Here is a 576,716-nt window from a genome sequence, read left to right on the forward strand (position 1 = left end):
TTAAGCTGACCACTAGGGCCCCTAGGCTCCTCAGCTTTTACAGTCTGAGGGCCCCCAGGCCCTTTGGCGTTTAAAGAGTGAGCTGACCACTAGGGCCCCCTAGGCCCCTGGGGCTTAAAGCGTGATCTGACCACTAGGGCCCCTGGGCCCCTCGGCACCTACAGTGTGAGAGGCCCTGGGCCCCTCCACGCTTAAAGCATGAGCTGACCACGAGGGCCCCCGGGCCCCGCAGCGCTTACAATGTGAGTCCCCTCGGTGCTTAAAGCATGAGGTGACCACTAGGACCCCTGGGTGCTTACAGTGTGAGTTGACCACTAGGGCCCCCAGGCCCCTCGGTGCATACATTGAGCATAACACCTGGGCCCCTTGGTACATACAGTGCATGCTTAAAACGAGAGCCTCTCGGAGAGTACAGTGTTTCTGTACAACTGAGCCACTGGTTGGCACGCTACAATATGCTGTGATACAATACAATATTCACCAACAAGTCAGTTCATTCTGCAGTTAAGGACCGTTTGAAAGGCGTCATATTATGGCAAGCCGTTCGTTACTTGACTTACCGAGACTAGCTATCCCTTTATTTTAGCTAGCTGCATCATTTTCCCTAGCTAGGTGCCCGTATGATTCAGCTTGTTAACAGAAATTAGTTAGCTAACTGCCATTTTTGCCAGCTAGCTTTCCTTACAACCAAATTAGCTGCATTAAAAAAGTCAGCTAGTTAGACCGAGGGCTCGTCGTTTGTTGAGAGCTTAGTTAGCCGTTGACAAGTCAATTATTAAAAATACACCGCGGTTTTGTGAAACATTACAAAATATGCCAAAAGATATATTTTTTCATACACTAACGCATATATGAGACCCAATCTAGACTTAAAGATTAAGGAAAACCCCATAAAAAAATTTCCATAGACCGTCTGTTTTTAAATCTACGGAAGTAGATAATGCTAACGTTGACATGCAAATTGTCAAGAGCTCTTACGTGGTCTTTTTTCCCCTCCCCATCGATGGGGTGTGGCCTATAGGGTGTGGCCCCTCCCCATCGATGGGGTGTGGCCTATGTGCATAGTGTCCACCAAGTAATTTCACTGACTTATCAGAAACCTTTCTAGGTTGTTCAGCCCAGGAAAAAAAAGTTATCTTTTGAATTTCAAGCAAAATAATTCTCTCTGTCAGGCAGGTATATAAGACATTTCTTTGTAAGAAAAGACACAGACAGATGCCTGTTTCCTTGCTTGGTACGCCACAACAAAATATTCAGACTATTTTCATCTTTTTCTAAAACAACAGCCTTTTTAAAGGCTATTTCAACAATCCCTCCTAATGGCTTTCTTCTTACAGCCTTTTTAAAGGGTTATGGGTATTTTATTTTATGTACTTTTCTATTTTTTTTCTTTTATCTACTCAAAGCTGCCTTTAGGTACAAGTAGGCTATAAAATACTACCACTCGATTTTATTTTCCAACAACAGTATATGAAGGGTGTTGTCATTTTTAATATATTAATTCAATTATTATTTGATAAGGATTGATATAAATAGCATACTCGTTCTGAAATATGGACCACAAACGTTGGAATAGTGGTGCTTCCCAAACAGAAAGACAAAAAAGGAGGCAAGAGAGGCAGTTTTGCTTCAAAGTGTTCCACTAATTGCCAACTTCTTTCAAAAACCCTCTGATAATAATGATGACAGCAGCACTATTGTCAGCTGTGAGGAAGGAACTAACCCTAGTTCAGTTTCCAGTAATGTTGTCACTCCCCCAGAGCCATTCTTTGAAGGCGAACTCTCAACAGCTAATGGTATACAAGAACCATCATTTCCACCTCAGGAGCAGTTGGGCAGTTCACAAGAATCAAATCAGCAACCAAGCCATTCCTGGTGCTGTGAGGTCACTGACCCTGCATTATGGCAAAGCATTTCCAGCGACATTGTTAAGTCAGTGCTTATTGAAAGAGGAGCAGCCCACTTCCAAAACCGGAGTGAAAAATGCCCAGCTTCAGTCCGAGATAGAGCGCTTGGTGAAAAGACGAGAAGTTTCAACAATGAACTTCTGAACTGAAAATTACCAAATGGGTAGGTTTCTAGACGGTGGCTACTGTACTCACCCTCAACAGGTTGTGTGTACTGTTTTGCAAGCACTGAAAGAATAGGGGAACACGAAAAGAGTGCATAACACAGATCATGCATGCTTGCCTTGCACCAGCGGACAAAGGGGCATTGCTAATGAAGCAGATTTCATGCAGCAACTTGATGGGGGAACGTAAATACTGGAGGGACATTTTGAAAAGAGTTGTAGCAGTGATCAAGTTCTTGGTTGAAAGAGGACTTGCGTTTAGGGGAGATGATGAATGGTTTGGGTCAACCCATAACGGCAATTTCCTTGGCATCCTAGAATTGCTATCACAATTTGACCCATTCTTCACTGAACATATTAAAAAAAGTTTGGCGGAGAAGGAAGAGGCACAGTGTCCTATTTGGCATCGACAATGTGTGAATAACTCATTGAGCTAATGGGTCAGAAAACTCGCCAAACAATAGCAGATGAATTTCGATTTAAAGCTTTCGTGACTGCAGGGATTCATCTTCTTGGTTCTTTCGGTAAATTCACGATGTCGTGAGAATTTTTATTTTATTATGTTTTATTTTTATTATTTTATTTCAATGCTACGTGACTTTACCGAAAGAACCAAGAAGATGAATAGCAGATGAGATTCGGGATGTCAAATATTTTTCAATAATTGTTGACTCCACCTCAGACCTGTCACATGTGGACCAATTGACGTTCATATTCCGGTTTGTTAACAGCAGCGGGAAGGTGGTGGAGCGATTCCTGGGCTTTGAGCCAATTACGAGCCACACTGATAAAAGTTTAGCAGACTGTGTGACTTTGATGGTGGAGTGCCTTGGGTTGGACCTCTGAAACTGTAGAGGTCAGTCTTATGACAATGTAAGCAACATGTTTCAGTCCCACCTAAAACAGAAAAAAAACCCTTTGATAAGTGTGTGCCTTGCGAAGCGCATTCACTTAACTTAGTTGGTGTTATCACCTTAGACGGCAGTAGTTTTTTAACATGTTGCAGTCACTGTACATATTTTGCTCTTCATCCACACACAGATGGGGGAAAGTCTTTCAGAAGACAGACGTCAGACTGACATTAAAATCGTTGTCCAGGACTCGGTGGAGCGCTCGGGCAGTCAACCAAGGCACTGTTGAGAAATTACACCCACATTAGAGAGGCCTTCGGTGGTGTGCAATGATGATAATGAGAAAATAGATACTCAAATTGAGGCCGCTGGATTATGTGCTAAATTGGACACCTTAGAGATGGTGTTCATGGCAAATTTCTGGGACGTCATACTTGACCGGTTCCACGCTATAAGCATGCACCTACAGAAAAGTGACATTGACATCTCTGTAGCAGCACAGCTTTTGTCTTCGTTGAGGGATTTTGTGGCGGGACAGCGAGACCAGTTTGAGGCTTTTTAAAGGGCAGCCTTAAATGTGCCTCTCAGTCATACAAGCACGATCTTCAGCGAAAGAGGAAACGCAAAACATTTGCAGATGAGAGCGCAGAGCCAGGTGTGACACTTGAGGGGATGGAGAAGTTCAAAATAGAAACATTTTATTTGGTCATTGATAAGCTAGTGGCATGCCTTGAACATCGCTTAGACGCTTACAAGCATTTGACAAGTCTCTTTGGGGTTCTGTTTATGCCAGATTAGGTGTCTAACAGTCATGTCATGGTGGAAAAGGTAAATGCACTCTCCGCTGCATATCCATCAGACCTGAATATGAACTTTGCGAACGAACTAAATCCCATTCAAGTCTATCATGTCTGACTCTGAGGTTGAGAAGTGTTCAAGTATATTGCTTGAGACGTTGCAGGCACTTAATCTGCAGTCAGTGTTCCCCAATGTTTTCTTGGCACTTCGGATTTTTCTAAATTTGCCAGTGACAAACTGCCAGGGTGAGCGGGCATTTTCCCTTTTAGGCAGAATAATAAATGAGCTGCAGAATAGCATGTGCCAAACACAAAGCTCATTGTCACTTATGCCAATAGTCAGACCTTGTTAGACAGCTCGATTTTGACTATCTAGTGGATGATTTTGCAAGGAGGGGGGGGGGGGGTGTCCTCTAAAAGACATGTGCCCAGGGGCCGCATGGGACCATGATGCAGCCCTGCAGTCAGCATCTAGCGTTCGATATATTTGAAATCTCTTGACCTTTTTCGGTAAAATCCTATTTTCCTGAAATTAAAAAGCGAGAACTGTGGTCTCATTCCATTCTACTTCACAGTGCAGGCTAACGCCTGCTTATCTTCTGAAATGTAATGATGTCGGGTGCAACTCTGTGTGTGTAATCTAATACGTATAAAATAAAGTGGTTTATTAAAATTATTATTTTATTGTTTCCCTTCTACGTGACTTTACCGAAAGAACCAAGAATATGAATCCCTGCAGTCACGAAAGCTTTAAATCAAAATTTGGTTTATTTAAGTTTAACATGTAGGCTTTTACGACCAATATCATCCATAATACAGGTTGTTTTGGGTTAGATCGCGTAAATATTAATGTGTCGTTAACCCCGCCACCACCCGACACAGACAATTAGTAAAGTTGGTCACGTAAGTAGAACATGCCAATTCGATACTAGTACAGCACACCGGTGTGTTGGGAGAGCAAATCCACAACATTTACAATCTGAGTGCGACGTTTCGCCAGTAATTTGTGGAGAAATCCTCCTGTTTCGTTCCTTAAACATAGGAGTGGATGTGACGACGTCACTTGTGAGCCCTTCACGTGCGAAGTCCAGAGGGGGGCGGGGGTATTTTAAAGAGAGTCATCTTGCAGGGGTCCAAGACCGAAAATGAAAAGTAGCACCCGCTGAAAGGAATAACCCGGAGCAACCATGTAGGATGAGACCACTACGTCACAGTGGCGAGATGTTATCTTCCTATGCTCAAACTTTAGCCTTAGAGGCCTTGAAGAAAGAAAGGTATTATGGGTATTTGGAAAGGAGATAACCACAAAGGTTAACGTTCACATGAGTCCCCGTTGATTTGGAATAAACACGTTACCAAACATCGCCTACACACATCCGCACGTGTTAAAAAAAAAAAGTAACGACAGAACACATGGGGAAAACAAACTTTTTTTCCCCACCACAGGAAACACCGAAATAAACAAGTTACCAAACATAGTCCACACACATCGCGCGAGTTAAAAAAAAAGTAACGACAGAACACATGGGGAAAACAAACTTTTTTTTTCCACCACAGGAAACACAGCTTGTCCATTGCTCCGGTCCCATTTTCCAGTGTCTGGATAAAAACGAACGTGAGCGCCCTCATCGTCTGCCACTGCAGCACATTCCATTGTCCAGGACACCCACCATGTTCTTGGGTCTTTAAAAAAATAAATATTTATATATTTACAACTCCCACCCCCCCCCCATATTTTGTTTTTATACTGGTGATTGCATTATCAGAACCATTTCACGAGATTGAGAATTTATTTGAGTCTCCAGCAAGAGCAGTTACGACCATTCATGGGAGAGAACCGACACAGAAGTGGATATCACAGAGCTACTGGAGAGAGTGGGATAATATAATCTATGCAAGATAACCACGCGCAAATAATGGGGCACTCGGTGAGGGCGGGCACATTGGTCAGCTGGACGGATTTGCGATATGCGACGTTGCACTGCATGCAACGAAGCGTACTTTGTATGAAATTTCAAGTGTTTTCCGAGTGTCACCTTTGAGCTTGCGGCATACCCAGTCGTTGAATAATACTCAAGAGCAGTTCGCCCTCTTTGGTTAGAAAAGCCACGGGGAAAAACTGAAATGAATTGAAATAAGTTTTTATTCTTTTGTATTTTCACATTACAGATTTTACAGAGAGAAAAAAAAACAATGACAGCTCATCCCCTTTTTGTTTATACACGTTTCAAAATATGTACAGTGTTTTAACTTAGTTACACTTGCGTTTCCTCCTTTTATGCAAGGAATCATACTTGTAAGGCGGTATATATTTTTTATACTTACAGAACATTTGCTTATTTTTTTAATTAAATTTTTTCGTTATGATAGACCTGCATTCCACTTACATGAGTTCACGACACAGACACGCTTATCAATAGGACACAACGCATGCCAAGGCCTTCAGTAGTGCAAATGAGGTCTGCTTCATCTAGCCTATCGAACACAACAGCATTTAAAAACCCCTCGGCGAGAATCTACAAGATAAAATTAATTAGTTTTTAAATAAAAAGGGAGAGAAAATATAACTACAAACTGACAGATATCTGAATAAAGCTGGCTACGTTATAATATATCTCTGTACATATTAGCAGTCAATAAGAGTTTTAGTTTTATTGGATGCTGCACTTTGCTTAGGATTTGTTAAGGTGTTCGCTGATTCGTTACATACAGAGTCATTGATGAAGTTAAATAATCCACTTTTGATTATAGATGTAGAATATTATATCAAGAAGAACTACTTTCAAAACATTTAAAACAAAATTGTGCATATGTTTTTATCCAGTGCAGAGCAACTTTGTTTTGCCTTCACAATGAACACAAAACTATACAGACCTGGATTCTCAGCTGATTGCATGATAGTATCAATTAATATTTGAAACTACTTGCTCACAATTATTTTGTTAGTAACTATTACATTCAATTGTCATTGGGCGGTACTATTGTAACGGTGTGGAGCTTTAAAATTCATTGGACAACTGATGCGTTTTTTTTACAGAAACATGGGCAACAGCAATGTGTAGTGTGCTTTTCAGTGGATATTATATGTCCTGTGACATCTATAAAACAGTAGATCATTATCCTCTCTAAAAGCACATATTTTACAGTGACTGCAAGTATTAAATTGAGAAACAAGGGATACAAATTGCTCCCTCATGCAACCTCCCTCTAGAGTTTTAAGCTAAACCGGCGTGAACAAATACTTGCAATATTGCTCATAAGTGGCACATACATATACATTAATGCAGTTAGTGTAGTTTATTATTAGAGAACACGATTCTCAATGATGTAAGCTCAAATCATGATTTTATGTAAGCTCAAATCATGATTTTATGTAAATTCAGCCACTTATCCATCTGGGGACGATGAAGTACCACTTTGCTATAACTCACCAATGATTGTTTCATGCAGAGACCGGTCCTCAACACGATGTGGAAATTCAACCACTCGCAGCACCGGCGCCAATGGATACGAGCACTACCAAGTGTTATTTGGACCACGGAGACCCTAATTGACAACTGTGAAAAAGAGCCATATAGGCTCATCGGATTCCTCCAGTATAAACACATATTCTGAATTGTCTTGATTGATTTGATCACTGTTATCGTTATTTAAAAGCAAAAACACACATTTTGGATGATCACAAGACACCAATGGCAAGCTCTGAGAATCCAGTTCTATAAGAAGTTAGCGTCCCAATAGTACATTCAGCAATGCTTTAAAAATGTTGGCCGCATGCATTTGCGGAGAGTCAAGAAACCACTGTATAACATAGTAGCATGGCGACCTAAACAATACAACTAAAAAAAACCCACACGCTTGAAAAATAAACATTGCAAAAAATATATAGCCTCTGTGGGCAGTCTTGTTTTGCCAAATCTACCACTGCCTTAAAAGCTATTCATAGCAATTTCATATATACTAGCTTCAACATAAATAATCCCTTTTTGCATTGATGAATCATATCACGATTGAACAGTGTAGAATAGCAATTGCAGTAGAAATGGTTTCCTAGGCATGCCTTCGCTAAATGTAATTATTTGCTCAATTTGAATTATAACTTCGCGTCCCAAATTCCATCAATTCGAGCTTTCTGAGCATAAACATGAAAAAGCGGGCCAGAGCAAAGGCGCTGGAGAAAAGAGTACACAATGTCTCAGCCTCAAATTCTGGCGCTGGCCGTGTGACCCGGCTTTTTAAAGAGTAAAATAATTGGCTTGTCTCTACGATGACTCGTAATGACGGAGTATTTAAACCTTCATCAATTGGGGGGACGCACTCGGCCTCCTTAACCCGACACGGCGCTAACGTCGCGGCAACCCTTAGCCCACAACCGCACACACACGCACGCAAGAACGCATGCATGCACATGCACGGATTAACGCACGCACGCACGCAAGCGCACAAACACATGCATACACATAAGCGTACACGTGCGTATACCAACACTACGCTCCGTAAAAGATAAGCAGTTTTTTTATGTATAGGGCACCCTGTAACCTGAAGACATTCTAAATATACAATACATCAAGACGTGATAGTACTTCCACTATTGTTTTGTGGCACGTATGCAGCTCACATGTGTATGCTTACACAACCTCATTTAGGCCTAAAACTATTCAAGACAGCAAGCACTAAATACAGAGTTGTTTTCCCAAATGTTTTTAAAGCACCAAATTTTGTGCGCAAGGAATTTATCGCCACAATGCCTCAAATACCTTAAGCATCAGTTAAGTGTAATTGTTTTATAGCCCTTATATATTACAGTGTGATAACAAGCAGCTCGTGATTTTTAGAGTAGTCTCGAAGATCATGCAAAAAAAGTCAAAACATTCCAATCATAACCACACTCTTTACCATGAATATTCTATGCTGTAAGGAATTGTTCTATAGGCATCGCCGACAACACATCAGCCTTCGAAACCATCGATTTCACAAGCAAGCCAACAGAAAACGATCAGGGAGCCACTTAAAGAGCTGCGACTCAAAAATAAAACAAATTCTTGCAACAACAAAAAGGCACACAACAAAGACCCCTGATCCCCCCCCCCCCCCTCCAAGATATTTTATATCAAAAAGCGTATTAATCATAATCTATTTTGATTTTCGAAAAAGTTAAATATGTATGGTGACTTGCGTATCGCGTTATGATTGGCATTTGTTTTGTGGTGGTGTGGAGGCAGGGGTGTCATGAAATAATAGTTCTGTGACCGCGATGAAGGTGGCGTTGAATCGTTTAAAAGCAGCGAGAGAGGGACGGCGTGTGAAATGCGGTTACATCGACACGCGGCGAGAGGAGGCGAAACGACTTGCGCAGAAATTGTGCTCTTTGTTTGACTGCACAACTGAATATTGGTGGGATGTGTTATCATTTTTTTTTTGGGGGGGGGGGGGGTAATTAAAGTACAGTGTATCCACTTTGGTGTCTCGTGGGATGCTGGGCAAAGGGGGGGTCCATTCTGTGCAATGTATTAGGCCCGAGTAATAGTTATATGCAAGTATATATACAAAAAACAATGTACTGTGCATACTCGAACATAGATACACGTATAAACACACGCACATATATACATGTATACATTTACACGCATTTAGTATCGTCTCAGTTGAAGCATCATCGCCGCTGAACTTTTGGTACAAATGCTGCGGTAGTGCGACCTGGAAAAGCATTCCGCATCTGGTCACCACAGTCATAAATGAAGCACTGCATGCAAGGGTTATACGACCACGGCTCTCGCCATCCTGGTGGTTCCGTCAATGCATCATTCACAATGAGCACGATGTGCGAGTAATTAACGCCTTGGGCACATGGGCAGTTTTGCACGGAAGAGTATAACAGAGGGTTAAGTTCAGTGATTACAAAACCACATCATCACTCGCAAGACCAAGAGGAAACGTTGCGCTTTAAATTCGTACAGTATTTGATTATAGCTCTTTTTTTGTGTATAGCTACAACACAACATATGCATATAATGTAACACGCGTGAGCATTTAGGTATATATATGTAGTCTACACTTGGGTGTACATATACAAGTATACATACATATATACATACTATCTATATATGCGTAGATGTGACAATTGGTGGTGGTGGTGGTGTGGTGGTTAACTGCACTACAATCCTGGTGACCTGCGTCCGATTCCCGGCCGTGTATAAGGGTCGCAAGTGCTATTCGAGTGGATCATGGACGTCTACCAGGTTGCCAAAGCCTTAAAAAGTAGCATCCAACGCAGTGTCTAAATATCAGCTGTGCGGTTGCTGGTCGCACCAGCCCGTGCGCAGTTGCCAGCCTTAGTAGGGGCCCCTGGTCTCCGTGCAGGATCTTGTTATTAACATTGTACATTTGTAAAGGACAAAACATTTCCGAGAACGTGAGCCAATCATTACTCTGCAGGCGGAATATTAATTTCGGTGAAGGATGACTTCCACCGTCGTTGCCCCTCACCCTCCTTTTTTTTTTAGATTCAGACGTAATTTTAAAAATGATCACTAATGAATTGAATCGTAAAAAAAAAAAAATACAAATTGGAATGAATCTATGCGTGGTGATCAGAGAACGAGGTGCTGTGGACTCAAAATAAAACAAGACGGCGTTTCCCCTTTAATGCTCTCCCACTGTGCATCAAGTGCTTGCTTGTGCCAACATGATGCTCAAGTTATAACAACACCACTAATACGAGTTGTTTTAATTATCTGCACTCCCACCTCTAAGCTGTATTACCGTAACTTTCATAACGTCTTTATGCTGCACACACACGAGTGCCAGTGTCAATGTGTGTCTGGAAACACCTAATTTGTTTGGTTGAATGAGAGTTCTAACTTGCTGACCCGCCCATACTGGACATCTGTGAAAAATAGCTTCATAGCTCATCGCATTCCTCCAGTTTAAATACAGCTTCCGATTCCATGATTAAAGAATAATTATTCAATTTCAGCAGGGTTTTCATGCAACGTGCCGTGCATGTGGTTTCCTGTAAATGTACCAACCTCACGCACATCCCTCCCCAAAAAAGCCACACCATAAAAAAGAGCAGAACTGCTTACGCAATGATGCACGTACACAAGTGCAGGTGTGAATATACACACGTGGGCAGTGATGGGAGAGTTACATGTGAAAATAAATCGGTGTCTAATTGAGCAATGTAATTAATGCAAACATGCGGTAAGTATATCTGTAATGTAATCTGAGAAGCCGATTACTTCCATGATTACTGTGGCTGAACGTACAGTAGGTTCATCGGACACTGAAGACGTTCATCTCGGTGGGCTCTGTGGTTGAAACGATTGACTCACAATTGGAAGGGTGCGAAGTTCAAATCTCGGTCAGGGGTTGAGTTAGCCCAATACCTCTCTGGGTCGATAAATACCGACCACCAAGAATTGGGAAGTCAACAGTGGTTTGTCCTATATCAAGACTGCCTCCCGTCATAGAAATGTGTAATTTCCACCAATGGCTGAAGGTCTCCAACAGTGATGAGCATTGCCCAATGCTCGTAGAGAGACTTCGTTCACCTCAGAAAGTGTGGCACTAAATCGCAAAAGAAAGCTCGTTGTGGTATAACCCACATAAATTGGCTTCTGCTGTCCTCCACATTATCCTCAAACTGCCGACAAATAATTTCCCCCTTTTTAGGGGATTTAGGCATTTTAAAATTCTCAAAAATGAAAGTAATCATAAAAGAAAGCAACTCGTACATGCTGAATAAAAAACTGAAAAGAGAGCAACAGCATTGGATTAGGACTGCAACAGAAGGTCGGGGGGAGGGATGGGCTATTTATCCTAGGCCTCACGAATAAGATGACCTCACAACGAACCTGAATTTTATGTCGCCAATGAATAAGGGTGCCCCCCCCCCCATGTCGCCTTCCAGCCTAGACCTCAAACCCTGGCAGCACCCAGCCACAGGATCAGAATGGCCTTGTTGGGAGTAACGAATTTACGTCAAACAACTAACGCGTTACTTCCCGCCGCAACACACGGGCCCGAAGCGCGAGATTCTCAGAAGCTGGTGCTCAGGATCTGCTTGTTTCCCGAGGGGCCAATGAGACAGCCAAGAGCCTGAGCTTGCCGGAGAGCCTGGCTCAGCTGCAAGTTGATGGCGGTGAGCTTGGTGCACGCCATCGTGAGGTCGTGGTTGGAGCCCACCACGGCGAGCGCCCCCGTCTGGCCAAGCGTCTGGTGCCGGAAGTAGATGTTGAGCAGCGTCCGCACCATGTCATCCTCCGAGCGGCCGAATATGTCATCGGGCCACGTAGACCTGTTGCAAGCACAGTGGGGGGGGGGAGGTGGAAATATGTTTTTGGTGCATTCAATTGCGTTTCTTACGCAATCGCTTAATAATTTAACAAATTCGTGAAATTAATTGGACAAGTATATCTACAGGGTGGCCCCGAAAGTCAGGGCCCACGGGGAATTAAAATGTTTAGTTTATTATTTAAGTTCAGATTGCATCTATCATCATGGTTAATATCGATTTGTCTTTGTCCCATGGGGTTATATCAAATCCGTTAAAGACGAAACTCGACCAAGAACCCTTAATGCATTGAGACGAAACACAATTGATCAATGGTTAAAACTTACATCTGGAGTCATAAAAAAAAACATTTCTACAGAAAATGCATGCATGCATTCATGTGAATGGAAGTCAATTTGTACATTTGTTAAAATAAATATAATAACCCTGTGTCCTGACTTTTGGGCCACTCTGTATATATGTATAAATACATCACGGTTCAGTGTCTCCACATACAACTGACATGTCTTTTGGTCTTGAAAGGCAATAGGCCAATAACTAACAAAAATGTGTTATTTGTAAGGGTATGTGCAGACAGAGAATGTAGGTCTGTTTACATAAATTGTTACCCGTAATTATATTTCCACAATGTTGTTAACTCTTCATAGATGTCTGGCCAGCGTGGAAAAGTAGGAAAAATTCTCTCAGCAGCAGTGTGTGACCCGTGACCTTTCATCTATAACGCTCCACAACAATGCATAATACACGTAGGCTTTCGCGACCAACATTATTCATAATAAATGTTTCTGAGTTAGATCGCGTTATTTATAAATGTGTCGTAGCCCTTCACTACCCAACACGGCCAATCAGTAAATAAGTGTCACGTTGACAAAAGACAAATAGTTCACTACTTTAGCCCACCGGTGTGTTGAAGAGTGAATCCACAACAGTTAATCACTACACCTGAATGGGTCAAATGATGACATAAGCCTGCTGCTCTATTAAGACCGGGAGCAAGTGAGGGTTTCACCATTCTGGCAAATTGCCCAATGATGCTGGATGTACAGTGAGGGGAAAAAAAGCATTTGATGCCCTGCTGATTTTGTGCGTTTGCCCACTGACAAAGAAATGATCAGTCTATAATTTTAATGGTAGGTTTATTTGAACAGTGAGAGACAGAATAACAACAAAATCCAGAAAAACGCATGTCAAAAATGTTATAAGGGTTTCACCATTCTGGCAAATTGCCCAATGATGCTGGATTTGCATTTTTAGGAGAGAAATAAGTATTTGACCCCTCTGCAAAACATGACTTAGTACTTGGTGGAAAAACCCTTGTTGGCAATCACAGAGGTCAGACGTTTCTTGTAGTTGGCCACCAGGTTTGCACACATCTCAGAAGAGATTTTGTCCCACTCCTCTTTGCAGATCTTCTCCAAGTTATTAAGGTTTCGAGGCTGATGTTTGGCAACTCGAACCTTCAGCTCCCTCCACAGATTTTCTATGGGATTAAGGTCTGGAGACTGGCTAGGCCACTCCAGGACCTTAATGTGCTTCTTCTTGAGCCACTCCTTTGTTGCCTTGGCCGTGTGTTTTGGGTCATTGTCATGCTGGAATACCCATCCACGACCCATTTTCAATGCTCTGGCTGAGGGAAAGAGGTTCTCACCCAAGATTTGACGGTACATGGCCCCGTCCATCGTCCCTTTGATGCGGTGAAGTTGTCCTGTCCCCTGAGCAGAAAAACACCCCAAAAGCATAATGTTTCCACCTCCATGTTTGACGGTGGGGATGGTGTTCTTGGGGTCAAAGGCAGCATTCCTCCTTCTCTAAACACGGCGAGTTGAGTTGATGCCAAAGAGCTCCATTTTGGTCTCATCTGACCACAACACTTTCACCCAGTTGTCCTCTGAATCATTCAGATGTTCATTGGCAAACTTCAGACGGGCATGTATATGTGCTTTCTTGAGCAGGGGGACCTTGCGGGCGCTGCAGGATTTCAGTCCTTCACGGCGTAGTGTGTTACCAATTGTTTTCTTGGTGACTATGGTCCAAGCTGCCTTGAGATCATTGACAAGATCCTCCTGTGTAGTTCTGGGCTGATTCCTCACCGTTCTCACGATCATTGCAACTCCACGAGGTGAGATCTTGCATGGAGCCCCAGGCCGAGGGAGATTGACAGTTCTTTTGTGTTTCTTCCATTTGCGAATAATCGCACCAACTGTTGTCACCTTCTCACCAAGCTGCTTGGCAATGGTCTTGTAGCCCATTCCAGCCTTGTGTAGGTCTACAATCTTGTCCCTGACATCCTTGGAGAGCTCTTTGGTCTTGGCCATGGTGGAGAGTTTGGACTCTGATTGATTGATTGCTTCTGTGGACAGGCGTCTTTTATTCAGGTAACAAGCTCAGATTAGGAGCACTCCCTTTAAAAGTGTGCTCCTAATCTCAGCTCATTACCTGTATAAAAGACACCTGGGAGCCAGAAATCTTTCTGAATGAGAGGGGGTCAAATACTTATTTCCCTCATTAAAATGCAAATCAATTTATAACATTTTTGACATGCGTTTTTCTGGATGTTTTTGTTGTTATTCTGTCTCTCACTGTTCAAATAAACCTACCATTAAAATGATAGACTCATCATTTCTTTTTCAATGGGCAAACGTACAAAATCAGCAGGGGATCAAATACTTTTTTCCCTCACTGTAATTACCAGCGAAACGTCGTACTCAAAAATTGAAAATGATGTTGAATCACTCTTCAACACACCGGTGGGCTAAAGTAGTGAACTCTTTGTTTTTTGTCAACGTGACACTTTTTTACTGATTGGCCGTGTCGGGTGGTGGAGAGCTACGACACATTTATACATAACACGATCTAACCCAAAAACGTTTATTATGAATGCATATTACGGTTGTAATTAATTAATCAATCATTGTGCTGAGCTAATTTATTTGGGTCTCTGATCAGAGTAGTACGTCCACATTCGATTTTTGAAGTCTTGCAACAGGAAATCTGTTGACTTCTACGAAATATGTTCTAGTTTGATTAACTTGTGTGGGCTGATGTGATTGTCAAATGTGTGCACATTGACTAAAATAGCCATCATTAAGTTACCATTTAGGCAAATACGTTTTAAGTTCACAACAATCGCTCTGCGGTTTTGATGAGCACTACTCTTGGGAAATCAACATGGATTGTCCTACAGAGAGATTGACCCCTACCAAAGATATGTGGACTTTCGATCTTGGGCTTATAGAGGCCACCTATAGAGTTATATTCCACACACAGCTATTTCAAGCAATTGACAAATACAATATCTCTGTTAGCAACGAATAACGACCACCTGAATCAATACTTTGCCATTTATCTTTCTGTTATAAAACAGCATAAAACACATTAACACAAGCCTAATTTCAATATATAATTGCAAGATGCGACAAATATATACAGAAGCCAACTTTTTTTAAGAACAAAAGAAGTCGATAACAATATCAATCCTTTCACACAAATGCCATTGTGTTTTTTTTGTCCTTTTTCCACCGGCATGAGAACAAGCGCACGCTGTGACAGATGCATTTTTCGAGTCACAAAACATTAAATTTTGATTTAAAGCTTTCGTGAATGCAGTAATTCATATTCTTAGTTTTTTTTTTTTTCGGTAAAGTCACGTTTTGTTGTTTCTCTTCAACGTGACTTTACCGAAAAAACTAAGAATATGAATATAATATCACAAAACATTGTGAAATTATTATTTGGGCTCTGAACAGTTACACACTCATTCAACATTCCTTCACCAAAATCCATTCCGCTGCTCCAAGCCAAAGTTAGCAGCAATACACATTTGATTAACGTCATAACCGAGAAGAGCAACATCACAAATATTTTTGTTTAAGTTATGAAGACGATGGTATATACGGTTGTGTACAGCCACTCTTGTCAATCGACTGGTGGATGAGGGCGTCCGTAAACTGTGTGGGCAGCGCGAGCTATTTGACCATACTTCACCAAGCTGAACAGTCCAGGTTGCTGAAGGTGGGGAGGATGGGGCACATAATTAGAGGACGATAATGGATTTTAATCTCGATTTGAAGTTTTCGTGACTGCAGGGATCCATACTCTTTGGTTCTTTCGGTAAAGTCACGTAGGTAGAAAATAAAACAAATAAAATCACGACGTTTTGGGGGCAACACAAGCGTCCATCATCGGGTGGGACGCTTGTGTTGCGGCCGAAACGTCGTGATTTAATTTGTTTTATTTTATACCTACGTGACTTTAACGAAAGAAACAAAGAGTAAGAATGGATTTTACTGCACTACGCTCCGTTACCCAGCTACCACAGTGGTCCATTTACACATCCAAGCACAATCCAGACTCACACCTTACACTTAGCTTCTGACATCCAACAAGGTCAGGTACATTGCAGGTGATTTGGTCAAAAGGCAACGGGCATTCATTCCATTTGAATGCCAGAAATGACGGGTTGCATCACCTGAAGGACTGAGTGAGGACCAGGGACCTTTTAAGTTCCCAGTTTTTCAGACACTCGATCAGGCACTGGATGGCCGCTTCGGGGCAGCTGCAGGATCCCTCCGGCTGCTGTGGAGCCTCGGCCCCCTGGCCTCCGCTCTCCGCTCGGCTCTCCCCGTCTGCCTCTCCCGTTTGGCTCACGGAGGCCGCCCGCAAGCCCACCCTCAGCTTCTCCATCTCCTCGGACATGTCCAGCAGCTGACAGGACAAACAACAGAAGTCAAAAAGGTCCCTCTGTTTAGCCCCAATGAACCCCTATTGAGGCCAGAATGACACAACTCAAAACATATCTCTGTATCGCTTGCATACAACAAGCAATTCACAGCAACAACTTGATCAATTTTCTTTTGTTAAACTGTGATGGTGCGTTTTGGGACAGATTCGTGCCAGAATGGTGTTAATGAAAAATAAATTGATTTGACTGAACAATGGTCTGCTCACCACGTAAACGTAGAAGACCATAACAAGTATGTTTTGCAGCCAATATTTTAAATGAGAATTGATCTTTTGGTCAGGCCACGAAATGCTCTGGCCATATCCGTTATATTAGAAACCTTGCAGCTCACCGCTGCGTTGAAAAACAATCCTCGCAACCAATTAGACAATGTGACGTTGCGCTAAAAACAACGTGACGCATCATCATGGCAAAAAATTCAGGCAGATTACAAATCCATGCAGATACTCTGACTGCTCACTCTGGCTTTCGCGAGTGTTACATGGACTTTTAGATGAGTTTGCGGGTCGCATCCATCCTTCTAGCGGCTTGTGGCTAACAATTGAACAAAGACGGTCACCGCATCGCGCGCTTTCAGATGCGCTTCTGCGGCCGTCTGTAACATTCGTCCCTTCCGATATTCGGAAGCCACTGGGAGCTATGCACTTTTAAATCTAGAGTGAAAACAATTTTTTTTTACAATAGCTTTTTGCATTTGGTTTGTTGTCCTTCCACCACACCTCCAATTAGCACGGTTGGCTATGTACGTTGCGAAAGAAGTTAAACGTGCACACATGCAAAAATCGGCACGACATTTGTTCCATTCGCTGGGAGCTTCTTCAGTTCCTGAGTGACATCTCGTGTACGTCGGCTTCCGAAGAAGCTTCCAGCACATGGAGCGAAACATCGGGACCGTCGTCCTGAATGGCACTAGGGTACGACCCAAAAAAAACACAAAAACAAAAACCCCCCAGTATAGCCTTAACAGACTGTTGGTGCAAGTTCTATTAGCGAGCACCTATGAAGGCACGAATGGCATACGAGGGAGGTGGGTGGCCAGCACCTTGCCCGGCTGTCTGTCTCCCTCGTGGAAATGTTTTTACACATCGCACTAGGTACTCATTTGAGGCTGAGTCGACCTAGGGCAGGCCCAGGACCGGTTCAGATAACCCCCATTGGGTGTTGGCCGTGAGCGGGAATTGAACCCGGGGTTGACCGATTCGTAGAGCAATACACATGCTAAGCGCTACACTACCGCGCCCCACAGCAACAACAAAAAAACCGCACACACACCAGAGAGGGCCGCGCCACATCGCCCAGTGGACGGCGCACGCTCCTCGGTGCTTCTAAAAACAAACCGAGCCGTCAGTCGCCGCGCGTTACCGTGGGGAACGACCGCACGGCTTCCACTTGGCTGATGAGCTTGCAGTAAGCCTGGAAGAGCAGCAGCAGCTGGAAGTGCAGCTTGTAGAGGCGGCGACAGAGCTCGAGGCGCTGGGCGTGCCCGGCCGTGGGCAACGGCGGCCGCGGAGCGAGCAGGGACGCACGGCGGTCGCGGGGGTCCAGGGGGGAGGGATGCCGGGACGGAGGCAAAGATGGCGAGACCGGGGGCCGGGAGTGAAGGGGCAGCGGGGTCCAGAGAGGCAGGCAGAGGCGACGATGGGAGCGGAGGATCGTAGCGGAGAGATGTTTATGGTTGTGTGTGGCGGCGAGGAGGAGTTGGATGAGGAGGGAGCAGGTAGGTGCCAAGTGAGAGGATAGTTAGGGTCATGGATAAAGAGAGAGAGAGAGAGAAAAGAACGGAGGAGAAAGTGTAACGTGGATAAGACAATGCGAGAAGATAGATTGAGATGGACGATTGCAATCGGAGGTGAATAAGACGAGAGAAAGATTCAATAACGGAAGAAATTGAATAAGGAAATTGGAGATTAATAAGAAAATGATAAAACACAGATAATTCAGAAGACAAAGAAAGACGAAACAATAGAAGAATAAAAATTATATGGATAAAGCAATAGAAGATTAATAATAAAATAGAAAAACAGATAAGCAATGGAGGTTTTCGAGTAGGAGATAGAGAGATGTAAGGAAGCAGGTTCAGGAATGGTGAGGAGTTGATGATGGAGTTGGAGTGAGCGATACAAACAGGTAGGGAGTTTGGTTTTTTGATGCACGATGGCAGGAGTAGGATGAGAGCAGAGGATTGTGGGAGAGATTCAGAGACAGGAAGGAGAGAGAAAACAATTTTATTATTGGTGAATCATTTACACAGCATTGCACACAAATTGAAATGTCAAGTGAAGTCATTGGAGGCCCTGAGCCAATCGTAAACATTCCACATTCCAAGGACCTGGGCCAGCCTCTCCATAGGACAACCACTGTTGACTTCCACGACTCATTGTATTAAGGCAGGAGGAACACTTTCCTGTGTCAACCCCCACCCCCGACTAGGATTTGAATACAACTATAATGCGTGAGCAACAGAACATAAATGCATAAGAGGAAGAAAAAGCAAAGTGAGACACAAAGACTGCGGCTGCTATTGACATACGCTCACGCTGGAATAGAGCGAGAATTCATGCACAAAATATTCCCATCCTATCCGAGAGCACACGCACGACAGGGTGCATGAGAACAAGTGTCATGTTGATTTGGACGATGAGCAAATGTGGACGCGTGTTTGGACTGCAGATCGAACGGAGGAGGTGTTATCATCAGCAACTTACTGCTAGTGTTTCCATTTGCTAAGCAGGCAGGAAAGTAGGAAAAAGGAAGAGGACACACGGAAAGAAATGCACACAGACACGTGAATGAGTAGTGGTTAGAGATGCAAAAACACCCACACACGCGTGTGTGTACACACAGTAATGACTTTCAGAAGGTTTAATTGTGTTGGACAGCATGCATGGGTGAGTTCATATTTAAGGTACATTTTGTACAAATGGATGCATTTAGCTTGGCAAGATTGTTTAATTATTTTAAACAAGCTTGCCAAGCTAAAAAAAAAACATTCAGTCCCCAGCCACGTTTTAATGAGAAGAAAGTTAATTTCATAAAAGGTACACTCAGCCCATTGATCAACACATACACAGCACTTGAATTTCGTTTTCAGGGTAAAGAGCGTGGAATAATTTCTGTTACAGAAATTGCTAAGATTGTGGAGCAATGGGAACTTACAATCCCATACTCGTGACAAATAAACATATGCGAAACCTTCCCACGATGTAAGAATAAGTTTACCTAATCCATTAAGGGCATGCATGTGAATATCCCATTGTCGGCTATACTGAACCTTTTTATTCAATGCAAAAGGTGGAATGGCGGTGCACAGTGGCTAACACACTCGACTAGAAGCCCGGTGACCAGTCAGTCAGATGCTGTGGGTTCACTGGTGAGTAAACGCGCAACATTTCACTCCCCAACACGCAACCGGTGTGCTGAAGTAGTAACTAATTGGCACGCTTTGTTTAAGTGACAAACCTTTTGTAATTGGCCGTGTCGGGTGGTGGTGGGTCAACAACACGTTTATATTCACACGATCCAACCCAAAATAACTTTTGTTACGAATAATATAGATCGCGAAAGCCTCGTGTTAAATACCCACAAGTCCACTGGTCCACAGCGGTTCCCAACCCGTGGTACGTGAGCCCCCCCAAGGGGGGATACAGGCGCCCGGGATGTTTCTCGGCGGCCACGCACCGGGGTTACTCGGCAGTGCCACTCCACGTGCGTGCACTCGCAAACCCTAATGTGTTGCGTGGGACGAGTTAATTGTTGTTCAGGTTTTTTTTTTATGTCGTACGTGTTAATTGAGTGTAGAATGTGTGGACGTGTCAATAATTTGCAGTATACAAATAATAAATAGAAAATAAGCCACTTGCTTTGTTTAAGTATGTATAGCGATATGCTGGCGGGGGTACACCGAGTGTTGAGAGGTCAGGTAGGGGATGCATAACAAGCAGAAAAGGTTGAGACTCACTACCCTGGTACTTGCATATCCTCATCTTCAACCGTTGCCTGAGAACATTTGTTTTTTTATAGCTTTATAATTTCATTATCACAATTGTACAATAAAAACAATTGTTGCCGCTGTGTGCCAAAGGGAATTGGGCAATTGCGTGCAATTATCCAATTTCGCCACAACCGCCTTACCTTTTCATCCAGGGAGCTCCTTTGGTGTTGCATCAACATCTCTGGGTGCATGGCCTCCTCTGAAGGGAATGCTCTCAGACACTCTTCCAGCCACTGCAAGAGACGGGGGAAAAAAAAAATTAGCAACAGGAGGCGTCCAATTAGAGATGGCAGTGTCTTCTTGGCACAGCGTGGAAACATCCAAGTCAAAATGTAGGCTTTCACTTATACTTTTGGATTTTGTTTCCCCCATGTATCTTTTTTTGGACCCATTGCAGATCCGACAGTTACAGGGGAGAGAACACTCAGCAGGGAAGGAGGAGGAGGGGGGGAAGTGTGGGGGCCATCTGAGGGTTGTGTCCTCTGGGCTAGCGACTCTCCCGACAGGGAATTTATTCACACGAGTGGGGCACATATTCTGGTTAAGTAGGGTGGGGAGCGGGGAGGAGGGTCGCCAATTGGAGAAAAAAACAAGACAAATATTCACCCACGCATTTTTTAAAGCGCTGGTTTGACCATGGGTACCATGGTGATAAGATCTCAATAACCTCGCCTGATAAGCCACTTTGTTGAGCTATCATTTGTGGCCAGGTCCCTTATGAAAAAAAAGCGTTATAGCTCAGTGGGCCTACCTAATAAAATAAAATAAAATTGTTTAGTTTTAATTAGATCGTGCCATTGTAAGAGATGCCGCTGGTGCAAGTGGGGCTTATAATGTACATAGCCCAGACGAAATTACTTCCCAGCACAATGTGCTCTGTGTGTTGTTATGCACTCATTTTTTCTTTGACACGTACACTTACATCCATACCAATCAACCGCATTGTGCCGAATCTCTGCATTGTACACCACCACCTGTGCTTTCCCGCATCAAATTGCCACTCTGGGCTGAACTATTTTTTGTTAACCATTAAATCCCAGCGAGTCGGGGTAGAGGGGGAGGGGAACGGCAGGATAGGGGCGTGAGGGCGGTGGGGAGGGTGGAAATGGAACGGCAAAGCACCGTCAGGGGTCTGGTGCGTGGCACGATGGGTTTTTAAAAGGCACCTCCCTCTGTGCACGCACCTGCTTGGTGGCGTCCCGCCGGTTGTTGTATGTGTCGAGGTGTTCCTGCAGCTCAAGAACACTGAACTTCAGCTTCTCCAGCAGATTACAGGACACCAGCTAAGAGGCAGACACAGCACGGAACATAACATCTCATTCACGTGTTTTTTATCCAAACGAACCAGAAAGTACCATCAAGGATCACAAAGTAGGAATCTGAATAAGGCCTAATTTTGCAGGAGGCATAAATGAGAAGTGTGTAATGGGAGAAGCTGTAAATGTTGGTGCCGGTATTAAAATAGTGAAATAAATAAGTGGCCACTGACTACACAAGCCAATGATAACTTGAAAGGAAAGGTGATTACATTGTCAAAGAAGCACTGTGGTGGGATTCTCTGTCTCTCAGTTGGCGGAAGTTAGACACAGGCAGAATGTCTAAGTTATTATGGTGGAGGTCAGTCTATTTGTACTCTTACCACAAAGTGGCACTATATTTATAAACTCTACAGGGATGATGATGGGCTACGTTCATATCCAAAGGGGGATCTGAACTCACAACCTTTACAAGCACTCTGCCAGTGCCATCCGGCCAGCTTAATGGCAACAGCAAACAATAATGGTGACATGAAATAGAATTGAATGTACAACCAAACCCTGATATGTGAACACACATTACTCACGTACTTGCATCCAAAATACCTACATATGATGTATATTTTCTAATAATCTGAGATTTATGTGAGATTCATTACCATCTTTCTGAGACCTGCAATCTTTAATTTTTAATCAGGTACAAACTAAAATAAAACGAAACTTTTTATTTTATCAGGTAAGGCCCACTAAGCTATATAGCTCTTTTTCAGAAGTGACCTGGCCACAAATGATAGCTAAACGGAGTGAAAAACCAGAGGACCAGAAAAAAAATCCAAGTGACCACAGAGGACATGCAAACTCCAAATACAAAGGCGTCTGGATCAGGATCGAACCCACAAACCCCTGTATGCCAAGCGAGGTAGTAGTTAACATCTCGCCACCGTGGTGCCCCACAGTAAAACAACAAGCCTGTGCGGCAAGAGAATCCTAGGACTCGGGAGGTACAGACGAATATGTGAAAAGGTTGGATGGGAGAACATCTGCAGAATATGACAGTCATAACGACTCGTAAATACTGGACTGGAGCATGGCAGTCATAACGACTCGATACATAGGTGGTAAGGATCAAAGTTACAAATCACATTTATAAATGTGTTTGTATCCAGCACTAATCTTCTGCTTCAGGATATATTTTGAAGGAAGATTTTTAAGAGCACCCCTTCCAAAACTGATAATAGACACACACACAGCAGGAGCAGACGTCAGCTGTGCGGGTGGATGGAGGGGGTAAAGACAAATATCCCCCATGTAGCCTTAACAGACTTTAGGAGCAAGTACTGTTCATGAGCACCTATGAAGGCTGATATGGCACACGAGGGGGTGGGTGGCCAACACCACGCCCGGCTACCTCTGTCTCCTGAGTGGCGATGTTTACTCACTGCACGAGGTACTAATTTGAGGTTGAGTCGACCTAGGGGAGGCCCATGACTGGTTCAGATAATCGTCACTGGTGTTGGCCGTGAGCGAGAATCAAACCCGGGTTTGCTGGGTTCGGAGCGCAACGCGCACTAACCGCGACACTGCCGCTCCCCCACAACGTACATACACGCACGCACACACGCAAGCATACACACCACCGCTCCCCACAGCCGAGCGGGTGGATGGACAGGGCAGCAGAGACAGACAGAGAGAGAGAGAGAGGAGAACGCACGCGAGGGCGGCCGCTGTCTCACCGTCTCGGCGTCGACAAACACCGTGGGACACTCGGCACAGGAGAGCAGAACTTCCAGGGAGCTCGTGAACTTCGAGCCGATCCCATGCAGCCCCTCACCCAGGAAACTGGCCACGTCGTTGGTGAGCAGGCAAAACTTGCTCTGAATGCTCTGCACACCACACAGAGAAAATGGAACGGGGTGGGGGGGGGGACGTTTCAATAATTGCAAAACTGTCCTTTTAAGGCAGTGGTTCTTAACCTATACTAGAGCCTGCACCCCTTTGGTTCTCAGCAATGGCATCTAGCACCCACCCCCCCCCCCCCCCAGGGGGTGCGTGCATGCACCCCAGGTTAAGAACCACTGCGCTTTAGGGGAAACCGAAAAATGTGCGTTGCGTTAAATGTCTCCAAAATGCCAGGATGATTACTGCGTGGAATAAGACTGCCACTATGTCACGATGTTTCTGCATTTAGATTATGTATAGGTTACAATTTACTCCAGAGTTGTAATAGTGTCATATGTTTTAACATAAAAGATGGCAATAGAATACAAATTTCATTGGGAAATTATCAGAAATGTTATAATTATGCATTGCCCTTTAAATCAACATGAAACTAAGACAAACGTAACAGCGCGTTGAAAGTTGTGCACAGGCACAGATAACCAACACATTAGTCATTCATATTTCATGTGTTTAGTTTTTTAATCATTACAGAACTGCGTCGGGAACACAATTATGGCATCCTAGATATGGTTGCCACTTGCCCTGATCTTCCCATTATCATCCCCTCTTTGAAGTCGCTGTTCTGGGATATGTGCAAGTGTTCCAAAGAAATTGGCCAACCCGTATTTTGTCAATTGCGTAACAGCACCACTGGAGACAATGCATGTTCATGCAATTATACCCTCTTCCGGTATTGTAAGATATTATTCTTTAAACAATATATGCGACAAGTCAATTTAACACAGAGACTTTCGCGACGAACATGTGACGGTTTTGTCACCTCGGAGGTGGCAACCCTAATCCTCCTCACGGCTTTGTGATGGCGGTGCTGATGGGGGCGGGGGGGGGGGTAGGATGGGGACGATGTGAACACCTGGAAGAGGGCCGAGAAGACGAGGAAAGTGTAGACGGCGCAGGAACCATCAGCATCGGCCATGAGCTGGGTCAGGTGGCGGCGCCACGTCCCCTCGGCGTCGTCGCACGGCGCCGGGCAAAACGCGGCAAGGATCGCCGAGAAGAACGGAGCAGGTGGCGGCGGTGAGGCTGTCTCGGGCTCACTGGTGGGGTGATCGCGACAGGTTTTAAGAGGAAGCAGGGAAGGCCAGGGGGGTGTGGGTGGGGGGAGAGCATACACACATCAAATCGGTTTCACGTCTAAACAATCTTCGCCGAAGCAACGTGACTCAAGCAAGGTTTATGTCAGACGGGGTGAGCCTGATAGTGGAAAATCGCGAATAACGAGCACATGTGGTTTAAAGAAAATAATCATAATGGAGAAGGAGACAAGAATTTGACGGTTACATAATGGTGGTGTGCGAATGCCACCTCTCACACTTCACATGTGTAACAGTACTCTTGGGTTCTTTCGGTAAAGTCACGTAGAAAGAAAATAAATTAAGTAATAGAACACTACGTTTCGATTGCAACACAAGCAACCATCATCAGGTAAGAATGAATGAGAAAACAAACATAGCAAACTCAGAAGTAAAGAGCAAAACAACACAGAGAGTCGGCTAACACAACAGTCACAACACCCTAACCTGGTTGATTACGTTCTTCCAAAGATTGCTAAATTTGAGAGAGAGACAAAACACAGACACGGAGACACATAGACATACATGTGTGTCTCTGTGTGCGTGTCTCTCTGTGTCTCTCTCTGCTTGTGTGTATGTCTACGTGTCTCTGTGTCTGTGTTTTGTCTCTCTCTCAAATTTAGCAATCTTTGGAAGAACGTAATCAACCAGGTAGGGTGTTGACTGTTGTGTTAGCCGACTCTCTGTGTTGCATTGCTTTATATTTCTAAGTTTACTATGATTGTTTTCTCATTCATTTGTACCTGATGACGGTTGCTTGTGTTGCAATCAAAACGTCGTATTCCATTATTATTTAATTTATTTTCTTTCTACGTGACTTTACCGAAAGAACCAAAGAGAAATTCCTGTGGTCACGAAAGCTTCGAATCTAGTATGAGTAACACTACTCGTAAAATAATTAGTTTAATAAAACAGAGAGAAGAAGTACCCTAATTATCAGCATATGTTTAAAGTGTTGGCCACTGCAAGTTGCCCAAGTCACATCAAACCACACTTTAAGATGAATACGATTTGGTGTAAACGCCAAATACTCCAATAGACAAAGTAATGTATCAACGCTCCTAATGTTAGCAGGAGAACCACCCCGAGCTGTCCTGGCCAGCTGCATCATTTACATTCATCACCAGCCATGGTCAATCCACTGCTGGTTGAAGGCCTCCTCAAGCAGCAGCCACCTGTCATCATCCAGCACATCAACTGATTTCATCACTTCATCTCCTAGGAGGATTGCCCCATTACATGGCTGTCACTCCGTTAGAACTCTTAGCTAGCAGCCACCATCCCTTCTAGCGACGCGTGCTGCCCAAGCCCTGGGTGTGCATAAGAGCCTTGCTGAAAGTGACTCATTGAGCAAATCCCAGATGTCTCTGGGTTTGACCGAGAGGTAGAAATTCCACATTGCCATGTGGTGGAGTCAACCACATGTAACCGCTGATTCATCACAAATTACAAATATTTTTGTTATAACATGAGATGGATGACAAGCCGAATTGACCCCATCCCTCTGGTTACAACTCGAGAGCTCTAACCACAGCTACACTTCATCACATTGGAATGCGTACGCAATTCAAAAATAAATGAAAGCACCTCCGATTAGCACGGTTGTCTACGTACAACATACATACATTGCTGCTTTGATTGCTATTAATAAGCGCGTGCATGCGCGTGCTCGTCTCTGGCACGAAGTCTGCATGACAGCCGCGTGCACTCACTTCCACTGCACCGACTGGCTGTCATCGTCGTCATCGCGGCCGTCGTCTGAGTGGGGGGAGGCGAGGAGGTTGTCGGTGATGTCGTCAGCGGGATCGCCGTCGCACAGGAAAAATACGGTGGGCTGGACGGTGAGGGACTCCTCGCTGTCCACGGCTTGCTCCTCCCGCTGCGCCCTATCGCAGGCGTCGTCGCCGGCCACCTGCGGTCAAGAGGTTCCGCGTTTAATTCATTCGTTCGATTCCGCACCCCCCCCCGCCGCACCTCCGATTAGCACGTACGGTGTGAAAGTAGTTCAATGTACGTACAAACATGACCAATGTCGCCATCCCTCTCCTGACTATCCGTTAATGCCAATCCAGTTGGAAAAAAAGGCAAACTGTCTCCCCGCTCTAATGAGAAAAAAGGGATTCACTCATCTTTGTTGGTCACAAAAAGGTGGCCAGTGGAAATTCTTTGAATCCTATAGCAGGGGCCCATCTCTCCAACACATGACCACTGTTGACTGTGCACAACATGGTGCTCGAGATCAGTTTATGCTTCTACGCCAAGTATTCCCTTTGAGAAAGATATCCCAGGGTGAGGTCGAGGAAATAAAATTGTCTTTCTGCCCAGATGAGCATGAGCTCGTGCTAATCACCATTGGTAGCCCTGAGCCAGTGGTGTAAATTCAAAATTATAGACTGAGCAATCATTGGAAAGATGTCATCAACCACTTTGAGTCATGACTTGATTTGTGTCTTCTTGTCAACCTCCACCGTCAGCAGTGTGGGTGTGTGGAGCGAGGTGCAATGCTTTGATTGGTGTAGACCCTACTGCCGGTGTCGGGGCCCTCTCCTACATTAACATTAGCTGCCCCGCCCCCATCTCTAAACCTTTATAAACAGCTCCTTGATTGGTGTAGACCTACTTCCGGGGTCGGGGCCCTCTCCTACATTAACATTAGCTGCCCCGCCCATCTCTAAACCTTTATAAACCGCTTGCCGCCCTCAGAGGCTAACCTCCCTGTTCCTAATGACGACCGCTTGTGTTGTGATCGAAACGTCGTGATATTTGTATTGACTTCATTTTTATTATTTTATTGCTATTATTTTTTCTATCTACGTGATTTTACCGAAAGAATCATAGAATATTAAAAGTTAATGTTTACTTCCCACAAATTGGCACTCATTTCATGAGCTTGGAGGGATGGACCAAGTATACGCCTGAGTAGGATTTGAACATGTAACCATACGATTGCTAGCGCATGTTTTTGAACAGTGAGCTACTGAAGATCCTCTTGATTAAAGAGGGCACACCCACACACTACACACAAAGGCTATGCCCCACACTTGCAATGTGTGCCATGCGTACAAACAAGCTTCGGAAACAAGAGCACCGCAATCGATGCACACATCTAGGCTCGCTTGCATTACTCACAAAGCAAAGAAACAGACATACACAAACACTCTATCTTTCATTAACCCAACTCGAATATCCGAACGTCAAAAACAGGCACTTCCTCATTTATCACACTGAAAGCTTTAAAGAAAGAGAATATTAAAATAAGTCTGTAAGCTCACATGCTATATTTCCATCAGATTTAGTCTATTTTGATATCAATCAATTACAATTAATTTGGCTGGGTGGCACTGTGGCAAATGTCCTTGATTCACAATTAGAAGATTGTGATTGTAAACCCGCAGTGGATCCGACCCATTCAAACTCTGGTGCTAATTATATGAGCACCATTTTGGTGGAAGCCAAATACAGGCAACCTATGAATAGACTGGCCCATGTCATGATGTGGAATTTCCACCACTTCCCAAGGGCTGCTGACAGAGAGGAACGTCAACCTATAGCTTGATAGGGCAGGAATAAATGTCGATTTTTTTTTCTTCCCCCATTTAGAATTTCTGGCACATGGTGACCTCATGGCGAATGACGTAGGCAGCTTCCGTAACGGAAGACTCCTGTGCTCATTCCTCCACAAATTGATGGGCAGTTGCAGAAATAAAAATAGCATATCCATGCAAACGGACTCAATTGGCTAGCATGTCACCTGCTAGGCCATTCAGCCACCCTATATTTGATAGTACGTCGCTGAATAAAACATGGCATTCCGATAGCACTTTAAAACTTCGACGTGTACAATGTGCCAATTTAAAAAGGGTAAATAAAAATATACAACAACCCAATCATTTCATGCCGAGGCATGCAAGTTCCCAGTTCGATTCCAATTTTGTTTGAGCATGCAACTCCGAAAAGGTACCGGGGCAGCACTAATAGAAGCAAAAATGATGTGGATTAAACGATACCAACCTTTACAGAGGGCTTCGTTGAAAGTTGCAGGTTTTGGAGAAAAATTCTGTAGCTTCAGGTGACTGTCTTCATTACGTCGATTAGAGGTTCATTTGCAAATGCAGCTGGCTAGCTTTTTTTGCACCAATCATGCAAGCTCAGAGTTATGCAAGATTTGAATCGATTACAAAGAACCACCACCCGAGGGAAAATCAAGAGGTAGGCAATAGCTTTTGATCGACCCTCATTTTAGGCACTTTATGCATGGGGTTTGCATGCATAAAAAAATATATCCCAGAGACCAAAGTCTGAAGATATGATTGGGTTATTTTTAAACAGTCGAGGATGAATTAAAGGCACATGGCTATATGTTTTGGTTCCATGGCATATTTGTTTAACACCTAATAACAGATATATTACTTAAAATTCAATTGGCAACATTAATTAAAAACATTGCTTTTGGCACAATGCAATGTAATGATTGCATTTACACTAAAATATGTTACATTTCAGTCAATTTGATACGTACATATTTTAACAAATTACGAATTTCATAATTGGAACAGCCTAAAGTACGCAAAAAAAAAGCTGTGCAGAATTCAAGTTTTTTCCAGCATGCAGGTTGAAGGAAATTTAAGGGACTCCCACGTCACACGTAATATTCACAGATTATATTGAAAAATGCATCCTAGATTATGCAAAAGAAAAGCAAATCAAGAGTTCATCTGCAAAGCTTCCCAAACACACAGCCCTGAACACCAAAGAGAAGCGTGTATATACACGGAAGAGAATTTACACAGACACAAACACAGATAGGAAGGGATAGGGTAATGAGTTTATAGAGGCCCAAGCAGAAAGCTATCCAACCCACTGATCGCCCACCTCATGCCCAAGCAGGCTAGCCACAAGATCGCTGCTCTGTGCATCTGTTTGCTGAGTATAAGAGATGTCCTCTCCGGGCAAGTCATGCGCCAACTGTGAAGCACAAAGCAGACATGACGGGTGAGTGCCGTGCAACCCGTGGGGGTAGGCGCTTCTTCACGGTGTGCGTGGCAGTGTCCACCGCTGGTGTATGTCTCACGTGGATCTATTTTGTGTTATATTAAATTTTTTAGAAATGTATTTTTTGGTTCCCAAATTATGTTATTGTATATCTTTTTTGTTACCAGGTCAAGCCCACTGAGCTGTACAGGCAGTCCCCGCGTTATGGAAGGGTTAGGTTCCTGGGAAATATCCATAACCCGAATTTTCCGTATGTCGGAAACGGAACAAATTTCCCCCAAAATCAACACTAAAATCCCATATTCGTAAATAGCTGTGCCTCCCCTACCCAATTACTGGTTCGTTTTATCTTAGCATTGTATCGCGCTTTCGTGTTTTCTATTGCTACCTGTATTATATTGCTGTACATACGTTCTGCATTTTTACTTTGATTATTTCATTTGATCGAATATTTACCCAAGCACTACCCAAAATTAAACTAATGGCACCATATGAACCTTATGGCGGAACCCCGGGGCCCCGAATAAACGTAAGTCAAAATCGTAATTAATTATATTTTTTGGCGACTGTCCCACAGCGCGCATGAACGCTGCGACGCACCAGAAATCAATCCTCTCGTTCTTCACCAAGCACCCGTCGTTACCAAAACTGCCGTAGTCATGAACAAAACTTTGATAACCGCATCGTGTACAGCTCGTCGAGAGGAACAGATTGCCGTATCGTTCGCCTTCAACAGACATAAAATGACGTCGCAACGCAGTTTATGCGAGAGCCGGGGACTTGTGGGACCCCGGGGTCCCGCCAAAAGGTTAATATTATACTGCACTGTGTCCAATTGTTTATAAATACTACGAAGCGTAGAAAACAATCAATTACATAATGCTACAAAAGGAAAAGAGACGATGTGGTGGGTACAGCATACTCAGGGTATCAATGTAACAGCGTGACTTCAAGCTTGCTATAAAACAGTACACCACCGCCTTGGGGAATATGCGGCCCTGCCTTACACCTCGCAACCGCTGGATTAAATCCGCAACCTCACCGCGCTGCACTATTTATGCCCGCGTAACTAATGCAGACATTTCCGCGTACTGGGAGCATTTCTGTAAAGTCGGGTCTCCCATAAAACGGAAACTGCCTGTACAGTTCTTTTTCAGAACCGACCTGGTCACAAGCGATAGCTCAATTAACTGGCTCATCATGTGGACATGTATAGCAGCCAAGTACTCTAAAACGCACGTTGTTTCTAATTGTGGGGGGCTGCGTGTGAGATGGGGGGAGATCGGCGGCAGGAGGAGAGAGGGGGGGCGGGGGACATCGATAACAAAGGAGGGCTTCGCGTCCGGTAAGGGGGAGAGAGAGAGGGGGTGGGGCATAGATAATCGGTGGCAGGGGGAGAGAAAAGCTGTGTTCGTGAATGCGACTCAAGAGTCGAGAGAAGCTGCTAACATAGGCGGGCAGGAAGGGGACATCACAGCCAGTTATGACCTAAACTGATTAATAACGTCCTTCCAATGATTGCTCAGTTTGTACCTATCTACTCGGTTGAAATTGTGTCTGTGCTTATATATCTGGATGGCTTCATGGACACATCTTTGATGGTAACCCGAAGGTTTGCAGAGTACCTTGGTCTCGAAAAAATCAATATCATGTGAGCCCACCGCGTTAAAACAGTGATCAGCCACGGCAGAGGTGTTGATTCTGCCGTGTTTCAAATCTGCCTTGTGTTCGCGAACACGGTCCGAGACATGTCATTTCGTTTCCCCAATGTAACTGCTGCCGCAGACACAACTTAGTTTGTAGACACCCGGGTATTGCATGTCAGGAATCACATCCTTCACAGATGGGATCAAATCACGGATTTTGTGTACTGTGTTGAATCGAACCTGGATCTTGTATTTGTTCAAGATTTTGGAAATCTTTTTGGTAACACCTGCTATGCATGGCAAGATGATGGTTTTGATTGGGTCCTCAGATGATTGTCTCCCCATGGTTGGGGATACAGCTTTGCGGATTGTGCGGTCTGAATATCCATTCATCTTGAGGGCTTTGTGTACGTGCTCAAGCTCACTGGCTAGGTGGTGCTGGTCGGAGATGCCTCAGCAGTCCGCCTACTGTATTGTTTCACCTGAGGACGATGGCTTGTGTTGCTACGTGACTTTACCGAAAGACCCAAAGAGTAAAGAGCCATGTTTAATTGTTCCAAGCACCAGACATTGTTCCTCCATACACTGCAAAAAAAAAGGTTTTCTACGGAATAACAATTTTGTTCCAAGTAGATAATAGCAGAAGTCAAAAGGTTCACATTGTCACAAGCACCACTTATTGGTCCGTCATCCACCTCGGGAAGAGTCCCCTGAAGCACCGGTGATTCGAGCGAAAGCGAGCGCAACAAAAACAACAAGGCCCTCTTCTCTGCGAGCGCTGCGCACCTGCGACTGGGTGAGGATCTGGCTGACGGTTAGTTGATCCTCCTCGCTCGACTCGTCCGTGTCGTCGGGGTTGAGGCGGTGCAGGCTGGGCGTGGAGCCCGCGAAGTTGGACTCCTGGGCGGCGGGCGGGCCGTCCTTGCCGATGCTGTCGAGCGAGCGACGCCGCACGCCCCAGTTGAAGTTGTCGACGCTCTCGCCCTGCGGCCGAGTCAAAGGGACGCCAAGGGCAGAAACGCGACGGTGAGAGGGCACTGGCGGCGGAGGGGTGGGGGGGCCTTCATTTCAAGTACAACAAAAACGACAACAAACTATTTACTTTGATAAAGCGGCAAAAATGCCACCTCAGATTATCACGGTTTGCTACGTATGGTGCGAAATAAGTTCACCATACACACGTACATTTTGGTCTTGCTACCCCGATGTCACCATGATACCACAACGACAGTCGATCAGTAGGCCACATGTGGTGGGATAAAGTGTGAGTACTCCCTCCTTCTCCAAGGCTTTTGCCTCGAGTGGATGAGTAGGCCAAAATACCCTGAGGCCCTTCCATTTCACAAAATGGTGGCTTCAGCAACATAATGCCAGGCTGCACCTTTACCTTTTACCACCATGCCATGACCTACTCCTTACCGTAGACTAATGGTGTGGTTAAGTAAATCAACATTCCTTGAACGCCTGACAGTGTAAAACCGATTCAATGGCAAGGATGCCACTCGCCAAACGCATGTGGCCGCGGACTGCATCTGATCAACGTGCGTGGTGATGTCACGAACCAACCTTGAAAGCGCAGAGGCAGTTAACATAACACGGGGGGCGGCGGGGGGCAGCGTGACAGATGCACTGACAAACGCAACTCGGCAGAAAGCATGCATCACTTGCGACGAAGACGGCTGACCGAAACGTGAGCTTACCTGTAGCTCCTGCAAGTCAGCGGGAGTGAGGAGAGAAGGGACCGCGTTATTACGGAAACGAGGAAGGTAAAACAAACGTCCCAAATCGAACCGAGCATCGACCACAACGAGGAAGTACGAAAGGCATCGAATTCTTTGGGAACCGAATCCCGCTCATGTCCCTCAACAAGTGTTCCCAAGGTCATCGTCATGATCGTCGTCGTCATCGTCATGCACCATTCCCTCTTGGATCAAATCTCCTATTATATTAGTGCAACTTTGTTGTTCAGTTGCAGCTGCAATTAAATGAATTCTGTCACCTGCCAAAATATAATTGTTCCAACATTTCTTTCAAAGCTCTGTCGGAGCGTGTATCTGCTGTAGCAGACATCCTGTGGCTAACTGTATCTATAATAATAAGAAGAGCCACTCATTTATGAAGCACCTTTCATGTAGAAGTATCTAAAAGTGCTGTGCATAAAAATAGGACTACACACACAAGTATAGATACAATTAAGTATCTAGAAGAGTACTTTTCGTTAAAGTCCATTTCACTGCCTTGAATTATAGGCTTCAAATAATGTTTGACTTCCCATATGAATTTCACTATAATTTGGTCCCTGCCATTAATACTCATAATCATCGATGACCACGCCTTCGGAATATGTAATTTCCATCATTGGCTAAAGGCCACCAATGGAAATGAACATTATTCAATGCTTATTCAAGCATGGAGACCATAGAATATTGGGAAATGTGGCTTTAAATAATCTATACTACTAGACAGGCTGTTTTTGGTTCAACAGGAAAATGACCGAACCAGGTTGGCAGCAACAGGCCAGCACGCCTTGTTAAAGAAATACCACGAGTGGAATCTGGTAGAAACCACCATCGTTGGATAAATCAAACCGAGTATGTAGCACACACGGGTGAGAGATTGCCGGGGCTATCCCAGTGCGTTTGCGGGTAAATAACGCTGCAAACACGCTTGCCTTCATATGCATCGTGAAGATGGTTTTAATCTGACAGCGAGTGTGGGTGGGAACGTCCTGTCGACTGTGAGAGTTGCATTTTATTTAGTCGTGGCCTTTTGTTTAGTCCCCCATCATTCTGACTTGCTCCATTCCTTGCTGTGGCTTTCAAGAATTCCTCCCGTGCAATGTATGTCTGACCGGCGCATAAGCCATGGTGGAATTTCTTTGCATTACAACCCAAGGCTGGCCAACTCGCATGGCGGTGTGCCGTGACCAGGCTTTCGGGACGGGCAGGATCGCCGCGGGGTCTGCGAGCGGGATTGCTCTGCGCCTCCAGCCGCCCCGCCCCACCCGTGCTATGGCATTCGTCTGTGAAAACTACTGGATATTTGTGCAAAAGAGCTTTATAGCTCATCGGATTCCTTCAGTATAAATACATATTCTAATCCATAACCTACTTCTATAATGTGGGCATCGAACGAAGCAAAAGTAAGCCAAAGTGTTTCCTTGCACAAACAGTGGGAGAGCGGTCGTCTTGATTCTTGATGCTCAGTCGTCAACATTCCACTTTCCCATGACAGGAGCCGGTGCATCCAAAGTATGATCACTGGCCGTGGTATGGGAATGTGAACCTCAAGAGTCACTGAAAAGCTGCCACATTGCAAGTTTGAGCATGAGACAATGGCTCAATTTTCACCCGCAAGGGAATGATAATCATATAATTACATCATCATTAGACCTCCTTTGCCAGTACCAATATATAATAATAATAATAGGGTTTTCCCCCTTTTTTTTGGCAACAAAACTGAAACCTTATTACAAGGATTCATGTTACTGCATTAACCACAATACTTGCAGTCATAATGCAAACAAAAAACATACTATGATAATATATGTGGCATTGTCCTTGAAACTGATTGGTCCACACCAAGGGACGGCTTTCTTTTGAGCCTCGACCCAATTGGTGCTCGACCAGATGACGCCAAAAGGCCTTTTGGCTGCAAGTATTGTGGTTAATGAAGACATGAATCATTGTGATATGGTTTCAGTTTTGTTGCCAGAAAAAAGGGGAAAAACCCTATTATTATAATTTCAATCAGATTTATAATGCACCGTAGTCAGAAAGACATCGAGATGCATAACATGAATGGCACTGAGAAAATGTAACTAAACATTTTGAGTCTGGTCTTAAAAGCACCAATTGTCACGGCTGAGCTGACTTAAGTTGGCACAGACTGTTCCAGACCATGGGGCTGCAGATACAAAACTTTAGTTCTGCTCTCCTAAGCTCAGTGGATTTCACACAGAGCAACCCTTCTCCATAGGAGATGAGTGTAGCTTTTGTGATGATACATATGGGTGGATGGCATTGCTCAGGTAGGTTGGTTGACCGGTTTCTCTTTGCTATGAAATCGAGTGCTTGCGGACCTTGAACTGGACTCTCTCGAGCACCGGTAACCAGTGCAGAGCGACTTCAAAGGGTTTGAAGAGCTCGCAAGACGTGGGGGCCAGGCAAACGGTTCTGATTAGGAGGGTGTTCTGGAGACGCTGGTGGCGTTTGCCAAGATGATTGTTGACTCCGTACAGCAGGAAGTTGAGATAATCAAGGAATGTGGAAACCTGACTACAAGCGACGGTACTGCGGCATCCTTGTCCGATGTCACGTGGCGCTCGGGTGTGGTGAGCGCATCACCGGATTAGCGCGCTGATGCGTGATTCAAAGGGCGAGACGTCTGTCGAGTGTAACACCCAGCAACTTGAGATTGATACGTGTTTCTACGGAGCTTGAGACAATGGAAACTGGCACATTCAGACGTCGTAACTTCTGATGAGAAGCAAGGATCTTGGCCTCGGACTTGCATCGCTCTGGGACGTTTTTTTTTTGCGTGTTCCGTCGCGGTGCTGTCCCGCACAATGCGAGACGCCTCACTCCACATGTTGGCAGTTCCTGAAGAAGCTCCCGGCACGTGGAGCCAAGCATCTGACATCGTGCCAAACAACATGCGGGTACGACCCGGAAACACATCATCGACGGAACTATCATGGGGAAAACGCGTTCAAACCTTCACATCAATAGACCAGACACCGACTTGACCCTTTCTCCTACAGGCACCACGAGCGCACGTGTCCCATGCGGACTCCACTGCAGCACGATGACCCCACCGGCACCGCACACCAGCCAAATGTGTTGCCGGCACCGCCGCTCGGCCAGACGCGCACAACGCAGCCCTCACCTCCACGTCCTCGAGCTCCACGTCCAAGAAGTCAAAGTCCTTGAAGACGCCAAACTGCTGCTCGCTAGTCGTGTCTTCCGTCGACTCAATGTCCTGGCTGCCGGCCTCCTCGCAGCTGCCGCCCAGCCCCGCCTGCTGCTCCAGCAGCTCGAGCTCCCCGTCGGACGAGAAGATCACCTGTAAGGTCACCCCACGCAGGCCCGAGCATGCACGTGTCAACGATGGGCCACGTGTTCATGCACATGAATGGGTTAGTGCTCATGTCAACGAATGGGCTTCTGGTCATGACAACGAATGGCCATGTGTTCATGTAAACGAATGGGAATTGTAGCTGTTAACTTTTACCACAGAGTTCACGGTCAAAGGTCAAACAAGTTCACCTTGAAGTGTATACCTTGTGATGCGGTCTCATACAGAGTCCAATTGTCTCCCTTCTCGAATGAGTTGGGCACGGCGCTCGTGTTCGTTGGGGGCCCTGAGTAAGTGGTTAAGAGTTGCACACAGCTACGATGGGCGTCAATCTAACCACATGATGGGTGCCTGTTGACTTGCCCACCGACCCAAAGATAATAAATCAGGGATCAAATCTACAACCCATGCAACTCGTGAATCAAGTTCTCTTATCAGCGCCACGTGGCCACATTAACGAATTGGAGCCACTACGATGGGTGCAAGGGCTCACTACTCACGGATGGGTTCTTCGTCAGGCCAACCTTTTCACCGCAAAGGGACAGTACGTTCACCAGTCGCTCTCGTACCCTCCGCTGTGAAACAAAGCCGGGCAAAACGCGCGAGGCCGGGGCTGTTAAGTCAACACTTTGACACAGCGCAGAAGTATCTCACTGAAACATTGAACTACACAACCCTGGCACTATATGTGTTCCTTTTAAATGCTTTGTATTTTCGTATCAACTTATTTTGCATTGTACGTAGCGAACCGTGCTGACCGGAGGTGAGGGGGAAGAACAAGGTTACGTTGTTTAAATTCATTGTATGTTTTTTTTTCTTCCCATGTGCCTGTTAATGCCCTCCCCCCCCCTCCGCCACCTCTGATTTCTGCACCTGATTGGGTATCGTGATTGGGTTCAGTTATTAAATAATACACATAACTAATTACTAATCTACAACTGATTACTAATCATAACAATGAACTGATTACTAATCTATTATATAATTACAATATCCCCCCCTCTCCGCCTCTGATCTCTGCACCTGATTGGGTTAAATGATGACGGCACCCTGCTGCTCTATTTAAGATCTGGAGCAAGTGAGGGCTTTACCATTCTGGCAAATTGCCCGATGATGCTGGATGTAATTACCAGCGAAATGTCGTACTCAAAAATTGTAAATGTTGTGGATTCACTCTTCAACACACCGGTGGGCTAAAGTAGTGAACTATTTGTCTTTTGTCAACATGACACATTTTTTACTGATTGGCCGTGTTGGGTGGTGGAGGGTTGCGACACATTTATAAATAACGCGATCTAACGAAAAAACCTTTATTATGAAGAGAGATGATTAGTGGGGAATAATAATAAGTGATCTGGCTTGGTGGCAATTTGATTCAAGTTTTTGACTCTCATTCTTACGCATCGATTGCCTTATGAAAAGAACTGGCCTCTATATTATTGGGTCTTTTGGTAAAGTCAAAGAAAATAACAGAAAAATAACTGGCCCCTGTCACAAAAACATGGACTTTCCATTAATGGGTTAAGTCTTCCAGAGGAAATAAGCACTACTCGCTATGACTTCTTTGAACGTGGGGACGAACTTGACCTGACCTGAATGATCACTCTATGCACGGTGGCGATAAACGTCCCCCACTAGGTGTTTCCTGCCAACCTGCGACAGATGGGGTCTCTTCCAACCGACGTGGAGCAACGTCCCGGTCCCAGTTCCGGATCCGGCTCCCGATCCGGACGAGGCGGAGGAGACGCTGCGACTGACCGCCATGCCGCGCAGGAGCCCGTCCGGCCCCAGTCGACCCAACCGATCGTCCCGCCGCTTCCCAACTATCGGGATCTGAGGTTCGCGAGCCACGACAAAGACCCCCGTGTAGCCTTAACAGACTGTTGGGGCAAGTGCTGTTAGCGAGCATCTATGAAGGCCAGGCACGGCACACAAAAGGGGTGGGTGGCCAGCACCACGCCCGGCCGCCTTTGTCTCCGGAGTGGCGATGTTTTTACACATCGTCCTCGGTATTCAATTGAGGCTGGGTCGACCTAGGGGAGGCCCAAAATCGGTTCAAATAATCAGTCACTGGCGTTGGCCATGAGCGGGAATCGAACTCGGGATGCTGGGTTCGTAGCGCAGCGTGCCGCACGCTACCGCTCTCCCCGTTGAGAGAAAAATGCACACGCGTGCGAATGAACATGCATGCATGCACACAAAAACATTCATACGTGGAGCCCCCATCGCCCAGAATGCTCCCAATCTCAGAAGATCCTGAAAGTGCTTGGATGGAAGACCACCCATGCATGACAGCTGTTAAAGGCGATAGATTGGTCGGCTGTATCGTCGGCAGCAGAGAGCTGAGTGGAAAAAGTATACTTCTATTGCATTTCTACGCAACGCAAAATCTTACTAACCAGCAACGGTGTGAAGTATGGTCAAATAACCCCCACGACCCAAATCGTGTGGTGGAGGCCCTCATCAACAGCGGACTAACAATGGCTGTACATTTACATGAGTACTTGTACTGATCAAGATCGCTTGAACCCACGTGTGAAGCACTACCACGTATTGGTGCCTCGCAGTACGGGGAGGCAATATATTATCTCGGCATACGACGATCTCGACATGGTGCGAAGACATCGTGAATGCACACTTACCTCTGTGATGTCAAACTGGAACTCCAGGGTTTTTCCAGGCAGACCCTTGTAGGCATTTCCCGCAACAGAGCTGGAGGCACCAAGGCTGGCTGATCGGCCAACCACAAGCTTTAGGATATTGAGTGCCTCTTTCCAGTGCGGGCTCTGGGGATAGTCAGAGTAATAATATACTTTATTTCTATGATGCTGCTATGGTGTAATGGTCACAGCAACCATTGGACTTTCAATCTAGATGTCACTGGTTCATTCTCCTGGCACAGCATTGGAAACAATGGGCATATTTCTTAAATCCTCCAGCCCCTGTTTACCCAGTACTGTAAATGGGTAAACCGTAGTTAATCAATCGGCAGGGGTTCCATGTGGTGGTGTAGTGTGGCAACTCCCACCCCCCCTCAAGTCATCTGGTCAGGGTGGAAGAGTAGGTCAAACGCTCTATGTAGCGTCTCTCGTGCCTACAAATCAGGGATCTTCACTCATTTTCAGAGGGAAGGGGACCGTTGTCACCGATAAGAGATCTTCAGTGGGAGGGCCGCCACACCGCCTGAAAAGGGGTGTTTTCACCATTTGTGTATTGTGTCGGGGGTCGCACATAAGGGGCCGCGCTGAAGGCCACCAGGGGCTCCAAGTGGCTCGAGAGCTTTGCACGAACGGAGGGACCTCTCGCCGGCATTGGCATCAGCAAGCGAGTGCAGGGCCGCACCTTTACCTCTGCTTAATTTCACTCGGTGTGAACTCGTAGGGATGACAAGTCTCTTTTGCAAGAGTGATCTGGATCAACGAGTAATGGACAGTGTTACGCATCTCAAGGACCATACACACACAGCGAGAGAACACGACAGCCTTAAACTGCCTGTTCACACGTGCAATAACAGATGACAAGGAGTTAAAGGCATTTTGGTAAAAATGTATTGTGCTAACAGCTGAAGATAAAAATACACTCAAAATTGGTGAGCGAGGTGGGTGGGGCCAGCTTCTACCAGCTACCAGCGTGGTCATGGGTGACCGACTGCACATTTCGAATTCAATATGAACGCCGGCCAACTCACAAAAAAATGCTGTCGTTTGCCGAAGAGAGTAAAGGTTTTAAAATGATAGTTTAGAGTATTTGGCTGCTATAAATGCCCACGTGATGAGCCACTTTCGTTGAGCTATCATTTGTGATAGGCAGGTCACTGATGAAAAAGAACCATATAGCTCAGTGGGCCTTACCTCGTAAAATTAAAAAAAAGTTAATAGTTTTATAGAAGTAAACAAAATAGGAGCACAACACAGACACATGGCTCATTACTGTGCATTCAAGAAATAAGTCACTGTGGGTGAGAGTAAGCATGAAAGATGTTGGTAATTTAGACAACAGCGAAATATCTTCGGTCTGCATGATCCTACATTTACTGCGAGACGAAGGAAACAACACAAAAGCCAACCACCGTTCCGAGTGCCCCTTGGAGATCTCCCTGCTGGCAGTACGCATACCTGGACATACTTGCTGACGACCTTCATGACTTCTAGGTTGAAGTGCTTGAGGGGAGCGGCCGTGAGCTCCACTTGGCTGAGGAGGCTGTGCATCGTGAGCAGGATGGAGCGCTGCATGCTGGCCAGACCCTTTTCCAGCAGCTGCCGGCACAAAGACAAAGATCCACCCCCCCCACCGTGTAGCCTTAACAGACTGTTGGGACAAGTGCTGCTAGGGAGCACCTCTGAAGACCGGCTGCGGGCACACGAGGGAAGGTGGGTGGACAACACGGAGCCTGGCTGCCTTTGTCTCCTGAGTGGCGATGCTTACACACCTCACCAAGTACTCATTTGAGGCCGAGTCGACCGAGGGGAGGCCCAGAACCGATTCAGATAATCGTCACTGGTGTTGGCTGTGAGTGGGAATGGAACCCGGATCACCGTGTTCATAGTGCGGCTTGCTAATCGCTACACCACCCGCTCCCCAATGCCTGTACACACACACACTAATAACGATCCATTTAGCCTCATGCATTCCAGGGGTAAGGGATGCCGCTGTGGTGTAATGCAGCATAATAGTTAGCGCACAACGAACTTGTCAAAGTAGGTCACCGGTTCGATTTCCCGGCACAGCGGTTGAAACGATGGTGCAGGTTTATTAAGTCCCCCGCCACGCACCTCTGTGCACCCAGAAGTATGAATGGGCGTTGCGATGTATGGGCATCACGTATTGAATGTATGTTGAACTTTTTTCGCACCGTACGAATCCAACCGTGCTAAAATCGGAGGTGCGGATATGTAAGGAAACAAGTGCAGACGCGTGCACGTACACATGGGGACCTTCAGTTTCTCCTTTTTGGCAGGTTGCCTGTTGTGGTGCTAAGCGTGGGTACTCTCACCTATTTCCAAAGCATCACGCTCCAGCGTGGAAGAGAGAAGGCCAAAATAAACCCCCCCCCCCCCCAGTCGTGGGCCCTTCCACCAGCAGTGGCACGAGCAAGCAATTGCAGGTGCCGCGCACCTTCGCTTTTGCCGTTACAGGAGGCACGGGTTTGTGAGCGAGCACCCAGGGTAGGCACGACCGATGGTAGGGGGTGGTGAAGGCCCATATTACAAGCGACCTTTGTATCTCTCCGGGGCCGTTGCCTTACGTTTTGCGCTGATTAGTTATTAAAGGGCCAGTTGACCTTGAGGTCCTGCACAGGTTTAGACACCACTTCCCATTGATGTTATCGTTGGCTGGAAACCGAGCCCAGTTTGCCAGGTTAGTAACGCGAACGAGCCTTTGTGCCACCCCTCCCACCGAAACACACGTACACATGCGCCGCACACTGGCACACGCACACACACACATCCTTTCATTCGTCTTGTGCAATTAATTTCACAATTAAACATCCATCCATTGAGTAAACCTGTAGCGCTCAATTATGCATTCCTGTGTTATGTTTTTTTTACCACTAGAGCAGAGTTCTGCCGAAATCACGGGGCCTTTTCTCAATATTCTCAAAGGGTCTTTTATGTATCAACTATGATGCAGTTGTTAGTTGTGCGTATACACGTTCATTGCTCATTCTATCTGAAAAATAAACCCTCGAAGCAGATCTTGGAAGAATTAAGCGTAACATTAAATGTTTATAGAGGGATTTCTATGCATTCATTGGTGATTAGACTTAAATATTAAAGCTGCATGCAAGAACATGACTTAGGCATGGGTGACTGCCTGATATTAATCCAGGATGACAGCAGGGCTACATTAGTCTTCTGCGAAGGACCCATGCTTAAATAATTTTGCCATAATAAAAAACTTAACTTCGAGGCACATTAATTGCAGTCTCATATTACAGTTTCCCAAGTCTCGCGAGAAAACATCTCACAAAGTGTAAAGCAAATACGCATATATAATAAGGCGTGAAACATATGAGCATATATAATATTGCCTGAGGGAGCTTGCACGGCATAGCGGTTTACACACTGGACTTGCAATCCCAAGCTTGCCGTTTCCATTAAATCGTCCGGCGGAACCAGTTAAAACAATGGGGTACGTTTCTCACATCACCCCCGCCTCTTTCTACTCCGCAGTACCACACGGGCACAGCAGAGTCGGTTGCTCCGCAGCTCCGCGTGTGGCGAGGTAGAGTGTGCTTATGCACCCCTCTTCCAACACATTTAGTCAATGTGGAAGAGTAGTCCAAACAACCTCAAATGTTCAGTTTAACACATAGGGGCTATCATGACCAATATCATCCAAAATGCAGGTTGTTTTGGGTTAGAGCGCGTAAATATGTCGGTAAATCTGGCTGTCGCCTGATGATGCTAGTTGTAAATTACTGGCGAAACGTCGAACTCAGATTGTAAATGTTTTGGATTTTCTCTCCAACACACCGGTTGTACTGTACTAGTAACGAATTGGTATGTTCCGTTTAAGTGACAAACCTTGCTGATTGGCGGCTGTGTTGGGTGGTGACGGGTTCAAAAACACATTTAAATTTACACGATATATCCCAAAAAAAACTCTGTTATGGACCCCTCAAGTTCACTCGAGCAGAGACCTTTTCACCAGCAGTGGCGTGAGCAAACAATCTCAGGACCACACCTCGACAATTCTATGTCTTAACCATTTCCCTTTCCGAGACGTCTCCAAGTTGCAGGGATGATCCTGTTCACCGCTGAATCTCGCAACGCGAATGCGGTTCGGCGTTAATTTTATTTAGAGAGGCGTAGCGCCATTGTTCTTAAAAACACTGTAGTCACCGTAGAGAACTGTAGCGACACGACTGCACTCTATATGATAGCTGGCGCCAAACTGTGCCACGCCCTCCCGCATGGCCTTGTTAGGTACCTCGTTACCGATTAGGTTATTTTGTTTGAGTTTTTCTTCCGATTCTGTTCCGATGACATACACGTATTTACAAATACGTCATCGGAACGTGTAAGTCACCGGAACAGAATCGGAAGACTGATGACGTACATGTCCGTCGTCGGAACGGGAAAGGGTTAATAAGGTCTTAAGCATATATATGGTGAGCATCCGTACGACAGTATTTCTGTGCTGGTATAGAGGAATGCTTCGTCACCTCTGCCAAGTAGCCCACGAGGTTGAGTGTGTAGTCGCCATAGGTGTCGTGGATGTAGCAGCACACCACGCTGATCCACACCGTGCAGTCGCGCGTGTACGTGCGGTTGCTGTACATTGACATCACGTGGGCTAGGTTGGGCAGTTTCGTCGTCTTCTCTTCCAGGCACACCTGCACCCACAAACGGCCAAAGGTATTTTGTTACCAGAGCTGGAATCTTGCCATCGTCAGAGGAAGACCAAAATGTAACGTAATGGGTTTTGTGCAATCATTGGTAACTGGACTGAGACCACTAAATCGCTACACTCGAGAACAAACTTTAATCACTGGCGGCTGTCGGGATTAAAATCCAGGATATCTCAACGGTTCCGGCTCATTACTTAACCCCTTGAGAGCCACCTGGCTCGGTCGGCACAGTCGTGAAAGGCAGACTTTACCTTCGCTATTTTGTCAGCGCACTCTTTGCAGAACGGTGTGGGGTTGTCAAAGTGCAGCACCAGGTGTGGCAGGAGGCACAGGACGTTAAGTGGGAAACCTGCGACGCGCACACACAATCGCACGAAAATCGCAAATGAGTGGAGAAAACGGCCGCAAACCCACTCGGTGACAACGGCACACGGGGTCGTCTTCCACGTTGATTTGACAAATGAGCAATGCAGGGAATACTTCTGATACTTCCTCGCAGGAGTTACTGGGCAATTACGATTAATAAAATAGTCCAATCTGTGATAACACATGGACTACACTAGCTGAAGGCAATGCACACCAGACATAATCACTACAAGTTGCGGATAGCCACTTGGGTTTGGCTGAGGGTGTTTCCTCATTATTTTAATAGACACTGGGGCTCATTATGCGTTGAGGCTTGGGGCTGGGGCTGCTGCTGCTGTATGCACTGCACGGCAGTCATGTTGTTCAAGGAGGGACGGTAATGAGAAGATCTCAACATGGAGTGACAATGCCAAGTCAACGAGAGGCACACTGGCAAAACCACCAATGCCTCTACCCACAGCATCGTGTCGCTATTGAACCATAAATGTGCATCATCAAAATGTTTAACTTTGTAAAAAACCTTCATCTCTAATCGCACAGCTTGGGTTATCTATCATAACAAGACAGGCCTTTTAATGAACTAGTTTATTTTTTCTTATCTTTTCCCTCCACATTATGGCGACCTATCTCGTTGCCTTCCTCATATTATTACGGGTGATAAGATCCAAACACCGCAGTGATGGTGGAGATCTATAAACCAAAAAGCATCGGAGCTTGTTCACACCTGATAATGATAGAATTTGTTTTAAAGTCAAATGCAATTGAGTTGGCCCTTCTACCCGGAAACGTATCATAAATGTCCCTATGTACAAAATAAATCAACGTGCGAGCGCTTGCGTTTCGTACATGTTGTCGAATAAAAAAACACATTGGCAGTTCACAGCTCTTTGTCAATCCACCACGCTGGTCGCTGTGGGCTGCTAACGGCTTGAGGGGGGGGGGGGGAGGAGCGATTCACTCAGTCATCACTCACCACTCATCTTAGCCACAGACAGGAATCGAACTCGGGTCACGGGATGCACAGCACAGTGCCGGAACCGCTGTGCCACTATTCCCCCCCATCGTTATACTGTAATTTTGCATAGTGTAGTAGCTCTGTGATAATAGAGTTTAACTCGCAAAGAATAAGCTCAAATCCACAGCGAGAGGTCAACTCAGCCCATCATGCCTTTGAAATGAATAACAACTTGATCAGGGGTCAGCCGCCAAAGTAACAAGAGCCACTTTTTGAGAATTCGGTAAAAAAAACCCTAAATATTTCAAGAGCGGCAATGCACTGTGGTGGTGAATACAAGACGGTGGTCACGAAGCAGCCCCCAAAGAGCCACATGCGGGTCCGGAGCTGCAGGTTGCCGATCCCTGAACTAGATTAAACCACAGCTTTCCAGAAGACCATGAAGTCTCCGGATTATAAGATGCACCTCACCCCCCCCCAACCTTTACCTTAAAATAAGGCGTGTTTTATAGCGTCAAGAATACGATATATTTTTGTTACAGTATGTGTAAATGTAGGGTAAAAGTATATTGTTTTAAAAGTGACCATGGACAAAGGTGAGGCACAGATTCGCAGCCCTCACCTGTTGCCTGGGAGGCGTCGATAACGGCGACACGGGAGACGGGGGTGAGGCGGCTGAGCAGGCGTGTCGTGAGCTCCACAGTGGCCTGGGACGTCAGCCCCTTGAGCAGCAGCAGCTGCAGGCCTGGGAATCCGGCCCACCGCAGCTGGGCCAGGGCCTTCTCCAGGCGCTCCCACACCTTGCTACTGGCTCCATCATCCAGAGGTAGCGCGTGGCCTGCGTCAGTGGTAGGAGCCCAATGAGGGGTGTAGGGACGGAAAAGTTATCTTTTTTTCACATGAACTTGATCTTACTTTTTTTGCGTACGGCATTTGAAAAGTGACCGACAAGTCCGCAAAAAAAAAATCCAATCCCGATGACGTACATGTACGGCATCAGAATGGAAAAGGGTTAACAAAAAACAGGATGACCAATGTCCTAGGAACATTAACAGATATACCAGGACAGCGATTTCAAATAGGGGATGTTCCTGGGAAGACAGGGCAAGTGGCAACCATGTGCAGAATTCCATTATTGTGTTCCCAACGGAGTTCTTAAAACTAAAAAAAAACTAAACTATTTTTATTTTACCAGGTAAGGCCCACTGAGCTATATAGGTATTTTTAAGAAGTGACCTGGCCACAAATGATAGCTCAACGAAGTTGCTTCTCACGTGGAAATTTATAGGAGCCAAATACTCTAAACGCATGTTTTTGAATGTGGAGGCAAAAACCGGAGAACTTGGAGAAAAATCCACAGGACCATGGGGAGAGAGACATGCAAACTTCAAATATACAGCAGGATTCAGGGTCAGGATCTAACCCACCTCCTCCATACCAGGTCGAGGTAGTTGACATCTCGCCACGGTAGTGTCCGATGCCAATTGATGGCATCAGGAGTTGCTAGATGTATAGCGTCCGTATCTCTTGTACATGCGGTGAATGGGCAGCGGTGTCAGATTGCACGTTGACCCCGATCATAACAGGGCGAGACTTTCATTTTTGAAGGAAATAGCAATTAAGCACAGCCTTGTTTGCCTTATATGCAGGCTGATGCCTGGCAATGAAATTATTGACGAAAATATTCATCAATAAAACTTTTATTTTAAATTTTAAATCAATGACATAGTGGGTGAACATCATCAAGCATGGCGATGATTACAACTACCCACCAGGGACTGAACGCCAATGAGACAAAGTTTATCCATCTTAATGAAGATAGTGTCGAAGATAGGCAAACTTAGCCAAATTATTAGAGACTACATTGCACTGAGGAAGACCAAAACATGGTAATTGTGTATTACAGTATATATGAAGATGAACCAAGTTCACCGATGGCTGACCTGAAACGCCAGATTATCAGCCATGGTGAGATGTTAACTACCGCGCCTTGTTTACAGGAGGTCGGAGGTTAGATCCCGACCCTGATGCCTGCTGTATATTTGGAGTTTGCGTGTCTTTATTTTTCTCTCCCCGTGGTCGCATGGAATTTTCTCCAGGTCCTCCGGATTTTCCCTCCACATTTAATTAGCTGCTGGCCCTCAGTCTGGTTACCAAGAATTGCATAAAAACCAAGCATATTAATTTTGGCTTTTCACTAAAATATGGCAAAATTCCAGCTCTCAGATTAGAAGACACAAATTCCACCGCAATGTGACAAACTTTGTACTAAACGTGAACTCGCACCGATTTCCACCAAAAATGTTTACTTTTTTTCGTTGACTGTCACTTAAACGAACATTTTTTTTCTCTGAAGCAGAGTACGTGGGGGGAAAGTGCTGCCACCCACATGTACATATTATGAAAAAGAGCTAATGCAAGAAATGTCATCTGTTATATATATCTTTCCTTTGAGGAAATGTTTTTTGATGAACGTGGGAAGGTTTTTTTTTTCAATTGTGCTTGTGAATCACTGCCAATGGAGCATCACCAATTATCGTCTTGGTTCTTTCGGTAAAGTCACGTAGAATGGAAGTAAAATAATAAAAATAAAACACAATAAAATAATTTTATTATGAATGATAAATAAAACATAATAAAATAATTTTACAATGTTTTATTTTTATCATTTTATTTATAGTTCATAATAAAATAAATGTATTATGAATTATAAATATATCGGTAAGAGAGGGGGGGAGGAGCAATAGCCTCTAGTTACAGGAGCCCTTTTGCCCACTATAGCAATTGTTTCTTGGTGTGGTTGTCCCCACCTGATGACGGACGCTTGTGTTGCGCCCGAAACGTCGTGATTTATTTTATTTTATACCTACGTGACTTTACCGAAAGAACCAAAGAGTATGGAATTCCTGCAGTCACGAAAACTTCAAATCTAGATTGTATTTGTAAGCTTCACGCTCAAATGACCATGAACAGCACTCATTTATTACGTATGTAAAATGCTGTACTGCCCTTGGTCAAGCTATTGCTGGAGGACTGCCCACGCCTTTTCGGTCACGGGAGACGTTTGACCATACTTCTCCATACCGTTCGATGCCGATGTTACCTGTGGCCGGGAATCAAATGCAGCTCACTCGGTTCAAGTCACAGTTTGCCAATAACTGCTCGAAAGCCATCATCGACCGTGACTTAATCGTTGTCAAAATAATTGCCACGCTGCTATGGTGATGACAGTCATGGCCCACGATTAATGCCCAAATTAGGTAATTATGGTATCGACCCTGGAATTGGGATGAAGGATTGGGTCAATCTTCCTGGAAACTTAAATTTGGTCGTCCATTAATTGAACAAAATATATTGGTTTGACTGCCTTGGGTCGAACATTACCCACATATTTACCACGTGGGACAATTCTGCACACTGATATGTCGATGAGAAGTTACTTCAAGGGCTCTCAAAGGTAGCTTCTGTATTATCTGCTTCTGTGGGCTGTTCCCTAACGTTAATGTTATTATTACAAAGCTTGTTTACCCAGGGACACGATGGGTTACAACTACTCTGGTGAGAAATTGGCTGGATTCTGCGTCTCGTGCTTGCCGAGCTGACTGCCCGAACTCACCCAGCAGCCTTTCGAGAAGGCGGAGTCCCATGAGATACTCGCTCTCGTAGTCCGATTCGAGCAGGGCACTTGCCCCCCAGAACATGACCGTGAGCAGAGCCAAGGGGTCCGATGGCGGCGTGCCTATCCCCGATCCCGCTCCCGACCCCGCCACGCCCCCCGCCGCTCCGCCATCACCGCTACCATCGGCAAGCGAGGTGAGGCTGCGGGCCTTGGCGAGGGGGCTGCTGCGACGGACGCGCTCGTACGGACGGTCCAGCGTGATGCTGCGCCACTCGGAGCCCCCATCCGCCAGCAGCGCGTGCTTCTGCGAGGCCGAGTTGCTGCGCTTGCGCCTGCCCATGCCGCTGATGATGTTGCTGATGATGATGTTGGGGCTGGCGCTGTGGCAACTCGACAGGCTACCAGTGCGGATGGGGCTCGAGCTGAGATGCAGCTGCCCCGTGCTGCAGCGGCTCGGTTCCATCTTGGTGGAGAGCGCCGGGTCCAGGGAGCTGAGCAACAGAGAGGCGATAAATGAATGTAATAAATCTCCGACGTGCGCTCAGGTCGTACCGTTCCTGCACGAGTAGTTAAAGAAGCTCGCAGCGTGTGGAGAAAACGTCGGATATCATGCAAACAACACGTGGTACAACCCAAACACGCATAGTAAAGAACTTTACAGTGCAACCATGAAAACTTACACAGTAGGAAATGTAATATACAATGGCTCAAGTATATACAGTAAAACCTTGGATTGCGAGTAACTTGGTCTGCGAGTGTTTTGCAAGACGAGCAAACATTTTAAATAAATATTAATTTGATAAACGAGCGAGGTTCTTGCAATACGAGTAGTAGTACGTATACGCTTTGTCTGCCGAGCGTCACGTGATCACAACTAATAAACGAGTGCTTTGATATACGAGTGCTTTGGATTACAAGCACGTTTCCGGAACGAATTATGCTCGCAATCCAAGGTTTTACTGTACTACATTTTCACAGGGAAGTCTCACCAAGTCTCAGTTTATTTTGTGAGCAGGTTTTCTGCATTGAAGAAGTTTGTGAAATTATTCTTCAAGGACATTTTTTTTTAAATATCACATTGCTCTGATAAGAAGAGACAGCACTCCAACAGCCAGATTCTCTCATTGATGAAAGTTCACCTTTGCCAGAATTTTTTTTTATAAACATTTGCTGATGTCCCGATTATGAATAGAAAAAAATAAATCAACATTACGCATGTATTGCCTTTCCTAAAATAAAAAAAACTTAGCCTGAAAGCCATACTGATGGGTTTCTAACCATTGGATGTTTTGCCATTGCCTGGCCACCTCGTGTCCTAGTGGGTTATGGGAGTTTCATCACACGTAATGAAATCTGAGACCTCTAGCAACCCTTCCTCCAAACGCACTGCATTACAAGCATGTTCAATAATTAATTACCAACACTGAATTACTTCTTTTTCTTAACAGTCTATCACACATCAAACTGCATACCCCACTTTACAGGATGCAGGCGTCCTACTGGGAAAGAATGAAAACTCCAATATAAATGCAAATTTGCATTGATTGGCTCAGGGCGAGGAACAGCGATGAGTGTCGCATGGGGGTGTTTTCATGCCCATTTGAGCATGGAGACATTTGGACCAGACCTGCCATCCCATTAGTAACATTTCCAATGTCATGGCAAAGCTTGAGGCATGTTCTAATTTTCTATTCCAGAAACTACGTACCGAAGCAGAACCATACACCACGGTTGGGGGAAAAACCTAGACGTTACATCACCATCTTTGGCCGAATGTCCTTTATGATGTGCCATTTTTTGCTTAGTGCTGCTTAATGCCACTCACCCAGAGAATGCAATGAGAAAGTTGTTTAGTTTGGAGCACTCCGCTATTGTATCCACGGCGGTTTCCAGAGTCAAAAGCACCTCCAGGACATTTCCCTGTCAAATAAAACAGACACCATTACTCACGGTGATACATTATTGATGACCTGTGGACAGTTACTTTATATTTATTTGTGTTATTGCATGTCAGCAATAAAGCAAATAAATTTAAAGTAACGCAACATACACATTGCTAAGTCAGAAAAAAAACATTTTGTTAGTAAACAAAAATTTACTTCATTTTCTGTTTAAAAAGTTTTATTTATAAACAAGACATGGAGTGGAAATCATCTCCATTGGCAGCCCGGAGCCAGTGGTGAAATTCCACATTTTTGTGGCCATTCAATATATGGGATGACTTCCCACAAAAGTGGTACTCATTTTATTGACATGATAGAGATGATGGGCCGAGTTGGGTTTGATCTCACAGCCTTCTGATTGTGAGCTAAGATCGTTGGTACAGATACACAGGGATGATCCATTTATCGATGCTCTCATAAAATAACGCACTGAAAATATTTATGTTCAAAGCCTCTACGTGTGTTTCACCAATGTCAATACAACCATCTAATCTTTCATAAGATATGGGAGCCATCGAAAGTAACGTTTCTATAAATTGCTCAATCAGTATTTTAATACATTTTACATTCGTGAAATAACATACACCAGCCACGCCTAAATAGATGTGAAGTAAAAATAGTGTTTGTACAATGCCTGGTGCACAGCAAAGCCCCAATGAGTGACAAAGACCCACTAACAGGATTCCTTGGGTGGACCTATATACACAGACTAGCCACTTCCCGGCGTTGCCCGGGCGAAAAAGACACACACATCGACTTACACATACACAGACATTGACCCACACACACACAAACACATCGACCCACACACAAAGACAAAAAAAGATCCCCCATATAACCTTAACAGACTGTAGGGGCAAGTGCTGTTAGCGAGCACCTATGAAGGCCGGAACGGTACACGAGGGGGTGGGTGGCCAGCACCACGCCCGACCGCCTTTGTCTCCCCAGTGGCGATGTTTACACACTGCACCAGGTACTCATTTGAGGCTGAGTCGACCTAGGGGAGGCTCAGGACCGGTTAAGATAATCGTCACTGGTGTTGACCGTGAGCGGGAATCGAACCTGGGTCGCCAGGTTCATAGCGCAGCGCGCTAACCGCTACACTACCGCTCCCACACACACATGGACTCGCACACACACATACATAGACTTTACACAGACATCGACCTAGACACACACATATGCACTTACACACACACACACACATATGCACTTACACACACACACACATATTTACGAACACACAACACACATGGACTTACACACACATGGACCCACGCACACACACAGACTTACACACACACACACACATCGACTCACACACGCACAAAGAGCCACACACACATCTGCTTACACGCAGACATATCGACGTACACACACAGTGACTCACACACACACACATCGACTGACACACAGACTTACACACACACATCGACCCACACTCACACACATCGACTTACACACACACGGACCTACACATAGAGAATTGGACTGACACTCACATGGACCCACGCACACACATCGACTGACACACACACACATATCGACTTATACACACACACGGACGTACACACACACACCGTCGCAGACACGCACATTAACTCACACGCACACAAGGACTTGGACACAAACATTATTATTTAAATATTTACAAACTTAATTTAGAAAAATTAGTTGTCTACACACAATAATTATTATTATTTAAATATTTGCAAACTTATTTTTTAAATATTAGTTTTCCATCTCACGTGAGTTTAGCAAAAGAAGCAAGAAAATATAACTTACTTAACTTTGCCGTGCAGAGCCCCCGGTCCCGCCTAGATTACCCAGCTGGCCAAGGTGGCACCTTGGCAGGCTGGGCCGCTACCCCCCCCCCACTATCCCCCCACCCGCCATTACAATAATACTATCTAAGCGCTATAATATTATTATCAACCGACCCTATAGTGGTAAGTGCACACATGGGGTGGGGGGGGAGAAGAGGACATGACACTTTGAAGAAATTACCTCAGCATTGTATTATTTTTGCATTTTTGAAGCGAAAAATAAATATGTCCCCCCCTCCCTTCGAAGGCATGTGCATTGCTATGGGCAATCCCCGTCAGCTTTATAGCGCATGCGCAAATGCATGCTGAGCGGCGCGAGGAAATAATTAAATAATATTGAATAGCACTGAATTGTTAATTTAACTACTTTAAAGTTGACAGATGGGAAAACGGAATAGCGCTGGTTCACCACGGGGCTGACGGCGTGGTACCTGGCTAATTTTTTTTGAAAGGAAACCCCACGGTTTGCGAGCCAAATCCTTCGCAAGTTGCATCCACAGACAGACGGACAGACAGACGGACTGACAGACGGACAGACAACAAATTACGTTTATAAAAAGATGAAAGGGGCATGAATCAAATGTGAACACGACCTTCTGCTACAAGAGTCCCCTGGATCCCTTGGTTTCACCCGATTCTCTCACAATTGTAAACTAAATCTCCCCTGTAAATTTTTGTCTCATAATCCAGCTGGATGGCGCAGTGATGTTGCACTCAACTCTCGATCGGGGGAGTTGCAGCTCTCGGATGTGCAGAAACACAATGCAATTGTGTCTCTGACTTTTTTCAAATAACTGGCCAGCACACATGAGGTGGGTGGTATTAACCGCTGACCTGAAGCTAAAGGTGCAGGCCTTGAAACTGCTTGCTCACACCACTGCTAGCGGAAAGGGGCTAATCGAGAGTTCTAGCAAGCCCCATATAGACGGTATTTGACCTACTCTTACACGTATGCCTGACAACTTGGAAGAAGTGGGAGTACCCACACTCTACCCCACCACAAGCAAGCTGTCAATCTATTTAAGATAAAGGAAGACTTCACAATTTTTGCAAATCATCTGAAGCTGGTGGTAATCACCAGCAAAAAGTCACTCAAACTGCAAATGTTGTCGGTTTACTCTCCAACACACCAGTAAGCTGAAGTAGTAAGTGATGGGCACCTTACTAATTGACTTTGTCGGGTGGTGGTGAGTTAATGACACATTTATATTTACGCAATCGAACACAAAAAGAAAAAACTTTATTAAGAATAAGATTGGTCCTCAACCTAGTGCTAATATACTTGTCAAAGACTGCAAACATCTAACAATTGTGTAAATGTGTGCTTACCCAGAATGACAAAGTAGTCGCACCCAACCCCGACAAGCTGACGCACGTGACGATGAACAATGACAATACCGATGACAGGACAAACAAAACTAAAATCGAGGAGAGCAACGGAAGAGCGTGCGGTGGTGCGGGGAGGTCGAGGGAATGGGGCGTCGCACCTGAGTCTCCTCCGCCGCGTCGCCCACCCTCTCGACGAGGCGCGACAGCAGCAGCGAGAGGCTGTGCATGCCCAGCGGCTGACGCAGGGCGCGCAGCATCTGAAAGGAGCGCCCGGCATAGTGGCGCGACGGGCACGCGAGCGCCAGGCGCAGCGCCATCTCGCCGAGTCGCTGCTCCAAGTTGGAGCCTGCGGGATCGACGTCACGGAACCAAGGCCGGGTGGGTTTTGGGGGTAGGGCGGGAGTAAAGAAAGCATCAAAAAGGTACGAGATTTATAGGGCGATTTGCTTAAAAGGCCCAGCGACTCAAAGCATCTCATCTCAATCATTCCACTGCCCTGCTGCAGTCTAGCCGAGGGGAACCCACCCACCCAGTACCCACCCACCTACCCAGAACCCACCCACCAAACCCCTCCGTGTGGCACAAGGTGTGCATAGCACTAGCCCGCAAATGGTCCTTCGTCAAGCTCGTGTCGTCTCTATACACCTCGCTTCAAGCTTCGACTGCTGCTACGTCAAGGAGAATGATAAATATATATGCTTTTAATATCATAGTCCAAGTCAAAGTTTCTGCGTGTTGAAATGAACATGGGGTGCTGTTTTTGCAGTTGGTGGTCCTAAGCTAGTTATGAAAATTCCACATTCCTGTGATGGACAGCCGGTCTCTGCCCAGGACAAGTAAAGAGTCCAAGTGTCTCCCTGCTCGAATGAGCGACAGGGGCAGTGCTCATTTCCATCGATAGTCCAGAGCCAGCCTACATCCCTATGGTGGGAATCAGTTCTTCCACAGGATATTCACTTTACTATTTGGTTATTTCGGTAAAGTCACGTAGATAGGTTATTAAGCTGGGTGAGTGCACTGGCAGTCTATAATGTAGACTTGTTCCTGGTTCTTAACCTCGGTGAACATACTGGCAGTCTTTCATGTAGACTGTAGCCGGGTTACAGGTCAAGTCATGACTTGATTCGTGTCGTTTTCTTGTTATCTTACCCCAGGGCACATATGCCCAGCCCACTCCGTTCTCACACCGAGAAGTTTTTTTGTGGCACTGCATGTTCCGTGTTTCACAGTGGTGTTCTCTGACCCCAGGGCACATATGTCCCGCCCACTTCGTTGTGCCACAGGAGCTCTTGTGTCACACCCATTTTTGAAACATTTATAAATGGTTTCCATCGGTGACTTTCCCCCTTGAAAACGATCGCTTTTGTTGTGATAGAAACGTCGTGGTTTTTGTTCTTAATTTGTATCTAATTTTTTGATTACCGAAAGAACAAAAAAAATCATTCTACATTATAGACTGCCAGTACACGCACTCAGTTTATTAACCATTGCTACGTCTTGATTTAAAGCTTTCGTGACTGCACGAATTCATACTCTTTGGGTCTTTCGGTAAAGTCATGTAGATAGAAAAATAATACATCACGACATTTCGATCGCAACACAGGCAATCGTCTTCAGGTGAGAGAGAGAAAGCTACTGAAACGAGGTCTTAGATAGGCCTGAGATGGGAGTCCCCTCAGGGTAAGAGGGCGATGATTTCCCTGAGGCTGTGGAAGTCGCCATTGTATTGTGAGAGATTAGCAAGCCAATGATGCATCGGTGGCAGATCGAGTAGGACATCCAGGATCTCAATACAAAGACATACAACCTAGTAATGCAACTTAAGAGAGTCAGCCAACATCGGCAGGAAGGATAGAAACATCACAGCAGGTTAAGACTTTACCCGGTTAATCACGTCCTTACAATGATTGCTCAATTTGTACCCATCTTCTCGAATGAGGTTGTGTCTGTGTTTGTATATCTGGATGGCTTCATAGACAAATCTTTGATGATAGCCAGTGGGTTTACGTAGTACCTTCGTCTTGGAAAAATCTATTTCATGTGAGCCCACAGCGTTAAAACAGTGATCAACCACAGCCGAGGCATTGGTCCTACCGTGTTTCAGATCTGCCTTGTGTTCACGAACACGGTCCGAGACATGTCGTCTAGTTTCCCCAATGTAACTACTGCCGCAGACACAGCTTAGTTTGTAGACACCGGGGCATGTCAGGGATCACATCCTTCACAGATGGGATCAGATCACGAATTGTATGTACTGTGTTGAATCAAACCTGGATCTTGTGTTTGTTCATGATTTTGGAAATATTTTTGGTAACCCCTGCTATGTATGACAAGGTGATGGTTTTGACTGGGTCCTCAGATGGTTCTCTCCCCAAGGTTGGGGTGACAGCTTTGCAGATTGTGCAGTCCGAATATCCATTCATCTTGAGGGCTTGGTGAACTTGCTCCAGTTCACTGGCTAGGTGGTGCTGGTCGGAGATGCAACAGGCCCTATGGCGTAGGGTTTTGATGAGGGAATTCTTCTGGGCTGGATGGTGGTGGGAGTCAGGTTTCAGATAGGCATTCGTGTGGGTGGCTTTTCCGTAGACAGTGTCCCAATGAGCCATCTGGTCTCTTTTCGATTAAAACATCCAAGAATGGTAACTTGCCTTCCTTTTCCAATTCCATGGTGAATTTCATGGCTGGGTGTATGAAATTGATGTAGTTGAGAAATTGGTTCAGTGCTAGTGGGCCATGTGGCCAGATGACGAACGTGTCATCCACGTATCTCTTCCACAAAATATTGGCTACCACTGGTGATAAGGGAGAACCCATTGGGGTACCTTCATCTTGTTTGCAGAATGTACCATTCCAGGTGAAGTAAGTGATGGTAAGGCAGTGTCTCACCAGGTTTGGAACATCAGCATTTAGTCCTTGTTGGAACCAAATCTTCAATGATTGCAATGGTGTCAGGAACAGCTTAAATACCAGGCTACAGTCTACATTATAGACTGCTAGTGCGCTCACCGAGGTTAAGAACCAGGCTACAGTCTACATTATAAACTGCCAGTACACTCACCAAACTTAATAACCAGGCTACAGCCTACACTATAGACTGCCAGTACACTCACTCTGATTAAGAACCAGGCTACAGTCTCCATTAATGGTTATTATTTTTCGTTCCTTTTTATTCTTTTATTTGTATTCACTTTATTTTGTATTATTTTTCTATCTACGTGACCAAAGAATATGAATTCCTGCAGTCACGAAAGTTTTAAGGACATTCACTGTTTAATCTGTGCATTATCATCTCGCATAATCACATATTAACCGTGCACTCGCATTCTAGCCAGCTGGCACTGAGGTTATCCTGCTGTTCCAGTACTATGATTGCAAGTTGCAGGAAATAAGTGTTGTGTTAACATCCTGGCTGGGGCATGATTAAGCTTCTTACTTTCATAGAAAGTTCACAGTGGTTATCCCACAGAGTTGGCCCATCTGCCTTGAGTATAAATACATGTTAATTTTTATTCATGTTGTTTTTTTCTGACTTTATGTGAATGAAAAGACACAAATTCGCCTGTTTTCTTTCAGTTCTGAGTCTGTGCCTGATGGACTTTTAGTTTTATTAGGCTCCGTTTACACACATTCAAATGCGCACACACACACTCAAAAAAGACAAAGATCCCCCATATAGCCTTGACAAATTGTTGGGGCAAGGGCTGTTAGTGAGCACCAATGAGCCGCCACAACAGATGAGAGGGTGGGTTGCCAGCACCACATCTGACTGCCTTTGTCTCCTGAGTGGCGATGTTTAGACAGCACACCAGGTACTCATTTAAGGTGGAGTCGACCTAGGGGATGCCCAGGACCAGTTTAGATAATCGTCACTGGTATCGGCCGTGAGCGGGAATTGTACCCAGGTCACCTGGTTCGTATAGCAGCGCACTTACTGCTGCACTACCGCTCACCATAACACACGTTCTGACACGCACAGAGACACACACACACCTGGCCTGCTGTCCTTGAAGATTGAAACAACATGCAAGAGGAACTTGCTAAGTTGCTCTGCACTCTGAATGTTTTGATTCTTGGTGGAGATGTCTTCGTAATTCCACAGGGGCCCATACTTTCTGCAGACACAGGAAGGGAAAATAAAGCAAGAAAATCATGCCTACTTCTGTGGATATATACTCTGTTATTAAACTAAACATATATTCGTTAATAAACAGGGTGTCCATAAAGGTATAATCATACATTGTTCAGAAATTATAATTAGACAGCGGTTTGAGTTAGGTTGATAAACTACACATACACTTGGTACTCATCATCATCATCAGGCATGGTCAATCCACTGCTGGAGTAAGATTTCCCCAAGCCTCCTCCATCTCTCACGTCACTTGGTAGTACGATGATTAATTCTATGGTGAGTTTGATCATGCTAACCCCTCACAGGTCTGCAATGGAACTGACGACACACATCCTCTGAATACTTCAGAGAGCCCTGGTCGTTCAGCAACATCTTGATGCGTGCGATCGTTTCGAACTGCTTCCATTTCCCGCTGCCGACGATGATCGATCGGTGAAACTGTTTTGTTTTGTTAGGCACACATTTCATCTTGTACATAACCCTCACAGTCAACCAGAATTATATATGTTTAACAAGTGTCTAAGCGCAACAGAAGCAGATGGCAGCCTCAGCCTTGAGCTTTCTCCGCCCAACATACTTCAGCTGTGGCTTCCACACATCAATAGCAGCACAGCCTTCACCACTGAGCTATATAGCTTATTTTCAGAAGAGACCTGGCCACAAATGATAGGCCAATGAAGTGGCTTATCCTGTGGAAATGTAAAACAGCCAAATTGTCTAAACACATGTTTCTAATTGTGGAGGGACAAACCATAGGACCCGGAGAAAAATCCACATAACCACGGAGAGAGAGACGTGCAAACTCCAAATATACAGGTGTCAGGGTCGGGATCGAACCCACAACCTACCTGTATACCAGGCGATTAATTTAACATCTCGCCACCGCGGCGCCCCACAGTGTTAAAGCGACGTCTCTAGGCAGTACCAGTGTGCAGTGCAGGAACCTAATAATCATACTGTGATGGAAGGCTGCGAAGTTGTTGTGTCCAGAAGCCAGAGTTGGAGGAGGGCCGTCTATGTCCACTGCTGTTGTGCTTAGAGGATTTTTGAATCTGTTCTTTGCAGCCAAGCTAAAATGTTTCCCAACAAGTTGGTAAAGTATTCATTTACCAAAGTGTTCGATGACATTATCTCAACTTAAATAACTTTATACTCAGGCAAGCTTGGGAAATGGCCACAGGGTCAAAATTGTGCTTGACCCTGAAAATTATGTAAATGAATAACAACTTTTTAATGAGCAAAAGCCCAAGAGAATCACGGTTACAATTAGCGCAAGAAATTTTACATTCACATATTGTCACACACAATCAGCTGTTCCGCACAATGATTAGAAGTATATGGACAATTAAACGAAATAGTACTGAATATGTGGCCAAATAGCATAATACCTCGGCAAAGGATCAGTTCACAAAGCAGGACAAGGACTTATTAAACCTGACAAACATTTATACGTCATATTTATAATAGTTACTGTACAATAAATGCCTCACATTAGTTATTGAAATAACTTAAATTTTGCATTTCTGAAAACTAGATCCTCGTCTTGCATTCGTCTAACTTACAATGTCAATAAAATACACACTTTTTAATTTGCTTAATGAACATGTCCAGTCGAACGACTTACAGATTAAGACACCACACCTGTGTTACAAACACTTCACATTGGCACTGATATAATATGGTTGCCTTTCAACTACCTACACACTCATTTCACGAGGCTTGAGCATCGCGGGGAACACAACACGGACGTTTCCCTCCGTAACACAACCGCTGCGAACATGTTGGCCCGACATCTAAAGTTTTTTTAAGAAGCGCTCGCACACAAAAACACACACACACACCCCGAAACAGCCAGCATGTGCCTCTTCCCAGAGGCATTAAAAAAACATGCATCATCCCTTCACACTGTTGCACGTGCTGCTGCTGATGTGTTACAGGAACATTATGACACTCATGTGCACCCCCCCCCCCCACCCCCACCTCTTTGGGGAACGTTCCTTCTGCTCGTACGCAGCGGAATGTCCCGCAGAGTAGTGCTCAACAACGAGCCACTGTGCTGTTTTACAGTTGTTTTTTTTAAGCGCAATTTTTTTTCTAACGTGAAATTATTCAAACTAGCCACTGGGGGGTGCGAGACAGAAATCACCGTTAATTGCAAATTGGCTAAGCATCTAGAAATAAGGAGAGGGAAAAAAAAACTAGCTTGTTGACGGCCGCCTGTGGAGATGAACAGCAGGCCACGCTTGATTGAGTGTGGCGGCACTGACTTCTCTGGGTGACCTTACCCCGGCTAGGGTTATTCTTATTACTCGTGAAAAATGTGGTAATAGGAACTGCTATTATAGTTGTCCAAGTCGATTTGTGTTGATGTCGAAGGTTTAAATGCGCGCGCCTAAATGACCCAAATTCTGTATCAAAGCCAGGCAAATATTTCTGGTAATTATATCAATGTCATCTGAAGCTGTATTGCTCCATATAAGTGGCTAAAAACGTCGCTTAATGTTTTTAATATATTTTTTTTGCCACCTATTCTCAAGGGAATATGACTGAGTGTAACTTTGGTTACATCAATTTAATTGCAAGTGCAAGGGTGGAGGGATCAACTCGGTCCAGCATTCTCCCATGGTCAAGGATTAGGAGCCACATTATCGAATACCTTGTGCAGGTAAATATAACCACAGTACATTCAAAACATGAATGCACTCTGGTCTATGGATTAAGTCAAGTTTGATGTCGGTCAGTCAATAGTTGCTGTAGTCAAGTGGATAGATACTACATTACAAGGTCTCGCGTAAAATGCAAAGAAAATGAATTTGTTTACTGGCCTGGAAATAATTTGTTATTTTAAATGGTTAACAACAATATTTCTGAAAAAACAAACATGCAAAAAAAATAGACAATTAATAAATACTCGTTAAACTTAATGAGTAAAGTGGTTAGCGGTGCTGCGCTATGAACCTGGCAAGCAGAGTTGGATTCCCGTCCACAGTTTATATCTATTGATGCCCCCAGAGTCTGGAATGCTATTGCCAATAAACTGCAACTTGAATCACTACCAATGAGATCTTCTCTCAAAACTGCTCTAGAGGAGTTGTACACCCCTAGCTGCCACTGCTATTCATTGGCGTAAAATAAAATAAAATGTTTCGCTCCGGATGACGCTACAAAGTATTATGTGTATTTTGATTTAGCGTGCTGATCTTAAAGGTGCATTGAAAAATTTGATACTCCGACCGATGCTTCTGTTGTTGTGGAGTAACTCATGCAGCCAGTTATGGCTCTAGGATTTGGTGCTACATGTTATTTATGTAGTTTATTGTAAAAATTCGGTCACAGTCCTTGTGATCACTGTTACGTTGCAATTATGGCTTTATTTTTTGGTGATTTGGAAAACGTTTTTTGGTTTGGACATGTTAGTTTTGTTGTAGTACGGAGTTAGACTGATGGCCTTAATCTAAGTTTTTGTGGTTGTTGTTGTTTAACTTGCATCCCACTGGGATTTTTTGCACACAGCGTTGGTGTACGGTGCTTTTTTCAGGAATATTTTTGCTGTTTTTTTTCCATGGATTTTCTGTTTGCACAGTCACAGTCACTTTAAGATGTTTTTCTTGTTCGTGTTTTTTTGTTTGTTGTGGTTGCACACGATTCAAGAGCCGAATGGCTCACAGGGCTATACCAAAATAAACTGAACTAAACTGAACTGAACAGTGGTGAGTGATAAGAGAACCAGTACTGTCCTCCTCCGCACCTTTACGAACACGCTGAGTAAAGTATGGTGTAGAAAACACCCTGGGAAGATAGACGTGAAATGGGGGAGGCCTTCACCCATTGTGAAATGAGAATTCACGTTTTTTTAAAATCTGTTACTCCACTCAATAAATATTACACTCAGTACACTTCACACGTGAATTTAATACAACACGCAACCCAAGGAGGAGGAAGAGCACACACTGGGCCCACACACACATTCGTTACTTCAACACTGTCAGAAAGCTCCCTCAGCTGGTAAAATCATAATCGGAATCTGCATTAATCTGCCAGGAAGCTCTTTTTCACAGATGTCCAGGAGGGGGCAGGTAGGAAAGTCGCAACAACAAAACAAAGAATACAGCAAACGACAGGAGTGAGACGTATATGAAAGGTAAGAAAATCACTACAAACAAATATACTCTTTGGTTCTTTCGGTAAAGTCACGTAGAAAGAAAAGAAAATAAATAATAGAATACGACATTTCGATTGCAACACAAGCAACCGTCATCAGGTGTGAATGCAAGCTCGGAGAGAGACACATATACAGAGAGATAGACAAACACAGACATGGACAGAGACACATACACATACACAGAGAGAGACACAGAGACAGAGAGAGACAAACACCCAGAGAGAGAGACACACGCAGAGAGAGAGACAACACCCACAGAGAGACACACACAACAAAAAAAACCTTCCAATTTCTCTCCCCCTGGCGCTCTCATTGACATGCTAATTTATCTGCCCCCCCCCCTCTCTATATATATAAAATGCCTCGTCACAGAGGCGTTGTTTCTCTGTGTCTCTGTGTGCGTCTCTCTCTGCGTGTGTCTCTCTATGTCTCTCCTCTATGTGTGTGTGTCTCTCTCTCTGTGTGTTTGTCTCTCTCACTGTGTCTTTCTCTCTCTCTCTGTGTCTCTCTCCGTGTCTGTGTCTCTCTCCGAGCTTGCATTCACACCTGATGGCGGTTGCTTGTGTTGCAATCGAAACGTCATATTCTGTTATTTCTTGTATTTTCTTTCTACGTGACTTTACCGAAAGAACCAAAAAGTAATTCCTGCAGTCACGAAAGCTTCAAATCAAGTTTAAAAATAAATATGTAAAACAGAAATAATATATATGTTCAAATTGCAAAAGTACACCAATTACCATTCTTGGGCAGAGTAGCAAAACAACAGCAAGAGAAGTCCAGACCACAACAAGACAACACACATTCCCCTCAATAAAATTGCACACGAACATTGAACAGATCTATACACGTGGGTAAGGATGAATGGTTGGTTGCTCCTTAACAACCCTGGGTTGCCCCTCAAAATTCCCCTCCCCCTAGTTCCCCCCTCCCCTTCCTCCCTCCCCCTGTCCCTTTCTTTATTCCAGTATGTTCGTTATCCTCCCCCTTACCACTCTCACCTCCCCATAAAAACCTTCATGTCTACGCATGTGGTCTGCACCTGGGTGGGGCAGTGAGCCCAATTTCCCCCCTTCATTGGGCCATGTCGCACCAAAGCCGGGCTGCTGTTTGCGGAGTGTCTGTTCCCCTTCTGTTCTGTGATCAGCGTTTTGTGGAAATACGTTAACTTCCCCGCCCGGTATACAGGAGGTCACGGATTCGATCACGACCCTGGCGTCTGCTGTATATTTGGAGTTTGCATGTTCTCCCCGTGGTCGCGTAGGATTTTTCTCCAGATCCTCCAGTTCTTTCATCCACATTTAGAATCAACACGCATTTAGAGTATTTGGATGCAAAAAAAAAAAGTCCAAATAAGCCAATTAATTGAGCTATCATTTGTGACCAGGTCCGCTTCTGAAAGAGTAACTAATAGCTCGGTGGGCATTCCCTGGTAAAATAATAAAAAAAGTAAATCGCTAATAAGAGTTGTGTGTAAAAAAAAAAAAACCCCCCCTCTGGGTCGCAGATGCGAGCGCGGCTCAACTAGAAAGCACGGGCGGGCGAACCTGGTGCTGATGAAATGGACGAGGGCGCGTGCCCTCTCCTCCACGTCGCACGAGGCGTCCCGCTCGCCGGGCGGCGCGACCGTGAGCGCCGCGTGGAGCGGCGCGGGCGCGTGAGCAGCCGCGTGCTCGCCCATGCTGCCCAGGCTCAGGCTGGAGCCCGTCGAGCTGGGGCTCAGGCCCGAGTCGGTGGCTGAGGGACTCTGCGAGATCTGACGCAGCTCGCTGGCTCCTGCAACATGGGACGTGGCACGCACAAAACGATGATGACAACAATAAAAAAAATAATATAAGCGGTACGTTTCAAATTGGGGCGGAGAGCTGTCGTGGTGCAACAGCACTCTGGACCCTGTGATCCGGAGGTCACCAGTTCAAATGCAGCCTTCTGGCACGCCAGTTCTAATATAATTGGCTAAGGCACCTGACAACAGTTTAAAAAAACACAGTCACAGAAAATAATAAGTTAGATGACAGGGAGCATGCATTGAGGAATGAGTGATAGAGGGATCACGACTGGGAAAGGGTGGAGGGACAAGGGGAGGGAAGATGAAGAGAATGGGCAATGGAGCAGAGGTACGCTTTAAATGAGGAAGGGAAGGAGATTAAGGAGGGGAACTGCTTAATGTTTGTCGAACTTCTTTCGCACCACACGTAGCCAACCGTTCTAATCGTAGGTAATGTACAGGGGAAGTTTATTCCCAATGGCGTGTATTTCACATATCCACCCCAGCCTCTTTTCACCCTCGCAGCTCCGTAGTGCTGGGCAGTCTCACCGAGGAATGCGCTGTGCTGGGCAGGCGATGCCTGCACGGCCAGGATCTTGCTGTGGTTGATGTCTCGGTTGGCGAGGAGGACCCGTGCCACCGAGCGGTGGACATCCAACCCCCCAACCTGCACCAGCAGCAGGTGCAGTAGCAGCTGCTTGCTGTGCTCGGGCACCTGCGGGTGCTGGTGGTCGAAGCCTGCGGACCGCGGTTTACCCCACACATTGGCATCGTCATCAGCATTATCACCACCGTCATCACTGTCATCGTCATCGCCATCATCGCCATCATCGCCGTCATCGTCGCCTTGAGCACCAATATTATCAGCTTTAGCATTTTATTGTAAAAAAAAAAGGTAACGGCGCAGCCCTGAAATGTCTTGCTCACGCCACTGCTGGTGGAATGGCCTCCACGATAGGGGAGCTCGAGAGCCCTCTGGAAGGTATTTGGCCAGAGATGTCTTGGAAGAGGTGGGAGTAAGTACACTCTAACCCACCACACGCAGACGTGCCGACTGACTGCGGTGAACCCATTCATACTGCTGCTGGGTGGATGGGGGATTTAGGAAAATGTTCCAATTGCCACGCTGGGAGATCAAAGTGGCAACCTCAGCATTGCCCAGTGTGCTAAACCTTTACATCGTGGCAGCATCCTGGACACCAAGTACGATATGCTCATTTTTAGCATCACCAGATGACGCTCTGGGTTCATGTGTTTAACTCACAATTTAAAAGTGCACGGTTCAGATACCAGCCAGGGGATGATGCAATGCACGATGCCTTAAAGGTTAATACAATGAGTCCCACGTTATTACAAGCCAACGGTTGTAGTCATGTGGCTAGAATGCACCCCAGTATATGAAGGAGGACCCTGGTTACAAAGTGTCTTGGTGAAGAAGAATTTGTGCTGGCACGTTGGTGAAACTAAAGTTTAGTAGAGAACTGAAGCCATTGAATCTACTTTGTATATTAGCCACTACAGTAAAAAAAAAACCTTGGATTGCGAGCATAATTCGTTCCGGAAACGTGTTTGTAATCCAAAGCACTCGTATATCAAAGCGAATTTCCCCATAAGAAATAATGGAAACTCAGATGATTCGTTCCACAACACCAAAAATATTCATGTAAAAATTATTAATACAAAATACTTTTTATATTTTTATTATTTAAATTTAATTAAAAAGTAATCAAATTGATTTACTAAATGTAATCGTGGCTGGTGTGAGGGAGACGAGAAGAGAGGAGGGGGCCATTGTTACAGTACAGTTACTAAAAAACTCACGACACTTGGACACAAAATAAAAAAATGCTTTACGCACACACACGTGGTCACAGCACTAAAGTAAACAGTATACGCTCGCACGGATGTTGACTATACGAGTGAGGCACGCCGACTGAGACTGAGCATGGGAGACGATTACCCACAATCCCGCAGCGAGTGAGAGTGAAGAACCATCGGCTCAGTTGTGATCACGTTACGCTCGGCAGACAAAGCGTATGCGTACTGCTCGTATTGCAAGACCTCGCTCGTTTATCAAGTTAAAATGTATTTAATTTTTTTGCTCGTCTTGCAAAACACTCGCAATCCAAGGTTTTACTGTACATCTCTCACGATCGCTTTCCATTGATGCACAAAGAGACTGTAATAGAGCTTTCATTGTGCTGCACACATTTTGATATTGCTTGCTCGCTCTCACTTACGATAAGGACCATCACACTCACGTCTATTGATACGAAGGTATTCAACCTTAAACGCACTGCGTCTTGTACATGGTGCGAAGTTTATGTCTGCAGAATTTATTTCGCACCATACATAGCCAACCATGCTAATCGGGAGGTGCGGGGGATGGACAAACAAATAGCATTTCGAAAGAATTTTTTTTTTTAATCTAGATTGAAAAGTACATAGCTCCAGTGGCTTCCTAACATCGGAAGGAAGAGCGTTCCAGATGGCCACAGAAGTGCATCTGAAAGCGCGCGATGCGGTGGCCCCCATCTTTGTTGGATGGCCAGCAGCCAAAAGCCGTCGCGAGCATGACTGGACGAGACCAGCGAGGTGCTCTGGTTCATTTGTGGCGAGCACTTTGTGTGTATAATAATAGTAGGGTTTTCCCCCTTTTTTCTGGCAACAAAACTGAAATCTTTTTTTTACGAGGAATCATGTGTGCATTCACCATAATACTTGTGGTCAAAATGCAAACGAAAAAAACACACTCTGAGAATATGAAGCATTGTCCTTGAAACTGATTGGTCCACACAGAGACGGCTTTCTTTTGAGCCTCGTCTCAATTGGTGCTAGACCAGAGGACGCCAAAAAGGCGTTCACAGCTCAAAGACAATGCACTATCAAAGTAATGAGGGCTCGGGGTAAGCATCTACATCATTAGACCTCCTTTGCCAATACCAAGAAATAATAATAATAGGGTTGTCCCCTTTTTTCCGGCAACAAAACTGAAACCTTTTTACAAGGAATCATGCGTGCGCTAACCACCGTACTTGTGGTCAAAATGCAAACGAGTGCGTGCTGAACAAACCCAGGAAGACGGCGTGCAGGAGCACAGGTAAATGAATGCTCCACTCCAAATGCACTCCATGGTCCACTACGAGTCCCGTCAGCAGAATCATCGCGATGCTGCACCTGTGTGAGAGCACACGCCGCCCGGTCAGTACAGAATTGGTACATGATACATTTTCTCTAGACCCCCCCCTCCACCCAACACTTTTTACTAATTTTTTTGATCATAGAAAACAAATATAAATCCACAATCGATACTTTAAGGTGACAGTGCAGAATTTTGCATGTTTGCATCAATTACAATGTTTCTCATCAGTGTCTCACACCCTGCATATATTTAATTCCACTTCGTATTTTATACGGTACTTTTGTGTTAATTAATTTTTAATACACTTGTTGAATGAGGAAAGTCTTACTGAATGTTATGGATTTTTTTCAGTCGAGCCCTGACAATATTTGCAGTAAGGGGCCATGAATGATATGTATATTCCCATTAAATAATTGAACTGGCACACAACAGGCCTACTCTTGCGAACAGTGTAATTGGATCTTTACACCATATAATCCCTGAAGAAGAGTCAATCATTCATGAGATCACCTGGATAACAACGACAATAATAATAATAGATTTCTCTCACTACTTCTCTCTGTATTCATGATTTGATTGCCTTGCTAATGGAACAGGGGCTGCGAAAGCATTTGTCCTGGGATCTGTTTTTAAGAATCTGGTGAGGAAAAATCAGAGCTTATGATTATTCATAACTTCATGGGGACATAAGACAAATGTGGTTATGGAGGACTGATGGTGATGTGATGGTCTATTCGTGAATTGTGTCCTGGTCCCTCATATATTTTTAATTTAACGGCTCAGGACTCAAACCATGTCTTGAAGATTCCTTTTCTACCTCTCTGCTGTGGCCTCTTCGGTATAGTGCAGGTTCTTCAGCCAGCAGTGGCCTGTGTGAACAGTTGGAGGGCTGTGCCTTTAACCTTCACACTCAAGTTTAAAAAATGTTGCCTTTGGGTTTGGTGCGTAGAGAATTCAGAAGCACAAAAAAAACCCGAATTAAATTAATTGCATCAAAACAAACGATAACAAAAGTACCGCAACCTGCGATTGGCACGGTTGGCTATGTATGGTGAAAACTTCAACAAGCATACCCCATGCCCTCTCACCTGTGGAGGGGAGGGGCCTGGCTGAAGGTCTCAGGCAGGTGATCTGTAAGACGAGCCCAGTAGCCTAAGGAGGCAGGCATGGGCAGGGGTTCCGGGCGTGTTGCCTCCGCCATCCGCACCCTCCAGCCCATGTATGCTGGCTCAGCTGTTAACAACGTCACAACCCCCCCCCCCCCATTGTGTTAACAGAGCACCCTTTGGCCATGTACGCCGGCTCAGCTGTTAACGCGTCGCACACCACCCCCTACCCCTACCCCATTGCGTTAACAGAGCGTATCGGGCATTGCATTAACGCTAATGGAGCAAGCTTCGAAGCGCTTCAACAAAACATTCCCGTCATCGTGTTAAGGAAGCACAAATAGCGACGCGTTAACAGAGCGGATGGCATTCCGCATCATGGACAGCATACATGGCAGTGGCACATGAAGCATGCAGGACATAGTGTTCATGGAAATGTGTTGTCCTAAGGATAACAGCATCGCTAGATTTCTTCGGTAATATTAACTCTGAAGGCTCCCTGAGTACCTTTTGCGGCATATAAACATCACCCACTAGGGAGACAAAGGAGGCCAGGGAGTGGTGTTGGCCGCCCACCCCTCGTGTGCCGTGCCGGCCTTCATAGGTGCTCTCGCTAACACCACCTGCACCAACAGTCTGGCTAAGGCTATACAGGGGGATCTGTGTTTGCACGCTGGGTTTCACTAACATCACTTACCCCAACAGGCTATACAGGGGATCTCTGTCTTTGTACACCAGGGCGAGCTAACAAGCACTTGCCCCAACAGTCTGCTAAGGTCACGTACTTTTGTCGTCCTCGCTGGAGCTGCCCGAGCCATTGCTGTAGCGCGACTCAAGCCGGGGGTGCGGCCTCATGATGCCGTAGTTCACCTCCTGGTGAGGGTGGCTGTCCCAGGCGATGAGAAACAACACACGTAGCAAACATTAAACTAAAGAATAAACAAAACTTTGTTTTTTTATCAGCTAAGGCCCACTGAGCTACAGAGACCTCTGTCAGAAGCCACCTGGCCACAAAAGATAGCTCAATGACGTGGCTTACCATGTGGAAATTTATAGCAGCCAAATACTCTAAACGCATGTTTCTAAATGAGGAGGGAAAAACCGGAAGACTAAGAGAAAAATCCACAAGACCACGGGGAGAACATGGAAACTCGAAATATATGTGCGCCAGGGTCCGGCTCGAACCCACAACCTCCTGTATACCAGGCGGGGTAGTCAACATCTTGCCACGGACATAAACGTTCATGCAGGCGATTCTTTATTTTTGTTGTGGTGGATTTTCTCGTCATGTACAGATTTTTATTATTGATTCCATGAGGCGAGTAAATAGCTCCCCGTCGTGTAGACATCACGTCTCTACACATAGGAGGTTTCCAGCGGAAGACTTGGCAGCATCGAGCATTGAAGATTACCGTAACGATGAGTTCTAATAAGCAAGAAACCGGTCTACAGTTGTCTGTCTCACTGCTGCCTGTTGGTTCGTCACATTTTCTTAAGTTTTTGATGGCGACCTAAGTCAAGATAACCACAATGCAGTAGTTCTTCAGGAAATGATGGGTTTGCACAAGGCTTAAAGGTCGAGAGTGTTTTGTACGAACAGTACATGTTTTTGTGTTGCTGTTGTTATTCTTGTTTTTGGAACTTTGCATTGCGGGGTTCATTTCTTAGGTCTAAAAAAGTTAAAACCACTTCGTGATAAGTCCACAGCAGTCATCCTATGGAGAAACCGGCCCCTGCCATGGGAACGTGAAATTTCTATCACTGGCTAAGGGCTGGCAGCAGAGACCGGCACTTCTCTACTGCTTGCACATGATGTTTACCTCTGGATTTGACTCCAGGTCTCTCATATATATAGAAAAGAAAGTACTGAACTCAACGGGCTCTCAAATAATGATAAACGATGATCAATGGCAGACTGATTAGCTAGATGTTCACCATTGCCAGCTATGCCTCCCCGTCACTATGAGGGCCACCGTTGGCAGTGGGCGACCAGGTCTCCGTGTGACTGAGTGCGCGCAGGGGGACACGCCGAGCGGTTGCGTTGAGGTGGCGCACCTCTCTTCAAAGCTCGCCCCGTTGACCATCTTGTTGTCGGGCCCTTGTGCACTCCCGGCAGCGCCACCGCTCCCTGCGAGCGTGTGGCTGCTGGAACTCGTGCCTGCATGCAAGGGGAAGGGGGCAGAAGGGAATTGCAGTGACACGGTGGCGAGAAGTGGTTCACGTGTGGCCGCACGAACCGGTAAGGGGGCACAATTCGCACGGTTGGCTAGGTACGTTTGCGAAAAAATAAATTCAAGATGCATACACACACGTACGTACGGTCTCAGAAAGAAATGAAGAAATTGACATTCAAACTGGTTTGCAATTACGTGTAAACACGTTATATTTGAGGTCATGAAACGAGAATAAAAATGAATCTTGACTTAAAGCTTTCGTGACTGCAGGGAACGAGAATAAAAATGGTCAGCTCTTAATTACTGACACACGTGCTTTTGAGCTTGTTGTCCTTTCCCCACACCTCCCATGAGCATGGTTGGCTACGTAAGTGCAAAAGAAGTTCAACGTAATGCATACATCAGCTAACGCCTACAGCAACTTAGTAGATTACTAAGCTTGTTAAAAAATATTCCTGGATAATGTAATGATCAATATCCTAGTTGACAGTTATAATGTCTCCAGGCTCAATCCAGCATGAGACAGTGCTTATCTTCAATGATATTCATGAGCCAGTATTGGAAATTCCACATTAAATGGTAGGGAGCCAGCCTATCTATACGAAAAAACATTTTTTTATAATTCCACAAAGTGCTCCTCATTTTTATCAGCCTCAAAAAGGACGATTACGCGAGTCAACCTCTGATCGGGATTTGAACTCACAAGCTCCTCATCCTAACCATCATCATCATCATCTTCATCGTAACATAAAATTATTACGATGAGGTAAAGGATGAAGAATTGAGCTGTGAGAAGGTGAGAGCAAGGACTGAGATGAGAGAGAGAGAGAGCAGTACCAGAGGCTGACGGGGAGGTCCGCTGGCCCGTGAGAAGCCTGTAGAACGGCGGGTTCTTGGTGCGGATGAGGATGGAGTTTACAGGCTCCATGCGCTCCAGCTCGGGCAGCAGCTCTTCCAGGGTCTCCACCGTCTTCTCCCGACAGATGAAGATCACCACCTTCTTGATCTGCTCGCAGGGCCAGGGAGCACGGCGTGACGATGGGAGGGGAAGCACGCATGAAGCAGAGGAGAAAAATCGACGAGCAGAGAGCAGGGAGAGGTAGGAGATGGCAAGAGAACAAAGCAAAGCAAAGTGTGGCGGCAGACGTCACGAGGAGCAATTAAAAGCACTGTTCCGCCGCGAGAGGCCGTAACACTATAAACTTGCATCAATAAATGCCAAGCCCTATGATCGGTGCTAATATCTCCTTAAATGAGCCCTGTACTCATAGCAATCATCTCGTCAAGGAGCATAAACCATCGCGCGAACTCCGGTTACTCCTCGCAGCAGCGGCTTTTGGCTAGCCATTAAACAAAGACGGTGGTCACCGCATCGCGCGCTTTACGGTACGCTGCTGCGGCGAACTGGAACACTCTTCCTTCAAATATATTAGGAAGCTACTGGAGCTAAGCCCCTTTAAATCTAGTTTGAAAACTAATTTCTTTAGAACTGTTTTTCTTTGTGCATACAGAGTGAGTTGTAAGCAGACGTTTCTTGCTTCTTGTCCATAGGTAAATAGGAACATACATTCGAAGCAATACCTAAGCTGTGATTTGGCCAAGGTTGCGAGGACTGTCAAGGGGCAATGGGTGTAACTATTACTGATACTCCTGCTGTTATGGAGTGACTCACGCAGTCAGCTATGGCTGCAAAGTTTGGTAGTACGTGTTATGCATATCGTTTATTGTAAAATTTCAATCGCAGTTCCTATGATCACCTTTACATTGCTTTTATAGCTTCATTTTTGGTGATTTCGAAAACATTTTGGTTTAGCCATATTTGTTTGTTGCAGTACAGAGTTAGACTGATAACTTAAATCTAAACTGTCTTATGGTTGTTATTGTTTGACTTGCATCCCACTGGGATTTTTGCACACAGCATTGATATACGGTGATTTTCTGGAAGATTTTGCTGTTTTTTCCTCGATTTTTCTCTTTGCACTTTAAGATGTTTCCTGTTCCTGTTTTTTGTTTGTTACGGTTGCACCCGATTCAAGAGCCGAATTGGCTCACGGGGCCATACCAAATGAAAAAAAAAAAAAAATGAAACTCACAGAGGGCAGCAGGTCGGGCTCACTGCGCACACCGCAGAGTGCGATAAGGAACTGCAGGATGACGCGCAGGTTCCCGGGCCAGCTGTCGGCCAGCGCCGTCCACACGCTCTCCAACTCCGCACTCGGGAAGCCCTCCCCGTACTGGCATGCGAGAGCGTTGGTTGCGGTGATTATTACTCGGGAAACAATCCGGCAAGAAACACGTTGCCACCGTGCATACGTGCGAGCCCCCCCGATTAGCACGGCTGGCTACTGCGTGTGGTGCGAAAGAAGTTCAACGTACATACATATATGCATGTGCACTGTTGACCCAGTTAAGATGAGCGGTACTGTGGTCACGGCACATGGATTGTAAACGTAAGGTGGGAGGGAGATTTTACTTGCAACCCCGAAAGGGATGATAAATTGAGTACCGCTTTGGAGAAAGTCAACAGTTGTTTTGATTTAAAGCTTTCGTGACTGCAGTAATTGATATTCTTAGTTTTTTCGGTAAAGTCACGTTGAAGGGAAACAACAAAATAATAATATATATAAAACAATTTTATTATTTTGTTGTTTCCTTTCAATGTGACTTTACCAAAAAAACTAAGAATATCAACAGTTGTTGTCATATGGGTAGACTTTCCACCGCCATAGTGATGTGGAATTTCTACCAGTCTCAGAGCTACCAAGGCAGACGAACACTGCCCACAACTTTTTTTTTAATCAGAGAAATATTTTTACGTTAGATTTGTATCAATATGAACAAAAACATCACCAAAGTTGTTGGAACACTGCTCTATAATGCCGCACTGCCAACTCTTGAGAACTCGCACCACATGCACAAAACCTGTGCACAGGTGCCCTGTGATCAAATGTTGACTTAAAACATTCGTGACTGCAGGTATTCATATTCTATGGTGCTTTCGGTAAAGTCACGTAGATAGAAAAAAATAGCAACAATAAAATAATTAAAGTAAAGTGAATACAAATCATAATAAAAATATAACGACGTTTCGATCGCAACACAAGCAATCCTCATCAGGATCAGGAAAGATAGGGTGACAGCTAGGGGAGGCGGCTCTCATCCAACAGTGGATCGATCACGGCTTGCGATGACGATGATGATGACGACCACGATGCCTCTGGGAGCTCGTACCTGAGCGGTCATGTGCAGGAGGTTGTTGAGCACCAGCGCGGTGGCGAGCGGCGACCCCCAGCCGGAGCCTTTGAGCCAGCGCCGTCCCTGCCCGGAGTCGCGCCTCGCCTCCGCATCTTCCTCCTCGTCCCAGCCGGCGCCTTCGACGGCGCTCCGCTCCGGCGTGCCGCCACCACCGCCGCCGCCGACACTCCCCGCATCGCCTGGGAGGCCCCAGGCGCCGCCGGCGCCACCCGCCACCAGCTGAATGTTGCTGAGCCACGGCTGGAGGTAGGAGAGCAGCACCTGGCGGCCTGGGGTTTGAGTGGTCTGGAAGCGCCGGCTCAGCTCTGTAAGGGTGGACGGGGGTCCAACGGTGGTGGGGAGGTGGGATCGAAGCATGAGCACGTGAAGTGGTCGACAGGTTTGAATCCTGCCACAGGTGCATTTAGTCAGGCTGTGAGACCTGCGCACTGCTGCTGCACTGTTGATTAATCTATCGTGCAACTTCAAATGTATGGATGTATGTATGTATGAACTTCTTTCGCACCGTACGTAGCCAACCATGCTAAGTGGAGGTGCGGGGGAAAGGCAACAAAGAGTTCGGAGGTGTGAAGACACAGAGCGGCTTTTGGCTGGCCATCAAACAACAACGGTCACCGCACCGCGCTTTCAGATGCGCTTTCTGCAGCTGTCTGGAGACACTTTTCCCTCTGATATCAGGAAGCCACTGGAGTTATGCACTTTGAAATCTCGATTGAAAACTAATTTCTTTTGAACGACTTTTTTTGTGTCTAGTTTATTGTCCCTCCCCCGTACCTCCGATTAGCACGGTTTGCTACGTCCACAGTGCGAAAGAAGTTCAACATGCATATTAGAGGATATTAGGCAGCCATAGCCACGCGCAAGTGATGGAGAAGTGGGGGTGCATTCTGTCCGCACCGGAGAAGAGTGGGAGGGTGAGCTCGGGGTAGAGGCGCGCGAGCTCTTCGGAGAGCGAGTACGCCGAGAGGGAGTAGAGCGGAGGCAGCGCCATAGGCGAGCTCAGCAGGCCGTCCACGTCTCCCGACTCGTCTCGCTCTGTGTACCCAAATAATTTCTCCTCCATCACCTGGTGGAAGGACACAGCGACAACCACGGTTAATACTGCGGGCGTCTGCTGGCGATTTGTAATTCACCCGTACTGGTGGTGTGGGTGTGCGCGTGTGTGCAGAAATGCACATTGTATCATCGTCATCTTATTAAGAGACACCAGTAACACGGACACAGTTTAATTCTGAGGAGATCCAAAAAACTAAAAGCAAAAGGAATAACGTATGTTCTTTTTCTAAATGCGCTTTCGACGTTGATAATCATATCGTGAGATTTCTCTTGTCATGGAATGCTGCTGCCGCAATGGTTCGGCACACACGGCGGCTTGCAATCCGGAGGTCGCCGGTTCGATTCAATCTTCTGGTGTGGCAGTTAAATCAATGGGGAACGTTTCTTAAATCCCGCCCCCCGCCCAGCAGTACACAGGTGTTCACTACAGTTAGCTGACTGACAGGTCACATGTGGAGCAGTAAAGTGTGGGTAACTCCCCCCTCTTGTAATATATCTGGCCAGTGTGTAACAGCAGGCCAAATACCCTCTACAGCTTCCTCTGGTGGAGACCCTTCAGCCTGCCAGCAGAGGGTGTCAGTAAGTAACTGCAAGGTCTGCACCCCGGCACCTGTCTGTCTATATCTGTTGTATACAACAGCATCGTATTTTTATCGGAGCAAAAGCCTCAGTCAATCTTCAGAGTGAATTTGAATGCACACCTGCATGAGCTGCAGTGCCATCTCGTAGATCTCCTGGGATGGGTCAGCCGCTTTAAACAGGATCAGGTTGAGCAAAGTGACCATGCCCATTGGCCAGTCCCTGTCGCACACACGGCAAACAGCACACAGGGGCCCATTATAGCCACCACATTAGCCATCAGCTGTTATTCACAAAGTATTGGACTCTACAAGAAGGCACACGTCTGATATTAGGGGTACTGCCACTAAAGGCTGCTATATACACTACAGCGGGGAAAAAAATTAACGAATAGATTTTAAAATCAAATTGCATTGCCAAATTGTGACAATTCACCAAACTGCGAGGGCGTGAATCATTACAGATATTTTTGACAGAGGAATGACACGCACACAAAGATCCTTCATAGAGCTACACGAGGGAGTGGATGGGCAGCGCCACAGCTGGCTGTCGTCAAGAGTGGTAGTGTTTATACACCGCAGATATTTGTCACTGGTGTTGGTGGCCACGAACGGGCATAAAACTCGGGTGCAGTGCACCAACCACTTTGCTACCGCTCCCCATAAAGACAAAAATCCCCACCCCCATAGCCTCAATAGACATTTGAGGCAAGTGCTGTTAGGGAGCACCTATGAAGGTGGGTGGCCAGCACCACGCTCGGATGCCTTTGTCTTCCCCAGTGGTGATGTTTACACACTGCACCAGGTACTCATTTGAGGCTGAGTCGACCTAGGGGAGGCCCAGGACCGATTCAATTAATCGTCACTGGTGGTGGCCGTGAGTGGCAATCGAACTCTGGTTGCTGTGCTTCGTAGTGCAGCGCGCCAACCGCTACACCACCGCTCCCCACCAGACACACACATACACACACGTGAGGTGCAATGAGCGCAGGGCATGTGGGTGAGCTCTGACCTGCTGGTGAAGGTGGTCGCGATGGCGGTGAAACAGCCAGCGGCCACTAGCGGCGAGCCTGTGTAGCAGCGGTCGACGGCCCACTGCAGCAGGTAGCTCAGCTCGGGGTTCAGCTCCAGCAGCAGCACCACCATCTCGCAGCCCAGCTGGTGCACCTAAATACACAAGTTAGGGCGCGTAGGGTTATTGCATTCATTTGAACAAATCGCATGGGATTATGCCATCATGGGACCTCCTTTGCCAATGCCAAAATATGAAAATAGGTTTTCCCCTTTTTTCTGGCAACAAAACAGGCGTTAAGATGTTAAAACACCAAACAGAAACCTTTTACAAGGAATCATGTCTGCATTAACCACATATACTAGTGGTCAGAATGCAAACAAAAAACACACTCTGATAGTATATGCATCGTCTTTGAAACTAATTGGTCCACACCAGGGATTATTTCATTTTTACTTCAAGCCGACTTCCGTTCACATTAATGTGCACATTAGTTCTCTTTTGAAATGGATTTGCCGTCTTTTTTAAAGATCACAGGTGTAATCTTTAACATTCGTCAACAGGATTTACGTATACACACATACAGAGCAATACCACTCACATGCGCATATTTGGTAAACAACGTTTCGGTATAACGAGCTTTTTTAACCGTTATTTTACACAGAAAGCAAAAAAAAATAAAACCAAAATAATATTTAAATGCACAGAAATAAATAATGCGTCGACCTCTGTTACTTTACAAATAAGAATAACATTACGTTTATTCCATGTTTATTTTATTTACATCGCTTTTTTATGTTAATACTGTCCGGTATAATATCCATACCTTGAATATAAGTCGTCTTTGTTTACAATTATTAACGTTTAAGTTATGAAGTCTTTGCAGTATGAAATGGTAAGTTACGAAGGCTTGGAACGGATCCTCGTAGTACTAATGTTATCAGTAATTCAATGTACAAAGCTCCAGGAACACATCTACTGTGTGTGTATATATAGGGTTATTTCATTTATTTTTACACTGGCATCAAAACGTTGTAATTGTTTATTCTTGAAGTTCTCTAAACAATTGCTTGATGTATTATCATTATTCGTATCACATTCTTCTTCTTCTTCCTATGGCTTCACCTCAAATCCGTGGTTTACAAAAGTCAACCCAGAACCGTGAATGACATTCAGACGAAACACAATATGATAAATGTCCCAAGACGAACACCTGTGACCTTAAAAAAAAAATCCTAATCAATTTCAAGAAGTCATGCATTCAAATAAATTAAATAATCCCACGTGATTTGTTAAAATATAACCCTATTTGCCCTGACTTTTTGCGCCACCCCTGCATATATTTCCTACGAACACATCAATGGAACGCACTCGATCACGTCACATGTTAGAAACTAAGTAGTGCTGAATCTGGAAAGTGCTCATGGCTTATCACCATTTCGCAGACAGTACAGGTGAATACAGTGCAACGTTGTATTGTAAAGTACTGTTCACCGACCTATATTGCCACCCTTCCAATGCCCCTTCCCCACCCTCGCCAACCCATACTGACCCGCATGGTTAACTGCGGTCAAATAACCGCCATGACCCATACGGCATGAAAAAAAAGGATTCGATACAAATACATGCACGCATGTACATTGCAGTCATAATAATTCATCCATCGAGTATGTACACACGTCCATAGTAATGTATATTTTGCATGCATGCATTAGCGTTGCAATGAATCGTCAACACAATGAAGACACTCCCCAAAGTATATTGCTCCATATTGAACAATTATTTCATTAATTTAATGGAAACACCGAATGAAACTGGTATTGGGGGAAAAACATGCCAATGCTGACAAAGCACCCTGCAATATCACTCCACTGGGATTGTACTCAACAGCCAGAACGCCCCCCCCACCCCCTCCCGCCCGCTTCTGCAAAAAACTGACAGGGCCCTCCTGAAGACGAGCCCTTGTGAATCAGTGAGAGCTCTGCTGGGATATAACAAGCAAAACAATAAAAACAATAACGTTCCTTCACCGACTTACCTGCGGATCCGGATGTCCCAGAATGCTGTCCAACCAGCGCTGCAGGTACCCGTCCATGGGGAGACCGACGCTCTCCAGCAGGGGACCGCAGCACAGCACGGCCGCCATAGCCTGGGAGCAACACGCAGCGTAAACAGAAAGCCTCCCTTGCACCACGCAGTGTTGTTGTGAAGGTTACCGTCAAACATTCGTTTCTGATAAAACGGTACCTTTAAAAGCAAGGTAACATACATCCATAGAATATCCTTTAAAAGTGACCCTCTACAGGTTCATCTATCGGAGGTCCTTCTGCCAGCAGAGGAGTGAGCAAACGATTTCAGGCCTGTGCCTTTATCTTAACTGGACTTTAAAGTCACAAATTGCCAATTTTGGAGTCGAGCACTTTAACCGCAGCACCACCTCTGTCATCGCAATAATGCTGCGACAGCAGTCATTGAATAATAAACTTAACATGACGCTGAATCCCAAACAGTGACCGACTCAAGTGCGGCTCCATGTTCACGCGGTTGTGAGAATGTGTTGCTTTTGCAAGGTGGAGTTTTTATTGACCGCATAAACCACCTTCAAAGAGAGGGCAACTTTAGTACAAAGAGATGGATGTTTTAGACGGGTAATGGCTGCACTGTGTGCATCAATCAGCTAGCTTTTAACACAATCGTCTACAAATACATTTCTGACCTTGAAATATAGATGCATGCAAAGCAACTAGAAAACAAGTTTTCGAATATGGATGAGAGGAATATTTGGAATTCCATGGCAAGGTAAGGTAAGCCACTTAAAAGTTCAGAATAGGGCACGGCAGAAAAGTATTGGAGAGTAATCAGGAAGAGGATTATGCAATGGGTGGATCATGTGTGCATGAGAGAGGGTGGCACATTATCATGACAGGCCCTCAAGAAAACCCACAGATCAGCAACCAATGGTAATACCTAAACCTAGATGGTGGGACACTGTAAGAGCTAGCTTTTGAAGGTGGCGTGGTGCCATTGGCCATTGTCACCTCTTGACCTTGGCAATAATCAGCTGAAGGTGCAAGTAGTCTGGAATCAGGGCACCATGGAGTTGAGCGACTGGGCGCATACCGCGGAAAACTAGAGCGGCGAGGTCACCTTGAGAGCGAGGAAGTTCTGGCGTGTGATGGGCTGACTCCTCTCCGTACTCCACTCGAGCTGCGTGGAGATGAGACGGAACGGCCCTGCCCACTGGCTGAGAAGGTGGAATAAACTGTGCCGTAAGCTCTGCTGGGGGAACAGCCAGCGTCGCTCCGATACTGCTCACAAGAAGTGAAAGGAAAGGCAACACAGAGCAGCAATGTCACTTCTAGGTGAAACGTGACCTATAAAGGAAACATGCAGCCACTGTTTTGGAGGGTCACATTATTCTGACTGGTCATCACCATATAAATATATATTTTCTCAGCAATGTCAGGACTTAAAGACTGCTCCACACCCATTTTCGCAGGGAAGCAATTACTGTTTAAACTGATACAAGCTTTCACGTGGTATATATTCCGTATTCCGTTGTCTGTCACAGAAAATCCCAATGAATGCCTGCCCCTGCTCAGGTATTACAACCAGGAACTCAAGAGTTGGCAACTCAGTAACTGAACTACCTCATTCCATTTCAGATGAAAAGTGACATAATCAGTGATAGGCCGAACCCATAGAAAGCACTGGGCTTGCTGTTCCACAGTGGATTTTGGCTGGCCATCAAACAACAAAGACAGTCACTGCATTGGGCACTTTCAGATGCGCTTCTGCGGCCATCTGGAATGCTCTTCATTCCGATATTAGGAAGCCACTGGATCTAAGCACTTTCAAGTCACCCAGATTCACTGCTTTACGTGTTTAGTTTGTTGTCCTTCCCCCGCACGTCCGATTAGCGCGGTTGGCTACGTACGGTGCAGAATAAGTTCAACACACAGGCGCACACACACAGTGCGAGTCCTCACTGGGAAGGTGCGAGATGAGGTTGGCGATGAGTGCACTGAAGTGCATCCTCGCGTCGCGCACGGAGTCCGAGTCCTTGTCATTCTCCACCTCCAGTAGCTGCCGGGTCTGGTCCACGTACTCCAGCAGCGAGCTGCTCAGAGTGTGCGTGCTTGCCTCGAGACCACCGCTACCCCTGTCCGGCACACCGACCAATCAACATCATCATCATCATCGTGGCAAGATGGTATCTGCCTCGCCTGGTAGACAGGAGGGCGTGGATTCGATCCCGAACCTGACACATGTATATTTGGAATTTGCACGTCTGTCTCCCTGTGGTTGCGTGGATTTTACTCCGAGTCCTCCGGTTTTTCCATCCACGTTTAGAAACATGCATTTAGATTATTTAGCTGCTATAAATTTCCACATGATAAGCCACTTCGTTGATCTATCATTTGTGGCCAGGTCGTTTTTGAAAAAGAGTGATCGTGAGAGATGTACAGTAAAACCTTGGATTGCGAGTAACTTGGTCTGCGAGTGTTTTGCAAGACGAACAAAATGTATAAATAAATATTAATTTGATAAACGAGCGAGGTCTTGCGCTTTGTCTGCCGAGCGTCACGTGATCACAACTGATATACGAGTGCTTTGGATTACAAACACGTTTCCAGAACGAATTATGCTCACAATCCAAGGTTTTACTGTAGTTCAGTGGGCTTCACCAGTAAAATAAAAATAAAAATTGTTTAGTTTTAGTAGGTTTAGTTTAATTGTCATTGCCAAGATGCCTATATTGGTCCCTGTCTGAGCATTTGAAAAGTTACCGATAATTGGCTCGGCATTTACCTGTGGCTGATGACCCCAGTGTCGGCAAGAAGCTCAAAGATTCGCACCAGCTGCACCCGCAGGATGTCTCGTTTCTTTCTCTTACGCACATTCTGTAAGGGAAAGGGCGACGATGAACGTAATGACATTCAATTCTGGATGGAAGGATTTGTAGAATCAGAATCTTTATTCATCATGGAGAAATCCGATGAGCTATGAAGCTCTTTTTCACAGATGTCCAGTTGGTGAAGGTCAGAAAGTTACAACAACAACAAATACACAGCTCATCATGCAGCAGATAACGCTTTGTAGAAAGCATTTTTTTTTCTCTGATGGATAGACTTGACGCTTCAGAAAAAAGTGGAATTTACATAGCTGGCCCAGTGCAGTTCACTCATCTGAGATGAGCACTATCCAACATTCATTGGTGCCTGAAGACAGTATTAATTTGCTTTTGTTTATAATTGCAGTATGGCCTTATGCACTTTCATTAACCAAACAATATTTCAAGTCACCAAATATATAAGATCATCACAACTATTTTGCATAATTATATGTGTTGTATAGTAAATGGGGTGTATTACATTTGCTATATGATATGGTTTTGTTGTATTTTAGCATTACATTTTGTGATCTATATCTAAACTGATGAATACATACGAAAATTATACACTTCAGTTTTTACAAAAATGAAAATAAATAATTTCCTAGATTCATGCACAACTGTATTTTGAAAAGGTTTTCAGGCGTCTTTGAAGGAAGGTCACATTATTCAACAAGAATGGACTGAACTCCTGAATAAAGGCAGTGATTGACAGCCTGATGGAGAATGGGATGTTGGAAGCTCCGAGTCTTGGTGTGAATTTAATAATGAATGGCATCAGTCCCAATCATCACGGCTCTACAGAGGTATTGTAGCCTGGATTTGAAAGCAAAGGAATTTATTAAATGCTCTTTAAGAAGCAGCTCTGTACATCACTGAAGCCGAGCCCTATTCTGCACACTGTAGATTGCAGATGCTCAATTAAAATTACGACATTAATATTACAATTAAATTACTGTACTTCTTTTTCCCAAACGTTCAAATGAGCATCGTGATGTGGCACTATCCGCTGGTAGGTAATCCTGAGCCAGTGGTGGAAATTCAACATGAATATGCCAGGGACCATTATATCCATAGGACAATGTTGTTGACTTCTCACTGTGGTGCTTGTTTTACCGACCCAGGAGAGATAATGGTCTCAGTTAACTTGTGGTGAGGACTAAACTCACGATGATAGAAAAGAGGAGCCTTGTTGTTACATTATAAGGTTGCACTCATAACACATAACGTGCTTGCCACAAATGAACCGCAATACATTGCTGATCTCGTTTAGGAGCATAAGTAACCATCACAAACTCCGGTCATCCTCGCAGCGGCTCTTGGCGAACCATCAAACAAAGATGGTCGCTGCATCGCGCACTTTCAGATGCACTTCTGCGGCTTGAAAGATATTTATGCTGATATTAGGAAGCCACTGGAGCTATGCACCTTTAAATCTATATTGAAAACTCACTTATTTAGAACTGCTTTGTGTTTAGTTTGTTGTCCTTGACCCATACTTACGATTAGCATGGTTGGCTATGTATGGTGCGAAAGGAGTTCAACATACATACATGCAAAATTATTTGTAAGCAGACGTTTTGAGTCAAAGAGGAGTCACGTTACCTCTTGCTTCTTATCCAGGACCTCTTTTATTATCGGGTTCAGCTCCTCCATCAGTTCACTGCAAGACAGAGCAACCTGTTAGGTTACAACACGGCATGCAAGGGGGTTGTGTGGCCAACACCAAGCCACTTCACTTTTGTCTCCCGAGTGCTACTGTGTATACACTTTACTGAGTTCTCATTTAAAGCTTGGTAAACTTATGGTAAAGGCCCAGGACAGACGCATAATACCACATGCCATGGATTTAATCTTTGAATGGGAATTGAACCCAGCTCACTTCGATCATAATGAGAGCACAAACCACTGTGCCACTGTCCCCCATATGTAAAGAAGGCAGATTCCTGTATAGACATGCAGACTGTTGGGGAAAGGGCTTTTCATGACCACCTATAAATAGGGCCAGCATGGCACACGACGGGGTAGGTTGCCAGCACCATGCCCAGCTGCCTTTCTCTCCCAAGTGGCGATGTTTGCACACTGCATCAGGTACTCATTTTGAAGCCGAGTTGACCGAGGAGAGGCCCAGGACCGATTCAGATAGTCACCACTGGTGTTGACGATGAGAGAGAATCCAACTCGGGTGGCCGGGTTTGTAGAGCAGTGCATTAAACACTCCTCCCCTAACATGCGCGCATGCACACACGCATGCACACATGCATGCACACATGCACACACGCATGCACACCGATCTAGGCAGTGCTTACCGGAAGGCGCCCGAGTTGGTGCACCCAAGACCCAGCACCAAGCACTCTGTGAGCTCCAGACTCTCACAGCGCATGAGCGGTACCACCAAGTGGAAGAGGGCAGCCGGGGATGAGCCCCCCACACTCTGCTCACACACAGCAGAGGCAGGGCGCACATGGCACCTGTGTCAGATACGCAACCAGCGACGAGCCTCGTGGCTAGTCATCCAAATCGGTTTTGATTTCTGAAAATTAGCTGCCAATGTTATATGACAGCTACTTATAAGCAAAATATAAACATTATTAACATCACAAATGAGACTGTATAAATGAGCCGGGAAATAATAATTGTATGAGAACACAATCCAGAATCACAAGAATTCACACCACAAACGTGTATGAACAAGTTGTACAATTCAGCGAGGTGGCAGCAGGGTTGGAGTGTTTTCCTCACAGGAGAAAGGATACGGGTTAAAACCGTGAGCCAATAAAAACGTTGAGGGCAAGTCAACAGTGGCCACTGTACAGAGAACCTGGCATCTACCATGAGAATGAGGAATGTTTTCGACTAGCTCTGGGCGACCGATGAATATACGCGCCACCCCGTCGCGCGTTTGAGCAGGGAAACAACTACATATCAGGTCGTCAAGCCAGACAACCCCATCAGGAGCAGTGGAGTGTATCGATGTCTCCTTCGTGTTTGTGCATCGGGCATTGCGTGTGATTCGAGTGCTGGGATTTTAATTCGAAGTTAAAATCCTGGTCGGGGTCATCATATTGAGAAACTGGCTCCCACTATGGGAATTTTACATTTTGACAGCTCGCTTGGGGCTGTCCATTGGTACATAACAGACATAAACTAAAACGAAACTATTGTTCTTTTACCAGGCGAGGACCATTGAGCTGCGTAGCTCTTTTTCAGAAGCGATCTGGCTGCAAATGACAGTTCAACCAAGTGGCTTATCACGTGAAAATCTATTGCAGCCAAATACTCTAAACGCACGTTAATTCTAAATATGGAGAGAAAAACCAAGAGGAAGGACCCTGAGAAAAATCTACTCGACCACGAAAAAAGCCACGCAAACTCCAATTATGCAGCAGGCGTCAGGGGTCGGGATCGAACCGGCGACCTCTTGCACACCAGGCGAGGCGGTTAACCACTCGCCACACACACCTTGCCGTCAAAACTGTAGGAGCTCTCCGGAGTGGAGGCCAGAGTCTCGGGGGAGCTGCCGCGGAGCTGGTGGCCGCCTCCGGCCGAGACGCCCGCGGGACTCAGGCTGCAGCACAGGACCAGGTAGTTCCGCCAGAGCCCCACGGGGGAGTCGGTGGTAGGGACGGCGCTGATCCGCTTGGCGTTCGCGGGGTTCCTGTGCCGGAACACGCGGTCAGCAGAGAGAGACGGGAACAGGAGTGTAACTTTCATGATAATGTCGCGCCGTGGTGGCGGCAGTGTCTGAATGTCGTGTGAGATGATGCTGCCTGATGAATATTGGGGTGAAATGACTTGTTTCACTGCTGGAAGGACCTCCACTAGAGTGCTCTCTACAGAGCCGAGGATAATTTAGGTTTTCCGAGCCAATAAGATCGACAATTGATTTTTAGGTTAGGCCACCATCATGATCTGGCCAATTTGTGTTAATAAGACATCGGCAAATAAATTAAATCCTCACGTTTACAAGTGTTTAACGCGCCAAACATTGTTTAAGCTTACCGGCAGACTGAAGATAAATTCTCGTAAGTGAATTTCGCAAGTAGATAACGTCACGTTTCGCTTGAAACTACGTCAAGCATCATCTGGACAAGCTCTTGGGAGTCAAGATTTTAGTCCGAGTTCCAATGATGTACTCAGCCTAAGCCAATAGCCTATCACCATGGACGCCATCGTTTTCACCGCGATGCGACGACGGGCCTCACCCCGGGTCGACGAGTGGCGTGAGCGCCGTGAGGCGCACCATGCCATACGACCAGGCCCACGCCTGCGCCAGCGGGCAGCTCCGCTGGAAGTGCTCGTGCCCGAGGAGGGAGGCGAGAGCCAGCAGCCAGGGGTCACGCGCCTGAGCGAAGAGCCACACGTGCGAGGCGCTGCGCGTGTCGAGCATGCTGCACTCGGGCACGCCTGTGCCCTCGCTCAGCCACTGCAGGTCCACAGCCGGAGGCAGCTGCAGCAGCGTGGTCTGGCCCAGGGAACACGAAACGCGTGCGGGGGGGGGGGAGGGGCAGCAGCGTTGGTCGTAATTATAACGCGAGATTTTATTCAACTGTTTTAATTATATTTCAATAGGAGTCCGGTACAGACCACAAACCGCGATGCAGGGAGGGGGTACAGAAACTCTGTGGAGATACTGTAGGTCCCGAACTGTGCTCCTGGCTTTAGAGGAGGAAGGAGATTGGGCTCGCTGGTCCACCGAGTGGGGACCGCGAGCCGTTTCTCTTTATTTTAATGTGGGGAAGGGAAAGTGAGGGAGGAAGAACTTAAGTAAGGGAGTAGAGGCAGTGGGGGGAATAACGCGAGCTTTGATCTTAACAAGTTACGCCGATAACATAACAAACGACCCAGTGCGCAGAAATGCACGTGAACATTTGCGAGGGAAAGAAAGGGACTGAGCGAAGGGAAGGAGAGAAAGGAAGTGATTGCAGGAGATCCGGAGGCAGAATCAGAATCTTTATTTATACTGGAAGAATCCGATGAGCTATAACGCTCTTTGTTCCACAGATGTACAGAAAGTTACAACAACAAACAATACCAAAACAAGATAGAAGTGCAAAGTATAGGAAAGGTAAATAAGTCGCAAAAACAACTATATATTTACTTTACCAGGTAAAGCTCACAGAGATATTAGCTTCTTTCTCAGAAGAGACCTGGCCACAAACGATAGCTCAACGAAGTGGCTTATTACATGGATATTTATAACAGCCAAATACTCTAAATAATCTAAACACAGTTTGAAGAGGAAGGTTTTTTCAAGAGACTGGAAAGTAGAGAGAGAGAGAGAGAAGGGGTCACAGATGAAGTTTCCTGGCTAGGGAGTTCCAGAGGGGAGGGCAGGAGTGGATACGAAAGTGGCCGCCAGTGGTAGAGCAGTAGATCATGGGAGCAAGGAAGAGGACAAAGTCCGTGGAGCAGAGGGACTGTGTATGTATGTTCAACTTCTTTCGGACCCTACGATGCCAATTCTTCCTTATGGGAGGTGTGGGGGAAGAACAACAAGCTAAACACAAAAATTCAGTAAAAAAGAAATTCATTTTCAACCTAGATTTGAAATTGCCTACAGTGGCTTTCTAATATCGAAAGGAAGAGCGTTCCAGACGGCCACAGAATCCAATCTAAAAGCATGCGATGCAGTTACTGTCTTTGTGCGAGGAATGGACTATTTCGGAGTGGACACTAATTTGTTGATACATAACACATTACATATGTACATGACGCAATACACATAACGGACGTAAACATCACACATTTTATATACGTATATCAAACACAATGCAGCATCTTCAATAATATCGTCTAGTCTAGTGCCATCCTCTTTCCTCATGGTTGGCACCACACACAGCATATGTTTCCATTTGTCTCTGTATTCCGCCAATCTCGTTGCATTGTTGACAAAGGTACCCGTCATTAATAGTCACGACGTCCTCAATTTCAGTATTTAATTTTAAAGGCCTAAAAACACCAACTTAAAAGTTAAGAAAATGCACTCATTTAGGCTAGAAAAGGCCTTTCCATTTCGCGAATCGAAATGCCCATGAATGTTTCTCGTAGGTATCACGGGTGGTGTGGGTGGACATTAACCGACCTGCTCAGCATTGGTCAAGTGGATGAAGCTCTCCAGGACAGAGGGACTCAGTTTTTCCAGGATGTCGATCACGAGCTCCTCGTCCACCTGAAGAGCAGATGACAGCACCTCCGATTAGCATGGTTGGCTACGTACAATGAAAAATAAGTTGAACGTACATACATACAGCACGGATGGATGCTATTTATTACTGAAGCCCCCCAGAGTCCTGTGTACATGGGGAAAAAAACCCTTCACGATTATATATATTTTTTTATTATAATTACACTCGTTCATTGCACTTGTTCATGAAGGCTGGCACATTACACCGAGGGGGTGGGTGGCTGGCTCCCCATTGGCGATGTTTATACAACAGCAGGTACTCATTTAAGATTGAGTAGACCTAGGAGAGGCCCAGGGCCGGTTCAGATAATCGCCACTGATGTTGGCCTTGAGCGGGAATCGCCGGGTTCGAAGTGCAGCGCGCTAACCGCTGCGCTCTCACTCCCCCCCACCCCGCACACCTACAGACATCCACGCATGCACACATATTCCTACACACATTCCCAAACACACATACATACATATCATTTGAGCACACCATACACCAATGAACGTTTGTGCACAGCAACGCTTGCAGCAACTTTCTCAGCAACGCTCAAGGTAACACTCGCTGAACAACGCTCAAAGCAACGCTCGCTGAACAACGCTCAAAGCAACGCTCACAGTCACGCACGCAGCAGGCATGCACGCAGCAGGCATGCACGCAGCAGCTTCGAGGGCAGCGACGCATGTGCGCACCTTGCAGTGGCCCAGGGTGGTCGCGAGGGCACGCGTCTCGCGCAGCAGCAGCACGGCGAGGCGCCGCGTGCCCACGGTTGTGTTGCACAGCATGACGAGCGCCAGGCCCTCCACGGCGTGCAGCACGGGCGAGTGGTGCAGCGGCCGCTCGCTAGCCGCCGCCACTGCCAATGCAGCAGCACACTCCGCCTGTCAGCGGCACAACAGGCACCCCCCCCGCCGTTGCGCATTCGTGACGAAGAATCTAAAGTACCTGGGTCGCCAACAGTGACATGAACTCGCAACTATCCATATGCGAGTTGGAGCATTCTGCCACGGTAATAATCCGTATTCTTCAGATGATCAGGCACACTTTTTCCCATTGATTGAGTAGGTGTATAACTTTACTGACCTGGACAAAAGTTTAGGTGCATCTCACTTTCCCGAGCATTCTTATAATCCGGAGAAATAAAGTAACAAACAAATAATTTGCCCGGTTGGGCAAAGTTCAAACCACAATACTACGGTCAAGATTCAGATCAAACCCACGACCCCCTGCATGCCGGGGCGAGGCAGTTAACACCTCTCCAACGCGGCCACCAAATCACTCGGCTGCCCTGCCGCTCACCCTGCCCTGCCGCTCATCCTGCACCTTGGCGGCCACGGCGGCCGTGGTCATGTTCGCGGCTGCGGTTGGCGCCGTCGTTGCCGCGGTCGCCTGCACAGCGAGGCGCCACTGCGTGAGCAGCTGCAGCAGCATGCGCAGGGCGTTGTCGAGCGCTGCCGCGTGGTGCTCGCCCACGTCGCGCGACACGAATGCCAGGAAGGTGATGAGTGCGTCCTCGCGCCACACCGGGAAGTCCAGCATGAGGCTCTGCAGCGACGCGCACGCCAAGCTGCGCAGCTCCTCGTCTGCGTGCGTTGTTAGCCTGGGAAGGGAGGGAAGTGCGGGTGGTTGAAGGGGGGGGGGAGAGATTGCTGAGCGCAATGTGCGGGGGGAGGGGCGACCGACGCTGTCTATAGCCAGAGGCTGCTTCAGCACGAGGTCGGAGATGGCAGACCCCAATGTACACTGTGATGTCAAAGGGCAAATCCCTTTGAGGTTCCCACTACTCCCACCAGCACCACCCAGACATCAAGAAGCTCACTGCAAGTAGTTGGCTACCTTCAAGTATATCCAAACTGGCAATAGAAAATAAATTTCACATGAGCTAACCCCAAAAAAAAATCTCTATTATGGATGATATTGGTCGCGAAAGCCTACGTGTTAAACTGAAAAATAAATGAATTGCCCAAGTGTGACCGCATCACGACAAAGAGAGGAAAGCATCGTGAAATGTTCACTATGAGTCTATGCGTCTCTGTGCGAGTATGAATCTCTGTGCGAGTCTATGGGTATCTGTGCCAGTCTATGGGTCTCTGTGCGAGTCTATGGGTGTGTAAACTCATTTCTACTGTGAGCATTGTGAGGGCCCAGGTGGGATTCACTTGTTGTGCCAGGAAACCAGCACCCGGATTTATCGACTGAAAGTTGCTACTAAATTCATATCCATACGAAAAGACTAGGGTAAATAAACGTAAAGACCTGCAATTGCTTACTCACCTCACTGCTGGTGGAAGGGCCTGCACTAGCAGGAGGTCTAGTTGCTCCTCCAGACAATATATTGGTATGCTCTTCCACCCTAATATCATCAAAGAGTGCTCATCGCATAGTAAAACCCAGCATTTTATGTTACATTATTTAAAAAACTCCAGTTAATCAGTCATAATTTTTTCAAGGATAACGTTCACAGCACAGCACGTTGCAGGGAAGGCACGTTGTTAACACCTCGACGTCTTGGAAGCAATGGGAGCACACACACTTTACCCCACCCCAACGAATTGACGACCGCCTACCCCGCGGTGCTTCCGGGATTACACTGCTGGATGGCCCGAGGTGGAGGGATTGGAAAAGAAAAAGAATAAAAAAAATCCACCGATTCAATTGCCACGATGGGATATCGACACTGGCTACCTCTAACGAGTTAACCGTGGACACCACGGCAACTCCCCATTGCCGGCGATAGCAAAAGGGGAGGTGGCCGAGTGGCGCAGGAGACTGATCCCCAGTGTTAAAGTAAGTAAACTGGCAGTGCTGAGATCCTCCGGTCCCCCACACCTCCGATTGGCACGGTTGGCTACGTACGGTGCGCAAAAAAGTTCAACATACATACATGCAGCTCTGGTCAACTACAGGGGAGCCACTGATAAATTAAACGGGGTGCCACGGTGGCGAGATGTTAACTTCCTCGCCTGGTATACAGGAGGTTGTGGGTTCGATCATGGCCCTGACACCTGTTGTATATTTCGAGTCTGTGTGTCTCTCTCCCCGTGGTCGCGTGGATTTTTCTCTGGGTTCTCCGTTTTTTTTCCCTCCACATTCAAAAATGTGCATTAGGAGTATTTGGTTCCTTTAAATTTTAACGTGAAAAGCCACTTCGTTGAGCTATCATTTGTGGCCAGGTCGCTACTGAAAAAGAGCTATATAGCTCAGTGGGGCTTACCTGGTAAAATAATAAACAGTTTAGTTTTCGATTTAAAGCTTTCGTGACTGCAGGGATTCATATTATTGGTTCTTTCGGTAAAGTCACGCAGAAGGGAAATAATAAAATAATAATAAAACAATAAAATTCTCACGACGTTTCGATTGTTTAGTTTCATAGTTTCTTAAGAGAAGCAAGTTTTACGGTCACAGATGACCGTAAGAGAAGTACGATAAAAATGAAAAGCTTTTCCACTTCATTCGGGTAAAATTCAAGCTCTAACATTTACATTTGTTTTTATTATGTTGACACGTGAGGAAAACCTTGAGAAGGAAATACAGAAGCTGTGCCCCTACTGTGGTTGCTTCTTCTTCTTCTTTCATACGGCCGATGTAGATGCAGAGTAACAACTTACAATTTCACATTCAGGTGGTGATCAAGCCAGATAACCGCGTCAGGAGCAGACTTGTGTATCGCTGTAATGTCTCCTTTGTATTTGCGCATTGGGCATTACGTCGTTATATCTCGTATGGTCTGTTCTGGATGACCACAATAGCACACTGAAGAGTTTTAAATGGTCCAACTGTGGCTAACAAAGACAAAGACCCCCCATATAGCCTTAACATACTGTTGGGGCAAGTGCTGTTTAGCGAGCACCTATGAAAACCAGAACAGCACACGAGTGGGTGGGTGACCAGCACCACGCCCGACCGCCTTTGTCTCCCGAGTGGCGATGTTTTTACGCATCGCACCAGGTACTCATTTGAGGTTGAATCGACCTGGGGGAGGTCCAGGACCGGTTCAGATAATCATCACTGATGTAGGCCGTGAGCGGGAATCGAACTCAGGCTGCCAGGTTTGTAGCGCAGAGCGCTAACCGCTACACTACCGCTTCCCCACAAGCCTAATTGCAGTGACATTCACTGCCAGAAGGTGGTGCAATTCTGGCTGCAAGAGATCCAAATGGAAATGTGCGTGTCTGATTCAAGCCAGCACGACACTAATAGCAACTGGAACACAATTTGGGAGAAGAAAGAAAAACGTATTTTGTAAGACTACCACTGACAACTTCCTCCAAAGTGGAACTCACTGAGGGATGAAGAGCTAAATTGAGAGCAAGCTATGAGTCAAGTGCTCGAAACAGAGTGCCGCCTGGCTGGATATTACTTCACACGGGCCAATGAATACATGCAAATAACAACGAGAGTTAGAGAAAATGTAGGGTTATGGCTTTAGCTTGAGGAGGTACCTCGCCAGCATCTCCAGCAGCTCCGAGTGACTCATCCCATCTGGCAGTAGCCGGGGTATGGCTGCCACGCACGTACGGAAGAGGTCGATCTTAGGTTTCCTCTCGCCCCTGCATAAGCAGACAAAAACACAAAGACAAATGTCCTACATTGTAGCAATAATAATAATAAAGTTCAACTTGTAGCATGGCACAAAGTATTCGTTCACTCGATGAGAGATAATGACTCGGGAGGAACCACAGACAAGTGGAAGGCAGCAGCCAGGCAATGAGCCGTTGCCACATTCCCCTCGAAGCTGCAGTCCTCTATATAAAGGTGTCATCAGCCGATTAATGAGTATTTACATGTGGGTGAAAACCGGAGCACCTGGAGAAAATCCACGCATGTGAGTGAGGATGCAACACTCGATTCCATACAGACAAAACAGGAAAACTCCACATTTACTTAACCTGCAAGCTAGGGTATGGGACCTCAATGGCCCACAGGAAAGGAGTTTTTTCAACATTTTTGTGATACACCAACCCCCGCCTCCAGTGTTGGATTACAAGCATGCGGCACCAACACCGCCCGGCATTATGCTTGTGGACCGTCAGGACAAGTGCTGTCAGCAAATATCTATGAAGGCCAGCACAGTGCATGAGGAGGTTGTGTGGCTAACACCATGCCTGGACACCTTTGTCTCCCCACTGCTGATGTTTAACGTCACACCAGCTACTCATTCAAGGGCGAGTTAACCATGCTGGGTGAGTTACCATGCTGCTGTGAACGTGTTGTCATAATCCTCCTAAATAATTTTGAAATAATAAAAACAATCACATATTTACACTAAAACGAAACGAAATTTGAGATTTGGGTGGCATTACATTACTTATAAAAACCTCAATTCGATGGCGATCAGCGTTTATCTTTAAAAAAAAGGTCACCCTCACAACAATCCGAGCGGCAAAGATGTCCCTCCTAGTAGTGTATGGAAAGCAGATATCCTAGCAGTGGAAGGACCATGGCTGGTGGTGATGATGATGACGACGATGATAACAGCTATCCTGTGAATCGAAAGCACCTTCCAATTTAGACACGGAATGACGACAATCATGGCAACGTCAGTGCCAGCCATAGAGACTGCTGATATGAGAGACCTCCAATGCATACCCACCGATCACTACTGAACATCTCCGAAAAAGAGCTTCACAGTTCATCGCATTCCTCCAGTATAGATACATTTTCTAAAACATATATATTCTGATTCTCTCAGTGGCGGAGCATAAGGAAGTTGGGGGGGGCTCACGTGATCTCAGTCTCCTTGGCGACGTTCTGCCCGCCGCCCAGGGTCATGCTTCGTCCCACCTCCTTGTCGAGCTGCCGTAGCATGAGATCAAGGATCTTGCGCACTTGCGGGTAGAACTGCGACATGCCTGGAAGGGTAGTGGCAGACGACAAGGAATAACGTCGACAACGGCAAAGGGACACGGCCTAGCGGTGATGGGATGAGGGCGCGAGTACGGGACTCGGGGAACTGTGAATTCAAATCCAACACCGGCCCCACGAAAATGCCACAGCAATGACGTCAGATAAGTCGAGTAACTGAGTGGTATAAACAAAGTGATTGAAGAAATATATGAGGTCAACAATTTAGTTTTTTGACGATGACAACAAAAAAATAAGTAATTTCCGCTCAAATCGATCGTGGAATGACACTCGTCTCTACCGGGTGTGAAATCTCACTTCCCGATCACCAGTTGAGAGCTCTAACCACAACGACACTTGGCCAAATAAGGACGGTGGTTATTAATCCTAATTGTAATAAATAGGATTTAGCCTTGAATGCAATTTTGGATGCAATTACTGTATGCAATTGCGAGATGGAATTAGCTTGAATTAAATTATTATTAATACATGATATCAACGATGTTTCAGTGCGGATTGATGAAAAGTGTGCGAGGAAGCATGGAGAGATGCATGCCTGGAATTACACTGAGAGATAGAAAGAGGAACATGTCATTAAGAGAACACAGCCCGCAAGTTAAAGACAGAACTCAAACTGTTAAGAAAAGTAAGTGCTCTTGGGCAGGACACGTAGTGAGAAGGGATGATTGCCGATGGATCAAGACGCATGATAAGTGGCAACCAAAATAATGGGAACGAGTCCGGGAGGACATACAACGGAGAGATGGAATCATGAAATCGGCTCGTGCGCAAGTGCTGGGTGGTTTGTCGCATCGATCGAAGATGGCGACGACTTTGGGGAGGCCGTCAAGCAGAGGAAGGACCGTGGCCGACGATGACTACGATGACGACGACGACAACGTGAACACATCGACAGCAATGACGACAAGTGCGGCAACGTCAGCGCCAGCCCAATGAGACCGCCGATAGGAGAGGATCGCCATCGCCTACCCACCGATCACTTTGGCCTCCTCTTCCGTGAGCGTCTTGTTGAGGAAGGTTTTCTTGACGCGCAGAGTGCTGCCCGATGGCAGCACCACGCTGGTGGTCGGCATGGGCGGCTCGCACTCCTTCTTCTGGAGGCTGTCGGCAATGACCAGGAAGGCCCGCAGGCCAATGTTCATGCGCTCCGGGTTGATGGCGAGCGTCTTGGGCATCTTGATGGCGACGCTGAGGAGGTCGAATATAATCTCGCGCATTGCGTAATCCAGCCGTTCCTGTCGAGGGAATTGGATCAGAGGCGGAAGGGAACATTTGCTTTGTTCAGAGGCTCACAAATACGCCGGTAGTATTCAACGCATTCAAAGTGTCCAGATGCTTCGAGCAAAGCCAATCATAATGAAAACGTCACACATTCGACAACAGCAATTTCCCTTGGCACAATTTGCAATTCTATTGTTATTAAGGGGAAACAAATATAAACGGGGGACGTTTTCGGCAAATGGCCCTACTTCATCGCACACAGAGGCGCCAAAGAGATGGAGTGAATAACAGTTGGGGACTGCACTATACACCACGAGGCCCTGATAAAAAAAAATCTATAGTTTATGAAATATAATCAAGAGATTGACGCACATATTAATTGTAGGCCCTAAACGAGTGAAACATATTTCATATTGCCATGGTGTAGGCCAGTCCATCCACAGGACTAAAACCATTCACTACCCACACGGTGGTATCTAATTTTAACAAACCCAGAAGGATTATGGACTAATTTTACCACGGACCGAATTTGCAAACTTCAAACTGCCCGTCAAGCACTCTTCCACCCACAAGAAATTCAACAATTTAATGGATTATTCAACAATTTCCATGAAGCTATCATCCTTTAAGCGGATGCAATGATGTATTTTAGCCTCATCCTCGTGTATCGAAAATCGATTTGGGGCCCAAATGACCGTACTGTGTAGCAACGCCGCAGACTCGGCAGCTCACCTGCGCAATGAACTGGATGATCTTGACGAAGATGTTGAGAGGGGTGTCCCTGGGAACGACGCTCCGCGAGCCCTTGGGGAAGAGCGCCGACACGATGCTTTGCAGCCGGCTGTACGGGAAGAGAGAGAGACGAGAGCTCTTCCGTCATCTGCGACTCTCGCGTTCGTGCACTCTCGCCGACCGTGGTCAAAATGTTGGCCGAAGTGTCTGCCCGCTCGAATGAGATTTGGATTGGTGCTCCATGGCATTTGTTAGCCCCCTAAGTCAGTGGTGGTGGTGGTGGTGATTCTACATTTAAACAAAAAAAAACGGCCACCAGTATCGCATGAGAACAGCCGCTGTTTAATTTTACTGCACAGGAGCACTGACTATTTTTCGGAACTGTGAGCTGTGAGCTGAGCCGACTCCGAACGAGATTCAACTGTTAGTTATCTGGCTAGATAACTAAATAAATGCAATTAAGTTAATGAAATATAGTATAAAACAAATCACAATCATAATGAAACCAGGGCGGTCATTGTCCTTATACCAATGCAATACAGCAGATGTTTCCGTAGATGGTGCTGTTCCAATGCTAGTCACGTGTGTCTGTGAACGCATGTTTTGCACACAGATCCAGGGCCTACCCTAGGTTTGACTCCGCCTTCAAAGAGTACCTGGTACGGCAGGTAAACATCACCACTGGGGAGACAAAGGCGGCCGGGCGTGGTGCTGACCACACCACCCTCTCGTGTGCCGTGTTGGCCTTCATAGGCGCTCGCTAAGGGCGCTTTTCCCAACAGCCTACGTACGGCTACAAGTTGGGATGGATCTTTGCTTTGTTGTGCCCACCTCTGCGTGGTGGTGTTGCTCTCGCCCTTGATGCGCACCATGTACACCCAGAGCAGGCGGTACAGTGACTCCAGGGCCACTCGCGACATCTTCGGATCCCGGTTCTAATGCAGCCACAGCAAAGCAGCACCCACGCTCGGTTTACACCTCCGGTAACCATGCGCAGTTAGGGGCCACACAACATCAGGGCAACGTGCCGCCTGCATTATATTTTAAATTCATTGCAATTTGGGGGTTTTTTTGGTTCATGTCAGGCACATTTTGCTTTCGGGATTTCATAAATTTTGCTAAGCAAGATAAATTATCGAAGTGTAGCCTGCATCTGCAATTGCAGCTAGCTAATAGCCCCGTGGATTGAGTGGTGGAGCAGTGGTTGGCACATTGCGCTATGAACTTGGCGATCTGGAATCAATTCTGGGCCACAGCTAAAATCAATGGCCAGTGATATACGAACAGGGCCTGGAATGCTCCTCATTCATCAACCTGCACTGATAAACATGGTAAAGTATGGTCAAACAATTCCCCATGGACTAACACGGTGTAGAGAGGCATTTATCAAGCAGTAGATTGAGAAAAAGCTGTATATTATTGTATTAACAGTCTCACGATGGGCTGCGCATGGTCCAATTGTCAATTTTCTCGAATGAAAAACAATACTTGAGAGAAAAGTGGAGTTTGTTGGTTATAAATAAATATCTTTAAAACGTGTTTCGATCTAATTTTAATGCACCATTTAAGTCCATTAAACAACACGCCTGAAGACAAATGGGGTTTCTGTAGCATTTGCTTAACACAAGGACAACCATGGAGACCGGCTGAGCATGGTTGGACTGTATTTGTATTTGAATGCTGTACTTCCTTTTAGATTGTAAATGCATTGGATAAATGTTGTTAAATGGCACTAAAAAAAGCTTGATTGTATTCCAGTACAGGCATTATTAGGCTTTAACCCTAACCTCTAATGAGCTGCACCTGGTAGTGCATTTCACAGTCTATTCTCCTGTCTCCGTGGTCCTCAGCATTGCACTGACTTTACTTTACTCTGGTAAGAAAACTCTGTGTTCAGATGCGAGTGCGAGTCAATGTGCGTATCCCAATGCTGTGTGTCCCCATTAAACAGAGGCACATCAATGTATTCTATCTGTCTTCAAGAACACGACGCTATTTATGGACCGCTTTGTGGTGAATACAAATACAATGCTTAGTTAAACACAATGGGAAATGTGATCAAGTAGATAGTGTAATCACAGCAGTTGGACCGTTATAAACACTACCGCTATGCGGTCAGAATTTTGCGACCATGAAACAGGTAGCGTTAAATCATCTGGGGCAGTGACATGGTTGAGCGGTAGTGCCCTTGCTGCCTCTTGCAGGGGTTTGGCCATCCTGCTTAATACTGCGGGTGGAATAACCGTGACATAAGAAGTGCCGTCTGATTCGTGATGAACACCAACGATGATGTGACGGTGCTGTGCACACCTCGTGCCACACAGGGACGGCTGCCACTGCGGGTTTCCCGAGGCTGAAAGCTACTCTCTCTGGACATCGGAATGATTTGGGATTAAATATCATGTGAGGCATGTTATACATGCAAATGATAATTGTGATTTGAGATCACAATAAAAGGAATTTAGTATTGTCAGGATCAGTGAAAAGTGAAATATAGTGATATAAAATGTACGCTCACTCCCAGAATGTATTCTACATGGGGCAAAAGCTAGTACTGGTTATTGCAATGTCAATATTGTAGATGTTTAACATGTTCTAGCCTAAAAATAATGAGGTCTTGTATACATTTTAATCTGACAAACTTCGTATTATAGCTGAAGAAACACAAATGTAAACTTGCATTCACCATGTGTTTTTTTGTGCATAAACAAAGTTTAAATGGCAATATTCCTTATGTATCACTGCGAAATGGTTGATGGAAAAATAACAACCAAAAAGCCATCCGTCTGCTTGTGAAAATAACACATTAATCCCTCAGCCCCAAGGCATTCTGGGCCATTGTTTTACAGCAGCATAAGCAGACGTCTAGACTTAAGGAAGCCTCAAGAACAAATGCTGCAGGACAGCCCTCGTTATTGGCTAGAGCCATTCATCCAAATGCTCCGTGGGTCCCCATTCAGTGCAAAACGTCAAAAATGTAAAAATCCCATGCAATGTGTGTTGCCCGCGAGAACAACAATAATTAATTAGCATACTAAATTAGCATAATGAATTAGCATAATGAATTAGCATAATGAATTAGCATACTGAATTAGCATAAATCACGCCTCTGCCAATAAGACTCGAAGACGAGTGAAAAGTTTTCAAGTTTATACAAATTCTCCCATTAAATGTTGGCTCAGATGGCTCATATGCTGAGTGACCAAACACGAAATTTCACATTTACATGGGTACAATATCTGTTTTTTTTTCTCTTTTGCAAAGACAGATCACAGATCATATGTGGATGGGTCCAGCCTACAGGATTTGCCCACCCATCTCGCATTTGTTCACCAGGTACGGTTGTTGCTGATCAAATTTGGCAAGTAGAAACCAGATCCGAGTTTGCCTGCTTACACACGTGCTCCTGTAATACATTGGCCCTGACAGGATTATTGACAATAATGTTACTTTATTACTGATATAGGTATGTCCGTAGTAATTTACATTGTTCTTTAAATAACTCCTCAAAGCAAATGTTCACCAAATATTGCCTTTGATTAGGTTGAATGCACTCTTTTCAAAATGTTGAGTTTGCAAAAATTAAACGACTGTTATTTATATAAAATTAGATGGACGACAATAAAATTGTATCGGTGTAGCATTCTATTCGCAGTCGGCCCTGCTAACAAACAAGAAAAGCGGCACACGTGATGTCGTGTGAAGAGCTTGCGCATTGTTAGAAAACAAACAAGGCATATTTAATCAAGAAAAAAAGCAGTCGATGGTTTTATTTTCAAACTTACCTGCAGTGAATCGATTGGCTTTCTGAGCGTGCTGGTGGATGGCATCTATATTTTAAGCGAGGCATAGCCAAAAGTAAAATAACAAACGTGGGAGGCATAAAGGAAAACAAACATAAAGCATGCGTATTAAGCACAACCAAAACAAAAAATGGCAAACACGGTATTTCTTTAATGCAAAAGCAAAAAAACACACATTTTAAAAGCGGACAAAAATACTGAAGCAAAGCAAAACCAGGTTAATGTGTTTCACACCTAAAGAAAACCGTTTTCTCAGCAAGTGTTGACATTAAGCAATTTCGAAATGGTATTAAGCAAATAGTTTGAAGATTACAGGAGTTAACTGAAAATAAACGTTTTAAGAAAATAAATACGGCCAAATATAAATAATATCAAGTAAGAAAATATATCAAAGTGTCTCTCTACCCAAACGTTCATCTTTGTTGGTGGCTCCAACCAGTGGTGGAAGTTCCACAGTCCTATGGCGGAGGGGCAGTCTTCCCAAAGGGCAACCACTGCTGACCTAGTTTATCAAACTCAGTGACATTATAGGTTGACCAGGCCCCTAAGCTGGGATTTCAACTGCCAATATTTTCTGATTGCGAGTTGAGAGCCTTCTCCACATTTTTACCCAGCCGGGATATAAATAACATTGCGTAATACGCGAGTGTACACTTTGAGACAACAATGTTAACAATTGCTGGAAAAGGCATCCTGTAAAGCAGACATTTCCAAACTCCATTCCCACACACCCCCATGGTGTTAGTATGTTGACCACCCTTTTCCCTTCAAATGCAAAGTCAAAATGCTGATGCAAGCTATGCATTCATCTTTAATTTTAAACAGTTTTGAGAGTGGACATTTACTTTTGATTACTTTGACTTCATGGGATGTCAGTGTTTAAAGGGTTGCTTTTAAAAACGAATCAGTCTGATTAATTACTTTCTGGTATCAGATACGAGGAAAACAAGAGAATGATGCTAGAACAATTAAATTCCACCCGGATAGATCATCAGCCTACTTGCTGTACTGTTGCTTACAGACATACCACTAACCCTAGAGATGGATGTCTCACACACAAGATTCTTATAATGAACCACCAAACCTGCATATAATTTGCTGGAATGTGGCTGTAGTTCTATTGTAATATATTTAAAAATAGCTTGCCACAAAGCGTATATTTATGCGAGGTAATTTACGACATATATAAAAAAAGCTCAAAGAGTAACTTAGTGCAGTATTCAAATCAACCTCAACACTAATTGATAATAATCGATCGGCTGGTCGCGTGTGGTGGGTTAAAGTGAGGGTACTTCCATTGCTTCCAAAATGCGTGGCCTGTGTGGAAGAGTAGGCCAAAATAACCTTCAGATAACCCCTCTCGAGCACCGTTCTAGTAGAGGCTGTTCTGACAGGAATTACCTTGATAGAAACTAGTACACATTTAATCAGAATAAATTACAGCACTTAATACCAAAGCAAATAAATAACACAGAGGCACCATCCCTGTTGGCAGGCCTGATTCAGTATGACAACTTCCACATTGCTATTGTGTGGAGACCAGTCTATCCAGGGAGTGGCCACTGTTGAATTCCTCCAAAAGTATTTTTCAACTGCACCGATGCCTGAACAACAACTCAAAAACCTTACAATTGCGGGTCGAGGAAAACTAAACAGGGGCCACCCTGCCAAAGAATCAACAGCTTACAGGTAAAAAAATTAAACCCTCAACGAAGGTAATCAATGACAAACATGCATTGCTATGAGGTAAACAACACATTGCAAATGTAGCAGGGGCAGATAACTACGGTTGCGCAAGCTACGTGCGGACACAATGGTGAATGCACGTCACGTGTGTAAAGCTGGTCACTTTACATTGCAGTGCCAAGGTCAAAGTGGCACGTGTGCTTGTAAACTCAGGGCAAAGGCCACCCCCTCCCCCAGTGCCCGCAAGAAAAAAAGCAATCCTAGGATTGATTAAGAACCACTATGTTCACCCACTGTAGAAACTTACAGCCGCCCATTTATAAAAGAAAAAATGCACTGGATAAACAATCATTTGATGCAGTTTCAATTTTGCAATCCTATGGAAACAGTTTTAATATTTTATGATCATCTGTCCAGCGAATACTTTCAAAATATATTCTATTAAAATGGGCTATTACCTGATATTTAAAGAACACGCCATGTTTACTATTCCCCGGCCAGGCCTCCTTCATAAAAGAGACGTCACATTAAACCTGCTTAAATGGATCACGTCCACTTGCCCAAGTCACTGCATAGGAACCCATCATTGGGAAGAACAAGGTGACACTGATAATATAATCACATTAGTGAAAACGTGCACTTCGCTCCGGGTGCAGTGTGTTTTCTGCACACGCTGTTCTGGGTTAAGAATCTGATAAAACACAAGTCGCTCTCCAATGGAGTGACTGGTTACTGTCACATTTATGAACAAAGTATAATGCTCACACAAGACGGACTACACACATCAGTGTCCATGTTTGAGCGAGAGGACAGTAACCACGAGCAACATTGTACTAGGTAAAGGTGCAGCCCTGCAATTACTTGCTCAAACAACCAATGGTAGAAGGGCCTCCAGTAGAGGGAGCTCTAGGAAGTCACTGTTAGAGAATATTTGGCCTACTCTTCCAGGCTGGTCAAATTGTTTTGGTAACGGTGGGAGTACCCACACTTTACCCCACCACGCACGACTTGCTGATCGATTCACTATGGTGAACCCATTTATACTGCTGGTTGGACAGAGGTGGTGGGAGGAAGTATCTAAGAAACTTGCCCATTGTCTTCAATGCCATGTTGAAGGATCAAACTGATTATCTCTGGAATGCAAGACCGGTGTGCTAGCCATTACACCACGAAGCGTGATTGTAAAACAACACAATTATCAAGGTAGTCTATCGCTTAAAAGCAAGTACTGAGTGGTGCTAATCTCATGTTAACAGTCAGGTGCCAGTGATGGAAATCAGATGTCCATATACCAAACAATGTTGATTACCCTCGCACTACAGCTCATGTTACCACACCTGGAGAGAAAAAAAATGCCGAATCAACCAATGGCTGAACCCAAACGTGCATCCTTCCATTTGTGAGCTACGGGACCGAACCACAGTGCCACACGGGTAGATATTCTAAACAGAGGAAGCCCTAAATTTTGATTTAAAGCTTTCGTGACTGCAGTAATTCATATTCTTAGTTTTTTCGGTAAAGTCACGTTGAAGAGAAACAACAAAATAATATATATTTTATTATTTTGTTGTTTCTCTTCAACGTGACTTTACCGAAAAAACTAAGAATAAGAGGAAGCCCTATTTTGAAGTCTAAATATGCCCAATGTTTTTCACCTCCTATCCTTAATGACACTGCAACGCTAGGAACATATCACGCTAGTTCATCCATGTGCCACCTGCCGCGCGTGATATGAACGCAAATGCTTCGTTGGTAAATTGCTCACCCTTAGGTCTCACCCCAGCGATAGGCCAAGTGTACAGGGAAAAGTGTTGCAAGAATAATGGAGCGTGATGTCATTCTTGTCACTTGCACTGCCAATGTTTCTAGGATCCTTGTGTGCTTGTCCCTGCTTAACACCACCATTCCCTATTGTCAATATAAATTCTGCTTACTTATTATTACACTTTTTTTACATCAAGTTCAAAGTGTCAAGTAAACACTGAAGAAGTGAGACTCTCCACCAGTAAGCCTGAGCCAGCAGTTGCTCTTGCCATGGTGGCGAGATGTTAACTCTCTTGCCTGGGATACAAAAGATCGTGGGTTCAATGCCAACCCTGACGCCTGTATATTTGGAGTTTGCATGTTCTCCCTGTGGTCGCGTGGATTTTTCTCTGTGTTCTCAGATTTTCCCCTCCACATTTAGAAACATTAGTTTAGAGCATTTCGCTGCTATAAATGTCCACATGATAAGCCACTTGTTTGAGTTATGAGTTGTGGTCAGGTCGCTTCTAAAACGGAGCTATACAGCTCAGTGGGCCTTACCTGGTAAAATAAAAAAAAATTGTTTAGTTTAGTTTTACCACATCCTGGGACAGGAGGCAAGCATCTCGATGGGGCAACCACCGTCAACTTCATATCATTGACACAAAGGCGGAGTGCGGGGCCGAGTTTCACCCGAACAGGGGACTGGAATCATGACCTGATTGCGAGCGAAATACTTTTAAACCACAGAGCGCAATGGCCAAACGGCAAATGTTTCTGCAGCACCCTAATTGTATTCTAATGCTGGAGCACTTTGTGTAAAAGCAATTTACAAATGAAGTGCCGGGTGTGCCAAGGGGGTGGGGGGCTGCTGGTCAATAATCGGCAATTAAGAAATTCCCATTGTCAGCACAGTTGGGGAGAGCACGAGAGTGAGGCTGGCTTCGCTAAATGTTTGTCCTCATAGAACCCCAAGATGTATCTGTTGATGTCGAACCTGCCTCCTCATTATCTCCAGAGGTAATTTTGGCCAAGTGAATAACTTGAGTATTTTAAAGGGTGGGCTTGTTAAGTCTGATGGCCAAAACCACTGGAAATAAACGATTTGGCTGCAGAGGGGCCAGTGTCTGATATCTCGATTTCTCATAGAGTGAATCCAGCCAGGTGGGATTTTAGTGAGAGCACTTGGCAAGATAACATCCCCAAGGACTATGCAGCCTAGAGTATCATGAGAAAGGAACAGTGGTTGTCCTCTAGATAGACCCGCTCCTGCCACTGGAATGTCGAATTTAGAACTACTATTTAAGGATCGCCAACAGAGAAGACACTGAGAAGTTTGACCAATAGCAAACCGCTCACTAATCTGTGCCAGTTGAAGAGTACATTCTTCAACTGCTCCTCACCATACTCTCTGCACTGACATCAGCAATAAACAAGTGAGGTACAATTTCTAGACATGTGCTTTAAAATCAATGTGCTGATCTGCAGCCCACTGCTGGGAACTCTGCAAAGGAGGTGCAAGAGACCAATGCAGAAGTGAGAAAGGGCAGCCCTTGAGATTCGGGCTTCAGGCTCCAATGTACTCTCAACGATTGACACGTGCATCTCTTTTTAATTGAAGCCCTTGAACCTTCACGCGCTCATGCACCAGGGCAGCGAAATAATATATTACGGACCGCTATAAATGTGCCTCTGGCACAGCCCCTCATCAGTCACATCTTATGGCCAGTAACCTCCTGCCCTCTAGCCATAATATACAATTATGGGAGACAGCACCAGTCTCGAGGTCCTGTTGCACAGCCTATCTATGTATGGTGAACTTATTTCACACAGTACGTAGCCAACCGTGCTAATGGGAGGTGTGGGGGGAAGGACAACAATCTAGAGTGGGTATCGTATAATACCCCATTCTCCAAAACAACTGCCACACACCCTTGCAATTCCACTTATTAACTAGCAAATGCAATTTCTCATGGCAGAGACACCTGACCACAAAGTTGTTAAAATCGTGGAAGACCATTTGTCGTGGGGTTTTTTTTAATCTCTCTTGAGTAAGGTTATAAAACAGTCTCCCTCAGCAGCAGACCATGCTTTCCCACCTGATGACGGACGCTTGGGTTGCGCCCGAAACGTCGTGATTTATTTGATTTTATACCTACGTGACTTTACTGAAAGAACCAAAGAGTTTGTAGGTAAGTGTTAAGGGTTGTCTTGCCAGAATGATTGAATCATAGGTCATTTACTTTGAATAGAAGATTAGCACATGGGTGCAAGCTAAACTGCATTTTCAGAATGTCATTGTTTTTTTTTGCCAATTGCGTGACTAGCAGAAATTATAGCGAAAATCTATATTCCATCTTCATAACTGCTTCCCAGATGGAAATTCACTGGCAAGGAATGGTCCTGGAATTAGGCTCTACAGGATATCCACAAATGCAATGTGCTTCCCTTAACGATTGCACTCTGTACAAGACGCTCTTAAAATGTGGAGGCAATAGTACTAGACATTGTCTACTGCCTTATTTCAGTCTCATGGATGGATACAGCCAAATCAAAGAAAAATAACATAACGACTGCCTGATGCCTTAAGTCAAAAACTCAGAATCTCAAAGTTAGTGGCCACTAAAACAAGGCTTGATTTAGACAGTCCTCCCTTGTTGTAGAATGTATTGACAAACAATGTATTTGTTTTCCACATTTAACGTTATAAAAGTGTCAAACGCACTGTGTGTCATTGTAAAATTATGTTTGTTTGCATTGGTGGTGAAGATATTACGCTTTAATGAGTACAAGCTGTAATCATTATGACGACTACAGTTAACTATATTTTCAATGCTTTCATGCTTCAATGCAATGTACCAAAGTGTCCAGTTAACTCGGCGGAGATGTATTTTCCATGTTGCGTATTTCGCACTGCTCACCTTGAGGTGGGATAGACAGTTGTTGAGAAAGATGTGCCAGTTGTTAAGAAAAAACTGCTTCTGACTGACGCAGAGTAGACACGTGGTCAACGGGAAGAGTGCCTGCGAACAACATTCCAAGGTGGTGATTTTCCAACTCAAACCGTCATGAAATAACAAAGAAAATCATCATAATATTTATTTAGCCAATAAATTCTCCCCGAATGTCAAAAATATTTCAGAGCAGGATTCTGCATAAGCATGTTTGGTTAATTCCAATTTAAAACAAGTTTTGCGATGATGTAATGTGATTTAATAAATCGCATTACATCAGCCATTAATACTAATGCAGCAAAAAATGTTAATTTCTAAATCTCAACTATATGATTTCTCACTTTAATGCACTGCAACGACCAAACCTTTTACATAATGCAACGCACCATGGCATCAATAGCCTCTTCATATGAAAAAGGCAGGTATAATGTAACCATTTTGACAAAAACAATGAAAGTGAATGAGACTAAAATTATTTATTTCAAAACGTTTTGTGAAACAAAATCGGGAATATATCTTTTCCTGTAATCATGGATACTGTAATAATGTTATTGGGAACAATACAGAACAGAAGCACTGTGGTTTTCAAGCCATAAGATAGGACTTTTACATTCATTTTTTGTTTACATTAATTTTCTCACAATCTTATCCCGATTGTGCTATCAGCATCAAGTGATGAGATGCAGTATCCATTCGGATCTCTCGTAGAGCATGTTAGAGAATGGTTCGCGGAAGTGGATATCACAGAGCTACTGCTGAAATACATGCAAGTGACCTCTGGTCCACACAGAAGGGGAGGTTTGGGCTACTTTAAAGGCAGACTGTGAAGTCGAGTGTCTAATCCACAATGTTTGCAAAATCTGGCAAAAAGGTAAGAAGCAATGGCAATGCTTTGTAGAACCGAAGGCATTGACCACGATGACTTCTTCATTGAAGAGAGCAGTGGGAATGCATGATGAGATGACTGTAGAGATAACCAGAGAAGCATGCAAAGAAAAACTATTATGAAACTAAACTTTTTTTTTTCCTAGGTTAGGCCAACTAAGTAACATAGCTATTTTTCAGAAGCGACCTTCGCCACAAACGATAGCTCAAGAAAGTGGCTTATCACGTAGACATTTATAGTAGCCAAAAACTCGAAACGCATGTTGATTCTAAATGTGGAGGGAAAAAACGGAGGACCCTGACAAAACTCTACGTGACCACGGGGAGAGAAAGAGCGAGAGAGACGCAAACCGCAAATATAACAGCATGCGTCACAGGGTAGGGATCGAACCCATGCCTCCTGTATACCAGGCAAGGTAGTTAACGTCTCCTAGCCACCGTGGCGCTCGAAGAGATGCGCGTCTCACCAGGGAGTGTTTTCTACGAGATGACAACTCAAAGGTGGTCTGGTAGAGTAGTTCCACAAAGGTACGCAGGCACGGGACGTTCACTTCGTTTTTAACCGTCTGGAAACAAAACAAAAACACACGAAACACAACGCAACATTAATTATATACGGCACCCACACACAGCTCTGTAATGGAACATGCGGGTAAACTGGCCGTTCCGTTTATGGATACCCCCCCGACTAAAATAATGGGGCGATATTTGGAGAAAGCAACATTTTAATTCAAAGCCTCGAAATGTCTCAAAACATGAACTAAGCGGTTTAACTCTCTGCTGATACACTTTGCCCAACATAGCCAGCGTGATTTGCGCCAATGATGTGCAAGCGGAGGTCAGTGACATCTTAGCGGGTTGGTGGAAATCCGTGGGATATCCATCAATGGATCACCATGTACATGAGCATCGTTGGGGCTGACGAGGTCGAGGGAGGTGTCAATGTATAGCAGATGTATTCTCCACTCTCGGCTACTGGGCAATTCGAATCTCATGGATCCCCCGTGAAGGCAAACGGCGAGCTACATAGCATCCCACTGAGTGGCACAGTCATAGGAGCAGGGATCAAGTCGGCCTATCATCCTTCCAGGGTTTACAAAATGAGTACCACTTGCAGGAATTCACCAGTGGCCACCCTATGAATCAGTGTTCTCCATTGCAATGCCCCTGATGTGCAGCCCCTGGCAATACACAAATGTGAAAATACCCCATCATGCCGTCCAACCCCAATGGTTTCAAAATGAGTGGCGGCCCTCACACTAACGTCGTACTAGCGAAAGTGGCCCACCTCTGAAAATGAGTGAAGAACACTGCTATAAATATACTGGTCCCTGCCACAGGACTGTGGAAATTCCACAAATACATAGGGCTGCCATTGGAAGTGCTGTCTTGATATATATTTTCATGCAGAGATACATTGACCCTTGGCTTATTGTCAAGTGTTAAATGTGGATATAACTAAATACATTTGTGAATACACAACGAGCAGTAAAATAAGTAGAAAAGCAATACAAATGTGGCTTGTTTTTTAGATTAGCTTAAATATTTAAAGAAAAGCTTTAACATGAGAAGTAAAAAAGATATTGTATGTTACTATAAACTTCGCATTACAAAAGGTGATGGCAAATATAAGCAGTAACATTAACATAATAAAATATTGCAATATTTAATTAAAATTAGGTTATTGTTCCATACCCTTGCGATAATAAATTGTGTGCCAGCCTGGTCCCTTATTGCGATAAATGTGCACACTTTAATTGAATTCCTTCCAGGCTATTCTCATCCCACTGTAATCTTCCCTTCACTTCCGTTCAGTACATGGACGCCACTATTTCTGTGCTCCCCCTAGAGCTACATGAAAGCCATTACTGGTAAGGCATGCTCTACTACACATTTATAGCATTTAAAAATTCAGCACCTTCGACTAAATCCTAGTGCTTTTATATCTAGCAAAACGCCACAAAATTGTCAGGCCACACTGATTAATTTCTGAGCTATCAGCAACTACAGAAATAATCTAAATTAGTGTTAAAGTGTTCGTGGTCATATACATAGCGTACATCAACAGATCTCCAAATTGCTGTGATGATGACTTGCTATTTAGCATACTGAATTGAACTCATTGTAATGCAAGAGTTTTCAACCGGCTGGGTGGTGCCTTGCAAATGACAGGTTAACAGTTGAAATCCCAGGGCTCGGCTTGACTCATCCATCTATTCCCCTAGGGTGTATAAAATAAGTACCATTTTGCAGGAAGTAAACAGAGGTTGTACATTTCCATAATTGGACCCTTTCACAGGAATGTGCCATTTATACCACTGACTTAGGGGCATGATAGAGATCAACACTGCCTCATGTTCTTTTGAGTAGGGATAAAATCCAATTTGAAAGTATGCCTAATACCTTACTTTGCTCTATATATATGATTACATCAGGCAGTTCTGTAGCCTACAGATTAAAGAAATAAATATAATGTTCAACTCCAGATCAGCACAAATGCATACGAGGTGACAGCTGAGAATAAAATTATTGTTATTTTAATCAAAAGGTTCAGCTGGATTCTAGTTGCGGCAGTAGAGCAGCAGGCTTCCAGTCAAGAGGACCTGAGTTCAAATCCTGACTCAGGTCATCTAACCTCAGCCCCATCATCATCAGTGTCTACACGGTCAGTAAAACGTATTTAGCAACACACCAAGGTGTGCTCACAACACTTAGTCTTGAAAAGTAATACAATCTTGATTTGAAGCTTTCGTGACTGCAGGAAACCATACTTCTTGGTTCTTTTGGTAAAGTCACGTAGGTATAAAATTAAATAAATCACGACGTTTCGGGCGCACAACCAAGCGTCCATCATCAGGTGGGAAAACGTGGTCTGCTGCTGAGGCAGCACCAGTCCGCCGCTTGTGTTGCGCCCGAAACGTCATGATTTATTTTATACCTACGTGACTTTACCGAAAGAACCAAAGAGTAAGTAACACAATGTTACGTGCCAGGTACAAATAATGAAAACAATGTCAAGCTATTGGATTACCATATCTGATAAGAGTAGTATGTCATAGAAATGTGGAATGTTCATGCAACACTGGCTCAGGACGTATTCAACACACCATTTTAAGCTCAGTGAGAACAGCAACATTTTTGAACCAGAAGACACCAACATCATTTTCCCATGCGCAGGAACACAACACAGGGGGACGTGGTGACATCTGTGTCTCTTAACACAGCCAGGCAACCAGAAATAGCTTAATTTATCAGCCCAATGTAATGGCAAGTCGTAGGTCCCGATGCGTAACCATGCGGTTCAGAGCACGTTCCACAGCTTGGCAAGAAGAATGATAGGGAATGGTTGTGAACGAGACGCCGGGGACATTCATCAACAGTGAAAGTACCACTGCAATTCACAGCTGTGCAGATGATGGAAAATGGCTAAAATGCAATGAACTGAATTCCATTCGTTTCTGTCAAATATGCAGCCATTTGAAAGATAGTTCGGTTTGATAGTCTTGTTTGACCCAAAAACTCATTAATGCAAAAGACACTGAACCATTTGTTACGTGCTCTGTTACTGAATTATAACTTTAAAAAGTATGACATTGCATGCAATGAGTGAGACTATCTATTTAAATAATGTGCGGTCAACAACATTTTTTATTAAAAATAAGTATATAATACGTAACAGTATTGTTTCCAATAAATGTAGTTTTATGCCATGTTGTATCACGTGATTTCTTGTTTTACCATTAAACATCGGCTTGCAGACACGTACGTGCAATTGAGCATTTGTAATGTGACTTACTGCTGCAACGGGAATTAGAATTTCCACAAAGAGGCCAGCCAGGGCGTGCTTGATGTCCTTATCCTTGACTTCCAGGAAGTATTTGGCACACTCCTGCACATACAAAGACAAAAAACACCCCAATATAGCCTTAACAGACGGTTGGGGCAAGCGCTGTTAGTGAGCACCTATAAAAGCTGGCACGGCACACGAGGGGGTGGTTGGCCAGCACCACGCCCATCCGACCTTTGTCTCCCTAAGTGGCGATGTTTGCACACAGCACCAGGTACTCATTTGAGGCCGAGTAGACCTAGGCCCAGGATCGGTTCAGATAATCGTCACTGGTGTTGACCGTGAGCGGGAATCGAACTCGGGTGGCTGGGTTCGAAGCGCGGCGTGCTAACCAACCGCTACACTGCTGTGCTTGATGTCCTTATCCTTGACTTCCAGGAAGTATTTGGCCCACTTCTGCATATACAAGTGTATACACACGGATAAACATCCCCTGCTATTAGCCAGCACCAATTAAGGTCAGCAGGACAAACAAGGGGGTGGTGGCAGAAACACACATTCCTGGACAATTTTTTTTGCACAGTACACGGATGCTGAACACAGCGCACCAGGTGCTCATTTTAAGCCAAATCAATGTAGGGCAGGGCCAGGTAAGCCTAATGGACCAAATCCCACGAGAAAGCACGTTCAGAAATTGACATCGAATTGCCAAGTATCATAGTGCACTGTGGTAATGACTGTGCCTCCATTATCAACACAATCTCATACAAACACTCCACATGCACATTAACATTTAACCATGGGAATTTGGGAGGCAAATGCTCATAAACATCATTATTCACGGGGACACAACTTGGCCTGGCTGATCATTATTATCGCACAGAGCCAGAGCGGACAGGATCCATCGTTGTTCGAATGTGCTGTGTGTGTGTATGAGGAGGCAAGAGCCTCCTCCTCACCCCCATGAATTGAAAGGAGTCTTCAAACTCTTCCACCGGGTACATCTTGACCCTGAAGAACTTTAGGCCAACGATCAGGCTGATGATGCTCTGAACGACCAGGGGACTCTGCTCTTTCTGCCGCAGCTCCTTCAGCTCCGTCATGAACTTCTTCCTCACCGCCTGGAACCTGAACGGATTTAGTGAACACGTGGCGGAGGGGGGGTTTCGTGAGCTCATCATTGAACCCTGAAGCTGCGAATGTTGCTCTCGAGCGAGCCAACTCAACTCGGTTCGTGTAAGCGGCTGTTACATTCTGCAGGAGTCACCACCACAACTTGTGCCATCAGCTACATTAACATGGACTTTAACAACCCCTTTTTCACAGTACAACCGAGCCGTACTGGATTCGTGCCAAGACAGGCCAGCTTGGCTCAGGAAGCGCTAGGTTGTTTTAGAAGCAGAGTCGTACCGGTGGATTCACACGCAATGGACACGTCAAGACGCACGTAGTTCATGGACTTACGTCACACGCAATGGATGTATTATCACCGCCGCTTGGCCCCAAGCAAGGTTCAGATGTTTTTGGAGGTCCAGCGTGGCATTGTTTGGTTCTGGCTCAACTTTGAAAAAAGGCAGTGGAAAACCACCCATTACTGTAAGGGGTCCTGCGTCGACTTGCAGCCAGTGATAAGGAGTCGAACACTCTTTAAGGAGTAAACAATTGTGTGGCAGTGCTATAGCACAAATCCCAAATCACGTGCAAGTGAAAAGTTAAATCTGTCCGGATGGTACGGTGGCAAGAGTGCTCAACTCACAATGAAAGGCTGGGAATTCAAACGTTGGTCAGCGGGTTAACTCAGCCTAGTATCCCACTGGACTCAATTCAAAAGTTAATATTACCGTGAGAAATCAGCAGTGAGTTATCCTATGGAGAGACTGGACTATCACAGGAATGTGACATTTTCTTCCCCGGGGCTCAGAGCTACTGACAGATGTGAGCTAAACCCGATTATTTGTAAAGCAGGGAGACACTCTGGCTGAATGCTGACTTTTTGTTGTTGCGTTATGCACACCTGACATATTACAGTATAAGATACATTGCAGTTTGAATGCCAGCGGAGTGTTCTGCAGGTGAGCGAGCGGAACTTACTTTGATTGTGCTAGAACGCCAATCACCTCCGCATAGAGGTCTGCGACAATGTGCAAATTCGCAGTGTTCGGTCCATTGTACCTGCAGCGGCAGCGGGGATGTCACCGTCAGCGGACAATTCATCCGAACATAAAAAACAATGAAACGCACCACCACCAGAAGAAAGTTTCTCCAAAATCCTATTCCCACGCGTTTCATTTCAACACCTTAAATACAACCGTGGCTCTTTCACTCCAGCGCTGTCCTACCAGACAGTCTCGTCCCTTCACCTGATGAAGGCCGCTTGTGTTGTGGCCGAAACGTCGTGAGAATATTATTGTGTTATTTTATTTTATCAATTTATTATTTTATTCTCATTCTACGTGACTTTACCGAAAGAACCAAAGAAGATACAACCGAAGTGTTTATTCACTGTGATTTCACACCTTTCACGTTGCAGTAATTTTATTGTGCAGTTTTTTTTAAGCTACAATTGAACTTGGGAGGAGTGTCAAGGTATTTTGTTTTACCCTTAGGCTTCACAAGCATTCCATATCCATGGTGGAATGTGCTTAAATCGACTTTGAATCACATAATATGGCCAGCTGCTTGCCAAGAACAATTATCCAAATATGGGCAAAATGTTACGTTATTAGTTGGATGTTAGTTTTATCATGTGTTCCTTACATTATTCAAATACTCTGCCCAACGACTCATATTGAACTAGCTATGCATGTATACTTGAGTTTACCATTATAAAACACCTATGAAAAAAATTCAGTAAAATTCTTCCTTATATGACATTTGTAGCCAAGTTAATCATAATTATACCCTAATAATAATCCTTTGCATGCATATGCCGCTTGCTTAACAGCCTCCGCACCTCAAAGCTCCTTGCGTCACATCCCATCTCAAACATTCGAAGGGGAGCCCCCATTTCCAGCTGTGCCTGTGCAGTACAAGTTGGCTCAGCACTGGCCTGCTGGTGGGAATTAGTCTGCCGGTAGGGGGCGATGATTGCCATGTGTAATCCCTATTGAGTAAGTTGTAGTGCGTATACCTATAGTGATATACATCTGATAAGTTGCAGATGCTTTAAGACAGCTGTCGTTCAAATAGCTACGCTGAACTAATGCAAGGTTCAATTTTGAAAACCAATTTTTACGTATTCATATTGTGTGATAATGCAACGACAGTCATGGTAAGTTTGCGATGTTGAAAATAAAGTGGAGCTCTTCGTATGGATTTGCCTGTACTATTATTTTCTCATCCTCCAAACTCGTCACACGCATAGTTCAATACAGCGAAGCAATAACAACTGCATGTGATTACCTGGGTGCGGTCTCAAATTTGGTGCACTGACTCAACCGATTTCGATCAAGCATTGACTAAAGCTCAAACATTGAGGCAAAACAACATTCTAAGGAGGTGCACGAACGTCAATATGCAAGCCCCCTTTGCTGACAGACACGCGATGTAACTGGTTGCAAAAATATAATTAATTACATGGTTACACTTGCTGTCAGGAAAATGTGCATGATGTCGGCAAGACTTACCCTTCTTTGGGTTTAAAGTGCTTAAAAGCTAAGTTCATCACATCTTGCAGCAACGAATCTGGAACAGGGTGGACAGGAATCTGCAAAGTAAACAAAGTGACATTACATTATAAACTGGAAATATTGCCAAATGCTCCAGGCACAGTTTATGCCTCGCCCCATCTGACCTTAAAAGAACATTTGCCGGCAGTATTCTCAAAGTAATTATGAGCCGTGTGCCTATTTTAAATAAGCGATTTGACTTTTAAAATGCAGTGAATTCAAAAGTCCCAAAAGAGGCCGAGGAAATCTGGAATGTAAAGGTAACCGTGAGTGAACCATCATGTTTAGAAAATGGAATGCCTGAAAGCTCTTTCGTAAGTATTATTCGAGTAATCACAATCACCACCACCATAAGTCATGATCTATCTACAGCTGAATAAAGTGCCTCTTAAGCCATTCCCATCTCTAAATGCTTCATATGTTTAACTTCTCTTGGGCTGTACATAGCCAACCTTGCTAATCGGAGGTGCTAATCGGAGGTGCTCCTTATTCGATCTCCCACTAAAATAAACCTCTATCGGTATACACCTCCGATTAGCACGGTTGGCTATGTACGGTGCGAAAGACCTTCAACACACCTAAATACATATTGTTAACACCACCGATAATGTGGTATGATCAGGTGTATCTGTAGTTAGAGTGCTTCACATAGCATCGGACGGTTGGGAGTTTAAATGCCAGTGAGGGGGTCACCTCAGGCCAACATTGCTTTGGTGGATGATAAAATAATAACCAACTCAGAGGAAGTCAACAGTGGTCATGAGCACTGCCCCAATCCTAGTTTTAGTGGAGACAGTTTGACTTTACTAGACATAAATGAGTTGTAATTTTTAAGTGGTTGGATTAGCTGAAAATTGTATTTTTTAAGCCACCAATGTCATTTTATACGGGGAATTGCCAAAGTCGTGATGCTAGCTGTAAAAATGTTGAGTGAAGCGCTCTGCTTAATTGCCACCCTTAAATTCCTCTTGACCACATGCAGTCACCAAGCGTGACATCCTCATCGGTGCCTTATTTTTTCCATAAATTCCCCACATCAAATGTAAAAGTTGTACTATTATCAACCTCAATTAGGACAAACTTCTGCAAGGTGAACGTTTACAAACGGATGAGATTACTGTTGCTCGTCACTGAGATATGTAAACGTCCATAAAAAGAAAATCAATAAGGACAATTTATGATGTCGGCCATACATCGTGGAAACTAATTAACCTCCAAATTTCCCAACACTTTGCCAAAGTGAATTATTTCAGATAAAAATGCTAGATCACAGCATTTAAAATTACCAATGCTCTTCGAGACAAAAACACCCCACCTCCTGGCTATGACATTACTCCTCAATGACACTAGCTGGGAACCATCAACCAAATCAAGAACATCAACAGGCCGATGCACACATCTCCTTCATGAATAGAAATTTAATGACAAGCCACAGTGCAATTGTGACTTGTGTCTCTATGGGTTTACTAAAAAGTTCAGAAAGATATATAGAGACACATAAAGACCACATCGAGATACACAGAGACCCATAGAGATATATTTAAGACCAGCCACAGTCGTGTGACTGTGGCCGTGCAACTCAAACTATGAACCATTGAGTAAACCAGTGTAGTTTTCACTCCTTCAACAGAGAAATTGCAAAACTACACAAACTCTCCGTCTCTCCTGAAGCCCTCTCGTGGCTATCAAACCTCGACATTGGCATTAGCTCCTGAACGTAATTCCATACACAAGTGTAAAAATGCTATTCATCATAATCTGGGTTTTCAAACAAAAATATTTAATACAAGGTCCAAAGTATGCAACACAATTAATCTCTTGTCCTCGCTGTATCTGTGGGGTTCTCAAGAAAAATATTATTTTTTTTACGATGCCCTGCCCCATCAATTGTTTTACGTGTGCATTTTAACACTTCCCCAACTATGGTTGAAAAGCTCCCCTCAATCGGCAGCGGGGGTTCATGATAATGCTCGTAAAAAAATATCCAATATAAGTAAAATCTTTTGTATAGATTTGTGCTATAAATTTATCAATGGGTTACTCGTAAGTAGGCAAAAAAAAACAAATCAGCCTTTTCGGCCACGTTGATGACGCCACGCTCTACGTGATGACGCCACACGCCAAGCAATAACATCACGCTCCACGGTGATGATGCTTCCTTGTTTACATCAGTCAAGAGAAAACTTTGGACTAGAAGCCGTCACTCTATGGTACGAATCGACCAAACTACCGTGTGTGCTAAACTACATCATGAATATGTGAATTATTCAGACGATGTATTCTGCCTGGAAATGTCTATTGGAAGAGATGGAAGAGTGGACCATGGGTTAATAATGGGAACACTAATATTTTTTAATGAAATAACTAGCTTTACTACCCGGCTTCGCCCGAGACTTGGATTCTTCTTCTTGGTTCTTTCGGTAAAGTCACGTAGAATGGAAATAAAATAATAAAAATAAAACTGCTTCTTAATACGTTTCACACGACAGTCTATGTTATGGTTTATAGCATGTTGTATAATAATAAATAGTATAACAATGTAATGTTTAACATAATTCATAAGGCAATATATAGTATTGTAATTGTATAGTGAATATACAGCAGTGTGCTATACAGTAGGGTTGGTAGAATAATACAGTGTAATATTACAAGTCTAATATTTTATAGTCTAAAGTATAGGGTAGTGTATAGTAACGCATTGTATAATTCAAGGGTGGGGTTTGTCTATGGCAGTGTATATTACGGTGTATAGTCGTGTAATGTAGAAAAAAACAGTTTAGTTGGAGACATATCAATATAATGCATAATGTTAGAGCTTACATTGGGCTGTGTATACGATATTATACAATGTATTTTGATTTAAAGCTTTCGTGACTGCAGTAATTCATATTCTTAGTTTTTTCGGTAAAGTCACGTTGAAGGGAAACAACAAAATAATAAAATATATATAAAACAATAAAAAAAATTCTCACGACGTTTCGACCATAACTCAAACGGTCGTCTTCAGGTGTGTTTAAAAATAAATTTATGCAAACCAACACACCTGAAGACGACCGTTTGAGTTATGGTCGAAACGTCGTGAGAATTTTTTTATTGTTTTATATATATTTTATTATTTTGTTGTTTCCCTTCAACGTGACTTTACCGAAAAAACTAAGAATATTATACAATGTAGTTTAGATTGGAAGGTATAACATTGCAATGTACAATAGTCTAGTTTATAACATAGTTGTAACGCAACACAGGACAGAGCAGCGCATGGTGGCTGTTTCTCCCCCCTCCTCAGTTCCGAGCATAGATGGACTCGTCCGTCTGAACAAAGCTCGTCGCTTTCCGTGGTGCTAACGTTGAAAAGAAAAAAACGCCACTTTTTTTGACGTAGAATTGTAATGTATAACGACTTATTGTTAGTAGCTCAGCTGATTGGAGAGTATATTGAGTTTATTGATAACATTGACGTAGTTTATATTTTAGTTTTTTTATTCATTATATAGTGTAGTGTATACCCAGCTACTTTATGTTAATAGCTCAACTTATTGAAGAATATATTGAGTACATTTATTATATTGATTAAGTTTATACTTGGTTCTTTCACATCGGCCTATTGTATGATAGTTGGGTAGTTGCAGTTCTTGAGCGTCAATATACTAAATGCCTCTGTTGATATGTAAACTCTGACTTTAACAGTTACATGCTAATTTCTGACTTTAACACCCTGCTAATCCAACACTTTAACACAGCTATTTCAATGCTAAATTCTCCTGTTTGATATGTAAACTCCTTTGTCAAGGCGCTCTGCTCCTCCCACCCAGCTTAAAAGACGCTGCCAAGCTTAGCAGTGTTCATTGGAGCGCTGTCTTCCCGACAGTTCTGTTCCTTCACCTGAAGACGGCTGCTTGTGTTGTGGCCGAAACGTTGTGATAATTTTATTTTATTATGCTTTATTTTTATTATCTTATTTCCATTCTACGTGACTTTACCGAAAGAACCAAGAAGATGAATCCCTGCAGTCACAAAAGCTTTAAATCGAAATTTCACTTGGATTCTTGTCTTGGATTAATACACGGCCTACGCGGAGGGTGGGGGGGGGGGGAATCCGTGACGTCAGCAGGCACACTGCGTAACGCTGCCGCATGCGGGTGACGTCACAGATGACGTCACAGATGTGACATCACCACTCACTTGTCGTGCAAAATATATACATTATTGCGCCCCCCCCGCCCCCCAAAATACAAAAGTCAATTTTTATACTTTTTGCATTGTGTACAGTCTGGAAGCTACCCAAATGCCAAATTTCAAGTTTGTTGCATATCGGGAAGTATGCTAAACATTTCGAACAGACACACAAATTCACAAATTTCCCTTTCATATATATAGAAGTTATATCTTTGCCATTTAAGTTTTAGTCAAACGCAAAATGAAAATATAAATGCTTTATATTGTGGCACGAGGCCAGCCTCTAATAACGAGCCTAATAGACTCTGGTGAGTCTAATAGACCCTGGTGTTTTGGAAAATTAATTTGCTTTGCTTATTTAAATTCTGGTTTATACTGTGTGCACTGACCTTGCCATAATAAGTACTGTATCCATCTGAAACATTACAGTCTTATCTTATCTTTTCTAGATTTGCACAGCGCCTTTTCCTAGGCACTTTAGAGCAATTATACAATTGTACACAAGATGATAATTATTTGAAATGAAAAATTGTGTTATTGAAAGTGGTGTAGTTCGAGTTACGGTAGAACAGGAGAGAGTGATATAAGGAGGGGTTTGGGATAGGCATGGCCGTATCTTGGGGTGGAGGCTGGGGGGCGACGGAAAGTTGGGGCGCAGAAAAGTAATGAGGCATTGCACTGGGAAGACAAAGGGGGTCGGGGCCAGGGATGGGAGCAGGGCCACTGCGAGTGGAGTACCCCGCCACTAATAGGTGACAAAGACTTTGCCGTTGCAGCACCAACGTTTTGGAACAACAACAACCTAACCTTGCTTCCTCCCTTAAAATCGTAAATTTTCCTTTAAAAAATATCCTGAAGCAGAAGATTAGTGCTAAGAGATACAGCACTCACATTTGCAAATGTGATTTGTAACTTTTATCCTTACCCGTGTATCGATAGTTCAATGTTAATGTGGCATTTTATTGAGGGACTACTGCTGTGCGGTGTTATCTCGGTGTAGTCTGGGACTGTTTCGTTGTTGTTTTGCTGCCTTGCCCAAGCTTGATCAATTGGACTTATAGGTTATGCAGTTATACTTAAGTGACTTGCTTAACTTGTTCTTTATTTTGAACTCCTATTGTGTTTTTGTATTGTTTGCTGTTGTAACTTGCTGACTTGCCCATAATGGACATCTGTCAAAAAAGAGCTTCATACCTCATCGGATTCCTCCTGCAGTCTAAATAAAGATGATGATTCTTAATTAAATATACACCTGTCAATGCTTAAACATGCAACAGTTGCCTACCGGCAAAAACAAGATTTGTACATTTTTGCAAGAATATATAATCTTGGGTCTTTCGGTAAAGTCACGGAGATAGGTTCAAATAAAATAACAAAAAAATAACAAAAAATTACGACATTTCGATCGCAACACAAGCGGTCGTCTTCAGGAAGAACCTATCGACGTGGCTTTACCGGAAGATCCAGGAATATGAATTCCTGCAGTCACGAAGGCTTTAAGTCAAGATTTTGGAAGAATGTTTGTGGAAATTAATCATTGCTTAAGGATCAGCTCATAATGCATACAAATAAAAGAGACTCATTAATTTCACATTTCCAAACCAAACATAGCGTGTTTATTATGAAAATAAGACTTTTTAAAATAAAATTTCCCAAAGAGAAAACGCATACAGAAGGGAATGCAATCAATCTGCCAATACATAATCATGACGGTTTTTTTACCTTAACAATATTTAGAATTCTCTCCATTTACAAAAAAAAAATATCCTTTCTTTATCCGGTAGAACTTCACCGAGTCCCTAGACTTTCAGGATGATCCTCCATTTGGTTGTTTAGCAAATCCGTTTTGTGGATTAATAAAGATGTTTTTCTTTTTCCCCAAAATGTATTCCAATCGCGCAACTGGCATCTAGTTTGGCAGCCTATCCTCTAACCGCCCCCCCCCCCCCCCCCGGCACTACCACCGCCATGTGTTTTAGAAATTCTCGCAGAAACATTTCATGAAACTACTTCTCACATCTGTTCAAAGCGCCCTTTTGTATCCGCACAATAGAAGGTGCATATCCTCAACCGCACACCATACGCACCGACCTTGAAACTTAAATGTTAATTCACGTGACGATAAAATGGAATTTTTTCAAAGCTTCAACTTTTCCAAATTAAGTAAAATGCTAAGATTAACGAGATGACATTTTGCGTGCAGTCAACGCTGACCAGGCTGCTTAGCCCACAACTCGCTACTCTTGAGAACCTGGATTAATCACAGGTGACTGCCCAGATTGAACCTCAGGGGGTCTCAGTGATCGCGATTAAACGCTCTGCCTTGAGTCACAAAGCCACATTTCCCTTCTTGAATATTCAGTGCATGGTAAGAAAGGTAGAGACAACCAGAGAATACGCGAACACGGGGGAATAGAACACAGCGGTACAGAACTGTACAGGATCTCGCAATGTGTCTGCATTTATATGCAACCGCATTGCGAGATGCTGTATGGAGATAGTTGATACGTTGAAGTTTCTAGAGTAAAAACAGACAGATGGAAAAAGAAAAGAACGATCTTGAGGCTGGATTTCAATGGAGTCATTAGAAAGGATGACTCATGAAAATGAGTTCCAGATTATTGGGGTCAACAGAGGAGAATGAGCAATATCCCACCGAGTGAAAGTTGACTGAGAGCTTTAGGATAAATGGCTGGTTGCTGGAGCAGAGTATATGGAAGGGAGTAGAGTAAGATGAGTGGGAAGAGGTAGGCAGGAGCAAGTCCATGGGGGATATTGAAGATGGTGAGAGGGATCTTAAATTTGATCTGGGATTGAATTGGGAGCCAGCGAAAAGACTGGAGCACTGGGGTGACATGGTCTTTTTATATCCTCCCTGTGCCCTATCACGATTCCATTCTTGTTCGCTTCTGGCTCCCTTTGTTGTTGTAACGTTCTGATCGTTGTTGTAACATTCTGATCGTTGTTGTAACATTCGGACCTCATGTCCTTACTGAACATCTGTGAAAAATAGCTTCATAGTTTATCGTATTCCTTCAGTATAAATAAATATTCTGATACTGGAACAAGCTGCCCTGACACGTCAATCAGACCTCAGTCTATTTTTCATTCTTTCCTTAAACTCTCACTTAATTTCCCTCCCTTCCCCATCATTAACACCATCATCATCCCCTTTACCAACTTCCCTACCCATTCATCATCACTCGCTCATCATTAACCATTCATTGTCACTTTCATCATCGTTCATTTCACACAGAATCCTATTCATGCAACTACCATCCTTCTCATCGACTCGTCTCATCTCATCACACACTTCTGCTCTAAAATAGCTGACTCTTTGTTCAGCGCCTTGGTTAAAGCGTCACATAAGTAAAAAAAATAAGATAGGATTTTCGATTCGAAAACACATGGTGCATTCATAACTCTAAATGGGGTGGAAAAGCGGACTGCACCTGCTTGAGGACTTCAATCAACACGAGGCAGAAGATGAAGTCGATCGCCAGCTCGCGTTTCTCCATCACGGGATCCCGCTCTCGTGAAGGCTCGTCCCTGCAAACAAAGTAACAAAGCAAGCACTGCAGGGCACGCTCGGATGTCAACACGGGGCTTAGCGTGCTCCGACAAGTGGCACACCAGCCGTGCCTTTGACAATTAACTTGACGCAGAGGCACTCGGAGGCACGTGCACACGCACGCACGCTCGCTCGCTCGCGTGTAAACACATACTGGCCTCCGCACAACACAAGCCATGGCGAAGATTGTCCGCATTCAGTCACGCAGACTGTTGGAGGGAGAGCCATTAGCGAGCGCCTATTAAGGCCAAAATATGCACTTTTAAATCTAGTTTAAAAACTCATTTCTATAGAACTGCTTTTCGTGTTTAGTTTGGTGTCCTTAACCCGCACCTCCGATGGTGCAAAATAAGTTCAGCATACGTACATACACAGAACATCATAGGAGGTGGTGTGACCGGAACCGTGCCTGGCCCCCTCTCTCTCTGCGGTACCGAGGTTGATAGGCCCAGGAGAGGCTTATGTCAAGTTCAGACATCAGTTGCTACTGGTCTTGTGCATGAATCAATACCAGTGTGTTGAGATTATAATGCGGTGCGAGCATCACAACCTCACGGTTTATACACACAGGCATGCAGGTGAATGTGAGTATTCTCACACGTATGCGTGTACACAGAATTACCTACTTGAATGCAGTATATGGTATTGTACGGCACTGAACAATATGAGGGCCTGCATAATGAAAGATATGTAATCATTTCTCTAATTTTGTACAATTCAATGTCAGGTGAGACAGCACACATTGGAATGAATGAGTTACTGTGTGTAAATGGAAATAATAAATATATTACCAATATGCTGTAGAACAATGTTTGCATCGTATACACATGTACAATACAAACAAGGCAATAATGAAACTTTTCACATCGAAGAATAAGATGCATCAACTGTTCCAATTTGAGCGTTAATTAAATCAGGGTCCATTCTCAAGATAATATAATCTGTGCTCATCTCTGTTGACAGCTAAGCCAGAGGGTTGAAACATTCACATTCCCATGGCAGAGACCAGTTTATTTTGAAGGAATTGGCAAAACCTATTTAACAAAAAATATTCCGGAGACTATGCTGTGTGTGCCGCATGTAGTAAATGTCTCAAAGGCAGGCAAGAATTCCCCATGAGCGGCATCAGAGCATCCCTGAGCTATTGATATTTTACGTCCAGTCGAGGCATTGGATGATGGCAGTCGGAGGGGTTGCGAAGAGAACTTTTACTTTCACCGTGTAAAGCATTGATTTTTCTGTCCTGAGACCTCAACCAAAACTGATGTGTGGAGGGGGGGGGGGCTGGTGGGGGTTAGCTGGAGGCATTCAGTAACCTCCCCTCACATTTGTATGTAGTCGAGCTGACCGCTCCACTGGATTTATGGCTCAACCACATTGCTCGCGAATGCACCAATGCAATCCTTGGCTGTCTCCGTCTTCCCGTTGCGAATGTTCATTGCTTGGTAAATATTTGCATGCCAAGCTGACGTATTGCGCGTAGCCTGGCATGCGGCACACCAAGCATGTGGCAATAACAGCCGCCATTCACTGTTAAGTGGCGAATGTGTCAGGCTAGGTGCGCACTTTGAAGCCACGCTGAGTTAACATTGGCCAGCACGAGGTTATCAGGAATCGAGTGTTACAGATGTAGTGTTGTTGGTGTGAGTACCGTTGTGTAGAGACAGTACCACCGTGTGGGTTGCTACTGTAGGGGCGGAGCCTCTCCCGGGACACCGGATGGGCATACCAGGGGAGGCTGGGTAAACAGGAAGGGGCACGTGACCAGAGGTGGTGGTGGACGGGGGTGCCAGGGTTGAGGAACACGTGAGGTTGGCCCTGAGCCCTCACGAAGGATCGGGGAAAAGAGGCGTGGCCAAAAGCGGGGCCTGGCCATGCAGTAAGGATAAAAGCCGAGCCCCGGGGGGGGAGGACTGGCGGGGGGGGGGACTAGGGGTCGATGCTGCTGGAAGAAACCATTGTCGGCGGTGGGTCTTCGGGTCTCCGGGCGTCACGCACGTGGACCAGGAGCGCGTTGGCTGACCCGGTCCGGTTTGTAGTTGCCCATCCAGAATGTAAATAGCCATCTACTCCAAGTGTATATAGCTAAGTGTAGGAACGGTGGGTTACCACCTTATGTTGTTATTCCGTTAAGGGTTATGTGATGTTAGTTAATAAACCGTGTTGCCTCCAAGTTCTAGTGTGCACCTGATTGGACCCACTACACAGGTTAAAACAGCTCGATTTTTTAGGAAAAGTCAAAATGGACCACAAACGTAGGTTTTCGTGGGTGCACTGTATAAGCTCTCTCCCGACGTGTTTCCGGGTAGTAATTCAGGTCCTCCTCATTCAGGAACTGAATCCAGTTTGAGCTCGCAGCAAAAATTCAATTCAAAGATTCAATTCTGAAATTAAATTCGTGTCCTTCTTCGGGATCTGAATTCAGTCGAAGCTCGCAGCAAAAATTGTATTCAATTAAAAATTTAAAATTCAAAAATGCAATTCGGGGGCCTCCTTCAGGAACTAAATTCAGTTGAAGCTTGCAGCAAAAAGAAGCTGCCAGCACACGGACAGCAAAAACGTCAGACACCGTATGCCAAGACAATAAAGGGGATTTACAACCTAAAAAACACAACGGAGCGCTCAAGTCAAAGTGTCTCCCTGCTCCATCAAGCAATGGCGTAAGCATTCATCTACAATGGCGGACCCTGGCTCAAGTGACCGACACTCCACATTCTGATGGCCGGGGCCAGCAGTGTCTCTATGGGACAAGCAGCATTGCCATTCCACATTGGGGGCACTTATTTTATCTGAACCTGGAAGGATTACAGATCGAGTCAACCACCAACTAGGATTTGAACTTGGAACCTGTAAGACTCATATCCCAAAGGCACACACTGAAACACACACAGACAATGAACTGATACACACACACACACACTGATGCACTGGCTTATGCATGTTGAACTTATTTCGTAGCGTACGTAGCCAACCGTGCTAATCGGAGGTGCGGGAGAAAGGTTAACAAACTAAAGCCAAAAAGTAGTTCTAAAGAAATTGAGTATAGTGGTGTAGTGTATACTAGTGTAGTGTATAATGTAGTGTATATTTAGGTGAATAATGTAGTGTATAGTAGTGTAGAGTGTAGTGTATAGTGAAGTTAATATGTATGTTGAACTTGAGAATAGGTTTTCCCCTTTTTTCTGTCAACAAAACAGGTGTTAAGATGTTAAAACACCAAACTGAAACCTTTTACAAGGAACCATGTCTGCATTAACTACAATACTTTTGGTCAGAATGCAAACAAAAAACATACTCTGATAATATATGCATTGTCTTTGAAACTGATTTTTTTTTGCATTCTGACCAAAAGTATTGTGGTTAATGCAGACATGATTCCTTGTAAAAAGTTTCAGTTTGGTGTTTAAACACCTTAACACAGCTGTTTTATTACTCTTCGGTTCTTTCGGTAAAGTCACGAAAGCTTCAAACCTGTTTTGTTGCCAGAAAAAAGGGGAAAACCTATTCTCATATTTTGGTACTGGCAAAGGAGGTCCCATATGTTGAACTTCTTTCGCACCGTACGTAGCCGACCGTGATAACCGGAGGCACGGGGGAAGGACAACAATCTAAACAAAAACAAAAAACTATTCTAAAGGAATGGACTGTCCATAATCCAGGTGTTAAACTGAAATGAGCTGTACATACTCCTCATTTCTCAGGACTCACCCTTTGGATTTTGTGCTGGAGCGTGGCCGATAGCTGTGTGCGCCATCCTCGCACGCTATCTGCCGCCGGTACCAGTCGAAGAGCGTGCGCAGCAGGGAGGGCAGGCAGTACTCGGCCACTGCGCTCAGCGAGCTTATGAGCTGCCGTCACAGTGAAACAACAACGACGACAAGCTGGTTAACACGTGCTCTCTGCATCATGCTACTATCTGTAAGAGAATTCGGTGAATGAGAGCACTTCCCTTACCGAAGCAATCGGATTACTGATGAAACAATAGTAAACAATAAGAAAAGGTAATAAAACAACAGGGATTAAGATCTTCCAACACCAAATTTTTTCAAATTTTCTTGCTGTGGTTTTCACACCTGATGAGGATTGCTTGTGTTGCAGTCGAAACGTCGTGAGAATTGTATTTTTCTATATATTTTATTTTATTGTTTCCCTTATACGTGACTTTACCGAAAGAACCAAAAATATGAATCCCTGCAGTCACGAAAGCTTTAAATTAAAAGCATAAACTATATCCGGTTATATTCACATATTTACATAAATGACAGTGTTTTCCTGCTCATGTCAATATAAGGTACGGCTAATCTCTGTTGATGGAAATTTCACATGCCCACGACAGGGCCTGTCTATTTTCTTTTTACTATTTTTATTTTACCGGGTAAGGCCCCACTAAGCTATATAGCTATTTTGAGAAGTGACCTGGTCACAAATGATAGCTCAACGAAGTGGCTTATTACGTGGAACATTATTACAGCCAAATACTCTAAAGGCACGTTTCTAAATGTGGAAGGAAAAAACGGAGAACCCGGAGAAAAATCCACGTGGCCCCATGGGGAGAGAGCCATGCAAACTCCAAATATACAGGCATCAGGGTCAAGATCGAACCCAGGAACTCCTGCATACCAAGCGAGGAAGTTCACATCTCACTACCACTCCCCATACAGTGATCATTGTTAACTTCTGACGTAAGCCTTATACTGACCCCAGAGCAGGGGCCTGCAAATAAAATAACAATAGCAGCAAATTTTCTTAGAATTCGGTAAAAAAAAAACCCTCAATATATCAAGAGCCGTAATGCATGCGAATAACGTCTCGAAGAAATCCTTAAAGAGCCGCATGCGGCTCTGGAGCCGCAGGTTTCCCACCCCGTGCCCCAGAGTGATGATGGAAGAACGTTATCCCCCCCCCCCCCCCCCCCCGTTTGGGACGTGAACTCGCAATCATCAACTTGTGAGACAACCGTTCCGGGCCACGGAGTGCCACGTAGGCGGCCGGATTTGCATACGTTGCCGCCTCGTTTGCGGATGGCAATATTTCCACCCCGGTGCTTTGTGGAATGTGGTCAAGTAAACAGAGCGTGGAAATACTGTGGCAGGTTTGCTCAGTAGGCTAATGTCTGCGTTAGCATTGAACCAGCGCAGCTGAGATCCTGGTGTGAGTGCGGGACAGCCGCCCGTGATGAAAACGAGGCTCTGATGGAAAGTGAGTTACCGGGTCTCAGCCCGGTCACCAATGATTCCAAAGACAAATACCACATCATACGCGAGTTTTGTTTTACTTTATTTGGTCTTGAACAGCACCAAGGGCCACTAATTATATTTTTATCATTCCACTTGTTTGCCCAGGAAAGCCTCACTGAGCCTCCAAAGTCTATTTCAGGAGGTTTCTGCCAAGTTTCTCGCAGTGCGGCTGCGATGTTGCTGTTGCTGTGTTTAATCCCAATTAAGAAAGTTGCAGGTAATTGTTCTGTCAAGACCAGTTCCATTGTTGTTTTCTATGTAAGGAAACCGAAGTACCCGGAAGAAACCCATGCAGAATAGGGGGAGAGAAAACGTACAAACTCAAGCGATGAAAAATCTGTAGAGACACAAAGACTGATTTCACAATTTTTTTCCCATTTTCTTTACTGCACATTCAAACTCTTCGTATGAAATTAGCACTCAGCCTGAGTTAATCCACTTGCCGGATGAAGGCCTCCCCAATCCGCCACCATCTCTCACAATCCTGAGAAAAAAGAATCCACCATGTGGCTGCACACAAAGCGGATTTCATTGCTCCACCTCCTGGGTGGATGTCCTCTCAGAAACATTCTGTTCTTTGGTTGACACTCCGTCAAATATTCTCCACTATCTGCCATTAGTCTTTCCTCCCTCCTTACCTCTTGGTGGACTTGTATATGTATTTCTACTGACCGTGTACCTCGTATTTTTCATTCTATCTATGCTGGTATGTGCAATCCAAAGGTTGAACACGAAATTTAACACTCTTCTGAAATTCGTGGTCCGCCAGGAAGTGTCTGTGTTGTTGGCCTGACTGGATGTGCTTCACATAATGTTTTTTCAGGTTTGTTGAATTCTCGTCTCTCATCTTTTTGTTATATTTACCTCCGTGATTTGTTCTTGACACCTGATGAAGATCGCTTGCGTTGTGATCGAAACGTCGTGATTGTTTTTTGTTTTAATATAATTTTATTGTATTTCTACATACGTGACTTTACCGAAAAAAACCAATGAGTACTGTTAAGATATCGGGGGAAAAAAGTTTCAGAGCTCAGGCTTTGTCGGTCCTTGTGCCCTCAAAATTTGGAACGCACTGCTTCAAGAACTGCACCTAACCGGCGAGATTCTCCCAATTATAAAGAAAATAAAACCTACTTATTTGCCATGATATGTTAGATACATTTGAGATGTTTTTGTTTGTTTTTACCATCTGGCACTCTGAGGCCCTTTGGTGGGGTCTGCTGCGCCTTATAAAAAAATTTTTGTTCATCTCAACAAAGATTTTCTGAGACACAACCTCACTCACTGGGGTGGAACACCAGGAGGACTTGTTTCAGAGCAATACCTGTCAAATTTATCTGGCATCGAAGCCCTATTTTGACATGACACTGACTCCTCAGACGGTAGCATGCACCAAACATTCCTGTGGGTGCACCAAGCTATGTTTTGTTTTAGCGCGTCCAAAGGTCTCAAGGTTTATTCAACAGGACATGTTTTTCATGTGAGTGTTGAAAGACCGCATTCATTGTTGAACATATCCTGTTATTTAGTTTTGCAATTTGGAACCAAACATGACTGAACACTACCTACTGTAATGCGCTAGCAAGCAAAATAATAGGAGGCATATGTATTGTACATTCAACAGAGCGAGATAGAAGAAGAAAACTGCCAATTTTCAAGCGTCGCTGCATGTGTACGTGAATACAAATACAAGAGATGTTCCCAGGTAAAAGATAAGGTGCCAAAGCCTACTGACGTCTACTTTATTGAGGACGATATTGGCACACAAAATAAAGATTGATTTATCGATTGAAGCCACTGCTGGCAGAAGAGCCTCCACGAGACGGAGCTACAGGGAACCCCACATGAGGGCATTTGGCCTCCTCTTCCACGTTGGCCAGACGTCTCGGAAGAGGTGGACGTACCCACACTTTACCCCAACTCACGCGACCTGCCGATTGATGGACTGCGGTACACCCATTCATACTGGCGGAGGCAGAGGTGGCGGGACTCAAGAAGGGCGGCCCATTGTTTCAACTGCTGGGACGGGAGATTGAAATGAACCGGCGACCTAAGGATCGCAAGCCTGGTACGCGAACCAATGCACCACCCACAGCATCCCTCAAGTGTTGAAATGTGACTTCAGGTGTTGCTGAATGGTGACCACTGGTAAATGATAGACTGACTGCCTGAACAAAATACGTTCACCTTATTCACTTGTCAATGATGTTGTACGGACATTCGAAAATCTGTATTGGTCACGTTAATTACACACTCTTTGGTTATTTCGGTAAAGTCACGTAGGTAGAAAATAAAACAAAAAAGAATATGTAATATTTCACGACGTTTCGATTGCAACACAAGCGGTACGTCCTCATAGACATGGCATTAACTTACTAATCCCCATAATCGCCCTGCCTAATCTCTCCCATCAACATAGTGCTAATCTCCCATTAACACTGCTGTTGTGCGCATATGCGGGGGCGATACTCTTATGCGGCGACGAAAGCACATTTCATGCTCATCTCTCTCCCTAATCTCTCTTCTCCCTAATCTCCCCTATTAACACAACTGACGTGCTTGCGTCCGGGGATGGAATTCGTTTCCAGCTCAGACCCCGCTTGCTTGCCCATCGCCACAGAAATAACCTCTTGTTGTAACAGCTATATCGCTGAATCAGCAGTTCCACTGCTGGATTATTATTTTCTGCCTGAGGACAACCGCTTGTGTTGCAATCGAAACGTCGTGATATATTATTTTTTGTTTATTTTATTTTCTACCTACGTGACGTTACCGAAATAACCAAAGAGTATGGATTTCTGCAGTCGCGAAAGCTTCAAATCAAGGTTAATTACATAGTTTAGTTATAGCATTCAACCTCTTTGGTTCTTTCGGTAAAGTCATGTAGGTAGAAAAATAATAGATCACGCTGTTTTGATCGCAACACAAGCAATCGTCATCAGGTGGGACAACCACAGCAAGAAAAAACTGCTGAAGTAGGCGAAAGAGCTGCCGTGGCACGAGGTGATATAGGCCTCGGCAGTAGGGGGGGGGAGAGAGGAGGTAGGGGGAGAGAGGGGGCGGAGCAGAAAGTGGACCCCGTGGCAGCACCCGGGTTACTGGAGTACTGGAAATAACAGCTGACATAGGCCTGGAGGATGGAAACATCACAGTCAGTTAAGGCTTTACCTGGTTAATAACGTCCTTCCAATGATTGCTCAGTTTGTATCCATCTTCTCGGTTGAAGTTGTGTCTGTGTTTATATATCTGGATGGCTTCATGAACAAATCTCTGAAGGTAGCCGGTAGGTTTGCAGAGTACCTCCGTCTTACAAAAATCTATTTAGTGTTAGCCCACTGCGTTAAGAAAATGATCAGCAACGGCAGAGGTATTGGTCCTACCGTGTTTCAGATCTGCCTTGTGTTTGCGAACGCAGTCCGAGACATGTCGTTTCATTTCCCCAATGTAACTGCTGCCGCAGCCACAACTCAGTTTGTAGACACTCTGGTATTGCATATCAGGAATCACATCCTTTACAGATGGGATCAAATCACGGATTTTGTGTACTGTGTTGAAATTAACCTGGATCTTGTGTTTGTTTAAGATTTTGGAAAATCTTTTTGGTAACCCCTGCTATGTATGGCAAAGTGATGGTATTGGTTGGATCCTCAGATGGTTGTCCCCCCATGGCTGGGGAGACAGCTTTGCGGATTGTACGGTCAGAATAACCGTTCGTCCTGAGGGCTTGGTGTATGTGCTACAGCTCACTGGCTAGGTGATGCTGGTCGGAGATGCAATGGGCCCTATGGTGTAGTGTTTTGATGAGGGAATTCTTCTGAGCTGGATGGTGGTGGGAGTCAGGCTTTAGATAGGCATCCGTGTGGGTGGCTTTCCTGTAGACCGAATGTCTCAACGAGCCATCAGGTCTGTTCTCAATCAAAACATCCAGGAATGGTAGCTTGCCATCCTTTTCCACTTCCATGGTGAATTTGATAGATGGGTGCATGGAATTGATGTGGTTGAGAAATTGGTTCAGTGCTGGCAGGCCATGTGGCCAGATGACGAACGTGTCATCTACGTATCTCTTCCACAAGGACGGACGTAGGGTGGATGTCTGGATGGCATCTGTCTCTAAATTTTCCATGAAAACATTCGCTACCACTGGCGATAAGGGAGATTCCTGCAATACCCGGGTATCTACAAACTGAGTTGTGGCTGCGGCAGAAGTTACATTGGGGAAACGAAACGCCATGTCTCTGACCGGGTTCGCAAACACAAGGCAGATCTGAAACACAGTAGGACCAATACCTCTGCCATTGCTGATCATTGTTTTAACGCAGTGGGCTCACACGAAATTGACTTTTCCAAGACGAAGGTACTTTGCAAACCCACCGGCTATTATTAGAGATTTGTTCATGAAGCCATCCAGATATATAAACACAGACACAACTTCAACCGAGAAGATGGGTACAAACTGAGCAATCATTGGAAGGACGTTATTAACCAGGTAAAGTCTTAAATGACTGTGATGTTTCCATCCTACCTGCCTATGTCAGCTGTTATTTCCGACTCTCTGTGTCTTTCTCTCTCTCTCTCTGTGCATCTCTCTCCGATCTTCCCTCCAGTAACCCGGGTGTTGCCGCGGGGTCCACTTTCTGCCTCGCCCCCCACCCCCTTCTCTCTCCCCCCCTGCAGCCGATCTCTCAAATCTCTCTAAGTGCTGCCGAGGGGTCCACTTTCTGCCCCGCCCCCTCTCTCCCCCCCTACTGCCGAGGCCTATATCACCTCGTGCCACAGCAGATATCTCGCCTACTTCAGCAGTTTTTTCTTGCTGTGGTCCCACTTGATGACGACTGTTTGTGTTGCGATCAATACGTCGTGATCTATTATTTTTCTACCTACGTGACTTTACCGAAAGAACCAAAGAGAATGGATTACTGCAGTCACGAAAGCTTCAAATCAAAATAGTATTTATGTTTTGCTATTTGCCTTTCCACAGTCATCATCTTGGCAAGATGGGCAGTTTTATTTTATGTTTAAATTTGAGACAGCAAATGAGGAATGACTGCATATCTGAGTGTCAAAACAATGAGTAATCTTGAAGCTCAATTATGCCCTGCACTTTGAGCCAGTGTTTTCAATAAGCCACCGTCTTTCTTATTTATAATTAAAAGGTGATGTCACTCTTACATAAAGGTCTAGCAGTCTTGCAGATGAATAACCCTACATAATAAAATCTCCCATAGGCATCATACTACATTGTGGGCATAATTAACACATCAGTCTTGCTGTCCTTGAGGCTAAACCTGGGAATTTTTGTGTGAACTTTATCTTTTCTCATCCATCTCAAACCTGGCATTGGCTTTGTGAGTCCTGATAGTACCGTGTGTGTGTCTCTGGCTCTCTGACTGCGATCGTTGTAATTCATGCCACCGGAAACAAATGTGCGCTTTAGAGCGGTCTGAGGCCGTGGCAGAGTGTTCCACGCACAATGGAAAGATTAAAAGTTTTACTATAAGTTGGACTCATCCGTCCAAGGTCATTTAAATGACTGTCACTTTGTGGGAAGTCAGCGATGGTCACCCCATGGAGAGAGTGACCGCACCGTGGAAGTGTGGCAGATCTCTACCATTGGCTCAGGACTACCCACAGAGGTGGACCAGACCTCCGCTTATTGAAGCCAACAAATTTTGACTTAACTATCACTTTTTCAAGTTAATGTTCAAATGTCGCAAAACGTCATATACAAGTGCCCAAAAGCTATTCACGCGTGTCTCAATAAATATCTTTGGTCATCGTCAACCAATGTGTTTCTCTGTGCATGTCTCGGCCTCGAAATTTCTAAAATCGCAAGCAAAAAAAGCTTTTTTATTTTGTCTTCATGAAATTAACTAAGGCTGTCAGCGTGTTGTATTAAAAGTGTTGTATTTTGCTGCGCCTCTCAGTTTCTAAAATTGAACTGCATTGATTACTCTGTGCGGTGTTGCATCATAGGATGGGAACGTAGGTTTTTGTTTATGAGCAGGTACAGGTTTTGAAATTCGAATAGGGTGCAGTGCCACGGAACAACAACAAAAAAAACGGCTTCAGGAAGCGATAAAAAAGAAGTGCTTTGCAGTGACCATAAATGGTAAATCGTTTTTTAAAATGACAATAATGGAACGCGAGTCAACAGCAATGGGGCATAACTGGGCGTAGTGTTTCTTCTAATCTGAACGAGTGTAATCTGCAGTTGATCTGCTCTAGATTTCCATTGCGTATCCATGAATGCCTCTTCATATGTTTACCTTACTGATGGTTTAACTTTGGTTTAACTTTTAAGACGCCCACAAATTCCACACTACAGCCAGCACAAAAGCCAGCCTTTGATACATATTCTTTTTATTATTATGATGCTTGTTACCAAGGAATATCTCACCGAGTCTCAAGACTCTTTTTCAGGAGGGGTCCTGTCAAGTTTCTCAAGTCGGGTGCGATGTCGCTTTGTGTAATGCCAATTGAGTGATTTGAAGGTAATTTATTTTAGCAATGGGATATTTTAGACGAAAACCGGTAACAATGTAAGTATTGTTTTGCAATGGGAAGAAACCGGAGGACCAAGAAGGATCCGGTGCAGAACAACAGGGGGAGAAAATACAAACGCCATGCAGAAAGGGGCCTGAGCCTTCTTGCTGTGAGACACAAATAATCTAAACATGCATTTAGATTATTATTATTATTATTTAAACATGCATTTAGATTATTTCGGCTATTTGGCTGCTATAAATTATCACATGTTAAGCCACGTCGTTGTGCTACCATTTGCAGCCAGATCACTTCTGAAAAATGAGCTAATAGCTCAGTGGGCTTTACCTGATCAAATAAAAAAAATAGCTTAGTTTTATTTGTAATTGTTAATGATTTGCTTACCTTTCCTATATTTTGCACTCATATTGTGTCATTGTATAGTTTGCTGTTGTAACGTTCTGACCCACCCTTACTGGACATCTGTGAAAACGAGCTTAATCGCACATCGGATTCCTCCAGTATGGTGTGCAACAAGTGGCACATTATGTTTACGTGAGTGCAAATTTAACTTTCAATAAGTGTAGTTAAACCAAACATTTACCAAAATCAAAATGTGTTCAATATTGTGAACATATTCTCCAGCGGGAATTTATAACGTGCTACATTAAAGATAATTAGTTAAAAGTCTTACAAAGCCTTTATTCAATAATGTTCAAAGTGTTTACATTCTCGAGCAAGGGGTGGGTGATCAACTCCATAAGAAGTCCCTGAGCCAATGGTGTAAATTCCACTCTCCTATGGTAGAGACCAGTCTATGCAAATGCCAATTAATAGACTGGTGGTTTAGCACGTAAGCTTTCGCGACCAATATTATCCATAAGATGTTTTTGGGTCAGATGACATAAATGTGTGTCGTCAAACCCGCCACCACCTGACACAACCAATTAGCAAGGTTTATCACGTAAACAAAACATGCCAATGCATTACTGGTGGTTACCCCATTGGTCAATCCACTGCTGCCATGGTGCCCCCTGTATCCATCCGGCAAGGTTAATAGACCGAGTCAACCCCTGAGCAGGATTTGAACTCGCAACCTTCAAGTGTGGGGCAAGCACTCTGCTGCAAAGTCACTCGTTCTCATTTCAAAAGCAATGTAAAGGGGCCTTGCCATGGAAGATCGGGAGACGTTGCTACAAACACTCGCACAGAATCCCCTCGGTGTGATCGTTGTGCGATTGTGATCAAGACGATCATCAACGTCAAAAGTATTGCCAGTGATGATCTCCTGACCTTGCTTTGCGAATATAGCCATTAACTCCGATCAGAACATAAAAATTAACCACCGTTAAATGCTGAACCGAGCGGCCTTCAAAAATTTGGGAAGGGATTTTATGCAGCAGGCGCTTCTGAGGCATTCACACTGGACAGACCACGCCGGTTCAACCCGGCTCACCCATAAACTTATGGGCAAGGCTGACAGTCACGTTAATTAATTTAATTTTTATGCTGTGATGCCACGCACATCACACATGATGAGTTGACGCTCGTGTGTCCGACCTCTCTTTCACATTAACGAGTGGCTTCAAATTGCTATAGAAACCTGGATTGCATTTTCCATTCAGTACTGCTATACCACCACCCCCCCCCCGCATTAATAGATTCGCAACATCACTCTCAATGCCTCAAACTCGAATGCATGAAAACCGACTAGGCCAGTGCTGTAGGCAAGCACGTATTAATACAAGTTCAGAATGCGACTTTTGACTGGATGTTGATGGGGCAAAGCATTTGGCTATCAAATGGAAGATTGCCAGTTCAATTCCCAATCAAGAGATGACTCAACTCATCTCCGCTCTCATCATCATTATGATCCATGCTCAATCTACTGCTGGATGAAGGCCGCTCTAAGCCGCCACCATTTCTCATAATCCTGCGATGCAATGTGTCATCCTAGATTAAATGAATGCTTCTTTATGTTAAGCCTGGGTATGGATCCTGAAAGTCAAGTACAGATGCACACACACACACACCCCATAGTAAAGCTGTTCATAATCCCTTGAGATCGATAGCAACTTGACATCAGATGAGCCCTTGTGCATACAGTTTGGAATGTCTGGGATCACTCACAATGTATAATAACTACATTACTCAGAAGATTAAGTATCTACGTTGCCAACAGCAGGTCGTGAGCATGAAAACCATCAACGTTTTTGCTTGTCATAACTACACATCTATGTGCTGAGTTTCCAAACACGGAATTTGCATGCCAAACTGCCTTAAGGCAACATTTGGCATGCTGATGATGGCAAACTAGAATTTCCAAACCATATCATAACTGAAGGACCTCTTTTGGTCACCTCCACAATCTTAATGAAACTGCCCCACTGCTAAGCCGTGCATGAACGGTGTCAGTCTGCCCTTGTGGGAAGTGGGTACCACTTTCAACAATATGGTCCTGATTGTATTGATGCTTTCAGGGATGAAGGGCCAAGTCAACCCCCCCAAACATGAATTTGAACTTGACTTCTGATGATATATATTTATTCAGCTGCTCTTCTATGCTACAGTACCGCCTGGCCGTTTAGGGTGGCCCAAAAATCAGGACACATTGGGTTATTTAATTTATTTTAACACTGGCACTAACATTTTTTATTGTTTATTCTTTAGGGTAATATTTTATTTATTATCATCATTAATATTTATTTTAATTATTTTTCTGGTGGGGTCACCTCAAATTCGTTTACAGAACTCGACCAAGAACCTAGAGTGAATTGAGACAAAAATGTACGAATATTCCTGAAATACAAGGCCAAAGACCCCCCCCTCCCATACAGACTGATAGGGGCAAGTGCTGTTAGCGAATAGCTCTTAAAGCCACCACAGCTCGTAAAGAGCCATCATGGTGCACGGGGGAATGGTGAGGCTCCATGACGCCCGACCGACTTTGCCTCTCCAGTTACATACGTCTATCTACACTGCACGAGGTACTCATTTGAGTTGCCAGCAAAATTGCCTCCCTTTTTCAGTCTGAGCCAACCCCAGAGTGACTCAGGAGCTTGCCACTGATGATATTCATGGCTGGAAATCAAGCCAAAGTCACCGCAATCAGAGCCCAGTGTGCTCAGCACTGTGGTACCACTCTACTATTGTTTTCTGTCTCTCTCACACATACACAATCCCAATGTGCATGTTCCACTCACAACAGACACACACAATATCTCAATGCCTACGTCTCCTCCCTGACAACACACACAATCTCAATGCGTGTGTGTCTTATTGACAACACACACACAATCTCAATGCGTATGTCTCCTCCTGACAACACACACATTCTCAATGTGTATGTGTCCTTCTGACAACTGCATGATGTCCAACCTCTCTACTCCTCACTGCTCAAAAGGCATTTTATCTTCATTCAAAGTTTGGCTTGCTGGCTCAAAACAAATGTATTGATTTAATTATTGTTCAACTGCACTGGTGGCAGTGCCTTTTGAGCTAAGGAATGACTCTCCTCTGCAAAAAAGCTTACCGCTGCCAACAAAGGCAATTGCACACTCATCAAGAGGGGGCCGGAGACAGGAAGACAGACTGCCACGACATGTAATGAACATAGCAGGTCATCAGTGAGCCCATTGAACAATGGTGAAATTAGAGAAGCCCTCAATTGTGTAAAGGGCGACGGCACTCAGCTTTGTACATCATCAAATGTCAGGTAATCACACGGCCATGACAGTGGTGGTGGAACAAATATGCAATACGATGTTTCTTAATTGATTATTTAAGGTTATATATATAATAAATACAGAATTAGAGGTCGTTTTACAGACCTTTGTCAATCCACTGCTCAATAAAGTTCTCCTCATGCCATGTCTCTCGTGGGGGTAGTTTAATTTGACCATACTTCACCATGCCGGTCAGTTTGGGTTTGGGAAGAGAGCAAGCCTGAGGACCAATTCAAATATCACTCGCCACTAAAGCTAACCATCACATGTAGTTGAACCCAAGTTAGCTGATCAATAGTGCAGCTATAGCTAACCACTTCGCCACCACTCCACCCGAAGGGGGAGAGGGGGTATTGTCTTTACCAATATACACAAACAGCAAGAACAAAAAGTAAAAAAAAAACATTTCCACCTGTAAAAGAAACAAGAGCAATGTTCATCTTGATTGTTAGCCCGAAGCCACACCGGTGAGAAATTTACATTGCAATAGCTGGGACCAGCTGTTGCTCAAGACTACTTCAATTCCAACGAAAAGGTCAATTGGCAATCACGATTTTAACGTATGACCTTTTGACTGTGAACGCAGCGCCACGTGGCAAAAAAAGCATTATATTAGGAAACTAATTGGAAAGCACCTTCTTGGGCAATACCATGCAATTCAGCTCAAAGGTAAAATGTTTCTTAAGAAACGTACTGTACATAATAAGGGATGAATTAGGCCACAGACACGAAACTTATTGCAACTTGGCCATGCTCAGCATTTATTGGACACTTGGTTTCCAGTCAAACCCTAAAGTTAGAACAGCTAATGCCTCATTTAGCCTTTATTGATTCAAGATGCCAGGTTTGTTGTGTGAGGGATTTAAGGCTCTACGCCTCATCTGGAAACCTCCTCCAAAATGAATGAAAAAAGATTGACAGCTAACTTAACCAATATTATTAAGTCGTGATGCTCAGGGACCTAATGACTGTATTGGAGCTGCGAGCATCCAATTATAAGGTCCTGGATTCGAATCCTATATTCAAAACTCATGATTACATTTCGAACCAAGATTAGTGAAATTATGGTTTTAACTTGGTCATCAATGGCTCTACAGAAATTAATTTGACAAATGTACCATTGTACTGAGCTCACCACCATTATTGGGTTCATGAAATGAGTACTGCTTAGTGGGAAATCAACAATGGTCTTCCCGTGGAGAGTGGTTACCACAATAGACAATGTGGAAATTCCACAGATGCTCAGTTTCCACCAACAGATAATCATGGCCTCACACTCACGCGGGTGGGGAGGCGATTTGAGTGACTTTGTTGATGTAAAAATTTTAAACTTGGATTTAAAAAGTCACCGTGGCAGAGCGATCTTACCAATGTTCAGTGTTACGGGATGCCTTAAATCAGCCAAGTAACGGGTGCCTCTGTGCAACGTTCCAGCCAAGTGTTATGATTTTCACTCGGTCAGAGCCATGCAACCGGATTGAGTTTCAAACTGCCGAGCCTCTAACTCGGACAGCAGAAATGTGTCCCCGAGCCAGTCATGAGCGCCTATAACACACTCCCGAGTGGGGCAATTGAGCTATCAAGGCCCTCTGAAGAACACGCTCAAGATATGACAGCATGGCGCTTCAGGAAGCAATGCTATTCGAGCTTCATCCCGTGTCTGTAATGCAACACCAAAGTGATTAGCGCACCACCCAAGGTTACCGAACCCAAGGTCTCCCAGGCCGGACTCATGAGGGCATGTCTCTCTTCTCGCCTGGTAAAAAGGGGGCTTGTGATGGACGCACAGCAAAGATAGCCATCACTTATGGCCAAAAGGGGTTTTCATTACAATGACATTACCATTTCTCTATGGCACTAGAGTGCGGTATTTGTGTTTTTTTAAATTCAGAGATAGAACCCAAAGTGCAGAAAGGGAGAAGGTGAATTTGGGGGATTGCGAACCATTACCAAATTCGCCATCAATGCGCAAGAGCTGATAAGAAAGCCGCCGTCTTCTCATTTAAGAGCTCCAGGCCACACGATACTCCCAAAGCCCCCTTTTTGCGTGGCAACGAGAGGCGGCGAAGGATGGCCTCGCGATGATCTTTTTTTGTGCTTGGCTAGCGCCTTTAAGTAGTGGGAAGTGTCCTTGTGTAAAGGCACTTGCCCCCCTCCTTGTAGGCAGCCAACAAGAGCCATCCCAACACAAAAAAAAATTAAGTTAAATATTGTATCCTCTATTGAAGCTGACAAACACCTGCCCTGACCCTTGTTCCTGCCAAACCCCGTTGAACAGCTGCTCCATTAAGACTTCTCTCTCAACACCCAATCAGTGAATTAACTTCACCTCCAGCTATGCGGGCAGGGCGGGTGTCACGCTCGACGAACAAACTGTGCACTTCATGTTGTTCATTATGCTTTCATAGTTCTGTAACTGCAACGTTTGTTTCCGTTTAACTTGTGCATCCGTAACAAACGATCGCACACACCGTACATCGCCTGACTTTTGCAGTGAAAATTCTCCTCATCAACATTGGTGTGTGTGGGCGGGGGACTCCATTGGTGGATACAATTTTCCGGTGCCAATCTGCGAAAATAATTCCATGCTTTTGCGTGGTTTCTCATGCATTAAGATGAACAATAGGATTAAATTTCCACCACTTCCAAGGGACTCTTATCCATGGGTAACTGCGGATAACATAATTCATTTGGCAACACTGCTGTGTGGCTCCTCTGACCCACATGTAACCACCAAAGGATTTACTAACATGTTTTAATTGACCAGGTAAGGCCCACTGAGCTATATAGCTCTATTTCAAAAGCAACCTGGTCACAAATGATAGCTCGACGAAGTGGCTTATCATGTGGAAAAGTATAGCACCAAAATACTCTAAATGCGTGTTGATTCTTAATGTGGACTGGAAATCCAGAAGACCCGAAAAATCCACGCAACCACGGGGAGAGAGACATGCAAACTCCAAATATACAGCAGGCGTCAGGGTCGGGATCGAACCCATGAAGCTCCTGTATACCAGGCGAGGTGGTTAAGACACACCACTAAGACTACAGGAGTTTCTCCAAATTACATGGAGGTATGGATATAAATAGCAGTGGAAAATATGGCCACAGATAAGAGGAGTTTCACTGTACTACAGTATATTCTGAAGTGAATAACCGATACATTAACAATCAACTGGTTATCAAAAACACTTTGGCCCTATGAATATATAGCACTGGAATTCTGCTTAGAAATTTAGAATTTTAATGAGTAGCCCAGGAAGGTCAGGCGATGATTGCCGTACAAAACTTGAGACAACATTGAGAAAAATTATTGCCTTATTTTATTAAATGTCTGGCAAAGGCTATTTGAGATTAGTCGAGTATCGCTGCAATAATAAAGGCACAGTGCCATTATTGATGTATGTTGGAGTAAGGCCAAATATCGCAAACAAGATTACAACTGCCACATCTCGCAGCTCTAACATGATTCACACAAATTGCTAACTGTCATTGAACTTATGATTAGATGTAAGTAAAATTCACGGAGACAGATGCTATCTATTACAAGTCGCATTAGGACATGCACAAATTCCACTTCAATCAAGGTTAAACTTAAATTAGGTTGTACATTTGTGCAATCTGTGCTCATAATGCTCCACTGCATCACCCGTTTGGACGATTTGCACATTATGACTTAGAGGATATTCTGGCCTATTCAAAATTAATTTCGAATTGATAAACAAAATATACCTTTAATGCCAGTTATTAGAATACATTGCTTTGACATTTGAACAATAAAACAGGTTTCACAAGGTGATTTTATATTGGTTGTTTAATGCTGGCCTACTTAGAATCCAGACATGCGCGGGTTAAATTTTACTTATTTTCATCGCACAAAGACGGATCCCTGCATTCTCACAGACTGCAGTAAGAAGAAGCACCCTTAGCGAGAACCAATTAAGGCTGGCACGGTGTACGAGGGCTTAATGTCACCAGCACCATGTCCAGCTGCCTTGGTCTCATCAAAGTTGATGTTTACACACTGCACCAGGTACTCATTTAAGGCTGAGGCGACCCAGGGGAGGTTCAAGACTACTTCAGATTTTCGCCACTGATGTAAGCCACAAACGAGAACCAATCTCGGCTTGCCGGGTTGGTAGCGCAGAGCCCTAACCACTACGAAGAAAAAGATCTCCTGTATAGCCTTAACAGGCTGTTGAGGCAAAAGCTGTTAGCATGCGCCTATGAAAGCTGGCACGGTACACGAAGGGGTGGGTGGCCAGCACCACGCCCGGCCGCCTTTGTCTCCTTAAGTGGCTATGTTTACACACTGCATCAAATACTCATTTGAGGCCGAGTCGACCTAGGGGTGGTCCAGGACCGGTTAAGATAATCGTCACTGGTGTTGACAGTAAGCGGCAATCGAACTCTGGTCACCGGCTTCGTAGCGCAGCGCGCTAACAGTTGCATTACCACTCCCCATCCTAACCACGACACTACCACACACACACACGCACCAAGCCACGTGATTATTGACTCAAAGACTCGGATGCATCATGGTGATGCTACGTAGCTCACCACTTGACACATAAAGCTCAAGTGGCGCTTTGCCCTGAAGCCGTCCACCTGGCCTAGGCTCGGAACGCCGCACTCACTCGCACCGCACATGAGCACCTGCACGGGGACAAGGACGCGTGACTTCGTCAGGCGCGAATCTGTGCAAGGCAGCCGCTCTTTTTCACGGTATATGATGTATGCCTGCACACGGGTATTCACTGCACACTACAAATGCTTGTTTGTAAGAAACGGCCGGTGATGCAATCACATCCGAATAAAGTTGAAATATGCATTTTAATCATGGCTGTGGAAACTACAAAAGTGTGTCTATAAGATGTCCGCTGGATTACACTCAATTGGCGACACTTTATGTAAACTTGACTTTTTTCAAGTAACTTTCCTTGAAATATACTATTGTTTATTTTAACTGCCATTTTTTGTTATACTGTACCAGGAAATGTGTGATGCGAAATGTTCTCACTGCATTATTGTTCTTATTATTTCACGCTCCCATTTATTTTGTGGGGTGTCCTAGCTGTTATATCTGGCTTTCTATTAAATAATGTGAGTTATTTGTGAACTACGCACACTGTGGATGATATGAGTCACAAATTGAACCACGATCTTAATTTAAAGGCGCTATGTAAACAGCACATTAGTGTCGAGATGATTGTGATGATGATGTGTAAGACAAGCCTGCAAAAAATGTTTCACAACGTGCACGCACACACCTCCATGAAACATGTACTTCTACATGTCATACATTTGCATAAGGCACATGTACTTGTGAAAAATAATAATTTACATTTCTAAAATACCTTTCAACCAGAGGTCAAGGTGCAGGACAAAAAGCACACACATGCAGGCTTACACCAATAAACTCTAACTCCAAAACAATCCAAATGTATGTGTGCGTGAGCTAGTTCTACTGATATTTCGGCCGTGGTTTAGTGGTAATGGCCTCAAGGTGCACATGGCCTGGCACAAGCGTCGTGGTGACATCACCGCCACTTGGTGGCGAATGGCGGTTGTTGTTATTCTACTGAACTTACCTGATCAAAATGTGGGTCTTCTCCTCTCTGTAATGACTTGGACAGAGGCTTTTCCTGCAGGCACAAACAAGATAATGCAAAAAGCCAAGTGAACATCACATCATGCCCTTGTCCCGTAGAGCACTGGGTCTACGAACGCCACATGCTGTGAGAGTTTAGAAACAATAACATTTACAATGCATGTGTTAGTGGCACGTCTTAATCGTATATATATATTTTTTTTAAATTGAGAATGTTTTTCATCAGAAGCAGGACACTTTGTTATTGCTAAATCTTTTTTTTTCATTTAAACACAAAAACGAGTTGACCTTTCATCGGCGTAAATGGCTCAGATTAAGCCTTACTGTGGTATGGCAAATGCATTCACGTTAACTTGACACGGCGTCTTGATAATACATTGAACAGTCAGTTGAAACTGCATCAATACATTTGTAAAGACAGTACGAAGGAATAGAGGGAGAGTATTGTTCCCCGGGACAACGGTTACTAATGATGGTGCTGCTAATGATGGTGCTATTGATGACTGACGGGACGGCAAGCGTTGACAGGGTCACGTGATGGGATCCAGGCAAAGTGTATTCAGGGCGGAAATTGACGGAGATTGACAGGGCCAGCGCGAACCGGAGCTGGTGGCTGTTGGTGGTGTGGGGAGTCGCCGTCGCCTCCATCGTCTTCAAGATGTCTTGGGACTAGAAGCTATGTTGTCTCAGAATAGAGTCGTCTAATTACCCAAGCGTGTGTAGTCACTCGCGGTTACTCGTTAAGTTGTCAGCGGACTTTATTCATAATAAATATACGTAAAGATGAGACGGTGTCTCTGAGGGATACATTACGCGTGTAGCACAATGGCTCAAGTATATACAGTAAGACCTTGGATTGCGAGTAACTTGGTCTGCAAGTGTTTTGCAAGACGAGCAAAAATTGTAAATAAATATTAATTTATATTCTTAGTTTTTTCGGTAAAGTCACGTTGAAGAGAAACAACAAAATAATAACAATAAAAATTCTCACGACGTTTCACGAAACGTCGTGAGAATTTTTATTGTTTTATATATATTATATTATTTTGTTGTTTCTCTTCAACGTGACTTTACAGAAAAAACTAAGAATATGAATTACTGCAGTCACGAAAGCTTTAAATCAAAAATATTAATTTGTTAAACGAACGAGGTCTTGCAATACGAGTAGTGTATGTATACGCTTTGTCTGCCGAGTGTCACGTGATCACAACTGATATACGAGTGCTTTGATATACGAGTGCTTTGTATTACAAACGAATTATGCTCGCAATCCAAGGTGTTAATGTTTTCTTCTTCGTGGACCAATCGGATGGTTCATCATCATTATGGAAAATCAAGAGTAAAATTAGATTTTTTTACCATTCTCATTTTACAATGTCATTCGTAACCATAATTTACAGCTCTGAATTCATCGCTTGACCTCCCCACATGCCATGTTGGTCAACGAAGCTCATCGGCCATACCTCACCACTCTGGTCAGTGGAGATTCATATAAAGGGGGATAAGTTCGACGCTAATGTTAGCGATGGCCGGGGTGAAACTCAAATCGCTGGGTTCCCAATGCAGTGGCACAAGCGAACGAAGCTACTCCTTTTACACCGGGTGCCTTTAAAGCCAGTCTTGACAATGCTGGGGTATTTTTTAAACATTGCAAAGCATTAAAATAAATATTAAGATGTTGGCTCGGGGGTAGCAAAAGCTAAACGCAACCATATACTAAACTTTATAAAACATGAAATAAATTCAAATGATTGCTTCTCTTTGGACATGGAGGGAAATGAGGGCATAGGCAATTCAGGAGAGAGGAGACAAGCCCACAATGCACTGCCACCACGATGCGTTGGGGACAAAGATCAAAGCCACATCGGGCCGTACCCAGGACAACAGCCCAGCCTGGCTCAGAATGAGTTTCCAATGGCTGGTGAAACGCAGCACAATTCTTCTGCAGAGGTTGAGTGAAGTCTTTGGCTTATGATACAAGTTCGGTAGGTGGGGGGGGGGGGGGGTAGGCTGGTTGGGCTAAACGTAGCCTTCATTAATGTTAAACAAAAGGACTGAGATGTTCCTTAAAATCTTCTGTGGACATCTGGAACGCTCTTACTTCTGATATTAGGAAGTCACTGGAGCTATGCACTTTTAAATCTAAATTGAAAGTTATTTATTTATAAATGTTTTTTGTGTTTAGTTTGTGTTGTCCTTCAGACCGCAGCACCTCCAACTAGCACGGTTGGCTACGTACGGTGTGAAAGAAGGTCTACACACATACACTTTATAAACATTTATACGGCAATAGATTTCCATAAAATGCACCTGTATTCAACTACTATGCATGCCAGTTGAATATCAAACGCCGGTATTTGACTGAGCTCTGATGACGGGGAACATGACGTGATGGGGGAATGTCGTGTGCGCAATCATGCAACAAACAAGCTGGCACCAAAATCGCCACAAATCATCGCCTTCGTCAAAGTCGCATTTATGCGATGCTTCGCTCGAAACCACACTTTCTCCCCACTGCGCAATCTATCAACGGCAGATGCTGCACCGCGGCAGGCATCAAGGATTCAAAAGATGCGAGCGAATGCTTCATACCAGCAGCCACGCAACAAGTCGTGACATAGTAATGACAGCGCTACACGCGTAGAGACAGCAGATTAACTGCGGGGGACATCTGATCCAGTCTTGTAAGCCCCTAGAAAAAAAAAGGAAAGGCCGCACCTTTGTGCAACAAGTGTCAGCCAAAATAAACCGCTCATGGTAAATAAGCAATTTTCTGAGCCAAAACAGACCCAGCTGCTTAAACATCAAGCTGCCAGCTAAAGCCTATTCCGATCCTTATAATGAAACGAGAGGCTCAGGGACACAAAGTGTCCTTCTTCTTACCAGAGACAAGAGAAAATCCCGGGCACATGGCAGCATTGCAGGATAAGTACAAAGCAAAAATGAGGAAGTAAAACAACACGCCTGCCTCTTTGTGTATTAAAATAAAACTGCGCTATGTAGACGTGCAAAGAAAGTCTGAGCTTGAAACTTTTTTTTTCAACAAAAGTGGCAATCAACTCCATTGAACATACGGCTAGCAATTTGGGAAGCATCACCACAAATACCCAATAAAGGACAAGGACATCAATGACGATTCTATTTTTTGTTAAATCATGTAAATACCACTTATTCATAATAAAGGTTTTTGGGTTAGATCGCGTTTATTTATAAATGTGTCGTAACCCTCCACCACCCGACACGGCCAAACTGTAAATGTGGATTAACTCTTCAACACACCGGTGGGCTGAAGTAGTGAATTATTTGTCTTTTGTCAACGTGACACTTTTTTTTTGCTGATTGGCCGTGTCGGGTGGTGGAGGGTTACGACACATTTATAAATAAACGCGATCTAACCCAAAAACCTTTATTATGAATAATATTGGTCGCGAAAGCCTACGTGTTAAACTAAATACCACTTATGTATGTTGAACTTCTTTCGCACCGTACGGAGCTAACCATGATAATCGACTTTGCTAATGTGTTCAAATAAATCATTTACAAAGAAGGACTTCTACAACATGCCAGTTAAGGTGAATCTAAATCACTCGTATTCCTGACATTTCATTGAAATTCTACATTACGAAGGAAATAAATGGTCCATCCACAGGACAAATACTGCCCACTTCCCACAAAGCAGTATTCATTTAATCAAAGTCATAAATGTGATGGATCAAGTGATGCACTGACTGGGGTTTGAACTTGCAACCTTCCCACTGTGCATCAAGCACTCTGCTCCAGCACCCTGCAATCAGATGAATACATGTCGTGCATAAAAGATAAAGGTGCAGCCCTGAAATAGCGTCATCACGCCACTTTTTGCAGGAGAGCCTCCATGAGAGAGAGCTCCTATTGACACTTCCAGGGTGAATAGGAGCTTCCAGGGTGAATTGGAGCTCTCTTAAATCCAAGTTGCAGGGTGTGGGTCCTGTTCACCGCTCAATCTCGGAACGCGCAAGTGGTTCAATTTTTAATTTTATTTAGAGAGGCATAGCGCCACTGTTTTAAGACTGCACGCACCGCACAGAACTGGAGCGACACGACCGCACCCTACGATAGCTGGCGTCAGACCGTGCCACACGCACTCCCACACGGTCTTTTACTTCCGATTCCGTTACAATGAGGTAAACGTATGCAAGAGGAATGGAGTCGGAAGAAAAACTGATGACGTACGTGTACATCATCATACTTACTTATTCCGCACTGGCCAGACGTCTTTGAAGGGGTACGAGTTACCCACACCCAAGGCCCGCCAATCGACTGTGTTGTACCCATTTATATTGCTAGATGGACATAAGCGGGGGGGAGGGGGGGGGGATTAAAGAAGGTTCAGTGTGTGAACCGTTGCACCACGGCAGCATCCCCGCATCTCCGATTAGCACGCTCGGCTATGTACGGTGCGAAGGAAGTTCTGCATACAATACGTACGTTGTGGTGTACCCAGAAATAATCATTCCTCCCAGTACACGGTGCTCGCATTCCTAAGCAGGAGCGCACACACAACCTCCACTTTCCCACCAAGTCGTCGGGAGCCCGCCCCGTAGGCCAACAAAACAAGCATTTCCTAGTAACTGGATATGGCTCCCACTGCGCTCACCCTCATGGGTTCACTGTGTCTCGGGTCGCAGCTCCCGGGGCTAAAAACGGAAGCGTTGCATCATGCCGCAAAAACGACCCCAGGCGTGCTAAGCAGCAGCAGCAACAAATCCCTGGTTGAGTCGGTGCATGCATAGAATCATGATGCGCGCACGGAAACGATTTTGTGTATTTGCATGGATGTAGATGTAGATCCCTTTTTAAAGTCCACTGCTGGATCAAGGCCTGTGTGCCGTATGAGTCACGGAGTGCGGTTTGGTGAAGGCGGACAGCATAGACGTGGCAGCACATCAGAAAAAGAATATTTATTTATACTGGAGGAATCCGATGAGCTATAAAACTCTTGTTCACAAATGTCCAGTAGTTTTTTTTTTACAGATGTCTAGTCCAGGCGATTTGGTCAGATGTAAATTGTATACTCCATACGGAACAGGTTCAATGTGGACACCTGCAGCCACTAGAGGCACAACATTTTCTACAACAGCAGCACATAAAACCCATTCTTTCAGGAAATTGTGACCCTCTATGATGACAATTCATTACATCGTGTCAGGGACGAATCATTATAATGCTAAATGTTTGATATTTGCCCTTGCCTTCCCTCATAATAAATCCCCCACAATCCACCATTATACTCCTGTTTCTAACCTTCAGGTGCAATCTGTCTGGGCGGCTCTGTGGTCAATGCACTTCGCTACCAATTACAAGGTTGAAAAATGATAGGGTAACTCAGCCCATGATTTCTCCATGTTTAAAACATAATTGTGGGAAATCAATAGCGTTTGGTCCAAAGGAGTAATCCACGTCATAGGAATGTGGAATTCTCCCTGCTGTAGCCATTAGGGCTACCAACAAAGAATAAGATATTCTAATCAGTGTATAGTACATTATCGGAAGCTGGACCGGTGGGCAATGATAATTACACAGTGCAAAAATACTAACATGGGTGTGGGCGGTTACTTGGTCAGAGTGGATATGGCACGGTCAGATACGTGACGCCATTTCTGAATTACAGTTTACCGGGCCACAGTGTGAATATTCGTGATATGCGTTCCGTGAAACCGCTCTGGGAAGATGCTACCTGCTGGCAATATCTACACCAATGCACAGAGGTCGGCTTTGGTGAATAAAATGTGTGCATTAGGTCACACACCACGTAACAATGTGTTTTCTAGACGTGTTTTATGACACTGTACACTGTATATATACGCACACATCACGTAGTCACGGATACATGGTTATGATGCGAGTGTGTAATGCAAGGGAGACGGAGGGAATGAGTGGGAGGGATAGAGGAAAGGGCAGACTTACATAATTGCTCTGTGATTCATTCCACAGACACTGAACAGGACATTATCTTGTACAATTTATCCATGAGCAACATATCTAAAGGGCAATCACATGACATTTCCAGCTAATAATAATAATAATAACAACAATGTCTATTTATTTATCTGGAAAAGCCTAGACTGAGTCTCGACTGTCTTTTTTTGGCAAAGTATTTTTGGGATGTTTGACCGATTCCATAATGCAGCATTCTGTGCCCCGGTGGACCGCTATCACAATGGTGGTGACGATGATGCTGATGGCAATGAAGATGACTGGACATACACTTATAAAGCCATGGATATAACGGCCACTTAGTTCACCCGCAGCTATTTTGCATGCTGAGTTGTATTCCACGAGTCTCTTTTCCAAATTGAGGATAACGATGGTTATATCTTCTTTGGTTATTTCGGTAAAGTCACGTAGAATGAGAATAAAATAATAAATTGATAAAATAAAATAACACAATAATATTATCACGACGTTTCGGCCACAACACAAGCGGCCTTCATCAGGTGAAGGGACGAGAGTGTCTGGTAGGACAGCGCTGGAGTGGAATTGTGTTATTTTATTTTATCAATTTATTATTTTATTCTCATTCTACGTGACTTTACCGAAAGAACCAAAGAAGATGAATCATTGCAGTCACGAAAGCTTTAAATCGAGATGGTTATATCATGCCCGTGATGACAGCGATTAGGATGAAAACAAATCGACGAACAACGAAATCCATGGAGTGATGGGGCATAACAAAAAGCATGTGTGCTGGTCATCAGCATTCATCACCCACAATCAGTCCCCTGCTGGTTGAAGGCCTCCCCCCAATCCGTCGCCATCTCTCACAGTCCTGCGACGTAGCAATCTACCGAGTTTCTACACCATGAGCCGGGTTTAACCCACCATCTCCTTGGTGCACAACATCCTTTCGGATGCATCCCTTTCATTGGCTGTCATTCCATCAGCATTCTTGACCATGGGCCATCATCCCTTCTAGCGATGCGTCCTACCAGGCTCACTGGTACGAGAGCTGCTACGTGTTGGCACCAGAGGTTTCCTGGACATCTGTGACAAAAAGGGCTTCACAGGCTCATACGATTCCTCCAGCTTAAATCAAGATCCTGATTCTCAAATTCCCCCCACCTCCCGAAAATATTTTTGCGTGCATATAATGCTCAACTGCAGAAATAAAGGTACCATTATAATTGCAGTTAGCTAATGAGTCTGTACAAATTTGTCCTCCACATCCATTAACTCTCACCATGTCAAATGAATTAAATGCATTCGACGTGAAAGATGACCCTTCAACCACCAGTAATCATCATCTTATGTATGGGTTATACACCACACATTGTTATACACCACACATTGTAAATGTCTTTTTTTTTACGTACAATGTATTTTTGGCACTAAATTGACGACAAGAAGAAGCTGAGCTGTGCCCCGCCATACTCTTAAAATTTTGAAATGTAGTGCAATTAGCGGCAACACCGTAACACCAGAGGCTTATGCGGGGACCAATGCAAACACGGGATGCTCCATGTTATAAAGTATACAGATAAATGGGAAGAGAGTAGGTTCAGTGGAAACTAATCCTCCAACACATGGGGTACGTAAATGGGTTGACATTTGGTTCTCCGTACAGTACTCAATGTTAAAATGTGTCTTCAATTACGGTGGACATTATTTACGTTGTGTTAATACGATTTTATTTTTTCAATAAAGTCACGTAGGTATAAAATAAAATAAATTAAATCACGGCAGCCCTTTTGCCCACTTCAGCAATTGTTTCTTGCTGTGGTTGTCCCACCTGATGACGGACGCTTGTGTTGGCGCCCGAAACGTCGTGACTTCATTTAATTTATTTTATACCTACGTGACTTTACTGAAAGAACCAAAGGGTATGGATCCCTGCAGTCACGAAAACTTTAAATCTAGTTATATTTTTTTTATCAGGTAAACACTGAAAAAAATAACTGTTTATTAACCGGTGAAGCATGGTTACCTTCTGATGCAACTGCCGATGCGGTCTAGCTCCGTCACATGGGTGCTGCAGACAAGTGATGGACTGGGACAAATAAAATCGGCCCAAACATTTGTAAACACACTGGCCCAAATTCGAGATTATGGGAAATTATTTTTTTAATGAACAAAAAATCGGCTGTGCGACAAAATGTATACACGTAGGTATATTTGTGATGTGACATATTAGCGTGATCTTGCCGTGCCATCTCATTGGCCCATTTGAGCTGGGTCCAAAATCAAATAGGCCGGATAGGAAAACTCTTTGGGGCTGCCGAATATGGGACTTGCCTACTAAGAGCCTAAATTAGCAATGCAGCGTGCAACTTAGAGGTGGTAAAATAGTTTAATAAAAAAAAATATATTCAAATGTTTTAGTCTGATCACATTTCCAGTTTCCCCACAAAGACCGGCCCCCAAAGGGCATTTGCCCTACGGACTGCTGCCCTCTGGCCAGTCTGGGCCGAGTTGCAGGGCAGTCGCGCTTCACAGTAAGATACCCTCGGGGTCAATTCCCAACTCCGCCTCCTTTCTGTGTGCGGAGTTTGTATTATCTCCTCCTGTTCTGCATGGGATTTTCCCTGGGTTCTCTGGTTGTGTTCCAAAGCAAAACCATCTAATTAATATATATGCCAAAGCATCCCAATGCTGAATTATTAAATGCAAATTTATTTGCATTACATACAGAAATATCACCCTCTACTAAGAAAACTTGACACTACTCGCCTGAAAGTGTCTTGAGACTCAGTGAGGCTTTCCTGGGTAAACAAGCATCATGATAAAACAAATAAATATTTATAAATCGGCTATGATTGCTTATTGTAATTAAACACCCACCAATTTTGCGCACTCCACCCACTTTAATAAACCTGCAATGCATGTCACTCACATTACCATTTTTTAACGCGCTTATAGAGAAACCTTTCTTCGAGAAGGGATCTGTCTCACCATAGGACAACCACTGTTGAATTTCCACAAATTGTTACACAATTTATCACCCCCAGATGGATGAAAGATTAACTGGTTACCACTTGAAATGTTAACTTTTAAGCCTTCTGTTACTTGTGCGCTCTACCCACGACACCACCAGGCAGGATATAATGAAGATTGCAGCAATAACAACGGAGTATATCCACACACGCCAGGTCGTGTCTTTACATGGTCATGGCGATACATTCGGTACGAGATAGCAGCATGGAATGCGTTGGTGCCAACTGAGCTAGCTGCGTTCCATTTTGACGTGCGCGATTAGCCTGGCGTGAGTGCACAATGCAAAGAATGTTATGACGAGAAAAAAAAGAAGAAACTTGGCTGAGAAAGTAAATGACATCTAAGCCATTATAATGCCTTAACTCTGCCATGCGAATGAGAGCATTAACCGTACTACTACGACTAATAATATCGGCATGTGCAGCATTCATTCAAAAAATCACATCGCACCATGAAGGGCATGCACACAACATGCGCGCGCACACACAGCGAGCCCTCTTGAAAAATGCAAATGATTTTCTACTTTGCGCGAGCAATGCCAGCTTGGTCTCAATTTGACGGTGCGTTGTGTTTTTGCAACAAGCTTTCTCATTCAAAATAACGTCAGCATACCCGCAAGGTTTTACATGCCCACATTCTATATCCAAAGCAAGGATAAGGGTGGCTTATAAGAGTCACAATGGGCCGATCGACGGTGAGTGTTATGTAAGAGAATTATGGATACAGTTAAGATTACAATTGTGTTTGCAGTTGGAGGATCCATTGATGTCCTTTTAGTTTGTGACATATATTAATAATAATGCATCATATAAATCAGGATAATTGGAGTGTTAGACGGTGTACTTATATTCGTTGGGTTCCTCAAACCAGCTTACACATTTCCACATTCTTATGACAGGGGCCAGACTATCCATAGGATAATCTCTGTGGGCTTGTAGTTTAAATCTGTAATTCAGCACTTCTGAGGTAGGGTTGGTGGATGATTCAGAGATCACCATGTGCTGAAAGATTCCCAAATTACTGAGCTACACAGTGGCTAAAAGATGTCAGCAGGGAAGGCAGAATCCTGACACGTCTGTGGGTATTTCAGATTATATTTTCTCCATATACATGCAAAACACTCTAGAAAAGAACTGCGTAAAAGCAGGATGCTAAATATACAGTTGGGGCGTGTGTGTGGCTTACCGATATTCAGAGTGGCTTCACGATATCAGGAAGCCACTGGAGCTATGCACCATACGTAGCCAACCGTGCTAATTGGAGGTATGGGGGAAGGAGAACGAACTAAACACAAAAATAAGTTCGATAGAAATGGATTTTCATTCTAGATTATTTAAAAGTGCATAGCTCCAGTGGCTTACGTAATATTGGAAGGCAGAGCACTCTAGACGGCCTCAGAAGCGCATTTGAAAGCGAGCGATGCGGTGACCGTCTTTGTTTGATGGCCAGCCAAAAACTGCTACGGGGATGACCGAGCTCGCACGATGGTTTGTGCTCCTTCACGTGATCAGGAAGGTATTGTGGTTCACTTGTGGCAAAGCACTTTGTGTGAAATTAATGAGACCTGCACAAAAAAAAAAAGTGGCCAGCCAAAAGCTGTGCGGATTTCACAGGATGCGACGGGCAGTTCCGCGGGCACGTTTGTGACTTGACGCGTGGCGGCCACCCTCCCCCTGCCCCCCCCCACCCACCCCACCCGCCCCCCGCCCCACTCACCAGCGACTCCACTAGCACCGAGTGCAGCTTAAGCTCGGCGTGCACCGTGAACTCGGCGATGAGGGAGCGCAGCACGAACTCGCCGGGCTTCACGTCCGGGTCCACGTGCGGCGACGACGACATGGCCCCCGCCGAGGAGGCCGGTGCGGCCGCGGCTGTGACGGCCGCCCCCCCGGCGCCCCCCCCCGAGCCCCCCCTGCGGCTGCGGCCCAGGGGCTCGAGAGACGACGGGTGGCCGCTCGACGGAAGAGGAGGCGCAGCGGGAGAGCGGTTCAGGCCGTTGGCCGACGGTGGCGACGCTGCTGGGGTGGACGAGGGGCGGGCGGGCGGGCGGGGGGGGGAAGCGCATGAATATTAAATGCCGCGTAAATGATTAAGCGATCGCGTTGCCGGTAGCGTACGAGTACAAATGAGAAACGCACGACCGCTATCGTCATTAATAGACCGTGTACAGTGCACTCAATTAGGTAAAACAAACATTTAACGTATTTGCAGCCGCTCTTTCAATCCACCAATTGATGGTCTCCCCCACCACACCATGTCACTTCACTGGGATTTGTTGGCCATACTTCACCATGCTGGTCGGTGTGTGTTGGTGAATGGGGGATGCGGAGGTACCCGGTTCTGATATCACTGGCCGATGATGTTGGTCGCGGCTGACAATCGTAGTCAGTTCACCTAGGTTCTTAGCGCAGCGCGCTAGCTAACGTACCAGACAACAACTCTCTTCAGAGATCCGAAGAAGCGCCATAGCCCACGACAATAACCTACTGAAATTAATTATGTTCTGAGCCAATGTTAAGCACAAAGGTGTTACACATATATTCACTGTCAGCGAACAAGAAAAGATGACAAAAGAAAAGGCAAGTCACCAAAAAAGCCAGAATAAGTACAATTTAGAGCAATTAATCTTAACTGCATATTGGGGGCGCTGGCACGGCCCAGGGGTAAGCGTATTTCGTCAATCGTTGCGGATGTTCGTAGTTCGAATCCAGCAGGTTTCCCTGGTGACTACTACCGCGGTGTGCATCACCCATGAAATTCTCACCATCTGGGTCACAGAGGACGTTAAAAATCCCGACGTCGTTAGAAACAAGTTGGCCAATGTGTGCGCACTGGTACAAACTTGGCAAATTTGAAGATTACCCCAAATCACTTAATTGGGATTACACAGAGAAGCAATCAACACCCCCTTACTGGCAGCCTAATGCCCGCTAGCAGGCCAGGGGCTGAGTTAGCTTGTGCCCACCAGGCCATTACTTAAACGTAAAAGGATTCTTATGGTCAATGTCATACCCGAGCCTTTTAGAGGCAGTATATAAAAGATTGTACCAGCCGCAAGCTCACATGCAGGGATATTTTTAAATCATCTGTTGTCCCATCAACTGTACTTTCAGCCAGACGGCTGCATTATAATGCGACAGTAAGTTGACACAAAGGTCGAGCCTTGAAAGTAATTTTTTTTTTAAAGTGACTTGCAATGGCTAACTTATTTAATTATACAGGGAAAAATGGCACCGCCCCTCCCCATTGCTCCGAGTGAAATTCTTAACAATATATTTTAACATATATGCACGCTTGCCCTGAGTCTACGCTTTATTTCAATCAATGCCTGGCTCCACAAATCCCCAGCAGACATTCACACAAAAGTGTTTTGTGGATAAGCTCTTCTACAAAGACAAACGTATTTTTTTCTGAACCGCACAGCTCACTACATGTGTGCTGTATATATGGATGTTTGTGTACAGTGTGTAAATATGGATTTTCGTGGGGAGCGGTGGTGGAGTGGTTAGCGCGCCGCACTATGAACCCAGTGACCTGAGGTCGTTTTCCCGCTCACGGCCAACACCAAGTACGATTATCTGAATAGGTCCTGGGCCTCCCCTAGGTCGCCTCAGCCTCCAATGAGTACCTGGTGCAGTGTGTAAACATCGCCACTGGGGAGACAAAAGCGGTGTGGCGTGGTGCTGGCCACCCATCCTCTTCGTGTACTATGCCGGCCTTCATAGGTGCTACTTGCTAACAGCACTTGCCCTAAACAGTCTGCTATAGGCTATATGGGGGATCTTTGTCTATGTACAGTGTGTATATGGTGCAGTGGCTACAGCTTAAATCAGTAGCAAGTGGTTTCTAAATCCTCCAATGGGTCTCCCCTCGGCTGACTGAAACAAGTACCTGGTGAGGTGTGCTGTGTTTGCTGGCTTTGTCTCTGGACTTTGGAAATTAAGCTCTATTAAGCCAATAAAGTCCAGCGGTTAGCACGAAGGTGATGCGCTCCCAGACAACCACGTTTCATAAGCAGAGGCAAGTGGTATCTGAACCTCACCAAAATTTCACAATCAAAACAGCCATCGTCATTGACAGAATTAATGGATTAAAACAAAACTCCTTAACATTCAACACGACCATACCAGCCGAATGAGCAATAATATAGGGTGAATCAAGCAATCACTGCACCCATTTAGTGACGCATTTCAGATATCCTGTAACGTAGGGCTCATATTTTTAAGCTATGGTTGGGGCAGAACTTATTGGTTTTAAGGTCACATCTGACAGGAGTGATGGTGTAATATCCTCCTGCCCATAGCTTCGGTTTAACCCAAAACAAATGAAGCACTGTGCTTGGCACACTCACACACCAGGCAAGGTGTACTTAACTTAAAATAATCTAAGCGTAAGAATATTTTCGCCCTTACACTTCAAATTTCTTCTAAAATAAAAACGAAGCTTCTTATTTTACCAGGTAAGGCCCACTGAGCTATATGGCACTTTTTTCTGAAGCAAACTGGCCACAAATTAAATCTCTACAAAGTGGCTTGTTCCGTGGAAATTTACAGCAGCCAAATATACTTTCAAACCATTATTGTATATTAACAAATGTGCCCAATCACAACCGGTAAAAAACCTGCTAAATATCCCATGAGAATTGCCAATGCAATACTGGCATGACTTTCTCAGCAATTAAGTCAATGCATTTCCCATGAGTTCAAATAATTATTGAATTGCGTGAGATTCAAAAAGTAGTTTTTGAAAAATGAACAAGTACAAAAGGTCCCCATTGGAAAGTTTTCCATAAAATTTCCTTTTTACCTCAGCACCGTGTATTGTGAATGTCACTCATTGAAATTCGCTTTTGATTTTCTACATCCTTGTTTTAACACCGAAGAAAGGACAAAAACAATCCCCTATACCGAAGTTCTCTTCAAACAATTCAATAGCAATCAACAGAAATACCACGTGCAAGTGCTGCGCACATAAAACTACAACACCGTGGATGCCACTACACTCGGCCTTTACCACAACACGCTCTGCGTCATCTTTAAATTGCATTTCTCGGGCCTATGCAACTTCAGTTTCCCACAAGCTGTATGTACAGCAACAGAAGATCAGGCTGTTCCCCCTTAATGAACGGCTCTCACCACAACAGCGTTGGTGCAGGGTATTTGTGTTGTTCCCCAGGGGAGCCCATTAATTTCGGCTGACGAGTGATGTTCCACCATTGCTGAACAGGACGCGAGTGTGGAAGCTTTTCTTAATTTGATCAAACCACTCAGAATGCACAAGATCCCATCAGGCCTGGGGAGAATCAGATTCAGAATCTTTACATATCCTGGAGAAAGCAAATGACCTATGAAGCTCTTTTTCACAGATGTCCAGTAGGGCCGGGTCAGAAAGTTACAACAAAAATCTACACAAAACAATCAAAAGGGTGCAGTGTATAGGTAAGATAAGCAAATCACTAAAAATAAATACGTAAAATAGATTAAATATATAAAGTTCAAATTTCATAAGTAAACCAATTCGAAAGCTTGAGCAAGGCAGCAAAACAACAGCAAGGACAGCCCCAGACCACAGCAAGAGACAACAAACACACAGTCTCTCTAAAATAAAATAACATTGTCATAAGCAGGGTCCAGCGTGGATATTGCTTGGATGGGTGTGCCCACAAATGACAACAGAACAAGTGTGGCAGGTGATGTGGGCAGTGCAACCAAAAAACAAATCCCTGTTGTTCTACACCCCCCCCACCCCCCAAACGTCACAAGCCCGCATTGACCAGCACGATGAAGTATGGTCAAATAACGGGCATTACATTGTGCTGCACAAGGAAGCCCTTTACCCGGCTGCTGGTGGATTGACAAACTGGCCGTACGTGTACATGCGAACATCACTCTGGACACATCATAGCAGATGCCGTGGTGATATTTAGAACTGTTAAATAAATATATATATTTTTCCCCACATTCATCGTAAACACTGCCTTATAACAGGAAATATATAGGTGATAGGCTGACATTGCGGGGCATTGCTCCTTCCGCGGAGTTTCACTTTCCTATCGCTCTAACCATTAGGCAATTATTATCTCTTTGTTGTTGTAACGTTCTGACACGCTCCTACTGGACATTTGTGAAAAGGAGATTTATCACTCATCAGATTCCTCCAGTATACACAAATATACCGATTCTGATATATGAATCTGTTATCAGGCACTGTTAATGATGAATGTGATCAGTTTATATATATGGCAAGAAGGGGTTAACACCTTAGCTTTGACTTTTCATCCAAGTACACATCGTGCCATCCAGCTACGTTTAAACTTAGAATCAAGTAGCGTCAGCATGACATAAATCTGAATTGCAGTGCACTTTAAAACAATTTCCAAGGCATTACTTTCACCACGGCAATAGGAAATGTATGAAAGGCGACTTGTGAAGAGCGGGAAGCCGCGAATGGATGACAAAAGATGAACGACATTAGACATAAATGGCGGCTCAGAAGGAACAGCAGCTGCAGGAGACGGCGCAGGAGAAGACGGAGCACTTATATTAAATTACAGCTGCAGCGGAGCAGATTGTGATATCGGATTTACTGTCACGAGGTGAAGAAATGTCTCTCTAGAACACCTTGCGTCAGCGGCGTATAAAGTCGTGGTCAGAATGGCCCTTGAGGATGAGAACTAAGAACTACTTCTGAAGTCATGACAAGAGGCCACGCTAATAATAGAACACTGGACAGCTCCCGGTCACACTCCGTACAATGTGGATTGCCGCATTTCAATGACCAATTCTGTTATTAAAGTTTAAACCTCAGAGCGACCCAAGGTCAAATGAAGTGAAAATTTACGTATAGTATGTACTATTTTTATATTATATATTCTTGGTTCTCTCGGTAAAGTCACCTGATGAAGACCGCTTGTGTTGCGATCGAAACGTCATGGTTTTTTTGCTTTTATTTTGAATTTATTTTTATATTTTAATTTAATTTTAATTTTCTATTTATGTGACTTTAACCGAAAGAACCAAGAATATGAATTCCTGCAGTCACGAAAGTTTTAAGTCAAAATCTATTTTAAGATCGGTTTTTTTCTCATCATGCAGCTTCGTAACTGGACTTAGGTCATCGACTCGCTTTACTTGAGAGCCAGGTTTAATCAGTGGGGTGTAATCGAATTTGGACCCAGGATCTCAAACAGAGTTGACTCATTTCTCTAACAATTGCATTATGAGCCTTATGAATCACCTCGAACCTCATGTTTGCACTTAGACTATATTTCCCACGTGCACTGGAACTCCCTGCTCCAAACCACACGCGGATGACATTGACGCATCGGCAATCAACGTCACATGGGCATGCAAATGCCGGAATTTGTCGATCCATACGTCATTTAGAAAATCTTTACACTGTGCGAAATGCATCATTTCAAAGGTTGAATGCATTGTTTTCTAAGTGCAATATGTCACGCCAAAATGCAGGCCACAGGGGTGTTTGTTGTGGTGAGAGCAATGTGACACGAGAAGAAGATTTCAAAGTTCAAATCCTAGTCAGCGAGGGGAGGGGGGGTAAACTCGGCATTTTTATCTCAGACATCAATAAAGATAAACAGTGGGCGTTCCGTTTGTCACGTAGGCTTTCGCGATCAATACTATTCATAAGAAATGCTTTTTTGGCTAGATGGTAAAAATCGCCCGATCATGCTCGATGTAATTACCAGCGATGCGTCACGGTACTGAAATTGTAAATGTTGTGGGTTTACTCTCCAACAAAACGTGGTCTGAAGTAGTAGCTAATTGGCATGTTTTGTTTACATTACAAACCTTACTGGTTGGCTGTATCGAGTGGTGGCCTAACGACACATTTATACAGTACTTACGGGATCAAACCCAATATAACCTTTGTTATGAAGTGGTCATTCTGCAAACGCTCTGGTCCCTCACGTTTATAAGAACGTGGCACTTTATGGTCCTCATTACCCGTTTGAGACTCGAGACTGTGCGACCTTCGACCACCACGTACATAGGTCCTCATCCACTGCTGGACGAAAGGCTTCCTCATGCTGCATCGGCCACTGGGGAAGTTACTTGACCAGCCTCTTCACAAGCTTGTCAGTAGTGCACGCTTGTGAAGAGGGTCGCCCCGGGTGTCGATTTAAGGGATTTGCCGATTGTTAGTATTAGCTAAGAGACGAGCGTGGATGAGAAATCAGATATCATTCATCACCAGCATTAGTCGCGATTAATGCTGGTGATGAATGGGTTCATAGCACAGTTCGCGAACTAGTGCACCATCACTCCCATATCATCATCACGATCCATGGGCAGATAGGCCGTAGGTGTCCACTGCACAGTTCGTCATTTCTTTCCACTTTCCTCTTGTCTCGTGCCAATATGCTCAAGCACTTGAGTACTTCCGTATAAAAAGACAAAAAGTGATTTTTTTTCTTTGTTAACACGAGAGCCATTCGTAGTCACGGTGTCTGACAGCACACCGGCAATGAGCTGTGGGCGGTAATCATCTCTGTTGGCGGTCCAGCACCAGTCATGTGGTCCAGGGGTCAATTCTCTCTCTGTAGGGTGAACAAAACCACTGCTTATGAACACCACAGCAACGCATTCAGTTTCTACACAAGCAAGTTCTTGCAAACAAAACAAATAATATTTTACGAAAGGCTCAAGGGCAGCATATTCAAAAGAGCGTACCATCATTGTATAATAGTATGCTCATGGCATTTATGCTGCACGTTTCATGAAATGACTGCATTTTACCATGGCATTGGCCGAGTGGTGACAATTAATTAATGAATCACACGTGTGGGAAATAGGTTTCCACGTCAGACGAAAGCCCTCATTATAACAATGCAAACACATTAATGCAGCAGGAATAAGTTACTGCAATGCAAGTTAACGGTGTACAATGTGGAGGTATGTGTGTGTGTATATATAAGCTTAGTGGTCAATGTGTTCACCACATAGCTATTTGAGGGCTAAAGTTGCCCAGTAGTACTGCAAGGCATTACCAAAATATAACACCCGTCTTTTACAGTGAAACATTATAGCGGCTGTTTGTATGCATATGTGGTGGAGTCACTTAAATCTTACATTTTTTTACTCGCTATTTAGACAGAAGACTAATAATAATTGTCTGTGGTAGTTCTGCTTTTGGCTCCATGACCCACTGGCGTTAGAATTCTCGTCATCTCAATACGGTTCTCTGAGATTCATTTTGACATTAACACTGAAAACTCAAAATCCTAATAAGTCTTTTCTCGGTACACATTTCCCATGTCTCTCAAGTAAAGCGTGTCATGATGGATTGTCATCTGAAGAAAAAATATATATATGAGACAAACTGAATTCAGAAATTAGCGGATAATAAATTGTCCAAAACTGTTAACAACCTTAAAATAATTAACGTTCTACCGTCATCCACCACAAGGGTTACATTGGTGACAAAGAAAATGCAGCTCCCATATTTAAAAAGGGCATGAGTAATGTCATATAAATCTTGAATAAAACAGCAATAGAGCATCCTAATCTTACGTGGTCCACGATCATTGCCATGTTGAACAATCATCAGACAACGACTGAGCTGATTGGCCCCATCAGTGACTGTGGCGGGCACCTTGCCTCGAACTAAATGCGACCCAGCAGCATTTGTCACAGGCCACATCCTGCCGATGAGACTCGCAGGAGGTACATTGGCTGATGGACTTAAACATTCACGGTTTTTTTTTTGCCAGTGAAAAGGTTCCTTGCCTGTGTGTATTTAGAAAGCGCATTATTTTGTTCCAGGCAATCGCATAATCATTTTATGTAATTCACCCAGCTTGTCACTCGAATATACTTGCAGCGAAAGTATAAAAATACCGGCAGTATATTAAACGTAGATTTTGTTTGTAGAGTTTAGAAGACTGGGCGGCTCGCTACACAGCACTTAGCAGCGAAGTCAATTCCACCCGTGAGCCCACGGGTGCGTGCGTACGTGCTCGGACATTCAATGGAGAGAACGCAGATTAAAAGAAGCTCGTCAGCTATGCCGATACGCTATCGCCACATCCCGAGCTAGCGCAGATGGCAGGTGGAACCTGGCTCCAGATTTTAACAGCTGTCAGATGGAAACAGCGTGCGCGGCCGCCTCCTCGAAGGTTGTTCAAGGTCAGCCTCCGCTTTCCTTGCTGTGCTCGCACGGTTAACCCAGGGCTGCCCGTACAATTAAGCGAAGGTATGCGTCGCACCATCGTGCCGCAGTGTCATCTCGTTTCCAAGGGGCAAGAAAGCCTTGCGTGTTGTTTTCGTATCAAGTGGATGAAACCGAGTGGGGCAGCGTGGTGCATGTGTAGAGGTGTTACGGCAGGGTGACACGCGGTTGTAGGGCGGTGGCCACAACCACGTCCGCTACGGCCACCACCCTGGTGGGGCCTTTGGGGGGACGCTGTGATCCCTCCCAGCCCCGCCCCACGGTGAGGGACTGTATAAAAGGTGGGACCCGGAGAGCTGAGAGGGCAGTTCGACTCAAGCAAGATGACGAGCCAGTGAAGAAAGAAGAGCGACTAGCTAGACCCTGGAACTCCTTTAGGCCCGCTGCCCTTCTGAGGGCCGGGCAAAGCAAGCCAGGGGGTGTGACACCAGAGCCGAGAGGCCCCATGTCCTTCTGAGGGCCGGACTCGTGTGGCTGGTGATCGGGACCTGCGCCGAAGCTGGGCCAGCTCAGATAGCCTCCTGAGAGAGGACCAGGATAGAGGGAACCATGGAGCTAGCGTGGGCTAAAGCTCGGGGAACGTTTCCCTCTGTAGAGTACGGGCGAAGAGGCCGTTACCTCTTCAAGTATCAGATTCGCCACTGTAATTGAAGTGTCCGTAATAAATACGTGTTGCCTCCAAAGAACAGTCTCCGACGTCAATAAGGCCACTACACATGTGCCGGCTCGAATCGGCAATGAGGCGGTGCCCATCTCTCTGCTGGGAGCCCCGAGCCACTTGCTCACGAATCCAGACTCTCTCTCTCTTTCATTAGGGGGGGGGAGGGGAGCAGAATTATCATTGCACAACCATCATTGACTCCGACAATTTTTTTTTATTTTATTCACCTCAGAAGAATTGTGAGCTGAGCTGACCCCCCCACACCCCCCCCCCCCCCATAACAGGATGAGAATAATTAATCAATTGATCGACGAAAAATTTGAAAAATACTATTTTTCTGTGCTCGATTACTCGGACAATTAACAACACGACAGCTGCCGCGTCCTCTCCCCCCATCCTACATCACGAATGCAGGAAACCGCTCCACTAAACCACACCCAGCATGACAATGGGGTCATGTTAATGATTCCACCCCCTCAAATCATTTTTTTTAAATCAAATTGGTGGGGTAAACCATAACTGATCCCCCTTAATATTTAATAAATTAGTTAAATAATCAGACATCCGCGTCTCAAAAACAGTAACGCCTTCTGATGCAAGAGCGGAAAAGAAATAGTTGAAGCGGTACGGCACCGGGACACGATGCGACCTCACTGGTCACACCAAAGCTATCCAATTTCCACGCTGGCAGCTCCAGGGGCAAAAAAAAAAAATGGGATCAGGCCGTTTTTGATAAAAGAAAATGCACGGCAGTGAGAAGGGCTATGCAAATCGGGGCCCAGAGAACAAAGATCCCCCTATTGCACACACCGGTCTGTTTCCTGGGCGATATCGTGCCCACTGCAGTCCAAACGCAAAACAGGACACAAAAACACAATGAGCAATGGGCATTGAACGTGACGCAGATTTACCTTAATGGGTTTTTGCGTAAGCAGCAAAACACTTTGCCCTTGGACAATATCTGAATGGATAACCTGTTTTCTTTGGGCACTCTGAATAAGTACGTTATGTTCCCTTGCAGTCGCCCCCTAAACAATAAGCACCATTTCAAGACACACTTGCATTTTCCTTTGGAAAAAAAAAAGTAAATTTGTTTGCAGTTCACGTGGCTGTGTTCGGTGTAGAAGAAGGCTCCGTGCTACGTGTACGTTGAATTTCTACCACTGGTTCGGGACCAAATATGTGAACCACCGCCCACTCACATGAATACGGGAGCCGCACTTGGACTTTAAACATTAGTCTGGGTTTTTTCTTCAAATATATACGGCATAAATGAAGCAAAACGACTGAAATAAGCGCCATATGAATGCTATTACTGTCTGGCCATTGGCTTAAATAAGTGACTGTACACGAATGCTCGTGACAAATAAATCACAGATGCCCTGTCATGTTATGTACACGAGGCATCATAACCCGACAGAAATTCCAACAGCTATCGGTGTTTGCCCTCTTTCCGCCGAGCCTTTAAAACGTGTCCAGGTCACTCTCCGAGGTGGGGCGACGACTCTCACGACTTTTCCCTTTTACTCTTACCCACCCCCACCCCCCCCGAGGGTGAGAGACACTTGAGTCAAGATTCCCCCCTGAAGGTCACTGGGTGAGTAAGAGCAGTTAAGGATAACTAAAGTAGTCACAAATACCCTTTTCCAGTGCCCTGCAGCATGAAGCCTCCTCATGCTGTATTAGCCATACTTCACCGTGCTAGTTAAATTGGTGAAAGAGGGGGGGGGGGGGGAGGTGGTTAGACCGGGTAAGATATCGCTTCGCCACTGATGTTAACTGTGGCTGGGAATCAAACTCAGATTGGCAGGTTCACAGCGCACTGTGCTAACACCACTGCACCACTGCTCCACTCACTGAATTAAATATGTAGTAATCGTCACAAATAGGTTAAGTGTAAATTCACAGATTTTAATGAGTCACATTTACCATGGTGTTGCAGAGGGCCTTTACCACTGAATATGATCATTATGGGAAATTGTATGATCTCTGTCCCATCGAGTTGTCAGTTCTGCAGACCAGCTGAACTTTGCTACAATCAATTGGATCATGATCAATATCGGGCAAATTAAATGCATTGGTTTATTTAGATCAATACTTTTGTTTATATGGATTTAATGTGCACAGAAATAGTTGACTTCGTTCAGAATCATATATTCGATGCGATTCAGTCCCCATGATGATATTAAAAGCATTAAACTGCGTCGATGTTGCGCTGCATTGGCGAGCGATCTATACCGTTGGCTACACACTATGCTATGAAGAAGTTCCGCATACACGCACACACGTGCCAGCATTCGCAATCATAGTGGTTGTGCAGTTCAGAGGTTTGTTGCAATGCTGAGATGCAATTCCTTCGATGTAGCCATAGCATATTCTTCTCGCAACACAACACGTGAATGAATGATCAATATTGATGCCGGGCCTTCGTTATTGACACAAAAGATCCCTATTGTGACCCTAGGTGACCTCTGTTTTGGCAAGGAACCCTCGGGGAGCAACAATCGTAAGCACACGAGGAAGCCAGCACATCTTAACGCAATAAGACGGACGGACGTGTTACAATTGTTATGACGGACTCATGCGCTGCGATCGTCCTTATCTTGACCGTCGACTGAACATGTCAACGCGTTGTTGATGACAATTTGTTGTTGTTCAAATTAACGTGCGCAATAATGCCATGCTTGGATTAACTGCAGCTGTCTGCAGTAACAAAATATGCTCTCGAATCTGTCAAACAGTCTCAACTGTATAAATCATAACACCTGTGCATACATGTAGTAGCCACAAGGAATGTAATTTAAACATTTTTAATTAAACTATCCTCGCCTCTAAGTACCCCATTCATCAAAACCATCTGTTCTGTTCGAACACATGTTTATGAGGACGGTCTGCTGCCAATTCTGAAAGCTGCACATTGGAGGACATATCTCCGTAACGGCATTTTACTCTCAAAATAAATGAGAGAATAAAGACAAATGAGGTCCTACTGGAAGAACGAGCTTCTGAGGCAATGATATTGGTTTGTCGATGCTAAACTGACAAAGTAGGAACATATTCTGTATACGAATGCTCGGGGATTAACCATCTGCAGGTATTGCCACAATCGTTTGTGCACAAATAATGTACATCAAATGGGAAAGTGCAGCCCTACAATGGCCTGCTCACGCCATGACCGATGGATAACCCTACTCTAGAGAAAGCTCTAGAGCCCCGGTGATTTGTTCCACTCTTCCATCTCGGAAGAATTCGGAGGACCCATATTTTGCCCCACCGCACACAACCTGGTGAGAGAGACGAACTTGCGCTGCGCCCATCTGCACTGCCGGGTGGACAGGGGCAAGGAATTGAAGAGGTGTTATTATTTTAACTGCCGCGCCAGGAGAATGAAATCGAACTGGCGATCTCTTGATTTGCTGTACTGCATTCGAAACTGTCCTGAAATGAGAGCACTTTCTTAAACACCAAATGCATTTCCCCGACATAGTTTATGGATTTAAAAAAATACGTCTCTTTGAATTATACTACAAACGATGTAGATATGCAAAACATAAAAATGAATATTTATATTCTTTGGGTCTTTCGGTAAAGCCATGTAGATAGAAAAATAATAAAATAAATAAAATAATAACAAGATCACGACGTTTCGATCGCAACACAAGCAATCGTCATCAGAGGTGCCGAGGCAGGAAAAATATATGGCGGGAGAGCTGCTAAGGCAGGGTGTTATAAAGGTTTGAGATGAATGTAGCCCAAGGGTCAGTAGGCGGGGCTAGAGATTAAAGTTGCATGTAAACATATATTGTTCAGTTTGTACGCATCTTCTCGGTTGAAATTGTGTCCGTGTTAAAATATCTAGATGGCTTCACGAACGAATCTTTGTTGATAGCCAGTGGGTTTGCAGAGTACCTTTGTCTTGGCGAAATAATTTTCGTGTGTGCCCACAGCGTTAAAACAATGATCAGCCATGGCCGAGGTATTGGTTCTACCGTGTTTCAGATCTGCCTTATGTTCACGAATCCGGTCCGAGACACGTCGCTTAGTTTCCCCAATGTAACTGCCGCCGCAGGCACAGCTTAATTTGTAGACACCGGGGTATTGCACGTCAGGGATCACATCCTTCGCAGATGGGATCAAATCACGAATTTTATGTACTGTGTTGAATTGGACCTGGATCTTGTGTTTGCTCATGATTTTGGAAACCTTTTTGGTGACCCCTACTATGTATGGCAAGGTAATGGTTTTTATACTGGTAGGAACGAAGTTGTAAACTGAGTGTACCAGCCTGCAATAGATTAATGTGTCCGTCCGTCCGTCCCCTTTCAATACTTTAACGAAGTGAAATCTCGTGCTGTTGGGGTGTAAAAATAAAATTGCGCAAAATTCCAATGTTCCTACCAGCCCACCCTGCAGGGACCTGTTTGGGTCCTCAGATGGTTCTTTCCCAACGGTTGGGGTAATAGCTTTACGGATTGTGTAGTCTGAATATCGGCATGATACACTGGTTGACCTGCCGACACGTGAACGGATGATATTGGGAGGGGGGCCACCAGTGGAAGGGGGCCGCTGGGCGGTCACGTGATATAAAGGAGCTCTCGGGGAGCCTTTGGGAAAGAGCTCGAGAGGTCTAAAAGGTGGGCGGGGCAAGGGGCGGAGCCAGCCCCAGCCCAGGCCGATATAACGGGGGCCCCGTGAGGGGCTCGGGGTTCTTCGTGTTGCTGGTGATGAAGATGCACGTCGGGTAAAAGAAGCCTCTAGTCACGTGGTCCGGGACCCAGCTTGTGGTCCGGGCCGGGATAGCGAACCGTGTCTAGTTCTGCCGTAGCGTGGCTAGATGGGCATTCAACACCCATGTGTAGGTTGTGTTATGCTATGTTGATTTATTGAATAAAGTGTTGCTCCCGAGACAACGTCTGCGACTCAGTTGGACTCACTACACATTCACTAACACAGCCACACCGTTGTTCGCTTTCGATGTGGTGGTGGCTCTTTCCGAGCTTTCTCCGATCCTACATTTACAAGCAAATTTCTTACACTGACATGCTAAGCTCTCACAATACAATGGCCACCCCCACAGCTTCGTTTGTCAAGATTACATTTACATGCAAATTTCATCTCTAGCCCCGCCCACTGACCCTTGGGCTACACCCATCTCAAACCTTTATAACTCCCTGCCTTAGCAGCTCTCCCGCTATATTTTTCACCTGATGACGATTGCTTGTGTTGCGATCAAAACGTCGTGATATTGTTATTATATTTATTTTATTATTTTTCTATCCACGTGGCTTTACGGAAAGACCCAAAGAATATGAATTCCTGCAGTCACGAAAGCTTTAAGTCAAGATATAAAAACGAATATACCGACTTGGAAAAGGATAAATGAGAATTTTCACTGCAATCGGAATGGCTGCAGATGATCAAGGTGAGCTACTCTAATAAGCAACCAATCTGGACCCTGGCTCAGCGCTCAACACTCTTCACGGTTTGACGTTTAAAGCACGGTCTGGCTTCACTGCACTTTATCGCCATTCAATTTTCCGTGACGATGGACGTCGTGAGAAATGATGAAAGAGGCGAGGCACTCAGCCGAAATGGGCTTACGGTGGAGTGAGACTCAATTGACTGACCATAAATTATAGGCGTTCTGCCCATTGCCAGGGTCTTCTTTTGCGTATGAATACAGAAATAGATTAACGTATGCAGCGTAGGTATGTACGGGCATCCATGAAAAAAAGCTTTATAGCTCATCGGATTCCTCCAGCATGAATACATATTCTGATTCTGACTGTGTACACACGTATGAACTTCTTTCGCACTGTCCATAGCCAATCGTGCTGATTGGAGATGCTGCCGCACACAGCTACCAGTGACTGAAAACCTTGTGGACTCTACTGTAGCCAGTGAGCCGGTTTGCACCGAGGCGACAGTTCAAATCCCACAACCTTACAGGTAATATTCGCAAGATGTTACCAGGAGGACGGGTGGGCATGCCATAGTGATTGTTCGATTGTACATTATGTGTTTGGAGTGGTGGTACAGTGGTTAGCGCACTGTGCTCTGAACCCAGCGACCAGAGTTTGACTTACATCTATGGAATTGATTCTTAGCCTGGGGTGCACGCACCCACTGGGGGTGTGAGATGCCCTTTCTGAGAACCAAAGGGGTGCAGGCTGCAGTAAAGGTTAAGAACCACTGATCTATGGCTATCCTCAAAGGCGAGTCATAGCAGAAAAAGTCCAAGGACCTCTTTAATCAACTCAGTGACCAGCGTGGTGAAGTATGGACAAACAATCCCTTTGTCATGGCATGGGGAAGCCTTCATCTTGCAGTGGACTGATGAAGGACTGTGAGTAATGATATTGTAATATCGGCAGACTATTGTGTACTGGAGTTAACGTCCAGATCTTATAATTGAAGGTAACATGCCACTACAATACTCCATATCAGAAAATAATGATTATTCATGAGTAATTAAAATGACAGAACATTCCAATGTAGAAGATGTTATGGGTTGTAATAGATGCTCATCTGAATAAATAAAAAACAATAATTGCACTGCAAATACCAATTGCATGCTAATATTCTCATTACTTAACAGGATTTTTTTTCATTAAAACATGCATAGACTCCCAGTGATCACAATGATGGGAGAAACGTGTAACCGATAATGAAACACTTCGCCCTGGCTAACGATCGATATACATTATGTTTTTTTTTGTTTTTCTGTATCTCACATTTGTAAAAATGTTCCATTTCCTGTATGTGCTGTTCGGCTGGTGGCAGAACACCTGTGTTGGGAAGAGGGCTCATATCAGGGCATGCGCGCACACTTTTACACACAGCATGAAGCACATGGCGCGTAACAGCAACTACTCCCAGCGTCAGGCAAACGCCAATGCTGGATGGGTGCCAAAGCAGTCCATATGGGTTGCATTTAAAGCAGCGATATATGACGACACGGCTGGGACTGCGGTGCAGTCGTTAGCGCGCTGAACGATGAATCGCTGGTGATGTGCATGCGATTCCTGGCCACGTTTTTTTATACCAGTGGTGAGGGATATCCGAAGAGGTTGTCGCCAGCCTCCCATTCAATTCAAAACTATAAACGATGACAAAAATACCCCATTGCATCTGGTTGGTTGGGTCACATTTTCTAAAAAATATTGTTTTGAGTTGGTGGTCTAAAAACGATATATAATTGTTATTACTACAGATATCACTTGCCAATGATGTTAGCCATGACCAGGAATTGGAAGTCAAACCATCAGATTCAAAGTGCAGAGTTGTTAAATGCCACGCTAACACTTCTACACAATCACAAATGACTTAATATATGAAGGTTTTTTTTATTTACCTTCATACACGTTCATCACGTTAATGGAACACAGTGTACCACATTACTCCGTACAATAATTTAGCCCACAATAGCAGTTGTGGAATCTTGTTTAAGCAATTTGCATGAGCAGATAAAAGGACCCACGGCAAAGCAAGCGACCTGACCAACGTGAGACACTCAACCACAAAGATCAAGGGGATGTAAACAGAAGATCAGCAAGGGGACTCAACACCAATTACACCGAATGTCCTTATCTCCTCAGACGTTCAGTGAGGGGAAAAAAGTATTTGATCCCCTGCTGATTTTGTATGTTTGCCCACTGACAAAGAAATGATCAGTCTATAATTTTCATGGTAGGTTTATTTGAACAGTGAGAGACAGAATAACAACAGAAAAATACGGAAAAAAGCATGTCAAAAATGTTATAAATTGATTTGCATTTTAATGAGGGAAATAAGTATTTGACTCCCTCTCAATCAGAAAGAGTTCTGGCTCCTAGGTGTCTTTTATACAGGTAACGAGCTGAGATTAGGAGCACACTTTTAAAGGGAGTGCTCCTAATCTCAGCTTGTTACCTGTATAAAAGACACCTATCCACAGAAGCAATCAATCAATCAGATTCCAAACTCTCCACCATGGCCAAGACCAAAGAGCTCTCCAAGGATGTCAGGGACAATATTGTAGACCTACACAAGGCTGGAATGGGCTACAAGACCATTGCCAAGCAGTTGGTGCGATTATTCGCAAATGGAAGAAACACAAAAGAACTGTCAATCTCCCTCGGCCTGGGGTTGCAATGATCATGAGAACGGTGAGGAATCAGCCCAGAACTACACGGGAGGATCTTGCCAATGATCTCAAGGCAGCTGGGACCATAGTTACCAAGAAAACAATTGGTAACACACTACGCCGTGAAGGACTGAAATCATGCAGCGCCCGCAAGGTCTCCCTGCTCAAGAAAGCACATATACATGCCCGTTTGAAGTTTGCCAATGAAGATATGAATGATTCAGAGGACAAGTGGGAGAAAGTGTTGTGGTCAGATGAGACCAAAATGGAGCTCTTTGGCATCAACTCAACTCGCTGTGTTTGGAGGAGGAACACCATCCCCACCGTCAAACATGGAGGTGGAAACATTATGCGTTGGGGGTGTTTTTCTGCTAAGGGGGCAGAACAACTTCACCGCATCAAAGGAACGATGGACGGGGCCATGTACCGTCAAATCTTGGGTGAGAACCTCCTTCCCTCAGCCAGGGCATTGAAAATGCGTCGTGGATGGGTATTCCAGCATGACAAGGACCCAAAACACACGGCCAAGGCAACAAAGGAGTGGCTCAAGAAGAAGCACATTAAGGTCTTGGAGTGGTCTAGCCAGTCTCCAGACCTTAATCCCATAGAAAATCTGTGGAGGAAGCTAAAGGTTCGAGTTGCCAAACGTCAGCCTCGAAACCTTAATGACTTGGAGATCTGCAAAGAGGAGTGGGACAAAATCCCTCCTGAGATGTGTGCAAACCTGGTGGCCAACTACAAGAAACGTCTGACCTCTGTGATTGCCAACAAGGGTTTTGCCACCAAGTACTAAGTCATGTTTTGCAGAGGGGTCAAATACTTATTTCCCTAATTAAAATGCAAATCAATTTATAACATTTTTGACATGCGTTTATCTGTATTTTTTGTTGTTATTCTCTTTCACTGTTTAAATAAACCTACCATTAAGATTATAGACTAATCATTTCTTTGTCAGTGGGCAAACGTACAAAATCAGCAGGGGATCAAATACTTTTTTCCCCTCACTGTAACCCAAAAACAACCACCCTGTCTGAATTACTGGGTTACGGTTGTTCGTGCAATTCTCTTGACGTTCTGGGTATTAACATGGACAACAAAACCGTAAAATATTTCCCGTAGGTGTTTGGACACCGTGCGTTGGGGGGACATTTTTTACATGCTTACAGAATCTTCTCTGGAACATGTCTACAGTTAATGGACGAGTGCTGTGTTTAGCATGTTATATTAAATAAAATCGTTCACATTGATCATTGTCCTGACATAACTGGAATGAAAGAATACTTAATCTCTCACACCTAAAATATGTGCAAAGGACACTTTGCAGATATCAACTTTAGACATGGACATTGCAACAGGGGGTAAATATTCAGTGGCATAAATTTGTATTTCACATATCAGAAACTAAACTACAGTAAAACCTTGGATTGCGAGTAACTTGATCTGCGAGTGTTTTGCAAGACGAGCAAAATTTTTAAATGAATATTAATTTGATAAACGAGCGAGGTCTTGCAATACGAGTTGTGTACGTATACGCTTTGTCTGCCTAGCGTCACGTGATCACAACTTATATACGAGTGCTATATACGAGTGCTTTGGATTACAAACACGTTTCCGGAACGAATTATACTCGCAATCCAAGGTTTTACTGTTTTTATATTTTACCAGGTAAGGCCCACTCAGCTATATAGCTCTTTTTCAGAAGCAACTTGGCCACAAATGAAAGCTCAACAAAAAGTGGCTTATGTGGAATTTTATACCAGCCAAATACTCTAAACGCATGTGGAGAGAAAAACTGGAAGACCCGGAGATAAAATCCACGTGTCCACAGGGAGAACACGCAAACTTCAAATATACAGATGTCGGGGTCGGGATTGAACCCATAACCTCCTGCATACCAGGCGAGGTAGTTAACATCTTTCCACCGTGACCCACAAGGTTGTGACATGACCAATATCAAGCATTGGTGGCTGCCTTTATCTCCTCGATGCTGAGGTCCATAAACCACAGCAAGTAATTATTTTCCGCTGAGTATACACACATTATCGAGGCAGTTTAAAGGCTTTTGAGAATTTTTGATGAAACGTAAGTTGCAATCGAATAACAAGATTGATGTTGTTGTTGTTGTCATTTATATAACACATCTTCTTTTTAATATAATGGTCCACTTTGAAGACACATCGTTTCATGAACCACAACGCAAACAGTATGTGCAGTTCTAGGTCATGCCGTGTGCAGTAACAGTGCAGGTTTGAACATGTTGAAGACCAAAGGCCTGGCATTACTTAGCTGGAAGATCAGCATTCACTTCAGTCATTAATAAAAATTGCAAAAAGAATCAACTCAGTCCTTCAATCCGCCAGTATCACGAGAAACTGAATACAAACATGTGAACAACACTCAGTGAGAAATTACATGGTTGTCTTATTGATAAACAGGTCCCTGCCATGAGAATGTGGAATTTGCACCACTGGCTTCTGACTTGTGGCCACCAAGAGATGAAGTCTGTTTTGAGCAATGGGTAGACTGAGGGTACGGTATAACTTGTGAAGAGTTCTTGAAAAAAGTTGGATAGTTATTTTTTGGGATCCCATTCTAAAAAACTATTTGACTGCCTTTTATATATACACACAGTGGTGTTGTGTTATATGCTCATAAAGCAGGCAGCGCTTATGGTGAATTACTGCACTGAAAAGGCATTAACCTTGGATGCCTGTTATCTTTTTATCTCTCTTCCACCACCATTCTATCTTTTAACGTGCCTTTACACTCTTATCGACGAGCAATAAACTGTTAAAGACTCTTGTAGAAGGCAACACATGATTAAGGGTCCGAGTGTGGTTTTTTTAATGCAGTGTTGAACACGTGGCAGTAGCAAGTACTTATAAATCACTCCGTGTCCACTTGGCATATGACTACCAGACTACAAGACGGGTTCTAAAACACGCCGATCATTATTTTTGCACGATCGGAAAGTCGGCTGAATTGGAGGGTCTTTCGCCACCAATGAGTGGGTTGGGGGGGAATGTAGTCAAAGGCCGCTGTCGTTTGTGTTTTCCGCATCATATCGAACGAGGAAATGTACAGAGACGGCACACTGTGCACGTGAGCACAATGAACAACTGCAGTCGTCGCATTATATTGAGAAGCTACAACCGCGTAGGATGTTAAAGAAAAAAAATTGCAAAGCTGCATCCCTGCAATCGCTTGCTCACGTCACTGCTGGTAGATTGTCCTTCACCTAGGAGGTGGTAAAATAAGTATGGCATACTTAAACTCCATATGTACAAGCCAAGACAGGGGGGTCTGAAGGCACATTTTACATTTCTATAGCCAGGGGGCACAAATTGACACTTATTTTTTTAATTATCCTGGAGTAATGATGGGCCAATCATATATTTGGGATGGTTAGCAAATTGGTGAGTGCGCAATGTGACTACAACACCATGATAGTCAGCAGCTGTACCAGGATTGGGCCTCCACTCGTCTAACATTCATTCATGCATGTAGGAGTATGGCCACCATCAGCATATAAAAAAAACAAAAATCCATGGCCAGGAACAGTGCCGGCCACTCCACCTCATGTGCCACACTGGCCTTAAACGGTGCTTGCCAACACAACAGCCCTTGCCGTGAATCTACACGGATACCCCTTGCAACTGTATGAACGGCACATCCAACCATCAACCGAGTTGATGGTTGGATTTCGACAGATACGGTGATACAAAATTTCCCAAAGCATGCTATCTGCCGCAAAGTGGGCTTAAAACACTCTGTGGTAACAAAGGCAACAGTCGACCATTGCCTGCTCGTAACAAAGCCCTAAGTCTCACGTAAGAAATACTACCAAAATCCATCCATGCACCTATGAACCCGGTGACCTAATTTGGATTCCCTGTCATGGCTAGAAGTGAGCACGCTGTGCTATGGAACAGCTCAGCTGGGATTCAATTACTGGCCATGGCTAGCATTAGTGGCGAGTGCTATCTGAACCAGTCCTAAGCCTCGCTTTTATCAACCCGCATTAACAAGTGTGGTGAAGTATGGTCAAACACCCCCCCCCCCCCCCTATGATCAACATGGCATATGAAGGAATCGCGAAGAGCTGCAAATTATTATTTTCAAGTCAAAGGATTTCTGCCGTTAGCTTTTGAAAATGAGCAAGTGTTTGATTAAAATAAATTGCCAAGCATGCCAAAACAAAAGTTGCTTTCGGTGGTGGTTGGTTTTCCCAGCTTGTTTAACTTAAACGGCGTCTCATATAAAACACGCTGATCTTGTGTGCAGTAAACAGCAAATATATCATTACATTAAAAAAAACATTGCTCCCCAAAAGTCTGGGACTAGAGCAAAATGTTCTATTGTAGCTGTCACCATGAATGTGCGGAAATAAAGTGTAACATGTCCCAGCCTCACAATTTATTTTCCCTGCTGAAAACCAAAGTTGAATGCCTCTGTCTGTACAATGGAAGTGGGGGCCACCATGACATTTGTGCTATTTTCACGGAAGAAAAATTACGGCCGGACAACACGCAAGGGCAAGTCTTATCAGCAACAGCACGACTGTGACCATCCAATGTTGTACGTGATCAAAACTGGCATCGGCCGCAAAACGTGTAGCATTTATCACCGCTGCACAGCTGCAAAGAACACAGCCAAACAACCACATGCAACAATCCCCCCCCCCCCCCCCACACAGGATCTTTAGAGTGCTGAGGGGCCAGGCGATGCTGGTGTGCACCTACCGATGCCAAATTGCAACACAAAAAGTGGACTGTTCACAGCCAGACCAAGTCTAATGGTGTAGTGGGGGTATAAAAAAATATATATAGCGCTGGTCACACGTCACCCTTAACCGAGTGGCTCGTGCCTGAGCACGCTCTGTCGAGTCTTCTGATGCTTTTAGATCAGGACATGTATAGCGTACACCTCCACCACACTGCTCAAGTGTGTCTGTGGTCAACGGTCAGCAACCTTTGAATCTTACTCTCAATTGCCACAAGAAACAAAGCACCACACGCCTCGTAGGACCGAGCCTTTGAGCTGCAGTGAACCAATGATGATGCCGATTAGATGTACTAATGTATGATATGGCTGTTGTTCACAATTGCGTCCATTAAAAAAAAGTCTTGCCCCATCTCAGTGCCGATGCTGCTGACCACAGAATGACTTACACATTTTAGACTGCATTGCAAATAGGAGACACTGGTCCGATTGAGATTAAAATCGACTTTGATGCGCGTTAACAGGAATTGACCCCAGGTGGTCAGGTTTCATAGTGCAGTAGACACACAAGTCAAACCAAAAAGCGACGGCATTCTCAAAACACAGCGAGTGGATGGAGCTCACCTCCATATGTAACCCTTATTATTGCTTACCTAGAAAAGGAACAATCGTTTTTAGTTTAGTAGTAGTGGTACTATTTAGTAGTTATTCAATCGTAGTAATTCTACTTTCCCATGGATCTGTCTTTCCATTCGACGATCACCGTTGACCCATCACAAAGTGATACTTAAGTTTACCAATTTGTAAGGAATGATGGGGGCGAGGCAAACCCCATCAGGATCATAACTGGTGACAATTTAATTTTGAGTTGACCTACCCAACTACAGCGCCACTTTGGATCACGATCCACTGCTGCACGAGGGTCTCCCCACGCAATGCCGGCAGTAGCGAGGGTTATTTGACCCGACTTCACCAGGCTGGATCAGGGGTTGAGTGAAAGTCTGCCAAGTGGAGCACAGTGAATCAGAATATTTCTGAATCAAAAGATGTATTTATACCCGATGAATCTGATGAGCTATAAAGCTCTTTCACAGATGTCCAGTGAACTTTTCCTCACTGCCCTCTACTGCCCACAATACCTACTGCACCTGTGTTGTTGTCAATCGTGGTCACCCATCCACGCCTGCTTGGCTTCTGAGGTGTCATGGGATTAGTTGCATTTCGGGTGATTGCTTATGTAACACTCGGTGCAGTTTTATACACCAAGACGAAACATAAAAGTGATACATGATAATCTAAATTTGAATTCTTCAACGTATCTGAAGACGGTAAACATCGCAATAATAGAACTGTTATTTAAGAAAATAACGCGAGGATAAATGATATGTTTAAAAAGTTTGGGTCGAATTAAGATTTAAGAAGGATATGACGCACACAATGGCCTAATGTTTCATGTTTGACAAAGCAGGCTACGACCCAAATGTGGAACACATTATACACGTCTAAGGGAAAGCAATATGCTCATACATTTTTTATAATTTGTTAGCTAATATGCTGAACGTCATGTATAAAAGATCACTGTATATTGGTTTTGACACAGTTCCAGCATGCAGAAGAGAAGTTGTAACCCAGTGGGCACTCATCTCGTGATGAAGTGACGAGTGATTGATGTGGCCACATATATATAAAAAAACACCAATGCCCTTTATTCAAATGAGACCCCAAAGAGATTAATAGCCTCCAATAAATGTGGCATGAGAAGTAATTTCTGCTCTCGGCCCTGAACAAGTGCACGGATAATTCCACATTACCACGCCGAGTGCCAGGCTATGAATAGGGCACCCCCTGTGTTGATTAACCCACAAAAGAGGTGCTTATTTGATGGATGCGTGAATGTGATGGACTGACCTCAAACAAGAATTTCAACTCGCAGTCCTTGCAAATGTGAAGCTTTCAGATTTGACATTCGGGTTGAGAAACAAGAACATTCTCCAACTCTTGTGGATGACATTTACGGTCTCGTCAAAATTAATTCCAGAACAATGCGCGTTGGTAATTTTCCACAGATAATAAATACTGGGCGGGGTCCCCTTAGGAAATCTAAATGTGGCATTTTTTGCGAACTGTTTCACTGGCGAATGCATTGACCACTGATCTATCCGGCACCCCACATAATGAGCACTGCATACGTAGGTTTTATATGCATCATACTCGACACCAAAATGAAGCATAAATACTTTTTGTGTAACGCACATGGTGCCGATCGCTGGACTGGTACACAGCCTTTAAGATCAGTTTTGCCGGTTTCGCGATATCAGCCCAGGACCGCTGGATTAATGTTGGAAGCCGGATAATCGCCCGACAGATAATCAATGATCAACTCAATGTCTATTCGTATATTAATAGACGTTGCATACGATGAAAAATGGGACTTCATCGGCGAAATCCGTATTTAGAACAATTACGTAAAGAGTGCACACCGGAGGTTTTTGCAGCGATGACGCGGTAAAAAAAAAACACCTTCAAGGTGGCCGTGAAGGACGATGCCGCGTCCACACGAGCGTTCTTCAGTGCCCCCCCCCCCAACCCCGCCGATGCTGACGTCACCACCCACAAAAACACTGGGAGGGGGTGCGCGCCTGGGCCTCGCAGGCATTGCCCCCCTCAAAATCCCGCACCCTTCCACCGTCACTCTCGGCTCAATCTCTATACTCACGGACTGTGCGTGCGTGCGTGCGTACGTCTGTCCGTCGGTCATTATTATTGCTAGGGCGATGATTAATGCCTGCTTTATTTTTATTATTTTATACAGAGCTCCAATGCTTTAGAAAAGCCGACCGATCAACCTTAATGCAATTCCGTACCGTACATCGGAGCAGCGGGATGCATTACTGGGGCACGTACAATTTTGATAATGGAATCCGGACACTGCAGATTAAGATCAGACGCATTACTCAGAGGCAGCGACAGGAAAATTGTCGCTAAAAATTGCAGGGAAATTTTATCAAAAAATTCCATCAGCATTTACTGGGCATGTGATGTTTCACGGTGACGTAAGATAAAGTTGGTTCATATGTAGCAACATAACATTTAAAATCAGTATTATTACTGCTGATGTAAGTGCCTGTAATGCAATATATTAATCATTTTTTGTGATAATCATTTATATAAACTGCTTGCTGTTGGGTAAATAGTTATTACCACAATCGTGCAAACAGCATAGCAAAATATATTAAAGAAGGCATTAAAACAGCATCACTGGTATTGAAAGAAACCATTAAAATAGTCAAGCAACAACACTGAAAATATAATAAATGACGATACAAGCTCTCGTCTCGATAGAGCTTTACAAAAATCCATTTAGCAGGCACGGCTGTTGCTGCGATGCACTTGGCAGCGTGACGACACTGCTACGCGCACCGGGCTGGCTTCGAAAGCCCTGCGGTGCATTTGTCATTCATGCAAATTCTCGGCGAGTGGCAACTCCATGAGCCGGGTGCGCAGGAACTTGCTGACCAAGCTGCAGTTCGAGTGAAGTTGCCTGGTCTCCAAAGACGTTGTCACCAAAAGGTAGCCCCATCTTAGTGTTGCGCAATAGATTAACTTTGAATTAAACTGGCAAGGGTACAGAGAGCCACAGGCATCGGAAGGGTCCAGTGATGCGGACAAGCAGATATAGACCGAACCCTGCAGGCAACGTTCCCACAATTGATCCAATTTATCAGGAAAATATCATGCTCTACCCCCAAGGACATAGTAGGGCATGAGTTAGTTACTGCTGCACTGGTTAATAACTAATAAATAACAATGACCTTAAATTTTGATTTAAAGCTTTCGTGACTGCAGTAATTCATATTCTTAGTTTTTTCGGTAAAGTCACGTTGAAGAGAAACAACAAAATAATAAAAAAACTAAGAATAACAATGACCTTCCTGGGTTTTATTTCTAATCTTATCATCGATGTATATAACACTTTAGTCCAAGGCGCGTTACAATAATTATAAATTTGTACATAACAAGATATTGATTTTATTAAAACTGCTGCACATTCAGCTGGCATGAGCTTTAGATCAAAAGGAAAGGAATTTATGATTTACAGATTTGAAGCAAAATTTCAGATATTTTTTTCGGATTTTCAGATAATTTACATCCTGTAAAAATGTAACATTTTCGGTAAAATAATATCATCCAATGGCACAAGAGCGGTGTAATAGTGGTGCAATAGTTAATAACATCTAAATGTGGTCTATTATCCACGCAAAAAAAGGCCTGGCATTCAACAGCCATCGTGGCCATATATACAATACCGCCGTCAAATATGGATTGCACAGCATCATGCACAGCAATCATGCATGCAAACGTGCAAAACCTTACATTGTGACTCACGGATGAAGCTGAATAGAAATACGTTTTGGGTACCTGCCTTGCACAGAGTTGCTGGTTAAATTGCCACAGCTGCGCGATAACTACTCCATTAAAGTAATGTCCCCCGTCACCGGCTATTCACTGAACTCTCAAGGTGCCTTGCTTCATGAATAAGTGAAGGCAAGTGTGTTGCAGTATCACAGTTTAAAACCGTGGTTTTAAATATATCTACAACACTATGGCTGTAAATTCACAACCTTCGCATGCATGGTAGGCAAGCGATTTAATAATACAAAATGATGATACATCTTACAGATACTGCTTATGTGGTGATCCCAGCAAGACATAGTAAAACAAAGTAATTCTCTGAAAGGGGGGGAAAAAAAAATCAACATTACTCTCTATGCAGTAAAATGTTTATATATGAGTACATAAATTATGTATTTCACACAGCAAGCACTAACCAAAGATATAACCCAATAAATTAAATGCTTTGGTAGATGGCCATTCAAACAATGCAGGACATGCGTACTCAGTGCCCATTAAAAATAATCGCTCGGGGAAAAGATTTTTCTGGGCCTTTTATAGACGTACTCAGAGACCGAAGGCGACTAGCTTCCTGCCACTAAGCTCTCTTACTGCTGATGCACTGCGGGTTTCAACAATGCCTGGCGCATCGATCTTCTCTGATCCTCTGCTTCGTCATTGCTTTAGGCTGTAAATTGTTGTGCACCTCACCTGCCCGCTTTGCCACGCAGGGTCTTTTCGTGGCCACGAAGTCGAGCCACGTACGTCAATTGCAACCCGCCCCCTTGAGCAACGTGCTGCAAATTGAAACCTTTCGGCGGGCCTCAGTCATAGTTTGAAATATGTCACACTTACTGATGCAGTTTAACGCGTAGGCTTTCGCCACCAAAATCCATAAAAGTTTTTTTTTTATTGTGTTAGATAGCGTAAATATAAATGTGTCGCTAAACCAGCCACCACCCAACACAGAAAATTAGTAAGGTTTGTCACGTAAATAAGACGTGCCAATAAATTACTACTTCAGCACACCGGTGCGTGGGAGAGTAAACCCACAAACAACATTTACAATTCGAGCACGACGTTTCGCTTGTGATAACAGCCAGCTTCGTCAGGCGATTGGCCAGAATTGTGAATAAATCAACCTGTTTTGGTCTTAGAGTAAAGGCGATGTCATCACTGTGAGCCTATCAGGTGCGAAGACCAGAGGGGGATTAATGTAGTCAAATAAATTACAATGAATCCTGTTAATCTGAGAACATGCAGTACCTATTGTTGGTTGAATTATTCACAGTTAATCAACATAGTGGAATTCTCTTATGTTTAGTTTTTTTGGTCATACATTTTGTTGATCAGAGAATATGCAGTACCTATTATCGGTTGCTCACAGTTAATCAACATATGGTGGAATGCTTTAGTGTTCAGTTTGTTTTGATTTAAAGCTTTCGTGACTGCAGGGATTCATATTCTTGGTTCTTTCGGTAAAGTCACGTAGAAGGGAAACAATAAAATCATTAAATATATATAACAATAAAATTCTCACGACGTTTCGACGGCTTGTGTTACAGTCGAAACGTCGTGAGAATTTATTGTTTTATATATATTTCTTTATTTCCCTTCTACGTGACTTTACCGAAAGTTCAGTTTGTTGTCGCTCTCGTGCTGATGTGAATCGGCATCGTCGCCGCAGGAAGATGCATCTAGCCCTCCCCTCTTGCGCTTTGCACAGGTCAGCTTGGAACTCCCATCCATCTCTTTCCACACCAATCATCTACAAGCCGACTCTCGATTTGATGAAGGCTGTGAACGATGATCACCTCTTACCATGGAGACACCCGCGGCCTCGTCTCGGAAATGTGGAATTTACAAAATCGCTTCGGGACACATCCCCAATTTTTCATTGCAGCAGGGAGGGATTTTTTTCAACCTCACTTTCCTTCGCTCTCCATTCCTTGTGGCGAGGACTGATAGAGGCCTCGTAGAGAATGTGATTTCAAACACCCGTTCACGTATCCTTTGCAATAGTGTTTTATTTCTGCCATTATCTTATTTTTCTGAAATGTTGCGTCGTACAGTACGTGGGAAACGGCGATGTGGTGGCAAGTGCACTGGGTTAAGATCTCAATAGCCCCCACCCCTTATCCTTGGTCTTCCCCTAGTATGTTGGTTCTCTCTCCCCTCTCATCTCCCCCCCCCCCCCCACCAAATCAATCTTTACCCCCCACCCCATGCAAGGTCCCCACTTGGCTCGCGTTTTTAAGTCGCCGATAACAAAAAAAAGACCGACAACCACAGATTGATTGCTGACCGTGGATGACAACTGTGATCTCAATGTAACATCATTCGGTATCGTAATGTGTGCACCTGCTCTGACCCACCCGCATAGATCAACTTAGCCTAAAATTCCTTTACCTGGTGCGGTGTGATGAACATTGTCAAACTCACACGAAAGCAACTATCCATGCATGGCATGGTGTTAACGCCAACAGGCTAAATAGGTGCTTGCAAAAAAAATACCTTTCTCACTAAAATTCAGTCCAGGGTTTACAAGTGCATTTATAATAAACGTCTACGTGGTTCTACATGTTGTACGTACTCCGCACAACGCGGGGGGGTTGATCATTTTGGGTATTTCTGGAAATGCAACATTGCCAAAGCGTGGCCAGTCAATTAATAGGCCATCATATAAATTAAAGTGCACGGCACAGCGTATATATCAACATATTTTCCTATATCACGTCGACGCTCATGTCAACATTTTTCAGAGTGTCATTCCCCTCGATGCTCGCTGTTGATATGCATAGCCTTTTCTACTGCAGAGGAATGGTCGTAGTTATGTTGCTGCGTAGCGCTCCGCTGTGTTTCAGGTCACGCCACAAGTTAATCGGCACGATGGTGTGTGTTAGTTTGTTGGCCTTCCCCTGCACCTCCAATTAAGCATGGTTGGCTACGTACGCTGCGAAAGAAGTTCAAAACACATACTGTACATAACTCCCCGTGCGCCGGGGGGCTTCTACAGGAACCGTGTTTTTGGAACGTATTGCAAATTAACTCCCAACATGTGGAGCGAAACGTCGGACATTGTGCCAAACATCGCGCAGTCCAACCCAAAAGCGGACTGGGGAAGAAGCAACCTTGGCTTCTGACAGGCACGCAAACATGCCGTCCAAACATCTTTCTACCGTATGCTTAAAATTCTCAAGAAAATGGAACAATAACCATTTCTTGAGACGTAAAATCCCTGCCAAAAACATCATTAGTGAGAATTGGCCCTGAGCATGCGCTTCCTTCTGGAAGAAAAAAAAACACAATGTAACACAGCAGTCTGGTGGCGTCTGTCCAGGAGACCTCTTCAGACAGAAGAGGCAACACGTGTTACCTGCAGCACTTCCGCAATTGTGCCACTCAGGTAATTTCCCACCAGCTTAGAACACATGGGGGGTTTGCACTGTTTGTCAAAAGGGGTTCACAGCTAATGGGGCCATTGGGGATAGAGCGGATACCGTATGCTTTTTTTTGCCAAAACCAAAAAAACATTAAAAAATAGAATTTGAGGTGGCTCTGGAAACTAATGCTCAATATTCCCAAGTCAGAGGACTGAGCCAACACCGCTGAGAACGTGGGTTAAAATCCCAGGCTCCGACAAGAAATGTAAATTTCATGGCCTCAACCTGCATCATCAATGAAATCAATAATTACTGCTTTTGAAAGGACTTTGATCAAGTACTAGCTCTCTAGGCTTACTTGACGGACAGTTTCAAAGTGAACAACTCACTCTATTCACCTGTAAACAGCAGAATTTGGTATTTAGTAAGAGGCCTGCACAGAAATTAAAATCTGACATGAATGTCGAGGTGGTTTAACATGGCACGGGAGAGAAGAGCGAAGCCTGCTTTCTGCTGAACACCACGAAACATCCAAGAGAGGATAGCTATTGATGAACTGCAGGCAAAACTCTAACACAAAGGGACATAACACCTGTTGGGATTACGTGGAAAGAGCTCCGCTGATGGTACAGAATCGTAGATGAGCGAGGGTGCTGGCTTGCCTGACGTGTCAGCAGCAAGGGACGCACCTAGAACCTGGGAGAGATGATGAGCCAAGTCGATGGCCGACTGAGCTGAATGTCAGTGGGATTTAAACTGTGCAACTCTTAGAAATGGGCTCAGTGGCTCTTTGACAAGGGCAATGAACCCTGGGCTAGCAAGTTAATGGGAACTGACGAAGCCCAAGTGCTGCTAAAACTATTCTGTTCTTAACGTAGAAGGAAATTATTCACTAAGCAAAGGTTTTCTGAGATGTTCAATGCAGTAGATATTTTGGGTGCTGGGTCTACAGCGAATAAAATAAAGTGGTTTCAGTATTTGTACCCCTTAATTGCAATTGTAATCTTGGTATAGTTATTTTTGTATTATTATTTTGTCTACAAAATATATTGTCCAGACACTGCTTATGTATATTCAGTAACAAGGATAACCAAAACACAAGTGTTCCAAATCACAACAAAGACGACCCCATATTAAAAAATTCCGCATAGTGTTTTGAATGTGGAAATCTGACGATATTTTTTGGGCCATTTAACAACATGTGTGTGCTTGTTCACACAAGTTATTTATTGACAGAGCTTTTGACCTGTCAAATGGAACTTTGAGTGTAAACAAACGATATTGTATACGGACAATGTATTACCTAAAATTAAAAAACACTAATTTGGGTGCAACAGGTCTTAAAGGTCGAGGTTGTTTAATGGCAATGACACAGAAAAACAGTAAAGACCAGAAACGGGAGAATAGCTGAACGACACTATCTCCCGAAGCCCTATTTGGCGAGCAGACCTCAACATGGGTAATCAGCACCTCAACATGTTGCCATCACGTGCAAGAATAGAATAATGAGTCGCTTACCCTTAAGGGGCACCACAGGGTAGTGAGATGTTAACTACCTGGTTGGAATACAGGAGGTCGTGAGTTCGTTCCTGACCCTGCCAATATCTGTATATTTGGAGTTTGTGTGTTCTCTCTCCCCGTGGATGTGTAGATTTTTCTCCGGGTCCTCTGGCCTTTCCCCTACACATTTAGAAACATGCGTTTAGAGTATTTGGCTGCTATAAGTTTCCACATGAGAAGGCATTTATTTTAGCTATCATTTGTGGCCAAGTCACTTCTGAAAAAAAGAGCTCATTGGGCCTTACCTGGTCAAATTAATAAATAGTTTACTTTTAATCGTTTATGCTGTAGTAGTTTATGCAGTTTGAGAAAATTAATTGCAGAATGCACGGTGGCTGCGGGGAATTTACCAAAGAAAGACTTGGGGAGCGTGCTGTTGGTGAGTACCATTAAGGGCTGCCGTGACACATAATAGGGTACCCAGAGTTTACCTCGGTTAGGCTAAGGCCACATTCAGATTCCAACTGATTCCGATCATGTGGACTGCCATACATTATACCACAGATAATGCGATCAAAGTATCACAGTTCACTCACCATTATAATTTTAAACAGATATATAGTGTGGTTGTCTTATGTCATAACTGGCTCGAGTGGTATTTAAACGGTGCAAATATTGTAAATGGGCCCATGGCTCCTTGGCAAGGTCAATGAACCAATGTGCTGTGACTGTGGTGATCCAGAACAGACCATACAATGTATAGCGACGCGATGCTTGAGGCACAAATACGGACGCATCACAGCACTCCGCTCCGCTACTCCTGATGCGGTTATCTGGCCTGACCGCCTGAATGTGAAAGTGTAGTTGTTGCTCTGCATCTACATCAGCCATATGAAGAAGAAGACTATCGTACAAATGCGGGATGCGTGCCGCCACGAACAGATATGAGCACAACCTCCTAAGCTCACTGAGACAACGCAACTGTTGTCTGCGCTTGAAAAGCAGGTTAAATTACTACTATTGGCTGTTTGCGGTTGTGGTGTGGTGTGTTTTTGGCTCGCAGCGCGGCGCCTTGCTAAGTGTGATATCCAACGTTATGCTCCACGTGCAAGGGAGTTGGTGGAGCTATGTCACGTGGACTCGTATAGGGTACCGTTCTATCACCCGGGTATGCACTGTGGGTGAGCTCTCTCGACTTTCTCGTCATAATAAAAAAAAACACATCGGCCGACATTAAACACTGGTAGCAGCCAGTAAACTTTATATAATCGAGGGAGAATGTGAGATACTCCTGTTAAATTCCTGAGAAGCTGCCAGCACATGGAGCGAAACGTCAGACATGCTCTCCGATTTGCACAGTTGGCTACGTATGGTGCAAAAGAAGTCCAACACACAGTACATACATGCATGCCCAACAACACGCAGTAGCCACATCAATAGAGAGCTAAGGTTAAATTATTTATTTTACGGCACTATTTTTCTCTGTAAAAGTGCAATGACTCCATATTAGACTCAATTGATAGGTAAATGGCATTGGAATTTCTCCAATCCCATACATAGACATACGTACAAACACATCACCCACTCTCGATTAGATTAGCACCACAGCGCCAATCCCTTCATGACCCATGAAGACACGATCACTGACAAACGCATCACATCATTCCTTCCCTCCACTCCGATGGATCAAAGACAAACAAACATAACCGGGGAATCTCAATCCAGCTGAAAAAATATTGCGCATTGCCAGCATTTTAAATGTCTATATGCATACAGAGTGGCCTTCATCCAGCAGTGGGTTGTACATTATTATTACTCCCACATGCGCTTACTATGATTACGACTGTTTGCCCAGGAAAGCCTCAGTGAGTATCAAGACTGTTTTTCAGCAAGGTCCTGCCAAGTGTTCAGTCGGGAGAGCGATGTCACTGTGTGCAATCCAAATTGTGTATTTTTCAGGTAAATTTTCACCATTTGGATGTTCGCTTTTTTACATATCCGCGTGCAAATATATACACGTGGTGACTTATTTCTTCGTCACACACGAGCAACGGACACGCCCCATTATTTAATACAAACACACAAAAGCAATGCAACGTAATCTAATGATGTCACTGTGAAGAACATGGACGAACATGTCTGAAAAAGCCTGCAGATAAATCGCTGGTAAATAAAAGTTCTTATCCCCGAGAGAACCAGCGTGGTTTGAGGGCATGTGCAGTCACCGTGTTATGGTATGCGATGTGCAACTACTAATACTGTATTCAGGCGGCAATAACAAGAACAAATAATTATTATTATTATGGTTCAGTTTAAGTGCCTGATGCCCATAGGGCCAGACTGACATTCTGAAGATTATTTGCATTCATTGTTAATTGTGTATGCTGCAGGAATCATCAACGCAGGCACAGCAAAGCTGCTAGATAGGCAGCTAATCACATAACTGTATTGTATTTGGATGAACTGCATTTTGTCAAGGTACCAAATAAAAGTGTGCAAAAATGTGTGGTGGAGGAAAACAGAATCCTATTGGATCACTCGGATCCCCTTATCATCTGCAGAGATGCAACATGACACTCTCCTGGTGGATTACTGCTATACAAGACACGGCGCCACTTCGGAGAGATGTTAACTACCTCTCCTTGCATACAGGAGGTTGTGGATTCGATCCCAACGCTGACGTCTGCTGTATATTTGGAGTTTGCATGTCCTCCCCATGGTCGCATGGATTTTTCTCAGCATCCTCCGGTTTTTCCTTCCACATTTCCACATAAGCCAGGTTAAGTCTGAAAAAGAGCTCTATAGCTCAGTGGGCCTTATTTGGTAAAATAAAAAAATAGTTTCGTTTAAAGTTTAGTTTAGACTACTTGGGACGAGTTTGGGATCAAAATATTTGATATTTTTTTAAGGCAAAAAAGTTGGATATTTTTTTCAAATTTTCGGATCATTTGCATCATGTAATGGTAATAATACTTAAACGCGTCTTCGTGCCAATTGGCGAAACATTACCTGAGGCCACGTGACAACCCTCTTGGGGTGACACGAACGGTCAGAACATCATTAGCAGTGACGTCATTCCTGGTGACGTCTTATGTTTTAATCTATCAAAAACAAAAAGGTTTTTGGATCATCCAAGATATTGCGTTATAAGGCCAGATTTTTGGGATTTTTCATGTTAATATGAAAATTGAGATCACAATTTTATGGGATTAACTCTGGGATGTGCCTGTTTCAAATGTTCTGGGCTCGGATTATCTGTATAACAGCAGCCTGTGCTGGGCAGAATGCTGCCCGAATGGGTAAGATGGGCGCGTAGAGATAATGTACAAAAGACCTTAACAGAATAAAAAATAAAATAGAGGCCTTCGTCTCGTCAGATTTTTTTCATAATTGTCTTCGTTAGCTCATCTAGACGACAAAACGTGTATGGTAATTGGATGACGGATGTACGTTATGTATGCTTTAAAGTGAGTTCAGTTCGTGTTTACAAAGCTGTCAACGCCATCACCGATTGCCTTCCCGTTGCTCGCACTTGATTCAAACACTGCCTCCACTGAAAGTCGGCCTTTTCGTGAATCTGCCACCAGCATTACTCAACACAGTCCAACGCACTCTCAAACGCAGCTCCTTCCCCCCCCCCCCCCCTTCAGCCACAATGCCCTGCGATGTTTACCACAAACGTGTCAGTGGCGTCTGTCAGAAGACTGCGACTTGAAATCCCTGTTAGGGAGATGGCTTGACCCTCGTAGAATGAGTGCCACATTGGGAGGCGTCAATAATGGAGCGGAATTTTTAACAGTGCAGCCCAGGGATCGCTCACTTACGCCACCTTCACAAGCGGGACTATAGAAAGCTCCTCTACAGGGTATTTGGCCTACTTTTCCCACACGAGCAGATGCGTTGGAAGAGGTGATAGTATCCACAATTTACCCCACCACACATAACCCTGCCGATTGACTAACCGTGGTGAACGCATACAGTGAGGGATAAAAGTATTTGATCCCCTGCTGATTTTGTACGTTTGCCCACTGACAAAGACATGTTCAGTCTATAATTTTAATGGTAGGTTTATTTGAACAGTGAGAGACAGAATAACAACAACAAAAATCCAGAAAAACGCATGTCAAAAATGTTATAAATTGATTTGCATTTTAATGAGGGAAATAAGTATTTGACCGCTCTGCAAAACATGCCTTAGTACTTGGTGGCAAAACCCTTGTTGGCAATCACAGAGGTCAGACGTTTCTTGTAGTTGGCCACCAGGTTTGCACACATCTCAGGAGGGATTTTGTCCCACTACTCTTTGCAGATCTTCTCCAAGTCATTAAGGTTTCGAGGCTGACGTTTGGCAACTCGAACCTTCAGCTCCCTCCACAGATTTTCTATGGGATTAAGGTCTGGAGACCGGCTAGGCCACTGCAGGACCTTAATGTGCTTCTTCTTGAGCCACTCCTTTGTTGCCTTGGCCGTGTGTTTTGGGTCATTGTCATGCTGGAATACCCATCCACGACCCATTTTCAATGCCCTGGCTGAGGGAAGGAGGTTCTCACCCAAGATTTGACGGTACATGGCTCCGTCCATCGTCCCTTTGATGCGGTGAAGTTGTCCTGTCCCCTTAGCAGAAACACACCCCCAAAGCATAATGTTTCCACCTTCATATTTGACGGTGGGGATGGTGTTCTTGGGGTCATAGGCAGCATTCCTCCTCCTCCAAACACGGCGAGTTGAGTTGATGCCAAAGAGCTCCATTTTGGTCTCATCTGACCACAACACTTTCACCCAGTTGTCCTCTGAATCATTCAGATGTTCATTGGCAAACTTCAGACGGGCATGTATATGTGCTTTCTTGAGCAGGGGGACCTTGCGGGCACTGCAGGATTTCAGTCCTTCACGGCGTAGTGTGTTACCAATTGTTTTCTTGGTGACTATGGTCCCAGCTGCCTTGAGATCATTGACAAGATCCTCCCGTGTCGTTCTGGGCTGATTCCTCACCGTTCTCATGATCATTGCAACTCCACGAGGTGAGATCTTGCATGGAGCCCCAGGCCGAGGGAGATTGACAGTTCTTTTGTGTTTCTTCCAATTGTGAATAATCGCACCAACTGTTGTCACCTTCTCACCAAGCTGCTTGGCAATGGTCTTGTAGCCCATTCCAGCCTTGTGTAGGTCTACAATCTTGTCCCTGACATCCTTGGAGAGCTCTTTGGTCTTGGCCATGGTGGAGAGTTTGGAATCTGATTGATTGCTTCTGTGGACAGGTGCCTTTTAAACAAGGTAACAAGCTAAGATTAGGAGCACTCCCTCTAAGAGTGTGCTCCTAATCTCAGCTCGTTACCTGTATAAAAGACACCTGGAAGCCAGAAATCTTTCTGATTGAGAGGGGGTCAAATACTTATTTCCCTCATCAAAATGCAAATCAATTTATAACATTTTTGACATGCGTTTTTCTGGATTTTTGTTGTTGTTATTCTGTCTCTCACTGTTCAAATACACCTACCATTAAAATTATAGACTGATCATTTCTTTGTCAGTGGGCAAACGTACAAAATCAGCAGGGGATCAAATACTATTTTCCCTCACTGTATATACTGCTGGAAGGACAGATACATAGCGAATGACAAGTCTGGTATTTTAACCATTGCAGCACAGCATTATCCAGTATAGTACTATCCATAAATAATATAAGCACATTTAAAAAAACACATACCACCGGTGTCATCACCAAACCACCACCATGATGAGCAAACCCTACCACATGAGAAAAGTTGCTAGTTCATGATGACAGCAGCACAGTATTGTCATCCTGTATAAGAGTACCTGTCTAGTCAGTGCAACTAGCAATCTGCAAAGCAAAATTGAGCACTCAGCGGTGAAAAAAAACCCCCATTGTGAGGTCTCTTGTTACATCCCATTGATTAAATTTCCACACCTCCGATGAGCACGGTTGGCTACGTGCAGTGCAAAAGAAGTTTAACATACATACGTACATTTATACCGATAATTCAATCGAAATTCACGGACAGACGCCATACCAACGAGGTGTGCTCACGAGGAAAGCCCGTTTGTCTCGTGCGCAGGGGTGCCCCAACCACTCTGGTGCAAAGGAAACGCAGCTCTCAAGCGAGTGATAACCGACCACGGGGACAGCATCACTCCCCGGTCAAACAGCCCATCATTTCTGCAATTACTGCCAAGGCCCGAGACAGAGCATTACAAAGCTGGATAATGCCACTGCAAAGACAAAGATCCACCGTATCGCCTTACAAGACTGTTGGGGCAAGTGCTGTTAGCGAGTAGCACCCATGGAAGGCCGGCACGGTGGGTGGCCAGCACCAGGCAAGACCGCCTTTGTCTCCCCGGTGGCGATGTTTACACACCGGCACCAGGTACTCATTTGAGACCGAGTCGACTTCGGTGAGGCCCAGGACCGGTTCAGGTAATCGTCACTGGTGTTGACCATGTCATCAGGTTCGTAAGGCAGTGTGCTGACCGTTGCGCTCGCGCTCCCCACAAACATCCACAAACGTGCGCACGTCCTCCTATGTGCTGGCACAGCAAACCAAGTCTATCGAACAATGCCAAACAACCAACATTGCTCACATTTTCTTGTATGAGCACTCGATAAAATAATTGTGTAAATAAAAATCCCAAATCACCATTATGAATGCACACTACACAGCATTACTACTATAATAGCCCAGAAATGTGTGTAACGCGCGTGACGTCACTCAACATGCCGAACCCATCCCATCCCCCCTATCATTAATAAGGAGATAATCATGAGCGGGTGGATTTTTACACTCACGCGGAAAAAGGTCGAGTGGAAAAGATTTTTTTTGGCAAAGTCGCTTCAAATATGACGTTTCTTTACAGAAAGTGACGGTCAAGAAAAAAATCTACGCAGCACAGTGCCACATCCGTACGTGACGTCGCTGCAAAAGAGGCCGTACCCCCGTCATTACTGTCATAATGCAAGACATTTTTTTACGCAAATTCAATTTAAATTTCGATTTAAAGCTTTCGTGACTGCAATGATTCATCTTCTTTGGTTCTTTCGGTAAAGTCACGTAGAATGAGAATAAAATAATAAATTGATAAAATAAAATAACACAATAATATTCTCACGACGTTTCGGCCACAACACAAGCGGCCTTCATCAGGTGAAGGGACGAGACTGTCTGGTAGGACAGCGCTGTCCTACCAGACAGTCTCGTCCCTTCACCTGATGAAGAAAAATTCAATTTAAATTTGACGTTTCTTTATTGAAAGTTACTAAAATGAACAAATCTACGCAGACGTTTCTTTACGTAAATATTATAGCTTCCGTCCTAAGACGGGCAAAAGGCTAGTTATATGACAATAGGGGAAAACAATGTCTTCTGTAATGTTTTGACTTGGATAAAATAATATATACTGTACTGATCTGTATACACCACATTGCAAATTTGATTCGTGTTAACCATTGCATTATCCCATCAGGTGGCACTGTCAGAGCTCTGGAGACCCTCTGTAGTGGATATTTTTTTTCCTTTGAAGAGGTCGTAGTATCCACACATTACCCCACCACACGTAGTAGCCCTGCCGATGGACTGTGTTGTGCCCATTGGGTTTTGCGAATCACACAAATGTAGCCGTTTACAGAAAGGGCTTCTGCGGATACTCCGGTTTCCTCACGTACGTATAAACGCTCATTAGTGGCGTTGGCCAAACATCAAAATATAGGACCACAGAGCTTGGGCAATTGTTGGCACCGCTTCTGGCTGCCTTCCCGTTTGTTTGCAGTTTCTCGCACCTCCATGCGAAAGCTGCGTGTGCTCCAAATTCTACAGCTTTTTGAAATGCAGTTCATGTGCATGACACGGCATAAATAAAACACGACTTTTAACACTGTTGATGTGTCCAGAATTATTATGAACCATCGAACCGAGACGATCACTGCATCGCGAGCTTTCAGATGTGCTTCTTTTTTTGTCGTCCCCCTACCTCGCCATTACATTCCCTACAATAACATCTACAGCCTGGAATTGAGCAGTCCTATTGTGACTTACAATTGCCTGTTGTGGCTTTGTTTTTCACGTACTGTGAGGCTACAGGCCAGGCCAGACCAGTGCATCACACAATCATCACAGCCCTTCTGATTACCATTCCCCGCACACAGGCTATCTGGCAATATCGAACGTGGCAGGCCTGCGTTACACATGAAGGCAGCGGTGTACAGTGCAAAGGGATGCTTTGTTGTTGACACCACTATGATCCCAGCTTGCCAGCCACCCTGCAGCACCACGCTGGGCAGCATACTGCACACGTATTGGTTGAGCCTGTGTTGCTTGCATCGCTGGCTCCTTGCGTAACATGCCCGCGACGTATTCAATGAGTAGCGTGAAACAGCTTGATGCTGCACTCTTGGTGGGTAAGCACAGTGCAGGCAGAATGCGCTTATAGGAGAAAACTGGCATCACGTCGCACGTGTATGCAGTATGTGTGCATAACGATGTTTAAAGGAGAAAACTGGCATCACGTCGCACGTGTATGCAGTATGTGTGCATATCATGCTCTTGAGCCAGCACGGGGCCACAGAGTTGCCTAGTAAGCACGGTTGCCTGATGCGGCAGCGTGAGAGTTCGCGTTGCCACGGCTTCTGGATATCCAACATTCACCACAGTGAGGACACATCCCAGTTGGCTACGAGGAGACATGGACGTAGGTCACGTATTGGGCCACATGCAAGGTGCCCACGGTCAGCCTGGCAGCGTCCCCTAAGAGGTGCCACGCTTCATAAAGTCGCGGCGTGGCAGGGTGTCATGACACGAAGTGACGCCAACACGCGGAGCCGTAGAAAGCAGGGGACTTTAACCCCGGGTGGTGTGTCGGTTTGTAAGCCGTAGCATGCTTTTTGGCGATGACCTACGGTACTCCTCCCCCACTTTTAGGACAGGGGAGGATGCGGAGCGCAGTAACGAGGGCCTGCTTTCCGGGTCACCGGTGAACTGCTCTCCACTGTGCCCGACAAACGGATTAGCACGGTTTGCTAACGTACGGTGCCAAAGAAGTTCAAAGCACGTGCGAGCGTACATACATAGCGAGGACCTCATCCGCCGATGCCGGCCGGAAACGTGGTTGCTGCCCGGCACCTACGCCACCACAGCCTCATTGGCCACCATTTTCGAGGTTCTTGGCAGGCTCTTGGCAGGCCTTCAGGGCCACTGGGGAACAAGCCCCACAGGACATCACGCTATCAAGCGGTGCCTTGCTTAGGCCGCTGTCCGCTGCCCACGGTGGGCACGCAACGATGGACTGTTGGATGTAGTTTAAGGTCATGCCCAGAATATCATTGCCCAGGATGATGGGTGTGTGCATGTGCGAATGAGAAACGTAAAAAGTACCTCACAAAGAACCTCCGATTAGCACGGTTGGCAACGTATGGCGCAAAATAAGTTCAATGTGCAAAGCGTGTAAGTATATGACAAGTAAATCAGCTATATTGATGCAGATGGATGTCAGTTTTTTAGAACACATACAATTTGTAATTAGAATGTAATTTTGCAAACAATTAATACCCATTAACTTGAAATTTTCTGCAGACTACCTGACTTCAAATTACAACACTTAATTTATTTCCAGTACTTTCAATATGGCTGTTTCCTTTAATAAATGTATACAACTGAGAGCATAACCGCAATATACTTTTGAAACCGATGGAAGTGTACATTATTTGTTGTGCAACTACGGATAAACGAGGCATAACAGATGTAGTAACAGTTTATAGATTGACAAAAAAGCGACTCAAAAGAGTGCATTAGCTATCAAGAGAAGCCACAGTGTCTTTCTGCTCTGATGTGTAATGGGGCAGCACTTCATCTCTCTCGGTGTCCCTGAGACAGTGATGCAAATTCCACATTCCTTGGCACTGGCCAGCATATCCATAGGAGCACTGCTGCAGTACTACTGTATTGACTTTCCTCTCAGTGGTTAAGTATACATTTGTTAACGCCGGAGGGATGAAGGTGTGAGTTGATTCCCGACCGGATTGTAAATTCATGACCTTCAGATTTTGAATTTCAGATGTTCATGCACTGCACCAATCTGCGCAGATGTTACACTTTTGCGTAATCTTTACAAAAAGAGACATATCACGCAAAATATTTGCATCACACAATTTTTAGGAACAGTGAAGAGATATGGGTAAACAATATGTACGTATATAAAGTAATTAAACACCAGGATACTCACAGCTCCATGACTTCAGCAGGGACTTGAGACTAATTTCAAAAAAGCCTGAATCATGGAGTCCAGCCATGTTTGGTACAGACTGTTCCAACTTCAAGTGGCTGGACTTTGACAGGGTGAGAGATGCGTTTGCTTCCTTGGAACGTCAATGTGCTCAACTCACTCGTGAAGAAGTCTCCTAAATATAGCCTCCCAAGAGCCGGCAGAAAAAGGGTCCTTGTTGTTGTTTTTTTTTAATGTTGATCAAAGACTCGAAAAATTGCATAAGTTAGAGGGCATTTGACCGTCGACTGTTCCTAAATGATATACGGATCGCTAATATTTATTTTCACCCCATTACAGTGGTCTACGTGAAGCCGATAGGATGTTTAAACATACACGGGATTTATTTATTTTCTTGATGGAAGGGTGGTGGGGGTATGCTGCTGAAATAACGAGCCTCAAACGTCATATGCCATCCTGCAAATTGCTAATGCTGGTTACTGGTTAAAGTTAAAACAAACGACAAAATGTTGACACAATGTCCGGCAGTTACGTCCTTCAAGTTGCCGTTAAAATAAATAACAGTAATAAATAATGAAGTTAGCAACGGCATTTAAAGTTAACAAAGGACCGGGTAAATTATTTTGCAGCGATGAAAAAAATGTGAACGGGAAAAAAAAACATCTGAGCAGTAACCGCAATAACAGCTGCAGCGCAATATCTACGGGATTCACACGCAAGCTCAGTCGACGTCAGGCGTAATAAAAACGGCGAGAAGCCGCAGACAAAAAATCTCCGGTAGCCTTGGCTCACGTAGGCAGCCGTGAGGTCGCCCCTCTGCCGGCCACACTCACACACGGTCTCTCTCTCTCTGCGTCAAAGCGAGGCCGAGCCACGGGCGAGTGAATATTTCCGGAATCCCTTTCCTCGGCGGCTTGCGACAGGTGAACGCAGCCAAAGGAGCGAGAGTCGCAGGGAGATATATATATGCGACTGCCGGCCTGTAATGCACAGAGGCGTTTCCACCGGAGGTTCCTGCCCAACGCGCAAGCTCGACCAAACCCGCGAAATGAATCCGGCACGGGACTCTGCCGAAACGCAGATCAGCAGGGCGCACCCTGACGAAACGTCGACCCGTCCCGGGCTGTCAGCGCTACAAATAAAAACGGTTTTTTTTTTTTAAATATATATATAAATTGTTATTATTGCACCGCTAGCTCCTGCCGCAGACCTTCTGGCCGCGCTGCTAAAGCCATTGCCGGCTTTCATCCGCCGGCGGGTGTCGGCAAGGCACGGGAATAAAGCCGGGGCCCACCGGCAAAGCGTCTGCCGTTATTTTAGTCGCTGGGCGAGTGACGCAAACGCTGCTCCCTGCTGCATAATCCCGCGGGGGAGAGAGAGAGAGAGAGAGCATGCGTGTGCGAGTGAGCGAGTGGCCGTGGGCAAGCTAATGGGAAGGGGTGAAAAGGGGAGGGGAAAACAGAGCGGAGGATGCGCGAGGTGGTAGAGCCCCACCATTGCGAACGCCTGCTGAGCATACTCTTAGTTTTTTCGGTAAAGTCACGTTGAAGAGAAACAACAAAATAACAAAATATATATAAAAACAATAAAAAATTCTCACGACGTTTCGACCATAACTCAAACGGTCATCATCAGGTGTGTCGGTTTGCATAATATATATTTTGTTATTTTGTTGTTTCTCTTCAACGTGACTTTACCGAAAAAACTAAGAGTATGAATTACTGCAGTCACGAAAGCTTTAAATCAAAATTTAGCCTGCTGAGCAATCGCATTTTGCTCATTCACAAACTATAACAAAAAGATGAGAAAAAAAATTCGCTCTCGTCTCCATGGAAAACAAAACGCGATATTCGGAGAAGGGCATCGTGACTTTGCGAAAAAAGGATGGTCGTAAGCGTGGTATAAAGCCTGCATAAATAATTAACACTTTTTTTGACCATATTTACAAATGCATTGAAAGTAAATCCTTCAGCTTGAACCATAACAGCAGTTCCATTTGCACGCATGTTGCTTTAGTTCAGTGTGCATCACAAAGAAACCCTTCAATGATTAATATTGTCATTGACTACATGTGAACAGCTTGAGTGCACAGCATGTGGAGAAAAGACCAACATTTTCAGAAGTGGTAATGTAGATACCGTTTCCGTACTACGCATAACACAGACCCAATGGAGATTGGTCCCTGCAACATGAATGAATGTAGAGCATCCAATGGCTGTCTCAGGTTGATCAAGAGGCGAGCACCATTTAATTCCTCTTTTGGACAGCAAAAAATGTAAGTACGTTCTTAAGATGTTAACTTTGCATCGCGTTAACTTGAGCAGCAGTGGTAACCTCATACCTGACGGCAATAAGGTCCTGGGATCAACTCTCGACTCGAGCATATTTCTGCGTGTGGAGTTTGTATGCTCTCACCCTGTTCTACATGGGTTCCCTCTGGGTTCTCCGAATTCCTCGCATAGATATAGAAAAAACAGTGTAATGGGTATTGGCCAAACATTGCAATGGTGGAAAAAAACAATACCTGCAAATTTACTCAATCGGGATTACCTCATGACAGCATCGCCCCAACTGCAAGTATGATTTGAAGCTTTCGTGACTGCAGGAATCCATACTCTTCGCTTATTTCGAAAAAGTCACGTACAGTGAGGGAAAAAAAGTATTTGATCCCCTGCTGATTTTGTACGTTTGCCCACTGACAAAGAAATGATCAGTCTATAATTTTAATGGTAGGTTTATTTGAACAGTGAGAGACAGAATAACAACAACAAAATCCAGAAAAACGCATGTCAAAAATGTTATAAATTGATATGCATTTCAATGAGGGAAATAAATATTTGACCCCCTCTATATCAGAAAGATTTCTGGCTCCCAGGTGTCTTTTATACAGGTAACGAGCTGAGATTAGGAGCACACTTTTAAAGGGAGTGCTCCTAATCTCAGCTCGTTACCTGTATAAAAGACGCCTGTCCACAGAAACAATCAATCAATCAGATTCCTAACTCTCCACCATGGCCAAGACCAAAGAGCTCTCTAAGGATGTCAGGGACAAGATTGTAGACCTACACAAGGCTGGAATGGGCTACAAGACCATTGCCAAGCAGCTTGGTGAGAAGGTGACAACAGTTGGTGCGATTATTCGGAAATGGAAGAAACACAAAAGAACTGTCAATCTCCCTCGGCCTGGGGCTCCATGCAAGATCTCACCTCGTGGAGGTGCAATGATCATGAGAACGGTGAGGAATCAGCCCAGAACTACACGGGATGATCTTGTCAATGATCTCAAGGCAGCTGGGACCATAGCACCAAGAAAACAATTGGTAACACACTACGTCCTGAAGGACTGAAATCCTGCAGCGCCCGCAAGGTCCCCCTGCTCAAGAAAGCACATATACATGCCCGTCTGAAGTTTGCCAATGAACATCTGAATGATTCGGAGGACAACTGGGTGAAAGTGTTGTGGTCAGATGAGACCAAAATGGAGCTCTTTGGCATCAACTCAACTCGCCGTGTTTGGAGGAGGAGGAATGCTGCCTATGACCCCAAGAACACCATCCCCACCGTCAAACATGGAGGTGGAAACATTATGCTTTGGGGGTGTCTTTCTGCTTAGGGGACAGGACAACTTCACCACATCAAAGGGACGATGGACGGAACCATGTACCGTCAAATTTTGGGTGAGAACCTCCTTCCCTCAGCCAGGGCATTGAAAATGGGTCGTGGATGGGTATTCCAGCATGACAATGACCCAAAACACACGGCCAAGGCAACAAAGGAGTGGCTCAAGAAGAAGCACATTAAGGTCCTGGAGTGGCCTAGCCAGTCTCCAGACCTTAATCCCATAGAAAGTCTGTGGAGGGAGCTGAAGGTTCGAGTTACCAAACGTCAGCCTCGAAACCTTAATGACTTGGAGAAGATCTGCCAAGAGGAGTGGGACAAAATCCCTCCTGCGATGTGTGCAAACCTGGTGGCCAACTACAAGAAACGTCTGACCTCTGTGATTGCCAACAAGGGTTTTGCCACCAAGTACTAAGTCATGTTTTGCAGAGGGGTCAATTACTTATTTCCCTCATTAAAATGCAAATCAATTCATAACATTTTTGACATGCGTTTTTCTGGATTTTTTTTGTTATTCTGTCTCTCACTGTTCAAATAAACCTACCATTAAAAGTATAGACTGATCATTTCTTTGTCAGTGGACAAACGTACAAAATCAGCAGGGGATCAAATACTTTTTTTCCCTCACTGTAGGTATAAAATAAAATAAATCCGTCATCAGGTGGGAAAGCTTGTGTTGCGCCCGAAATGTCGTGATATATTTTATTTTATACCTACGTAACTTTACCGAAAGAACCAAAGTGTATGTACGTATGCATGTTGAACTTTCTTTCGCACCGTAGTTTTCAACCTAGAATTAAAAGTGTATAGCCCCAGTGGCTTCAAAAATATCAGAAGGAAGAGTGTTCCAGACGGCCGCAGAAGCGCATATGAAAGCGCCACACGATGCGGTGACCATTTTTGATAGATGGCTAGCCAAAAGCCACTGCGAGGATGACCAGAGTTTGCTTGATGGTTTATGCTGCTTGACAAGATCAGCAAGGTATTGCGGTTCATTTGTGGCAAACACTTTGAGTGCAATGTCGGACTGATGGCTGTCCTGTAGCCCGAAAGATGCCGGGAATGCCCAGCCTCTGCTGCTTTGGGGCCCTCTCTTTATAACGCTATTCGTTATTATCAGAGATGCAAGCCACGCACTTCCTTGCCAAACGTGTGCTTTTCCCACACAAATCATTAGCCCAGCGATAAACTCACCTTTTATGCCATAAGCCACAAAACAGGTCCAGTATTTCTCTGACAGTCAAAATGTCTATAAATAATAATGATGAGTTCAATTCATTGTCCTAAAGTTAAGAAGCTGAGAACAAATTGATATGCGACCTATGTCTGGAAGGGACTTTAGTACAAGGTCGGGAATATTACTGTTATAGTTCTCAATTCGGTGCGATTAATTTTGCAATTGAAAAAAGAATTGATTTGGCAGCACAAAATATGACCCATTCTTGTGAATTATATTATAGGAATGTCAATGTGCAAGTTCCAGCACCATACTTCCTCCGCCGGCTGTCAGGATGGAAACGTCAACACAAATCATAAGAGTTGTGTGAACATTCGGCTTCGGATGAACTGTAATACAGGTCAAATTTGATGTGATTACCGTTGAGACTCGAAGATTTTATATTACATTATATAGGCCAGAAGTTTTCAGCCTTCGTTTCCGATTGCATTTTCCAAATTGGTTTGCTCGTGCACAAACCCGCCAACATTCCACCAAAAGGCAATGACTGAACATCCATCCGGATGATTGAACATCAATGACGGGACAGCGATCCGGATGGACAGTGCTGTGACAGTGCTTGCTACATCGCCATTGGCAGGACTTTAACAAGAACATTTCCCAGTGGTGAACAAAATTACCACTACATTGTGGGACGTCACAACATCAGTTGTCCTCGGGACAAGACTCTACCCACTCACAGAAATGTGTAATTCCCGTCATGAGCTCAGGGCCAGTAATGGAAATGAGTTCAAAGATATTTCTCATTTGAGCAGGGAGCCATTTCTCTGACTGAATTCACTGTTTCACCACTACACATTTTTGACCATCCTCCCGCACCTCCAATTAGCACGGTTAGCTACATATGATGTGAAAGCAATTCAACATACATACATACAAAATATTGCAGCAAATATACACAGAGTTGGTCTTGTGCACAAATTATTGAATAAATAAACCCAAAACCCTGGTCAAGGGGTCTATAATGCCATCGCTTGATTATATTACACAAATACAGCAATCAGCCAGAGAAGTGACCATCAGATAACAGCACATTAATGGGATAGTCTCGTGAGCAGTGCCAACGGATCTACGGAGATAAAAAAGATAAAGATAAACAAGACTAGCAGCAGTACTGCCTCGCTCACACAACCAACATCATCACCGCTCCATCAGCCATACTTCAGAACAGTAACCGAGTGTCATCGCATTCGTTTCATCCCGCAACTTAACACTACCCACCCATAACAAAATTGCAAAAAAGGCATTGTAAAACGAAGGCAACAACAACCACACGAACAAAATCATGCATATTACTTCACACTTAAGGAATCTCACCTACGCAGTCTCTCCAGTACAACCATTATTGCCACTGTCGTTGCATCTCTCTGAAGAAAAAAAAAAGCTTTGAATGCGCGCGAGATTCGCGATGACCGCTGCGAAAACGCTCCTGCAAAATAATTTCCAAACTGATTCAGGCCACCTTCTGCTGATGGCGCGAGCCGGGAGATGCCAATTTCGCTGCACAGTCGAGGGGGCGCACGCCAAGTCAAAACGGTGAATCACACGGGGAAAAGTATTCATCCGTAGGTCCCGAGATGCCGCTTGCGATAAACGAGAAAACGGATTATCAATATATGTGGATCAGAATCAGAATCTTGCTTCATACAAGAGGAATTCGATGAGCCACAAAAGCTCTTTTTCACAGACGCCCTACATAGAATTGATTAATTAGTGCAGATTAACCTCGATATGTAAATGCTTACCGACGTACCGTGTAATTCGGGATGCTGCTGCGGTATGTTGGTTAGCGCCCTGAACTCTCAATCCAGAGGTCGCCAGTTTGATTCGATTGCGCCAATTGAAAAGACGGACGAGTGTCTTAACTTCCTCCTGCCTCTCTCCACCAAGCAGTACAGTACAACTATAATGCACCCTCTTGACGGCTGAAGTACACTCCTTCATATAAAAAGTGAAATAATATCCATGCGCAAACAATCTTCGGATGGGCCTCATTTAAACTGGCAAACCAAAGATGGCAGTAGAAATTCCACATTCCTATGATGGGGACAAAGTGTAATCATAAGATCGAAATCAGAATATTTATATATATACTGGGGGGATCCGATGAGCTAAAAGCTCTTTTTCACAGATGTCCAGTAGGGGCGGGTCAGGACGTTACAACAACAGCCAAGCTTAGCAGTGTTCATTGGAGCGTTGTCTTCCCGACAATTCTGTTTCTTCACCTGAAGACGGCTGCTTGTGTTGTGGCCGAAAAGTCGTGATAATTTTATTTTATGTTTTATTTTTATTATTGTATTATTTCCCTTCGACGTAACTTTACCGAAAGAACCAACAAGAAGTGTTACAACAAAATTCAATGCAAAAACACGACAGGAGTGCAAAGTATAGGAAGGGTAAACAAATCACTTCAAAAATATATACAAATAAAACTAAACTAGTTTTTATCTTACTAGGATGATCATGGTTTAGCCGGGTGAATTCGAATTTACATTTTAGTTCGTATTATTTTATATTTTGTCGCTGCTGGCACTGTTTTCGGACCAAGGGGCATCTCTGGATGAGAATATTACTGGCGTGTAATCTTATGCTTTAAACATTTTAAGGATTAGGCAACAATTAGGCAGAATATTAGAGTACAGTCAGTTGCTTCAATTAGACATGACTGAGAAACTGTCCAAGTAGCGAGTGTATTAGGGTCGTTATTTGGCCATTACCCTATTCTGAACAACGCTCACATGGCTGACATGCATGGATTTCTAAAAATAGCAACGTGCATTTATGGAGTACAAGTGTTGTTAACGCCGTCATCATTTTCCCATGTCCCAGCGAAGGCACGTCTTACACGTTTGAGTAAATGGAAATATATATTGCAGTATTGATCCAAAAAAATTGTTCACCGTATCTTGTGTCCTTACAGCCTTCAATTTGGTCTTACAAAAGGAACACAAGGCCAACTCTCGGTACTCTGCTGATATAATTCTCGATATGCTGACGGGAAGGTGAGGAATCCACGGCCACGATAAGGAAAAGGCCACGAGAGAGGTAACCAAACAAAAGGTCATTCTAGACTGGGAGCAGAATAGGACGAGAAGTGACCATCGATCACGCAAGCCTTCATGGTATGATACCGTGTCCGTAGTACATGTTATCATTTCAAACAATTGTATCAGGTGTCAGCACCCAAGATTGGCTCACTGACTGAAAAGCATATACGTGAATATTGTAGACACTTATAATGCAGACAACCATCTCCTGACACAACACAAACAGGTCATGTACTTTACAAAGGAGAAATTTCGATTTAAAGCTTTCGTGACTGCAAGGATTCATATTCTTGGTCTTTTCGGTAAAGGACAAATTGTTTTATACAATTCGGATATATTGAGTGTAAACTTACGTGAATTATTATAAAGTTAACTTATTATGAGTAAGTGTGATGTAATCTCGTATAGGTTCATGTAAAGGGCCATAGCTGTGGATTTTTTAGTCCATCTCACGCTTTGAGTGGTTTAGATTTATAGAATGCACAAACCAGATCAATGCATCCATCAATAAAGAATACAGTAAAGGCATGTTTCTGGATAATTTGTTTGTGAATTATTTATATAAATCATATTTGGATAAAGGATAGTTAAAAACCGAATCAAACTAGATATGAGGTGACATGTCTTCTGTTTGCCATCCATTTTGGACCAAGCAACAAGGTTGGTAGAATTCCAATGTAATCGTCACGGAGAATGGCGTGTGGCGTTCGCTGAGAGCACAAAATGAGGTTACAGGCTGGATTTACGGCAGAGCAGCTACAACCGAATTCACCTTGCCTTCATGCCACACGTGATCTTCATTTAGATAACGCAACTTGCAGGAGCAAGTTTTTAATCGGACGCATTGTTGTTGCAAGAAAAATGTTTTTTTGCTGCTGAAAATAAATACCGCGTACCCACATTCTACATTGTTGACATTTCACAATTCCTGCAATTGTTGAGTAACGTAATTGGGGGGGGGGGACACGACACAACAAAAAATCGCAATCTATTTATTGGGTAACAGTGTCTTCAAACTCAGGTGGCTGGGACATGCGCTGAGAATTTAACCCGAGTCCATAGCGAAAACTGCCCTAGGGTGGAGACCACAAGGGAAAAGATCACGGACGGGGCAGGCCGAAGGCCATCTGGCGAAGGCACCATTCTAGACAAACTAAAGACCATGGGGTGAAGCAGAGAAAGCTGCTAAAGACCGTCTGGCATGGCGTGGGCTTGTTGCAGCCTTATGCTCCACAGCGAGTCTTCAAATTAAACAATTACATAGCTATTATGTCGGACCTTTTAGCCACGATCAAAATATGAAACAATAAGAATAGCTTTTACCCTTTCTGACGATAAAATAGCAGTTAAAATGTTCATACACCAAATAGAAACCTTTTTCAAGGAATCACGTCTGCATTAACCACACGGACTTACGGTGAACATGCAAAAAAAAAACATGCTCCAATTTTTTGCAAAAGATTTTTTTATATTTGGTGTATGAACATCTTAACACCTGTTTGATTTGCATCAAGGGTAAAACCTTTTTGTTGACATACAGATGCCCTTTATTCCGGAATATCTCAGAATGCTTTACACGCGACAGGTAACTGACATCAAATAGCAGTTTAACATTTGAGAGGGAACCCGCAGGGGTAAACTTGCCTTGTAGGCCCATGTCTTGCCCGTTGGGGGGGGGGGGAGCTACGATCGCTAAGTACAACCCCATTTAAATAATTTGAGTGTAATCTGACCGAATCTGGTAACTTTGGACCGTGACGCCGGCAACACTGTGACCCCACTCGTTTTCGATGATGTAAGGATATCTTTAAAGTCCCCTGTGAAGTCGACGGTGTGTATGTTACGGTTATTACACCTGCAGTAATAAACCAGGGCGGCCGGCCAGATTCTGCTGTGCCATGTCACCACCAGATGCCCGAGACATGCGTGCATTAGACAAGCCCTCTCTCTGGTCAAGCAGCACTCTGGCTAGAAGCACTTGATTCACCATCAGAGTGCAAGTGGGAAAACAAGGTCAAATGCTTTAAAGCAGCTCTGTGATTGATACAAAATGTACCGTATTGTTGAAAGAAAAAGTAAGTTATCGTCTAGAGAGACTGGCCACCACTGTTAGTAATGTTCATCTTTGGCTTCGTACCTGCCACCAACAAAGATGAGTCCCACCCCGTTGCTCACTGGAGGACAATACTTTGATTTTTGACTTGACAGTACATGCATGCATGCCACGCATGTAATTTATTTTTTACCAATGCCAGAGAGATAAAAGGTTTCAGCCACATAAGCGGAAGGCATTCATGGAATCCCAACCTCAACTGTTGAGAGCTACTTAAGCAGCCAAGGTCAACACGAACGTGCGTACCTTTTGGTTCTGACATTCGGATTTTGAGAAATGTTTACTCACGGTCCTAACGTGTAAGCTGCATTATTGGGAGGGAATTCCAAAGTTGAGCTTGTGTGAGAAAAGTCGCGGACACAGAAGCGCTGCGGCCTTGCAGTGTGCGGTGGGGGTTGAGCATGGGTGGTGTGGACGAGACGAAGCAAACGGCCTGGGAGACCGAAGTCCTCAACGAGGGTGGAAAGGAATCAAGGAGTGAAGTTCAAGTGAACAACAACAGACCTCATCGCCATAAAAAGAATAGTGACCTGAGCATTTCAGTCCCTCGGGACATTTTATTGGAAGGGTGGTGGCACTTGGGTGTGGTGTGTTCCAGCACTGTGTGGGAGTGGGGTCTGTGAACTGTTACAGCATTCATTCATGGTGTCGCATTTAACTCCCATCTGCAGGGGGACACAAGGTGGCCGGTTTACGATGGCAAAGCAAAAAAGCTGTGGATCAAAGGCGAATTGGTTTTTGAAACTTGCTGGACTGTTAAATTACTAAGCGAAAACAATCCTTTGGAATGTCCTTTCGCTGTTCTCGCCCTACGAAAATGAAAACAGCGTGAACAAGATTAGGGAACACGAGCAGATGGTTTTGTTTGAGTGCAGAACACATGTTCAGTGTGTCCAGAACCCATTATAGAGCTTGGTGGTTTGAAGGCTAATTGAGCGCACGCCGCCCAAAGGAAACCTCTGGATATCGCCGACTGTTTTGTACAAGTTGGTACAATTCTTGGATTATACTCGGGGCACCAAGGCAGTAATGTGCCAACGCTGACGAGAAAATTATATCCATATGACCAAAAACCTCCTAGACTGCGGTATTATCTAATCCTTAAAATGTACCACCATGGTTTTTTTCCCCTTCTCTAAGAACATCCATTATCTTCCGGCATTCGTGTAATTATTTTGAAAATGTCAATCGATTGTTTGAGACTGAAGACTAAATTTATCAAAATGAATGCATATTAAAGGTCCGATTGAAATACAGTTCTGTACACCACTGGATTTAAACTCTTTTTTGCACAGTAAACGTACACAATTTAAAATGACAGACACGATTCTTTCCTGTGCTAGGGTTTAAAATGTTTAAGGTTTTAAATTAATCGTTTTATCTTCACACACATGCTTTGCCTTCGATTGCGTGACACACGAGTGATGCGCGGCTTACTTTGTACAGCAATCGCTGATTGTGAGCTCTAATATCGATGCCTGTGGATTCACTTGACCAATGTTATCGCAGACCAAGAGCTGTGGAGGTCACTGAAAGAGGTTGACCAAAACGCGTGAACATCCAAATGGGAGTTTGATTACGGGAGACACCGATCGGTTAGTCCTGTTAAGTTATTGACAACTCACATTTGTCGAGCTGAACAAAAGTAACACTTTAGCTCGTGTGATAATAAAGACAATGCATCGTTCCAGCGCATTTAAATTCCCATGCAATACGTCGTTATTACATTGCATGTATCAAAATTGTCCGAAATAAATGCGTCCAATCTCGTCAGATATAGGACGTCACACGCAGGTTGGAGCATGGACAGTGTTTGCTTGCATGGGCAATCACCATGCTGCAGTGCTATATAATAAACGACGACAAGCAGCGGAAGACAGTGCAGCAAACAAAAAACTAGCAGTGGATAGGCACATTATTATTATTTTTAATGATTCCAGCGTGTGAAAATGGTAAAAATGGTGAATGCGCAACAAAATTCAAACTGATCAGATGACACATTTCGCAAAATTTCAGAACCTGTACGTGGCATTTAAAAAATTATGGGAAAATGTGGAAATCTGCTTGGTTCAGTCCAATGTCCTTGTATAGTCAGTCAAAACAGCACTGGATTAAGCCGCTGGGTTTAAATCGAGCAGTTTCGTGAATGTTTACTGTGTAAATAAAGTGTCATATACAATTTAATGACTTAATTACAAAAACATTTTCCATGCACATAAATAGCTCACGAGAAACTTGTCATCCGGTGCAAAGAACAGAATTTTACATTTTTGAACTGTAAATTAAAGAAAACATTCTCACTTGCCAAAGTAGACTCAACGAGAGCTAGAGAGATATATTTAGATGTATAAGTTGATATGGCTTTATGGGAATATGTAATAGTGCAAATTGTAGATTACATTTATAACTCGTACATATTAATGTATAACTGCAATATTGCTTACTTGCCAACAGTATCAACCGCAATGGCAGCTGCTTGACAATGCGAAATACTTTTACAGAATACCAATGTTTAAATCGGAACGTACCGCTTTGGATTTTTTTTACTACAGAAAAAGTAAAAAAAAATTTGGTTCGACAATCAGTAGACGACAAAAGGATTTACTGCTTGGCAGCCTCGCACTTAGAGCTAATATTGTACATCGTTAATCTTAAATTTTGATTTAAAGCTTTCGGGACTGCAGGGATTCATATTCTTGGTTCTTTCGGTAAAGTCACGTAGAAGGGAAACAATAAAATAATAAAAATACAAAACAATAAAATTCTCACGACGTTTCGACTGCAACAAAAGCAATCATCATCAGGTGTGAAAACCACAGCAAGAAAACATGAAAAAAGTGGCGGTTTTTTATAACGTTAGCACCACGGAGAGCGATTTGGCAGAAGTAAGGACAACCTGATTTCCAAATTCAACCTCCTCTCCAACAAAAGACTGGACCCACACACCAAAAAGCTAGACGTTAACAAAGTCGTAATTAATCGCAGTAACAGTTCTATTTCCGATGGTCTGAAATCCGTTTTAGCTAAAGGGCTAAACTTTGCAGTCACATCGAGACACATACTAGTTAATTATATCATTGTCCAAGTAGACGTGGCTCTCAAGGGCCTGGGTCACATCGCTGCAGACGTAGCAAGATCTGAAATCGCTGCAACCCTCAAAAATGCTAAGATGCCAGCTAGCAACCTCAGCAAAGATTAGCGTTTTGAATTATATAAATTAAAAAAGAGGGATGACATTGTCATCCTCTCAGCCGACAAGGGCAATGCCACTGTCATCATGGATACAATAGAATATAACAACATTCAAGAATTACTCAACGATGGCAGCTATACAAAAATAAAAAGAGATCCCACCAAGAGCCTCGTCATACAAACCAACAAAATCATTTCTGATTCAACCGCATTAATTGACCGAACCAAACAGTTCTCGTTGAAACCTTCTGCTGCCAGGCCACCAAGATTATATGGCTTACCAAACATACATAAAGAAGATACACCTCTTCGTCCCATCGTCTCTACTATCAACTCCCCCACCTACAAACTGGCTCGTTTTCTGTCTGAAATTCTGCAGCCTTTCACTGGAAAAACCACCACTGCGGTACAAAATTCTACTCACCTGGTATCGACAATCACGTGTATTTCCCTGTACCCAGACGACCTGCTTGTCAGTTTTGATGTAGTTTCCTTATTCACCAAAGTTCCTGTACCTGACACCATCGCAATCATTGAAGACTTGGTTTATCAAGGACTAAACACTGAGGTACCCCCCCTGGTGAGACACTGCTTAACCAATACATACTTCACTTGGAATGGAACTTTCTACAAACAAACTGAGGGCACCCCAATGGGCTCCCCCTATCTCTGGTTGTATCCAACATTTTCAAGGAGAAATTTGAGACTGACGCCATCCAGACTGCCACTCTGCGCCCAACCTTATGGAAGAAGTACGTGGATGACACTTTTGTCATCTGGCCACATGGCCGGCCTGCTCTAGACCAATTCCTCGACCACATTAATTCCATACACCCAGCCATCAGATTTACCATGGAAGTAGAAGAAGACGGCAAACTACCTTTTTTGGATGTCCTAATAAAAAAGAGACCTGATGGTTCCATGAGCCACTCTGTCTACAGGAAAGCTACCCATACAGATGCTTACCTGAAATATGATTCCCACCACCAACCATCCCAGAAGAATTCCCTCATCAAGACTCTGCACCATAGAGCCCAATGCATATCTGACCAGGAACACATAGCCACTGAACTCAAGCACCCACACCAAGCTCTTAAGGCTAATGGTTACTCCGACGACACAATCCGCAAAGCTATCACTCCAACCATGAAGAAGGACCCTCTTAAGGAGCCTTTCAAAACCATCACTTTACCCTACATAGCGGGGATCACAAAAAAGATCTCCAAAATCTTGAATAAACACAAGATCCAGGTCCGATTCAACACATTACAGCAGTCTGGTGGCGTCTGTCCAGGAGACCTCTTCAGACAGAAGAGGCAACACGTGTTACCTGCAGCACTTCCGCAATTGTGCCACTCAGGTAATTTCCCACCAGCTTAGAACACATGGGGGGTTTGCACTATTTGTCGAAAGGTGTTCACAGCCAATGGGGCCATTGGGGATAGAGCGGATACCGTATGCTTTTTTTTGCCAAAACCAAAAAAAAATAGAATTTGAGGTGGCTCTGGAAACTAATGCTCAATATTCCCAAGTCAGAGGACTGAGCCAACACCACTGAGAACGTGGGTCAAAATCCTAGGCTGCGACAAGAAATGTAAATTTCAACGAAATCAATAATTACTGCTTTTGAAAGGACTTTGATCAAGTACTAGCTCTCTAGGCGTACTTGACGGACAGTTTCAAAGTGAACAACTCACTCTATTCACCTGTAAACAGCAGAATTTGGTATTTAGTAAGAGGCCTGCACAGAAATTAAAATCTGACATGAATGTCGAGGTGGTTTAACATGGCACGGGAGAGAAGAGCGAAGCCTGCTTTCTGCTGAACACCGCGAAACATCCAAGAGAGGATAGCTATTGATGAGCTGCAGGCAAAACTCTAACACAAAGGGACATAACACCTGCTGGGATTACGTGGAAAGAGCTCCGCTGATGGTACAGAATCGTAGATGAGCGAGGGTGCTGGCTTGCCTGACGTGTCAGCAGCAAGGGACGGACCTAGAACCTGGGAGAGATGATGAGCCAAGTCGATGGCCGATTGAGCTGAACGGCCACATATACAACTGTGGGTTTAAATAAGTGCATTAGCTAGGCAGCAGTGGGATTTAAACTGTGCAACTCTTAGAAATGGGCTCAGTGGCTCTTTGACAAGGGCAATGAACCCTGGGCTAGCAAGTTAATGGGAATTGACGAAGCCCATCTGCTGCTAAAACTATTCTGTTCTTAACGTAGAAGGAAATTATTCACTAAGCAAAGGTTTTCTGAGATGTTCAATGCAGTAGATATTTTGGGTGCTGGGTCTACAGCGAATAAAATAAAGTGGTTTCAGTATTTGTACCCCTTAATTGCAATTGTAATCTTGGTATAGTTATTTTTGTATTATTGTCTACAAAATATATTGTCCAAACACTGCTTATGTATATTCAGTAACAATGATAACCAAAACACAAGTGTTCCAAATCACAACAAAGACGACCCCATATTAAAAAAAATTCTGCATAGTGTTTAGAATGTGGAAATCTGCCGATAATTTTTTGGGCCATTTAACAACATTTGTGTGTTTGTCCACACAAGTTATTTATTGACAGAGCTTTTGACCGATGAAATGGAACTTTGAGTGTAAACAAGTGATATTGTATACGGACAATTTATTACCTAAAATAAAAAAACACTAATTTGGGTGCAACAGGTCTTGAAGGTCGAGGTTTTTTAATGGCAATTACACAGAGAAACATTGAAGACCAGCAACGGGAGAATAGCTGAACGACACTATCTCCCGAAGCCCTATTTGGCGAGCAGACCTCAACATGTGTAATCAGCACCTCAACATATTGCCATCACGTGCAAGAATAGAATAATGAGTCGCTTACCCTTTGGGGCACCACAGGGTAGTGAGATGTTAACTACCTGGTTGGTATACAGGAGGTTGTGAGTTCGTTCCTGACCCTGCCAATATCTGTATATTTGGAGTTTGTGTGTTCTCTCTCCCCGTGGATATGTGGATTTTTCTCCAGGTCCTCTGGTCTTTCCCCTACACATTTAGAAACATGCGTTTAGAGTATTTGGCTGCTATAAGTTTCCACATGAGAAGCCATTACTTTTAGCTATCATTTGTGGCCAAGTTACTTCTGAAAAAAGCAGCTCAGTGGGCCTTACCTGATCAAATAAATAAATAGTTTACTTTTAGTCGTTTATACATAAAATCCGTGATCTGGTTCCGTGTGTAAAAGATGTGATTCCGGACATACAGTACCCTGGCGTCTACAAACTAAGTTGCCTCTGTGGTAGTAGTTACATTGGAGAAACCAAATGACATCTCTCGGACCGCATTCGTGAACACAAAGCAGACCTAAAACACGGTAGGACCAACACCTCGGCCGTGGCAGATCAATGTTATAATTCAGTCGGCTCACATGACATTGACTTCTCCAAGACAGAGGTTCTTTGCAAGCCATCTGGCTACCATGAGAGATTCGTTCATGAGGCTATCCACATATACAAACACAGAGACAATTTCAACCGAGAAGATGGATTCTGGCTTAGTAATTATTGGGAGGATTTGATAAACCATTTCGGGTCTTAATTGATTGTTCACGCTTACGGTGGCTTACAGTCCGCATCCATTATTTTCGTCTCCCCCCTCCTCTTTTCCGAACATAGATGGACTCGTCCATCTGAATAACTGCCAAATCGCTCTCCGTGGTGCTAACGTAAAAAAAAACGCCACTTTATTCAAATTTTCTTGCCGTGGTTTTCACACCTGATGATGATTGCTTATGTTGCAGTCGAAACGTCGTGAGAATTTTATTGTTTTATATTTTTATTATTTTATTGTTTGCCTTCTACGTGACTTTACCGAAAGAACCAAGAATATTGTTAATCTTGCCGAGTGGTGCAAATACAGTTAAAGCATGCGACTAAGAAATTACGTTTTTAGGCTACAGATGCCAGTACGAAGGGTCGGGGATGAAGAATATGCGTACCATATTGTTCGGATTTTGTCATTATATTGATATCCTGGCTCATGTCACAGGAATGTGGAATGTCTACCACTGGTTCAGGTCAACCAGCGGAGGAGAGCGCCGCTCAACCCTCATGTATACATCGAGACACTGTCTTTTTATGAAAAGGAACTGTGGTGAGGTGTAACGAAAATACAAGTGTATGTCTAATGACATAAAAAAAAACAAGCAGACCACTGACATCTCGGTTGAAAAAAAAAACAACTGCATATTTTTTACATCACACACGAAAACATTTCTGAAAACCAAAACCAAATTAACACGCAATATCGCGCACGCATAAGGGTTTTCTTCTTTCAAAATGGCAAAGGTCTCAAGAGCCCTCATTATATGAAGCCTGTACAGCGGCACAGTACAGTAAATAGTCACCAGGGCGTGCCCACTGAAGTCTCTCATTAGATCGACAAAAGGACCAGTGTAGAGGGGCTAAGCGCGCGAGCAAGCAGGGTGAACAGGCGTGTGCGCAGTATCACGCGCACACGCTCACTCACGCGCCAAATGCCAGCTCCAAATATAAGCAGGCCATGGGCGTAAGCAAGTTACACCCACGCCAGCGAACCCGCCGCCCCATCCACGGCCCGGCTATCCCCAAGTCACATTACGTCTGACGCGGGCACCGATGAGGCCATGGCAGCTTCCAGTAAAAACAGACCCACACCCTAAACGGCTCGGCGCAGGACACAGTCCCCTGTGTACCGCACCACACACACCGCACACACACACACACTGTGGGACAGCGGGCTGGCTGTTCAAATATGACCCCTCGCTACAAAGCTCTTCTGTTGTGGCCCCGCGAAATCTATTAGGGGATTATTCATTCTGTCAAAATGGAAAGGTTTGGGAGGGCTTTTTGATAATTATTACTATATTATATTTGTGTATTCGAGTTTGTTGGTTTACATCGTAATTTGTTCTTTATTTAAAATGTTTAACTGCTGTACAGTATGATGCAATTGAATGCCTTCTGTAATGGTGCGGTACCCAGTCGGAGGAATGCACACAGCAAATCAATTTGATGTAGCAGAACACGTGCTAAATTCAGAGCCATCATCATACGTGCCATGATGACGTTAGATTTTGCTGGAAGGTGAAGTGAGCGGTATGTTGCATCAAGCATGGACAATGAACTAAATCCGTGGGTTCCAGCATATATATAAATATCCACACGATACGCCACTTCGTTGAGCTATCATTTGTGGCCAGGTCGCTTCTGAAAAAAACTCTATATAGCTCAGCGGGACTTCCCTGGTAAAATGAAAAAAAATGTGTTTTAAACCCAGCGCCTCAATCAGGCCACTCAACAATCACATCACTCAAAAAATGTGGGCGACACAGATCACTTTCTGCTTAAATACATTAGAGCACTATATTAGGAATAACCATGATTAGATGTGGTTGGGTTATGAGGCATTGTTGACATCGCTTTGAATTCTGAGCTCCCACCCAAGTTAAAGGCAGAATTATGGGCAGTGGTAAACGAAAAACCAATGACTCAATCGGAAAGTTCATCCTCGAAAGACATCACTAAGTGGCCAATTATGTAAATATTCAGTGTTCCATAACACAATGAGTGACGTTGATGTCTGTTGGGAGGTCCCTAAATGGGAAACTCTCACTTTCTTTACTGAGATGAAGCTTTACAGGGATCCCCGAGACCGAAGGAAACAACTAAAAATTGTCATGATCACTTTCAACATTTTCATTGCAGGATTATATAAACGCTAACTGCAAGCGTGAATTCGATACACGTTACCTTCAATTCGCATTTACAGAAGTTTTGGATCACTAAATTATACATTTTTGATGGGGGGGGGGGGGGGTAGTTTAACATTGCACGATCTGTCGTTTGCCCTAGCGTGCATTTCAAAATGCTCCAGGTCTTTGCAGCACACTTTTCCATATTGTACTGGTTTCCCGCGACTTACTGTAAATGCTTTCCCATTGCTTGTTTTGAGTATTATTATTACATCATAAAAGTAAAAAATTTCCATGAAATAGATGTGCTAAAAAAAGGTTTGCTGCATTCTCAAGTGTGATTTTATTATGTCTTGGCGCGGATTTTTTTTTGTCCCTGCAGGAACGCATATTTCAATTATTGCAAGGAAGTCAGTGGGAAAACAGCTTACGATGTACACAATTTCACTTTAGGGACAACCTTTCAGGAACATACCTGTTCCGTATAACGAGTCTACAACAAGTAAGCACGCCTGTGCAGATGCCTCGAATGGGATTTTAATTTGAACCCTTCAACACCGAGGATGGAAAAACCTGGTAAATGAATATAAATACTGCATAGAGAGCACATTAAAGTTTTCTGAACGACGCAACACATTTGTCAGCAATTATCAGTCGTATGCAATTACTTTTTTTTAAGCTCGAGGCAAAAACCCGGTGAAAATGTTCACCATGATTCAGCGTGACCTTTCCAAGGGCAAGCAGAACACATCAACATTTGCAAATCACCTTTTGAGCTTCAAGGTACACATTTTTCTGCTATCCCGCAGTGTTATCAAATTCCAATGCATCAGGAATTCAGCCTCTACCTTTGAAAAGACACTCAAAATACAACAACAGTAATCTCAGCGAGCACGTTAAGCATATGAACATACAGCGTTTGGGGAGCGGCTGCATTCATGCCAATCGACACGCATGTGCCAAGGAGCTGACCTTCTTGTAGGCCCTCTCTTTATGTCAACAGCACGCTGAAAGCTCCGCGGGTAGGGAGAGATTTATACAAGAACGCTCGTGAATGTGACAATTGCCTCCAACCAGACACATCCTGTTCAATCGCTGGCAAAAGGTTGAGGATTTAAGATGCTAAAAAAAAAAAATGCTTTCCGTTAAAAACACCGGGCGGCCTTTTTCGAGCTCATTTGGTGGACTAAGCACAAAAGGGCACGAGATGTGAGAGCTCAGTGTGCGGAGCCGGGGCATTCATAACACCGGCAGCCAGGAGGGGCGAATTGAAGGCTTGAGAAGTCCAAGTGACTAAAAACAGTTGTTCTTCACTCACTTTCAGAGGCAGGCACTTTCGCTGATAAGACACCATCAGTGTGAGGGCCGCCGCACATTTTAAACCATTGCGGTTTGACAGCACGACGATGATGATGATGGGGGGTGTTGTCACATTTGCGTATCGTCAGGGGGCCGCACGTCAAGGACCGGACTAAAGGCCACCAGGGGCCGCCAGTAGCCCGCGGGCCTTGCAATGAAGAACACTGTGCCAAGAGCTGTCCTCGTTGAGAAAAGTTAAATCAAACAATCAGCTCTTCATATCAGCGGGTGAGAGTTCAAAGACTCCAGCATGGAATCCCAACAAAAGAGCTCGTAAAATATATAAGGTAAAAATTAAATTATCCAGAAAACAAAAGATACAAATAATAATGGAAAACACCAGCAACGTGAAATATAAAATTGTACAATATAAACAGTGGCTAAATATATTATGCAAGTGATATATTATTAGGTAAGGGTGGCAAAGATGCAGCCCTGCAATTGCTGCTGGGGTAAGGGCGTCTACCATGTGGAGCTTTGGTGAGCATTTGGCCTACTCTTCCATGCTCACCAGACATCTTGGAAGTGCTGGGACTACCCTCACTTTATCGCACCACAAGCGACATGGCGATTGACTAGATTGCAATAATAAATAACATTTAAAAATCACAGTTGAAATGTGGAAATGTTTTACAGCATTTGCATGTTTGTGTGGTAGTTCTACCGATTGAAGCACACGCAATGTCAATCATGGTGGAATGTGTGACCATACTTCATCATGCTGGTCAATGTGGGTTGGTGAAGGGGCCTCTAAGCACACATATCGCTTGTATGCATTTATGTTTAACTTGTTTCGGACCGCACGTAGCCAACCGCGCTAATCAGCAGTGTGGGAGAAGTACAACACTGATGGAATGGCCAGGAATCTAATATGATGCTGGTTCAGTGTGCTAACCACTGCACGACTACTCCACCCCGACAATCATTGGTGATTGCAATTTTATTGCTGGTCATACACTTTGGGAACAAATGCTATATATGTGCCAATGGACTTCACCAAGTCATAAAGAATGGGTAGATAATAATCTGCAAATATAAAATATGATCACAAGGTACGTTATTGTGCCAATAAAAAAGCTAAATGGAAAAAAGGCTGATATTGGCATTAGATTAACCAAATGGCTCAATTAAATAATTTAACGCTAAAACATCAAATCGTTAACATGACTTGCTCAAAACAGCTCCAATATTCTTGCATTCCTAAATTTCATAAGCAAGTCAGACAGTGATAATGTTTTAATTACACACACCAAATGTAACCTCAAACACCCAAAGTACAGTAGAATGTAAAATAAACTCTAATCATCGACTGTAGCAGGAGGCTTACAATATATAATTTAAAATAATAATAACTAGTATCATTATTCAAAGTCATTGTACACATGTGCTATTATACCAAAGTACTGTGCAATATCCGCTAAGACATATAACATGCAGTTCAGAAACAATATCGTTCACAAAATAATGACAAAAACACCTCTAAAGTATGTACAGAAGTATCGAGAGATTGGAATTTACAGGGAGACAAAACAAGAGTAACATACCGATTCGAGAACATGTATGGATGAATGCTGAACTTCTTTCGCACCATAGGTAGCCAACCGTGCTAATTATGTTAAAGGCATACTTCAACACATTCGAGAAAAGTAAGCAATTTTAGGCAGCACACGTCACCAGAAGGGGGGCGGATTAGCCCATGGTCCATGAATGCTTCGAGTGGCAGGTAGCTGAGAAATTGAATGCATATGCGAGGGAAATCCAACAGGGAGATGGAGCGATGGAATCATGTCGTGTGCATGTGTCAGGCGGATTGTTACATCGGACAACTGTGAGGGATGGCGACGGCTTGCGGAGGCCTTCGGCCCTGCAGTGGATTGACCACGGCTGATGACGATGGTGATGACTGCGAAGGGGCCAATGGAACTTTCCAATATGACCTAAGCGGAAACACGTGGCTCGGTGGAAACTTATTTTTGGTGTTGCCTTTTATCAATCTTCTCAACGCCCAACGTGCAAACAGCAACGTCTCTCCATGGGGTGTGTCAATCTGAGCTCGTAGTACACGGAACATCGATATCTGGCGTGGTTTGCTGCATGAATATAGCCTCTGGATTGTATGTCGATGAATAGTAATAGCATGTATCTGAAGTGTTTGCTCAAGATGGGGTCATTAACGTTGCTATTATTGGACACTAATAAAAGTGTGAATCACATTTCTCTGGCTTTCATTCAAATCATATTGGTGTATTCTGTTATGAGGTAGAGGACGCTTTATTATATATATTTTAACTAGTGATTAAGATGTATTATACTCTTTGGTTCTATTGGGTAAAGTCACGTAGGTAAAAAATAAAATAACAAAAATCACGACGTTTCGACCACAACACAAGTGGCCTTCATCAGGTGAAGGGGCCAACCTGTCCGGAGGACAGCGTTGGAGTGAAAAAAAGTCAAGCGCACGTCGCCTCCTTTAAGCTGTGAGTGGGTAAACAGAAAAGACGCCTTGACAAAGGAATTAGCATAAAATGTAAAGCTGTGCAAGCTCGCAAATAGAATCAAAGATACATTAGCACCACAGCTTTACATTTTATGCTAATTCCTTTGTCAAGGCGTCTTTTATCTTTGATTCTATTTTTACAACTCTCACGGTGGTGCTAATGTATCTTTGATTCTATTTGCGAGCTTGCACAGCTTTACATTTTATGCTAATTACTTTGTCAAGGCGTCTTTTCTGTTTACCCACTCACAGCCTAAAGGAGGCGACCTGCGCTTGACTTTTTTCACTCCAACGCTGTCCTCCGGACAGGTTGGTCCCTTCACCTGATGAAGGTCACTTGTGTTGTGGTCGAAACGTCGTGATTTTTGTTATTTTATTTTTTTACCTACGTGACTATACCCAATAGAACCAAAGAGTATGGATCCGTGCAGTCACGAAAGCTTTAAATCTAGAAAAGATGTATTATATCAGTTGCCAATTCCTCATGGAGAATGTGAAAAATAAAAATAAAAATTGTCGTCAAAATCCATCAACACCTTATCTACCCTTGTACAGAATCTGTAAAAGTTGAAATCGCTCCATCAGTGCACATCATCCACTGTGACGCATGCATCAGAGACAAATAACGTGGAAGAAATCCTGAAGAGTACACGCAGAAAACATGGAGAGATGTGTCAATTAACGAAAGCAAATTAAGAGACATCATAATGACTGTCGAGATAAGTAAGTGGGGTTTTGGGCAGGACACATCGTTAGAAGGGATTATGATTAATGAATTATTGGACGAGACTGGGGATGGAATGGCGGCCAAAGGATCAAAAACGCCCAAGAGGCCGACCACTGCGGAGATGAGATCGGCTATATCGCAGAAGAGAGATAAAATGTTGTAAGGGGAGGCTTTAATCCAGCAGTAGATAATTCATGATTAAAATTCACTTTAGGCAACCACTGCATACACAAAGTACAGAACTGCATTCATAATTACTTTATATTATTTATTCTCTCTTCAGCATGTAAACATACTACCAATATTTTTATATCCTCAAATAATCAGTATCTGATGACAGATTGATTTTCATTGGTTATATTCCCATGAATGTCAATAACGGCTCCCCGACTATGGACAAGCCTTCCGTTTAGCACGGTTTGCTATGTACGGTGCGAAAGAAGTTCAACATACGTACATACATTGACACACTGCAACGAGTATTTCTCCCCCGTGCTATAAGTGTCCAGGTGCATTTCTTCGCCGTCTAACACCTTGCCTGAGCCTGAGTAAAAAAGATAAAGGCGCAGCACTGCAATGTACTGAAGGGTGCCACCTTGGTGAGATGTTAACTACCTCGCTTGGTATACAGGAGGTCGTGGGCTCGATGCTGATCCTGACGCCTGTATACCTGGAGTTTGCGTGTTCTCCCTGTGGTCGCGCGGGTTTTTATCCGGGTCCGCCGGTTTTTCCCTCCACACTTAAAAAACATGTGTTTAGAGTAATTGACTGCAACAAATTTCCACATCATGAGCCACTTCGTTGACCTATCATTTGTGGCCAGGTGGCTTCTGAAAAAGAGCTATATAGCTCGGTGGGCCTTACCTGGTAACTAATAAAAGAGTTTTAATAGTTTTTAGTACTGTTTTGCTCACACCACTATTTCGTCGCAATTGTAAAATGAAGCATAACCCACTGGGACCACCCGCTCTGCGACAAACCACTGTCCACGCATGATAATAATTAAATGTTTGACATGCTTTGGTGGCGAGTGTTGATTGATGTAATGGGATTACAACAACGCTTGTGGTATGCATCGGCTCTTATCGATATTTGTCAAACATACCTAGGTCTGTAATAACAACTGCTGAGCAAAATACTACTGTGGGGTGATGTTAATGGAGCTGCGTGGAGCGATCGCAGCACTGTCAGAATCTTTCGCAAGTTCTAATACCGCTGGCAACATTTCTATTGCATTAACTAGCAACCTTACAGCTTTACCAATCGGTAAAATGATACTGCAGCTATGTATTCTGCAATTTGATAGAGGAAGGTTATTTGATTTGGAAAGCCTGACGAATGTGAAGGCACAGGGAATGGAATTACTGAACAGATTACCATATACTAAAAAAGAAAATACAGTGAATGTATTTACACATTTAGACTGCAAAGCGTTGTACCTGAATTGACCATATTATAGCATCAAACCAAAAAGTTAAAAAATTATTTGCACCTGGGAATTCAAGAACACACTCATTATTTATTAATGTGGACTGGAAATCGGAAATGTTCTCATGCAAAATTAAAAGAGATGGCCACTATGAACTGAATGTTTGATATCAGGCAGAGGTATATTAAAACAGGGCTGAATGCATACTGGGATCCAACATCCATACAGTTTGTCCCGAATGTTAATTAAAAGGCACAGGAATGCGTAGGACTAGGGGGCCCACGAGGTCATACACTCATTCCCGAGCAGGAATGTTGAACATTATTAATGGTACATTAGAAGAAAGTGTGCATCTGAACCTTCAGAAAATTCCTTTTTTTATATAAATTATGGCTGGATGGGAGGTTATTTTCACCAATGTTCACATCTGAGCTGAAAGAGAATTGGGAACAATTTAGTACATTTCTATGAAGACGAAGGAACCCATTAACTGAACAAAGCAGAGCAGTGTATTCTCATACAGGCTTAAATATAAAGTATTGTAAAAGCAGGTCTACCTGTCTTTCCATTATGATAAATGCAAACGTAAATCCTACATAAACAAAGTGAATGTGGAAACCTTGCAATTTATTCAGATAGTGTGATGACCTGGATCTGAACTTTAAAATAGTAACCATAGGTTAATTGATTCATTGATGTTGTGCCCATCATACCAACGTAACCATAGGTCAGGGAACCTAACTCATAATAATCAGAATGCCCGAGTTAAATTCCCAGATAGAGGCCGATTCACACCATGATCCCCCCCTCCCCCCCACCATGTAGTGTCCACAAAATGAGAAACACTTTGCGGGGAGTAAACAGTCGTTGTCCTTTTGAGAGTCTGGCCCCAGCCATAGGAATGTGGAATATCTGTGACTGGCTCAGGACTGCCACTTCAGTTAAAAATCAGACCATGCTTGTTTGAGAATGATGACACTCATGACTTGATAGAACACCTCAATTGGGCCATACACAGATTTAAGCATGGGTACAAATATGGTATTCAAAGAAACAGATCAATATATTTCCAATGTGGGGCATATGAATAGCAGGGGTTAATGCCTTATTAATGTTCTGCAATGACAGCCAAGCCACAACATTTACAATCTGAGTACGTTTCGCCAGTAATTACAACTAGCTTCATCAAGCGACAGCCAAAAAACACCTGTATTATGGATGATATTGGTCGCGAAAGCCTACGTGTTAAACCATTAATAGAACACACAAATCAACTCTGAAGATGCATACATAATGAAAAGAAAGGTGCCTACCCATATCAAATGACACAATTAAAGTACGTGACTATAATTGCATTTTAATAGATTATGTTTGTACATATGTAGTGATATCCGCCGGACGTCACTGGGTAATGCCGGCCCTCGAGAGGCATGACGTGCAGGGTATTGACATCGCAGACACCACAAGGATGTGGGTGCAGTACCGGCCCTAGAGTGGCTCGGTGAGCGCTGATCCATAGCGCTGGGTGGCAGCACCACGCTTGGCGTGCAGTGCCGTCGCTACAGGATAGGGTGTGGGAGTACCGGCTATGGGAATGGGGTCACTTAGGGCCGTGGCACTATGGATGACCCCAGAGGACACGCGACCGGTTAAGTCTACACAGGGGCCCCAAGTGGGGGCTTGGGGTGGCCACGTGGTAGTGGGTCGAGATCCTGCTCGAGGATTTTGGAAGGTGGTCGTGGCCAAGGGCGGAGCCAGCCACGCCACAGGGGATATAAGCCGGGTCCCCCAGAGGGGCCGGCGTTGTTGTTCATCCTGAAGAAACCTTCGTCTACGTCCTACCGAGTCTCCAACACGTGGACCTGGACCCGAGCTGTGGTCTGGTCCATAGTAGCTAGTTACGGTGCAGTTAGCCTGGTGGTCACCACCATAGGTTGTTATTCTGTTGCGGGGCAGTCACCCCGTGTGTTGGTGTTAATAAATGTGTTGCCTCCAAACAGTACGTCTGCGACTCAGTTGAACTCACTACACATTTAAATAATGACCATTCAGTAATTTTAACAATGATACCACATATTTTAATTCCCAGCATTACCACCACATTTGTGGGAATTATTACATTTAACGAACACATTTAAGTTAGATAACCACGTACATTATGTTTTGGAATTGTTGACATAAGCTCTACCCACTGGTTAGCGCTATCAAGAGCCCCTAGGGGCCCTGACATAGGAATGTTGACTTTACAAAGCTTCATGTCACCAACTAGCATTAGCCCCACCCCATGCTCACTGAGCAGACAAAACAATCAGATTAATTCATTAAATGCAAACAAATCGTTCACGCAAGTAAAGTAATAAAAGGTTGTATTCTGCATAAATAAATATTTTGTATGTATGTTGAACCGTACGTGGTCAGCCGTGCTAATTGAGCCACTGTGTTAACTCGTCAAATAATAGTTTTGATTGGTCCATCTAAATCAGCAGGTTAATTAAGCATTTCCTATTCACACTCAAGACCACTCCATACAATAATACAATCTTTTATTCCAGACGAGACGCACTGACAATATATATTTCATACTGACATGAGGAGAGTGACTATTGTGTTGTCATCTGGCTGGCTGTGGGTCGCAATGAAATAATGCATTGCAGGAAAAGAGTCAAGTCAAAAGTGATTTCCCGATTATGTGAGCATTGGGGCGGCGCTCATTGCATGTTCACAGCCCTGAACCAGTGGTGTTACCCGTGCATTCCCAGGGCAGGGACCATTCTCTCCATAGAACCGCGGTTGACTTCCCCATGGGCGTTACTCATTCTCTCGACCCTGCAGAGATGACGGGCTGAGTCAACCCCCAGCCAGGAGTTGAACTCGCGCATTTCCGAATGTGATGCTGCTCCCTCTACTGCTGAGCCACTTTGCGCGGCTGATTGCACGACACCTACAAAGAGTAGCTTACTCTCGTGAACATTTGTAAAGGTTTCCCTTTGATGCCAAACTTAAAAGAAAATGTCAAGTCTGCTCATTTCACGCACGAACCCCACAGGCGAACGGACGTTGACTCAGCAGCAAGTGCATTGGATATCGAAGTTATCCAGCCACATTTAAAGGCCAGAGTTAAATGCTTTCCAAAAAAACGTATATAAATAAATTAACCTCTTGTATGCTTTCAGTCATTGTCTACCAGCTCAAATCAGCATGAAGTAGTGCTGCTCACCTTTATTGGCCAGCCATACATGGGACATTACAAATAACCATGGAAGGGGGCTAACCTCAATCACTGTTGACTTCCCACAAATCAGAACTCAATTTTATTGAGCCAGGAGGAACATCTCGCTGAGTCGATCTCACAAAACCAGGATTTGTACTTTTGCAACCTTCCACGTGAAAGCTGGAAGCCTCCATTATTGTTCAACCGCCACGCAGAGTGTGGTGGAGTCACAACAACATAAACACCTTAATAGAACAATCGGCGCTCGCTTATTACTCACAGCAGTTTACAGGAGTCTCAATTGCAGTGTATTATTATTCTTTTATAAAAACGAATTGCCCAACACGCGAGCACAAAGTTTTGTCAACAGTGGCTTCAGTCAACTTAACACCAACCCAGTTTAAATAGAATGTTCAAAGGAAATGAAAAAAAATTGGCATTTGCCAAGGCAAGGGTGTGCACATTTGGTCAAATTACAAGGGAGGAGAGTTGCATGACCTGTCCCACCCAGCTACTAGCACTCACCACTTGAGCCATGACTGAAAGCTGGGGCACGGGGGGGGGGGGGTGGTGTTGCAATTTTATCAACATGAAAAAGCAAATCAGTACGAATTCCAGCCGATGTTGTTGAATCGTTCAAGACACAACAACAATGTTCACTGCCGTGCAGAGAGGGGTTTTAATGTAAATAAAACAATGTCACAGCCACGAATGAAATGCAGTCCTTCTGATACCAACACGTGTTATGGATAATAGGGTGGACCTGTGAAGATGCATTTACATTTCGATGTAAAGCTTTCGTGACTGCAAGGTTTCATCTTCTTTGGTTCTTTCGGTAAAGTCACGTAGAATGAGAATAAAATAATAAATTTTTAAAATAAAATAACACAATTTAATTTATTATTTTATTCTCATTCTACGTGACTTTACCGAAAGAACCAAAGAAGATGCATTTACATATTTTTGTGTGGCACCATTTAATCATAATATGATTACGATGCAGCCAGCCTCTAATGAAATATGGCCAAGGTGGCACAGTGGTCAGAGTGCTTGCATATCAAAATTGTGAGCTAAAGTTAAAGTCAGGAGTCAACTCGGACCACCATCCCTCTGGCATCGTATGCTTTTAGAACCCATCTCTTTGAAGTGGCCTTTCCCTCGAGTTTTGGACGGTGGCCCTGGTTCTGTTGTTGTTTCCTGCTTTTCATGCATTCCGCATTGGGATCCTAGGATTCAATGCCGCATTATACATTTGAATTCTTCTTCTTAAAACGCCTTCCCTATTTGTGGAAGCTCAACAGTGAACTTGCTATGAACAAACTTGTTCCTGTTATGAAATTGTAAAATTCCACCACTGCATCAGGACCCCTGAAGATGGTGAGTTAAGCACCAATGTTGTATTTAAATTTCTGTGAAATAAGGACTCGAGTATACATATGCATTAGGCGGCTTCTTCCTTTCAACACTATAATTCAGAAACCAGATTTTATTAGTTCCACAGGCTCCTATGGCGTTGGCAGGAAGGAACAAGTTCCATTTGCCAATTCAGCACAAAACAGCTCAAACAGTAGAACTGAACCTTCATGAACTTCGTGGCTAAGAACATACATTGTCCATCATAACAAGCCTGAGTAAAAAAAACTGATTATGAATCAGATTAGACAGAAGCATACATCAAAATCATATTTAAAGTTAAAAAAATGTACGTGCGTGTCTGTGGCCACCCGTTGGGGCCGCCAGTGTCTTAACTTTGGCAAACGCTTCAAAGGGTTGCAAATGAAAATGAGTAAAAATGCCTAGACTCAGCACAGCTGATATGGCCAAGGAATTTGCATGATGTGTGTGAATTCCCCCATGCTGATATGGACAATCAAGGTGATGAGCGAGATCATGGACACTACATGCCAGCACTTAAGAGTGGATCATTAATAAACTACAAGGTATAATAAAACATACATGACAAAATCTTATTTTGGTCCTTATTTGGGAGTCCTTAAGGTATATCTTTTAGAATTTGGAGACACTGGTTCCTGCCTCAGGAACATGAATTTAAACAACTGCTGTTTGCCATGTTCCAACCACTGGCTGTGCGCCAATGACCGGGCATTAGCCACACTTCGCACACAAATTTTGGATTCAAGGCCAGTGGCCGCCCCCTGCTTAATACTGTGGGTGCATTCATGACAGGTATACACCGGCTGCTACACAGCGCACGTTAAAAATCCTATGGCATATAACAAAAAATGGTAGGGCCAAGCATGCCGGTGTCACCATTCAAATTTGCCAATTTAAAACTTAGATGGGAATGACTTTATTGGGAAAAATCCACATTGCTACATCATTCCCGACTGCCAGACCACCCTCGACTGTGAAACGTAGCACCTTTGTGATAGCCTTGCATTGTAACAATGGCGTGAATAATAAACTTACGATTATATAAGAAGATGAGAAACAGCCATATGCTCATTTAAGCTGGAAGACACTTTGATTTGTTTTTTTATTAAACACACACACACTACCGTACGCATGCACTGCAGAACAGGGAAAGGGAAGCCGATGCAGATTTCAGAAACGCCCATTAACCCGTTCCGACGACGTACGAATGCGTGCGTGTACATCGTCAGTTTTTCTTCCAATTCCGTTTCCGAAAGGAACTGAAAGAAACATTTAAATAACGTTATCGGTACCAAGGCGATGCGGGAGGGGGCGTGTGGCACAGTTTGGCGCCAGCTATCACAGAGTGGTGGTCATGTCGCTACAGTTCTCTACGGTGAGTGCCACGTCTTTAAAGGCAGCGGCGCTATGCCTCTCCGAATCAAATTTATGCTAACCGCTTGCGCTTTTCAAGATCCTGAGGTGAATGGGAACCATCCTGCAACTTACAGATGTCTCGGAATGGGAAAGGGTTAAATCACTGCAGTGAGTGTGTTAGGGGTGGCGAACGAAGGCTGTAGACCAGCGATATTGCAGTGTAGTCTGCAGAGCTGAGTTTGCATGGGCACATTCCACCGACTAAATAAAGCGTGCACATGATAGATACAAACACCCGCTGGCAGGCACGGCCAAAGTAATGGGCTCCCAGGATTATTATTATTTTTGTTCTGTGAACTCCTGTGTTTTGCCTGCAGGTCCTTTGTCTCACTGAAACCTGTTGGCTGACACGCAAGACCTGGCTGCAGTGATAAATAACAGTGCTGAATATCTGTACGTGTGCACCGAATATCCGTATACAAGATGGTTTCACTTAGACGCATGCAGCTTTGTCGTCTTTCATTCCTTTTTAAGATGGCCGTGCCGTTTCATGGCACGAACTTTTACCGAAGGTGATGCATGCATTTGTGCGCTACACCACCCAACACAAGGGCCTGCTCTTGCGAAAGGTATTTTGCAGGATGCTTAATGTCTGCATTTTGACAGGACATCCAGATGAATGCCTCCTCGATATTGACAGAGCCCTTTTAACAATGCCATACCCAAGTCTGCTCACAATAAAGCGAGCACGTGGGGATCAAGTCCAGACCACCTTGGATCTAAAATTGGGAAGTCCTATGTCTGAGCACAGACACACACCTCCTTTGTGCTAATGAACAAAAGGCTGAATGAGGATGAAGTGGGAAAAGTCATGAAAACACACAACACAATGAGTGTCCCTTTCATCTCGGGGGGCGTTTTTCTCGACCACTAATGACCTGATACACAAACAGATACGGATTTGTTTTAAAATATAAATACGCAAGGGAAAACTACTGCATTCAGTTGAGCTTTAATACGCTATTTTCATTACGGTGGTGTCATCAGTAACGTCAGCATCATGAGCATCTATGTCAAAAATACATTAAAATGATAAAAATGTACAGCTTAATGTCGTCATCATGGTAATTTTATAAATATCTGTGGTCCCATATAATTATGATAAATGACTGGATTTACACACCGTAAATTCAACATTCATATGGTAGTGACCATTCTCTCCATAGGACAACCAATATGAACACTCCACAAAGTGGTACTTATGATGTTATTGACCCTGGTAGACATGCTTGAGTTCACCCCAGAGAGGGGATTTGAATCGTAAAAATAGATTGTGATAAGAATGTTCTGCCAGTGGCATCTGCATACAGTAGTTACACTGCATACACAACTATTAAAAAATATTTTTAGGAGAGTCCAGCTTGGGTAATTAAACAAATTTCCATTTGACGACTGCACCAAATTATTTATACGGGTGTAATTCATTTCAATCAGCTAACTTTCTGACAACTGAAATAGATGGATGGAAAATTACATCGAGGGGACACCGCATTCAGCTGAACGTGTGCTGTGTATGGAGAACATCATGCAGACAACAGGGGGTTCACCCAACACAACCATTGACAGGAACAGGTCCAATGCACATGTTTGTCATTTCACACGCCAGGAGCGTAGAGATGATATGTGGGGTCAATACGGTAATGTAACGCGATGGCATTCGCGATGGCATCATTGTCCGGGTGTTCTACGGCACCAACATGGCATGCGTACTGAAGACAATACCGGAGGAACGCGTTTGTGGCTCCTTGGTGTTAAGAGGGGTTTCTACAGGTGCTTTCTCAAATATAAATGTTGGCTGCCCCCCGCGGCTTACTTGCTTGCTCAGTCCACAGCGACGTTTGTATGGAAAACGTGGTGTATCTGTACTTTAGAAAACTGCACTCGCATCAATTGAGTTGCAAAATCATGAATTCTCTATGGATGCTCTGGTTACAGGGCTCGGCAATCTGCGGCTCTTTAACGACCGCCATCTTGTATTCACACGAATTGCAGCTCTTGTTGTTGTTGTTGTTTTGGTTGCCGAGCCCTGCTCTCGTGTAACAATAATCGCATTTGCTTGTTTTACATCATTATTCTGACAAATTATATTTCAATATGTGGAAGCGGTTTTTTTTATATATAATTGCATCGAACTTTCCAGAAGCACAAGTAAAGTGGGTGAACAGATTGTTTACGAAGCACCAATACATATGAAGAAAAAAACACGGAAAGCATTGTGAGTACGGTAATTATATGTATTACTATTAAATACAATTTTAATATAAAAGGCACGCCCAATGCACTTGCCGATCTAGATTGCTCGTCTCCATTGCTCGATTCGCTTGCATCCAAAAAAACAACTTAATTAAACTAGCCTGTATATAAGCAAAACCCTGACTGTAGGTGCAGATAAGTGCTTGGCCACATTCCTCCCATAACCTGTTTCATGGGAATGTTTAATGCAACATTGTCACTTCAACCTTTACAATTTCCACAATCCTTTAAGACCCAGCGTAGTGCTCTACCTGTTCAGGGGCGGAAGGCACTCCCCCTGGTCGGCTTGATATAGCCAAACTGAATAAGTAAATGAAACAACATATCCTCCACAAGTAGATTCTTTAAGTAGAATTTTACCTCTGGAGGCGTACGATGTCATCTTGAAGAGGTTACGTGGCGTTCACCATCTTAGGCTGGGAGACACGGCACCTTAGGGGGAAAGAGGCCAACCTGGACAGTTGTCAGGAGAACTCAGGAGACCGGCCTAGAGAAGCTGACAACTTCGGAGCTGTGGGTGAATCGCTTGACAGGGCTGATGATGCTGCTGCTGCTGCTCAACGACTAGTGGAGACTGTGAAGTAAAAGGCCTTGTGCTTCGTGGTCAGCCTCGTGTATGCATGCAACTGCCTGGCCAGAATCTACCGAGATTCACTTTGGCTACTCAAGAGTGTCCCCCCCACACCTCGTTCAAATACTTCTAGATGTAAAGCTTTCGTGACTGCAAGGATCCATACTCTTTGGTTCTATTGGGTAAAGTCACGTAGGTAAAAAATAAAATAACAAAAATCACGACGTTTCGGCCACAACACAAGCGGCCTTCATCAGGTGTGTGACTTCTTGTCCCATTGTCTGTTAAAAGCTCTAACAGATAGATGAAAGCCCTCCCCATAGAGGTTATCAATTCTAGATTTAAAGCTTTCGTGACTGCAAGGATCCATACTCTTTGGTTCATACTCTTTGGTTTTATTGACTTTACCCAATAGAACCAAAGAGTATGGATCCTTGCAGTCACGAAAGCTTTAAATCTAGAATTGATAACCTCTATGGGGAGGGCTTTCACCTATCTATTAGAGCTTTTAACAGACAACGGGACAAGAAGTCACACACCTGATGAAGGCCGCTTGTGTTGTGGCCAAAACGTCGTGATTTTTGTTATTTTATTTTTTACCTACGTGACTTTACCCAATAGAACCAAAGAGTATCTCGTTCGAATACCCAAACGCTGCCTTGCCAAGTACGGTGAACGCCATCTTGTTTCGTACAGAGTTGGTGCACAGAGTTTAACTGGACGGTTTTGGTGCCAGTGACTGCAAATACCTGAGCGTTGATCTCAGTACGGTGTTACAGTGTCGATGACTGGAGGTACATGAGCAGATCACAGTACAGTGAGCAAGTGGAGGCACCTGAGAGTCGATCTAAGTACAGTGTTAGCAGGGTCCATGAAATGGGAGATATCGGAGTGCAGATCTCAGGAGAGTGTTTACAGTGCCAGGAAGAAGAACTCACTTGGGAGAGGCTATGCCGGTTGCAACTCGGCTCTGCAACATCGCCACCACTGCAACGCTGCTCGGTCCGTGTCTGAGACCTCCAAGTATGGGGATCTGTTCAACTGTTCTCAGTCCGGGCCGAGACCTCCGGATCCTGCAACCTCTGCAGCCCTATGCAACCTGTGACAAGCTGCGAACGAACTCCAGCATGTGCATTGAAAGGCTGCTTGGTTTGTCTACGCACGCGGAACCCTTGCAAAGGAAGTTTTGGGACTTTTGGACTTTCTACAATTTTGCCTTTTAGAGGCGATAGCCACCAAGCTGACCCTCACACCCAGAAAACCCAAGCTTTACTTTAAAGATATACACATTTTCACCTCTGGTGGGCAAAAAAGCACATTTTAGAATTCCATGACGTCATGTAACTTATAAACCGACGGGACATTAATACCCATCAGCTCTGTACACCGACTCACCATTCAGTTTGCACACCGATAAAACAAATCTCGTCAGCATGGTGTTGTTAACTATACCAGCAGCATGTAATGGATGGAATGTGTATGTCCTCATGAGACCCAATGCAGCAGCGTTACGCATGAATTCCTGGCTAAGTGCAATAATGGGCCACAACTTACTGGATAAATGGTGGAAAATATTATAGACATTAACAATTATCCCATGCTATTCTTTCAAAATGCCTTTTTTAAACTTTATTTACAACGAGTAATGTTAACTTATTGTTTTATCTAAAATCCAATATTAATCTCAAAAAAGGTAAATGTGTCCTCCCCTGCTCTCCATGTTTATGCGGTGGGGCCCAGTTTGTCCACGGGATAACCACACATGCCTTACTAAGACGTGATACAGTACCTATGTTTTTGACCCTTGGGGAGAGGATGGGTTGAGCCCTTCCCCAGCTGGTATTAGAACTTACATCCTTCCCATTACAAATCAGGCACTCTTATAGCACCATCTTAATGAACAAGTGGTCTCTCTGCATGATTATACACTATGTATCTGGGGTGCGAGTGTTAATTTCTTTGGAAAGTAAAAAAATATATATGGCACTAAATACATTTACAGTGCCTCTGTTACAGAATATACAGGATGCTTTCATTTTTAAAATCTTTGCCATTTAGATAACATCTTTGTGTTTGGACACAATGTATAGAAAATTAGCTTTGGCAGTGCCTTTGGTGCCATCTCATTATTATGGCCATGTACGCAGGTTCATCCTTTCACCACCTTGGCTGCTCCATTTTAAAGTGGACTGATTGTTAAACATATTTTAATGCATAACTACAGGTAGTAAGTAATACGATGATGATGAAACAAACGTTGTTCAATAAACCCATACAGTAGTTGTATGATGACAATTAAACGCATAGCACAATTAAATAGGTGTCTAGAGTGAGCAATCACAGCCAACCAATCACTTCTCTAAACTGTTATGCCCACTGCTCCAGGTCCGGTCATGTCTTTAAACAAAACAATAATTTGCAAATTGGCTAGAGGGAGACTATAATTCAGGATGTTGGTGCAGTGCTCATTGTAGAAGTACTTTTTGTTCTTGAGTTATAAGTGGAATGACAAACATTTTTCGATCGATCAATTTTAGTTTGATGATTCACCATTTTTAAGATAATTGCATGGAGCAGATGCTCTCGCCTTACAACAAGAATCCTGCTGATAAATGGAAATGCTAATACTCACTAGTTGGCTGGATTTCCAGTTGGCTTTTCACTCGTATGACAGGAAAAAAAACTCCATTATGCCAGTGATTTCCTTTGTTTGAAAGTCAATGCAAAGCTGTTTGTGGTGTTAAATCTATAGCTGCAGACTCTCACTTTAGAATGATTTTTGGCAAAGCATTGTCAGTAGGGGCAATGAATGAACATCCATAATGTGTTAAATAAAAGTGTAATTGTGGTAGGCTTTAACAGTGACCATAAAAAACATATAACAAAAGCTCAAAGTGCTGCAGGCATACAGGCATTTGCATTTGGTTATAAAACAAATGTGTAAATAGTACCTGCAGGCTTTCACATGCAGTCATTCATGCATACCCAGAAAAACAGGTACACACGCACACCCCTCTATAAAGCAGTTTCTGTGTTTGCTTCTTTTATTGTCCGATGTGTCGTCTTTGGGTTGTACCACGTGTTGTTCGGCATGATTTCCCGACGTTCGCTGCACGTACCAGAACCTTCTTCAGCAAGCGAATAGAACCCGAAAAAATATCGGAGAGCCGCATAGTACTGTGAAATGCTATGTATTAGTACCATTCTTTTATCAATACTCATCATTACGCAAGTAATCAGAAGAATAAGTACCTTCAAAATACGTCTGACTGGCATCTCAGTGCCTAAATGGGAATTACTCGTAGATATAACTACCAATGGACGGTGCCATCAACTATGAAAACCACCGTGACACTCAAGCAGAGGAACTTTGACCCTTTATTTTTGCATAAACGCTGCAACAAAGTACTACCCCAAAGCTTCTGCGGCTGCCCGGAATACTCTTCCTTCTGATGTTAGGAAGCCAATTGAGCAATGCACTTTTAAATAATCTCGATTGAAAACTAATTTCTTTACAAATGGTTTTCGTGTTTAGTTTGTTGTCCTTCTCGCACCCCTCCGATTAGCACGGTTGGCTAGGTACGGTGACAAATAAGTTAAATTTACATACACATACCTGTCAACCCATACGGTTTACCCGTATTCTTGTGCAGGGAAATTGAGTTCAGGGGTCCATACAGCGTACAGCCGTTTCAATACGGGCAAAAACAATGTTATGTTTATTTGTTTGTGTTTCTCCCTTGTGATGGGACTTTTTAGGATGAACATTGAGATTTCTAAGGGCACGGGGTGATCAATAAGGTCTGAATTGGTCTTTAATAAGGTAGGCACTGACAACGGGTTGACAAGTATGCATGCAGTTACAAACATAAAGCAAAATAAACATATTTTCAAGGAAGTCATCCACACAACAGCGATTCCCTTTAAATCATGACATACAGCCAGAAGACTATGTCCATTCGTGCTGTGCAGGTTAGTGGTTACATTCCCATCGACTCTTCCAACACGTGCAACATAATTTTAGCCTTCAATCGTACTTGACGTCATTAGATTTGATTTTAAAAACTTAAATTAGGTAATCGTTATTGGCTAGGATGAGACCATTAACTACATAAGCAGATATACGTATAGCACTGTACTCTATTTTCAATGCTTCGCAATGTTAACTGAGATAAGATAATGTCAACGTGTGCATTATACTGTATACCATACTGCAATGTACATACACATAATAGACCTGGCCTGCGAATTCCATTCTGTAAAGTTAGGCCCATTGCATCACCAATACAGTATATTAATCTGAGTAGAAAGTCTTGTTTTTATCACGTGCAATGTTTGACGAGTACAAGCCAGTCATCATTCAGCAAGACGGGTGATGTAATACAGGAGATCGCACGTGTTCAGGCCGTTGTGTTTAGTCAATATAGGGGCAATGAGTTTATATAGTGGACGGCTGCCTTATGGGGACTCGAGCACAATATTTTGCTCCAGTCAACGCAGTGCTGTATACGGAGGCTTTGCAAAAACAATTTCTTGTTTTGTTACATGTATGTCATCAATTGTGAACTACAAAATGTCTAAATGGTATACGGTATAGCGTAATGTCGACCGGTATGTTCTGGCTGCGTGATGTTTTCGGTCAGCGTAGCTTGGTTCTATTCCTGTGCATGGAAAAATGTTCAGGCAGAGCAATGTGTTCATGGGAATGTGAATGAAAAGCGCTGTCAAGCACTTCATTTGATTAAAACACACTGGGTACTTTGACATTTTATTCGAGACACGATCTGTGCAATCATTATTTAGGGCTCTGGCTTAATAATTATGCGAGTAACACCGAGGACGTTGTACCCTGATTAAACAAGCATTGCCTCTAAAAGGTCAAAACACAAAGGATTATCCGCAAATTTACAATTATTTATTTACCGTAAGTAGCTTTACTAAAGCTAGGATGCCACTCTGGCGAGATGTTAATTACCTCGCGTGGTAGGCGTGAGGTCGTGGGTTCAATCCCAACCCTGATGCCTGCATGTTTATTTGTAGTTTGCATGTTCTCCCCGTGGTTGCGTAGACTTTTCTCCGGGTCCTCCAGTTTTTTCCCTCCACATTTAGAATCAACATCACGCGTTCAGAGTATTTGGTAGGCCATAAATGTCCACGTGATAAGCCACTTCGTTGAGCGTTCATTTCCAGCCAGGTTGCTTCTCAAAATGAGCTATACAGCTCAGTGGGCCTTATCTAGTCAAATAAAACAAAGTAGATTCGCTTAGGTTTTTTTGTAGTTTTTTATGCTGAAGTGGTGTTATGGTCAGTACGCTCGACTCGTAATCCAAAGGTCGCCAATTCGATCTCCCAGCGCTGCAGCTTAAACAATGGTGCAAGTTGTTTTTTTTCAACCCCCCCCCCCCCCAGCATTTAGTCTACCCAAGCGGTATAAAATGGATACAAGCACGGTTAGTCGATCGGCAGGTTTCTGGAGGTGGGGTAAAGTGGTAGGTATTCCCACCTCTGCCAAGACATAGGTACATATGGCCGGCGTGGAAGAGTAGAGTAGGCCAAAAGAGCCTCTGAGAGGAGGCCCTCCAGAGGTCCCTCGAGTGCAGGCCTTTCCGTCAGCAGTGGCGTGAGAAAGTAACTGCAGGGCTTCACCTGTACCTATTTGCCAAAGCTAAATTATTACATAAGCCCGTTTCGTTTTGCTGGCGAGTTACGGAGTTCGGGTGCAAACATAATTATGCGAGCTATTCCATATGCAGTACACAACCTAATGCACATCGCATGAACCCATGTACGTGGATTGCATATTGTTCTGGTTTCAAGGGCATGCATTCATTTGTCTGCGACCCATATAGGCGGTCATCATTGTTAAGATGGACTTTTCCACCCCGTGGCAATTAAAATGGAATGAGTAATGAGCGCAAGCTAGCTTCACACTTCTTCTTTGGTTCTTTCGGTAAAGTCACGTAGAATGAGAATAAAATAATAGCTTGATAAAATAAAATAACGCAATAAAATTCTCACGACGTTATTTTATTTTATCAATTTATTATTTTATTCTCATTCTACGTGACTTTACCGAAAGAACCAAAGAAGATGAATCCTTGCAGTCACGAAAGCTTTAAATCGAAATTTAACCTCACACTCTACAAAGCCAAAACATTTAAGTTGTTTGTTAATTGTTGTATATATTTTTTAAAACTTCAAAGCAAAAGTTTATTCCATACTCAGATGAGCAAGTTGCAATGCTCATCTAACCTTGGCATCCTTGACCAGTGAAGGAAAATATACATTCCTATGACGGGGCCAGTACCCCCACCAGAGAGCCAAACCAAGACTGTGGCAGTTGGAGGAGTCTAATCATTCACAGCTCTTGAGCCTTTCAAACTGTTGTCGAGCATACACGTATTTATTGCGTTTTATTTACGTGGGTACCTCAACCTGTCTGGCCAGAAAGAATAAGATAAATAAATGTGTCCTAGAAAAGGGAGAGGCCCACTGTGCCTGTTAGTGGCATGAGCACTGTGGTTACGGATAACCTTTATTATATAAAAACAGGTTACGTGACCCCAGAGCCAAGAAAGGGAGCAACATAACCCACACGTGCTATACAGTATTATTAAATCACCCACAAATAGTTAACTTGGCATTATCCGTACCAATGATGCCCCCCCCCCCACCAACCAACTGACAGGCGAATGCTTCGCCAGGTACCAGTAGGCACTGGGGGGGGGGGGGGTGCCCCCTTTAAAATGTGTTGAGATATAAAGATCTCTTGAGAGATGCCCCAGTGTAAAGGGGTGCTTGGAATGAAAGCAAAATATGACGTTAATTACGTGCACCACAATATTCAAGGAACAGTTTTTTTATACTCTTTGGTTCTTTTGGTAAAGTCACGTAGGTAAAAAAATAATAACAGATCACGACATTTCGATCGGCACACAAGCAACCGTCTTCAGGTGAGGGTGAGTTTTTTTATTAACTCTTAAAAAATAGTAAATAGCCGGAAGGTAAAATTTCTGCACCTCTAACAGACTTACATTTTTTTACATGCGCATACATTTCGTCAATACATAATTATTATTCAACAAGAGTGCACAACATTGCTAAACTATGCATCATCTACTTAGATGGAAAATTAAATACCTTGCAGCCAAAAAAAAGCTTCTGCAGTTTCAGCTCCTTCATGTCACATAGACCACAATTATTTCCCAATTTACTATGGCTCCACAATGTGTATCTGCTTTGCTATAATGCTTACTGGAGCCAAAAGGTGCATTATATAATGTGAATGAATACATTTAATTGTTCAACTGTAGTAAGTTCAAACTTGTTCACGCATTTGTATATGACACTACCAGACACATTTTATTCGTATATTTTTTCCACATGCCAATAACATTAGCAGCGGCATTAATTTCAAATAATTATCATTTGGATCTCTTAGCAAAGGCAGTGAATCACAAATTCCTCAAAGACAGCCTCGGAAAAAAAAACTACCCCTAAATGTCTTAAAATACCTCTAACCAGCCATGTGGTACCAGGCGGTGCCACTACTGACATGCCCTGCTATAGAAGTGTCCATCGCATGGCTGTCAAACTGCAAAATGTGCAGTGCAAAAAGCTCTAAATATGTTGAAAGAAGTGAACATCAATTATTGAATTTTGATTTAAAGCTTTCGTGACTGCAGTAATTCATATTCTTAGCTCTTTCGGTAAAGTCACGTTGAAGGGAAACAATAAAATAATAAAATATATAAAATAATAAAAATTCTCACGACGTTTCGACCATAACACAAACGGTCGTCATCAGGTGTGTCGGTTTGCATAAAATTATATGTTTTACGTGACTTTACCGAAAGAGCTAAGAATATCAATTATTGACTTACTATTTTATTTGCCAGGTAAAAACTCACCGATAGCTACGAGCTCGTTTTGAGAGGCGACCTGGCCACACAAAATAGATATGTCATCAAAATTGCCTTACATCACGCGTAGGAATGTATAGTGGCAATCAAATAATCTAAACGTGTGGTTCTAAATGTAGAGGGCAAAACCGAAGGAGCCGGAGAAGAAAATCCATGCAACCACGGGGAGAACATGTAAACTCCAAATATATAAGCATCAGGGGTCTGGCTCAAACCAAAGGCCTCCTGCATACCAGGGCCGTCTGGAACGCTTTTCCTTCCGAGCGAGCCAATGGAGCTATGCTCTTTTAAATCTATATTGAAAACTAATTTCTTAAGTACTGCTTTTTTGTTGTGTTTTTTGTCGTTTTTCCCTTCCTCCACACCTCCAATTAGCACGGTTAGCTACATACGGTGCAAAATAAGTTCAACATACATGGCAGGGGTGAGCACTAATTGGTGGCTGGGCCGAGATCACATAGAAGTCACTACAATTAACTTGGTTTAATCATAGGTGGCTGAAACCCAGATTCAAACTCAGGATCTGAGCAGCACACACAGCATGTATCTTTTTGAACCATATGAACCACATGGCCACCACTTTTTAAATGTATTTTCGCGTGAGATTATTGACAGCACAACAACCACATATATATGACCATCGCACATTCACCGTTGACCAATTAACCGCCGACACCAAGCGGTGTAACTGACATTTTCGATAGATGTTCACACATCCAACCTTTTCACATATCCCCCTATATACCCCAGTCCCCAGCAAGTTGGATGCGGGATATTATACTGTACGTTATTTCGTCACTGTCAGAGCAGAAGATATCTAATATAAAAACACTACGCGAACTTTGACCCACTTGAATTATCGATAAAAAAAAGTTTAAATGCGTGAAAGATGTCCAGCCCTTGATAACAACCCGGCATCACTGTCAGCACAGCACAGTCTGTGCAGTTTGTACTCTGTGACGGTATCAGTTTTCGCCAAAGTCTAGTCAAGTGCAAAACATCTTGATTAACCCTTTTTACGCAACGGATTTAGATGGCACTTTGCCATAGCTTTTAACAATACAGTACGTACATATGAAGTATTCTGTAGAAAGTGTACCAACACCAATATTTAAGTCATGCCTGTTAAGATACACAGGACTGCACTGAGTATGGAAAACACGACGTTGTCTAGCGTGCCGTATAGCCAGATAGAGTTGATAAAAAAAAACAGGTACACCACTTGGTCGGAAGCCATCAATGGTTGCCATTTTAAAACACTGGCTCCTGCCATACAAATGTGGAATTTCCAACGTTATCTCAGCATTCAGTGCTCATGTCAGCGTGAAGACGCTTTTAGATTGTTAAAACCATACATTAGTTGCCGCCACATGCCATCTTATTACAGCCATTGTCAACGCTACTTCAGCAACGTGTACGAACCTGACAGCACAGCCAGCGATCATAATAATAACAGCACGCTTTGGTTCTTTCGGTAATGTCACGGAGGAATAAATTGAATTTAAAAATAATAGAATACGACGTTTCGATTGCAACACAAGCAACCATCATTAGGTACAACTGAATGAGAAAACAAACATAGTAAAGTTGGAAATATCGTACAATACAACACAGAGTCGGCCAACAAAATAGTCAACACCCCACCTGGTTGATTACGTTCTTCCAAAGATTGCTCAATTTGAGAGAGGCAAAACATAGACACGGAGACACACACACAGACACACACGCAGAGAGAGACTCACACAGAGACAAACAGAGAGAGACACACGTATATGCACACAGAAAGACGACGTCTCTGTGTCGAGGCCTTAAATAGAGAGAGAGGGGGGGGGCTGATGGGGAGTTGTGTGGAATTCCTGCCCATAGGGGGACGGACGAGCTGGACACTGGACTTCTACACAAACAAGCGGGGAGCGTTGTGTGGAATTACTGCCCCCATAGCGGCCGGAGGAGAGAATGGACCCATACACAAGCACGGTAGAAGGCAAAGAACCAAAGAGGAATTCCTGCAGTCACGAAAGCTTCGAATCTCGTTTGAACCACCTCTACGCAGAGCGTTTTGCCGTGCTTGAATGTTTCACACTTAACTTCTAATTTAGCAATCTTTGGAAGGACGTAATCAACCAAGCTATGCGTTAACTGTGTGCTAACCGACTCTGTGTTGCATTGCATTACACTTCCTAATTTTACTAAATTTGCAAAGAGTAATTCCTGCAGTCACGAAAGGTTCGAATCTAATTTGAATAATAACAGTGTTTCATATTTCCATAGCGTCATTCGTGCAAATCGCACCTCGAAACGCTGGAGAATCTGTAACGTGTAGTTTTCGCATGGAGACACGTGGGAAACCCACCACAGACAAGCGGGACAGGCAGCCAGAACGAACGCCAACAATTGCCCAAGCTCTGGTCCTATGGCCAATGATATACACCAGAGAGATGAGCGATGGCAACAACTTATGCAGCAAAGACACAACCGCCTGCAGTGTAACAAATACCATGGGGGGAGGGGGGGGGCGAAACGTTAATATTAAGTACGCAATTAGAATTTGAAGACAGAGCGAAGCAGGTGGGATGTAGCAACGGTAAACAGCATCAATAAGATTGTTATTACACCCCTACCGTTAACGTGTACACCTCGTTGATGTGTTGTGATTTGCATCTCCCTATAAAACGACGTGATTCAGTCAGAATTCTATTCAAGGATCAATTCTGGTTGTGTCAATTGATGTATCTTATTTATCTTGCCCGATTCGTATGTTCTGTCTTGCTTCTACTGTATCATAAGTTCCATTTGCCTAAATGTATTTCAGTACCTGCATAAACTGTACTTTACATAAATATTCTATGAATAACAAATGTACACTATTAATTGGGGGGTAAAATACACTATAATACATTTTCAATACATTAATAGCTATCCGAAATAACTTCTGGGTAAACCACAAAGAAATGTGAAAATAGCGTATTTGTTTAATTACCTTATGCATTTTAGAATCGACAATAACAAGGAGTATGTTACTATTCTTCTTTTAATCACATTGATTTCCTCCTACACTCAAAAATTCTGAGAAAAATTATCATCACCCCACCATGCTGAAAGTCGAGGGATGCGTGGGGCTTTAAACTAAACTATTAACTATTTTTCATGTTACCAGGTAAAGGCCCACTGAGCTATGTAGCTATTTTTCAGAAGCAACCTAGCCACAAATGGTAGCTGAACAAAGTGGCTTATCATCATGTGGAAATTCATAGCAGCCAAATTCTCGAAACGCATGTTGATTCATGGAGGGGAAAACCAGAGGACCAGGAGAAAAATTCAGCCAGCCAAATGATATCATCAGTCTTGAAGCAATAGTACTGTAACAGAGGTATTGATTACTTCTGTACAGTACTACTCAGACACATCCTGCCGCCTCACCTTGCAATGAAAGTTCTTCAGACAATTCCAAGAAAACCAGTGCAGAGACAATGTTGTACATTGAATAGTTTGTGTTGTCTCGCCAATAATAGAAATGCAACAAAGCTGTGACCTTGCAAATGTTTCTGAGATGTGTTTCTTGTTAATGGAAAGTAATTGATATAATTATACCACGATATTTGAGAAGAATGTGTTAAGTTACTTCTGTACAGGAAATTAAAATGTATTTGAACAAGCAAATTAGGGGTACAGAGACAAGGCTCATATTGATCTCAGATAACAATCGATTAACTGACAAGACTAGGACCAGCACGCCATTGAAATTGAATTCACTGCATATTAATGCTTTCTGGTCAATTGATGCAACACTAGCAAGTGTTATATTGACCTGCAGGTGAATCCTGATGATAAAGTTCAATTGAGATTTTAGTATTAGGTTTTGAATGCAAGGTTGTCTTCATTTGCTAACACGGTAGCAGTATTGGATCGATGAGACGTAATTGATTACATTCTTGAATGAAAATATATTTTTCCGCCATTATTGCCAATGGAAGCGAATTATTTAATTACTCTTTATTTAAACAGGGCATAATTACCATATCGACCAATTAAAAAGCCAGCCAGGTGGCTCAGTGGCAGAGTGAGCAGCTCGCAATTGGAAGGTTGAGAGTTCAAAGCCTGGTTGGGGTTGACTCAGCCCATAAATAACATGAATACAACTTTGTGGGGAAGCCAACAATGGTTGTCTTTTGCATCGTACATTACATTTCCACGAAAGGCTCAGGGCTCTAAACAGGAGGAGTTACTGCTTCGATGCTCATTTGAGCAGGAAATCACTTTGAATTTTTTGTAATTGTTCACTGCAAAATGCTCATCATCCATAGCTGCAGCGAACCACTTCACAAGCCTAAAGGGCTCATTTCGATGGTTATTTTAAGATAGACCCTTGAAGAACTGCACACTGTGAAGTGGGTTTTTAATGATTTTACAATTGGCATGTGGCTCCGCTGACACAGGGGTTCCAGACTAGGATTCAGGTTATTGTCACCTTGCTTAAAACGCCCAGCTGGGATGTAATAATGTTATAACATCTGTAACACCACGACTGACCTTGCTGTGTATTTGACCTAAACTCTTTCACGCAGGTCAGTGCAATTGAAAGAAATAGCCGTTCCCGCACTGTACCCTCCCTGCCGCAGTTATCGCTTGGTGGCGAGCAATGCACAAGTAATAAAATTACCAAAGGTTTCATGAAGTGCCTCAGCCTGGGATTTAAGCAAGTCATCTTCCACCATGGTTGAGCAAGTGGCCGTCCCTGCACCACAGCAACTACATGGGCGTTGGGATGTATTTAGAACTTCTTTCGCACAGCACGTAGCCAACCGTGCTAATCGGAGGTGCGCGCGGAATACACATCGACAAAAAAACACTTATTATGTTAAGGTTATTTTAAAGGTCACTTCGTTAATCATTAAACGTATCAATTAACGACGTGCAGTGGAGGTGGCCTGGCTGGGCTGCCGTTTGAGTCGGAGTACAGAGTACACAGTGACCCAATGGGGTTCTGAAGAGGTCAAGTTTGATGGCCTCGATGCAGCTACCACTGATTTCACAGCAGACGCTAACATCTTCAAAGGTATTTGTTTTAAGTGACATTATTTTAAAGCCAATACAATGATGCTTAATTGGCAAGAATTGTTGGTAACTTTCCGATGGTTTTTTTTCAGCTTGTGCTGCGTGTTGTTTGGCGCGATGTCCAACGTTTCCTTTCACGAGCTGGGAGCTTCTTCAGGAACTCCCAGTACGTGACGGTCACGTACTGGGAGTTCCTGAAACGTCGTCTCGAATGCTCTTCCTTCCAAAATTGGGAAATCACTGGAGCTATGCACTTTTAAATAATCTAGTTTGAAACCTCATTTCTTGAAAACTGCTTTTGGAGTTTTGTTCATTGTCCTTCCCCCGCACCTCCAATTAGCAAGGTTGGCGACCTACGGTGCGAAAAATTTTCAACACTCTCTCCTCTTCATTAGCACAAATAACAATTGTGGTATGCAGTGTTAATGTAAACCAATATATTAATAAATGTACAATATAAATCGACATGATGGCATGTTGACAATAATATAATCTGTAGAAAGTAATAAACGTGGTTTTCTTTGACTTAAAACAAATGCCTCCGAGTCTACATTTTTTTCTTCTGTGGCTTAAGACCATTTATTTATTGATCGTAACCGTGAAACTTAAAACTTGACAGAGCCAGTAATGCGCCACGAGTCCTTTACACGAGTATGCGTTATTGTCCTCTTAAGCGCCCTCCGCGTGCAATGCCACCGACAACCTCTGCTGATGTCGATAAATATTTACCGTCCAATGCACCGACTACCGTTTACAAAAGGAATAATTTGTCAATCATGCAGAGGGGAAGCACCGGTGCTCCCCAAAACATAATGGCTTTCATATTCTTGGTTCTTTCGGTAAAGTCACGTAGAAGGGAAACAATAAAAAATATAAAGATATGAAACAATACAATTCTCACGACGTTTCGACTGCAACACACCTGATGATTGCTTGTGTTGCAGTTGCAGTCGAAACGTCGCGAGAATTTTATTGTTTTATATTTGTATTATTATTATTTTTTCCCTTCTACGTGGTGACTTTACCGAAAGAACCAAGAATATGAATCCCCGCAGTCACGAAAGCTTTAAATCAAAATATCGTAGTAGCATTGTTGATGTGTTCATGCCCGAACCTTGCCCTCGTGATTCAAGAGCAGGGAGATTTCAATCGAGTCCAACAATAACGTGCATTTGTTCAAGCACAATTCTTTAGAGTTGTGGCTTTATAGCCCTCGTTAGCGGAATGGGTGGCGAAAACATTACCGGCAGGATGTCAACAGCAGGAACTGTGCACTGTATAACGTCACAGGTTGCCAAATACACTGTACGCGCACGCTTAATTGCCACGGTGGGTCTATCTAATTTGGTTTTCATTGTCAACAAGGTCTCGGTACATTCTGGGATAAGTTGAAGTCACAAATGTATGTTGACGCGAATACGTCCGACTGCATATGACGGATTCATTTAAAAGGTATTACACGCATGATCATTGTTTTTTTTTACCCTTTTATCTGGCAACAAAACTGACACCTTTTTTTTTTACAAGGAGTCATGTTTACATTGACCACAATACCTGCGGTCGGAACGCAAACAAAAATCAACAACTCTGATAATGTATGTGGCACTGTCCTTGAAATTGATTGGTCCACACCCGAGACAGCTTTCTTTAGAGCCTCGTCTCACGTTGGTGTTGGACCAGAAGACGCCAAAAGGTATTACGCAATTACACATCTCAAAGTGCCGGTTACAATGGTTTTAATACACGTTTTTATCATTTACGCAATATTTTTGTTTTGCCAGCATTCGCCTTGCGATGTGACGGCCCTTTATTACTGTGGATCACAATGAAAACTTTTTTTGAGCCAAGTAATCTTTGATCTATCATGTACTAGAATATTCTTGATTCTTTCGGTAAAGTCACATAGAAGGGAAACAATAAAATAATAAAAATATAACAATAAAATTCTCACGTTTCGACTGCAACACAAGCAATCATCATCAGGTGTGGTTTTCACATGATGACTGCTTGCGTTGCAGTCGAAACGTCGTGGGAATTTTGTTTTATATTTTTATAATTTTATTGTTTCCCTTCTACGTGACTTTACCGAAAGAACCAAGAATATGAATCCCTGCAGTCGCCAAAGCTTTAAATCAAAATTTAATATACCATAATGTTTCAAGAAAAATAATTCAACCCAGACCAATTTTTGTAAAAATTTTGTTTTAGTAAATTATTTTGAGTGTTTTTATTCAAATGCAGCACACCATATATTACAATCAGTCACGTGTTAAATATGACAAATGAATTAAAATGTGGGTTAAGTTACTCATCCACAAAAATCCTTATTAAGTTCCTTCAGTCGCCGCCTATCTGCTCTGGGCGATGTGCCTGCCCAGATACATGCTCCGCATGAGATGGAATTCGAATGTATAATCTTCCATTAACCTTAATTGGGGGGGGGGGGAGCACCACAAATTAAATGGTGTTTTTGTTGTTGTTGTGCATCATCAGATCACTGCAACTGAGAGCCCAATTTACTCACGCATGGCTGCACAGACCAGAACCCAGGATTCTCTTGCAGGACCATCTCAATGTCAGCCAGTGTTTTGACATATTTATGAACTGCCACCTGGCCACCTCGAAAGAAAGCCCATTTGGGAACTATGACGACTTTCCCACAAAACGTCATTGAGTGGAAGCTTCCCACCTGTACAAACAAAACCAATTAGGGATCTGTTTGGCATTTTAATTGTATTTGCCACTGGAAGCAGCACCTAAATGTTACTTCAAACTAATAATCAAACAAACGGTCTCTGCTCAAACGATCAATGGGGAGGGGGGTAGTAGTTGGCTCATCTCCTTTGGCACCCCTGAAGCAACTTGATTTAGAGTGAAGTTTTACTGCTGCATAGGTTTTCGCGGTTGTGCTGCACAGCTCTCCGATGTGTGTGTGTGTGTTTTTAAGTTGTTGCCAGTATGTTGAACTTCTTTCGCACCGTACGCAGCCAACCGTGCTAATCGCCAGGCGCGGTGTCAACTCCTGAATAAGCGCCCCAAAAAATGTGGCGCGATACACGTCAGACATCCAACAAACGACACATGGGCCAAACAAAACGAAAAAGACGAATCGGTGAGTTCACCGTAAGTTTTACGAACTACTTTCCGACATCGCCAAGAGGAATGAAGGTTCTATTTAAACAAAGAACGGCCCACACTCGCTCGGCATGCCATGCCTGCCTCTCGCTAATATTCAATCTTAAGCGCACACATGGACAGTATTTTTGCTTGGCAGACGCACAAGTTTCAACTCGGCCTCAAGTATGCGTTCATTCAACGCAGCATTGTACCCCTAACAACGAAAGCAAATTGCTTTAACAACACAAAACCTTACCCAAGCAAAATTAACACATTCGCAAACGTTGCATACAGCCAAAGGGGGTTTGAGGCTTATTCACGTCCTGTACTGATGACGAATGCACACACTGCAGGTGTGGGAATGCAAGATTTGTTGCGGGTGCCATCAGACACGTGTGTCTATGAACAGACAAATGCTTTGATGTAGCTGAGATTATCAGTCCTATTTGCGGAGTGTCAATTGTAAAAGCAAAATATGTCCAAGACATTTTTTGAAATATGCTTTTGCTATGATTGCACCCCCAAAAAAGATCACGTACAACAGCACTATTACAGTTTTAAAATGATAGCCACTGCACTAAAATCCCTATGCAGTATTACATAGCGAGTTTGGAGTTTTTTGGATGTGTTGAAGTTGCATATCAACAACAGCCAGTAAGCGTATCAACAACAAAACAAAGACAACATACATATTGCACAGAACGAGTAACAGGGTCATTGGGGAATATTGCACAACAGATGAGGTGTGTTTCAGCAGTTGTAAACGAAACGCAGGCACATACACACACAAAAATGCAAATATGATAGCAAGAGGCGTCTGGGAAAAGTTGGTGACAATAATTTAGTGTCATCAACACACGCGAATGGAACAAGACGGTACAAACGTTTTGGGGAGAAAAAGGCATCGGGAACAAAACAAGGTAAGTTGGTGCAGGTTGCAAGTAAGCTGTGGTGATTTGGTTTAACAGGAAAACACAACGTGGATACAGCATAACTTTTAATATCACCATGCTGTGTAATATAGTAATCACTGAATGCCACATGGGGTTCAAACGCTGTCCTAGCAGCTCCCTAAAAGCTGTGAAGAAGAATAAACTGAGATTTTTTTTTGGTATTAGATGCATTGCCCTCCAATGCGTTTTCATTTCCTGGCCGAAGCGGCCCCTCCACCACCCCAAAAAGCCACGTGGAGCGAAACGTCCATCCCCGGCACACACAACCCGAACGTGCGTCGTCGGATTTCACCGCAACAACCACGAAGATTGAGACGCAGTAACGTTTGTATTTTAAGATATAAATGTTAAAAAAAAAACATAAAAATTAGATTTTCTTTATTACCAAATAAGGATGAAACAATACAAATATATATTATCAGAGTATGATTTTTGTTTGCATTCTGACCACAAGTATTGTGGTTAATGCAGACATGATTCCTTGTAAAAGGTTTCAGTTTGGTGTTTTAACATCTTAACACCTATTCTTATTCTTAGTTTTTTCGGTAAAGTCACGTTGAAGAGAAACAACAAAATAACAAAATATATATAAAACAATAAAAAATTCTCACGACGTTTCGACCATAACTCAAACGGTCATCAACACACCTGATGATGACCGTTTGAGTTATGGTCGAAACGTCGTGAGAATTTTTTATTGTTTTATATATATTTTGTTATTTTGTTGTTTCTCTTCAACGTGACTTTACCGAAAAAACTAAGAATATGAATTACTGCAGTCACGAAAGCTTTAAATCAAAATCTTAACACCTGTTTTGTTGCCAGATAAAAGGGGAAAAATCTATTCTCATATTTTTGTACTGGCAAAGGTGGTCCCATGATGATGAAACAATACAGTTACTGCATGTAAATTTTGTTTAAACACGACTCGGCATGCTTTGTGTTAGATGTTTGGGTCGTCCGTTTAAATCTAAAAGTTATTTCTATAATTGAATGCAACCAAACTACTTGTACTGGGTAGCATCGGCAGAAGTCACCTCTCAGCTGGTAAAGAAAGCCACTGTTGTGGTCACTGTTGTGGCTTTCTTTGCCAGCTTCAAGGTGGATAACACCAGCCGGTCCGCCTGTCCGTGAAACAATCTGCACGTACAAGACCGAGAGCCCTTTTGCCTCCTTAACCCTCTCCACAACAACACCCGCACCTGGAATCTCCCCCACAACAACACCTGGAATCTCCCCCACAACAACAACAACACCTGGAGGTCACCTAGAATCTCCCACACAACAACCACCGCACCTGGAATCTCCCACACAACACCTGGAATCTCCCCCACAACAACAACGCCTAGAATCTCCCACACAACAACAACCGCACCTGGAATCTCCCCCACAACAACACCTGGAATCTCCCCCACAACAACAACAACACCTGGAGGTCACCTAGAATCTCCCACACAACAACCACCGCACCTGGAATCTCCCACACAACACCTGGAATCTCCCCCACAACAACAACGCCTAGAATCTCCCACACAACAACAACCGCACCTGGAATCTCCCCCACAACAACACCTGGAATCTCCCCCACAACAACAACACCTGGAGGTCACCTAGAATCTCCCACACAACAATCACCGCACCTGGAATCTTCCACACAACACCTGGAATCTCCCACACAACAACAACCGCACCTGGAATCTCCCCCACAACAACAACACCTGGAGGTCACCTGGAATCTCCCACACAACAACCACCGCACCTGGAATCTCCCACACAACACCTGGAATCTCCCCCACAACAACAACGCCAAGAATATCCCACACAACAACAACCGCACCTGGAATCTGCCACACAACACCTGGAAACTCCCACACCACAACAACACCTGGAATCTCCCACACAACACCTGGAATCTCCCCCACAACAACAACACCTAGAATATCCCACACAACAACAACCGCACCTGGAATCTCTCACAACAACAACACCTGGAAACTCCCACAACAATACCTGGAAACTCCCACACCACAACAACACCTGGAATCTCCCACAACAACAACAACAGCACCTGGAATCCCCCACAACAACAACAACAGCCACCGCACCTGGAATCTCGGGTCTCTGCGAGCTCCGTCTGCCCGCGCGGGCCCTTCCCTGGAACACGTCCATAGCGGAGGGAGACGGCAGCATCCAAGAAGCTTTCCCGATCGGCGAATAAGTGGCTCCTGCCGATGATAACACCGGGGACATCGCATCCTCCTCCTCCTCGTCGTCCTCCTCCTGCTGCTGCTGCTGCCTCGGCTGCCGAATCATGGGAGGGAAGCTGCTTGCGCTCTTCAGAGGCGTCACGGGCTCGCGTCTGTCGCTCGGCAGCGACTCGGGTTGCTTCAGCAACCTGATGGGTTGCTCGTGGTTCTCGGCATCGATGAAGGACACCTTCTTAATGAAATAGTTCATGGCGTCTATCACGATGCTCTTACTCTCGCGTTGTTGCGGGCTAACGTCCACTAACTCTCGCAGTCGCTGGGTTTTTTTTTGTTTGTGCCGACGGTCCAAAGCCGCCCCCCCCGTTTTCTTTACGCTGCTGCCGCCGCCGCCAAGTTCTGCTTTGATTTTATATTATTTATTTCCACCACTCCTGTTGCTCTAATTTCCTTTCCCTTTCAAAAGCGTCGGCTTTCTCATACCACCGCCACCACCACCACCCACCCACGTTGTGCCGTGCGCCACAAACCTAGCTAGCGCCCCGTATCGCCAATTCACGGGCGACACGGTCTTCGGTGTCACTCAAGTTGCCAGCCGCGAACCAACAAAGAGTTCAGCGGCGGAGCTGTCCCAGCGTCGCACGTGTCAATTGTTTAACAAACAAAAAAAAGTTGACGCTTACGCCCCCTTCTCTCTCTCTCTTTCTCTCTTAACTCTTACACCACCACCACGCAAACACTCTCATGCCGTCTCAGCCTGCGCTCGTCAAGACTGGAGGAGCAGGTCTGACCAACTCCTCCTCCTCCTACTACCTCCTCCCTGTTCACCTGGGGCGACAGTATTTACATAATAACTACTAACACACGACCACACACCACCCCCTTTCCTCTCTCTCTCTCGCTCGCTCTGCCGGGCACGTTCATCGCAAAAGGGGACCGAACCATTTGTTTTAAACGGCAAAGCCAGAGGGGTGGTTGAGGTTCGGTGGATGGTGAAACAGGGGACGTGGGGTGGGGGAGGGAATCAGAAAAAAAGGGCCACAATGTTTCACGAACTCTCAAGATTCTTGATTCTTTCGGTAAAGTCACGCAGAAGGGAAACAATAAAATAATTAAAAAATATAAAACAATAAAATTGCTCGCGACGTTTCGACTGCAACACAAGCAATCATTATCAGGTGTGAAAACCACAGCAAAAAAAATTGAACTCTCAAGAGTTGTACTGTTTGGTTCTATTCGGTAAAAAAATAAAACAAAAAATCACGACGTTTCGGCCACAACACAAGTGGCCTTCTTCGAATAGAACCAAAGAGTATGGATCCTTGCAGTCACGAAAGCTTCAAATCTAGAATCTCAAGAGTTGATTTGACTGCAAGGAATCCATACTCTTTGGTTCTTTCGGTAGAGTCACGTAGGTATAAACTAAAACAAATCACGACGTTTCGGGCGCAACGCAAGCGCCCATCATCAGGTGGGAAAGCTTCACAGAAAATAACCAAAGAGTATGCACTCTCAAGAGGTGAACAAATGCGCCCAAAAGCAGTTCACTCGTTCGGATGTCCGTTCAAAATACGTGCGGCATATACGCTAGAAGAATCGCTTGAACAATTAACCGACCGCTACCCCTTAGTTTCGCTTTGGCTTCCTCCTTGCAAATTGAGGGATGAGAGTTGAGCTCTCAAGACATTCTCACCCGGCTATATTGTTTCAAACAAGATTTCAATTGATGCTGTGCAACAAACCAAGTGTGCGTGTATGTCCCTACAACTTTGGCAGTATATATGGCCGAATGAACTTTACAGCAAAACATGTCTTACGGCGAAATGTTCTTACAGCCGCAGTGTGCCAACATCACAATTTGCCCGACCATGCAAGCGCACGACCAATGCAAAACCTTGAATTGTGTAACCCGTATGTTAAACTATATTTATTTTACCAGGTGAGAACCACTGGGCCATATGGCTCTTTTTTTCCAGAAACGACCTGGCCACAAACGAAAGCTCAACGAAGTGGCGATGTTACAGCGGCCAAATACATCTAAACGCGTGTTTTTTTTTTAAATGCGAAGGAGTAAACCGGAGGACCCGGAGAAAAATCCACACGACCACGGGGTGGACCATGCAAACTCCAACCTCCTGTATACCAGACGAGGTAGTTAACACCTAGCTACTGTGCACGACAAAAATATACTGCTGGCTATGTATGTCATACTGCTCTGGTTTTTTTAAACGCAGGTACGGAAAAAATCGGGGAAAACATTTGCCAACTCCACGAGAGGAAGCCAAGCAAGCCTATACAGTACGTGCAAACATACAGAGTGCCTCAGGTCATCCACCCTTTGTGTTTAGAGCAGGCACAGCAGTATATACCTTCAACTGTTTAAACATAAACGGATGTAGAACACACAAATGAAAGTACCTCACCCAATTATGTTTTACCATATAAAGAATAGGGTACATACAAGACTGTGTGTGTACTTGTATATCCACAAACGGGCAGAATAATGCCACGGCATTTTCTTGCTTAAACCGGATTGTGCCACCCACCATTTTACTTAATTTCATCATACAAAGTGTCCACTTTAAAAAATAATCAACTAAGCAGTTGTGCAAATTCATTATTTACTGCCATTTCGGTTATATTATTTACCGACCCCTGCTGAGTGACTGGCTTCCCCCACACTAGATTATTGGCCATGAGGTTGTTTGACCATACTTCACCACACTGGTTCGTGTTTCTTTCAGATATCGCTCGACTTTTTGATGTTAACCTTGGATGGGAATTGAATGTAGGTCGCCAGGTTCATAGTGCTAAAAACTGCACCACTGCACCAACCACTGATTTAACAATATGGGGGTTTGCTTGTATACTCTACATATTTCTGAATTACATGCACTCTGCATGCATGCACAGCATTGCGTGCTGCATTGACATCCCAAAGCATATGCAAGTAGAGTACTGTATAGGCAATATGCTTGCCTACGCATCAGTGTCGCTATCCAATCAGTGACTCCATTGACAACAGGCATTTTCTGCAGTAGGTAAAAAAAAACACAATTTGGAAACATTCTCATGGGAATCCGAAAATGAAATACACAGTAGAATTTTAAACTTTGTTTTTTTTAAACTATTACAAGAGAAGTACTGGGTACATCTCTCCTTTCCTATTACTGTGCAGCTTAAGGAATCCATGTATGCAATACGGTTGTGCCCTTTGACCTCTTTAATAATAAAACCCTAACCCCTAGATTAATAGAGCTGTCTTGAACAATACAAAATGCCATCAATGGCAACATTTAATTTAAAAAATGAGTTCGAGACAATTGTTACCTGTCTATATCACTGCAAAATGAGTTGAAAACTAAATTAATTCTCAACACAATCTGTTTTGCCAATTATGTTTACTTATTTAAATAGAATATTGTTATTTTGACTGAAATGAAGTCTTAACCTGAGATAGAAAATCTTTCCATGAAATATTATCAGAACTGCTTTGTCAGAAACATTATCGCACAGTCTCTAATCTAGGGGCATACACAGCCAGTTGCCAAAAACATCAAGAACACATTTTCTCTGCAGTGGCTACGCATGTTTTGTTTGTAAGCTTTGCTTTAATTGTCATTTATTGAAATTAAAATAATGAACAAATGAAAAATCGGTTACTAAAACGCACATGAAGTGAGCACATTTCAGTGGAATAACATTAAAATATGGGTTGCACAACAATGCGGAATCAATAGTAAATTTGCCCCCCGCCCACACGTAACTGAACTGAATTTCATATAATATCTGTGAATTCCTGGCATGGTATTTCAGCATGAAACAAAAAACATGTCTCTGGACTTTGGGGGTGAGCCCTGTGTGTCGTAATTATCAGAGGGGAAAAAATGCACGGACAACAAGTTGCACAAAGTACGCCGCACACCAACGGCCCTATTGACTCAACCATTTCCACCAACAGATGTCCGCAAAAACGATTAGTAAAATACCTGGATAATGAGTGGCAGGATTTCCCAATGAAATATACTTCACTGCACTCATTATTATGCCCGAATACTACAAGTGTATACAGAGCTCTTTGTAGTCCATTCACAATTGGGGCATTAAACTGGCAAATTATAACCACATTCCTTGTAGTGAAGGTAAAGCAGTCACGTCGTGGTTAGTGTTGATGCACTATGACCCAAGTGAGCCGTTTCCACCCTAAGTCGCATCCACTGCACGAATCCAATGGCAGCAGATGCGGACACCTGATGGACACATGGAAAGTAAAAAACTCTCCAGTGTGCGACTGTGGTCATCCAGAACAGACCCTACAACACATACCGACGCAATGCCCCGATCCACAAATAATCGGAGACACCACAGCGACACACTCCGCTCCTCCTGACGCGGTTATCTGGCCTGACCACCTGAATACGAAATTGTACTTGTTGCTCTGCATCTACATCAGCCATACGAAAACAAAGTGAGCCGAGTTTGATTGCCAGCCACAGTTAACATCAGCATTGAGTGCAACTCAAGTTTTCAAGTTTCATTTATTTGGCACAGCCCTGTGAGCCATGCGGCTCTTGAGTCGGGTGCAACCGCAACAAACTAAATATGAACTGAAACTCCACCAACCCATACTGACCAGCGAGGTCAAGTATGGTCAAACAATGCCATGACTGGCATGCCATGGGATGTCTTCATCCAGCAGTGGATGTTAATTATTATGATCTTACCCTGCAATAATCAACTTACCTCCTAAAACAACTTCAGTAACCAAGAGGCTCGCAGGGGCTCATGCAATATATTTTGACAATTATAACATTCATCATCATTAGACCTTTTCCAGTACCAAAATGTAATAATAGGTTTTGATTTAAAGCTTTCGTGACTGCAGTGATTCATATTCTTGGTTCTTTCGGTAAAGTCACGTTGAAGGGAAGCAATAAAAGAATAAAATATATATGAAACAATAAAATTATCACGCCGTATTATATATTTAATTATTTTGTTTCCCTTCAACGTGACTTTACCGAAAGAACCAAGAATATGTAATAATAGGGTTTTCCCCCTTTTTTCTGGTAACAAAACTGAAACCTTTTGTACAAGGATTCATGTCTGCATTAACCACAATACCTGCAGTCAAAATACAAACACAAAAAATACTATGATAATATATGCATTGTCCTTGAAACTGATTGGTCCACACCAAGGGACGAATTTCTTTTGAGCCTCGACCCAATTAGTGCTCGACCAGATGGCCATGGCCGCCAAAAGGCGTCATCTGGTCGAGCACCAATTGGGTCGAGGCTCAAAAGAAAGCCGTCCCTTGGTGTGGACCAATCAGTTTCAAGGACAATGCATATATTATCATAGTATGTTTTTTGTTTGCATTTTGACTGCAGGTATTGTGGTTAATGCAGACATGAATCCTTGTAAAAAAAAAGTTACATTTTTGTTGCCAGAAAAAAGGGGAAAACCCTATTATTATAATTATAACATTATGCCACTTATTTTTAAGCTAGTTTAAGGGCCCGGGCCTCAACTTTTCACGTACAGTTATATCTTTAAAAAGGTGTTGGCATGTTAAATATTAGTCAAATGCTTTAATAAACACTTCTTGATGTCCATTGTCAAAGCATTCATACCAGGCACTATATATAGAAGAAAATATTTAAATTCTAAAATAAATGTTGACCTGTTCTGAATCACAGTCCCCCTCCTCCCAATAGAATGACCATGGCTGCTGATGACGAAAGTATAGTTGTGGTGGAAGTCGTGATGACAGACAATCACACATGTGAAATGGTATGCACATCACTGCATTATATGAATTCCATTCTATGCCAATTTGATTCTCGTCCGAGATGTGAATCGTGCTGCACGCAACTGTATGGGCATGACCACAGGTGCAATCACAGTTCGCGTCACTTTCAAATGATGATTATTATTGCAGCTGGTCATGCCAGTATGTGCTAGATTACAGCAACAATAAACACTCAAGTGGACTGGGGAGAATAATGGCGAATAACTGTGGCAGATGGATGATCAGTGTTTTAACAGCAATGTGAGCTGTAAGTTGAAATATTAAGGTACGTAAATATAATTTTATCATGATCCTGTCCTTTGCGTGTTTGGAATTGCATTCTGAGACAGAAAGCTAAAGCCTTGGATGAAAAAAAACGCAGGCTAAAGACGATGTTCATAAAAGTGGGTCTTGGGCTGGACATATCGATGAGAGGGTTATAGCTCATGGTCAATAATAGTGACAGAGTGGCAGCTAAGGAATGGAATGCATCCGAGAGGATGTGCAGTGAGGAGATGGAGCGATGACATAAGCTCGTGTGCAGGTTGTTAAATCATAGAATTTTAAGAGATCAGGATGGCTTGCGGAGGCCTTCATCCATTAATGTATTGATCATAGCTATGGTAATGATGTCTGTGACATTTAATGGAAATTAATTTTAAGTTTGTTAATTTTCAATGTTCCTCAATGAGAAAAGTGTTCTACTTAATTTGGAGTCATGGTAGGTGGTGAAACAATAACATTACGATTCGCGAAAGTTATTTTTTTGTAAGAGGATTTACAAAGAAAAACTCAAAGTAGTTTTTCAACATGGAAAAGACAAAAGTCTTGCCGATTGAAAGACAAGAGAAAGAATAACAAATTGAGGTGGAAGGAAAGGCCTAGTCACATAAAACAGATGCTGTGAAATTGACATCAAGAGCAGAGGTGCTTTAACCACAATAGCCTTGGGAAAGCTTGGCAATCATTGATATGGTCATGTAGATATGTTTATGCAAAGAAAAAATCAAGTTGTACGAAACTATAGTTGTGCTGATACGGATGTATAGCTCCGAATACTGGAGATTGACAAAACACGATGATGGTAAGAGCAGAAATGAGTTCTGCTGAGCAGAATCCTGACAGTGTCTAGACTAGCGAAATGATTACATGAAGCAATCAAGGGGCAACACTGAAAGGGAAGATACAAGAGAGACGACTGGTTTGAACATGTATCGATAATCGATACATGCAGAATTACCAAACATGGCTTTGCACGCTCAAGCACACGGAAGAAGAAATGGAGGAAGAACAATTTACACGCTTTGGTTGGCACAGGGAAGAACGATCTCGAACAGGGATGGCGACATGTATAAAGAAGCTGTGAAAGCTGATGCGAGATGGGAAGAGGTGGAATGAACTCATTTGGCCTCATCGTCTCAAAGAGGAGACAGAAGGGGAAGGGAACTACGTAAGAAGAACATTACACCACCCAACCAGCACTTTATAGCATCATCAATGACATAACAGTCATGCCAGATGTGAAAAAGGGCATCCTGTCAGTAAAAATAAACTTTTCTTGGTATTCGTTACAGTCAAGAAGAAATTATGTTTGATAATCCTGGAACTCGTTTCTAGGTAACAATGTTTTCCAGTTTCTGTGCTCATCCCTGCTTGCCTAATGGAATGGTCCAAGTACAATGCCAGATGAATGACGGTAATTCTTTAAGCTTATGGATATGGAAAAAGTGTCATTTTGAATGGGTTGACCATCGCATCCCTGTGTGCCATGTGAATGCGTCCCTAATCCCCACACAACTACAATGCTGAATACTTATCCATTTTTAACAGGGACATTGGACCCAGAACACAATTCGTGTTTTTTGTGTTGAGTACTAAAAATGGTGTATCCTAAAGCACACATCACAACACAGCATTACAATATCTATATAGCTAAATGAAGTGTTTTATCCAAAAGGGGTGTTTTCTTTACACTATATATACATTGAGAATAGGTTTTCCATTTTTTTCTGGCAACAAAACAGGTGTTAAGATGTTAAAACACCAAACTGAAACATTTTACAAGGAATCATGTCTGCATTAACCACAATACTTGTGGTCAGAATGCATACAAAAAACACTGATAATATATGCATTGTCTTTGAAACTGATTGGTCCACACCAGAGACAGCTTTCTTTTGAGCGTAGTCTCAAAACGGTGTTAGACCAGAGGACGTCTTTTGGTGTGGACCAATCAATTTCAAAGACAATGTATATATTATCAGAGTACGTTTTTTGTTTGCATTCTGACCACAAGAATTGTGGTTAATGCAGACATGATTCCTTGAAAAAGGTTTCAGTTTGGTGTTTTAACATCTTAACACCTGTTTTGTTGCCAGAAAAAAGGGGAAAACCTATTTTCATATTAATTATTAGAACCGTTAAGAAAATTGGAATAGCTACGCTGAAATTTCATAAATAATAGCATATGAAGGTGAATCAGAGAAAGAAAGATGGTCTCACCAAGGCTATTCACGGCAATATTCCAAGAGGACTTCAAAAAACTTTGGAGAAATAAAGGCATAAAAATAAAAGGAAAACACGAACGATACAGTCTCAGATACTCAGATGATGTAATCATTCTTCAGGAAACGACTGAGCAACTCAACAAAATGAGGGCTTAAAATAAAATAGAGCATTAATGAGCACATGTGGGCTCAAAATAAATGAGTAAAACGAACATCGCGTACAATACGTTGGGCACACAATTGTACACGTAAGTCAGGAGGGGACACAACTGGGACAGAACACGACAGAATATTCAATACTCGACAAATTTACAGAAATTTGAAGAATACGAACGTAAAAGTAATGGAGTCATGCATGAATGTCAAGCATCAATGCAAAACAGGAAAATGTTACCTTATAAAAAAAACACATTGAGTTATCAGTAATCAGCAACTGATTACTTTTTAAATGCAATTCTCCCAAGACTGCATATAAGCGGCCATGTCATAGATGCTCTCATAACTAAGCACACTACATTTATTTTATGCCTACAGTATGTCATGGTCGTGTAAACTTCTAGTCAGCAAGCCTGTCTTTGAGAGCGACTACTTAGCATCAACCGTCCAATTCCCACAGCCACTCACATAACCTCTGTGCTATATTAACAAGAACCTGCCAACGTGATTTCCTGCTGCTCAAATGAGCACTGAAGCGGTGGCTCGTCTCCTGTTTACAGTCCTTAGCTAGTCGTGGAAACACCACATTACTATGGTGGGAGTGAGTCTACCCCATAGGACAATCACCGTTGACTTCCCCACAAAGTGGTAATCATTTTATTGGCCCCCCTGAGGGATGATCGGCTGCGTCAACCAACAAAGCAGGATTTGAAATCGCAAGCCGCTCACTACTGACGAGCCACCGAGTCCAATGCATAAACAAATCCTGCCATGTGTTATGAAGTAGGCTATGAAATGGCCCGTGGAATGTTTTAACAATAGTATGCCAACGTTTTCTAGTATAAGTCAACAGGGCAGTGCTTATTGCTGTTCGTTGTAATGAACCAGTGGCATAAACGTTACATTCTCTTGGCAAAGGGGCCAGTCTTGCCATAGGACCGTCACGAACGATTTTCCTGGAGAGATGATATACGACTACACCCCTTATAGAATTTAGGTTGATGAACTTTCAATTGAGAACCAAATGCTTCAAAACCAAATGCAAAAAAACAATAATTAACCAGGCTTAATTACCATTGCACAGGTCACCTTTGCAAGAGGTATCACAAATCTCACGAAACCTTTCACCTCCTTAAATGACATTGACTGTGCACTCCACGCATGGCACAAACAGTAAAACAGCTCTTCTTGAAAACGAATGAGAGGCCAGCAAGTCCATGGTCAGATGACTGAGCCAGCACTGCTGAGGTGCTGACTTAAAGTATTGGCAGCGACACAAGACCAATCTTGCTGATCACTAATTACTGCACCAAAATTCGTCATGTTAACTTTGTTTTTTTTACTTAATTTGCCAAAAATGTCAGCTGTCAAAAATATATAAGAACTGTAGGAGCGTGTATAAAAGCATTCCCCCTGTTGTATGGATAACGCGTGTAAAATGAAGCGATCTAAGAAGCAGTTGCGTGACTTTTTATTAAAAAGGGCAGTTTTTCGAGCTACACAAGATTACACACGGCTCCGCGAAAAATTGCAAAAGGACACTTTGTCTCATGGCAGGACGCCGACGGTACAATTGAAATACACAGACTCCCGATTATCCGCGTGCGGTTTACCCGACTTGAAGATTAACCGTGCACCTGGGATGTTGACATAAATTAATAACGCATGCATTTTGCCTTAAGCCCAAAGTAATAATTTGAAAAAAAAGTAATAATTTGAAAAAAAAAAGTTATACATTGTTATACTTGGAAAAGTTTACGACAAGTCACGTGCTTAAACAGAAGAAATATGTGCTCCGGTTAATCCAAAATCCACGTGATCGCCTCTACAGTGCAGTAGTTGCATATCTTTACAAGTGGGTGGAGTTTGATTGGCGTGGCTCTGCTATCCACTTAGCGGGACAAGCCTTAGTGGGCAGAGTCGGTAAGTTTTTGTTTTGTTCATTAACAAACTCTATTTTCTTAACCGAAACATAATTTACACCTACATTATTGTTTTTTTGGCACAGAGATCCGCGGAAAATTGATATATTTAGATTACCCGCGATTACTGAATTATTCGCGGCCATCCTCCCGGTCATTAGTGCGGATAATCGAGAGAGTCTACTATATTGTGCGTCTCTGCACATATTCAAACCAACTCCACTACAGCATCGCCCACGGCTCACGGCGCAAAGGGAAGGGAGCCGCAAAAGCAAGAGCGGCGGCGGCGGCGGCACACGACCACTGCAGTTGAAGGGATATCAAAGCCACGACACGCAAATGGTCGTCGCAAAGGAAACACAGGTAGTCGTCTTAAAGGACTGCGGACAGCTGCCAGACTTTTCAACGATGCCGTTCGTGTGTTATCGCGCGGCACACCCTGCGGGACAAGGGGTGGTGATTGTTTTGTTGTGGAGTGCACTATTTCGCGCAAGAGGCTGCTTAGCCATCACGTGTACAGTACCAGTGTGTGTGTGTGAAAAAAAAACACCGAGCAAACACAACAGCGTCAAGCCGGGTGGCACTCTGGCCCAGAGCGGCTCAAATTACGATCGTGGAAAGGTGGCCCCGCGAGTTAAAATCATGGCCAGAAGAAATTGGTACCACATAAGGTCGCAAAAACATTTCGTTCCACCGATTTATTTATAGATGGATAATGAGATTAAATAGTTTAATAACCAACTCATTTCAAATGGTTATCGCAAAATTCACTATTATTGGCCAGAGCAAGACATTGGAACCACTGATGTTATGCCACCCCTGATGTTAGGAGAAAGTGAAATGTCAGGTCTGGGCTCATGGACTACTTTGGGGGTGCATAAAATAAATACCATTTTGTTGGAAGTCAACAGTGGTTCTTATGGAGAAATATAAATATGGAATTTCCACCATTGGCTCAAAACCATCAATGGAGATGGGCAACGCCAAATGCTTAGAATAGCGACACGTATCGACTCCATAACTCAATTATTCTTAGCATATGAGTATAAATAAATTTTAAAATGACAGTGTTATTGTAGGATGTCAATCAATAAAAGGATAACCATGTCATTTCCTTTGATTATATTATTAATGTACTACATTGAGGACAAAATGCAAGCTGAGAATACAGGAAACTCTGGGATCTGAGAAACTGTAACAAAGACAAAGAACGCCAGTGCAGCAGCACATACTGTTACTAACAGTGACATCCTATTAAGAGCCTCTGTGAAAAAGAGCTTCATAGCTAATCGGATTCCTCCGATCTAAACGATTCTGATTCTGAAGACTGCATGGCACATGGATGGGTGGTGTGGCCAGCAACATGCCTGGCTGCCACTATTTCCCCAGTGCTGATATTCACAACACATCATACATTCATTTAGACCCCAGTTTGACCTGGTTCGTGCCACTGAGGTTATGCATCAAACCCGGGCATCCGGGTTTATCGCGCGATGTACTTACCACGTGGCACCACCATTGCTCACGCGGACTGTGTGAGGAACGCTCTTGTAAATAAACTAGAATAATCTTGACTTAAAACGTCCGTGACTGCAGGAATTCATATTCTTTAGTTCTTTCGGTAAAGTCACGTAACTTTACCGAAAGAACGTTACTTTACCGAAAGAACCAAAGAATAGAATAATCTTGAATTAAAAACTTTTCAAGAACGGGGCAGTGTATTCATAATCCCCGACTTTTTAGAGACTCCACCTTGGAGTATAGCTTAGCTTAGCATAGCAAATGTTCCCAAGGCATTCAGGGCTCTATAGGTCATGACTTATAAACAAATAAACAACATAATCCATGCCATGACCTCTCAGCTCTTTCAAGTTCAAGGTCGAACAGGCAATTTTACCTCTTTAAAAAGACCTTACCAAAATGACGAAATCGCCTTTAAATTTTCGTCTGTATTAACCGTTTATCATAGAATGACGCCTACACTTGACTCACTTTGAAAACTGAAATACACAGTTGCACAGTGAATTAATTTTATACAAATAAACTACAGATTTTTTTTAACCTACATTTATGAAATCACAATTTCCAAGTAATACTATTATGTTATTGTGTTCCAATGTCAGTCCCAATCTCTAAACTATAATCGTATTTTAAAATAAAATGTATAAGAGTAGATGCAATAGTTCCTTTGTAATTATGGGTTTCAGGATCTCCAGAAGAAATCAATATCATTCAGCTGTTGCCTTGCTTATTAAGCATGCAGTACAACATCACATATCCGACTGTCACATATTTGTCCTGACCAATAAACCGCCCATTCCCAGTGCAGCATGTGTGCATGGTGTCACTGTCTATTCTCCAGATGTTCACAAACCGAAGCTTTTTTTACATATTCACATATACATCAGTCCCCAATGAGTCAAATGTACGACTCTGTAATGTACAGGGTGTTTAAAAAGATGGACCTAATTTCAAAGCAGTATATTTCACGATGGCAACATGTTACAATTATACACAAAAAGTTACAAACGGTTTAATGAGTTATCAAGTTTTACTAACCATTTTATAAATGCTCTATGTGCCGTCCACCTGCTGTATGGACAACATCGAGACGATAGTTGAATTCGTCCCAAACGCATCTCAAAGTGTCTTCTTCCAATGAAGTCACCACTGCAGTGATTCTGTTTTTGAGGTCATCCAGATTAGTCGCTAATGGTGGCACAAAAACACCACGGTCTTTTGTGCCACCATACTCTTTGACATTGGCGGATCAATGCCAAAACGCCGTTTAAACGCACGCTGCACTGCAATTACGGAATCAGTCTTGCTGAACTGCAGAATGCAAAACGCCTTGTGTTGCAGGGTCACCATCTTGCGAATGATTGAGGCTAGGGGCTGTTTGTGCGCTGGGAGAGGCATCTAGCGGTAATCATTTGAAACTCTATGCCCCGCCCTCCCGCCCTTTCAAGTGGTAAGAGTTTCATTCATGGGCGGTTCGTGGTTGCAGAGATATAGCGATTTCAAATCGGGTTCATCTTTTTGAGACACCCTGTGTTTTGATTGCATTCAAAGGACCGCGCTCTTTGCCCAGGTAAACTATGCAAAACATCCACCTGGCATGTTGCGTACAGTATCGACGACACGTGCACTCAAACGTGAAAACAAGTTCAGAACTCGCAATCAGAAGTGCGTAACATTTCCCCCCGGAACCTCCGATTTTATCCCGCACCTCCAATTAATACGGTTGCCTACCTACGGCGCGAAAGAAGTTCAACATACATACATAACGTGCACATCCTTGTCCACACATCAACTCATCATACATTGTGTTAAGACTGGGCCCCGCCATGAGAATGTGGATATTAAACCACTGGCTCAAGGTATCTGTTGCTCGTCAGCCACTTGGAAATGTGATTCAAATGACAAGTATTTTGTACTACACATATCAACCCACTAGGGGGTGCATGAGATATATAATTCACAGTTGGGTATATTACTGCATTGACTTTTTTATATATAGTAAATTGCTTCACCACCATTATCAATCCTGATCAATGCAATGCCGGATCAAGGCCTCCAAAGCCGCCACACCATCTCTCATGATCCTGCAACGTAATCACTCACGTGGCACCTGTACACGAGCTGATATCAATCGCTCCCATAACTCGCTCCCATAACTCGCTCCCAACACTGCTGCGTTTGTGCCACATTTTCACCCAGTGCAGTCACGCAACCACAAACATCCACAACATGAGCAAGGTTTCATCCCAGTGCCGTGATTACATCTGCACCTCTTGCCAGCCCTCTAGTACGGTGTTTTCTCAAACGTTTATTTGGCCCGTGACCACTCAAGCCGATCCAAACATTTCCGTGGACCACACAGCGCCCCACCCCTGGTGACTAAACGCATTCATTCACTTCTCTCCAAATACCACAAATATAAAATGATTCACATTACCGGAATAAATATATATAAATATATTTTCTTAAAACGCAGTTAGAAGGATTTTTTTAGGGGGAACGGACAATTGAGATCTTAGGGTTAGGGTAGTTTAACCATCCTAGTTTCCCCAACTTCATTTTTAAATTAAATATCACGAGTAAAATATTAACTCACGGCCGAAACCAAAGGTATCATAAACGATGTCATTATTGTCCGGATCAAGCTGCGTTTGCATCACAGCCGTCGCAGACCACCTGGTGGGTCAGAGGACCACACTCTGAGAGCCACTGCTCTAGGCGGTCCTCAGTTTTTGTATCCTTCATTAACCGGGAGATTAAATAAACCCGTTCTAACACACAAAACATCACTGGCTCTTGCAAGAGCGACATCGGTTTCTGATTAACAGCACTCTGAGTGAAGCAAGAAGACTGACGCTTCTTTATACATTCACCGATGACAAGAGGTTGAATATGTAGCCAAATCTACATGGAAAAACTTACAATTTGTCTCTGATTGTACCCTGTGACACAGGTAAAAGTTACTTTTGCAGCTGTGAAATGTCTCGCTCACGCCACTGCTGGTGGAAGAGCCGCCAATCGCGAAAGCTCAGGAGAGTGTCTGGGTCTGCTCTCCCACGCCGGCCAGACGTCTTGGAAGGTGGGAGTAACCCACACCTTACCCCACTGCACGTGAAACCTGCCGATCAACTGCGGTGTTACCCATGCCCGTCGAGTCGCTGGAAAAAAAAAGCCTCTGTTCAAGTCACTGCAGAGAGAAGACCCACATTTTCATCAGCTCGTAAGCTCACTGAGCACAGTGGCCAAGTACTGCTGCTTGCTTGCCTGCCCGCCCGCCCGCCCTCCACGCTCCAGCACAAAATCCAAAGGGTGAGTCCTGAGAACTGAGGAGTATGTACAGTTCATTTAGAATCGTTTTTTTGTTTTTAGTTTGTTGTCCTTCCCCCACACCTCCAGTTAGCATGTTTGGCTACGTAAGGTACGAAATAAGTTCAACATACACACATGCATAGATCATACATGCAGCTGGGTGGACAGAGGCAAAACTTTGTTTCAACTGCCGTGCCGGAAGATCCAACCAGCGACATCTGGGTTGCAAGTCGCAATGTGCCAACCATTGCATCATGGCAGCATCCGGGTCTATGATATAATAAAAATTAATCATTAATGTTATTAATTTACCCAGGAACAGGAAAGTGTAAAATGGATCTCAAATGGATCATTATGAGGGCCCTGTTGACCAAGCATTGTGAATAGGGGCGCTATATAAATCCTAAATAGAATAGGTTAACATATACTGTCACCCACACACATGAGTGGATAGCACTAACAAAAAGTACAATACAGACATGGGTCAGAAGTCGACTTGCCATATAACTGTCAACCCATACAGGTTACCTGTATTCTTGTACAGGGAAATTTAGTTTTTTAGGTCGATACGGCATACAGCCTTTTCAATACGGGCAAATACACGTTTTGTGTATTTGTTTTGTGTTTCTCCCGTGTAATGGGACTTTGTTGGATGAACGTTGAGATGAATAAGGGGTTGACAGGTATGGCTTGCTTGACTGTCTTCGACGTGAATTAATTGCGATGTTCGCATTAATTATTATTATTTTTTTATTTGCTGACCGAGTACCCGAACACTACGGCGTTTTACTGCCTTTGGACGAATGATCGATGACGAGGCCGAGTTGTTGAACTCCCTGGAGCGGGGATTGGCATCTCGCCACCTTTCTCATTCCGAGGCGATCGCTCTCACCACAGCGCCACCTGGCGGAAACATTCACCCCCCAGCAGCTTTTGAAAAGGCTTAAAAGGCAACAAAAACAGCCTTCGAAACCTGTCAACCCCTTATCAGTGCCCTCCCTACCTTATTAGATGAATTCAGACCTTATTGGTCACCCCGTGCCCTTATAAATCTCAACGTGAATCCTACAAAAGTCCCATCACAAGGAGAGAAACACAAATATGCATTATGTTGTTGCCAGTATTGAAACGGCTGTCCGCCGTATGGACCTGAAAAACTCGATTTATCTGTACAAGAATATGGGTAAACCGTATGGGTTGACACGTATGCCCCCTACTCTTAAATGGCTACACAAATAAATAATGACATGAAAAATGCTAATAGGTTTTACCCTTTATGGCAATAAAACATGTGTTAGGATGTTCAAACACCAAAGAGATAACATTGATTTGAAGCTTTCGTGACTGTAGGAATCCATACTCTTTGGTTCTTTCGGTAAAGTCACGTAGGTCGGTAAAGTCACGTAGGTAGAAATAAAAAATGTTATACCTACCTACGTGACTTTACCGAAAGAACCAAAGAGTACCAAAGAGATATACCTATTCTTACGTTTCATACTTTGACACTGGAAAAAAGGTATTTATTATATAGCTGCTCACCCCGAGCTATAAGTGCCGTGATACGTGTGGCAATGTCTTTGTACTGGTCGCCTTTTGGCGTGGTTCTCTGGTCTGACACTGGTGAGACGAGGCCATAAAAAAAGGTTGTCTCTGGTGTAGGCCAATAAGTTTCAAAGACAATGCAAGTATATTATCAGACCATGCTTTGCTTGCATGTTCACCACAAGTATTGCGTGGTTAATGCAGTACTTGATACCTTACAAAAGGTTTCCATTTGGCGTTTGAACATCTTAAAACCTCCTGTTTTATTTGCAGAAAGGGTAAACAAAACCCATACTTGTTTTTTTTCATATCTTGATACTGGCAAAAAGGCCCCATTATATAATTAATCAATTGTTCCATAGAAGACCAAAAAAAACTCCACGAGGGATCAGAAACAACTGGCTCACCGTGTTATTTAACGCCATCTTATAGCGGGGGGGAAAAGCACACACGGGTGGCGCCATGCAGTCGTGGGCCAATGGTTGAGACAATGATGGTCCTTACGTTCGGAAAGCGTTTATTGTAACGGTGGAAAATGCCCATGTTGGCTTAAATATAAATGTTTTTTTTATCGGTTTGTAAGAGACGGTGATGGGCTGATTTCGATCTGACCGTGTACACAACTGCCAATAAAGTCTCTAAAGAGTACGTTTTTTTTTAGCAATGTAGCGCTTGTTGTTAACCTAGCCGCATGCAAGTATACTGTCCATATACTTGGGAGGCTGCTTTGGTGTGATCGTCAGCACAATTCGACTTTATTGTTTTAATTCTACCAGGTAAGGCCCTCTGAGCTATATATCCCTTTTATCAGAAGCGACCTGGCCACAAATGATAGCTCAACAAAGTGGCTCATCATCATGTGGAATTTTAAAGCAGCCAAATACTCTAAACGCACGTTGATTCTAAAACCGGAGGACCTGGAGAAAAATCCACGCAACCATAGAGAGAGACATGCAAACTCCAAAAATACAGCAGGCGTCAGCGTCGGGATCGAACCCACAACCTCCTGCTTACCAGGCGAGGTAGTTAACATCTCGCCACCTCTGGACAAGCCAGAGAGGTCAACAGGTACGACCTCCTTGGCACGGCAGTTTGAAACAACGGTGCACCTTCCTTAAAATCCTCTCCACCGCCTCTGTTACACCCAGCGGTGTAACCATGAGTCGGTCAAAAACGCATGTCACATATGGTGGGGTAAAGTGTGAGTATCTGCACCACTTCCAAGATATCCAGCCAGTGTGGAAGAGTCGACCAAAAAAATACCCTCTAGTGGCGCACCCTTCCACCCAGCAGTGGTGTAAGCAAGTGATTTCAGGGCTGCTTCTTTATACAAGTTTTACATATACTGGTGTACAGCTCTGTACATTGCAGCATACCATTGTCCTTTCATTCCGTAGAGTTGGTATTGATGAAAAGTAGAATAACACTGGCCATAAGGGTGCATGCAAAGTTCTAAAACTTGATATACTTCGATTTTAAAGCTTTCGTGACTGCAGGGATTCATCTTCTGGATTCTTTCGGTAAAGTCACGTAGAATGGAGATAAAATATTAATAATAATAACAGCATAAAATTATCACGACGTTTCGGCCACAACACAAGTAGCCTTCCTCAGGTGAAGAAACAGGACTGTCCGGAAGACAGCGCTTGACCGGAAGACAGCGCTTGAGTGAACCCTGCCAAGATTAGCAGCGTTTTTTGAGCTTAAAAGACGCTGCTAATCTTGGCAGGGTTCACTCAAGCGCTGTCTTCCGGACAGTCCTGTTTCTTCACCTGAGGAAGGATAATTGTGTTGTGGCCGAAACGTCGTGAGAATTGTATTGTTATTATTTTTTCTTATTATTTTACCTCCATTCTACATGACTTTACCGAAATAACCCAGAAGAGGACTTGATATACTGTCCAATTCTAAGAACAACCCCTAATCGTGTACTCACGGGCAGGCCTGGATTATTTTCCTCGCACACGTTAGGATCGGGATATGGTATCGCTTCGAACGCACCCGGGCCAATGAACAGATCCGTTGCTTTGGTAACAGAATAACACTGCGTGGCACGCAATCATATATCCAGTTCACATTGTTAAGACTCTTCATCGTAAACACGTCCACAAAAAAAAACATGCACGTGCTACGCCTTATCTGTTTGAGTTCGCCTTGGGTGGCGCCGAGGCAAAAACGTATGCACACTACGTTGAACTTCCCTCGCACCGTACGTGGCCAACCGTGCTAATCGGAGGTGCGGGAAAACAAACAGAAAATGCTCGACTCACAATCGGTGATTAACTCAGCCCATAATCTCACCTGAGATTAATAATGCTAGTATAATAAAGTACTGCATTGTACTTTACTGCATTGTACTTCACAGGAAGTCAACAGCGACTGTCATAGCGATTGATTGGAACTGACCATATAAATGTGGAATGTCCAACAATAACTGGAGGGCGTTTATGAAGTTGAACACGACCTCACAGGTTATCTTGTCAATTCACTTCTTGATATGAGTCTCCTCTGCGCTTTGTGGGTTGTAGGGGTTATTGGATCACATGTAGGGGGTGACGAGATGTTAATTTCCTCGCCTGGTATACAGGAGGTCATGGGTTCAATCCTGACCCTGGCACCTGTATATTTGTAGTTTGCAGGTTCTCCCCGTGGTCGCATGGATTTTTATCCGGGTCCTCCGGTTCTTCCGTCCACATTTAGAAACATGCAGGTATTTGGCTGCTATAAATTTGCACGCAATAAGCCACTTCGTTGAACTATTATCTGTGGGCCAGGTCGTTTCTGAAAAAGAGCTGATTGTTAAGTGAGGCTTCCCTGGTAAAAAAACAATCGTAAAATAAAAAAAATCGTAAATCGTAGCATTTCACAACATAGGCCAGTGTGGGATAACAGAGAGAGTGAGTATAGATGTTGAATCGCGCGGTAGGGTACAATGAGGAATTGTTGCCATTGACAAAAGCAAACACCAGCGTTACTTTACAAACAATATGAATAGATGCAAAACCAGCCCTCCATTGACAACATCCCCCAAACAGGGGGACGAGGATGTATTTGAGACAATGAACCCCAGACCCCGAGGAAATATTTCCAGTCACCAAGCTACAAACATGCCACCAATTACACCCGAGAGCGAGTGCACACAGTACTGCAGTGTACTATTGAATTCAGACACGAATGGGATGGCTATTCATGCAACAATTATGATACTATATGCTAATACTCTATATTGTGCATGCTCTAGTGTATGAGCACTCGTGACAAACGGGCAGCTTACAATTTGTTTTAAGCAAGCACATTTCTGCTGTGGCTTTGACATTCTGGGCCTCATCATCATTCAGGCTTGTTAAGCCAATGATGCTGAATAGTCAGATGTTACTGGCACGACTGGTACAAGCCTTCTGTACAGAATACGAGGCCCCCGTTCAACGCAAACGGCAATGCCATACACAAACTCATTACGCGTTGCTGCGTATAAAATCGTAGTCTTTAGTCCATGGTAATATTGAGTCTGGAAAGCCAATATAGGCCAGTGTTCTTCACTCATTTTCAGAGAGGGGCCACTTTCACCGATAACACATCATCAGTGCGAGGGGCCGCCACACATTTGACACCATTGTTGGGTTTTACAGGGCCACGATTAAGTGGGGTGTTTTCACATTTATGCATTGTCAGGTGGCCGCATTTTAGGGGCTGCACTACAGGCCACCAGGGGCCGCCATTGGCCCGCGGGCCTTGTATTTGTAGTTGATTAAACTGAGTCGCAGACGTAATCTTTGGAGGCAACGTATATTTATTAACACCAACACATTAACACAAAAGGGGTTATTAGCCCTTTACCAGATAACATATGGTGGTGGACCACCAGGCTAACTATGCTAGTTATTGGGAGTAGCTACCACGGATAGGACCCTGTCTTGGGTCTTCAACAAGGTATTGGTGACTTCTTCTTGGACGTAGAACATAGATCGAAGATCTTCAGATGACAACAGCAACGCAGAACCCCGGTCCCTGTGGGGACCCGGTTTATATGCTCCCGAGTCGTGGCTGGTCCCGTCCTTGGCCACGACCACCTTCGAGAAACCTCTTGTCGTTTCTCGACCCTTCCTGTAGGATCTCACCCTGACACATGACCACCCCCCTAGCCCCCACCTGAGGCCCTTGTGTAGATCTTACTGGTCGCATGCCTTCCAGGGTCAACCAGAGTGCCATAGCCTCGGGTAACCTCATCCCATGGCTGACACTCTCACACTCCCTCATGTAGGAGTCAGCACTGCATGCCACGCGTGGTGCCACTGAGCGCTATCCCAGTGCTCACCGAGCCCCCTTTAGGGCTGGTACTACATCCCACCTACGGGGTTGTCCGTGATGACAATGCATCGCACGCCGTGCCTCGCTAGGGCCGGCACCACACAGTGACATCCGCGATGTCACTACATAATGAAGAACACTGGTATAAGCTGATGGACTAAAATATATTTAGTATGAATGTGGCAATACAGGATGGGGTTCTGCTTATATTTACTCTCACCCATGGTGCTCCATGGAAACACATGTTCGTGCATGAATACGTGTTTTATTTGTGGTCGTAATGCCCAAAGTGCATGTTTCTCCAAAGTGTAAAACAACATGGATCACACAGCTCTAGACACTAACTAGCAATGTGCATTCACCAAACAGTCACCACGTAATTTTATTCACGGTCTGTGTACTGCTCATATAAAAGACCCTGTCTGCATTTCGTACAGCTTCCAATGTGGTACATAATGGACGAATCAGTTAACACAGGTTGCATGGGGTCTCCAGAACGTGTATGTGTGTGCATGGGTGTGTTTGCAGTGCACAATATCTCTCTGGACACACACTAAAAAGACAGTGGAGCTCATGTTTCATTGCTCGGGAGAGTATTACGAAGGAACATAAACCTTTCGGTGCAATCGATGACTGCATGACATGGGCAAGTGAACCGCACCACTCGCTGCACTGGATGTGTGCTGAACTTCTTTCGTGCCGTACGTATGAATCCCAGGCTAGGATGGTGCCCTTTGACAGTGCACTCACTGTGTGTCTGCCTGTGTATGACATCTCGAGAACCCTAGGTTAGTTTACCCTTCCTCCTGTTTGGTAAATTATTCAGGCAGATACCTCAATAGAACACTGCATTAGTAAGTCGCCCATACACTACTAGCCCGTGGCTCATACAATAACCGCACTGCACTTATATAATATGGCTATACTTATGCACTGCTATACAGGAACATAGCCCTGCGTCAATGCAATACAGCATATTTATTTGCCATCTATATTCTAAGTTACCCTTCATTTCACTCTCAAGCTCACGTGTTATTGACTCACAAGATACCGGATGGGTGCTATTATGCGTCAAAATCGTATTGCTGTTAATTATAAATTGATCCATGCATCAAATTAAAAGGGTAAAGTTGCAGCCTTGCAGCTTTTAGCCCCACACCACTGCTGGTGGAAGGGCCGTCACAACAGGGAGCTCGTAAACAGCCTCTCTGGAGCGTATTTTACTACTCGTATACACTTGGCAATGAACTGTAGCACCTATCCAGAGGAGTACCAATCCACAGTATGAGCAGATACAAAACTGTAGGGAAAACAAAGCCACGTTGGCTTAGGGCTAGCACAGAAACCACTGCCTCCATGCGCAAAAGAACAGTGAGGAAGTGCTTAATTGCACTGGCAGCACTGAAGCGATGGTGGAAATTTCATATTCTTATGGTCAACACTTCCATAGGATAACCACTGATGCTCATGAGGATCTGCAAAAATCTTTACCAAACATATTGCTGGTCAAATTTTCCATTGAAATTTAAGCTTTTTTTTTGTTTAAACCGAGACATGGGACTGTTCCTGGCCCCCAAGCCCATTTACAGCATATTGACTTCATCTTCTACTACGTAAACATGCTGCTAATGTCTCTGTTTATATGGTTGGGTAGCCGAGTTATTAAAGCGCTAGCCACCCTTTGCAAAAGGCTCTAAAAGTACGAGGTTACCAAAAATTATGCAATAACCAATCTGCACGCGAGTGCAGCACTCTACGATGATCCCAAGTCCTTGCAACAAGCAGGTATTGAATCTTAATCGCATCTTGTCCGGTTAAACATTTCAAGATGTCATGGGCGGCGCTGCTGATGCCACTGCACCTCCCCAATGTTTCCTACCCTCCCTCCGTCAGATCCAGCAGCTGCCGCACAAGAGGCACGGCGACCAGCAAGATCTGCCCTAGTAAAAAAAATATGGGCATGCAATGCGGTACTACATATTTAAATAAAAACGACTACTCTATTATGTTTTGATTTAAAGCTTTCGTGACTGCAGTAATTCATATTCTTAGCTCTTTCGGTAAAGTCACGTTGAAGGGAAACAATGAAATAATAAAATATATATAGAACAATAAAAATATATATTTTATTGTTTCCCTTCAACGTGACTTCACCGAAAGAGCTAAGAATATGAATTACTCTATTATGGTCACCTTATGGATAAGCAAATCGCTGACATCGCAATGTGGAATGTCCACTTGTACTCACTCAAGACCACCAATGGAGAAGAACTCCACCCAAAAGTAGTTTGAGCACAGGAAGACTTATAATTAAAATATTAATACTGCGTATGTACCATATCTAGTTGATACAGCTTGCGACCGTCGGTGGTTAGTACGAAGCACAACACAGCACCACCGTACCTCTTGGAGCTTTAGAACACACCCGTGGCTCCATCTTGCACAAATGGCTCGCAGGACGTGGTATCTCATCCCACGTAGGGCTCACTTTACCGATTGGCGTGTGCATTTAAAGTACCCCCCCCCACCCCCTCGAATATGACTTTTGTCTCGCGGGTTCAGGTGACAGAGACGCACGGCCAGTGGGAAGGCCAGACTTGCACGCACGCCGGTCAAGATAATGCAAAATGCAGAGGTCGGGTTACTCCAGAAACACCATCCCATACCTCGGCGTCTGCGCTGTTTGTTTCGCCCACATTAATGGAGCGACGCTGCCGCCGCTGCCGCGTGCAGCAAATGGTAAATGCTGCACTCGGAATCAAATTGCAATGAAACTGAAGCCGAGTTTGCGATGGCACGTCAGAAACGCTGCCGCGGTGCCTCGTTCATGCCGGGCAATGTTGCGTGCACGTCGAGGAGCCGTGCACGCTGAGCATTCAAGTGGCAGGTATTTGCATATTGTTAAAATGCACCTTGCGTAAATTAAGAGCATCTCACTTTTCAACAGGCCCTGATTAGCGCTTTTATCTTTAGGCGGCGCTGGGCGGTGCCGAGAATTACATGATATGGAGGCCTGTCTATTCGTAGAACAGCTACTTCTGACTTCTCACCAAGTGGATGTTATGGATTTCTATCTCTCCCACACAGCATATATAGCACTGTATATATACACACATATGTTGAACTTCTTTCGCACCGGACGTAGCCAACCATGCTAATCGGAGGTATATAACAATGGTATACTCTGCAATGTATATCTACACCACCCTTATCAATGACAAATCTATCCGTAACACCTCCTATGATCCGCGTCACTTCCTCTTGTTTATCTGCAGGTAAAAGGAATTTGCTGGAAAGTGTCACAGAAAACAGTCAGAGTTGCTATTTACTTGGATTTATGACGGACTGATGATTATAATCATATTCCGTTGCTGTACAATCTCACGATTTTCAAGAGTGCTTCTGAAATCTCCCGCCGTACACTGACAAGAGGAATCGAGCAGCGAATTCCCGCTGACATCCACAATTATTTGCAGTTCTAAGTCACCTTGGAAACATTCCTCCTCATATCCACGGGGATTCCGCAGATATGAGGAATCGCCCACAAGCGGCAGAAAACTCCCCACATTTATTCCGAGGTGTTCCATGGGGATAAGCTACACATGGATAATAGGATCAACATAAACAATTCCACTGTACTGTATTACAATGTTAACATGACATGGTGATAATGTATGTAATGCAGTGTATACAATTATTGAACTATGTTAGATGTTTGGTTTGTTTAAGCTATGGTATGATAATGCATATGCTCTGTGTTAAAAAGTGACTAATATGCTCACAAAGCAATTTCTTTTTCTCATTCCTTAGATCTGCACATTGCTGGGGGATAGTTATGTTAAGTAGCACACACACACGCAGCCACCCGTGTCTCCACAGCACATACACACCGCACTTTAAGCACTAATTTTAGACCCAGTTTATCAAGAGGTCTGGTTCTGGTTCAGATAGCAGATATCGTTGTAATACCATGACCTGGCATTGAACCTCGGGTTTCTGAGAGCACAGTGCGCTAACCACTGAGCAACCACGACAAAAAAACCCATAAACAAGTAACATTTTAGAATACGTAAATGCTTTTTTTGTAATGGAACCCAACACACAGTGCGGCTACAACCATCGTAATACATATATTTTTTTGTTTGGGTCTATTCATTTATGTTTTTTAACCATCGCGTGCAGCAGCTCTAAGGGTTGCGACCTTGGAAGGTGGCACAAGCCAAACGGTTCTCTGGAGCGTGTGACGCGAGAGGCAGCCGCTTCAACGTCCATTCTACCGAATTCGCCGCCACCAAAAAAATGGGCCCGATTTTTCCTGAACGCTGCCAAGGAAAAAAAGAGACGCACAGAGAGACGGGGAGAGACGACGTGGACGCGACAGCTGTGGCGTGTCGACCAGATGCACGCGGGCCGGCAAACGTGCGGGCCCGAGAGTAACCCAAGCTGGCAGCTGAACTACTCGAGATCCAAAAATAGGGGGACTGCATACACTAATACCCGACTCCTGTTTTCATTCTCTCGCTTTTTTTTTGTCCAAGGGGCCAGGCATGCATCAACTGATGAACCCTCGTGCCATTAAGGCCATTTCTGAAAAACAATCGGGTGTTCTGAAAAACTCGACCCCCGTGCTCGCTTTTACACAAAAGGAAATACAACCACAGCTGCGTGTTTGCAAAAAAAAAAAGCTTGTGTTGTCCCCAATCGCTTCATTTCAGCACAAAGGGCCACACAGAAAGCCACAGCCATCGGCCACGCTATTCCTGTATTATAACCATCATTGGCAGCAGTAGCAGCAACCATGATCCATAAACTGCTGGATAAAGGCCTCCCTACAGTTCGGCAAAGTCACAATCCATCTTCCTCCTGCAAGTGAATGAACCCCATTGCCCCGTGTGTGCCTTGGAAATACTCTGAAATATCTTCCCTCCCCTGGCTGCCACTCCTGCTCCAGTCTCGTCCATCAGCCATCAACAAATTCCAGCGACGGGTCCCACTCAAGTCCTGCTTATTTTTCTTAACAGCCACTGCCGTGTCTCTGATATTTATTTGTTCCCAGATACATGCGTTTTTCTTAATGTAGAAGGGAATATTAAGTTTGCCAACAGGTCTTTCCGAAGTCTTTGGAGACCGGGCTGGAACCATCACTTATTACTCTCGAGAACCTGGTTTAATCACAGATGGATGCCTGGATTTGAAACTGGACCCCAAGCGCGATTGCCTGAGCGCTCCGATCCCTGAACCAGACAGTCCTCACTTCGTACTGTACTCTGGTGTGACTACTGTAGTACAGGCAATCCCCGAGATAAGAACGCCTGACTTATAAACATCCGCGCGTACGAATGAACCGCCATAACATGTTATTATTTTTAGCCATCCGACTTGCGAACGTTTGGTCGTACTTACGCACTGAACCGCTATTTTATTTAGTGGAGCGATCCTCCGCGAGATGTAATAAGCCCCAGCATCCCGTGTGATGCATAACGACAATGAACCAAGTCAACTCAAGGGTAAGTTAAAATTAAAGTTTTTTTTTCTTTTCATGTTATTTTATTTTATGTATTACAATATTACATGCGAAGTTCAACATACATACATACATGCAAGTGTACAATAATTCTTAGTTGCGAGTTTAACAATGCTCCCCTTCTTTGTTGAACCATTACACATTTTATAGCACTGACCCACGTACAAGTAAATGAGTTCCAAGATACGAACAAATCGACTTACGACCGTCTCTCAAGAACATAACTCGAAGACTGTCTGTACTGGATTGTTTTTTTTTCTCGAATATGCTTGTGATTTCTGGTGATTTCAGAGGTGTGTGTTTTTTTTTACCTTTCTTTTCATATTGACTTGATAACACGAATATATAATAGTAGCCACAGAACGAATATTGCAAGTTATAAGTGGATTAAATTTGGTAGTCACGGAAATAAACAGGGTTTGTAAAGAAAGTGGTTATACTGGGGCCTGAATTAGCCTGGTATATCGAGGACAGATTTTAAATATACAATTTTAAGTTGGTGTCCTTTAACAGTAAACTAAGGTGTAAACTACTGCAGCAAATACTAACAGATGCTAACCATGCAGCATGCAAACCGCTTGCAGGTGTTTTTTCAAGGTGTGTCAACAGAGCTGAATATAAACCACGTGTGGTGACACATGGTCAACGCTCCAGTGGCCAGCAGACAGGTGTGTTAGTGTGCTCTTGTGTGTGTTAGTGTGTGTGTGTGCTTGTGTGTGTGTTAGTGTGTGTGTTAGGCTCACGGCCAACACCAGTGACAATTATATGAACCGGTACTGGTCCTCCCCTCGGTAGCCTCAAATGAGTACCTGGTGCGGTGTGTTAACATCGCCACTGGGGATACAAAGGGGGTCATGCATGGTGCTGGCCACCCACCCCCTCGTGTACCGTTTCGGCCTTCATAGGTGCTCGCTAACAGTACTTGCCCCTACAGTCTGTTAAGGCTATACAGGGGATCTTTGTTAGGCTGGCCTGCCTACAATCCATCCTGGGTTTAACCAGGCTGGATTGTCTGAGCTCACAAATTCTAAAAAAATATGGACATTCCCATCAGTGAGCTTCTCTGGCAGGCAAGGCTGCATTGGCTGGGTCATGTAGCCCGCATGCCCAAGCAGCTTCTGTTTGGCCGTATAGAGAGGGCTAAACGGGCACGACATGGGCTGGAGAAGAGATGGACTGATGCGGTATAGAAGGATGTGGAGCTGAGTGGACTTGCCGAAGAGTGGTACCAGCTGTGTCAATTGGCCTCATGAAGGAGCCTCATGAAGGACGCTACTGGGCATTTGGAGGCAGTCGCCCTTCGACAACAACTGAGGGCAGAGGAACGACGCTCACAACAACGAGCAGAGCACCAGGTGGCTAAAATACAGCAAGTTGGCACAGAAGGGGTCACAGGTGGTGCATCAGCCAGTCATCTCAGGAAGTCGACCCATGGCACCTGGATATGTCCCGTGATCTCCTGCCGAATGGCAGTTGTTGTTTTTGTGTGTGTATTAGTGTGATAGTATGTGTTTTAGTGTGCTAGTGTGTTAGTGCGCTAGTGTGTATTAGTGTGCTTGCGTGTGTTAGCGTGCTAGCGTGCCAGTGTGCTAGTGTGTTAGTGTGCTAGTGTGCGAGTGTTCGTGTGTGCTCGTGTTTGTGTGTTAGTGTGCTAATTTGTGTGTGTGCATGTCGAGTGGGTATGTAAAAACAACTCACGTCACAATGTTGGTGGCAGACGGTAACCCCGTGTGGTGTGGGTTTGCGAGAAATGCCATTTGGGGAAAGGCTGATGATGTTGGTCAATTACGCTCGCAGAGGGCTCACATCCACCACAGTGGCAAATGGTGTCCCCTCTTGTCAAGTGTGAAGGGCTGGTAACCCGTCCACCTTAATTTGAATTACCAAAGGACTATGGAAATAAAATAAAGTAAGAATGTGATCAGAGTCATCGAAGAGACTGGCATCCCTGACAACCCCTGGCCAAACCCCATTAAGGAGAGCCAGGGGATTGAACCCCCTCTCGGTGAGCCTTCAGAAACAAAGAACAATTGCTACGGCTAGCTATTTGGAATGTCGGGATGCACATGTGGGGGGAGAGACTTCCAATCCTCTGTCAGGAGTTGAACTGGTAATGCAGAGGCCTCTGTGGGATACAGGTGGTCCAGTAAACTGGTTCCAGCTCCTGGCACGATGAGGGGTGGGCATATGTTTACTCAGGCCAGGATAATGTCACACAACAGGAGGGAGTGGTACTTCTTCTGACTACGTTAATAAAGGAGGTTAGAAAGAGTGGTGCTGGTGACCTATGACCCAATAGAAAATGTATATCCGTGGAAGCACATGGGTAAGGCTGATGAGTCAGATACATTTCATGACACTGGCGAAAGTTGCCCCTTAAGAAAGTTTCCTTTTTGGGTGAATTTAATGCTCAATGTATGCACTGTGCTGAACTTCTTTTGCACCGTATGTAGCCAACCATGCTAATCGGAGGTGCTCAAATTAGTGTTTGTAAGGCATCGGCCAGATTAGTTCAACATTATCTGCTAGAGACTGATAAATTAATATAAAGCCCTTGGGCATGTAATTACAGATACTGTTCCATCAGAGGTGCATTACATAATTTAATCGGATGCAATCAGGGTTCACGCAAGAACATCTGCTGGACTATGTTGTGATGGAAGAGAATATGAGGTCAACTCATTGATACCAGAACCTATAGCGGGACTGTTCTGTACACATCGACCATTGGCTTGTCATCTCTAAGATGCACCTACAATTCTTCCATTCCAGCTAGGAGCCAAATCATCCCTCAATAGCCTGGTCTCAGCCAGTTGTTGAAAGTTTCAAACGTGTGAGAAAGTAGTAATTGCTTGTATCTGGGGATAGCATTTTCCCCAATTCCTCCTGATATTGAAGAGATATGAATGAGGTTCAGATGTGTGACTTGTGCAGCTACGGTGGCTTGGGCACCCAAGATAAATAAATGAGCAAAACAAAAGTAACAAACAAGATGCTGGCTATCTGTCGTAATGATGCAACTGGAAAACAAGGCAGAACATTTATATCTAGGAGATTTATTGAAGGACGCTTGGGATCAAAATAATTCAATAAGGAAGTTGACAACAGTAACTTTTGAGTGCACGTGGAAAACTCGACTTGAAAATTAAAAGCAACGAAAAGGAATGTGCCCCGTGCATACTGCCTGTAATGACAGGAACACAAACTGAAAGGAGAGATGCATCATTTGGGAATGACATCGAGATGCAGAAGGAGAGAGACATGCTTGTAGTGGAGAACATGTGCAGGTTAAGGACCTGATTCAAACTGTAAAGAAAAGTAAGTGGCCTTTGAGAAGCGCACTTTAGCTAGGAGGGTTGATGGGCCGATGGTCAATAAAATGGCAATGCTAGTGGCAACCGAGGAACCGGAAGGTGTGTGAGAAGGAATCGCCACCGAGGAGATGGAGCGATGAAGCCGGCTCTTGTGCAAGAGATCAGCGCCGGGTGCATTGTTACATCACATTGCGATCGCGGGAGACGGCAGTGCCGGTAACTCTGTGTGCATTGCTCAACGGTCTTCACCCAGTGGTGTGGATGAAGGCAGCTGGCGATACTAACAGTAGATCACTGTCTGTAGTAATAGAGTAGTATGTATTTTAACAAGTGGAAAAGCTGAACAATGACAGACGAGAACACTGAACTAAACAAGCTGATTTATTATCATATAAAACAATACGTGCTGAAATGTCTACACACCGCATGTTCTTAACACTGGCTGAGTGAGATGACTCAAGAGCACTTGGCTCATAAACAGAAGGGGACAATTTCAAATCCCAGTCGGGAAACAACTCAACTCACCGTCTCTCCGGGTGTGAAAAAAAATGTTTACGACCAAGTTGTGGCAAGTAAAGAGGGGTTCATCCTGTAGAGAGACTGGCCTCACCATAGCACTGTGGAATCTCCACTCATGGCCCAAGACCACCAAATGAGATCAGTGCCATCCTAAAGCCATTTTTTTTGGAAGACTCATTAAAACATATATATATCGAAATCAGACAATTATTGTACTGCAGTAAAACTGAACGATATTTTAGTTTAGTGCCGACAATATTACCCCTTCAAAAAGTTTACTTTGACCTTGCCGTGAACGGAAATGGGTGACCGTTCGGCTGTGACAATGCGGCAATGTTCTCTTCTCTGTTACAAAGCGAGCTGTGAAAGAGGGTAGGGGGGTTTCCAAAGGAGGGGTACTCACAAATATAGAGGGAGACCGCTCCTCGCCTGAACAGCATGACGGCAGACGCTTCAGCCCTTCGCGACGGACGGTTTCCCAGCGTAATATTCCAGCCGTCAATTGCATCCAAAGGACATGTCAACGTTTGGCTCTCAAACTGTCTCGGCGCTCCCCCACTTCACCCAGATGTGCTTGGCACTCTCCCCAAACTGCGCCCCGAACACAGAAAGCCACAGAACATCCCACCCCCCCCCCTCTTCGTCGCTTGTGCTCTTCCGTCCACGTGTAAAACGACCCTCGGCTTTCCGTAAGAATTCAGAAATAACCGTTTAGAGATCGAACCGCGAGCGGGGATGTTTTCAGACACCCAGTGTGAAAGACTTTCAGAAATGCACCGAAGGGCTCAATTATAGCAACGTGGTTTTTTTTTTGCTCTCGGTGGGCAATTGTAGACACGTGATACCGCACAACACAGACGCGCGCTTCAAGTAAAACGTCTGCTTACGATCTTGTTAGCGCACACAATAGGGAACCACTTTTGCGAGAGCACGTGAACATCACTTGCAGCTATCTCCTCTCACTTGGTCCGTTTGGCAAATGACTGACACCTTCAGCTGCTGAAGTGTGTGCGTGTATGTCAGTGTGTGTGTGCGCGCGCGCGTGTATAAAAAGCACAAGATGGTCGGGCATCACAGGCAATATATAACCACAAATACATAAACGCGCCAGTAAAATGTTCGCAGTGAATCCAGTTATAACTGTGCAATTAAATACATTTTCATGAAATCTATTAACGGTGACATTCTTCTGCCTTTGAGATATGTCTTAAAAAGATGTTTTGTGTTTGGTCATGACTAGGCTACACAGTACAGTACTATTTATAGCACTGCGAGCAAAGTAAACAGATGGCAGGCAATGGAAAATGTGAATGGCTGGATTTAACAAACCTTACATGGAGAAAAAAAATCACGGGTAAAATTAAATTATATTCTTAGCTCTTTCGGTAAAGTCACGTTGAAGGGAAACAATAAAATAATAATATATATAAAACAATAAAAATTCTCACGACGTTTCGACCATAACATATATTTTATTGTTTCCCTTCAACGTGACATTACCGAAAGAGCTAAGAATATGAATTACTGCAGTCACGAAAGCTTTAAATCAAAACTAAATTAGTTTTTTTTTAATCTAGCGTTACTCCTATATTTTATGTTCCAGTATTTCACACTTTACAGTGTTACCATAAACTTTTACTTTTGAAAACTTTAAATTTCGAAACGTAGTTTTTTGTTATTTTCTTTCAACCTATCTACGTAACTTTACCGAAAGACCCAAGGAATAACAATAAAATGTTAATCTCCATAACTTAGCCTTGCTGCAGTTACATTAGGTGATACGTTATTTACCTTAAAGGGTAATCAAGTGAGCCTATATACCAACATTAATCAATAAAGTAACCCTAAAATAACAAAACTCAGATCAACTTTACACAGTGCATAACCACCATTGGGCGAGATGAAGCCGACGACATGTTTATGAAGCTTATATATATTTTAAAAAAAAAGCTTTCACCGATTGGAAATCAACCTAGAGGAGCATTTCGGGCTGTCGAAAATCATCAGAACGTGAGTCCGCTGTCTGCGTAGCGCAGGGCGTGCTCCAGCTGAAGTCCCAGAGCGCATTCGTGGTAGCACGGCGGGGTGAAAGAAAACGGACGTCTTCCGCAACATCCCCCCCCCCCCGAGATATTTTGTCCTCGTGCCGGTGCGTGGCTGAGCACTCGGCCGGGACTGTGGGCCCGTAATCGTGCGTGCCAGTAGCCACTGTGAATCCAGTAGGCCTCGTTCGCTTGGGCGTCCTGAAAATTGATGCGCATGGTCACCGGCCGGGCATCAAAGAATAATTTACTCTGGGGCAAGGTCAATTGGCATCACTTTCAATTGGACGAACCTTCATCCGCACGATAGACCCGGCGATATTCACTGCCTCACTTGCGAGGGATGTTTTTTTGGGGCTCCGTGCGTTTGCGCGCGTATTGTGCGCTGAACTTCTTTCGCACTGTATGTTGCGCCAACCGTGCTAATCGGAGGTGCGCGGAAATGATTGGTGGTCCTGAGCAGCAAATTGTGGAAGTTACATATTCCAATGGCAGTGATAAAGCCACACACAGGACGACCATCCATTTGTTTCCCTCAAAGGTGTACTTATTTATTTTATTACCCCCCCAAGAGGATTTTGAACGCGAAAATCTCTGGATGTAAAAATGGTCACTCCGTCACATCCATACGCAGCGAATAGTGTGCCAAGTGCTGTAGTATAGGCTTTCGTTGAAGGTTTTGCTGCTGTTTTCACACCAAGACCTTTCATCGCGAGTGCAAATGAGGGACGCTCACACACTTATGACGCAAACTGTGTCATTCGCAGAACAGATCTGGTTTTGAGATTTACAACAACATAAAATGGAATCCATTCGCTTCCTTGTGAAGCGACCTTCAAGTCAAATCAGTACCGATGTGTTTTCTTTCTTTGCTGCTCCAAGCAATGTTACCCTCCGACCCATAACGCAAGGGTCAGAGAAAAGACCGCACGATCAACAAATGCCGTGCCCTTCAATCGCAAAAGGCGCGGCCGCCCTCGTGCAGAGCGTTCATCTCGAACTCGCCATCAAACTTCGAGAAACGTCCATGCGGTCGTTTTGAGTTTCCTCAAATAGGCCATCAAAGATGCATTCCCTCTTTAAAAGTAACCCCCCTTTCAACACTGTTCACCTGCTCACACGACACACATTAATTCAGCACATTGCAAGCGGTGTCCCAGAAACCAAGTTCCTACGGTATTGTTTTTACTTTTATTTTTAAATACGTAGGGAGCCTTTTAACGTTCCACGCGAAGTATGTACCCATATGTACGTATGAACTTCTTTCACACTGTACGTAGCCAACCGTGCTAACCGGAGGTACGAAAGATCCTTTGTTCGGGGAATCAACTTCGAGATGATATTTTACCTCTAAGATTATGTTGCAAAGGAACAATAATGCATCTTTACCAGTATGTGTATACGGAATAAGCTTACCATACAAACTGAACGTCACATGCCTCTGTCAGTCACTAATAAGAATGCCAAGTGCTGCTCACCGATAGGTATTATTAAACTACAGTATTGTGTTTCCGTGTTCCCGGGATTATAAGATGCACTTGTTTTTCTCACCTGCGACTCAAAGAAAACATTAGGGTTGCATCTTAACATCCAGTCGGTGTGTGTGAGACCAGATTCCTACGCAATAACTTTAATGACACCAGGCACAGGTTTGGGGACGCATCTTACTTTCCGGACATCTGTGAAAAGAAGAGCTTCATAGTTCATCGGATTCCTCCAGTATAGTAATCCGGAGAATATGGTGACACTCATCCTTGAGGTAAAATATAACTTTAGCACAGCTTACCTTCCCACACCTTTATGGCTAATTGGGGGAGGAGTGACTTGAAAAGAAAGCCATCTGCTACTGCAAACACGGAAACAGCCATATGTTACTTAAATTGTTTTTTTTTCAAGACTGAGAACAAAGACAATGAAACTAGCATAAAAAATTATAGTGTGTTAGACGTAGTGGTGGATACAGTATATCTGTTGCAATGGGTAAATAATATAAAGTGATAAGTGAACGTACATTTATCTTGCCTATTGGCAAACGACCTGCAGTGATGTAACTGGACTTTGTACTTACTGTGTAAAAAACTAAAGGTAAATTAGCAGGTGTTGTATTTTCTCACGTGACATGCAACATATGTTACCGAATCATTAATAGGGGCAACTGTCAAATATCAGACAGGAGCTTATTCCCAGCCAATCTCGTCTGCAAATGGGGACTAAAATGAGCTGCCTAGACAAAGCAATTTCCACTTTTATTCGTGCGTATTTTTAGCCAGTTACAATACCGTAAGTTGCATGCATCTGTGTGGAATATAAACATATTCCCAACTGGATTTTCCCACAACAGCACAGCTACACATCTTGTTGAGGAGTGGCTCGTGATGTCAGCCTATTCCTTGTACTTGCTAACCACACTTACCCAAAGAACCAAGGCTATTCGGGGGGACCTTTGTCCTTGTCCAGGTATCACTCGCCACTGATGCAAGCAGATGAGCACTCCATACCCACACTGCCACCACATTAATCCGGGGAGACAGAGAGAGACGTGGAGAAACAAAGACACACAGAAACAGAGAGACACACACGGAGACAGAGACACACACAGAAACAGCGAGACACACAGAAACAGAGATACACACATGGAGACAGAGAGGCACCTGCCGCACGATTGCACCGGAACTATTCCTCTTACAATTATCGGCAATATTTTCATGGATAACTGGAAGTAAATTCATTCGATTATTATCCATGGCGAATCCACAGCTATTGTCTGGCTCTTTTTCCCAGCATTAACTTATATCCTAACTCCTATTATCCGTGCCTCTTGGGCAGATAAATGGAGTTCATAAACATATGCATCCTATTATCAGAGTGGAATCACTTTGGGGATAACCATGCAGATTATAGGATCCGTGACAGCTAACAGGAGTTCTGCTGTAAATGTCATCAGTGTAGCACTACTGCTCGGTAACCGTATGCCAACGCTGCATACGTTACGCTTTGCTGCTCCCATACAGTATGCAACACAATCCATTCACAGCCCCATTGCCAAGGTTTCATTGACGGCCGATGCCTCCTGTCAATGGCGCCATCAGAGCCGGGCGAATGCACGGATGTGTGCAAGCAAAGCAATGCGAGGAGGAGGCACGGTGAGACGTGTGTTCGTCGGAGACTGAAACACGCACAAGCACCCGCACACAGGCAAGGGTTGCCATGCGTACAGCATGCCGTGGCGAGCATCGGTAAAGGTAGAATGATGTGAAGCACCGTAGCCGCTTGTCCATGCCACTGTGGGAAGGAGGGGCGCCACGGTGGCGAGATGTTAACTACCTCGCCCGTATGCGGAAGGTCGTAGGATCAATCCCAACCCCGATGCCTGCTGTATATTTGGAGTTTGCATATTTTCTCTCTCTCTCTCCACGTGGTCGCATGGATTTTTCTCCGGGTCCTCTGGTTTTACCCTCCACATTAAGAAATATGCGTTTAGAGTATTTGGCTGCTATCAATTTCCAAATGATAAAGCACTTCATTTGGCTATCATTTGTGGCCAGTCGCTTCTGAAAAATAGCTATATCGCTCAGTGGGCCTTACCTGGTGAAATTAAAAAAGTTAAACTCAAGGAAGCTCCAAGGAGCCTCACCAAGAGGGTAGGATGAAGGCTACACACAGGATTTGAGAAGGGTCTCTGCAGCACTATTTGGACTCCAGCCGGGTGGGCTCAGCGGTGGAGCAAAAAGCTCGTAATCAGAAGGTTGGGAAATCAAATTCTGGTTGGTGCAGTAGTCGGTGATCGTCAGCAAGATCGTCAACTTTTGCTACACATAGGAACCCAGTTGAATCTTGTGTAGCATGCCAAGAATTGAAGCCAGCACCTCAGCAGTGCTAGCTCAGTCATCTGACCATGAACTTGCTGGCCTCTCATTCGTTTTCAAGAAGAGCTGTTTTACTGTTTGTGCCATGCGTGAAGGGCACAGTCAATGTTATATAATAAGGGGTTTTTTTTGTATAGCCCTGTGAGCCATTCGGCTCTTGAGGCGACAGGTTAGAGAGATTTCCGATATCTCTTTCATAAGTGACATGTGGAATAGTAATTAAGCCTGGTCAATTATTGTTTTTTTAGCATTTGGTTTTGGAGCATATGGCTCTCAATTGAAAGCGTATTACCTTAAATTATGTATGGTTGGAGTTACATTTATTCTCTCCAGGGAAATTGAGAATGTAGCTGTATGCCACTGGCTCATTACAATGAACAGGATGAGCACTACCCTGTTGATTGTTTGAGTAGGGAGATGCTTTGAACTTGTTGACTTATACGAGAAAACAATAGCATATTATTGTTTAACATTCCAGGGGCCATTCAAAGCCTACTTCATAACACATGGCAGAATTTATACTCTTTGGTTCTTTCGATAAAGTCACGTAGATGAAAAAAAAAATGAAAATAATAAAATTAAAATAACTAAATTAAATCACGACGTTTCGGGCGCAACACAAGCGTCCGACATCAGGTGGGAAAGCTTGTGTTGAGCCCGAAACGTCGTGATTTAATCTAGTTATTTTCATTTTATTATTATTTTTAATTCTTCATCTACGTGACTTTACCGAAATAACCAAAGAGTATGGATCCTTGCAGTCACGAAAACTTCAAATCTAGAATGGCAGGATTTGTTTACACTTTAGTCTCCGTGGCTCATCGCTAGATTGAGCGGCTGTAGTTGGAAGGTTGAAAATTCAAATCCTGCTTAATTGTGGGGTAGTCAACAGTGATTGTCCTATGGATAGACCCCCCCCCTACTCCGCCAAAGAAATTAGGAATTCCCACTACTGTCTCAAGGCTGTAAATGGGAGATGAGCACCACCTTCTATTATAGCGTGGTTGGCTATGTAAGGTGCGACATAAGCTCAACATACAAGGCTCATTTGGGCAGGAAATAACGTTTCACTTTTTTTTTACTCTTCAAATTAGCATTGTGTGACGTCACAACAGGAGAACCGACTATAATAGTGCTTTCCTAAGCGATGCCTGTTCATATTTTGCTTAATTCAAAGGTGTGCCAGGCGTGAAGCGCACGTACAAATGGTACCAGGCCCAGAGAGGTTCACGGGATTTTAAAACTCATCATGAAGTATCAGTAATCTGCCTTGCAACTCTAATTTCAGCTCTGTTTAGTCACGATGACATTTCCTGTTGTGGCTGTAAGTTAACATCTGTGTAAAGTATCGGTTCAGCCTTTTTCCGCTTTGTTAGGAATCATCAGCACGCCAGTGTTTGGATGTCCCCTAACTGCCACAGAATGCGCGTATGGGTTGCTTTATCGAAGGCTGTCAGCCAGCCCTGACAGCTACAGAACTATCACCGAGCGGGCATTGTTATCACATAGCAGTACTGTGATATAGACGCCAAAATCGCAGCAGTAAAGTATTGCACACGCGCTGCCCAGCAACACCAAATTATGGCAAAAGCGATCGCAAGTAGCAGTCCCTGGAGCAAAAAAAAAAATGTACAACGAAGCACTCGTACGCAAACAATAAAAGTAGAATGTACCTATTATTCACGATTCCTATTTCCGTGGGAGCTGTAGGGTCATAGAAACGCGCATTTTTCACGTCCCTATTCTCCCGATAAGCCGTGATTACCAGCAGTTGCTTTTCGCAGATGAGTAGCGGATAACAATGTGAATAGGCTCTGTGATGTTTGTCCCTCACGTCACGGTCTACAGTGTGTGCAAGGCGAACTTCACATTGTGGTACAGTATTTCCACAGTCAAACACACACACACATGGGTTCTGCAAAGTATGCCGTGGTAGGTCAAAAGTGCTGCAACAACAACTTTAACAACCCCCTAATAACCCAGCCACAAGAAGTTATCTTGCTGCCAAATGCTACATTCTCCAGACTATAAGATTCTCCAGAAAGCAAGACGCTCCCCAAAACATTGAAATAAAAGTATGCTTTTATCATCCTGGAGAATAAGGTACTAGTTGGACAGCAGTTTTCCAGAAGATGATGAACGTGCAGCTTTACTGTAGGGAGAGATGACTTCTGGAAGATGATTCTGACCGGATTGGTGGTGGTATTCAGTCCTCTGGGTGGTAATGTATGGATGTTGAACTTCTCTCGCAACGGATGTAGCCAACGGTGCTAATCGGGGAAATGTCTTCTGGGAGATGATTGTGAAAAGTTAGATTTTAAAAAACGCGTCTTCCGAAAGACAATGCATTCTCGAGATTACGACAGGTAGCTTCAACTTTTGTTTATCGAAAATGCAATTGGGTGGGTGGGGGGTGGGGAACAAGTGTGTGTCTAACAACTCTGAGAATGCTGCAATACATGATCACGATCTCGGATATGATAAATGTGTTTCACCTCACAAGGCTAACTTTAACAAGAATTTAGTTGGAATTTCCCCCAGTCCATTGCGAGCACATAAGCAAAAATTTACTTGTGTGTTAAAGTCCTCCCCCCCCCCCCCCCGCTCTCACAGCACGTGGACTCGGATGTGTCAACACTTACATGTATAGCCTAGCAGAGGCCGGCGATGCTGCACACAGAAGCATTGAAAGGCACACGAACGCAGCGATGTGTATGAGGATAAGCACACGTGCAGGTACAGGGAAGGAATGCAAACATAGCGGTGTGTGTGTGAAGATGAATGGAGATATGCACGCAATGGTACATCCAGGGATGTATGTACACACACGTACACCCTCTGAGCATGACCCGGTTGGGCTACCTGCATGAAATACAGAGTATTTTTTTATCATTACAGATTATCACAAAACTTCAATTACATACAACATAATGCATAATGCCCTGGAAGTGACGTAACGGCCAGATGGCCTTTGAAGGAGTCTGTATTACACAACGATTATTTTGCGTTATCTTTATTAACGGATGTGAAATGTTTACTGTGCTTATCTACTACTGTACTAGTGTCCTAATATCTCAGCCTGATCAAATTAACTTTTCAGCAGGTGAAATTCACTACAATACTACCGTATTACAGACTTGTCGCGGACCGAAAACTAATTTCTCTATAACTCCGATTAGCACAATTTGCTGCGTGCGGTGCAAAAGAAGTTCATAGCTGAGCTCACTATGTATCTAAATTGGGCTACCTGCGAAGTTTAGTTTATTTTACCAGGTAAGGCCCACTGAGCTATAAACCTCTTTTTTTTTAGAAATGACCTGGCCACAAATGATAGCACGACGAAGTGGCTTATCATGTGGACATTTACCATGTGTTTCTAAATGTGGAGTGAAAACCGGAGGACCCAGAGAAAAATCCCCAGACCACGGGGAGCACACGCAAACTCCTAATATACAGCAGCAGGCGTCAGGGTCGGGATCGAACCCACGACCTCCTGTATACCAGGCGAGGGAGTTCATATTTTGCCACTGTGGCATCCTTCATACCCTCAATTACCCGTCAACATAGAGTACGACAAACAGCACTGCATTCTTAATTCTGGATTTGGAGTGGTCTCCACGAATCCAACAACCGAGCAGAAGTCCTAAGGCCAGATGGTGTACGTCTTGTATGTCAGACTTATTTTGCACCGTACATAGTCAACCGTGCTGATCGTAGGTGCGGGGGAAGGACAACATAAAAAAAGCGGCTCTAAAGAAATGAAATGATGGGAGGCTGCTTGTGGCAGAGCGTTGGGGGTCGCGTGGGGTCCCCTCTGCAGCCCGCTCTGGGATCCGGCGGAGGGGAGAAAGCGTTGGCCGATGAGGTGGGGGTGGCATCAGCAGAATGGGCGTATTTATTTATTACTGGAGGAGGAATCAGATGAGCGATAAAGCTCTTTTTCACAAACGTCCAATAGAGGCACTGGGTCAGAACGTTACAAAAGCAAACAATACAAAAACACGATGGGAGTTAAAAGTATAGGAAAGGTAATCAACGACAACTGTGGTTGTAAAGGTAACTTCCTCTTCAGTCTTAATGGACACGTTGATCCTTCATTTAAAGTAATTTACGCCATCTAGCGGCTATGGCAAAATAACGCCCGTTGAAGACTCGAATTGATTGAATATTTAAAAAACCGCGTAAAACAGCATTGACCTGCAATGCAATACGGAATACACATTTGTTTTGTCTTTTTATATCTTCAAGAGTCCTCAAATCCACACGAGGGGGAAGCACTTTGCCGCCCACCCTGCTTACAGAGTAGTATAATGTGCATTGCGTGACAATCAAACAATATTATTTATTTACTTCTCACAGTGAGAATGTTGCCAAGTCAAGTGCAAGATGAAATTGAACAGGATGGGTTTGTTTCGTATTGCCATTCGTGACGGGGCTAAGACCATCAACTGAACTAAAGTACACCGGGTATAATCACGGAGCAGCTGTCAGGATTAAAACTCCAGAACAAAGCGGCAATAGCTTAGCACTTTATAGCATACTGTTTTTTTAATATATATGATAATACCTCAGTGGGCTTCGCCTGGTAAGATGGGGATGGTTTAGTTTCATTTGTATGTGTTTGGATGATTTGTTTACCTTTCTAGTACGTTGCACTCCTATCGTGCTTTTCTATCGTTTGTTGTTGTACCATTCTTACCCCGTGCCCCTACTGGACATCTGTGAAAAATAGTTTTATAGCTCATCGGATTCCTCCAGGATAACTACATATTCTGATCTGATATGCAAGGTCGCAATGTCCCCAAGCACAACCGAGCAATGGGCAGTATACAACCTTCGTTGGTAGCCCTCAGCCAACGTGAGAGAAACAAATCAACATTCCCATAGCACGGACAAACCTCCCGACGGGACAACCATTGTTGATGCCCTACACATTCTCACTCATTGCTTCAATCATTTCATTCAAACCCTGTGGACAAAAATGAGTCAACCACTTACAGAGATATCAACGCAAAGCCGTCCGATCGTGATTTGAGATACTTTAAAAAAAGAGTGCCACCCCAAAAAAGCGTATTGCAGAGTAAATATAAACTGCCTGACAACAAATACGAGAATATGAAAAAAATCAAATGTATTAAACCCCACTTACACGGGATAAGGATTCGTTATTTTGTTCCTATGCAAAAGCTCATAACCTAACGACCATACTCTGCAAAAATGTTAAAGTCTTGAAAAATTCATGGCTGCAACGTACACCAGGCCATATTCAGTAATATGACACTTCTGCCACCTCCTGACACATTCACTGGCGTGCACAGCAACACAATGGTGTAGACGTTTTAAATTCAGTTTGTCAAATCACATGGTTGCGTAACGGCCAAGTCAAGGGAAAAGTGCACTGGCGATTTCTTTCGTTTTCTGCCCCTAATAATAATTAAAAACATAAATTCCATAACATGTAGTAAACTTTAACCTTTCCACAAGTACATATGCTATTAAGTTGATTTTTGTATTACTGACGTACTTGAGGATTTGTATGTCATACATGCAAAGACACTCAATAAAAAAGAAATGGAACAATTTTGATTTAAAGCTTTCGTGACTGCAGGGGTTCATATTCTTGGTTCTTTCAGCAAAGTCACCACGTAGAAGGGAAACAATAAAATAATAAAAAATATAAAACAATAAAATTTTCACGATGTTTCAACTGCAACACAAGCAATCATCATCAGATGTGGTTTTCACACCTGATGATGATTGCTTGTGTTGCAGATGATGATCATCACCTGATGATAATTGCTTGTGTTGCAGTCGAAACGTCGTGACAATTTTATTGTTTTATATTTTTATTATTTTGCTTCCCTTCTACGTGACCTTACCGAAAGAACCAAGAAAATGGAACAATCTCATGCAGAAACAACCAAACTCACGAATTTAAAAAGTGCTGTACTTTATTGACAATTTGGAACTATATTTTTGACAGTATTACGGCTGTATACTGTACCGTATATCTACATCGTGCATATCAACCGGCTATAATGTAAGCAAACTTAAGAAACTAGCCGATTAAATATGCTCGAATTTCGATTTAAAGCTTTCGTGACTGCAAGGATTCATCCTCTTTGGTTCTTTCGGTAAAGTCACGTAGAATGAGAATAAAATAATAAATTAATAAAATAAACTACCACAATGAGAATTTTATTGTGTTATTTTATTTTATTATTTTATTCTCATTCTACGTGACTTTACCCAAAGAACCAAAGAAGATAAATGTGCTCGCTTCATAATTTATGGCACACACATTGCATTTTATCCTGCCAATGTTGATGGACTACTGTGCATTATTCCATTGTAGAATGCCATGAGACCAAAAAAGAGTGAATAGGCCCAGAGTTCATCTGGAGCTAACAAAGTAAATCTAAAGAGGAACAAAGTTACGAAAAATAAGAATACGTTTTACCCTTTCTGACAATAAATGAGGTGTTAAGATGTTCAAATGCCAAATGGATGCCTTTTGCTAGGCATCAAGTCTGCATTAACCACACGTACCTGTGGCAAAACAGGAAATCAAAACAAACTCTGAAAACATTAATTGTCTTTGACACTGGTTGGCATACACCAGTTGGCACCCGTTTTATTGCCAGAAAGGGCAAAACAAACTATCTATTCTTATTTTTCAGACTTTGATGCTAGCTAAAAGGTCCCATAGGGTAAAAAAGTTAGTTTAAAATTACCCCTTGGGTCCTGGCCATGAGCAAGCAGACAGGCTGATGATCCTAAACATTAACTTTGACCATCCACTGTTGGGTTCATGATCTCTCACATAGTTCATACACGGTCATGAACCAAACCAGCTGCCATAATGGTGCATGCATATGTACAGCATATAATTTTCCAGGCATGGTAAGCAGATTAAATGAGCGGTAGGTAACAGATATGCAGCGAAACAACACGTACTGTATTCGCTTTAATGTTGCAAATTCAGGCAATTGAATGCCTCACCTCGCTCACGACTGCAGCAAAAAAAAAACTACAGTAAAGATACTCTTTGGGTCTTTCGGTAAAGTTCACGTAGATAGAAAAATAATTTTAAAAAATCACGACGTTTCGAACACACAACACAAGCAATCGTCTTCAGGTGAAAAAAATACAGCAGGCAAACTGCCGAGGCAGGATAAATACATATATACACACAGTAAAGATAACGGTTGGTTTCTCATTTAATTTGGAGCACACTTGGCCTGAGGACAAAAAAAATATGCCTGAGTGTCATGCAACAAACACTCTTTGCAGGGATTATAAAAATGTGCACCACCTGTGGTGCACACAAAGCCTATTGAAGAGATGTCAGGAGTAGTTATTGTCACGTTTTCGAGAGGCCATTCTCTGAAACGTTGCGCAATACCAACTGTGACCATATTGAAATGTCTCATTGCATTACGGATTAATTGGCATAATTCGCTGCGCTGAATTTTACAGATTGTAGGACACGCTTTTCCCCCAACCTTTGCATTAAAGGTTGGGGGATTAAGTGTTTCAATGTGGTGTGTGTTTTTGTGTGGTGTGTGTGTGTGTTTTTATGTAGTGTGTGTGAGGGTTGTGGCCATGCCCGGCCGCCTTTGTCTTCCCAGCAGCAATGTTTACACACTGCACCAGGTACTAATTTGAGGTCGAGTCGATCTAGGGGAGGCCGAGGGCCGGTTCAGATAATCGTATGTACGTGTGTGGCCATGTTTGTTTCACTTTATTGATACTCGGTATAAGTTTAGATTACGTCCTGAGCATATGATAAGCCAGAGAATAAGGGAACTGAATTTTTTTGTAAAAAAATCAACGACCCATATTGACTTTCTATATGCACCACAATGGCGTGAGAGTGTACATGCACGAGTCATTATCGCATTGCAATGTATGCATGCTGAACTTCTTTCGCACCCTACGTAGGCCAAACGTGCTAATACGTGATACAATCTTAACTGCAGCAAAAAAAAAGCTGTTTACACAGCCAACAGCTGAGCCATCAGATGTGGTTTACTTTGAGGTTTTAAAACCGTGCACGTTACACGGAAACATAAATTTCGCCTTGTGCCCAGAATTACCATCTGTTCCATATTTTGTGGCCCGCTGGCTCATACAACGTCGGACTTGCACACTCACTACGGCAACTTCTCTCTTGGTATCAGCGGATGCGCCTGAAAAACCATAATTGGACCTTTCTGCCACTCGTACCCATCACATATTGACCCTTTGACGGTGTGACTCCGTTGCTGACCTCGTGCATAGGGGGTGGCATGAAACTCGTAAAAGTATGGGCCACCAAACGAAGGAGGAGAGCTAAACAGTACCATAAACCTACCAGTTCACTATCACGTGTGAAGGATGAGAAGCCGAAACAACTTCACCACTAAAGCACGGTGCTTGCTAGGATGACTTCTTCACAATTCTGGCAAATCGCAGGGATGAAGCTGCTTGTAATTACCAGCGAAACGCCGTACTCAAATTGTAAATCTTGTGAGTTTACTCTCCAACACTCACCCATGAGCTGAAGCAGTAACTAATCGGCGTGTTTTGTTTACGTGACAAACCTTACTAATTGGCTGCGTCGGGTGGAGGTGGGTTAACGACACATTTATATTCCCGCAATCTAACTCAAAATACTGTACCGTTATTATGAATAACATTGGTTGTGAAAGCCTAAGTGTTAAATTGACTGCGCTTGTTGTGAACATCGGGTCCGTGTTCGATCCCATTTAGGCTCACAGAATGTAATCATCCCTCCAGGGTAGGTAAAACTGAGGACAAGCTAGGGAAACTGCATCATTTTAGTGAACGTCAACTGTGCAGGTGTTCTGACTTGTGCCATGAAGCTCCCCGGTGTGTTTTGTGGTTGTACAAGTAAGTACTGTACTGACGTTATTAGGCATGACACCCGATGTCCCTCTCTACGCCCTGGGAGCATCTTCATTCCATTCCTTAAGAAGCTCCCAGCACATATAGCGAAACATCGGACATCATGCCGAACGACAACGCGCAACGACCTGAAAACAGGTCAGTTAACATAGATTGCTGCGCTGGATGTTAAAAAGGAGTGTTTGCCTCTTCACCGGACGTAGCAAACCATGATAATCAGAGGTGGTAGCTCATCTCCAGCAGTAGCGGACACTGCACCAGTGCTGCAAATTCCACATTTCCATGGAGTACGATAGTCTTCTTGAGCGCATTTTACTATACCGCAGTAGTTTAAATTAACACTTAGTTTTTTCGTGACCAATATTGCCAACAATCACGTTTTTGGGCCAGATCGCGTAAATGTACGAGTTTGCTCAATTGCATGCACTCTTCAAACGCTGCCAAGTGCAATGACACTGCCTTACAAAGGCTTAGTTGAATTATGTCACCGAGTCTTTAACACGCACTAAACACCAAATGATGTGCTTTGGCAATTCCCCAACCAAATTACCAGGAACTGAAGCACCGAAAATGCAAACCAAACAGGTGGCAAGAGTGGTAACAGGGTAACGGCCAGATTGTTGATTAAGATACTCAGTATAGTATACACAGAGTATCCCACAATGTACCCGCACGGCATGTGTATATAATGTATATATTTTTTGCGTAAATATGTACTTCATACGTAAACCTACCACCGCCTGGCACTGACAGTTATTTCCCTGCAACATGTGTGGCCTGAATCCTTTGCCATTTCACCTGAGAAGCTAGAAGTCATAAACACTCCTGTAACGTTTAAACATTGACAAAATGTACTTAAGGCATAGTACAAAAAGCACTCTTGTGAATACACTCACGATAAGCGAAATGGTCCAACAGCTAAAATAACTAATGGCTAGGCAAAATGGCGGCAAGTTGGTGGAGGTGATGGTGGTTAAGCGGTAGTGTAGCAGCTAACGCGCTGCGCTACGAACCCGGCGGCCCGAATTCGATTCTCGTTCATGGCCAATACCGGTGAGGATTGTCTGAACCGGTCCTGGGCTTCTGCTAGGTCGACTCAGCCTCACATGAGTCCTGTACCTGGTGCGATGTGTAAACATCGCCACTAGGGAGACAAAGCGGGCGTGGTGTTGGCCACCCACTCCTTCGTGTGCCACAGTGCTGGCCTTTATAGGTGCTCGCGAACAGCACTTGCCCCAACAGTCTGTTAGGCTACACGGGGAATATTTGTCTGTGTCTTTGGTGGTTAAACTTCCAAGTGGATTTATGTACGACTCATGGTAAATACAGAACTGTGTGTGCGTGTCCCAAATACAATTGACTGCCTCTATCCTTGGGAACAGGAAAACGTGACTACATAAAAGGGTGCTCATATTGGTCATGCACTTTACCTCCGTTACACATTAGCTCGTGGAGTACCAAGTCATCGCCACCGATGATGCACTGGGATTGAATGCTGAGCAGCCACCCGATATAACGCGGCAACATTCTCAAGGCCTGAGGTTGACAAGCGACTACCGGCCAAAGCAAAAGTAACCGTGTTTCGCTTGACTTAGTCTGAACTCACTTCTCATTACCCCCGATATATTATAATCTGCGTATCAGCTCGTGTGCAACAGGTCCCAGGTGGTTGATTACTTTCGTAGGCACATGAGATAGGGGGACGAATTGTGTGGGGTCTTTGATCCGGCAGTGGATTGATTGATCATGGTTGATGATGGTAATGATGAATTCTGGGAACCATTGTGAAACAAGACTCTCTCTGAACACGACATCTCAAACTAAACTTTGCATTTAAATCGCTAAATTTGATTGTGAGGGTTGTTTTTGAACTTCCTGGTGAGCTGACATAAACATTTTATCGTAGTTTGGCACATTGTTAAACGCTTGTACACGTGACAATGCATCTGTTTGGCTGTGTCTGGAGGTGTGGAAGGTTTCCACAGACGCAGCATCTGTTTGGCTGTGTCTGGATGTGTGGAAGGTTTCCAATGATGCAGCGTTGATGAGATCATTTATTCGGCCAAACCCATAAATGTATCATGACTCAAGGCTCCCTCCATCAATGGGCACTCACCCTGTAATGCATGAAAGAACCTACCCACTTATATTTCTATTCAAATTTGCATTTATTAGAATATCAGATCAGTGGTTCCTCAACCTTTTTTGGCTACTGTACCCTTTCTAGATTTAAAGCTTTCGTGACTGCTAGGATCCATACTCTTTGGTTCTACTGGGTAAAGTCACGTAGGTGAAAATAAAATAACAAAAAAATCACGACGTTTCGGCAACAACACAAGCGGCCTTCATCAGACTGTCCTCCAGACAGTCTCGTCCCTTCACCTGATGAAGGCCGCTTGTGTTGTGGCCGAAACGTCGTGATTTTTTGTTATTTTATTTTCACCTACGTGACTTTACCCAATAGAACCAAAGAGTATACTGTACCCTTTGTTAAATTTCGTTTCAACCGAGTGTATCCTCATTGCCTGAACCAACATGGTTCTGAGATATAAATGTGTGAATAATGAACATCAATATTGTTAACCAATTGTCCATTTAGTGTGTTATAACCTAACCCTTCTAGTAACTGCAAGCGAATAAAACATAAAATCAAGTCACACTTCTGCATGCAGGACGTAATGTGTTTGCGCTCGCTGGTTACTCTTGCAAACCGCATTGTTTAAGGTCAATGCGTTTAGAAGGGTCTTTTACATTGTTCTCGGTTACCATATGGATTTAAATGTTATCGCCACATTCATACATGATAATGATGAAGCCATTGGGGTGAGTGACCTCCAGTCCCCTCAACACGGATAACGGCCCCCCTCTGGTGGCTACACAGTGATATGACCCTCTGGCATTAACGAGTTCTCCTGTACATTTCACGAGATGTGCGTCTCCGCTAAACTAGAAACAGACACCTATTTGGACATTTCCTGTCCACAGGAAACTAACTCGTGACCTTATATATAGAATGTTACTGTAAAGTGATTGGAACTACTACACAGTTGTCGCATACTGTAATCTGACCGGGCACAACTGTAATGGCCGAATCTGTACATGCTGAGCTATATTTGGCAGGCAGAAATAAAACCACTTTACCCATCTGCACAGCTGACAATAACATATTCTAGCAATCGTGTAAGAATCATTATCAAACGATGGACTATGCACTCGATGTCATAAGCCGCTCTTAGGATTTTTCCAACTCTTCAAGTGCACAAACCCATGTTATATGATGGGAATAATAATATCTCGCAATTACCAGAAGGTATTTTTTCGTTAGCTCGTGTAAATATAAATGTGTCGTTAACCCACCACCACCCGACACAGCCAATTATTAAGGTTTGTCACGTGAACAAAACGTGCTCATAAGTTATTAGTTGAGCACACCGATGTCTTGGAGAGTAAACCCACAATATTTACAATTTGAGTACGACGTTTCGCTGGTGATTATAACCAGCTTCATCAGGTGATTTGCCAGAAAACCGTTATTTTGGTATAATATTAGTGGTGAAAAAGCCAACGTGTTAAACATTACCAGAAGGGTGCAAACCTAGACTACAGTCGCACGTACTAGATATGCACATGCATTTCCTTGAGTGGTATATTGTTATTCTTGGTTCTTTCGGCAAAGTCACGTAGAAAGGAAACAATAAAATAATAAAAAATATTGTTATGCAACTAACACCAGGACTTTTAACGTCTCTGGAAGGCGTATAAGTTTCCCAGGGTACTGTAGGTACCTCAAATAGAGGGCGATCCTGGAAAAACCAGGACAGGTCATAGGTAACCCCAGCTGGTGTTGATTTGTGACGGAAATCGCAGGACATAATTGAAATAAGAATTGTATGCATTCTAAGCTGTACCGGAGTGTATATTTGCGTGCATCAAACTGATGTTACCGTGCAATATCACTAGAGTTTAGCAGAGGTCAAACTTTATACCGTGACCACCGCTCTTTATTTTCTATTCAACTACTTATGCAAATTTTAAGCTAAGCAAGGTCACGCATTGGATAAGGCTTGAATGGCTTTACCACCGTGCTTGCCAGCTGTGGGGCTGCTGTCTGCAGCGGAGGAGAGTGCAGCAACATCCACTGTTGTGCTGTACTTATTTGCCACCACGGGTCCATGCTCCCCATCTTTGCAACCACTGCACGAGCCAGCCTGGCGTATTACTCAATGGTCAAAATAACCACCAGACAAAGAAGTGCATACGGTACAATATTTTACTGTCAATTTACACCGCATCATATTTTAAGTCACTGGAAAATGACCAAGTTGGGAAATAAAATCCCATAATCCTCTCTGCCCATGGATGTAGATTATGTTACGGGGCACAGTACTAAGTGCAAGATTACTTGCGATCAAATGGGGTTGGCATACAATTTACAGTTACCACTCCCCACTAATGCTAACAATTGTTCCTTTACATATATAAACAACAACTTTAGGACATCACAGTACTGTAATATAAATCGAACTATCTCTATGTAATGAGGTGGACGCCCACTGAAATCCATTAACCCCTGTGTCAGAAAACCCACACGGTCAATCGTATTGACGTAGGGACACGTGTTATTTGTAAGACGTTAACTTATTTTGTGGAGTAAATTAATATGTGTTTTGAGAATTGGACCGCATGATATCATGGCGTGCAATAGCCTACGCTTGCGAATTTCAGAGAAAATATGCATCACAACCTTGAAGTCCGATATAGTGCAGTGATGGAGTTTCATAAGTAGTCCATGTTCTGTCTTGTCAACAGTTCCGTGACGTGAAGGAGACGTGGATTCAAATGATCCCTCGCCGAGTTTAAAATTAATAACCAAAAGTATGAACACATCTCCCTTGCACTATTTAGCCTCTCTACATACAAGGGTCCAGCTATTACAAAAAAATGCATTTTCAAGTTGGCGCTGTACCATAAAAGGCAGAAGAGTGTTTCAATCCAGTTCCCTATACAGGTAGTGATAAATTGAACAATATCTGCAGACACACAGTGCTGATATAAACGCATATCGGCAGTGCCCATGTAGGTAAATAGCCCAAAAGACAGATTGCGTCCAATACAAAACCAATTACTATCACCGATTACTATCACCACAAGTACCTCTACCAATGCCTATGAATTTATAATTTAATCGTGGTTGTATAATAACACGTTAAAGTTAACAGCATACGTGCGCACAGATAAGTGCCAGTGTTGTCTAAGCTCTGTGATGCTGTTTGTGTGTGTGTACCAGTGCTGTCTAAGCTCTGTGATGCTGTTTGTGTTTGTACCAGTGTTGTCTAAGCTCTGTGATGCTGTTTGTGTGTGTACCAGTGTTGTATAAGTTCTGTGATGCTGTGTGTGTGTGTGTACCAGTGTTGTCTAAGCTCTGTGATGCTGTTTGTGTGTGGACCAGTGTTGTATAAGTTCTGTGTTGCTGTTTGTGTGTGTGTACCAGTGTTATATAAATTCTGTGTTGCTGTTTGTGTGTGTACCAGTGTTGCATAAGTTCTGTGATGCTGTTTGTGTGTGTACCAGTGTTGTATAAGTTGTGTGTTGCTGTTTGTGTGTGTACCAGTGTTGTATAAGTTATGTGATGCTGTATGTGTACCAGTGTTGTCTAAGGTCTGTGATGCTGTTTGTGTGTGTACCAGTGTTGTATAAGTTCTGTGATGCTGTTTGTGTGTGTACCAGTGTTGTATAAGTTCTGTGATGCTGTTTGTGTACCAGTGTTGTCTAAGGTCTGTGATGCTGTTTGTGTGTGTACCAGTGTTGTATAAGTTCTGTGATGCTGTTTGTGTGTGTACCAGTGTTGTATAAGTTGTGTGTTGCTGTTTGTGTGTGTACCAGTGTTGTATAGGTTCTGTGATGCTGTTTGTGTACCAGTGTTGTATAAGTTCTGTGATGCTGTTTGTGTGTGTACCGGTGTTGTATAAGTTATGTGATGCTGTATGTGTACCAGTGTTGTCTAAGGTCTGTGATGCTGTTTGTGTGTGTACCAGTGTTGTATAAGTTCTGTGATGCTGTTTGTGTGTGTACCAGTGTTGTATAAGTTCTGTGATGCTGTTTGTGTACCAGTGTTGTCTAAGGTCTGTGATGCTGTTTGTGTGTGTACCAGTGTTGTATAAGTTCTGTGATGCTGTTTGTGTGTGTACCAGTGTTGTATAAGTTGTGTGTTGCTGTTTGTGTGTGTACCAGTGTTGTATAGGTTCTGTGATGCTGTTTGTGTACCAGTGTTGTATAAGTTCTGTGATGCTGTTTGTGTGTGTACCGGTGTTGTATAAGTTCTGTGATGCTGTTTGTGTGTGTACATCAATGGTGGTAGTGTAGCGGTCCGTGCGTTGCGCCATGAACTCGGCCGCCCCAGTTCGATTCCCACTCACGGCTAACAACACTAGTCATGGATTATCTGAAGCGGGTCCTGGACCTTCACGAGGTCAACTCGGCCTCAAATGAGTACGTAAACATAGCTTCTGGGAAGGCAAAGGCGGCCGGGCATGGCCACGACCCTCGCGTGCCGTGCCGGCCTTCATAGGTGCTTGCTAACAGCACTTACCCCAACAGTCTGTTACAGGCTATACGGGGGGGATCTCTGTAGTGACATTGAATCCAATTGCTTGACAGCACCATCACGTGTGTTGAACACGAATCAAACGGTGGCTTTCTGTTTCGCATGCCAGTTTCAACCAACAAACAACAACTTCAAACAGTGATGTATCACTTGACCCAAAAGGAAATACATCAGTAAAACACGTCCAACATTTACACCTTACGTTTACACCTCAGACACAAGCATAAAAAGCCCCCCAGCAGCTGTCACATGTCACTGAACAACCGAGAAGTGGCATCTAATGAGAGTTCAGTACAATGGAGCCGACATTCACATTACAACATTGGCATGGCGAGCAAATGAAACGAATGCTCTGGCAAGTACACATGGCAGTGTCAAGGTAGTCTATATAGCTGTTAGAAGTGACAAACTCAACTATATTCTTTTTGTAACCAGCTAAGGTCACACCGAGCTAGAAAGCTCTTTTTTTCAGAAGCAACCCGACGACAAATGATAGCTCAACGAAGTGGCGTATCGTCATCACGTGGACATTTATAGCAGCCAAATGCTCTCAATGCATGTTGTTTCTAAATGTGGAGGGGACAAACCAAGCAACCACGGGAAGAGAGAGAAAGACACGCAAACTCCAAATATACAGCAGGGGTCAGGGTCAGGATCGAACCCACGACCTCCTGCATACCAGGCGAGCTAGTTAACATCTCATAGCCACCGTGATGATTATGATGAGAGAGAGACACGCAAACTCCAAATATACAGCAGGGGTCAGGGTCAGGATCGAACCCACGACCTCCTGCATACCAAGGCGAGGTAGTTAACATCTCATAGCCACCGTGATGATTATGATGAGAGAGACACGCAAACTCCAAATATACAGCAGGGGTCAGGGTCAGGATCGAACCCACGTCCTCCTGCGTACCAGGCGAGGTAGTTAACATCTCATAGCCACCGTGATGATTATGATGAGAGAGAGACATGCAAACTCCAAATATACAGCAGGGGTCAGGGTCAGGATCGAACCCACGACCTCCTGCATACCAGGCGAGGTAGTTAACATCTCATAGCCACCGTGATTATGATGAGAGAAAGACACGCAAACTCCAAATATACAGCAAGGGTCAGGGTCAAGATCGAACCCACGACCTCCTCCATACCAAGCGAGATAGTTAACGTCTCATAGCCACCGTGATGATTATGATGAGAGAGAGACACGCAAACTCCAAATACACAGCAGGGGTCAGGGTCAGGATCGAACCCACGACCTCCTGCATACCAGGCGAGGTAGTTAACATCTCGCACACCGCGACAAGCATCGCAGCTCACCTTGAGCGGGCGTTGGAATGCGAAGGTGACGGCTGTTCAGGTGTCCTGCTGATGGCCACGCAGCTGAGAATCCGGCATCATCACCGTCAGCACCGCCGCGGCCGCCACTGTCATCCCACGTTAAACCGGTTCTGTGGCAGAGGAACGAACCTTCAAACGACTCCCCCCCCCAGCCACCACCACCACCATCACCAACCCATGAAAACACCACGAGGCAATGATAAATGACCAAAGCTATGGCACGCCACTAAAGTCCCCGTCCAAAACGCACGCTGGCTTCCTCCACAAACTTAAACACAACAGCGCCGCACAACGAACTGCATCGCCCAACGAGCGGCTACCACCGACCATGCTTTTTCCCACCCACCCCAAATGACTTAAAGGAGCGAGCGGACACAACGAGACGCGAGTTTGAAGTCGGCAGAGGAGGAGGATGAGGAGGGAGGAGGAGGAAGAAGAAGAAGAAGGGGTTGGTGGTGGTGAACAAAGCGGCTCGCTCACAAAATAGCGTCGCCAATCTTGACCACTGATTCGCGTCGAAGGTTGGAACTCGGCAACGCGATAGTCGCTGCCGACTGCGGATATTTAAAAAAAAAAGTGTAACTGTTCGCAGTTTCCGCAACACTTGTCGCCAACGCGCGCCACCCCACCCACTGCTCCGTCATTCGCTCCCTCCAGCACCGCTGCCTCCTTCCCTTGCCAGATCAGAGGGGGGTTTTGTTGTCGTCGTCGTCGTTGTTGTCGTTGTTGTGTGTGTGTGTGGACACTGCGCTTCTGGAGGACGCGCGCACAGTCCCATCGACGCTACGCGCACATGGGTTGTGTGAGACGTGTGGGGGGGGGGGGTGTGACGTGGGGGGGTGGGGGGGGTGTGACGTGTGGGGGGGGGGTGTGAGACGTGTGTGGGGGGGGGGAGTGAGACGTGTGGGGGGGGGGGGGGTGTGAGACGTGTGGGGGGGGGGGTGAGACGTGGGGGGTGGGGGTGTGAGACGTGTGGGGGGGGTGTGAGACGGGGGGGGGGGTGTGAGACGTGGGGGTGGGGGTGTGAGACGTGTGGGGGGGGTGTGAGACGGGGGGGATGTGAGACGGGGGGGGTGTGAGACGTGGGGGGGGGGTGTGAGATGTGTGGGGGGGGGTGTGAGACGTGAGGGGGTTGTGAGACGTGTGGGGGTGGGGGGGTGAGACGTGGGGGGGGGGGGTGTGAGACGTGAGGGGGGGTGTGAGACGTGTGGGGGGGTGTGAGACGTGTGGGGGGGGAGTGTGAGACGGGGGGGGGGTGTGAGACGTGTGGGGGTGGGGGGGTGAGACGTGGGGGGGGGGGTGTGAGACGTGAGGGGGGGTGTGAGACGTGTGGGGGGGTGTGAGACGTGTGGGGGGGGAGTGTGAGACGGGGGGGGGGTGTGAGACGTGTGGGGGTGGGGGGGTGAGACGTGGGGGGGGGGGGTGTGAGACGTGAGGGGGGGTGTGAGACGTGTGGGGGGGTGTGAGACGTGTGGGGGGGGAGTGTGAGACGGGGGGGGGTGTGAGACGGGGGGGGGGTGTGAGACGTGGGGGGGGTGTGAGATGTGTGGGGGGGGGTGTGAGACGTGAGGGGGGATGTGAGACGTGTGGGGCGGGGGGGTGTGAGACGTGGGGGGGGTGTGAGACGTGTGGGGGGGGGGAGTGAGACGTGTGGGGGTGGGGGGGTGAGACGTGTGTGGGGGGTGTGAGACGTGTGGGGGGGGTGTGAGACGTGTGGGGGGGGTGTGAGATGTGGGGGGGGGTGTGAGACGTGGGGGGGGGTGTGAGACGTGGGGGGGGGAGGGGTGAGACGTGGGGGGGTGTGAGACGTGTGGGGGGGGGTGTGAGACGTGGGGGGGTGTGAGACGTGGGGGGGTGTGAGACGTGTGGGGGGGGGGTGTGAGACGTGGGGGGGGTGTGAGACGTGGGGGGGGGGAGGGGTGAGACGTGGGGGGGTGTGAGATGTGTGGGGGGGGGTGTGAGACGTGGGGGGGTGTGAGACGTGTGAAGGGGGGGGGGGGGGGAGTCTGCTAGTCGCGAGAGGGCTTCGGGAGAGAGTTCTCTTGGTGTTGCTTATTCATCACCTTCGTTGAAGGAGCGCAGGCTACAGTTGTTTTTACTATCACATGGCCACAAACGCACTGCTGTGGTTTGTCTTTAATGTATCGTGGGGGCCGACATCCACCTCCCCGCTCCCCGTGAGCGGGCGGGGCACGACGTCCACCCCCTCTGCTCCCCCCTCCTCCTCCTCGGCCGCTTCTCGCCGGGCCCCCGCCGATCGGGTGATCGCCCCCCCCCGCGCCAGCGCCCTCTCTGTGGGACACGGCGAAGTGGCTGGCTCACCACCGCCAGGAGTTATCCCACACACTCCCCACGTACACCACCACTGATGCGGAGGTGGCTGCGTGCACGCGCGTGGCCCTGCAGGCGCTCGTTGCACACAAAGGCTAGCGCTAAAAAGTAATATTTAAAAATACAGTTAAACCTTGGATTGCGAGTAACTTGGTCTGCGAGTGTTTTGCAAGACGAGAACATTTTTAAAATAAATTTTAACTTGATAAACGAGCAAGGTCTTGCAATACGAGTAGTACGTATACGCTCTGTCTGCCGAGCGTCACGTGATCACAACTGAGCCGATATGTCTTCTCTCTCGCTGCGGGATTGTGGGTAATCATCTCCCATACTTGGTCTCAGTCGGCGTGCCTCACTCGTACAGTCAACATCTGTGTGAGCGTATACTGTTTACTATAGTGTTGTGATCATGTGTGTGTGCGTAAAGCATTTTTTTTTTATTTTGTGTCCAAGTGTAGTGACTGTTCTTTAGAAAAGTACCACCCGAATAAGGCTGTAGCAGTGCAAGCAATGAACCTGTTTAACGACAATGCAATGTGATATTTCCGCGAAATCCTCAAAAGGAGGCAAAAGCAAGTGTCATTGGATAGGTTCCTTGTTAAAGTCGCACAAAAAGAAAAAGATTCCAGTGAGCCAACAGATAGCAGTGATTCCGTTAGTGACGGTGAAAGTCGCCCTACACAATAACCCTCCTCTCTCATCTCCCTTACACCAGACACGATAAAAATTAATTAATTAATTTGATTACGTTATATAAAATTTCAATTATTAAAATATAAAAAGGTATTTTGTATGAATCATTTTTACATATTTTTGGGTTGTGGAATGAATCTGAGTTTCCATTATTTCTTATGGGGAAATTCGCTTTGATATACGAGTGCTTTGAATTACAAACCCGTTTCCAGAATGAATTATGCTCGCAATCCAAGGTTTGACTGTACTTTAAAAAAACACGCTTTAATGAAATGTACCGTACTTGTAATGGCAGGACTCCACGACTCCAGGAAGTGGCTGCAAAGCTTGCCACAATATAAGGGGCCGTGGTGATTTACAGCTAACTTCAGTTGAGCGTGGACAATTAGACCCAAGCCGAAACATAACATATAAAAAAGAATGTTTAAAAATATATTTGTATGTTTTTTTAATAGAATGTAGTATTGTCATCAGTATGACATAAGTATACCAAGTTTGCAGTCGATACCACATTGGGAAGTGGGTTAAAATTGAGTTACAAGATTTGAGGATACGACAACAACAACAGACAGAGTGAGTTAATAGAAAGCGTGTAAAATAGCCGTATGAATATGCACACCCCTCCTGGTGATTAAGCCCTAATCTGCGTGCCCGCAATGTTAATACTAATGTAAACTGAAAAGAAACCGCGGCTGTATTAATATGCACACCTACCCGCCACGGTGGATAAGCCTTAATCTGCGGTGTATCACTACGAATGCTACGCGAAAAAGGGGATGACCTGCGGCAGGACCCTGGGTGCATGTCTAGCCGTTAAGGCTATTTTTACTATGTAAACGCGCTGTGTAAATGCGCGCAAACGCCAGCGAGTGAGTGGATCGCCCGCACCCTCCGTCCCAATTGCTAACGCGGCGCTGCAGACGCGCGTCTTACACACGCGAAACCGCGCGTAAACCGTAGCGGTCGTAGAGATGGTAATCTACGCCTAAAAGGCGGGGAGTGGATTTAGCGCACCCCAACCCCCACCTTAATCACTTATGCGGCACAGCAGGTGGCGCGTTTTCTACACGCGTGAACGAAAACCCGCGTAAACTATGATGGTCGTATAGATGGTAATCTACGCGCACCTCACACCCCAACCCCGCGCCGACACCCTGCAGCCCCGCGCTCGCTCTCACACTCCCCGCCCCCGCACGCAGTCGCTCCACTCAAGAATCACAGACACCACGCCGAAGTTCACCCACACACACTACACCGATCTTCTGAACTGAAGTTTATTAATGGCGTGTCTAAAGAAAAACCCTGTGTGGACCGGAGTAAATATTCTACGAGGAGCGCTGAACCTGTCCCTATTCAATCCCTGGGTGTACCCCCACTCTACTTCTCATCTCGCAGATACACTCACGGTGTCACATGGACACTGTGGGAGTCGGAGGGACAATGATCCGAGAGGTCTCTGCCTGGAGTCGAGTCGTAGCAGCACTTGCTAGTGTCTCTCGGACGCTACGAGCGGTTGGGAGTCGGACCGGGCGGTTGAACAGCTGGAGGAGAACCCCCTAACGTTTTTCCGCTCCCTCCTTTTATGCCCTCGGAATCCGATGATCCAGGGTCACGTGGTGTTCCCCTGCGCAGCCAATCGGGCGCCTACCTTTCGATTTTAAACCAATGCCCCGCCCCTACCTGGAGCGCTACTTTCCGTTACGCCTCAATCCATTGTCTATGCACCCGTCCTCCCCACCCCGGACTCAACCGGTTTGATCGGGGTGGCCATCCCGCGGAATACACATCTGCAGTGTGTCCAGGAATTTCCCTCCCACCTCCTCGCCTGCGCTGCCCACGTAATATTTCCCCCCCTGGCCACTCCCCCGTGCTGTGTCTCATTGCGGTTAGCTCGGTGAGCTTCTGTGCGCCCATACATTGTTTAGCCAATTTAAGGGGGGCTGCAATGTAATTTGGCCTGGGGGGGGTCGGCCAATCTCCTGGCACCGGGAAACCGTCGGATATCCCCGCTAGGGGCCCTTTGGGTGAAAACCCATGGTGCCAGGCAACCCCCCACCGGGGCCCTACGTGGGGGTGTGCGTGCGTTCGTGTGGAGGGGTGAGAGGTGATGGTGGCACCGATGGCGTTGCTCTGTTTCTGTGGCACCACAGTATCTCTATGCATACCTGTCAACCCGTACGTTTTACCCATATTCTTGTACAGAGAAATTGAGTTTTCAGGTCCATACGGCATACAGCTGTTTCGATACGGGCAACACATTTTGTTTGTCTATTTGTGTTTCTCTCTTTTGTGATGGGACTTTGTAGGATGAACATTGAGATTTATAAGGGCACGGGGTGACCAATACGGTCTGAATTGGCCTGTAATCACGTAGGCACTGATAAGGGGTTGACAGGTATGTATATGGGTTTATATGTCCATAATAGAGGTTTTTCAGTTAGATCGCGTAAATATATAAATGTGTCGTTTAAACCCGCCAACACCCGACACAGCCAACTAGTAAGGGTTGTCACGTAAACAGAATGTGCCAATTCGTCACTTTCACAACACACCGGTTTGTTGGAGAGCCAAGCCACAACATTTACCAGCTGAGTACGACGTTTCGCCAGTAGTTACAACTAGCTTCATCAGGCGACAGACATATTTGTGGATGAGTCTTACTGTTTCGTTCCTTATATAGAGGCATAGATGTGTTGACTACCCTTCTGCGCCCTTGTACAATGATAGGGGGGGGGTGGAATTACTGAGGCAACGTACATTATGCATGTGCTTTATGCAAGCCCTTTTAACTTGTCCTGCCTGTCTATTATGTTTATTAAAATAGCCCTACCAACGGTAATCCCTATTAAAGTACGCTGCCCTTTGTAGGCATGCATTTAAATAATGTATTATTTGAAGATTCCCTTCGACGCAGCACTAAGACGGTAGCTATCCGAACGGTTAAAGTTATTGTGTGCGGTGTAGCGACATCACAGATACCACAATGGTGTGGGTGTAATACCGGCCCTAGAGGGGCCCGGTGAGCGCTGAATAATAGTGCTAGATGGCACCACGCTTTACGTGCAGTGCTGACCCTACAGGACAGGGTGTGTGGGTGCCGGCCAAAGGATGAGGTTATGTTAGGCCATGGGACTCTGGTTGACCCGGGAGGACACGTGACCAGTTAAGTTGACAAAGGCGCCCCAAGAGGGGGCTAGGGGTGGTCATGTGATTGGGACCCAGATCCTTCCCAAGGATTCTGGAAGGTGGACGTGGCCAAGGGCGGAGCCGGCCACGCCACAGAGAATAAAAGCCGGGTCCCGAGAGGGACCAGGGTTGTTGTTCATCCTGGAAGAAACCCTTAATCTACGTTCTCTGTTCAACGAGTCAACACGTGGACCCGGGTCGAAGCTGTTGGTCCCGGCCCGTAGTAGCATTTACGTTGTAACGAGTGTAGTTAGCCTGGTGGTCACAACCAGAGGTTGTTATTCTGTTAAGGGGAAAGTTACTCAGTTGAACCCATTACACATACACCAAACAATACTGTACAACAAAACAGAATAAATTGGATGCAATAGCAGTGTTCTTCACTAATTTTCAGAGGGGGGGGGTGGGGTGGAGCACTTTCGCCGATAAGACATTACATGAAATCCGTGATCTGGTTCCGTCTGTAAAAGATGTGATTCCGGACATACAGTACCCTGGCGTCTACAAACTAAGTTGCCTCTGTGGTAGTAGTTACATTGGAGAAACCAAACGACATGTCTCGGACAGCATTCGTGAACACAAAGCAGACTTAAAACACGGTAGGACCAACACCTTGGCCGTGGCAGATCACTGTTATAATTCAGTAGGCTCACATGACATTGACTTCTCCAAGACAGAGGTTATTTGCAAGCCATCTGGCTACCATGAGAGATTCGTTCATGAGGCTATCCACACATACAAACACAGAGACAATTTCAACCGAGAAGATGGATTCTGGCTTAGCAATCATTGGAAGGATTTGATAAACCATTTCGGGTCTTGATTGTTCACGCTTACGGTGGCTTTCAGACCGCATCCATTATTTTCGTCTCCCCCCTCCTCTTTTCCGAACATAGATGGACTCGTCCATCTGAATAACTGCCAAATCGCTCTCCGTGGTGCTAACGTTAAAAAAACCGCCACTTTTTTCAAATTTTCTTGCTGTGGTTTTCACACCTGATGATGATTGCTTGTGTTGCAGTCGAAACGTCGTGAGAATTTTATTGCTTGATATTTGTATTATTTTATTGTTTCCCTTCTACGTGGTGACTTTACCGAAAGAACCAAGAACAAGACATCATCAGTCTGAGGGCCGCCACACTTTTGAAACCATTGGGGGTTAGACAGCAGCACAATGATGGGAGGTGTTTTTCACGTTGTGTATTGTCGGGAGCTGCACGTCAGAGACCACACTAAAGGCCGTCACGGGCCGCCAGTGGCCTGCGGGCATTGCAATGAAGAACACTGCAGTAGCACACCATTATTTTTCCTGCAATGACTGCGCAATATATATTTTTAAATACCAATAAGTGGGTTAGGGGTTTGTGTAATTGCCAAAAATGATCAATATTGAAATAAGCAGAGGGATGTGATACTCGTCACCAACCATCTGAAAAGAGGGTGACACTAGACCAGGGGTCGGCAACCTGTGGCTCCAGAGCCACATTCGGCTCTTTAAGGACTGCTTTGTGACAGTTATTTATTACAGCCTGTCTCGTACTCACAAGCATTGCGGCTCTTGGAATACACACAGTCCCCGACTTACGAGCGCATTCCGTTTATGTGACGGTTCATAAGTCGAACGGTTCGTAAGTCGAAGCACAATGATGTCCCGTACATTAATTGCACATCTGGTCAGTGTTATTAAATGTGTTAAAGTTCAGCAAAAAAAGGAAGCATTGTTAAACTCATAAACATGAAGGAATGTTGAACATTTGCATGCAACACCGTAATTAGTTACGTGGTTTGTGTCGCAAGTGCGAGTTCACGTTCACAAGTCGGATGGTTAAAGAAAATATATTTTATGTTAGCTCGTTCGTAAGTGTGAATGTTCATAAGTCGGGCGTAAGTATTGAGGGGTTTTTTTTTTATCAAATTCGAAAAAAATGGTTCTTGTTATTTTGGTTGCCAACCCACACGAGACAATCGTTTTGTGGTAGTGCACAATTTTTGTTAATTTCAAGACAGCATAGCCACGATCATTCAAACGACCAAGTTTGTATCATATTTTCTCTCATTGTTTTCAAATCCCCCCCCCCTCCCCCCAAATTATACACAAAAAATTATTTACTCGAAACGAGGCTGAACTGGGTTATCTTTTTAATGCCACTCTTGTGCAGTCAACAACAGCAATCGAGCTCTAAACGGATCCCAGATATAGATGTATCCCAGATACAAATGGCACCAACATTCAAGATGGGCGTGGTGGCAGCAAAACTCTCGTTTTATGTTTGTGATGCAGATGAAATTCTGCAAAATAAACATTTCCAAATGACCATCACCAATTTATGCCCCATGTTACAGCAGCGAACAATCCATGTTGCCATTGTATATTCCTACTTACTACTATGAGCCAAGAATGTCTGTGTCCCGTGCATGACGTCACTCCACGTCGGCCAGCCCCCCTCATTAATACTCATGAACAGGTGACGTCCTACACATTAACCCCTCCCCTCATTAATAATAATGAGCGGGTGACATCACTCCACATGTAGCACCCCCCCCTTCATTCATAAGCATGAGCAGGTGACGTCACTGCACATCGAACAGCCCCCCACATTCATAATCCTGAAGAGGTGACGTCTTCTAAATGGACACCCCCCACCTTTAATATTAATTAGTGGGTGACGTCACTCTACATGGGGGGGCGAGGTGCCTCCTCCCTCCTCCTCAGTGTCAACTCACAACCCTCACTACAAAGGCAGAACCCTCAGGTCACGTGATCTCCCTAACGCTATTGAGACATCAAAGTAAAAAGGACGTCATGATGAACAAGGGAGTATAACCTTTAAATGAAATAAGTCTTGTGTCACCGCGGCCTTACAAATTACACACGAATTGATGCAATTTATATCACGTCGCGGTCTGTTTTTCGCTTGCAAGTTTCAGATTTACTGAAATACACCCGTCCTTGGATGGGCAAAAGGCTAGTATTATATAGAACACATGTTCACACTTCAAATTATCTTTATTCCCGAACAGTTACCGGTATTGCAGCACATAAATGCTGGCAATCATGCACCTTGACACTTTAAACTTGAATAACAGACAACTGTAAACATTATACCATTAGCCATATTAATTAAACTGTGACCTAATGAAGGCATCTTATTTTGCGATATCTCATTTCAACTAATACATATGTAGCGTTCGACTTTACGCGGACAACTTCTGTCTTTCTTCGAACACCGCTTTATTTACAACATTCAACATGTCCTCCACACTCCACAGTATCCTGGTCACCACGGCTCCCTCGCCGTGCTCCGCTCGTCTCGCTCACCACCTTTGTCTCCCCACTATCACTTCACTTGCTTCGCACTCAGCGACTCCGCGTTCAGCAACTCCGCACACAGCGTCTTCCCACACAGCGACTTCGCACACTCCGCACACAGCGTCTTCAGCTACGCTCTCTCCACTGCTGGCTATTCTCCTCCACACACAGCGTCTTCGCACACTCCGCTATCGCTACGCTCTCTCCACTGCTGGCTACTTCGTCTTGCTCCACACTCTGTTCCAACTCCGTTTCCCACTCTCTCCAAACTCTGTTTCTACTCTGTTTCCAACTCCACGTCTTCCTCGTCCAGCTCCCAACTCCAACTCCCCGCTCTGTCTCCCCCAATTTATCCACATTCTCATTATCGCTAATTAATTGGCCCGCGTGCCTCCTGCACGCTTCGCGTCCTCAAACACCTGCCTTTCTCCAGACATCTCGACGCCTCCTCGCCCTTGACAACAGCCACAGCCAATCACCGCCGTTGCTGATCCTCTGGCTTAATTGGCCCAACCGTTACCTCATCATCCCAGCCTTTGCACCTGGCTGTCCTAACACGACCCACAATGTTTTCGCCTTCTCCACAGGCTGACCCCAGATAACCCACACTGTCCGTGTGATCATGCAATCGCGCAGTTTCCACAACACACCTTCATACTCCACTACACATACAGCAGTGACCCTAATGCTGCAATGCACAACTCCCCACAGAGCGAATATTACGGATATTCAATTTTCTCAGCCGTAACATTGTCCAGTGACCTATATGAGGATACATTTGTATGTTTAACTTTCTTATGCACCGTACGTAGCCAGACGTGGGGGGGGGGACGGACAACAAACTCAACACAAACAGCAGTTCTAGAGAAATCAGTTTTCAATCTAGATATAACGCTGCATAGCTCAAGTGTCTTCCTAATATCGGCAATGTGCTCCAGATGGCAGAAGCGCGCGATGCAGTCGCCGTCTTTGTTCAATGGGTAGCCAAAAAGCTGCTGCTAGGATGACCAGAGTTCTCGTGATGGTTCATGCTCCTTGACGGGATCAGCAAGGTATTGCGGTTCCTTTGTGGCAAGCACTTTGTGTTTAATGAGGGCGATCTTATGTCCCATAAAAAAGTTTTTTTTGGGTTAGATCGCATAAATTTTGTATTATGGATAACATTGATATTGGTCGCGAAAGCCTACGTGTTAAACTGATCTTATAATTTATTCATTCAGCAAGCCAATGCGGCTCAGCAAGCACCAGACGGACATGGTGGGATCTTGCAGTACCCGTCACGACACGTGCCAAAAAATATTGGACATGCTGCACATTGCTAACGTTTTTGCCAAAGGTTCCGTAGAGTAGTGGGTTGCAATAATCGAGCCTTGTCGATACGATGCTACACGCCGCCGTGTTGGCAAATCACATCGACTTTTAAAAGTAAAAATAATTTTCCTAACCTTACACGAATTCTAGATTTGAAGCTTTCGTGACTGCAAGGATTCATACTCTTTGGTTCTATTCGGTAAAGTCACGTAGGTAAAACTTACACGAATTTTCAGTGGAAAAAAACCCAGCAAAGATGGTATGGTGCCTTGTATTAAGCAAAACTCAAGTTACATTTTAAATTATAGCATTTTCTCCTACTTCACACACAGCACTAATTAATCAATGTTGCCAGCCGGTTTCTGCAGGAATAAGCCCATACATATATGCGATTCCAAAATATGTTGACTATCATCTTCATGTAAATTTAGTGGCGGGAAAAAAAACCTCCTCCCCTGCCCCCGCCTCTGATCTCTACACCTGATTGCGTTCAGTGATTGGGTTAAGTTATTCAGTAATACATATTACAATTCCTTATCGAGGAAACATACTAATTAACTGATTACTAATCTACTATATAACACTATGTAATACCATTTTTTGTTGCTGGGTAGTGTTATTTCGTAATTGCTTATGCCTGAAAAGTATAGAAAATGGCTATTATTCCACACAAACTTTTATTTTGTGACCAGGACAGTAGATTTTTAAAATGCACCTATGTTCAATGAGAAAACGGGCAAATGTGTCTTTTCGTTTACATAAATTCAGAAAAAACAACATATAAATCAAAATTAACATGCATTTATATTAAAGTAATACAAAAATGACTACAAAAGATTTAGGAGTAGTTTTTCGAGATTTACGATTATACTGTAAATCACTTTCACGAATCACCCCCAAATGTAGTCTCCCATGGTGTTCTCGTTGTACTGTCCTTGGTAGCGGCGTTCAAAGTCCAGTATATCCTGGTGGAAGCACTCGCCTTGCTCCTCCGAGTATGCTCCCATGTTCTTTTATTTACGAAGATGAGCAACAAGGATATGGACTTTGAGGGACATCCTACAGCCCATTGTGCCGTAGTTCTTCACCAGTCTCAACCAGCTCAACATAGTTTTCGACCTTGTGATTGCCTAGGAAGCAACGAACCACTACGACAAAGCTGTTCCAAGCCGCTTTCTCCTTACTCGTGAGCTTCTTGGATAATTTATTACACTCCAGGATCTTCTTTATCTGTGGTCCGATGAAGACACCGGCTTTGACCTTTGCCTCAGACAGCATAGGGAAGAAGTCTTGAAGGCTGCCGACTCCTTATCTACACAAATTGTTTCACAAGGCCCAATTTGATGTGCAGTGGTGGCATCAGCACCTCCCCACAGAGAACTCGGTCCGCTGTGGCCAGTCCCGCCTGTGGTAGTGCGCCTTGGTGTCCCTGCTGTCCCAAAGGCAAAGATAGCAGGGAAACTTGGTAAAACCGCCTTGGAGACCCATCAGGAATGCCAGCCATACTCATCATACTTCAAGGCAGCCACAGCAAGGTTTTCATGCTGTTGTAATCCTCTTTGAGGTGCACCGAGTGAGCCAGGGGAAGAGAAGTGTACTTATGGAGTAGCACGGCTTTGAGGCTCCTGGATGAGCTGTCAATGAAGATGCGCCACTCATTCTGGTTACAGGTGGTTCCGATTGCCTCGAACAGGCTGGTCACAGTGGCAGAAGCAGAGCCCATCTTGACGGGTGAAGCTGCAAAAAGGTTGGTGACGCTTCATCCGATTGCTCGCAGGTGAAATGAGGTGCCCAGGGTTTGTCTTAATCCCCGACAGGCATGCCGAAATATGCCTTGTAGGCCTCACACATCTTAGCAATTGCTTCCACAGAGTACTTTTTCGCTCGTGTTGATAAATTGGCCAAGGACATAGCAAAATGCGTCTGCTGGATGCTTGCAGCCTCTTGATGCCACCTCAGAAAAATGCAGATATGTATCCACTTAGGCAGCTGGAACTAAACTGAACTGACAAGCTTAAGACCCCTGTATTTATAGTATTCATATTACTAGAAAGTTCTACAATGTTAGAGAAGTTACTCCAAGTTTACTCAGCACTGAATATCTGGAATGTTCTGGAAAATATGTAAATTAAAATAATCACTGTCCTGGTCACAAAAGCAAACTTTGTGGGGAATAGCCATTTTCTGTACTTTTGAGGCATCAGCAATTACGAAATAACAATTACTACCCAAGAACAAAAAATGTATTAAAAAATTATTAGTGTAATTTCAATACCCCCCTCCTCTGCACCTGATTGGGTTCAGTGATGACGTAGTCCTGCTCTATTTAAGACCGGAAGCAGGTGGATGGCTTCACTCTTCTGGCAAATCACCCGATGCTGGATGTAATTACCAGCGAAACGTCGCACTCAGATTGTAAATGTTGTGGATTTACTCAACACACCGGTGGGCTGAAGTAGTAACTATTAGCTGTTTTGTTCACGTGACAAATCCGTTACCGATTGGATGTCGGGTGGTGGAGGGTTGACACATTTATACTTACGCGATCTAACCCAAAAAACCTCTTTTATTAATATTGGTCGCGAAAGCCTGCTGTGTTAAAAAAAAAAACTTCGTGCGATTGAAATATTCTAGTCAAGTTATATTGTGTTATCATTTGGTGTTCTTATGCTCACCAACAATGTAATAAGCAGACCCACCAATCACTTTAGCTTGAGCAAGAGGTAAAACGCGCACCTCGGCAAGCCAAGCGTGGGGGATATGAAATGTCATTTCCACGTGTTGCATATTCCACACGCAGAATACAAAGTACACAATACTTAGTCAATTCCCAATGGGTTTAATTGGTTTACAACTCACAAATTATTTGCAGCTCTGCTAACTCAACAAAATGTCATACCTAATGGTACGTAAGACATAATCGAACATTCCTTTGGCATGTAAAACATGTAATCATATATATTTTACAGCCATTGTACAACGTTATTTATAATTGTACATATTCAATATAGAAAATGCAAGGACGTGTGTATGGGTGCATATACAAAACACCTCAAATACACACGTGGCAAAACATTTCAAGAACCGAAATTTTTTTTTACAGGTAAGGCCCACTGAGCAAGATAGCTCTTTTCCAGAAGCGACTGGACCACAAATGAAAGCTCAACGAAGTGGCTTATCGTATAGAAAGTCATAACAGCTAAAATACTCTAAATGGATGTTTCTAAATGTGGAGGGGAAAAATGGAGGACCCGGAGAAAAGTCAACGTGACCACAGGGAGACCATGGAAACGCCAAATACAGGCGTCAGGATCGAACCCACGACCTCCTGTATACGAAGCAAGGTAGTTAACATCTCACCACTGTCACCCCTAATAACATACAAAAGTGCACACAAACCAATTTATAGAAGGCTCAATTCGACACAATGCCTCAATTGGCTTTACAGAAAGCAGTTCTTGAGGAAGGTGTACTTAAGTGGTCATCTGTGCTGTATATGTGATGCTGCATTTCACCAGCATGAGGAAGCAGAACAGCATCTCCAGTCCAAGACGATAGGTCTGCCTTATACGACTGCAATACTTTGGAGCAAAACGTGTAATTAGCCCACATGTCCGACTGATATCTCCCCATCAAGGGTGACATTGATGACACTCTATAACAAAAAAATTACTTTAAACTTTCGTGACTCAGGAATTCATATTCTTGGTTCTCTAGGTAAAGTCACGTAAATAGAAAACAAAAATACATTTAAAATAAAAGCAAAAAACCACAGTAAAAATTAAAATAGTAAAATAAAATTATAAACTGAAAATAAAAGCAAAAAACACACGACGTTTCGATCGCAACACAAGCGCCTGATGAAGACCGCTTGTGTTGGGATCGAAACGTTGTGGTTTTCTTGCTTTTATTAATAAAAATTAAATTTCTAATTTGATTTTACTATTTATATTGTAGTTTTTTTGCTATTAGTATTTTCTACGTATTATTTATTTTTAATTTATTTAATTTTCTATTTATGTGACTTTACCGATAGAACCAAGAATATATATATTTTTTTATCCTGGGTAGTGTTATTTTCCAATTGCTTATGCCTCAAAAGTACAGAAAATGGCTGTTATTCCCCACAAACTTTGCTTTTGTGACCAGGACAGTGATATTTTGAAATGTACCTATTTTCAATCAGAAAACGTGTGCATTTGTGTCATTCCTTCACATAAAGTCCTGGTCACAAAAGCAAAGTTTGGGGGGAATAATAGCCATTTTCTATACTTGTGAGGCATAAGCAATTAGAATATAACACAACCCAGGAATAAAAATCGTGTTACAGCGTTATGTTACCTTAAAAGATGGGCTATCCCACACCTAAATTGTACATCATACCAATCTGGTTATGTATTGTTGTCATCAATTAAGTAACGTATTAATTCCTGAAAAAGCAGGGGGATCGTGGATCCCATAACAGAATTTAGTGCAGCAAATAATGTAATTTTGATAAAACAATGGTACATGGGCTATAGCACCAGTATACAATAGCTTACTTTTGTGAATTATACGAGGTGTTTGTTGTAAAGTCCACATTGAAGATGGAAAGGTTTGACAAAAAACGTGTGGAGGCCACAACAAAATATTTACTAAAATGTAAAATAGTGTCGCTTTGGTGTGTATTATCTGTCCGGGAAGAATTTTGGCAGAATGCTCAATTCACAATCCTGATTGGGAGTCAACTCTGTTCTTTGTCGATAACATTAGGAAGGAAAATATGACTCTTGCTCAATGCTCATACTGGAGCCAGTCCGTGTATGAATGAATGTTGAACTTCTTTCGCACCATATGTAGCCAACTGTGCGCATTAGAGGTGCATGTAAGGTGTTCTGCCATGTTAACTCTGGATCAATTGACACATCTTTTCAGACATGAACAACAAATGCAAATCACATTATCTTTACGGCCTGAAATAAGTAGTTAGCAGGTTACCAGATGTCAATAGGTAACTCGTAAAAGTGTAAGGATGGTATTGTGATCTAGCATCTCTGTGGTCACTTGAGGGTTTGGGTCAATTTATCTATAGGTGGTATAAAAAAACCTCTTAATAATTATTTAATTGATGCAGGCAAGCTGAATATACTTAAACATTGCTTGTGTTGCGATCGAAACGTCGTAATTTTTTTTGTTATTTTCCTTGAACCTATCTACGTGACTTTCCCAAAAAACCCAAAGAATATGATGGAACAACCAACAGTTTCTTAATTTTTTGTACTCCGAGACCGGAAAGTGTTTTCCTCTTGCCTATGACAAGTTTCTCTTAAATATAAGTCAACAATATACAATCCTAATTTATCACTACAATGCACATGTTGTGTACAAATTCTTTACGTGGAGTGGCATGCCAATACTCTCATGACCTCGCAGCACTGGAACAAGGGTGATGGCAAGAGGGTGGGAAGGTCTTCGTCCAGCAGTGGATTGACAATGCCTGATGATAAAATACAGAATTTTTTTCACAGTGCCCTGAGAAGTTGTGCAAAATTCTCTTCGTCATTAATGTCATCGCCATCATCTTCGTCACTGTCGCTTCCTTCAAGGAAGAAGTCATCATCCCCTTCTCCTCCTTGGAAGAGCCTGGATGAAAAAGGTGCACACAACAGCGATGTCCATCCGTACATAAAATCGCTGTCAGAAAATAGTTTAGTAGCCAATTAAGGAGCACGCTAATCATGTTATGAATTTACTTTTGCGACACGGTTCATGTCCTAACTGTCCAGGAAAAGTGAACCACCTGTTGTAAATTAGACGAGATTTCAGAACAGTGTGTTAGTCTGTATCTCTCTGCACAAGTGGACACTGGCTGGCTTGTGTTAATCTTCATTCGTGAATCTTTCCAGAAGATGACCACTGTTGACCTCCCACAGAGGGGTACTCATTTTATTTAACCTCAGTGAGATGATGATATTTCAACCATGAATTAAACCTAAATGTGCAACTTCGTAAAGCGAGTCAATGATCCACAGCATCACTCACCCCAGATAGATACAATGAGTGAATATACAAAATGAAGACAAACATTGCAGGATTAATCATGAGCAGCTGAAGTATATATACATCAATTTTAATCGATCATTCATTTGTAGGTCTATTAGCATTTGGATATGCAGATGCATTCAATGCTAGGACCAGGACATTTTAGAGTTACAAGCAATGTTGAGATGTAGCGGCCATTAACACTAAGCAGCCAATCAACACAAATATTAGTTGGCATACAATAAAGAGGTTTTTTGATTTGAGTAATTTATAAGTGAAGTTGGGTGACGAATAAAAGGAAAGCGTTTTAAAGCAACGTACGACCATCGTTTGCTTTGCAACGAATCTACCTCACGAAATAAAACAGATAATGTCTTGGTTTCAGCAAACTTCACAACAACACCCACCTGTTGAAGCAGGGTGAGCGGGCTTCGTTGAAGTGGCTGTATGGGTTCGCGCGGGACAGCTCTTTCAAGCAGAGCCAGCAGAAATAGAGCTGGCAGCTAGAGCAAGTCATTTTATTGCAGCCATCCACTTTCTGCAGGCCACAGAGGATGGAACAAAAGCATAAACATCCTTATCTTGACACCTGTAATATATGTGATGTCACCACCATGCACGTGCACTAGTGTGCAAGCCAGACAGGCAGGAGTCCAGGCAGAAAGCCAGCCAGCAAAACTTTTTTCTAATATAGTATAATATTCTCTATCCAGCCTACTATGGTATCCTTCTTTCAAGACATGTTCTCATATAAAGATACAATGACCTTGCTACCAGAACATGTGATCTAGAAATAAAATGCTTTAAGAAAATAATTGTGAGCATATGCCCTCCTAGGTGGTACCAATAAACTATTTTTGGACCAATATTGAAATTTATTTTTTAATTGTATTTCTAAATTTTAACTTAAAACTTTGTGACTGCAGGAATTCATATTCTTTGGTTCTTTCGGTAAAGTCACGTAGATAGAAAATAAAAATAAAGTGAATACAAATAAAAAAAATCCACTAATGTAGACTGTACCCTGGTTATTAATCGGAGTGTACTGGCACTCTATGTGGACTGTAACCTGGTGGAATCAGCAGTTAGACATCTCCCTCATAATCAAGCCGAGATGACTAGGCACGAGGTTGACAAAATTATTGAGAACCGTAAAGTGCCAAAAAACAAATATTAACTTCAGTGAAGCAAAAGCCTTAAGAGAATTGAGAGCAAATAAAGATATCCGAAATCTTGCTGCTGATAAGGGCCGATCGACTGTTGTGATGCCCCACGAGGACTATGATAATAAATCAGTCCTCACGAGGTAACTAGCCATGACCGGACCCTGCCTTGGGTCCGGGGTCTCGTCTATCGGCAGGTCTTCTCCCGGCAGGTCTTCACCCGGCATGACGGCTTCCGTCTTCTCCTCGTCGGCAGCCCCCCCGAACCTGTTCGGGGGTCCGGTTTATATTCCCGGCCCAGGGAGCTCCGTCCGCTCTTTTCCACGCTTCCCTTCTCGGGCTTTCAAGAGGGGTCTCGTCTCAGCCCCAGGGCCCCCTACCCTTCAGAGGCTGGCACAGCACGCAAGCGCACTGCGCTCTTCATCCTCCTCAGACGATCTCTGCCGGCCCTTGCTAGGCCCGGCACTGCGCTCCTCCTGCACCGCTGTTGGCAGCGTGAGCGGCACGTGTTCTCGCCTCACACAGGCCGGCTTAGCGTATCCTGCAGTGGCATCCACCGATGCCACTACACATGGAAGATTTTGAAACAAAAGTAATAGCTTCAAGCACACTAAAACCATCTGCTTGGTTTAGATATGTGGATGACTCATTGGTGGTCTGGCCACGTGGCAAAGATACATTGAATGCATGTCTAAATCATCCTCAGCTCGCAAAACCCATCCATTCAGTTCACCATGGAAGTGGAAGCTGACAGAACTCTACCATTTCCGGTTATTCTGCTCGGACGGGGTAGACATGGTAAAATAACGCAGTTGTTGACCGAAAGAAAACGCATACTGACGCCTATCTGAATGCAGTCACACCATCACCCCGCACAGAAATCTGCTCTTACCATCGAGCTAAGAAAGTGTCAGATGGTGACAGTCTGAAAAGTGAAATTCAACATGTTAAAGAAGCACTGCAAATGAACGATTACAATGATGCGCAAATCAACAAAACCAAATCAAATAACAAGAGCAATTAAACTGCCCAAGTAATTAAAACGATCAAAATACCATACATTGCGGGAGTAACTGATAAACTAGCCAGATGTTTGGAAAAACAAAACATCCGAGTCAGATTTGCCACGGTACATAAAATATGTAGGGGTGCTATGGGGAATAAACACATGGCACGGGAAGGTGTGGTTCACCCACACCTTGGTGGCTACAACAACGTCCGCTAAGGCTCCAGTGGGTATAAAGTGCGGGGAGCCAGGGAGCTCGGGGCAGAGTGTGGGGCCCGAGGCTGAAGCAACCAGTGAAGAAAGAAGGCCAGCTAGGTGAGACCCTGGAACTCCTATGACCGCTGCCCTTTTCAGGGCCGGCACAGCAAGCCAGTGGTGCGGCCCTTAGTCCTTCTAAGGGCCGGTCTGGTCGGCGGGGTGCCGAGATCTGTGCCTAACCAGGGCCGGATCTGATAGCCTCCCTTAGAGCCCTACCAGGAGGAACTGGGAGCCTAGAGCTTAGGCTAGAGAGCCTGGGGTGTGTTCCTGAGTTATACGGGTGGAGGGGCCGCTACCCCTTCTAGTGTAACCCTTGTTAAGGTTTAAATAAATAGTGCTGCTTCTATTCTGCCGTCTCCGTGTCCTGGAACCCACTACAAATACAGAATTGTATATCTGGTACAAAAGATGTATTACCGAAGCTATCAACAGAAGGTGTGTACAGGATTAACTACACATGTGGTAAATGTTATGTTGGGCAAACAGGATGAATGATCATCACGAGACTAAAATAACATCACATAAATATTAAATTATCCCAAATGCAACTGTCAGCAGTAGCAGAACACGGGTTCCAACAAGGACACTAAATTGATTTTGATGTTGAAGTTTTGTGCAAAACTAGCTACTACTGGCCAAGACTAATTAGAGAATCTATCGAAATTGAAAGAAATCAAAATAACTTCAACCGTTCAGATAGCTACCGTCTTAGTGCTGCGTGGAAGCGAGTTACTACGAAATAGCCCAGAAATGTGTGTAACGCACGTGACGTCACTCCACATGCCCCCCCACCCCCGTCATTAATAATAAAGTAATCATGAGCGGGTGGATTTTTACACGCACGCGGAAGGTCGAGTGGAAAGATACATTTCTTTCGCAAAGTCGCTTCAAATATGAGGGAGGATTAGCCTGGAGGAGATACTCCCCTAGGGTAGCTGACAAAGGGACAGCAATACATAAAGGGCGTGACAGCGCTCCTGCGAATGCCGCGCCAGGTCATGACCTCATTGTCGGCGGACCGCAAGTCGACATTGGATCTCGTGCCGGTGACGATGGAGCACCTCATCCGTCATTGCAATCACGGTGAAGCCGCTCTTGGAGCGATCGACGAGTCCTTGACCACGATGGGGATGAAGGCCGAGCTGGTGCGGTACCGCGACTTCCTGGTTCGGGAACCCGCCACTGTAGCATCCAACTTGAATCCGCAGCTGCCGAACACGACAGACCAAGACGAGCTGGCTACACTGAAGGCCACGATCCGCTCTGTCATGCAGCATCGTGGCTCGGGACGTGCTCGCGATCCCGCTAATGGCAGTCGCTGTCCATATGGAGGAGGGGTCGCTGTTAAGCACCTTATTCAGCAACGTCGGCAGCTCCGTTGACGACGGCAATGAAGTCGATCTTTTTCTGAGCATGGGTGTCACGACCGCCAGCGCCTTCACCGACGTAATGCAGCGGTCTCCCTGCAAAGAGCTGTTCCCCGCCCACTACAAGGTGGCCTGCGACTACTTGGGAGCGCCCGCGACGTCAACTCCCTGCGAACACGCGAATAGCGGAACCGGGCAGGAGTTCACGTGCGTTTGCCAATCGCTGTCGTCAACGCTCTTCATCCAGTCCATGTGCTTGCGGTCGTGGATCGTGGCCGGCTGCCTGAAGGTCCCGTCTAACCGGGCCGGAGCGGCGCAGGATCTTATTGCCCGTTGTTCGTCCGAGGACGACGGTAATGACGAACTTGTTCAGGTTGTTGATGAGATCGTCATCGACCAAGACAACTGGGACGAGGAGGTTATGGAGGATGGTGTCGTCGACAGCCTCATAGTCCGATTCGAGAGTATTCTATACGAATAAAATGCTCTACCTCACATTTACCTGTTATAAACCTTTTTCATGTGTAGTACCCCGGTAATTACCCTGTAATCGGGTAATTTGTATGGAGTAAGGGTAAAAGGTAGGCTCATTGCTTTTTTACTTTTACCTTACCTTGCTAAAGGGTAAAAGATAAGGGTTGAGTGATTGTATTGTGGTAAGGTAAAAGGTAGGATAAAGGTAGGCTCGTTGTTTTTACCTTTTACCTTACCTTGCCGCGGACTAATTATATAGACTGCCAGTATGCTCACTCAGGTTAATAACCATTGCTACAGTCTATATTATAGACTGCCAGTACACTCACTCAAATTAAGAACCAGGCTAGTCTACATTAGTGGATCTTTTTTTATTTCAATTTTTTTAATTCACTTTCTTTATCGAAAGAACCAAAGAATATGCATTTCTAAAGTACTATGTTTAACTTCCCTGCACGTGTGAATTCTATTTTATTTTACCAAACTTACCATGTGCGGTTACTCAATATAAGAGGAGCAAATGTTGAATACAGTTTAACACGGAGGCTTTCGTGACCAATATTATCCATAAGAGGTTTTTTGGGTTAGATCGCATAAATATCTGTCGTTAAACCTGCCAGCACCTGACACAGCCAATAAGTAAGGTTTGTCACGTAAACAAAACATGCCTATTTGTTACTCGCACAACACACCGGTGTGTTGGAAAGTAAACCCACAACATTTACAATTTGAATACGACGTTTCGACAGTAATTACAAATAGCATCAGCATTGGCTGTCGCCTGATGATGCTCGTTGTAATTACGGCCGAAACCTCCATTATGAATGTTGAATGCGTTGACTCATTCAATCGACCAACCGCATTGGACTGGTATGGAACTTGGTGCATGTGAATACATATTTTAGGCGTCATAGCTTCTGAGCTTAATCGGTTTTAATATGCCAAGAACGATTATAGTTACTTTGTCCACATTAAATACTGTCTTGACCCAGCAGGTCAAAACCGGTCCAGAGTTTGCTTGCTTAAACAAATGCTGCTGGATAATAATGATCTGAAAAGAAAGTTAGCCGATGGACTAAAACAATATTTGTATTTACATGTGGAGAAATGGAACAAAGATTTGCTTATATATGCTTTTACCCATAATGCTACACAGGAACATAGAATACGTTTGTATACTGTATATTAAATGCTTGACTGTCTCAAACATCTAATGTGTCTCCAGCATAAAAAATAAAAACCTTGTGGGATATTTGGCCCGTTCTTTACTGAGCATATTTAAGGAAGATAAAACCAGAGTACACAAATTCATGCAGATGAAGGATTAAAATATTAAGCATCCCTCTCCTAAAATAAGGTTGTGTTGATCTCCATTGGACATTGCCACGACTAATATTTTGAACGCTGCTGATCTATTCAGGAATTGAAACTAGTTTTTTATTTTACCAGGTAAAGCCCACCGACCTATCAGCTCTTTTTCAGAGGTGACCTGGCCACACAAGATAGCTCATTAAAGTGGCTTATAAAACGTGGGAATTTATGGTAGCAAATTAATCCAATTAAGGAAATAAAGTTAATATAATTAAGAAACTAAGAATTAAGTAACTAAGTGACCACAGATGTCGTTTCTGCACTGACCCTATGATGGCCAGTGAAAGCACGTGGCTCGGGATGAAAAGCGAGCCCACTTGGTGTTTTGGTTAGCTGAGGAGAGCTGTCGTGGTTCATGTGGATAAAACAGATTCAGCACACCACTTCCCAGTGATGCTGGAAACAGCACAAAATACACCCATGCCTTGGTATTGAATTCAAGATCTGAGCGACCATCATGCATCCCTCCTGAAAAACAAGAGCCAACACCCAGGACCGCAGCATGGCTCATCGTCACCAAAACAGCCATCATGAACCCTTTTAATCAAATAAATTTGTCCCTCGTACAACAATTGGTGCCAGGCAGTAGAAAGGGAAAGTGGAAGCCAAGGGAGGCAGCGAGTCTCACTTGGATGTTTGTGCAACAGCGTGGGCAGGCCTTGGCATTCTGGGCAAGCCAGTCCTTGGAGTGCACCTCCTCAATGGCACGCTTGATCGTGTGCTTGCCGTAGCGCTGCTCTAAGAATGCCCTGGATGCGGCGTCCGCGTTGTTGTACTTTTTGAGGATATTCTCGAGGTTCTCTGATAAACAAAAACATAAAAGAAAGACAATTCTAGCAGCCGTACTATGTAAACTGCACAATTAAAAGAGGATTACTAAAGAAATTACTTGCTGAATTTAAGGGCTATGAAGGTCGTAAGTCTACCAAAGCTGGATCAATTAAATTTCCTGTTTGGCAGTCAATAAACTTGTATTAACAGGATAAGCAGGGAGAAGAATGCAAGTTACTACGACTCATTTAGCTTTAAGAATCAAAATAATGTCAAGAGTGCTGAATAGTTAAGCATGTTGCTTAAATAACATATACCTGAGCGACTCAATATTCTTACTAAACTCTAAAATGGCAAGAGCTGAATTTGCCAGCTCTGGTGGGTCTATCGTCAAACATTGGATGAAGGATATGGTTTCCAAATAAGGTGGCATTTATTATGCCTACTTCGAGATAGCTTTTCTTCATACCCGAATTTTGTTGTTGTTAACGATTCAAATAATTCTCCTCCTGCTTAATTATGCAAAGATTTGCCACTGATCTCTGCTGGTGGCCCTTAGCCAAATGGGGGGAGGGGTGGGGGTAGGAGGGGAGGGAGATTCCACATTCCCATCAGAGGGGCTGGGTCTATTGAAAGGGTAAATGTGGAAGACGAGATGGCATGAACATTTGTGTGGTTATGTTAATATTAAAAGATGGGCTTCGGTGTAGCCATTACTTGACAAGAGAAGGATTTTCATAGAAACAATTGTGCTCACATAGACTGCATGTTTGAAAACAAATAAAACTCTGCAGCAGTTATCGAAGTGAAAAACGTTACAATTCTAATAACAATTGTTATACATAATCAGATGGCATGCTCTGAATAAAAAAAAGACAAATTCACAGACAGCAATTGCACAGGATTGTTGGTATGGTGATTATTCTAAATGTAGGTGTCTCACAAGCTACGTGCATTATCTTTATTTTACAGAAGGGAAAATTGCAGGTTACACGTGTATTAGAACAACTGTAATTGTATGACGCATGGCAATGGAAGGAAAATATGCATGCATGGACACAAATTGCAGTTTAAAAATAGGTACGAGTAAGCTCATGGAGAACACATTACAGATTTTGTTTCTATAATTCAGTAACCAAAGTATCTATTCCAGAAATATTCACAGGTTCAAAGTGTACAATTTGAATACCTGGCAATTACTTAAAACAGTCCTTCCCTCTCAAACATTTCAAGGAAGATGCACCCTCAAAATAGCACTAATATTGTAATACATATCTAGGCTACATGTGTCCTGTGCTGTCCAACATGACAATATTGTACATTCGTAAAGACCATATTTTTAGGATGGCATTTTTTTCTACTTAAAGTATGGCAGTCACACGCCAGTGACATCTTTACGATAATCATAAAAAAACACACATGACTAAATCCACTTTCAGGGCTGATGTAATTTGGTAATATCACGTAATTGCATTCCAAGTTAAATTGATTCCTTGAGCTTCAAATAGACATTTAAAAGCATGTGTAATAGGTGCTCAAAATTTCATAGACACGGTAAGCTGAGCAAGTGTGACATGTCATATATGACAAAACATATTTGTGGCAGGACGGTGGGTTTAACTATGTACGTTGCTTTTCGGAGGTGATGTAGAACACACAGCCATGGTTATAAATTAGTAATACAGTACATTTTAAAGTGTGTATACATCTGCAGCACTTAAGTCAATCTGCTGTTGGATGAGGGCCTGCCCATTCCGTGTGGGTTAGTTTGATCAAACTTCACCGTGCTGGTCAGCATGGGTTGGTGGAGATGAGCATAGACATGGAAGAATATAAGTGCAGTACAACAAATTATTTTACTGATTTGCCCTCTGTTTCCCACAATATAACGTTGCAATTTTGTTATAGTAATAATATAATTGGTTGTGTGACATGTGTAGTGAGTCCAACTGAGTCGCAGACGTTATCTTGGGAGCAACACTATTTATTCCGCAACTGAACACAACATTACACAATCTACACTCGGGTCTCGAATGCCCATCTAACCACGCTACAGCAGAACTAGACATGGTTCGCTATCCCGGCCCGGACCACAAGCTGGGTCCCGGACCGCGTGGCGAGAGGCTTCTTCTCCCCTACGTGGATCTTCTTCACACTAGCACACAAAGAACCTCGAGCTCCTCACGGGGCCCGGCGTTATATGCCCCTGGGCTGGGGCTGGCTCCGCCCTTCGCCCCGCCCACCTTCCAGATCTCTCGAGCTCTTTCTCGAAGGTTTCCGAGAGCTCTTTTAGACCACGTGACCGCCCAGCGGCCCCCGTCCACCGGTGGCCACCCTCCAATATCATCCAGTCATGTGTCAGCAGGTCAACCAGCGTATCACGCCCCAACCTAACCCTGGCTGGATGACGCTCCTTCTCGCTCCCTCACCGGGAGCCCGCACCGCACACTGCTCGCAGTGCCTCCGCGCTGACCAGTGCTCACCCAAGCCCCGCTAGGGCTGGTACTACACCTCATAATGACAACACATTATCCGCCGTGGCTTCGTAAGCCCGGCACCACACAGTGACAATCACAGTCACTACACATGTTGTGTGGAGTAGTAGATGACGTCATGTCACCCTGGGGTATAGAATGGATGACGTCATGTCACCCTGGAATATATAAGCTGGGACCGGTGACGTGAACGGGATCGTCGTCAGGGGCCGGGAACAAGAGAGGTTGGAAGTGGGGACCAAGGGTAGGGGGAAAATAGCACTAGGCTAGGGTGGCTACTTCACCTGGTCAACCGAGTTGGTCAGTGCTGAGGGAAGAGCCTGAATAGCCTGGGTGGGTGCTAGGGACCTCCCAGTACCCTTTCCCTGGGGAGATATATGATAGTCAATAATAACTATTAGGCGTAAGCCCCTACTTAGTTCCTCGGTGTAAGCTCCGAATAAACCTGGCGTGAGCCCTTACCAGAAAATACGTCTCTGTGTTGATTCTTGAAGTGGCTTCCGCGCTCGCCGCCATGTCCAAGTCCGGCGCGAGACGGAAGATCACGCCTGGGGCGCAGGCCAGTGAAGAAGACAGCGTCATGGAGAGTCTGACGACGATCCCGGAGGCAGGGGCCAAGGAGATGTGCCCCGCGGAGACGGCTCGGGTGGAGCCGGAGGAGGCGGCGGCCGGAGGAGCTGTCGCGCCGCCATACGATGCATGGCGTGACATCGCGGCCAAGCTGGAGCTGCTCCAACTCACGATGGCGCAGCTCGACCGTCGCGGTGGCCCAGGTGGGGGTTCGTGCACACACGCCGGGCGACGATTCCGCCAACGTTCGCGAGTTGGAAGACGTCGCGTCTCCCGCCAAGTTCGAGCTTGGCGCCAACTCGCCGACAGACGCGCCGCAGCGTTTGGGCGCCATTTTTAATGTGACGCCGGGACCGGGCGCCATTGTTAATGCGACACCAGAAGCCGCCGCCATGACACCTGTCATGGCCGCGCCCATGGGCGCCGACGCGAGCGCGAGTCCGCCGCGAGCCGCGGTGGCAGGGCTCGCCGCGGCCGCGGATGCGAGTCGTGCGGCGACGTCCCCGCTGGGCGCCGGGGCTGCCGGGGCTCAGCGACCACACGCCGCGGCTGCGGCCGTTGGACCGCCGGCGGCCGCCGATGTGGGTGAGTCCGGGCCGGGGGAAGGGTCGGCTCACCTGCGGCTGTGCCGGTTGCCCCGTCGCGCCATTCGTCGGGTAAGGGGGCGACTGGCTCAGTCAGTGCGTTGGCCCGCAGAGGAGGAGCTGCACGCGCTGCCAACGTGTCTGGATGAAAGGGCGTTGCAGGCGTTTTTGGCTATTCCACCGGCGAACAAGGCGACGCTTCAGTCGGCCTATCAACAGATGGCCGCGGTGTTCGAAACACCATCCGCTACGCTCCTTAAGTTTTCCGTGCGCTGGCGGGAGGAGGGGGAGTCACCCCTCGCGTTTCGCTGCTCCCTCCTGGCGCTGGCTCGGGCCGCGTACCCCGACCTGGAAGGGAGGGCGCTGGACTCCTTGGCCCTTGAGAGGCTGTTGATCCTCGCGGGGGAACTGGGCATCGCACTGTCCATCGCCGAGGAGTCGAAGATCACATCGTTGACGCTGCGACGGCCACCCGTGGTGGCAGCGTGCACGGGGGTTCCGGTGTCTGCAGTGAAGGCAGCGCCTTGGGAGGAGGACGCCCTCGCGGCCGTGGCGGCCTACGACCGCCGCGGTAGGGGTAGCGCTACTCGCCGGTTGGAGAGGCGGTGGCGAGCGGGTCCTCCTCGTTCGCAGGTCGGGGGGAAGGTCACCTGCTTCTGTTGTGGCCAACGGGGCCACTGCGAGTGGGGCTGCAACAACGCCCCCGGGGACTTCATCAAGGCCTCCCCCCTCCTGCGAGCGGCTCTCCGACGGCGGGACCTTCGGGGCCACAGGCAAGTCGCGACGCATCCATCGCACGGCCGCTCCCTTCACCTCATGCATCTAGCGGGGTTAGGGTCCATCCTCAAGGGGTCATCTCTGGGGGGTCCGACACGTGTCCCGCACGGTTGCGCCCATCGATTGGGTGGCCCAAATGGACTCGCCAGTGGAGAGCCCTCGCGCATCGCGTGGTGGCCGCTATTGCGGGGTCCTCGGCCGTTATGGGGCGCGTGCAGGGGGTCGAGGTGCGGATCCTGGTGGACACGGGTGCGTCCGCCACCATGGTTTCCGAGGCCGTTTTTCATTTGCTGCCGCGCAGCGTGGGGCCATTGCGGCCGGTTCGCGGGGCTTGCGTGGCCGCCAACGGGAGCAGCCTCGGCATTTTGGGCCACGTCGTCGCGTCGGTAGCGATCGGCGAAATTGAAGGGGCCCATTTTGGTCTCCAAGACCTTGGCCGTACCATGCCTCGTGGGCACCGATTTTTTGGCCAGGATGCCCGTGCGTATCCTGGTCGACCAAGGGTGCGTCGAGATGCTGTCGGGGGGGCGGTTGCATTTCCTGAAATCTCCCTCTGTGTTGGCCCCTCTGGCCGCTAGTGTTCGGGCTTTGACCACAGAGTCGGTGACAGTCCCACCTGGGTCGCAGATCCTGCTTCCCCTCAGTCTGCACGGGCCGTTGAAATTGGAGTCCCCGGAGACAGGCATTCTCCTGTCTTCCTCCAATTATTTTTCGAGATTCGACAGGTTGGTGGGCGCTTTCACAGCCGTGTCGGCAGGCCACTTCATTTTTCTTAAATCCCCTGCCTTGTCGCCACTTACGTTGCCCCGAGTGGCGACTTTGTCCTGACTTATCGGGTTCCGTGCTGCCCTAGCGTTGTGTTCCCGCTCGCAGCCGATCTTGTGTTCCTTGTAATTGTGGCTTCCGCCCGGACGGACTCCGCTCACGTAATAGCCGCGTCGGCTGTTTTTTTTTTTTCACGGGGGGGGGGGGGGGGGGGTTATTTTGTGGAGTAGTTGATGACGTCATGTCACTCTGGGGTGTAGAACGGATGATGTCATGTCACCTTGGAATATGTAAGCTGGGACCGTCGTCAGGGGCTGGGAACGAGAGGTTTGAAGTGGGGACCCAGGGTAGGGGGAAATTAGTACCAGGCTAGGGTGGCCACTTCACCCGACCGACCGAGTTGGCTGATCTCTCGGTCGGTGCTGAGGGAAGAGCCTGAATAGCCTGAGTGGGTGCTAGGAACCTCCCAGTACCCTTTCCCTGGGGAGATATATGATAGTCCATAATAACTGTTAGGCGTAAGCCCCTACTTAGTTCCTAGGCGTAAGCCCCTAATAAACCTGGCGTGAGCCCTTACCAGAAGATACGTCTCCGTGTTGATTCTTCTATTTAAAACATGTATAGAGAAATTACCGCAGTTTGGATGGTTGTGAATTCGTCCCTATTGGGAATTGATTAGCCCTTCATCTGTATCGGATTAAGTATCACTTTGTGCCAAGTCAACAGTGGTCATCCTTTGGAGAAACTGGCCTCCCATCGTGGGAACGTGGAATTTCTACCGCTGGCTCAGTCGTCAATGGAACAAATGCTATCGTTGAAAAGTATTATTATATTGGGGTGGTTAGCACCCTGCGCAATGAACCTGGCGACCATCTAACATAAGTGCCAAGTGATATCTGAACAGATCTTGGGTCACCACCTTTATCAACCCGCCAGGTTAAGGATGGTAAAACAACAATCCACAACCAACAACGGATGGGGAGGCATTAATCTAGCAGTGCATGACAAAGGACTGTATATCTTTCATGAGATCTTGGAGATGTCTACAGGAATCGTATTATATTATTTTTTCCCCACCTTCGTTTATTCTTGGGTGTTGGCACTAAGCAGCAAGCACATGATGTGTAAGCAGCAATATATACAGTGTGTAACCTTCAAGCATGTTAAAATATTAACACATGACATTTAAGTGCTGTCGAGAACAATGTTTCAAAACAGTAATATAGCCCATTGTGCAGTACGGCAATATAAAACTCGGCAAATACTTTAAAATATCTTTGTGAGACAGGAATGTGTGTTAGACTCTTTAAAATAAACTAGTATTTTGTACATGTGTCACGTTTTATGCACAAGAAATACTTTATTTAGCAGTGACAGCAAGGAAAATCCCTTATATGTGCCTACTGGTTTCATTCAGGTAAACGAATAAGCACAACTTAAATTCACCCTAATGTAGATACTATGCTGCCTACTTATTTGCTACAACTTACACAAGGCGAACACAGCACCAGCCTGCAAGTGGGCATAAGTCTGCCAGTCGGGGGCAATGTTGATATTTGTTTTCAACTAATGGGCAAATACATTTTTTTATTTGGAACCCCAGTATACGTGGCCTATATTTTTCCGAACATCACAGGATCATTAACATCCGCTGTGATGCAAACGGTGCATAATTTATGGTCAATAAACCTTGGCGCCTAGGCACTTGAACCACAAACCTTTGGAACAAACAGAAAATGCGTGAACGCTCTGTCATGTTACTGCCCCGCATGGTAAATATTCACCCTTGTGACTTACATGCCTCCTGCGATAACCAATAAAACCTACTCATGTGGCTGACGACATAATGCATGTCACTTCAAAACACCTTGTAAATACAACCATTTTGAGTACAGGTGTGCAATTGTATACATATCTAATTGCTTTTCAGTTCAGCGTCGAGCATGTTAACCATGAACATGCGTCTAAAATTAAATTTAAGGGCTGACATTAATTAATGTTAGGGGGCACTGTTGTGAGTACATTCAACTCATAATCAGACAACTGCAAGTTAAAAACCCTATATTATAGCAATGAAATGCAACTACATCTCACGCCACTGCACAAAATAGTGGGGCATTTACATCACGAAAGGGGGGAATGAGCTGAAAAAAAAACTGCGTATATATTACATAGGTATTTTTTGTAGAAGAGAATCATGGCTGATGGATAAGAGCAAAGCATTGAGCATGGACTTCAATAGGAGCAGGTTGGCAGCTTGAATGGCGAGGTGAAGGAGTTCCAGCACAATGGGTGTAGCAGAGGAGAATAAGCAACCTCACATTTGATCATATCTGGAACAATGATGGACTGTCAGAGTGGTTGTGCTAATGAGCGGCTGCTCTCTGGGTCTGCCTGAGCTGCTACTTCCTGGGCCTGCCCGAGTTTCTGCTAACTGGGCCGCCTGCCTGAGTTCTTGCTGCTCCCTTTCTGTACTGCCTATTTGAAATCATACGAGACAAACCTAACTAGATTGTTGGTTTGTTGGCATTATCTGTGTGCAATGTTTCTCTATAAACTCCCCTCTCTCCACCTTCTGTTAAATGCCACCCTTCTTACACACCCTCCCTCCCATTCTGCACATCCACTACATCATCCCACCCCCTTTTCCCAACCCTACCCAAAAGTTTCCCTCTGCATGGAATGTCAAGTCCCTTATTTTTCCCTCTTCCACTTTCCTCTCATTATTGTCTTTCCTTAGAGCCTCTCCTACCTGCCACCCATCATTAAAAGGCTGTCGTTTACCCCTCTCAAATAATCTGCTCTGTAAATGTCTGGTTGTGTTTCTAATACTGGGTGGAATCGAGGTTAAATCCCATCTCAATTCTGAATTCTTCTGTACATGTCATATCTTAATTCTGGTGAATTTGCAAACAGGCTTCTAGATTGTCCACGTAAACATAAGAGGATAATTGTGCAAATTTGACCAATTTTAACGAGAACTTCATCACCTTTGTCCAGATATCATTCCTCAGATTTGTAATAAACACGATATAAATGAGTAACTATACTCTATTTCATCTAGATAGCGGTCCAAGGTGGTGGCATAGTTATTTACACCCACAATAAAACACCATCCTCTCGAACCCATTCTGTTACGAATAAAAGGTTATGTATAAGTAGTCATCATAAATGCCACTGAAGCTGGCAACCAAATCCTTCCTTTAATGTGTGGCTATAGACCACCATAGATGGCTAATCCAGCTACCGCCATTGCAGAGTTTAGAAATATTAGATTCACTCACCAGGAACGAATGAGTAGTTATTGGAGATTTAAAATGGAATTGGCTCAACCCACCAGATGAGGTTCAAACCTTTGTTAATTGGTTCAACTTCACTCAGCTAATCGACTCAGCAACGAGCTCAAAAGTAGATAAAATGAGGAACGAACCTTTATTGGATGTACTGTTGACTTATGCTACGTAAAAATTATCTCCAGTCATCATACTTGGAAATCATAGCATCATTAACGCACTCGAAAAAACAGCAATTTACACATGAGTTGACATCCAAATGGGCCATCTACAAGCCTTCAGCCAAAATGTTCTACATGCAGACAAGAAAATGTTTGTCCCATCTCAAGCCTCACCACGTTTATGTAGTAATGGTAATCTACCCCAAGCTTTTAATTTCCAAACAATCACAGTGCTGACATACCAAGCCAACTAGCCTCACTCAAGACAATCGATACACCTCCTGTCCATCTTATATAACTTATCACTCAAGGAAGCTTCAGTACACCAGGAATGGAGAACCCCTTCCATTTGTCTTATTCTAAAAGGTGGCTCTACAAGACGACCACAATAATTACAGGCCAATATCAACACTGGTTGAAGGCCTGCAAGAGCCACCCCAACACTCTTGAGCAGAGACACTTTGACCTTGAGTTAAGTCTACAATAATCTGCACTCTAAAAAATATTTTTGTTAAACTATTTTTTGTTCTCATGTGCAAGGTACCCTTAAATACCATACAGCATTTGCTGATATTCATAACAGACCGAATGGATCTGGGTACACCCGCTCAAATGACGGATGACAAAGAAAAAAAACAATGTGTACACACCTGATTTAATGATGCAGGCCGAGATGCCGTGGTAGGCGTGCCTGCACACATTGCAGAACGCAAATTTACACTGGGGGCAATGGCCCATGGTTTTGTTAGGCTCCAGCAGCACAGGGGTCTGGCAGCTCGTGCGCGGGCAGTACACCACATCAGCCATGAGGTCTAGGCTGGACTGGAGCAGCAGGCGGTCGTAGCGAGAGAACAGCTCCTCTCCCACCAGCTCTCTTACCTGTGCAATGAACACAACACAATCCGAAACACTGAGGAATTGCCAGAACGGCTTCTTTGCAACATCCGAGTGCTCAAGTCACAATTTGAAAAAGGTTGCGATTTAAAGTTGCAGTCGAGAGTTGACGAAGTCCATTATACTTCTCGGGTCAATACAATTGGGACCACAATGTGGAACTCAACAGTGAATGCCATATACATAGTGATCCGTTGCCATATGAAAGCATAAATTCCACCACTGGCTCAGGATATTAGTGGAGATGGAGACCAGGATTTTAAACCGTAACATTCTGCAGTGTTTCTCGATTTTATGGAGCACAATCAATATCCACAAACTTAAATGGAAGCTCGTGTGTTTTTTCACAGTAAATGCAATATCCCAGTATGGTCGTTGAAACAATGGAAATATTTATCAAATCCCTTCCACCTCTGTCCACCAAGCAGTATAAATGGGTACATTAAGTCCTCGTTTAACATGGTAGATGCGTTCTTGAAATGTGGCGTGAAGCGCAAAAAAAAAACGCGTGAAGCAAAACGAATGCCCCCATGAAAAATGTGACAATAAAATTTGGCGAGATAGAATGTACTATGCGCACACAAGTGGAATAACTGAGGGTACGCCTCCGCGTGACCGTATCATTCCGCGAACTGTATCGTACCGCTCAGTCGCCCAGCTTAAAAAATTATTTCGTCGTCGACCGCTCAGAAACCTCGTTTTAAGGGTGCGAGTTCCAAATTACAATGGACGCATTCTGCGCTGTGCAAAAAGCGTTCCCTAATGGAAGAATCGTGTTATAGCAAAAACGCATCAATCAATCGACATTTGGTGTGTGGCAGGGTAAAGTGCGGGCACTCCCACATTTTCTAAGACGTCTGACCACTGTGGAAGAGTAGGACAAATACCCTCTAGTGGGTTCTCTAGAGCGCCCTCTAGTCGAGGCTTGAGCAAGCAATTTTAAAAGGGCAAATACCACATTTAAATGAAGTTACATCTCATTACTTGCCTGAGATGGGGTAGCAACTGTCTGGCACTTGGGCTCTGGGCAGGTGAGGCTGTGCACATTGCCCTCCTGTATCTGCAGCTGGAAGTAGGCACTCAGGCAGTCGCGGCAGTACACGTGCTCACAGCCGCTCAGGTTCACGCATGACGAGCCCAACTTTTCGCACAGGCAGATGTGACAGCTGAACACGCGGGCCGAGAACACCTTCTGCCTCTGCGCCTGGTCGTAATCCAGCAGCTCACCGTACAGCGAGGACCAGGACTCACAGGTCTGGATGGCCCGTGGGTCCAGCAGTCTCACGTCGCCGGGAACCCGTTTGTGCCGCTTCGCCTCACCGTGCGCGGCTGGTGGCTGCGATAGACCCGCTCGCCCACCGTCGACTGCTGCGGTTTTGACGAGGTCCTCGGGCCCCGCTTCTGCCCTGACCGTCTTGCCATGATCACGCTTGCGTGTCGTTCCACCGGCAATGGACTTGACTTCCAGGGGTGGAGCAATTCTGAGAAAATCCAATGTGTCTTCCTTCAAGAACTGTGACCAAGTATACAAGATTTCCATGCCTCTGTTTTCCTGCCATAGCTCATCCATTGTGTGGCAAAGCCATGATAACTGTACAAGGAAACAAGTAAACATGTGATGATAACTATTTAATTCATAGAAAGAGCAGCAAATTAAATGGAAATGTAAAATATAATATTACGAAGTGAAACATATATAATTAGTTATACTTACCACCCTTCTAAAATAAATATACTGCAATGGCACATCAACTGGTTGAAATTAAGGATGATCACAAACACATGATCACAAATTTACTTCCAAAGACATAATGAATACCATTGTATTCTTATTACAAAAAAATGAAAAGTACTGAAAACCCATGATCTATCACAAATTTTCATGCAAGTTGTTATAATAAGCACATTACGTTGAAGTAGGGTCTAGAACGACTAAATTAGGAACATTTGTCTTTTTTGTTTGTTTTTATAAGTAAAAATGTTTGTCAGGGACTCAGTCCACCATCTGTGAGGTTGATTAAATGACAATAACTCTGTGGGAAGTGAATAGTGGTTGTTTTGAGAGTTTAATTAGCGGCCCAGGGGTCGCAATAGAGATGAGCACCACTGAAAAACAAAGGCATTGAGCATTTTGACCGTTTACAAATATATTTTCACTGTCCTGTCTAGATACACAACAAAATATTTCTATGTACTCACCACATCCACAACAACACGAATCAACATTTCCGACAAATGATGTATTTGCAATATCAGTGTTTGTTATAATAAGGAAGTCTTGACTACCAAATGTTTTTTTTTTACAGAAGAACCAAACAAACAAATGCTGTGATGACATTTGCATTGCCATAGTTACTGCTGACATAAGACATTCAAACTTGAGAATTTTGGAGGTGGCCGGGTTGCCCAGGGGGGCTAATACCATGCCAGAGCGCAGGGCTAACAACACTGCTGAGATTAAACTAGGTACTCATGTATAGGATATCGTCACCTAACTTGGCATTATTCAGTTCTTTACAATGATCTTTGCATGGCATACAAGGTGTAGAATAAGATGCTTAATAAATTGACTTCAGAAGTATTTATTTATTGTCATTGTTCAATCTGACACAAGTTGATCCAATGCTCTCTGCAATAGTCATGTATTGAAATGTTGTCATGAAAATAAGTTGACACCAATAATAATTAGACTAATTAAAATAACGTTAATTCCTTTGTGAATCCAGTGTATGGATGAAGGCATCTCCATGCCATATTATTCATGGGGGTTGTTTAACCGTACTTCACACCCTCTAGTCTTTGTGGATTGCAGATGAGATGCATACAACCAGTTCAGACACATTGGCCAGGAATCAAACTGAGGTCAACGTGTATTGACCATTACACAACCACTCCCTCCCATGACAGCAATCATCATTAACAGCAGCCATGCTCTATCCACTGCTGGATAATGGTTTCCCCAAATCATCAGCATTCCTCACGGGCTCACCAACTGAATAACTAAATTACAAATGGGAAGGCTAAACGATATACGTGTAAGTCCTCGAACATCTGACCTGCTCGCGCGACAGCCATTTGCAGGATATTGTGAACTGTGGGGGAGATGTTGAAGGGTAGTCGGAAGGCAGCTCAAAATTCATCACCAGTGGAGGAAGATGCTGCACCACAACGCATTCACCCGGCCCAGTACCTCCGCTGCCTGCACAACGCCGTCATTGTGGTTTCATCATGGACAGCCACACATGTGCACATTGCATTCCATTAGGGCATGTGCCCATCAACTTTGTTCACAATAAACACTAGATTTAACATCGTATAGTGGTAACTTCTATTACATTCGCTGTTATAGCTATTTGTACAATAACCGATAAGCTAGATTGAAAACTAATTTCTTTTGAACTGTTTGTGTTTAGTTTGTTGTCCTTCCTCCGCACCTCCGATTAGCACGGTTGGCTACGTACGGTGCGAAAGAGGTTCAACATACATACATGTCCAAACAATTATAAGGATGTTTAAATATTACACTCTGAAAGCAAAATCATCCTTCCAAAGAAAAATGGATAACTGTTGTAGTAAAATTGTGGTTATAAAATGTATTAGGAAAACCTATCCGGTATATTTCAGATGTTATTCAAACCAATATCTGATTTAACACTCTTGTATCCAAATTGTCAATGTCTTCCTTTAATCTCAGTCGATGCAGTAAAAAGGTATATACTTTTTTCCCAATCTTAACAATGAGTACAATAACTGCAGTAATAATCATAAAACATAAAATAAAATAAAAAATAATACATGTTCCATTTGTAGAGTCCAATGCAGAGTAGGCAAAATATACCTGACTGTGTGCACAACCCAACACTTTATGGAGATATGGGTTGTTACGTTTGAAAGATACAAAACTTTCAAGAACCAAAAATGTGGACACATTTTAAATAAAATAATCAATTAGGAGACTAATAGCCAATAAAAAGTAAAATGTATGAATCTGGGACAATCTCTATAAATGTCTCTGAGTTTGCAATGGAAATTACATATTCCAAATACAGTGCCCAGACTCCCAAGTACGACTTTAGGCTTCCTACAAAGTGGTAATTATTGTATTTAGCCAGGCAGAATGGTGCCCTCCATCAACTCTGGCTGATATTTGGACTCACAACCAGCCAAATAAAAGTACTAATATTATGTTACATATGCATAACCCAAATACTAAATTGACAAATATATTATAGTATAAATTAACGTGCTTTTCCTTTGCTCAGCAAATACAAATGGTCACTCAAGCACGTGACAAACATCATTTTGGTTGACGAAACAAAAAAACAAATGCCAATCAGCAAAACTGTGCAAGATGCCAAAATGACCTCAGGAATGAAACCACGTGCTATAACTACTATGAAATCATTAACAGTTACTGGTCTCGAGTGACTTTTTAACATTTATTATGGTAAGCATTCATACTATTTAAAAAACTAAAATCCCTTGTAAAATTGTTATCATGGTCGCTGAGCGCAGGCCACACATTTTCAAGCACTGAGCAAACCAACACTGTTCAAGCTGTAATAGAGAAGAGTTAAAATGTCTATTGGGTTGCGCAAGGTTGTGAGAACTTGCGAAAGAGATGATTGGGAGGGAATTACAATACACAATGTTGAGCAATTCAAGGGAATGAGCAGAATTAGAACTGTGTTGACATGCAGAACAGAATGTTGGTTGAACAAAGTGTGGATGAGATGAATTGGGTATGCATGTAGCATTTGATTTGTTTCTCCAAAATATTACACAATGTAATAATATCCCTATCACTACCATGCATTGTTTCCTCCCGGTGTACAGTGCACAACTTACAGGCTGAAGGTTTTCACAGGATGACTCAATGTATCATCCCTTCAGAGTTAAATGAATAAGGACTACTTTGTAGTGAATCAAGAGTGATTGTCCAAAAGAGGAACCGTCATCCACTGCACCCTCCCAACTTCTAAGAGGAATAAACAAACTGTGGAGTCATTAGCAACTGGGCTGTGAAGTCCATTTGCCCACCAAATATGGCCTTTTCTGCAAGCTTGGGTGACCCCATTGGGTTAAAAAACTGTATCTCAGGGTTTCTGGCTCAGTGCTATGACATAGTTATTATTATCACACCTAGCCATCCATCCACCTCTGGAAGAACAGAACAATTTACCTGTCATGATATGTTCTGCTCTATCAAGTCATTCAGTGTCCTAAAGTTCAAAAATGTTCACATGCTCAGTGCTGAAAGTACAATTGTAGTCGCATTTATATGTTAACATATGTAAATTGTATGAAATAATCAATTATGAGTTGCCTATCCTTAAAATGGGAGCTGTATCAAGGTACATTGAGGGAAAAACGTATTTAATCCCCTGCTGATTTTGTACGTTTGCCCACTGACAAAGAAATGATCAGTCTATAATTTTAATGGTAGGTTTATTTGAACAGTGAGAGACAGAATAACAACAAAAATCCAGAAAAACGCATGTCCAAAATGTTATGAATTTGATTTGCATTTTAATGAGGGAAATAAGTATTTGACCCCTCTGCAAAACATGACTTAGTACTTGGTGGCAAAACCCTTGTTGGCAATCACAGAGGTCAGACGTTTCTTGTAGTTGGCCACCAGGTTTGCACACATCTCAGGAGAGATTTTGTCCCACTCCTCTTTGCAGATCTTCTCCAAGTCATTAAGGTTTCGAGGCTGACGTTTGGCAACTCGAACCTTCAGCTCCCTCCACAGATTTTCTATGGGATTAAGGTTTGGAGACTGGCTAGGCCACTCTAGGACCTTAATGTGCTTCTTCTTGAGCCACTCCTTTGTTTCCTTGGCCATGTGTTTTGGGTCATTGTCATGCTGGAATACCCATCCACGACCCATTTTAAATGCCCTGGCTGAGGGAAGGAGGTTCTCACCCAAGATTTGACGGTACATGGCCCCGTACATCGTCCCTTTGATGTGGTGAAGTTGTCCCGTCCCCTTTGCAGAAAAACACCCCCAAAGCATAATGTTTCCACCTCCATGTTTGACGGTGGGGATGGTGTTCTTGGGGTCATAGGCAGCATTCCTCCTCCTCCAAACACGGCGAGTTGAGTTGATGCCAAAGAGCTCCATTTTGGTCTCATCTGACCACAACACTTTCACCCAGCTGTCGTCTGAATCATTCAGATGTTCATTGGCAAGATCCTCCCGTGTAATTCTGGGCTGATTCCTCACCGTTCTCATGATCATTGCAACTCCACCAGGTGAGATCTTGCATGGAGCCCCAGGCCGAGGGAGATTGACAGTTCTTTTGTGTTTCTTCCATTTGCGAATAATCGCACCAACTGTTGTCACCTTCTCACCAAGCTGCTTGGCAATGGTCTTGTAGCCCATTCCAGCCTTGTGTAGGTCTACAATCTTGTCCCTGACATCCTTGGAGAGCTCTTTGGTCTTGGCCATGGTGGAGAGTTTGGAATCTGATTGATTGCTTCTGTGGACAGGTGTCTTTTATACAGGTAACAAGCTGAGATTTGGAGCACTCCCTTTAAGAGTGTGCTCCTAATCTCAGCTCGTTACCTGTATAAAAGACACTTGGGAGCCAGAAATCTTTCTGATTGAGAGGGGGTCAAATACGTATTTCCCTCATTAAAATGCAAATCAATTTATAACATTTTTGACATGCGTTTTTCTGGATTTTTTTTGTTGTTATTCTGTCTCTCACTGTTCAAATAAACCTACCATTAAAATTATAGACTGATCATTTCTTTGTCTGTGGGAAAACGTACAAAATCATCAGGGGATCAAATACTTTTTTCCCCTCACTGTAAGTCAAATTGCCTTCCTGCTCAAATGAGGACTTAAGTGATGCAATGGACATTTTCACTTACGGCTGTGACCCAGCAGTGGAAATTCTTACATTACCATAGCAAGAATCAGTCTCTCCAAAAGATGACTAGTTGATTAACCACAAATCAGAACTTATTTTACAGGCTCTGGAGGAGTGATGGTACGAGTCGACCTACAACTCAGATTTCGACTTCCAATGTTCAGATTATAAGTCAAGCACTCTGAGGACTGGGACCAGACCGTATAATTCAAAGTCAAAATTTCATTTGTCAACTAAATAAATAAACAGGCAATATGTCTCTGTCACATATCAGTCTCTCAAAACAGAAAATGCAAGTACTTGTCACACATCTTATCAGCCACACAGCCTTCTGGGAGTGTATCATTTCAGCGGCATTGTTTCAACAATGCAAACTCTGACCTGGGTTTAGCATTCTAAACTAAACCTTGCCACAAATGATAGCTCAACGAAATAGCTTATTCATGTGGGAATTTATATCAGCCAAATATTCGAAACGCATGTTTTTTAAATTTGCAGGGGAAAACCGGAGGACCCGGAGAAAAATCCACGCGACCATGGGGAGAAGATATAAACTCCAAGTATACAGGCGTCAGGGTCAGGATATAACCCACGACCTCCTGTATACCAGGTGAGGTAGTTAACATCTCGCCACCACGGCACATTCAGTGTCTCATCGGCGGTCAGGCTGCCTTGAACCAATGCTGGTGAACTGCTAGATGTTGATAAGCAAAGACGTGTAATGAATCAAGATCACCTGTCTTGATGTGTGTGCCTCGCACAGTGAAGCCCGCAGGTAGATCCAAGAAGATCCGCAGCTCTCCTCCCAAAACAGTCTCAGCCCGAAGAAATACATCCTCCCCGTATATACTACTCAGCGCCAGCAGCTCATTCTCCTGGGATTCGAAATCTTCCGACGCCATTTATGCCTGCAATGTCCTGACAAAACCAAGCAGAAATATATACAGGCGGTCCTGGACTTAACTAGGTTCGACTTACGTAATCCTAGTCGGTTCGGCTTACGTCAATCCGCACTTACGGCAGGTCGCCAAATGCCACCAGTGTTGTTATTTACAGTGGTCGGACCCACACATACGGCATGACATCGACTCAGGCGCCGGTTGTGGGCAAACAAACATACAGTACGTCACCCAGTCAGGCTGCCTCCCGATGCAGGGCTAAATCTCTGCATTCTTAGTGATTATGTATTTTTGATTAATTTCATCCTTGAAATTGACCAGTGCTCTAGTGATGGTGTTGAAAGGAAATGTAGCAGAAAGGTGATTACTGTATTCAGTCCAAATAGGCCATGGATTACGAAGAATCAAGGTAAGAACTTTCAAAACACTATTATTGTACCTAAAAAAATATTGATAGTTGATAAAACATATTTACATTCATATCTATAAAAAGTTGCATATCGGACCCTTGGTCAGGAACGTAACCCCCTATTATATCAGTTTCTCTGGGAAAATCAGTCTCGACTTGCGTCATTTCGACTTGTGGCTCATTTTCTAGGAAGGTTACCTGACGTAGATCCGAGGACTGCCTGTATTTAAAGGGTAAAGGCGCAGCCCTGCAATTACTTGCTCACACTACTATTGGCAGGACCTCCGATAGAGTTCTAGAGTAGGCAAATAACCTGCAGAGGCTCTTTAGAGCTCTCTCTACAAGTGTTATCAACCTATTTCATTCCACTGCACACTTTCGATATTTCTCCATGTTGGCAGCAAAAGGAACCAAAAGAATCACTGTGTGCATCCGGGTGGGTGTCTGGGGGTGGGGGCTGCGGTACTAAGCCGTGACCAATGGGAGACATGAGGATGGCCACTGAACAGCACCAAGAGTTTGTCTGTCCTAGTTTTCCAACAGCGAGATTATTTATTTTAATTTCCGAAAATACCAAGGCACACCTGGGACTTTGTCATTGTTCACAAGTGTGCTGTGGTTGTAAAGCACTTTTATAGAGTCGACAGGGTATTTACCCTACTCTTCAATGCTGGCCAGACATTTGGAAAGAGGTGGGAGGTATCCACATTTTACTGTCCTACACATGACCTCCAATTAGCATGGTTAGCTATGTAAGAACAACATATAATATAATAGGTTTTTTACCCTTTTTTCTGGCAACAAAACTGACACCTTTTTACAAGGAATCATGTTTGCATTAACCACAATACCTGCGGTCAGAATGCAAACAAAAACCAGCTCTGATAATGTATGCATTGTCCTTGAAATTGATTAGTCCACACCAGAGAGCTTTTCTTAGAGCCCAGTCTCACATGGTGTTGGACCAGATGACGCCAAAAGGCGCACAACTCAAAGACAACGCACTATCAGAGTATGAGCGCTCGGGGTAAGCATTTACATCATGAGGCCTCCTTTGCCAGTAGCAAAATATATTAGGTTTTCTACACTTTTTTTCTGGCAACATACATACACACTGGGGGGGGGGGTGGCACGTGCCCCCCTAATGATCCGATCAAAATCCTTAATTTCGATCCAATCATTGGGGTTTATTAGTAACTAGCTTTATTACCCGGCTTCGCCCGGGACTTGGATTTACGATGCCCGGCCACCTTTGTCTCCTCCCAGTGGCGATGTTCACACACCACACCAGTTACTCGTTTGAGGCTGAGTCGACTTAGGGGAGGCCCAGGACCGGTTCAAATAATCATCACAGGTGGTGGCCGTGAGCGGGAATCGAACTCGGGTCGCCGGGTTCGTAGCCCAGCGCCCTAACCACTACACTACCGCTCCCCCCACAGACAAGCGTGCGCGTCCATAGGTACACATACACACACTGGCTGCAAACAAACAATTTTCAGGGTGCGTACGGCAGTAAACGACTGAAATGATAAAGCAATGCTGCGCAAAAAACGCCTTAGACGAGCAACACATTTGTATGGCACTTTACTTGCGGAGGTTTGGGGGGGGGGGATGCGTGACATCAGCAGGCACACTGCGTAACGCTTCCGCATGCGGGTGACATCACAGATGTGACGTCACAGCTCACTTCCCGTGCAAAATATATACATTATTCCACCCCCCCCCCCCCCCAAAAAAAAACATACAAAAGTCTATTTTATTTTTTATTTTTGCATGGTGTACAGTCTGGAAACTACCCACATGCCAAATTTCAAGTTTGTTGCATGTCGGGAAGTATGCTAAACATTTCGAACAGACACACATTCACAAATTTCCCTTTTATATACAGTAAAACCTTGGATTACGAGTAACTTGGTCTGCGAGTGTTTTACAAGACGAGCAATTCTTAAAAATACATTTTAACTTGATAAACGAGCAAGGTCCTGCAATACGAGTAGTACGTATATGCATTGTCTGCCGAGCGTCACGTGATCACAACTGAGCCAATGGTTCTTCTCTCTCTCTCGCTGCGGTATTGTGGGTAATCGTCTCCCATACTTGGTCTCAGTCGGCGTGCCTCACTCGTACAGTCAACATCTGTGTGAGCGTATACTGTTTACTATAGTGTTGTGATCATGTGTGTGTGCGTAAAGCATTTTTTTATTTTGTGTCCAAGTGTAGTGACTGTTCTTTAGGAAAGCACCACCTGAATAAGGCTGTAGCAGTGCGAGCGATGCATCTGTTTAACGACAATGCCATGTCACATTTCCGCGAAATCCTCAAAAGGAGGCAAAAGCAAGTGTCATTGGATAGGTTCCTTGTTAAAGTCGCACAAAAAGAAAAAGATTCCAGTGAGCCAACAGATAGCAGTGATTCCGTTAGTGATGGTGAAAGTCGCCCTACACAATAACCCTCCTCCTCCTCCTCTCTCTCGTCTCCCTCACACCAGCCACGATTACATTTAATTAATAAATTTGATTACAGTACTTTTTTACTGTATATAGATAAATCGGCATTTTGCGACCCCCACTGCCACTGTGTAGCGTATTATTACGTTCCAGGGACTCTATGAGATGATAGGACAATAGTTTGAGTCCAAAATTGGCAATAAGTAACGGCAAAGCAGTTATAAGTGACTCACAGAATTGTGCGCAGTTGCGTATACAGTACACGACTTCCCTGAAGGCATTCACCTTCAGCGAGCGCGATGCCGATCACACACGGTTCAAATTTGACCCTCGATCGATGGCTGCGCCATCACCGCACACGCGTCAAATAAAAATCAAGGCACAAGTCCTTACTTAGTAACAACTCCTATAATTTTTCATTGCTGAAGGGGTTGTCCCCCCCCACCTGAAAATCCTGGCTCCGCCATTGTACATACACATACATACATGACCTCTCGATTGACTGTGGTGTATCCATTTATACTACTGGGTTGTTGACAGAGGTGGATGGATATTGGAAATAGTTTTACAGGGGTATTTGCACATAACATATAAATATCCCATTACTGCCAGATGAATTGCAAAGGGAAAATATTAAACATGAACGATGTGTCCGAGGCCTTGGGAACACATTTACATAATATGCATTGTTTTGACATTTGGCAGGTCATAGCTGATACGGAATTGAATAGTTATAAAGTTAACATTTCAGCATATAGGTTTTGTAAATGAAGTGAAGTCATTTCAAAGCTTTGAGGGCAAACGACAAACTAATTTGAAACACTACAGTAGAAAAGTCTGAACAATGGGTAGCAAAAAGGCATTTGAGGCTTTGACAGGTTGGGATATACCAAAAGCTAATTTTCCTTTTAAATTTATGGCAATTGTGAGTATGGCTCCGTTTTTTTTACAAACAACGGGATGTACTGTACTTTAAGTAAAGCAATTACGTGTCTAATTTATTTAATAGCCCATGCCCAAACAAGGCAGCCCCATCCCAGCTGTGGAAACGCCACAAAAGTGGCATAAATTATATCGATCTTGGCAGGCTAATTGGCTGAGTCGACCCTTATCCATGGTTTGAACTCAAAACCTTACTTCCAAAAAGTGTTTATCCCGATTGCACATATGCACACATTTACATGCGTTGTAAGTTAGTGTATTTAGACATATGTACATGTGCTATTTGTTACTTATAGCGTATACATGTTATAGTGTGCGCATACATGCACACACATACATGTGTTGTATGTTATAGTGCATGACATGTTACATTTAAGACTTTGCTGACAACTACTGTAATACAGTAGTTAGGGCAATATAGTACATTACTATAGTGTACAAGTCTCTCACGACATCTTGTGGCACAATGCGGCATCACATCTTATCTGCACAATTTTTCCAAATGTTATGTGATCACCGACTTGTGATGTAATGCTGGTTGGTTGGTGATACTTCTTAAAAGGGGCGTTGTAGCTTTCTCCCATATCACACATTGCAACCAATCTTTGGATTATTTCAAGGCAAAGTTAATCTACGCTGATTTTCTGCATATAACTTCGTTGTGATGTTACAATTGTTACACAACAGCCCTTGTAAATATTGTTTTGCAACAGAATACCATTATTTTACTGATATGCTGAAGTCATGCACAGCACGAGGCCCTGAGCCCAGTCCTCCTCTCTTGTCGTGATCCCAAAACCAAAGTACCACCTCAGAACCTAGCAGGGATCTTGGCGAACAAATGAACCTGCTCAGCCAATGAATAAAAAAACAGAGGCATTGCAGAGAAATGTTAAAGATGCAGCCCGTGTCGTTGCTTGCCCCATGTCACTGCTGTCAGAACAGCCACGAGAGGGAGGTCAAAAGCGCCCCAGGAAGCGATAGGGGAGGCCCTCAGTGGAACATACAGGCTGGCAAATCGCCTGATGAAACTGGTTGTAAATGCCAGCGAAACGTCGTACTCTTAATTGTAAATGTTGTTGGTTTACTCTCCAACCGGTGTGCTGAAGTAGTAACTAATTGGCACGTTTTGTTGACGTGACAAATCTTACTAATTGGCTGTGTCGGGTGGTGGTGGGTTAACGACACATTTATATTTACGCGATCTAATCCAAAAAAAAACATTATTATGAATAGGGGAGACCCTGTAGAAGGTATTTGGCCTACTCTTCCACGCGGTTTTGATCTACTCTAACAAAAAAAAACTTATTTTGAAACAAAGGTGCATGCTGTGAACTCGCATTCAGATATTTTTCCGCCAGTGTTGCAGTGGCATGGCCAACAGGGCAACCAGAGCCAAACGTGTGGTGTTGGCAACACTACAAAACAAACTTGCACAATTTAACTTTGCTTAATGTTCTCAGCCTTCATGTTCCCCCCCCCCCTAGTTGACGGAGATTTTCATCTACAGGTGGTGATGTTAGCTTGTGATGACACTTGTTGAAAGCTGATGACTTTATTTAAAAAAAGTGAGAAATAACCCACAATCCATCGTTCGCGTGCGTTCAGTGTTAACTAAACAAGGGGCAGACCTGGGGAGTCCCTTACTCAATGCCAACCTACACCAGAATCTTTATCCTGGAGAAATCCAATGGGCAATGAAGCTCTTTATCACAGATGTCCAGCAGGGGTGGGTAGGAAAGTCGCAACAATATAAAACACGATAGGAGTGAAAAAGGTAAGTAAATCACTAAACATAAATAAACTATATTCTTTGGGTAGTTCGGTAAAAATCACGTAGGTAGGTTCAAATTAATAAAAATAAACAAAAAACTACGATGTTTCGATCACAACACAAGCGATCGTCATCAGGAGGACGGTCGCTTGTTTTCCTCCTGATGACGATCGCTTGTTGTGATCGAAATGTCGTTTTTTGTTTATTTTATATGTATTAATTTGAACCCATCTACGTGACTTTACCGAAAGACCCAAATAATATGAATTCCTGCAGTCACGAAAGCCTTAAGTCAAGAGACAAATAAACTAAACTTTGAATTTCGATTTAAAGCTTTCGTGACTGCAAGGATTCATCTTCTTTGGTTCTTTCGGTAAAGTCACGTAGAATGAGAATAAAATAAAATTTTCACGACGTTTCGGCCACAACACAAGCGGCCTTCATCAGATCACAACACAAGCGGCCTTCATCAAATCACAACACAAGCGGCCTTCATCAAATCTGATGAAGGCCGCTTGTGTTGTGGCCGAAACGTCGTGAGAATTTTATTTTATTCTCATTCTACGTGACTTTACCGAAAGAACCAAAGAAGATGAAAACTAAACTTTACTATATTTTTTATTTTACTAGGTAAAGCCCACTGAGCTAATTCGTTGTTTTCCTGCGACCTGGCCACGAATGATCGCAGCCAAATACTTTAAAACACAGGTTTTTAAATGTGGAAGGGGGGGGGGACCCAAGGAACTGGAGAAAAATCCACGCGACCACGGGGAGAACGCGCAAGCTCCAAATAAATATACACAGCAGGCATCAGGGTCGGGATCGAACACACGTGTTCCTGCATATCAGGCGAGGGAGTTAACATCTCCTAGCCACCGTGCTCAGCAAGGGGCAGCGGGGAATGGGGCGAGGGAGGTTGGCAATCAAGTTTTTTTTTTTAAATCCCCCGCAACTCGTAGCGTGACACTTTTAACTTAAATCAGAGCTCTAAAGCGAGTTTCCAGAGTGAACGGTTTCAGGGCCTTGCATTATGAAGATGACGGTGTGGCGGGCCCCGCAATTTTTTTAACGCGCTAAAAATTACAACACTACAAGTTGACGTTACCAATTTTTTTTTTTAACTCGAACAACAACGATGAAAATATCACTTAAGCGGTTTCAATAGAGCGTTAAACAAACAAAAAGAGAATCATTTTAGCGGAAAAGGAGGGGCAAACTTTATCGGCGTTTGCACTATCATCAAAGTTTTAATAACGCCGCGAGGTTGGGTGACAAACACACCGGCACCCACACGTTCGCAGTGCACTTACCCAAACTCGCACGTCTTTCTGGCGCTTGCCCTTGCCGTCAATCGCTAAGGGATTGCACGCACGTATGCAAAAACGTCTTTCTGTTGATCTTTAATCGCGAGAGGATTGCGGAGAATTCGCGCCGCCGGTCGCATCGTCCTTATCGTAGCCCTCTGCGGGTAGGCCTCCGCTCTAGAAATCCTACAACAGATAAGACGGAGAGGGGAGGGGAGGTGGGGGAGGTGGTGGGAGGAGGGGGGTTAGCACGCTCGCCTCCGATTGGTTGACCAGGCGTGACGTCGCGGCCACTTCAAATATTTATTTATTACCGCGGAAGGAATCCGATGAGCCGTAAAGCTCTTTTGCTCACCGGTGTCCAGTGAGGGGGGCCCACGGGCGGGGTCAGGACGTTACGCAAACAAACACTACGGGGGTGGGGGGGGGAACACGATGGCAGTGCAAAGTATAGTGAAGGTAAATAAATCGCTTTTAATACATACGTAGTGGAGTAGAAGATACACATGGGTAAATTGGCCATATACAGTACATACAGTGTGGGTCACGTGAGGTAGAGCAGGTGGTGAAGTCACGGGTGGCGTAAGCAAGACAAAGTAATTAGGGGAGTCAAGGCACGAGGGCTGTGATTGGTCGAGAGGCTGTTAGCGTTAAGTGGCGGCGTCACGGAGTCTGGGCCGGTGGACAGGTGCGGAGCTGGCGGGGAAATGCCGGCGAGGCACGTGGCAATTAATTAAGGCTGATTGGAAAAGGGGATAAAACGCTAGGTGATTTGGACGGGGAGTTGAGTTGTTGTTGTTGGGGAAGTTGTTGGCGAAAAGTGGAGAGAGCAGCGAGAGATGCGAAGAGGGGAGCCGGCAAGCGTTAGTGAAGAATAGATTGAGAGCCGAACCCAGAGGACAATAAATAGCAATAGGGAGAGTTAGCGTTAGCGGAGTGGTAGTCACGGTATAGGTAGGTACAGGGAGAGTTAGAGATAGACGAGTCACTGTGTGTGAAGAGATAGACAGGCCACTGTGTGTGAGGAGATAGACAGGTCACTGTGTGTGAAGAGATAGACAGAGTCACTGTGTGTGAGGAGATAGACGAGTCACTGTGTGTGAAGAGATAGACAGGTCACTGTGTGTGAAGAGATAGACAAGTCACTGTGTGTTAAGAGATAGACAAGTCACTGTGTGTGAAGAGATAGACAAGTCACTGCGTGTGAAGAGATAGACAAGTCACTGTGTGAAGAGATAGACAGGTCACTGTGCGTGAAGAGATAGACAGGTCATTGTGTGTGAAGAGATAGACAGTCACTGTGTGAAGAGATAGACAGTCACTGTGTGTGAAGAGATAGACGAGTCACTGTGTGTGAAGAGATAGACAAGTTACTGTGTGTGAGGAGATAGATAAGTCACTGTGTGTGAGGAGATAGACAGGTCACTGTGTGTGAAGAGATAGACAAGTCACTGTGTGTGAAGAGATAGACAAGTCACTGTGTGTGAAGAGATAGACAAGTCACTGCGTGTGAAGAGATAGACAAGTCACTGTGTGTGAAGAGATAGACGAGTCACTGTGTGTGAAGAGATAGACAGTCACTGTGTGTGAAGAGATAGACGAGTCACTGTGTGTGAAGAGATAGAAGGAGTCACTGCGTGTGAAGAGATAGACGAGTCACTGCGTGTGAAGAGATAGACAGGTCACTGTGTGAAGAGATAGACAGTCACTGTGTGTGAAGAGATAGACGAGTCACTGTGTGTGAAGAGATAGAAGGAGTCACTGCGTGTGAAGAGATAGACGAGTCACTGCGTGTGAAGAGATAGACAAGTCACTGTGTGAAGATATAGACAAGTCACTGTGTGTGCGGAGATAAAGTCACTGCGTGTGAAGAGATAGACAAGTCACTATGTGAAGAGATAGACAAGTCACTGTGTGTGCGGAGATAAAGTCACTGCGTGTGAAGAGATAGACAAGTCACTGTGTGTGAGGAGATAGACAAGTCACTGTGTGTGAAGAGATAGACAAGTCACTGTGTGTGAGGAGATAGACGGGTCACTGTGTGTGAAGAGATAGACAAGTCACTGCGTGTGAAGAGATAGACGAGTCACTGTGTGTGAAGAGATAGACAAGCCACTGTGTGTGAAGAGATAGACAAGTCTGTGTGTGAGGAGATAGACAAGTCACTGTGTGAAGAGATAGACAAGTCACTGTGTGTGAGGAGATAGACGGGTCACTGTGTGTGAAGAGATAGACGAGTCACTGTGTGTGAAGAGATAGACAAGTCACTGCGTGTGAAGAGATAGACGAGTAACTGTGTGTGAGGAGATAGACAGAGTCACTGTGTGTGAAGAGATAGACAAAGCACTGTGTGTGAAGAGATAGACAAGTCACTCTGTGTGAAGAGAGAGACAGGTCACTGTGTGTGAAGAGATAGACAAGTCACTGTGTGAAGAGATAGACAAGTCACTGTGTGAAGAGATAGACAAGTCGCTGTGTGTGAGGAGATAGACAAGTTACTGCGTGTGAAGAGATAGACAAGTCACTGTGTGTGTGTCGAGATAGACAAGTCACTGTGTGTGAAGAGATAGATAAGTCACTGTGTGTGAAGAGATAGACAAGTCACTGTGTGAAGAGATAGACAGGTCACTGTGTGTGAAGAGATAGACAAGTCACTGTGTGTGCGGAGATAGACAAGTCACTGTGTGTGTGTCGAGATAGACGAGTCACTGCGTGTAAGAGATAGACAAGTCACTGTGTGTGAAGAGATAGACAAGTCACTGTGTGAAGAGATAGACGAGTCACTGTGTGTGAAGAGATAGACAAGTCACTGTGTGTGCGGAGATAGACAAGTCACTGTGTGTGTGGAGATAGACAAGTCACTGTGTGTGAGGAGATAGACAAGTCACTGTGTGTGAAGAGATAGACAGGTCACTGTGTGAAGAGATAGACAGGTCACTGTGTGTGAAGAGATAGACAAGTCACTGTGTGTGAAGAGATAGACAAGTCACTGTGTGAAGAGATAGACAGGTCACTGTGTGCGGAGATAGACAAGTCACTGTGTGTGAAGAGATAGACAAGTCACTGTGTGTGAAGAGATAGACAGGTCACTGTGTGTGAAGAGATAGACAAGTCACTGTGTGTGAAGAGATAGACAAGTCACTGTGTGAAGAGATAGACAGGTCACTGTGTGCGGAGATAGACAAGTCACTGTGTGTGCGGAGATAGACAAGTCACTGTGTGTGAAGAGATAGACAAGTCACTGTGTGTGTGGAGATAGACAGGTCACTGTGTGTGAATAGACAGACAAGTCACTGTGTGTGAAGAGATAGACAGGTCACTGTGTGTGAAGAGATAGACGAGTCACTGTGTGTGAAGAGATAGACAAGTCACTGTGTGTGAAGAGATAGACAAGTCACTGTGTGTGTGGAGATAGACAGAGTCACTGTGTGTAAAGAGATAGACAGGTCACTGTGTGTGAAGAGATAGACGAGTCACTGTGTGTGAGGAGATAGACAGAGTCACTGTGTGTGAAGAGATAGACAGTCACTGCGTGTGAGGAGATAGACAGTCACTGTGTGTGAAGAGATAGACAGGTCACTGTGTGTGAAGAGATAGACAGGTCACTGTGTGTGAAGAGATAGACAGGTCACTGTGTGTGAAGAGATAGACAGGTCACTGTGTGTGAAGAGATAGACAGGTCACTGTGTGTGAAGAGATAGACAAGTCACTGTGTGTGAGGAGATAGACAAGTCACTGTGTGTGAAGAGATAGACAGAGTCACTGTGTGTGAGGAAATAGACAAGTCACTATGTGTGAGGAGATAGACAGGTCACTGTGTGTGAAGAGATAGACAAGTCACTGTGTGTGAAGAGATAGACAGGTCACTGTGTGTGAAGAGATAGACAGAGTCACTGTGTGTGAGGAGATAGACAGAGTCACTGTGTGTGAAGAGATAGACAAGTCACTGTGTGTGCGGAGATAGAACCACTGTGTGTGCGGGGAGTGAAGAAGATACTTGTGTGGGGAGACGAGGAGTATGAGCGGACGGTGCTGAAGGGAATTCGAGTGTTCGAGTTGGCGGAGCGCGGAGAGGATAAATTATATAGTGTGTGTGTGTGCGGAACAATTGAAATAAAAGTGAAGGTGGAAGAAAGGCGATTGTCGTCCGAGTAAATCCAAGGCACTACAAATATATAGAAATAAAACTAAACTATGTTTTTCCTTATCTGACCAGGTAAGGCCCACTGAGCTATGAGATTATTTTTCAGAAGCGACCTGGCCGCAAATGATAGCTCAGCGAAGTGGCTTATTACGTGAACATTTTTTAGAAGCAGAATAATCTAGGTGCATGTTTCAGCCTCGGGGTTTTACATGAGTCGATTTCCATAGGATTTGTTTTAGGGTTTTATATGATTCTCAGGGTTGTATATAATCCTTAGGGTTTTAGATTATTCTCAGAGTTCTAGGTGATTCCTATGGGTTTGCTTTGCCGGGGTTCTAGTGACCCGTATGGTTGAACACGATTAGCAGGGTTTTATGATTATTAGTGTTCTCTACGATTAATAGGGGACTAAGTGTAATTTCTTCGGGTCGTCATTGTTCTCAGTGTTATTGACGAACATGAGTTTTTTTTTGGTTTTCCTTGTGCACCACTGCCAACGCAGTATGACCAAACATTGGGTACCCTTATTCGGGTAATCTATCATTTGTATGGTTCTCATGACCTCTTAGGGGTTTTCCGTGGCCTGCGGCTCCAGAGCCGCATGAGTCTCTTGTGTTGGATATATAGGCCTTATTCCAAAATTGATAATAATGATATTGCCGGTATTTTTTTTTTAAATCACTCGCGGGGTCGCTGGCAGCACAAACAAACGAACCCCCCCCTTTTTCGAGCTGCTGTCTTGTCACTCTCGCAAGGACTATGACACCCTCTCCTCCCACCAACGGAAAGGGTCAGCCATAAAGTAATAAAACCCCAAAGTCAAAGAGGGGAAAGGGGAGTGGGAATTACTAATGAAGCCCGAGGGGGAATTCCAGGGAGCGAAACCGGGCAGACAAGTTTTTAGTTAACAAAAGTACAAAAAAACAACCACAATCCACAGAGCGGGTAACACAACATTAATGCTAACGTTGTTCACCTTAAATTACATTACATCTTGCCGTCACACGACCTTGCAAAAACCAAGGAATACGAATTCCAACAGTCAAGATGCTTACCTCTTAAACTCAGGACATAAAAAAATAATAACTCAAGCATAACAGCACCGATCCCTGGATACAGACGGGGGAACGGAAATTAATAAACCCGGGGAAGTGCGTCGTGGTGATGGTGTTAAATCACAAATCTTGGGAAACGTGAGCCAAGATGATAATTGTGCAGTATTAATCCAAGGGCCAGCCAGAGAGAAAGAGAAACTCCCGGCTGCCTTTGTCTTCCAGCAGCACGTGATAAGAATTTGGATACGCTCGAGAGAGCATCTCCTTTTGGAAATAAAAATCAAACACCACGTGGAAACACTACGTCAACATACCTTGAGTCGCATACAGAATCATAACTGCAGGTGGTACGGTACCAAACTATAATAAAATAAATGTTAACTTTAAAAGCCTCAACACACCCTTTGTACGTCGGAAAATGTCACACCGTGGGGGAGGGCTCGAACGGAGGAGGCTCGCCCCTCCTTCCAGACTAATTAATGCAGAGAGTGAGTCAAAGGACACACTCAAAGCATCTGTTTCCTTTTGATGGCTTTAATGGCTTGAGGAAGGCGAGGGGATCATGCCTTAATGAGACTAATATTACCTCAATTAATGACACACACGAACACACGCCAATCCATACCCCACCACACAGAGCTAGATCAAAGAGAGATCCGGTCCTTTGTAAGAAGGCGGAGCCAGAGAGAGAAACTTTGGCATAAAAAGAGAGACCCGCGAGCATTGAGATCGGGCGACCAACCCGAAGATAGCAGCCAACCACCGACGCAGAAGAAGACTCAACAATTCACCCAGAATGGTGAGGCTCGCTGTTAAGTGACATTGCCACGCCGTGCGAATTCAGCACCATCAGAAGAAGTATGGCTCGAAAAGCATTCCCGCCCTGAACCTCGACTCACAAGAGTCCAGCAGGTCTAGCTAAGCTGACGAGAGTTCCAGCATCAGCCACCAGAGGGTGGAAAAAGAGCCAAACGCCACCAAGCGACACCAAGCACCGTGTCAACTGCCAGCGGACGAGCTGCGAGCGCCATCTGCCGACGGATCATCGCGCCGACGGCGAGCACCGTGTCAACTCGTCAACCTGCTGTGGGCCGAACGCCGGCCGACCGCGTGAAAGAAGGAAACCCCGCTATTCGTATGATACAACAACAACCGCCATTCGCCACTAAGTGGCGGTGATGTCACCACGACGCTTGTGCCAGGCTATGTGCACCCTGAGGCCACGTGAATTGTCGAACGCCCGCTGGCAGGAGGTCACGGGGCAGACCCAGCAGGTGCCACGGGTCGACTGACTGAGATGACTGGCTGATGCACCACCTGTGCCCCCTGCTGTGCCAACCTGCTGTGCTTTAGCCACCCGGCGCTCCGCTCGTTGTTGTGAGCGTCGCTCCTCCGTATGATACGCACTCTGCCCCACACTACAACGCATCACCTGGCGTCTGCTTGACGCAAAGAATTGCTCCTGAACACTTGCCCACTCAACCCAATTCATACCACACATCATATACACGAATCATGAATAAGAAGCTTAAGTATCAAATACACGAACCATCAGCTGGCCGTGAAGGCATCGCGGCTCACCGAGTGATGGGAATACGTCGTTATAAGTACATTAATTTTTTTGTGATTTTTACTTCCAATCGCATAGATTACCAATAGATTCATCGATACAACTAAACATTTTGAAACCTTCGCTACGATTATATACGCTCAGAGAGAGACATCGTGTTAAACCTGTTTCTTTATCATACAATCTTGTCCACGAATTAATTAATCTCCCGTGGGAGAGCACGTACCGCTGCACCCCTTACTCCAAGACATCTCGTTAACTATATAATCTTACCGATGAATCTATTGACGTATATTTGTGCCTTTGGGGTATAATCATTGCTTTGATCGCCTTTCACACGAATATCGTCGGATGAATTTTTAAGGACATTTCGTCGTATTTGCCGCTTATGCTTGTGGTTCTCTGAAGTAACCAATTGATCTGTTACCCAATTAACAACGTGATCATTGATGGTTGAATGTATGGTCAATGAGGGGAACATCGCATGGAGTACTGTGTTGACAATTTCAAGCATAATAATTTGCATTTGAGTGTTAAGGTTTTTGTTTAGAATAGCGTGCATGCATGTTTTAACGACTCTCCCTATCACCAACTAGGCTCACGTTACACGATGGAGTTAATCATATGTGCAGTGGCCAAAATGAAACAACGCAATCATTGATGGAAAGAGTAAATTCCCCGATGGTACTGTGTTGATAATTCCAAGCATGAGAGTTCGCATATTACAATGTTAAAGTTTTGTTAGAATAAAATTGCTTAACACAGAAGAGTTGAGTGATTCTTTCCTGAGTTCATGCATGATAATCTTATTTATAAGAGCTGTATCCTGCTTTGAGATTTGCATTTGGAGACCTGACATAAACACCAATATATAATCAGTAAATGTTAAAGCGAGAATAATTGTATTAAACCGATTGATAATACGAACCTAGACAACGAAGCCGAGTTTAATCTGACATACTTACAGCACACCTGCATAACTTCATACGATTAATTGTGTTATCCCGAGTGATGATACGACCCTCGTCAGCGAGGCAGGGCCTAATTATCATAACGACTCGCATTAGCATAATCATTTAAGTTCACATAAATGCATACGATTATATCTCGAATTACCATAATTTATGCGTATAATTACATCAATTAACATAATTTCGGATACTTATGCATTTCTACAATTTCATTTCATTTTTATTATTTTCATCAAATTTTCAATACCAACATATACAATACTTGGCTGCCCCCTTTGCGGCTCTTTGGCAGCACGCGTCACAGACTCGCACGCACACCCACGCCCCCTCCTGCTGTGTGGAACCCATGTGGAGGAGGAGGAGGAGGTGGGGTGGGATGGGGTGGTGGGAGGGTTGAATTGGATCATTGGAGGGCTGGGTGGGTTGGTGTGTGTGTGTGGCTGGTGGGCGAATGAGTGAGTGAGTGCGCGCGCGTATGCACACTGTTGGCATCAGCACGCTGCTATAATCTGCTCAGTGTGCTGTGCGTGTGCCCACGTGTGTGTGTGTGGTGCATGCCTTGAGCTGCCTGTGAGAGCCCAGCCTCTGAGCCGCTCAAACAAAAGTGGTCCTGGTGGATTGCTGCTGCTGCGGCGGGTGCTGGCTACGCGTGTGCTGCTTGCTGCTGCTGCTGCTCGCTAGTTTGGTGGTTTTGGGAGGGAAGTAATTTTTCTTATTCTTCTCCGTCGTCTGTCTTATCCCCCCCCCCCCTCCACCACCACCACACCGCTCTCACCCCCATCCTTGCTTGAGTGTGCGTGTGTGCGCTGCTTGCGATCTCCGGAGAGAGTGAGGAGCGTCTGCCATCAACCACCGCCGCTGCTGCCCGGAGTCGCATGCGCACGCGCGCGTGTAGTTTAAAGGCCAACCGAAATTGAATTTCTGGTTTTGGCCGAAAACGAAACCAGACCGAAAGTAAAAAAAATATTTTCGGCCAAAACCAAAACTATGCCGAAAGAGACCATTTGTCAACTTTTGGCGCCGAAACCGAATTTCGGTCGGCCTCTAGCAAGAGTGCAGCCAAAGAGCCGCAAAGGGGCAGCCAAAGTAGAGGCCGACCGAAGCTGAATTTCTGGTTTCGGTCTAAAACGAAACCAGACCGAAAGTAAAAAAAAATACTTTCAGCCGAAACCGAAAGTAAACCGAAAGTTACCTTTTTGGCTTCGGCCGAAACAGAAACTATGCCGATAGAGGCCATTTGCCAACTTTCGGCGCCGAAACCGAAACCGAATTTCGGTCGACCTCTACCCCTTGCGGCTCTTTGGATGCCCCCTTGCGGCTCTTTGGCTGCCCCTTGCAACTCTTTGGATGCCCCTTGCAACTCTTTGGCGGCCTCCGTGTGGCCCTTTGGCTGCCCTATTGCGGCTCTTTGCCTGCCCACTTGCGACTCATTGGCTGCCCCCTTAGGGCTCTGGCTGCCACCTTGCGGATATTTGTGTAGTGCCCTGGTTGGACATGATCGCCAATACTCATAGCCGGCAGTACTAGCTTGTGTCAATAGGGGGCGGAAGAGTGACTGAGCCCAGTTTCCAAGGGACCAACGGCAACCCCTATGGGATAGCGGATCCAGGGACCCAGACCACAGGAGGGGGCTGGGGGATGGCGTCACCCAGGACCTGGTTTAAAATTCCAGAAGGAAGGTGTGGCCGGAGCAGAGCGAGCCATGGACCTGTATAAAAGCCGGACCTCTGAACGGTCCCGGCAGTCATCGTCCGGCCGAAGATTGAAGAGCACCCTGGAGCACAGAAGACAAGAGCCCAATGGGCCGAACCAAACCCCTGGCTAGGGTCGGCTCGATCTTGTCCCAGTGAAAGCTCCAGCTGATAACCAGTGAAGATTCAAAGGAAGACTCAAGCCCCAGCAGTGTAGGAGTAGTAATAGCTAGTGAGAGGTGAGCTAGCCCGAAGGGACTACCTCCAGAGAGTATCTGGTGGAAGGGGCCGTTACCTCTTTTGTGGTGCAGCCTGTTGATGTTATAATAAACGTGTTGCCTCAGTAAGCTTCCTCCAGCTTATTACCCACTACATTTGGATGGCCCTTTGCGGTTCTTTGGCTGTCCCCTTGTGGCTCTTTGGTTGCCCCCTTGAGGCTCTTTGGCTGCCCCCTTGGGACTCTTTGGCTGCCCCCTTTGTGGCTTATTGGCTGTCCCCTTGTGGCTCTTTGGCTGCCTCCTTGCTGATCTTTGGCTACCTCCTTGTGGCTTATTGGCTGCTCCCTTGCGGCTCTTTGGCTGCCTTCTTGGGACTCTTTGGCTGGCCCCTTGGGGCTTTTTGGCTGCCCCCTTGCGGCTCTTTGGCTGCCCCCTTACTGCTCTTTGGCTGCCTCCTTGCTGCTCTTTGGCTTCCTCCTTGGGGGTCTTTGGCTGCCCCTTACTGCTATTTGGCTGCCTCCTTGCTGCTCTTTGGCTGGCCCTGTGCCGCTCTTTGGCTGCCCCCTTGCAGCTCTTTTCCTGCTACCTTGCGCCTCTTTGGCGTCCCCTTTGTGGCTCTTTGCCTGCCCCCTTGCGTGCAGCTGTTTAAAGAAAAACAAATCTTAAGTTAATAACTTAACGACAATGCATAAATTAGCAGAGCATATTTTTTTGCATGTTCACCACAAGTACGTGTGGTTAATGCAGATATTCCTTGCAAAATGTTTCTCTTTGCTATTTTAACATCTTAACACCTATTTTGTATTAAATATGGCAGGGAAATGGGGCAACTCTTGAATGCCTTGGTGATGACAAATATACAACAGTCAAACTGTATTGTTAATTAATAACGAAGGGGGGGGGGGAACTAAATAGATGCAGTTTATTCCATCACCATTTTTGTTTATTTAAGTAAGAATGTGTTTGTCACCTGTTGTATACCTGCTGCTGTGTTTGTGTTCAAGTAGCTTTGCGCGTGATGTGGCTCTCGAAACATTTTGGTCTTCCTCTTTTAAAGGTTGCTGACCTCTGACGATTCTTAGGGTTTTATATGGTTCGTGTAATTCGTAATGATTATTTGAGCTGTACGTGTTAGGACAGTTGTGTAATTTGTATGATAAATATAAAGAATGGAAGATCCCCTCCGCAATGTAAGACGCACCACTCAAAACGCGTGACAAGTACAGATGAAGTTATACAAATCTGTTCATACACTCACCCCTAAAGGATTATAAGACACACCTCTTAGGTTTTTGCTTCTTATAATTTTGAGAGCACGATATTAAGTTTCGATAAGATTTGTTTTGTTATCGCAGGAGTAATTGGGCCTATTCAAATTGCAAAGGATTAATGTCAAACCTTTGATTTGTACGTTTTCCAACGAAGGTTAAAACATGTCATACATTATCTCCGTAATACGGAGTTACAAAAACCTGTAAAGAGTCCCATTTAAACTAGATTTTTAGTAGAGTTGTGTTCCTAATCAGGAATTCCTTTAATACCAGGAAATGTAATGGTTATATATAGTTACCAAAAATTTGGTGAGTGTTTAATGATACGTATTTTCTGATAAGGCTTTCTCTTATTATACCGTATTCCTCATCAGCCACGATTAATCCACTGCTGGATACTGGGCTTCCACAAGCGGCCACCATCTGGACAAATTTATCGGCCTCATAATGCTTACAGCAAAATATGACGTTGCCAATGAAGCAATAGCAAAACGAAATGTAAAACGAAATGTTATGCTATGAATAAATACATCAAAAACGACCGGAGTGTGCTGTATGCTGCAGGTGGAATCTTCATGTTTTATGTTGAGGAATTATCAAATTGTGGATCTGCAGTAGCACAATATACAGTTTTGAAAAGCAATATGCTACAAAGCATGCAATACTGCAGGAAGAAACTTTTCGCCAAGGGTGGTAAATTACCATGAGCCCGAGGCCAAAAATACGTCCTGTAAGGTGCTGATACTTTTGATCTCAGTGGGAATTTACAATAAATGGGTGAAGTCCCTTGCCAAAGGGTATTTGGTGCGAATGTATGCACCTTTGCTCATGCTAGGCAGCTTTAAATCACAACCCATGGCTTGCATTTAAACAACCATTTTTGGACCTCAGCATTATGAAACATGATTATTAACGAGATGATACACGTACATTGGGAATTATCCACTGTTGTCTTTTCCATTTCCTAGGAATTGTTCGCTGCATTTAATACTCAATAGCAAATACAAAAAAATGAGGTGGACTTATGACAGGAACTCCATTATCACGTATCCATGGGCTCATTTAATTGTCAACTGACAAGTCAGGTCTAACCTTAAAAAGTTTCAAATTGAGATTTCTCAAACTCTGCAGAAATGGAAAATTAGTTCTGTCAGGGAACCGTACAACCAATGAGAGAAGGCATTACATTAAACCAATCCTAAAGCCATTGTGACGTGACCTAATCTCCCTCGCTGTGCCCTTCTGTTTGGGTCTCCTGCCCTCGTTTACCGTGGTTCTATAGAGGGGTAAGTGAATGTCTTCAGTGGTTTTACTTTGTCAGCTTAGGTAACATGATTGCCATTCTCTACTTTACAATGGAGGCAAACACAAACGAAATGCTGTGCCACTATACAGACACATGGTAACATCCCAGGACAGCATGCAAAACTATCTTACACTGTATTGCTATACAGTATACATATTGCATACATTACAGTAGCATGACGGTGGAAAATTACGTATTTTTGTTCTCTTTGAAAATCGAAACGGCAACATCAAATTAGGTAACAACATGCAAGTAACGTTCCACACTGTTTAAGCGTATTTTTAGTTTTCTGCAATTATTCGTTCCCTCTGCTGTCAAAAGATGCTCCACTAGAGGGAGCTAGAGAGACCCCCTAGAACAGCGTTCTTCAATGGAAGGCCCGCGGGCCACTAGCGGCCCCTGGTGGCCTTTAGTGCAGCCCCTGATTTGCGGCCCCTGACAATACGCAAATGTCTAAATGCCCCCATCATCATCATCGTGGTGCTGTCAAACCCAACAATGGTTTCACATTTTTTTGCGGCCCTCACACTGATGATGTCTTATCGGCGAAAGTGGCCCCACTCTGAGAATTAGTGAAGAAAGCATTTGGCCTATGGAAGAGGTGGGAGTCCCGATACTTTATAAGATGCATAATTCGTGCCTATCAGCTATACACGCTGCGAATTGTAAAGGCTAAATGAAATGGAAAGTAAACATTTACACGGCTAGTTTTTGCTCTTTCGGTGTTCTGGGATTAAGCCGTATACTTTCTGAAAATAAAGTACATTTTTATATAAAGTACATTTTTATTCACTTTATTTTCATATTTATAGTTTTATTGTAATTGTTTTCTTCTATCTACGTGACTTTACCGAAATAACCATATAATAAGAATGTGCTGTTATTTTAAATGGCTGTACTAAAGTTAGAATCTCAATGGACTGGTTAAGAGCTCTAACGCCGGTGTTGGCTTGTTAAATAATTAAATTACCCCCGCGACCAAATTTCAATCACTGCAGATACATGATTATAATATGATCAGACGCTATTCTACAACACTTTACAAACACTTTCCGAAAAAAATCCACTGTGTGGCAGCAGAGATCTACTGACCTCAGATTTTCAGGTTGGGGAATACTCGTTAGGGATCATCATGAAAACATGTGGCGTCCACCTGGCTTTTCATTATTAGTTGCAAATTATCATTACAACCATGGCTGCGCATACAAAAAACATGTTCTAAAGTGAAGCCAATGCATTTTATGAAAATGCAATATTGTCCAATGTCATCGCATTAAATAGTAATATAGTTTAGGTGTCTTCAATTCTCCTTTAACATAATTATATGTTGATCGAGCCATTATTGAATTTCAGCGCATGTAATTACTTATTTTTGTTCCTGCTATTACCGCTGCCTGAGATTGTAAATATTTGACACTTCAACATGACAGTATTTCATATTGAACATGCACTCTCGTATATACAGTGCAGTTTACCGATAATATATACACACGCATGATACAGTATACCATTTCGCATGAATGGTGAATGTTATAAATTGAGCAATGGAAATTGATTGGATGTAATCGCTGTCATTTCTATGCTCAGTAATACCCCGAATTACGTCTTTTACGTGGTGTCGCAAATACGTCAGCTTATTAACACCACAACTAGAATTGCGTTGTCTCAACCCCACACTCACGTCGCTGACATCATGATTCGTTCTTTCTCGTTATCCGTCACCTCTCAGTCTTCGCCTCCACCCACCACCCTGTAAAGTCGCTTTAATTGACGTCGTTTCGATATTCGTTGTCACACTTTTCAGGAACGCATACCTGACGTAAACCGGGGTGTTACTATTATTCTTGCCTACTGGAAATATATCAGGCGTGAGTGCATGCAAGTTTTCACTTGTACAGGAATGACCAGATATTGTCTCATTAAATTATCAGATATTCTCCCTTACAGATTTGATTGCGTAGTGTCTCATTGGAACCAGAATGACAGTTGGAAGGTTACAGGACAATTAAATTGATCACTTGTCCTTAGACCTTTATGAGTAAAAAAAAGGCATCTTATATATAGTTAACATTCACAACAAGCTTCGTTTTGTCACTAGCAATACCGTTTTAAGTGAACTTCAGTGCTTGGTTTACATCATAACTGGAATTTCGTATTCTGAGATGGACGTGTTGCTAGCTGCATAACAATGCAAATTACTACGCTTAAAAACAGTAACACTTTAATCGTTAAGAAAATTAAATGGCCCAATGAACATGGTCACGATAAGATGAATGTCTTTTACATCAGATTTTTGGTTGAAAACGTGCCAAGGTCTTTATTGCGAACAATGACGTAAAATACCAACGTGATGCCTTTCAATTGTTTTCGAAAGATGAGCATCTGTCCCAAAGTGCCTCCATGCACCAGTGCGCCTTGGATGGGAAAACATCTATACTGACAGCCCTGAATACGTGATTGGAATTCAACATTCCTATGGCTGGGAGCCAGTCTCTTCATATGTCAACTACTGCTGAGTTTCAATAACATGTCACTACTTTATTGATGCCAGAGATATGAGACACCAATTCCCATCATGTTTTACTATTGACAGCTAGGGTAAAGTATATGAATATGCTCTGCTTTTGTAATACTCCTGTTTTTTTTATATTTTTTAGAAGTGTTTTGTTTGATGTCTAAATGGACGCATTTGTTACATACGGTGTGATGTAAAGCGCTCTGAAACAGCTCTGAGTAAAGGGCGCTATTTCAAAAACAAGTCATTTTTATTGTTAGCCTGTGAGTGGCATACAGCGAGCCCTCTCTATCCGCGAGGGTTACGTTCGTGACAACGCTCGTGAATGTAGACATGTTGTTCCAAGGGTAAAAGTACGGGAGTCCGGCGGGTCGTAAAGAGGGAATTAGTGTGCATTTATTAATTCGCGAATATGCAAAAACATTGTATGTTGTATAATTTCAAAGATTATCCACACTGACTCTTTAGGAGACTCATTGTTCGCTTGTGGGAGCTGGACAACGTGGACATTCGATGATTGTGTCTCATTGGACCGATCCAATATCAGCATGTAGAGAACTGCATCATGTATACTGCGAATGTCTACAGTACTTGTATGTGAACTGTGATATTCAGCCAGGTGGTGTTTTGACACCAATCAATCAAGGCAAGATTTGTAACACACCATATTCAGAAAAAAACCCGAGACGAAAGCACGGATGGCATAGAGAAAACGTTAATTAAATTAAACTAAGCAACAACCTACACTGACCATCATGGCAAAGTATAGTCAAACAGCCCCAATGACTGACGTTCCGTGGGGAGGCCTTCATCCAGCAGTGGATTAACGAAGGGCTTAAAATTACGTATAACTAGAAAATGCCAAAGACAAATTAAAGGTTTAGGTCTCCTAAAAAACGAATTCCTTCACAGTGAGAGATTAAGATAATTTGCTTACATACATACATACAGACATGCGTACAAACACATGTTGTTACATGTGTGCATGTAACAACAACGGCGGTTGTTGTTACATGCAAACATGTAACAACAACCGCCGTTCCCCACTAAATGGCGGTGACATCACCACAGCGCTTGTGCCAGGCTAGATGTACATTTACCACATGATGTGTCAAAGGCTCGCTGGTAGGAGGTCACGGGACAGACTCAGGTGCCATTGGTTGACTGACCGAGATCACTGACAGATACACCACATGTCCACCTTACTGCACCAAATTTCTGCGTTTTAGCTGCCTAGCGCTCCACTCATGAGCGTCGCTTATCTGCCCTTCGCTGTTGTTGGAGGGCAGCTGCCTCCAACTGCCTCTTAGCGTCCTTCATGAGCCTCCTCCACAGAGGCCGATCTTGACACCGCTGGTACCAGTCATTGGTAAGTCAAATCATCTCCAAATCCTTATGTACCACATCAGTCCATCTCTTCAGAACTGTGGAAAAGAAGTGCATGCACTTGTTAAAAAAATATATATATATCCTAAAATTCAAGTGACCATTTGTATTCACGCACTACGGGGTGCACTATACAACATTCCCTGCATCAGAGAAATATTTTGTACATGCCAGTCGAGCAGATATTTTAATTATCAGAACTGTAAATCAACCAAATTAAGTGCAAGCACAAACCTAAAATTATTTGGGTGTTTGTGCAGTCATTTGCGAACAGGCTGAGCCCATAAACTTGCCGCACTTTTGAGTATCAGGTTTAATCTCTGATAGGTAACCTGGATTTCAATCCCAGATATCAGTGGTTCAAACACATTGGGCTGATCCCTGAGCTACCTGGTCAGCTCCTATGTAGTTTGTTTTTAAACGTAGTAATATGACATCTGTATGAATAGTCACATGCCCTTACTGGTTAATAATAATAATAATTCAGTTTTATAAAACACGATATTTCACGGACAACGGTCCTGGTCCTCGCTACAGAGAGGACATTGTGAGTCGCACTGCGGAGAGTTCTGCCGAGAAGCTGCAGTGCAGGCTGACAGGAGCAAAGAGAGGTGTGGTGGACAACCGGAAGTAGAGGTATGGTGGCAAAGGCAAGATAATTCGTAGTTGACTCTGCTGGCTATATTGGTGAAAGCCAGTGGAGGGAGTTTATTTTGTAGCTGACCCTGCTGGCGATGATGGGAAGCCGGTGGAGGTAACAGGGGGGAGGCATGGGAATCGAGGCGAGGATAACAACCACCGAGGAGGACGTGGGTGAGATGGTGTTCTAATTATTTCTGTTTCATTCATTGTTACATTTGTGAAATGCACAAATTGAAATTAAAAGGGCATTCAGAAGTTTGGAATGAGGTTGATTGATGAAGATCGAACAAGGATGGAGTTGTAGGAGTCTATGTACATGAAAGTTAAAGTTGATTGTCCACACTGTTCAAATTAATGCTGGCATGATCATTTACGATTATATTTGCTTCATGAAGCAAAGTGTTTCTTCAATGTACATAGTATTAGCAGTAAATTGGCCCTGTACAATTGGTATAAAGTCGTATAAAGCAGGATGAGAAAATAACAATGAATCACGGAAAAGACAAAATTACATTTAAAACATTAACTTCATTTTAAATAGGCCGGACATTTTTTAAAAGCAACACTTCTATAAATGACTAATAACTAATTAATCCTAATTGCATGCGTTAACACAGCCAACCTTAATAAAATCTGTATAAAGAATATATATGGGTCTCTTGCATTAACCGATGTTATGTTATGCATTATAATGTTTCCTTCATTTCGAGTGTGCAACAATAACACATCTCTGTGTGCTGTGCAGGCAAGAGAGCCTGAGCAAAATCAATCGTAAACAACAGAGGACACATAGGCACAGTAATTTAGACATTTGTTGGTTTCTTTTTCCCAATTGTATTTCATGCTGCAGTCATGGTGCATGCCTGTAATCCAGCACTGCAAAGGCGAGGGTGTGTGGATCACACAAATGTTGCAAACCTCCCTCCCCGTGGGTGTTGAAGTGCCATACGCCGACTCGCCAAGAGTATGCGGTAAGCCAAGTGTGGACTAATATCCATTTGTTCCATATCTACGGGATAGAGTGTTGTCCCCTCGCAAGTGTGGGTTTTCTCCAGGCCCTCCGGTTTCCTGAAAAATATGATTATATATGCGCCTACGTGTTGTGAATTGTGCAGCATTGTGAGATCTAACTTGCATACATACTGCTATGTAAAAAAAACTCTTGACATTTGGGAACCAATTTAATGACAGGCAGCTGCCAAAATTCAAACCCAGGTTCTCGTTGGTTGCTAGCTGCGTACTATGACCTCTGAGTTTATGGATGAGAGCTGCAACTGCAAGGCCACTAAGTGACCAATGAATGGCAGAACAGCAGGTGGTTAAATCTTGACTTAAAGCTTTCGTGACTACAGGAATTCATACTCTTTGGGACTTTCGGTGAAGTCACGTGGTTTTTGACTTATCTGTGTTGACTCTTATCCCGTCATGCTTGGGTACCCCACTTGTGGAAAGTCAACTGGCTCTTGCCAGAAAAAAAAGTATTCTCTTAACAGAGGGTATCTCTCGGGCAAAAATTAATACAAATATAGTTAATAAACACACACAACAAACTATAATCAGTGCAAAACAATAGCGAATATATATACGACAAACGATGGCATAGTAAATATGAATAAACAATGCATTCAAACTTGCAGCACGTACACGATACCAATGCTTTATTTATTTTTTCATCAAATCAATTATTTCCCAAAGGCAATGGACTAGTTTTAGCGTGAGAATTGAAGTGGGGACACATGCGTGTGAATGTGTACGGCATTGTGCCTCGTCAACTGTGCAGAGAGAAAAAAATTCAAATGTGATTTGGAGGTGCTGTCATCTATTTTTGTTTGGCCTGGCCCAGTAGCCTCCCAAGTCTTTTCCACTGGCTTGGATGTCGACATGCAAATATGTTTTCATAGCTTGCATGCTCCACTGAAGGGGAAAATTAAAAGGCCGATGAGCAATCGAAAATAATTGCTCCCCCCCCCCCATCTATCCTTCTAAGTATTGTGGCCTTCTTTGAAAATATGTTATCAATGAAATGTTTCCAGAGGCACTGTGTGATAGAGTATGCTGGGACTTAGATAAAAAAAAATTCTCTCAAAATCCATTACTGTTATTAAATGGAGAAAGGGAATGTATTTTACGTACACATTAATGATGTGTATATTACATTTGTCACTTTAGCTTTACAAATATTACAAATATAAGTATAACAAAAGGAATGCCCACTGTTTTAGCACAGCATTTTTGCCACCGCTATATAAATCCACCCCGTATCTGGTCAAGATGTCTTCATGGTCAATGCTGGTGACACCACCTCATCTTTTCTGGCCTTCTGTTGGATCTCTCAGCTGCTGCAAATATGACACTGGACTTCCAAAAGCTGTTCTTGCAGTATCCGATCATCTTTCTTTTTGTCTTCCCCTTTGTCGATGACCTCTGGGTGCCCCATCTAACGCCTCTTTCAATAACCTGCCAGCCTCCATCATTCACACACGTCCCACCCATAGCAATCTCCTCTTTCCGATTACATCTGCACAATTTTCCGAGCACGTTCCATTCCCAAAACTGATCCTGTCAAACGATTATAATCCCAGCATTCTCTCTGTGTATATCAGACACTCAAAAGTCAGAAGTGTATGACTTTTTATTTACTTATTAAGAGCTGTATCCCATAAAAAAGCGCACGTTGATATGACGTGTGCGTATTTGTTCAGTGCCTAAAGAAGCGCGCAGCATGTGGCGCCGCGGTGGCGAGATGTTAACTCCCTCAGCTGGTATGCAAGATGTCGTGGATTCGATCACGATCCTGACGCCTGTAAATTTGGAGTTTGCATGTCTCTCTCCCTGTGGTCGCGTGGGATTTTTCTCCGGGTCCTCCGGTTTTCCCCTCCACAATTCAGAGATATGAGTTGAGAGTATTTGGCTGCTATAAATTTCCGCGTGATAAGCCACTTTCGTTGGGCTATCATTTGTGGCCAGGTCGCTTCTGACAAAGAGCTACACAGCTCAGTCGGGCCTTACCTGGTAACATAAAAATACAGTCGTTAAGTTTAGTTAAAACACATCGGAGGGCTACTCAGCAGCACAATCGTACCACCTAGGCAGTGGCATATGTGCATTGTTGTATGTCATATGTAAACATATGTTTGTAATGCTTAATATTATTTCGTAATTGATGGCACGTTCATGAAATGTTACCGAATATATTGCTGATTTTCTAATTTAACATCAATCTTCACTTGTGCAATAAACAGGATTTCCTCCCTCAGTGCTTGTAGTTGTATTATTTGACAGTGAAAACTGCACGCATTAAAGTTACGTTCAATTATTTAATAGAACGAAAATACAGCAAGATTTGTAAAAACAATCTCCAATCTAATGCATTATGAAAATAATGTGTTCATTCACACATTATTACAGCACTAGCAGAGAACCCATTGCTCTTCTCACAATCCAGTAATCGGAGCACGAAAAGTAAACTGCTTTTTCACTTAATAAAATTCCAAGATAATACGTATTGCGTGTTTTTTTAAATATTCCCTAGGATTTAAAGAATAATCTGGCAAAATAATTACATGAATAGGAGCACAAATTGGAGAGTTGTAGTAATTTTAAACGAACTGTGTCAGTCTTATGTATTCTTTACTCCCACATCTTCGGTGCCCTCATCTATTATGTCTTCGGAACGTCTCACGCCATTTCAATGCAATTGAATGATAATTTGTTTTCAATAAAAAAAAATAATCCGTGCAGCCAGTTACCCAGCTAGCCTCGGTGACGAAGGCCTGCAGCAGCCACTAACACCAACAGCATTAAATTTCGATTTAAAGCTTTCGTGACTGCAATGATTAATCTTCTTTGGTTCTTTCGGTAAAGTCACGTAGAATGAGAATAAAATAATAAATTGATAAAATAAAATAACACAATAATATTCTCACGACGTTTCGGCCACAACACAAGCGGCCTTCATCAGGTGAAGGGGCGAGACTGTCTGGTAGGACAGCGCTGGAGTGAAAGAGCCACGTTCAGATCACGGCCTTTAAGCTTAAAGGCCGTGATCTGAACGTGGCTCTTTAAGCTTAAAGGCCGTGATCTGAACGTGGCTCTTTAAGCTTAAAGGCCGTGATCTGAACGTGGCTCTTTCACTCCAGCGCTGTCCTACCAGACAGTCTCGCCCCTTCACCTGATGAAGGCCGCTTGTGTTGTGGCCGAAACGTCGTGAGAATATTATTGTGTTATTTTATTTTATCAATTTATTATTTTATTCTCATTCTACGTGACTTTACCGAAAGAACCAAAGAAGACCAACAGCATTGTTCGGGTGGAGAGGGGCCCAGCCAGCAGCCAGTTGGGAAAGTCGAGGCATAATTTATTATTAATAGCAGTACAATTTGAATTATATTATGAGCTATGGTTATTGATTCCAAGGATGGGACTATACTTATTTTTAAAAGCCCAGGCAATTCCATATGCATAATCAAGGCAATGGCAATTAACATTATATTATGTAAAGCCAATCGTCTCACGTAGGACACCTACGGCATGATTTACTTGAAGCTTTTTTGAAAAAAAAAAGTTAGTGTGTCTCATCTTGGTACAATGTGCATCTCAATTCGTGGCCATGAGGAAGCGCTAAAAAGTTCCATATTTTCACAGCAGGGGCCAACCTAGCCATGGGACCGTCACAGTTGACTTCCCACAGAATGGTACTCAGACAACCACCAATCAGGAAGTGACCCAACAACGTTTGGATTGCGAGACAAGTACTGGGCTGGATTAATATGGATTATAATCCATTATTATTATTGAATGAGAATTATCATTACATTTACTGCACTTGATTAAGCTTCCCCACCTCGTAAAGAGTCAAACTATTATAGGGCATTCACTTGGAGAATGAGTATGAAGCTCATTAGCAGACATTGAGATCCCCTGCACCTCCGATTAGCACGGTTGGCTACGTATGGTGCAAAATAAGTTCAACATACGTTAATGCTGATGTAGATGCATATCCAAGCAATGTAACCACCGAAAACATTCTCGGTCCATCATGAATAACAAACACATCGAGAACCATTACAAACGTAAGGGTGCAATCATTATCAATTTCCTGACTTTACAATAAATGTTCTGACAATGACTATGGATAAGAAAATTGCTTAAGAGTCTTTATTGACATGAACCTTCCAGGGGAATCATTTCAGGGATAACTACATCAGATTTGTTTTGTTATTAAAGGGTGGGTACACAAATATGCTGAGTAAGGTCATAAACCTTTTTACATCGATCAACAATGAAACGATTCAAGCATTCAACAGAGCCGCCGCATTCGAATTGCAGCATTTAAGGGGCGTGTAAATTGTATTGTGATGTGCCTGTAGCGTACCACACAGCAAACTAAAGATTGATGAAAAAACCCCATCACATTCTTGAAGAGTGCCTCAATTATCACAACTGTGAATCAGGGTGGCAATTAATATAGGGCTCTCTGAAACTTTAGCATATGAAGTCTAGATGCTCTGCAAAAATAAAGATATTTGCAGTATTGCCATGGACGATACAGTCAGAGATAATAGTCATAGTGGTCTCCTGCTCAAATGAGCAATAGGTTGGTTCTCATTTTTTATTTGTATCACTCAGCCAGTGGTGGAAATGTAAACATTCCCATGGCCAGTGACGGTACGAGCCCATTGGGAGCCCAAAGCAAATATTATTATTGCGTGTGTCACATGAATACATTAATATGCTGTACATGCTGTATAATTACATCACGGTTGTGTGAAATAATGAAGCTACTCGACTAATTACAATGAAAACTATTTTTTCTTATTGTTAGAATTGTCTGGTTATTGTAACGTTTTTTTTTATTATTATTTGAGTTCAATAAGAAACATACTTTGGTGAACCCCTCTTTTCATAAATCAATTGTCCCTTGAGCTAACTCAGGCCCTAAACTTTTGCTTAGTTTGAACATACCTAGTTGAATGTGGCACTGGCCATGGCAGATGCCACTAAATCCAGCTGTGTGACAATGTTGGTGGAGGTCAATTCCATTAATCATCCCTTGCAGGGTCAATAAAATTTGAACCGCTTTGTGAACGTCTTATGGAGAAATTGGCACTGTCTGTAGGAACTATGGGACATTCCACTGTTGCCTCAGGGTGACGAATGGAAATGTGCACTGCCCCACACTAATTTCGAGTCTTTTTAATGATTTCCAACTCGGGGTAAACACATGATTGCATTGGGTCCATCTGCTTGCGCGTACGTATATATATGTCCATGAGCGGTAGTGTAGTGGGGAGCGCACAACGAGTTTGATTCCCGCTCACGGACACCAACACCAGTGACGATTATCTGAACCGGTCTGGGCCTCCCCTATATCGCCTCAGCCTCAAATAATACTTGGTGCGTTGAGTAGCCATCGCTACTAGGGAGGCAAAGGCGGCCGGGCGTGGTGCTGGCCATTCACCCCTCATGTGCCGTACCCACCTTCGTAGGTGCTCGCTAACAGCACTCGGCCCAACAGTCTGTTAGGGCTATATGGGGGATCGTTGTCTTCGTTGCGAAACATGGGAGCACGATACCTCTCGTAGATGTAATCCAGTACGTACAAATATTTCGAATGAAGTGGTGTTATTCTGGGAGCACTGGCCAAATTGATCAAAGTGTTGGCCACACCCTCCCTGGCAGACCCGCTATCCAAACACCATTGTCTCGTTGCGGCCTATACATGTGTAGTGAGCGACTTCTGACACACGTCTAGTAGAAGGCTTCTTGTTTATTAAGAGCACAGAAGGCGACACACCTAGTAATGCAGCTATACCCAGGCTGCTCTAACACATGCGGCCCCTCTCTGTCCTGCGCTACGTTGGCTGGTTGACAAACGCAGTGGCGAAGACGGAGAGGGACCCGCAGAAGAACAGCCATGTGGTCGAAGATGAAGATGACGGCGCGCAGCGACACACTCAGGACCCAGACCCGACGCTAACAGCCCCGACGCTCTGGTTCGGTGCTTCTTATAGCTGCCTGGCGTGGGCAAGCTCCACCTCTCGCCACGCCCCCCTTATAGAACCCACGAGACCCTTTACCCCAGATATGCCCCTTCATAATAAGGCATTATGTAATGCAGCTATAACCGTAATTACCCTTACAGGCCGGTAGTTGTCACCCTGTCATTACACATGTAACAGCTTGCTCTACGCCTGATACGAGTGCTGATAATTTAATGGCTAATTAAATACAAACACATGTTGAAAGTGTTACAGAATCCATGCATATGCATGGCTGTTCTGTTTTTTAAGAGCAGCATGATGTTGGTTGAGGAATTGATTCGCAAATAGCCTAAGAAGGCCAATAAATTATTGGGTTTAATTATGGCAGCAGAGAGCCATTTTATATTTATTATTTTTATGGCACAAAATCTGTTGTCTCCTACAGAATTTCCTTTTGGCTTGGAAAACAATCTAGTTATTTTCGTATAATATCCGCAATCATGATTTTGTTTAGTGGACTGTGTGACTAGTTTAATTGTTGTCATCAAGACTCTAAATAAGGCACTGCCTTACCAACACTTACTTTACCTTGAATGGTACATTCTACATACAAAATGAGGGTACTCCAATGGGTTCTCCCTTATCACCAGTGGTAGCGAATGTTTTCATGGAGAAATTTGAGATAGATGCCATCCAGACATCCACCCTACGTCCTTCCTTCTGGAAGAGATACGATATGATACGTTCGTCATCTGGCCACATGGCCTGCCAGCACTGAACCAATTTCTCAACCACATCAATTCCATGCACCCATCTATCAAATTCACCATGGAAGTTGAAAAGGATGGCAAGCTACCATTCCTGGATGTTTTTATTGAGAAGAGACCTGATGGCTCGTTGGGACATTCTGTCTACAGAAAAGCCACCCACACGGATGCCTATCTAAAGCCTGACTCCCACCACCATCCAGCTCAGAAGAATTCCCTCATCAAAACATTACACCATAGGGCCCGTTGCATCTCCGACCAGCATCACCTATCCAGTGAGCTGGAGCACGTACACCAAGCCCTTAGGACGAAGAGATTCTGACCGTGCAATCCGCAAAGCTGTCTCCCCAGCCATGGGGAGACAACCATCTGAGGATCCAACCAATACCATCACTTTGCCATACATAGCAGGGGTTACCAAAAATATTTCCAAAATCTTAAACAAACACAAGATCCAGGTTCGTTTCAACACAGTACACAAAATCCGTGATTTGATCCCATCTGTTAAATATGTGATTCCTGAAATGCAATACCCGGGTGTCTACAAACTTAGTTGTGGCTGCGGCAGCAGTTAAATTTTGGAAACGAAATGACATGTCTCGGACTGCGTCCATGAGCACAAGGCAGGTCTGAAACACGGTAGGACCAATACCTCTGCCGTTGCTGATCATTGTTGACTTTTCCAAGACGAAGGTACTCTGCAAACCCACCGGCTATTATCAGAGATTAGTTCATGAAGCCATCCAGATATATAAACACAGACACAACTTCAACTGAGAAGATGGGTACAAACTGACGGACGTTATTAACCAGGTAAAGTCTTAACTGACTGTGACGTTTCCATCCTACCTGCCTAAGTCAGCTGTTATTTCCGACTCTCTGTGTGTCTCTCTCTCTGTGCATCTTTCTCCGATTTCTACTCCAGTAACCCGGGCGTTGCCGCGGGGTCCACTTTCTGCCCCGCCTCCTCCCCCCCCCCTTCTTTCTGCCCCCCTGCAGCCGATCTCTCCAGTGCTGCCGCGGGGTCCACTTTCTGCCCCGCCCCCTCTCTCCCCCCACCTCCTCTCTCCCTCCCTACTACCGAGTCCTATATAACGTCGTGCCACGGCAGATCCCTCGCCTAGTTCAGCAGTTTTTTCTTGCTGTGGTTGTCCCACCTGATGACGAATGCTTGTGTTGCGATCGAGACGCCATGATCTATTATTGTTCTACCTACGTGACTTTTAACCAAAGAGTATTAACATCCACTTTAAACTTTTACTACTATTAAACAATTTTATATTTTAACAGGTAAGGCACATTGAGCTACATAGCTATTTTTCAGAAGCGACCTGGTCATAAATGATATCTCAACGAAGTAGCTGATCATGTGGAAATTTATTGCAGCCAAATACTCTAAACGCATGTTGATTCTAAATGTGGAGGGATAAACCGGAGGACCCGGATAAAAATCCATGCGACCACAGGGAGAGAGATATGGGTAGTACATGGTGGTATGGTCCTCAAATTCATTGGCAACCCTAAACCAATCATCGACATTACAAATTCCTATAACAGATGCCAGTCTTTCCATGAAGCATCTGCTGTTGCATTCCTACAGAGGGGCGCTGCACTATGGTCTGAGTCATTCCCTGATTTAGACTTTAATTGGAGACACAGCTATTGCGATCAATCACAGCAAATACTACTTAGGGAGTACCTATTAATATATAGTGTGTAGGTATGGTCAGCACTGCACGCAGCCATCTTTTTCTACCCAGTGCTAACATTTACACATTTAAGGCTGAGCCAACGTAGGTGGAGGTCCAGGATTATATCAGATATATAATCATCCTCCGATATTAGCCGTGGCCAGGAATTGAACATAGGTCATCAGATAATTAGTGCAGTGCCCTAAACACTGCAACAAAGACAGAGATCCTACTATAGACTTTTACAGACTATGTTAACCACTGCACACACAACAAACATAAAACACACAATTGTTTTATGAAGTCTAATGAATTAGTGTCATTCAGAGGCTCTGTACATAATATTGACAAAGATGATGGTTCTTTAGTTGGCAATAGACTTGGTGTTTCAATGGCATCACCGATCCACATTATGCAAAATACATCAGTACAAAAGGGCTAAATAGTATGAAGTCACATCACTGTACATTCACACTGACTTAAAGCTTTCGTGACTGCAGGAATTGGTACTCTTTGGGTCTTTCGGTGAAGTCAACCGAGAAGATTGGTACAAACTGAGCAATCATTGAAAGGACGTTGTTAACCAGGTAAAGTCATAACTGGCTGTGATGCTTCCATACTACCTATGTTAGCAGTTATTTCCGACTCTCTGAGTTACATTACCTTGTTAAATGCCTTTACATTAACAGGCTAAATGTCTCACTATCATAGCTGCTGCTCCCTTTTCCTCGATGCGGCGGTGGTGCTCGTTTAATAGGCTGAATGTCTCTCATAAACACAGCTGCTGCTGCGGGAGCCGCCTCGCATTGATATGCTAATCTCTAATCTTGAGCAAGACAATGGCTTCTTCGGCACCGTAACCGTGGGGTTACATTAACACATTAACATGCTAATCTCTAGCAGCACAATAGCCGAGGTATGTCTAGCTCTGCGATCTTACATTTACTTGCAAATTCCATCTTTAGCCCCGCCCACTTATCCTTCCTGCCTCAGCAGTCCCCCTGCTGTATTTTTTCTCCTGAAGACGATTGCTTTTGAATTTTGATTTAAAGCTTTCGTGACTGCAGTAATTCATATTCTTAGTTCTTTCGGTAAAGTCACGTTGAAGGGAAACAACAAAATAATAAAATATATATAAAACAATAAAAATTCTCACGACGTTTCGACCATAACACAAACGGTCGTCTATGGTCGAAACCATAGAAACGTCGTGAGAATTTTTATTGTTTTATATATATTTTATTATTTTGTTGTTTCCCTTCAACGTGACTTTACCGAAAGAACTAAGAATACGATTGCTTTTGTTGCGATCGAAACGTTGTGATTTTTTTTTCTATCTACGTGACTTACTGAAAGACCCAAAGAGTATGTACATCCACAATTTACAAATGGACAATGATCACCCACATGGCCAATTTGATCAACTCGCATTGATGTCTCCCAAAGCTGAAAACATAGCAGAAATATGAATAACTCAGAGAAACTAAAAGCACATAATTACCACTGAGAATGACGTTCAGAAATCACTGCTTAGAAAAGAGTGTTTTTTGCAGATGCAAAAGTGTTAACACATTTCTCATTGTCAGTAATAGATTTCTGTCGCCATGCAATCGCATAACAAGCAATTTGTCTAGAAGCTTTTTTATTAATTCAATGAAAAAAATATATTGTAAATCATTTAAATTGAGTTCTGTTGGAGGATGCTCTTAAGGTAATTCTTATTTACATTTGTAATGCAATATAGCAGATATCTAAATTATAGGCAACACTTGTATGTCATTGACCTGCTTATTTTCCAAAGGTAATTAATTTAAATATGGGAGGTAATAGGGTAAAATGCAAAATATATTTACACTCATTACAGGCTGACTGGCCAACGCATACTACTCATTACATTTGCTTTATATTCAAAGTTTCTTTTAAATCACACATAGGTGCAAAGGGAAACGTAATAACTTGCCCTGCATGGATTGCTTGAACTAATAAACGGTACGGAAAAGCATACATGCACTGATTAAAAACAGGTATGTTTTTTAAAAATTTCACGTGGAGATGACGATCCATTAAATTACTGTTTTATGAAGGAGCACTTAGTGATTCTGATTGTATTCAAAACATCTCATAGATGGTTCGTGCACGTCACAACTATGGAGTTACACATGACGCATACCGTGCATGTAATATATAACGTGTCATTCTGCGGTTTGTGGATTGAAAGTAAATTTGTTTATACAGTTTATCATAACTCAACCGACCAATGTGTTTATCAGGAGAATTGAACCATGGGCCATCCACTGAAATGCCCTGCAGCACCGCAGTGCTACTCCTCAAGACTTGGCAATGCCAACACCAGAAGGAGTGGCCTGTGCAGACTATTGGGACAAAGACCATAAAGATTGGACAGGAGACACGACGAAGAAAATCATAACTCAATCAACATTGGGCTGTGCTTATCTCAGACAACTTTCTTCAAATGATCATGGGCACTTGACATGCACACGGGGACCAGTCTTGGGCCCGCAAAACTAAATCTCTGGCTCAGTGCTGGCTCAGTTGATAACATTAGTAGCAATTTGTAAGACAAATTCAGCTTTCTCCGATAATGCATGCAGGCTAACATGACAGTGGCCATCCAAGGGATACTGGCCTCTGTCATGGTAACGTGGAATTTCTGCCACTGTCCCAGGGCCACCAGCTGAAATGATTGCCAGAGTATTGCAATTTTGAGGATGGAGACATTACGACTCTTATTATACAAACGATTGTTTTGGATAAACAGAAGTCAATATTTCACATTCACATCTTGACTTTCACTGAAAGTAATGGGGTTATTTTAACATTGAATGTTAGTCGGTATACATATTCTTGTTTCTTTCGGTAAAGTCACGTAAATGGATTTTATTTTTTTAAATAATAAAAGCAAAAAACCCACGACAATTCGATCGGAACACAAGCGGTCTTCGTCAGGCAGAGAGAAAAGAGGGAGCAAGCCTCCAAATGTAGCTGCGTAGAAGAGTTTCAAAGTGAGTGGGTGGGGGAAAGAGCTATGCAAGCAACACGAGCTGCAGAAGAGGCACACTAATGCAGGAGCAAAACAAAGGGGAGAGTTGGGCGGAGGTGAGCTTGTGCAGAGCAAACAGCATGGGCGGGGCAGCCAGTAATGGAGGAGCAGACAATGGGGGGAAGGAAGGGGGCAGGGACATTACTGGCTGCCCCGCCCATGCTGTTTGTGCTGCACAAAGCTCACCTCCACCCAACTCTCCCTTTGTTTAGCTAATGCATTAGCGTGCCTCTTGCGCAGCTCGTGTTGCTTGCCACAACTCTTTCCCCCGCTCACTCACTTTGGAACCCTTATAGACAGCTTGTGTTGCGATCGAAACGTCGTGGGGTTTTTGCTTAAATTCTTTTCAATTTCTTTAAAATATATATTTAAGTGACTTTACCAAAAGAACCAAGAATATGATTTCCCGCAGTCACGAAAGTTTTAATCCAAAATTTAGTCGGTATAGTTATACTTCGCAACTGTGTACTCCAAGCACACTAGTGTACACCAGTATGCTGGAAGCACACAGCCTAACATGACCCGCTTTTGGGGGGAAACTCCAGAGGTACTTTTACACATAACTCCTCTTCGTCAACGACTGAATATGACGATAACACAATACGTTAAAAGACAGGGATTTAGGATAATTATAACATCCTAAAATATAATACAAAATATATTGCTATAGTAAACAAGGTAATGCACAGGAATATAAAATAACAATATGACCGGAAAACGAACCAAATAGAACATTGAAATTGCACGACCTTTCTTGTAGTCTGAATAAAGTAGATATATAGATATTGATTTTCAGGACAATTTGCGTTTGTTTCATAAGCGTGGCCTTTAACAGCAGGAGATTGAGGATTCACACAGATCCCCACAAATTCTAAGAACACATGGCCGCGGTATTGCCATTGAGGCTTATTGTACCTTCTGCACACAGACAACACGTGCATTCACTCTACACATATTCTTGCTGCTGCTGCAAATGTAGTATAAACCGGGTGTTTTATTGGTCCGATCCCTACATGTAAATGGCATTCGCATAAGTAATAACACAATTGCAGGGGATTCGAAGGAGTAAGTGCTCGAGTGTACACGTTGAGATCATTTGGAACAGGTGACCAGAAGGTACTGTGTTTATTAAGACACGTGCCATAGTGGGGAGAGAGGGCACTGTCCGATAGTGGCGGGGCCGAGTGGGTAGACAAGGTATATATGGGGAGCGTGACCTGCAGTCTGGACGCTTGCCCGGGAACCAACAACTTAGGAGGTGGACGACATCGCGGCTGACTGATCGCGGAGTAGTAATTACATGTGGAGTTGTAACTATGTTCAGAATTGTAAATACGTTATCGTTAGAAATGATGACTCAAGAATGGACGTCTCGAAGGAGATTCGTTACACAATGTTCTTGCTTTCTTCCGTTTAATTGTCACCCCTCTGGGGTTGATAAAAATGGCAACTGTAGTTGTCCTATGATAGAATCCCCCCCCCCCAGCAATGCTGGCCCATTGCTCGTTTGAGCAAGAATGTACTTTTACAGTTTTGTGTGAATGACACTTCCAGAAAAATACCGCTAGACTAATTTTCAACCTCCAAAAATCATCCCACGTCACGTAAACTAAAACAAAACCTTACACTGGTTACCAATAAATTATTGATTACACTTCAAAGCAAGGCTGGATTATGGACCGGTCCAGTGGGGTCAGTGCCCCGGGGCCTCGGACTGCCAGGGGGCCTCCAAGCTTCAGGCTGCGCGCGGTGCGTGGCCCAAGACCTCCGAAGGAAGTTGAACGCCAGGGCCCTCAGTGCGCACAGCACAAGCTGACGACTATGCCCCTTGGTGTTTAAAATGTGAGCTCACCACCAGAGCCCCCCAGAGCCCTCAGTGATTATAATGTGAGGGTCCCCCAGACCCCTTGGTGTTTAAAACATGAGCTGACCATTACTGCCCCGCAGACCCCTCGGCGCTTACAATGTGAGGGCCCCCAGATCCCTTGGTGTTTAAAACTTAAGCTGACCACTAGGGCCCCTGGGCTCCTCAGTTTTTACAGTCTGAGGGCCCCCAGGCCCTTTGGCGTTTAAAGAGTGAGCTGACCACTAGGGCCCCTAGGCCCCTGGGGCTTAAAGCATGATCTGACCACTAGGGCCCCTGGGCCCCTCGGCACCTACAGTGTGAGAGGCCCTGGGCCCCTCCACGCTTAAAGCATGAGCTGACCACGAGGGCCCCCAGGCCCCACAGCGCTTACAATGTGAGTCCCCTCGGTGTTGAAAGCATGAGGTGACCACTAGGACCCCTGAGTGCTTACAGTGTGAGTTGACCACTATGGCCCCCAGTCCCCTCGGTGCATACATTGAGCATAACACCTGGGCCCCTTGGTACATACAGTGCATGCTTAAAACGAGAGCCTCTCGGAGAGTACAGTGTTTCTGTACAACTGAGCCACTGGTTGGCACGCTACAATATGCTGTGACATGATACAATATTAACCTACAAGTCAGTTCATTCTGCATAACAGGACAGTTTTGAAGGGCGTCATATTATGGCAAGCCATTCGTTATTTGACTTGCCGTAACTAGCTATCCCTTTATTTTAGCTAGCTGCCCATTTTTCCTAGCTAGCTGCCCATATGATTCAGCTTGTTAACAGAAATTAGTTAGCTAGCTGCCCTTACAACCAAATTACCTGCACTAATGAGCCAGTTAGTGAGACTGAGGGTTTGTTGAGTTAGCCATTGATAAATAAATTATTAAAAATACACCACGATTTTGTGAAACATTAAAAAAAATGCCAAAAGCGATATTTTTTAATACACTAACGCATATATTAGAGACCCAATCCATACTTAGATTAATTAAAACCCCACTATATATATTTTTTTGTAATCGAATTATTTCAAATGTTGGGCGCAACAAATGCCCAAGTGGTTGTTAATGTCTAATGTATTCTCACGCAACTCACAGTCGACGCTGTGACTAGGGAAACACCAAATCCAAAGCATGGAGCATATCATCCGACTGCCCCACTTCCACTCATCATGGGGCTATTAAATAGACATCCACAAATGTATCCGCTGCAGCCATCGCCTGACTTGACAACCTCAAAATCAACGTACAACCGTTCATAAACGCTCTCTCTCTCGCTCCGTTCAACATCACTACGAAATAAGATGGGAAACAAATCGCAACGCCATTCTGAACATCATGAAGTTGTTTGGGTTAGATCGTGTAAACGTAAATAAGTCGTAAACCCACCTTGAACCAACACAGCCGATTAGCAAGGTTTGTCATGTGAACAAAAAGTGGCAATGTCATGTGAACAAAAGGTGGCAATTAGTTGCTACTTCAGCACACCGGTGTGTTGGAGAGCAAACCCACAATATTAACATTTTGAATGCTGGCAATTGCCTGCTGATGCTGGTTGTAATCACCAGCGAGATGTCGTAATCAAACTGTACAATATAGAGTTTTCATATATGGAGAAGAAAATTACAAGTATTTACGATTTCATCTCAACTACAATACATTTTATCGATAAAAGTATTAACAACAACAACAAAATCTACCCAATTGTTTGTGCAGTTAAACACCGGGAAAGGAGCGTTAAGAGAGACGCACACACGGGCAAGACGCCGCGTACAGGAGAATGAAACAAAACTTCTGGACACACACCGAGGAGGGCTGCTGTAACGCTCAACCCACCGCGACTGCGATCGAGCTGAATGGACGCACTGACCTTTCTTATCTCTGTCGGAAAGGAGTACAAGACGTGTTACAACCCGTTCATTTATAACAAGTTACCACTCGTTGTTGATATTTGCTTTTCTGCAGCCGGCCCCCACGGCGCGGCGCCCGGGTTTTCTTTGTGTCAGAAAGAACGGGAGGCAGGACCCCACCGTCGAAACTAGTTTAAAAAAAACATTTACCTTTAATTGTCACAGTGCGTTACAGACAAGACACACGCACGCGCGTATTATTATTATTATCATCATCATCATCATCGTCGCCATTTAGAAGGTGGCCGCGAAAGCCTATGCGTTCAACTGAGATTCTGAACGTTCATTGCAACACCTGTAACGTCGGTGGCGGCCGAGACACCATGAAATGTGGCAACGCGTGCCCCGTTTCAAACCGTCATTGTGATCGTGTAAGCCGTCCAGTGAATCGGCGTGAAAATGTCCACCTCTCTATGCTTTATCCCCCTTTTCTGTACAGTGTTCATTGTCTTTTTTTCTCGGGATTATTGCTTTTAAATTTGTATCTTAAATGTTTATTATGTTAATTTTTATTACTGCAAAAACCAAGAATAAGTCTACATTATAGACTGCCAGTACGCTCACTAAGTTTAATAACCATTGCTACAGTCTACATTATAGAATGCCAATACGCTCACCGAGCTTAAAAACCAGGCTACAGCCTACATTATAGACTGCCAGCACACTCACCGAGGTTAAGAACCAGGCTACAGTCTACATTATAGACTGCCAGTACACTCACCAAACTGAATAACTAGGCTAGAGTCTACATTATAGACTGCCAGTACACTCACTCCGATGAAGAACCAGGCTACAGTCTATGTGGGGGCCGACGTCCACCTCCCCGCTCCCCTTGAGAGGGCAGGGCACCTCGTCCACCCCCTCCACTCCCCCCTCCTCCTCTTTGGCTGCCTCTCACCACGCCCCCGCCAATCGGGTGATCGGCCCCCCCCACGCCAGCACCCTCCCTGAGGGACACCGCTACTCGGCAGGCTCACCACCGCCCGGAGTTATCTCCCGCACGCACACGTACCCCACCACGCAAAACGAACACGGAGGTGTGCACGCGCGCCCCCCTGCAGGCGCGTTTTTCCCTCACAAAGCTGGCGCTGACCAAAAGGAACGGCGGCGGTATGAATATGCACACCTACCCACCCCCCGGGTGGATAAGCCTTAATCCGCTGTGCAAACAGAGGCTAATGCTAGCGGAAAAGGAACGGTGGTGACAGGACTATGGGGCACGCCTCACCGTTAACGCTATTTCTACTGTGTAAATGCGCTGCGTAAAGCGCGCTGTGTAAACACGTATGGGAGCGCAAGCACTCGCAAACGACGGTGGCCGTGTGTGCTGCAATACATGCGCCTCACGCGCATACTCAAATCACATCACACCCACGCTGCAGCCCTCCGCTCGCGCTCACGCCGGACTCACCGTCTCTCAATGCGGACGCGCCACACACAAATCACAGACGCTACGCCGAGGTTCTGCCCACACACCCAGAAATCATACTACACCGATATTCTGTACTAGAGTTTATTAATGGCGCCAATACGCATTACCCGGAGGAGGAATATTTCGCAAGAAAAGCCTAGCGTAACCCTGCCTATGAACCCAGTCACTCAAGCGTTCTACCACATACCTCGTAGCTGTACTCTCGGCATCACACGATTGCTGTGAGAGTTGGAGGGAGAGGGACGAGCGAAAACCTCGCCTATCACTGCCTCGTAGCAGCACTCGCTGGCATCACACGGATGCTGCGAGCGGCTCGAGGAGGCAGGACGGCATGGAGTCGGTCTGGACGGCCCAGAGGTTGTAGACAACTCCCAAATCGTCCCGGGGCTCCCACCTTTATACTCTAAACTTCAAAGGCCCGGGGGGGGGGGGGGGGCGGGGGGCATCACGTAGCCAATCACGCGTTCGTTACACCTCCCCCCATCGTATTCTTGGTTCATGCCTTCGTTTTTTTTTACCCTTTTCAACCCTTATCCATTGTTCTCCCGTGCCCAGTAGTTTTAGACTTCGGTTTTACTCTTTACGCCTAATATTCCACCCTCCGTCCTCCCCCCAATGTTGTGAGTAACTCATTGCGGTTGGCCCAGGGAACCTTTTCTTTTTGCGCCCATACAATTTCAAGCCAATTTAGGGGCATCGCAATGCAACCTGTCCTGTGGGGGTCGGCCAATCTCCTGGCACCGGGAAACTGTGGGACTCTCCTCCTAGGGGCCCTTCGGATTAAAACCCGATGTGCCAGGCAACCCCCCGCCAGGACACTATGTGGGTGTGCTGTGTGCGGGTCTGTGTTTAGTGCGGGGGGCGGGAGGGAGTCGCGGCGCTTGTGGAGTTGCTCCGCGGTCGTGGCACCACATCTACATTCATACTCTGTGGTTCTTTCGGTAAAGTCACGTAGGTATAAAATAAAATTAAATCACGACGTTTCGGGTAGCAACACAAGCGTCCGTCATCAGGTGGGACAACCACAGCAAGAAACAATTGCTGAAGTGGGCAAAAGAGCTGCTTGTAACAAGAGGCTATATAGGTAAGACAGGGGGGAGGGGCCAGGGAGGAGAGATAGAGAGGGTGGGGGTGTGGGGTAGGGGGAGTGGAGTGCTGCAAGCTCCGACACGAGCACGACAAAATGCCGGGGCTGAGAAGTGAGCGGGGCTGGGGGTAGAAGGCTGAATAAACTGGAGATGCGGATATGAAGGCAAACTATAAAGCAGTTAAGGTTTTACCTGGTTAATAACATCCTTCCAATTTATTGATCAATTTGTATCCATCTTCTCGGTTGAAGTTATGTCTATGTTTATATATCTGGACGATTTCATGAACAAACCTTTGATAGTAGCCCGAAGGTTTGCAGAGCACCATGGTCTCAGAAAAAACAATATCATGGGACTAATACCTCCGTCGTGGCTGACCATTGCTATAACGCTGTGGGCTCTCATTATATCGTTTTTTTCCGAGACCATGGTCTCACGAAAACTTCAAATCTACATTCATGTGTTTTATTATTTTCATTATATTTTTTAAAATCATTTTAATTTGTATTCACTTTATTTAAAATTTTCTATCTATGTGACTTTACCGAAAGAACCAAAGAATAGCGATTATTGTTGTTCACAAGTGGAAGAAAACCCGTAATATTGTTTTTTTTTAATGGTAGGGGTTGCTAAAGGAGGAAGTAGCTGGAGGCAAGGAGAAAGTGAGGGGTGAGGCACCATGGGGGATTGGGTTGTCATCAATTGTAACCGTAGCTCAGATGCAGTGAGCCGCCGCCGCATTTTCCATTGCCGAAGTTAAACTCCTGCAATAACAAAAAAACAACCGGAAAGTGAATTATTAATAGACACATGTGCAGACGGAACATTATTGAGGCTGGTAGTTTTTGTTGTCCCTGCAGCAGTTATCGTGGCCGGGAGGCAACACCTCCTCTATGCCTTGTTAGTGTTTTTGGTTTTACCTGTGCAAAGAAACTGATTTGAAAAGGGGGGAGCTTGCAGCTGCAGCTGACAATAACGAACACCCCGCACGTACCTCATCGACAGATTGGGGTCCTCTCCCTGCTCCTATGAACCCCACCAACCGTTGTGTGTTGTTTTGTGTGTGTGTGTGCATATTTTGCCCAAGAGCATCGGTTGAATGCGCCCCACAGCTGTCATCGTCATTAGCGTGGCCTTGAAAGAGATGACACGGCACCGTATACTCATAGCTGACGTTTAGAACACGGGATCTTCTTTATAAAAGGGAGGAGACAGAAGAGCATAACAGTAATAATAATTCGTTTGCAATAGAGGGCTCTTCACGCTGGGGTATTTCATAGCGCTTTTCATGCCATTAGCGGTTTGCATCACAAGTCACCTCGTAACATTTGAAAGGGCACACCCAGTAGGATCTCTCTCTGTATGTACGTGTATAACACTGATGCAAAAACAGAGATATAACATAAGTACAAATTTACACGTGCTCGTATTGTTTTCATTTGCTTCATTTATATTCCGTTTGTGTGATGAGCATTTATACATAAAAGATTCGTATTTTCATTCCTCAACTCTCAAAAGTGGCAGCAGGTATTTGCCCAACGTTAAACATATTTCCATCCCTTAAATAGTTTCTTGCACTACCTGAAAAAAGGGTAAAAGGCGCAGCCCTGCGATGTCTTGCTCACGTCACTGCTTGCAGAAAGGGCTCCACTGTTTAGATGGAGATCGAGAGAGTCCCTCTCAAGCTGCGCACGGTGCGAAAAAAGCTCAACACACATAGCTTGGTCAACGCTTCCACATTGGCCAGACGTCGTGGATGAGGTGGGAGTACCTACACTCAAATGAATACCTTGGGCGCCGCAGTGGCGACCACTGGAACGTAGGTCCATTGATCCAACCGTAACACCACCGCAGCATCCTGCATCACTCATGTTGCTTGCTTATGAGAAGTGCGGGTGTAAGCAGCCTCCAAAATAGCTTCCAACGTTTCTACAATGTATACAGAGTAACATCGTTGACAGTTACTGCACACGAAAACAAGGTGCTGTCTTGGATGAGTGGCCAAGATTTCACCACGGATTGCCAGCACTGCTGTCTCAGTACCTTGACTTGGGTATCGCGTTAGTCCCGTGATCCACCCAGCCATCGCACATAAAATAAAACATTTTGAATACATTTTTTAGTTTGTTTTGCTTTGGGAGCTGTCTCCCTGCGGGAGCCTAATGGGTGATTTGTATTGTAGCCCAGAAACAAGGCACGAACAGCAATGCATCTGCTCCGAGGTTAGACCTCAATTGCCCATCTGTCTGTGAACATGTAATATTAGTAGCTGCCCTATCGGCATTACATTACACACGCAATTTTCATCTGGCACCTTCCCGCAGAGTGAAGTCATCAGGTTGCTGTGAAATGAGCTGGAATCAATGGCAGCCGGTAATGGCACAGATGAAATATTTGAGTGGGTTGCACCATTAGCGGGAACGTGGCTATGGAACAGAGTCATCCCAATTTGTGTCCATCACTCACCCACATCGATAGACCCGCAGCTGCATGTGCAACGCTTCCAAAGCTTTTATTGAAACACAATATCAATGCAGTAGTATTTATTTTTAAAGATGTGTTGTAAAATCCCAGTTCTGGGTCAACTGCCCATTATCTTTCTTAGGTTCGATATAAATAAATACACTTTATGTGAAATCAACAGTAGTTATTCAATGGAAAGACTGTTCCTCATTTTAGGAATGTGGAATTTCCACCACTGGCCTCGGCTTGGCAATGGAGTTAACATTGTCCAATGCCCATTAAAGGAGGGAGACATAGCTTTTGACTTGATTTTGTTTGACTTTTTTGGAATTTCACCCCAATTTTATCCTAATTGTGTTGTGGGGTGCAAAATTGGCGAGATGTTAACTACCTCCCCTGGTATACAGGAGGTCGTGGGTTCGATCCCGTCCATGATGCCTGTATATTTAGAGTTTGCATCTCCTTCCCGTGGTCGCGTGGATTTTTTTCCAGCTCCTTCGGGGTTTCCTTCCACATATATACACCTGTGTTTAGAATATTTGTTTGCTACAAATTTCGTTGAGCTACCATTTGTGGCCAAGTCGCGTCTGAAAAAGAGCCATATAGCTCAGTGGGTCTTACCTGGTAAAATAAAAAAAAAATACTTTAGTTTTAGTTTTATCAGCGTCAAGTCACAAGATGACATCCATTCAGATCTCTTCCACATCTTTACAACCTTCATGTTGGAGAACGGTCCACGGAAGAGGATAACACAGAACTACCTCTGAGATCCCTTCAAGTGACCTCTGGTTAATAGAGTAGAGGGCAGCAGTTTCCCGTCTGCTCTGCATATGAGAGTATTGTTTGTCGCATGACAGTCAAACTGATATTTGATTATCTGGATTTGACCAAATTCAATATGATGTTTTTTTTTTTGCAGTGATTGAGAACCCCATTTCATCCAGGTTGCCTGAAAGATAACGTCAGCCACCTCTGCCTACTACTTTGTAAGACGTCAACCGTGCTTCTCTTTTGGAGGAACTGACCCAAACAATACGAATGTGTAGCTTTCACTGCTAGCCACACCAGCTCAAACTGAAAATATTCCGTGCGATAATACACCATTATTACAAGTCCGGATCGATTTACTGCTGGATGAAGACTTCTCCAAGCATTCTGTGATGTATTTATCTACGTAGCATCTGCACAAATGCTAGTCGTATGCTTGAAGGTATTTTGAGATGTTGAGGCAGTTAAACTAAACAAAATTATGTTTTATTGTACTAGCTAAGGCCCACTTAGCTATACATATATTTTTCAGAAGCGACCTGGCTATCACAAATTATCGCTCAATAAAGTAGCTTATCACGTGGAAATTTATAGCAGCCAAATACTCATAACACATGTGGATTCTAAATATGGAGGGAAAACTGGACGACCCAGAGAAAAATCCACGCAGCCACGGAGAGAACATATACAGGCGTCACGGTCGGGATATACCAGTCACGGTAGTTAACATCTAGCCACCGTGGCGCCCCAGTTAAACGCCATATGAATGCTAATCGTTATCTATAATTGATCCATCTTCTCGGTGGACGTCCTTGATAATATCGCATGGCTATAAAACCAGTTACACTCCTATCAGGTATTTGCAAATAGATGTTTACCAGAGTTGTATATATTGTGCATGATTCTTTGAGAAGGAAGTAGATTACAGAATCATAAAAAATAATAAAGGGCTTCATCTTCTTGGTTCTTTCGGTAAAGTCACGTAGAAATAAAATAATATTACCGTGACCGTGACTGGTATATCCCGACCGTGACGCCTTAGAAATAAAATAATACTATTATTATTTTAGAAATAAAATAATATTATTTTAGAAATAAAATAATATTATTTTATTTCATTATTTTTTCCCATTCTACGTGACTTTACTGAAAGAACCAAGAAGATGAATCCCTGCAGTCACGAAAGCTTTAAATCGAAAAAGAATACAGGGCGTATACTACTAAAATTAAATCCCAGGGTCCTCATTAAATTCGTGTGTGTTTATAACCAGCACGTAAGGCTGAAGAACATTGCAATGTATGCCACATTGCTTCATTTGGTTTACATCTGGCCTTTTTACAGTTTTGCCAAAGTTATGGGAAAGTTGTTACTCTAAAAATGTCGGTGCAGTGTAATACAGGGTGCTTCAGAAAAAATCTTAACACTTACATGGGACTATCGTTTTTAATGATAAAAGAACGGAAAATACACCGCAACATGATAACAAATATATGTAAATAGCTTCAAAAAGTCAAAGAGTCTCCATTTGCTCGCCATCATTGTCAACACATGCCTGAAATCTTCTCTAGGTGGTCTCCAGAGCCCGGAAGTACATTTCTTGTGGTATTGTTGCAAATTCGCAGAAGTGTTAAAAAAACAAACATTGAAGCACCCTGTATAATTTACTTTCAGCATATTCTGTAACTTTTTTTTGCCTGAGAAAATCTACGCAGGAGGGAAAAGCACTGAGACGAGCAAGGAAAAAAGGATTTCAGAAACAACGTGTGATATACAAATGCTGTATTAATAACGGTTGCCAACTACGGTTTAAAGCATTAGTGCATTGGTTCTATCTGTCTGTGACGTGAGGTCGCGACCACCTGTAAAGATGAACCAAAAAATAAATGACTTTTTAGCATAAACTAGCGTCGTTATTAGAGACATACTCTATTAAAAAAAAAACAGCTAAATTGATCAAAGGGTAATGGCCCAAAACTTTGTTGCAAAAAAGCAGCGCTGAAAGAATTAACCTTGGTGGCCAAAGCAGCGACGTAATTACACGTGCCATCATCCTTCTACATTTTACATCATGCGGCAACCTCCTGACGGTGTCTTATTGAGTGATGTCATCGTGCGGCCTGGAGCATAACGTTAGTATCGCTCATGAAATACTTCCGAAGACAAACACATGTTGGAAAGCATAACAGAATCTACGCCGATGAATTTTTCGTCCTTGGGTTTGTTACTGAATGTACGTGATGTAATAGAATGCACTGTTGAATTATGTACCAAGTGATTTGGCTGTTATATTCCGCGTGAAAAAACACTTCGTTGAGCTATCATGTGTTGCCAGGACGCGTCTAAAAAAGAGCTATATAGCTCAGTGGGCCTTACCTGGTAAATCAAAAATAGTTTAGTTTTTAGTTTAATATTACATAATCCGTCTATTTCATAAAAAATCGGTATGCTGGAGCTAAGCAGCACCTTGCCCAACCATTACTGTTCACTGATCTATGCAATAAAGGACACATTCAGGCTAACGTCAAATTAATTCACATCGTGATATTAAAAATGCTGTAGTGGTTTTCATTTTCATTTGGAAAGTGATGAGAAACTTTGCAGCATTATGAAACGGTGAAAGCAGCATTGCAAGATATGAGAAGAAATAACGTGTGTTTTGTAGAGCAATATTGAGGAGCGAGAAACTAGATACCATAACAACCGACCAATGTCTCCACGTTCAAATAAACACTGAGCAGCATTACACTCTGTCATCGATCACGTGCAGGTGGTAGAAATTCCACCATTCTATGGAGGGGGCCAATGTTTCTAGAGCACAATCAACTGTGCATCACCTGCAAAGTGGTATTTATTTTGTTAACGTCAGAGGGATTCTGGGATTGGTAAAGGTGAGCTAAAGGTACAGCCCTGCAGCTCCCTGCTGAGGCCATTGCTGGTAGAAGGGCCTCCGGCTCCAGAGAGGCCATCTAGAGGGTATATTTGGCCTACTCTTCCACACTATGCTGAGATAAGTTGACCACAAGTGAGTAACGAACTTGCATCTGATTATGAACAGATCCTCTGCACATTTTGATCCATCCAAATATTCGTAATGATCAGTCTCTCGAATTAACTATTGTGTTAGGGATAATTATTTTATCATTTTGAAATTCAAATTTCAAGCATTTTCATTCCCTCTCCTGATTGATGATTAAAGCTACTAGCTGCAAGATGACATGCAAATCTACAAGCATGCCAATAAACATAAAAAACATAACGTGACTACACAAGATTCATGTGTTTACACTTGTACCAAGGTTGTGAACGGATGCGAAGAGGGCAAGTTCAAGTGGAACACTTGAGCGCAAGATATAAAAAGTGCTATTTTTGTTTCTCATTCATGGAGATCAGCAAAAGCAATTGCATGACCTTATTACTATGCTAAACATTTAATTAGGACAATAAGTAAATAAAACATTTACCACCCTTTGATAATTGTGTAAAATACAATTCCTCTGCATATTGCGAATACCACTGCAGGCAATCGGCCTTTCTGTGTTTTCTCTTCATCGTTTAACCGAAGGGTAATACTCCGTCTTGACAATAGGCAGTGTGTAGTCACACTTGACCTCTACACAAGAATCCACAGACAGGAATTTGCAATATAAAGGGTGATTCATATAAATAACTAAAAGCAATTAAAATGTATTTACATAACCTAACAGTCAAAGCAAAGTGTGTCCATGCCCAGTTGAGGCTAATCTCCATTGGCTAGCCTGAGATTGATCCTGTGTTCCCATGACCACTTAGGCTGGCCTGGTCCGTGAAACTGGGAAAATGCGCGGAATCCTGGATTCCTTCGACAGTCTTACCCCGGAAAGCTGTAACGAGGCTGCTCATACTGGGCTGCATAGCTTACTTTGCCAAGGGGTTACTTTACTACCTAGTCATGACTTTATCGCTTCAGTGAAATATACATTTCACTGCTGGATGGCGAGAGAATATGGTTAATGAGCAATGTGTCCAAGCTAGATTTGAAGTTTTCGTGACTGCAGGGATCCATACTCTTTGGTTCTTTCGGTAAAGTCACGTAGGTATAAAACAAAATAAATTAAATCACGACGTTTTGGGCGCAACACAAGCGTCCGTCATCAGGTGGGACAACCACAGCAAGAAGCAACTGCTGAAGTGGGCAGAAGGACTGCCGTACCAGCGTTACCCACTTCAGCAGTGTATTTACAAGAGGTGGTCATTTTTTGAGCTGCCGTTTTGTATTTACAAGAGGTGGTCCTTTTTTGAGCTGCCGTTTTGTATGTGTAAGATGTGCGTGTTTGAGCTGCCGCTCTCGCTCTGGCCCCTCCCCCCCTCCGACCGTATTTCCTATTTAAGCTTCTGTTCATCCCTCTGGCCCCCCCCTCTCTCTGCCTCCCTGTCCGTCTTTCCTCCCTCCTTACCTCTTGGTGGACTTGTATATGTATTTCTACTGACCGTGTACCTCGTATTTTTTCATTCTATCTATGCTGGTATGTGCAATCCAAAGGTTTAACACGAAATTTAACACTCTTCTGAAATTCGTGGTCCACCATAAAGTGTCTAACTGTGTTGTTGGCCTGACTGGATGTGCTTCACATAATGATTTTCCAGGTTTGTTGAATTCTCGTCTCTCATCTTTTTGTTATATTTACCTCCGTGATTTGTTCTTGACACCTGATGAAGATCGCTTGCGTTGTGATCGAAACGTCGTGATTGTTTTTTTGTTTTAATATAACTTTATTATATTTCTACATACGTGACTTTACCGAAAAAAACAATGAGTAAGATGAAGGAAAATAAGGAGGAGGAGAAAAAGGAGACGATGAAGAAGACGAAGAAGGAGGAGGAGGACGAGGAGGAGAAGAAGAAGACGATAGAATGAGGAGAAGAAGGAGATGACGAAGAAAAATAAGTAGAATAAATAGAAGGAGAAGAAGAATGAAAAGAAGAAGGTGAAGAACAATAAGGAGAAGAATAAATAGAAAGAGAAGAATGAGACAATGAAGAAGACGACAAAAAAGGAGAAGAACATGAAGAAGAATAAGAAGGAGAAGAAGAAGGTGACGATGAAAAAGACAAAGAAGAAGGTGAAGAAGAATAAGAAGGAGAAGGAGAAGAAGGAGACGAAGAAGATGACGAAGAACAGGAAGGAGGAGGAGGAGGAGATGACGAAAAATAAGGAGGAGAAAAAGGAGACGATGAAGAAGAAGACGAAGGAGGAGGAGGAGGAGTAGGAGGAGGAAAAGAAGAAAACGATGGAATAAGAAGGAGGGGAAGAAGGAGATGACGAAGAAGAAGAATAAAAAGAAGAAGGAGAAGAAGAATAAAAAGAAGGTGAAGTAGACTAAAGAGAAGAAGAAGAAGAAGGAGAAGGAGAAGAATGAGACGATGAAGAAGAAGATGACACAAAAGGAGAACATGAAGAAGAAGAATAAGAAGGAGACGACGAAGAAAATTAAGAAGAAGAAGAAGAAGATGACGAAAAAGAAGAAGGAGAAGGTGACGATGAAAAAGAAGACGAAGAAGGTGAAGAAGAATAAGGAGAAGGAGGAGAAGGAGGAGAAGGAGGAGAAGAAGGAGACGAAGAACAGGAAGGAGGAGGAGAATAAGGAGAAGAAGATGAAGTAAAATAAGGAGGAGAAAAAGGAGACGATGAAGAAGAAGAAGAAGAAGAAGTGGACGAAGAAGGAGGAGAAGGAGACGATGAAGGAAAAGGAGAATAATAAGAAGAATACGAAGGAGAAGAAGAGGAAGTAAACGACGAAGAGGTAGAAGAAAATGAAGAAGAAAATGAAGAAGAACATGAAGATGACGAAAAATAAGAATAAGGAGAAGAAGAAGGTGACGATGAAGAATAAGATGAAGAAGGTGAAGAAAAATAAGGAGGAGAAGAATGAGATGAAGAAGACGGTGAAGAAGAAGAAGACGAAGAACAAGGAGGAGGAGGAGAAGGAGAAGAAGGAGACGATGAAGAAGAAGACGAAGGAGGAGGAGAATAATAATAATAAGACGAAGGAGAAGAAGACGATGAAGAAGAAGATATATAAAAAAAACATCAGGCACAAAGTGAGGCCATCATTATCCAGTGTAATCGCAGAACAAAACATAAAACGTGCATTAAAAATTGTACTCTTGAAGCATGCACGGTGGCAGGGGGGGGGGGGCTTCCAGAAAGGATAATTAAAGATAAATCAAAGGGTATCGTGCTGATGCAATCCCCTTGTTTTTTTATTGCTCAAATTTTGACAATCATTCTAAATTTGAGGGACCTTTTTTAGTTGCACTCCATGGGCACTTAAGATTCGGGCCTTTATTGGTTTGTTTTCCAGTGGCGTGGCAGTGAACCCTCCAGGAAACGCGAATGCATTACCCCACAGGGCTCTGCGGCACGATTATAATCGGAAAAGTTACAGCAGCCGCATTCGCTCTGCACTCGTTTCCATCAATTATGTCTCCCAAATCAACATTTTCACACATTTGCATCATTGAGTCTTGTGTTTGTAAATTTAGCATGAACAAACATTAGCAATCTTTAAACCCCGTTGACCTGCAAGCTTAACTTAAGTGAATTCTGTTTGGTAAATAAAAATAAACAAAATATGCACGATAGACATACCATATTTTTCGTGTCATGTTTGTATAAAATGCATCATCTTCAACAGCCAAAATAAATCAACTGCTGGATGTATGTATGCTAAACGTCGTTCACACCGTACGTAGCCAACCGTGCTAATCGGAGGTGCGGGATGATCTCCCGAAACAACCATCATCTCAATCGTGCGATGTAAAAGTGCAGCTGGCACCTGCCACACAAACTGATTTCCTTATCCTCGGTGGACATCCTCTCGGACACGTTCCATCCCTTGGCTGCCACTCTGTTGTTATTCTTGACCATCGTTCATCGTCCCGTCTAGCTGCGACACGCCCTGCCAAAACCCTTTTACTTTTATGAACAATTAAATTGATGCCATTAATCTGTGTGTGTGTTCTCTAATCATCTGCGTGTTCCTCCGTCCCACCATGAAATTCCATGAATGTCTCAATGCTTGTTTGCTCACTTTTCAGTTTTTTATAAACTGTATACTGGAAACTCACGTAGGTAGAAATAATTTATTTTGTTTAAATTCTACCTACGTGACTTACCAAAAGAACCAACGAGTATGGATTCCTGCAGTCACGAAAGCTTCAAATCAAGCTTGTGTACTGGATAGTATACATGTTTTGAGGCATAATCAAATGTCTTGAGGAAGGTTAAACACACTGCACATTAAAGTCGAGTGTAAATATCTAGCTAGATGGCACTGCGAATTGAACGCTTGACTCAACAATTGGAAGGCTGTGAGTTATAATCCAGCTTGGGGGGTTTGGCTCAGCCTATCATTCCTGTGCAGTGGTAGAAAAAGTACCGTTTTGTCATGTCATGTTATCGAAAGCCTGGACTCTGTCCTGGGAATGTGAAATTTCCATCACTGGCTCAGAGGTGCCATTGGTCATTAGAGCAGAGAAAAACTATATACGTTTGAGTAATGTTTAATCACATGTTACAATTACGACAGTCCTCGACTTACTAACACAATTAGTTCCTCAGATCTTTTTGTAAGTCGAACGGTTCGTAAGTCAGAACACATGAATGTATTGTATGTAAATGCTCACACACACACACTCACTCAAAGCACGTGGCTGACTCATTACTTCTCGCGGAGGATCGCTGAGCTGGACAACATCGTTCCGCGGTTCAATTTGCAAGTGAGAGTTCGCGTTTTAAGTGAATGTAAAAAAACCCCTAACATTTCATGGAAGCTGATTCATAAGTGCGGGTGTTCGAAGTCGAGGATGGTCTGTATTGCAAAATATGTACGCTTAACAGAAAACATCATGATTCGTCTCGCAATACCTTCCCACTGCCACCATAACTCTGGTACACTGTGTTCACAGGCTGCAGCTTGAAACCAAGGTATTCGCGTGCAACATTACGACTGACTTATCCGCTGTATGGTTAACATTTTAAGCTTGAATCAACGTGCGAATGTTTATTTATTGATAAAGCATGAATAATACATCGGCAATATCTTATAAATTAGTAATCGTCAACACTGTGAACAATTTACACAGCGTGATACAACACTAATGGATCTGTAATTCTTCAAGCCAGTTTTGTAACCTTTCTTGAATAGAAAAATGTAGGCATTGTTCCGCGGTTTAATGATTTATTTTCAAATTATCAGATCAATTTACATTCAGTAAAATGGGTCTGCTAATGTTATTCCAAAAACTGGTCTCGATTCTTTTTATATCCAGGGGCCTTCCCTGTTTACAAACTGCGAAGAGCAGAGTTCAAGTATCATATCTGCAACTCTCCTCCTTTTCATCAGAGATATGGTTTGATTCTTGGGATATATTGCTTTATTTTTCCTTTGCAGATCTGCATAAAATGGCAATACTTTTACAATTCCATCTCTGCCATGTGTTAGCCAGTAGGGGATATTTCACCTGACTATTGCAGTGTCTAGTCTCTCCATGGGACAATAACTTTTAATTGTGTAGTGAGTTCAACTGAGCCGCAGACGTACTCTTGGAGGCAACACATTTATTTAACACCAACACACAGGCTAACTGGCCCTTAACAGAATATCACCCTATCCTGTAGGGCTGGCACTGCACGCCAAGCGTGATGCCATCCAGCGCTATCAATCATCGCTGACCGAGCCCCTCTAGGGCCGGTACTACACCCACACCATAGTGGTATCCGCGATGTCACTACACGTTGTGCCTCTCTCGGGCCGGCACTACACAGTGACATCCCGCGATGTCACTACATCTGTATTGATTATACATTGATGGATTTGAACTTATAACTGTTTAATTATTAGTTGAGGGTTCTGTAAACATGTCATAGCAATGATGTCAAGACATTTTTACGCTGAACTAAAAATCCCACACAGTGGATTTGGTATGCTAATGTTTCCCCAAGAACCAAATCGGACTCTGCAGTCGTGAGATGTTAACTCCCTCACCTGGTATGCGGTAAGTCCTGGGTTCGATCCTGACGCCTGTATATTTGCATGTCTCTCTCGCTGTGGTCACGTGAAATTTTCTCAATGCCCTCTGATATTTCCCTCTACATTTAGAAACATGAGCGTTTCGAGTATTTGCTTGCTTTATATATATATTTCCACGTGATAAGCCACTTGGTTGAGCTATCATTTGTGGCCAGGTCGCTTCTGAAAAATATCTATATGGCTCAGTGGGCCTTACTTGGTAATATAAACAAAAATTGTTGAGTTTAATTTGGTAATAAACGAAAAAAGTATCCTACCATATGAATAGTATTTAAGTGTCTACAGCGGCATTGCACAAATGGCAGTATGGGTTGTGGGTTGATCCATCAGGACGTGTTTAATTTTACACTCGCCGGGCTCGCGTGTGGGTCTGCGGGTCACACTTGATTTGCTCTGGCGTGCGGCGCATTTATTGACATGGATTGAGTAATCCCATCGGTTCGTATCGTATCATTCGATGGTTTTTGTGATTGGCTACTCTCTACATGATTAGTGATTCCGTCTCAGTCCGATTTTATAGTTTATAGTTCCGTCGTAGTAAAGTTTATAAGAATGGCAGACAGTAGTCGTAATTAATGTAGTACTGTACGATGCATATTAATTGGTTGTCTTGAATAACTGTTAAAGTTGCTTTTTCCCATTTCCCAAGGGTTTATGCTTTTGCTAACATTCTTTTTATTTTTGAAGTCCCTAACAAAGTGAACATTTACTCATTTTGGTGCACATTTTGTTTATTTTGTGTGCTCTGTAGATGATCTCAGTCTATTAACAGATACCTGCATGCAACAACAAAAATCCATCAGAAAATAAATGTCGTTTTTTCAACCGATTTGTCTCTTGAGGACGCATTGAAAATTAGCATAGACGCAAAGTGAATCGCTCAACTGGCTTACACATGTCAGCGTTGCCTTTTAAAGCGCACGCAGTCGAATTTTATGCACTTGCTTTTGCTGTCTGCAATGACCACACTGTAGATTAAAATGATGTTATATCTCAGCGATGTCAGCTCAACTGTGATAGAATCGATGACAAGATACAAAATTTCGTATCATACTTAAAAACGTATTTTTGAATTTGACAACAAATGTTGTAACGTTCGTGTTAATATAGCTTTCTGCATGGTTCACTGTTTGACGAGCTGTTTTAATATTTCACTTGGTTTCGCAGACGCGCGGCGTGTCTTGGGTATTCACGATGACATCCAACGATTTTAATTACAGTCATTTTGTGAAGTGATTTAAAGCGATGCAATTACGCTATACACTCCACAGCAAATATAAAAAAATATATATTCTGCGCCAACAGCAGATCGTTGCAAATACGTTACAATTATTATTTGTCAGGTTTCTGCGGCCTTTTTAGTATTCATTCGTACATTTCCAAGGCCTCCCTTGAAAATCATTGTTTCAATGAGCTCTCTCTTAATTACAAACATTGGACGAACCTGGGAACACAATGCTTCGAATGGAGACAGAAATACATCACCACACAGTCATGTACTTAACATTCTGCTCGCCTTGCACAGCTGTGTCTAAAGTCATATAATTATGTCACTTAATATGCTGCATTTTAAGAGCTTATCCGTTGTGCACGAACGAGTATTTGGGATTATATTGCAATGGCGGGGCTCTGTAATAAATCTCTTAGCATATGCCACTTGATTCAAATGCAAGTCCTCTATCCACTTCTTATGCGGGACATTTAGGAAGGACCCATATTTGGTATAAACTAGGCTTATTATCATGGTACACCGGTAAATATTTTCAGTACTGATTACCGGTTTTGAAAGTCGTGAACCAGTAATTGACGCCAGTGGAAGTGTTCTAGGCAGAGGTGGGTGTGCCCACAATTTTTCCCTACCACACACGACCTGCTGATCCACTAACTCAGTGTTCTTCATTGCAAGGTCCGCCGGCCACTGGCAGCCCCTGGTGGCCTTTAGTGCAGCCCCTGATGTGCGGCCCCCTTTTGACAAAACACAAATCGTGAAAACACGCCACATCATCAAGCTGCTGTCAAACCCCCAATGGTTTCAAATGTGTGGGGACCCTCACGCTGATGACATCTCATCGGCGAAAATGCCCCCCCCCCCTCTGAAAATTGGACTAACTGGTGTATCCAATTAAACTTCTGGGTGGACAGAGAAGGTGATTGGGGAAGTCAAGAGTCTTCCCTACCATTGTTTCAACTGCTGTGCCGGGGAGATGGAGTGAAACCGCACGAACTCCAGATTGCAAGTTCACTATGCCAACCACTGCAATCCAGCGGCTCCCTTAATTTCCCAGTTAAATAGGTAATGCCACTTTCATGGCTGTAGGCATTTCAATACGTTTGGCAATACCGGTTAGTGTTTTTTTTCCTCTCTCCAGGTTATTTCGTATGCGGTTAGCAGAAATGCAACACCCACACCCCAATTTGAACCACCCAAATGGACACGTACTGCCCGAGTCGAATTTCATTCCGCATACAGCCGTGATGCGTAAAAGTCCTGCGGCCGTAAAGCGGCTTTAAACGGACGCGATGTGTTCAAACGTACAACAACAGAAACACCCTCTAATACAACAGCAGAAGCTCTTATCTGGAGACAGCGAAAGAGAGAATGCCGCCACAACCGTCTGCCATTGCAACGGGTCCCACAATCGCTGTCCAAAAACGCGGCGCAAGTGCCGAGATATTAAAGTGGTTCGGAATCCCGTCTGCAGTGAGTGATGATAATGGTCAACTCGCCGCGGTTTGTATCACTGCGGGGAGCCCGAAGTGGTAAAGCGGTAAAGCATGTGTGTGTGTGCAGTTTTATGCAATGTGCCAATGTTGCCCGCACGTCCAGTCCTTACGACTGGTACCCCTATGGGTCACCACTGCAGCCCCCCTTCTCACGGGCTAGCGCGGGGTTTTTTTTGTTGTTTTTAGGCCCAGCACAAGTCCCCTGATCGACTAAAATTAAGATTATGAGACCTCCTTTGCCAGTAACAAGACATAGGAATAGGTTTTACCCTTTTAACTGGCACAAAAACTGACACCTTTATTCAAGCCATCATGTTTGCAATAACCACAACACAAGTAGTCAAAATGCAAACAAAAAAGACAACTCTGATAATAATATGCACTGTCCTTGAATTTGATTGGTCAGTGCATATTATTATTATCAGAGTTGTCTTTTTTGTTTGCATTTTGACTGCTTGTGTTGTGGTTATTGCAAACATGATGCCTTGAATAAAGGTGTCCGTTTTTGTGCCAGTTAAAAGGGTAAAACCTATTCCTATATCTTGTTACTGGCAAAGGAGGTCTCATAATGTAAATGCTCACCCCGAGCCCTCAATACTCTGATAGTGCGCTGTTTTTGAGTTGTACGCCTTTTGGCGTCTTCTGGTCCAACACCAATGGAGACTAGGCTCTAAGAAAAGCCGTCTCGGATGTGGACCAATCAAATTCAAGGACAGTGCATATTATTATCAGAGTTGTCTTTTTTTGTTTGCATTTTGACTGCTTGTGTTGTGGTCATTGCAAACATGATGCCTTGAATAAAGGTGTCAGTTTTTGTGCCAGTTAAAAGGGTAAAACCTATTCCTATAAAATTAAGATGTTTGCCAAAGCCGCATTGGAGGCAGGGGAAACATTTTGCGCATTATACCTTGACGCCAACGGTGCGGTTGTTTTCTCTCGCGACGTTTAAAAAAAAAGTAAGGAATCGAATCCGTAAATGATGAGGTAACGCAAAACATCGCAACAGAAAAATTAGTGCAGGCGGGAGAACGATGCCTTTCAAACGACACGCGGAAACGTGTACAAAGGGCACTCGGCCTTTGTGTATTGCACGAAAAAACACATCTACACTTCCTGAAGAACGGCATTGTGGTCCTCTTATCTTAGAAAGAAACCAAATCATTACGCGTCACGTGCAGTAACTTGGGATTCGGGACGTTACAGGGGCGTTAACAGTAACCATGGTATTTGGCGGTGTCGCGTAAAAATGCAAATTACATTTTGACAATGGACGTAGATATTAAGGTCACATTCTATTCAATGTAAATGTAAGGCTGACGATATAAAAAAATGTTTTAGGAACCAACGTGAAAAACGTGGAATCCTGTGCAGTGTTGAATATAAATGTATAATTCATTTTTCCACATCCTACATCCAGTCTAATTTCTTGGACTGACTTTATTGTTTGAGGGATGATGGATATGGAATATAAATCGCTCCTTCCCTTCTCTGCAAAAAATGTACGTTCTAGGCAGTCACATTATTTAGCAGACGCACAAAATAGTCCCTGTCGATACGTGCTTGGCTGACACTTTGTGAATCATCAAGGATAAAAAAAAGATGCAATGTGAATTATTGTACTTAAAGGGGGAAGGCTCTCTTTCAATCTCTTGCCATGGTAAAGCAGACTTATACAACCAGAGGTCAAATGACGAAACCTCCAAAGGTGGGCTGTTCTCCAACACGAAGGGTGGCACTGCACTGCGAGAGATCGGAACAGATTGTTTGTCTTATGACGTAATGTTAACACTGCAATTGGGATGAAATTAGAAACTTTAACATCAACAAAAACAAACTAACTTAGGGAAAATGAGGTGCAAAATAATGGACTCATTTAAAAAAAAAACATTACAGCAAATGTTACGGGGCAACCGAGACACTTTTCAGCTGTAGACTTCTGGGGCTGCTTCCAGAAGCTATGCAATCACTGGCAGCAATGCATCCACGTGGAAGAAGACTTATTTAAAAGGACATTATAAACCCGTCGCTGGGCGATTGTGAAGGTGATAAATAATAGTCACATTTTTGGCTGGACCTCACACGTTTCAGTGCAATAGAAATGTGTGCATTCAAACGAGTGCTCGCCAATATGTGCATCGCTTGTGTGAAACACATTTTTATCAAACATAAATTGTACGTGATGATAATAATTATTGTTAATTTACGCACCTCCAATTAACACGGGTGGCGACGTACGGCGCAAAAAAGGTTAAACACACATACATACATGAATATCTTACTGATTTAATGTTAACACATTGCTAATGAATGGATATTCTGACCATACAATCCGCAACGCTGTCTCCCCAACCATGGGGAGACAATCAAAGACATCACCTTTCCATACATAGCAGGGGTTACCAAAAATATTTCCAAAATCTTAGACAAACACAAGATCCAGGTTCGTTTCAACACAGTACACAAAATCCGTGCTTATGAGTCCGTTGCTTGACACATAATTGGGGCTTGACACACATATCATCGCCTCCGGGGGGTTGATGAAAGGAGCACTCCGTTGTGGGAGGTTATCAGTGGTAAGTAACCTGATGGCTCAGCCGAGACCCTGCCATGGGAACGTGCGTGCTGTGGCGTTGGCTACCGCCAACGCCACAGCACACCTTGTGTTGCCCACGAGGTGGCGCTATGCCCGGTCCTCTGACACAGACATGCTCTCTTCCCATTAAACTCTTTTCCATTGACATGCCAATCTCTCCCTCTCATGCAGCTGCTGTGTGTGCGTGCGGCGACGTTGCTCGTGTGTGACGACGGGGCTCATTTCCCATTATACTCGTTTACATTAACATACCAATCTCCCCTTTGACGCAGCTGCTGTGCGTGCATGCGGCGACGAGACTCCTTTCCATCTCTGACCCCGCCTATTTACCCTTGGGTGACACCCACCTCAAACCTATATATAACCTCTTGTTGCAGCAGCCCTTTCTTGTTAAGCAGTTCTACTGCTGTATCTTTCCACCTGATGACGGTTGCTTGTGTCGCGATCGAAACGTCGTGATTTATTATTTATTTTTCCTCCCTACGTGACTTTACCAAAATAACCAGAGAGTACTCTTTGGTTCTTTCAATAAAGTGACGTTTCGGTCGCAACACAAGCGGCCGTCTTCAGGTGAGAAAAATTATCCGCTGTTGTGGCTTTATATATCCACAGGATGGGCGGGGGGGGGGGAAAGGTGGAGTTTGGCTGTAGGAGTTAGGCACGGGAGGGGGGGGGGAGGAGGAGTTTGGCTGTAGGGGTTAGGCACGGGAGGGGCGGGGGGGAAGGAGGAGTTTGGCTGTAGGGGTTCACAGGGGAGAGGGGGGAGGGTTTGTGGTGTGCATGGACGGGTGGGGCTGGAGAAATTAGCAAGTAAATGGACTTGTAGCAATCGGACAATAAGACACACGGGTGGGTGACTGAAAATCATAGCAGTTAAAACTTAACGCGGTTTATCACATCCTTCCAATGATTGCTCAATCTGAATCCCTATTCTCGATGAAAATTTTGTCTGTGTTTGTATATCTGGATGGTTTTGTGAACAAATCTCTGATGGTGGCCTGAGGGTTTGCAGAGCACCTTGGTCTCGGAGAAAACAATGTCATATCTGCCCACAGCATTGAAACCATGGTCTGCCACCGCCGAGGTGTTGGCTCTGCCGTGTTTCAAATCCGCTTTGCGTTCGCGAACCCGGTCTGAAACACGTCGCTTCGTTTCACCAATGTAACTGCTGCCGCAGACACAACTCAGCTTATAGACATCAGGACATTGCATATCTGGAATCGCATCCTTCACCGATGGGATCAAATCACTGATTTTGTGTACTGTATTGAACCGAACTTGGATCTTGTGTTTGTTTAAGATTTTGACAATCCTTTCGGTAACCCCTGCTATGTAATGGTAAGGTGATGGTTTTGATTGGGCCCTCAGATGGTTCTCTACCCATGGGTGGGGATACAGCTTTGCGGATTGTGCGGTCAGAATATCCATTCTTCCTGAGAGCCTGGCATATGTGTTCAAGCTCACTGGCTAGGTGGTGCTTGTTGGAGATGTAACGGGCCCTATGGTGTCGTCTTTTGATGAGGGAATTCTTCTGGGCTGGATGGTGGTGGGAGTCAGGCTCTAGATAGGAATATAAAGCCACAACAGCAGATATTTTTTCTCACCTGAAGACGGCCGCTTGTGTTGCGACCGAAACGTCGTGTTTCCTTTTATTATTTTTTTCTATCTATGTGACTTTACCAAAGAACCAGAGAGTATGGATTCCTGCAGTCACGAAAGCTTCAAATCAAGATTGAACCAACGAGTAATTAGTTACTAGTACAGCACACCTGTGTGTTGGAGAGTAAACCCACAACATCTCCAATTTTATGCGATCTAACCCAAAACCCTCTATAATGGATAATATGGGCCGCGAAATCCTACGTTTTAAATTGTTTTCCTCAATTGTATGATAATTACGATATTGGTGTCGTATGCAGTATGCAGTGGACCACCATCCTGTACCACAGAATATCCCCAGTAGTCCATGTCCAAGGGGACAAACCTTTCATATGCCTTGCAAACGTGTCTTTTTTTACATGCATATCGATCCAATTTTTTTTTAATAATTCATAGCGCTGCAAGTCAGCTACATGAAGTGAAAAACAAACCCATTTAATGCGACAGTGTTTTGTGCAATCATTCATGACGAGGCCGAGGTAAAAAAAAATGCTCACTTGGAGAAGCCAGTTGAATCACCGGTCACTGAAATCCATATTCCGCCTCAAGATTTCAGCGGTGTGTCTCAGTGCTTTGACCCTTGAGCCACATGATCACCTGAAATAACAGAAACACAACGCACATTTTCTATAATGCTGCCATAAGTGGAAAAAAAAATGGCCAGGTGGCCGCTCGCTCAGCAGTAGAGCAAGTAGCTCGCAGTCAGAAGGTTGTGAGTTCAAATCCTGGTTGGCAGCTGACTCTGCCCATCATCCTGGAGGCTCAGTAAAATGCTTACCACTTCGTGGGGAAGTCAGCAGTGGTTGTCCTGTAGATAGACTTGCACCCGACTGAGGAATCAATAATTTCCACAACTGGCTCAGTGCCGTTAATGCTTTCGGGCAATGGACCTTCATAAACGAAACGATACTACAATATTTTTTTTATATTACTCAGTAAGGCTCACTGAGCTATATGGCTCTTTTTCAGAAGCGACCTGGCCAAAAACAATAGCTCAACGGAGTGGCTTACCATTTATAGCACCCAAATACTCTAAACGCGTGTTTCCAAATGTGCAGGGAAAAACTGGAGGACCCCGAGAAAAATTCACGTGACCACGGCGAGAGAGACATGCAAATTTAAAACATACAGGCGTCAGGTTTGGGATTGAACCCACGAATTTCTGTGTACCAGGTGAGGTAGTTGACATTTCACCGACGTGGCACCCATAGCAGAAATATGGCCACCTCAAAGCTGGTCCTCCTGCCAACGATAACATCGTCCACTCAAGACGTCTCCCGTCCGCGTGGCATCGTCACAAAGAATCGAGTACGTCGCTCCCGGCACACCGTGCCTGGCTTCTGTCCGTCAAGGCAGAGAGAGCGGAACCGGCCGTCTCCTGTCATGGCTTACCGTCGAGTCGGCCGTCCGAGGGACTCGCGGGGTTTGTCGGGTCTGTCGTGATACCGGCCTCATCTTGCAGGTGGCCTCTTACAACACGGTGTGGAACGTGGACACGTGGGCTGGGGCAGCGGGCCTACATCGCCAGCAAGTGTCTGATGATTATGATGAAGACACGATAGCAGACTCAAATAGGATCCAGAGAAAATGTTATATTGATTCCATGAACGCAATGATCTATAGCTGGTTATCCTTGCAATATTACATACAGTACGTTACCCTTAAAGAAGACCTTGAGATAATTTCAAGTGGCTTGATTTATGATTGCTACCTGTTGTCTGATTCTAATACATTGCATTGGCCATGCTGCCTATTGTTTGAATAACATGTCACACAAAAACGGACAATAATTTCAGAATGCAATCATTTGTTTGATGTTCCCTGAACATTAATTGTTTTTTTACCTCAATATTTTTAAACAATGCACATTTTGGGAGGTTTTTGAGTAACTTAAAGCATATTTGTATCTTATTACATTATTATTTCTCAAAGCCTATTCAACCACATAAGAGTTCAGCATTAAAACTGTTGGGGGCCCATGATAGCGCATCACGTGTGAAGTTTATTAATCCATAAAGCATTGAATGATATTACCACGGCCCATTACCATTCATCATGAATGTGGGTTATTAATGCATAAACCATTAAACTAATTTACCAAGGATTGATTGCTCATGCATATTTCAAAATCTTCAAATAGTCACCATCTATATGCCAAAACCACTGGCCGGTAACACAGCAAAGTATGATAATTTCCCTGTAGATTATGTATAACACTCATTACTTGATGCCTATCAGCAGCGTATGGTGCTTATTGTCTTCATGTGTGTGAAAGCAATCCAATTATACAATTTTTTGTTAAAGTGTATGACTTTATATTAATACAAACAAACCTATAAACTCTGCCATTTTCATGTATAAATTGTTTGGATTAAAAGTATGCTAGTTGTGCGTGCTGTATATTTTAAATAAATAGTGTATAACCGCATTTCTCATTCAAAAACATACTTTATATCCATGCAAGTATTGGGCAGTGGTCATTTATACGAATTAAATGTTGATACCAAGCTGGTTACTAAATGTACACAGTACTGCACTCTCTGAATTACAATATGTGCTCTCCCCTGTGCTTTTAAGAAAATGTTAGGGTTGAGTCTTATAACCCTGTGTGTGACCAGATTGTATAACTTTATTGACACCTGAAACAAGTTTTGCATGTGTCTAATTTTCCAAATCATCTTATGATTCTGAGAATACGATAAAACTGTTCCTGCTAAATGTGTAAACTCTCTGTGATGGACATTCTACATTCCCATGGCAGTACTAACCTATTCATAAGACAACCACTGTTGACTTCCCAAAAAGTAACACTCCTTTTATTAATCTCTGGAGAATCATGGGCTGAGTTTTAGCAACATTCTGATTGCCAATAAAACGGGTTGAACCGCAGAACCACCCCGCCACACTGAAAGCAGACCCAGTATTGAAACTATTCGTATGTAGTACCGTAATGTTCAATCTGTTACACCGTCTCCGAGAATATTTTGCTTCTGTAAAAAAAACCCGGAAATGTCCATATGTAATATCTTTACTCTATATGGTAAATCCTCTTTAATATTTGATGTTCTTAATACTTGCAACAATAGTGTCTGCATTGCATTCATGCTGTCCCAGTCAATTTTCAACAAGGCTGATGGATTATTTACATGTACCGGTGCATTATTGATTTGATTGTTTTTCTGGACTAGATTACTTCTACAATTGTATATTTTACGATGAATATTGCGTCCATGTTTTTTTTTAACTGCAGCAAACTCTCGTACATCTAAGCTTTCTTTCGTTTTGTACTCTCGTATTGCATTGCTTTAAATTCTATATTTCACTGTCATTCAAGGCTTCCTTTTGGAAAAGAAACCTTGAAAGGGAAACCACTGAATGTTATTGGCCAAACATCCCAATGTGAAGAACCTCCGGAAGGAAGAGTCTTGAGATTTTGTGAAGTTTTCCCTGGGTAAAAGGCATCATTATCATCCGAGTTTCAAGAGGCCCTTCATAAAATAATTTGAGAAAAATGTCAATAATTTACAGCCCTTTCTCAAACCAGTGTTGGAGGTCCCATTCACGCAATGCTGGGTCTGGGAGTTGTTTGACCATACTTCACCATGCTGGTCGCTGCAGGTGTGTGGAAGAGGATGGCTAGGTTGGTTCTGATATGGATTGCCAATGATGTTAGCGGTGACTGGGAATCGAGCTAAATTGACCATAAAGCTTGTTGTTGTATTAATGTTAGAAGCTATAGGTTCAATTCGTATGATTTTGTTTAAACTAACACGCCGAAAAGGTTCAACAATATGAACCTTATGAGTCACAGTTCGTTGAAAACATAATGTGCTTCCTAAATACATGTTTAAAAAAACGTGTTAAATTGTTAATATAATGCATAATATTTGCATACACCATATTTTTGTGTGATTTGTTCCGTGTCCCTCATAAACATAATTTTCAGGGGGCAATCAACACAAAGAGATTAAATCACATGAAATAGTATTTTGCATTGCTAATGTCTTGTTTCGGTATATGTTGCAGTTCTGTATTCTCAAGATACTTGGGGGAAATGTCCAGCATGAACCCATCATTTGTTAATTCAAATGCATGTTTTGGGCTTAGTCCATTTTATGTCCGATTTTAATAATCACCCCAGCCCATCCTGAATGTTGATCATATTTCTCAGTTGCATCGCACGCACAAAAGCCATCTAAGGTAAAACAACGAATGCAAATGTGTGCACACGGTGACATGTGTGATTACGTAAATCGTTGTCCTTCAACGCATACATCACCCCAGCCACGGCTGTTTCTCAGCAGGAAATGTAATAACCACCATCGCTGCTGCAGCAACATGCATTACTGATGATAACATCGCATACACACGCACATACACACACACCCCGCACAAACCCATCGACTCTTGTGCACGTGCGAACGTGCATCAACAACATCGCCGCAATTTGTATTCCGTTTCAGGAAATTTTACTTGTCAATCAAGCCAATACATATCAATGAACTTTACGAACGTATGAATGCCTGTGAAAGGTTGTTTGGTAATTACAGTGGCATGTTTGTCGGACTTGAGGTTAGGTATTGGGAAAACAAATTTAAAAGTAACAATCGTGACAAATATTCTTGGTTCTTTCGGTAAAGTCACATTGAAGGGAAACAATAAAAAATATAAAACAATAAAATTCTCACGACGTTTCGACTGTAACACAAACAGTCATCATCAGGTGTGAAAACCAACGTCAAGAAACTTTTAAATGAAGTGGCGGTTTGTATTTTGTATTTATTTTTAAACGTTAGCACCACGGATAGCGATTTGACTTTTGTTTAGAAGGAAGAGCCCATCTATGTTCGGAAAAGAGGAGGGGGGAGACGAAAATTTAATGTATGCTGTCTGAAAGCCACCGTACGCATGAACAATCAATTAAGCCCCGAAATGGTTGATCAAATCCTTCCAATGATTGCTAAGCCAGAATCCATCTTCTCGGTTGAAATTGCCTCTGTGTTTGTATATGTGGATAGCCTCATGAACGAATCTCTCATGGTAGCCAGATGGCTTGCAAAGAATTCTAGATTTAAAGCTTTCGTGACTGCTAGGATCCATACTCTTTGATTCTATTGAGTAAAGTCACGTAGGTGAAAATAAAATAGTGATTTTTTGTTATTTTATTTGCACCTAAGTGACTTTACCCAATAGAACCAAAGAGCTTGCAAAGAACCTCTGTCTTGGAGAAGTCAATGTCATGTGAGCCTACTGAATTATAACAGTGATCTGCCATGTTCGAGGTGTTGGTCCTACCGTGTTAAAGGTCTGCTTTGTGTTCACGAATACGGTCCGAGACATGTCGTTTGGTTTCTCCAATGTAACTACTAGCACAGAGGCAACTTAGTTTGTAGACACCAGGGTACTGTATGTCCGGAATCACATCTTTTACAGACGGAACCAGATCACGGATTTTATGTAGTGTGTTGAAACGGACCTGGATCTTGTGTTTATTCAAGATTTTTTAGATCTTTTTTGTGATCCCCGCAATGTAGGGTAAAGTGATGTTTTTTAAAGGCTCCTCAAGAGGGTCCTTCTTCATGGTTTGAGTGATAGCTTTGCGGATTGTATAGTCGGAGTAACCATTAGCCTTAAGAGCTTGGTGTACGTGCTTGAGATCACTGCCTATGTGTTCCTGGTCGGATATGCATTGGGCTCTATGGTGCAGAGTCTTGATGAGAGAATTCTTCTGTGATGGATGGTGGTGGGAATCCGGTTTCAGATAAGCATCCGTATGGGTAGCTTTCCTGTAGACAGAGTGGCTCATTGAACCATCAGGTCTCTTTTTTTATTTGGATGATTAGGTCATCCAAAAAAAGTAGCTTGCCATCTTTTTCGACTTCCATGGTAAATCTGATGGCTGGGTGTATGGAATTGATGTGGTCGAAGAATTGGTCTAGAGCAGGCCGGCCATGTGGCCAGATGACAAAACTGTCATCCACGTACCTCTTCCATAAGGTTGGGCGCAGAGTGGCAGTCTGGATGGCGTCAGTCTCAAATTTCTCAATGAAAATGTTGGCTATAACCGGAGATAGAGAGCAACCCATTGGGGTGCCCTCAGTTTGTTTGTAGAAAGTTCCATTCCAAGTGAAGTATGTATTGGTTAAGCAGTGTCTCACCAGGGGGGGTTACATCAGTATGCAGTCCTTGATGAACCAAGTCTTCAATGATTGCAATGGTGTCAGGTACAGGAACTTTGGTGAATAAGGAAACTACATCAAAACTGATAAGTAGGTCGTCTGGGGACAGGGAAATACCCTTGATTGTCGATACCAGGTGAGTAGAATTTTGTACCGCAGAGGTGGTTTTTCCAGTGAAAGGCCGCAGGATTTCAGACAGAAAACGAGCCAGTTTGTAGGTGGGGGAGTTGATAATAGAAACGATGGGACGAAGGGGTGTATCTCCTTTATGTATTTTTGGTAAGCCGTATAATCTTGGTGGCCTGGCAGCAGATTTCATCAATTAATGCGATTGAATCAGAAATCATTTTGTTGGTTTGTGTGACGAGGTTGTTGGTGGGATCTCTTTTTATTTTTGTATTACTGCCATCATCGAGTAATTCTTTAATTTTGTTATTATATTCTATTTTATCCATGATGACAGTAGCATTGCCCTTGTCGGCTGAGAGGATTACAATGTCATCCCTCTTTTTTAATTTATATAATTCAAAACGCTCATCTTTGCTGAGGTTGCTAGCTGGCATCTTAGCGTTTTTGAGGGTTGCAGCGATTTCAGATCTTGCTACGTCTGCAGCGATGTGACCCAGGCCCTTGAGAGCAACGTCTACTTGGGCAATGATATAATTAACTGGTATGTGTTTAGGTGTGACTGAAAAGTTTAGACCTTTAGCTAAAACGGATTTCAGACCATCGGAAATAGAACTGTTACTGCAATTAATTACGACTTTGTTAACATCTAGCTTTTTGGTGTGTGGGTCCGGTCTTTTGTTGGAGAGGTTAAATTTGGAAATCATCAAGACTCTGCACCATAGAGCCCAATGCATATCCGACCAGGAACACATAGGCAGTGAACTCAAACACGTACACCAAGCTCTTAAGGCTAATGTTTACTCAGACTATACAATCCGCAAAGCTATCATTCAAACCATGAAGAAGGACCCTCTTGAGGAGCCTTTAAAAACCATCACTTTACCCTACATTGCGGGGATCACAAAAAAGATCTCCAAAATCTTGAATAAACACAAGATCCAGGTCCGTTTCAACACATTACATAAAATCCGTGATCTGGTTCCGTCTGTAAAAGATGTGATTCCGGACATACAGTACCGTGGTGTCTACAAACTAAGTTGCCTCTGTGGTAGTAGTTACATTGGAGAAACCAAACGACATGTCTCGGACCGCATTTGTGAACACAAAGCAGACCTTAAACATGGTAGGACCAACACCTTGGCCGTGGCAGATCACTGTAATAATTCAGTAGGCTCACATGACATTGACTTCTCCAAGACAGAGGTTCTTTGCAAGCCATCTGGCTGCCATGAGAGATTCGTTCATGAGGCTATCCACATATACAAACATACAGAGACAATTTCAACCGAGAAGATGGATTCTGGCTTAGCAATCATTGGAAGGATTTGATAAACCATTTCGGGTCTTGATTGTTCACGCTTACGGTGGCTTTCAGACAGCATACATTAAATTTTCGTCTCCCCCCTCCTCTTTTCCGAACATAGATGGACTCTTCCTTCTAAACAAACTCTCAAATCGCTATCCGTGGTGCTAACGTTTAAAAATAAATAAAAAATACAAACCGCCACTTCATTTAAAAGTTTCTTGCCGTTGGTTTTCACACCTGATGATGACTGTTTGTGTTACAGTCGAAACGTCGTGAGAATTTTATTGTTTTATATATTTTATTATTTTATTGTTTCCCTTCAACATGACTTTACCAATAGAACCAAGAATATGAATCACTGCAGTCACGAAAGCTTTAAATCAAAATGAATCGTGACAAAATTTGAAATGCTTAATAATCAAATAACACACGTGTCTATTTTTATAACACACTTTTATTGAATGTGCCCTGTTGTTTGTTTATATTCTTTTAAATCGTTGACGCTGAATATCTTCGGATCTACGAAACCTAACGAGATTACATTTTGTACACAGGCTCGTCGTCGTCTCGCATGACAATTCAAGATTTCATTTAAAGAACTGGTCCAGGTCCCGCCGATCCTGGGTCTCTTAGTGTTTGATTTTGTACTTATTCCTCATGAAAAAAACACCCCGATGCTGTGCATACTGCTGTGGTGTAATGCTTCAGCATGCTAAATTGGCAATTCGCAGGGGTCGCCGGGTTTGATTTGATTGATTCTCCATGGTATTTAATAAACAGGTACGTTTTCTAACCCCCCCCCCCCTCGCTCTGTGTACCCAGGGGTATAGATGGGTACCCCACAGTGAGCCAATCGGAGAGAAGTCTGCCAAATGTGGAAGGGTAGGCAATAATGCCCACTACAGGTACCGCTCTCTTAAGATATCCCTCTGGAATGCTTGTGCGATAATTATTCCAAGGCTGCGGCTTTACCTTGTTATGCAGGTTGTGTAATTAGTCGGTTACCAGTAAAATATTTGTTGCAATTATAATGGATTTATTATCATTAATATATTTTACATTTTCTCAAAAATATAACGTAATTGTAAAAACAAACAACCACACAAATAAAATTATACATTCTAGCAACATCTGTCATTGGGTGAAGTTCTGCGATTACAGCAATATTGCCTGGCCACCTTTGTCTCTCCAGTAATGTTTGATAAGCCTCACCAATTACTGTATTCAGTATCGACCGAGTTGACCTAGGGGAAGGCCAGGCCACGTTTGGCAACTCTGGTGCATTAATTTAATTAAACTATGCAAGAGATAATTAATCTTCTCTGCTTAAATATGTAACGGCAAGATTATCAGCTCATCAATGAATCCAGATGGGTGGCACTTTGGCAGAGCACTTTTGAGTCTAAATGTATTTTATTTAAATTTATTTTTAAATCTTTCGTGACTGCAGGGATTCATATTCTTGGTTCTTTCGGTAAAGTCACATAGAAGGGAAATAATAAAATAATATAAATAAAACAACAACATTCTCACGACGTTTCGATTGCAACACAAGCAATCATCATCAGGTGTGAAAACCACAGCAAGAAAATTTTAAGTGGCGTTTTTTTCTGCAAGCCATCTGGCTACCATGAAAGATTCGTTCGTGAGGCTATCCACATATACAAACACAGAGACAATTTAAACCGAGAAGATGTATTCTGGCTTAGCAATCATTGGAAGGATTTGATAAACCATTTCGGATCTTAATTGTGTTCGCGCTTATGGTGACTTTCAGACCGCATTTCATTCTTTTTATATCTCCCCCCTACTCCGTTCCGAGCATAGATGGGCTCGTCCGTCGGAACATCCGCCAGTTGCTGTCCGTGGCGCTAACGTTAAGAAAAAAACACCAATTTTTCAAATTTTCTTGCTGTGGTTTTCACACCTGATGATGATTGCTTGTGTTGTAATCGAAACGTCGTGATAATTTTATTGTCTTATTTGTATTATTTTATTATTTCCCTTCTACGTGATTTTATCGAAAGAACCAAAAATATTTATTTGATTTGTTACATATGTAGGCACACTCTGGACTGGGAGGCAACACTTTTATTTAACAACTTCCTTAGCTGGTAACACTGAACGTAACTCGGGTTCTATAGTAGGTGATATGGCTAACTATGTGAGTAGCGAGTTAACTCTAAACGAAGACCCGGAGACGACAAGATGCGGGACCCAGGCTTGATTCCACAAACGAGCCAAGAACACTCTCGGGACTGCTCCTTTAGGCTCCTGAGCGTGTCCTCGCTCCGCCTTCGGCCACGCCCCCTTCGAGACCTTTTCCGAAGGATCTCGAACGAGCGTCATGTGCCTCACTCAGGCCACCACGTCCTCCCTTGTCCTCTCTCAGACCATCACCAGATCTATGCCCCCTCGGGCTGGCTGACATGCCGTACTTACTCTGGTGCTCGAGAAAGGCTCCAGACGCACAGTTGCACTCCTGTAACAGTAGCTGGCGCGAACACCCTAGTAACACCATTTACATCACTACGCATAGATGATCCCGTTTAGCCAGTTCCCCGGCGATTGTAGTCGATTCCTCAGGTTCTTTGGCACTGGTCTCTTGGTTGTGCCAAAGGCCAGGACCAAAGCTTATTGGAAGGCAGCCTTTAGCTTATATGGTCTTCACCTTTGGAACAGCCTGCCCGTGGATCTGAGGGTATCAGGATCAGTGAATGTTTTTAAACGAAATCTTAAAAATACCTTTTTTTAGAATGACTTTGAATTAGGATGCTTTTATTGTTGGTTTAGGCTATTTATTCTACTTTTAGTTTAATCAAATGTGATGTAATTTTCAAATGTATCATTCTTACTGTTGTTTACATTGTGTCAGTCGATTTTATTCTGTCCTGTAAAGCACTTTGTGTTGAATTCTTTGAACGGATTGTGCTCTATAAGTAAAGTTTTAATTGATTTTAAATACATACATTTTGCAGAGAATGAGTACGGGACCCTAAAGGAGTATTGTACAACTAACAAACTAAGCATGCAATGGTAGTTGTACAAAACACAAATAAAAAGAAGTGCAATATGAGAAAATGTTAGCCACATGTGCAAGTAAGCTCTATAGTTTAGGCTAACATTAACATACACAAATGCAAATCGAAAAAGACAGTGCAAATATGTGGTTTGCATTTCACGATCAATCAAAATGTCATGAGTTTACATTCCAGTCAGGGGTTTATTTCAGGGTGATTAAAATAGGTACTGCTATAAGGAAAATCACAGTGTTTGGCAGTATATGTAGTATGGATAGAGAGGTTCTTGACATTGGCATATTGTATGTAATTTCGCCCACTGGTTCAAAGGAAATGAGCACCACCCTATGCTTGTTTGAATAGCGAGTGAAGTTTGACTTTGCAGCAATTAAATATAGATTTGATTACTTCAATATGAATTTTTTTTAAAAAAGTTATTGGAGTGGCTTCAAAGAATATAATTTCAACATTATTTCAAAATGCCCATTGAAGCACATAAGCGTAAATTATTTAATCTGTTAAAACACCCCTTGAGAGTGCATAATGTGAAAATATGATATACTGGAAAATTATTCAGTTGGGATTTCACATCACAACATTGTCCCTTCCTGTGGACACGTGGTAGGACTCTCCCGAAAATGAGACTTTGAGACTCAGTGAAGCCTTCCCAGCGTTAAAAGACTAAATTTGAATAAAAGCTTGAAAGCACACTGATTTACAGTCACTCTATTGCAGATTGTCAAATGCGACTTAAGTCACATTGAGATTTTTCTCCCTGCAATTCGACACATGCACCGCACGCGGCATGGCGTGATTAATTTGGGTCATTCTTTCCAGCATTTAAACAAATGCGTCATGCAAATTGCAAGGGGTTCATGCGAGCATGAATAAATGAACTGCTATTAGAGCAGTGAGACCTTCAGATTAACATTTTGACCTCAGACGTGGTTGCAGGTGAGGTATTGTTGTGATCTATCACGGAGGGTCAAATGATGCACTGTGTCACGGACATAGGCTCCGAGACCGCAAGATAATTGCAGTGCTTACCCTTTTCACCTCTGTTTGGGGAGAACTATTGGACGATAGCAAAAACAACAATGGATAAGGGCAATCGTTTTCTCTGACTAATCTTTGTTATGTTACAGTAATCTGGAAGACATTCCAAATCAATATCATCGTGGATTCGTACCACTATTGGTCTAATTAATAGTTTTCAATATAAAAAAGTTAAGTCAAGGTGTCCCTGTGCAAGCAAGCAATGGGGCAGCATTTGTCACCAATCATGGGAATTGTACATTCCCATGGCAGGGATCAGTCTCTACATTGAAAGCTCAACACATCTGTCAATATTGTAACACTGCCCCATAGAAGATGATACAACAAAAAATACGCGACATTTGGGCAATGGTAATCTCTATAGCAAACAGAGGAGCCAGAAATTCGGTGATTATTAGAATGGGGACTCCACTATACACCAAGGTGGTCCTCTCTGCCATGCAGAAGGTCCATTGCAAGTAACATCGTCTTTTGGTTTCTGCGTTTTTGAAGTGTTCTGCTTTCGTATCATTGCGAGCGCAGCATCACGCATTTCTGTCTCTCCATCTGGGCGATCGCTGCTCAGCAACATCCTGCCGTTGTAGTATATCCTGAGCGTGCTTGAAAATAATCAGTGGTGAGTTTTGTTATTGTGAAACTATGAAAGGGCGTGTAAATCACGATTTATTTAGAAAGCCTTAACTTTAATCTGTTGTCTAAAAATACCCAAAAACAAAATAAATCCATCGCAGGGCTCTACGTGACGCACAAATATGTGTACGTACAAATTGCTCATCGTCATTCTCCTTCAAAAGCATTGGAAATGCGAGGGTACAATAAGTGAATGACTTGCTCTGTCAACATTTCTTGACGATGAATGAGCATCACACATTATTCGGTGGCAGCTTCCTTTGTGCGGGTTGTGTAACGAGGCATGCATAATCAACCACAATTAGGTGCATGCATCAATGCACACCTGGTTACTTTGTGTTTGCTTGGGTAATTGGGATTATTCTTTTACAAACATACTTTGAAAATGTTAATGTTACAATGTCTGTTTTATTAAATAATGTGTTAAAACAGATTTTACCACTAAATAGAAGTTAATTTGTGTGTGCGTGTGCATTAAATCAATGTGTCCACATGCATAAACAAGCAATGCAGGATCCACATGTCACTGCTGGCAGCCTTGAGCATTATCAGCCATGGTCTATCCACTGCTGTATGAATGCCTCCCTACGCCCAAGTTATCACTCGCTTACCTTTGCATGGCAGTCTATTACGATAATTCACTGTAATAACTAATAATTATTTATCTATACGTTTTTGTTTTTCTTAGAAGGGACATACACATGGATATATAACGTCTGAATTTTAATTTTCCTTCAAACTAGCAATCCTCACATCCTGTGTACGTGACCATCTGTCCCTCCCAGCCACAAAACGTGTATTCTTATATAGAGATCTGTCTCTCTCCACCTTTCTCTTGCCTTCTCTCTGTTCCATATCTATGTCAATCCCTCTGCCCCCTCTCGTCCCTCGACTGTTTATCACCCACTTCCATTCCCCTCTCTGCGTTTCTCTCACGCCTCTCACCCTCCCTCTCCTTATTCCCAACCTCTCTAATTCTACCATTTCAATCTCTCTTTGCCCTTTCCATAAACACTCTCCTCCCACTGCCCTGGCGCATTCCCTCGCTTGTCTTCTTTTAGTTTTCCTCTTTCTTTCCTCTCTCTTTCATGCCATTTAACTTTCTCTCTCTCTCTCCCAGCCCCCTCTCTTCCTCCCTCTGTCTCGCACACTCAACCTCCCTCCTCTATTTCCTTCCCCCACCCCACCTCCTCTATCATCCTTTCTAACCTCCCTCCCCTATCTCTATATAGTAAGATCCCATTGAAAATAGACGACATTGCGATATTGATAGCTCTGCAGCCAAGTGGCCAGTAGCCAACCCCTTGGTTTCCTCCACCCACACGATGTACATTAAACTCCTGCTGCGTCAGATCGACTGTTACTTTTCAGATTGCAGATGGCAAAGGAGCTCACTTGCCAGGAGCGACCGGAGGGACTTGCATGCGAGCCTATTCTAGCCAATGAATGGGATCTAGCATTGGGGGTTGAGCATTTGAGCTGTTACGGCGTTGAGCATTGGCTGCAGCATTGGTTAGAGGTGTTTGTTCCGTGTTTCGTCGTGGGTTTGTGCATCAGATCTAGCAATGGAGTCCAGCATGGAATCGTATTCGCTATTGATGGATTTTAGAATAACTATTACTTCTTTGGATTCCTGTTCACAATCCTTATATGGGCACGCACATGCCCTGGGACAAAGTCCCATTGGTGAGCTCCTCCTGCAGGCGAGGCTGTATTGGCTGGGTCATGAAGCCCGCATGCCCAGACACCGCATACGTAAACAGCTTTTGTTCGGCCGGATAGAGGGGTATAAACGGGCGTGGCATGGGTTAGAGAAGATATGGAGTGATGTGGTACAGGAGGATGTGGAGCTGAGTGGACTTGCTGATGACTGGTACAAGCGGTGTCAAGATCGGCCTCTGTGTAGGAGACTCGTGAAGGATGCTATTCTGCCTCAGGGCAGATGTGGGGGTGTGCTTTCACGGGAACTTCCTGATATGGTAGAGTTTGGTCACGTGACCAGGAAGTTGCGATTTGAGGTTATCTAATCCAGAGGAGGGGGGGTCAGCTATCACACAAAGTACAAAATGGAGGCACAAATAGCATCTCAGTGAAGACAGGTGCATCTGTTCATTGTGGGATTTTAAAAAGTATTGTTTGTAAGTTCGTTTATGTTCTTATAATACTGGAATGCTGTTATGTTAGGATTGCCGTTATAATGCTGTAAATGCCGTTATAATGCTGTTAAATTGTTATGACGATGGGGCCTAGTTAACAGCGAAATCTGCCACTTGCATTATTGTGAATGCTATTTGTAGTGGATGAGTCAAGCCAGACTTGTGCCCATGTAACTTTAATGTGTTCTTGAGAGGAAAGATGAAGAAGTATCTCATCCACAGTTCAGTATTATATGCAGCACTACATTTAGGCAGCAGTATGGTGATTACACAAAGTGACCTTATTTAACACAATAGCGTATTCTCTTATTGTATAACTTCAGTACTAATGTAGGTGCCTGGTCCATCCACGACCTATTGTTGAGTTTCATGTTATCTAATTCAATGTTATGATGCTGCAGTGTTCATTAATTGTATTGATTTTGCAAGTATTAACAGATGCTGTATTTTGTGCTGTGTTTTTCCATCAGCTTTACCTCATTCTATTAATTAAATACGTCGGAGTCGGATATTCACCCTGGCTCTGAAAGTTTATTGAATGCGAGGTTAACTACTCGGATAGTGGTGCAACGCAGTGCACAGCGAGGCTGAGACAGATGCTACTGGGCAGTTGGAGGCAGTCGCCCTCCAGCAACAACGGAGGGCACATGTGGTGTATCGGCCAGTCATCTCAGTCGACCCATGGCACCTAGGTCTGTCCCGTGACCTGTCAGCGGGCATTCGACATGGCCTTAACGTGCGCATAGCCTGGCACAAGCGCAGTGGTAACGTCACCGCCACTTAGTGGCGAATGTCGGTTGTAGTTTGGGCATGACACCTGTTTTACATTATCCTAATTTAGTCCTCCACATTAAACAGATTAATTTATTATATCACTTTTTTTCAATGCAAAAGGGTGGATTTTAACTCTCTTGGCGAGTAGCAGAATCGTTTTATTTTCATGACTTTTATGTTCTGATTCGGACCGTTTATGGCAAAATCTCAAGTTCATTTTTGTTTATCAGACTTGCAGGAGGGTATCAATGTAATGAAATTGGGTAGAAAATGTTAATCACATTCATTGGACTATAAAACGGGGTTGTGTGTGCCATTTGAACCGTCATTCCATGCTTTGTGCACTTGCATGTAGCTAGAAATTTACCCTGGTTACAAATGTGAAAATATAATTCGAAGGGAAATTAACTTTGGATAGCAGATGGATCTGCATATGTAACCGCTGCTTAGTGAGAAGGCACGAACAGCCATATGAGCTGATGCCACCATTAAGCATGCTGTTTGCATATTTGGCATGACTTGTATAATCTACAGAGCATAAATGAATTAATTAAATAAGTCATCAATGACCATTATAATCAATCCAAAGCCTAATGAAGAAAACATCGATTTAGCAAGGGATACCCGGGGTACAAAGGCAACAAAAACTACACTGCAAATACATGTTATAAGAAAAAACTAGGCCAAGTCGCAGCTCTGCAATTGTTTGCTCATGCCATTACGGATAGAAGCGCCTCCGCTAGAGAGCATTCCCACAGGGTATTTGGCCTATTCTTCGACGCTGGCCAGACTTCTTTATTAAAAAAAAACTTTGAGTAACCACACTCTACCTCACCACATTCATTATGCTGATCGACTGTGATGTATCCAGTTATACTGCTGGGTGGACAGCAGTGCATTTTATGTAGCCCTCTGGAGTTGGCGGCCTGAGTGAAAAATGATAGCCTATCCACTATCATAATAGTCGTGAATTTAGTGGATAGGCAGGTCGATCATGGTGGGGTAAATTGTGGGTACTCCGACCTAATCCTGGACGTCTGGCCAGCATGGAGGAGGAGGCAAATATATAATCTAGAGCTTGCTCTAGAGCTCCCTCTATTGGAGGGGCCCTTCCAACAGCAGTGGCATGAGCAAGAAATTGCAGGGTTGCACCTTTACCATCTAACCTATAAAAGGCATTTTTGTCTGTCCGTCTGTCTGCGTACGCTTGCTTGCGGGGGATTTGGCTCTCGGACCGTGGGGTTCGCATAGAAAAAAATTTGCCGGGCGGCACGCCCCGGGCCCCGCGGTGGGAATAGGCTATTTCGTTTTCCCATCCCTTATCTTTAAAGTAGTTTAATTAACGATTTAGTGCGATTCCTCTATATTTATTTATTTTTGCCGACTGGATTGCTGCTGCGCATGCGCGAAACGCCGACACGAGTTGCCCCTGGCAATGCGCAGACGCCGTCGCCGGAGGGTGGACGCCATTTCTCATTCCCGTTAAAAATGCAAAAAGTTTACACGCAACGCTGAGGTAAATTCATCAAAGTGTCACGTCCTCTTCTCTCCCCCTCCACCCCAATGTGTACACTTACTATTATAGGGTCGGTAGATACTAAAATTATAGCGATTAAATAGGATTATTGTAGCGGGGGGGGGGGGGGGTAGCGGCCCAGCCCACAGCCTCGGCCGGCTGGGCAATTTAGGCGAGGCCGGAGGCTTTGCAACGAGACTAGGCCTCGTCACGGCAATCTGTCAGGTGAGTACTTTGTGCTATAGAGTCGATATATACTGCTACTAGCGGGGAAATATATTTAAAAACGTCTGAAAACTTAAAAACATAACATACAAATGAAAAGATAACTCATTCAAATAAAATAAAACCCGAGCGTGCAAAGAATCGATTCTTTAAATCGCGCAAAGGAATCAAAGGTTGTAGATTACTTTAGAATCGTCTTGAAACGACGACGCGCAACACATACACCCTAGATAAACCAGCTGTGTGCTCAAATCCCAGTTTGATGCAAGTCAAACAAAACCAACCATAAGATAGATTAACCATATGTTTTCTAAATCACCAAAAAAGCTTCAAAAACAATGTAACAACAGTAATCATAGGAACTGTGATTTTTATTTAACAATAAACGATATAAATAACATGTACGACCAAACTAGCAGCCATAGCTGGCAGCATGACACTCCCAGTGTATGATGTGTGAGTGAGTCAGGTGGTGGAAGAGAGGGGGGGAGGGGGATCCATCTTCGCCTCACGCCACCGAAGATTGGCGGCGGAGGGCCGGAGGGGAGAGGCGGTGGCGACCTCGGACGAGCGATGGACTCCTCCTCCGCCGATGTGGGGGTGGACTCCGGGGTGGGGACTGCCGGGGTGATATGGCGCCGCCGTCCTCCGCCGTCGTGGCTGGGCAGCGGTGGCACCGTCACCGCCGTGCTCCCCCTCCACCCTGTCAGAGGGGTCCGATGCCGGTCTCTGTCTGGAGTCGCCAGATGCTCGGAACGAGGAAGACTCATTCAGGTTGCTCAAGGCCCTGGCTACCTTTGGAGGTGGAGAAAGGAGGTCTGCGATGTGGAGAGTTCACTCTCTGCCTATTGATTTGCTGGGGAACAGCCCGGCCTTGGCGGGCCCCCCAAACCGGCTGCAGCCGCTTCTGTCAACGCCACCGTCGGCAGACGACGACTCGCCTCCCACCTCATCCTCGTCCTCCTCCTCGCCGTTGTCCTCCGCCTACTGCTCCTGCTGCCCCCCGGCCTCGGGGGACACGGCCGACAACAAAGAAAACTTTGACTTCAAGAAGCCTCTGCTGCCCCGGCGGCTGAACCACCTGGGCAGCGGTCAGCGAGACGCATGGAGACACATGTCAGCCCCAGTGCTGATGGTCCAGCAGGTGCCAGAGGACAACCACACTGAGGAAGAGGATGATGAGGAGCAGGTTGCCCTCTCAGCACCAGCCTGGGGCCAGTGCCAGAGGAGTTCCGCCGCCGGCGCCATGGCGGCAGTGGCAGCGTCACCGGCGCGGGCGTCCACCACCGCCTCCGGCACCCCCAGCGCCGTGGACGAGGAGGACGACGGCTTCCTGGAGTTCCCCTGTAGAGCCGGCAAGGAGGAGGCGATGGTGGCTGATCAACGCCCCCCTCGTGTCCTACACCCCGAGCCACACCCCCACCGGGAGCCGCTATCGCCACCAGCGTTGCCTCTTCCGCTTGCCCTCCACGCCCTCCATGGGCAGCTCGCGGGCGGCTTGGGCGGCGGGGGTCACCTCGGACTTCCGGGTGGTGACCTTTACCGAGCAGCAGCAGCAGGAGGCGGTGGCGGTGTGGTGCAAGCGGGCCGAGCGAACGCCGGGCGGAATGCCGGGGAGGAGCAAGCGTCACCGCGGAGACGGCGGCGGCAATGGTGGTGGGGACGGAGAGGAGTCGGAGCGAGGGGGGAGCGCCAGCAGTGTATGCAGGAAGTCCATGTCAGCCTGCGATGACATCACTCTGCTTCTGGAGGTCTCCCCGGACCGCTCTCTGATTGGGGACTTCACCAGGCCGCACGTGCTGCCTCTGGTGTCTGGAAAGGATGAGAGCCTCAAGTATGTCTCAGCTGACACGCTGAGCCTGTTGCTGGCGGGGGAGTTCCGCGACGCCGTTGGACGCTTCCTCGTCATCGACTGTCGCTACCCCTACGAGTTCCTTGGGGGCCACATCAAGGGAGCGGTGAACGTGGTGACGGAGGGCAATGCTCTGAGCCAGCTGCTCGTGAGCCCCCTGCACCTCTCGGAGCCCCGAAAGCGAGTCGTCCTCGTCTTCCACTGCGAGTTCTCCTCCGAGAGGGGGCCCCGCATGTGCCGCTTCGTGAGGGCGTCCAACCGGAACAGCAACCCCTACCCACGCCTGCACTACCCGGAGCTGTACGTACTGCACGGGGGCTACCGCGCCTTCTACCCCGCGCACACGTTTGCACCCCACAATCCCACATCGTCACCCCAGCACCATCGCCGCCGGCCCCAACACCGCCACCGTCGCCATCGCCACCATCACCGAAGTGGAGTTCGAATGATCCAGGCAGGCAGCTGCACGGGGGATACAAAGGTGGCCGGGTAGAGAGATGGAAGACGTTCACGCTTGACTGATATACACTCCATCACCACCATCGCCATCATCGACGACGCCACCACCATCATCTCGACCACCGCCACCATCACCATCTCCACCACCACCATCACCATCTCCTCCACCACCACCGCCGCCACCATCTCCACCACCACCACCACCGCCGCCACCATCTCCACCACCACCACCACCACCTCTACCACCACCTCCACCACCGCTTCCACCACCGCTTCCACCACCGCCTCCACCACCGCCTGCACCACCGTCTGCACCACCACCATCACCTCCTCCACCACCACCACCACCTCCTCCACCACCACCGCTGCCACCATCTCCACCACCACCACCTCTACCACCGCTTCCACCACCGCCTGCACCACCACCACCTCCTCTGCCACCGCCACCACCACCACCTCCACCACCACCACCACCTCCACCGCCACCACCTCCTCCACCACCTCCACCACCTCCACCGCCGGTGGATGTGGTGGTGGTCACCCACCTCCTTGCGTGCCCCTGCTGCTGCTGCCCCCGCTGCTGCCCCCGCTGCTGCTGCCCCTGCTGCCCCTGCTGCTGCTGCTGCCACGCGCTGGTGGTGCCCAGCAGCACTGGGAGCTGCGCGAGGGAGTGGGAGAGGCGCAGCAGCGGAGACGGCGCTGGCGATGAACTCCTCCTGCTGCTTCCCCCCCCCCTCATCTAGACAAAGTTGGTTTGTATTCTTGGTTCTTTCGGTAAAGTCACGTTGAAGTGAAACAATAAAACAATACAATTCTCACGACGTTTCGACTGTAAAACAGTCATCATCAGGTGTTTGTGTTACAGTCGAAACGTCGTGAGAATGTTATTGTTTTATATATTTTTTTATTTTATTGTTTCTCTTCAACGTGACTTTACCGAAAGAACCAAGAATATGAATCACTGCAGTCACGAAAGCTTTAAATCAAACATTTAAGTTGGTTTGATTCAAACTTTGCATGCGGAGGGGTGGGGCCATTAATTTGTAGCGGCGTCTCCCATTGGTCGAGATGAGACGGAAGTGAGGGGGGCGATGAAACGCGCTCGATGATTGGTCGTCCGGGAGTTGTTTACATCCCCCGCGTCGTGCGCGAGGCTTTAAACGTTGGGATGGTAACACGCACTCTGATTGGGCAAGGTTGTTGATGTTAAACGCTGTGATTGGTCGATGTTCCTTTCTTCCCCCACACAACCGTCATCACCAACTGCGTCCAAAAATAAAGCGCACTTCCATTGGCCTTGTGATTGGCTTAACGCGGGGTGAAAGCCACGCCTAGTTTCAAACTGTCCGCCCCCATCATCACCTCCTCCCCGCACACCCCCCGCTTCTCCACCCTCTCAACCCCCCCCCCGTTTCTCCACCCCCTCTACGCCCCCCCCGCTTCTCCACCTCCGCCACGCCCCCCCGGTGCTCCTCCCTCCCACGCCCCCCCCCCCCGCTTCTCCACCCCCCCCACGCTCCCCCGCTTCTCAACCCCCCCCACGCCCCCCCACACTCCCCCACTTCTCCACCCCCCACGCCCCCCGCTTCTATACCCCCCGCTTCTACACCCCCCGCTTATACACCCTCATGCCCCCCCCACTTTAGTTCAGTTTATTTAGTTCAGTTTATTTTGGTATAGCCCTGTGAGCCATTCGGCTCTTGAATCGGGTGCAACCACAACAAACAAAAAAACAAAAACACGAACAAGAAAAACATCTTAAAGTGACTGTGACTGCGCAAACAGAAAATCCATGGGAAAAAAACCAGCAAAAATATTCCTGAAAAAAGCACCGTACACCAACGCTGTGTGCAAAAAATCCCAGTGGGATGCAAGTCAAACAACAACAACCACAAAAACTTAGATTAAGGCCATCAGTCTAACTCCGTACTACAACAAAACAAACGTCCAAACCAAAAAACTTTTCCAAATCACCAAAAAATAAAGCCATAATTGCAACGTAACAGTGATCACAAGGACTGTGACCGAATTTTTACAATAAACTACCTAAATAACATGTTACACCAAATCTTAGAGCCATAGCTGGCTGCATGAGTTACTCCACAACAACAGAAGCATCGGTCGGAGTATAAAATTTTTCAATACACCTTTAAGATCAGCACGCTAAATCAAAATACAGATAATACTTTGTAGCGTCATCCGGAGCGAAACATTTTATTTTATTTTACGCCAATGAACAGCAGTGGCAGCTAGGGGTGTACAACTCCTCTAGATCAGTTTTGATCTCATTGGTAGCGAATCAAGTTGCAGTTTATTGGCAATAGCATTCCAGACTCTGGGGGCATCAATAGCAAAGGCCCTTCCTCCAGTTTTTGTATGGCAATAGGGAATGTGAAGCTGGTAAATGAGCGAAGACCTGAGGTCAAATTTGTTCTTTGAAACCCTCCCCACGCCCCCCCGCTGCTCCACCCCCCCACTTCTCCACGCCCGCCACGCCCACCCCCGCTTCTCCTCCCCCCCCACGCCCCCTCCCCCACTTCACCCCCCCTCCACGCCCCCCCCCCGCTTCTCCTCCCGCCCCGCTTCTCCCGCCCCGCTTCTCCACCCCCCCACGCTCCCCCGCTTTTTGTCCCCCACCCCCGCTTCTCCACCCCCCCCACGCTCCCCCGCTTCTCCACCCCCCCCACGCTCCCCCGCTTCTCCCCCCCCCCACGTCCCCCCCGCTTCTCCTCCCCCCCCCCCGCTTCTCCACCCCCCCACGATCCCCCGCTTATCCCCCCCGCTTCTCTTCCCCCACGCCACCCCCCCCCGCTTCTCCACCCCCCCCCACGCTTCTCCACCCCCCCCCCATGGCTTTATTCTGGTGATTTCGAAAAGTTTTTTGGTTTGGCCATGTTTGTTTGTTGTAGTACGGAGTTAGACTGATGGCCTTAATCTAAGTTTTCTTGTGGTTGTTGTTTGACTTGCATCCCACTGGGATTTTTGCACACAGCGTTGGTGGTGTTTGGTGCTTTGTCAGGAATATTTTGCTGTTTTTTCCTGGATTTTCTGTTTGCACAGTCACATAGTCACTTTAAGATGTTTTCTTGTTCATGTTTTTGTTTTTTATTTGTTGCGGTTGCACCCGATTCAAGAGCCGAATGGCTCACAGGGCTCTACCAAAATAAATGAAACTGAAACTGAGTCAGCATATGATGAGTGAGTGTATGATGAGTGAGTGTATGATGAGTGAATGGGTCAGTGGTTGTGTGAGTGAGTGTATAATAATATAAGTTGGTTGTATGTCGGCAAGTAAGCTAAACATTTCGAACAGACACATTCACAAATTTTCCTTTCAGATATAAGATAGATAGAGTCAGCATGTACCACTGTAGCGAAAGCTGTTATCATAGCAGGAACCACCATAGTCGATATGCACTGCTGTAGTCATAGCAGGATACCACCACAGTCAACATACAATGCTTCAGTCATAGCAGGATACCACCACAGTCAGTATGCAATGCTGCAGTCATAGCAGGATACCACCACAGTCAGCATGCAATGCTGTAGTCATAGCAGGTACCACCACAGTCAGCATGTAATGCTGTCGTGATAACAGGTATCACCACAATATGCACTGCTGTTATCAAAGCAGGTATAACCACAGCAGTATGCAATGTTGTAGTGATAGCAGGTACCACCACAGCAGTATGCACTGCTGTAATAGCAGGTACCACCACAGTCAGTATGCACAGCTGTAGGCATATGATACCACCACAGTCAGTATCCACTGCTGTAATCATAGCAGGTATAACCAGTCAGTATGCAGTGCTGTAATGATAGCACGTACCATCACAGTATGCACTGCTGTAGTGAAAGCAGGTTCCACCACAGTATCCACTGCTGTAATCATAGCAGGTATCACCAGTCAGTATGCACTGCTTTAATGATAGCACGTACCACCACAGCAGTTTCCACTGCTGTAGTGATAGCAGGTACCACCACAGTCAGTATGCACAGCTGTAATCATAGCAGGTACCACCACAATTAGTATGCACTGCTGTAGTCATAGCAGGATACCACCACAGCATGCAATGCTGTAGTGATAACAGGATACCACCACATTCAGCATGCAATGTGGTAGTCATAGCAGGATACCACCACAGTTAGCATGCAATGCTGTAGTCATAGTCGGATACCACCACAGTCAGCATGAAATGCTGTAGTGAAAGCAGGATACCACCACAGTCAGCATGTAATGCTGTAGTCATAGCAGGATACCACCACAGTCAGCATACAATGCTGTAGTCATAGCAGGATACCACCACAGTCAGCATGCAATGCTGTAGTCATAGCAGGTACCACCACAGTCAGCATGCAATGCTGTAGTCATAGCAGGATACCACCAGTCAGCATGCAATGCTGTAGAGATAGCAGGATACCACCACGGTCAGCATGCAATGCTGTAGTCATAGAAGGATACCACCACAGTCAGCATGCAATGATGTAGTCATAGCAGGTACCACCACAGTCAGCATGCAATGCTGTAGTCATAACAGGTACCACCACAATATATGCACTGCTGTAATCATAGAAGGCACCACCACAACAGTTTCCACTGCTGTAATCATAGCAGGTACCACCACAGCAGTTTCCACTGCTCTAATCATAGCAGGTACCACCACAGTCAGTATGCACTGCAGTAGTTAAAGCAGGAACCACCACAGTCAGTATGCACTGCTGTAGTCATAGCAGGTACCACCACAGTCAGTATGCACTGCTGTAGTCGTAGCAGGTACCACCACAGTCAGTATGCACTGCTGTAATCATAGCAGGTACCACCACAGTCAGTAAGCACTGCTGTAGTGAAAGCAGGAACCACCACAGTATGCACTGCTGTAATCATAGCAGGTCCCACCACAGTCAGTATGCACTTCTGTAATCATAGCAGGTACCACCACAGTCAGTATGCACTGCTGTTATCATAGCAGGTACCACCACAGTCAGTATGCACTGCTGTAATCATAACAGGTACCACCACAGTATGCACTGCTGTAATCATAGCAGGTACCACCACAGTCAATAAGCACTGCTGTAGTGAAAGCAGGAACCACCACAGTATGCACTGCTGTAATCATAGCAGGTCCCACCACAGTCAGTATGCACTTCTGTAATCATAGCAGGTACCACCACAGTCAGTATGCACTGCTGTAATCATAGGTACCACCACAGTACGTATGCACTGCTGTAGTGATAGTAGATACTGCTATAGAGTTAGTAAATACTAAAACAGTCAGCATACCACTACAGTCAGTAAATACTGCTACAGTAAGTAGATACTACTATACAGTCAGTAGATACTACTACGGTCATTAGCTACTAGAGTCAGTAGATACTACTATAGAGTAGATACTGCTATAGAGTTAGTAGATACTACTATAGTCAGTGGATACTACTATAGAGTCAGCATATACTATGATAGAGTTAGTTGTTACTACTATAGAGTCGATAGATACTACTGTAGGGCCAGTAGATACTACTACGGTCAGTAGTTACTACAGTCTGTATATACTACTAAACAGTCAGTAGCTACTACTGGCTCAGTAGATACTACTGTACAGTCAGTAGATACAACTACAGAGTCAAGAGTTACTACTTACTCTGTTGTATGTAGGGTGTGTAGGTATATATACCTACGTGAGGGACAATATATTTTTTTGAGGGGAGGGTCGACAATTTTTGGAAACCTTTTAGATCAACTATTTACCCCCCACTTTCTATAACTTTTTGGACTTGTGCAAGCCTCTTATAATTTTGTTGGTGGAGAAATGGACAAATGGCCCACCGGGCTTGCACAATACCTTAGTATCTGTGTATGTATACGTAAGGTTTTTAAGAGAAGTTTGGAAATATATTTTTTACCCGGGCAACGCCAGGTACTTTCCACTAGTACGTCATAAAACAGATGTTACGTTTGCAAAAGTGTAAACTCTCGGTGAATGGTTCGACCGTAAGCTCTTGCACTGTCGTGTATTTAGTGATGAATTATGTAGTTAGCATTAGTTGCTAGGTTTATTTTAAAATCCTTTTTGAGAAATGTTTAAATATGGTTTTATAAAGTAACCGGTTTAGTGTTCACATGACACATAGCATGATACGAAGGTCGTATTGATCGAGGCTTGAAGAAGTCCTGAATGAAAAAGTAATAGAAAGTGACAGGTAAATAGTTGATCCAAAAGGTTTCCGAAAATTGCCGACCTCCCCCCCCCCTAAAAATATTTTTACCCCCCCGTAGGCATATATACACCCGACATACAATAGAGTGAGTAGTGTCTAGTGACTGTATAGTAGTATCTGGCTCTACAGTAGTATCTACTGATTGTACTATTATCTACTGACTCTATTGCAGTATCTACTGACTCTATAGTAGTGTAGAGTAGTAGTTAGTGACGTCATGTCATGCTCGCCCTCCGGTACGATGACGTCACGTATGGGGACGTCATGGACAGGGGGCAGGACGGTGACATCATGTCCCCCTGGGATATTTAGGTTGGGACCCGTGACGGTTTCGAGGTCGTTGCGGGGAGCCAGGAATGTGTGAAGTTGGGACCCAGGGTAGGGGGAGATTAGCACCAGGCTAGGGTAGCCTGGGGGTGTGCTCGGGACCTCCCCAGTAGCCTTTCCCTGGGGGAGCGATGGGACCCAGCGTAGGGGGAAATTAGCACCAGGCTAGAGTAGCCTGGGGGTGTGCTAGGGATCTCCCCAGTACCCTTCCCCTGGGGTGTGGAGTGTAGGCAGTGAGCGTGCAGTACACGGAAGTCGTGTATGAAGAAAAGTCCTTAATAAAACAACTGGCGCAAGTTCTAGATTTAAATTCTAGATTTAAAGCTTTCGTGACTGCTAGGATCCATACTCTTTGGTTCTATTGGGTAAAGTCACGTAGGTGAAAATAAAATAACAAAAAATCACGACGTTTCGGCCACAACACAAGCGGCCTTCATCAGGTGAAGGGACGAGACTGTCTGGAGGACAGCGCTGGAGTGGAAGAAGCGACGCTTAGATCACGACCTTTAAGCTGTGTGAGAAGAAAAACACCAAGCGCCTTGACAAAGGAATTAGCATATAACTGGCGCAAGCCCCTACATGAAGATCTGCCTCCGAGTCGTCAGTTACGCCTCAACAGTAGTATCTACCGACTATATAGTAGTAAGTGCACACATTGGGGTGGGGGGGGGGACATCACACTGTGAAGAATTTACCTCAGTCTTGTGTTTATTTTTTTCCCCGGCCCCCACCGAACGCGTGTGCGCGTTGCTAGGGGCAACCATGGATCGGCTTCGTCGCGCATGCGCAGATGCGTGTTTTGGCGCACGCTCAGCGGCGTAATATAATAATTAATAGTACTAAATTGCTAATTTAACTACTTTAAAGTTGACGGATGCGAAATTCGAATAGCGCGGGCTCACCACGGGGCTTATAACTTGGTAACCCGGGAACTTTTTTTTTTACGGTAACGTTTGCGAGTCAAATCCTTAGCAAGTTTCGTCCCCAGACAGACAGACACAAACAGACACAAAGCAAAGACAAAGATCCCCCATATAGCCTTAGCAGACTGTAGGGGCAAGTGCTGTTAGCGAGCACCTATGAAGGCCGGAACGGTACACGAGGGGGTGGGTGGCCAGCACCACGCCCGACCGCCTTTGTCTCCCTAGTGGCAATGTTTACACACCGCACCAGGTACTCATTTGAGGCTGAGTCGACCTAGGGGAGGCCCGGGACCGGTTCAGATAATCGTCACTGGTGTTGGCCGTGAGCGGGAATCGAACCCGGGTCGCCAGGTTCATAGCGCAGCGCGCTAACCGCTACACTATCGCTCCCCATAACAAACAGACACACACACACAAACAGACACATAGACAAAGAATTACTTTTATAGGTAAGATTGGTATTTAAAATTACTGTAATTTTGTGTTAAAATTCCTACTCATCATCTGTGGACATTTTTTTAGATACAAATTTCAGTTACATTAAAACATTTGATTCTAAAAATTATTACATGGTTTTAAAAGATAACCTTTGTTTAATTTCTATATGAACATTATGGGTCGGTGTTTCTGGTTGGAAGAAACAGAGTATGGAGACTATAATAACATAATGAAAATATAATATGTAACCCTTGGTCAACCCACTTCTAGAAAAACACATCTCCATGGTCTTTGATCAGGAAATAGTTTGACCATACTTCACCACGCTAGTCAGTGCGGGTTGGTGAAGACAGCGAAATATACTCTTTTGTATGCTGTATAATCACAAATGTAATTCCATGCAACCGAGATGATGCGTTTTCCCCCTTGAGAGATGCTAACAATTTATTTATTCGAAGGATACGAGAAGCATGACAATGTTATATATGCAAAATAGACAGTCATAGAAATTCAAAATGTTCACAGTCTCGAGTGGTTTGTGTCCAAATATGATGTAGAGGCATAGTGCACTAAAGGTAACCTCATATTATTAATGCAGTCACACGTGTGATACTTGGCTCTAATGTAAAATACATTTTCACACTATGTCTTATTTCACAATATCCTGCATCATTCTTGTCAAGTTACACTTGCGCTAGATGTGATATCTAAGTTGAAAAATATGATGTCCCTAAGTAGGAATCTAATATACTAAGCTATACATTACCTTTCCATCTGCCTTGCTGGCAGAGCAATTGTAACGCCTCAATTTATCTCAATTCTGACAGCATCTTGTGGGAAATAAAATATTACTTCAAATCAGTTTATTGATTTGAAGCAGGTGCCAACGTATTGGAGCAGCTCGTCTCTTTTGCAAGAGAGACTTATGGGTAAATTTTAAACTAGACTATAATTAAAGAAAAGTAAATGTGCAAAGAATAACATGCATGTAAGGGCAGTACTAAATTATCTAAATATAACGTAATACAAGATGTTTTGCAGAAGAAATTGAGATTAGAATTATCTTGAAGTAAAAATAGTAGATACAAATGCCTAATAATGGAATATACATGTAAAACAACTACTGTATAATGGTAGGGAATCATCATGGGGCCTCCCTCGCCATGATAAAAATGTAAGAATAGGTGTTACCCTTTCTGGCAATAACACAGGTGTTAAGATGTTAAAACACCAAACTGAAACCTTTTGCAAGGAATCATGTATGCATTAACCACATATACTTGTGGTAAACATGAAAAAAATTGCTCTGATATTATATGCGGGCAATCAGTCAAAAGCAAAGGAGACATAGTTCATGAGCAATGTCTGAAATAGGTGGAGAATGATGAATAATATGAAAAAAAACATTCTAGACAATTTAGCTGAAAGTGTGCGAGTTGAAATCATAGCTGGGGTTGATTCAGACGTCAACATTGCTTGTCCTTTGGAAATACTATCTATCGCTTTCAGATAAGGAATTTCCACCAAATGCCCAGGGCTCACAATTTACAAAATGCCCAGCATCGTAGTGCTGGTTTGATCAGGGGACACACTTGGTTTACCGGGCTGAGATCACAAACTCTTTTCATGTGATCCCGGTTTAATATCAACCGAGACTCCGATAAACAGAACTTCACCCGCGCTGCTTCAATACGACGCAACCTTTATTTTTCATCACGCGTTAAGGCTACAGCAGCACACAGGGTAGGTTGTGTGGATGCTAAGAATTTAACGAATTTATTGCCGAGCTTCACTTGTCATCCCAGAGCCTGTGCAGCGCACAGCTGAGTGAGATTAGAGCTGGGCGAGCAGGACATTAATTAATATATTCTGTACCCCTTAAACGTGTACAGTGAGGGAAAAATTATTTAATCCCCTGTTGATTTTGTACGTTTGTCCACTGACAAAGAAATGATCAGTCTATAATTTTAATGGTAGGTTTATTTGAACAGTGACAGACAGAATAACAACAAAAATCCAGAAAAACGCATGTCAAAAATGTTATAAATTGATTTGCATTTTAATGGGGGAAATAAGTATTTGACCCCTCTGCAAAACATGACTTAGTACTTGGCAGTAAAACCCTTGTTGGCAATCACAGAGGTCAGACGTTTGTTGTAGTTGGCCACCAGTTTTGCACACATCTCAGGAGGGATTTGGTCCCACTCCTCTTCTCCAAGTCATTAAGGTTTCGAGGCTGACGTTTGGCAACTCGAACCTTCACCTCCCTCCACAGATTTTCTATGGGATTAAGGTCTGGAGACTGGCAAGGCCACTCCAGGACCTTAATGTGCTTCTTCTTGAGCCACTCCTTTGTTGCCTTGGCCGTGTTTTTGGGTCATTATCATGCTGGAATACCCATCCACGACCCATTTTCAATGCCCTGGCTGAGGGAAGGAGGTTCTCACCCAAGATTTGACGGTACATGGCCCCGCCCATCGTCCCTTTGATGCGGTGAAGTTGTCCTGTCCCCTTAGCAGAAAAACACCCCCAAAGCATAATGTTTCCACCTCCATGTTTGACGGTGGGGATGGTGTTCTTGGGGTCATAGTCAGCGTTCCTCCTCCTCCAAACACGGCGAGTTGAGTTGATGCCAAAGAGCTCCATTTTGGTCTCATCTGACCACAACACTTTCACCCAGTTGTCCTCTGAATCATTCAGATGTTCATTGGCAAACTTCAGACGGGCATGTATATGTGCTTTCTTGAGCAGGGGGACCTTGCGGGCGCTGCAGGATTTCAGTCATTCACAGCATAGTGTGTTACCAATTGTTTTCTTGGTGACTATGGTCCCAGCTGCCTTGAGATCATTGACAAGATCCGCCCATGTAGTTCTGGGCTGATTCCTCACCGTTCTCATGAGCATTGCAACTCCACGAGGTGAGATCTTGCATGGAGCCCCAGGCCGAGGGAGATTGACAGCTCTTTTGTGTTTCTTCCATTTGCGAATTATCGCACCAACTGTTGTCACCTTCTCACCAAGCTGCTTGGCAATAGTCTTGTAGCCCATTCCAGCCTTGTGTAGGTCTATAATCTTGTCCCTGACATCCTTGGATAGCTCTTTGGTCTTGGCCATGGTGGAGAGTTTGGAATCTGATTGATTGATTGCTTCTGTGGACAGGTGTCTTTTATACAGGTAACAAGCTGATATTAGCAGCACTCCCTTTAAGAGTGTGCTCCTAATCTCAGCTCGTTACCTGTATAAAAGACACCTGGGAGCCAGAAATCTTTCTGATTGAGAGGGGGTCAAATACTTATTTCCCTCATTAAAATGCAAATCAATTCATAACATTTTTGACATGCGTTTTTCTGTATTTTCTTGTTTTTATTCTGTCTCTCACTGTTCAAATAAACCTACCATTAAAATTATAGACTGATCATTTCTTTGTCAGTGGGCAAACGTACAAAATCAGCAGGGGATAAAATACTTTTTTCCCATAATTGTACATAAAAAAACACGAGTGATAGCGACAGCCACTGATTGTCGTGTTTATGCATGGACTGTGCCACATCATGCAGCTTTTCAAAGCAGACAATGGCACGTTTGCTCAGAGTTCGTAATTAGGGCTGTTAACGTTTATTCTCTGGATATTTATGTCAAGGCTAGCTTTTAATTAAACAACGCAGGATACATACTGTATAGTATCACATTCTTAGGGATGACAGTGAACCTCTCTGCGGTTTTTATATACGGCATACGTAGAAAGTACTGATTTTGCATTTTTATTAAATTTGCCCTTGGCAGCTGTCTGTTGAGTTATTACTTTAAAAGTACATCTTCATCCCTGTAGATAAAAACAATCTATTATAAAAGCCCAGCGTTCCGTTTGTCCGTCAACTAAATTGTAAGAGCCGTTCAGAAGGCCTAAATCAAAAAAATGTAAAAAGTGGACACCTCCCCAACCCCCAGATATGGGGGTAAAACGTTGATCCAACAGGTTTACAATTGTCACCCCCCCCTCCCAAAAAGACAATTTACTTTGTAGGCATATATGCGTACACACCCTACATACAATAGCGTCAGTCAGTCGTATCTACAGTCGTATCTACTGACTCTAGAGTAGTATACTACACACCCTACATATAATACAGTCAGTAGTATCTACTACACACCCTACATACAATAGAGCCAGTAGTATGCCCTATACACCCTACATACAGTGAGGGAAAAAAGTATTTGATCCCCTGCTGATTTTGTACGTTTGCCCACTGACAAAGAAATTATCAGTCTATAATTTTAATGGTAGGGTTATTTGAACAGTGAGAGACAGAATAACAACAACAAAATCCAGAAAAACGCATGTCAAAAATGTCATTAATTGATTTGCATTTTAATGAGGGAAATAAGTATTTGACCCCTCTGCAAAACATGACTTAGTAATTATGGCAAAACCCTTGTTGGCAATCACAGAGGTCAGACGTTTATTGTAGTTGGCCACCAGGTTTGCACACATCTCAGGAGGGATTTTGTCTCACTCCTCTTTGCAGATCTTCTCCAAGTCATTAAGGTTTCGAGGCTGACGTTTGGCAACTCGAACCTTCAGCTCCCTCCACAGATTTTCTATGGGATTAAGGTCTGGAGACTGGCTAGGCCACTCCAGGACCTTAATTTGCTTCTTCCTGAGCCGCTCCTTTGTTGCCTTGGCCGTGTGTTTTTGGGTCATTGTCATGCTGGAATACCCATCCACGACCCATTTTCAATGCCCGGGCTGAGGGAAGGAGGTTCTCACCCAAGATTTGACGGTACATGGCCCCGTCCATCGTCCCTTTGATGTAGTGAAGTTGTCCTGTCCCCTTAGCAGAAAAACACCCCCAAAGCATAATGTTTCCACCTCCATGTTTGACGGTGGGGATGGTGTTCTTGGGGTCATAGGCAGCATTCCTCCTCCTCCAAACACGGCGAGTTGAGTTGATGCCAAAGAGCTCCATTTTGGTCTCATCTGACCACAACACTTTCACCCAGTTGTTCTCTGAATCATTCAGATGTTCATTGGCATACTTCATACGGGCATGTTTATGTGCTTTGTTGAGCAGGGGGACCTTGCGGGCGCTGCAGAATTTCAGTCCTTCACGGCGTAGTGTGTTACCAATTGTTTTCTTGGTGACTATGGTCCCAGCTGCCTTGAGATCATTGACAAGATCCTCCCGTGTAGTTCTGGGCTGATTCCTCACCGTTCTCATGATCATTGCAACTCCACGAGGTGAGATCTTGCGTGGAGCCCCAGGCTGAGGGAGATTGACAGTTCTTTTGTGTTTCTTCCATTTGCGAATTATCGCACCAACTGTTCTCACCTTCTCACCAAGCTGCTTGGCAATGGTCGTGTAGCCCATTCCAGCCTTGTGTAGGTCTACAATCTTGTCCCTGACATCCTTGGAGAGCTCTTTGGTCTTGGCAAATTGTGGAGAGTTTGGAATTTGATTGATTGATTGTTTCTGTGGACAGGTGTCTTTTATACAGGTAACAAGCTGAGTTTAGGAGCACTCCCTTTAAGAGTGTGCTCCTAATCTCAGCTCGTTACCTATATAAAATACGCCTGGGAGCCAGAAATCTTTCTGATTAAGAGGGGGTCAAATACTTATTTCCCTCATTAAAATGCAAATCAATTTATAACATTTTTGACATGCATTTTTCTGGATTTTTTTGTTGTTATTCTGTCTCTCACTGTTCAAATAAACCTACCATTAAAATTATAGACTGATAATTTCTTTGTCAGTGGGCAAACGTACAAAATCAGCAGGGGATCAAATACTTTTTTTCCTCACTGTACAATAGAAGCAGTATTATCTACTACACACCATACATATCATATAGTCAGTATTATCTACTATACACCCTACATACAATAGAGTCAGTAGTTTCGACAACACACCCTACATACAATAGGATGGCTTCATGAACAAATCTCTGATGGTAGCCCGAAAGTTTGCAGAGCACCTTGGTCTCGGAAAAAAACAATGTCACGTGTGCCCACAGCATTGAAACAATGATCCGCCACCGCAGAGGTGTTGGTTCTACCGTGTTTTGTATGCTAATTTCTCCAGCCCCCACCCATCCCTGCACGCTACAAACCATCCGCCCTCTCCCCTCCACCCCCCCCCCCCCCCCGTGAACTCCTGCAGCCACGACTCTACAAACCCCCCCCTTCCGCCCCCCCAACCAGAGTGAGTATGTTGCACAAAGTCCCACGTTAAACACTGCACCTGTGTAGCTTTTGTTTGAAGTTGGAGAAGACGCGTTTATTAATGTTGAAGTTTATTTTATTTGTTACATGGATGATCACATTTAGCCAGTTGCGTGCATATTTTACAAAGGAGATTTGTGCTGTGTGGGCAGAGCAACAACAGCAAATGCAAAAAATAGAGATATTGCAGAGAATGAGTGCAAGGGTCCTTAAGGAATATTGAACAACTAACAAATTAGGTACTCAACGATTGTAAATTAAACACATACACAAATCAAAAACTGTTCAAATGTAATTACGAACAAGTCAGGTACATCTTCTTTGGTTCTTTCGGTAAAGTCACGTAGAATGAGAATAAAATAATAAAATAAAATAAGACAATACAATTCTCACGACGTTTCGGCCACAACATAAGTAGCTTTCTTCAGGTGAAAGAACAGAACTGTCGGGACGACAGTGCTTCAATGAGCGCTGCTAAGATTCGTAGCGTCTTTTAAGCTCGGTGAGAGGCGTGGAGTGCCTTGACAAAGGAGTTTACATATAAAAGCAGGAGAATTTAGCATTGAAATAGCTGAGGGATTAGCTTGTGACAGAAATAGCTGTGTTAAAGTCAAAGTTTACATATCAACAGAGGCATTTAGTATATGGACGCTAAAGGCCTCCAACTACCCAACTATCATACAGTAAACCGATGTGAAAAAACGATGTCTATATTACATCAATATAATAAATGTACTTAATATATTCTTCAATAAGCTGAGCTATTAATTACAAAGCAACTGGGTATACACTACACTATATAATGAATACCATATAGTAAACCAATAAACTAAAATATAAGCTACCTCAATTTTATCAATAGACTATATATACTCTCCAATGAGCTGATTCCCACTGTTGTATATGCCCCCCTTTCCATCTTAATATTAACAAGTATTTTTTCAATACATATAGATACATATTTCTATTGTTTCTTTTAATTTTAATAATGAATAAAAACACCAAACCAGGCCTCAGCATGGCATGTGGAGATCATATTTACCTTGACCCACTAACAGATTTTGATGTTCAGAGCCCTCCCAGGGTCAGAGGGAGCAGATAGAGAGCAGAGCGCAGCGGATTGCAAGGGGCTGACGTAAACACAAAGCCAGGGTCACTGGGAGGTTGCGTTAGCCTAGATCTAGTTAAGTCAAAAAAGCTAATTGGTTCTGCATTACTATTAAAGTAACTTAAAGTCAGAATTTAACGACAGGGTAGGCTAAAGTTATTGATCTTCACACCCACTTCAATTGAACCCTGCCACAAGCTACGTCAATGTAACCATCACCCGTCTATTAATTTAATATGAAATGTATATACATATTTTAATAATTTCTATACGACTTGACCCGAAGCCTAACAATCAGGTTTTCCTAAGTCAACATGAATGATCTAATCCACCCATATGCAAATAATAAGCCGGGTTAAAGTAAGAGTAGAGAGGAAAAGAAATGCAAGTGCACAGCAAAACTGCAACGTAAGCAAAGGGCGATGTTAAACCCAGGGTCGGAGAGAAAGGGAGATCCCGGCCGTCTTTGTATCTCCGCAGCGCGGGGTAGGAGTGTGTATACGCTCGGGGAAACACGAGTCAAACACCACAACGGGAAGCTGATCCAGACCTTGGATTAATACAGAATCATAACTGTGGAACTCTGATGAAATGAAATGTTAACTTAAAACTTTTTAACCATTTCTTTGTGCGTCGGTGAAAGTCGGAGGGAATATCGCCCCTCCCTCCAGGCTGTGCACCCAGACAGAGAGGCGCCTTCAAGACAATTGATAACATTTGATTGTTTTACTTGTGGGTTTTATGGTAGGAGTATGACAACGGAATATACCGTGGGTGATCCACACAAGGACACACACTGACACATGTACGGACACACACACGGACACAGATACATACGGACAAATCCTGACACAGCAAAAATCGAAAGAAACCCCGCCTTGTGGGCAGGATCCGAGTGAAGGGATTTTTGGGCATAAAAAGAGGATCCTGAGCATTGAAACCTCAGTTCGACCGGAGGGGGTCGGCTCACCAGAGTTCGACCGGGGGGTCGACTCTCGGGAGACAGTTCGACTCGGAGGAGCAACTCGGAAGAGTTCGACCGGGGGGGGGTCGGCTCACCAGAGTTCGACCGGGGGGTCGACTCTCGGGAGACAGTTCGACTCGGAGGAGTTCAACTCGGGGAGTTCGACAGGAGGGGGTCGGCTCACCAGAGTTCGACCGGGGGGGGTTGGCTCACCAGAGTTCGACCGGAGGGGGTCGGCTCACCAGAGTTTGACCAGTGGGTCGACTCTCGGGAGACAGTTTGACTCGGAGGTCCGAACTCGGGGAGTTCGACCAGGGGGGTCGGAACTCGGGGCAGTTCGACACGGGAGAGAGTTCGACCAGTGGGTCAGCTCAGGAGCAGTTCAAATCGGGAACGAGAGCAACAGGTCGCCAGCCGGCGAGCTGCAGAGCAGGGGGCGGCGAGCAGAAGCCAAAGTGGCCCCGTCGCTACCCACTGACGTTGGCAAGACTCGCAGGGTAGTGAGGCGTCACCTAGTGTGATTTCCAAGAGCTGAAAGACAGAGTATTGCTGAAAGATTATTCTACATTGAGTCCAGCTGCAGAGCGACCGACGCACCAAGCAAGAGCTTCTGCAAACCAGAGGAAGAGCACGTGCGACTTGAGTCATCCAGCAGTGGAGAAAAACCTGCTTTCAGCAAATCAGCAACGAGCACGTTTGAGTTCTCCACCCAGAGAGAGGGAGCGTGCCGATGCAGCTCATCCAACAGCGGAGAGAAACTGCTGTCAGCGAACCAGTGCGAGCGTGATCGCGCAGCTCATCCAGCAGTGGACAGAGGTGTCCACTGAGCAGAACTGAGAGCGATCAAGCAACTCTCCCCCGTGGACAGAGGCTGGCTGCTGCGTGGAGGAGGGCGGCGATACGTATGATGCACTCCCACACACCTCACCGCTCTAAAGGGAGCGAGGCTACTTCTACAAGCGATGCCAACTTTAGCGTATGGCAACGCAAATAATTAATTCCAAACACTGACTATTCAAAACAATTCATATCACTCAAACATACACGGGTCCTTAACCAGAAGCGAACACTCAAGTCCGTGAACCATCTGGCTGTGGAAGCATCGATCGTGTGATAACAGTCCGTCATTTATAAGTATATTCATAATTTCCCTCTTTAATATTTTGTTTTGGACTGTACTTCTAATCGCAAAAGTTACCAACCGATCCATCAATACGAATTAACCCTTGGCACCTTCGCCACGGAGCTACGCTCCCAGGGAGGAATCGTGCTAAACCGATTTTATGATCATACAATCTTATTCACGAATTAATTAATTAATCTCCCGTGAGATAACACGTTCCGCCGCATACCCTCACACTAAGCCATTTCGGTAATCTTATAGTCTGTCTGGTGGATCTGTTGTTACATTTATGCCTTTGGAAATAATAACTGTTTGATTGTCTTTTTATATGAATACCGTTGCATGTTAATCAATCGCCTGTGATAATGTGCTGACCATTTCAAGCATAATGATTGTTCATATTATAATGTATAAACTTTTGTGTAGCATAGCATTTGCATGTCCTGACTCTCTCTCTCACTAACAGCAATCGCTTTATGCGGGGTCCATGTGTTATCAAAGTGAAATCGTACAGTCGTTGATACTGTCTTGATACCGTGTGGATACCGTGTTGAAGTTCCGAGATTGAGAGTCACATACATATTATAGTTAAGGTTTAATTAGAAATACATTGATTAATACAGAAGTGGTCGTGTGATTCTTTCCTGAAATTTTTGCATAAAATCTGTATCCTGCGACGAGATATGAACTCGGGAACCTAAACTATAAACACACCAATCCACACTCATTAAACTTTAAAGTGAATGATATGAACTTGGGACCTAAAATATGAACACTCGGGGAGTGTTAAAGCGAGAATCATTGTATTATGCTGATCAATAATACGAAGTTAGACAACGAGGCCGAATTGACACTAGCGTAACGGCACACGATTGATTGCGTTATCCTGATTGATAACCCCACCTCGTCAACGAGGCGGGGCTGGATTATCATGAAGGCTATCATTAACACAACCACACCCACTCGTATAAATTAATACGATTACCTCTCTAATTAGCATAGTTACACGCATAATTACACGAATTAGCATAATTTCGGATTAATTATGCAAATTTCGAATTTCATTTAATTTTCAATATTTTTCATCAATTCTCACACACCCACATATACAACACCACCACCATCCATCTCAGACGAACTCCCTCATCAAGACTCTATACCATAGAGCCCAATGCCTTTCCGATCAGGAACACATTGCCAGTGAACTCAAGCACGTACACCAGGCTCTCAGGGCTAATGGTTACTCCGACTACACAATCCGCAAAGCCATCACTCTAGTCATGAAGAAGGATCCTCTTGAGGAGCTACTCAAAACCATCACCTTACCCTACATTGCAGGGGTCACTAAAAAGATCTCCAAAATCCTGAATAAACACAAGATCCAGGTCCGATTCAACACAGTACATAAAATCCATGATCTGGTTCCATCTGTAAAAGATGCTGTTCCAGACATACAGTACCCAGGCGTTTACAAAGTAAAGTGCCTCTGTCGTAGCAACTACATTGGAGAAACCAAACGACATATCTCGGACCGCATCCGCGAACATAAAGCAGACTTGAAACACGATAGGACGAACTCTTCTGCCGTGGCAGATCACTGTTATAATTCAGTGGGTTCACATGACATTGACTTCTCCAAGACGGAGGTTCTTTGCAAGCCAACCGGCTACCATGAGAGATTCGTTCATGAGGCCATCCGCATATACAAGCACAGAGACAATTTCAACCGAGAAGATGGATTCTGGCTTAGTAACCATTGGAAAGATGTTTTAAACCATTTCGGTTCTTAATTGTATTTTATGGTGACCGTCAGACCGTAGCTCTTTCGCTGGCATTGCCTCTTAATACCTCTCACACCACGGTTAATGGTATGGTTTATAACATGGAGTATAACAGCGCATTGTGGCTGTTTCTCCCCCCTCCTCCGTTCCGAGCATGGATTGACTCGTCCGTCTGAACGTCGCTGTCCGTGGTGCTGGTGTTGAGGGGAAGAAAAAACGCCATTTTTCGCCATATGGCATTGTGATATATAACGACTTATTGTTGGTGGCTCAGCTGATTGGAGAGTATATAGAGTGTATTGATAAAATTGAGGTAGCTTATATTTGAGTTTTTTATTGGTTTACTATATGGTATTCATTATATAGTGTAGTGTATACACAGTTGCTTTGTGATTAATAGCTCAGCTTATTTAAGAATATATTAAGTACATTTATTATATTGATGTAATATAGACTTAGTTTTTTCACATCGGTTTACTGTATGATAGTTGGGTAGTTGGAGGCCTTTAGCGTCCATATACTAAATGCCTCTGTTGATATGTAAACTTTGACTTTAACACAGCTATTTCTGTCACAAGCTAATCCCTCAGCTATTTCAATGCTAAATTCTCCTGCTTTGATATGTAAACTCCTTTGTCAAGGCACTCCACGCCTCTCACCGAGCTTAAAAGACGCTACGAATCTTAGCAGCGCTCATTGAAGCACTGTCGTCCCGACAGTTCTGTTCTTTCACCTGAAGAAGGCTACTTGTGTTGTGGCTGAAACATCGTGAGAATTGTATTGTCTTATTTAATTTAATTATTTTATTCTCATTCTACGTGACTTTACCGAAAGAACCAAAGAATATGAATCCTTGCAGTCACGAAAGCTTTAAATCGAAATTTAAGTCAGGTACATTTGCAAGTAAGCTTTGTATTCTAGTCTAACAGTGACACACACACACCGGAAAATGACAGTTAAAACATATGGGGGCAAGGGGTTCTAGAAAAAGTTAGGTAGAGCCAGGGCTGGATTAAGGCATGGGCTTTAGGGGCAGCAGCCCAGGTGCCTCCGCCAGCTGGAGGGTCTCCAGAGATTAAGTGAAAAGTTACTTAAATTGTGAATGCTGAATCAAAGTATAAGTACCGTATTTTCCGGCATATAAGTCGTACTTTTTCTCTAAAAACTGTTCCCAAAATATACATGCGACCTATACGGTGAAGCTAGGCTCAATTTTGGCCTAGGCCTAAGAGAGACATCTACTTTTAGCATTGACATTGGAAAAAACAACTTGAAAGCCCCCAAAATACGACTACTAATATAATTGCCTGGCTTTTTTTTTATTAAAATAACTTTACCAATTGTGTCACCCTTTCAGATTAATCATGTCGGAGAAGAAGAGGTTTGAGAGTGGAGCATGCAAAAAAAAAGACAACAAGAGCATGAAGAACTGCTCAGTAAATCTCCAAACTTATTTGATCTTGGGTTCAAACGCAAGGCAGCAGCAGAACAGAAAACAGAGCAAACAACAAATGCATTCAATGATGGCAAAATGACTGAGGCACTAGAAGTTCAAGTTGTCTGTGATGATGCCAATGCTGAGCTTGTCCACCAGAAGAAAGATGACCTGGGATCTGAGTATCAAGACGACATTGGTTTGTGGACAAACTCAAATATAATAAAGGAGGTACATGACTTTTGGTGTAAACAAGGTCCCGTGGAATGCCAGCACAATGATGATAACTTTTCTTTATCCAAAAGACAATACTCTGATCAGAAAATAACACTTTCTCGTTCATTAATATTCAGAAAACATATAACTGGAGATAAAATTAAAAGGGAATGGCTAATGTATTCTCCCTCAACAGGAAATGTATATTGCTTTGCTTGCGTTCTCTTTGATGGTATACATGGATCAAAAAACAAGTTTTCCAATGGTGGATTTTCCAACTGGAAACATGCCTCTCCACGGATTACAGAACATGAGAACAGTTCTGGACATCAGACCTCTATGATGACATGGATTTCTAGACGAAAAGCACTTGGACGAATTGATTAAATATTGGAAACCAATTCACAAAGGAAAAAGAATACTGGCAAAGGTACTGCAAAGAGTAGTTTCAACGATAAAGTTTCTCTCATCTTGTGGATTAGCCTTTCGTGGTGATACAAAAGTACTTAATTCTCAGCAGAATGGCAACTACCTTGGGATATTTTAATTACTTGCTGAGTATGATCCTTTTCTTAGTTCTCACGTAGCAAAATATGGTAATCAAGGACGAGTAAAAGCTTCATATCTATCTTAAACAATATGTAAGGAAGTCATAGAGATTATGGGAAATAAAGTATTGAAAACCATTGTTGAAGAAATCAAGGAAGCCACATACTTTTCTCTAAGTGTTGATTCAACACCAGACATATCTCACACTGATCAGCTGACTAGTTATTCGCTATGTTGGAATATCAGATAATAAGGTTGTTGAACGTTTTCTCACTTTCATTCCCATTGCAAGTCACACTGGAGAAGCACTTGCCAACATTGTGTAGTGTTCGACTTTACGCGGACAACTTCTGTCTTTCTTCGAACACCGCTTTATTTACAACATTCAACATGTCCTCCACACTCCACAGTATCCTGGTCACCACGGCTCGCTCACCGTGCTCCACTCGTCTCGCTCACCACCTTTGTCTCCCCACTATCACTTCACTTGCTTTGCACTCAGCGACTCCCCGTTCAGCAACTCCGCACACAGCGTCTTAAGCTCCGCTATCGCTACGCTCTCTCCACTGCTAGCTATTCTCCTCAGTTCCTCCGCAGACAGCGTCTTCGCACACAGCGACTTCGCACACTCCGCACACAGCGTCTTCAGCTCCGCTATCGCTACGCTCACTCCACTGCTAACTACTTCGTCTTGCTTCACACTCTGTCCCAACTCCGTTTCCCACTCTGTCTCCAAACTCTGTTTCTAAACTCTGTTTCTACTCTGTTTCGACTGTTTCCAACTCCACGTCTTCCTCGTCCAACTCCCAGCTCCAACCCCCCGCTCTGTGTGTCTCCTCCAATTTATCCCCATTCTCATTATCGCTAATTAATTGGCCCGCGTGCCTCCACACGCTTCGCGTCCTCAAACACCTGCCTTTCTCCAGACATCTCGACGCCTCCTCGCCCTTGACAACAGCCACAGCCAATCACCGCCGTTGCTGATCATCTGGCTTAATTGGCCCAACCGTTACCTCATCATCCCAGCCTTTGCACCTGGCTGTCCTAACACGACCCACACTGTTTTCGCCTTCTCCACAGGCTGACCCCAGATAACCCACACTGTCCGTGTGATCATGCAATCGCGCAGTTTCCACAACACACCTTCATACTCCACTACAATTGTATTGAAATTCTTTGAACAAATTGACGTAGCTAATCTAAGAAGACAGTCTTATGACAACACATCAAACATGTCAGGATGCTACAAAGGGCTTCAAGCACATATTACAGTGTAACAATTTTGTATCAATTTTTTGTTCCTGGGTAGTAAGTGTTATTTTCGAGTTGTTTATGCCTGAAAAGTACAGAAAATGGCTATTATTCCCCACAAACTTTGCTTTTGTGACCAGGACAGTGATATTTTGAAAATTACCTATTTTCCAGAACATTCAAGAAAGATTCAGTGCTGAGTAAACTTGGAGTAACTTCTAGAACATTCTAGAACTTTCCAGTAATATAAATAGTAGGATAAATATAGGGGCCTTAAGCCCACCAGTACAGTTTAGTTCCAGCTGCCTAAGTGGAAACATATCTGCATTTTTCTGAGGTGGCATCAAGAGGCTGGAAGCATCCGGCAGCCACATTTTGCTATGTCTACAGCCAATTTTACCAAGTTTCCCTGCTATGATAATAGGTTTTTCCCCTTTTTTCTGGCAACAAAACAGGTGTTAAGATGTTAAAATACCAAACTGAAATATTTTACAAGGAAATAATGTCTGTATTAACCACAATGCTTGTGGTCAGAATGCAAACAAAAACATACTCTGATAATATACGCATTGTCCTTGAAACTGATTGGTCCACACCAGAGGCAGCTTTCTTTTGAGCCTTGTCTCAAACGGTGTTAGGCTATCTTTGCCTTTGGGACAGCAGGGACACCAAGGCGCACTACCACAGGTGGGACTGGCCACAGCGTACTGAGTTCTCTGTGGGGAGGAACAACGTCAAGTAAGAGCCACTGGTGGACCCCTGGAAGGTGCTTGATGTCACCACTGCACATCAAATTGGGCCTTATAAAACAATTTATTATAGCTGGAGATAAGGAGTCGGCAGCCTTCAAGTACCTTCAAGACTTCTTCCCTAAGCTGTCTGAGGCAAGGGTTAAAGCCGGTCTCTTCGTCGAACCACAGATAAAGAAGATCCTGAGTCCACTGAATTCCCCAAGAAGCTCGCACGTAAGGAGAAAGTAGCTTGGGACAGCTTTGTCGCAGTGGTGTGTGGCTTCCTGGGCATTCACAAGGTCGAAAACTATGTTGAGCTGGTTGAGACTGGTGAAGAACTACGGCACAACGGGCTGTAGGATGTCCCTCAAAGGCCATATCCTTGATGCTCATCTTGATAAATTCAAGGAGAACATGGGAGCGTACTCGGAGGAGCAAGGCGAGCTCTTCCACCAGGATAAACTGGACTTTGAATGCCACTACCCAGGAGAGCATAACGAGAACATGATGGGAGACTACATTTGGGGGCTGATTCGTGAAAGTGATGTACAGTATAATCATAGCTCTCGAAAAACTGCTCACTTCTAAATCTTTCGTAGTAATTTTTGTATTACTTTAGTATAAACACACGTGATTTTAGATTTTTATGTTGTTTTTTCTGACTTTATGTGAACGAAAAGAGACAAATTCGCCCGTTTTCTTATTGAAAATAGGTAAATTTCAACATATCACTGTCCTGGTGACAAACGCAAAGTTTGTGGGGAATAATAGACATTTTCTTTACTTTTTAGGCAAAAGCAATTACGAAATAACACTACCCACGAATAAAAATTGTGCTACATAGTGTTATTAATATCAATCGTCTTGCACATACATTCCATTTTCTGCACACTCCCTTAATTTAGTAGGTTTATGTGCTGTGGAAAGCTGCATTGGGGCAGTTTCATTCTTTGGTCTTATACAAAAACTTTATAATTAATTTTCTGGTTGAATACAACGTTGGTCAGTAATGCTTCAGTGCCTTAAGGCTGAAAGTGGAAGATAATCTACATTGGTAGTTAAAAGAGCATCAGATACTAGATGGTCTGCAAGGGCCGATGCCACAAAAGCATTGTCTAAAGGCTACAGCTGTTTTCATGAAGCTTTAAAGTTAATCTCAGAAGATGGAAATCAGAAGGCTGACACGTTATGAAGCAAACACTATACTCAAGCAGCTATCAAAGTTGGAAACAGTTCTCTTGGTAGACTTCTGGGCTGTCATTCTAGAGAGGTTCAAGTCAGCAAATAACTTCAACATGAAACACTGGAGCTTCAATCAGCTATTAAACTTCTTAAATCTCTACTGGATTTTTTTTATGTCACAGTGGGATCAGTTTGAAGTGTTTTAAAATAAAGCAAAAGACAAAGTAGAAAATACAGAATACTATAACGAACGAAAACGAGAGCATTGGAAAAGAAAACAAATCAATGATGGTGATGCTGAAGATGTTGCTTTGCGAGGAAGACAGAAGTTTAAGGTGGAAACATATCTATCCATCATAGACAAGTTATACTCAGCTCCTTCTCATCGCATTGAAGCATGTAAAAATGTTCATTAAATATTTGGTTTCCTAGTCGAATTTCCAATAATGAATGATGAAGACATTTCACCAGTAACAGCCATGTTTCAGAAGATTTACTCGGTTTACATCGAGCCTGAATTTGTGCAAGAAATTCTTCACTTCAAGAACTTTATTGGGCAATTTGATTAATTCAGGCACAAGCATGAAAACTACAAGCTTCTGATATCTACACCCTTGTAGTAAACAATGGATTCACTTCTTCATTCTCTAATGTTGAAATAGCACTACGGATTTACTTTTGTTTAATGATAACTAATGCGACTGAAGAGACGAGTTTCTCCAAGATGAAACATCTAAAGAATGTACACAGATCGAAAATGGTACAAGAACGACTAAACAGAGTTGCACTCATGGCAATTGAAAACGATGTTCTCAATAACTTACAATTTACTGATGTTTTGGAGAATGTATTTCCAAGAAATTAAGCAAAGCAAATGTTTAGATTTTATTTGTTGTTAGCCTTGTACAAATAAATTAAATTTTTCCTTAACTTTGTTTTCCTCACAGTACCTGTAGCCCAGGGGCCTACAAAATCTTAATCCAACCCTGGGTAGAGGCATAAGTAAGTGTGCTCTGTGTTTTGGCTTAATATGGAGGCAACTAGGGGGAATGAATGGAGGGAACACGGCTTTTAGATGTATTCCAGAAACGTGGAGCAGCAACGCGAAAAGACAAGTTTTAGTCAATGGAATTTCTTATCGAGATTTAGTAGATTAGTAAAGATCACCACAAGCAATATAGAGATCTGAAAAATGCATTAAAAATAGTAACAACGTTCAACAGACTGACTTTGCAAAATAGTTGTTGCAAAAATGTGTAACAATTGACATTATCAGACGAAAGAACATCATAGCACTCAGCTACATGACTGAGCCAGTATCGTCACTCATGGCCCATGCCCCTATTGAGATCCGGACTGCAGGCCGAAGTATAAACCCTCTGCCCTCCGTCTTGCCTGGATGCTTAGCCCAAGGTATTCACCTTAACCAGGTAAGAATATAGGAAAAGTAGCGTTCCAGTTTGGACTATGAGTAACATGTATTATATATAAACAAAAATAGAGATAAATACACTTAAGTGAAATTAACAAAAACAATAACTATAGTGAGCACATAAGTGTGTTTTCTTTTATATAGACATTATGATTGTTTGAACATATCCATGTTGACACACGTGGAAATAAAAATCCTTTATGATTATGTTTTCCCCTTCACATTGCTATGACTGACCTGACCTTATGTAGCCAATCACAGTGCTGTTGTTGCATGTGCAACGAGAACATGTTAAATAATGATTTTGAACGAAATTGTAATTTGCAAGCCACATGCAACAATGTTTCCTGAGTAGCTGCCCATGTTGAATGGAGCAACACAGACAAATACATTGTTGTTATAAGCAGCAACCTTGCAGGAAAGCTGCATGGGTTTTCAGAATCAGAAAATGTATACTGGAGGAATCCGATGAGCTATAAAGCTCTTTGTCACATGTCCAGTATGGGCAGGTCAGAACGTTACAACAAAGACTACAAACACACGATGGGAGTGCAAAGTATAGGACAGGTAAACGAATCACTTAAAAATACAAATAAAACGAAACAATGTTTTTAAGCAATGTTGTGTTCCCCTCCCACACGTTTTATCCAAACTGGACCATCAGCGTCATGCCACGAGACGAAAAATCGTGCAGAACTCTTGGAGATCAGTGTGCATCACCCCGCCTCAGACAATGATCCATGGAAGGAGATATATCACAAAACTGCTTTTGAAATCTCTTCAAAGGAACTCACACCGAGTGATAGATGTGGGGTGGGGGGGGGGCAGCACCGCTCACCCTGCTACAGAGAAAAATATTAATCACACGAATTCAAAGCAGTATTTTTTATTCTCAAAACTGATTATCTTAGCCCACGTAAGTTGAAAAGCAGTGCTATATATACACACATGTACTTTAACGGATTTTTGTGCAGTCATTGGTCACTGGGCTGAGATATAAACTCACTGCTCATTCGAACCCAGGCCGTCGGAATTTGCCTGCTGACCTCTGAGTCACTCAGCCGCCTCTTAGTTTAACTTAATTTTAACATTCAAAGCCAATATAGCTGGGTCACTCGAGCAGCTAATGTTATGCCTTTATCAAAGCATTGATTCAGCGCTGCTGAGAACCTGGGTTTGAATTCTGGGCTACCACCTGAGATTAAAATAAATTCTGAAGTGCAGGCTTTTATGGTTGTATCAACATATCTCACAAATGACCATACCAAAAAACATAATTCACCCTACCCCACCTCATAGTCAAGAAAGCTTGTAAAAAGGTGGTGACAATCTTAATTGTTGGCCCTGAGTCAGTCCTCGAAGATCCTATTCCTTTGATGCAAATCACTCTATCCATAGGACAACAACTGTTGACTTCCCACAGTGTTACATATTTTTTGCGCCCTAAGTGGATGATGGGCTGAGTGAATCCCTGAGCAGACCTTCCCGGATTGCGGGTAAAACACCACCTCACCAAATATCCAAACTGAAAAATACATGTAATACAAATACATATGCATTGAACGAAAACGACTTCCAATAAAGCACAAAAGAAAACCAACAGTTATGATAAGAGGCGCACGAGAGAAATATTTTAAATATGTTCTGGTGTCATTCTGGGTTTATTCTCATTGCTGTGCTGTCCCAAGAGGTTTCCCGACACGGGATATTTGTAATCATGCCTCAACCTACAGTTCCAGCATAGTCTATGTCTGAATATACATCTGAAACAATTTGTGATCGTGCACATAAAACATAACTTTGAAAAAAGTTATGTTCATTGTGAGCATCACATGCTTTGATGCACACTTTTATTCACAAACTATTGTTGGTGTCCTTTTGATGTGTTTTTTTGAAAACTTACGTCAAAATCATACACGATAATTAGAGCAGCTTCAAGGCCGCTGTTTACAGAAAACCCACCAACTCAGACAGAACTATTGGACTTCAAGGCGTGCCACCTGTCAGCACACAAACACGTTTTGTTGAGGCATTTCACTTTTGTGCCTGCAGTATCTGCTCAACGCCAGCAGTACTAAAATCCGAGACAGAGCACTGCACCGAACTGCTCATGATGAACGCCTACCTCAAGCACTTCCTTACTGAGATAACAACCAGTTGCCCCTGACCAAATAGCAGCAGCTATAGAACTCCTACCCAAGACAGACAGGAACATCCCATCCAACAACAATAACGCACGACGACATTGCAACCACTGTATAACACCAACCCCTGACCACCTCAAACCAGTCAACCTCATCAGGCCAAACTTTACACGTTGACACCAACAACAATAACAATACAACAGAGCCCCAAACCACAGAACATACATTATCTACCAAACCCTTCAAACTCTATGTGCTGTCATATACATATATCTAACCCTCTCAGAGTGGCTGAGCAGTATTATCAGAAAATACAACATCAAGGTAGCCCACTGCCCAACAAACACGCAGAAAGTCTCTAGTCAAACCAAAGGATCCTGTGACCGCCACTGAATTGAGTGGTGTGTTCTATTCGGTACCCTGCAAAGACTGTAACTTATGGTCCATAGGAGAAACTGGACGCCGATTACAGGGCAGAGTAAATGAACATGATTACTCTACCCTGACCTTACAATCAGAAAACTCTGCCATTGATGAACATCAGGTTACTTAAAACCTCTCTGTAGATTTCAAAGGGAGCAAGATTATACGCGCAACCTCCAACACAAGCTGATAAATATTCCTGGAATATTTCGATTTAAAGCTTTCGTGACTGCAAGGATTAATCTTCTTTGGTTCTTTCGGTAAAGTCACGTAGAATGAGAATAAAATAATAAATTGATAATATAATAACAATAATAACAATAATATTCTCACAATAATATTCTCACTAGTGAGAATATTATTGTGTTATTTTATTTTTTATTTTATTTTTTCAGTAGTGAGAATATGATTGTGTTATTTTATTTTATAAATTTATTTTATTCTCATTCTACGTGACTTTACCGAAAGAACCAAAGAAGATTCCTGGAATAATTTCAATGCAATGCAGATGAAGATAATTGAAATAAAGAATGCAAAAATCTCCCATCTGGACTTGCACAACTGCTGAAAGCTTCCAAAAGTCACCCTCTTAGATATCCAAGAAATATTGTCGACAAGAATTCACAACCTAAATACCTCCACAAAAGTCACAAAAAGTCCAAAAGGCGGGCCCCACAGCACAACCCAACGCAATAAACTCCCACCGATTTCACCACGCACCGTAACAGTCAGACAACTCAGCCACCGCAGACACTCGCTCTTAAAAACCACACGCGGTTTCCTTTCACGTGGCCCTTCGTTCACCGATACCGAAGACACGAAGTCCTGCACATTTTTGAAAACTCTTCCCAAAATACCTTGCATTTCCAACAACGTGCACTTCGTCAATCGCCTCGCAATTCCAACACAACTAAACACGGACAGACACCTGACAACCCACACACATCGCGTGATTTTGAGGCCAATATAATTACAATCGTTTTTTTTTAATTGCCCTCTCAGCCTCCAGACACCACCACACTGACCCCCTCAGACAAACTTTAACCGTTTGTGTTTTTGAACCAACCAATGATCAGCTTTATTGGGGTCACATGGGCCTCCTCACCATTGACATGCCCCAAACAGAAAAAAAATCACACAAGCACCGTCTTCTAGTCACGCATTCGGAGGGTATCTTCTCATGACCAAGGATAGATAAGCCTCGTGTTTGTCCCCTGTCTGAAATGTGTAGAGTAATTTTTACCATCTTTTCTCACCTCCGGCCAGCATTTCACACTGCAGAGGCGTCTTGCGGTGCTATTTTCATAATGTTTTCTCCACCACGTCTTAAAGTGTTTTTAACACCTTTGGGGTTAAAATTATTTCAAATTTTCCCTCTCTTTAAAAAAACCCTGCAATTTTATGCTTAGAATAAAGGTGAGTAGTGGCTGACATGCAATATTGCTGGCTTATATTTTTTTACGAATATACTTTTTCTTGTGGTGAAGGTCAGGTATGGCTGTCATATTTTGAGCTAAAGTTTCAATCTTAAAATATTTTAGAACGGACGCACTCTCCAAACACCTCGCGATCTGTCATGAATTATGCATCGTGCAGAAGAAGCACATGCGGTACCACGCAACAATTATGATATTCCGACTTGAGCGGACATCAAACGGCTTTGTATTTTACAACTGACTGCCCAGCTGTGTTTTTACTCAGCATGCTGCCATTTTTATTTTCAACAGCAACAACGTGATTGACGACAAAAAGTTGGGAATGTTCAAATAAAGTCGCCGTAATGAAGGCAAATGATTGGAATAATAAAAAAACGGACTCAAACTGTGAAGCTAATGCAAGCAGCAACACTGCATAAGATGATAACCACGTGGTGGCAGGCAACAGCAGTCATCTTGCAGAAAAAATAACGGTCTCTCCCATAGGAATGTGGAATTTTACACCACTAGTTCTGGTTTCTTAATGCAAACAAGCATAGGCCAATGCTACTTTGTGCGAGGGGAATGCTCTGGCTATTTATGGAAATTCAAATAAGGATAATGAAAATCATGTCAAATTTGATGTTTTCAGCTTATTGCCTGTGGACATCATTTCACAGCAGCAAATCTGTGCAGACATTTGAAAACTGACACTTAATCAGGGACAAGTTAAGGTATTGTTGGCCAGAAGGTCATATCGAGTAAGGAATTATGGAAGAGTAAGGAAATGTTTACAGCCTGGAATACAGAAGAGCCTCAGCCAATGTCTCTACTTATCGCATTATATAATTTCCCAACTGTTCTGCAGCATCATTCATGCTGAAACATGCTGTGTGTATTTACGTGAGATGTGGTCAGGGGTTGACTCAGCCCATCACTCCTTTGGGAGACGATAGGCTAAGTCTCTGAAGACTCATTACTTAAGGTTTGAGACATACTCTAATCCCAAATTTGGCATTTCACAATATAATACGATTACTTATGACTTTTATGATTACTTTTTCAAATGTACATTTTTGGGATTGATTTAACATTGGAAATAACAGTAGTATTCTATCATTTCCAGCTTTGTAGTATGAACTACCGTATAATCCCTCCATTACCCATGTTCCTATTTTCTATATTATCTGCATAAATGTAATATTATTACGGATAAACCCAAGGATGATAAAATACACAATGTTCATCATCCACATCATTACGGATAAGAGGAGTTCTGCAGCAAATACAAAGGCTGTCGTGGCGAAATGTAAATTATTATGAACATTATTGTAAATACTATGGCAATGAGTGTTTAACAGGGGAATGGGTTAATCCAACAACAAAAAACACCACTCATGTAGAACAGGGGAATGGTTTCACCCATAAAACACCCCTCATGAAATGCCTTGACATGGTACGGCCTATGTTGGGTGACTGGTAACGCAGAAAGGAAACATTCCACTAGGCTGGAGCAGCTACCTTGAGACAGAGACAAGAGTTGTTTTTACACGCTTTTATTATTATTACACGCTTTTTATTAACTCACTCTGTTGTTGTCGTATCCTCAAATCTTGTAACTCATTTTTAACTTACCTTCCCAATGTGGTATCGACTGCAAACTTCGATAGTTACGTCTTACTGATGACAATACTATATTCTATCATAAAAAAATAAAAAAAATATTTTTAAACCATCTTTTTTATATGTTATGTTTCGGCTTGAGTCTAATTGTCCACGCTCAACTGAAGTTGGCTGTAAGAATCGGTACCATATATTTACTGTATTCGTATCGATGTGTTGTTTACTTGTATAAACCAACGAAATGTTGACTATGTTTAAAAGATTACACCAACAGAAATATGTTTATTTTGGGTGAACATGACTGAGAAGTTGATGTGTTAAGATGTTCATTAGATTTGAAGGTGATCCCAGTCAGATTTTGAAGTGTGTCATCATTGTTGAAATAAGTAGTTGGCTTAATATTTTGAAATGAGGAATATTGGTAGGTACAAGTAACTTTTTATTAGTTGTCCTTTGCCCGCACCTCCAATTAGTGCGGTTGACTACGCACGGTGCGAAAGAACTTCAGCGTATATTATGGTGAACTATCAGTGACGGAGTGCTCACTTGTCACAGCCGTGCTATGTGGAGCAGAATATAATGAGAGACTGAAGAGGAGGTGGATAAGGAGGTGACTGCTTGAAAGCGTCATCAGGCGACAGGATCTCAAGAGCACTTCCCACTTATTTAACAGGGAGAGAAGGGACCATTGGACCTGCTCCTTTTCGCTGTGCAACAAAGACTCGTTCCACTCCTGCTATCGACGTCTGCCTTAACAATTGCATCTCAAATATTCTTAGCTCTTTCGGTAAAGTCACGTTGAAGGGAAACAATAAAATAATAAAATATATATGAAACTTCAACGTGGCTTTACCGAAAGAGCTAAGAATATGAATTACTGCAGTCACGAAAGCTTTACATCAAAATTTAATTGCATCTCAAGTTACAGAGGCAGTGCTCCATGAAGTGAAGCTTCCAAATGAAGTTCTGTCACTTTGTTCTTCTGTGTGGACTCACAACAGAGCAGTGGAGTGTGCAATACCCCGCGGAGCGTTGATGTGCTCACAAGCAGAGGCTTGATGTGTTAAATTGTCTCGCGATGTTCTTGATTCCTGTTTCTCCTTCCACATTTAGCAACATGTGCTTCGAGTATTTTGCAGCTATACATTTCCATATGATAAGCAACGTCATTGCGCTATCATTTGTGTTCCAGGTCGTTAAATAGTTAAAATAGTGTTCACAGTAATTATTTTTGGTAAAACGAGTTTTTCAATGCACAGTTTTATTTGCACTCAAAAGTAGAAAGTACATGTTTTTGACCCCAGAATTAATCAAATTTGATGTGCTGAATACACTTTGGTGGTTTCCTTTCAATGTTTAATTTGCTTGATACAAGCCACCCACTTTTTTCAGCACATCAAATTTGATTGATCCTGGGGTAAATTTGTATTTTCTACTTTTGAGTGCAAATAAAGGAGTGTGCATTGTTAAACTAGTTATTACCTATTTTCAACGGTTTTATTTAAGTTGATTCCTATGTTTGTCGTGGTCAAATCTTGTAATCGAAAATTTGTCCTCTTCCCGTTATCTAATCAATTCTACATTTTGCACACGTACTCAGATCCGGTGACAATGCATGCCTGTATCAAAATCAGCATTAATCAATTAATTTGCTACTTTAAAGCAATGTACGTTTTGTATGGGCGCCTTACTATTTATATATATTTCTGTAGGTCAAATACGCCGCGGTACCTAAACTATGGAATCGGCTCGCACAAAAAGCAGGCGCTGCGTGAGTTAAACGAAGTTGTTAATAAAACCGTTGTTTAATTTTTTTTTTACAGGAGTTTATTTAATAACAATTTTGGCCATGCATCCACACTCCCCACCCTTCCGAGCCTCACACTCCAAGCTGCAAGTTATTCTACTCCGTGACAGCTGCTTCTGTTTTCGCATTACGCCAAGATTTTGAAATGTGTATGACCATACACATATGTTCCCCTTATATTAAATATTATTGAAAACATGTTCAAAGCAGGTGAAAGTTAAAGCTGCAAGTACCAGTGCATACTATGCAATATTAATATTATTACACACTGAATGCGAAGTAATATAGGTTTCCATGCACTTGGCTTTGTTACTCTGAGAACAGTAACGTATTTCTTGCAAGCCTCTACAATGTGGACATTATCCCAAGCGTTGTATGGCACAGAGATGTGGTCAAATGACTGCAAGTTTTAAACAAGAAACCGCACACCTTCGACCAGCGGTGCTTGCGACGGATAACTTTGTCGTCACTTCGGCGAACACATCACAAATGCCCACGTTCGTTCGTTGACCCGCGGGGCACCATGTGAGCCAGTGTCTTAAATTGATGCCAGGAAGATTTGTAGCTTCTCGGACACTGCCCAGGCTAGTGTGCTGGTGGATACTCACAGGAGAGTTCTCTGTGCGTGATCATTGACGGCCTTCCCTGAGGTTGGAGAGACGACCAAAGGGATAGGCCTGGGCGTATGTATGTTGAACTTCTTTAAGTACCGTATGTAGCCAACTGTGCCTATGATTGTTGCCGATCCCATGCATTGTAATCCAGGCGACGTGGCATAGAATTTGGGCTGGGTCTGGCGATGTCTCACGAGGGGCTGCTACAACCCCCAGCCGGGACCTGCAACTTACTGGTTGCTTACAGTAATGTGTTGGCTTCCCAAGTGCGGCACTTAAGAGTCATATTAGATCAGAAAACCGGGGCTGGAAGGTGCCAGCGTTGATTGAAAATATTGTGCTTGGAAGGTTTTGAGAAAACTATAATTGCCTCGAAGTGTGCGTGTGTGTGAGAAGTCATGGTCAGTTCCGGTTTGACAGCAGAGTTCTCGCTCCGAATCAGTCGGGTGGCATTATCTTTTCATTGGCTGCGCAAATGCTGTGTGGAAGCTATCTGGTCTGTCATTCCGCATGAAGCTTCGGGTCTTCTCGGCCACAGTCATGCCCTTCCTTCTCTATGCTTGTGAAACGTGGACCTCCCTAATGGAACATCTGCGCCGGTTAGAAAGATTCAGGCTGGCATACCTACAATCCATCCTGGGTTTAACCAGGCTGGATTGTGTGCGGAGCTCACAAATCCTTGGAAGATCTGTATACATTCCCATCAGTGAGCTCCTCCGGCAAGCAAGGCTGCGTTCGCTGGATGATGTAGCCCGCATGCCCAGCCACCGCATGCCTAAGCAGCTTCTGTTTGGCAGCATAGAGGGGGCTAAACGGGCACGACATGGGCTGGAGAAGAGATGGACTGATGCGGTAAGGGAAGATGTGGAGCTGAGTGGACTTGCTGACGACTGGTACCAGCGGTGTCAAGATCGGGCTCTTTGGAGAAGGTTCGTGAAGGACGCTGCTCCTGGGCAGTTGGAGGCAGTCGCTCTCCAGCGACAACAGAGGGCAGAGGAGCGACGCTCACAACAACGAGCGGAGCGCTGGGCGGATAAAATATAGCAAGTTGGCACTGTAGGGAGTACAGCTGGTACAATTCACGTGGCCTCAAAGTGCACCTGGCCTGGCACAGGTGCCGTGGTGACGCTACCGTTACTTAGTGGTGAATGGCGGGTATTGGTATTGAAAGTCATGTAGGTATTAAGATCACCTTAAAATGGCAACGTATTTCATAATAATCTTGGTTAAGAAAATTTAAATGGACAATTTTGTAGGAGTGCTTCAACTATAGTTTAATGCTTTTATATAAAATGCAACTTGAGATAACAAAATCGAAAGCATTACAACCTTGTAATTCATATTCGTGAAGCATAAAGAGTGCAAATTAAAGCCTAATTAATTTGGTTTGTTATTATGATGTTCATTTTCTTGTTTTCTGATAATCTCTCAACGTATTATTTCCTTAATAAATATTGGAACACTTGGAGGCAAATTTTAAATCAGCATGTTTTAATCAAATGAGTCAAATGAAACCTGCAGGCTACATTTTGTCGACTACTGCTACTAATACAGTACGAGTAAAATTTTCCTTGCGTCATTGTCAAGGGTGAAGACAATGTTTCCAGTCCACAGAACACACGCTTGTGTACTCTAACGTCAAATATTCACATGCAATGACACTTTGGCAAATGGATAATTTGATTAGCTGTCCAGCAAGGTGAGAAAACGTATGGGGAATGAGTCAGGTAAGACATCCTGATGTGTCAAAAAAGAGTCAATGCATTAGCACGTGCATATAAAACATTAAGGATTAAGATCTACATGCGATGAAAAAAACTCAGGTATGCAATTGGAAAAATGTTATACTCTTGATATATTTGTCCAATGCAATTCCAATGTGTGCATGTTGTGGGTCGTACAACTAGCAACTTTACAGTGGTTCGCGAGGGCTATCATTGTTATGATGAAAAATCGAAAATTTTTAATGTTTACTCCAGAGTGAATATTTTGTTTTGTTTTCGAGAATTGATTTGTTCACGGGAATTCCAATGTGTGCGTATTGTGCCACTGACCCCGAATGTTTAGAAGCGCATTACCTCGTGTTTAATGTCGGAATTGAAACGCTGCGAACGGTACTTTGGACTAAAAGCAGTCTTTTTGGTTACCTTTATAAAGATGTCACGTGTGGTATTTATGCTCTCAAATGTGTTTTCTGTGCTCCATAAATTGTGTACAAATAATTACATCAGAAGAAAATGTTCTTTTTCCTCAAAACGGAGTTTTTGATCCTGTGTACTGTGTACACATTTAATTTTGAATGGTTACAGAGAATCCACTCAATGAACAACGGACACTGAGCATAAGATAATCTTAACATGTTTTTATATCTACTCTGGGAGGTTTTTTTTTATAATGAGAGAACTCATGCAATGAGAGATGGTGATTTAAATGTTTTATTAAATTTTACTCAAAAGTAATCTTACAAGTTTGTTGTGCTAAATATTCCGATATGAACATTGATTAAATGAGACAATGGGGATCATAACCAGATTTAAAAAAAAATGTTTTATTCCGCATTAAAGATTACTTTTTTACCCAGCACAGTAATTGCCAACATCAGAGACCTAGAAATTATGTTATGAAAGCATTATGCTTCAAAGCAAATGCACATAACCATAATTATTTTTACTTGCTGCACATTGGAAATAGTAGAATTAATCAGTGGCGGCAAGTGAGTGTGATGAACGGTAATACCCCGATTTACGTCGGGGGATGCGTTCCTGAAAGTTGCGACGACGACGAATTTCGAAACGACGTATATGGAAGCGATTTTACAGGGTAGTAGTAGTGAGGGGTGGTGGAGGCGAAGACTGAGAGGCGACGGATAACGAGAAAGGACGGACCATGCTGTCAGCGACGTAAGTGTGCGGTTGAGGCGACGCAAATCAGGTAGTGGTGTTAAGTGACGACGTATTTGCGAAACCATGTAACAGGGGGGAGAATAAACTGGGGTATTACTGCCTATTGCGTGGATAGGGCATGGAAGCCACTATGGGGTGGCGGTGCAGTATTTATCTATTTAAATTAATCAACTCAAACGCAGGCACATCCGGACACAGCAGCAGGCAAAGGGACCGAGATGGGTTTGTGCCCCTTAATTGCCCGAAAAAAAAAACCACAGAGATTTGCAAGGGTAGAATTGCCAACCTGCCCGTCTCTTCGTTTCAAGTGCAGTGGCCACGACTTCACAGTGGGGGGATGGAGCTGGCGGCTACCTAGCAGCAGTCTTGAGCAATAGATGTGACTATAGGTGTCACAATAAGTGTCACTATAGGTGTCACATGTGTTTGCCAGAGATAGAAGTCTTACCACACCACCACCGAGCTGGTTTAATGGCAGGCAATATGCATCTTTTGCACAACTTTATGTTATTTTTAGTCGTTAAAAAACCGTTAAATATTAAGCAGTATATTTATTTCGGATTTTTGTTTTCTCAAGAAAAGATGAACCGAGTCACAAGACGTATTCAAGAGGGTCCTGCCGCGTTTTTATCAGTAAGGGGTGATGTTGCTGTGTGTAATCTCAATTGAGAAATTTGCAGGTAAATTTTCAGCATTGCGATGTTTGGCCCAATACCAGTTACATTGCATCACATCTTCTACTTCAAAAGAACTATTAAATTGTCATGAATTGTTAATTTCCTGCCTACCTAGCTTGCTAATGTTGAATTATAATACTATACTAGGACATGTGGTATTCCTAATGTTTGCGTAGTATCAGCCTAGTTTAGATACAGGCTAGTAAAAGCTACAAATCTGTACCCTTTTGCTGGATATAGGTTGGATAGATTAATTTTATAGAGCGGTCATCGGTGTACACATCTTAGCGATTCACGTGTATTCAGGGTCACTGTTTTGAGTGAAGATGTTCGTGTAACATGTTCGTTAATTCCAATGGTCAGTTATAAGCACTGCATATTGTTGTCCATTTCTAAACGAATCTAGGTTATGCTATGTGAGTGTACACTTGCATAACAGACAACACTGTAATCAGTTCTTGAGTATATGAAATGCTACCCAATTTCATCCTCCATTCGGATATGTATATATGTTGAATTTACTTCGCACCGTACATAGTCAGCCATGCTAATCAGAGGTGGGGAGAAGGCCAACAAACTAAACACAACGAAATGAGTTTTCAATCTAGATTTAAAAATTATCTCTGAAGATATTTCACAGAGCAGTCACCCCCTTCATGTTAGAGACAGCTCCGTGGAAGTGGATGTCACAGAGCTACCTCCCAGATCCCTTCTAGTGACCTCTGAAGACAGCTCTTTGTGGGGCAGAAAATGACCTGTATTGTGGAGTACAGCTAGTAGGTTGGTGACATTGCGAAATGCACTATTCTATTGTACACATAGGATTTCTCTGGGGCATGCAGTTTTGTTCATGCTTAAAAAAAATATCAAACAGCAAAAGGCAGGACTCTTCTAAAAAGTTTCTTTTTCTGAGACTCGTTGAACTGTCCAGATTAAATAAATAAATTGCCATAAGGGTCCAAAAATGTAGGTACAGCTCTATGCGTTATATTAAATGTATAAGTTGTATGACATCAATGCCTACTTGTAAATATTTTGCAACTATTTTGTTACATGGTTTCGTCTCAACCGTTTTGCTGACTGTTCAAATTCATCAGTATTGTGACAAATTTAGTGAAGATATAAGGGCCCTTAGGACGTTTCTAAAGTACTCCGAGACAGGGCTGTCAAGATGAAAATAATACTGTCATAGTAAAAGCTCGATGTCAAAATTTACGTTAAATATGGCAACAGGGTGATGCAAATCAAAATCGTGACTTTCCGAAAAAAGAAAAACTCGAGAGAAAAAATGTGAGCAATGGGCAGTGAGAGATGGCGTTAAAGCTGACGACATACACGCGTTTAATTTGAAAGACCATCACAAATACCATAATGCCCTTTAGAGTCAGTTCTACAAACCGAAAGTTTGTTAATTTAAGGACTTGTTACGAAAGTCGATAGCGCTATCATATTTTGTGTTTTAATTAAAACTCCCTGAATGGGTGGTTAGAAAACATATCTAGAATTTCTTAAGGATGTTTATACTCAAATAACTTTACTTTCACCCAGATATTCATATACAGGTCTGACAAATATCACAATGTGCATTAATACAGGCAAAATGTTCACAAACAGGGTTATTTTATCTTAAAGTATAAAACTATGATAAATCAAATACATTGACATCTTAAGAGTCATAAGTAAAAATGTCAGTCTTGCTGTTCAAACAAATGTTTGGGCAGTATAACATACTAATTTGAAATTGAATGGTGAAGATTGGTAAATATGCGAAGGCAACCCTGGAGGGATGCAAGGAATGTAATTGTAGAAAAATTGAGATAAAAAAACACGAGAAACTCTACCCACATTCACGTTTCAATATCGATTGGATAGTATCTCTAGTTATATCCCAAAAATAGATTGGAATCAAATAAATTATAAAAAGCATTCATTTGAATAACTCAGGAAATACGAACGTCATATATAAACGTAAAACTACACAATGTATTGTATTTCTGCAGAATGTTTCTCCTTTATGTAGTGAAGAGAGTGCTCCATTATGTCTCTATCACCACATCGCATACCCCTATCGACAAACATTTTACTTTAAAATTTTAAACAGTGGTGATATGCTTGAGACCGTCAGATGTAAAGGGTCTGATTTATCATGAAAAACTCAACGCATTCGCCAATAACGCTGTCGCCTTAAAAGGAAAAATATCTAATAGTTTATGTTTCGGGCAAGGGCCGTTCTTCATTGCACAGGAGATAGAGTGGACATAACGAGTCGACTGCACGTTCCTCCAAGAATGAAATAAAATATTTCCCGACGGACAGTTTTTATTTGCCGTGTAAAAATCAGTTTTTAACAATGTTTATTTGTTACACGGAAAGTCCCGTTTAAACCAGTTAACTCAGCGAGCTTGCATCAATACAGAACATAACAGCGATCTGACAGAGGAAGAGGCAACAACGGAACAGAACGCATCAGATGCGCAACGCCAAAAAATAATGCTTAAAGAACAAAAGTAAACAACTTTAACAACGTCAACAACAGGCATAGTGCACAAACAAAACAAGGACGAGGTGATGCATGGTCGGAAAGGAGATGTGCGAGAGAACAAAACAATCATCACGGCAATGCGAGAAGTAATAGCACGCGGTTTGGATGCATGTATGTTGAATTTCTTTTGGACCATACGTAGCCAACCGTGCTCGTTGGAGGTTGGTGCATTTGCAGCAGTCGATCTGTTGTGCATTCTGAGCCAGGAGTGATTTTAAATGCTGGAGGGAGGGGGAGCGAGCGAATCCTAATATTGGAGGCAAAGGCGTTGCGGTAACGTGTGGCAGGGGCGTGGAAGCACATGTCACCAAATCTACTTTCAATAGTCACCTGTTTGTAGATAATTGAGTAACAGACAAGTCCTTCAAAAATGTATGACTAAATCAATTGGTTGGTATTAAAAGTAAAATGAAAAAATGTTGCTGGTATGTTGCATTATAGGTAGACCTGTTGTAATGAGGTCAATGCATAATCCACTTGATGATGCGTTTCTGGGCTCACGTCTCATCTCAATAGGATTAAAGAAGCTCTCAAGAAATGCAAGGGACAAGGGACAATAGGACTTGCAACAGTTTTAAATCCCAGCAGGCTGATGCCATTGGGCGACACTGTTGAGGTTGGCCAGACTCGTGGTCACCATCAATTTCAGTAGACGCCGCTATATCCGGACCAGTCTTGTGACCCTGGGCAAAGGCGAGCTGCGTCAACCTGCAAACTCAAGAGAATGTAGGATGGGCATTTTCGGAATGCATCTTACCAGGCAGTGCTGTCATTAGAGACTAAAAGGCTCTACGGTTGTAAAAGTTGTAACTTGAAATTTCAGTTTGGAGTCGTATTAGCGGAGCATTCATCAGGAGTCAATAAAATAGAAACCACTGTATAGAAAATAAAACAATTGGTATTGTTGGATCAACCGGCCCTTTCATGAGAATGAGGACATTCCATCACTGCTTGATATTTGTTGGAGTATTCAACTCATAATAAAAATAATAATTTGAAAGCCCCAATTAAAATGAGAACACTTCCTTTATGCTAATACTTAATCTTGGATATGAGTCCAGGATTCAAACAACATTGCCAGTGTCCTGGCCCAGGTCTATGCTATGGGGATTGTGTTAAGTCCCTGAGCCAACCAGCCAACTTGATGAATACACATTCTTCATTTTAAAGAGAAAGGGAAATAGCTCCTGTTTCGACAAATGTAAAATTGTGAAGGTACATTATGGAGCATTTATTTGCTAAAATGTGTTTCTGTGTTGTCCATGCTTCATGCAGAAACACAATATGGTTCCATTTGATGAAAAATTTTGGTGACTCCACTTTCCTCCCATACATAACAAATTGACATTTGCAATGCAGGACCGTCTTGAAAAAGAGTTTTGAGACCAAGCCGAGCCTTGTTTAAGGTAAAGAGAAGGTCAAAGGAAAATGTGCAGCGCTGCTATAACTCACTGGCAGACGGGCCTCCACTAGAGGGAGCTCTAGAAAGCGCCTCTAAAAGGGCATTTTGGCCTACTCTTCCACACTAGTCAGCTGTTCTGAAAGATGTCTGAGTACCCACACCCCCAACACAAACCCGCCGATGGACTAACTTGTAGCGCACCGGTTTATACTGCTCAGTAACTGTTTACATCGTACGACGCTGCAAAGTGTTTTACTACATTGCTGGACGAAAGGACATGGGATCGGCATTTCACTGTTTGAGGTGAGGCAGAAGCGATATTTTCACGATCCGTTTGTTGGTGCGCTATCCCCACAGTGGCACCATCCCCCATCGTTTCAATGCCCCACTCATATTACCCATGAACTGATACATCACCAGGCAGCGAGGAGAAGCAGAGGCGACTCAGCACTAGAGAATGCAACGGTGATTTGAAATTTTCGTGACTGCAGGGATCCATACTCTTTGGTTATTTCGGTGAACTCACGTTGGTAGAAAACAAAATAAATTAAATCACGACGTTTCGGGCGCAACACAAGGGTCCGTCATCAGGTGGGACAACCACAGCAAGAAACAATTGCCGAAGTGGACAAAGGGCTGCTGTAACAAGAGGCCATATAGGTAAGATAGGGGGGAGGAGCCAGGGAGGAGAGCAGCTAGAAGGGATTAAAGGGCGAGCAACGACAAAAAGTCGGGGGGGGGGGGGGGAGTGGGCGGGGCTGGGAGTGAGAGGTGATGGAAGAAAGTATTTGATCCCCTGCTGATTTTGTACGTTTGCCCACTGACAAAGAAATGATCTTTCTATAATTTTAATGGTAGGCTTATTTGAACAGTGAGAGACAGAATAACAACAAAAAAATCCGGAAAAACGCATGTCAAAAATGTTATACATTTTGATTTAAAGCTTTCGTGACTGCAGTAATTCATATTCTTAGCTCTTTCGGTAAAGTCACGTTGAAGGGAAACAATAAAATAAGCAAATATATGTAAAACAATAAAAATTCTCACGACGTTTCGACCATAACACAAACGGTCGTCATCACCTGATGACGACCGTGTTATGAATCCAAGTGGCAGTTGAAGGCTATTTGGAGAGTACTTAAGACGTACCTGTCAACCCCTTATCAGTGCCCTACCTTATTACAGACCAATTCAGACCTTATTGGTCACCCCGACCCTTATACATCGCAACGTTCATCCTATAAAGTCCCATCACAAGGGAGAAACAAAGAAATTTTTTGTTGCCCATATCGAAACGGCTGTACGCCATATGGACCTGAAAAACTCAATTTATCTGTACAAGAATACGGGGTAAACCGTGTGGGTTGACAGGTATGCTAAGAGCCTGATTCAGTGAGTCCATTGACTGTATACATGACAGCATCGAAAACGATACATTGAAAACGGTATCCGTAACTACGTAATGGTGTGGTGGTTCAAAAAAGTTCGAAGAGCCTTGGTTATTTCATGCCTCCTCTAACATTACTGCAGCTGAGCCGTAGGGGGCGGTATTGTATCATTTTTTGTTTGAAACCTCGAGAAATCGCCACGAAAACACCAAATGGCAATTTCTCAGCGCACGTGGAGGCTCTGGCAATACGCTTGGGGGCTCACCGAGACCTCATAATAACACCTCAGATTTCCCATGAAACGTACAAAGCACACACGCACAAAGACTGTTGGGGCAAGTGCTGTTAGCGAGCACCTATGAAGGCCGGTATGGCACACGAGGAGATGGGTGGCCAGCACCAGGCCCGACCGCCTTTGTCTCCCCAGTGATCGATGTTCACACACCGCACTAGGTACTCATTTGAGGCTGAGTCAACCCAGGGGAGGCCCAGGACCGGTCGTTACTCGGTGTTGGCCGTGAGCACAGCGCGCTAACACTACCGCTCCCCACAAAGCACACACGTACATTATTGTTATATAAATGTATCCTGACAATGCTGTTTACATTTAAACTATTTTCCGCTACTGAATAACACGTTTGCATGCTGGTTTCAGTTCATATCTTTTGCAATTTTTCGATTCTCTTGCTGCCTGAATTTCTATAGAGGCTGGCAAAAAAAAAACCGACTTAATATGGATGAGATGCAGATTTATATAGTTCAGATTTCAGATATTTTTTTAAAGTTCAGATCATTTATATTATGTAATATATTTGTGTTATTGTATTCACAAAAGTGATGCCACGTGACACATTTTTTTTGGTGGGAAAACGGCGGCATTGACATTATTAGTAATGTCACTGAACCTTTTTTGGAATAATTCCGAAAGGAAAATATTTTCTGATTGTCCGATTTTTTCACGTTCACTTTCCTATGACCTACCTTCCGACACACCTTGCCATCGCACAATATGTAGCAATGCCATAGGACATTAAAGAGGAATGCTAAATAGCCTATAACATGTTTCACCAAAAAAAGGCTTTTTTATACATTTCTCATAATTTAAACTAAACAAAGGTTAAATACAATGCCGCAATTGTCGCTTTACCACTGTCTTAATAACAAAACAGAAAATATCTAGTTATATCTTATATTGTTTCCCTTCAACGTGAATAATGAACAGGTGGGGTCCTCCACATGAGGCCCCCTCCTCATTAATAATCATTAGCGGGTGGATTTTTACACTCGCGCAGAAGAGGGTCGAGCAGAAATATATTTTTTCGCAAATTCGCCTTAAGTTTGACGTTTCTTTTTTGAAAGTGATTCAAATAAATAATTATACGCATCAACAAAGTCGATTTGGTGTCTTTATTTATTCAGCACTTGAGACAAAAGGTAAGTCGAATTTATGCTTCTAAATTATCATAAAATAGACATTTCTCGGTGACTTTCTAGATACGGTATCGAATTCCAATTTATTTCATCCCCTGCAAGCGAAAGCAGAAGAAAATAAAGTATCAGAGCAGTGAATTTCAACAATTTGAAGTCATATTCTTGGTTCTTTCGGTAAAGTCACGTTGAAGGGAAACAATAAAATAATAAAATATATAAAACAATAAAATTCTCACGACGTTTCGACTGCAACACAAGCAGTCATCATCAGGTGTGAAAACCAACGGCAAGAACATTTGAAAGAAGTGGCGGTTTGTATTTATTTTGAAACGTTAGCACCACGGATAGCGATTTGACAGTTTGTTTAGATGGACGAGTCCATCTATGTTCGGAAAAGAGGAGGGGGGAGACGAAAAATTAATGTATGCTGTCTGAAAGTCAACGTAAGCGTGAACAATCAATTAAGACCCGAAATGGTTTATCAAATCCTTCCAATGATTGCTAAGCCAGAATCCATCTGCTCGGTTGAAATTGTCTCTGTGTTTGTATATGTGGATAGCCTCATGAACGAATCTCTCATGGTAGCCAGATGGCTTACAAAGAACCTCTGTCATATTATTTTATTGTTTCCCTTCAACGTGACTTTACCGAAAGAACCAAGAATATGAATCACTGCAGTTACGAAAGCTTTAAATCAAAATTTGAAGTTAGTTAAATACAGTGCTACAGTGACTTGAAGTGAGGTGTTTTATGACTTCGTTTTGTGCAATAATCACTGCCATTAATACAGTACTACAGTGAACTGAGTGAAGTGTTTTATGACTTTTGTGCAAGATCCACTGCCATTAAATTTACACAAGATACAATTATACTCTGGTCAATTTTTCGTAAATATTACAGCTTCCGTTCTAGGATGGGCAAACAAGCTAGTATATCAGTTTAACACGTAGGCTTTCGCGACCAATATTATTCATAATAAAGGTTCTTGGGTTAGATCGCGTTTATTTATAAATGTGTCGTAACCCTCCACCACCCGACACGGCCAATCAGCAAAAAAAGTGTCACGTTGACAAAGACAAATAATTCACTACTTCAGCCCACCGGTGTGTTGAAGAGTTAAACTGTAAATGTGGATTAACTCTTCAACACACCGGTGGGCTGAAGTAGTGAATTATTTGTCTTTGTCAACGTGACACTTTTTTTGCTGATTGGCCGTGTCGGGTGGTGGAGGGTTACGACACATTTATAAATAAACGCGATCTAACCCAAGAACCTTTATTATGAAGCTAGTATATAATAATTTACAGCCATTTGTCAATCCAATGCTAACCCATGCTGTCAGTGTTGTGTGACCATACTTCACCACGCTGGCTTTGGTAATGGCGAGATCCATAAGTCAGATTGTCGGGCTCATTGCACAGTGCACTCGCCACCTTGCCAATGCTCCATCCCTGTTAAGGTATGCCCTCCACATTGGGCAACGTGTGTTTAGAGAATTTTGTTGCTATACATTTCCACATTATAAGCCACTTCATTGGGTTATCATTCGTGGCCAGGTCGCTTCTGCAATAGAGCTATACAGCTCAGTGGGGCCTTACCTAGTAAAATTAAACATAGTAATGACTCTATATACACACACCACAATATAAATGTCCATCAGTGTACACGCCACATGCAGATCCCATGCAATGCAGGTGAATCAACAATATTTTTTTAAAATATTCTTTGAGTAAATGTAAATTAAAAAGGCAAATTTGTGATGTATATTTCATGCATTATTGTACAGATGTCTTACAACAGACTGCCAAGCAAGCAATGGTGAGTCCCAGTCAACATTATGCTGCACCCAAGGCACATTCCTTACTTCCGTGCAGTGTATGCGGCGTTAGCGTCAACTCAATGGGCCGTTTGAAGTGTAGGATGCGCAGATGTTTTTAAAATGACTTTAACAATTTCCCAAATCGGAAACACTTCAAGGGCAATTTTGTAGGTAAGAGCTACCCACCATTACTACTTTATGTAGCAACGCTCACAAAACATACTGTAATGTGCAGCACAGTAATATGCCAGTTTATGAAGAGTTTAAGAAAATAACATACATTTAGTATAATACTTCAGAATAAAACAAGATGTGGGTATCAGTGATGCAGTCAATAAAACAATACAGTTGCTATATATTCTTGGTTCTTTCGGTAAAGTCACGTTGAAGGGAAACAATAAAATAATAAAATATATTGTTCTTATATATTTTTATTATTTTATTGTTTCCCGTCAACGTGACTTTACCGAAAGAACCAATATTATGAACCACTGCAGTCACGAAAGCTTTGAATCAAAATTTAATACAGTTGCTGTTTAATATATAGCAAATATTTTAATTTTACAGAAGGTCTTCTTCAGCCTTCAACCTTGGGACTTTGGGGTGATTTTCTGTCGTTCAAATCATGCAAAACAATCTAATGCTGGCTGACTAGTCAATTAATTCTGCTCCTGCTTTTTTCATGTTAATTCAAGGTCTTTGGGTCAAATATTTAGGCATTGTGATTGCAGCGTTGACGAAAAAATTGCTTTAAAAAAGTAAACATTCCTATTTTAATAAGGAGTATTAACAGTATTTGAATATTGGTGACAAGAGTTCATGCACCACCAGAGAGGTAACTAAAAAACATATTTGTACCCTCCTATTTGAGTATCGAACGAAATAAAGTTGTATCTTTTTGACCCTACAGAGGCTTGCTAGTGAGGCCATTCTTATGTCATGGTGTCATTAAAGAGCATGCTAGTGAGGCCATTGTTATGTCAGTGTCTTTACAGAGGCTTGCTAGTGAGGTCATTCTTACGTCACGGTGTCATTACAGAGCCTTGCTAGTGAGGCCATTTTTATGTCACGGTGTCATTACAGAGGCTTGCTAGTGAGGCAATTTTTATGTCACGGGGTCATTACAGAGGCTTGCTAGTGAGGCCAGTCTCATGTCACAGTGTCATTATATAGGCTTACTAGTGAGGCCATTCTTAGGTCACGGTGTCATTCCAGAGGCTTTCTAGTGAGGCCATTCTTATGTCACGGTGTCATTACAGAGGCTTGCTAGTGAGGCCATTCTCATATCACAGTGTCATTATATAGGCTTACTAGTGAGGCCATTTTTATTTCACGGTGTCATTACAGAGGCTTGCTAGTGAGGCCATTTTTACGTCACGGTGTCATTACAGAGGCTTGCTAGTGAGGCCATTCTTATGTCACGGTGTCATTACAGAGGCTTGCTAGTGAGGCCAGTCTCATGTCACAGTGTCATTATACAGGCTTACTAGTGAGGCCATTCTTAGGTCACGGTGTCATTCCAGAGGCTTGCTAGTGAGGCCATTCTTACGTCACGGTGTCATTACAGAGGCTTGCTAGTGAGGCCATTCTCATATCACGGTGTAATTACAGAGGCTTTCTAGTGAGGCCAGTCTCATGTCACAGTGTCATTATATAGGCTTACTAGTGAGGCCAGTTTTATCTCACGGTGTCATTACAGAGGCTTGCTAGTAAGGCCAGTCGTATGTCATGGTGTCATTATAGAGGCTTGCTAGTGAGGCCAGTCTTATGTCATGGTTTCATTACATAGGCTTACTAGTGAAGCCAGTCTTATCTCACGGTGTCGTTACCAAGGCTTGCTAGTGAGGCCAGTCTATCGTGATGGTGCCATTACAGAGGCTTGCTAGTGAGGCCATTTATATATCATGGTATCATTACAGAGGCTTGCGAGTGAGGCCATTCTTATGTCATTGTGTCATTACAGAAGCTTGCTAGTGAGGCCATTCTTACGTCAAGGTGTCATTACAGAAGCTTACTAGTGTGTCCATTCTTATGTCACGGTGTCATTACAGAGGCTTGCTAGTGAGGCCAGTCTTATGTCAGAGAGAAGGCATCATTTGGCTTTAAGTGAGGTTTTCATTTGCAGTGACCCAATATCAGAACTGGCTGAGTTACAGCAGTAATATTCTGGGGAGGGAGTGTGTATACATGCTGGAACCAAGAAGACCTGTTTCAGAAAATGGACAGTCCTTGGGAATATGAACATACCAACTTGTCAACATGCCCAAAATGTCGGAGTTTTAAAACGTGCCAAACTTTGCCACTGCCTAAAATACACATTAGACTCGATATCATCAGTCCCGGCCAACTGCTGGATGAAGGCTACATGAAGCCACCGGCACCTATCGTTATTTGGAAGCCACTGGGGACCTGTGCGCTTTTAAATCTAGATTGAAAACTAATTTCTTTAAAACTGCTTTTTGCGTTTAGTTTATTGCCCCTTCCTCGCACCTCCGATTAGCACGGTTGGCTCTGTATGATACGAAAGAAGTTCAACATACACGCACATAACATGACGCTGTGATGTAATAATTCACTATAATCCATCTCAGGATGCGCCAGCATGTTTTTTTTTCTTTCACCGCAGAACCCGAGTCATGCCTCTGACCTCACACGCAATGAACGCGCATGGCAATAATGATTAATTCTGCCCCTGGCCCTGCTTAGCCCCCCCGAAATCAGATTCAGATGCTTTGTGAGGCCAGGATTTCACGGTTTGGTTCTGACTGGGCTCGACAAGTTGTGCGTGGGAAAACCACTCATCCCGTGAGGTCCCCGCGCTGGCGAGGCCATGACATGCTGGTGAAAAAGTGGTAGACAAGGCTGAGAGAGCAATCGCTGTTATTCTTTTACATTTGCCGGTGCGTGCTCACGTGCGCAAGTGTGCAGGCATTTCTACGCGACTCCTCTCCCCTTTCACTTGCGCCGGTGCGTGAGCAATGCTCATCACAAACGTGGAAGGCAAGACGGAATATTTGCCTGCCACTCTGACAGCAACGCTGTCATCTTTAGATAAACTCAAGCCAGTTAAGGGTTAAAATATTACCATTGCACCATCATGCTTAAGCCGTATGAGCTTTGCTTTTTATCAGCACTGTCAGTCGTGCCTGCTTTGTGGCCTTCCGGTTGATGCTTTCAAAACAAACTTGACACATTGCAGGGAACACACAAAGTTATTACGTAGATATTTGAGCTTTAAGAGATGGAAAGTTTTCTGTGGTCTTCTAAGTCACAGTGTCACTGTATCAGTGAATATAACCTATCTGCATTAACCATATTTTTTTTTCGAATGTACGTTCAAAGGATTTACAACCCTCATCCTAATGTTAATTTGTACCGTAATAACACGGAGCTACGGAGCTTATTAACGCTTTGGTGATTTACTATTTTAGTCGAAGGCCAAATAGTGTCATATGAGCCCGAGCAGCAACTTTGTGGATACAATATAATGTGAGAAATCATAATGTAGCCATGCAGGTGCAAAGAGTGAACATCCTTGGAGAGTGATCAAAGGTATCCTTCCAGGAGGCACCAAGGTCTGATTGCTTGACTAATTCACGAACACTCCTGGAGTTCAATACAATTATCACAAATGTTCAGAAGTCCAAAGTGGTTATTTTAATGGAGAGGACTGCTCCCCACCATAGGATTGTGGAATTGTCACTGCTCTATAGGGCGTCAATGATAAATCAGCACCATCCTTTTCTTTGGCTTGACTTTTTGTTCATTAAGTAATTAATATAATCTACTTTTGGTTGAAGGCCTTCTCACACTGTCAGTAATTAGGTTTGACCATACTTCACCATGCTGGTCAGTGCAGGTTGTTTAAGAGGGTGGGGCCCAGGACTTGTTAAGATATCACTTTTCCCTGATGTTATCCATGGCCTGTAATTGTATTCACGTTTTCAGGTTCATAGTATAGTTTGCTTACCACTGCTTTACCACTCTATACCCCAATATAAACATGTATATATACAAAAACAATTAAACATGACCAACACGTTCGTTATTACTATGGTGGATTACTGTATTGCAGGGTCGCTGTGGTGATGAGATGTTAACTACCTTGCCTGGTATGCAGAAAGTGCGTGGGTTCGATCCCCCACCCAGGCGCCTATATATTTGGAGTTTGCATGTTCTCCCCGTAGTCGCGTGGATTTTTCTCCAGGTCATCCGGTTTTTCCCTCCACATTTATAATTATAATCAAAACGTGTTTAAAGTATTTGGCTGCCATAAATTTCCAGGTGATGATAAGCCACATCATTAGGCTATCATTTGTGGCCAGATTGCTTCTAAAAAAGAGCTATATACCCTCAATGCACATCGGTCAAATTGAAAGTGCATCAGCACAAAATGCAAATAACGCAAGATACCATTATCAGCCATGCTCAATCTACTGCTGCATGGATGCCTCTTCATCTCTCACGGTACATTCACCTGTACACAGGCTGATGTAAATGCTTCATCTTATAATAATAATGACTAATTAAATACTTTTGAACAAAGCACCTCCCTCTTTCTTTCCTATTGCCCGCATTGCCCGAATTGTTTATGTGAGTACAGGGACTTCTCTACTAACAAATATTCGACTTACGAACTTTCAGAGATACGAACAAACCTGCCGGTATGCCCAGTTGCCTGTTCGAACCGAGGGTCATAAGCTCAACCGTAGATAAATCCCTGTAATCAGGATACAGTTAATGAGATGAATAAAATATATATTTTTAAAATATAAATACAACGTTGGCTCAAATTAAACGTTGAACGGTCAGAATGTAGATGGCACGTTCTTGGTTGATGTAACTTGGATGAATGTTGACGTAAAGTTGTTGAAGGATTCCGGAATACGGAAACGTAAATATCTATATTTGGAGTAATTGTAAAACGACACATGAACCAACTGAAATGCTTTGTAATGTCCAATTATTATAATAATGTTGTAAATCATTATGTAGGGATCCGCAGTTGGAATGTTGGGAGTTCAACCCACAATCAGCCATCAAGTCATACATCATACATTCGGGCGAAATGAAATGAGTGGCAATTTGCGGGAACACGACAGTTCTATTGAGAGACTGGATCCAGCTGTCGGAATGTGGAACTTCCACCCCTGGCTCATGGCTGCCCGACACTCATATCAATAAAAGTATAGCAAAGGTAAACAAATCACTTAAAAAATATATATGAAAGTCAACAATTTTTACGAGTAAATACTCTAAATATTTACTTCTATGTATATACATAATGCACAAAGTCATACTTTATTTTATTAAAATAAAGTATGCTTAATATAAATTAATTAAAAGGTAAATGTGCAGCCCTATAATTGCTTGTTTACGCCACAGCTGGCGGAATAGTTAAAAAGGGCCTGTCTAGAGGCTATTTTGACCTACTCTTCCACGTGCTTGCTAGGCGCCTTGAAAGATGTGGGAGTGACTGACATTTTACCCAACCACACGTGACCTGCCAATAGTCTGTGCACCGTTGGGAGAATGAACCCCGCTGGTTCAATCCCTCGCTGTAACTTGGTTCAATATCTAGATTGTCCAGTGTGTTAACCTTTACAATAAGGTAGCATCTTTTTATTAATTATCCATCAACAATGCTCAATTAACCGTGATACAGCCTTTTTTCGGAAGGATCTCCCTGGGCACGATTGGCCAATTCTTTGAATGTGGGAGCAAACCAGATGACTTGAAGAAAACCCATGCTTTAAATAGAGAAACATAAGTGCGAGTCAGATAGTTCTCAAACTCTGTATACTGTATCCTATATACACTATGTTGCCTTGGAAGTGGGCACCTTATACTGTACAAAGGTTAGCTTAATCTCTGAGTGATCCACCAATCCCACCTCCGATTCGCTGGTTTAACGGCATGTGCCATCGCACCTAGAACACACACCTGCAATAACCAAGCTTAGCATTAACCGTATCACGATTCACCCCGTAAATTTGTTGAGTTGTTACAAATTAGTATCACAATTACATAAGAAAAATCATTAGTTCGTCTTCTCATTTATCCCCATACTGTTTCACATTTTGTTGTCCATGAGCACACGTTTAGCATAAGCATATTACGTGCATATAATGGTAATGAATTATCCATTCTCACATGCACAATAAAATGTTTATATCATAGTCTTGATAATATATTTTTTGTGATGTATTGATGAATCGTGATATGCCAAGGACAATATCTGGGATGTGATTATTCATGCAAGCCTCGCTGCTGATGAGACACTGAATGTCAAAACGGTCTAGAGTTTTCTCAAACTGAATCAATGCTGTTGATTTTATTCACTCCCAGAAGGCCGTGGCGGTCAATGAGTTATGTAAATAATACTTTAAAATATATATTTGGAGAGACAGATATATGATGGATAACTATTGTCTGCTGATCTATTTTGTTATTTGGGATATGGCTGAGTTGGTAGAGAACAGGTCTCCCACTTATGGGTACCATGAGTTAAATTCCCAGTGAGGGATGACTCATTATTAGCATGAACAGTACCACTTGCTGTAGCAGTCCGAGCTGGTGGTACACAAATGCATTGTGCATCGTTGTGGAGCATTAAGGGTAAAACAAAAAAACATACAAGCAGAGCAATTTTGATTTAAAGCTTTCGTGACTGCAGGGATTCATATTCTTGGTTCCCTTCTACGTGACTTTACCGAAAGAACCAAGAATAAGCAGAGCTATGTTCCGTGTTTCCGGATATGAACATGAATATGATTAGCTTATTAGCATGCTTAGCTTATTGGCATGTATTCGGTCAACACTGGTCCAGAGTTGTCTTGCTTCAACAAATGGGGCTGGATAATCTCGGTCTGGAAAATCCAGAGGCCAATGAACTACAACAATTTTTTACGTGCAGACACAGAATGAAAGTTTTTTGCTTATATAGACTTGGTGATAAGAAATCACTCATTATCCTATGAATGATCCAGTCCCTGTCACAGCAATATTCAATTCCCTGCACTTGCTTTAGGCCTTCAATTTATGTGAAGGTCATCTAAATCTCATCAAATCACAGAGACACTGACACGGCCATTTATAAACATGTCTTTATTCCTTCCAATTAATTAATTACAAGTATACATGACTTATTTATGTCCGGTGTCTACTTTAGAAATAACACTGCATCGACATGATTTTAAATAAACACCCTAATGCAATATTTTTTTTTCTATTCTCGATGTTTATGTATGCTTGTGTTTGCTTTATGCACCGAAAATCAAAGTGTCAGAGCTAGCTTAAATGAGAATTGAGTTGCACCAATGTTTGTTTCGCATCCCTGAGCAGTGGTAGAAATTCCACATTCACGTGGCATAGGCAGTCTCTCCATTGGGGAAGACCGTTGTTGACTTACTCCAAATATGTAAAAATTTTTTTTTTAAATATTGACTGTTGAGAGATGATTGAATGAGTCAACACCCCTTGTGTATTTACTTATCTCTCTGTTATCATTGTCAGAGATCAAAATCTATCCACTGCTGGAGAAAAGTCGCCCATATGTCTCACCATCGCTCGTGGTGTTGAGAAAACCATAATCTGTCGAAACCATAATATAATCCGTCGAATAATCCGCAAAAACATGATCCGTCTCACTCTTGTGTTGAGCTCACCTCATCTATCCATTGTCTACGGGGGATCATCCTCTCAGATGTGTGCCCTCCTTTGGCTGCCATCCCACCACACCCTTGTCTATCAGTCATCATCCCTTCCTAGTGAAATGTTTTGCCCAAGCCTCGCTTAATTTTCTTAACAGCGAATGTTCTCTAAATTTCAAAATTATCTTTATGCCTGTCAATGTCATTCCCATAATACATCTCTCCATGATTATATGTGTACGTTTTAGCCTTTGTTCCATTGTCAGTATCCATGTTTCAGATCTCTTCGACAGAATAAGTCGTGTGCACTGATTGAAAACCTTGAGGCCGATTGCTATGTTGCTTTTCACGATCAAATTACATTCTCCAAATGCATTCTCATTTCACTCACCTACTTAGCCACTTTTATCCCAGTGAGCCTTCAACAATTGCCATGGTTATACATCACTCTTGTATTTACTTTTTGCATCCCTCCAACAATAATTCGCTTTTAGCATACATTGACTATTGGGACAAGTGGTGTTAGCGAGTACCTACCAAAGCTGGAACGGTACATGTTGCGTTGGTGTGGGCAGAAACTATACCTGTCCACCTTTGTATCCCCAGTGCTAATGTTTACACACAGCACAAGCCACTCATTTAAGGCCGAGTTAACCTCAGGGAGGCCCAGGTCAGTTAAGATATCACTTACTCCTGCTGTTAGACATTATAATTATGTATGTTAAACTTATTTTGCACCGTACATAGCCAACCGTGCTAATCGTAGGTGTTGGGAAAGGAAAAGTAAACACAAAGAGCAGTTATACAGAAACTGGTTTTCAATATATATTTAAAAGTGCGTAGCTCCAGTGGCTTCCGAATAGCAGAAAGGAAAAACGTTCCAGACAGCCGCAATAGTGCATCTGACAGCGCATGATGCAGTGACCATCTTTGTTCGATGGCCAGCCAAAAGCCGCTGCGAGGATGACCGGAATTTGCGTAATGGTTTACTGTATGTTCCTTGACGAGATAAGTGAGTTTTCGTGGTTTTTTTTGTGTGGAAAGCACTTGGAAAAGTGCCGTAATGTTTCCCCAGGAAAGCCACACTGAGTTTCATGACTCGCAGTAGGGCTGAAGATTGCTATCTTTATCCATTTGAGTCATTGGGCATACCTGGGAAATTGAACTAAGGCTGCATGGTTAATCGCATCGTGGCCGAACCACTGTGACACTGTGCCCCACAATATATGTAGACACGCACGAACTCATGCTATTTATAAACAGAAAACATTTTGCCTGATGCATGGCAGAGATGTAACATCTTATTTCATGCGCCCGAGTAGTGCAAGCGTTGGGTCACAGGCCATTACAGGATGAAGGGGAGGGTCTCTGATCCTCTACACAAGTCTGACTCATAATGGTGTGTCCCAGTTGTACAGATGAATGCACGCTCCATGTGATTGCTATATAAAGCAATTTCCCCACAGTGACCCAACGGACCACTGTACATTACCATCTCTCCCCGTTACCACTTTTGCCCAATAATTTTAATCTTCCAAACTAGGAACCTTGCACGTCTTTTGGACGTCACCGTCCGTCCCTCCCAGCCAACTTTCAACTATTGCTCTAACATAGAGCCCTGTCTGTCTCCACCTTCTCTTGCCTTCACTGTACTGTATATCCCAAATAAACTCGATTTTCTCACTCTGTGTCTTTGCTTATGTTTCTCAATTACTCTGTTCCCCTCCACTGCATCTCACTCAATTCCCTCATCCTCCCCTCTCTCTGCCTGTTTACTTTTTAACGAGGTTTAACGAGGTTAAAAAGTAACGACGCGGTGTTTGTGTTGCAGCCCACGTGCCGCGGGTTGTTTTTGTGACGTGCACACGTGATGTTGTACTCGAATGTGATTTGTAACGAAATCGGCTCTGGTGCTGTTGCTGCTGGCAGTAATAAAATTGGTTTAAAACTCAACTCTCTCCCGGTTTCTCTATCTCACCTCTCACCCTCGCTCTCCTTATTCCCATCATTCCCATCCCCATTCCTCTCTCCCACTGCTTTTCACGTTCCCCCACTTCCTTTCTCTGTTTTGCTCTCTTTCCTCTCCGTTTCATGCCCTTTCACTCTCTCCCCGGCCCTCCCCTTGTCTTCCTCCCTCTATGTCCCACCCTCACCTTCCTCCTCTAACTCCCTCATTTGTCCTAATATAAATTTTGAATTAAAACTTTCGTGACTGCAGGCATTCATATTCTTGGTTCTTTAGTTAAAGTCATGTAAATAGAAAACATCAATTCCATGCACCCAGCAATCAAATTCACCATGGAGGTAGAAAAGGATGGCATGCTACCCTTCTTGGATGTCTTAATCAAAAAGAGACCAGATGGCTCAATGAGCCACTCTGTCTATAGGAAGGTAACCCATACTGATGCCTACCTAAAACCTGATTACCACCACCATCCATCCCAGAATAATTTCCTCATCAAAATGCTACACCATAGAGCTTAATGTATCTCCGACCATGAACACCTGACCAGTGAACTCAAACACATACACCAGGCTCTCAAGGCAAATGGATATTCTGATTATACAATCTGCAAAGCCATCACCCCAACCGTGAGAAAGGAACCATCTGAAGATCCAATCAAAACCATCACCTTACCTTACAAAGCAGGGATAATCAAAAATATTTCCAAAATCTTGAACAAACACAAGATGCAGGTCCGATTCAACACAGTGCACAAAATTCGTGACCTGGAACCATCAGTGAAGGACAAGATTCCTGACATGCAATATCCTGGCGTCTACAAACTAATCTGCGGCAGCAGTTACATTGGTGAAACCAAACGACATGTCTCAGACCGTGTTTGTGAACATAAGGCAGATCTGAAACACGTCAGGACCAATACTTCTGCCGTGGCTAATCATTATTACTTTAATGCGGCTGGCTCACATGAAATGTATTTCTCTAAGACGATGGTACTTTGCAAGCCGACTGGCTATCAACAAAGATTCGTTCACGAAGCCATCCATATATACAGACACAGACACAATTTCAACCGAGGTGATGGTTTTAAACTCAGCAATCATTGGAAAGATGTCATCAACCACCTTGGGTCATGACTTGATTTGTGTTTACTTGTCAACCCCTACCGTCAGCAGTGTGGATGGGTGTAGCGAGGTGCAATGCCCCCCCCCCCATCTCTACCCCCCTTATCTCTGCCCCACCCCCTCTCTCTCCCCCTGTCTCTGCGCCCTTCCCCCCCCCCCCCCATTGTCTGCTACTGGCTGCCCTGCCCATGCTGTTTGCGCTGCACAAGCTCACCTCCGCCCTGCATTAGTGCGGCTGCTTCCGCAGCTCGTGTTGTTTGCGCAGCTCTTTCTGCCACAGCTCTTTCCGCCACCCACTCACTTTGGAACCTTTATAAGCATCTACATTTGGAGGCTTGCCCATTTTTTCACTCCGCCTGATGAAGACCGCTTGTGTTGCGATCGAAATGTCGTGGGCTTTTGCTATTATTTAGCTATTTTTATTTATTTTATTATTTTTTGTTTTCTATTTACGTGACTTCAACGAAAGAACCAAGAATATGTTCTAATATAGTATGATTATGATAGTGAGAGTATGATATGATAGCATGATACAGTAGCCCGCATATTTGTGTGAGATATATACCCACGAAAGGCAGGAAGTCACCCAAATATTTTTTGTTCCAATATAATATGATATGAAGTATGGCATTATGATATATGTGTAGTGATGTTATTCGGATCACTACGGCGCTTTGCACTGTGTGTGTGTTGTGGAGATAACTATCAGGGTACAGTACCATGCACGTGACGGGCCGGGGTGAGGTATAGGGGCACGTGAGGACAAGTCACCCCGGCTCGGGTTAAGCACGTGAAAGGATGGCCAAACAGGTACTAGGGAACTTGAATTACATGGATGGGCCGAGGGGAGGGGTGGCGGAGGGAGGAGCAGGGGCAGCGGGGGATAGAGGTTATAAGGCAAGCCTCGAGCGAGGTTCGAGGCTGTTTGGTGGATGGAAGAATCCTGCTCGTCGCCTGGGTCCGTGCTCTCCGACTTCGTGGGCCAACAGCACGAGGGCTTCTCTGACCAGAGATAGTTATCGCGTACGAAGTGGGTCAACAGTACGTGGCTGCTTTGACCAGATATAGTTGTCCCGTGCGGAGAGGATAGATGTACGTAGCCGTCCGAAGTGAGTTAGGTGATTTAGTCCCATGTGTAATGGTGTAGCGTTGTATGAATAAAAGTTGTTGCTACCAACTAGTGTGTCTGCAAATGATAGCACTACATACACTCTTTGGTTCTTTAGGTAAAGTCACGTAGAAAGAAAATAAATTGAATAATAGAATACGACGTTTCGATTGCAATACAAGCAGTCGTCATCATGTAGAACTAAGCAGAGAGAGACAACACATAGACACACAGAGAGACACACAACATAGACACACAGAGACCCAATGCCTCTGTATCGTGGCCTTAAATATAGAGAGGGGGGGGGGCAGAGAGAGAGGTGGGTCTGCTGGAGCAGAGAAATTAGCATGTCAATGAGATAGCTTTGTGGAAATCCACCCCGAAGCAGCTGGGGGAGAGAAAGAGCGAATGGACCTCTGAGAGCCTGGATTTGATCAGGTTAGGCCCATTGAGCTATATTGGTCTTTTTCAGAAGCATCCTGGCTACAAATGATAGGCCAACGAAGTGGCTTACCCATGTGGAAATTATTGCAGCCAAATAATCTAAACATATTTCTAAACTAGCGGTTAGTACCCGGCGTTGCCCGGGCGAAAAAGGCAGACACACACATGGACTTACAAACAGACATGGACCCATACACATTGAAACCCACTGACTTACACGCACGCAAATACATATGGACACGCACACAAACACATATGGACTCACACACACAGACATCGACTTGAGAGACACATGTAGTTACACACACAAATCGACTCAAACACACAGAGTTACACACACATATCGACTCACACATACATAGACTGAACAACAACAACCGCCATTCACCACTAAGTGGCAGTGATGTCACCACAACGCTTGTGGCAGGCTATGTGCACCTTGAGGCCATGTGAAGTGTTGAACACCTGCTGGCAGAACGTCACGGGGCAGACCCAGATGGCACAGGTCGACTGAGATGACTGGCAGATGCACCACCTGTGCCCTGTACCCTGCTAACTTGCTGTGCTTTAGCCACACGGTGCACCGCTCATTCTTGTGAGCGTCGCTCCTCCGCCATCCGTTGTTGTTGGAGGCCGACTGCCTCCTACTGGCCTGTAGCATCCTTCACGAGGCTCCTCCACAGATACCGACCTTGACACCGCTGGCACCAGTTATAGACAAGTCCACTCAGCTGCACATCGTCTTGTTGCACATCACTCCATCTCTTCTCTAGCCTGTGCCGCGCCCGTTTAGAGACCTCGATCCGGCAGAACAAAAGGTGTTTAGGCATGCGGTGGCTGGGCATGCAGGCTACATGGCCCAGCCAACGCAGCCTTGCCTGGCCATGCAGGCTACATGGCCCAGCCAACGCAGCCTTGCCTGGCGTAGGAGGTCACCAATGGGACTTTGTCCAGATCTTTCAAGTATTTGTGAGCTCATCACACAATCCAGCCTGGTTAATCCCAGGATGGATTGTAGGCAGGCCAGCCTAAATGTTTGTAACCGGCGAAAATGTTGCATTAGGGGGGTCCAAGTTTCGCAAGTGTAGAGAAGGGAGGGAATAACCGTGGGCGAGACAACATGGAGCTTCGTGCGGAGTGAGAGACCAGGTAGCTTCAACACAGCCGATGAAATGATAATTCCGCTCAACTGATTCAGAGTGAGACCTCTGGTGTTAAACCGGAGCCGGTCATGAGTACACTGAGCAGGTATGGGAAACTCTGCACTCTCCACAACTGGCCCATCACCAATTGTGAGTTATGGGGGTGGATTGTCCGATGGTACAAAATACCCAGGCAGGTGCTTAGTTTTGGTGGGGCTGATGGTAAGGCCCCACCTCTTAGTGGCAAGCTCCAGGTTGAGCAGCAGCACGTCCAACTCCTCTTCTGAGTGAGCATTAATTAGCAGATCATCAGCATACATAACGTGGTTGACCAATAGGGAGCCATCGATTGACCGCACCCGGGCATCGATGAGCCTCCCATTGTATCTGTACCAGACGTGAATTCTTCCGGTAGAGGCATTGAAGGCTTAACGAAGTACGTAGTACAAACATATGTAAAAGAATGTGGGAGGCAGTGGACATCCCTGTCGCACCCCAAGATGTACAGGGAGTGGATCTGATTGACGGTCACGTAGTTTGATGTGGGGCCGCTCACCATCATGAAGGTCCTTAAGGATCGTGAGCAGAGGGTCAGGGACTCGAAAAGTACGAGGAGCAACCCAGAGCCCAGGCCTAATGATAGTATCATAGGCCCTGAGCAAGTGAATAAAGCACACATATGGACTAACACGCACATATGGACCTACAGGCACGCAACGAAATGGACTAACACTGACTAACATGGAGCCACGCACACACAGCGACGAACACACATGCACATGGACTGACACACACATATATCAAGTCACACACACACACATTGACTTACACACACACATCGAGTGACACACACACACATACATAGACTTACAGACACATTGACCTACACACACACATATGGACTTACACACACACATGGACCCACGCACACACATCGACTGACAGCCACACATCGACTCACACATTCATAGACTCACACACACAGACATGAACTTACACACACACATACATATCGACGCACACACACACATGGACTGTCACACATAGGCACATTGCCATACACACATCGACTGACATACATAGACTCCCACACAAACATACATGGACTGACACACGCACATAGAGGCACACAAACATGGACTGAGACACACACATGGACGTACGCACACACATGGACGTATGCACACAGACACATGTACGTACAGACACACACACATGGACTCACACGCACACATGGACCAAAAAACACACACATAGAAAGAAATGTGTTTACACTGACTGACATGGAGCGATGCACACACACACACATTGACTCACACACACACATGGCCGCAGACATGCACATCGACCCACACACACACATGGACTTAGACGCAGGCATTATTACTGTGAAATAAGTAACTTAATTAAAAAGTAGTTTTCTACACACACACACGACGCACACACATTGACTTACGCACACACATACATGGACTTACGCACACACACCACGACGGTATGCACTATGACTACAGCAGTGCATAGCGACTGTGGTGGTACCTGCTTTGACTACAGCAGTGCACACGGCCTGTGGTGGTACCTGCTTGAACTACAGCAGTGCAAACCGACTGTGGTGGTTTGTGGTATCACAACAGCAGTGCCTAGTGACTGGTGGAACCTGCTATCACAAAGGCAGTGCATACTGACAGTGGTGGTAGCGGCTATTACAAAAGCAGTGCATACTGTGGTGGTAGCTGCTATGATAACAGCAGTGCATACTGTGGTGGTACATGGTTTAACAACAGCAGTGCATAGTGAATGTGCTGGTACCTGGTATGATTACAGCAGTGCATATCGTGGTGGTACTTGCTTTCCCTGCAGCAGTGCATGCATACTGTCGTGGTAGCTGGTATGATTACAACAGTGCATACAGTGGTGGTACCTGCTTTCCCTGCAGCAGTGCATGTATACTGTGGTGTAAGCTATGATTACAGCAGGGCAAGCGACAGTGGTGGTACCTGCTATGAGTAGAGTAGTACATGCTGACTCTAGAGCAGTATATATCGACTGTGCAGTAGTACATGCTTACTGTATAGCAGGATTTTTGGACTGTACAGTAGTATATGCTGACTCTATAGCAGTATTAATCGACGGTACAGTAGTAGATGCTGACTGTATAACAGTATTTATGGACTCTACAGTAGTACAGGCTGACTCCATAGCAGTATTTATAGACTCTACAGTGGTACATGCTGACTCTACAGTGGTACATGCTGACTCCATAGCAGTATTTATAGACTCTACAGTGGTACATGCTGACTCTACAGTGGTACATGCTGACTCTATAGCAGTATTTATAGACTCTACAGGAGTACATGCTGACTGTATATCAGTATATTTAGTGACTGTATAGCACAAAGTACTCACGTGACAGAGTGCAGTGGTGTGGCCGTGAGCTCGACTGAACGCGCATCACGTGACAGGGTCCCCCCCCCCCTCACACTTGGCAGGGTCCGCCCCCCCCACGCAATTGGCGTCAGTTGGTACGGTCGAGCTCGTGCAGTAAGTAAATAATTAAAATATGAATGGCACTAAATCGCTAATTAAACTAATTTAAAGTTGACGGCTGGGAAAACGGAATAGCCTATACCAAGCAGGGGGCTCGGGGCGTGCCACCCGGCAATTTTTTTCGAACTTGAACCCCACCGTTTGAGAGTCAAATCCCCCGCAAGCGCGCGCACGCGGAGACTTTTATATATAAGATGTGACAGGATAAACTGGAGGACCCAGAGCAAAATCCACGCGACCACGGGGAGAACACGTGAACTCCGAATAATTGTTCATCAGGGTTGAGATCGACCCCACGCCTCCCTGCATATCAGGCGATTTGGTTAACATCTCGCCACCGTGGCGATACGTGTGACGTCATCACGCAGATCTGAGTTGTGATGTCCCACCGTGTATACGTACATGGAAGTGGGACACCCAGCCAGACAGGAATACACCAAAGTCATCCGGCCAAAAAAGTGTTTTTGTTCTTAAATAGTATGAAGTATGAAAATTATTTGTGATTTTCCAAATCCATGAATCGTTAATTAGGCAAAGGTACGCACACATCCTGCCAATTGGCTGTAGTGTACGCATTAATACTGCTGGCTGGTTTACCCTTTTTTCATCAGAAGGTTCACCTTAATCTACCCTGGGGTCAAAGTGAATGCCACTCTGTGGAGGGATTGGACACTGCCGTGAAAATGTAAAATTTCCACGACTAGATGAGGGCCAACCGATGGAAATGAGGTTCATTTGAGCCTGGGTCCACTTTGACTTTATGAATTCGTTAGTGTGCTCAATAGCCTACTCCCTATCGGAAAAATTTGCACACAGCTAATGCTTCCTTTCCTCCCATTGCCTCACTATTTATGTGGAGAATTAGCAAACTTTACCACCTGCTGTAAAGCAAGTTAAAATCCCTGTGACATCAATTATAACAGTTGACTACTATGTGATATATATTCTTGGTTCTTTCGGTAAAGTCACGTAGAAGGGAAACAATAAAATAATAAAAATAGAAAACAATACAATTCTCACGACGTTTCGACTGCAACACAAGCAATCACCAGTCAAAACGTCGTGAGAATTTTATTGTTTTATATTTGTATTATTTTATTGTTTCCCTTCTACGTGACTTTACCGAAAGAACCAAGAATATGAATCCCTGCAGTCACGAAAGCTTTACATCAAAATTTACTATGTGATATACAAGAGCTCAAATAATCAATTAATCCAATTATCTCGAAATAATTTGCAATAAATCCCATGACATATGTAGTGAGTCCAACGGAGTCGCAGACGTTGTTCCTTTTAGAGGCAACACATTTATTTGTGATATCGTAACACAAAGGGGTAACTGCCCCTTTACTAGATGCAACCTAGGGTGGTAACCACCCAGCTAACTACACTATACAGAGGAGTTACTGCTACGAACGGTCACACCCTCACTTGGGTCTCCGACCACGTGGTTCCTTGTAGGACGATGAGCTTCCAGCTTGAGACGTAGAGTTTCCAGTTTGTAGAATTAAGAGACCCCGGTCCCTCTCAGTGACCCGCCTTATATCCCACTAAGGTCGGAGCCGCTCCGCCCTCGGCCCCACCTACCTTCTTGAGTATTCCCGTTCCCTCTCGATCCCTCTCAAGAGCTATCCCCGGACACGTGATCACCCACTTGCCCCCCCACCTGGGGCCCCCTGTGTGGATACTCCGGACCACGTGTCTACGGGGTCAACCAGAGTGCCATGACCCGGGGCAACCCTGCTCCTGGGCTGACGCTCACCCACTCCCCCTCGTGGGAGCCCCCACCACACGCTGTGCGTGGTGCCCGCACTATCCAAGTGCTCACCAAGCCCCGCTATGGCTGGTGTTACACACAGCCACCCACACGGTGCTGTCCACGCTAGGGCTGGTGTTACACACAGCCACCCACACGGTGCTGTCCACGCTGGGGTGGTGTTACACACAGCCACCCACACGGTGCTGTCCACGATGTAGGAACATCGAACGGCGCGGCCCTTCTGGACCGGCACCATGCAGTGACATATCCCCGATGTCACTACACACACTGTATGACATATCCCCGATGTCACTACACACACTGTATGACCACATGTTATGGTAGTTTTCCCCAGCTCCCCCTCAACAGATGACATATTGCAATAGTATATCATCTGGTAAAACAGGTTACAATTAATGCAGTATCAATGTATTTAATTTCCAATGCAATCACGTAGGACCATAGTTTGCTTATGTTAATTCAATAACAGCCACAACTATTACGTTTCTGAATACAGGCTGATCAACTCATGCGCGTGAAAATGTAACATCACTTTCATTGTTTTGTCTGCATAGTAATCCAAGAGCTTTGGTGAAAGGAGATGGTGTGCTGTTTGAACTTTGGGCATATTCATGTTATTATACATTCAGGATCCTAAAAGCAATCAGAAAGGGACAATATAATTAAAAAGAAATGTTATGCAGAGACCGCGCAAACAATCGTAAGGGTTTGCTGATGAGTAGGCGCGTAAGTATGTGAGCACGTGTGTGGATAGGCGTATTGATCGAGCTTCATGGTGTGTGGTGAGTGGGCGAGTGAGCAAGTACATACGTTGGCTGGCTGCGAGTAAGTTATCATAGAAACGGCCGTGTGTTCACGAGTCTATCGCGGTGAGGGAAGTCCTTGTGGTCAATTTAAAATTATGTACACACGTATTGTTTCAAGCTTCGGCCAGTGCTGTGAGCGAGCATCTGTTAAGGGCAGAAAAGGATGCTGGAGTCAGAGCAATAATTCCCAGTCGACTTTGCATTGTGTGTGTGGATACTGATATGCCAAACCAGGTACAATTTTTTTTTATAATGAGCGAACCTTAGATTTGCCCAGGAATGATTCATATTCTAACTGCTACTGCCGCCGTGGATTTAAGCCACGGGTGAGAAATTTGATCAGGATTGTAATTTAGCATACACACGTTCATGCACAACGCTTACAATTATCCCATTTATAGTCTTTGACAGACTGTTGAGGCAAGTGCTTTTAGCGAACACCTATGAAGGCCGACTCGGCACCAGGGGGCGGGGGGGGCGGGACAGCACTACGACAGGCTACCTTTGTTTTTTTCTTGTGGAAACGTTTACACATCGCACCAGGTACTCATCTGAACCTGAGTCAACCAAGGGGAGGCCTACGACGAGTTCACGTTATCGTCAGTGGTGTTGGCCGTGAGTGCAAATTTTACTCGGGTCGACGGGCTCATAGAGCAGTGTGCTAACCGCTACACTACGCTCCCCATCACGCACTCACGCACCGCAAGACACGAATTGATATTATACAGCATTTGAATGTGACTGCATCATCAACCTAGTTGGTAACATTTTTGCCATGAAGGTAATTTTTGTGAAGGTTTGTTGATTACACATAGTGGAATTACTGGGTAACATTAGTGACCATTAGCAAATGTACAATCGACCGAAATGATTTATATTAAATATCTCTGTAATGTTGTTTTAAATTATAGCTGTTTGAGTTTATTAAACATATCCCATTAAAAAAATAACAAAAACGCTCGTACAGATATAGTTTAACATTAAAGACCTTGTGATGTTGTTTTAAGACTGGACTGTTGTTTTTCTCTGACATTCGTTCCTCGTTTTTCAGTTACGTGAACGCACTCTTTTATGTGTACACTGTGATCACGTTTCCAGTTGCGTAATCATACAATGGGCAGATTGTCATCAGGAAATAATTATGACGATCATTTCTAATTGGCGTATTGTGTTCAGAAATGATAACGTTACATTTCTGTTCATGAACAGAGCTACATGCTTGCTTACATTTCTGTTGCGTTCTCTTCTTTGCAGTGACAATACGGGGCTGAAGATGTAACATCAATGCAAACTCTGGCAAGGTCAACCTCCCAACATAAGCATGTATTGCTTATTCATGCTCTTATTACAGCGCATCATTATTGCATTGGGGTAAATTTACGCAGCGGTGGGAGCAATTCTATTTATGAGCTTTTAGATATTATATAATTAGACATTGATGCAATTTAGTGCTGTGTTTATTAGTTGTAAAATGCTTTGCGAATTAATTTTAAAGTAAACCGATTAGTATTAAACGCATGGTCAGATTGTGACACGTTCATATTTAACTAACATACACAGTCAATATATCTCCTTGCTCAGACGAGTGTGGGGTGGTGTGTTCACCTACCACACTCGTAGTCATAGACCGGTGGTGAAAATATCACATTCACACGGACAGAGATTCAACATGTCAATCAAGGGGGCCAGTCTCCACAACTTTCCACAAAATTGTATCTCTTTTAATCACCCACTGGCAATTATGGGTTGGTCGTGCCCTGGCCAGCATTTTAACTTGTGGCCTTTCAGTTGTGCACTTTGCCATCATGCTGTGAGGCCAAACATTTCTGAAATAGCCCATTATAAATACTTATAACTAGAACCGCATTGTCTAGCAAAGTGGTTCTTAACCCTTACTGCAGCCTTGCATCCCATTGGTTCTCAATCGTTGAAAAAATAAATAAATACATAAGTTTGATGAAACAAGTAGTTGTACTTACGTGCCCATGCTAAATTTGTATTTGGATAATTTAGCTTCTAAAAAAAATCTGGCCATGTCTCGCACCCCCAGAAAGGGCATCTCACATCTCCAGGGGGTGCATACACCCCCCAGGTTAAGAACCACGGGTCTTGCACAAAGTGCTGTGCCACCACCTAGCTGGTTAAGTACACACATTGAAATTAAACTGGTCACTATTATTTTGAAACCAAAGTGTTGCATTTCATTGGGCAAAGATGGAACCACTCTTTGGTTATTTCGGTAAAGTCACGTAGAAAGAAAATAAATTAAACAATAGAATACGACGTTTCGATTGTAACACAAGCAATCGTCATCAGGTAGAACTAAATTTGAGAGAGAGACAAAACACAGACACGGAGACACACAGACAGACACACAAGCAGAGAGAGACACACAACATAGACATACAGAGACCCGATGCCTCTGTGTCGAGGCCTTAAATAGAGAGAGAGGGGGAGTGGGGCAGAGATAGATGTTGGTCTACTGGAGCAGAGAAGTTAGCATGTCAATGAGAGAGATGTGTGGAAATCCACCCTGTGGCGGCTGGGGGAGAGAAAGACCCAACAAGCCTGGTACATTTTTAGAGAGAGTCATGTGCAAATCCACCCCGAAGCGGTCGGGGGAGAGAAAGAGCGAATGGATATGTGAGAGCCTGGTAAATTTTAGAGAGAGAAATAGGCAGTTTGAGAAAACAAACTTAGCAATTTTTTGGAAATGTAATGCAATGCAACAAAGAGAGTCGGCTAACACACAATTAACGCATAGCCTGGTTGATTACGTTTTCCAAAGATTGCTACATTAGAGAGAGGGGGGGGGGGGAAGAGAGAGATGGGTCTGCTGGAACAGAGAAATTAGCATGTCAATGAGAGAGCTGTGTGGAAATCCACCCCGCGGCAGCCGGGGGAGAGAAAAACCCAGCAAGCATGGTAACATTTTCAGAGAGTTGTGTGGAATCGATGTTATTGTCATTCAATACTAATTTAAGCTGGGTGACGCTTTGATTACATTGTCTGTAAAGCAAACACAAGCATGCATACACATGCTTAAATAAAATAAAGTAATTGGTAAAGCTGTATTTAAGGCTTAATTTTGACGAGTTTGCAGTGATATGCATACGAGAAGTTTGACTTATTTTTCGAGTATGCTTACCAGTATCCGAGAGCGAGACCTACTTCCAGATAAAGGCTACGATGCGAAAAACCTCAAGGAACTGAGTGGATAAAACAATCGAGTGAATATTCTGATGCTAAACAGGAAGCTGCACCCAGCACTCCCTCCACCATCGAATGGCATTTTGTGGCCGCCGCATGGACCAACTTTGGTTTGCTGCTCCTGCTATTCTTGATAGGCCTGCTTTAGTTTTATACATATGCTTGTTTACCCAGGAAAGCCTCACTGAGACTCAAGACTCATTTTCAGGAGGGTCCTTGCCAAATTTATGGCGATTTGGTGGTGACGATTGCTATGTGTTTCCCAATTAAGTAATTTGCGAGTATTTTTTTTCTTCAAATTTGACAAATACGAACCACGATGCCGGCACACAATGGCAAACTCTCCTTTGAATGATCTCACAGGATCATTAATTTCACTGTGAAGCAGACAGTGTGTATTTTATGGTTAATATACCCTTCAGTATTAACCATGGAAGTTTGCCAGATTCGAACCGCGAACCTCTGAAACAAACTGCTCACGTGCTGCCATTGGGCCATGTTAGATGGCTTTTTGAGTGCTCCCATAAGCATATAATAGGGTCATGAAGCATACGTTGAGACCATGTGGTTCTGATTAAAACTATGGATAATAGTTGTTCTGTACTATGTGCCCTGCTGGTGATGTGGCAAAGCACACTGCTCACAATTGGAAGACCATAAGTTCAAACCCAGTTTGTTGGATATCTCAGCCCATCATCACTCTGGGGGACAGTAAAAAGGGTAGCACTTTAAGGGACATCGACAGCGATTGTCCTTTTGGGAATATGGAATTTTCACGATTGCATTCGGACTGCCAACGGAGGCTAGCACCACCGCATGCTGATTTAAAGCCAGAATTTCAGACGAAATTTTTTTTTGCACGTATTTCTGCAATGTGTTGATATAGAAAAAACCATCATCGTGTCATGCTTATTACAGATGAGTAGCAATCCATGCAAATGGGATACAATATAAACAAGCATACAAGCACATAAACTCAAGGGGAAAGACAACTTGTTTAATGCAGTTTTGTGATTTAGTGAGATGGAGGAGGAGGTGGTGGACGAACGTGGAGATTGGAGAGGGGAATCTCGCAGTGTAATATCTCAATCGTGGCACCCTGCCTGTCCACGCACGTTTGCCAAGGGGATGCGTATATCACAATGCGTACTCTCTCTCTCACCCATGTGGGGATGCAGTAGTGTAGCGGTTAGCGACCCGAGTTTGATTCCCGTTCACGGCCAACACCAGTGACGATTATCTGAACCAGTCCTGGGCCTCCCCTAGGTCGACGCAGAATAAATTTAGTACCTGGTGTGGTGTGTAAACGTCGTGACTAGGGAGACAAAGGCGGCCATGCGTGGTGTTGGCCACCCACCCCCTCATGTGCCGCTCCGGCTTTTATAGGTGCTCGATAACAGCACTTGGCACAACAGTCTTTTAAGGATACACAGGGGATCTTTGTCTTTGTATCACACCCGTATGCACAGCCCGCTCTCAGGTGCACGCTCGCAAACTGATTGCCACATCCCTGCAAATGCGGGATAACAAATAACACAGTGGGACATAAAAAAGATAGCACACAATAATTACGTGGTAGCTTGGCCCAATGTCCGTTACTATTGTAGTGACTGTGAATGTCACTGTGTGGTGCCGGGCTTGCGAGGCCATGGCGGATAATGTTGTCATTATGTGCAGCCCGGTTACTGGGCATAGTACCAGCCCTAGCGGGGCTTGGGTGAGAGCTGGTTAGTGCAGAGGCACCACCACGTACAGTGTGCGGTGCGGCCTCCCGGTGAGGGAGCGAGAGAGAGTGTCAGCCAGCCAGGGTTACGCTGGTGGACCTGCCGACACGTGACCGGATGATATTGGAGGGGGGCCACCGGTGGACGGGGGCCGCTGGGTGGTCACGTGGTATAAAGGAGCTCTCGGGAGCCTTCGGGAAGGAGCTCGAGAGAGTTAGAAGGTGGGTGGGGCGAGCGGCGGAGCCAGCCCCAGCCCAGGCCGATATAACGGGTGCCCCGTGAGGGGCTCGGGGGTTCATCGGGTTGTTGGTGAAGAAGATCCACGTCGGGTTGAAGAAGCCTCTAGCCACGTGGTCCGGGACCCAGCTCGTGGTCCGGACCGGGATAGCGGGACCATGTCTAGTTCTGCCGTAGTGTGGTTAGATCGGCGTTCAACACCCAAGCGGAAGTTACGTTATGTTGTGTTGAGTTGATGTAATAAATAGTATTGCTCGCAAGACAACGTCTGCGACTCAGTTTGACTCACTACACTATGATCAAATTATGAATACAAAAATAGTCTCTTTTTTTACTTTCAAAGATATGACAATTATGTTTCCCTGCAGCATTAATTTAAGCAGGCAAACACGAGGCCAACCTCGACTTTCTCTATTATTTCAGCAGAGCTTTGGCCAGTTAAACACTGCTTCTGGGTGGCACAGTTCTTACAATGTATTTTACTATTACCCTTGTTTACTCAGGAAAGCCCTGCTGAGTATCGGGACTGTTATTCCTGAGGGTCCTGCCAAATGATTGTCAGTTAGGTGGTGATGGTTGCAATGTATTTTCCAATTAAGTAATTTGCGAGTGCTATTTCAAATTTGGCGAAATATGAACCATGACGCGGACAGACAATTGCATAACTCGCTGTTGAATGATGCCACAGCATATTCCAAACTGGAAAAAAATTGCGGCCAATCAAGTGGACCATGACGCCAGCACACAACAGCCTACTCTTCTGAATGACTTCACGGGAACTTCTACCGTGTTCATATAAGCCACTGGACGTGAACTCGTGGACCACCGGCAACAAGCGGCAAACACGCCTACCACAACAAGGCCCGTGTCAACCGCCCATGTAACCAGCATTGTAGGCAAGAGTCATCCACAAACACTGTACGGCCATTTAGCACAGCATGGCAACATTATGCAGAATATCAATTCCTCTTTTTAAAAACGAAACAGGAGGCTTTCTCCACAAATCAGGCTGTCGTCTGATGCCAGTTGTCATTACTGGTGAAATGTCGTACTCAGTAAATCCAGTAAATCCAGAGCATTGTAAATGCTGTGGATTTACTCTCCAAACACACCGGTGTGCTTTACTAGTAATGCATCGGCATGTTCTGTTTACGTCACAAACTTTACTAATTTGCTGTGTCAGGTGGTGGCGGGTTTAACGACACATTTATATTTATGCGATCTAACCCAAAAATCCTCTATTATGGATTGTACAGAATCGAATGAAGTAGCCCCGTTCGATTTTAATTGACACTTTTATTTTTGTTATGCGCGCACTACTCTTGAAATAACGCGCTCCGGCGTGTCAGCCACGGTGTACAGATTGCGCTCGCGAGCTTAATCGCTCGTTGGGGCAACAAAGTTGTATAACGACGCTGCCTGAGTTGCAGCAGCGGTACTAACAACTGCCACAGGAGTGGGCAGCATTAGTCAGCATCTTCTCGCATGCCCTTTTGAAGATGTTTGCGTGAACTTTGACTTGTTCAAAGTGTGTTCATTTTACGCGATTTTGAGTTACTAGCCGTTTTTCAAGAACACAACCGGCGCGTGAATTGAGAGGTAGCTGTACTGGACTGATACTCGTTGTCTTGGTAGATCGGAGGTAATTAACCAACAAAAGGATCAACATGAAAGACTTGTTGCATTACTAATGATCCATTGGCTAATGGTACCTTATTATTTTATAACTCTAAACTACATTTTTTGAATAAAAAACAACAACAACTAATCACTCTACAATACGTGCACACCACTACATACTGTTGTGTATAATGCTCATGGGAATCCATGCATTTTTTTTCCAATTAGCTTCAGACCAGTGCAGCTGTTTGCTCAGTAGTGCATTGCAGGAGCCGGTGACATTATTGCCCTGCTTAGCGCAACACACTATGGAGTCTTCCCTAAATGTCAGCTTTTGTGCTGAACGAAAAGTAACTTCCTTTAACTGGGATTAACAAACATAGTGCACTTCGTTTAAAGGGTAATGGCTACACTGTGTGCTTCCCAAAGTGCTGATTTTACTCACATAAAAGCTTTCATGTGATGGACATAAAAGTGCTTTATTCTAAGTATGTATGTATGGCCCCAGACATTTTACAAGGTAATGGGGGAGAAGGCATGTATTGAATAGAGCCAGGCTTTCAGACGTTTTGTCTCTTTTTGAGAGTCTGCAAATGTAGCACAATGATACCAGCAAAATAACACGTGTGACTCGTGCTTGCATTTCGTTGCTTGTGGAGGTGGCAATGCTCTCGTTGAAGGCCGTAATTCCGGCGAAATGTACTCGATTGGCGACAATGCATTTTTAATAACACGTCACCAGTACGAAACTATTTCAAAAGGTGCTCTCTTTTGAGCATTTAAGGGGATTAATATAATTGCCTGGAAAACATAGGATGGGATTAAAATATTGCCTTGGGATATATAAATAAGGAAAAACAACAATATCCATTAGGCCATGCATGATTTATTACAAGGATTCATCTTAAGAGAAATCTCTCTTAAACCCTAAATTTAGACAGAGATTAAGAAGCCAATAATTATTCTGAAGACAGAAAGTGGTGTACTTCTGTATTTAAATTGTAATCGGCCTTGTGTATGTACAAAGAATGTAAATTATACAGGTGTGATTTATGCACATTCTCACAGCATTGCTACACACAATATACTGTGAATTGCTAATTGGTTTGTAACTTTGTTTTCAGAATCAATGTTGATATTCTGCAACTTGACAAAGTAAATTTTTTATACCAGAAAAATAAAACAGCAAACAGAACACAAGGCATCTACAAATCACACAAAGCACCATAAAGAAAAAAGAGATTTGAAAAGGAAACAACATGCAAAACAAGAGCATGAGAAAAGACATCAAAAACAAAAGCCCAAACATAACTGAAGAGGTCATAATCAACAATGCGAGCGTGAGAGAAGCAATAAGGATATTTGCGATTGGTAGAGAGCTCGATGGAAACTTATCACGTGATTGACAGACGTAAAAAAAAAAAACTAGCGCAGGAATATTATGCGGATCTCTATCGCGTAATATCACAAATCAAAGGAGACAAGTCATCTGACGAGGAGGGGAGGTTCCAGATGTCACGCTTAAAAAAATAATCACCTCAATCTGAAATATGGGAAACCTCCCACAGCAGATGGAATATCTTTGGCCATCACTGAAGTAGCGGGACGAGCTGTTGAATAAAACATTGCAGACCTGTTTAATGAATAGTTTGCACCTAAATTAAATACCTTAATCATGAAATTATGCCACAATCATTTTTTTGTTCAACACCAGAGAGAACATTTCATTTGAAGAATTGTACATACATTGTGCATACACTATTCATATAGATCGTAGGGAACTGAGTCATACAATATTTAGAGGCCAATTTTAAGGCTTGCCAGACAAGTTTTCAGAATTTTGTTTGTTTTGTTATCATTGACGATTGTCATCCAGATTAAAGAAAAGGCAAATGAGTAACAAATGCGATTATTCCCGGCACCATCAAATATTAAGATGCATGAGATGTATTGTAAATTAAAGCAGCTATGCAAGGTTTCACAAACCAAGGTCTCATAATTATGATCAAATAAAGAGCTGCTAAATTTAAAATTGCATGAAGACACATGGGTGCTCCGTAATATTGTGGCCCTATATTTGGATTTTTGGCCAACTCTATTATTGAGTGTTCATATATATGTGTAGTGACATAGAATTGGTCACTAAGTAGCACAGCACGAGCTTCTGGCAGGGAAGGGGATCTGCAGCTTGTAGCAGCCCTGACTGACAGCAGGCCACGTGATAGACCCGAGAGGGATCTAGGGTAAAGGTTATGGAAGGGACACGTCAAGAGCCCACTAGTAGGTTCCAGAAGGGGGGCGTGGCCGGGGTGGAGCGAGACCACGGTTAACAGGATCAAAGGGGACCCCGAGCGGGAGCTCATGGCTGTCGTTTGGAGTGGGATCCCCATCGTCGTCGTTGCTGTTGAAGATCATCGCCATCGCCGCTGTGGTCTCGTGCCTTCCTTGCTGTCGTCGTCACTTGATAATTGCGCTGCTAGACATAGTTGGCTGTCTTAGTTCAGCGCCGTCAGTGTCAGACGGCTAGCGTTGTGATATAGGCTAGCAACCAGTGTAGAGTTGCGTATAAGCAAGAGACAGAGTGTGTAACAGTGTAGATTGTGTATTGTATAACGTGCACAAAGTGTGCCCGGTGTTTAATTAAAGAATTGCCTCCAAGAAGTTGCATCTCCAAGTCAGTCACGACACATGTGGGAGGAAACTGGAGATGCTCAGACAAAACCTGTGCATGCAACAGGGATAATCCTCAATCTCTGTACTGTTGGAATGCAGATGAAAATTAATCCGCTTGCTGTACTGCCTTCATACCATGTGACGCTATAGGATGGCAACTTCGATGCCTTTGGGTTTCACGCATTTCTGAAATTCACCATTCAGCTTCAAAGTGTTGGATTACAGGCATGTAGCATAGCCACCAATGCCCGGTGCTGTTCTTTGGAATTATTTGAATTAGCGAAGGTTTGATAACACTGTTGTCATCTGGCTGAAATCGCAGCACAACTGTTTTGTGAAGTGTTTTGACCTGGACAAAGTTTATTTATCGTGGAACATTTTAAGTAAACCAATCCCTTATCTGTAAATTCAGAACATATCTGTAAATCAGACTTACGGAATTTAGTGCATCTCTCCAGCATATAAAAAAATATCAATGTTGTTTCTCGATCGGTTGCATAGAAGTATGTTAAAACGTTAACATTAATTCACTCATGCAGCACTAAAATGTATTTAAGGAGTCAAGGATTGCAGTAAATATGAAACCACATTATGTGTTTTCAGTGGAATTGTGATGTGCTTTTAATTGCCTTAACAATTTACTTCAAAACTTAATGACTTCAAATAAGCATTTGACTTTGTTGGTCAAATTGTTTAATGCAGCCTTCAAAATGTGCAACGTATCTACAAATGGAAGTGTAAACGATGTGGGGAAGTTTCAATGTTCAGGGCACTTAAATCATAAATACTATGACAAGCAATGTCTTTTAACAGACATTTAAACAAATGTAAGGCAAGACAATTTCTAATTGACAATCCATCAAAATGCAGTTTCATATCGTAAAAAAAATCATGCCAAAAAGTATCCCAGTAAACCTTTATCTTCAGAAACTTGGTGCTTAAAAATAACCTGTGCATTGCGGAGCAGTAAGTCATTTACTAAATCCGTTTGTAAAGAATAATGTGTCAAAGTTTTTTCTCAGCGATGCAGCGTATAGAATTGGATGAAATATATTATTTTTCCGAGCTCTTTCGATTGGCGATTTTTTTAAATATATTTTTTTAGGTTAGAACCCAATTCTCTTCCTCCTGTATCTAAGAGACAGCTGCATTTGAGTGGACCCAGCATGACTGCACCTGCAATCAGTTTTCTCATTAAATTTTAAATGCAATGTTATCTACGCAATACACTATAGGCTTGCGAATAGTGGAAATAAATGGGGCTTTACTTTTTGAGGCTCCCAAGGCTTATATATGTCTGTGTGTGCGTATGTTTACATCAAAGATTCCGAACCATTCCCTGCGCTTTGGATGATCTACATTTCATTGTGTGTGTCGGGGCACAGTGTATATAGGGAGTTTTCATATAGTGTTTTCCTCTCTGCACTTCCAATCCTGGGGCCATTTGGGACGTTCTGCAGCCGTCTGGATTGCTCTTCCTTTCCGATATTAGGAAGCCACTGGAGCTATGCACTTTTAAATCTAGATTGAATACTCATTTCTGTAGAACTGCTTTTTGTGTTTAGTTTGTTGTCCTCCCGCACCTCCGATTACCACGGTTGGCTACATACGGTGCAAAAGAAGTTCAACATACAGTGGTATGTGAACCCAGCCCGGTTCGACACCGAGGTCGACTGGTGTTGGGTTAATGCGTAGTCTTTGGCACGATGTCCGACGTTTTGGTCTGCAGGCACACGTATTGGATATGTCTTACTATCCTTTGCAGCTTATAATCTGGCAAATGCAGTACTGTACACGAACCGTAGCGTGCTAAAGTACACTTCATATTTCTCGACTATATGGCATTGTTAATGATAAACACGTAGGATGCTAAAGTATTTCAAATGATCTTTTGTATTTTCCCCAAAGGACGTATTAAAAAATATATGGCTTAGATTTATACACTGTAAAATAGTAACTAGATGTACATTATATTTTACTTCCAGACAGTATATGAACAAGCTTATAAAATACGATTAAAGAGAATAAAACCATATTGAATTTTCTATTCAGCTCTAGTAAAGCCTTCACAAATTACAGTAAAAATAACAACACAATAGCAGATAATGGCGAAATAGCATGATAATATTAAGCAACCTTATTTTCACATATCTGTAGTGACTGTCACTGTGTGGTGCCGGGCTTCCAAAGCCACGGTGGATAATGTGTTGGAATTATGTGTAGCCCGCTCACTGGGTGTAGTACCAGCCCTAGAGGGGCTTGGATGAGCGCTGGTTAGCGCGGAGGCACCACGTACAGTGTGCGGTGCGGGCTCCCGGTGAGGGAGCAAGAGGGAGTGTCAGCCAGCCAGGGTTACGTTGGGGCATGTAACGCTGGTTGACCTGCCGACACGTGACCGGATGATATTGGAGGGGGGCCACTGGTGGACGGGGGCCGCTGGGCGGTCACGTGGTATAGAATAGCTCTCGGGAGCCTTCGGAGGAGAGCTCGAGAGATCTAGAAGATGGGCGGGGCGAGGGGCAGAGCCAGCCCCAGCCCAGGCTGATATAACGGGGGCTCCGTGAGGGGCTCGGGGTTCTTCGGGTTGCTGGTGAAGAAGATCCACGTCGGGTTAAAGAAGGCTCTAGCCACGCGGTCCGGGACCCAGCTTGTGGTCCGGGCTGGGATAGCGAACCATGTCTAGTTCTGCCGTAGCGTGGCTAGATGGGCATTCAACACCCGAGTGTAGGTTGTGTTATGTTATGTTATATTGAGTTGGTGAAATAAATAGTGTTGCTCCCAAGACAACGTCTGCGACTCAGTTGGACTCAATACAATTGGCGGCGGAAGTGGCCAACTTGATAAGCTGTAGCTAGCGGTAGACAAGTCATGTCTACACATCGCAGAGTTCGTGTACGGGCGTTGGACGACGAAGATGACGAGGAGCCGATTCCGCCCAAGGCCGCCGAGGAAGGAGCGGAGGCGCTGCCGGCGGAGCAGAGCGCAGTCGGGGCACGCAGCGCCTCGCCATCGTTTGAGGCGCTCGTCAGGGACGAGTACAGCCGTCTCGCTGATCTCCTTCAAGCGGTGTCCTCGATCCTCGTCGAGATGCGGTCCGTGCCCTTGACGGCGAAGGAGGGAGCGGCGGAGTTGTCCGGACGGGGCGACTCAGCCGCCATTTCACAAAAGACAGGAACGCCATCGCCGCTGTCCGCGCTCGCGGGCGCCATTTTGCCGCTGGCAGGGAGCGCCGAGCCCACCAAGCTTGAAGCGGAGACGTCCTCGTCAATTGACGTCCAGTCGCTTCACCGTCGACTGCCCTTCATTAAATAATTTGTTGCCACCAGCGGCGATTGGGTGGAGTTTAAGCGGCAATTTGTCACCAATGCCGAATTGGCAGGATGGTCGGAGATGGACTTGCTGAAAGTGCTGTCCGCTGTAATCTACGATGACACCTTGGCAGCATTCCTCGCCATTCCGCTGTCCGAGAGGTCCACCCTCATGCAGGCATTTGACCAGATGGCCGCTGTTTTCGAGCCTCCACTGAACACCCATTAGAAGTTCACTGTGAGACGGAAAGGGGATGGTGAGTCGGCTTTCGCCTATCGAAGTGCGCTCTTTTCACTGGCGAAGGCCGCATTCCCGATAATGGACCACGATGGACTTGACGCCTTTGTCCTCGAGAAGATGTTGGGACTCGCCAAAGATCTCCATACTGTGCTTCCCGCCGAGGGCGGAGAGGTGTCTTCGCTCAACATCGCCAAGTGCATACAGGTGCAGCAGACCCTGCAACGTGACAGAATATTGGTGGTTATGCTCTGCATTTTCGCGGAGCCCAGGGCCCACGCGGATGAGGAGCCTGCTCCTTTGTGCTCGCTGCACCAGTGGAGCGGCGATCGTCGGGGTGACAGCGATTGGCGGCGTGACGACTGGCGGCGGGTGAGGTCTGCATCATCCCAGTCCAACAGTGGACGGGTTACCTGCTACAACTGCGGCCTACCGGGGCACGTCCAATCAGGCTGCCGGGTTCCTTGACGGCAGCCCCCTGGACGTCCGCCTTCCTACAACTCCCTGCTCCCTAAGGCGAGTCACGGTGCACCTCACACTCAGCCCCAGGGTTCACTTCACCCATCAGGGGGGTCCGATTTGCGTCGGGATTGCTCGCGGTTTCGGGGGGAGTTGGTGCGTGTTCGTGACGCATGGCCGCTCTGACCGGATCAGTGGTCGGAGCTGGCACATCCAGTGGTTGCGGTGGCCATGGAGTCATCGGCTGTGCTTAGGTTAATTGAGGGGGTTGAAATTCGCATGCTAGTTGACACCGGCGCATCTTCAGCTTGGAGGCACCATGTACAGTGTGCGGTGTGGGCTCCCGGTGAGGGAGCGAGAGAGAGTGTCAGCCAGCCAGGGTTACGTTGGGGCATGATCCACTGGTTGATCTGCCGACACATGACCGGATGATATTGGAGCGGGGCCACTGGTGGACAGTGGCCGCTGGGAATGGTCACGTGGTATAAAAGAGCTACTGGGAGCCTTCGGGGAAGAGCTCGAGAGATCTAGAAGGTAGGCAGGGTGAGGGGCGGAGCCAGCCCCAGCCCAGGCCGATATATCGGGGGCCCCGTGAGGAGCTCGGGGTTCTTCGGGTTGCTGGTGAAGAAGATCCACGTCGGGTTAAAGAAACCTCTACACACGGTCCGGGACCCAACTTGTGGTCCGGGCCTGGGATAGTGAACCATGTCTAGTTCTGCCGTAGCGTGGCTAGATGGGCATTCAACACCCGAGTGTAGGTTGTGTTATGTTATGTTGAGTTGGTGAAATAAATAGTGTTGCTCCCAAAACAAAGTTGGACTCACTACATATCAAATTGGATTTAACAATCAGTATAATAAAAACGCATTTGAAATGTACTGTATTACAAGTGGCATCTAAACCTGAACGCCCGATAATAACATGCGATTATAAGATTGTTTTTGTCACATTGATAAATGACACATTCATCTTTGTGATGTATTTATTCAATATAAGCTATTGAATTTCCCCATTAATCAAATTATCCCAAGACGTAGAACAGTTTGAACTACATTAATATAGCATATGCTAAGTAATATATATTTAATATAATGAAATATGTATGATGCTTTCACAGCATTTATTTCGTTCTGCATATTACACCACGCCTTATGCTAAGAGTGGTGACATCTCAGACAGGTGTGACTCGTACAAAATAATAATAAAATAAGCATTTGTCTTTATGAGTAGCATGACATTTTCATTTAGGATAAATAAATTATCTCTCTCCAATGAGTAATTATTTAATGTTATGTTGTAAATTGCCCATACCCCACCACAGAGCCACAATGTGAAATGCTGTAGTATTTCGCTCACTTTATTACACTCTTGTTGAATCATAAAGTCCAACGGGTAAAGCACTGCAATATTTATAAGTAAGTATCCAGCTTCCGTTGGCTAGCCTCAAACCTCCGGAAACCACCGTAATGTCTCATCATTAATTCATGTGACCGCAACATAAGGATTCCTTTGACTTTGTAACCTTCAGACGTTGAAATGTAATGAAGGCCCGGTGCTCGTTAATAAAACTTATAAACTGGGCTGGGTAGAGCTGTGATTAGATCGTTTGACACACTCCACAAGGGTTGGAATGTGGAATTACCACCGTTGACTCAGGGCTGCAGAGATGAGTGTCACTGAAAAACTCCACTTTCACTTTTAATTTGGTGCGTATAACAATGGGTTGCCACCTCTGAAGTAAAAGACACCAGGACGTGTGAAGTAGAGAATAACATTTGACAATACCAGAAGAGAGAGAACTGCATGCAAATGTATTGCTTGTAGTGTTTCGTTTGTTGTCTGTCCCCCGCACCTCCGATTAGCGCTGTTGTCTACGTACATTGCGAAAGAAGTTCAACATACATACATTCCTTGTCTTGAGTGGTGTAGTATGAAGTTACTGACAATAACCGGGACTCTCCATGTACTACTTACTAAGTTCCCAAGGACAGCTGCCTAAAAAGATATGATGATCCTGGGAACATCAGGATAAGGTGCGAACCCTAATGATACTCAATAACCAGTGCCCCCTTTGTTTCCCCCCACGATCAAATATTTGTTGTTGTTGCTTCTCATACAAATTTTGGAGAATTTTAATACATTGAGAGAGCACACTTGACGAATTGTATCAAGACATTCAGATGGCAGAAGTCTTTCTCTAACACGAGGCCATTGCACAGTCCACGTGACCTGTGCCGCCCCATCCACCCGATTTGCAGCGGCAAATCTGGCACCCGACATTTTCAAAAGTTACAACAATAAAAAAAACCTGTTCAGCAATAGTCATGTGATGCTAATAACTCCTTTCGCATGTGATGGATTGTTAATCTAAAATGAGCCTCAGGACAGGTTCAAACACCACTTGCCACTGATGTGGTCCATTGTTGGTGTAATTAAATGATTGTATTAAACCCAGGCACTGCAGTTCGCGAACCCCTACTCGGACACATACTAGTCCCGAATACTTCAGAGTAATCGATATATATATGAGAAAATAAACTGCAATCTGTCTCCCCACATATACTTACACATTTGTTTTAGTCCATCAGCCATTTGACTCTCCAGACCAATATTAAAAACAACATTTGTTTAAGCAAGCAAACCCTGCACCAGTTTTTACCTTATGATTTTCATCAGCAGTCAGGTTTGTGAAATACATTTTTCTGGATTACTGGGATGTCAATAATATCCCGGTATATATGTACACGAGGCCATGGTTCTGCAAAACTTTGAGCATATTTGCCCTTGCTTTGTTGTGTTTTTCATGACATAATTTTAATGTGCGCATGTTAGAACGGGTGCAGTTCGATTTTCTTTTTTTTTCTACACATGTCCAGTGGTATTAGATTGATGTTGCGTGTCGGTCACTGTTGCAGTTGATGGACTGTGTGCATTTTCTGGGAAGCTCTGCAGTATCGCCGTGTGGCAAAGTGACTTCAATAGACAAAAGTCAGGGAGTAAACGCAATGTGCCATTTGGCAGCCGCAGGGATGCAATGACGAAATTGTAGTCGACAGTTTCCGTTTGATGCTTGTGCCATAGGCAATGCAGTTTAAGGGAAGCATGGATATTAGATTACTGTGAAGAAAAGTTGCTGAAAGTATCACATTTATCAAGTGCCTCCAGCGGCACAACCAAAACCTGATCTCTGATCTCAGGCTGAGGCTCTGAGGCCAATGGATTAAAATCGAACTTAGCCGTCGTAAAAAGACACTAAAATCGACCAAAACAAAGTGTCCAAATATATCTACTGGGTCATTATTTCTGAGCAGCATTCGTGATGAATTCTAAACAAGTCGTATTTTTATAAATAACATAATGCTGGCCATCATCGTAAGTGGGTGTGCCATGTTTTATCCGCTGTTGGATGTCTGTTTCCCCATGGTAATGCGTCTGATAACATAGACATAGCATTAATTTCTGTTATCTTTGTTATTAAAAGTTTAAAAAGTAAAGGTGCAGCCCTGCAATTGATTTTTTACATCACTGCTGGGAGAAGGGCCTCCACTAGAGGTAGCGCTAGAGAGGTCATTCAAAGGATATTTGGCCTACTCTTCCACGCTGGCCAGGTGGCTTTAGAAAGGTGAGGGGTCCCACACTTTACCTACCGACACGAGACCTGCCGATCGTCCGTGGTGTTGGGCAACAAATAAAATAAAATATTTGCCAAGCGGTGCTGTGGTTAGAGCCCGAGACTCACGACTGGACGGCTTTCGAATTCATTGACTCGGGCCATCAATCTTCCACGGTGGATTAAACAAGTACCACTTTGATAGAAGTCAACAGCGATTGTAGATATTGCACTTTCAGTTTAGGACCGCTAATGGGAACAAACTCTGCCCAATGCTTGTTTGAACAAAAAACACTTTCACTGGACGTTGATACTAAGGTACATTTTAGGTAGCTCACAGTCTTGTAGACAATCTATATTCTATCAACAAAATTGCTCCATTAAATCCTTTCAAGCTGAACCAGTTGCTCGTTTACATTACTCACTCAAACAGATCCAACAGTGCCTACCCTTGCTCAGTTGCATAATCAAGTCAGGAACTGGTTATGATGAATCCTGGACATGTACGGCCTATTATGTAGGTATGTACGTACGGTTGAACTTCTGTCACTCCATACGTAGCCAACCGTGCGGGTGAAGGACATTTTGTTAATCCAATGCTGGACGAGGGCCTCCGCCATGCCTTGCTGGTTGTGGGGGATATTTGACCATACTTCACCACATTGGTTAAAGTGGGGGGGGGGGGGGGTTAAATGTCAACAGTGTGTTTTGCTGTTCCGCTCACAACGCCTCTTACACCCGGTGGTCACCAATCCAAGTGTAGTGGTTCAACTCGGAGGCAGTAATTCTTGGAGGCACTTCTTTTACTTAACCGAGCACCCTTTGCACAATACACACCGTACGCTGGTACACACTCTTCCGTCGCTCGTTTATACACAACTCTACGTGGGTTGCTAGCCTATACACAACACTAGCCGTGTAACACTGACGGTGCTGAACCGAGACAGCCAACTAGTGTCTAGCAGCGCAATATCGAGTGAAGACGACAGCGACGATGGCGACGATCTTAAACAGCACGACGGGAATCCCACTCCAAGGGGTCACTGAGCTCTCGCTCAGGGCCCCCTTTTATGCTCCCAGCATGGCCTTGCTCCGCTCCGGCGACGCCCCCTCTCTAGAACCTACCAGCGAGTTCCTGGGCTTTTCCCACGTGCCCCTTCTGTAACCTTCCCCCAAATATCCCCTCTGGTGTATCACCTGGCCTGCTGACGTCAGGGCTGCTCTAAGCCGCAAATCCCCTTCCCCGCCAGCAGCCAGCGCTATGCTGCTACACACAAGCACTATCCAGGCTCAAACCCGGTTAGCTTTTCTCAAATAGACGTATATAGCACCTTTATTCCGTAACATGACAGCGGTTGAAATAAAGAGTGGGGTTATTAAAAGTGGTGGTGTAGTCATGGCGACAGAAGAACAGGCAAGAGTGGTTAAGGAGGAGTTGGGGTAGTGATAGGGTTGGGGTAGTGATAGGGGATGGGGTAGTGATAGAGGTTGGGGTAGGGATCAGGTTAGTGATAGGGGTTGGGGTAGTGATAGGGGTAGTGATAGGGATTGGGGTAGTGATAGGGGTTGGGGTAGTGATGGGGTTAGTGACAGGGGTTGATGTAGGCCTGGTCGTAGCTGGGGTACGGGGGCATGGAGTAGCAGTAGCAGGATGTGCTAGAGAGAAGAGATGGGGGTTGTAAGTTTGTGAAGATTTCATGTCCAGCTTCTGAGATGTGATGAGATCAGGTGCATTCTGGGTGAATTTGTCATTATGTTTATGAAATGGCAGTTGAATAAAAGATTGATCAATACTCAAAATCAAGTCAAATATTTCCATTACCGTGAAGTTTTTTTTTTTTATAACAGTATGACATTGAAAGGTTTTGTCAAAGAAAATGTAATAAAAATGAATGAGTTAACACGTCGGCTCAATAATACAGGTTTTGTTTTGGGTTAGATCGTGTAAATTTACGGCAAAATTTATGAAGCTATGCTTTATTTTGTGCAAGTGCAAAATGATGTCAGTTATTGTCGCAAACGAGTGTCGCTTCACGTATGGCACGGATATGTGTGCTTATGCCATACTTTACCTCACTCTCAGTGCGAGGTTGTGAAGATACGTACATATGCACCTGACGGAGCATGCTGCAATCATGCAGGTGGCCCCCCCAAGGGACCATTTCTGCAGCAGACAATGACCACAATAATGGCTACACTGCCAATTGAGTACACCGCAGAAAATGCCTTGGGTATCATTGTACTAATGTTGAGAAAATAAGCATTCAAATGGCAACATCAATACGTTGACAATGAGTCAAAATGCATGACTGCAAAAAAAAGCCTTAACTGCTTACATTCAGAAAGTTAATTGCAATCAAGCAATTGCATTGGTCATAACACACGTTAAATTACCCCTTGAAAGATTTTGTGTGAAATGTATTTTCTAGACAAAATTACCGTCAAACTGCATCTGAACAAATTGGAGTGAATTGCGTAAGATGTAAATAAAAAGCTACAATTACGCAATGCTAGTTTTATTTCCAGTCTCCTATGTGGAAGGCCGCTCAAACTAATTGAAACCCGACAACACTAACGACTTGATTTAGATGGGACAAATACAACTGGCATTCAGTTTTTTATATGAAATTCTCAATTTAAATATGCCCCGGATGTGAAATATAATCTTTGTAAAATGTTAAGTAATAAAAACAAGTAAAAAAACTTGAATCGTGTTGAGTTTTGTTTTTGTACTTTTGTGGAATCATGGATGTTTTCAGGCGGTGGAGGGGGTTACGAGGGCTTTGATGGTTTGAGATGAGATGTAACATAAGATACTTAGAGTTTTGAAGCCATTAAACCCAACGTGAATGCAAACAATTATGATTGTTTCATTTATATAATGATTTATGTGATTCTGCCAATGTCACGATGTCACCACAGTCCGGTCTTTGAGGAACTCACTGCCAGCATTGTCACCTCTTTCTGCCTATTACAGCTCCGCCAACTTTGGGTCATCTCACAATCGCGACGTGAGAAGTGGGACAATCGGTACCCTTTCTTGTATGTCATCGGCCTTGCACGGCTTGCGAAATGCGAGGTGTTTTCTGATTTTGTGTGATATTGTGCGTCGTTCTGGCCAACACGTGGCAGAAATAAAAGTCAAAACAGCAACATGAATGGGGCAAGATGCCCGAAACGCATTGCCAAACTGCCAGATTTTTTTGGTTGACTATATATAAGTACCATACAACACAGATGCATTAAATCTGTATGTGACCATATGGGAAAACATACATCCAACAGTGGATAGGACAGGACAAACGCTCCTTATATTGTTGAGAATAGTCCACGCTCTTGATTATCACTATAATTGCGAGTTGAGCGCTGTGTCAGTGCCATGCAGCCCAATAGTAATAGCACAGTAATGAGAGCTGGCAGGAAATATTGTAAACACTACGTGGAAGACAGATTATTGTTTATACATTAGGGTTTCCACAAAAACACAGCAATTAAATGTAAGTCAATGTCCCTCCTCATGATGCTGTGTCTTTCTGATGAGAAAATAAATCTACATTCAATTTGTATTTACCCAGATTGGCTGATATTGTGACATGTTGCATGGGATTGCTTTTCAAGTGAAAAGGTCACGAAGAAAGGTGGCAATATTCTCAGCTGTGAGTGAGAGAGTGCTTTTTAAAGAGAGGGATACAGTACAACACTCAATACTATGCTGGCGTTTCATTTGTGCTTTCGAGATTTAATATACACATGAAAATGCTTTATTTTCCTGCTCGGGTTCAATCGATCTTTTAGATGGGTCATATGTTTCTCCATCTGTTCCGAAACCTGTATAAGATAGAGAGAAGATGAGGCTAAATGCTGAATATAATTGTTATTTTGAGAAATGAGAATGACACACACCACCGCCGGGTGGAATGGTCGGTCGCAAGGTGATTTGTGAACTGCATTCACTACCTGGAACATTTAGGTGCAGCAGTGGAGGACTGCTACTACTGCTGCCGGATGTTCATGATCGCAGGGGCCTCCATAATCGGCTAAATGGGAAGAAGAAGAAGAAAGAGATGTTGTGGGACGTCAAACAGTGATGTTCTTATTGCCTGAAAGGGTAAAACCTATTTTTATTTTCATACTTTGATACTGGCAAAAAGGTCCCACGATTTAGCTGCTCAACCTTAACTATAAATGCTCTGATAGTGCATTGTCTTTGTACTGTTCGCCTTTTGGCGTTCTCTGGTCTGACACTGGTGAGATGAGGTCATAAAGAAGGCTGTCTCTGGTGCAGGCCAATCAGTCTCAAAGACAATACATATATTACTAGCTTTACTACCCGGCCACCTTTGTCCCCCCAGTGGCGATGTTCACATAGCAGACCAGTTACTCGTTTGAGGCTGAGTCGACCTAGGGGAGGCCCAGGACCAGTTAAAATAATCGTCAGCGGTGGTGGCCATGAGCAGGAATCGAACTCGGGTCGCCAGGTACGTAGCGCAGCGCGATTACCACTGCACTACAATGCGTTACGCTTCCACATGTGGGGGTCACATGACAGATTTGACGTCACAGCTCACTTGCCGTGCAAAAAAATAGACTGTATACATTATTGAGCCCCCCCCCCCCCAAACAAAAAAAAGTGCATTTTTATAATTTTTGCATGGTGTACAGTCTGGAAAGTACCTACATGGCAAATTTAAAGTTTGTTGCATGTCGGGAAGTACGCTAAACATTTTGAACAGACATACATAATCACAACTTTGCCTTTTATATATGTAGATAATCAGAGCATGTTTGTTTGCATGTTCGCCACAAGAACCGTAAGTGGTTAATGCAGACTTGATTCCTTGCAAAAGGTTTCTATTTGGCGTCTGAACATCTTACCGCCTGTTTTATTGCCATAAAGGGTAAAACCTATTCTTATTGTTCATACTTTTGATACTGGCAAAAAGGTCCCCATGATATAGTGGTGTTCTTATGGAGAGCCTGCCCCCCGCCCCCTAAATTGGAATGTAGAATGTTTACATGTTCAGCGCAACCAACATAAAATAAGCACTGCCAACACACGTGTTGACTGTTTGGATGAGATTTACATATTGCCAAGATGGGCTAAATGCACTGGCTTCATGATTTAGCCCGATGTTAATAATGGAGACAGATTTCATCACACTTTCATCTGAAAATGGGCATTTTCCGAAACATGTGGAATCGGGCTGTTAAGACTTTATTTTTCCTATGCTGTCATTCGTCCATTTTAGCCCCCTGAGAGAGATACTGTACACAAATAAACAACACGTAGTAGAATAGCGAGGGATTGAAAAGTCAGAGTAGTTGGAGTTATTTTTAATGTGTTTTTATTTTGACTAAAAGGCTTACATTTTAAAAGTGTAATGATTCAACGGCAAGATTGATGATGTGTGGAAATGTAACTTTTCGGCATCTGCAATTTTTCTAGAAAATCCTACTTAATGTGCACCATTACCACATGTTCAACCTTCAGGTGCAGGCACAGATGGTCCCTCTAAGTACGTCACGGAAATATTTTTTTCTCTCAAGCCACTTGAAGTGTCCGTCGTATGGCTATGGCCACGCACGTGAGTGATAACACTATAACCGTGGAAGGCAACACACTATTTAATGCAGATTTAACCAACACAGTTCTGTACTGCATATCGGTGTTCTGCACACAGGGTGAGTCTAAGAGTGTGAATGCGACTACTTTACCTGCCATGTCAGTTGATCGTCATGTTACAACCGACTCGCATATGCAGGTTCAAGATGCTGAAATTGTACTGGTGATTGCCAGCTACTATTTGAGTTGCAATGAAAGTGTAGTGGTGTTTATTCACGCGGACAACTTTGACTTTTTCTCCTGTGTCACTTTATTCGTAGCGTTCAACACCACGTACTCCCGTTACAAACTCTCCCTCTCTTGTTCCGCTAGCCTGCTACTCTGAGCTCCGCTAGCCTGTCACTGACGCTCTCTGTCTGGCTCCGCTAGCCTGGTTTCTGCTAGCCTCTTACTGTATACTCCGCTAACTTCTCACCCTGCTAGCCTCTCACTGATATCCCACTAGCCTATTCTCCGCTAGCCTATCACACTTTCACTAAGGATTCTGCTAGCCTCTCCTGTAAATACACCCACACCTCCAACTTCGGCCGAGCCCCCAGCGGGGTTTCAGCCAACACCGCTGGGGAGGACGAGGTGTGGAGGGCGAGGTCTCGGACTTCTCTTGTCTTGACTTCACTTCTTCATCCCCAACCAACTCAAGTCCGTTGCTTCGCACATCCCCTTATATCCCCTCCTCATTAAGAGTCCTCAGGTGACCCTCGTTAAGCCGGCGTCCTCCCGGCGTCTCCCGCATGTGCTCCCGATTTATCGCCTGTATCTCTCGCCTTCTTGGCGCCTAGTCCGTGTTTGCATTTGCAGCCAGCCAATCACCTCTTTCCCTAATTGCTGGCGTCTCTCTGTCTGCTGTCTCCCAGGACTCACGCTTGCACCTGCTTGTCCTGACCTGACCTCACTGTTTGCAACCCCCGTACATTAATGCAACTGCTGTTTGCAAACCCTGCATGCGTTACGCCACTATAAAAGTAATACATTGCAACCAAGTTGTCTTTTGCACTACGACCAATGTGCTCTCCTTTATAAACAGTAGAGTAAAATGTTGCCAGCGAGCACCTATTAAGACTGATATAGCATTCAAGGAAGTGATGTGAATGGTACGATGCCAAGCGACCATTGTTCACGCAGTAGTGCTGATATTTGCACGGCGCTTCAATTATGCTTACTAAAAACTAAACACTTTCTTTTATAGGTAAGGCCCACTGAGCTGCAGAAGCGACCTGGCCATAAATGATAGAGATCAACGAAGTGGCTTATCATCATGTTGGAAATTTATAGCAGCCGAATACTCTAAACGCACGTTGTTTCTAAATGTGGATGGAAACACCGGAGCATCCAGAGAAAAATCAACGTTACCACGGGGAGAGACACAGGAAAACTCCAAATATATAGGTTTCAGGATCGGGATCGAACCCACGGCCTCTTGTATACTAGGCGAGGTAGTTAACATCTCGCCACCGTGGTGCCACTTTAATGCAGAGTAAACCTAGGGGTGGCCCAAACCTCGTTTGGATATCACTTGCTCTTGGTGTGCATTAACAGTGATAAACTCTGCTTCCGTTTCTCCATCCCCAACACAAACACGCTACACACACAATATATAATACGTGTAGTAGAGTATATATACACACGTATAATAATGGCTAAGCAAAAAACAGACTGCTTTGTAAATGTTCACTCACTATACCGTATGCAGCATCTTTATCACTCTTTGGACTACCACTGTCGTGGTTTCAATGTTGCGTGCAGCATTGAAGGGTTAATTAATTTATTTAAGGCCTTTGTGAAAGCACAACTGTCACAACTTACAATGCGCGGCTTACACTCCGAGCACAATCTTCCCGTGCAAATATGCAACAGCAACAAAAATGTTCCACCGCCTCAATGTTTGCCCTTCGGAGCATTGCGCGCGTGCGTTTGTAAACGGGGCACCGAAATATGACTTATGATGCCCCAACATATCCCATTTGCGACGTCATAGTATAAAGTGCATTATTACTGGATATCACTGTCGAATGAACAAAACTTGTCCGTTTGTTTTCCAAATGTGAGGACTCATCGACTAAAAGACTTGGCCTTATCTAGAGAGCAAACAGCCAGAGTTAGATATCTTATTTTCCTCTACTAGAATTACTGGATAAGATGTGATGCGTGGGCCTATTTCTATGCACCATACCTACAAAATAATCAAAAGATGATAAGTTGATTATTTCGTCGGTAATAAGATGATTTTTTGCTGTTATTTCCCTCTCGCATCGTTGCCACCGTAGCTGCTTGGCTTGGCTAACACAATCTACATTTAAGACATCCCTTTAATGATAATATATATTAATATTGTAATTTATATTACCCTCCAACATCCTAATCGATACTACCTTAAGCCTAGAGGACCACCTAATGGACAGCTTGTTCCTGTAAATGAGTCAGAGCTACTCTCAGGCCCAAGAATGATGCACTGGGAAGTGTTTATTTACACCGCATTGTGGCCTCGTCACTACCTCATTCGCTCCCAACAACCTCTCCAATTCTCTCATTCTGTATTGGCCCAGTAACCAACCCATGGTGCGATTTGGCTTCGCTGGCCAGGAATGGAGGCTAGAACTGAAGGCAGGTGAAATAACCTACATATCATATTACACAAGTTTCACTGTGTAGAGAAAGCCATGTTTTCCTCCATTCTGTACGTTTCTTCGAGCGTCAGTTGCGAGGGTGCTGTGCCTAAAAAAAAGACCACTCTCTCTGTGCTGGATGCGTGTCTCTCTGAGTCTGTGAGGAAGCGGGAGCGCGCTGCGCTACGAACCCGGCGAGCCGAGTTCGATTCCTGCTCACGGCCAACACCAGTGGTGATTATCTGAATCAGTCCTGGCCTCTCCTAAGTCGACTCAGACTCAAATATGTACCTGATGCGGTGTGTTAAAACGTCACCACGGGGACGGGCGTGGTGCTGGCCACCCACCTCCTCGTGTACCGTTACGGCCTTCATAGTTGCTCGCTAACAGCACTTGCCCCAAAAGTTTGTTCAGGCTATACGGGGGATCTTTGTCTTTGTGACAGTCTCTGCGTCTATGTGTGTGAGTCTATGGGTCTCTATGTGAGTTCTGTGGGTCTCGGTGCTGTGGAAAATGATGTTGCATGCACGGTGGATGGCTACTCTTCCCATCCTGGATCCCCCAGAGGTTATCTCAAGCTGAACACTGCCACGAAATGGCTCCATATAATTTTACAGCATTTCAGTATATTTAGCCTCATGCTGTTTGTCTTGTGCACGTGTCAAAATAAAAAAAATATATGCACCTCATTTATCGGGAAACGCTTCAGTTTAGTGAAGTGAGTGATGTCACCTTGTGCCGAATTCAGTTGCGGTGACTCCATGATGTGAATATTTTCACGGCTGGCCCAGATGCCCTGGCCCACGGGTCACTAAGTGAAGTATTTGGGTGCATCACAAGTTGTGTAATATTGCACAAAATGATACGAGTCATGGGGACACGTGAGCACAGGTTTTAGCCAGAGAACAGCGGTCAGGGTCTGATGTGATTTGAATGTGTTGACCTTTGTGGCTTGATTTAATCCACCCCCTTTTAGAATTTCATGCAACGACATATTCCTACCTTCACCACCACGTTGCAATAGAGAGCCCTGTGGGTGCGTAAGCAATTTGTTGCATATTTATTTGGACGGATTGTTCTGTGTGCTACGATGGTGTTGTAAAATACTTCATCATTCATAGGACTGCGACTTAGATTACCCTGCAATGCTATTGTTGTGGCCTAATTAGTTTGGATAATTACCTATAACGAATTATAGTAGATATATACTGTATAGCGTTTGGATACGACTCTGGTCTGGTGGCTCAGCAGTTGAGCGTGTAGCTCGCAATCAAAAAGTTGTAAGTTCAAATCCAGGTTTGGCAGTTGATTTAACCCATCATCCCTCCAGTGTTAGTAAAATGAACTTCGCGTTATGTGGAAATCAAAAGTGGTTCACATTCCCCTACCATAGGAATGTGGAATTTCCACTAGGAGATGAGCACGCCTCAATGCTCATCAGAGCAGGAAGTCACAATTGATTTTCTTAGTGCCATAAATAAACTCGTTGAATGTTGGCTAAATTCAATTGTATTTTTCGTGTTTATGCATAAATAAGTGAAGACGAATATAGGAATGGAAAGGTCACCACTTTTATTGTCACCACGGCCTTGTTTATATGCAAGTCATGAACACGTCATAGTGACATCTTCTGTGGAACTAGTGACCGCTTTCCTCCAGTGGCCAAACAGCAGATGAACATGAATCATGATTAGTGGCAAAAGTTGCACGTATATTCCCACTTGGGAAGCCTACACAATCTCATGATAATATTGGGCTCATTTAAACAGACAATATCGAAATGATCTGAAATGGAAGATTCACCGAGCAACGTCATATGCACAAGTAAGTCTGAGTTAGGAACATGTTGGCCAACAATTGTGAAACAATGACAAATTACTTGCTAACCTGTGAACTTCCACAATGTGTTTAAGTACAATTGTAGAGAAAGACAATGCTTATGTTTATCTCAGTGGTCTGAACCAGAATTGAAGTGCAGAATTTGAATCAAAGGCTTTATTTTATATATAAAACCAATGTGTAAAAAAAATTCCATTGTAAATGTGTGCATGATTGAGGACATAATCTGCAGATTTTGCAAAGTTATCCTTTCATTCACCTATACCGATAAAGAAAGCAACATTTACACATGGAAGCTGGATCCTTGAATAATGCGAAGCTAAGGCCTGTTAAGTCAGCTGTATCTCTGTTGGGCTGACGTCCAGAAGAAATATGATTCGCTTAAGACAACTGGAACATCAAAATCAAAGTCTCCCTGTGTTCATTGTATTGGCAGTCCTGAGTCAGTGATGGAAATTCTACATTACCATGGTAGTGGAGGTCACCCTCTCCATAGAATGACCACTGTTGACATTCCACTAATAGCACTCATGTTATTGACTCCAGAGGGATTTGACTGGAATTTCAACTCACGTACTTCTAGTCGTGATTTAGGCTCCTATACCGCTGCGCTGGCTGGCCGATTACAAACATAGATGTGTAGCCCCGCAATTATGCATAGGCGCTAGTGCTGGGCAAATGACCGCCATTAGAGGTAGCTAAAGTGAAACTCTTTAGAGCATGTTTTGGATTGTTTTTTTCCCCACTCTGGCCAGACATATTGGAATAGATGGAAGTACAGGGTCCCTCGGTTAACAATATTAATTGGTTCCACGAAAACCATCGTTAATTGAAATTATCGTTAATCGAATGTCGGAAAAACATCAAACATTGCTTTCAAAACGCTCATAAAAGGCGTTGTTGATTGGCTAATGTCTACTGAGTCCACTTAGGAGAGCTCCAATTGGCAGAAATTGGCGGCTGCGTGCTATCATAAGCATATTGTTCATAGAAAATGTATCGTCAATAGAAACAATGGGACCTTATGGGAGGCGGATCGTTCATCGAAATATCCGTAATCGATGGAATCGTAAACCGAGGGACTACGTTAACCAGACTTTAACCGACTAAAAGAAACCTGCCGTCTACTAACTGTACTCTACCCATTTTATACTGCTGGGTGGACAGAAGGCAGGTAGATTTTAGAAAATTGTCTTTCAATTTTCAACCGCCGCACTGGGAGATTGAAAGTCCGGTGTGTGAACCATTGCACTCTGGCTGCATCCCTGGTCAAATAAAGTAAAATAATCGGGTGGTGGAGGGTTACGACACATTTATAAATAAACGCGATCTAACCCAAAAACCTTTATTATGAATAAATTAATCAAGCAAAACATTCGGTGCAGCATACGTAAGTGGTGAATACATATTTTAATGTTAATCGACTTTTAAAATGTATGTTAATGAATTCATTCATTTTTATTTTACAGACTTTTTGGTACCGTCACAGAGCATCAGTTGTTGGTTTGCCAGGTCATCACAACTTTTCTCGACACTTTGTGACATTTAACGCAATTTCATTGCGAGCCATTTACTCGTCGTGGCTTCTCATCAAATCCCTGACAAGTGTAAACGCAATTCTGCAACACCCTAAACATCCATAACATGGAGCATCAGGCATACATGGGAAGAGAGAAAAGCACCCCCACTCCTGGCACCACATTCCCCTCTCGCGGCCTACACACCATTATCAACAATTACTCAGCATTGCTCTTACATTAGCCGCACTGCGCTGTACGGCGTGCGAGTAGTGAGTGCGGCACTCATCTCGAACAGATCCAACGGCACTTTCGCTGTAGAGGCGTATTAAAGCATAGCCGACTGCTCCGGGGTGAGACTTAACAGTGGCAGGCTGAACGGGGTGTAAATCATACAGAGTACAAATAATCCCAGGAGGGTGATGAAGCTGGGTCCTTTATCTCTGTCTCAGGCTCGCTTCTCGTCCGTGATTTAAAGAGGGACGTTGCCCAGGGGCTCTGTGCGCATGCCCTACTCTGGCAGCTCACTCTGCTTATAAAACAGCCGCACGGCGATCTGCAAGCCAGCGTTGTCACACAAAGGACGTGCATTATTACTTGAACGTTATTAACCAGCGCAACACCCACCCCCCTCCCACCTTTAAAAGTGTTTTAATGAAGCAATGTTTGTAAACATTACTGCTGGCTATGTGTTGCACGACAATATATGGCAATGCACATTGGTAAGCGCCCATATCTTAGGACATAATGCAGCGCGAGCTTTTGCTAAATTCTCTGTATTACGTAAGTTTATGAATCACGCTAGAATACTTTGACAATTCCATAAATGGGTTAGCGATGACTCTGTATGAGGAATGCAACTAAATTTGGCTTTATGTATTTTAAGAAAGTTTTACACTGTTGCTCTGCTTTTCTGGTTGTTGCTAAACAAAGTAGCATGACTGTCTGAACAATTTTTTGATCATTATTTTTATTGAAGCTGTTGCAGGAATAGCACAGAAACTCGGTGTACTCCATTAGACCTTCAAATCACGTGGCTTAAATGTAGTTTTCACGCCTATAATGGGTGAGTCATTGCATAACATTCCTAACTATGGCAGCATGTCTGTGAAGCATGCAAGAAAATTCATCTAACATTGGTTCTGCAGCGTAAAATAACTTATTTAACTGTGCTATGGGACAAATGTCTTAAATATATGTAGCATTTAGGATGATAGAATGTGAAAATCAATCTGGTCACTGTGCACAGCCTACTGATAGACATCAGCATTGCCTCAAACTTGTCTTAAACCCCATACAATTACATGGTGAAAATATGTGGTCATAGTGTTTTGACCTCGGTCTAATGTCATCGGTTGTACATGGCTGATCATCAAAACCAAAGGTCCCCGATTTCTTCTGGTAAGAATGAACCCTTTCCCACCTGTACAATATGATTCAATCCAGCAAGTCCTGTGACTAACAGATTGATGGGCGAGCGAAAGTTTTTTAGAGCGTAGATTGCTTCCACACTATAATTTTCAGAATGCTTCTTGCAAACCGCTAAATAAATTATGTAACTGATACATCCTGCTGGAATCTGCATATTGAAATGCATTATTCTTAGTAACAGCTAACTATCAGATAAAAAGTCCTAGGTTTTGAAATTTGTAACTGTCTTCGACTGGCAGTAAAACTGTCTAGCTAAACTAATCTTTGTTTTTTTCGGTAAAGTCACGTAGAAATAATAAAATAACATAATAGTGTACGACGTTTCGATTGCAACACAAGCAATCATCATCAGGTACAGAAGAGCTAAATTTACGAGAGAGAGGAGACACATAACCGCAAATATATGTACAGACACAGATACAACAGGGGATACAGAGAGAGAGAAACGTGGGAGCACACTAAATCAAACAGGTTTTAGCAAGATTTGGAAACTATATAACGCAACACAGACGGTCGGTCAAAACACAATTAACGCAAGGTCAGGTTGATTACGTTATTTCAAAGATTGCTAAATTGTAAGTTAAGTGTGAAATTTAAAATCTAAAAAATATACAGACCGCATGCACATATATAGACATCCAAGCAGAACGAGTTAGCACAGAGACATATGGAGAGAGACAGGCACACAGTGAAGCATCATCTCTGTGTCAAGGTTTTAAATAGACAGAGAGAGCGGGGCTGAGATGTAATGGGGCAACAAATTCGAGCGCTGCACGCGGGCCAAGGAAGAAACTACACATGCTCGGTGAGACAATGGGAAACAAATTAGCATGAGGCATGCAGCAAGATTAATTCCTGCAGTCACGAAAGCTCCAAATTCAAGTGTCTAGCTAAACCCAGGGGTGGTTTGCCAAGCAAATTCAGCAAGTATAAATCTTCATGATGTAGCTCACAAATGGCCACTGCATTTAGGGGATCATTCAGAAATATACTTTAGCTTTGGTCTTCCAAGCTAGTCCCCAACAAAATCATTATGATGATTTTTTTAAATGAAAATAGCATACCAATAACGATTAATTAAAATACGTGTCCCATACTTTACTGGAGTCGTGTAGCACTGGGTCTTTGTGTGCCAAACAAAATGTCCTAAAGTATCTGAAGTACAGTGCTCATCACCATTGATGCCCGCAAACCGATGGCAGAAAAAAAAATCCACATTCTCAGGACAGAGACTCGGCTATCCACAGATTGACCTCTGTTGATGTCCCACAAAGTGGTTCTCATTTTGTTCATTGGCTAAGTTTCTCGCTGACCAGAATTTTAACACAACCCTAGTGGAGAGTTGAGTGGTCTAACCACATCACAACATGGGATTATAGTTGGGGTACAGTATGATTGTTATAAAAGCAAAACAAATTCCGCATGACATTATGTTACCACTTAATGCCCTGTTTCATTATAATTTGAGTACCTGCGTATGTGTTTTTACAACGGAATTGAGAGCAATGTGGTAAAAATACCACAGTTCTATACGAGAATCATTGCTTTAGAAGCTTCTGTTTTGAATCAACGACGCATAATTTTTGGTCAAGTTACATTTCAGTTTGCTTTGGAAATACACATAAAGGCAACTCGCATAATATGCCATTTTTTTACTTTTAGAAAAAAAAAAACGATTGGACACCCATTTGCATCAGTTTTTATGATTGTACCAAGCCCGGAAAATAAACTAAGGCAGCATTTAACTTTTCAAGTTTACATATACTGGAGGTACAGCCTGTGCCACTATGAATATTAAAATTATATATATAAACCATGAGACATGTGAATACACAAAAATTAGAAATACATAGATAATAACATGGGTTTAGCGTGCAGCAGAGTAAAATACGTGCTGTGTTGTTATTTCGTGTCCTTGATAATCAATTTCTTCTTCTCGTCCCTTGGCCTCTTGGGCCATGACCGCCTCTTTCACCGATGTCTCCATGCAGGGCTCACTCCACTTCCCTCTGTCCATCGCTGCGTCTTGCAACCGCGATAGCTTCCATCCCGTCTAGCGGTTGATTTCTGACGTCCAGCCGGATCGAGGCTGTCCGTATCCCCTAGCATCTTGGAGTTGTCACACATTCAATATATTGTGCAGTTTCCGGCATTTGACCTGACGGATAATCAGATATACGATCGATATGTCATGAGGTACAGTGGAGTGTAGGTAAAGTGTTAATTGTGATGATGATGATAATGACGACGATTTCTATAGCGCCGTAACATGGCAAGCCATTGCAAGGCCGCTCTTGAATCTCACAGTTATTGGGGCATCGGTGGCGAGTGGAGTTGGTGGTGGAGATGACAGCCACAACTTCATCAAGCATCATCAAATGTCATCTTTATCATCGTGGGCATCAGAAATACTTCATGCTTGAGAGAGGAACATGCAAACTTTTAATTTCGGATGTATCACAAAAAGAACTACAGTCAATTAATTAGCTGCCAATTAATTAATTAGCTGCCTCACTCAATTTAGCAGTTGCATGCTTATTTAGAAAATTCCGAGAAAGATTTGCAGTAAAATGAACATTCAGTCAACTTTAGTTGATACAACGTAACGTGTGACGTTTTATCAACTTAATCTAAAATAGGACAGAATGTTATTTTTGTTCGAACAGAAAAACAACATTAAGAGAAACTGTATTTTAGCCTGCAGGGGTAAAATCAGCAAATTTCTCCCATCCACAATTGGGTTGGAAATATTGGCACAAATGGCTTCATTAGCCACGGAACTCCTGCCAAAGTATTTAACATCCATACATTAGAATGACACACAATGTCAAATAAATTATTATGAAATACGAAATTAATCGTGCCATCCTGTTTTTTTTTACATATACAGCATGCTATAGAAGAGCAGCTTGGGTAATGAATGTGCAAATGTATACGGTACTGTAGATATGCATATGGAGTCGATCAGATATTACTAGAGTGTGCCTTAATGATGAATTTAATAAAATATATAAGCAGGAGAGAATAGAGCAGAATAATCTAAGTCAGTGAAGATTATGTCTGCTTGAGTACAATCCCAAGCAACTATATAATTCGAAATTCTAACTGGGTAATGCAGTGGTAGAGTGTTGGACCGCAGATTCAAGTCCCAGCTGGGCTTCAACTCGGTCCATCAGTTACAGCCATATAAAGAAGAGGACACCTGCCATGGGAATGCAGAATTTCCACCACTGGCTCTGGGTGGTCGTTGTCTAAGATTGCCACGCGATTGCACGTGAGAGGAGTGTGGACACCTCGAATTTCTTTTGATTTGTGTGTGACACATGGGCACAGGATATTGCAGATGAAACGATTTGACGATGTAATGCTTCATAACAATCACTGCATTCCCTTACGGAAACAAATCTGGATCAAAGTACCACCTGCTGTAATTGTATATAAAAATTATTTAAACTAAGATCAATGTACAATTTCTATTTTGCATTTTTAGTAAAGTTGTATTAGATGTCTACATCATGAACAAGAATGCCTGGTGTAAGGTTGCAGAGTAATTTAATGTGTTGGTTGAAATTAGACCTTCAGGGAATAAAAAAAACTTACCAGAATATATGCAGTAACCTGACTTCAAAGGTTACATCAAAGCCCTCGGCACCCATTGGATCGCAATTTTAAGCAAATCAGAGGATTCACATGCATTCCTCATTAGCAGCTTTGTTACATTGCGGCTTTACATTTTCTATTCCAGGACAGGCAAAGTCAGGGCCCGGGGTTCAGCTCCTGTACAATGGGTTTTCGTGAACTTGCGGAATTTTGCACATTTTGTTGGAAATTAACGCCGCACTCCTCTGCTCCGATTCGCCCTTGCTCAAAGTGTGGAGCCCCATTCTTGCACAGACACCCAGCCCACAGCCAATCAGCAGCTGGTGCGAGTGCAGATGGCCATTGTGACCCTGCGTGCCGACGTCAGCACACATACATACACCGACAGATCGAACCACCAATCGGGGATCCATTCGTCTCAAATAAAGACGAAGATTCACCCCCCCCCCCCCCTCCGTATAGCCTTAACTGGCAGTTTGGGCAAGTCGTGTTCGTGAGCAAATATAAAGGACAGCACGGGGGGATGGCTGGCCAGCACCTTTCTCTCCCTAAAGTGGCGATGTTTGCCCACTGCACTCGGTACTCATTTGAGGCTGAGTCGACCTAGGGGGAGGCCTAAAACCAATTCGGACAATCGTTACTGTTGATAGCTTTGAGTGGGAATCGAACTCGGTTCGCCGGGTTCGGAGCGCAGCGCGCTACATTGCCGCTGCTCACTGTCTCACGCACGAACGCACATAGACACACCACTCGGGCAAGTGAGACAAGGCTCAGTGGAAGCGTTTGCCGCTTGTTGCAGAGGTCCACGGTTCGAATCTCGTTGCTGCCCAGGATATTACTGCGGGTGTATTCACCATGACAATACAGCTGTGTTACGATGAACGCTACAGGTCCCGTGGCATTATTCGCAAGAGTAGGCAATTGTGTACCGTGGCGTACTTCAAATGTGAAAAGTTACACATAATCATCACTGGTGCACACATACACACAATACACAAAGATCGGCAGTGGATTGAAAAAGTTACAAATTCGTATCTCAAAATTTTCACAGCTGCTTTTAAATGTTAGTTTTTTATTTATTTTATAACGAAGGGTGGTGCATCACGTGATTTTGAGTGGTGGTGGACACGAAAATATGTCCAATAGGAAGGGGGGAAATGAGAAGACGTTACAATAAATACGAGTAGATGCCTCAAAGCCTTCCTCAGTGTGTTCAATGGAAACAAAGTAGATGTGTGAAATAATAAGCATTCATTAAACCTTGAAATGCAAACGAGGTTCCAAATTCTGCGGGCGCTTTTGTAAAAAATACGTCAAGGAAAACACGGAAAGGAAAAAAAACATTCTCAGCATGAGACGTGAACCTATTTTGTGGTCCATTGACTTAACAAAGCACCAAACAGATATGAGCCAGTGCAGGGACGAGCTCATTGCTTCCAGACATACCTGCAACCTTTTTCATACACATGAAACTTGGACATCTCTTTGGAAGTGTATTTGAATTGCATACGTTGTACTGTATACAATTGCTGTAGCTGATCACTTATGGCGATGGCGATCTTGAGGCTGTCCTCTCTGAGCCTTAGGAATTAACATTAACCCCCTAATCATCTCAACAGACCGAATGTGGCACTCTCGGCCTGATACATTGACATTGGGCACCCATCATTGATCATTAACAAGGAACCATTAACCATAATAACGTTTTGTTTTTGGGTTAGATCGCATAAATATAAATGTGTCGTTAAAGCCGCTACCACCCGATGCAGTTAATTAGTAAGGTTTGTCACGTAAACAGAACATGCCTATTCGTTACTCGTACAACACACCGGTGTGTTGGAGAGTAAAACCACAACATTTACAATTCGAGTACGACGTTTCGCTGGTGATTACAACCAGCTTCATCAGGCGATAGCCAGAATTGTTAAGAATTCCTCCCGTTTCGGTCTTACAGTGAATAGGAGTAAAGGTAATGTCATCACTGTGGGCCTATCAGGTGTGAAGAACAGAGAGGGGTTAATGTACTCATATAAGTTGCAATGGATCATGTTATCATTCATAACTTTATTATGGACACTATTGGTCGTGAAAACCTATGTGTTCAAAAAATGGAACCGTTAAACTTCCAACGGTGCCTTTGCATGGCTTTAAGCCTCAGGAATTCATAATAATTTCTAAACATTCCAGAGAAAACTTGACCTGAACTCTCCAGATATTGCTGCTGCTGCTTACTTGCGCGTGATTTTGATGAAATGTCGAGGTAATTGAGATCCGCTTTGCAAGATAACAGAGAGATCGACAAGAAAATCCGGGGTCAGGCTGACCAAGGCATCAGGTGAGATGGAGGGAAGCGAGTGGCGTTTGGTGCGCAACAAGAGAATGGCAATTCCACCGAAGGGATTTGCACAGCGGGCAGTCATGAGGACTGTGTTCACGATTGGCTCGGAGTTCCCTGCGCGAGAGAGACGGCTGGCGCGCGATGAGCGTGATGGAGATCAGTGCCAGATTAAGCTAGTGCGCGGCTTGTAGCATATGTTATAAAGGGGCCCTAAATTAAAAAAAAAAAACACACTAATAATAAAACACAATTTTTTTACTTGCATCATAAAGTAATTGTATTTTTTCATTTGCTGTACAGCCAGATAATACGATAAATCGACAACCTTAAAAACTTCATTAAAGTTGAAGGCAGTATAATACTATAGTAATAGAGCAAGTGCAGAATCACTGAACCGGAATTGATAGCTTGAAAGCATTTAGCGCGGGGCCCTTCAAATTGCGGGGCCTGTGGCATATGCTAGCTTGCTACTAGGATAATCTGGCATTGATGGAGATAAGAACGCCGAGACGGATCCATGGAGTCGGCGGGCAAGGATTGTATGAGAAACCAAGAAACGAAGTGACAAGCGAGTGTCCCGTTGACAGAAGATGCGCTGAGCGAGAATGGACTGAGATGGTTGGGACGTGTGGCCAGAAAGGTTGTTAGGCTGCGTTGGAAAGAAAGAGAGTTGAGACCGAGAAAGCTGAAGGGAAGAAAAAGGTGGGTAGACTGAAGAGGACGTGGTGACAAGTTTTCAATGAGGACAGTAGAGCATGTGCCATTACCGTGGAGATGGCGATGGATCGATGAATGTGCGTTGATCTAGGGAAAGCCTGGAAACAGGCTCAGATAAAGTATAGTAATAGGTTTTACCCTTTTAACTGGCACAAAAACTGACACCTTTATTCAAGGCATAATGTTTGCAATAACCACAACACAAGCAGTCAAAATGCAAACAAAAGAGACAACTCTGATAATAATATGCACTGTCCTTGAATTTGATTGTTCCACACCCAAGACATTTTGACTGCTTGTGTTGTGGTTATTGCAAACATGATGCCTTGAATAAAGGTGTCAGTTTTTGTTCCAGTTAAAAGGGTAAAACCTATTCCTATATCTTGTTATTGACAAAGGAGGTCTCATAATGTAAAAGGTTCAGATAAATACATATTGCCAAGGGTGTTATCCATGGCTGGGTTTCGAACCCAGGTAGCGTTGGTCAAAAGAACAGTGCACAAACTACTTCACCATTCACTCACGGAGGTGGTCAGAACATTTGTGGAGATATTCTTAGCTCTGTTAAGCTCTGCTAAGAATATGAATTACTGCAGTCACGAAAGCTTTAAATCAAAATTTGTGGAGATATTATAAAAAAATAAAAGCACACTGGCCATATATTGGTCTTATCTTCATGACAATATTAGAAGCATTCATATATATAAAAAAGTCAAAAATTGTCTGTCGGTTTGTGGCTTTGTGTGTTCGCGCGCTTGCGAAGGATTTTGGCTCTCCAACGGTGGGGTTTACGTTCAATAAAAATAGCCAGGTACCACGCCGTAAGCTCCGCCGTGAGCAAGCACTATTCCTTTTCTACATCCGTCAACTTTTAATAAGTTTAATTAGCGATTTAGTGCGATTTTTGTGCGCTATCTCTTTATTTATTTATGACGCATTCACGACCATACCAACTCACGCGCCTTTGGTGGGGGGGACGGACCATGCCAACTCGCACGCCTTCGGTGGGAGTGAGGGGGACATTTTATATTGCGTAAAACATGCTGTAAAAATACACTAAACGCTGAGCTTAAATCTTCACTGTGTGATGTCCCCCCCACCCCGATGTGTGCAGTTACTAATATATGCAGTCGATAGATGCTACCACTATAGGCCGTAGATATTACTGCAGAGCGGCTGGAGAGATCATGGCTGGGGGTGGGGGGGTTCAGGGGTAGCAGCCCAGCCCCAGCCTGCCAAGGTGCCACCTCGGCCGGCTGGACAATCTAGGCGAGGCCGGAGGTTGTGCACGGGACTAGGCCTCACCACGCCACTGCCAGGTGAGTACTTTGTGCTATCGAGTCGATAAATACTGCTATAGAGTCAGAATGTCCTACTGTTCTGATAGCAGGTACCACCACAGTCGGTATGCACAGCTGTATTCATAGCAGGTACCACCACAGTCAGTACGCACTGCTGTTAGATTTTTGAGAGTACTTTTGAAAAAAAAATTGGCCCGGGAAACGCCGGGTATATAATCCAGTTATTTATAAAACTGACTAAAATTGAGTATAATAATATGGGTGATAATACTTAAACCATACCCAATGCCTAATACTTGTTCTCAGATTTTGCTTAAAGTTATACATTTATATTCAGGTTTTGTAAAACACTGTATATGTACAATCTTGTTGTCAGGCTACTGCTGGATGATGGTCTCCTCAAGTCGTATGGGAGGGTTATGGCGATAACTTTACCATACTTCACCATGCTATAAAGTGTGGGTTGATGAAGGCACGGAGCATTGATGTCGGAGCATAGTGGTACAGTACAACGATGGGTATTGCTACTCTGCCCCCTGCTGGCAAGATGCTACAACACCTGGCTTATGCTTGATAGTGACCGACCCAAACACGACCAAGGCTTAAACCTGCTTAGCTTCCTAGGTCTGATAATATCAGGTGCAGTCCTAGTGATTTCGTCAAATGCGAAACACCGTTTTATCGTCATTAAGAAATATAGCTGCTTCATGCTGCACATTCGTAAATACACCCAGTATATTGACTGGACCTGATACCTCAGTCGTTTCTACGATAAACTATCCCCAAACATGGAAATGTGGAAGTTGCGAAGACCACAGGCTAGCTGCCAATGGAGAACGGCAATGCTTTCTCCATTGGTCATGGCCCAATGAGCGGGGAGAGACTGAAAATTAAAAGTCTTCAATAACGGAGTCCAAGATTAGCAAACTGCACCATTACAATAATTAAGGGTCATTTTATTATTCAATCACTAAGATAAATGATGAACAATGTCAAATTTGTCATTGCGAGGGAAGTTTTATGATGTTTCATAGACACAGCCAGTGCAGCAGCCATCAGAGATTTGTTTGACTTCTCCCTTAGGCAGCTTATGTTGTCAGTGTGGGGCTAGAGAACTGGGAGTTCGTACAGAACAACTGAAGGATTAGGGCACCCACAGATGGTAATACACATGGCATGCCACGGGCTATTCAGGAACAACTTTGTCTGTTCATGCATGAGAGAGGTAAATCCTGTAGTTTGAGTGCAGGGAGGGGCTGTTAAGGGAGCTTACCATTATATTTTATGGGCCTTGCATTTTCTTGATAAGAATATTGGAGACCTTCTTTACTATGTGCATTTTATGACATGCAGTCAACAATGGTGACAAAGGTGGTGTCAAGATGTGCTTATGAGTGCTAAAATTCTGAGATGATTGAGCACCTATATTTTCCCTACACAAGCAAAGTTCTGAGGTGAGTATCTTACACTGCTAAAGAAATCAGCAAATTTTGAGACAAACTGCTGGATGAGACACAGTGGCACCTCGGCACATTTGTGGAAGTGTTCTTTAGGATGGCTTCACGGTTATGTTTATTGCATCAGTCTGGCATTTTTTATATACGTATTACAGAATTGCAGGGAGATTGCCATAGTAAACACAGCATATTCCACAGATTATCCCCTGCTCAAACAGATGTGAGAGCAACTGTGATTTCTTTGTGAAGAAAGGTCAGAATATTGTCTAAAACCTCTACCAAATATGGTAGATAGCTATGAAGTGCATATAACATACACTGCACGTCGTACTTTAGACTGTATTTTAGAATAATATTAATTCAATAAAATATAATTTAAAAAAATATTTTACTGAGTTCAACTTTTGAAGGCACTGTTTTGCTTTAAGGAATTTTACCTGGATACTCATGTTTGCATTTAAAAACAATGTGGTCCAATAAAAGAAGAATGACCAAAATGTTGGGTAAGGAATGCGTTTTTAGAATTTCGTTATTCCCTTCCACATTTAAATCACAGTTAAGCTAACTGCAGCATCATATTCACCCTTGCAGAGAAACGACACATACGTGTACTAGCATAGAATGAATACATTGATATCACTTTACCATTACATTTTAATAGCCACAACCCATCGTCTCTGTAGGAATAAATGGAATACCAATTTTTCTAAGTCCACATTACCCATGTTATGGAGATATTGGCACCACTAAACATAAAAAAATTTCGATTTAAAGCTTTCGTGACTGCAAGGATTCATCTTCTTGGTTTTTTCGGCAAAGTCACGTAGAATGAGAATAAAACAATAACACAAAATAATACAATAAAATTCTCACGACGTTTTGGCCACAACACAAGTAGCCTTCTTCAGGTGAAGGAACAGAACTGTCGGGACGACAGCGCTTCAATGTCTTATTTTGTTGTATTTTATTCTCATTCTATGTGACTTTACCGAAAAAAACAAGAAGATAACAATTTTTATTTTATTTTACCAGGTAAGGCCCACTGAGCTATATAGTTATTTTTCAGAAGCGACCTGGCCACAAATGATAGCTTAATGAAGTGGCTTATTACCTGGGAATTTATAGCAGCCAAATACTCTAAACGAATGTTGATTCTAAATGTGGAGGGAAAACCCGGAGAACCCGGAGAAAAATCCACGTGACAACAGGAAGAACATGCAAACTCCAAATATACAGGCGTCAGCGTCAGGATCAAACCCACAACCTCCTATATACCAGGTGAAGTAATGCACATCTCCCTGGTTCAGTGCTGCCAATGTATGGTCGATAAATACCACTAAATCAGTATTATTTTCATTATCATTTAAAGTACATTTAATTAACTACCGTAGTTCATATTTTTGTTGTTGTTTTGTATGCTGTCGTAATATTTCAAATTTCCTTTACTGTTTACATGTAAAAATTATCTTAATGTATAAAATATTCGTAATAATCCCCAAACTCTAAAATTATGTCACAGACAAACTTTAGAGTTTGAATGTCACTCTCCCCATTGCCGCGTTGATTTTTCTCCGAGTCTTCCGGTTTTTACTTCCACATTCAGAATCAACATGCATTTAGAGTATTTGGATGCTATAAATTCTCACATCATAAGCCACTTCGTCGAGCTTTCATTTGTGGCCAGGTTGCTTCTGAAAAAGAGCTATAAAGCTCAGTGGCCCTTACCTTGTAAAATAAAAAAAAATAGTTTAGTTTCGTCATGGGAATTTTTCAATTTTAGTTTGCCAGACTTTTCATCCCAGGCTGTTAAATTATGATGCCTTTATTTGACTTTGCGTCTAAATTATTAGCTCCTCATCCTTTAATTTACATTTCATTCCGTTGTCACCTACTCCCATAGGGGCAGAACTTCTCACTGACACTTGATGATATTCGGCTTTGTATATGAATGGCAAACAAGAGGCCGTATGGGTTTATTTTCATGAGAAAGGCTCCGAGCTCTATGCCATCATGCGATGTGTTGCTGTGAGTCTACAAAAGCTGTTAATTAGTGGTTCATAATTGTTAGATAAGTTATCCCTCTTGTGCAGGTGCGAGTGAAGAAAATGGCCGCTCTCAATAGCATAGATAAAGAGAAAGTGCAAGCATTGGGGAGATTTCACCAGCTGTCTTGCCATGGAGCACATGCCACTTGTAATCTTTCGTTGGGTTGTACAGTCATACTATTTGTGAACAGTTTTATAACCAAGCATATTACCTATATGAATAAAAAAACATGTATTCAACTAAGGGGCCGTCCATAAATGACGTCACGCACCAAGGGGGGGGGGGGGTCAGACATTTGTGACGATGTGTGACGAGGGGGGGGTTTCTCCTACAACATCAGAGTGCAGCGCCACATTAAATACGCACTACAATGACAATAGTTTAAAGCGATTTGAAGCATATTCTTGGTTCTTTCGGTAAAGTTATGTAGAAGGGAAATAAAAAAATAATAAAAAAATAAAACAATACAATTATCACGACGTTTCGATTGCAACACAAGCAATCGCCATCAGGTGTGAAAACCACAGCAAGAAAATTTGAAAAAAGTGGCGTTTTTTTCTTAACGTTAGCACCACGGACAGCAACTGGCGGTTGTTCAAACGGACGAGTCCATCTATGCTAGGAACGGAGGAGGGGGGAGAGAAATATAATGGGATGTGGTCTGAAAGTCACCGTAAGCGTGAACACAATCAATTAAGACCCAAAATGGTTTATCAAATCCTTCCAATGATTGCTAAGCCAGAAACCATCTTCTCGGTTGAAATTGTCTCTGTGTTTGTATATGTGGATAGCCTCATGAACGAATCTCTCATGGTAGCCAGATGGCTTGCAGAGAACCTCTGTCTTGGAGAAGTCAATGTCATGTGAGCCCACTGAATAATGACAGTGGTCTGCCATGGCTGAGGTGTTGGTCCTACCGTGTTTTAGGTCTGCTTTGTGTTCACGGATGCGGTCCGAGACATGTCGTTTGGTTTTTCCAATGTAACTGCTACCACAGAGGCAACTTAGTTTATTATTTCCCTTCTACGTGACTTTACCGAAAGAACCAAGAATATGAATCCCTGCAGTCGCGAAAGCTTTAAATCAATTTGAAGCATGTTTTATATATTTTTTTTGGGGGGGCAGAGCTTTGTGACGTCATATTTGAGGGGGGTCTGATTTATTGTGACGCCGTGTGATGAGGGGGTGGGGGTCAAAAATCGTCCAAAATCGTGTGACGTCATTTATGGACGGCCCCTAAACAATGAGACCCACTCACTCTTGCTCTTTCATCAGCATCATCTGTGGTCAATCTAATTCACAGCTGGCTGAAGGCCTCCCGAAGCAATGAACATCTCTCTCGATCCCGCGATTTAACAAGCCACCTGGCACCTGGACACGAGCTGATTCCATCGCTCAAACTCCTCCGTGGATGCGTCCATGTTCCATTGCTTGGCTGCCACTACCGTCTTTATAGTTGAGGATCCTCCCTTCTAGCCACGTGTTCTGCCAGAAGCCACAATTTATTTCATGGCCAAATTCTTAAGTCACCTATAATTGACTCAAAATGGGATTATACATTTCAATTATCGACCCCACCTTTTGGCAAGACTCATGCCCGTTTGCAGGCCAGATGCAAGTGTAGCCGGTCTGTCCGGTCTCTCTCCTCCCATAAATCATAACGGGAAGGGGGACAAGGCGGATAAAGAGACAACAACAATGACCAAGTTCGGAGACGATGAGTAAGATACTCCACGTTGTGTTCTGTCCTTCAGAGAAACGGGCCACTCCACAGCAAATGAGCACCAGTGGTTTGTGATAGCAGCAACAGCGCTTTTATTCAACGGTTTTACTTAACTTGATTCCTTTGTTTGTCGTGGTCAAATCTTGAAATCAAATTTTCGTCCACTTCCCATTGTCCAATCAATTCCACATTTTGCACACGTACTCAGGCCCGGTGACAATGCATACCTGTATTAAAATCGGCATAAATTAATCCATTAATTCGCTATTTTAAAAAAATAAACATTTTGCATGAACGCCTTATTTTTACATATGTTTGTGTAGGTCAAATTCGCCGCGGTCCCTAAACTGTGGAATTGGCTCACAAAAAGCAGGCGCCGCGTGTCTCAGGCGCCATTGGCGTACTTCTCGACCATGAGTTAAACGAAATTGTTAATAAAACCGTTGTTTTTAAAAAAGTTTTTAAAGGAATTTATTTCAATATCATGTTGGCGCCTTGCCCTTCGCCCCCACTGATGTCCTCTTCTCCTTCCCCCGTCCTCCCCCCATGTGTGCAGATATTACTGACTAGTGTTGTAGGGTCTGTATATGGACTCTATAGTAGTATCTACTGACTCTATTGTATGTAGCGTGTGTAGTAGATACTACTGTCTCTATTGTATGTGGGGCGTGTAGTAGTAGATACTACTGACTCTAGTATGTAGGGTGTGTCGTAGATACTACTGACTATATTATGTAGGGTGTGTAGTAAATACTATTGACTATTCTAGATTTGAAGCTTTCGTGACTGCAAGGATCCATACTCTTTGGTTCTATTCGGTAAAGTCACGTAGGTAAAAAAAATAAAACAAAAATCACGACGTTTCGGCCACAACACAAGTGGCCTTCATCAGGTGAAGCGACCGTGCTGTCATGAGGACAGCGTTGGAGTGAAAACAGCCAAGCCCAGGTCGCGTCCTTTAAGCTGTGTGGGAGGAAGCAAAACGCTTTGACAAAGGAATTAGCATGAAAATTAGCATGATGTACGTAGGAGGTGCATGGGCCATGATGGACCAGGAGCGGGTGGGGACCATGACGGACCAGCAGCGGGGGCGGCGGGGGGAGTAGAGTGAGTGGAGTGGGGTGAGTGGGGTGAGTGTGGGGTGAGTGAGTGGGGTGAGTGAGTGGGGTGAGTGAGTGGGGTGGGGTGACTCTAAGGGGGGGGGGGGTCGACAATTATTGTAACCTGTTGGATACATTTTTTACCCCCACATCTGGGGGGGTTCACTTTCTGCAACTTTTTTTTATCCAGGCCTTCTGAAAGGCTCTCATGATTTAGTTGACGGGCAAACGGAACGCCAGGCTTTTATAAGTGTTATTCCGAGGAGCGTTTGCGTGCCTGCAATCACGAGCAGGCACTATCACCCTCCCGCGTCACACAACAACCCCTCAGAGCTCAGTCTCTCAGCACGGAGTCCACTCCAAATCTGAATTGTGTGCCCCGTACTCTGATGAGCACGTCGAGGCTCGGCGTTCCTATCCCCTGATCATCATTGCCTTCACTTTTCATAATAATAAAAAAACAACACCTGGCTATCCGTGGTCATTACAGCTGCGAAATGTAATTCAAAATAGGTTCTTACGTTCCCATGTGCTGCGACACGCAAGCAGAGTGCACAATTATGCGTGCAAATCATCGCAGGCCAGCCTGCTGAGAAATCTTTGTGCTCACAGGGACAACTGCCAGTGGGGGTGCCCCTTTCAAACGTGTTGCTGAGATGAGATGTGAAGTAAACACGCCCTGAGATGCGTTGTGCATTTTATATAACAAATCATTATTTTCTTCTTAAGAGTGGGAATTCTATCATTAACCTTCACGCATTTAACGTGATCGTTTCCACCCCCCCCCCCCCCCCCCCCCGTTAACAGTTTTTGGAATCAATGTCTAACTCTAGCAATAAAATAATAAGATAAGCAATCACCAACTACGTTCTGAGCAAGGATAATCTGATGAAACGGTCAAGGTGGAGCCCTGTCATTGCTTTCTCATGTTACTGCTGGCGTAAGGGTCTCCACTGCAGGGGGTTTTTGAGGAGTAATTTGATATAATAATGAAATGCAGTATCATAATCATACAAATTTACAATAGATTACCAACGGTGATGCAATTACAGAAACACATTATCCAACAACAATGACGCAATAATGTCACGTACAGTGAGGGAAAAAAGTATTTGATCCTCTGCTGATTTTGTACGTTTGCCCACTGACAAAGAAATGGTCAGTCTATAATTTTAATGGTATGTTTATTTGAACAGTGAGAGACAGAATAACAACAAGAAAATCCAGAAAAACGCATGTCAAAAATGTTATAAATTGATTTGAATTTTAATGAGGGAAATAAGTATTTGACCCCCTCTCAATCAGAAAGATTTCTGGCTCCCAGGTGTCCTTTAGTGCTCCTAATCTCAGCTTGTTACCTGTGTAGTGGGTTCCAGGACACGGAGACGGCAGAATAGAAGCAGCACTATTTATTTAAACCTTAACAAGGGTTACACTAGAAGGGGTAGCGGCCCCTCCACCCGTATAACTCAGGAACACACCCCAGGCTCTCTGGCCTAAGCTCTAGGCTCCCAGTTCCTCCTGGTAGGGCTCTAAGGGAGGCTATCAGATCCGGCCCTGGTTAGGCACAGATCTCGGCACCCCGCCGACCAGACCGGCCCTTAGAAGGACTCTGACTCTGGGGCTCTGGGGCCGCACCACTGGCTTGCTGTGCCGGCCCTGAAAAGGGCAGCGGTCACAGGAGTTCCAGGGTCTCACCTAGCTGGCCTTCTTTCTTCACTGGTTGCTTCAGCCTCGGGCCCCACACTCTGCCCCGAGCTCCCTGGCTCCCCGCACTTTATACCCACTGGAGCCTTAGCGGACGTTGTTGTAGCCACCAAGGTGTGGGTGAACCACACCTTCCCGTGTCATGTGTTTATTCCCCATAGCACCCCTACATCACCCCCTCCCGTGTAACCCGCAGCCGTCCCGGCTGCAACAATACTCGAACAATAAACACAACAAACCCCCACCCGTGCGTGCCTCATAAGAACGAACACCCCAATAAATAACCCAACCCACCTATACAAAATTACACTATATACACATATACATTGTACCCGCCCCCCCCATCAACGCAGCAAGAAAACTTAACAGTGAACAACAAGAGTAACAAGAACCATTTTTACAACAAGCGGCGCATTTTGGCGCGAGTCCGATTTGCGGGTCCATCGTAGGGGGAGGGTCCGGTCGGCCCGGCAGTGGGCACCGGCTGTGCAGGTGCACCGTCTTCCGTCACCCCGGAAGGGCAAACTCCGTCCCCACCGGGTGGCGCAGGCGCGCTGGAAGCCGTCATTCTTGAGGCGCCTGAAGGTGGAACAGTTAGCGAAGCATCAAGGGCAGGTGACGAAGACGCCGTCCGGGAGTCAGCGGAGACATCACATGCTCGGCCTGTGTAATGTGGTGGAGGGACGCGCGGCGCCACAAACGGCTTCAGACGCGAGGGGTGTACGTACCAGCGGCGTTTCCCCCACTGGATACGAACGCACTGCGGCCGCATAACCTTCACAATAACCACAGGGCCCCTCCAAGGCCGCAACAATTTCGCCGAGGTCGCCAACGGCACCTGAGGGCAGTGCAGCCAGGCTTGATCGCCTGGCTTCCACGCATGTGTGCGTGATTGGCGCGATCGCAACCTCTCGTTGGCCTTCTGCCGAGAGGAAGAGTTTTGGGCCGCTGCCTCCCGCGCCTCGGTCAACCTCAGGATATTAAATTTAACGTGGTCGGCCAATTTCGATTTTCTGCTGGTTTCCGAGACGCGGAGCTGATTCGCAATTGGTGGGTCAACGTCGCGACCGTACATCAAAAAGAACGGCGAGAAGCCGGTTGCCGCGTGAGGAGCCATTCTATAGGCGGCCAAAACCCCCGGAATGTGAAGGTCCCAATCGGTCTGGGAGTCACACACCTGGTGACACAACATAGATGTGAGCGTCCTATGCAGCCGCTCCACCATGCCATCGGTTTGTGGGTGATAGGGGGATGTGCGAATCTTTTTCGTACCAAGAAGCGCACACACCTCGTGCAGAAGGACGCCAGAGAAGTTCTTCCCTTGGTCAGTCAGCAGCCGTTCGGGAGCACCCTTGTCGAGGACATAGCCCTGGACAAAGGCCTCGGCAACGGCTGCTGCTGACTGGTTAGCAAGAGGCCATGCCATAGGCCATCGGGTGAAATATTCCACGCCAACCAGCAGGTACTTGTTACCCCTAGGGGTCGCAGGGAAGGGCCCCAATATATCGAGTGCGACGAGTTCGTTAACCCGAGAGACCGTGATAGATTGTAGCGGTGGGCAGGCGCCTTTCGCTGGTGGTTTTCGTTGGGCGCACTGAGTGCATGCACCCAGGAGGTCATCCACATCCCTTGCCATACCCGGCCAGAAGAAATCCAGCTGGAGCACGGCAAGGGTCTTGTGGGTCCCCAGGTGCAAAAGTCGCTCGTGTGCGGCCCAAACGGCCTTACCCCGCAAAGCGGATGGCACCACAAGCCTGTGACGGCAGGCCCTCCCATCCCAATGCATTAGGAGCCCCTGGAGCAGCCCGTATGAATCAATCCCCGCGACCCCCCGCACGGAACCCCCTGCGCGACGACGCAACGCGAGGAGGGATGCGTCCTCCATCTGGAGGCGCCCCCATTCAGCAACGGACAACCCCAGCAAGGAGTCCGCACCTCCCTCCCCGACAGGACCCTCAGGCAAGGGGTCCTCAGTGGCAGCAGCGAGAACCGGGATATCTAAGGGGGGGCTATCCTCTGGCGGCTTACAACGCCCCGATCCCCTGAGACAAGCGCAATCTGAGGCGGGCGGCAGGCGAGACAGCGCATCCGCATTAGTGTGCCGAGCACCCTTCCGATATGTGGTCGTGAAATCATAATCCTGAAGGATTTCGAGCCATCGGGACAATTGCCCTGAAGGCTGTGTCACCCGCAAGGCATATTGTAATGCCGCATGGTCCGTACGGACAGTGAAATGCCGACCGTACAGGTATGGGCGATACTGTTGCATAAAAAATACAATAGCCAAGAGTTCCCGACGCGTGACGCAGTATCTCTGTTCCGCCGGAGACAAAACCCTACTGCCATAAGCCACGACGCGTTCCACACCACAGATCACCTGTGAGAGCACACCCCCAATGCCCGTATTGCTGGCGTCTGTATCGAGCAGGAAGGGTTCCGAAAAATCGGGGTAGCTCAATGGAGGGGCCCGCACGAGAGCGTCGCGAAGGGAACAAAAAGCGACCTCCTCCTCCTGGCCCCAGTGAAATTTCACTCCCTTCGCCGTCAGAGCGTGTAAGGGCTTAGCAATGGTCGCGAAATCCGCGACGAACCGCCGGTAATAAGACGCAAATCCAATGAAACTCCTGACCTCAGCCACCGAGGTGGGGGTTGGCCAGGAGTTGACACACTGCGTCTTTGCGGGATCGGTGGATATGCCCGAGCGGCTGACGATGTGCCCCAAATAGCGTACGGATTCCCGTAGCAGGTGGCACTTTTGCGGCTTAAATTTCAAATTCGCAGCACGCATTTTGAGGAACACGGCGCGCAAGCGCAAAAGGTGTTCGTCAAATGTCTTGCTGAACACGATGACGTCATCCAGATAGATCAAACAGACGTTCCACTGTAAGCCAGCCAAAACCAGTTCCATAAGGCGCTGAAATGTCGCCGGAGCGGAGTGTAATCCCATAGGTAACCGGTTAAATTGGAATAGGCCGTGTGGTGTGCGAAACGCAGTCTTTGGCTTGGACTCATCATCCAATGGGAGTTGCCAAAATCCGGATAACAAGTCCAACGTAGAAAAAAAACGTGCGCCAGCCAGAGCATCCAGAGATTCGTCCATCCGGGGAAGTGGATACGCGTCGGCCACGGAGATCTTATTAAGGCGGCGAAAATCCACACAGAATCGCAAGGACCCATCGTGCTTTTTGACAAGCACTATGGGTGCTCCCCATGGACTGGTGGAAGGGGCTATAATGTCTGCAGCCAGCATGTCATCCACTGCCAATTTGACATGATCTTTTTCGGCCGGACTTAACCGAAAAGGATTCTGGCGTACCGGGGCATTGTCACCCGTGTCAATGTGGTGACGCAACAATTTCGTGCACCCAATGTCATATTTGTGTTTACTAAAAACATCGGAAAATTCCGTCAGAAGGGTGCGTAGGCCGGCACGCTGGGAGTCGGACAGATCACTCGTGCCCGAACATAGTGTGTCCATCCAACTATCGTCCCCCTCAGAATGCGGTTGAGCCAGAGGATCGGTCCCCACATTACCCATAACCGTGTCTACCACGGGGACCGGTGTCGCGTGCGCGAGCACAGTTCCCTGAGGAACGACGGCCGTCTGTACGCCAACGTTAAGGACGAGGATAAACGGGTCATCGCTCCCCTTAACGAGCGTTTGAGCGGCCACCAGATCCAGCCCGTTTTCCCCAGCCCTCGAGGGCCCTAACAGAATTCCCTGGTCCAGAACACCGGGCACGAAAGGCCGACGCAAGCGAAGGGGCACGAGCATTTGCGCCCCGGGAGGTACACGCACCGTCCGAGTGACGAACGCTTGTATCGACGCGCACGCTGCCCTTGAGGTGACAGGGGAAGGCAGGAATGTTACCCGTCGGCCCGAGGGAAGCTCGATGCAACCCTGATCAATTAGAATTTTAATCGGCATTTTGCCCAAAAAGTCCGTCCCCAACAAGCACGGAACCGCCAGCGAGGACGAGACTAATATCGGCCCGGAGAGTTTGATATCGCCAATGCAAATTTGTGCTCGAATTTGGCCTATGATACCCAGCGAACCCCCGTTCGCTGCGTAACATGGAACGGTGACTGGGAGCAAGGGGCGGCTTTGAACGGGAAGAATATTATAAATCAAGTCTGACACAATGGTCGCCGAAGCTCCCGTATCGACGAGGATACGCACCTCGACCCCGTCAATGTGACCCGCGACCACGGATGAGCCTGCCGACGCAGCAACAATGCGGTGGGCCAATTCCGTCCACTGCCCCGGCCCGAGCACCCTCTCGACCCCGCCGCCACCCAACAAACCAATGGGCGTACCCCGAGGCCCGTACACCGAAACGCGCGAGGTGGGGACAGGTGTGTGCACAGGCCGAGCATGTGGGGTGCCGCGACTTGCCGGGTTGCGATGCGGAGGCCTGTAGGCTGGAGCGCCGTCCGACCGTCCCGGCTGTCGTTGACGAGGCGCCCGGCATTCCGCAGCCACGTGGCCCTTGCGGCCACAGTTGTAGCACGTGATGAGCGCCTTGGGGTGCTCCTGGCGATCCGGTGTGGTCCGAGCCGGCCTCCCTCCGGATCTCCACTCCACCGGGCGACCCGCCGCGAAGACCTCCTCGGAGGGGGGGATGGTCGGCGTCCCAGCGCACACCGCAGCTGCGCCCTTGGGGACGAGAGGTGATCGACGCTGCGCTATCAGGTGCGCGTGGATGTGTCTTGCTGCCCGCAAGGAGCACATGTCCGCGTCGTCCTCTGCGACGATGACGATCTGTAGCTCCTGGGCCAACGCCAGGAGCTTCTCCGTCACCATCGCGTCCACCCCTTCGCCGTCCATCCGCGGGAAAGCCGCTTTTGCGAGGGCCAGGAGAGCCGTGCGATACGCCAGCGGTGGCTCCTTCTGGCCCCTGCACCGCTCGTGGAAGAGTTTGCGGCAGTCCGACGATGGCCCGTAGACTATGGTGAGGACCTGGAGCGCCGACTGTAGCGTAGATCGCGTTGATCTGGGAGCTGTGATGAGCGTAGCAAGGGCGTCATCGTCCAGCATGGCCGGTAGCGCACTCAACGCCTCGTTGTCCGTCCAGCCGGCCATCTCTTGATGAGCGAGAAAGCGGCGTTGAAAGGCCCCCCAGTCGCCGCCGTCTGAAACGAACTCCTTCAACACCGGCAGGCGTTGTTGAAACGATGGCTTCGTCTCTGAGAGGTGCCGCGCGCCATTTCCGGCCTCTCCACCGGTGTCTGAGGGGCTGAGGACACCCATCGGCGGTCGCGCAGGTGATGACGATGCGCCCGCCGATTGGTCCTGACAGCGGGCGTCCGTTGGTGATGACGTCACCACCGCTGATTGGCCCACAGCGTCCACGTGGCGCTGCGACCCTCCAATCGCCGTGGCGGACACTGTCATGGCGGCAAATCCGAAATCTGGTGGCTGTGTTTCGGCGGGAATGGCCGTTGAACGGCGTTCGTCTCTCTGCCGCCTTTGCGCCCGCAGCCCCGCGCGGTTGATTTCCTCCAGCGTGGAAGCCGCGGCATACAGCAGCTCAGCCAGTCGAGAGTGAGCCGCCTGCAACCCGTCCTCCATCGGCGGCCACTCCTCCAGCGGCGGCTGCTGTTGGGGCGTCTGGGACATCCCAGGATCGTCGGCCGCGGCCTCTGGCGCAATCCCAGGCGAGCCGTCCTCCTCCTGGGGTTCCTGTGATCGGTTTGTACTCCTTGTGTCCATTTTAAGACCACTTCTGACACCAGTTGTAGTGGGTTCCAGGACACGGAGACGGCAGAATAGAAGCAGCACTATTTATTTAAACCTTAACAAGGGTTACACTAGAAGGGGTAGCGGCCCCTCCACCCGTATAACTCAGGAACACACCCCAGGCTCTCTGGCCTAAGCTCTAGGCTCCCAGTTCCTCCTGGTAGGGCTCTAAGGGAGGCTATCAGATCCGGCCCTGGTTAGGCACAGATCTCGGCACCCCGCCGACCAGACCGGCCCTTAGAAGGACTCTGACTCTGGGGCTCTGGGGCCGCACCACTGGCTTGCTGTGCCGGCCCTGAAAAGGGCAGCGGTCACAGGAGTTCCAGGGTCTCACCTAGCTGGCCTTCTTTCTTCACTGGTTGCTTCAGCCTCGGGCCCCACACTCTGCCCCGAGCTCCCTGGCTCCCCGCACTTTATACCCACTGGAGCCTTAGCGGACGTTGTTGTAGCCACCAAGGTGTGGGTGAACCACACCTTCCCGTGTCATGTGTTTATTCCCCATAGCACCCCTACACCTGTATAAAAGACACCTGTCCACGGAAGCAATCAATCAATCAAATTCCAAACTCTCCACCATGGCCAAGACCAAAGAGCTCTCCAAGGATGTCAAGGACAAGATTGTAGACCTACACAAGGCTGGAATGGGCTACAAGACCATTGCCAAGCAGCTTGGTGAGAAGGTGACAACAGTTGGTGTGATTATTCGCAAATGGAAGAAACACAAAATAACTGTCAATCTCCCTTGGCCTGGGACTCCATGAAAGATCTTACCTCGTGGAGTTGCAATGATCATGAGAACGGTGAGGAATCAGCCCAGAACTACACGGGAGGATCTTGTCAATGATCTCAAGGCAGCTGGGACCATAGTCACCAAGAAAACAATTGGTAATACACTACGCCGTGAAGTACTAAAATCCTGCAGCGCCCGAAAGGTCCCCCTGCTCAAGAAAGCACATATACATGCCCGTCTGAAGTTTCCCAATGAACATCTGAATGATTCAGAGGACAACTGGGTGAAAGTGTTGTGGTCAGATGAGACCAAAATGGAGCTCTTTGGCATCAACTCAACTCGCCGTGTTTGGAGGAGGAGGAATGCTGCCTATGACCCCAAGAACACCATCCCCACCGTCAAACATGGAGGTGGAAACATTATGCTTTGGGAGTGTTTTTTTGCTAAGGGGACAGGACAACTTCACCGCATCAAAGGGACGATGGACGGCGCCATGTACCGTCAGATCTTAGGTGAGAACCTCCTTCCCTCAGCCAGGGCATTGAAAATGGGTCGTGGATGGGTATTCCAGCATGACAATGACCCAAAACACACGGCCAAGGCAACAAAGGAGTGGCTCAAGAAGAAGCACATTAAGGTCCTGGAGTGGCCTAGCCAGTCTCCAGACCTTAATCCCATAGAACATCTGTGGAGGGAGCTGAAGGTTCGAGTTGCCAAACGTCAGCCTCGAAACCTTAATGACTTGGAGAAGTATTATTCTAAATAAACTGCCAAATCGCTGCCCGTCGCGCTAACGCATTTTTAAAAAATAAATAAATGCACCATTTGAAAATAAATAAATGCGAACTGCCACTTCTTTCAAATGTTTATTGCCGTTGCTTTTTTCACACCTGATGATGACCGTTTGCGTTATGGTCGAAACGTCGTGAGAATTGTTATTGTTTTATATATTTTATTATTTTATTGTTTCCCTTTAACGTGACTTTACCGAAAGAGCTAAGAATATGAATTACTGCAGTCACGAAAGCTTTAATTCAAAATTAGACTTGGAGAAGATCTGCAAAGAGGAGTGGGACAAAATCCCTCATGAGATGTGTGCAAACCTGGTGGCCAACTACAAGAAACGTCTGACCTCTGTGATTGCCAACAAGGGTTTTGCCACCAAGTTCTAAGTCATGTTTTGCAGAGGGGTCTAATACTTATTTTCCTCATTAAAATGCAAATCAATTCATAACATTTTTGACATGTGTTTTGCTGGATTTTTTTGTTGTTATTCTGTCTCTCACTGTTCAAATACACCTACCATTAAAATTATAGACGGATCATTTTTTTGTCAGTGGGCAAACGTACAAAATCAGCAGGGGATCAAATACTTTTTTTCCTTCACTGTACACCTATCGGCTTCGATCTAACTGACGTCTTTCTCTTTAACTCGTGCTCTAGTCAATACCCTGCCAGCATGCACCCGGGCCGAACATGATGGCAGAATTCTCTCCTCAACAGGGAGCCAATGTAAACAGTAAATGTACCCAATGTCAGTCGAACGAAGTGCCACACAATACCTGTTTAGGGTTACAGAATCAGAATATTTGTTTTCAGACTGGAGGAATCCAAACCAATGAGCTATAAAGCTCTTTTTTTTTACAGATGTCCAGTAAGGGGCGGGTCAGAACGTTACAACAACAAACAATACAAAAACACGACAGGAGTGCAACGTATAGGAAATGTGAACAAATCACTTAAAAAAATATGCAAATAAAACTAAACAATTTTTAATCTTACCAGGTAAGGCCCACTGAGCTATTAGCTTCTTTGTAAGAAGCGATCTGGCCACAAATGATAGCTTAACGAAGTGGCTTATCACGTGGAAATTTATAGCAGCAAAATAATCTAGACGAATGTTTCTAAATGTGGAGGGAAAGTAAATTGGAGGATAATGCAAGTTAGAGGTGCAACCTTGCAATATCTTGCCCAATTTCCTTAAGCCTGAATTGCAGCTTGAAACACCAACAGTGCATAAATTGATTTTTTTGTTAAAAATCCTATATAAATAAAATGGGTTTAATATGGACATTACATTTAAACTGGATCTTCGTTAATGTACGTGTAGTGCTTATTTTACCCCTACCCCGTCTTGAGGCACTTGTGTAGCACTGTAACTTCGTAACGACAGTGCGAGCCATCAATCACGTTGAAAAATAACAGCAAAAAATGTAAGAGAATGCACAATAGTACTATTCTATTATCGACCTTCGTAACAAAGTATTATCACAATACAGCATAATCAGAATTGACTTTGCTACTACCAAATCAAAGTTTGATATAAAGACCTGTATGACATTGGCCTATATATTAAGTTAAATGGCGCAGTTGCTGCAACGTTGATAACTAACTTACAACGTTCACACTTTCCAGTATCTGAATTTGCTTTACTGCAGATATTTACCTTGTTCTGCAACCTCGAGGTGTCCACTCCAATGCCTGACTTGGTTGACCTGCGTTCCTCCATCCTGCACGTGTACCATTGGAAGCCTATTGAGGTTCCAATCTATTTACCACTACAGTATTTCCAGAGCAGATGGTTATCGATCGAGTAGTCATAAAATGTATGTATGTTGAATTTTATTTCACACCATACGTAGCCAACCGTGCTCATCAGAGGTGAGAAAAATGTGTAAAACGTTGTGGATGCATGGTCAACTGCATGAGTGGACACAATACAAGAGCATGTAAGTCGACCAGCGTGCCAGTTTCTTGATGAACATTTATGCCACGATATTACAGGAATCCAAGATGTACAGTAGTGTATTGCATGTCTATGGGTGGATTGTCGATTCAGCCTCAAATGAGTACATGGTGCGGTGTGTAAACATTGTCACTGGGGAGACAAAGGCGGTCGGGCGTTGTGCTCTCCACCCACCTCCTCGTGAACCTTTGCGGCCTTTATAACTGCTCGCTAACAGCACTTGCACAACAGTCTGTTAAGGCTATACTGGGGATCTTTATCTTTGCTACGCAGGATCGTGACAGGTGGCAGCGGATTGTAGAGGCCTTCAACCAGCTGTGGATTGACCATGGCTGACGATGATGATAAAGACCACCGCGAACACATCTGACTCTTGCTCTAAGCGTCTTGGAAATTCGGCTGACCTTGTGCTTGGCCTTTGGAGGCAGAACAGGAGCCTGGCCCCATACTGTATGTATCCTGTGGTGGTGACTTGACTCACTACTCTCCTCCCTTGTACTTGTTACGCTATGCAAAGTTGCGTCAGCCGCGGTATGCAATTGAGATAACCGGCTGCACGTATCTGTTATCCCCAGGCTGTAATTAACTTAGGGCAGCAGGGGAGGCAGAAGAACATGCAAATCAAAAGATGGGATGACTGCCATGTACACGGATGCTGACCTGATTAGAAGAATTGTCCACTTGAGCCAGTGATGTGGTCATGAAAAAGGCCCTGCCACTCAAAAAAAACCAGAGGAATACACTGACCTGACAAAACGAATTAAATGACTTGGCTCACAGGTGACTGCCTGCTACTACATCGTAAAATGACGACAGCATCACAAGATACCCAGACTATCCCTTAATACACGGCAATTGTATACTCTAGGTCTATAGCAACTTTCAAAGACTTACATTATAAAATGAAAACATACATTGCACCAATGTGTGTGCACACAGAGAGACTTCGATCCCCTTTACCAACTCTCACTCACCGTCGATGTGTGGTCTGCTCAAAACAACTCCTCTTGACCGACACGGCATGGGGAGGCCTTCACCCAGCAGTGGATTGATAAAGGACGTTTACGTAGATACATACAAATTTAGAATGCACTTAAGTGTTGGTGATAGTGAGGATATTTTAATGAGCCGATAGCCATGCCGGTGGTGGGAAATTCCGACCGTAAAGGGGTAAAGGTGCAGCCCTGCAGTTGCTTATGCCAATGCCGGTGGAAGCACTTCCACACTAGAGGGGGTTCTAGAGGGGGCTCTAGAGGGGGTTCTAGAGGGGGCTCTAGAGGGGGTTCTAGAGGGGGCTCTAGAGGGGGTTCTAGAGTCCCCATCTAGGGTGTAGTTTTGCCTATGGCTCAACGCTGGCCAGATTTATTTTGGGAGAGGTGGCAGTATCCACACTTTGCCCCACCACACACCACCTGCCGATTAGCTAGACTGTGGCACATTGTATATACTGTTGCCCACTTTCAACTGCCACGCCAAGAGATCAAATCGAACCGGCGTCTGGATTGCAATTGCAGCGTGCTAACCGCTACAACACGGCAACAGCAGCATCCAAGCAATAACAGTCATATCCAGCATTATCACTTATGTATGCAAAACATAATGATCAACACCAATGCATCTCAATATAACGTATCGTGAAAGCTTTATTTAAATCGGTCCCATTGCACCATTTCACGCTGACAGACGCCTCATGATATTGATGAAAGAAAATAATGAATGAGCCTCATTAGTAAAGTACACGTGCCAGTGTCGCGCCATATCAACATTGGTTCCCTCGGTACCTACGCATCTGCCATTACCCAGAACATCCATCCTCTATCACCTGAGCTTCACTGGCAGCGCTCCAAGTCATGCATACACTCTTTAAGTGTTGACATAACGCTTCCTGAGCATGGACGTTAAATAAACGTCTTCGGGAGAAATTAATCGAACACGCAGGAAGGGCTAGCGAGCGCCAGACGGAATGCTATTGCAATTCTTAGGATGCCTTGAGAGTACCGTGGTTAATACGTGTACACAATTTATCAAGTCAATGTGTCTTCGTGCTCAAACAAGCAATACAGCAGAGCTCATCTTCACTGGAGGTGATGAATGCTGCACATTCCCACGATGTTGGTCAATGTTGAATTTATTGGAACTGGAACAGGCTTCATTTTATCGAACCGAGCGGTATGATAGGTTGACTCAAGCGTAGAACCGGGTTTTAAACACGAGCAACCTTACAATTAGAATGTTTAAGCGTCCACAGCAGAGATGTGATTTTAACACCAGACGATTTCCCCTTTCCTCCGCAGTGACACGCTATGCCTCGAGGGTCGTTCAACGGCATAATGAAAACTATCATAATCAAAACTTTCATATTGAGAGCGTTATTTAAGGCTGGCATGGCTCAAGAGGAGATGATATGGCTAGCACCAAACCGTGGCCACCTTTGTCTGCCCAGGACCGATGTTCACAAACACATTGCACGAATGTGAATTTATTCACAGCACACGCAAAAAATCAGTTGTTCTATCCGCCATATATTGCGTCACTGCAAGTTGCTTAGGAGCGTGAATTTCCAGAGCCATTATGCATGCGGTGCTTAGAACAGCACTCAGTGCAGTCCTTAAAAGTTTATCAGAAGCCCATCGAGAACCGCAGCAGGGCATTCCAAGCCACCTTTCAACAATTTACACTGTTGAATCATTAAAGTAATGCGTAATTACTGCAGATAATCTATGAACTTTACAAAACTTGCTATTTGGAATGCCTGTTGGTTAAAGTGGAATTACTTTCCATTTAGGCCTCCAGCTACCTGCTTGTAGTCATAGTAGGTACCTGTCGCAAGTAGTAGGTTTTACTGAGGGTAGTGGGATTTAACTGAGAGTATGAGGATTTCACTTAGAGTAGTAGGATTTCACTGAGTGGTAGGATTTTACTGAGAGTAGTGGGATTTCAATGAGAGTGGTAGGATTTCATTGAGAGTAGTGAGATTTGACTGAGATTAGTAGGATTTCACTGAGAGGAGTATGATTTCAGAGTAGTAGGATTTCACTGAGTAGTAGGATTTCACTGAAAGTAGTAGGATTCCACAGAGTAGGAGGAATCCACTGAGAGTATTTGGATTTCACTGAGAGTAGTAGGATTTCACTGAGAGGAGTAGAATTTCACTGAGAGGAGTAGGATTTCACTGAGAGTAGGACGATTTCACCGAAAGTAGTAGGATTTCGCCATACGAAAGACGATCTGAGAGTTGTGAAAGAGGAAATGGAATCTTTACGCGTGATGTTGGCGATAAAGTATACCCAGGTGTGAATGCATACCTATTGCACGTTATAGGCTGCATTCTGGATTTGTCCTGACTCTTAAATGGCGTACTATGAGGATCGTGTGGAGAGGTCTGCTAATAAAATACTTTGTTGTGCCTGGGAGGCTGAGAAGATTTGTTGTACATATCAAAGTAGCAGATGAAAAGCTAGAGGGACCGGTTCATTTAGAGATATTTATCACGCTTCATGCAGAATTCCGGTATTATCCATTATTTTTTTATTTTTTTTGTCACGATTCACAAAGTAGTTTAAGGCCTGATTTTCCTTGTGAAAGTGGTGGAGCCCAATCCTATGAAACACCCTGCAAGCAAACAGAAACGAAGGGGTTCATAGCAGAGTGCACAATCCACTGCGCCAACGCTTCACACATACACGGAAGTTCAAAGGCAATGGATGGATAAAGGACTGTAAATTAATAGTTGTGATCAGTGAATGTCAAAACAAAAGGTCAAGGACAGTGATAAATGCTGCTATCACAGCATTCCCTGATATCTGCAAAACCGAGATTGTTAGTATCGAAAAAATCTGATTGCTAATTTTTTAATGATCGCATTAGAGAAAAAAAGTTTTGCTGGCTCGCTCCCTGGCCACTCCACTGTCCAGCGCGTGTTCTGACCGGTTGGAGGCCATGCGCCGCCCAGCGTGCAGAGCGGCAGGGGACACGCGGGTAGCCAGCACGGGGGTGGGGGGGGCCATGGGGAAGGAGGGTCGTGCACGTGGAGAGGTGCGTGTGGAGGGGGGGCGCAGGTGGGGGTCGACTAGGGGGATATGTGGGTAGGTGGGGGTCCCTGAGGGTTATCACTCGCGAGAGGGGGCGGTTGGGACATTGGGAGTGAGGGGGAGGACAGTTGTTCACTCACAGGTACCTTGACGATGTCATGTAATTAAAAACAAGTTTTGCTGGCTGGAGGGAGGAAGGGAAGGACGAATGGACGATCATGTTCAAATGACGTTGTGGAATGCTAGTAATAATAAAAAGTTTTAATTCTTTACAAGGCTGTGGCTCGATGAAGGACTGACGCCCCCCACCCCACACTGTCTGTTGTTTGACTACTTTTTACCCTGCTGGTCATCACCCTTTTTATATGGATGAACAAACATCGTAAATTATTATGTTTCCTACGTAAAAAATACTGGCTTGGTTACATCACGCGCCTGTAGAAAATGTATGAATGTAGGAGTGAGTTTAGATCACAGTTCTTCCGACCTTCAGGGTTAATAAAACAAGTATCACTTTATGTTCTTGGTTCTTTCGGTAAAGTCACGTAGAAGGGAAACAAAATAATACAAATATAAAACAATAAAATTCTCACGACGTTTCGACTGCAACACAAGCAATCATCATCAGGTGTGAATACCACAGCAAGAAAATTTGAAAAAAGTGGCGGTTTTTTTAACGTTAGCACCACGGAGAGCGATTTGGCAGTTTTGCAGATGGACGAGTCCATCTATGTTCGGAAAAGAGGAGGGGGGAGACCAAAATAATGGATGTGGTCTGAAAGCCTTACGGTGGCTTTCAGACCGCATCTATTATTTTCGGTGGCTTTCAGACCGCATCCATTATTTTCGTCTCCCCCCTCCTCTTTTCTGAACATAGATGGACTCGTCCATCTGAATAACTGCCAAATCGCTCTCCGTGGTGCTAACGTAAAAAAAAAACCGCTACTTTTTTTCAAATTTTCTTCCTGTGGTTTTCACACCTGATGATGATTGCTTGTGTTGCAGTCGAAACGTCGTGAGAATTTAATTGTTTTATATTTTTATTATTTTATTGTTTCCCTTCTGCGTGACTTTATCGAAAGAACCAAGAATATGAATCCCTGCAGTCACGAAAGCTTTAAATAAAAAAAGTATCACTTTGTGGAAAGTCAAGAGTGATTTTTCTTTGGCGTGAGTTTGACATACCGTTAATAAAAAAAAAGGAACACGCGAAATTTCAATGTGCCGTGTATGTAGCCATTTGAGGACATTGCGATGTCTCGAACACAACCGCAGGCTACACTTATGAGCCCAGAGTGGAAAGTGTCTATTACATCTAGCCGCCCATTTGATCGTGTGTGCCCCTCGCATGTAACGTGACTTTACCAAGCCAAATATACCGTACATTTGTTTGATTTTACCACTATCCTGAGATGAGTTATGCAAATGTCACCCTATATGGGGGATAAAGGGATTTTGAGCAAAATATATGCTGTTTGGCCGAGGACTAAAGAAGAAGAAAGTTTTGTGCTTTTGTGATTCTGCGGAGAGACCATAATAAGGCGATTAATGCATTGTTGTTCTGTGGAGAAACCATTATAGGGCCAGTACTACGTGGTTGTTCTGTGGACAGACCATTTTAGGGCCAGTAGTGTGTTGTTGTTCTGCGGACATACCATTATAAATCCATTAGTGCGTTGTTCTGGAGAGAAACCATTATAGGGACAGTACCACTTGGTTGTTCCGCGGAGAGACCATTATAGGGCCAGTAGTGCATTATTGTTCTGTGGAGAGATCATTATAGGACCAGTTCCACGTGGTTGTTCTGTGGAGAGACCATTTTAGAGCCAGTACCAAGTGGTTGTTCTGTGGAGAGACAATTATAGGTCCAGTACCACGTGGTTGTTCTGTGGAGGGACAATTATAGGTCCAGTACCACGTGGTTGTTCTGTGGAGAGACAATTATAGGTCCAGTACCACGTGGTTGTTCTGTGGAGAGACAATTATAGGTCCAGTACCACGTGGTTGCTCTGTGGAGAGTCAATTATAGGTCCAGTACCACGTGGTTGTTCTGTGGAGAGAAAATTATAGGTCCAGTACCATGTGGTTGTTCTGTGGAGAGACCATTATAGGGCCAGTTCCAGGTGGTTCTGCGGAGAGACCATTTTAGGGCCAGTACCACTTCGTCGTTCTGTGGAGAGACCATTATAGGGCCAGTACCACGTGGTTGTTTTGCATGAAAGACCATTATTAGGCCAGTACTACGTGGTTGTTCTGCGGAGAGACAATTATAGGGCTACCACGTGGTTGTTCTGCATGAGAGTACTTATTGGATATCTGAATTTGTACCTCTGGCTCAGGGTCAGCAATGCAGCGATACACTGACCATGGTCCTATGAGCAACAGTACACTTTTAATTAACAATAAATATATTTACATACGCAATACAAACATTGAACAATTCTATAAACCGGATTTTCACACTTGTTAACAATAACTGACGCTTTGTGAAAAGTTTCCACATTAATTTCCTGTGAAAGCTCTAAAACATTCCGGTAAAAAATCATCACGGTTTGAAAGCACTGCTTTACAGCCATCCGTGAGAATGCAAAGACGCCTTTTTGCAAATGAGTTTATGGTGCTTGGGAGCAAATATAGTCTGCGGAATGGAACCTTTCCCACACGGTCTCTGATGCATTGTCACGGCATCTGCATCTGTGGTTTGCATGATTAACCAACTGTGCAAAACAGGGTAGCCGGCACAACCTCGAGCCTGCTGCAAGTAACAAAAAAACACACTGATGGTGGCTGTCAACAAAATAATTAGCACGATGCATAAAAAACGTCAAAATAATTTAAGCCTGTGAATTATTCAACCATGAGCATGGGTTGGAAAGTTATTTTATTAAATTTATATATCCATTTTTTACTTCATTTTTTAAAACATTACGTCAGTGACCTACTTTCCGCAACAATAACCAATACGTGTGTAGTGAGTCACTTCTGAGGCAGCACACGTTTATTCTACACCTTTGGACACTGTTCACACATGGGATAACTATAAACGGGTCAGAACAGCTGGGACGCTCTCTGATTCACGATGCCAGAGAGGAAGGTGTAGCACCTTGGGTTCCATTCCACCGACAGACAGCCCATATCCAGTCTCGGGACTTCCTTTTTATGCCCCCTGGTGTGACCTGGCTGCGCCCTTGGCCATGCCCTCTTCTGGAACCTACCAGAAGTTACTGGGCCACCTTCCATGTGTCCCCTGCCTGGTTCCGCCCTTGGATATGCCCCCTTTTGGAACCCATTCTAAGGTTATGGGCTATACCTCACGTGTCCCCTCAGTCATCATTGTCCCACATCCATTACCCCGGCTTATCACGTGCTACACCAGCCGGCTGGGGTGCCACATCCTCATATGCCCCCTTCTGCCAGCAGCCAGCGCCATGCACCCTAGTGACCCGCTCCATGGCATTGCATGCTCTGCTGGCAGAACGGCTGCCACACCCAGCTCTGCCGGCAGGTTGGCCGTTATGCCCACATTCCCTCTCTCTGTCAGTAACCAGCGCTACGCACGGTAGTGACCCATTCTATATCACTACATCACCCCACCCCCTTAGAAAACACATCCGTCCCGGCTGACCTCCATACCTCGTGCAGCGAGACGACCCACCATCAACAACAATCCCGACGACAACAACAGCAACAACAACTGTTAGCCCCCCCCCCCCCCCTTGCGAGTCAACAATAACAAGAAAAAAACATTCGTGAACGCACCGTAATAAACCCAACCCCCAGATTATACACAACACCCCACAACGAACACAGGAAGGACCCAGTTCAACTGGCAACACAGCCCGGCTCGTGTCTGTGACGACTTGCCAGATGGTGGCAGAATAAATAGGATGACCAGGATGGTTATTTAAAACATACAGTTCTTGAACGGGTACTCGTCGCTGGGCCCCCAGGTGGGACAAGAGCAGGTTCCCCAGGGACCCCGGGGACGACTTGAAGATGGACTAATGGGCACGGCCCCTCCCGGAAAGAAGATGGGGGGGAATAAGAAGCAAGTGTCGGTCATTCCTCCCTCCTTGGATGGTTTTCAGATTGCTCAACGGGTGGCTCCGCAGTTGTTAAGTGCTGGATTCCTGTGGGAAGAGGAACAGAAATCCGCTGAGGCACCACCTCCACGGTCGCACACCCGGGCTCGGGTAGTGGGGATGAAACAACCTGGCAAGGTGGAAAATAAGGTTTCAGCCGAGACGGGTGCACGACGTACCAACGCCTGCGACCAACCTGGATCCGAACACATTGCAGCCTTCTGATCTCTATCACCTCAACCGGGCCCTGCAACGGTCTATACAATTTAGGGGACATGCCCAAGGGCACCTGGGGGCAATGCAGCCATGCCTTTTCCCCAGTTTTCCACGGGTTCCCGGACTCCCGAAGCCCTGCCAGTTTGCCGCTTGCAGCTTGGCCGAATTGCCACGGGACGCTTCCCGTGCTTCCGTCAATTGTTTAATGGTAAGGCGCATAAGTCCTGGCACAGCGACCCTCTTATTTTCCGACGCAATATTTAACTGGGCTTCCATGGGGGGAGGGGGTCACACTCTCACCCATACATTAAAAAGAATGGAGAGAACCCGGTAGAGGCATGAGGGGCCATCCTATAGGCCACAAGAACACTTGGAGCGTGTAGGTCCCAATCGGACTGCCTCGTTGACCTGTTGGGATAACATGGACGCAAGAGTCCTGTGTAGGCGCTCTCCCATCCTGTCAGTCTGGGGATGGTAGGGCGAAGTCGGAATTTTCTTCATACCCAACAGATCACACACCTCCTTCAACAACTTTGAAGAAAAATTCCGACCTTGGTCCATAAGGAGATGTTCCGGGGCCCCTTTATCTAACACGTACTCATGAAGGAACGTGTCTGTAATAGACGCAGCCGACTGATCCGGCAGGGAACATTCCATCGACCACTGTGACAGGTACTCCACCCCCATAAGGAAAAAATGTATTGCCCCTCGGCGTGGTGGGAAATGGCCCGGGGATGTCGAGGGCAACGAGCTCATTCACGCAAGACACCCCAATAGACTGCAATGGTGGTTGGGCCAGCCTCAGCGGAGGATTTTGTCGTGCACATTCCACACACCCCCTAAGTATATTTTGGACATCTTCTGACATCCCGTTTCAAAAGGTAAACAATGTCTTCTGCTCCACAAGGTGCATCAACCGTACATGGGCAGCTCTCGTAACTTTACCCCGCAGAGCAGTCAACATAACGATGCAGTAAAGCTGCACTTCTGCATTCCATCTCATGAGCAGCCCGTCTAGGAGGACCACAGGGGACATACCACCTGGACCCTTCCTGCTGCTCATTGTACCAATGCGGCGATGTATTTTTAGAAGGGAGGCGTCCTCCGCCTGGAGGCACCATCACGCCTCGTGTGCAAGACCGATGGTGTCACATGCAACCGTCGCTACGGGTGGTGGAGCGTCCACCGATGCTACAATGGCACAAGGCTCCCCTGCACCTACAGGTTTACAACACCCGGCATCCATCAAAAATGCACACTGGCCCTTCGGCGGCAATCGCGAAAAGCATCCGGATTGCAGTGGCGCAACCCTTTCCTGTAGGTGACTGTGAAGGAGTAGTCTCCTCCATCGTGAGAGCTGTCTGGATGGCTGATCAACTCGCAGCGCATATTGCAGGGTCGCGTGATCCATGTGTACCAAAAACTCTACCGTAGAGGTATGGATGGTACTGCTGCACAAAATTCACGATAGCCAACAACTCGTGGCATGTAACACAATAGCGCTGCTCTTCGGGGGACAACACCCGGCTTCTGTAAGTGACTACGCTCTCCACCTCGTTCTCCATCTGTGACAACACGGTGCCTATTCCAGTGTCGCTGGCATCCATGTCCAGCACAAATGGCAAGGAGAAATCGAGGTACCGAAGAGGAGGTGCATGAGCGAGGCCATCGCACAATGCAACAAATGTGGCCTCCTCCTCTTCCCCCCATCAAAACCTCTGACCCTTTGCAGTAAGAGCGTGGAGCAGCTTCGTGACTGTCGCAAACAAAGCCACGTGCGCATGCACACAGTTTTGTCGGGGTCCGTGGCAATCCCGGCCTGGCTAACAATGTGACCCAGATAGCAAACCGATTTTTGCAATAGGTGACATTTTTGCGGCTTAAACTTAAAATTTGCCGCCCGCATTTTAACAAACACCGAACACAGCCGCTGCAGATGCTTCAGGAATGTGCATCCAAAGACGAATAAATAAAACACGAATCCTATTGGAGTCCCAATAGCACTAAATCCATAAGTCGCTGGAACGTGGCTGGAGCCGAGTGGAGTCCCATCGGAAGACAGTTAAATTGAAACAACACTTGCGGAGTGCGGAATGCTGTTTTTGGCTTGGACCTTGTTAAATTGTCAGTTATCCACACAAAATCTCCTGTCCTTCTTAAGCAGAACAATCGGCGCTCCTCACGGGCTGGTGGAAAGGGAAATTATATCGGTGGCCAAAATTTTGTGGACTGCCTGATGCACATGATCCTTCTCCTTTGGACAAAACCGAAATGAATTCTGATGTATGGGAGTGGTGCTACCCATATCAATATGATGATGCATCAAGGACGTGCGGGCCAATATCAAATTTAGTTTTACTGAATACATCGAAGAATTCCCAGAGCAGTACCTGCAACTCACCCCTCTGCTCCCACGACAAATCCGGATTCTCCTAACAAAATGTATCCATCCACAAATCATCCGACACCACTCCACAGTTCCCCTGAAGTCACAACCTGAGCGGCCACATCACTGGTCTCCCAACAACACGCGGCTGTCGCGTGGGCCAAAACCGTACCTGCCTGTATAACCGAGGTACTCAACCCAGCATTCAACACCTGGAGGAAGGGTTCCTGACCCCCCCTCACTATTGTCTGGGCCCCCACCAAAGTGAGACCACGAACTGCTCTTTTCGAAGGGGTTAAAAGAACCCCTCCTCAGTAACTTCCTAATCGAACTGCTTCCGCAGTCGCAAGGGCACAAGAATTTGTGCACCCGGGGGAACTCGAACAGTTTTGCTCACCAGGGCCTGAAACTGTAGCGTTAGCCATACGCAAATGAGTTGAGGAAGACAAAAACGGCAATTAATGCCCCGATGGCAGTTCAATACACCCCTGGTCAAAATCTTGAGGGGCACCTTCTTTAAAAATCAGTCCCCAACAAACAAGGCACCACCAGTGACTTCGAAACAAAAACTGGGCCTGTCATTTCAATATCACCAATCCGTACTGTCGCCGATATTTAGCCCACAATACCTAAACTCTCGCCATTAGCGGCGACACATGGACTACCCACTGGATTAAGACAACCCAATTTCGGCAGCAAGGACCTATAAATAAACTCTGAAATTATTGTGGCAGATGCTCCTGTATCGATGAGCACCAACACCTCAACACCCTGCACGGTCCCCACAACCGCAGACGATCCCGCCGCCGCCACGACCCGATGCACCAATGAGCGAATCGGCAACACCAGCAGCAGCCGAAATGGATTATAATCGAGGGAGAAAGGGAGAGGCTTCATTCAGTTCCTTAAGCATCCCCCGGCACACAGAGCAAAAACATCGGACATCGTGCCAAGCAACACGAGGCATGACCCGAAATCATCATCGACCTCCACATTAGTGTTGAATACGATTTTTACTTTTACTTAACCTCTGATTTTATTTAATATATATCTACGCACATTTAATTCTACTACTCGTGATACATGAAACCCACTTTCTGGGAAGTAACCAGTTGTTTTCTGGAGAAATTGCCTTCCACTCCAAGAATGTGTTCAAACGTCATATGTGGCGTTGACTATGCGTTTATGGTCATGTAGAAGCAATGCGTGTTAAGCAAGAATACCTTTGAGATACCATAGCAGAGATATATAAAACAGAGTTTACTTGTCAACATTTGTTTCGCTAATTAAGGCCCTTTTGTCTTTGTGATTCCAACCACAGAGTGTTTACGTGAGAGAGAGTGGAGCCTCGCGTTTCTTTGGCAGACAATACAGCACATCTTTCAAATACCTATTACAATTGTCTAATAAAGAGCCATACCTGACCACAGTAATAATATGCTACTCTTTCAGCATTATTTTTGAGGTTTTAGAGTACCGTAGTGTTAATGGGAAGCCAACAGTTATTGATTTCTATCGACTAGCCTCCATCATGGGAATGTGGAATTTCCAGAATTGGCTCAAGGTCATAGATGGAAAGGAGCATAGCCGCCCACTCATCTGTGCACCGAGGCACTGGCATTTGACAGGGGGAATTTACTTTAAACAATGACTAACATGTGTGGCTGCGTTTGGGATGTATCTACAAACATTTTTGGGTCAGTCGAAAGATATGGTGTTAAATTGAACATGATAAATGGCTTCTGATTTGGTATATGGCTTGATGATATTTCACATGCCCACTCAGCCTGGTATGTCTGCATTGGCAAGAGTAGCTTTTTTACTGCCAATATTGAGGCAAAACGCTGGCTAATAAATCCATCTTTAAAGATTTTTATTGAAGCGGAATGTTATTATTGCTTACGCTTACATGCTGCCAATACCAAAAAAGGAGTATGGCTGCTTGGAGGCACGAATTTACAACTGCATTGTAGTGCTTGGGTTTGCATTATTGATGCAATGCAGCATTTGGATAGCATCGTCATACATTCGACATCTCTGGATGTTGCACACGACGCTGGGACAACAGACAGCAAGCGCAGGGCAGGGAACATAAACTGCTGTACATGAGTCAAATATGGAAGAATTTGGACTACCCGCACTTTAACTCACCACACGCGACCTACCGATCGAACCAGTGTGCTTACAGCAGCATCCCATACGTAAATATTAGCGGATGATATAAACAACATCTATCTATATTGGCTATGTGGTTAGAGAGCGTGACTCAATATCAGGCCACTCTTTTAAATGTGGGTCAGTGATCAACTCAGTCTGTCATTACAGGGATCGACAAAATAAGTACCACTTTGTGGAAAGTCAACAGTGGTTGTGCTGTTGTGAAATGGATGGCTGCCACTGGAATATGGAATTTCTGTCATTGGCTAAAGGATGCCAACATATGAATATCACCCTATGCCTGCTTGGATAGGGTGACCCTTTGATTATGTGTGGATACAGTATGAAGAGAGCTCCGAAAAGTAAATAACTGACAGTAGATACAGTGAGGGAAAAAAGTATTTGATCCCCTGCTGATTTTGTACGTTTGCCCACTGACAAAGAAATGATCAGTCTATAATTTTAATGGTAGGTTTATTTGAACAGTGAGAGACAGAATAACAACAACAAAAATCCAGAAAAACGCATGTCAAAAATGTTATAAATTGATTTGCATTTTAATGAGGAAAATAAGTATTTGACCCCCTCTCAATCAGAAAGATTTCTGGCTCCCAGGTGTCTTTAATACAGGTAACGAGCTGAGATTAGGAGCACACTCTTAAAAGGAGTGCTCCTAATCTCAGCTTGTTACCACACTCTTAAAAGGAGTGCTCCTAATCTCAGCTTGTTACCTGTATAAAAGACACCTGTCCACAGAAGCAATCAATCAATCAGATTCCAAACTCTCCACCATGGCCAAGACCAAAGAGCTCTCCAAGGATGTCAGGGAAAGATTGTAGACCTACACAAGGCTGGAATGGGCTACAAGACCATTGCCAAGCAGCTTGGTGAGAAGGTGACAACAGTTGGTGCGATTATTCGCAAATGGAAGAAACACAAAATAACTGTCAATCTCCCTCGGCCTGGGGCTCCATGCAAGATCTCACCTCGTGGAGTTGCAATGATCATGAGAACGGTGAGGAATCAGCCCAGAACGACACGGGAGGATCTTGTCAATGATCTCAAGGCAGTTGGGACCATAGTCACCAATAAAACAATTGGTAATACACTACGCCGTGCAGGACTGAAATCCTGCAGCGCCCGCAAGGTCCCCCTGCTCAAGAAAGCACATATACATGCCCGTCTGAAGTTTGCGAATGAACATCTGAATGAATCAAAGGACAACTGGGTGAAAGTCTTGTGGTCAGATGAGACCAAAATTGAGCTCTTTGGCATCAACTCAACTCGCCGTATTTGGAGGAGGAATGCTGCCTATGACCCTAAGAACACCATCCCCACCATCACACATGGAGGTGGAAACATTATGCTTTGGGGGTGTTTTTCTGCTAAGGAAACATGACAACTTCACCGCATCAAAGGGACGATGGACGGGGCCATGCACCGTCAAATCTTGGGTGAGAACCTCCTTCCCTCAGCTAGGGCATTGAAAGTGGGTCGTGGATGGGTATTCCAGCATGACAATGACTGAAAACACACGGCCAAGGCAACAAAGGAGTGGCTCAAGAAGAAGCACATTAAGGTCCTGGAGTGGCCTAGCCAGTCTCCAGACCTTAATCCCATAGAAAATCTATGGAGGGAGCTGAAGGTTCGAGTTGCCAAACGTCAGCCTCGAAACTCTTTGGTTCTATTCGGTAAAGTCACGTAAGTAAAAAATAAAACAACAAAAATCACGACGTTTCGGCCACAACACAAGCGGCCTTCATCAGGTGATATTACAATCACGAAGCGACATGTCTCTGACCGAAATCGCGAGCACAAATCAGATTTGAAACACGGCAGAACGAATTCTTCTGCCGTAGCTGATCACTGTTACAATGCTGTGGGTGATCACGATATTATTTTCTCCGATACCAAGGTTCTTTGCAAACCCACGGGTTTTTATCAGATATTTGTTCACGAGGCAATTCAGATCTACAAACACACACAATTTCAACCGAGAAGATGGTTTCAAATTAAGCAACCATTGGAAAGATTTAATTTTGATTTAAAGCTTTCGTGACTGCAGTAATTCATATTCTTAGTTTTTTCGGTAAAGTCACGTTGAAGAGAAACAACAAAATAATAAAATATATATAAAACAATAAAAAATTCTCACGACGTTTCGACCATAACTCAAACGGTCGTCTTCAGGTGTGTTGGTTCGCATAAATTTATTTTTAAACGGCGCATTTATTTATTTTTAAAACAAAAAAAAACGTTAGCGCCATGCGCAACGATTTGGCAGTTTACCCAGGACTAGTCCATCTATATTCTGAAAATAGGAGGGGGGAGACGAAATTTTTTATAATGTATGCTGTCTGAAAGCCACTGTAAGCGTGAACAATCAATTAAGACCTGAAATGGTTTATCAAATCTTTCCAATGATTGCTAAGATAGAATCCATCTTCTCGGTTGAAATTGTCTCTGTGCTTGTATATGTGGATAGCCTCATGAACGAATCTCTCATGGAAGCCAGATGGCTTACAAAGAACCTCTGTCTTGGAAAAGTCAATGGCATGTGAGCCTACTGAATTAGAACAATTATCTGCCACGGCCGAGGTGTTGGTCCTACCGTGTTTAAGGTCTGCTTTGTGTTCACGAATGCGGTCCGAGACATGGCGTTTGGTTTCTCCAATGTAACTACTACCACAGAGGCAACTTAGTTTGTAGACACCAGGGTATTGTATGTCCGGAATCACATCTTTTGCAGACGGAACCAGATCACGGATTTTATGTAATGTGTTGAAACGGACCTGGATCTTGTGTTTATTCAAGATTTTGGAGATCTTTTTTGTGATCCCAGCAATGTAGGGTAAAGTGATGGTTTTGAAAGGCTCCTCAAGAGGGTTCTTCTTCATGGTTTGAGTGATAGCTTTGCGGATTGTATAGTCGGAGTAACCATTAGCCCTAAGAGCTTGGTGTACGTGCTTGAGTTCACTGCTTATGTGTTCCTGGTCGGATATGCATTGGGCTCTATGATACAGAGTCTTGATGAGAGAATTCTTCTGTGATGGATGGTGGTGGGAATCCGGTTTCAGATAAGCATCCGTATGGGTAGCTTTCCTGTAGACAGAGTGGCTCATTGAACCATCAGGTCTCTTTTTAATTAGGACATCCAAAAAAGGTATCTTGCCATCTATTTCGACTTCCATGGTAAATCTGATGGCTGGGTGTATGGAATTGATGTGGTCGAAGAATTGGTCTAGAGCAGGCCGGCCATGTGGCCAGATGACAAAAGTGTCATCCACGTACCTCTTCCATAAGGTTGGGCGCAGAGTGGCAGTCTGGATGCGCCTTTTAAAAATAAATGTATGCGAACCAACACACCTGAAGACGACCGTTTGAGTTATGGTCGAAACATCGTGAGAATTTTTAATTGTTTTATATTTATTTTATTATTTTGTTGTTTCTCTTCAACGTGACTTTACCGAAAAAACTAAGAATATGAATATACATTGGAAAGATGTTCTAAATCGAACCAAACATTAAACTAATTTTCAATGGTACAGTATATTTTTCAAGTAGTGGTACCCCAAACTTTTGCAGCCTCTTAAAATCCCCTTTGCACACCACCAGCATGTGGACGCTACCTTGCCCCCTCGCCAGCCTGCACAGGTCGACCCCCTACCTTTCATCATGCTAAGTCCGCCTATTAAATGCAAATTTTTACGCTAATTCCTTTGTCAAGGCACCTTAATTACTCTCACACAGCTTAAAGGTCGCGGTCTGAGCTTGGCTGTGTTTCACTCCAGCGCTGTCTTCGAGACAGTCTGGTCCCTTCACCTGATGAAGGCTGCTTGTGATGTGGCCGAAATGTCGTGATTTTTGTTGTTCTATTTTTTACCGATGTGACTTTACCGAATAGAACCAAAGAGTATGGATCCTTGCAGTCACGAAAGCTTCAAATCCACAAGTCAGCCTCGAAACCTTAATGACTTGGAGAAGATCTGCAAAGAGGAGTGGGACAAAATCCCTCCTGAGATGTGTGCAAACCTGGTGGCCAACTACCAGAAACGTCTCACCTCTGTGATTGCCAACAAGGGTTTTGCCACCAATTAGTAAGTCATGTTTTGCAGAGGAGTCAAATACTTATTTCCCTCATTAAAATGCAAATCAATTTATAACATTTTTGACATGCGTTTTTCTGGATTTTGTTGTTATTCTGTCTCTCACTGTTCAAATAAACCTACCATTAAAATTATAGACTGATCATTTCTTCGTCAGTGGGCAAACATACAAAATCAGCAGGGGATCAAATACTTTTTCTACTCACTGTATCACTTAACAATTGAGTTCCAGACTTTAATATTGGCAGAGGAAACGTAGAAACCTTCCATCATGCAGATAATGATGGCCATTTGAGGTATGAGAGATACTTTTCTGGGGAACACATCATCATCACCCATGATTAATCCACGGCTGAATAAAGGGCTCTCCAAAGCATCATCATCTCTCACGATCCTGCGATCTAATTAAAATAATAATGATAGCATTTGCTCCCAAGCTGATGTTATTGCTCCATTTCTATGGTGTCACTCAATTCTTATTATTCTTGAGCAATAGACAACATGCTTTCGAGCAAAGGAGTTCCTGCCCAAACCCAACTTACTTTTCCTCACAGTGTGAATCATGTCATGAACCTGCCGTCGTCCTCGAATCCAGGCATTTATCTTATTACCCTCAATCTAATTACAACAATGCATCTCTCCGTGCTTCTCTGGGCACACATAGGAGTAAAACTAAACAATCACATCAAATAATTCAGACATATATGACCGAATGCATTGATAACTTGTGTTGAGGAGTTCCCGACGACGACTCGGAGACGGCTTGAAGGTAAGGGCTTTCGCCAAAGGTTTATTAAGTATTACAATAGCACAAAGGGTGTGACAACTTCCCAGGGGTTAGGGGTCCTACACTAAGTCCTGGTCCAGCCCGGCTAGCTCCGGTCTCTCTCCCTCGAGTCGGATGGGGGCACTAGCCAACCCCACCGACCGGGAAGAGCAGCACCTCCTACGGCTACCACCGGCTTGACTCCTGACTCTCGTCGATCCCTCTCTACCCCTGGATCCCTCTCCACCCTTCTCACTCTACCCGTTCCCACAGTGACCCCGCTTTCGTCACGGGGTCCCCCTTAAATACTAGACGAGACATGACGTCATCGAGCCGCCCAGCGCGCATGATGCCACGTTCCGTGACGTCATCGCACTGGACGGCACACATGACGTCACGTCCCCATTTTACTCCTCTACATTTGTATCAATTATTACTCTAGCTGGCCAGCTGTCACTATGGCAGAATGTTCAAGGCTGCGAGCCCACAAGCCCTGTTGGGGGTCAGCTGAGCACATCATCCCTCAGGGATTGAGTAAATTAGTCACCTACTTTCAGGAAAAGGCTAAACACATTCCTGCGGAGGGAGCTGGTAGGAACGTTGGGTTGCTCAGTCAACGGCGGTGTGGTGTATTTCGCAAATATGCCTGACTGTGAGGGCGGGCACAAGCCGGCGTGAGTAGGTTAAACATTGAGTTCTATAAGGGCACCACGGGGTGACCAGCCCCTCCCCACCCAGCCCCACCCCTCCCACCCCCCACCCCCCCACCCAGCCCCACCCTCCCCACCCAGCCCCTCGCCACCCTCCCCTCCCCACTCAGCCCCTCCCCACCCAGCCCCTCCCCACCCTCCCCTCTCCACCCAGCCCCACCCCTCCCATTTTTGGATGCACGACGGATGGACGGACACAATAATCCCCTGTGCGCTGGTGTAACCAGGAGGTTCCTACCAGTAAAAGTAACTGTCCTATGGAAAGACTGGCCTCACCAAAGGATTGTGGAACTTCCATTATTGGTTCAGGGTCACCGATGGAGATGAACACCAACCCCGCACTCATTTCAGCATCATGAAACGATCACTTAAATGCACTAACATTCAACACGTAATATTTCACTTGACTTAATGTTGCAGCGTTTCAGTATAACAATGTTTGATAATGCAATCATCTAATGACACATACACCTTGGGAAAATTACGATAATTGTGGATTAAATTCGTGCTCCGAACAATTAAAATAATTGATACTTGTGTAATGTAGCTCACAGAGACGCCGTCTTGTCTTCCGTATATTTATCTTCTATATATAAAAGGGAAATTTGTGAATATGTATGTCTGTTCAAAATGTTTAGCGTACGTCCCGACATGCAACAAACTTGAAATTTGCCATGTGGGTACTTTCCAGACTGTACACTATGCAAAAATTATAAAAACAGACTTTTGGATTTTTTTGGGGGGGGGGGGGGGGGCACAATAATGTATATATTTTGCACAGCAAGTGAGCTGTGACGTCACATCTTTCATGTGACCCGGATGTGGAAGCGTAACGGAGTGTGCCTGCTGATATCCCCCCCCCCAACCCTCCGCGGGTAAAGTGAAATACAAATGTGTTGCAGGTCTAAGGCGTTCTTTGCGCAGCATTGCTTTATTATTTCAGTCGTTTACTGCCGTACGCACCCTGAAAGTTGTGTCTGCAGCAAGCGTGTGTACGTGTACCTATGGACGCGCGAGCGTGCGTGTGTGTGGGGGGAGCGGTAGTGTAGTGGTTAGCGCGCTGTGCTATGAACCCGGCGAGCCGAGTTTGACAACTGCTCAAGGCCACCACCGGTCACGATTATTTGAACCGGTCCTGGTCCTCCCCTAGGTCGACTCAGCCTCAAACGAGTAACTGGTGTGGTGTGTGAACATCGCCACTGGGGAGACAAAGGCGTGGTGAATCCAAGTCCCGGGCGAAGCCGGGTAGTAAAGCTAGTTAAGAATAAAGTCCAATGACAACTCAACACGTAATCGCGAGTGACTCTGTACAATTGGGTAGCGACACAACTCTATTCTGAGACAACATAGTTTTCAATGTCAAGACAACTTGCAGACAACGATGACGACGGCAGTTCCCTACACCAAGCAGCCCCAAGCCTCCGCTCGCTCTGCTACTCATCCTCGCCCGGTCCTGCCACGACCTTATTCCAGAATTCTCGCCGCACCAGGCTCTGCCGATCACCGCCCTTAGTACACTTCCCCCGCCATTGGATCCCGTGCTCCCCCTCACGTGACCCTGTCAATGCTTATCTCATTAATCATCATTAACTCGTCCATTAGTAACCGTGGGGAACCATACTGTCCCCCTATAGCTCCGCAACTGTCATTACACTTGCATTGAAAAGATCAGAGGTAAATCCAATGGTTTTTTTTGGTGTGGAAATGGGGAAAAAAAAGTTGCCAATTGTTTTCGGTTGAGCACTGTGACGTGCTTTCGTGGCACACACAGCGCGTTGTTCAGCATGATGTTCAACATTTAGCCCCACGTGCATTGTGCAGAACGATACTCGGCAAAGACCAGAAAATATAAAGGAGAAGCTGTACATCATAACCGTGAAAACCTATGTAGTCATCGTCAGTATCTAGAGGGAAGATCAATACAATACAGTTTACATGATACAGTTAACGCTTGACTCCCCGTGAGCTGGCAATCCAGGTTGCGGATTAACCTGTGGATAAATACAGATAGTCTCCGAGTTACGATGGTCTGAAATACGATATTTCGATCTTACGATAGCGATACGACAAAATTGTAAAATATTTTTAATCTCGCGCGGCAGGCAAACGCAGCAGCGTACGAGGTACGATACTGTACGTTGGGACGCTGCTGGGATGTACGCATCTCCCGCCTTGTGTGATGCAGATAGGATTGTTTCCTGAAATAACTTTCTACTAAATTGTTTTTCATATAGGTAGGGGAATAATTTACCTTGTGTTACAGGTAGGAACAACAGGTTCCACACTGCCCACCAGGGATTATTTGCCTGTCTGTCTGTCGTGCATATCTGGAATTCCATCCGCATAATTGGAGTTTCGGCACAAATTTTTATCCGTATTTGGTGAGTGTTGTTTTTAGCTTGAACAAAGTATGATATCCTCCGTACGCAAATCATATTTAGAGCCCGCGAGGAAGAATGAAAACTTGGTTTCGGATTGGTGTGCGCTTCTTACATCAAACAGGTGCGACCTGCTGCAGCAGCTGCATGAACTTAAAGGCCAACAGCAATAAATCAAGAATCATCATCAGATGCAATAGTAACAGCTACAACCTCCAACACGACTACGGTATCCAACACGGATCGCACGAATGCGCTGTCCAACCAAGTTCCTACCTGCCGACTCCGAAGGAACGTGTTTTTACTTTACATTTTACTGTGCAATACAGTATTGTAATTAATAAATACATACAGTTTATACAGTGCGGTACTGTAAATTGCTCTGTTATGCTAAATTATCACCATTTTTTAAGACTCCTGGGTAGGCTAGGCCATCTTCGACTTACGATATTTTTGACTTACGATGGGGTCATCGTAACGTCTCTCCATCGTAAGTAGAGGACTACCTGTAAATGCAATGTCTGAACGAATGCTTCTTTAAGTTTTTTGCTGCTACTCACCAGCCTAGGGTCAGTGACACCAAGTGAACCAATAACTTTAACAAACAATAAACACAGATGGTACATTGTGCATGTGCGTATAGCCTTTTCGTTAATCCACTGCTGTCTGCGGGCCTTGCGGTTAATGGAGGATATTTGACTATAATTCACCACGCTGGTCCGCAGTGCTGCCTGTAGAAGGCAGGGACCACTCAACAGACATGGGAGCATACGAGTGCCGTACAACAGTTGTTCATGCTGTGCCCCCTGCTGTCCACCATGCAGCCTGTGAGATTTACTTCTGTGAAAAGTCATCAATCGGTGGTTGTCTTAAGGAGACATTGTCTTAAGGAGACATCCACCCCACCTCCACCCCCCACCTCCACTCCCCCCACCTCCACCACCCCCACCCCACCTCCACCCCCCACCCAGCCAGGATAAGTTTGTATGCTCCAACACTGGCTCACAGTTCGCCAATGGGGGCTGAGTTCTATCCCGTGCGTGTTTGAACGGGGAGGCACTTTGACCGACGGAGCTGGGGGTGGGAGGCGACGGAACCGGGGGGGGGGCGACGGAGCCAGGGGGGGGCCGACGGAGTTGGGGGGGGCGACGGAGCCGGGGGGGGGGGGGCGACGGCGCGAGCAGAGGGAGCCGACACTGACTTTCTCAGACATCATACACTGACTCACTCACACCATGCACTGACTCACTCACACAGCATTCATTGACTCGCTCATCATGCGCTTACTCACACATCATACACTCGCACAACCACTGACCCATTCACTCATCATACACAGGTTCACTCATCGTGTGCTGGCTCACTCGCACATCATACACTCACTCACACTGCCGCTGACTCGCTCACACATCATACACTGACTCACACATCATGCGCTGACTAACACATTGTGCGCTGTCTCACACATCATACACTCACTGACGCTGCTGTTGACTCACTCACACATCATACACTGACTCACTCATCATACGCTGACTCGCACATCATACCCTGACTCGCGCATCATACACTCACTCACGCTGCTGCTGACTCACTCACACATCATACACTGGGAGTGTCGTGCTGCCAGCTATGGCTGCAGTTTTTTGTCGTGCGTGTTATGTATATCGTTTATTGTTAAATTTAAAATCACAGTTCCTATGATTACTGTTGTTACCTTGTTTTTATAGCTTTATTTTGGCGATTCGAAAACATATGGTTAATCTAAATTGTCTGATGGTTGTTGTTGTTGTTGGCTTGCACCACATTGATTTTTGCACACAGTGTTTTAATAGTTTTTTTGTGTGTGAAATATTTGCTGGTTTATTCCAGGATGTTTCTGTTACGCGTTGTCGCTTTAAGATGTTCTGTGTTCAAATTTTGTTTGTTGCGGTTGCACCCGACTTAAGAGCCGCATGGCTCACAGGGCTATACCTAAGAAACGAAACTTGAAACTTGACTTGAACCACATTTACATTTGAAAATAATGAATCTCCAAATCATTTGAGCGCAGAAGGAACACGATGGGGCATTTGAAAAATCCCCAGCTGTGTTATTCTCCGAGACAGACGTTTGTTTAGCATGCTTTATGTAGCCACAACAATCGAAATCGCAGTGGTCAGTCTGTATGCAAAATGTCATGACAAAATAAAGAGGAAAAGAGCCTGTGTTCGATATTAAGTCAACACGTTGTCACACAAAGAACACATAAAAGCCAGAGAAGCGATGCAAATGGAGTGCTTGGCATTTTGTAACACTATAACTTGGAGAATTCACGGGAGATGAATGTGTACTGAAAATTAAACTTTGATCTGTTATTGTGACCTAGACACAAAGAGACGTTGAGTTGCAATATAAGCATGTGCATTGTTGAGAGCAGAAAACAAAGGTTAAATCTCTCCCGACTTAGAGGCCGTCCATAAATGACGTCACGCGATTTTGGACGATTTTTGACCCCCCCCCCCCAGTCACACGGCGTCACAAAAAGTCAGACCCCCCCTCAAATATGACGTCAGAAAGCTTTGCACCCCCCCCCCCCCCAAATATATATAAAACATGCTTCAAATCGCTTTAAACTATTGTCATTGTAGTGCGTATTTAATGTGGAGCTGCACTCTGATGTAGGAAAACATGTATTCAAAAGTCTATTGATTAAGTAGAACGTGTTGTCTATATTTATTTAAAGTTGCGCATTTTGATGTGACGTCAAATTTCTCAACCCCCCGCCGACGTCACACATAATAAATGTCTAACCCCCCCACCCAGGTGCGTGACGTCATTTATGGACGGCCCCTTAGATGAGTGATTATGCTCATCTCTGCCGAGAGCTCTGAAGCGATAGTACAAATGTGGGATGAGTTTCAGGAACAGAAGTGTTTTATATCACATGTTGAGATTTTTTTAAATCATTATTTTGGATTTTATATCATTTTAGGTTATTGAGATAACTAACTGTTTATGAACTAATTGTAATATTTTAAGTAATTTTAAATATGAATCTTTGTTACAATTGCAGCATCTCGCGAAAAGGAAGGTGGTGACGGCAAGGTATGGTGGCATTAAATGACATTTCTGACGATGGCCTCTTCACCAAACCGTGCATTTTTGTGTGCATGGGATGGATTCAAAGTTCCCGTAGAGAATGGAGAACACTCGAGTGCTGAAGAGACGCGTCACGAACGTGTTTACTGTACTACCTCGTACAATCATGGCATTGCCATGCAGGTGAAGGTTTCACAAAATACCCTATCGCTGTGTATTCCACCAATCCTACATATGATTCACAGGAATGTGCTACCAATACCCAGTAAATTACCTTATAGGTGCTTATAGATAACATGAGTATTAACTATGATGGACCAGATACATTTTCACGACTGGTAAATAAGTTGTTCGGTCTGGTCAAATGTCTTCTTTGTGGCCAATTTAACAAGAAAAGTATCCCCTCGGAGGTCTTGTATAATTAATCATTGTGGATTTCTCATATTCTCTGTTGAGTCGTGCAACTGTCCCCCTTTGCTCATTAGCGCACAGAAACACATTTACTTATTGATTTAGCAATTATTCTCCCCCTACGGTTTGATCTCTGTAGGTGAGTACAATATTTATGGATTTGGAAAAAAATGAGATTATAACAAGCAGGAGAAGAACATCAGCAGGCCTTATCTTTCCAAAGCCATCGCTCACGGATGAGGAGGTTGAGGAGGGGCTCGATCCTTCCTGTGGCGCAGGAATCAAATGGCAAGTCCCTCAGCAACAGTGTGCACTCGGCCAATGGGGATAAGTGAACGGCTCAATGTGTGCAATTGTGCAGAGCTTGGCGTCCTGCAGCGACCGTGAATGGCACCTAAAACCAGTGCCCTTTTTCTGCAGCAACCCGTGGCTCATTATTTATATCTATAACACGTGAGGATACATTGCACCCTTGAGTGCACCTTTGTTTAACCTTTACATTTAAATGTCACAATGAAGTTATGAATAGGTGCAAAGGCATTTGAGATGATATATTCTGTACCGCACATTTTCTGCTTACGTTTGGATTTATATAACTGTAACGTGTTTTTATACAACCATGAATTACGGCAAACTGAAGAAAACTCTGCAACATATGATGTTTCACCCATTAAAATAGACTCAAATTTCGATTTTAAGCTTTCGTGACTGCAATGATTCATCTTCTTTGGTTCTTTCGGTAAAGTCACGTAGAATGAGAATAAAATAATATATTGATAAAATAACTTTACCGAAAGAACCAAAGAAGATAGACTCAAATGTTTACCTTTTACTGAGGACTGAATTAAAATTACTTTCTCTTTTGGAAGACAGTCATTGGTGATTATAAGGCGATCAATGTTGACTTCCCGAAAAGTGGTACCTGTTTAATAAACCCTGGAATGATGATATGCTGTTGTGTTGATTTTTGGTTGGAATTTAACTTGCACTCTTATGATCGTGAGTCATTTGCTGTAACCACAGGGCTACCTGCTTTGTTTATTCGTATTTCGTAGTAATAATTGTAACTGTTTTGGTATCCTTATTTTTAAATGTAACACTTAATTTTCGATTTAAAGCTTTCGTGACTGCAATGATTCATCTTCTTTGGTTCTTTCGGTAAAGTCACGTAGAATGAGAATAAAATAATAAATTGATAAAATAAAATAACACAATAATATTCTCACGACGTTTCGGCCACAACACAAGCGGCCTTCATCAGGTGAAGGGGCGAGACTGTCTGGTAGGACAGCGCTGGAGTTTCACTCCAGCGCTGTCCTACCAGACAGTCACTTGCCCCCAACAGGCTGTGAAACGTGCTGTTTGGGGGCAAGTGCTGTTTCACAGCCTGTTGGGGGCAAGTGCTGTTAGCGAGCACCTATGAAGGCTGACATGGTACATGAGGGGGTGGGTGGCCAGCACTACGCTCAGCCGCCTTTGTCTCCATAGTGGTGATCTTTACACACCTGCTGAATGGAGCCGGCGAGGTATCACCCCCAGTGAGAAGCTCGCATCTGACTCAAATTCCAAATCGCTCACATGACAGAGCCTAAACCGACTTGAAATACTGGACCATGGAATGAGTAATAATGGGCTGAATTGACCGCAGATGAATATTTGAACTTGTAACCGTCTGAATAAATGCCGTATTTGGTATTCCTTTCAGAATGTACTCTGGATATGTGGTAACCAAAGTGTCAACCGTATACATAATTGCTCAGCAGAGATTGTGCTCACCACATGGCTATCCAGCTGTCCTAACCTTTGCAAATAATTTAAAAATTAACTTGTATTCAAGGTAAACACTGTAATGCACAAGGCATGAAAATAAACAAATACATTTTCTTGCACTCATCTCAGCCATTGTTGGAAATTCCACATTCCCATATATGCTGTCAGACTGTTCATAAGACAGCCCCTGTTGCTTCAGATAAAGTCATATGCATGAGTAGTGCTATACTAAAACGCTATATTAATCAGTGTAATGTGTTATTTTACACTCTCAATATTGTGCCATTCTCTGACCCTTCTAAAGACATCATCTTGTCCCAATAACACTTATCTGTCTGTCTCTTATATCTGAAATGCCTCTAGTGAATCAGCACAGGATTTTGCAAATTGCTAAATTTACATATCTACATAACCAGCTAATCAGCTATCTGTCTTAATATTTACAAAAAAATATCACATGATGCAAGCCCCGTTTAATAAAAAAAACGTGATGTCGCCGTGTGTGAATATCACTGTGACTTCTTGTAGCCTGCACAGTTGAAGGCACAGCCCTCAAGAGCACACAAAGTTACTGCATGAGGGAAGCCTCGACAGATTCCTATGCAAAGAACTTCATTCTGAACAAGCCGATGGTGAAAATGTAGTCGAAATGCATTTAAGAATGTTTACACTGTTAATGAAATGCTCTGTGCAGCTCTAAAGAAAACACCACATTTTAAATAATGCAGTGGTTTTAAAAGCAAGAATAGGCTTTAAAAAAACACATCGAGGCAAATGTTTCATTTAAATTCCATACAATGAAGAATAAACTTGTGTTTCTTTTCAAATACACATTCAACTTGTCCTTCTCCTCTATGGAGTGGGGCCTTTGCTCGATCATCAAACATCCCCTTGCCACTTTAGTGATAAACAATTGGTATGAAAGCATTTTTCACTTTGCTGTGGATTTTTTTTCCATTACACTGTCATTTACACAAACAAAATGAAACGTGGCGATTCTGCGCCTGGGAAACAAAACCACCGCATTAATATATTCGTATGCAGATGTAATGACCGAACATGACCCCAAGTCAATGTGCAGCCTTACGGCTGGTTTGATAATAACCAAGGTCTCCGATTGACTGAAAGAGGCCTCCACAGCGATTGGTCGGGAGGTAGGCTTGAAAGAGATTGGAGGAAAAAGGGCTTGAACGAAGGGATTCCATTAGGGAAGAAGGATAAGAATTGGCTGAAGGAAAAAGAACGACAGGAAAGTTCTACAGAGGGGACTCGAGGAGCATTGAAGGGGAGAGCACCGGGAGTTGGGACGTTCGAGGAAATGGTCGAGCGCCAACATGAAGAACCAAGTCCGCGCCTAGATAATCATTGTGCCTTCAATAAAGTGTCTCCTAGCACTTCGTCGTCGTCCGAGTCGTTTCATACACATGCACGCATGGATGCATTCACAAAGACCCCCATGTGGCCTCCACAGGCTGTTGGGGTTAAGTACTGTTAGTGACCACCGATGAAGGCTGGCACCGGAGGGTTCGTATGGCTGCACAATGCCCGGCTGCCTTTGTGTCCCTAATGCTGATGTTTACATCGGGCAGCGGGCACTCTTTTAAGGCCGAGTCGACCTCGGGGAGGCCAAGGAATGGTTCAGATGAGGGGAAATCGAACTGCACTTCTGTTCGCCAAACAATGAGAAAAAGTCTCCCGGTATAGCCTGAACAGACTAGTGCTGTTAACGAGCACCTAGAGTGAGGGAAAAACGTATTTGATCCGCCGCTGATTTTGTACGTTTGCCCACTGACAAAGAAATGATCAGTCTATAACATTAATGGTAGGTTTATTTGAACAGTGAGAGACAGAATAACAACAAAATAATCCAGAAAAACGCATGTCAAAAATCTTATAAATTGATTTGCATTTTAATGAGGGAAATAAGTATTTGACCCCCTCTCAATCAGAAAGATTTCTGGCTCCCAGGTGTCTTTTATACAGGTAACGAGATTAGGAGCACAGTCTTAAAGAGAGTGCTCCTAATCTCAGCTTGTTACCTGTATAAAAGACACCTGTCCACAGAAGCAATCAATCAATCAGATTCCAAACTCTCCACCATGGCCAAGACCAAAGAGCTCTCCAAGGATGTCAGGGACAAGATTGTAGACCTACACAAGGCTGGAATGGGCTACAAGACCATTGCCAAGCAGCTTGGTGAGAAGGTGACAACAGTTGGTGCGATTATTCGCAAATGGAAGAAACACAAAAGAACTCTCAATCTCCCTCGGCCGGGGACTCAATGCAAGATCTCACCTCGTGGAGTTCCAATGATCATGAGAACGGTGATGAATCAGCCCAGAACTACACGGGAGGATCTTGTCAATGATCTCAAGGCAGCTGGGACCATAGTCACCAAGAAAACAATTGGTAACACACTACGTCGTGAAGGACTGAAATCCTGCAGCGCCCGCAAGGTCCCCCTGCTCAAGAAAGAACACATACATGCCCGTCTGAAGTTTGCCAATGAACATCTGAATGATTCAGAGGACAACTGGGTGAACGTGTTGTGGTCAGATGAGACCAAAATTGAGCTCTTTGGCATCAACTCAACTCGCCGTGTTTGGAGGAGGAGGAGGAATGCTGCCTATGACCCCAAGAACACCATCCTCACCGTCAAACATGGAGGTGGAAACATGCTTTGGGGGTGTTTTTCTGCTAAGGGGACAGGACAACTTCACCGCATCAAAGGGACGATGGACGGGGCCATGTACCGTCAAATCTTGGGTGTGAACCTCCTTCCCTCAGCCAGGGCATTGAAAATGGGTCGTGGATGGGTATTCCAGCATGACAATGACCCAAACTACACAGCCAAGGCAATAAAGGAGTGGCTCAAGAAGAAGCACATTAAGGTCCTGGAGTGGCCTAGCCAGTCTCCAGACCTTAATCCCATAGAAAATCTGTGGCGGGAGCTGAAGATTCGAGTTGCCAAACGTCAGCCTCGAAACCTTAATGACTTGGAGAAGATCTGCAAAGAGGAGTGGGACAAAATCCCTCCTGAGATGTGTGCAAACCTGGTGGCCAACTACAAGAAACGTCTGACCTTTGTGATTTCCAACAAGGGTTTTGCCACCAAGTAATAAGTCATGTTTTGCAGAGGGGTCAAATACTTATTTCCCTCATTAAAATGCAAATTAATTTATAACCTTTTTGACATGCGTTTTTCTGGATTTTGTTGTTGTTATTCTGTCTCTCACTGTTCAAATAAACCTACCATTAAAATGATAGACTGATCATTTCTTTGTCAGTGGGCAAACGTACAAATCAGCAGGGGATCAAATACTTTTTTACCTCACTGTATGAAGGCCAACACAATACATGAGGGGGTAGGTGGTCAGGGCCATAACCGATCACCTTTGTCTTCCCAGTGGCGATGTTTACATACTACACCTAGGTATTCATTTGAGGCTGAGTCGACCTAGAGGAAGCCCTGTACCAGTTCAGATAATCATCACCGATATTGACCGTGTGCGGGATTCGAACTCGGGTCGCTAGTTTCGTAGCGCAGCACGTTAAATGCTACTCTACTGCCCCCGCACTGCTCCCCAAATATAAAGATCCCCCGTATAGCCTTAACAGACTGTAGGGGCAAGTGCTGTTAGCGAGCACCTATGATGGCCGGCACGGCACACGAGGGGGTGGGTGGCCAACACAACGCCCGGCCGCCTTTGTCTCCCCAGTGGCGATGTTTACACATTGCACCAGGTACTCATTCGAGGCTGAGTATACCTAGGGGAGGTCCAGGACCGGTTCAGATAATCGTCACCGGTGTTGTTTGCCGTGAGCGGGAATCGAGCCCGGGTCGCGGTCGCCAGGTTCGTAGCGTGTGTGTGCTCCCCACACACACACACAGAAATTTAATATAGAAAATATTTTATTTTAAGAATTACGCGCAGGAAAGTGAGAGTCATATGTCGCCTGCTGCTGTATAAAAGCACTAGTGGTAATTTGTTTGAGTGGAGAGGGGGGGGGAAATTGGTTATGGGCTTAAGTCGGGGACTTAATTTCTCACTCAACATTTCCCGGGTCGTGTGGCCGACTCAGGGCAGGTGCGGAAAGCTCCCGGCATGTGCAGGGGAATCGTCGACAACGTGATGCTGAAAAGCGCACGGTCACAACCCGAAAGCACGCCGTGTCACATCAACACCTCCTAAGGGGTTGGCCATAAATGACGTCACACGATTTTGAACGATGTTTGACCCCCCCCTTCGTCACACGATGCTCCCCCCCCCCCCCCCAAATTAAATAAAACATGCTTCAAATCGCTTTAAACTAATGTCATTGTAGTGCGTATTGAATGTGACGCTGCACTCTGATGTTGTAGGAAAACATGTATTAAAAAGTCTATTTAATTAAGTAGAACGTGTTGTCTATATTCATTTAAAGTTGCGCATTTTGATGTGACGTCACATTTCTCACCCCCCCTCCTCGTCACACATCGTCACAAATGTCTGACCCCCCCCTAGGTGTGTGACGTCATTTATGGACGGCCCCCAAAGACAGCGTCATAGCAGTGACTTTGCTGCAGCACTGCAGAAAGTGAATGTAAAGTATGTTTTATTTCTCAAACGAGAAGCTTCAAACTTGAGTCAGACAACGCAGGACACATAGCTCTGATACTTATCTAAAATTGAGAGCGGTTTGGTTATTTGGCTTGAATAAAGTACAAAATTCCATCATCATCATCCACAGTCACTCCATTACTGGATGAACGCCTCAGAAATCTGCCACTATCTTTCAAGACCCTGCGCTATAAGGATCGACCTAGTTTGTTCTCCACAAGCTGATTTCACTGCTCCATTTCCTTGGCGGACACCCTTGGGCGTGTTCACTCCTTTCACTACCACTCGATTGCTTCTTGACCACGGTCGTTATATATTGTACTGACGTTCCCTGCCCAAGCCTGCTTACTTTTCTTCACAATCGATATGTCTGGAAGCTGCGTATACATTTTGTGTTTTTTTATATTTCCACCCAGTACAGAAAAAAACGTGTATAAAATGAATCTGAACTTGCAAAGCATCTAAAGTTTCTGACCTGGGCAATCAATTTCAAAGTGAAACCTTGCAAAACACCGACTCGCAATGTTCTGCTGGATATCAATACAGTCACAAGAACAGAGAGGAGGGGAAAATGAGCCAGAATGTTAAAAGCGTGTCCAAGAGATCAATAATAAATAGGGAATGTGATATTCGCATCATGCTTATCACTAAGGCGCTATGTTTTACAGCAATGTATAGTGTGCCAGGATTGGGCGCGCTTTCTGATGCGCTTCTCCGACTGTCTGGAACGCTCTTCCATCCGTTATTAGGACGCCACTGGAGCGATGCACTTTTAAATCTAGATCGAAAAATCTATTCTTTAGAACTGCTTTTCGTCTTTAGTTTGTTGTCCTTTTCCTCGAACCTCTGATAATCACTGTTGACTACGTTACGGTGCGAAAGATGTTCAACATACATACCCAATGAAGTAATTAGCAGGGGTGTTACTCCTGGTCAGTGACAGCTCGGTGGACTTCAGGGCCGTCCTCGATGTGAGAAGGCTAAACGCCTTCCCCGTGAGAGAACGCTTCAAAATAGAGTCGCGATGTTCCATCAAGAACTCCCTGCAACGGGCAGATTGGTTGACTCCAGTGTATGTAGACCTTATTTCGCACCTGGCATAGCCAACCGCGCTCATCGGTGCGGGAAAGGACAACAAATTGAACGCGAAAAGCAGCACACTTACTTGCACGTTTCCGTGCACCTACAGTACGACCATATGTGAAGATCAATGCCCTTCGGGCAACACTACAAGTACTGAACGCTGCCATTTCAGCCGGGCCTCAGCTCCTCTGGTGCTCACCATTTTTTTTATTATTACACGCTTATTTTTTTATTACGCGCTTTTATTTTATTACACGCTTTTATTTAACTCACTCTTGTCTGTTGTCGTATCCTCAAATCTTGTAACTCGATTTTTACCCACTTCCCAATGTGCTATCAACTGCAAACTTGGTATACTTATGTCATACTGATGACAATACTATATTCTATCATTAAAATAAAAAATATATATATTTTAAAGCAATCTTTTTTATATGTTATGTTTCGCCTTGGGTCTAATTGTCCACGCTCAACTCACGTTGGCTGTAAATCACCACGGCGCCTTACGTTTTGGCAAGCTTCGGGGCCACTTCCTGGAGTCGTGGAGTTCTGCCATTACTCGTACGGTACATTTCATTAAAGCGTGTTAAAACAAAAAAAATATTTTTAAATATTACTTATTTTTTCCATGGCCTTAGTGGCGGCGATAAGAGAGCGAGCGTTCACATTTATCCACCATATCTGGACGATCTTCTAATCTTGAAGACCACCGTTGAGTGGTCAACCCAGTCAAGTTTTGATTTAAAGCTTTCGTGACTGCATGGATTCATCTTCTTGGTTCTTTTGGTAAAGTCACGTAGAAGGGAAATAATAAAATAATAAAAATAAAACATTATAAAATAAAATTATCACGACGTTTCGGCCACACCACAAGCAGCCGTCTTCAGGTGAAGAAACAGAACTGTCGGGAAGATAGCGCTCCAATGAACACCGCTAAGCTTGGCAGCGTCTTTTAAGCTGGGTGGGAGTAGCAGAGCGCCTTGACAAAGGAGTTTACATATCAACAGAATGATTTAGCATTGAAGTAGCTAAGTTAGTGTGATAGATTAGCAGGATGTGAAAGTGAGAAATTAGCATGTAACTGGCAGATTAGCATGATGTCACTGTGAGGATTTAGCATGTAACTGGTCACGGAAGTGGCTATGTTAAAGTCAAAGTTTACATATCAACAGAGGCATTTAGTATATTAACGCTAAAGAACTGCAACTACCCACCTATCATACCATAAACCGATGTGAAAGAACTAAATATAAACTACATCAATATAATCAATGTACTCAATATATTATCCAATAAGTCGAGCTATTAACATGAAGTAACTGGGTATACACTACACTACATAATGAATACCATATAGTAAACTGATAAAAAAACTAAAATATAAACTACATCAATATTATCAATAAACTCAATATACTATCCAATCAGCTGAACTACTAGCAATGTCACTATACATTAAAATTCTACGTCGAAAAAAGTAGCGGTTTCTTTTCAACGTTAGCACCACGGAAAGCGGCGAGCGTTCAGGCGGACGAGTCCATCTATGCTCGGAACGGAGGAGGGGGGATAGAAATAACCACGGTGCGCTCCTCTGTCTTGTGCTGCGTTGCAACTATGCTATAAATTAGACTACTATACATTACAATATTATACCTTCCAATCTAAGCTACACTGTATAATATCGTATACACAGCCCAATATAAGCTCTAATATTATACATTATATTGATATGCCTCCAACTAAACTTTTTTCTACATTACACGACTATACACCATACTATACACTGCCATAGACAAACCCACCATTGAATTACACCATGGGTTACTATATACTACCCTATACATTAGACTATAATAATATTAGACTTGTAATATTACACTATGTATTATTCTACCAACCCTACTGTGTACCACACTGCTGTATATTCACTATACAATTGCGATACTATATATTGCCTTATAAATTATATGAAACATTACACTGTTATACTATTTATTATTATACAATATGCTATAAACCATATAATTGACCGTCGCGTGAAAGGTACTAAGAGGCAACCCAGCCAAGGTTGTCCTCCAGCCGACTCAACGACTGTGCCAGCTCAATACAGACATCTGGACTGACCAAGGTCGGTTGGCGGCTTCTGGACAAATAGGTGTTGGTCATCAGCCAACAAGCTACCCGGCAGCTGCAAGCCCGTCCAGTTCCCAGGGCAAGAATACATCTTAGTCCTACTGGGGGCATATGCCACGGCATGACAGGAAATGGTGCCTTGGGCA

At 44.1% G+C, this 576,716-nt stretch overlaps 3 protein-coding genes across 22 annotated transcripts; 1 reads left to right on the plus strand and 2 right to left on the minus strand.

Moving 5' to 3' along the window:
- Positions 1-5,844: 5,844 nt before the first annotated feature.
- Positions 5,845-301,920, minus strand: LOC116942827 (protein furry homolog-like). Of its 15 annotated transcripts, none has more exons than XM_076067514.1 (64): positions 301,600-301,920; positions 301,099-301,229; positions 153,421-153,719; positions 142,715-142,768; positions 125,387-125,526; positions 121,560-121,656; positions 113,890-113,969; positions 112,355-112,435; positions 111,223-111,391; positions 110,273-110,365; positions 106,944-107,042; positions 105,559-105,660; positions 99,191-99,235; positions 96,237-96,340; positions 95,406-95,514; positions 94,426-94,687; positions 93,313-93,439; positions 92,030-92,137; positions 88,887-89,187; positions 88,280-88,468; positions 87,500-87,586; positions 85,620-85,879; positions 84,877-85,072; positions 83,724-83,848; positions 83,020-83,077; positions 81,333-81,424; positions 80,510-80,682; positions 79,668-79,828; positions 78,559-78,669; positions 76,521-76,675; positions 75,632-75,731; positions 74,772-74,940; positions 73,851-74,179; positions 72,713-72,853; positions 71,457-71,625; positions 70,501-70,603; positions 69,231-69,331; positions 68,428-68,572; positions 67,271-67,374; positions 64,747-64,935; positions 63,977-64,205; positions 58,132-58,253; positions 54,300-54,487; positions 50,869-50,963; positions 49,041-49,534; positions 46,047-46,262; positions 44,355-44,452; positions 43,918-44,088; positions 40,865-41,005; positions 39,392-39,535; positions 38,403-38,582; positions 37,250-37,324; positions 36,561-36,737; positions 32,460-32,657; positions 29,908-30,000; positions 26,748-26,947; positions 24,816-24,999; positions 23,737-23,886; positions 21,932-22,030; positions 20,888-20,980; positions 19,462-19,479; positions 18,119-18,229; positions 16,484-16,719; positions 5,845-12,018 (listed from the first exon to the last, which is right to left on the minus strand). In XM_076067514.1, the coding sequence occupies exons 1-64, from the start codon at positions 301,761-301,763 to the stop codon at positions 11,760-11,762; spliced, it is 9,693 nt and encodes a 3,230-aa protein (XP_075923629.1). In that variant the 5' UTR covers positions 301,764-301,920; the 3' UTR covers positions 5,845-11,759. The 15 variants fall into 15 exon arrangements, 14 of the variants coding, with proteins under 14 accessions (XP_075923629.1, XP_075923628.1, XP_075923632.1 ...); XM_076067513.1 differs by having other exon boundaries at positions 153,421-153,722; XM_076067517.1 differs by lacking the exons at positions 301,099-301,229; positions 301,600-301,920 and adding exons at positions 169,291-169,344; positions 194,909-197,791.
- Positions 301,921-314,768: 12,848 nt separating this feature from the next.
- On the minus strand, positions 314,769-348,762 carry RNF14 (ring finger protein 14). 6 transcript variants are annotated; one of them, XM_032955148.2, is made up of 8 exons: positions 348,583-348,762; positions 341,538-341,719; positions 337,064-337,119; positions 334,909-335,511; positions 333,677-333,905; positions 324,239-324,411; positions 318,379-318,509; positions 314,769-317,572 (listed from the first exon to the last, which is right to left on the minus strand). In XM_032955148.2, the coding sequence occupies exons 2-8, from the start codon at positions 341,701-341,703 to the stop codon at positions 317,452-317,454; spliced, it is 1,479 nt and encodes a 492-aa protein (XP_032811039.1). In that variant the 5' UTR covers positions 341,704-341,719; positions 348,583-348,762; the 3' UTR covers positions 314,769-317,451. The 6 variants fall into 6 exon arrangements, with proteins under 6 accessions (XP_032811039.1, XP_032811038.1, XP_032811044.1 ...); XM_032955147.2 differs by having other exon boundaries at positions 336,977-337,119; XM_032955153.2 differs by lacking the exon at positions 341,538-341,719.
- Positions 348,763-421,096: 72,334 nt separating this feature from the next.
- Positions 421,097-422,940, plus strand: LOC142924749 (uncharacterized). Its single transcript, XM_076067522.1, has one exon. The coding sequence runs from the start codon at positions 421,577-421,579 to the stop codon at positions 422,744-422,746; it is 1,170 nt and encodes a 389-aa protein (XP_075923637.1). The 5' UTR covers positions 421,097-421,576; the 3' UTR covers positions 422,747-422,940.
- The last annotated feature ends 153,776 nt before the right edge of the window (positions 422,941-576,716 follow it).

This window comes from Petromyzon marinus, chromosome 16 (genome assembly GCF_048934315.1).
Source record: "Petromyzon marinus isolate PM22_M1 ecotype Great Lakes invasive population chromosome 16, UKy_Petmar_22M1.pri1.0, whole genome shotgun sequence".
In the NCBI taxonomy this organism is placed as follows: domain Eukaryota; kingdom Metazoa; phylum Chordata; class Hyperoartia; order Petromyzontiformes; family Petromyzontidae; genus Petromyzon; species Petromyzon marinus.

Excerpts from the sequence above, each read along its gene's own strand:
- LOC116942827 (XM_076067508.1), bottom strand. The coding sequence starts at position 248,193 with ATGAACTATTTCATTAAGAAGGTGTCCTTCATCGATGCCGAGAACCAC. Across the intron at positions 85,880-87,499 it reads ACTTGACCAATGCTGAGCAG|ACCACGCTGCTGCAGCTGCC; the intron begins GTCGGTTAATGT and ends TCCCTGGGCCAG. Across the intron at positions 49,535-50,868 it reads TTTCTCATTGCATTCTCTGG|CTCCCTGGACCCGGCGCTCT; the intron begins GTGAGTGGCATT and ends TCTGTTGCTCAG.
- LOC142924749 (XM_076067522.1), top strand. The coding sequence starts at position 421,577 with ATGATGAGGAGCAGGTTGCCCTCTCAGCACCAGCCTGGGGCCAGTGCC.
- RNF14 (XM_032955147.2), bottom strand. The coding sequence starts at position 341,703 with ATGGCGTCGGAAGATTTCGAATCCCAGGAGAATGAGCTGCTGGCGCTG. Across the intron at positions 335,512-336,976 it reads AATGGCTGTCGCGCGAGCAG|TTATCATGGCTTTGCCACAC; the intron begins GTCAGATGTTCG and ends TTCCTTGTACAG. Across the intron at positions 317,573-318,378 it reads CGCTCACCCTGCTTCAACAG|GCTCTTCCAAGGAGGAGAAG; the intron begins GTGGGTGTTGTT and ends TTTTTCATCCAG.